We start from the raw sequence: 576,716 nt of genomic DNA, 5'->3' as shown, positions 1-576,716 counted from the left end.
TTCTGGAAGAGTGTGCTTCCTTGAGCTGGGCATGTGCTGCCAGCCTCCTCCCAGCATGTACAGTGAGTCGTACAACGACAAGTGGTGGTTCCAGTAGAACCACCTGGAATCCCATGAGCCAGATTCATCCCTGTCTTTTCTGCATTGGACATGGGCAGATACAATAGCAACAGCCATCACAAAATCCTTACTTCACCCCAGTAAAATGCGAGACCCACTCATCACGTTTCAATCTTTGTTGTCACCTAACAATCACAACTCTGGTTATTGGTGGACTGCCTTCTCCAGCCCCTCATTATCTCATATAGCCATGCTGGCAGTCTGCATTTCCTACCCACTGACTCCTCTGATTTCTGATGACTCTGAATACCTTCCAGTCTGTGTATCCTCAGTCCAAGTGGGCTGCTACTTCCTACCCTCTGCTGATGGCATCTTTCATCTTACTACTGGCCATGTCTGCCTTTTTAAACACTACTTGGTGTTAATGAACTATAATTGAGCAAAGCTGTCATTCGCAGGGAGAGAGAATGAAACAACTTCTCCGGGGCTGGCTATCTCAAACTCCTACCTAAAGGAAAATGTTGGGGCTTTAGGGCTCATGCACAATGGCTTACTAACATTATAGCCACAGACATCATTTACTATGTCTGAAACCCAAGATTCTTCATCTATGTTTGTGGATAATAAAGCCTGTACTATCCTCATATGGTTGTTGTAAGAATGAGAGTGGGTCCACAAGGAATGCAAAGGACTGAAAAAGTAAGCTAATGTCATCACTCTATTATTGAGAAGATCCTGGTGCCAGCTTTTAGTCCCTTCATTTTAAAAATGTGCTCATTATGTTATTTACACATACTTGCATTTATTATTTAAAAATGTCCCTCTCCCTTTTTTGTGTCTCCTGGAAGCATAGAAGTTAATGGACCTTCTAGTTACACTTTGTTGTTGTGGCCAAAGAATTTTACATCAGCTACTTGTCTTCCAGCTATTAAGCCAGCACAAAACTATTTGCCTGATGCAGCCTTGAGCATTTCCAGGCATTCTTCTACTCCACTTATCTGCAGTCTTAAAGGCCTTTCCAGAGAGTGCGCTGGGATGGAAGGCTGTCTGCAGGTTAGTGGAGAGGTTGGGTGCAGCTCTTGAGAGGAGTTTATTCATGAACTTGCCAGCTTTTTGCAGAAGAATGCTCTTCATACTGAAAATAAATGCCACTGGGTACAGAATTACACATGTTTATGGGATATTAATATTGATCTTTTCATATCAAATAAAAATGGCCAAACAGACATCTAAATGTAGTAGAATGACTATTGATTCTCACCACTCAGGGAAGTACATTTGTTTCATCTTTGGGATTCATTCTTGTAAACTAATGTATATGTAGAAGAGGGAAATGTGAATTTAGCATTTAGAATAAGAGACAATTTTGAGCATTTATTAAGCTAGCATGTCTAGTGAGCTAAGGGAATCTATCTTTATTCAACATCTCTGTGTGTAAAACAGCAGTGCTTACCCCACACAAATGTCTTGGAGTTCTACTCAACGACAAAAATCAGTCAAGAAAATTCATTGCTAGATTCCTCCTCAATTACTATGCCAGGTGCTTGATTCTTTACCGGGCAAAGGAAGGGGCTGATCTCAGGGGAAGTTGGTGGGAAGGGAGAGTATGAAATTTAAAATAAATGCCAAAGTACCTGTCACTCCCAACAACAACCACTTGGAAACATACAAAAACTACTTGTTTTGCATATGTGCCATGGTAAGTCAGTCAAGTTGGCCATAGTGTTCAATCAGTATTTATATTTTAGTATTTATAGAATAATAATAAATAAATATAGAGTATTTATAGAATTAATGAAGTAAGTGTCAAAAGGGAGAGCATGGAGTAAGAGTCCAAGATGCAGTAGTTTCAGGTGCCCATCTGATGGTTGCCCATGGTAATGGTCCATTTCCTATCTGCTCGGAGAACACTGAAGCACTTGATCTGCTGCAAAAGGAGGTCCAAGGGTGATTGGAAATCCTGGGTGGGGTCCTGAGGTCCAGAAATTAGGCATGTAGACCTGCTTTGACTTATTTGCATGTTTTGTCCAATGTCAAACATTGTAAGGTGTTGAGTAAAGAAATTCCTGATTTATATAAAATGTTTTTGAATATAGAGGAAGTACACTGATTTTTTAAACAAAGATCATTAATAGTTATTTATTAATCAAATGCATATTCTTTTTTTTTCAAATGCACATTCTTTTCAAGATAGTGGGCCATGACATTTTGTCAAATGTGGTAGCTTATTCTTTTTAATCAGTAAGTATCAATTTGCCTGATAACTCAGGATATGATTAGAGGAATAAAAATTATATGTGGAAAATAGTTGACAATAGTTAGTACTTAAAATTGAATCTCTTTCCTACATTAACACCTGATTCTTTTGTTCTTTAATTTATTCATAACTTATTTATACCTTTTTTTGTTTAAATTCAGTTAATTAACATATAATGTATTAGTTTCAGAGGTAAAGGTCTATGATTAAACAATCTTATGTAATACCCAGTGATCATTACATAATGTGCCTTCCTTAATGTCCATCAAGCAGTTACCCCATCAACCCACCCACAGTCCCCCTCCAGTAACCCTCAGTTTCCTATGATTAAGATTCTTATGTTTTTCCTCCCTCTGTTTAAGTCTTGTTTTATTCCCCCCACTGCCTCCCATGATCCTCTGTTTTGTTTCTTAAATTTCACATATAAGTGAGACCATATGATAATTCTTTCTCTGACTGACTTATTTCCTGTAGCAAAATATCCTCTAGTTCCAACCACATTGTTGCAAATGGAAATATTTCATTTTTGGTGGCTGAGTAGTATTCCACTGTGGGTGTGAATGTGTGTGTATGTCACATGTTCTTTGTCAATTCATAGATTGATAGACATCTGGGCTCTTTCCATAGTTTGTCTATTGTGGACATTGCTACTATAGACACTAGGGTGCTGGTGCCCCTTCAGATTACTACATTTGTATCTTTGGGGTAAATACCCAGTAATGCAATTGCTGGTATTAGGGTGGCTCTATTTTCAGTTTCTTGAGGAACCTCCATACTGTTTTCCAGAGTGCCAGTATCAGTTTTCAGTCCCACCAACAGTATAAGAGGTTTCTCCTCTCTTCCCATCCTTGCCAACATTTGTCGTTTCCTGACTTGTTAGGCTTAGCCTTCTGGCTGGTGTGAGGTAGTATCTAATTGTGGTTTTGATGTGTATTTCCCTGATGCTGAGTGATATTGAACATTTTTTTTCATGTGTCTGTTGGTCATTTCTGTCTTCTTTGGAGAAATGTCTGTTCACATCTTCTGCCCATTTCTTAGCTGGATTATTTGTCCCTTGGTTGTTGAGTTTGAAAAGTTCTTCATAGATTTTGGATACTAGCCCTTTATCTGATAAGACATATGCAAATATCTTCTACCATTCTGTGAGTTGTCTTTTGGTTTTGTCCACTGTTTCCTTTTCTGTGCAAAAGCTTTTTATCTTGATGAAGTCCCAAGAGTTGATTGTTGCCTAAGGATCATATGCCTATGATCCTTGCCATTGGAGATGTGTTTAGGAAGCAGTTTCGGAGGCCAAGGCCGCAGAGGTTGCTGTCTGTGTTTTCCTCTAGGATTTCTATGGATTCTTTTCTCACATTTAGATCTTTTATCCATTTTGAGTCTATTTTTGGGTGTGGTGTAAGGAATGGTTCTGTTTTATTCTTCTACATGTGGCTGTCCATTTCCCAACACCATGTGTTGAAGAGACTACTCTTTTCCATTGGATAGTCAATCCTGATTTGTCAAAGATTACATACATTACCATACAGTTGAGGGTCCATTTCTGGATTCCCTATTCTGTTCCACTGATTTATGTGTGTGTTTTTCTGCCAGTACCATACTGTCTTGATAATTAAGCCTTTGTCATAAAGCTTGAGTCCAGTATTGTGATGGCACCAGCCTTGTTTTTCGTTTTCAACATTCTTTGGGCTATTCAGGGTCTTTTCTGGTTCCATACAAATTTTAGGATTATTTGTTCCAGCTCTGTGAAAACTGTCAATGGCAGTTTGGCAGGGATTGCATCGAATGTCTAGATTGTACATTCTATACAATGTATGAAGCATAGACATTTTAATAATATTTGTTCTTCCAGTCCATGAGCATGAGACATTTTTCCATTTTGTTGTGTCTTCCTCAATTTCTTTCATAAGTGTTCTGGATTTTTTCAAGCACAGATCCTTTACATCTTTTGTTAGGTTTATTCCTAGGTATTTTATGTATTTTTCATGCAGTTTTAGGTGGGATTGATTCCTTAATTTCTCTTTCTTCTGCCTCCTTGTTAGTGTATATAAATGCAACTGATTTCTGCACACTGATTTTTATATCCTGCCACTTTGCTGAATTCCTGGATGAGTTCAAGCAATTTTGGGGTGGAGTCTTTTGGGTGTTCTACATAGACTAGTTTGTCATCTGTGAAGAATAAGAGTTAGACTTCTTCCTTACCAATTCAGATGTCTTTTATTTCTTTTTGTTGTCTGATTGCTGAGGCTAGGACTACTAGTACTATGCTGAATAGAAGTGACAGTGGACATCTCTGCCATGTTCATGACCTTAGGGGAATAAGTCTCAGTTTTCTCCATTGAAAATGGTATTTGCTGTGGGATTTTCATATATGGTTTTGTGATATTAAGGTATGTTTCCTACACTGTGAAGAGTTGTAATCAAGAAAGAATGTTGTGCATTGTCAAATGCTTTTTCAGCATCTTATGAGAGGATTATATGGTTTTTGTCTGTTATTTTATATATGTAGTGTATCACATTGACTGATTTGCAGATCTTGAACCACCCTTGCAGCCCAGGAATAAATCCCACTTTTAATGTCTCTTTGGATCCTATTGGTTGGTATTTTGGTGAGAATTTTTGCATCCATCTTCATCAGGGATATAGGTCAGTAATTCTCCTTTTTGGTGGAGTCTTGGTCTGGTTTTGGGATCAAGGTAATGCTGGCCTCATAGAATGGGTTCGGAAGTTTTCCATTTCTAAGTTTTGAAACAGAGTCAGAAGAATAGAAATTAATTCTTCCTTAAAAGTTTGCTAGAATTCCCCTTGGAAGTCATCTCGTCCTGGATTCTTGTTTGTTGGGGGATTTTTGATGACTACTTCAGTTTTCTTGATGGTTATGGGTCCTTTAGGTTTTCTATTTCTTTCTGTTTGAATTTTTGTAGTTTATGCATCTCTAGGAATGCATCCATTTCTTCCAGATTGACAAATTTGTTGGCATAAAGTTGCTCATGGTATGTTCTTACCGTTGTTTGTATTTCTTTAGTTTTGGTTGAGATCTCTCTTCTTTTATTCATAATTTTATTCTTTTGTGTCCTTTTTCTTTTCTTTTGTTTTCTTTTTTTTATTTTTATTTTTTTTTATTCATAGGAGATACAGAGAGAAAGAGAAGCAGAGACACAAGCAGGGGGATAAGCAGGCTCCATGCAGGGAGCCTGATGCAGGACTCAATCCCAGGTCTCCAGGGTCATGTCCTGGGCTGAAGACAGTGCCAAACTGCTGAGCCACCTGGGCTTCCCCTCTTTTCTTTTTGATAAATCTGGCCTGGGGTTTATGAATCTTATTAATTCTTCAAAAGAACAAGCTTCTAGTTTTGTTGATCTGTTCTACAGTTCTTTTGGTTTCTATTTCATTGATTTCTGTTCTCATCTTTATGAATTCTCTTCTCCTGGTGGATTTAGGCTTTATTTGCTGTTCTTTCCCCAACTCCTTTAGGTGTTGTATTTTGGAGACCTTTCTTGTTTTATGAGAAAGGTCGTATTGCTATATACTACTCTCTTAGGACTGCCTTTTCTGCATCCCAAAGATTTTGAACTGTTGTGTTATCCTTTTCATTTGTTTGCGTAATTCTTTAATTCTTAATTACCTAGTTGACCCATTCATTCCTTAGTAGGATGCTCTTAAATCTCCATGTATTTGAGTTCCTTCCAAACTTTCTTTTGTGATTGAGTTCCTGTTTCAAAGCATTGTGACCTGAAAATATGCAGAGAATGATCCCAATCTTTTGGTACCAGTTGGGACCCTACTTGTGACCCAGCATGCGATCTCTTCTGGAGAATGTTACATGTGCACTTGAGAAGAATGTGCATTCCATTGCTTTAGGATGGAATGGTCTGAATATATCTGTGATGTCAATCTGGTCCTGTGTGTCATTAGAAGCCCTTGTTTCCTTGTTGATCTTCTGCTTAGCTGATCTGTTCATTGCAGGGAGTGGAGTGTTAACATTCCCTACCCTTATTGTATTGTTATCAATGTGTTTCTTTAATTTTGTTATTAATTGGTTTATATTGTTGGCTGCTCCCATGTTAGGGGCATAAATATTTGCAATTTTTCGATCTTCTTGTTGCACAGACCCTTTAATTATGATATAGTATCCTCCTCATCTCATATTATGTTCTTCATTTTACAATCTAATTTGTCTGATAGAAGGATTGCCAGCCCAGCTTTCTTTTGGGGTGCATTATCATGAGAAATCGTTTTCCACCCCCCTCACTTTAAATCTGGAGGTATCTTGGGGTCTAAGATGTATCTCTTGCAGACAGCATATGTATAGGTCTTGCTTTTTTATCCAATCTGATACCCAGTGTCTTTTGATTGGGTCATTTGGCCCATTTGCATTCAGAATAACTATTCAGAGATATGAATTCTATGCCCTCGCATTACCTATAAAGTCACTGTTTCTGCATGCTATCTCTGTTCTTTTCTGGTCTGTTTTAGGCCCTCCATTTGCTTGAAAGATTCCTTTTGATATTTCTTGTTTTTAGTGATCACAAATTCTTTAATTTCTATTTATCCTGGAAACTCTTTTTATCTCCCCCCTCTTATTTTGAATGACAGCCATACTGGATAAAGTATTCTTTGTTGTATATTTTTCTCATTTAGAACCCTGAATATATCCTGTCAGTCCTCTCTGGCCTGCCAGGTGTCTGTGGACAGGTCTGCTGCCCGCTTTATGTTTTTACCCTTTTAGGTCTTTGTGGACAGGTCTGCTGCCCACTCTGTGTTACTACCCTTGTAGGTTAAGGACCTCTTGTCCTGAGCTACTTTCAGGGTTTTCTGTTAGTATCTAAGATTTGCAATCTTCAGTAGTATATGTCAGGGTGTTGACATATTTTTATTGATTTTGAGAGCAGTCTCTGTGCCTCCTTGACTTGAATGCCTATTTCCTCCCCCAGATTTAGGAAGTTCATAGCTATAATTTGTTCCAGTATACCCTCTGCTCCTCCCTTTCTCCAAGTTAGTATTTTAACTATTTTAGTACTGTTTCACTTTATGGTATCACTGATCTCTTGACTCCTACCCATGTGATCCAGTATCTCTCTTTTCCTCAGGTTCTCTATCCTTCATAAATTTATTTTCCATATCACTGATTCTCTCTTCTCTTTTATATATCCTAGCAGTAATAGCCTCTTTTTTTTTATTGCATCTCATTCATAGCTCATTTGATTTCAACCTGATGAGATTTTAATTCTTTTATTCCTCCAGAAAAGAATTCTCTAGTGTCTTCTATGCATTTTTCAAACCCAGCTAGTATCTTTATCATCATTATTCTGAATTCTAGCTCTGAAATTTTACTAATATCCCTATTTATTAAGTCTCAGACAGTCAGCACTGCATCTTATTCTTTTTTATGGGGATTTTTCTTTTTGTCTAGAGAAGAATAGATGAACAAAATACAAAAATATCAACCAAGACTACAATGAAATATACACTAGACAAATTAGAAAAGGTCAGAAATTAAAAAAAAAAAAAAAAGGAAAACGAGAGAATATAATTAAGCAGGTGGGCAAAACAGGGTGATACTCCAAGTCCTGGGTGTATTTTGGTCTGGTTGTTAAAAGACACTAGATTCCAAAACTGAAAAGAAATAACAATTTATATATATACCAAAATAAAATAGAATACAATGAAAGGAAGCCAAACATGAAGAATATATGTATATATAATGAAAATGTAAAAATTAAAAACATCTTAAAAAAAAAGAATTGATATGAGAAGAAACTAGTTGAAAAGGAAAAAAAGAAAAAAAGGAAAAGGAAATTTTAAACTATGACTGAACAACCAGAAGAAAAGAAAACCCCTCAATTTCAATATACTATATTCCCTTAGTTTTGGAGTTTTTCAATTCTGTGCAATCAATAAATTTGGTATTAGCTAGATGTTCCTGCTGGTCTTCTGGCAGAGGGGCCTGTTTCATTGATTCTCAGGTGTCTTTGCCTGGGTGGAACTGCACCATCCTTGCCAGGGTGCCAGGCTCAATGTAAGCGACTCTTGGTTACTCTATGTGGGTTTTGTTTATTGAAAGCATTCCTTGCCGATATAGAGGATGGAAATAAAAACATTAGCGCCCTGATCTCCAGCCCAGAGCTGAAAGATTGCCTGCCCCACTCTTCAGTGCACCCTCAGGGAAAGGCATTCAAACACTTTGACTCCCTGGTATCCAGGTTCACTCTGTGTTCACCAAGCCTACGACCAAGTCTTTTTATCTAAGACACATGATCCCCGCTTTGAGGCTCCACAGTTGCAGACTCCTGGGGCTCATACACACGAATTTCCTCACAGGAAGAAGCAGGAAGGTCTCCCTGTGGTTCTTGCACTTGTTGGGGCCCTGCTGTCAGAGCAGTCACCTGATCATAAACTGATTTGGTTTATGATAACCCCAAGCTGAAAGCCCACTCCTGGGCTTGCTGACTGCAACCTGCTTCCCTGCTACACTTGGGTACCCACAGTCTTCTGTGACCACAAGGATGCTGAGACCACACTGTGCCACCTAGAATTCTACCCAATTTGCCTTCTGAGTGCCTCTCAGGCCAGAAGGTCCCTCACCAGACTAGACTTCTAAAAGTTCAGATTTGTGCTTTCCTGCTCTATCACTCTCCTGAAACTGGCTGATGGAGGTCCCTCCCCCTGGGGTTTGTCTCCCAATATATTGTCTTGGATTCACTTCTCTGCTCCCTCTGCCTTGCAGAAAGTGGTCACTTTTCTATTTGTAGGTGTGCAGCAATTCTTTTCTTACACCTCAGAATGTATTCACATGTGTTCAGAATGATTTGAAAGCTATCCACCTGAATTCAAGGAACCAGATGAAATGAGGGTCCCTATTCTCACACCATCTTCCTTTTATCTCTCATTTGCTTTAGTCTTACAAATATTCTCATTACCAGATTTTGTTTCTCTGACTTTAGGATTCAAATATGAAACCAGCCCCAAAACACTCACCATTAAAACGAACGATAAAACTGCACCAGGGAGTAGGTGCAAAGGTAGTTGATCAGAGGCTGGTATGGGGGCGCTGGCACAGAAGTGCCATCAGGAAGAATGTGAGCATCCATGAGGACCCTCCCCTACAGACCTGGATGTTATTTCTGGGAGTCTGAGGTTGGGGGATTCAGTCAGGACCAGTTTCCCTCTTCCCTCTGGGCCCTGCAGAGATGCCTAGGGCAGAGGATTGCCAGGCATGTGCAGCCCCTTCAGGACTCAGCCCTAGGACTCTCAGGGCATCTGTGGCTCCAGGACCGAGATTCCAAGGACCAGGAGGAAGCCTGGGTCACAAAGCAGGCAGTCATTGCTGGGTCAGAAAGGCCTGGATCTTGTCCCTGAGTTCACCATAGTGCCAACCTCCAGTGCTCCATGGAGAGACCCTGAGAGTCCCCTCCCACAATCTAGCCCTCCCTCCCACTCCCCAGGTTCCCCTGGCCCAACATCTACAGATCTCTGTAGAACACACATCACACACGTGCCCAGCCAGCACCCCCTGTCCCAGGTCTACACCCTCCCCTGGTGTTTCTACCCTGCATTGGGGAGAGGTGTGTGCAGTGGCCCTGCTCCCTGCCCCCTGCCCCCTGCCCTGTCCCCACTGCCCTGTTTCCCTGCCCCAGGAGCACAGCCCTCAGCCTCTCTACTCCTGGGCTCTCTGCCTGGAGCCCCCGCCCCCCCGCCTCCTGTCTCCTGCATCTCAGCCTGAATGTCCCTCCAGGTGTGGCCCCTGACCTGCCAGCCACGACCCTTTGGGAATTCTCTGCAGGGCAGACAATCCTCCTTGTTGCTTTGTTCTTGATTCCTTGGCCTCGCCAGTCACTAGGAGAAAAGCTCGGGGGTCCACGGGCCTCCCTGGGTTGTGGCTTCCATCCCACACGCACCCCACCTACTCCACCAGCACCAAAGCCATCGGAGAAGCTGCTGGATGCTCACTGCATATGTGGGCGCAGATGAGACAGTGACACACACACACACACATGTTGGATCCACGGAGTCCCGGGTGCCGGTCCTTCTCCAAATCGCTCTGGACCCCTGTGTGCCTGCTTTGTGCCCGAGGCTGACTCCCCTGCTGCTCTCCCCGGCCCCAGGGTGGCTGCCCTGCTCCCGCTGTCCCAGGGGGACTGGATGACAGAGGGGGCACATCTCCCCGTTCCTGGGACAGCCCCCCACGGGGTTCAGCGGGGCCACCTCCCTGTCCTCCTTGCAGGCCCAGGGCTCGGACCAGCACCCCTGCTCCTGGAGGTCGGGGGCCCCCTCCTTGGTCCTGGCCTCCTCCCTGCCGCAGCTCAGGACTGTCCCCTGGCCTCCGTCTCCTCTGCCCCTTGTGGGGAGAGAGCTCCTGCCCGGGGTCTGTGCTGGGACAGGAGGGCCTCTACTCCCTGGGAATAAGATCCGGGAGTCTGTCCTCTAGTCACACAGTAAACACACACGTTTTTTCTTTCCTGTTATTTATTTATCAATAAGCAATGTTTACAATTTTCCACGCTGGTTTTACATTTACTGGTACTCACAGAGCAGATGAGGGTGTCTAGATTCTGCATCAAGGGTGTGTACATGCACACCCAGGGGCAGGGGAGTGTGTGTTTGCCACGAGGAGAAAGCTTAGCAATTCGGATTGCATCCAATTCACCAATGTGAAACAACAAACGGTATCTTTTTTTTTTACAACAAACTATCTTAAGCTAAACAATGAAGTTTACGAAAAGAAATTACAGAACAAGAAATTACAGAACAAGAAATTATTGCAAACTCTTAAGTTTTTTATCTATTCAATTAGGACTGAACTAATCCTATGATTTATAACTAAACAATAAGATTTTAGGAATAAAATGTGATTGAAGACTAAAATATGAATTTAGGACTATAATAGTAATTTAGAACTAAGATACGAATTTGTGACTAAAATTTGAATTTAAGACTAAAGTATGAATTTTGGTCTACATTTGAATTTAGTACTAAAATATGAATAGGGCTGCAATATGAGTTTAGGACTAAAATATAGATTTAACACTAAAATATGAATTTAGGACTAGAATTTGAATCTAGGACTAAAATTTGAATTTAGGACTAAAATACAAATTTAGGACTACATTAACAATTATATGTAGTCTCAGTGGGATGTTGTTTTTTTTTTTTTATTCTCTCTTTTTTAAACCAACCACATTTGATTCACATAAATACTGAGTTACTTCTGTACATGAACCCGTCTTAGTGCCCAGAAGTGGTCTTGTTTTGAACATCTCTCTCCTCTTCAACCTTAAGGGATGTGGTAAGTCATAGTGGATTAATTAAAATCAAAATATCATACCTATAGTATAGACTCTAAAGCATCTGATGGGGAACCTACGTACTTAGGAGACTAGGAACCAAGCTCTGCGGCTACAGCACAGCAGGAAGGTCATAATCCTGTCGTGCTCAGCGTGACTGTGGCCCGAGCTGAGCAAGAGCAGCCTCGCTGGAGAGAGGGCATCAGGCCTGATGCGCAGAACTGCAGGCCGGGGCTGCGCCGGGGGGGTGGCTGTTCAGGACCCAGCTGCCCCGAGCCCCGTCCCACCCGCAGGGGCCCCCGGATCCCTGTGCCCTCCCAGTGCGACCTTCCTCCTTCCTGGGGGCCTGAGCACCCCGGGGCCCCCCGCACACTTGCCAGCCTCCGGGGGCTGCGGGCGGAGCAGGGGGGCCAGTCGGGAAAGGCCGGCAGGTCCTCTCCAACACGGCCAGCCTCTGCCTCTTGCGGGCATTCTCTTGCCTCAGCTGCTGGAACCTTCTCTCGCTGGACGCAGCTGCCTGCCAGGCTTTGGCGGCCCTGTCCTGATGGAAGAGGACCTCCTGGTGATAGTGGGCGGTGGTTCTCTCCAGCTCCTGAGCCAGGTCCTGGGCGATCTTCTTGTGGAGGTTGCGAACCTGGTAGGTGCAGTTGAGGTCTCTATACAGGCCGGCCAGGCGCTTCTCTACCGCCAGGCACTGAGCTTCCTCTTGAAACAATTTGCGGTGAAGTTGCCGCATGTGTTGGTCCTCTTCGTCCTCCTGCTTCTGAAGGGTGAGCTTCAGCTGCTGAATCTGACTCTCAAGCGGGGAATTTTGTGCCTGCAAAGATGCCTCCTGGGTTTGGAGACTGTGTATTTGTCGGACGAGCTCTGGGATCTCCGGCCTTTCTGCCCGGGGCTGTGTGGCTGTGTCCCCAGGCTCCCCTTCGGGTCGTCCAGGGGACACACTGAGGCCGCCACCGTCAGGGCCAGCCTTCAGGTCAACGGCTGCCTGCTGGACGGGGTGATCACCACGTCCTGCTTCTCTCTTTGGCTGGACCCCCCCGTTCCCAGCCCCCCCGAGTTCCGCAGGGAGGTCAGGCGAGGGGACAGCATGCAGGCCCGGGTCTACACTGGGTGGGGACCGGCTGGCTGGACCTCTCGGGACCGGCTCCATGCCTGCCTCCCCCTGCTCCAGCCTTTCTTCTCGCTCCTTGTCCTGTCCTCTCTGCCTGCATCTCGAAATTTCACTGTGGAGCAGATCTGGACTTTCTGGAAAGTGAACGTCCTCCCTCACGTCCTTCTGGGCTTTGCTCGGCAGTTGGTCTCCAGCCTCCTCTGATGATCTTAGGATGGGTTTGTCCCCAGGAGCTTGGGGACATTGAAGACGTTGTCTCTTCTGTGCCATCTTCACAAAGTTGAGAGTGTTCCAAAGTAACAGCGTGTCCAGGTTTCTATTAAATGCCAACAAGCACAGGATTTGTAACCTGGGCGGGCTGACCTCCCTCCTGGGAGACCTGTGGGTGTCATCTGTCTGTGTGGTGGCCACTCTCTTCTCACTGGGGGCTCCACAGACTCCGTGGGGGGCAGAGCAGCTTGTGCCCAGGGCCTTCCCTCTTCGTGGAGTGAGTCGTCTCTTCACGAGGAAGACCAGCCCCACAGTACACAGCAGCATGGCCCAGGGCAACACAGGGCCACATGGGCTGTGTCCCCAGCTGCCAGGAATCACCAGCAGCGCTTGCCACAGGCACTCCAGGACCAGCTGGAAAGTGGATCCGGTGGCCGAAGCCGGGCCCTCCAAGGCTGTGTAGAGCTCCATAGCTCTTGCTCCGAGTGCCAGCGTCCTGTGGGCCACAACTGCCCACTCAGAACCCCGTGGAGAGTTCCATCTCTAAAGTAAACAAGTTCCAGGCAACCAGGGCATGTCGGTTGGTTGGGGGAGGGGAGCCCAGCAGGATCTTGAAAACAGTTCTCCCTAACTGCTCTGAAGGAGGGTGGATCCCAGCCTGGAGCTGAGGCACCCAGGCCCCTCGGGTCTTCCAGCAAACCTAGGGGGTCAAGGCAGGGCCAGGCCCTATTCCTTTCTGGGGACAAGAGAAGTCAGGGCAGAGTGTTAGGGCCTTGTCCTCCGGGCAACCCCACTCCTCTTTCTGAGGCTGGGACTCCTGGTCCTATCTGCAAAGGTCCCAGGGATCTCCCTCCTCCGAGGCTTTGTCCCTTATTGGTGTGGTTCCTGTGAGCAAGCTGGTCACTGCAAGGCTGAGACCCAGGTGTCCCTAGAGGTACTAACTAAGACTCAAGGATTCCCATCCTAAAAACTCATAGGAACTGGCAGGGTCTAGAATTTCATGGACTCTGTGGGGCCAGCCTATCTTTGTTCACTGCAAGTATTCCTGCAGGGAGGTGATTCTGCTACAGGGTAACACAGTGACCCGGTCTGTTCCACTCATGGGGCCATGCATACAACCCCTGTCACCCAGAAGGGACCTTGGGTGGCCAGCAGCATTTTCTCCTCCCCTGAGAGTTTGGGATCCTTGGGAACCCATGAGCAGCCTAATTGCTCTGGAGGGGTAGGAATTGCCTGACATTCCAGGAGCTATCCCTGATACCTGGATGAGGGACCCCACTTGATTTGTCACCATAGAAATAGATAGAGGAACCTTTAAAACCTCACTCAGGACACAGTCACTCACACAGCTTCCCGGGGTTTTACCTTTTGGTGGCATGGCCAGAGTTCTGGGGGTCTCTCGTCAGTAGATGACAGAGCCTTAGGATTTACTGTTAGTACTATTATGTCATGAACCTGAGGATTTGGTGGGGTTGCCTTTGAAAAACCCACCTGTAGCATCTCACTTGATGTTGTCCAGCAGGATGTGAGGGGGAACAGTGTGGTCTGTGCCTGGGAGTTAGTGTCTTCCTGCAGCTCTCCCATTCCACAAATACTCTGCCCTTCAGGCTTTGTCTTCCTCATTAAGTTAGCCAAGAGCACTCAACATCAACTTTACTTGGGAGGAAAAAGTGCCTTCTATCTCCAGCAAATGTCTTCCATATCTAACAGATAGGGAAAGAGCTGCCCTATTGTCTCATCCCATTCAGCAGGTCTAGGGTTCCTGGACCAGAAAGAGACTTTCTTTCAGGTGACTGAATCTGTGTCCAGCCTGAAACAAGATGTTTCGAAGGCACAAGGAACAGAAGCGTCCATTTGCTTCAGTCTTTTTTCTTTTTTTTTAACAAATGGCAAATGTCTTTATGATAAGCAGCTTTCTTTCTTTCTTTTTTTTTTTACTTTTTGATTTTAATTCAATCAGCAATCATATAGTACATCATTAGTTTCACATGTAGGGTTCAGTTATTCTTCAGTTGGAGTTACCGTCCATTGCTCTTCCAATCATGTGCCTTCCTTAATGTTCATCAACCAGTTACCCCATTCCCCCCAAACCTCCTCTCCAGCAATCCTCAGTTTTTTCCTATAATTAAGAGTCTCTTATGGTTTGTCACTCTGATTAGGTCTAGTTTTATTTTTTCCTCTCTTCCCCCTATGATCCTGTGTTTTCTTATTTAACACCTGAATGTATCCTGCCAGTCCTTTCTGGCCTGTCAAGTCTTTGTGGCTAGATAGCTGCCAGTCAAATGTTTCTACCCTTATAGGTTAAGGTTCTCTTGTCCTGAGCTGTTTTCAGTGTGCTGACCTATTTTTATTGATTTTGAGGTGGGGGGGTTTGGTGAGGGGGAAGAGGGAGGGGTGTTCTCTGTGTCTCCTGGACTTGAATGCTTGTTTCTTTCCCCTATTTAGGGAAGTTCTCAAGTATAACTTCCTTTCTTCTTTTGGGACCCCAGTTATTCTAAAATTGTTTCACTTTATGGTATCACTCATCTCTCAAATTCTACCCTCATGATACTGTAGTTGTTTATCTCTCTTTCTCTCACCTTCTTTATTATCCATCATTTTGTGTTCTTTATCACTAATTCTTCTTCCTCATTTATCCTAGTAGGTAGAGTCGCCATTTCTAAAATCCTCTCATTAATAGCCCTTTTGATTTTGTCTTGATTAGATTTTAGTCATCTTATTTCTCCAGAAAGGGATTCTCTTCTTTTTTCAAGCCCAGCTGATACATTTTTATCATTCTTCTGAATTCTAGTTTCCCTATTACTTATATATATGCTGAGAGATTAGATCCCTGGTAGTGTGTAAGCCTCTTGTTCTCTTTTTTCAGATGAGTTTTTCTGCCTTGTCCTTTTGTCCAGAGAGGAATACATGATTTAGAGAACAAAATACTAAAATGGCAACAGTGACCCCAGAGAAATATACAGCAAGCAAACCAGAAGGGTTTCAAAACTGAAATAAATAAAAACAAAATAAAAATTAAATTAAATTAAATTAAAATTAAAAAATAGAATATAATCACACAGGTACAGAATAGAGCAATTCACTGGATCCTGTGTGTATATTGGTTTGTTTGTTAGAAAACTAGATCCCTAAATTGTAAGAATGGAAAAACTTACATATGTACCAAAATAAAATTAAATACAATAATAGGCTAGAATGTAACTGTAAAAATGAATATTAAAAGAGGAAAAAAAGACAAAATAAAGAAAATATAGATAGACAGGTGAACAGAACAGAGTAATAATACATTATATCCTGAGTGTATTTTGGCAAGTTTGTTAGACAATTGTATTTCTCAAAATTGTAAAGATAGAAAAACTTGAGGATATACAAAAATAAAATTAAATACATTAAAGGAATAGATGTAACCATAAGGTGATAGTTTTAAAAGACTTTAACAAAAACATGAAGAGGAAGAAAAAAAAGAAAGAATATGATCAGACACGTGAAGAGAACAATCATGCAGTAGATTCTTGGTGTATTTTGGTCTGTTTGCTAGAAAAAAACTGCACCTCAAAATTGTAAAGAAAAAATAAATATATATTCAAAAATAAAATTAAATACAAGGGGGCTGCCCGGGCGGCTCAGCGGTTTAGTGCCGCCTTCGGCCCAGAATGTGATCTTGGAGACCCGGGATCAAGTCCCATGTCAGGCTCCCTGCATGGAGCCTGCTTCTCCCTCTGCCTGTGTCTCTGCCTCTCTCTCTCTGTGTCTCTCATGAGTAAATAAATAAAATCTTAAAAAAATTAAATACAAGGAATGTATAGAATGTAATTGTAAAAATGAAAATTAAAACAGATTTTTAAAAATAGAGTTGATAAAATAAGAAATTGGTTTAATAAAGGAAAATTGAAAAGAAATTAAAATTGAAAGACTAAAGAAGTGTGGGAAAAAGAACATGAATTCTATATACTATTTTCCCCTAGCACTTGAGTTTTGAAGTTCTCTATGGTCGGTGAACTTGATCTTAGCTGATGCTCCTGCTTATCTTCTGGGGGAGGGGTCTGTTGCACTGATTCTCAGGTGTCTTTGCCCGGGGCGGAATTGAACTACCCTTGCCAGGTGGCCGTGCTAAGTTATCTGCTCCGTATTGCTCTATGTGGCTTTGGTTCCCTGAAGTCTTTCTGTGCTGTTTTCACAGATGAGAATGAGAATGGCAGTCCCCCAATCTCTAGCCCCAAAGCTCGGGGCCCTACTCTTCTGTGCACCCTCAGGGAAAAGCAGTCAATCACTCTTGTCTTCTTGGTCTCCATCTCTACTCCATGCTCACCCAGCCTGTGACCAAGTGTTTTTATCGCAGGCACAGGACTCCATTTCGGGTCTCCAAACCCTGGAGACTCCTGTAGTGCACCTATGCAGATCCTCCCTGGGGAGGAGGCAGGGGAGTCTCACCAGTTCTGCCAGTTGCTGGGCCCCTGATCAGAGAGCAGTGGTGCCAACTGTACTGTGGTTCATGGTTTATGGCAACCCCGAGCTAAGAGCCCACCTCTGGGCTCACTGATTGCAGCTGGCTTCCTTGCTCTGATGCCTGGGAGCTCTGCGCACTCAGGCATCCCCAGTCTCCCTGTGACCCTGCGGATCCTGAGACCACATCGTCCCACCTACTCTGCTACCTGAGCGCCTTTCAGGCCTGGAGGCCCCTCACTGGAGTAGACTTGTAAAAATTTTGATTTTGTGCTCGCTGCACTATCACTTTCCTATAGCCAGATGATGGAGGCTCCCTCCCCTTGAAGTTTATGTTCCCATGTATTGTCTTGGATTCACTTCTCTGCACCTCTTACTTTGCAGAAAGTGCTCACTTTTCTATTTGTAGAGTTGCAGCTCTTCTTTTCTTAGATCTCTGGTAGAGTTTGTTAGGTATTCAGAATGATTTGATAGCTTCCCAGCTGGATTCCTGGGACCAGACAAAACCAAGCTCTCCTACTCCTTCACCATGTTGGACTTCCAAATCACCATTCTTTTCTTTGAAGTTTTTTTTCTTTAAAAAAATTATTTGAACATCGTACAAAATTCAAGACTGAAAAATGTTGCACAATGAAATTTCTCTCCTACCTGTATCCCCCAGCAACCCCACTTCTATCTTCAGAGGCAACCATGGTATCCATGTCTTATTTATCTTCCCAGAGGCATCTTCTAAATGTTTTTAAACAAAATGAGAACCTGGGGAAGACAGCTGTTACTCATAGCTATTCATTACTTCTCTTCCACATGTGCTCTTTGGAGAGATTTATTCTTTTACCTCTGAGGCATATGTCCCTAACATGGTAATTTAGTTTTATTGTTTTCATATAAATAAATTAGATATAATATGCATTCTTTTTCACCTGTTTTCTCTCACTCATTAGGTCTCTGAGATGCCACGTTGTTATATGTAGCTATATTTTTTGCATTTTTTCCTGATTACTGTTTGTATTTATTACTATACTGCAATTTACTGTTTATAAATTTGTGGATTGTTACTAGTTTTGCATCCTAAGAATAATAATGCTAGAACATTCTCTCTTGGTGTAAACAGACACACATTTACATTTGGCATATACTTAAGAGTAGGATACCTTAGCCACAGATATTTGTGTTGACCATTATAAATCATTACAAATATTTTTCTACAGTGGTTACATCAATTTTCATTTCTATTCATGCCGTGTGCATGCACCCATTGCCTTAGATCCTCGTCACCAGTTGGCATCATCCATCATTTTCATTTTTGCTTTTTTACTAGGTGTGTGGTGCTTCCACACTGTGGTTTTATCTTGTATTCTCCTGTCAAATTTCATGTATTTATTGGCCACATGGGTATACTCTGTTCAAATCTCTTGCTTATGTTTTTATTTTGCTGTGTTTTTATTCTTATTGATTTATGGGAGCTCTTTATATATGCTGAACACAAACCCATTGTTGGTTTTATGCGTTACAAATTCCTTGCCACCTCTGTGACTATGATAAAAAAAGTTATTTTTTTAGTTCATAAAGGTTCTTTTCTCCGCTATGAGCTTGGAAGTTGAAATAGTTTCCTAGGGCTGCTGTAATAAATTATCAAAAACATGGTGGCTTCAAACAACAGAAATTATTCTCTCACAGTTATTCTCCCACAATTCTGGAGGCCAAAAGCATTAAGTCAAGGAGTCAGCAGGGCCATGCTTCCTCCAGGGGCTCTAGGAGGGAATCCTTCTTTGCCTCTTCAGCTTTTGGTGGCTGTTGCCATTCCTTGGCTTGTGACACAGTCACTCTAATCTCTGCCTCTGTTTTCCCATAGTCTTCTCTGCATGTCTGCCTTCTCCTCTGTTTTTAAGAAGGACACCTATAATTGCATTTAGGGGGCACCTGGGAAATCTACAATATCTCTTCTCAAGATTCTTAATTACATCTGTGCAGACTCTATCTAAATATGGTCACATTCTCAGGTTCCAGGAATTAAGATGTGGACATATCATTTTGCAGATCACCATCTGATGCACTATAGAAGTAATACAAAACATGAGAGACTCTTAACTCTGGAAATGAACAAGGGGTAGTGGAAGGGGAAGTGGGTGGGGGATGGGGTGACTGGGTGACAGGCACTGAGGGGGGCACTTGATAGGATGAGCACTGGGTGTTATACTCTATGTTGGCAGATAGAACTCCAATAAAAAATATACTTATAAAAAAAGGAAGTAATACATTCAATTACTATTCTTTTAGTAACTACAATCAAAGGTAAAACATGCACTTTTGACTTACTACAGACAAATAAAAGTTAGTGCCTCTGATCTTTTCCCAGAAAATATAAGGACACTAGAATACTTTAACTTCATTTACTACCCCTATAATCTACATGTCATTGCTAAGCTAAACTTTATTTACTTATTGTAATCCTAAGAATGCATTATTTTTATTGCTTTATAGAGTCAATACATAGGCAGCACAATAAAATGCACAGAAGTATTAACTTTTGTTGAAGTATGTAGTCAATGAATAATTTTTTTTTCTTCAAGAGGAAAGGGATAAATTGGATTTCTTTTTCTCAAGTGGATCTTATTTAGTTATCCATGTTTTTACTCTACAAATGCTTAATGTCTTCTCTGTGACAGGGATTAGGAATAGAGGAGCAAACATGGCAGACAAATTCTCCAAACATGGGTTATAAAATTGTTGAACTGGAATTTTCGCCTGGGAAGGATCTCCAAGATAGTTCGGTAAAGCTTATCTTGCTGTTGAGGAAACTTAAGATTAGTAGGTTGAATGATTTTCTGTGCCAAGAGGTCACACAGTCACACAGAACCGTTGGGTCTGTAAACTCCCAGTGTAGTGTTTGTATATTCCAGGGCAGACATGAGCTACCCACTGCATTTGAAGCTGGCAAGGCTATGTGGGCATCTAAGAAAGACCTGTAGAAAAATGTTTTATGGACACCATGCATCTCCACTCCTTGGAAATTATCTCATAAATGTATGTCTTTGGTCAAATATAATACCCATGACCAATTCTGGAAAAAGGCAAGATCTGTGGAAGGTTCTAATAGTGGAAAGCTTAAATATGTTATTAGTAATGATCATAAAATTTAGTATCTCTTGAGCATACACAATATGCCAGGTGCTGTGTTAAGGGTTTTGTGGGGGCATTTAGGTCTTTATGCCAGCCTTATGAAGTTGGTGTCATGATGCTCATCTCTTTTTTAGATGTGAGGACACTAAGGTACAGAAATTCAGGAACTGGTCTGTTCAGGTGGTGACATGGTGAATGGTGTAGGCAGGTGTACCCTGGAGAACTGGATCTTCTCCTACTCTCCAGGCAGCCTCAGATATGGGTGCTGAGCCACAGAAGGGGCAGCTATTCTTTGTAGGAGTTCCCTGTGCTGTTCTAACAATTTCTCAAGATCAAACCAGTCTTTCCATGGAGAGAAGGGGAGAGAAGAGTGGTCCCATCCTTTCCCTCTTTTCTTAAATCTCTCAATAGAATGCTGCCCTTGATGGTTCTTGTATTGAAGAAATAACTACTATTTTCCATAGAAAATATGGCCATTGCATCAGGAAGAGCTATGAAGGCAGTCAATGCATCCCATGTGGTTTGTCCACACAATGCTGGCATAGTGACACAGTGAACAGGAACAGATGAGCAGGAAAACTGCTGGAAGTGTCCTATTTTAATAAAGTGTTTTCTTTTCCGAAAAAATTACCCCAGAGTGTTTGCTTTGCAATCAGGCAAGCACTTGTTAAAAATGCCCATATTTCTAAGAGGCATTAGGAACTGAGAGAAACAGGCCGCCATCACTTGTGAATTCACACCAACTGTGATGAATATGAATGAGAAGGAGCTGGAGTTCTAAATGGATCCATGCAGACTCATCACAGTGCTCCCGACATTTGACAAGCTGGTTTTCCAGGGGGAACTGTGGGGCGCGGGTTGGCAGTTGCTGGTGATGACGCCAAGTGCCACTAGGGACTAGAATGTCAGCATTAGTATTCTCTGCAGGGAGGATGCCAGCTTCAGGCTCTAATCACAAAGCCATATTGGTGCATCTCAAATATCATTTAGGTAAAATTAATTCTGATTGATCAGGCCCCATTCTTGCTTTTCGTCTGGAGTTGCTTGCTCTGTCTATAATTGGATTGAGACACACACAGTAGCTTTGGGAACAATGAGGATAGGCTGGCTCTGCCATCAATTTTCTACAATGTGCTTCTTACATTAGGACCCTAAATGTCACATGTCCTTTGGGAGGGACAGATGGCAGTATGATGGGCACTGATCTTTTTTTCTTCACATTTTCTAAATTAAACTTTGTAAAATAAACTTTCAAATGTTAAAAAGTGAAGTTCCAAGAAATTGAGAGGGCCACTTTTCTCCTTTGCTCATGAGGGAGACTGAGACAGGACCTAAATTCTCTGGAAGGCCATTTCCATGACTCTAGGATAAGACAGCACATACAGATGTGATAAATATCTTCTCTGTGGCACAGAGAAGGACATATGATTGCTTTTCTCATTGCATCGTCCTCTGGAAACTATTATTAAGTAAAACAAACAAACAAAGAAACAAAAAAACAACTAATGCATAACATCTAAGAATTAAAATGCCTAAATCTTTACAAAAATTACATAAAAATTATAACAATTGTTTCTTAACATTCCAGTGAAACACTTGGGAGCCCAGGAAGGTATCTGGCCCCAGTGCCAACATTAGCCAGAACAAGTGGCCTAAGCTAGGGACATTCAAGGAGTTGAAGATAGGGACCATCCTAAGGATGACCACACAAGGATGGATGCAGTATCAGTTCAGATCTGTAAAGGGCTGGATGGAAAGTTGTCCTTGGACGGAAGTCTAATTGGATCCCAAGAATCATGGGGTCATTTGCAGCATAATGATTTCATGCATTTCCAGAAGGAATTGACAGAGGCATGACGTAGCCAACTTAAATCTGGTTCTTACCTTATCAAAACTCATTGCTACTATGCCAACGAAGAGTTACTGAAAATTAGCAATATTCAAAGTCTTAACATTAGACTTTCTTTTCAAAAATTGCAAAAGTCATGCATGCTTTTTTTTTTTTAAAGAATCCTTTCCCCAAGACCACTCTCCAATTCCACGATTCTGGGGGCCTGACGTTAACGGCATGCACTTCCTCTGATTATTTTCCCTGTTCCTATAAATGTTTTCCAGGCAATTATACACGCTTGGGAATTTTTGTTTGTTTTTACCAAACTATTTCTCTCAATTAACATATCAAAGATCTCTCCATAAGTACATGGATATGGATCTATCTTTTTCTCCCACAGGCTAGTAACAACAGCTACCATTTATTCGTCATTTTTTAAATTCTGTTTTTAAATTTTTTAATTCTTTTTTTTATTCATCATTTTTTAAATCACAGTTTGAAATTTTTTATTTTTTATTTTTTATTTTTTTTATAATAAATGTATTTTTTATTGGTGTTCAATTTACCAACATACAGAATAACACCCAGTGCTCATCCGGTCAAGTGCCCCCCTCAATGCCCATCACCCATTCACCCCCACCCCCTGCCCTCCTCCCCTTCCACCACCCTTAGTTCGTTTTCCAGAGTTAGGAGTCTTTATGCAATGTGTGGGAAATATCAGAAAGGGAGACAGAACATATTCATCATTTTTATGTGCAGTCTTATGCAAGCGTGAGAAGTGGACATTATGCCCATTTCTCAGAGAAAAGAAATTGAAGCTCAGAATAAGTGTTAACACTACACTCCTGGAGCTGGAATTTCAAATACTATGCTTTGAACCATCACAGTAGACCATTCCTCAAAAGCATAATCCTTTGAAATCCTACTTTCATGTAACAAAAGCTCTGAATGGCCACATACTTGTAGAAAAAGACTTGCTACTTACCTCATTCATCTGAACACTTCATACAATTGTTTGTCTGAAGAAGACTGGCAAATGATTGTTTAGTTATACTGCTAATTACCCTTCAACCCTTTGTAGCACATTAGAAATAGCACTGCTTACACACTGGATCTCTCTTTTATCCTCGCCTTTCTTTGTGCAATTATATACACATATGTAATTTTACGTGAGGGTAATTAGATCAGACGTGGTAATATTTTTAGTGCATTTGAAAAACATTTTGTGCTTGTCTTTCTCATCCCATCATCTCTCCTCCAGTGCTTCTTCTGTGTTCATTTAGTCATATATAAATATACACACACATACACATACACACACACACACACACAGTTGTTTTATGGTCTTTGTTTTTTTCTAAATGCAATCATTTTATACACCCACACATCTCGCTTCTCTCACTTGGCAATGCCACATGACATTCGTGCACGTCAGCTGTTAATGCCCTAACTCATTTTTAAAATAACTGCATAAAATTCCACAGCGAGTAGAGTTTATTCTTCCTCGTGTCTCTTAATGGACTTTCACTTGATTGTCATGTTTTGTCATGGAAACAAAGCTCTATGGACCATCCTTCTATACATGCATCTGTATATGCTGATCTTTAAGTCTCTGGGATAATTTCCTAAGACTGGGATTGGTGGGCTGCAGGGCATATGACTCTGCATTTTCATAGGTATTACAGGACTACATTCTAGAAGGAGGAACCATTCACATTCCCATTGGCAATGTCAAAGAGTTTTCGTTTCTCCACATCCTCAACATTGTTGAGGGCTTTTGTTTTCTAATATTTGTCTATCTTAAGTCATGTCACATTGTCTTCTGCTACTGAGTTTGAGTATCTTTCTTCTGATATTTGGTGCTCCTTTGAATTGATTTTTCTGCAAACTGACTTTCTATTACATTATTTATCTTCTCTTACTAATATAAGACCTTTTCAATATTTTATATTTTTTCTAAATCTGTAGCTTCTTAAAACTCTGCTTATAGTATACATCTATGGAGATTGATATAGATAGATATACATATAATGATATCACTGTAAAATTTTTCACTGTGCAAGGGGTATAATGTGTGTATAATGATATCACTGTGCAATTTTTCACTCTGTCTTTATCTCCTCCTGGATTTCCTCCCATGGGATTCTTTCTTCTGTGGATGATGGGGCTGGAGCCGCCCAGCCACGGGACCCTCAGAGCACACACAGAGGGTGAGCTACAGCTGGGTACCACCCTCACCCATCTCCCCACCATGCAGTCTTGCTCCCCTTTCAAACTGGGCATGGATGGAGAAGTGGGAGGATGCTGATCTCTTTCAGCATCATGGCTTGGACCAAGTAAGTCAGAGGAATGGTGCTAGAGGCCTGAACTGGCGCTAGTAGGAGAAGGAAGGAAAAGTTAGGAAAGATGATAAGAATATCATTATTTCATACCTTTTTCTTATTAAAAAATTTAAATAATATTGCCAAGAATTTGTTAAGAACCCCAAATAGTGTTATGGAATTTAAATGGATGACAGACATTTTCTTCCTTTTTTCAAAAAATGATTTTATTTATTTATTTTGAGACAAAGAGTGTGTGTGTTTACACAAGTGGGGGAAGGGCAGAGGCAAAAGAGAGAGAGAATCTCAAGCAGACTATGCTGAGCGTGTGGAGCCCTATGAGGGCTTGATCTCATGATCCTGAGATGGAGATCTGAGCCTAAACCAAGAGTCAGAGGCTTAACTGATTGAGCTACCAGGTGCTCCCAGATATTTTCTGAAGATGCAATTAATTAATACCATGCAGTATTTCTGGCCTTCACTCCCTTCAAAATGCCTCCCCTGGTTAACAATGGGTAAGGGTTTCTTGCTTCTCTCTTGACTGCCACTTTTGTCCAAGACAGAGAAGTTTTCCTATCATTTATGTCTCCATAGTAACTACACCCTCTGGATCCCCGCCCCCCACACACACACGCACACACACACACACGCACCACCAGCTACCTTGCAGCTCTCTGCAAGTTTGCCAGAGAGTCCCTGGCCTTTGGGGACCCCTTGGTCTTAGTGAGCAGCTGGTACCAGCAGGAGCCACAAGGAACTGGCACGACCATAAGGCCTGGGCACAACAAGGATGCCCCACTGCTACTGGTGCCACATCATGGCTGTTGGTTTTCCATATGGGCTCACATGGCCACCCAGCAGGAGGAGACACTGATGGGATTTTTAGGGGTTTATAAATTATATCCCCTCTTTGCCACCAGAGTTATGAACCAACAGGAAAGCAGACACAGAAGCAGACAGATGGAGACCAAAATATTATTTTTGTTGCTCATCAAAGGGAGGTCATTTGATGTAGCTCATGCATTTTCCTGATGGGCTTGTTGCCTCCCTGCTTATCCCTTCTCCCATCTGCTTTTTAGAGCAGTTCTCAACTGTGAATTTGGGATCCCCAAGTCAGAAATTTTACCCTATTGCTGCCTCCCATGAGTCCTATGTAGAGAGGGGGAAAAAAGAGATCGAATCCCTGTTGCTTAGGTCTTCTAAGAGATCAGCTTTACACAATCATGGAACATAAGCCAACAGAGGAGCTCCTCCATGGTGAACAGTCAGTGAGATCATAACAAGAGGCCAGGAATCATTCAAGTAATATTCTCTCCACATGTAAATATGAGGGATGGGGAACTAATAGTACCTTGGTGCTTTTTGTTCTCTTAACCATTGCATCTAGGGGTGTCTTGCCCAGCTCTGGTGAGCTGTCCATCTGGCCAGCCCTGCTCCTGCCTCCAGCAGCCCACTCCTCCTTGGGGTATGTTCCTGGAACTGTCACTGAACAGTATATATTTTATACACGGAAGCTTTCTTTTTTTTTTTTTTTCACAGAAGCTTTCAATTGGGTTGAAGTAGTGAAATATTCAGGCTAACATTGAGCCACACTGGGGTTAAGGCTGGAAATGAATTCTTTTCTTTATTTCTTTGCATTTTTTCCCCAGTCATATTGCCCAATAGAACTTCTGCAATGTGATTAAATGTCAACATTAAGATGATCTGGGAATAAAATGTTAACAATCTGGAGATGACTCAAGTTGAATATAAAGCCCTTCTTTTATTAAATTCTGATTTAGTAGGATAGACTAGGTTATGCTGCAGTAGCAAGCAATCCACAGATCTCAGTGGATTAATGCTGGGAAGGTATATTCCTGAGGACTTCACTGGTCAGCTGAAGCTTTGTTCTGCTTCACTATGGTCTTTGCCCTGATACCTGACTGGGAGAACAGCCGCCATCTGGAATATTGCTGGCCATATGCCAGAGGGAGCACCAAGCTTAGCTAAGCACACACTGGTGCCTGAAGCTTTCACTTGTAAGTGACAATGTCTTTTCTGTTCACATGTCGTAGCCAAAGCAAGTAACATGGCAATGCCTAAGTTCAAGAGGGGCACAGAAGCCCAATGCTCCCAGTGCCTAGAGGACAAGAGCTGGAATAGTCTAAACAGCCATAAGGACCAGGCACAAATTTTCTGGAAGAAATTAAAAGCCCCAAATATTAAATATTCTTATAAGTTAAAGTTCAGCTAATTTGGTGTCCAAAGTAATAAAGTCCAAAATTAAATATTCTTGCCCTTTGAAATTCACGTTCAAAGTCTACACATAATTCCTAATTTTAAATTGGTGTTCAATGAAATTAAGACCCTCTTGCATTTCTTTTTGTGTTCATTAGAGTCTGGGATTTTCCAACAATCGTGTGTAAACCAAGTCACCAGCTATTATGATGGACTTAATGCCTTTGGACTTCAAAGTCGAGTTAGTTCCATTTCTCATACTCCACTTTGAAGAGTATAAGGTGGTTATGGGAGCCACAGAATTATCACAGAACTGACTTTATGTCACCAACTAACCCTGAGTCCTACGGAGATATCCCAAGTGAAATGTGGCTCTTAGGACATCATATCTGGTTAAATCTTGACCTGTGTTATTGATACCATATACGGAGTGGAAGCTCCATTGGATCTGAAAGCCGGTTGGTGGACAGAGAAAAAACAGTACCATGGCTTCTTCTTTGCATGGGCACTATGCCAGGGCACCATGATCTAGGAAGTTAACTCCATGGAAAAAAAAACAAAAAACAAAAACAAAACCCTATTTTTCAAGAGGTCAATTGTGGTACTGTTTAGCCTATATATATTGTCTCTTTTTGGAGGATGCATTTTGGAGACATATTTGGGACAATGTTATTTGCTTGCATAGCATAAAATCTAGGTGGTGGCAGCTCTTCCTTCGCATTTCCCCTATGAGTCTTGGGTTTGATGTTCCTCAGGCTCCTTTGAAGATTGGCTCTGCCCAAAGGTGTGGTTGCTCCCAAATCTTATGACCACACATTTTAAGTCCTGTGACTTAGTGACTTGCTTCTGCTCCCTCTTGCAGAATTGCAAATGTCTGGGGAATCTGGTGTCTGGGGATGATTTCCCTCTGATCCTCACACTGGTTTTTGGTGAATCAAAACCCCTTAACTGAGGGGTCATAAATCTATGTTAACATAAAATCTGTGTTCTTAGAGCATGGTGCTCACCTTTGAATGCAACTTAGAAAACTTGGGGGCCTTTAGAAATGTTGAGGCCCACATTGCACCCCTATCATTTATGTCACAGTCTCTGGCATGGTGTGACGGTTAATTACATGTGCCAACTTGACTGGGTCACAGTACCCAGATACTTGGTTACACATCAGTCTGGACGTTGCTGTGAAGGTGTTTTTTTTTAGGTAAGATTAACATTTAGATCAATAATAGACTTTGTGTAAATAAATTATGCTCTGTAGTGTGGATGGGCCTCATCCGATTAGCTGAAGGCCTGAAGAAAAAGATACTTATCTCCCTTAGCAAGAAAGAATTTTACAGCAGATTGCTTTTGGATTTTAACTGCAAGTTTTCTCCTGGGCTCTAGCTTGCTGGTCTACTCCGCAGATTTTGGTCTTGCCAGCCTACACAACTACATGAGCAATGGAGGTGATGGTAGATGTGGTGATAGAGGTGGTGGTGTTGTTGGGGGTAATGATGGTGATTATAGTGGTGATGATGGAGGTGATGATGGTGATAATGGTGGTGGTAATGGAAGTATTGATGGTGGAAGTGACAGAGGTGGTGGTGGAGGTGATGATGATGATGGAGGTGGTGGTGATGGAGGTATGGTGGTTATGGTGGTGGTGGTGACAGTGGAGATGGTGGAGGTGGTGATGGTGGTCATCATGATGGTGGAGATGAGGAAGGTGAGATGGTGGTGGTGGTGACAGTGGAGGTGATGGAGGTGGTGATGGTGGTAGAAGTGATGGAGGTGGTGATGGTGGTAGTTATGATGGTGGAGATGGTGAAGGTGTGATGGTGATGGTGGTGGAGGTGATGATGGAAGTGATGGGGAGAATAGGAGTGGTGGTATGACACTCAAGCCTCTGGAGGCACATGGTAAGGAAAGATTAGCCACTCATTTTCCTCTCTGTGCCTGATGGAGTTTGGGGCAGGGACATTGCTGTTCCCTTAGTCTCACACTACCGACTTGAAACTGGATCCTCAAACTGGATCCCAGTGCTCTCCAAAACACAGAGCATGCTAATTATAATTTAGAATCCCTGCCCACAGACCTGGCTGAGATCACCCAGAAATCAGTAATTATTGTTCCACCGCTATTGCCAAGAAAACACCGGATGCCTGGGCATGCTGCACTCTTGCGGTTCAAGAGCAAGCATAGCCATCTGCAGAGTGTGGCCTGTGTTGCCAGCTTGAAGGGGCAGGGCTGTTAAGGTTCCCCCTTTTTTTACGAGCAGCTCTGTTCCTGTGAATACCACCTGCTGGCCACAAGCCCAGGCCCTGCAGGATGGCGGAGTGGACAGCAGTGGCCATTTGCAGCAGTTCTCAGGAGCTACTTGTCTCCACTGCACCACAATCTTTAATCTCACCAACTCTCCTTCGTTACTCAAGGTTCCTGGTTTATATCCAGATATTGACACCCAGTGCCCTTGATCCATTCCATATACCAAGTGTAAGGACTATAGGGGATCAATAGGTAATGCCCCTTTTTTGCCCTTATGATTTCTGACCCAACTAAATACACAGAGCCAGACTTGTAGGGATGAATGACCAGTTTATCAGCAATAAGAACTGGGTGGGAGGACCTGGTTTAGGCAGATGATCACTCAGGCTGATTAGTGCTCTTAGATTTATCCCTTCCCTTCTGGACTGTCTTTGGTTCAGCCCACCCAGGCTTGTTCCTGTCTCCCCAACAGATTCACACTCCCAGGACTATTGGCTCACACTGGCCATGGAAGGAGAGGGATGAAATTCATTTGTTATTACCCATTCATTCATTCATTCATTCATTCCCCTGACAAAAATTTATCGGGCACCTGTAACTGTCAAGTGTGGACAAAGTAGAAAATACTTCTGCTCTTGTGGCACTTATATTTCAGTGGAGAAAAAAAATCCCGTTTGCTCACTGCTTTTTATTGGATTTGTTCTAATGAAAATGACAAAAGGCTGAGTGGAGCTTCCTTTGCATGAGGAATGAAGTGCACACACTTCTCCCTAATTCTGAGAAGGTGAAATGCAATCTGTCTTTGGTATGTGATTGTACATATTGAAAGAGGCCTTTCTCAACTCTCGAGCTGGGTGGGGCATCTCATGTCTGCAGACCCATGGACCCTTCTGCATTTGCTGTCCTGGTTCAGTGCACATTCCATGGGACTGATTTCTGTCTTCCCCATCACCTGGGAGCTCAGTGAAATTAATGAAGGAGGTCCCAAGCCTGGGTCTCTAGGGGTATTAGGGTGTTTATAGATGGAAATAGAGGTACTGGAGAGAGATTTGTTTTTGAGGGGGAAACTGACAAGTCTGGGTTTCCATCTTGTGAAATGTTTGGAGCAATTGTGTCGCTGGTTTTAATGGCTGCCTTGTATCGGTCTGCATCGTGGAGATGATAGAGGGCTCTCCCCATCCTCTGACCCACATCAACAGTCACTTGCATCAGTTTGTGTGTATCTTTGTTGCCCCACCTTTTTTAAAAACCGATTTCAGTCTTTGAAAATTTCAAACAATCTTCAGTCTTTTCAATTTCTCATTCTCCCCAACATACAAATATTAGCACAAATACGATACCCCCAAGTCTACGCATAGAGATAATTATGCTGTCACTGTGAGGATGACTTGTTCTCTGAATTATCATCAGAAAGATTATAAATAAATCCAGGACAAATGAAGCTTGTTTGATACCAACAAAGATAATTTGAACTCTGACTGATAATTTGAACTCTGAAAATTAGCAAGGATGGCAGATCTAATAGCACAAAGATGAGTGAGGAGTGCAGATCTATGTCTGTCTCCCTCTGAGGCTTGGGCTCCTTTATGTGACATTGTTAGGCTGTGATTTCACTAACAAACCACTGTTTACATGCTTGCCCCTAGGATCATCATGTAATTAACATCTCTGAGCAAACGACGTTTTGTCACTTAAATGTATGTATTTTACTGCTAAATGGGAACAAACAGCCAGAGTCTAATTATTGTGGCTTCATATTATGAGTTGATAACGCATATATTTTTGGGCCCTGGCACCAATATTTGAGATATAAATTTAGTTCTGTACAAGGTAGAAGTTTGCTGGGTTCTTTTCATAAATCTACCTTGCCAGGGTGAAAGAATTGGGGTTGGGGGTAGATTTGCTTTAATTTGTGAATTCTATCTAAATTTCTCCAAGCTCTCTGCCTGGTGATTACTTTGTCTTCCATACCATTCTGACACACCCTTTAATCTATCAAACCACAGAAGGCTACAAAACAGATAGTTGATAGAGATAGTAGGGTCAGTTCAGGTCAAAATTTTATTGGTTTCGGCATAAAACCTTTTGGAAAAACTTGTAGAATGAGGAATAGTTGCCATGTGACCTTTAAAACAGATTTCAAAGATGAAAACAGAACAAAATTGGTTTTGGAGTATCAAATGTTATTCTTGCCCCAAATTATAACTTAAATTGGCACACAGATATATTCCCATGCTCTTTAAACTATTGGATATAAAGTGATCAAAACTCTAAGTCTCAAAAAGAAAGACTTGGCAAATATTAAAACATTTGATTGTAGTAAGTTTCCTTTGGGGTATTAGATAAGTAATGTTTTCTTGTGTTGTTCTGGAAAGAATAAGGAATAAAATTGTCCTCTGCTCGTAGCAAGCAGGGATTTGCAGCAGCCAAATCCCTCAATAAGGCATACCACCCATGTTGGCATTTAGGGCCACTGTAACACAACACCTCAAACTTGATGGCTTGAACAACAGACCTGTATTGTCTCATAGATTGGAAGCTGGAAGTCCAAGATTAATGTGAAAGAAGGGTTTGTTTTTTGAGGGTTGTGAAGGAGTCTGTTTCAACTTCTCTTCCAGCTTCTGGTAGTTCCTTGGCTCAGGGAGACACAAGTCCAATCTTCACAAGGCACAAGGTGTATGTGTCTGTGTCTCAATTTCCCCTTTTTATAGGACACCAGTCATATTGAATTAAGGCCAATCCTCAACTAATTACATCTGCAAAGACCCTATTTCCAAATAAGGCCACATTCTCAGGTTCTAGGGGCTAGGTCTTCAGCAGGTGAATTTAGGGGAATGCGATTTAATCCATAACACCACTTTGGTGATGCTTGGGCACCTCAGGAAATGCCTGACCCCAGGCTCTGTATCCTGCTCTGTCACCTTACCTTCTCCACCTGCTCTTGCTGTGTCTTCCTTCCATCTCACTGAACTGGCTCTTGGATTGACTGTTAGTAAGTTCTAACTGCCTCTTGGCTCCTGCTCCTACATTCTCAGAGCCACCTGGACCCCAGCTAAGGGTCTGACTCTAGGCCCCCACTTATACAGGAAAGGAATTGCATATTCTTAATTAACTACCAACCTGGCTTCTAGACAGGTTGGGGAACACAAGCCCAGAAGAAATAGCCAGGAGCAAAAGACACAGAGACCCAGCCAGGCTGCTTATGACTCTTGCTTTGGAACATGATTTGGTGCCTGTTTGTGAACACATTGCCCTAAAGGCTCCTTTGAGGTTAGAAAAGGTAAAGTTGATAAAGCATAATATTTTACTGAGATCATTTTTAATAGTTCACATCCTTTAGGAAAAAAATTATACCTAGAATGTCCAACCTGTCAGACAAAGAGCTTTGCTTGAAGATGTAATCACACAACAAATGCTACTGACAACATGAGCTGTGAGTGCTCCAGGAGGGAAGCAGGTGGGACGTGTCTGGAGATGTAAAACCCAATCCTTATAGTTTGAGTGAGGCGTGTAGTTTCATAGGAGGTTCTCAATGGCATCTTCTGTTTTTCTTTCTTTTTTTAAAAAAAAAAAACGATTTATTTATTTGAGAGAGAGAGAGAGCACCCACATGCACATGTGAATAGGAGGAGAGGCAGAGGGAGTGGAAGAGAGAAAATCCCAAGCAGATCCCCCATCTGAGCATGGAGCTCTACTCTATGTTAGATCCCACAAACCTGAGATTTGATTTGAGCTGAAATCAAGAGTTGGATGCTTATTCAACTGAGCCACACAGATGCCCCGTGTCTTTTGTTTTTTCTTAAACTTTTGATTAAGGTCTTACGGACTTGGACTCTAATGGGGAGGAACTTACTCGCTCATTGCCTAGAGCCTTTGGCTCCTGAGCTGAATGAAGGCAGACGCTCAACCACTGAGCCACCCAGGCATCCCCAATCTCTTCATTAAATTTTTTTTAATTTTTATTTATTTATGATAGTCACAGAGAGAGAGAGAGAGCAAGGCAGAGACATAGGCAGAGGGAGAAGCAGGCTCCATGCACCGGGAGCCCGATGTGGGACTCAATCCCGGGTCTCCAGGATCACACTTTTGGAGGCCAGAGGTCCAAGATCAAGGTGTCTTGAGGGCCACATATTCTCTGAAGGCTCTAGAGGTGTGTTCTTCCTTTCCTTTCCTTTCCAGTTTCTAGTGGCTGCTAGCAAGTCTTGGGATCCCTTGGCTTGTGGCTGTACCACTTCAATCCCTGTCTCTGTTGACACATGACCTTCTTCCTTGTGTGTCTGTGTGTCTCTATATCTTTCTCTCCTTATAAGCACACCAGCCACTGGACTTAGGCCTAATCCCATGTGTCCTCATCTTGATTATATCTGCAGAGACACTATTTTCAAACAAGGTCTCATGGACACGGATCAGAGGTTAGGGCTTCAATGTATCTATTTGGGGGGCATAATTCAACACCTCACAGTCAGCAGCCAAGATATTTGAGGCCTCATGAGCAGACACCAGAGAAGGCCTTTGCTCCCATCCATGGTTAGTCACTGTCCAGTGTCTGGTGACAATGACATTGTTGCTGTGCCAGATTGCCCGGCTGTTAGGCTGCCTGCTCATCTTCACCACTCACTTTACTTTCCTGTGTCTTTCCCCCTTCCTGCTTCTTTATTTTCCTGTCAATTCTCCTTGTTGGCTGGATTTTATCACTGGCGGTCAATCAAGCCCTGCTTTCTTTTCTGGTATGGTCACCCCACCACTGATCATAATATTAGAGTCATTGGATCTTCCTGGTAGTTGCCAATTGCTCAGGAGCACCTTCTGAACTGCAAAAGATATTTTCTTCTAAGTGCTTAAATGCAAGGACTCCTTAGGGGAATCTGATGCTTCCAGAAAAGCAGACATTAGATGGCAAAGCAATGTTATATTAATAGCTCAGGGAGAGTTCAGTTGGGATTGTTTTGTTTTCAGATGTCACCATTTTTGTTTTTAATCTATTTATGAAAAATAGCCTTTGGGGAGCACTGAAGGTAAAAGGTAGTAAGAATTTAGAGTCATCATGTATACAGCAGGGAGTAAAGTTGCCAATTGAGGAGAAAAGAAAAATGCTGAACCAGAAAACCTTTAGATTGGGCAAGGCAGTGGAGGTTTGTGAGAAGAGGCATAGGACATGGGATCGCCCCCACCCTCAATCAGTGCAGAAGAGCCTGAAAACCTTGTCTTGATCTAACTCTGATATTGGTGGAAAGATGCTCAAGCAGAAATACAAAATGACCACCAACCCCAGAGGCAAATATCAGCACTCAAGTTGTGTTCTGTTGATCGAAGCAAAAGCTTTAGTTGGACCCCAAAGCAGAATCTCCAGACATGCATAAGTCACGCAGTAAAGAGTTTCAGAATGGCTGATCTCTGATCCCAACCCTGTGCAGAAGTAGATGGTTGGAAGGGAAAGATGTGGGCTGATTTTCCTCCAGCTTCTTACCAGGTTAATGTGTCCTGTAACACGAAACATTCACCCATGTGGTCCCTTTGAGAAATGGTTCCCTAGGTCCCGTTCAGGTCAGTTCTCAACAGGAATGATACTGTTATCCATCTGCTTCATTGTTAGTATATAGAAATGTCCCTGATTTCTGGGCATTGATTTTGTATCCTGCCACACTGCCAAATTGCTGTACGAGGTCTAGCAATCTTGGGGTGGAGTCTTTCGGGTTTTCTACATACAGTATCATGTCATCTGCAAAGAGGGAGAGTTTGACTTCTTCTTTGCCAATTTGAATGCCTTTTATTCCTTTTGGTTGTCTGATTGCTGAGCTTCCTCAAAGAGTTAAAAATAGAGCTACCCTACAACCCAGCAATTGCACTACGGGGGATTTACCCCAAAGATACAGATGTAGTGAAATGGCAGGACACCTGCACCCCAATGTTTCTAGCAGCAATGTCCACAATAGCCAAACTGGAAGGAGCCTCGATGTCCATGGAAAGATGAATGGATAAAGAAGATGTGGTCTATGTATACAATGGAATATTAGCCATAAGAAATGACAAATACCCACCATTTGCTTCAACGTGGATAGAACTGGAGGGTATTATGCTGAGTGAAGTAAGTCAATCGGAGAAGGACAAACATTGTATGGTCTCATTCATTCAGGGAATATAAAAATAGTGAAAGAGATTAAAGGGGAAAGGAGAGAAAATGAGTGCAAAAAATCAGAGAGGGTGACAAAACATGAGAGACTCCTAACTCTGGGAAATGAACAAGGGGTAGTGGAAGGGGAGGTGGGCGGGGGGATGGGTGACTGGGTGACAGGCACTGAGGGGAGCACTTGACGGGATGAGCACTGGGTGTTATAATATATGTTGGCAAATTGAACTCCAATAAAAGAAATACAAAAAAAAAAAAAAAGATTGCTCCTTCCTCCCCCCAATTCTCATGCTGCTTCCATGGCTAATTTCCCTCCTTAGCTTAATCACTTCCAAACATACTATATATTTACCTATCACTCTTATCCATCATGTGTCTCCTTTCTAGAACACCAGAACCATGAGGGCAGAGGTGTTATCTGTTTAGTTCCCCACTGTGTCTATCATACCTGACCAGGCCCTTGGATCACTGCCACGTTACCAGCCCCCAACATGCAAGTGCTTATTTCTATTCTGGGTGTGATTTTACTAGAGGGAACCAATTGATGTTGCAAACATAAGGAATCTGTAAAATGAGGATTACAATAGTACTTACCTCATATGGTTGTTGTACATTAGTAAAGCCCTAGAATAGTGTCTGACCCCCATAAGAGATCAGCAATGTGTCCTCCACTCACTGTGCCCCTTGGAGCCTGTACTTTGCTGTCAAAAGGAATTCATATTTTTTCCCACCAAATCTCAAAATAGGCATAACATATAAGATGTGACCAGTGTTCATTTTTTGCCCCTCATTTATTTTTCTTAACCTTTTAAAGCCTAGTCATTACTTCTCTGTTAGGGAAACTACTAATGAATGGGGAAAAAGCAAACAGGGAAAAGGAAGTGATGCTTATTTCAACAATTTGCATATTCATAGGATTATGTTTGATGTAGTTTAGTTTGCTTTAAAATTATTCCAGCTCAATCCCTATTCTTAATTCAATTAAATTTGTCAATGTTTCATAGTCTTCCATAATTATATTATGACCTATACAAAGTCATTTCACTTACTAATTTAATGTTATTGTCTGGCCATTTAGGCAGACCCGTGCCCTTTGTGGACAATTACTTCTTCCTCATGGGTTATAATCTGGAGGAACTGCTACGGACTAAATGTTTGTGTCTCTCTAAGACTTGTATGTTGAAGCTCTAATTGCTAATAGGATGGTATTTGGAGGTGGGACCTTTCGGAGTGACTAGGGTGTGATGAGATCATGAGGGTGGAACCTTCATGATGGGATTAATGTCCTTATAAGAAGAGAGACCAGAGAGCTCTCTCCCTTTCTGCCATGTGAGGATACAGCAAGAAGGTGGCTGTTTGCAAGCCAGGAGGAGGCTCCACACCAGAACCCAAGCATGCTGGCATCCTGACCTCAGGCTTCCAGGCTCCAGAGCTGTGAGAAAATACATTTCTGTGGTTTAAGCCACCAGTCTGTGGGATTCTGCTATGCCAGCCCAAGCTCACTAAGACTATAATACAGTGCTCTGCTCTCTTCTACATAAAGGGCGGGTATGATCCAACTGGAGCTAATTGGATATGTTGTCCTTAGAAGTGAGTCTTGAGCAAAGGGAAGAAAATAAAAATAGTTGGAGTTCATTCATTTATGTCGTAGACCCCCTGATCACATCCTTCCCATTGTGGGATGGCCCTACTATTCTTACATTTTTGCCTCTTGGAGCTGCCCATCCTACTGTTTGATTCCAAGCCCAAGTCTGTAATCTCCCTCACTGATACTGTGAGGTCTTGATATTCTCCCAATAAGTTCTTCCCTGCCTTTGTTTACATTAGACAGAGTTAGGGTCTTACTACCTGCAAACTAAGAATCTTGAGGAATATGTCTATCTGCTGTGCTATGTGATGGGTAAGAAAGGCCTTCACACTATCAGTTCTCCTTTTATAATATGTTGCATTTTTATGCTTATCATTGGTTAATAGGCTTCTGATATGAAATTGATAATTTTATGACTTTTGATATATTTGAGTCATTGGTTATATTTTGATGGAATAGTCCAAAGGTATTACTAAAATTTTATTCATAAAGGAATATTTGAACATATTATCAGAGTCCATCCTTCCCTGTGTTAAATTGTTCATTATATTCAGAGGGAGAGGGGATGGAGAAGTGGTATGTAAGTAAGCTTTTGAATCGATTAGCATTCATAGGCATTGGATGCTTTTAGATTTGCTATAGATCATGGAACTAATAATTATTTGCATAAATAAGTAGGCAACTACAAGTTACTTTATGGTTAGGAAACTCTGAAAGATGTATGGTATTGACTTTCACTGAGACTTTGTAATTGGAAAGAGTGAGGTGATTTAAGATGAAAATTGATTTACATAAATGTTTATCACAGCCTTTTATTTCCATGAGGAAGGGCTATTAATGTATTATTATATTTTAATTTCCTCAAGCCTTGTGAACATTAAACTTTCATGATGCAAAAAAAGATTGTGGCAAATTGGATTTCATACCAGAGTGGTTGATATTTCAGTCCCAAAGATTAGCTGCACCAAGGATTACAGAGGTGTTTCAAGCAAAGTGGATGCTTTTTCCATTAATTAACTCAACAAATAATTATTGTGCCAGCTCTGTTCGTGCTACTGCACTGTTTGCTAGACATGTAGTACGCAACATGGCTCTTTGACATTCAAGAGGATATAGTATAAAAGAAGACATAAATATATACAAATAAGTGCAATAAACCATTGACTTTGAGACAGAGTTATCTACCAGAGCAGTGAAGACGCAAAGAGAGGCTGCTCAGTTGTGTAAGTGGAAGGAAGATGGAGAGTGTTCAGGAAGGGTCTTAGAGCTAGTATCTCTCTCCCTGTGTGTAAAAATTTTGAGTAGAAACCACAGTAAGGAAAGGATATGAGGTGAGAAATAGGCAAGACAGGTTGATAAATATAAGAAGCTCAGTGGGACTCAAATGTTGGGTGTGTGGAAAGATGCAGAGAGAATCAAGTCTGGGGAGACAGGTTGGGCCAGTACTTGGCAGGCCAAGTACACAGGAGCCATTAAAGTATTAAAGTGGTAGGTTTATTATTTTTTTTGATAAAATACTTTTTATTTTATTTTTTAAATATTTACTTATTTATTTATTTGTATTTTTATTATTGGAGTTCACTTTGCCAACACCTAGCATAACACCCAATGCTCATCCCATCAAATGCCCCCCTCAGTGCCCGTCTCCCAGTCACCCCATACCCCACCCACTTCCCTTTCCACCACCCATTGTTTGCTACCCAGAGTTAGGAGTCTCTCATGTTCTGTCTCCCTCTCTGATATTTCTGACTCATTTTCTCTCCTTTCCCCTTTATTCCCTTTCACTATTTTTTATATTCCCCAAATGAATGAGACCATGTAATGTTTGTCCTTCTCCGATTGACTTACTTCACTCAGCATAATACCTTCTAGTTCCATCCACGTTGAAACAAATGGTGGGTATTTGTCATTTCTAATGGCTGAGGAATATTCCACTGTATACATAGACCACATCTTTATCCAGTCATCTGCCGATAGACACGGAGGCTTCTTCCACAGTTTGACTGTTTTGGACATTGCTGCTATAAAACATTGGGATGCAGGTTTAAATTATCAAATTTTCATTTTAGAAGAGTCACTTTGGTGGGCGAGAGGATCCCCAGTGAGAAAAGGAAAAAACAGAATCCTTAAGATCCACTAGGTGAAAGCTTTGGTAGCTGTGGGGAAAATGGTGCTAACTTGAGCAAAGGCAAAGTCAGTGAGGACAAAGAGAGGAGAAGGATGGGAGAGGCATCAATGAGAAACAATGACCTGATTCAATCCCAGATTTGTACTGATTGGAAATTATTCTATGGGAAAGGGAAGAACCAAGACTGATCACCACGGTTGTGTCTTGGGTAGACAGTGATACATTCACCAATGAAGAGGAGAAAAAGCAAGACTGTGGTTGGGAAGCAGAATAACAGCTCTGTGTTAGACACAATGAATTTGAGATGCTCAAGGGACATTCTGGTAAATAACTGGAAGCAAATGGACAGTGAAGTTAGGAGCCCAGTAGCAATCTGGTCCTGGTACCTACTTCCAGGGTTGCCAGCATACAAGTAGGGATAAAAATAGACAGTGAGGGCAGCCTGGGTCGCTCAGCGGTTTAGTGCTGCCTTCAGCCCAGGGCCTGATCCTGGAGACCCGGGATCAAGTCCCACATCAGGCTCCCTGCATAGATCCTGCTTCTCTCTCTGCCTGTGTCTCTGCCTCTCTCTCTGTGTGTGTCTCTCATTCATAAATAAATAAAATCTTTAAAAAAAAGGCAGTGAATGTGATTGTCTAGGAAGAGATGTGAAATGAAGAGATGCCACTGTTTGTGGGAGGGTAGGAGGACAGAAGTTCACAAAGGAGACAGGAAGGAGGTAGTTGAGGGGGGTACCCAGTGAAGATGTGTCCTGAGACAAAAGGAAGACGGATTTCAGGGAGGAAGAAGCAGCCAGAGGTATCACACACCACAGAGAAGATCAAGTGGATTTCAACTGCTATGTGTTGCTTTGGAATAAAGACAAGCAATCTATTACAAATTGTTTAGGCTAATATATTAATCTTTAGGTCAGTTGTAGAGAGGAATGTCTGAGGGGCCAAATGAACCTTTGCTTGGGTGGCACATCTTGCCCCCCTCTCAACTCTGTTATGCTGCCAGGATGAGACTGAGCACAGGATGGAGATGTGCTCTTTCCCTCTCTGGCACAGGATTACTTAACCCCAGGACCACTGGGATTTTAAATCAGACACTCCTTTGTTGTAGAGAGATGTCCCATGCATTGTAGCAGGTTTAGCAGCATCCTGGCCTTTGGCACATGCCAGTCCATCACCTTTCCCCCCACGCTGTGACAACCAACAACTTTTCCAGATAATACCAAATGTCTGCTATGGCATAATATTGCCCCAATTGAGTGCTATTGCTCTAGATCTGTAGCAAGGAGATAAAGCTGTACCTTTTGAAATGTTTGTCAGGGTAGGAGTACAGATCATGGAAATAGATTTTAGATGAAAAGTGACCTAGCCATAAAGGTGTCTCAGAAAAGATGTGTGTGGGGATGGAGGCCAAATAACCAGGCAGTAGAGACCTTAACTGTTTGAATAAAACAGGTATTTTCTTTTTTCTGAAGCAATGAACAAATTATCTCTAGAAGGGCAATATAAACTGTAAAAGTCAATAATAAAAAAGATTGCAGATGGTCACACAGAACACATCCCTGTATACTAAGCACAGACAAGCAAGAGCTCATGGCAATAACAATTTATTTCGTGCCTGGTGAGCAGGACCCATCTATCACTGTGATAATAGTCGTCATGGATCTTCAGGAGTTGAACTAGCTCAGACTGACATAATTTGTTCTCTACCTCATGTATGCTTACCTCGAAGCAAAATTCAGCTGCTCTTAATTCTTAAGGCAGAAACAATATTTTTTCTCTGTTGGTTTTCTGCTTTCCAGAATCTGGGTGGTATTCACGGTTATTATCAGAGTTATTTTTCCCTATTTACTCTAATAAAATGATGGCACGGATCAATACCTTCCTGAGAATTTTCCTCTCAGGTTTCAGGAGTGCTCGTAATTCATTGTTTATTCAGTCAGTCAACAGATAATTATCACACATCTGCCAAGTATGAAGCCCTGCACTACTGACTGGAGAGACTGGATGTCACTGTAGATACAATGGTTGCCCTACATTTTGTTCAACTTGGAGAGAGAGACAATAAACAAGTTGAATATAAATTTAAAAAGGTAAAATAAATATTAATTGTGATTATTACTGTGTGGGAAGTAAGCAGGGCAATGTGATCATAATTGGGATGGGTGAGACCAGAGGTCTGATTTGAATTAAGTTGGTTAGGGAAGGTAGTGCTGAGGAGGACAGCATTTGGTCTGCTGCCTAAGATGGGATACAATCAAGCATTTAAAGAGTTAAAGAAAGGTTAAGAATCTTCCAAGAACAGGAAGTACAACAGTCTAGAGAGGAAGGCACTAGGGCCACTGGAAGAGAAGCCTCCAGTGTAAGAGAGGGGAGCAGATCACAAAAGCCTTTTTTGTATTTGAATTTGAGTCTCAGTAATAAAACAAAGCCAGAGAAGGGTTAAGCTGGAGATGAGAGATTTGTCTACTTTGTGGGGAAGATTAAGGATAGAAGCAGAAAGAACAGTGAGTTAACCATTGGGTCAGCCCAGTGACAGAGGATAGTGGTATGGTTCAGGGTCGTGGGGTAGAGAGAGAAATGTGAAGCCATTGGAGATATGCACTGGGTACAGAACAGATGTGATGTGAGCAGAATAATGGCCCCTGAAGATATGTGTGTATACTCACCAGAACCTGTGACTGTCACCCTACATGGTCCAAGGGACTATGTGGACATGATTAAGAATGCAGGCCTTGAGATGGGGAGGCTACCCTGGTTACCAAGTGGGTTTAATCCAACAGGCTCTTAAAAGCAAAGTATCTTTCCCAGTTGAATCATAGAGATGCAATAGAAGAAGAAGAGATTCAGAGCACAAGAGCGACTTGACCCACCATTGGTAGTTTTGGAGATGGGGAAAGACTGTGAGAAGGTGGTGGAAGGAGGGAAGATGGGTGACCTCTAGAAACCAAGAAAGGCTCTCAGCTGGCAGCCACATTGGAAAGGGTTCTTTTTTTTTTAATAATAAATTTAATTTTTATTGGTGTTCAATTTGCCAACATACAGAATAACACCCAATGCTCATCGTCAAGTGCCCCCCTCAGTGCCCGCCACCCAGTCACCCCCACCCCCTGCCCTCCTCCCCTTCCACCACCCCTAGGTAGTTTCCCAGAGTTAGGAGTCTTCATGTTCTGTCTCCCTTTCTGATAAGGAAAAGGGTTCTTGATCCCACCGTTGTAAGGAAGACAATGCTGCCAACAACTTGAATGAACAAGGAAATGGCTCTCCCAAAAAGATTCCAAAAAGGAGGGATGAGCACTGGGTGTTTTTCTGTATGTTGGTAAATTGAACACCAATAAAAATTAATTAAAAATAATAAAAATAAAACAACAACAACAAAAAATAAGATAAATGCTGCAAAAAATTCAAAGAAACAATACAGAATAAAGGAAAAAGTATGAAAATGTGAAAAAAAAAAAAAGATTCCAAAAAGGAGCATGGTCCTGCTAGCACCTTCACTTTTGCCCAGGGATACTTATGTCAGACTTCTGGCCTACAGAGCTGTAAGATAATAAATTTGTGCTGTTTGAGCCACAAATTTGTGACACTTTCTTACAGCAAGAAACTAATATGTAGGGCTTGGTGGCTGATTGGATCGAGAGAGTAGGAGGACAGGGTGGACTCCTGGGTCTTTAGTTTAGTCATCCAGAGGGCAATGATGTCATATACAGGGAACTCAGGGATAAATAGACTCTGGAGGGTAGAAACCAGACTGATGTTTTGGTCATACTAAGTTTGAATCCCCTGCTAGATGTTCAAGTGATAGTACCAAGCAGGAAATTGTTAATGCAAATCTGAGACTCAAAGGAGAAGACTGAGCCAAGGATCAACTTTTGGACTAGAGAGAACACAAGTGGTATGGGACTAAGAAGGGAGTGTAGATGGAGAGGCAAGACTAAAGTCAATTTCCAAGACAATGCACATTCAGAGGTTGCATAGAGAAAGAGCAGGAAACAGCAAAGCTGACAGAAAAGGAGCCCCAGAGCCGTAGAGAGAAAGCCAGAGGGACACGGCACCAGAAATTCAAGAGAGGGGCATATATTGTGAAGAAGGAGGTGGTCAACTATCCCAAATACAGCTGAATGGTTGGATGGGAGGATGGCATAGAGGTAGGAGGCAGGTTACTGGCCTTGGCAAGACAATGTGAGTATCGGGGAGAATAGAGGACAGGGCCAGGATAGAGGGGCGGTGAGGTGACTAGGTTCAGACAGAAAGATGTAAGTATAGCTTGCTTCACAAGAAAGAGGAGCAAATGGGGATCCCTGGGTGGCTCAGTGGTTTAGTGCCTGCCTTTGGCCCAGGGCGTGATCCTGGAGACCTGGGATCGAGTCCCGCATCAGGCTCCCTGCATGGAGCCTGCTTCTCCTCTGCCTGTATCTCTGCCTCTCTCTCTATGTCTATCATGAATAAATAAAAAGTCTTCAAAGAAAAAAAAAAGAAAGAGGAGCAAAGAAAGGAGAAGCCTGAGTTCTGTGGGTGAGGAGTTAGGAGGTGCCTTTTCATGATGGATCAGTTTGTATACTGGTAAGAATGATCTGGCAGGGAGGGAGAGAGAGGTTGAGAATAAACAAGGAGTGGATGGTTTGGGAAGGGAATAGCAGGTGGCAGAGAATGTCTTGCCTTTTGGGCTGCAGAGGAAAGGAAGCAGAGATGGACGGATGGTGGGTCTGTAGCCTTGTCGGTGGGAGGGTGAGGGAGAGCAAAGATTCCTGGCAGCACAGCTGCCTGGCCTTCTACATCAGCTTGGGAGTAATAATCTGAACATTTAGATGCAGGCAGAGAGATGACACTGTGTCACTTTGATCCAAATGGCATTTTTATGATTGCACTAAGTATGTTTATGACATCTGTAAGGAGAAAGTCTAGAATGTTAAGCAAAATGACACCGCTGAGAGAGGACGTTGACATTTCTACTGACAGAGTGACCATCACACTTGCCTCCTTGTTCCCGGGGCCTTCTGCTTCTTCTGGTCTTTTTATGGTCAAGCATCTGAGAGGCTGATCTTGAGTCCGTATCGAGGGACCAGGCTCCCTGAGGTGTCATCCCAGGAGTGGTAACAGGATCTCTGAGTGAGATCACTTGTCTTCCCACATGAAATTGAAATTAGAGGTAGTAATTCCTGAGCTGACATGACATGACCTAAATTCTAGAGGTCTTTTCCTCCCCCTGGGATGGGTGAACTGGACTATCTGGAATAATTAGTACCTTGCATGGTCTTAGGGGTCCACAGGGAAGAAGAAAATATTAGAGTTTTTATTTTATGATTTTTATCTTAATCCCTTAAAGTTTTAATATATTGTAGTATATACAAAACGTTACTACAACAATAAATGTGTGCAATTTATGGCTAAGTAAGACTCCATGCAGCAGTGACTGTACTCAAAACCTTTATCCCAACAAGGAAAGTGGTCCAGGCAGTTTGTGGGCCACTACTTTAAATAGCTAAGGCAACTGGCTAATGCAATTTGTCCTCTTTTTTTTTTTTTTTCCCCTTCAAGACCCCTTGTTCCTGAGATGGGCTGTGATTGGCTGTTTGAATAGTTTTTTTTTTTTTTTCCTGTTTGAATAGTTTTGCAGGCTGGCAGGAACCCTCTGCTCCAAGATGAGTAAGATCTGGCCTTGATAAGAGGAGGGTGGTTTGGCTTGGAGACTTTTTGTGCAAGAGCAGAGTGAAGAGGGGAACCGGGTCTTAGGTTATTCAAGGCCCTCATGGCTTCACTGGTTGTCAAGGCAGCACATAATGCTCACGATGACACAGAGAGGGCTGTAAGCTCAGAGTCCTGCCTTCTCCCACGTAGAGGGCCCTGTCACCCAATGACAGAACTCTAGGTTTCCCCTGAGTACTACTGGGGAACCCTGTGGAGAAGACCCTTCCGCAGGCAAGGAGAGCATCACGCCCCTGTGCAGGCTTCCATCGTGTGAACTCCGTTCCGCCCAATGCACTGAATCTCAATTTTGCTGCCTGGCTCTCCAGCCCTGCCATCAACTTGTCAATTCCCAACCTCTATATCCCCAGCATACCTACCCTGCTTTTCATTTCCAGCCGCTCATTGCTCCCTGCAACCCCTGACCTAGACACACACAGGCACATGCTGTCCTCCCACCCTCCCATCTGATCTCTATACTCAGCATAGACTGGCCGCCTTCCCTGCAGCCCACCACAACCCTTAGGATTTTCCACAGGCTCTTCTTTCCTGTGACTCCAATCCCTGCCTATACCTTCCTTCTCAGCCTTGCTTCCAGCTCTTTTCTGCAAAGAAACTCCTGCCAGGGCCTTTACCTGGTAGCTTCTCAGCACCACACGATGGGGAGTGCCTTCCCTAACTTTTTTTCTTGTCTTTCTTGTCTTTCTTTCTTGTCTTTCTTTCTTTCTTTCTTTCTTTCTTTCTTTCTTTCTTTCTTTCTTTCCTTTCTTCTTTTTCTTTCCTCCCCCCTCCCTCCCTCTCTCCTTCCTTCCTTCCTTCCTTCCTTCCTTCCTTCCTTCCTTCCTTCCTTCCTTCCTTCCTTCCTTCCTTCTTGAGGTATAATTGACATACAGCATTATCTTAGTTTTAGATGTACAGTGTAATGATTTGATACTTGTATGCATTGCCAAATGATGATCACTAAATCCAGTCAACATCTGTCACCACACATGCTTATAGTTTTTTTTTCTTTTTCCTTTTTCTTTGTATTCAGAAGTTATGGCTCATTTTAAGTGGAAAAGCAACTATTTAACAACTCTACACACACACACACACACACACACACACACACACACACACACACACCCTTGGGCACTGTGGCTATGGGATATGAAGCAGTGGATTTTCATCTTTGTTCTCCTTGGTGACTCCCTTTCAACATCTTGCCAGATGGGTTTGGATCAGAGAGGACCTTCCCCAGAAGATGGAGGCTACCCTGAGGGACTGGCCCTGGGGGAAAGAGGAAAGGATTAGAGGAAACTCTACCAGAAAAGGAGAAGGGACACCCCATTTCCCTCCTGGAGTGCAGTGGGACAGATGGCAGATGTGCAGGGAGAGGACCCTGCCCTTCCAGGCTGAAATCCATGTCAGGACTGAGTGATGGAGGGAGAAATCTGGAAGGACATTTGGATGTCCCCCACCCACCCAGGGGTGTCCATGTTCAGTATCTGGAAGTCTTGTGGCTGAACAAGGAGCTGCAGCTCTGTTCCTGGAGCGCTGATTCATATAGGCAGTAGGGACAAAAGGCTGGGGACCAGATAATGAGACTGCAAAGAGTCAGAAATGGCACAGCACAAATGACAAGGACTGCTAGCCTGGTCAGTCAGTCCCAGCACAGGTCCCAGTGGACTTTCTGTGCTCCATCCTGGGCACTGGATCAGACCAGACTCCCCCAAAGCAGGTGACAATCTGAAAAATGGAGTCCTTACCTAAAGGAGTGGGATCCATATCATGGATTTAAAGCAGGAAATTTGCAGGATACTTCCTTGGCAGATTTAAAGCTTGTCCCCTAATGACTGTCTCCAGCTGTTAAGGATGACTAAAACCATTGCAGAAAAGAAGAATGTTTGCCTCTCTGCATAGCATTTGAGCTAAAATGATGCCCCTGCATCATTAATAATATATTAATTAGCATATATAATACTGTGTATATACACCTTCAGGGCTGTGTACTGACTGATTGGCTCACAGAGGCAGTGACTGCCCAGAGGCCAGGAGCCGGGGAGCATGGCTGTTTGCCTATTTCCAGGGCTCCACATCCTCTGGTGCTCAGCAAGGCCACTTGGGAAATGAGATTATAATATCTCACCCATCTGTACCCAAAGATCTCTTACTGGTAATAGCTAATAGCCTTGTGTGTTCACTCTGCACCAGGCACTATTTTGCATTAATGCTCAGATCAACACTTTCTCTTTCTAAACTAGTTCAAAAGCTAAGAGAACAGAGGCCCAGACACTTATGATTTGCTCACAGCTGGTAAGTTGTGACTTCGGGATTTGGTTTCATCTAGACTGTCTCCAGAGCACTGTGCTGTAGTGCCTCATGCATTCTAGGCACCTCACAGCCACACACACAGTGATTCTGGCTTTACAAAGCCCCACGAGTTAGTGCATCCACACTTGCCTTGATGATTTAAGGAATTGCTTATGTCTGGGAAGAACTCTTCTGTCCGCTTGGATTTTTTGCGAATGTTGCCCCAAGTTTTTATTTCATTTTCCCTTCATGCACATATTCTGAGGTAATTTCTACAAGCTAAAAGATTCTGTCCTATATTTAAAAGTTATAAACAGAAGTGGTTGTAGCTCTGCTTTTGCTTTAATGACCAAAGGAAGGTGGATATCAAGAGAAAATGATCACCCCCACTTACCTGCATTAAGAGTGCTTTTTCGGGAAGTATTTTCAGGTAGCCCTATGAAGCCAACTCAGACCTTTGAAAACATTTTTTTTTTAAATTTTAGATGTTTTACCCCTTACTTGTTTCATTTTATTTGCAATTGAGTTAGCTGAAAATAAAGCACATTTATTTGACTAAACAGCCTGTGTCAGCTGCCCTGATGTGGTTTTTTTTCTGTTTTTTTTTTTTTTTTTAAATTTTTTATTGAATCGCACACAGTAATATGTACCAAGCCAGCACTAGGGCAGGAATGAAGACAGACAGTTTTCATATTATATAGGCCCCTGGGAGGTGCCTCTTAGATGGGAACTGGCTTGAGGTTGCAAACTTTTGAAGCAACTGATAAAGAGTTAATGGAAATCCTTCCTTCATTACAATCCTTCTGCTTCCTTCAGAGCAGATTATGCATGATGAAAGGGGCAGGCCTGGGCCTGAAATCACATTTGACTCATGTTGATGGGGTCTTGCCTGGAGACTTTTATGGCCATGGCCCTCTGCTTGACCTGGCCTGGTCCTGCTGTGGTCACTCTCAAAGTAGGCTGCACATTCACATTCAGTCTTCTCCTTTTCTGTAATCCTTTAGTTTCTATGAAAGAGATTGACTGAACCAGGGCCCTGCCTGGAACCCCCAGCAGGCTCTGGGAGGAGAAAGTTCTGGCCCTTCTGGCCCTTCTGTGTGGGTTATGTCTCTAGGTTATGCAGGGCTGAATATTGGCTAACTGATGAAGGGGGCAGCTAAGAACCTGCCCACCAAGACCAGAAGGAAGGGGTCAAGCCATCCTCCTTTCACCTGCTGTGGCTTCTACCGTTTACACATTTGTGTGTATATCCCAGGCAGGTGACCAGCATGTGGCACTAGTTCTTTAGATATACATAATTGATCAAACCATAGTAGCTAGAATAATGTAATCTGAAGAATTATAAACAAAGCTCCTCGTGTTTATTCCATATAGGATGCATATAAATACCTTATGGTCCTCCTCAGTTTATACTTCGTGGGAAAGAATTGGTAATCCCAAAGTACTCTCTGGAAGGAATTTTATGAGCAGGTACCTAGTTGTGTGGATGCAGTACAAAACCATGTTTTATAGTAAGCACATTGGTTTTACTGAGACTGTCTATTTATTTGGATAGCTTAGAGAAATACCCATCTAAGTCACCTCTTGAGTTATGTCCTAGAGGTGAGAGGGTCCCTCCTAGAGAATTTGATGTGGGACCAGTTAAAGAAGAGCTATTGTTTCAAATATTTTAGAATTGTCTCACCAAGGTTGACAAGATTGATTCAGGAGATACCCCAGAGGAGCTTTGTATTTGTGCAGATGAGCACCTGGTACCAAACCAGTCAGAAGTAGGAGTAGTTGAAACAGAGATTTAATTTCAGCTTTTATATATTGGGCCAAGGAGATTAGGGGCTCAAAGAGGAAGAAAACTAACTGAATATACACCCAGAGGATGAGGGCTGGTCATCATCAAAAGAAGTAAGTGTCAATGCTACCAGCTGCTCTGATTATGTAATGTTAGGAAACAAAGCACCCAAAGCTGACAGCTTAAAATGTTAACCATTTTATTATAGTCTCAATGTGCAGGTCTGGTGATTCTTCTGCTCCATGAGGCACTGACTGGAGTCACTTGATGGGATTTAGGTGGCAGCTGGACTATGCTGGAGGGAGGCTGGAGGAGGCATGATTCTCTTCCTCTTGTATGTTTCACAGCCTCTCCACATGGTTTTCCCTGAAGGTCAGTAGGATGTATTACATGGTATCTCAGGTTCCAAGAGCAAGCGCTACAACAGACAGGAAGTGGAAGTTGTTGGCTTTGGGTGGGGATCAGGTGCAGCACCACATCCACCATATTGTATTGGTCAAAATCATCACATTCCCACTCAGATTCAGTGAGGGGCAAGAGACTCTACCTGTCCATGGAAAGAATGTCAAAAACTATGTGGCCATCTTTAATCTGCCATCAGCCACTTAGTTTCAAATTGGCTTTTATTCTATACATTGTTTTAGTATCTTCCTCCAATATTTAATGAGCAGCAGAAGAGGCTGCAATCTTGCCTGGGACATAGCTGGGGGCCAGGAATCCGTGGGAGTAAGGATTGAAAGGGAGGTGACCAGGGGACTGTAAGACACCCAAGGGATCTTCAGGAATATTTGAAAGAACTCTGGATGTCCCACATTATGTGAGATGAGTGTGGGCATCATATATTTGGATAATAACAGAAGACTTGAGGACTTGGGGGTTCAATAAAATACAATAGAAATCACTTATTTTTTGAGCTTCCTCCCCTCTAGAAGATATGCTTCACAAAATCAGGGGTTATATCTGGCTTGCTTGTTTGCCATGTCCCAGACACCCAGCAATTACTTAGTTATTCTTTGTTGAATAAATAATAGCCATGAACTTACTACTTGCTGTGTGCTATTTGCTCTGTTGGTATTTTAAGTTACCACATTTAACATCATGACAATCCTACCCTGTTATTAACCCCACTTGACAGATGAAGATGATCACCTTCCCATGAATGTTCAAATACAGGCATGTCTAACTCCAAGCCTTCAAGTCACTTAGGCATTTTGGTTCTCCATTCACAATTATAATATGCACAACACTGAATCCATCCCTAGGGGGGTTATAGTTTATTTAACCAGGGAAGTATAGATAAAATTCTCAAAGAGTGAGATGACAAGAATATAATAAATAATGATTGGTATATATTAGAAGGCAGTGCAGGAGTACCAATAGACAAAAATATAAGGATGGTAAGTTATGCGAGTCTGGAGGACCAAGAAATTTGGGGGTCTGAGGAAGCTTCTTGGAGAGGTTGAGACTCCTAGTTTGGAGAAATTGTGATGGACGGTGGGGAGGGGAAGGTAGGATCAGGGTTACCTGCCATAATGTGAGAAAGATGAGAGGCATAGGGAGAAAAGATGATCAGGATGTGGAGGCAAGAAAAATACAGGGCACCTTGGAGGAATGGTGGCCAAGTTTAAGAAAAGGTCCATGCTGGATTAAAATTTTTCCCACAAGTAACATCCACATGAGAGGTAGAAGTCTAAGAGATGGAGAGATCATTACCCTAATACAATTTAACATTTAAAAAGCAACTCTAGTTGACCATACATAATCATGGGATCTATCTATCCATCCATCTGTTTATCTAATTTATGTGCAATAAAATCTACTCTTTCCTGGACAGTCATATAAACTTTGACAAATGCATAGTCATGTAACCACTATTAAAATCAAGACACAGAACCATTCCATCATTTCAAAACAACCTCCTCATATTGCCCCTTCCTATAGCCCTAATAGTAGGGATTATAACTATATGTCCAGTTCAATATTTGTGGTGACAACAAAAATTTCCTTGTATATTTTTATTCATTATTCTATATGGCTTAGAGCTATCCAGACTTTTGTTGGTTCTAAGGATAGGGGATGCAAAAGAAAGTGGCTCTGAGTTTTCGAAAGAGAAAAGTAAAAAAAGGAAAACTCCTGAGTGAGAGCAAAAAACAAGCAACTTATGGTACACTCCATACACCTTTTAGAAAAAGATGAGCATGTTTTCTCAGGAGGGTTCAGATAACTTAAATTATCATTATTATTATGCTTCAATAAGAAAGAAATGGCTCAGGCTCATTTTATAATAAACATCACTCAGTTGTCATAGTTTCCTCCTAGAAAAGCCACCGTTTAGCTAAATTAAACATTTATTTTTCACATTTTGTGTTTTGACTTGGGAACTGGTTATAAAAGAGCTTTAGATCAGAAGCCCTAAAGCCTGAGGCTGAGACATTAACAGGTCTCAGGACATAGGGGAAAACACAACGTCTTTGGGTTTTCCTTTTGGTCTCTGCAAAATGTAGGCATTTGATTAGAGTAACTTCTGAGTTCCTTTTGACTGGGAACAAGAACTGGATGGATAATGCCTGTGACTTGTTTCTCAAATACATTTGCATTCATACTCCATTGTGAAATACAAAATCCACAGGATATTGGTCTTTACTATTTCCAAAATTTTCTGTTTTTCAGGCCAAATATTCAAACTCAACCATGTTTTCAGGTGAGTACTCCATGATTCTCTCATGGCCTTTTTTTTTTTTTTTTTTTTTTTAAAGACGTTAAATTAAACATGTTAGTTTCCACAACATTTATTCCTTTTACAAATTAACTAACGTGTCAGTTAATCTCCATAATAAGCATTTATCTCAGCATGGTGAAGATGAAGCCAAGTTGAGAACAGGGAACCAAAACAATCATCAAGACACGGTCACAGGAAATAAAACAGGAAGGAAAAGGAAAGGTCTGGGGCCCCCGTGCAGAACCGGGGAAAAATGGGAAGTCAGAAGTTCCGGGAGTTCAGTACCAGGACATACAGCACCTCCGTTCTTACAGAAAATATTCCCAGGGATTCAGTGTTGACAAATCCTGAATGTGTGTGACTCACTTATCCTTGTAAGAGAACCTTAACTTTAGTGGAGAAAAACAGATAAAAATAAATACATGCCCCTCAGGTCTATTGCCTTTCCTTATCTCAAAAATGGAAATAACTCCATATCGTGTATGGACTTTCTCATTCCTATTCCTAAGAGATTTTGGGTTGTTGGCTACCCAGGCATTACATTCCAAACTTCTTCTCATCCCACAGGATGGAAGCACAGCCTGGTTTCTGTCTTCAATATAGTAATGCCATTTTAAGGACAATCACGTCATCTGAATGTATTATTATTTTGGCTTGCTTTAAACCAAGTAAGCCAGCCAAATGCTGATAAAGCAACACCTCTGAGCTCCCCACATTTATTCAGAACCCAGAGTCGTTTACCTCTTATCTATCAAGAATATGAGGTTGATAACAGCAGGACACTTAAGCCAGAAACTGCTGTTTCTTATTTAATATCTTTAGACATTAAAAGATTTGCATTGAATTTAAATGGAATCACCCTGAGAACATTGAATTCTGACAATTTGAGGAAAGTGTTCCTGGGTTCAGAACTATTTCTCATGATTTCAGACGTGATATGTGACGGTGGCCGACTTTTGTATCTCTCTCCCCAGCAGCCCCACCTCAGACTGAGCTGCAGTCCCTGTGGGAGGGTCCAACCTCCAGTATGGGTTCCAGAGCTCTGAATGCAGCAGGGAACCAGTTTGCTGGACCATCATTAGTATTCACAAAACAATAGGGTTACACGATTCTGAGAATCCTTGCAGCTTATTAAATATGAAATGATCAGGACCATGCCTTTGGAGAGGTGAATAACCATTTATTACGAGATCACCAAACATCCGATGAGCTGCATTTCTCACTATTCCTCACCCTGTGTGCAACCAACATCAAATCTATCAGTGTTATGTGAGCGCTGTTTTCCCTCTTCTGAAATGCACTTCCCTCCTTTTTCTTTGTAGAAACTGTATTGATGTGTCACAACCAAGCTCAAATACTGGCCCCTCCACTAGACCTTCTCTCTTTGATACCTCTTTCCTCTATGCCAGGAAGAGCAAATTCTTTCCTACTGGAGGCTTTCATTATCTTTACTTGTAGCTCAATTCAACTTAAATTGCCCAATGTCTATGCCCATGCTGACTGTCAGCTCCTGGGGGCACCCTGCTTGGGGAAGGAGGCTATGTTTGCCAGGGGCAAGGTGATAAGCATGTAATATTCAGCAATCCTGAAATCAAATGATTTTTGTGTTGTCCCCCTGAAATTAGTTTTGAACCTCCTTCACTCATCCCTTCTCATTTTAATAGAATGACTCCTGAACAATTGGTCTGAATTCATGAGACGTAATAGCATCTATTGGATCAATGGTAAACCATTGTTCAAAACATGAGGACTGTACGTAGGAGCCAGGGAACTGACAGGACATTGAGAGTGTTTGTTTATGCAGTGATGAACCTGATCTATGTGGGCACTGAGTGGATAACAGAATCTCAAAAAAAGAGACAAGTATATCTGTCCATAGCATTAATCTGTATCCGTAGGCTAGCAGGAGAAAATCAATGTGGCTTCTGAGAAGAGAAGGCATCTCCCCAGGAGATCAGTAGCTTGAAAAATTAAGACATTTATAGTGAAAATTAACCAATATCCTTTTAAAAAACTTTTGAGATACTCTTAGACATGCAGAAGAATCTCAAAAATAGTAGAGTTCCTATAGCCCCATCATTCAGTGTCTGCTAATGTTAACATTTAACAAAACCATAGTACAACACTCACACCTAAGAAATTAACATTTGCACAGTGGTGCCAACTAAACAGAAGACTTTATTCAGATTTCACCAATGCTTCCACTGATACCTCTTTTGTATTTGAGATCTAGTCCAGGATGTCCTGTCTGTTTGGTATCTTCCGATCTGTACCAATTTCCTGTCTTTCCTTGACTTTTAAGACCTTGACGCTTTGAAAGTAATGGTCTGTTGTTTTGTGAAATGTCCCTTAAATTTGGTTTCTCATGATTAGATTGAACTTGTGCATTTGGGGGATGAATATCACAGGGGTGATGGAGCCTCCCATGATAGTGGGAAGTATATACACGAGATCTATCTCATGTATCTGTCTTAACTGCTGGTGAATTAACCTTCACCCTACCCTAGAGTGGTGTCTGCTAGGATTCTCTATAAACTTACCATTTTCTCTTTGGAAGTAATAAATATTTATTTGAGGCAAATTCTTTGAGACTATGAAAATAATCTATTTATTTTTAAAAATTTTACTAATTCTAGCTACTATTGGTGGATCTTTATTGTGCAGTTCCAGTGATGATTTTCTATTTTCCTCATTCTTTCTACTTTTACTAGTTGAAATTTCTCCAGGAGTAAGAATTATCCCTTCCCTCTCATTTATTTATTTATTCAGTTATTATTATTTTTTGCAACAGTATGAACTCAGAGTTTTTTATTTTATTCTTTGGGTTAAATTCCAATACTATAATTATTTATTTTGTTGCTGAATTGTTTCAGATTTGGCTACTGGGAGCTCTTTCAGTTTGGCTCCTATATTGTTGCCTACTTTCATCCTCTTTTTTTGAGCACATCCTCATTTTCTGGCATTACAAAGCCTCCATAGTCATCTTGCATATTCTTTGCTGTAGCTGTGGAATCAACCACTTCTCCATAAGCCCTGGTTTCTTGTACTGCAAAATAGATTTAGGAACCAAAATTTGGGCACTGGATGTGCTCATTTCTAGACTGTAGTGTCATTACTTTCGGGTCTGCAGACAGAACTGGAAAATATATGTATTATATTAACCTGTACATGCATGCGTATTCATATTTATTTCTTCATATATGTACATGTATGTATATTTATATTTTATAAAAACATTAGTCTATATTGATACTTCAGAGTCCAGTCCAGCAATCACATGATGCAGTCTAGCCACCCTCCTCTTTATTTGTAACTTCTTTCTCACACTGAGAAATCAGACTCTCATGACAGGTAGTCCACTCCTTGCTTGTTTGGTCCTAGTACACACATAAAGTAGTTTCAAATTGCTAACCTATATCCCCAGAGGAAAACAAATTTACCAAATACGTTACTGTGTCATATACAGTTCTGTCTGTAGCCTTTTAGTATTCAGTCAAAATAGATTTCCCAAAGATACATAGATCGTCTCTCCCTAGTCTGATCAGTGAACTTACATGATTCACTTGTGACAGAGTCATTTCTCATAGTGTGCATTCCCTCTGGAGTGTCCCATCTACACAACGTGCTTGTTGATTTTTAAAAGCGTAAGTTACATACAGCAAATTTGCTCTTTGTGATTTATGGTTTTATGGGTTTTTGACAAATGGATAGTCATATGTTGACTGCCACAGTTCCATTGAGAACAATTGCATTCCCCCTACTATCATCCAACTCCTGGCAACCACTGATCTGCTTTCCATCTCTATAGCTTGGCTTTTTCCAGGACGTTGTATAAATAGAATCATATAATATGTAGCTTTGGGGACTGGGCTTCTTTCTCACAGCAAATGGGTTTAAGATTCATCCATGTTGCTGGGTCAATTAGTAGTTTGTTTCTACTTTTTCCTAAGTAGTATTTCATTGTATGGGTGTTACCATAGTTTATCCATTTTTGTTTGAAGGTCACATGGGTTATTTCTAGCTTTTGGAAATGGTTAATAAAATTTTTATAAAAATTCACCATAGGTCTTTATGTGAACGTAAGTTTTCCTTTTGTTGAGTAAATAAGTAGGCATGGAATTCCTAAGTCATGTAGTAGGTGTATATTTAACACTAAGAAAATGCTCGACTGTTTAGCCAAAATGTTTACCATTTTCCTTTCTCATCAGCTAACTGGCGATGTAAGATAGTTCTAGTTGCTCTGTATTCTTGCTGGCATATGGTCTTGTCAAGTTTTTTGGTTTTAGCCATTCTAATAGGTGAATAGGGGTATTATACTGTGGTGTTATTTACATTTCCCTAGTGACCAATGATATTAATCATTTTTCATATGTTTAAGTGCCATTATGGGCAACATGCCTAATAGATCATTTGTCCATTAAAAAAAATTGGGTTGGCTTATTTTCTTATTTTTGTGTTTTGAGAGTTCTTTATGTATTCTGGATACAAATCCTTTGTCAGAAATGTGATTTGCAAATATTTTTTCTAGTTTGTGGCTTGTCTTTTCAATATCTTAAGTGTGTCCTTTTCAGCTCAAAAGTTTTTAATTTTGACAAAGTCTAATTAATTATTTTTTTCTTTTATGGATTGTGGTTCATTATTAAAATTAAAAACTGCCTATCCAAAGGTCATGAAAATTTGTTCCTATGTTTTTTTATAGAAATTTTATAGTTTTGTAATTTAAATGACTCTGTTGTCCATTTTGAGTTATAATTTATTTTCTACAAAGCATGAGGAATTAGTTTAACACTTTTCTTTTTTTTTTTTTGCATATGGATGTCCTCCAAGTCCAGCAGCATTTGTTGAGAAAATGATTCTTTCTACATTTCTACATTTGCAACTTTGTTCAAAATCAATTGACTAGTTTTTTGTGGGTCTATTTCTAGACTATCAGTTCTGTTCCATTGATCTCTACGTCTTTTTTGTTGGTATTATACTGTCTTAGTTTTTGTAGATTGATAGTAAATCTTGAAATCAAGTAGTATGAGTCCTCCAACTTTGTTTTCCTTTCCCAACATTGTTTTGACTGTTCTAGTTCCCTTTCTTTTCTATATGTATCTTACAATTAACTTTTCAATGGCTACAAATAAAGAATTCTTAGATTTTTATTGGAGATGCCCTGAATCTATAGATCAAATTAAGGGACTTGACATTGTAAGAATATTGTCTTCTAATTCTTAACCACACCATATATCCCCATTTATTTAGATTGTCTGTTTTTTATCAGAATTTTGTAGTATTTAGTATACAGATCCTATACATATATATTTTATATTCTAATATTAAAATTTTTAAAAAACCCAATGTTTCATTTTTAGTATATATAAGTTGATCCTTGTATGTTGGCTTTGTATGGTGTGACCTGGGTGAACTCACTTACTAGGTCTTTCCAATCTGTGTGCTTCTTATTACATAGGCTAGGAATTAAATATAGTATTGGATAGAGGTGGTGACAGAGGACATCCTTGTCCATTGATGGTTGGGCGGGGGTAAAAGCATTCAGACTTCACCAGCAAGTACAAAATACTTAAGCTTTACATATCCTCACAGGTTAAGGATCAGTTCTTAGGTTTCTAAAAGGTTTTTTTTAATCAGAAATAGATCTTGACTTTTGTTAAATGCTTTTTCTGCATATATTGAGCTGATCATATTTTTTCCCTTTTTATTCTGTTAATGTGTAAATATATTCACTGATTTTTGAGTATTAAGCCATGGAATCCTTGAAATAAACCTTACTTTGTCATGATGTTTTTAAATGTAAGTTTAGGGAAAAAAGTATTGGTAGAATAGGTTCACTGTTAGCAGTAAAAATCTTTATGCTCTGGTACAAACCAAAGACAGAGGCCCAAGTACTGCTGAGAATCAACCTTCTCCCTAGAAGTTACATAGAGCAGGGCAACTGGAAACAGGGCTCTCAAAGACAAGAAGACAAGGTCCTGCATCCTTTTCTTGTCTGGCCTGGAAATATCTGAAACAGTGCTAGTCTTACCTGACCTCATTCATCTCCTGCATAAGACAGATATCTAATGCTGTGTCCTGAAGATGCCATCCTCTGATTATTTAATCAAACATCAATCTTGGTAGTGCTGTGAAGGGATTTTACAGATGGATTTAAAGGGGCTAATCAGCTGACTTTAAAATACGGTGATTATATAATGGATTATCCAGTGGGCTCAATGTAATTGCCTTAGCCCTTAAGTGCAGAAAAGAAAGTCTGAGAGATGCTGCAGAAGGGGAGGTTGGGGAGATTCAAAGCATGCAAAGGGTTTGACCTGTCATTGCTGGTTTGAAGGTGGAGGAAGAGAGACAAGGGCATGGATGGCCTTTACGAGTAGGGAATGGCATCTGGCAAACAGCCAGCATTTAATCTTACAACCCATGGAATGTAATCCTGCCAACAACCTGAATGAGCTTGGAAGCACACATGGCCCCTGAGGGGCTATCTCTTTGGGTAAAGGTCTCATCTCCAGAAGGAGCCTCATTATGAGCCCAAAAGCTAGTCCAACAGGTCCCTATAAGACTGACTAGCCGTCAGCCTCACTTTCCTTACCCCTAAAATGAGGATGGCAGTACCCACAGGGCTTTGAAGGATTATGAGGGCAAAGTTGTAGTATTAACTGTTAAGTTATATGCATATGTGAGGTTGCTATTATGCATTTTGAATTAAAACTCAGGGAAAGTTGGTAAACTAGATTTCATGCTTCCTACTTAAAATGAGTAACTTCTAAATGAGACTTCAAGAAACCCCAGAGCCTCTCAATGATTTCAAATGCTTCCAGGAACTCCTCAAAGCAACATTATAGTGAGTACATTTCAAATTGAGAAATGAAATCTTTGTTAACCCTCCCTGTTAGGAGAAGCCATGGGTTGCTGAACTGTGCATGGGGTCAGGGTGTCCCAGCCCAAGATGACAAAGGCTCACTGCCCTGAAGGACAAAAGAGGGAACAAACCCAAACAAGTTTCAGGCTGAGCCCAGGATGTTTGTGACCAAAAGAACAAGAGACATTCATTTTCTCTTAGGCTGTCTAGCCTTTGAATAGTGAAATGTCAGGATTCTGTGTACTGATTATATTTTGCCCAAACTATCGGAGGCCGTAATGAGTCTCACAACTTGTGTGCAGCTCACATCATACAATCAGCCCTTGCTTCATAGCTAGGCCAAGTGCTGACCTTACCCTGTCCTTTTTTTCTTTTAATTAGAATTGATCAAAATTGCAACATTTTCCCCATCCCTCCCTTTCATCCTTGCAATTTTGGTAGAATGTAATGTAGGCAGTATTTTCATATTTATGTCCCCAAACTTGCCATTGTTGGTATCAGTCTGCTTAGTGTTCATGATCATTTCTGAGGGGTTGCATCAGGCTCATTCTCCAAGCATGGAAACCACAGCCAGACAGTTGTCAAGGCAACAGAAAATGCACACTGTGAACTACCAAGGAAAGGCCCTTTCTGGCTGCTTACAGTCTGTACAATGTTGAAGTGCAAACTTAATTTTCAAGCTTGGCAAAAAGATCTCTTTTATGGCTAATTATAAAATGTACCCAACGTTATTAGACTGGGTGATAGATGATTGCCTGCTAAATGTGACGTAAAAAATTAAGGCAGTTTTCAAAGCAGAGGGACCTAAATTAAGTGTGCCTAAAGGATCAATTGCTTATTTTTGTCATTCTGCATAACCCGAACAGAACAGCTGTGTGTGTGTGTGTGTGTGTGTGTGTGTGTATGTAGGAGCTTCCAAACTCATATTTATTTGAGTCACGTCATACTTTTTTGCTTTCAGATGTATTCAAAAGAAGGTAGGAGGTACCCCACCCATATTTAGATTTTTTGAGGGAGGAAGACTTTAAATTAAATCCCTGTTGATCAGCATTAAGAATTTTAAATTACTCCCAGCAGGTGAGATTATAAAATCAGAATTTGCATGCTAATTTCAGATGGTTAAGTGATATATCTTCTCTCTCTCTCTCTCTTCTTTTTTTGCCTGCTCTAATTCTCTTCCCACATTCTTGCTTGTCAACAAACTCCAAATCAATGCTAACTTGTTAATTTAATAAAAAGATGTGGTGACTCAGGATCGAAGGGGTCAAGGCAAAAACCCTGATCTACTAATCCACTGTCTTAGTTAATGTGTTCCTTTGAAAATAGAGTCTTTAAATCTGACTTAATATGAACAGCTGATTCAAAGCCTGGTGGCCATTCTGAGAGTGAAGGGGAATTCATTGAGTTAGGCTGTCGAATGAGTTGACATAAAAATTCACCTCTTCTTTCTTGGGTGAGCCTTGACTCTTGGTAAACAGGCCAGAATTGCATGGAGGGTGACATTATCAGGTACCTTTCTTCAGGCTCTCGCCCTGGAAAAAAACAAATGGAACTTCCAGCCTTTAGAAGAAGAGATTAGATTTACCTGAGGGAGAGGTAAGATCTTTTCACTCTTGTAGACTCCACTGATTGACTATGGAATACTATAGTGTTTATCGTCCTCACACAGATACAGAAGGCTATTGAGGCTGGTCTTCTAGAGGATAAAAATGTCATAGAAACTAGTTATGCATTAGCATGTAATGTATAACATATTTACCTCTACGTGTGAAGGCCACATGTCTCTCTTTAGCCTGAAATACTCCTGGGACTTCGTTTTATACACTGGATGCATCTCTACAGGCAGAGGGATGGGAAAGATTATTATGTGGTAAATAGACATGTCAATCAGGCCTGTTTGGATAACTCACAGCAATAAACCAGGTTTTTCATTTCCTCTATAGCTTTTTGGGGAATTATTATTTCTCTTTATAGCTTTTCCATGTGTGTTTAAACAGATCCTAAATGTAGGTGTTTAAGATATTAGAATTAGAGTTTCACAGAGGACTGAGTATAATTAACTCCTGACTTAAATTCCTTTCCTGTTCCATTTCTAGTCTGGTGTGGAGGTAGTGGGAGGTTGTAACAGGGAAGAATGGCATCAAATAAAAAAGTGAATTGAAATGAAATGGTTGAAATCTATTTTGCAATAAGCAGCTTTCTGAAATTGCATATAAAATGCAAGATGTATATGGACTCTTCCTAAGAATGGATCAGTAGCTTGCATCATTCCTCAAATGAGTCCTTGACCCACAAAAGATTAACTATGAACACAAACCAAGAGTTTGTAAAATATGCAAATGGACTAGAATGCCACCAAATAGCTCTGTGTCAAAGGAAGGTCTGTTTGCAGGCACCACACTGAAGTGGGCTGCCCTGCTCCCAGTGAATGACCCAGGAGGAGGGAGGGCCTGGCACAATGGAAGCCCTTGTGCCTTAAGCTGGGTGCCCGTTATGGCTGTTCCCAACTCTGTGTGAGTGTCCTCTCTCCAACCTCCCACCGGGTCTCTACTTCAGCATTTTATTTGTGGCAATCAAGGAAATAACATGAATAAAGTGCTAATAAGCTCTGAAATGCTCGCCAAATGTTTATCATTTAAAAAGGGAGATTTGGCAACACAGTTTAATGCCACATAAACGTCGATCAGTTTTGCCCATCACCATTGGAAATTGTGACATTCAAAATGCCTGCTAATGTTTCCATTTACTAATCTTTTTGCTAATAAGCTACTTCACATAATCAACATTCCCAGATATTAAGATCTGCTATCAAGACATGCCGACACTTTCCTTCTCATTCAGGGTTGGGTAGGATGCCCCCTGAGAGGCACCGAAGGGTGATTGAATGACTCAGAGGTGGAATGCGGAATGTAATCTAGTGGCACTGAAAAGTGGTGCTGTCAGAAATTACATCCAACTTTCTAATGCAGCTTAAATGATGTTGAATTAGCTGCTGTAGTAGCATTATGTTATGTCTTAACATTGCTGTAATGAATCTGACCAGGAAGGAAGTCCCACCTATGGAGAGCAATAGTAACAAAAAGGTCCAATAGGATTTGTGAGCTATGTTTTGGAAATGATAAAGCAAACATGTTTTATAAATGTAAAGAAATTTCTGGTCACCTTTGTAGCTTATTTGAGAAAACTGGGCACATAATTTATAGCCTGGATTGCCATTTGAAGTAAAACGCAGTCAGATTGCAAGAACTGAGATTTGAGCCATAGAACTGATAACAGAGTTGATGGAGCCCCAAGTGAAGACATGCAAGTTGATGGACGTGGATTTCCTGCATTTAGATTTCCAAGATGAGCAACAAGAAAGAACCCTCTGGTAAGTATGTCTAAAATAGTCAGGGATTATTTAACTTCAAGCAAATTATACATCAAAGATTATTGAACACATTTTTTTTTTTTAAGGCAGATTTTACAAGCATGCTGGAAAGGAAAATTAAAAGGATTTCCTTCTAACATGAGTTAGTGAAGAAATAGATTTGATAGTGATGTCCAATAAGCAGATGAAATTACATGTTAGAATGATTAAAGGTAAAACTATCACTTTTCTGTTGTGTAGGTAAAATGAGGAGTATTTTAGTCACAAAGGAAAAATACAAGTAAAGCAACATAAAAACTAATGTGGGGTTGTGTAAAGGACTGGATGTTTGTGTCTTCCCAAAATTCTGAAGTCCAAACCCCATAATAAAGGGAGATGATTAGGTTGTGAGGGTGGAGCCCTTGTGAATGGGATCAGTGCCCTCACAAAGTGACTTCAGAGAGTGCATATGCCCTTTGTCCACAGTGTAAGGACACGACAGGAAGAGTTTTATCACTAGCCCCTGACCATGCTGTCACTCTGATCTTAGACTTTCAACCTCCAGAGCCGTGAGCAATAAATGTCTGCTGTTGATAAGGCATCCGATGCATGGTACTTTGTTATAGCAGCCTGAACCGACTATGGCGGGTTGGAAATCAGAACTCAGATTCTCTGACTCCCAGCCCTAGCATGCCATAGCTGTGGGGTGTGTGCGTGGTGGATGCACCAGGGCTGCACCTGGACTCCTAATCTACAGCAGAATGGGCACAATTGCAGCTGCCTTATGGGTAGGAGAACAAAGATAAAATGAGATCACTGTACAAAAGCATTTTATAAACTGTTATATAAATAATCCATTCATTCTTTGGATATTATCTTGAAATTGAAAAAAATATCTACAAGGGAAATTTTCTCTGTATCACCACTACCTCCTACCCTTATAGAAAAATATTTTCATGAGCTTTTTGGTCCAGAGTTAAAAAGAGAGAAGCAAGGAGAATAATTATTCAACCATAATTGATGTCAAGCAAAGTGGGAAAATCTCTTAATTTATTGGAGTCTAAATATCCTCAGTTACAAAACCCAAATGATAAAATGCAGTGTTTTGTAAGCTCTAATACTTAATACAAATGTATTTATTTTATTTCCTCTCTTACTTACTCATTACTCTTACTTACTCATTTCTCCAATTTCTTTTGCTGCTGATATATTTTTGCTCTAGTAAGTTTAAAAAAATTAAAATGCATTATTCCTGGATTCAGATACCTCCCTGGGAATTTTTGTAAGAAAACAGTATACAATTCATATAACATACGAAATAGATGTTAATTGATGATTTATGTTATCAGTAAGGCTTCTAGTCAAGAGTAGACTACTAGTAATTAATATTTGGGAGAATCAAAAGTTACATCCAGATTTTCAACTACACAAAATACTGGTGCCCCTGACCCATGCATTGTTCAAGGGTCAATGTACGTTGAAATACGTATCTGCATTTCCTTCCTGATAAAGCACCTCAGTTGGTTTACTCCCACCCTAACTCTCGATCTCATGAGCTGCATCTCACCCTTCTGTCGCCTTTTGCCTTGGGAGCTCCAGCTCCATTCCCATCTCAGCCAAAAATAAGATCTAATTTTCCATCCATTAAGGTAATGCCTTGTGATTCAAAACACACCTCAAGATTCTCCTTGCTGAGAAAGCTTGTTTCAAGGTCTCTGGAAGAGTCATGTGGATGCATTTGGTTAAAAATTGTAACTCTTCATATTCACAGAATGTTGCAATTAAAGAGTGCTTCCTCATATATACATGACCTCATTGATTTTCACTCATATAAGGAAGAAGGTAACATCCATAATGAAGCTTTTTTACATGCATCCTTTCATTGGTTATAAAAGAAAGCCACCAATGTTTAAAACAGGTAAAGTCCAGTATTTCTTGGCCGGAAGCAAGACAGCCCGGACAGTACACCTTTCTATCAAAACCCAGAGCTCTTGCTTTCAAGATTTTCTGTGGTTTGCTGCTGTTTGAGTCTGATACGCCTAGTTATGTTTGTTTGCTACTGAGTGCTCTGTGTTCTCTGAGTTTCCTGGCTCTGTAATTTGATACTTTTCATTATGTTTGGGAAGTTCTTGGCCATTGTTACTTCAAATATTCCTTCCCCATCATCTTCTCTTCTCCTTCCAATATTCTCATTACATGTACGTTATACTTTTTGAAATTGTCCTACAGTTCTTGAATGCTCTGTTCTGTATTTTCACCCTTTTTGTCTTTGCATTTTCATTTGGAAAGCTGTTATTGATCTGTCTTCAAGCTCAGTGATTTCTTCGACTGTGCCAAGTCTACTAATGAGCCCATCAGAGGTATTCTTCATTTTTGTTAGTGCTTTTTATTTCTAGTATTTCCTTCTGATTTTTTCTTAGAGTTTCCATCTCTCTGCCTACATTACCCATCTCTTCTTACACACTAATTTCTCCACTAGGACCTTTAACATGTTAAGTAGTTATTTTAATATCTCTGCCTAATAATTCCAACATGTGTGTCTTTTCTGAGTCTAGTTCTGATGCTTTTTTTTTTCTCTCTAGACTGTGGGGCTATTTTTTATTTTGTTTTTTTGTCTTTTGGTATATCTTGTAATTTTTTTGTTGGAAGTCAGGCATGTTGTATTAGGTAAGAGGAACTCAGGTAAATGGGCATTGAGTATGAAAATGTATGGTCATCTGGTTGGGAGTTTTGCTGTTTAGCATGTGCTGTATTGTAGGTACCAGAGGTCTCCAATTCCTATAGTGTCCCCATTTTGTCTCTTTCTTTTTTAAAATGGTATTAAAATTCAACTTGGCTTTTAAAAAATATATATATTATTTAAATTAAATTTTCCAACATACAGTATAACACCCAGTGCTCATCCCATCAAGTCCCCTCCTTAGTGCCCCTCACCCAGTTACCCCATCCCCCTATCCTTCTCCCCTTCTACAATCCTTTGTATCTGCTCTTGACTCAGGCTTCCCTAAGTACGCTTCCCCAGGGAAAAGGCAGGTCAGCTCTCTGAGCTGTACTCCACTGTTACCATACTGGAGTCCTTTGATGTGGTGATAATGTATAGAGGAGAAGAAACATTGTACAATCTCATCAATCAAATTAATTCTGTAAATGAGTCTGTGTCATGGAGTTGTGACTTTCACAAACATTTCCTCTACGGTATTTTTTGCCTGCCCCTAGTCTTTTCTGAGTGCAGCATTTCCAATCTTTTCCCTCGAAACCATGATCCTTGTTGACTATGCTTTGTTTTTATCTCATATTCAAGTAGACAGGAAGTTCAGACTCTGCTGTCATGGGAAGAATGAATTTTCCCTAACATGAATATGGCTCTAGTCAAGTCTTTTCCGATGGAGCAAAGGCTTTTATTATGGACACATGTCGCAAAGATTACTTTTCCCTTCCTCCTATTGCCATGAGTGGATCTCTCACATCTTCGTCTTGAGATCCTGTGAGTTTCCTGAAGGCAAAGCCCATGAAAGAATGTCTCCCAGCCCTTCCCAGATTGTCACCCTGTGTGGTTTCTTGCTCATGTGAGTTCACACTTGCTTTGGGTAATTCAACAAAGTTACCCTTTGAGTGTTCCTACCAGTATATGGCTCCAGTGGCTTTCACTCCAAGTAAGCAGACCTAGCCTGTGTCCCTCCAGATTTTGGGTTCACAGTTTGCCTTGCAACTTCAATTCTCTCATGAGTCCAAGAAATGTCTTTGATTTTCCAAGAAAGAGGTCAGCTTCTTGTTGTGGGAATAGAGTGAGTTCCAAGCTTGTTATGTATCAGAACTGAAACCAGAAGTTCTAAATATTTCCCTTTACCTGAAAACCTTCACCAGATTCTAAGAAGGAAAAAGCAAAGTCTACAAAGTAATCAAGCATTCACTCATTGCTAATTTGTGTCTTATTAAAGAGGAAGGAAATGCCAACATATTAACTTTTTTTTTAATCTCCTTGTTCTTTATAGAGGAAAAAGGATGGTGAGAAATTTACTGAAATAGTCTGGGGGCATAAAAACTTAGGTGTACCACATTAAAAAAGACGACAATTCATCCAACCCAGTATACTGTCTGACTGTGCTGATTAAGACATTTTTGGGGGGAGCAAGATCAACAGAGATTAGGGCAAATGCCTCTGCTTCCTGGCCAGTGATGGATCTATTGTCCACAAAATCATGGGAATCCTTAAAACCACAAGATCATAGCATGTCAGAACTGGATGGAGGATAGAAAATCCTCCTTTATGTTGTTGTTTAAATCCTGTAGACTTTAAGACATTTGTCTTAAAATGTCTTAAAAACATAACATTAGTGATAATGAGAAAAAGAAGACAAGCAACATCCACTTTTCCCCTTTCTAGCTTGTCATCAAGGCATTTGTGAACATATCATAAAGCTATGTATATCGTAAATCTGCTGTCACCTCCATCATTTCTCCATTCCACCTGAGTATCAGAAAAGGAAATGAGGAAGACTTTTATGTTCTTGCTCTTTGGTTCAAATGATGAGGAAGACTTTAACAAGACAGAAAGAGAGATGAGGCACAGCAAGAATAATAAACCTAAGGCCACAAGTGTGTAATAAGAAAATATTTATGCAAGACTTTAGATTTCTCAACATGAGTCATCTGAGGATAGTCTTGAAAATGGTATTTTTGTTTTGTTTGTCTGGAACATTATATAACTTGTCGTATGCTTGGTTGTCTTACAGTCTTAGATGTCAGAATAAGAAGTAAAAGTCAATCTTGTTTAACATTCTTCACAGTGTGCTTGAATCTTTGGGATTGCCAGGGACCAGGTGACCTCTGCTGAGCCCCCAGCTCCACAGGGCTCATTAATCCCCAACCAATTTACTTTATGCTCCAGAGCACTGGCTGTTAGAAAGTTCTTTCTCTTGCTGAACCCGATACTATTTTCTTATAAATCCATGAATTGATCTTAATTATTGCACAAAATAAATATCTTTGACAATTGAGAGATTAGCCCACATATGAATTTTGTATTTACTGGGCAGTTTTTCTGAGACAAAAAATTGGATGAAATTTGACAATTCTTTCATTTTCAGGAATCTCAAAATAGATAAATCAAAAAGCCTAGCCTCAGTGATTTAAGGAGTTCAGTAAACTGACCTATAAATAAAGCCAGCTGAAAGAAGTTTGGAACATAGAACACAGAAATGTCTATATTTCTCTCTAAGAAGTGAATGAACACGTGTCCCTGAGGAGCCCAGAGGGCAGGAATCTGCCTCCAGTTTGTGCAGATTAAAGACCACTTTCTCATCAGAGCGGTAAGTGAATGTTAACGGGGAGGGGGGGGGAGTGAGTTATATTAAAGGAAGCATTTCTAATTCCAACTATTAGGATACACATGAACATTGGCAGCTCTGAGCATATTAAGTGAGAGCATAATAGACTAAATATTACAGAGAGAATGTCACATTCAATCTTGATAGATGAGACAGAAATTAGTTCCCAGAATATTCTCATTTTCAGAAAGACACTGGACCTTGAATTGGAAGAACTTGGAAAAATTAAAAGGCGTGGAGACATTATTGTACTGAATGTGATTTCAGGTAGGTGATTTGTTTTAATGTCAGCCAAAGTCTGAGCCCATCAGGGAAAAGGCAGCATGCTGGTGGCAGAAGGAGGGAGCTGGAGACAGGAAGACATGTGAAACACAGATTCAAGAGAAAATGGCCCTGGGAAGCAAGGCAGAGGGTTTTTGTTTTTAAATTATTTTATTATTTTTTTATTAATTTTTTATTTGAGTACAGTTATTCCACAATGTTACATTGGCTCCAGACATACAACATAACTGATTCAACTTCTCTAGATGTTATGCTCACAAGTGTAGCCACCATCTGTACCATATAACACTGGAGCTTCTCAATCTCCTCCAGTTGAGAACTGTGAGCAGAGATAGTAGCAGTGAGAGTGGGCTCCAGCGTCTGGAATCAGCAGGGAGCACTGAGGAAAAGGTTTGTAATCTCAGCACCTGAGCTCTGTGTAGATACAAAACGCAAACACCAGCTGAGCACCAAGTGCTCAGACAACCATATGAACAAAGGAAAAGAAACAATGGCCAATTTATAATGCAATGTCATTAACTAAAAGAATTCAGAACCTGCGGGAGGATCTTGCTCTGGCACATCCCCAGAATCTAAGTTGATTGATTTTTAAAACTAAAACATGAGTCATTTTGTTTAATGGATTAAATGTGGTATGGATAATAATGTCTCAGTGATGAGTCAAATTCAAACTTACTTGTCATAAAGAAAGATCATGTTTGAAGAAAATAATGATTAGAGGGCCACAGGTAGTAATTACTTTCTGAGAAAAAGTGGTGCTTCTATCTGTAAAATCTTCCATCCTTATAGAAATTTATTTGACATAGTCAAATGCCTTTCCCTTAAGCTCACTTTTGATTGGACAAAGCTAAAGTAGGTTTCCTTTATTGATTCATTTGCTTTAATAAATTGGCATCTAGAAAATTCGTAAACAATCTGCAACAAAGCCTAACTGAAGTTTTGTTGAGCTGTTTTTAAAATAAGATTCTTCTATCTTAGAATTTTCAACACCAGCTTACCTCCTCTATAGACAGACCAGAAAAAGGAAAAGTTCTTAGTGCTTTACCTTGAGGAAAAATGTCTTAATTTTGAATATGTAAGAAGAAAGAGTGTTATGCATATTTTGTTTTATCCATATACATACAGCTATTACTTGGTTTCTTTGTGAACCTCACAGCTGGAGTTACAGACTGATGATCATTTCACATACGGGCCTAATCTCCATGGCAGTTGTCCAAATGAATTATTTAACTGACAAATATATTCAGACTCTCGGATAGGTTATGTGCTCATTCTCTTACTCTTCAAGGATAATGCGAAGCTCAGTGCCAATTAGTTTAGAAGTTTATTGGAGGGGTGAACAGGGGGCAGGAATCACTCTTGTTTCTCATGGGGCTAAGCTTATTGTGAAAATTTAAATTAGAAACAAAAAAAGGGTCCCTGGGTGGCTCAGTCAGTTAAGTGTCCAACTCTTGATTTTGGATCATGTCATGATCTCAGGGTGGTGAGATAGAGCCCTACATCAGGCTCCATGCTCAGCAGGGGGGTCTGCTTGAGATACTCTCTCACTCTCGCTCTGCTCCCCCCATAAAATCTTAAAAAGAAATAAAAACAAAACAATGGGTTGCAGAAAATTAATCTCTAATTTCTAACCTAATTGTTGAGAAAATTATTTGAGGTTTATTGGTTTCCCTTTATTCAGTGTTGATATAGTAGTTACTTAATTGTACCACCATCATAAACAAAAGCCAGCATTTATGGTATGCTCTTCCAAATTAAAGCAGAAGGCAGCACTCCCCACCCCAAAGACACACACACACAAACCCAGGCTCAAAATAGCAGCTACCTAAATCTGAATCTCTCCACGTATCCTTCAAAGAGCACACAGGACAACGAGGATTATGAGAGTCACCTGTAATCCTTACCTACAACAAAACAAGGAGAAAACGAATAATATAAACTACAAATGTAATTGGGGAGAGCATTCTGAGCAGCAGAGCCAGGCTCAGAATTCAGGCTGCAGCAGAGAGAAGCAAAGGTTGAATGTCAGAGAAAGATTGCGGTGTAACAGCGTCAGAGGCAGAAAACATTTTCCTCACCCTCTTAGGGTGCCTGACTGCGTCAGAAAATTAAACTGACAGAGGCAGCTTAACAAGAGAAAAGCATACACATTTCTTTAATAAAGTTTGAAATGATGGATCCGCCTTCAAAAGAAATGAAAAGTCGAGGAAGCAGCCATATATTTTTATCTTGGGTCTGAGGAAGACAGGACAGTCATGGAGGAATATGACAGGTTCAGGAGAATGGGGTAAGTGCAGTAAACAGGTGTCCTTTTGTTTTTGGAGATAATGATGCTCCTTTTCTCTGGGTTCCTTCTAGGTACACAGAGGGCACCTCTTATGTGAGGCCTCTATGAACTGTTTCAGAGAAGAGGGGTGAGGGGGGTGAAGGTCAGAGTGAACGTCCTGTTTCTGCCTGTTTCTCAAACTCCTTCAGTTTAAAGTATGCAAAATGCCAATGTGCCATATTTGGGGATAGTATGTCGAATATTTTCCCAATCACAGTGGTGGAATGAGAAGGTGCCCACAGGAGAAGAGGGGCCCCTCCTGAGTAGGGGGGTGTGGAGAACAAGTCTGAGACCTTGGGGATCAGAGCACAGGCTAGTGTGGGATTAAAAAGATGAAGCTTAAAATTCCATCAGACTGGACTTGAGAGTCTTCCGGGGATGAAGGAGGCAGAAGGAAGGCCCAAGGGGGAAGGAAAGAAGTGTAGCAAAAGGCTTACATTATAGAAAGAAAAGAATATTACTCATCACGAAGCACTTTGATCACCCTAAAAAATTAGAAGACAAATGAAGAAGCAGATTCCACATTCAAAGGGGGGGGGGGGGGGGGAAGAAAGAAAGAAAAGAAAAATACTTAAATGTTACAAGAAATCGGTTAAAAAGAAAGTGAGGAAGAGTATAAGACACTCCTGAAAAACATATAACAGATTTGAATAATAAGGAAGATACTCCTTGTTCAGGGATACAACAAAACAACATTATAAACCTGTCCATTCTTCTGAATCAATGTAAAAACTGAATGTAATCAAAATAAAAATACTAACGAGGTTGGTTTATTTTTCCCTTGGGCTAGATATTTGATTATAAAATGCATATGGATTCTTTAAAAATATGGAATAATAGCCAAGGACACTCTGAAAAGAAAGTAAAGGGGTCTTCATCCTTGAAGTATTATAATATTCCACTAACTAAGCTTCTGCAATTAAAGCAACGTGGAAACGTTTCACGAGCGACAGAACAGAGTATAAAGTCTAGAAAATATGGAACATTTGTATGTTATAAAAGCTGCATCTTAAATCATTGGGAAAATTATGAATTTTCTCGTAAATGGCATTCAAACACTAGATTCATTGATGAGAAAGTAAAATTGGATTTATATTTCACATAAGAAGAAACCCCAAATGATCAGTGATCTAAAAGGTAACACTGAAACCATGTAAATGCTCAAATAGAACATAATCTTGGAGGGAGGAAAAATTCAAAACCCAGATACAATATAAGATTGATAAAATCAACTCTGTGTATGGGTGTGGGTGTGTGTTTCAATGTAGCAAATAGAACAGAAGTAACCATCAAAGCTAAAATAAAATAACATGCTTTTCATCTGAATAATTTAAGTTTGTTAATCAAAATGCTTTATCTATTTTCAGAATAAATAGAGTAACATCCAGATGCAATTTTGTGACATTCATACAAATCTCAGTAAAAAGTACATCCTCCAAGTATTCAGGCAGAAAAGTCAATTTACCTAAAATAAAGAAAAATAATCTTTGTCTCAGACTTTTCCATGGTAATGAACATCAGATATAAACAAGAGTGCCATTTACAGAGATTTAAAGGGGAAAGGTTGTAACCACGAATCTAGACTAAACAAGTTTTTCTTCATCTGTAAAAGCAAAAACAAATAGTCAAGGCTTTAGAATGCAGTTCATTTCCGTGCCCTTTTTAAACAACAAAACATGAGAAAACACCCCCCCACACACACTGAATATGTATTGCCTCAAAGCAAAGCAAAAACTTGAGAATGTGGAAATTATGACAGATAAATGAGAGAACATTCGGATTTTTAAAATTGTAATAATTATTGAAAAAAATTGAACACAGGGTGCATATATTTTTAAAATTTTCATAAAAGTGAAAGGAGTCTTTTTCTCTCTCTCCCTCTCTCTCGCACACACCTTTAAGTTCCAGATTATTGGCAATCAAAATTAAGAATTAGATGTAGTAAAAGAGCAAGGAAATACAAAGCTGCTAATTTTCTACTTTTACATCAAGAAGTATCAATAGAAACTGTCTTTCTTTGGCAATAGTAATGAAATATTGTTTCAAGTGCATGTCTTAAGATTCAAAGAAGCTTATTAGATAATTAAAAATACATGTGTACATCTTTTTAATTATTAGAAGTAAGAAACATTAAAAATAGTCAATTCTTTATAAAAAGAAAACAAGAAAAGAGCAAGCCAAAGAAACAAGGATACAAAACATCAACTTCCTAAAGCTGATTTCTGCACTTATAAGATGGGTTACTTTAAACCTAATTCAAAGGTTAATTTGAGGGATAAATAAAATAATGCTGAAAAGTACTTAATGTCTGGTTCACAATGTTCAAGCAATGCTCCTACTGCTGCTGGTTATTACTTATTATTATTAATCATCATCATTAACTTCAGGTATGACAATATATATCATGTACAAAAATAAATTTAAATGGATGAATTTGATAAACCATTTTAATATTTATTAGAAGTAAAAAATTAATGCAATAAGAAAATAACCAAGAGAATTGAAAGTTAAAGTATGTGAAAAGTTATATCAAATAAACACAAACCAAAGAAAGCATAACAATGGAGAATCCAAGGCGAAGAAACGTAGAATTTTGCAAAGATGATCATTTTATACGCACAAGGGAAAAAAATCACAATGAAGATAAAATTGTAATGAAATGTAATGCATTAAAAGTGTATCTCTACAATAAATAACATACAAGCATTTGGAAATACAAGAAATCAGAGAACTTGGAGCATGTTATCCTCAATATTCATGAATCAAGACCAAAATAAAAGGTTGTAGAAGATTTAAATAATGTAATTAATAAGATTCTAATTAATAGATATTAAATATTTTACCTTACAAAGATTTTAATGTGGAAATGTTCTTGAGACATCTTTGGTGCAAAAAAAAGGAGGTTTTATTAAAGCACAGGGACAGGACACGTGGGTAGAAAGAGGTGCACTGCAGTTGTGTGAGATGATTATATACTTTCCAGTTTGGAGGGGATCGGGGATAGTGTAAGTCCCTAAGGAATTTTGGAAGCAAGGTTTCCAGGATCTCGCGGGGGTTGACTATTGTTAGGAAAAGGTCATTTATTATTGTCTAATAAAACCTTAGCCATGAGACCCTTCAGATGTATATCAATGGAGCATACTCTTGGAGGATGATCACTAACATAGATCTTAGGGGGTAGAGATAAAAAAGAAGTTTCCAAAGGAATTTTTCTATGTTAAAGCAAACTTAACATAGATTTGGGGGGTCAGGACAATGTTAAGCTAAAATTATCTTTTGCCCTTAGTAAAGTGTCAATATTGACACAGCTGAGATCCCAGAGGAAGGTCGCTCTGCTTGTTTCAAGGACTTGTCACTGGGCTGTAGGTAGTAAGAAATTTTAATTTTTTTCTTTTGACTTTGTTTCCCACATTGGATTCAATATACTCTTCTAAGTTTTTGAAAAATATTAACTGAAACACGTATCTCATATAGTTTATAAGATTTTAATAAAATTTTATTTGTCTATAACAGCCTTTCATCACAATGTAATAAAAATTAATACTGGTAAAACATTTAAAAGAATTCAATCATTTGGGAATAAAAAGCAAACTTTTCAAACATTAGCTCACTAGAAAATTAAAGTTCTAACTATAAACCATTTATAAATAACCCTGACAAACTATAGTTAAAATTATGTGCCAAGACAATTCAATGGAGGAAAGAATAGTCTTTTTAACAAATGGTTCCAGGACAAGTAGATGTCCACATGAAAAAAAAAATAGAGTTCAAGCCCTCTCACATGTTATATGCAAAAAAATAGTCAACGTGGATCTACACCAAAATAGAGGAGCTAACACTATCAAACCCTCAGAAGAAAACCTAAGTGTAAATCTTTGTGACTTTGGATTTGGTGATTGCTTAGACAGGACACCAAAAGCACAAGCAACAACAACAGAAATAGATAAACTGAGCATCATCAAAATGAAACACTTTTGTGCTTCAAAGCATGCCATCAAGACAGTGGGCAAAAAAACTCCCACAGAATGGGAGGAAAATTTTGCAAATAATATACCTTATAAGGGACTTGTATCCTTAATGGATAAAGAAAACTACACACACACACACACACACACACACACACACTCACACACACACTGGAATGCTATTTGGTCACAAAAAAAGAAGTAAATCCTGACATTTGCAACAACATGGATGGACCTTGAGGGCATCCTGCTAACTGAAGTAAGTCAGACAGAGAAAGACAAATACAGTATGATTTCACTTGTATATATGCCAATATATCAAATCATTATGTTGTATACCTAAGACTAATATGATGTTGTATGTCAATCATATCTCATTAAAAAATTATCAGTGCGGGGTACCAAAATATGCCACCCCCAAATATGTCTTTAGCATAGGGATTATTTTGAACTGAAGGCCACTGAGAATAAGCAGACACAGGAAAAGCTCTGAAAACAGGGTACAGGTTTGTCTTCTGCAAAGGAAATCTTCATTAGTAGAGATGTGTCTTCTCCTGTACCTGGAAGAGAGGGACACTTAAGAACAAAGAAGGCATCAATTTAAATGTGCAGAACAAATCTTACTAAGCAACTTTTTTTTTTGAAGATTTTATTTATTTATTCATGAGAGACACACAGAGAGAGGCAGAGACACAGGCAGAGGGAAAAGCAGGCTCCCCATGAGGAGCCCGAGGTGCGACTCGATCCCTGGATCATGACCTGAGCCAAAGACAGACTTCCAACCACTGAACCACCCAGGTGCCCCTAAGCAACTCCTGTTTACCATACTTTTCATGGTCACCTTCCCACAAATTGCCTCCCTGACCAAAATTTCCCAAACTCATTTTCTGTAGATCTAACCACCTCTTTGGGTTACTGACTACTCACTCCCCTGTTCATTTGCTTCTGCCTAGTCTAATTCACAGACCCCACCTGGAGAACCTAGAATGGAGGAGACCTTCCTCCCCTCACAGCAGGAAAGGGGAAAGCTATTAAGTTGATAGATTAATAAATCTGAAAGCTAGTTATATAAATAAGAGAAACTCGACAACAGACATGCATTCATTTTTAATTTTTACTATTTTGATTAAACGAATTGGATTCAAATAAAGATACACAAATGGAGTAAAAAAATATGAGTACAGATTCAGAGAAAACTAAACAAATAAGGATAACCTTAAAATACATGTTCTATAAATAAATTTGATATTTTTATGAAAAGCACAATTTTCTGGCCAACTGTAAATTATAAAACTTTACTTGAAAAGAAGCAGGAAACCTGAATAGTCCAATGACTATGCATGCTTCTAAAAGTCTTTTTCAGAGATTTTTAAATCACTTCAAGATTTCAAGGTCAAGTGGCTTTATACAAAATACTTTCTACTGTATATAATATAGCACATATGCCTAATCTATAGTTATATTTAAATCTCAATTTATTTTCATGAAGTTATATTAACTTGATACCAATGCTTGAGAAAGCACCAAACCCGCTGAACTTAAAAAAAATAGCAGATGAGACACTCTCACTTATGAATATAGGTGCAAGAATTCTAAATGAAATTCTAACAAATAAATTTCAGTGCTAAATAAAAATGAGAACATACCACACGATCAAATAGAATTATTCCAGGAATGTAAGGACAACACTGCACTAGGAAATCTATCAATTTAATGTATCATGTCTCTAGTTGAAAGGAAAAGCTACACAATTATCTCTACTGAAAATGCATTCAAAATGAGGATGCATTTAAAAAATTAATAGACTTTATTTTTTAGAGCAGTTTTAGGTGTGCTCCCCCCAAAATGAGTGGAAAGTACAGAGATTCCATATCCTTTCTCTTCCTGCAGTCTTCTCTACTATTAACATCCTACATTAGGGGGGTTCATTTGTTCTAAGTGATGAGCGCATGTTGATACGCTGTTACTAACTCCAGTCCATAGTTTACATTAGGATTCACTCCTGGTGTTGCACCTTTTGTGGGTTTGGACAACTGTATATTGCTCCATATTCACCATTACAGCATCCTACAGATTTCACTGTCCTAAAACTCCCTGTGTTTCATGTATTCATCTTTCCCTCCTCCCAAATCTTTGATCCTTTTATTATCTCCACAGCTTTGAATTTTCCAGAATGTCATCTCATAGTAAAGGGAAGCAGAATATGATGCCCCAAAAATGTGACTGAGGGACTTCAGGACATGCCACTCTAACATATGCTGCTTTGGTACACTGATTACTTTGAGCTGAAGACGCCTGAAAACAGCAGGTGCAGGAGAGATTCTGATCTCCATCATCTGCCTTAAGTCAGATCCTGCAAAAAGACCTCAGCTGTCATCAATCCCCTCCGGGAGTGCCTTCATCAGGGAAGAGGGACTCTCGTCACCGAAGACGAGCTTAGAAGTGGGCATTGCACCCAGACACACTCTGTTCTGAACTTTCAGACCCCCCACCCCTTGCCCCAGCATCGAGTCTCCTGAGGGCCCATTCTTCCCTGTGTATCTCCCAGATGCACATGAGACAGAAAAGTTAATAGACTTATTTTTGTTCTTTTCTTGTTAATCTGTCTTGTACTGCAGGAGCCTCAGCTAAGAACTCAGAAGAGTAGAGGGAAAATTATTTTTCCTTCCCTACAGTAGGAATCATATAGTATGTAGCTTTTCAAATTGGTGTTTTTTTACTTATCAACATGAATTTAAGGTTCTTCTATGTCTTTTTATGGTTTACAGTTCATTTTTTTGCAGTTATAAATAAAGCTGCTGTTATGAATAAACACTCATATGCAGGTTTTAGTCTGAACATAGGTTTTCAACTCATTTTGCTAAATACCAAGGAGTATGATTATTAGGCCATATAGTAAGGGTATATTTAATTTTGTAAGAAAAAAACCCCAAAATGAGACTTTTTGAAAAAATTTTATTTATTTACTTAGCACAGAGAGAAAGCACATAAGTAGGGGGAGGGGCAGAAGGAGAAGCAGCCTGATGTAAGGCTTGATCCCAGGACCCCTGAGATCATGACCTGAGCCAAAGGCACACACTCAACCAACTGAGCCACCCAGATGCCCCACCAAACTGACTTTCAAAGTCACTCCAGGGTTCTGTTTTCACACCAGAAATGAATATGAGTTTCTCTTGCTCCATAGCCCACATCTGGTGTTGTTAGTGCTTTGCATTTTGGCATTCTAATAGGTGAATAGAGGTAGCTCCTTGTTTTAATTTGCAATTCCCTAATCATGTAGAGCATCTTTTCATATGCTTATTTGCCATCTGTATATAGTATTTGGTAAGGTATCTGTTCAGCTCTTCTGCTTATTTCTATATTGTTTGTTTTTTTTATTGTTGACTTTTAAGAGTTCTTTGTATATTTTGGATACTAGTCCTCTATCTAACATGTGCTTTGAAAAAACTTTCCCTTAGAGAGGATTGTTTGTTCATTTTCTGAAGAATGTCATCTGCAAAACAGAAGTTTTTAATTTTAAAGGAATCCATATATTAATTTTTTTCTTTTACTGACTGTGCTTTTAGATCTAAGAAGTCATTGCACCTGGCTGGCTGAGTTGGTAAAGCATCAGACTCTTGACCTCAGTTGTGAGTTCAAGCCCCGCATTGGGTGTAGGGATTACTCAAAAATAGACCTAAGAAGTTATTGCTAAACTCAAGGTCATCTAGGTTTTTCTCCTAAATTAACTTCTTGGAGTTTTACAAGATACATTTTTTAATTAGAAAAAAATGGGAACTCTGAATAAGTAGGGTCCCCACCAGATTTTTTAGATAGAGACGTTAGTGAAGGGACAGCTTGAAACAAGCTTGGCAAAGCTAAGGACACATACAAGGGTGGTGAGACACCTAGAGATAGCACCCATGGTAAGCTACCCCTTATTCAGAGGGGGAAAGGGAAGAGGTCGTGCTGGCAGCTAAGCAATGGTAAAGGGGCTATTACTGTGGACTCAACTACTACTAAAAATTTTACTTTGGGGTGGGGGGAGAGAGAGTCAAGGAAGAAATATGGTCACCTTTTCTCCTTATCTTCCAGTATCATGTCAGTGACCCTAGTTGGCCAGACCCAATAGAAAGCAGCCAGCAAATGAGGCTGGGGAGTACAGTTTACAAAAGTTATCCTCCTGAGGCACAGAGCTGAGCAGAGACGGGTGGGAAGTCCATGTAGGAGGGGGCACATGCAGAATAAGGACCATGAGCTCTCTGCATGACAAAAAAAATCCTCAAGGCACACTTTAACCCTTATAGACCAGGGTTCTAAGCTGAACTGTGTACTTAGCAGCTGCATGATCAAGATGAGTTAACACTTCCATTTCTTTGTTAAACTGGGAATAATAACAACCCTGCATCATAAATTTTGAGATGACTGTATTAAATGTCTACTGTGTATTAAGTATTGATGAGTATTCATTATATACTAGCAACTGCTGGAACTACTACTACTATTACTAGTTTAGACCTTTTTTTTAGGGGGAGAAAAGAAACAGCAAAATCAGAAATGTAAGCATTATCTCTTAATAGAGGACATACATGAAATTAACAGCCAAAGCCATACCTGCCAGAGAGATATTAAAATGCCCCACTAAAACTGAGAACCAGAGAGGGAAGTTTTCTCCACTGTTATCATCTAATGTTCTAGAAATTTCAGTCAACATAGTGTGATATGTAACATTGGAAAGAGAAGAAATGTACCTTTTTATTATTTTTAGAGAATGATAATTCTCTGTCTAGAAAGATCCCACACCCAAATTTTAAAATTAAGTGGCTAGACACATGAGGAATTCATAAACAACAATGGCTTTTCTAAAATTCAGAAAAAAGTTATGTATAATATTTAATGGGAATAATTCCCGTTTTATAATGGTAACACAAAATACGAAGACCCTAAGCGAACTTATGAAGAATTTTGCAAACAAGGTGAAGGCAGCCAAAAAATCTGATAGCTACATGAGAAAAGAATATATTAAATGAAAATCATTCACTTATAGGGTTAATGTAATTGCATTTAAATTCCCAGTGGGATTTATTGAAACATGTTCAAGTAAAATTAAGATTCATCTAGAATAAATTCATGAGTAGAGCTGAAAAAAGATAACAGAAACAAAATAGAAAAAGATTGACTTGTGATATTTGTTGTACTAGATGTAAAAACATGGTTTAATATTAATATAATTAAAAACAGGTGGTGGTGGTGGTGGCACAGACTACTAGAACAAGGAATGAAGTAGAAACTCCAGAAGCAGAATAAGGACATTAATATGATAAACTTAAATATGTATTCTGATATATTACCCTCAAGTAAATACCAGGTGGATTAAAGATGTAAATGTTGACAATCAGCCTTGATAAAAATCCTGGAAGAAAACGTGGCAGACTGTAGATCTCAGAATGGAAAAGGGCTTTATGAGAATAAAGGCAATACAGAATAGTCACCCTGGTCGCCCTTGAGTCAGATCTGTGGTCACATCTTTCTCAGGGATTGCTGAATGCCATTTCACTCCAGGCGCTGAAGGGGGCCGAGTTTTCCTGAGATGCACAACCCAGGAGAGGTGATGGTGCACAACATGTCTATTAGAGGATGCTCCTCATCATCATGATCAACCTTTGTAGAGCACATACGATGTGCCAGACATTAAACATTTAATGTGCCTTAATTCATCAGAGGCTCACACTCGAAATATGAGGTGGATGCCGTTGTTGTTATTAGTATCTGCCATTTGATAGATAAAGAGAAGCTTACAGGGATAGATGACTCAAGACCACAGGTGGTGGAGTCTACTGACTTTCAAAGCTTATGCTCCCAGTGATCAAGCTGTTTATTCTCAGCCTTGATTCCCTCAACTGTGAAATGGGAACTACCTGGCAAGGCTGCCTTCAGATGGACAAGCAACATACGTAACGCGTTTATCACAGTAAATGACGTATAATGAAACAAAACAAAGGAATTAAAAATAATGAAGAGTAATGATAAGGCTACACATAAATCTGGATGAATGCTGATTGTATAAATAATAACATCACTTTGTGAGATCTAAAATAGAAAATTAAAATAGACAACAAGAATAGCACTTGATTTTTTTTTAAAGATTTTATTTATTCATTCATGAGAGACACAGAGACATAGACAGAGGGAGAAGCAGGCTCCCTGAGGGGAGTCTGATGTGGGACTCAATCCCATGACCCCGGGATCACTACCTGACCCAGAGGCAAGACGTTCAACCACTGAGCCCAGGTGCCCCCCAAATAGCACTTTAATAAGTCAATAATACCTGTTGTAATCAATCTCCAAGAAAGTACTGCCTCCTCCAATTTTTTAGTATAATTAACAAGCTAACAGAAGAAGAAGTATAATGATAAATTATTACGTAAATCCGAAAAATCTTTGGAAAGGACAGGAAATATAGAAGAGTCAGGGCAAATAGAAAACAAATAGCAAAGTGGTAGATTTAAGCCTAAATTATAGTATATTTAAACAGACTAAGTATTTCAATTGAAATATTAAGTTCCTCAGACCAGATAATAAAATAAAACAAAGTTGAACATGCTGTTCATAAGGGACACATCTTATATATAAGATATATCAACGAGTAAAGGATGGGGAAAATATTATGCAAACCAAAAGTTACAAAGTCAGAGCTAAAAGTGGTTCATTTCAGAGCAAAAAGAGCTTCAACCTTGGGGCACCTGAGTGGCTCAGTCAGTTAAGTGTCTGACTTTGGCTCAGGTTGTGATCCCAGAGTCCTGGGATGATCACGCATCGGGCTCCATGCTCCATGGTGAGTCTGCTCCTCCTTTTCCCTCTCCCCCTCCCCTGGGTTCATGCCCTGTCTCTCAAATAAATATAATCTTGAAAAAAATTGCAACTTTAAATGAAATGATCTTAAATTTGTTTGTAACTAATAACATAACCTCCAAATTTATAAAATACAAAAAAGGACAAGTATACAAAGAGAAAAAATCCAGTCATGGTGGAAGCCTATGTAAGTCAGGTTTTCCAGAGAAACAGAACTAAAAGGATATATATACCAAGACATTTATTTTAAGGTTTTGGCTCACATGACTGTGGAGCTGGCAAGTCCAAAATCTGCAGGGGAGGCTGGCAGGCTGAAACTCAGGCAGGAGCTGATGTTGCAGTTCTTAGGCACAATTTTTTCTCCTCCAGGGAAACATCAATTTCTCCTCGTATGGTCATCAACTGATTGGGTGAGGCCCACCCACATTCTTGAGGGTAATCTTTACTTAAAGTCAACTAATTGTGTTAATCACTTCTACAAAATACCTTTACAGCAACACCTAGATTATTATTTAATTGGATAGTTAGGTACCATACCCTATCCAAGTAGGGTACCCTATCCAAAATGTGTGTTACATTTTAATTTTTTTAAAAAAAGGGCAGTGAGCAAGAGTAAACCAATGGGTTGGTAATTACAGCAAGTTGGGTCCTCTGGGAACTGAGAGTCTGAGACAGAGATTAGCATGCAGGACTCTTCAGGGACTGTCTTTGGATCCACAGCTGTGGAAGGGAGAGTGAGGGGAAGCAGGATTTAGGAAGGGGCAGAGCTGAGATGCAATGCAGGGTCAGTGGTAACCTTGGCCAACCCTCCCAGGAGATCAGAAGATGAGATGACCTTTCAGAACTGTACTGAGCTGGAGCAACAAGCCTGAATTTTATGCATCCCAAATCAAGTGAACATTGGAGGCAGGGCATCTTGGAAGGAGGATGTCCTCCTGGGTGAGGCAGCTCCTCAACTGAGGCCACTTGGAAAGGGGCTGACAGCTGAGGGCCACGTGCAGTAGGGCTCTGGGAGCTGAGGCAATGAATCCTTCAATCTTATTGGGACCTGGGCCACACATCACTGGATGTGCGTTTAGAATCACGTTTGGATTCCTAACATGTTTATCTTCGTTGTCAAGGGCATGACGTAATGTCCATTATTTTAAACACATAGAAGAAGGGTGTCGGTACCACCTGATGGGGTCATAAAGGAAACTGATGTCTCCCCCTTACCATGTATATAAGTGGTGGCCCTTCTCAAAAGGCTGAATGAGCTCACAACTCCAAGAAGAACCCTGGCTGGGGTCCCAGAGACTCCAGTGTGTCACTGATTCATCTCAGCCACAGCTACTCTTGAATGTGGAGTAGACTTGCTCTTCTATCAGCCAAGGATCTCGCCTTGGGCCACAGATCATCTGTGGGGGCATCTTGCCTGGGTTCCCGGAGGGGCCATGCCCTACATTCCCCTGGAGCTGAGGGTGCACTGTGAAGAACAAGAATGGAACGAATGTTAAGATAATGTGGCGGATGATCTCTTCTGTTTCCTTAGCTCCACTCACTGAGCAAAAATGACCCCATCCCCATCTCTTTTACCGTGAGAAAGGGATTCATTCATTCAGCGTGGCATTTGTTGAGTGCCTGCTGTGAGTTTCTGCTTTCCCACCTTGCCAAAGACAGTGCATGACTCCTTAGAACGTTGCTTCCTTTAGTCATTGATTATGAGTAACTCACATTCTTTCATTATAATGCTTCCTTGGAAACTCATCATGGGAGATATAGACTGGCTCATACATTTCCCAGACGGAAGTTCGGCTGCCAGCAGGGAACTCTGAAAATTTTGAGCAAGTGAAGACTGCAGATGATGAATACACAGCATGATGGTGGTTAAATTATTTATATATATATATATATATATATATATATATATACACATATATATATAATTAATATAATATATATATATTAAACTAAAATGTCCATGAACTACTTTGTGTAAGCACAGATACCAAGTCATTATAGAGTCCTTATTCCTAAACAGTTTAGAATACTTTGTCCTTTAGGATGCATGCTGGACAATTATGCATGACTGAGTGACTCAATTCTCTTATTTAGTTTACTTTTAGTGATTTTCCTTCTCCTAAGTAAATACATCGATACCATATTAGAACAGGACCAGCAAGATCTATCTGTATATCTCTCTATCTAGATATATAGAAAGAGAGAGAGGAAAGAGATTAATTATAAAGCATTGGCTCACATGATTATGGAGGCTGAGAAGTCCCACAGTCTCGTCTGCGAGCTAAAACCTCAGGAGAAGTCAAGAGCACCAAGGGTGGGAGGAGATCGATTTCCCAGCTCCGCTGTCATCAGTCTGAGAGCAAATTCAAACTTCCTCACGGACACACCTGGAAGAGTGTCTAATCAGATATTTGGGCATCCCTTGGCTTCACAGACACAAACTGAAGTTAAACAATTATAATATAAACTTGGGGGAAAATGCATTTTAAAACATAATATGTCATGAACTAGTTTTAGAGGCATCAGATAAAAAAAGAGAGTAATGCTGTGTTGGGTATTCTGTGTGGGGCTGTCCAGATCTACTCCCACTCTTCCCCACCATGTTCGGAGCCCCAGGAAGCTGACCTCTATGAAGGGCCCCCCCTGGACCCCTTTGTCTATGGCTTTCCAGGGGATTTAGCCCATGAAGCCCCAGAGGAAACTGGGGATAAAATGGTTGGGGTGTTTGTGTTCCTTCAGGCCATGGGTCAGCAGCAGGCGCATCCCTGGGCTAATGGCCACTGTCTCTCAGTCACAAGTCTCTGTGGGTGGCTGGTATCCTCTCTCTCTGCTGTCCCCTCCTCATAGAGGAGATGTGGCTCTCCAGTGGTTGCCGCCCATGGATGATGCTTCCGTATCCATTGTTGGCTTCATAGCTGTGCCCACATCTTGATGGGTAGTGCCTTCATTAGTTCAGCTCAGTCACGGTGTTTGAGCGTGCCATCTGATTCCTGCCAGCACTCTAAAGAAGTGTTTTTCAGAGGTGGTGGGTTGATGCAGTTGGTTAAGTGTCTGATTCTTGGTTTCAGCCCAGGTTGTGATCTCAAGGTTGGTCTTGAGTTCAAGCCCCACCTTGTGGTCTGTGCTCAGCATGGAGTCTGCTTGAGACTCTCTCTTCCTCTCCCTCTGTCCCTCCCCCACCTGTTCTCAATCTCTTTCTCTCTCAATAAACAAACAAACATACAAACAGATACAATTTTTCGAAAAAAAGAAGCATTTTCAGCATTGGTTTGTGCTGCATGCATTTACCTCAGGACCCCCTCTATTCCTCATTGATCAGAATTGTGAATTTTTTCTTCCCATGACATTAAATTGCCTTCAATAAAGCATACTGACCCTAAAGTTCAAGGAGGGAAAAATTGGGACTAGTTCCAGCTTTTTAAGGAGGGCATTACATGAGAGTTGGGAAATGTTAAATACAAGCATTCACATATGTTCCCCCTCAAATAAGCACACATACACAGACTCACACACACACACTTTGTGAAAAACTGTGTGCCCCATGTTGTTTCCTGTTCCTCGTCGAACTGGAAGTACTGATTAGAGCAATGAGCTCTGACTCGGCACTTTATTGAACTAAACATGAACTGTTGACATCTCTCATTAACTGGTTTCCTTTCTTTTATCAGTTAAATTGAAGTTTTTTACTTAATGTAAGATTTGAAGTTTCTGTCTCAGAGCTTCCTAAGACTGGCTACTTTTATCTGCTCTTATTTTTATCTCAAAATCTAGCACTTGAATGGCTCAGATCTTTAAGTGTCTGCCTTTGGCTCAAGTCATGATCCCAGGGTCCTGGGATTAAGCCCCTGCATCGAGCTTCCTGCTCAGTGGGGAGTCTGCTTCTCCCTCTGTTACTCCCCCACCACTGTTCATGGTCTCTCTCTCTCTCTCTCAAATGAATAAATGAATAAATAAAATATTTTTTTAAAATCTAGATTTATATGTAATTCCAAACACTGACATTAATTTTGCTTTTTTTTTTTTTTCATTTCAGTTTTGAGACACTGCTTTCAATTCTTTTGAGTGTATATCCAGAAGTAGAATCCTGGATCGTGCAAGAATTCGGTGTCTGATTTTTGAGGAATGGCTCTGCTGTTTTCCACAACAGCTGTGCTATTTTATATTCACTTCCGCAGGGCACAAAGGTTCTGATTTCTCCATATTCTTGCCAACACTTGTTATTTTCTGTTTTTTTTTAAAAATTTTTTTTTTTAAAAATATAGAGCATTGTTCTATCTGATTATAAATCGACCATGGCAGTTTTCACCAAGGCAGAAAAAATGTTCACATCACTCATTCCTCCAGGGACAGAGACATTTGTGAAACATCAAATTCAATTAACATTGATAAATGTCTTCAACTGTGAGGGGGTCATGACTGGATTTTACAACTGCTTCTTACACTTCCAGAAGACAAACTCCTTTTTCAGTGAGCACCTTAAAGAACAATTTAATTCATATCTCAACTAATCTGTATTGAGGGTCATTATGTACTAGGTGTCTTCTAGCTACACGGGCTCAACAGTGAACAAAACCCTTAAAAAAGTTACAAACGATTTGGAATCCCAGTGTTGTAGTCTTTTCTTTAGAGATAATAACTTTTTTAGGTTAACTAGCATAAGCACCCTCCTGACCTCACTGTTATTTCTCAGCCAATGAGTTCCTGGCTCTGGAAAGACAAGAGACAGACTTCTACAGTCCTTAATTTGTACTTGTCTATGGCATTTACCACTTGCAATATGTGAATGTATTTTCTTGCCAGACTTTGAGCTTCTTGAGGGAAAATTTCATTTGTATTTGATTCCCCACAATTATCCACGCCATTTTGCACAAAAGCAAGCAAGGGGTGTGTATTTTTGACTTGCTGAACACTAATCAACTGGCCTAAGCCTCCACAATTTCTTGGGTCATTCCTTTTTTTTTTTTTTTTAGATTTTATTTATTTATTCACGAGAGACACACAGAGAGAGATAGAAGCAGAGACACAGGCAGCAGGCTTCATGCAGGGAGCCTGATGTGGGACTCGATCCCGGGTCTCCAGGATCACACCTTGGGCTGAAGGCGGTGCTAAACCCCTGAGCTACCAGGGCTGCCCTTTTAGGTCATTCCTGAAAAGTTGCAGCTCCCATGGCAGGGAGAATGGTGGTTCTAGACCTCCAAGAAGAAGATTGAAAAGGTAATCCAAATCCCCTTCCTGCCCACTGGGCACTCCTGGCTTCTCCTACTGGTGGGCTTATTGGGCTGCACTCATGCCCTCCAGGTGAGAGAGCTGCGTATATTCACTAGTCTCCTTTAGTTTGTGTTTTCTGTAGGAAAAAAACAAACCAAAAAAACAAAAACAAACAAACAAACAAACAAAAAACAAGCCTAGTTCAGTCTTGGAATGCCTTGGAAACTAGAAGGAAAGTCTACTCACTCTCCTACAGCAGGCTTGATTAAGCCCTCCTCCCCAAGCCTCCACCCCCACACATGTCTTTGCCAGGTAATAAGATGTGGCTGGCAGACATCAAATACCATAGTGGAGGGTAAATCCTCTTTTGTGAAATGCAGCTCCACCTTCCTCCCATTTGGCCTTGGGTGTTGTTTTGCTGTTTTATGAGTCTGAATGTAATTAGTCACAATTAAAATCTGAATTCTCTAAGTATATTCGCAGTCCAATTTCATCTGAGGCAATAAAAAATGAATAACTTACAGTGACTTTATTACTTCTGTTTCTCAGGTTTGGGAGTGGGGGCAGAATAATGAAGAGGTGTTTTCACAGCATCCAATTGGCATGCAAGACCTTCAGGGGACAGAGTGCCCATAGCTCAAGTTCATTTCACCTGATCCATCGAATTGTATAAACACGAGTAGGGGCAAGTTCCTGGTACGAATGCCCAGAGGTCCTTTGTGAGCAAAGGGGAGGAGAGGACTCCTGTTTGGAGACAAAAGACTCCCAAACTCCTTGTTACTTGTCTACTTCCGCTTCTGAGCTCTGTCGCTCTTTGCTTCATTTATTTCTACCCTAAATACCAAATGAATAGGACATAACCTGCCTGAGAGCTCGAACTAGTTCTAGTTGATTCTTGGGAATCACAAATGTGTGCTAAGCATTATTGACAATGAAGACGACATAACCTTCTCCAGAAATGGTTCTAAATTCTCACCTTTTTCAAATCCTTTCTCTCTTCCTCTTCTGTAACCTAGCTTGGTCCTCCCCTTCCTCTACTCTGCTGAGTTTTTGTTGGAAGCCTCACACAGGGATGGATGCAGGACAATATGGCACCTCTACTCATGGAACTTACATGCTACCATACCAGCAGCTGTCACGATTACAGAAGCATGTGCTTGCTTACTTAAAAACACACAGGGCTCAAAATCTACATCATTTTCTCTTTCCATTGGTTCAAATTCACACAAAGCGGATCAATTCATTCCATCCTTGGATTACTTTTTTATCTGCTCACGTCTTCCCTTCCCACCGACAGCCCTGGCTCCAGACTTTGACTTGGTCACAGCAGGGTTGTTCAATTCCATCTGAGGCAATAAAAAATAAATAACTCACAGTGACCTTATTACTGTGAATTGTGTCCACCAGAGAGATAAGGTCAAGTCTTGACCCTTCATACTTGTGAATGGGACCTTATTTGGCAATAGGGTCTTTGCAGGCAAAATGAAGTTAAAATGAGATCGTACTGGATTAGGGTGGGTCCTAATCCAATGACTAATATCTTTTTTAAGAACAAGGAAATTTAGACACAGAGACACACAAGGAGAAGGCCATGGGACAATGAAGGGAGAGATGGGTTCATGTGTCTCCAAGTCAAGAAATGCCAATGGTCAATGGGCAGCCCCAGAAGCTAGGAGAGACACGTGAAACAGGTAGTCCCTCAGAGCCTGCAGTGCAATAACTCACAGATAGTTCCCGTTGCCTCCTGGTACCCCATCTGCCATCACTGGTTGCTGTCCCATGCTGCACATTGCTTTCGGGACAGGTCAGTGCTGAGCAGAGAACTCGGTCATGGGAAAGGCACAAGAATATGGTGAGGGATTTTGAGACAGGAAATTGATGATGGTCATTTAAATCACTGGATACTTGCAGAAATCTCATGGTGGTCACAGAACCTCCCCCAGACATGGAATCAGGGACTCAAAGAACGGAGAGCCAACTGCTGCCATCTCAGTGACATTCACATGGTCTCACTGTGTCCTGTCTGCTGGGGCCACTACCTGCACTCACAAGGGAGGAAGCTGAGGGTCTGTCTGGGGGGGGGGGGGGGGTGAGTCCAACTATGGGATCTAAGCCCAGAACTTTCTGCTCCATATCAAGTATTCTTCCTTACGTGACCGTACCTCCACATCAGCATACTGACTTATGTATTTTTTCCCCACCCTATCTTGCTCTTGACTTGTCTGGGTTTCTCTCTTTCTCTCTGCATCTGTTCACCCTTTAAGGTCCAGTTTAAATCTAATTTTGTCTGTTATAATTTTCCCCAAGCACTTCAGCCGAAATAGATCTGAACTAGCTCTCCTGAACACAACTTAATGGCATACATATAATTCTATTTGGCACGGCTGAGGACTTCCTGACTTATCTCTCTCTTCAATTACTGTCTTGGTTTTTCTTGCATCTCCTCTTGGTAGTGATTTTTTTCAGGATTGTTGTCAGCTCCCTGGTGCAGTCCATAATTTATATTCCTTTGTACGTCTAGCAGGTCCCAGAACAGCGCCTTGCCCAAGGATGCTCAGTAGACTCCGGTGTCTTGGTTCTCAATAACACCATCTGCTCTGGATTTGTTAGCTCCGGGACATTCCTTAAACATCCCAGCTCAGTTCCCTTCCCTTTGACGTAAGGAGTCTGACCTAGCAACTTTAGGTTTTCTCCAGTCTTATTAGACCAGGAAACTGCTCCTTTGGCTGAGAGCCACTCCAATAGGAGAGGAAGTGGGCCTCCTCTGGCCCAATACCAGGGCACATGGGGCCTCCGCAAGCTTCACCTATATCAGGTTCACCAGGTAGTCGGGCTATGGCTTTGACCTTGGTGTTGGAAGGAAATGAAGGCCAGGTGTGATGCTGGCAGTGTCTCTGTGTGGCTCAGGTGTCTGCCTGATGTTCCATCTAGGATACATATTGGGATGTATCCACCTAGGATACATCTAGGATACATACATTCCAGATCTCAACAGGGCAGATCTGCATGCCCAGAAAGGTTTTGCAACACTCATACAGGGGCTGTGGTCTCTGGGGAATGATATTCTGAATGGTAACAGTAATAAGTATACTTGTCCCTGTTCATAGGGCCTTCTAGGAAAGCAAGTGACATAGATGGACAGGTATGTTGGCGTGTGTTGGGGGTTTTGGAATGGAAACTTAGGGGGGTATTTGAATCTTTACTTTATCTTTTCTTGTTGAATATGACATTTCCTCCCCACTTCACACACACAGTATAATCTTGTGGATGCCTTTCCCCAGTGCAGGTTCATAAAAACCCCAAGCTCTGCAGATAAGAAGTATAGGCAACTGACTTTTTGTGAAGCAGGGGAAAACTTTTTCACAGTTTAATTTTTAAAAGCATAATTATAGATATCCAGATGCTGATGGGACGTGATGGTTTAGGAAGTAACATTCCCTTGATTGGTGTAGCATCATCCTTTACTGCACTGAATTCCCACAAACAACCATATACCCCAGAGAGAACCATGAAGACATGGGCAGAAGAGAATTCTCCATTTCAGCTACAGTGAGCAATCCCTGGTAGTATCCACATAGTATTGCAGGCAGGGAATGTGAGAGAAGAAGATTTTTGTCCTTAAAGAGGGATCAGTTAACTGACAATCATACATAACTTCAGGTATAATCATATAATAAACAAGCAATGTGAGATTATTTATTTTTATGGTGGACCAATTTTATTTTACGCTCATTTTACTGCAGTTAATTCCTTCTCATTCTCCTAAAAAGCATAAACCCTCATCATGTGCACTCTGAGCACAAGATTTCAAACTCTGTGTCTTGTGTCTGAGGCAAATGCTGTCAACATCACTATTTTAGAATGACAATTGTCACAGTGATGTGTGATTATCATCTGTAGATATGATAAAAGAGGGCAACAAAGGAGTATTTGGAGATGTGAAAAATGTGTTTCTAGCTTTAATTACATGTCATATTTAGAATTCAATGATAATATCTGATCCACGTCTTTCACATGCTGTCAACCTGAGGCCACCTTCTAGGGCGCTGGTTCTAGCCCAGGGCTGATTTTGCCTCACCCTAATCTTGATGGGGACATTTTTGATTGTCATAGCTAGGGAGGGTCCTACTGACATCTAGGGGTGAAGGCCAGGAGTGCTGTTAAGCGATCTACAACACACAGGACTGTCCTCCAACCCAAAAAGTCACCTGGTCCCAAATGTCAGAGGGGCTGAGATTGAGAAACCCCAGCCACTCTGAAGAAACAGCAATTCTACTCCTCCTTTATGATAACCCACAGTTCAGCTTTGAGTCCCATTTTGTCCAAGACGGCCCAAGTGTCATGACCAGAGGGTTGATCTCAGAAGAACTTCACCTTCCTGTGAGTGCAGAGAGAGACACTGTGTCCAGGGTAAGTGTGGTTTGTCACTCTAGCACTCCCTGGGAGATTAGCTGACATTTCATGCTTCAGTGTCTGAAATACTCCTTCTCAGTTTGCCTTCCTGATATTTTGTTGAGACTCTGATTAAACTTGACTGAGGATGCTTAGATGCTGGTCAGATATTACTCTGAAGGATACTACCACCTGGAAGCAAGGGAAAAGGAAAAATGAGGAAGAAAAGGAAAAAAAATTAAAAACTGTTTTCATTTGAAACATTTCCAAAGCTTGATGGGGCTCAAATAGAGTATCATTAATTATCTCAATAGCTGAAAAGATAATGCAAATGCTAAAAACACAGCTATCAAATGTTATGGCATCTGGGAACCCTAGTGGCTGGCTACTTAAAATGGTTTTTCAGGATAATTTTACTGTACTTCAGCATAATAAGCTGGAGAGATGCTGGTGGATCTCACAGCGGCTTCCCCTCCGGCCCTGCTCTCTGCTAGAAGGAGCCCCAAAGTCTCCAATACCACACTGTAGTAAAAGAAATTCAACACGATGCCCTTATTTGGCAACATTTGATTGCTACACCATTGGACGGTATTATTTAGAGACCCTATGTGGCTTCGTTAATCATACTGAGTGGGGAAACTGAGCCACAAGATGATGAAAGAAGGAAGAAATCAGATGGCATCTGGTGTGGGGGCTCCTAGACTAGCACTTTCCTTACAAAAAGCAATCCTTCATTCACAGCACACAGAAGGAACACGGCCCAGACTCCTCAGTGATAAGCTCTGTTTCCTAACAGTGTGAGGTTAATGAACCTCCATATTTTTGGCAGGATGAGTAAGTGGAAAGGAGAAAAATCTATCTGAGAAAGCCCAGTTCAGAGGCTTTAATTGCTTATGTGACAGTTGAGAAGAAAGCCCCCTTCTTTCAAAGCAGAAGGACGGAGTTCTGTATTCCCAAAGCTGGCAGCTATGCTTCAATTATATAAATAAGAAGAAAATTAAAATTTGATGGATTAAATAAGGGGGTGAACCGGTACTTATTTCCCAACTAGAAATTACCATTTTTGCTCTTTTGAATTGATAATTATCAGTACCAGGGTTTATTCACTTATGTAATGAGGTTCTTCTTTTTAATTAAAATTGAAATGCTTTACATTTCTTGCCTTCCCTTAAGAAAATCTTTCAAGTGTTTAAGTCTCTGATATTAGAAAGCTTTAATTACATTATGGAAAGAACAGAGAGTAGAAAGAGTTGGAGAGGAATGTGCTTCTTCTCCCCTAAACATCATCACACTGAGAACTCAAGGCAGGTTGGGTGGAAAGTATCCCTGAAGGACCATGCATGTAGGTTCATTTCAAATCATTTTACCTGCTTTGCCTAATTCCAGAACCCCATCAAATCATCACCAAGCTTCCCATATTGTCCTGAAAATGTCCATAAAAATTGTCATAAAAATCAAGCTGCAACAGACATCCCATCTCTGTCCCACACCAGTGGGAAGTTGGTTTATATTGAAATGAAGCACTATATCACCAGGGTTCTCCAGAGAAATAGAACCAATAAGAGATCACTAGCTAGATGGCTGGATAAATAGGTATAGATTTTTGAAATTTTATTCAAAAAAACTTCTTAAAAAGATTTATTTTAAGGAATTGGTTCATGTAATGTTGGGGTTAGCAAGTCCAGAATCTATAGGTCAGCTTGGCAGGCTGGAAACTCAAGCAGGAGTTAATGTTGCAGTCTTGAGGCAAAATTTCTTCTCCTTTGAGAAATCTCAATTTTTACTCATAAGGCCCTCAATTAGGTAAGGCTCATTTCATATTATTGAGGATAATTTCCTTTTCTTTACTCAAGCAATTTTGTAGATGTAAATACATCTAAAAAATACCTTCCTAGCAACATTTAGGTTAGTAGTTGATTAAATAGCTATGTACTATAAGCTTTGTCAAGTTGACACACAAAACTAACCATTACAGACATCAAGCTTGAAAGTTGGGACAGTTGACAGTGGATTAACACAACTTAACTGAATGACACTCAGAAGGGCTCAAAAGCCTGAGCTTCTGTATCAATTCCACTCCAATCTTGACTATCCTTCTGTTCTGAGGGTCTGACCCACTTATTCCATTTTTGATCTGCTTTACTTTCTCCTTCCCCTCTGGATCAGTAGTCAAGTGGCAATTATGTTGAATTAAAGAATAGACTTCACCAATCTTTGAATACCTTCAGTGCCCAAAGTCTATGTCTCATAATTTTTCACTAGATTCCCATTTTTATGGTTTGGCATATATGGTTTATAACTTGCCTCTCCATTTGGTTATAAACTCCCATAAGGTAGGGAATATTTAGGTTTTTTTTTTTTTTTTTAGTATGTGTAGCTCACAATCATGGTTCAGGTTGATACTCAGAAAACACATTCATAATTTTAGGCATGTACAGGATGGAGAAACTGACAAAAATCATTTATTGATTCTCCAGTGATTCAAAATTAGTCATTCTAAATGATCAACTCATCCATTTATCTATTTTTAGCCCATCATCCATCATCCATCCATCCATCCATCCATCCACTTCTTCTTTCAAAATGAGAGATACAAATGTCAAACAACTTATGGAAGAAGTTGCTGTCTCAGTTCCCCTGTATGCATGAGATCTTCTGTGCCTTCTGATGGTCCTAACTTCTTGGGACAGACTTACTGTGTTGACTCTGTGGACTCAGAATGCAAAGTGCATGTGGAGCTGGTGTGGATCAAAGAGACAGAAGGATACTTCATTGTCAGCCTGGTCCTTTACCTGAAGATAGCAAAAATAAACCACTGGTTCAGGACAGCATACTAAGTATTGGCCAGGGATGGCAAATTATTGTTGCTGTTTGTTAATTTTGTACTAACCAGTTTTGTTCTTGGTGTTGGAAGTTGAAATAAAGCAGTCGTCTGTTTGAAAAAAAAAAAACCACAATGTTTTATTGTTAAGGCTAGGTCTCTGTCTTAATTTTTCTTTGCATTTCATCTGCTTAAGTGCTTTGGAGGAGGAACTCTTATAGTTCCTTGAGTTCTATATAGTTGCTAAAATTTGTGACTCAAATAAAAATAAATGATTCCTGAAACTGTGTCTCTCTTTCTTTACTTCCAATGTGGATGTCAGTTTGGTTTTCCTGCTATAAAATTTGAGTTGCGATTACAAAGAAATGACTATGGCTAAAAAGGACTAGACACTTGCAATAACAGTTTCTGAAATAATTGGGACAATACCTGAACAATCCAGTCACAATGAGAGGAAACTTTTCTTAAATTACCTACATAATTTTAGAAAATCTGGTTTTATTTCTTTAACTAAATTAACCAGTAATACTTTATGTGCCCAACTTCATTTTGTCAGTTGAGATCTGGCTTAATATCCCTCAAGGAAAAGTGAAGAATTTAGGCAAAATGTATTTTGAAACCACGAACACATACCCATGTGTTCATATTCAAAAGGAGAAAATTTTAGTAGAAGGATATATTTTGTGTATTATGTATTTAATTTGCACATACATCAACCCTATCACTGCCCACAGAAAATATCTTTGTGACAGAATCAGAAGAGAACACAGAAGAAAAGGGATAATGAGGAGATGGTTTAGGCCGATAAACCTAGGCTATGCCTAGTAAATATGGGCTGGGGCCTGTAGGACTATTTTTAGCAGAAGTCACTGCAGCTGAAAGATGATGCCCTTCTGCTGGGGCCTCCAAACAAAGATGCAAGTAGAGTGATTAGGCATTACTCAATTTACAGTGCTTTTGGCAATCTTTAAGATCTTCAGATGTTTAGCTGAAACTCTCAACATATTTCACAAAGTAGATAAAGTAGTCTGCTTTTTAATGTTTATTTTGCTTTCTTATCCAAAAATCAAGAAGCCTATTGGTTTCATACAATTATCCTAGTCTATAAAAAATTCATAGAACTTCCAAGATCAGACGAGATTGGAAGCATTCAGGGTGGTATGGCCATACACAAAAATTCATAGAACTTTATAATGATTCCAACTGCCTTCTCCACTACTATATTCATTGATTCTACCTAGATATGATGTACAAAGTCCATAAAACCTATAAAAGTAAATTCATTACTAGATATCCTTCAACATCAGGAGAGAATGTAAAACATCCTCCATTCTTTATTCTGATTTATTTTCTTCAGAACACCCAAGCCTCTCTGAAATTGCATTACACATTTTTAATTTTCTTATTTATTATCTGTTTCCTTTACTATGATGCAGACTTGAAGAGGTCAGGGACTCCTTGGTATTATTTATCAGTGAAATGTCAATATCCTGACAGTGTTCCGTAAATACTTCCGGTATGAATGTTGAATAAATTAATTTGGAAACAAGTGTTTATACTGTTAGAATGAATATGTGTTCATGGTTTCATTTAGTACCCCCTGCATTTACCATTTATCTTGTTACAGGTGACATTTCCAATGTAATCCATGTCCTGTTGAAACCACCACTGGCTGAATATATAATTTCCATCAAACTGTGCTTGAATACCAATCAAAATAGCAAGAATCCTTTTTGAAATATTTGTTGACCTTGAACTTGTGTCATGTTTGCATAATGAAAATTTTCAAGTAGGAAATATTTTAAGGAGCACAGAGTTGTTCTCTTATATTCTATACCATGAACAAGAGATAAAAGACAACCTCAGATTAATGAAAGAAGACAAATAAAAATAAAGAAGATGAAAGGTTAAGAGAACTGAAAGCTGGTTTTCTGAAAAGGTTAAAAGACAGACAAACTCTGAGTGAGATGATCTTGGAAAAAAATAGGACATAAAGAAACAATCTTAAGAATGATAAAGAATATATAAGTAGAGGATATAGTGAATATTTTTTTAAATTTTTATTTATTCATTTTTTATTTTTTTAATAATAAATTTATTTTTTATTCTTGTTCAATTTGCCAACATACAGAATAGCACCCAGTGCTCATCCCGTCAAGTGTCCCCCTCAGTGCCTGTCACCCACTCACCCCCGCCCCCTGCCCTCCTCCTCTTCCACCACCCCTAGTTTGTTCCCCAGAGTTAGGAGTCTTCATGTTCTATCTCCCTTTCTGATATTTCCTACCCAATTCTTCTCCCTTCCCTTCTATTCCCTTTCACCATTATTTATATCCCCAAATGAATGAGACCATATAATGTTTGTCCTTCTCTGATTGACTTATTTCACTCAGCATAATACCCTCCAGTTCCATCCACGTTGAAGCAAATGGTGGGCATTTTTCATTTCTAATGGCTGAGTAATATTCCATTGTATACATAAACCACATCTTCTTTATCCATTCATCTTTTGATGGACACCGAGGCTCCTTCCACAGTTTGGCTATTGTGGACATTGCTGCTAGAAACATCGGGGTGCAGGTGTCCCGGCGTTTCATTGCATCTGCATCTTTGGGGTAAATCCCCAACAGTGCAATTGCTGGGTCGTAGGGCAGGTCTACTTTTAACTCTTTGAGGAACCTCCACACGGTTTTCCAGAGTGGCTGCACCAGTTCACATTCCCACCAACAGTGCAGGAGGGTTCCCTTTTCTCCACATCCTCTCCAGCATTTGTGGTTTCCTGCCTTGTTAATTTTCCCCATTCTCACTGGTGTGAGGTGGGATCTCATTGTGGTTTTGATTTGTATTTCCCGGATGGCAAGTGATGCAGAGCATTTTCTCATGTGCGTGTTGGCCATGTCTATGTCTTCCTCTGTGAGATTTCTGTTCAATGTCTTTTGCCCATTTCATGATTGGATTGTTTGTTTCTTTGCTGTTGAGTTTAATAAGTTCTTTATAGATCTTGGAAACTAGCCCTTTATCTGATACGTCATTTGCAAATATCTTCTCCCATTCTGTAGGTTGTCTTTTAGTTTTGTTGACTGTATCCTTTGCTGTGCAAAAGCTTCTTATCTTGATGAAGTCCCAATAGTTCATTTTTGCTTTTGTTTCTTTTGCCTTCATGGATGTATCTTGCAAGAAGTTACTGTGGCCGAGTTCAAAAAGAGTGTTGCCTGTGTTCTCCTCTAGGATTTTGATGGAATCTTGTCTCACATTTAGATCTTTCATCCATTTTGAGTTTATCTTTGTGTATGGTGAAAGAGAGTGGTCTAGTTTCATTCTTCTGCATGTGGATGTCCAATTTTCCCAGCACCATTTATTGAAGAGACTGTCTTTCTTCCAATGGATAGTCTTTCCTCTTTTATCGAATATTAGTTGATCATAAAGTTGAGGGTCCACCTCTGGATTCTCTATTCTGTTCCATTGATCTATGTGTCTTTTTTTGTGCCAGTACCACACTAATATCAGTAGAGACCATGATGCCAATAAACTTGAATATTAGATAATTTTCTAACAATTTTAATTTACCAAAATTGACTCAGGAAGAAGCAGAAGATCTGAATAAACCACTAATTGTTAAAATTTTATATACAAATTCCTTCCAAGCCTAGAAAAAAATCGGAAGTCCTCAACTTGCTCAGTGAGATTATTATAACCTAGATACCAAAGCTTCACACATGCAGAAGAGAGAGAAAGAGAGAGATTAAAGTTTCCTTACAAGTATGTGAAAAATCCTAAACAAAACAAATAAATTGAATATTAAAAATCAGTTATATCCAGGAATGAGAACTTTGTTGACATCAGGAAATTCTTTTAATGCACTTACTACACTAAAAAAGTCATATAGAAACACCATATTGTCACAAATGCTGAAAGGCAATAAAATTCAGTATCATTCCCCATAAAAACTGGAAATAAATTGAAAATAGATGGGTATTTTTCCATCCAATAAAGGGTATACTCCAAATACAAAAATAAAGACAAACATAAAACAAACAAGCCCATAAAAACCACTGTGAAACTCTCACTCTTTGGCTGCTGATGCAGAAATTTAGGGTCTTGGTCCACTGATGCATCTGGAGAACTTCTCCTCTAGAAGGATTTTGAACTCTAAGGGCAGATGTTCCAGATAAATGTAAACAATCACACCAGCTTTAAAAGAAACTGAGCCTTTGTCATGACCATCTTAGATTACTGAGTAAGAATCTGGTTACAGGAGAGTTTTTTGAAAGGAGAAAATAATGATACCCAAATAATTTAAAAATGAACATGTGTTAAAGAGTTAACTCATTTACTAATGAGGGAACCATCAAGATACCACAATCAGTTCAAACAAGGACATCAAAGACACTATCATGAATATACAAATAAAAGGAGAATGGTCTAATATTCCTAGAGCAAAGGTTAACTGCATTTCCACTGGACACCATTCATTTGAGTTTTATGGATGAAATACACTGAGTTACAGCCATCCTTCTGTCACTTAGGGAGCCAGAAGGGAGTTCAAGGACAATGAAAGGCGGGGACAACCGAGGTGGGCTCACTGGAGAGGACATTCAGCCTTCCTTCTACCCATTTCAAAGTCTCTCCAGATGTTAAGTCAGTCCAGACTGTCTTAACTCTAGTTTAATGCTGACTTCCTTTAATACTTGATTGGGAATAACCTTTATTCTTTGGCGTTTCTGGTTGCCTAGCTTCCTAAAGAGGTTTAATTTTCTTATTTTTATTTTAAATAAGAAACCAGTGAAGCAAATACACCAATGTCATTGGGATGTGTCTTTGGGAAGCCAGGCCACCCCCCACCCCCGAGTGGAGACCCACTCGTTTCTTTCGGTTGCTAGGAAAACACGTGCAAGGAGATGTATTGAGATAGTCTCTGTGAAAGAAACCATCTTACTTCCAATAACGTAGGTTTTCAAACATTTAGACAAAATAGAATATTGTTTTAATAGATCTCAACAGCCTTTCTCCCAGACCATCTTACTCTGGGATCATGTTTTTGTCATGTGTGGAAGTACACCTGTGGATTACACGTGGGGAAGTCTCTTCTGAAATGCAGATATTCCTCAATTGCCATTTTGCCAGGTCATCCATCATCAGCTGTGCTATTTGCCTAGTGTTTTCCAGGGATGAGTGTCTGAAGGTGGAGTCCTGAGGTGACAGGGTACAGAGCTTGCAAAGGAGGAGGTTGAAAGGATCGTCAGGCACCCCGCCGAGGAAGCGAGCATCAGAGAGCCAACTTCCTTATCTTAGCAACGGGGACCTGATGGTTAGAGGCATCTCATGACCAGGAAACAAGGACCTTGGAAAGGGATGAGGAGGTGCTACCTTTGTGTCTGTTCCCTGTCTGATCAACGATTACCAGTGATTCCGTTTGCTGTTTCCAATGCCACAGACAAAGAGAAAGGGCTTGGGGCTGGAATCACCTATGTTGTTTGTTTAGATGCAAGACATTAGTTCTCTGGGCCACTGGCCTTGTAAAAAGAACAGGAGGCACTTGCTTTGCCTGCTCTCTATCCAACAGGCTGCAGGCATCAAAGAATTAGCCTCTTGTAATAAAATCAGCCCTTTCAGCCACTCAGAAGATAGGGATCACTACCCAGATTAATTTGCTACCAAATAAAGAATCAGATGCCAAGATAAACACGAGAGAACAGCCAGATGGTAGTGTTTGAAAAAAAAATGCAAGCTTTTCATTTTCCTTTTGTTCTGGTATTTTCAATTGAATTAGGATGCTTCATCTTTTCTAAGCTGGTATCTGCTCAATTTTTAATGATTTTAAATTCATTTATTATATTTCTACCTGAAGGTGGATCTCTGAATAGCCAGCCTCTTGTCAGGGCACCTTGATCCACGGTTCCCAAGGCAGCCTCCCAGGGTAGCTGGGATAGGGAGCATTTTTCAGATAGGAAAAGGGAAAAAATGACAATCTTCATTCAGATAAGATTTGGTCTGGTGGTTACAAAAATGCGGGTAACCGATTATTGTAGAAGAAGAATGTTGCCAGCAACAATAATCGTTATGGGTGCCTGTTGCATAATACACACTTTGGAGGTATCTTTTTCAGAATTTTTAATTGAAGCTCTGTTGAGCCTCCTTTTTGCTGAGGGATCTGAAGCTCAGAGAGGTAGAGTAACCACCCAGCTGTACAGCAGAAGGGGAGACAAACTCAGCCTCCCCCCAACCCCACCCAGAATCTAACTCTGAAGCCCCTGTCTCCCCCTCCAGGCCTTTCCTTTGCACATTTGTGCTAGAACATCTTTAACGCATGCAGGTTTGGGTCATTTTCAGCTTTTACAGGAGAATGAGGATCTGCAGAATTTGTTGGGGATGTGACTATTTTAAAATGTAGATTTTATTATTATTCAAGTATGGCATAAGCCAGCAGATCAGATGACTACCATCGAAAAGACGGTGTGTCACTCACAGTTCCCAACAGCAGAGGCCAGGCCATGCCATTCCCACCATATGGGAAGCAGTGGGGTTGCTCAGGAGGCAGAGCAACAGGGACAAAGATGTGGGCAAGACCCTTTATTGTGGTTCCATGGAAAGAAACAGATGAAGCAGAGTGAGCAGGCATAGGATTGGCTAGCTTGAATAATTTTGGTGGGCTCTAGGGTGTAGAGGGTGACTCTACTTGTCTGGTTCTTGACCCCTGGGGGATCGGAGCTGGGGGGGGGGAGGGGGGGAGTGGCCTGGAGTATGAAAGCCCAGCAAAGGAGGTGGTTAGGGATGAGCTCTGTATTGGTTGGCTTACATATGGAAAGTGTTTGCAGGTGAATCATTTACTATCTCTAGGAATTGGCCAGCCCTGTTGGCAAAACCCCAGGAGTCAAAACGTCAAAATACAAAGAAATACTAAGACAGTGACCTGAAAGATCCAGGCTGACAGGAGATCCAGGAGCTGCTTCCTGGTCTGCAGCATCACCTCTTGGGAGCAGTGTCCTTTCCTTGATTAAGAGAAGAAGTAAATCCTTCAAGAATGATCATCTAGAGATAATGCAAAAGTGGGTGTGCAGCTTGTAGAGATGGCCCCATTCGTCAGAGCTGCAACCACAAGTCTTGAGATGACGATTCTGGAATACATGACAGTGGAAAAAGAGGCAATTGTGACACTTAGTGACTGCAAGTGACTGTGATTATGCTTCTTGGTAATGAAGCAGAGATGAGCAATTTCAAAAAGTTTCAAATGCATATTATTTTTTATTTTCTCTTCTCACTCTATTAGTTTCCTACTGTCAATAACTAGAATTAGTGTCGATGAGACAGACCTTACACCAGCTCCTTCTCCACAGCCCTCCAGGGAGTCAATAAGAACAGAGAGAGCAGCTCCTGTAGAAAGGGGCACTACCTCTCCCCAGCTGCACATGGCACCAGGGACAGTTCCTCCAACCCCATGTTTGAGGTCTCACTCCACAGGTGCCCTGTCCTGTCCACCTACTCTTGGGTAACTAGTCCCTCACCTGGACTTCCAACTGCTCTCTTATCTGGCTAGGAATCTGGGAGTCCCAGGACCCAAGGACATAAGGGCTTGGAAATGTCTGAGTTCAGAGGGGAGGAGTTCAGTGTTCCAAGAAGGAATGCTAAAGGCTAGCACTGAGGAGCAGAGGGCAAAGAGAGGACAGACTTGCCAACTGGCCACCCAGGTCTGCCCCTGCAGGAGGCCCAGTAAGTGAGGGCCAGCCTCTCTAAACCCAGAAACTCTTTGCGTGAATCTGCACAATGCATATGAGGCTCTCATTTCCTTAATGGGCGGAGAATGTCCAGGTGGGGGGCATGGAGGTGAACAGTTTTTAGTTCCCTGGGGCATGTCAGGCCACACGAGGAAGTCTCCAAATACAGATCTCACTTAGTCCTCAGATAACCCCGTGAAGGCTTCCCAGAGCTGAGTGCAAACACTTCCCATCTATTCATTTTCTTTCCTGACTAAAAAGGGATTCACCCTTCAAGGGCCATCTTGTCTGAAAGTCCAACATCTCCCCCTGGAGGCTGTCTCCTCTGCAAATTGCCCAGGAGCCTTGGGTTTTGACCTGATCCAAATGGGCCAAGCTGAATCCAACTCCACACACAGAGCTGGGCTTGAATTGGTGCTGGCAGTCACATGGCTTGGGCTCACCCTTGGTTCCATTCACCTGAAAGGCTCTGTGGGGCAGCTGCTGACCAGACAGTTATGCATCTTCTGGGGTGGATGATGTGCCCCAGAGCTAAGCTCTGCTAATGAGACACCATAATTTGACCCAGAGGGTCTCAACCTTTCATGCTTAGCCCACTGGGATAAGAGGTCTCCCATTGTCCCTCTCTTCTATGGTAGCAGCCCAACTGCTTCCTGTGAGCCCAGGGCATCAAAACCCAAAGACTGACTAGACTCCTTTGCCCGGAAAGTAGAGGGCCTACCCAGAGGTACCTCCATCCTCCTCTTGACCTTTTATAGTATCTCAAGCTTACTTTGCTCACTGCAGGAAAATCAAGGTGACATTCTCCTATTGGTCTTGTTAGAACTGAGAAAGAAAGGGAAAAACCAGAAAGAACATTCACGCTCACCAAGAGCATTGTCTTGCACCTGCCTTCTGAATACTGCTGCCATTTCCTGCCCAGCCCCTCTGCTTTCTTTTCCCAGCACAAACATCTGTGAGTGGAACTTTAGGTCCAAAGGAAAAGTCACTTTACTCCACACACAACCCCCCCAACATCACGGCTGCCTGTTCTCTAGTACGTAAAACTACTTTTAAGTGGAGATAAGGTCTTTTTTTTTTTTTCCAATCTTTTACTTGATAATTACAACTTTATGATTGGTTGGTAGAAATGACATTTTCACTCCAAATTCCTAGATTCATTCTGCAGTTCTCTGTCAAGCCAGAACCTGCAATGGTCTCGATGAAGGTTTGGCAAACCATAGCCCATGGGCCAGATCCAGGCAGCTGCTGGTTTTGTGTGACTCACAAGTGTCCATAAACGACTTACTGGAACACATCCATGCTCATTCATTCACGTGTTTTCTATGATTTTCTTGCTAAAATAGCAGAGCTGAGAAGTTGCAACAGAGAACGTGTGGCCCATAAAGCCTGAAATATTTACTATCTGGCCCTTCACAGGAAATGTTTGCTAATCCCTAGTGTAGATGATGAGAAGATCAGTTTCTGGCTCCAACTTTTGCTCATGAGGTAACACTGAGCTAGTAACTTAATCTCTTTGCACCTCAGGTGCCATATCTGTAAACTACGCATAATCATACCAACCTGAGGGATGTATGAGAGAAAGGAATCAATACCTGGAAAGTGCTCAGCAGTGTTTTGCACCTAGAAAGTGCTCCATTTAGTAGTTACTGACATGCAAATAATGCAGCAATGGGGATCTTAAGGAAAAAATGGTTGACTTTGGATAAACTCTTGAACGTTTCAGTTCTCGGACTCCTGGTTACATCATCTCTACACAAACAGAGTCTGTGCCTTGAGGTTTTTCCAGCTCATGTCTATACATATATCTTGCATGTATAGGTGATAGAACAATGCCTTTAACCTCGAGCAAGATGATATGTTTCTGAGTTGGTGGCCAATACTACATCAAGCACAATGTTTGACACTTGCTTTGGTAATGTCGCAAAGTGTGGCATGTGGCAGGAGGACAAGAAGAATCATTTAGAAAGAAGCCAGGGAGAGTATAAGATAAAAGAAGCAATTAGTGTGCAATTTTCAGATGAGCTCAAATGCAGTCTGTCTCCTACTGTTTCTGGTGGGCTTGATCTTTCTTAGTTGAGGGTGTCAAGCATCAATTCCCATAAACAACAGTGCTACAGCTTAGAAAAATCATATGCCTTACCTAATTTAAGCCATGTTCTGTGGTTCCTATGTTTCCATTTTTCTAAGCAGTAAGCAGCATACCATTGCTATCTATAAAAACTTTTATTTGAAGCATCAACTATGAAAGAATTGACAAGAAGGGATTAAACCTCCTTTGTGTTCTTGCCATTTGGCAGCAGAGCTAAAGAAAAGGGCACTTTTGCTTTCTCCATACCGCTTTCCTTGAGGGTGGCTTCTTATAGTTTCAAGGGAGGCAGGGTGGTGTTATAGTCATAGTGACCGGGGAACCAGAAGACTTTAGCTCTGATGTTGGCTTTGTCATGTAACCTTGGACTATTGACTCAATCCCTCTAGGTCCTATATTCCTGTGATGGTTCATTTTATGTGTCAGCTTGAAAGGCTCTTTTGTATGAGATTAACATTTAAATTGATGAACTTGGGCTAAATGAAGATTGACCTCCATAATGTGGGTGGGCCTCATCCAAACAGATGAGGGCCTGAATAGAACAAAAAAACCAGCCTTTCTGAGCAAGAGAAAATTCTACAGAAGGCTGATTTTGGACTTCATCTGCATAATTGCCTCTCCTGTGTTTCCACACGGCAGTTTTGGACTTACTAGCCTCTATAACTGTATGAAGCAATTCCTTCTAATAAACTTTTCTCTCTTTCTCTTCCTTTTCTTCCTTCCTTCCTTTCTTTCTTTTTTCTTTCTTTCTTTCTTTCTTTCTTTCTTTCTTTCTTTCTTTTCTTTCTCTTCCTTTTTATTTCTCAAAGAGAGAGAGAAAGACTGATAACACAGTTTCATTCATAAAATAAGACTTTAATACAGTCTCTGATAACTATGATAAGAAGCTACTATGGACTCATGAACCCCTGGGTTGACTATCATATATAAACATGCTTCTCCCCAAATAGATGACTTCACTTTGCTTCCTTGAACAAGCAGAAGACCTTCTCACCATATGTGTGATTGAGATTGTGGGTGTTGAGACATGACTCTACAGGTTCAAATCCAAGCTCTGTCACTTGAAGGATTCTGACCACGAGAAAACTGCTTAATTGCTTTAGGTCTCAGTTTCTTCATCTGTAAAGAGGAAATAAGAAAATACCTAAGTTGTAGGGTTATTGTAAGAATTATATAATGAGTTAATACATGAAAAATGCTTAATAAGATATCTGGCACTCAAAATAGATCTGGTTATACTGCAGTGATGAATATAGCATTTATGCTTAGATATTAGTGGTTGGAAATTCTTAAATAGTAAAGTAGAGCCCTAAGGAAGCAGGAAAAAAAATTAACAATATGCCTAGAGGGGAGGAATAATACTTGGAGAACAGAATTAATCATTTTCATAGTTATTTATATTATGTATTTATATATACTTATATATATACATAATTAATTAATATTATGTATTATGTGGCCACTTTTACTTTACTTCTTTGTTTAAGGCAAATGACTTTTTTCAACAATGCTTCTGCAGGAAACATCTTCTTTGTCTTGCTTAGCAGAGATAGCTTGGTACAGCTCTTCCAATAGTTAAAGCTCTGAGCAATGAGATCATCAGTATCCATGTAAATAGACACAATTTAGTGTCTTGGGTTGATATCAAGGAGCTTTTATATGGAAGCAATTACACCCTTGGTGGTGGTGGGGAATAGTTAAAAATGCAAATATATCATTATTTACTAGCTCTTGGAAGTCATGTCTCTTGCATTTCATTCTGAACTTCTTGCTTAATGCCTTTCAAATCTCCTCTGCTAATTTTGGCTTCTCAGAAATAATTCCGCCAAGGCAGAAAATTGGCAGTCAAATAAGTTTCATTGGTCTTTAGATGATTTTATTTCTTAACTTGTATTTTTCCATCACTCCCTATTCTTCATCGACTTTCCATTGTCCATCACTTCATACATATAGCTTTCAGCATTCATCTTGACATATGATATACATTTGTTTATCAAGGGTTGATCCATTAGGTGGACTCCTGCCAGGGAAATGTGGGCCATGTCTTTCAATTTAAGTGTATTGTATGCTATTATAAATAACTTTTAAAACCCATGCATTGAGAAAACGCTTCTGAGGAACATTTAAATGCATTTTCTTTATTTTCAGCTGAATCCCTATTAAGAGTTTAGGTAATGAGATGCCACAACGAGATACCGCCTCACACAAGTCAGAATGGCTAAAATTAACAAGTCAGGAAATGACAGATGTTGGTGAGGATATAGAGAAAGGGGAACCCTCTTACACTCTTACACCATGCAAGCTGGTACAGCCACTCTGGAAAACAGTATGGAGGTTCCTCAAAAAGTTGAAAATAGAGCTACCGTATGACCCAGCAATTGCATTACTGGGTATTTACCCCAAAGATACAAATGTAATGATCCAAAGGGGCACCTTCACCTCAATGTTTATAGCAGCAAAGTCCACAATAGCCAAACTATGGAAAGACACCAGATGCTCATCAACAGATGCATGGATTAAGAATATGTGATACACACACACACACACACACACACACACACACACACACACTGGAATACTACTCAGCCATCAAAAATGAAATCTTGTCATTGCAAATGGAATTAGAGGGTATTATGCTGAGCAAAATAAGTCAGAGAAAGACAATTATCATATGATCTCACTCATATGTGGAATTTAAGAAACAAAACAGAGGAAGGGGAAGAGAGGAAAAGATAAGATGAAATCAGAGAGGGAGGCAAACCATAAAAGACTCTGAACTCTACGAAACAAACTGAGGGGTACTGGAGGGGAGGGAGGTGGGGCTATGGGATACCTGGGTGATGGGCATTAAGAAGGGCACGTGATGTAATTAGCACTGGGTATTATATAAGACTGATGAATCACTGAACTCTACCTCTGAAACCAATAATATATGTTATTAATTGCATTTCAATAAAATAAAAAATGTTCACTGGCACTATGTATATTAATGTAAAACAATGTTTACTTACTCAAGTTTTCAGCTTGTATTGCCTGGTATACTTTTGTAAGAAGCCAATTTTTGCATATTGTTACAGTTTCAGGTTGAAGATGGAAATGTAATTTAGGGAGCCATCAACATATAGATGATAATTAAAGGTATGCAACTGGAAAATATTACCTGGAGAATAAGTGTAGATGGAAGAGAGGTCCAGAAACAAAGTCCTATATGCTCTTAGGAAAATGGAGATATTGGGGCAATTGAGAATTGCTTCTAGGATTAAGAGGTTTTAAGTTAGGATCTGATTTAAGTTCAAAGGAACAGTCTAGGTAATGTAGTCAGGACTATGAGTGCTCAAAGGTCAGGAAGGGGAGGAAGTACCATCCAGTGAACTGAGATTGAGATGGTGGGAAAACAATCTGGAGAGTATAGTCCTCTGAAAGTCAGATGAAAGAGGAGGGAGTTATTATCATGTCCAATATTGAGAAGAGTTTTAATGAGGTGCAGTATGAGAATCAACATTGGACTTGGTGAGATGGAAGAGACCTTAACCAGAGTAATTTCCAAAATCCCGAATGGAGTAGTTTGGAGGGAGCATAGGTAGTGAGAAAGCGAAGAGTGAATTTACACAACTCTTCAGAGTAGCTGTGATGTAATATAAAGATACCAGAGGAATATATCAGCAATTGGAGATGATGTAGAGTCCAGAGAATGGATTTTTTAAAAAGGGCAATATGAAAAAAGGGTTGTGTGTTGTTGAGAATGATGCATGATCCTGGAAGTCAACATGAGAGTGGAGCGATCAAGACTTCAATTAATTGGTAGGTCATGTCCAAAACAATAGGTCTTTCTTTTCTGATTCCAGATTATACTTGACATGGGTTTATTTTTAAGAAAGACACAGACTTTGCTTGCCAAGAAAGTACTAGACAGTTGAAATACGCAAAATTTGAGGCGGAGTTTCCAATAAGACATAAGGCAGATCAGTATTTTAGTTTGTAAATTATTTCTGTAAATTCTGGAGGCAGTAGATAAAGAATGAATTGTAAAATTATGTGGGGGAAGACAGAGGAACACTTTTTGAAACCTCTTTTCTATTCAATCTTAAAAAATGAATTTGTGGAGAACTGGTAGGTGAGTATTCTTCAGAGAGAGGGAAGTATGACTTAATAATAATGATGCAGAACAAGTAATCAGCAAAGCATGTTGGAAACACCAAAAGATTTGGGGTAGCTGAAGCAGAGGGGCTTCAATTGGGAGATCTGAGTGTCTTGGCTTTCACTTAGTGAACAAAAATCCATCTAATGGGTAATAAGATACTAGGACCTTGAGTGATGTGTTCTAAAGACATATTTTGCCCATACCAGGGGATCCATAAATCATTTGATCTAAAGAAATGTTGTGTTTTTCAGACAAGCCTTGGAAATCAAGGAAATTCTTCTGGAATAATTAAGCTGCCCATGCCAAAACCTAAAGCACCAGCCCAGTATAATCTACTCAGTTTGTGCTATGGCAACTCCCTTAGAACAGTTTTTTTTTTTTAATTAATTTTTATTGGTGTTCAATTTACCAACATACAGAAAAACACCCAGTGCTCATCCCGTCAAGTGTCCACCTCAGTGCCCGTCACCCATTCCCCTCCAACACCCGCCCTCCTCCCCCTCCACCACCCCTAGTTCGTTTCCCCGAGTTAGGAGTCTTTATGTTCTGTCTCCCTTATTGTTAATTCTCATCTGCTTCCATATGTAGTGAACACACACTTAATTGCAAAGCTGCCATCAATAAAAATTCTTACAGTGCTTCATTGCACAAATACCTCTCATGCATGCTAGACATTTTCAAAAGCTTAAAAATTCTGCATCTGATTTGCATTATCTTATTTAAACAAAGAGAGTATTGACCATACTGTCTCCCAACACAGACTTCAAGAAATTACAATAATTTTTGTAGCTATGTAGTAAGAATCTCTCTTCTGAGTTTCCAGAAACAGTTCTGCTCTATGTTCTCGGAAGAAAACTGGGGCATTGGGTTGAGGAGGTGGGGGTGGGAAAGGCCTGTAGAATTGAGAAGGTTGAAATTGAGACTTGAGGTAAGCAGAAAGGAATGGCTTAAGTATTCCTGTCAGAGTTTCATAGATAGTGTCACTGTAATGACCACATTCTCTGGTGAATCTTCACCCGTGTGCTATAGGACTTTTTGACTCCCTTTCTGATCATCCTGGGAAGCCCCCAGTAGACTCATTCTCCTGATTTATCAGCCCATTTCACATGGAAACATCAGTCTGTGTGAGTTGATGACCAAGCAGTGACTTTAGAGAAAAGAAGGTGAATAGCATGTTGAAGGGCTCAACAAGAAGATAACTGATGTTTGCCCTTTCTTGTTTTTTTGTAAAGTACAACAAGCATATCTCATTTTATTGTGATTCTCTTTATTGTACATATTCCCTTGTTTTTATTGCAAATTGAAGGTTTGTGGCAACCCTGTGTTGTTCAAGTTTGTAGGTGCCATTTTTCCAAAGCATTTGCTCACTTTGTGTCCTATGTCACATTTTGGTAATTCTTACAATATTTCTGACTTTTTCATTTTGATTATATTTGTTATGGTGATCTTTGATGTTGCTATCATAATTATTTAGGGGTGTCACAAACTGTGTCCATATAAGCTTAATTGATAAATGCTGTGTGTGTTCTGACTTCTCTGACTGCCATTCCCCCACCTCTGTCTCTCTCCTTGGGCCTCTCTCTTCCCTGAGACACAACAATATTGAAACTACATCAATTAAAAAAAAGAAATTGCATCAATTAATAGCCCTGTAAAAGCCTCAAAGTGTTCAAGTGAAAGGAAGAGTCACACATCTCTCGCTTTAAACCAAGAGCTAGAAATGATCAAGGTTAGTGAGGAAAGCATCTCAGAAGCTGAGAGAGGCCGAAAGCTAGGCCTTTTGCACCAAATAGTTATTCAATTCACGAATGCAGAGGAGAAGTTCCCAAAGGATACAAAAGCGCTACTCCAGTGAACACACGAATGATACGAAAGTGAAACAGCCCTACTGCTGATACAGAGAAAGCTTTGGTGATCTGGATGGAAGATCAAACCAGCCATAACATTCCCTTAAGCCAGAACTTAATACAGAGCAAGGCTCTAACTCTCTTCACTTCTGTGAAGGTTGAATGAGGTGAGGAAGCTGCAGAAGAAAAGTTGGAAGCTAGCAGAATTTGATTTATGAGATTTAAAGGAAGCAGCTATCTCCGTAACATAAAAGTGCAAGGTGAAGCAGCAAGTGCTGATGTAGAAGCTGCAAAGCAAGTTACCCAGAAGGTCAAGCTAAGATAATTCATGGAGGTGGCTACACTGAACAACAGATTTTCAGTATGGACAGAAGAGCTTCCTATCGGAAGAGCCATCTAGGAGTTTCATAGCTGGAAATGAGAAGTCAATGCTTGGCTTTAAAATTTCAAAGCCAGGCTGACTCTCTTGTTAGGGCTAATGCAATTGGTGACATTAAGTTGAAGCCAGTGCACACTGACCAATCTGAAAATCCTAGGAGCCTTAAAAATTTATGTTGAATCTTGAATCTACTCTTCCCATGCTCTATAACTGGAATGACAAAGCCTGGATGACAGCCCAACTGTTTGTGTCATGGTTTACTGAATATTTTAAGCCCAGTGTTGATACCTACTACTCATTGGCAATGTACCTGCCCACCCATGAGCTCTGATGGAGATGGACAATGAGATTAATGTTGTTTTAACATCAGCTAACATAACATGCATCCTGCAGTCCGTGGATCAAGGAGTAATTTCAACTTTCAAGTCTTATTATTTAAGAAATATATTTTGTAAGGTGATAGCTGCCATACACAGCAATTCCTCTGATCGATCTGAGTAAAGTAGATGTAAAACCTTCTGGAAAGGATTTAGCATTTTAGATACCATTAAGAACATACATGATTCACGGGAACTGGTCAAATAACATTCACAGGAATTTGGAGAAATTTTAAAAAAGATTTTATTTATTTATTCATGAGAGACACACAGAGAAAGGCAGACATAGGCAGAGGGAGAAGCAGGCTCCCTGTGGGGAGCCCGATGTGGGACTTGATCCCAGGACCCTGGGATCATGCCCTGAGCCAAAGGCTCAATCACTGAGCCACCCAGGCATCACAAATTTGGAGAAATTTGATTCCCACCCTCATGGATGACTTTGAGGAGCTCAAGACTTCAGTGGGGGAAGTCACTAAAGATGTGGTGGAAATAGCCAGAGAACCAGAATGAGAAGTGGAGCCTGAAGATAGGACTTGCTGCAATCTCATGATAAGACTTGACCAGATGGGGAGCCGCTTCTTATGAATGAGCAAAAAAGTGGTTTCTGAGATGAAACTTCCTACTGGTAGAGATACTGTGAGGATTGTTGAAATGAACAAAGGTTTTAGAATATTACATAAGCTTAGCTGACAAAAACAGCCATGGGTTTTGAGAGGATCGACTCCAACATTCAAAGAAGTTCTGCTGTGGGTAAATGCTATCAAATAGCATCACATGTTACAGAGAAATCTTTCATGAGAGGAAGAGTCAGTCTATGTGGGAACCTTCATTGCCTGATTTTAAGAAATTGCCGTGCCCACCCCAACCCTCAGCAAGCACCCTGGTAAGTGAGCAGCCATTAACATCAGGGCCAGACCCTGCATCAGCAAAGAGATTATGACTCACTGAAGGCTCAAGATGATGGTTAGCATTTTTTAGCAACAACATATATTTTTATTTATTTTTTAACAACATATATTTTTAATTAAGGTATGTACATTGCTTTTTTAGACAAACAGGTATTGCGCACCTAATAGACTACAGTGTGGGATGCAAATGTAGCTTTTATATGCTCTTGGAAACCAAATAATTCATTTGACTCATTTTATTGCAATACTCATTTTATTGGGGTGGTCAAATAGAACCACAATATTTTCGAGGAATGCCCATGGTAGAAAAGGACTCCTCCATGCTATTGCATTTTGTTTTGTGAAACAAACAAAATTTTTCAGGCTTCTTGGAAGATGATGTTTCCTGGAAACTTATTTTGGAGGAGTGGTGGGTGGCTGGCAATGCAGAGAACTACAGATGTGAGCTCAGGGAACAAAAATAAAAAATGCTTCATGGGGAGATTGGAGGATCCCATACAAACAATGAACACATCCACACACATCTTGTTTAGAAGCATTAAAGCAAACTCATTCATTTGGGGAATATAAAAAATAGTGAAAGGGAATAGAAGGGAAGGGAGAAGAAATGTGTGGGAAATATCAGAAAGGGAGACAGAACATGAAGACTCCTAACTCTGGGAAATGAACTAGGGGTGGTGGAAGGGGAGGAGGGCGGGGGGTGGGGATTAATGGGTGACGGACACTGAGGGGGGCACTTGACGGGATGAGCACTGGGTGTTTTTTTGTATGTTGGTAAATTGAACACCAATAAAAATTAATTTAAAAAAATAGTGAAAGGGAATAAAGGGGAAAGGAGAAAAAATAAGTGGGAAATATCAGAAAGGGAGACAGAACATGAAAGACTCCTAACTCTGGGAAACAAACTAGGGGTGGTGGAAGGGGAGGTGGGCGGGGGGTGGCGGTGTCTGGGTGACGGGCACTGAGGGGGGCACTTGAGGGGATGAGCACTGGGTGTTATTCTATATGTTGGCAAATTGAACACCAATGAAAAATGAATTTATTTTTTAAAAAAGCAAACTGGAATCTAAATCCCCAGCACATAGGACCCTGCAAGGGTGATTTTGTTACTTAAAGGGAAAAGCTAGTCCTCTGCAATGAATGCAGTTTAGATTCTTGTGGATATTCAGCTACTGTGTCCTAATGATGTCTTGGGGATCTTTAGGGCAAAATATTCTGAGCTTCTGTGTGCTGAGCTTTTGTTCCAAATAAGCTCATACTGGTGCCTGTTCAGTTCTAGGAATGTTTTAGTGTCTTAATTTTATTCCATGTCCAGTGATTTTAAAAATACAGTTTTGAGCTTTGATTCTAGCTAACAAATCCACTGGTGGTTGTGGTGCTTTTTTTTTTTTTTTAATTTATCATTGCTGTTGATAATTTGTCTTGTCCTTCATACTGGCTCTGTTTGTGGTTTAGGAATGTGTATGGAATTTAGCTTGGAGTTTGGTCAATCAGTGAGATCTTTTCCAGATCTTTTCTTAGTCTGGTTTGCACTATAGACCCTCATTCTGGGTGTGGGATGAGCTTTGCCTCCTCTAAACACCCAACAGCCACTGGGCTTTCAACAAATATAACTGAAGGAAAGACAAATCTTTCACGTGCAGATTTTCCCACTCCGACATACACAGCAGAAAACCTCTCTCAATGCCTCCTTAGAATTATATCCTTGGTTGGGTCTGACCTCCTTTAAAGATAAGGTGTGGCTTTCCAAATGTGCCTGTTAGTGTCGAGAAGCCAGCATGTCTTTCTAGAGACAGTTCTACCTACAGCAAAGCTATGTCTTGTGCTGTTGAAAGGAACAACAGCTACACGGATGCGTATGATTTCACAGTAGCTTCCCGAGGCAGGACCCTGTATCCTGTGGCTGCTCTGGACCTCAGGAAGGTGGGATCTATGTGTTCTCAGCCTCTGTGACTTCCACCCATCTTGGGGCAGATAGACTCAGCCAGCTTTCCTTGGCACCCTGCAAGGCAGAGCCTAGCACAAGTACCAGGATGTCCTCAGCCTCAATATGCCTGTCTTATCAAAGTACAGTGACGCTGGCTTACTTTCCAGCATTTTCCCCCTGAAACTAAGTTTACTCATGGAAGTAGACTTATGAAGACTTTCAAACAAACATCAGGTTTTACACAGGCCATTTAGCTTTGGACTTTTGCTCTTATTGTTTAAGGCTGTCACACCACTTAGTCTCCAGTTTCTACATTATTGAGTGAAATGTCCTGGTCCTCACCCCTTCTATCAGGATGGGTTGAGTGAAATGTTTTATCAGATTCCCAATCTGCTCCAATTACAATTCAACAATTCAAGTCCAATAACACGTGGCCTCCAGAATCTGCAGGAGGCTGGGCATATGTTTCAATGTGAAATCAATTTCTCTTGCCGACATAGACCATCAAAGGGGTTACTGTAGGATTTGAGGAATAACTCATTGTGTGTTATGAGCAATGTGGGAAGGAAAATAAGGGAAAAATCTCTCTATGGGTGGATTTTTTTTTTCCAGCAGGAGGGAAAAATACCCATGTCAAGTCAGTAGGTGCTGAAAACAAAATACTCTCAGGAGTATATATTTCAGGGGAAATTGAGTCCTGGGGGCTCTCCATTCACAGGTTCTCTGGTACAGTCTGTAGTTCATTTCAGGAAGGGGCTAGGGAAAGCATCAGGAGCCTTGCAAAGGGGAAAACCCTGCATTTCAGCTTGATTTGGCCAAAAGTTACCTGCAGAGGCCCAGGTGGTGGAGCTTCTCTCCCTCTCCATGATGTATTGATGGCAGCAGGCCCATCCCATCCCTTCCCTTCTGGCTGCTTCTACAGTGTGCTGGCAAAATGCATGAGCTTGGGAGTCAGGCCAATGTTGCTTCAAATCCTAGCTTTGCCAATTACCAATAGAATGACTTTAGACCTCTTGCTGATTTGAAGGATATAATGAGACTGCTGGTGGGAAATGCTTAGCGCATAGTGTGTCCACAGAGCAGCAGTGTCTTCCGCCTCTGATCTCAGTCCTCAGTCCCTGGTGGTCTCACAGGTACTTGGAGGCATAACTGGAAAACCTGAATTCAAGGGACAGAGTTAGCAGATTGTATCTGCTTCGGAGACCCTCCACCTCGTGCATGAGGGAAAATCCTCTCCACCACGAGGGGGCACCAATTACATGGAAAAGAAAGGGTTGGACTTTGCAGGTTCAGTCCCTTGCCCTGCAGTATGTGTCATTTAACCAGTTTAGTTTCTTGGAGCAAAGCTTGAGAATGCTTGATACAGAAAACTGCTGAGTAGAGTATTTCTGCTGGGCTACACTTACACGGCATTTGAAGAAAGTTTTCTTAGATTGCCCCTATGTGACTCACCAGCTATTGCAAATGCACACTCAAAAAAAAAAAAAAAAAAAAAAAAAAACAGCCCCCTTTATTTTGTTTTTTTTTTGTTTTTTGTTTTTTTTTTTCTAAATGCGTGCTCCAATTGAAAGACACAGCAGCATTCTTTGTGTGTGGAAGAAAGAGGGGTCTCTATCTTAAAATATTTCAGACTTTCTGAGCCAACCAAGTTTCTATCAGACCTTGCAATCGGAAGCTGTTGGTAACTAAATCCTGGGAAATGCGAGATGCAGTGGGCTTCCTGAGTCCACAGTAGGCAGGAAAGAAGTGGAGAACAGTAAGAAGTATGGCAAATTCATCTGCTCAGCCCAGGACACACAATGTGTCCAAGGTATGAAAGCTGTTTCCCAGAGGGGAAAAAAATTGTGACCCCCCACCCCCCACCACCATCAATGGTGGGTAAAGAAGTCTGGAGGCCTTGTTGGGCACTGATCAAACCTCTCCAACACGGCCAAGCATCCTCTGCTTCAGAATCCCCCAGGGTGTCTGTCAAGACTCCGGGTTCTGGGCCCTCCCTCAGAGGTCATGAATCAGACTCTCCTGAGGTACAGCCCAAGAATACTCAACAAACTCATAGGTGGTTTGGCATTTCTAAAATTTAAGAACCTCACGTGAGAAGCTAATAATTCCACCTCCACTGACATTAAGAATACATTTAAAGATGTCTCCTTAGGACCTTTGTCTCAACAGGTTGCCAACTTCTAAAAGAATCTTTGAAAGGTCTTACTTCACAGAATAGCCCCAAATGATCAAAATTGCTTACCCTGAGACTCTTTATGCCCCCCCCACCCCGAATCCTACACAATGTCTGGCACACTGTGCCAGAGCAGATTTCTTTGACTTGTGACCCTCCAGTTTGTGTGCTGAAGGCCTCAGAACTCCAGGCTGGCTTTGCAGGGCTCTGATCATGACAGGTGGAATCCCAATTATTAAAAGAGGTGACAGGTCCAAGGAGCTGGAGGCGTGTAGGATGGGGGTGGCAGGGATGCTGTGGAGCCTTCTGCAGTGTCAACTGAGCACAGACACAGGGTACAAAGGACACTGTGTCTCCTGTTAGTTCCCAGGAAAACACCACTGGGACCCAGATGAGACACAATCTGACAAATTAGAGCAAGATCTTTCCAATTATCTTATAAGGAAATGGAAATGGAGCACACATTGGAAGGTGGTTTCCAAACACCCTGTGTATACATTTGCTCCTGGAAGATGCACCTCAGACTCCGCTCATCTTCCCTTTAGCCGTGTTCTCTGATTCCTAAGCCACAGAGCAGCCAGGGACAAGCCCCACCCTCCACCTCATCAGCAAAAACAGAAAAGCAAACAATCCCCCAAGTGCTCAGGGCCTTGGAGAATTGGCACATTGCAGACCCTCCTCTAAAGGTATATCTGAAGAATATGTCTGTTATGGCATCTACCAAATGCTCAACCTTAGTTCTTATTGAGGAGAAATCAATCACAGATGTGACAAAACTGTGAATGAACACTAAAAAAAATATGCCTTCTGGAATGGACCATCAGGGTGGGCCTCTCTTTACAGTGAATTCACTGTACTCGTAAGGGAAAGACCTTTCTTGATTGAAGTTTATGATTTAGGAGGGAGCAGGGCAGGCTTCATCAGTGTGCAACCTGCACAACTGTACAAGAACCCTGCATTCAGAAGGGCCTTGTGCTTGCTTTAATGCTTTGCTGTCACCATCTTGAAATTCTTAAATCTTCTTGAACAATGGATCCTGCATTTTCAGTTTGTACTGGGCTCCCCTCTATTCCATCGCTAGTCCCTTATAGGCTGGCTGCATGGTCAGGGGTGAAAAGCTAAGGCAGAAACCAGGCAGACCTGGATCAAATTCTGATTTTTAACTGTGTCATCTTGGACAAACGCTAATCTACTCTCAGCCTGAGCTATTCCATTGACAAAGCAGAATTATGAAACCTTTGTGGTGGGATCATTGTAGAGATGAGCGAATGCATCTAGCATATGCCCCTGGCCTTGGTCCTGGCACCAACTCAATTGATACAAATAACTTGCCCTAAAAGTAATGTGAGTAAATTGCACTTGAACTATATGGTGAGTTCTTGAAATATATGGTGTATGTAATTTAACGGGAGAAAAAGTGTTTCTTGAGTGACTCTTACTAGCACTACCCAAAAATCCATGTTTACAAACCTTATCTTTGTTCAGTGATAATTCTGAGGAAGCCAATTAAGTAAGACTTTGACAGAAGAATCAAAGTCAACTAATTCCTGCTAGGCATTTCTCTCTTTTTTTTAAAATAAATTAATTTTTATTGGTGTTCAATTTACCAACATACAGAAAAACACCCAGTGCTCATCCCGTCAAGTGCCCCCCTCAGTGCCCGTCACCCATTCCCCCCCGCCCGCCCTCCTCCCCTTCCACCACCCCTAGTTCGTTTCCCAGAGTTAGGAGTCTTTATGTTCTGTCTCCCTTTCTGATATCTCCCACACATTTCTTCTCCCTTCCCTTATATTCCCTTTCACTATTATTTATATTCCCCAAATGAATGAGACCATACAGGGTTTGTCCTTTTCCGATTGACTTACTTCACTCAGCATAATACCCTCCAGTTCCATCCACGTTGAAGCAAAAGGTGGGTATTTGTCGTTTCTAATGGCTGAGGAATATTCCATTGTATACATAAACCACATCTTCTCTATCCATTCATCTTTTGATGGACACCGAGGCTCCTTCCACAGTTTGGCTATTGTGGACATTGCTGCTAGAAACATCGGGGTGCAGGTGTCCCGGTGTTTCATTGCATCTGAATCTTTGGGGTAAATCCCCAGCAGTGCAATTGCTGGGTCGTAGGGCAGGTCTATTTTTAACTCTTTGAGGAACCTCCACACAGTTTTCCAGAGTGGCGGCATTTCTCATTGAGAGACTAGACCAATCCCCTTTTATAGTGTCTGGGGCCTGTCTTTCAACATCCGGGAGCAATATGTCTTGGATAAGTGAGCAGGAGAGCAGATGGACCCTTTGAGAACAGAGGCATTTCTGGCACTTTGTATTATCCTTTACACATTCTTTTCTTTTCTTTTTTTTTTTCTTCTTAAGATTTTATTTTATCTATTCATAAGGGACACAGAGAGAGAGGCAGAGACACAGGCAGAGGGAGATGTAGGCTCCATGCAGGGAGCCCGATTTGGGACTCGATCCTGGGACTCCGGGATCAAGTCCTGATCTCAAGGCAGACGTTCAACTGCTGAGCCACCCAGGTGTCCCCTTATTTTATTATTTTAAGTAAGCTCTATGCCTAACGTGGAGCTTGAACTTACATCCCAGAGATCAAGAATCGCATGCTTTACCAACTGAGCCCACCGGGTGACCCTGTATCTGTTCTTCTAACAGCAAAAAAAGGTTAGGAGACGGAGCCCTTCTCTGGCTTTCTTACTCACTAGTGATCTTGACAAATTACTTAAACACCTGACCTTCGGTTTCTTTTTTCGTAGAACAGGAGGTGTAGGGGTCACGAAGCATCCTTTGTGAGATGGGAAGAAGTCATAATAAGCTTATAACAGGTGAAAACTTTTTGTACACTTCGAAGTGGTATACGAACACGAGATACCTTTCTGCATTGTGGTTCAGTGATTCCCAAAGTGCGACCAAGGAATCCCAGTTCCTCGGGGGGTCCCGAGGGGTTCCTCAGTATCTCTATTAGCCTCGAGACTTATCAGAACCTCTAATGTGCTAATAAGCACTGGGACTGTGCTGCATTTCCCAAACGCAGCCGTCCAGAATCTTTTCCCACAGAACCCCTCGAAGGATCCCAGTGTCTTACTGGGCACGCATGCACTGGATGCGCTGGGCTCTTGTGTAGACCTGTACTGGCCAACTGGACGCAGTGCTCGTGCTCACCCATCTGCTGCGGCCTCTCTACGTGCTCATGCACACAGGGCTCCCCAGATGAGCCGCAGGGAGAACTGAGGAAGCTGACCATCTGGTTCTTATCTGGCTCTCCATGGAACGGCCATTCTCCTTTGGGCATCTCTACACAGTTCTCTCCAGATTTAATGAATCTGAAGGCAAAGTAATTGACCCCAGATTGAGTGCTATAGCTGTGTTTCTTCCTTTTATTCTTTCTTCTTCTCCTCTCCCCTCTTCTTCCTCCTTTTTTTTTCTACTCCCTCCTCCCTCTTCTCCTCCTCCTACCCGCCCCCTCCCAAACTTTGACTTCATGATTTAAAGTTCTATCCTTTTAAAACAATGTCATTGCTCACTTTGGCCACAACTTACAAATTGTCAATGAGACACAAGCCTAAAGCTGAAAATACCGCTCTTCAAATTTGTTAAAGTAGAGTTGTGTCTAAGTGCAAGAGCATTGTTAGCCGATTGGCTAGCATTAGCCAATTTGAATCTCTTTCTGCCTCGAGTTTCAGGGCCAACCTCACACTGGTAATCATGACGGGGCAGCCGCTGCCACAGCTGGGAGCTGCAAGGTCGAGGGGCTTCCAGGACATGGTGTGCTCCTCTGGGCCTGAGAGTGCCTGGTGCGGAAGCCTGGGGTTTAGGAGACTAAGTAACTCACCGAAGAGCCCACAATTAGGAAGGACAGAGCTGGTGTTTGGACAAAGGTTTTCAGAGTTCAAATCTGCCCCTGCAAAAGAAGGCTGAGGACCTTCTCCCTGTGACCCTGCAGCCACCTCTAGAGCCCCCCACGGTCCACGTCATCCACCCTCCCCTTTCGTCTTGGATCTGCGGCTCTGTCCCTTCTTGCTTCTCTTGTCTCCACCCTATTTCCGCCAACAGTGTCTCCCAGCCCTATATCCTGCCATCCCCTTGGTCACGGAAGACCTGAAAGCACCTCTTGCCCCACTCAAAGGAAGGAAATGACACGAAGAAAAACAATTCACTGTGTGACCTGAGACTGTTTCTGATCTAGGACATAAGCATCTGGCCCCTGGGTAGAGAGAGAAGAAACCCGGCACCGCAGGAGAAGTTGAGTTTCAGTTTTGCATTTCAGAGATGTTTTTCCTGAGACACAAGGCCCTAATTTCATTTCATCAGAGCCAATTCTTCCTGATGGGATATTGATAAGTAACGATATCAAATCCAGAAAGACTTTGCCGGGGACCCACTGAGAGTGAGGTAAACTGCCTCGTGCTACACCCAGGAGCTCGCCTTTGGAGGAGCCATCGTGGGGGGCTTCTGGTACTGAGAGGCATGAGGGACACCTTTGATGTTTGCCTTGCTGTGGCTCAATGGGCATGTCTATATTTACCACCAAGGCACTCGGGAAAGAAGTGGGGATACAGAGAACCCCATTTCTCTTTCTCGAAAAGACAAAAGACAACAGGTAGACAAGTAGACGGAAGGGAGCAGATAGGGTTCAAATACCTGAGCAAGACCGGTGAGTTCACCTTGACTCACCTGGAAGCTCTGCCAGCAGCCGAAGGCCTGCCCTAGCTCACAGCCCTCCCTTTCTGAAGGCTCTGGCACCCTTCTCCCTAGCTAAAGGTGACATGTGGCCCAATCTGGATAATGTGACAGGGACAGAGTGAAGCTCCCACCAGCATAGGGACAGTCCTCTGGAGCCACCTGGGCCCTGGTGCCTGAACCAGGCAGGCTCCTCGCCCACGGGCTTTCTGGTTTCTATCCCTTCCATCTGTTTCTCACCTGCCTGATGGCTGCAGCCTGTTTTCCATCTGGTCATCTTTCCAAAAACATGGGAAGCAGAATATGACAAATGGTGATAAATGGAAAGAAAGGAGCCACAAAAGTTTCAAAGTTGATCACCAGCAGATTTGCCAACAAGGATACATTTTGCATCCTTTTAATTAATTTTCATCTACATGCCAAAACAGTGGATTGTATTAAAGACCAGCATTCTTTATGTTTTACTTGCCAAGTCAGTCAGAGTCCAGACGGTGACATTGACCTTTGATGAGCTCCTCATTCTTCCTAGGAATTGTATATTCGAGGAAAAGTCAGGGCTTTTATCACTAATTGGGGAATTTGGGTATTTTTTTTTTAATACACACACACACACACACACACACACACAGCCTGCAACATCCTGTTTGCTCCTATCTAATGATAATAATGAGGGTTGTAATTTTGTACCAAATGGAAAACAAAGGCTCTGTGTAGGAAGACAATCCTTTATGCTTCTGTCACTCAGCCTCCCCAGGGACAGGGCATTCACAGAGCCCTCTCTCCTCCTTGGGGTCTGAAACAGGAGGAGTCCGCACCAAGGAGACCTCTGTGCATCTCATGGAGGCCTGGATTCTGTGACTTCCCAGCCACCTCGCAGGCTTGGGGATGCTTTCCTTGTCACTCAGCATCCACCAAATGCTGGCTTTTCCCTTGCAAAGTCACAAGAATGCAACAGAAAAAGAAAGCCGTGACCTTAACGTAGAACCCACATTCTTACCTTATCAGACTTCTCCAATTTTCCAGTAAAAATGAAGCCTTGAAGCCATCCCATAGCTGAGGATGATTCCTCTCAGTGTCTGACTCTGCTAACAGTTATCAGGGGAGGGTGGTGGAGGTCCTCCACCAGAGTGGGTAGGAGAAAGGTCTGGGTAAAGACAAAACCCTGCAGTAAATGCCACGCCAGTAATTATAAAAAAAATGATCAAAAGACTCAACATGAACAGTATCAGCTATTTGCCAAGCGCTGTACCTCTATTGTCTGCTAGGCACTCTCTTGTCGTTGAAATATTCGTGTTTTCATAAATCCTGTTTTTTTTTAAAATTTTTTTTCATAAATCCTGTTCTAATTCAAGGAAGATTTCATTTCACATGAACTCCATCAGATTGCAGACACAAGGGGTTTCTGGCTAAGAATCAAAGTACATGCCCGGATCTTCTTGTTCCCATGCTCCTTATTCTTGGTAGTTTATGGATGCAGAACACACTTAACTTTCCTCTCCTGTTTCTTTGGGGATTTAGAATAACAAGAGCTAAGTTCTTACTCTGTGCCAGGGTGTGCAGCCCATGCTTTACACATTTTAACTCATGGAGTGCTGAGAGCCAGGGAATGGTGTTGGAGCTGGGATCATCAGCCCCGTTTTATAGATGAGGACATCGAAGCACAGAATGGTTAATTTGCCCAAAATCTCAAGCTGCTCCAGAGGGAGTCCGGATTTGAACGAGAAAATCTGCCATCTCTGGGGTCTATGCTCCTAATGTGTTGTTGCTATGCTCTCCCTGAGAATGCAGAGTAGAGGTTCTCAACTCAGTTTGACCACTAATTGACCACTAATTTGACAGGGGACAATTGGCACTGTCTAGAGACCTTTTTGTTTGTCACAGCCGGAGGAGTACTCCTGGCATTTAGGAGGTGGAGGTTGGCAACTCCCTATAGTGCACAGGACACCCCCACAGCAAAGGGTTACCTGCCCCCAAAATGTCAGTAATGCTGATGGTGAGAACCCTAATAAAGAGAAACCATAGGACACACACATGTCACAGACACATAAATAAGGTATCTATTATCTATCTATCTATCTTGATTGATCTATCAATCTATCTATCCACTCCTCTATCTATTCATCCAACTGTCTCTCAACCACCTGTCTATGTCCTCCCTCTGCTTTTAGAAGACAACTAGAAAGTCTAGTATTTTGAAAGGGCTTTTAAAGTATTCATTATTTTGAAAACCCTGAAAAATAATTTTTATCAAAGAGAGAAAAGTAAGTGACAAGTTATTGTTCCTTGACAATATGATGGTGCTTGTGTGTGCATGAGTCTGCATGCATGCATGTCTGTGTGATTGGCTCCCATTTCACATCCTGTGGACTTTCCCTTGGCTATGGAAAGTCCAGTTCTTTCCCTGAGACCTTGCAGCTGTGACTTTGTCCCCATCCAGTCTTTGAGAAAAGACCTGGGCCAGATAGGTTATCTGGGATGTGCTGGGTCTTCAGTCATTGTAACTACATCCAATGGACGTTACCTATCATGCTACCAACCACATTACATATCACACCGATACACATTTTGTATTATACTATTACACTTCCCATATTGCATTAACAGGTTACACATTCCAGTATTTACATTTTTAAAAAGATTTTATTTATTTATTTATTTATTTATTTATTTATTTATATTTTTATTTATTTATTTATTCATGAAAGAGAGAGAGAGAGAGTGAGACAGAGACAGGCAGAGAGAAAGGCAGGTTCTATGCAGGGAGCCCAATGTGGGACTGAATCCCAGGTCTCTAGGATCACACCCTGGGCTGAAGGCAGTGCTAAACCGCTGAGCCACTCGGGCTGTCCCACATTCCAGTATTTACATATTACACATAACATGAATATGCATTGCATATTACAGTAACAATATTACATCAACATAGTACACATTCTGTTAATATCGATTACATCTTACATTAACACATTACATATGACATGATTCATTCATCTCATATTACATGATTCATTCATCCACGTGAAATGGGAGCCAATCACACATACATGCATGCATGCACACCCATGCACACACAAGCAGAAGCACATTATCCATTATACTAATACCCATTACATATCTCAGTGACACACCTTGCATATTATACTAACAACCTCCACATTCCGTGGTTAGCACATTACATTTATACACATTATATACTATGTTAATGACCCATCACGTGATTACATGACACATTACATGGATAATATATCACGTTAGCACACATTACATATTACATTAGTAACACTATATATTACATGATTATCACATGGTGTGTCACATTAATCTCAGCGGAAATTTCGTCCTCTTCAGGGCCTGCTGTTCTAATATTTCTGGTCATCTCCAGGGCTACTTGCCACATGCAGCTAGACAAATCTGGTTGCACAAATGGCTGACAGTTCCCTACAGGGAAGCTCCTGCCCCGGTCCACATAAGGCCCCTTGGCCATCTGGCACTGGTGATGTGGTCTTCCCAGACATTCCTTTGTACCATGCCCCCAGCGAGATCCTGGTCATCTGAATTCACTCCCTATATCCACTCCATTGGAGGGCACACACCTGGCCAGGGAGGCAGGTGAAAGCTATCAGTTCCTGCCCATGTGTGGGACCCAGGCAGCCAGCCCACAGTGCTCTTGCTGCATACCAGGTACCAGGCCCTTAACTAGGTGAGGGAGATATGTGATACAGAACACAGGGTCCCTGCCTCCCATGGGGCTTGGTCTGGCCAGGTAGAGGAAGGACTGCACCCAAAATACCCACTAATTACTAGCAACTGAGTGCTGCATTATCTCTAGCTGGGGGAAATACCATTTATTTCCAATCCTTAGGGCTTTGCATTGGCTTTGGGGAAGCTTGCCCGACTCCCCTGTCCTTCCTGGACAGCTCTGTCTCAAACCCTCCGATCCCTTGCGTCTATCTCTCCTGAAGCACGTGTTTGTGGACATTGCCCACCCCTCAGACAGGTTGGAGTGAATCTGAAATTTAAAATGTGCTTAAAGCTTTTCATTCCATGGAGCCTCAGCCCCACGAAAGTACTTAATGGAAGTGGGCATTTGGGAGGAGGCACTTGCTTTGTACACATGCAGTTAGACGGCTCATTTGAGGAGAGACCACTCTAATGCCCACTTAAGCCCCCTTTTTTTTCTGGACAGAAATCTGGCTTGGCTGCTGCAGGAGCTGGTTTATCACTGCTCCCGTGTAGGGACCCCCTAAAGTCCCACCCAAATCTCAAAGATTTAGAGCCCATTTTCAGCCGTGCAAGGATATTAATGGTACAATGATATTAATGCAAGCTGCCTTGCAGTAAATCCACTGAGGCGCTGAGCTATGGAATCTGCAAGGCATGATATATGTACCTCATGCTTAGTCTTCCCCTAAACACCTCAGAGATCTATCAGAATTCCCTACCACCGCCATCACCATGTCTGCCTGAGGGCGGAGCTCCCATTCTTTTCTTTTTCTCATGGAATTTTGGTTATCACATTCTTTTTTATTTTATTTTATTTATTTATTTGAGACAGAGCAAGAGTGAGAGAGAGAGCACAAGTGTGGAGGGAGGGACAGAGGGAGAAGCGGACTCTGCTGAGCAGGGAACCCGACCTAGGGCTGAATCCCAGGACCCTGAGATCATGACCTGAGCCTAAGGAAGACACTTCACTGATTGAACCACCCAGGAACTCCTTAGTCATCATATTCTGAGCAACACCTAGTGCCCAGCCCTTCCTACCATCCTTCTCTCACTAGTGGGAACCAACCCCCTGTACCTGCTGTGTGTATACCCACCTCTGGATACATCAGTGGACTAATACTGGACAGGGAAATAAGGCTAGGGGGGTGTCAGGGATGGTCCCACAGCCAGGCTCACATGGGACAGTCTGAGCAGAGACTGGTTCTGTTATCTTACTCAGGTAGAGATATCTAGGCTTCAGCACGTCCTCCCCATAGCCACACTTAACATCCCCAAAGTTCATACTCCAAGATGTATCCCAGCTGCAGAATTTCTGGAGATGTTAAGTGTGATGATATGAATAAGATAATATTTTCTAAACTGGGGAATTTTTGAAAGTAAAGGGGTGCTGTTAATAACCGTGCCAGGTGGAAACTGGACGTACATCATCTTCCCTGTTGGACAAACTCCTGTCATTTCCCACCAGCAGAGGAGGCTATGAGATCACAAACATAAAAGTAAGGGGGAAGGCACCAAGTATTTTGAAGGCAGACAAATTGGAACCTAGTTTTATGTGGTTGAGAGGGTGGAAGATGACAGTCCTCAGTCCTGGCAGCACCTGACCTGCAGAATGAGCTGGACGGGAAAGAAATTGTGCTTTCTTTCCACTGCCTGTACGTAACCATCCTCAACAATTCCTGTGGGGCTACTTTTCTTCTTACCATGAAGAGAGCAGAACCAATGGCTGGTCACCATCAACCTGTCATTTCTGTGTGTCCAGAGGTTAACTGGCCTGTAAGTGGAGGGCCCTGCTTGCACCACACCAGGCTGGCCAATCCTTGGATGAGTGCCTCACCTCCCCAGGCTTCTGTCTTCCCATGGCTAAATGGGGCTTTGAATATCACTCACTATCTGCACACTCCTAGAAACTTCTCCAACACTAGCCTTCCCCTAAATAAAACAAGAATATTAATCTATACTCAAGAGTAATAGGAAGAAGAAGAAGCACAAATAAAGAAAGTGACGCTCCATCTATTGGGAACCATGAATACCTTGATGGAAAATCTCATCTAAAGTGCTACTGCAGAAGGGCTCCACTTTCTTCACATCCTCACCAACAATTATCATTTCTTCTGTTGTTAATTTAGCCATTCTGACAGGTGTGATGTGATATCTCATTGTGGTTTTGATTTGTATTTCCCTGGTGATGAGTGATATTGAGCATCTTTTCATGTGTCTGGTGGCCATCTGGATATCTCCTTTGGAAAAGTGTCTGTTCATGTTTTCTGCCCATTTCTTGACCTGATTTTTTTTGTTTTTTTTTTTGGGGGGGGGGTGTTGAGTTTGATAAGTTATTCATAGATTTTAGATACTAACCCTTTATTAGGTGTGTCATTTGCAAATATCTTCTCCCATTCTGTAGGCAGCCTTTTAGTTTTGTTGATTGTATCCTTCACTATGCAGAAGGTTTTTATCTTGATGAAATCCGTTGGACCAGAGTCCAGCGAATTGAATTTCTGGCAAGGCTCAGCCTAATCAAAGGCTTCTGCATTTCACTTTTGTTGATGAAAATCCTTACAGGTGCAGACTGCTTAGAAAGCCCAGAAAAGGGGATAAAACAGCTCCGTGTCTGCTGGTTCTGAATGAGGCACTGTCTCCAGGGTCAGCATTTGGGGCCAGAATTTTTATGACATAGTATTGTAGGCAGCAATGGAAAAAGATCATTGATACACAGGGTGTTATGATTGGGAAAAAGAAACCACAACATTGACACAGCATTTAACTAGAGGTCAGGTTCTGTTCTAAGCACCTTATAAATTATTTCCCTTCTTTCCCTCCATGACCCTATGCATACATACTATCATTATCTCCAATCGACAGACAAGGAAACAAGCAAAGAAAGGTGAAGCAACATGTCCAAGGACACACAGCTGATAAGGAATCACGCAAGCCAGTACAGCACACCCAAGGTCACAGAGCTAGGAGCCTTGCCCCTACCCAGAGATGTGTATGAATGCAAACACTCAGGATCTGTGCTCTCACCGTCTGCAATCTCCCCACGCCCTCCTCCCCAAAGTTAAATATTACCTATTTCTTTTCTTGCCTAACACAAGTGTACAGAATAAGGTTGTTTGTAAGGCATGTTGGATTCAAGCTTAGGCCTCCTGCATTGACTCACTTCTGTCATAACATAGAAGTACATTTTCTTTCCTTTTATAGAATCCCTTCTATCAGTTCATTTGACTGATCTGTAGCTTTTTCTCCTGAAAGTACAAATCAGGAATGTATACCGTGCTTATTCAGAATTTGCCAATAGACAGGAAATGCAGTCCCAAAGAAGAGGATAATCAGCTCAACTTCTGGGCTCTTGCTTCCTTCCCACCTGCAGACCTGGGGTGAAAGTAGTACTGGTGTCCCCTGCTCAGCCTTGTCTATGCCCTATCTGGAGTTCCTCTGATGGGATGGGTTCTAGATGTATGGTCTTGAGCTTCCTGTTTGGTAGGCTCTTAGGTAGCCAACTCTGGGGAGCAGGGAGCATTTGCACCTCCTTGGGGCAGGGGGATGAGGAGGGGCAGAAGCATCCGTAGCTCTGGGAACTCAGCCTTCTCATGCCCTTGCATCAGAGGACATGCTTTGCCCTGGTGGGGGTAACACAGTGCTGGGAAGACCCAGGGGTTTGGTTTAGCCTGAGGTTTTCCAACCTTGGCACTATTGACATTTTGGAATGGATAATTCTTTGTCTCTAGGACCATCTTGTGCACTGTAGGGTGTTAGCAGCACCCTGACTTCCACCACTAATGCCAGGAACACCTCTCTAGTTGTGATACCCCAAAATGTCTCCAGACATTGCTAAATGTCCCCTTGGGGACAAAAGTATCCCCTATTGAGAACCATTGGTTTAGTCTGACAATTCCAGAACCAATAAAAACTTTTTCAATTGAATTCAACCCTGTTAGACCTCTGGATTCAACCCAGCATTGACCTAATATCCCCCAATTATTTAAGACTAATCATGAAATGGCCTCTCAGATTGGCTCAAGGACGTAGGGAAGGGGACAATGCCATTCAGACATGCTCAGGAAGTGAACACAGCTTTTTTCTACCACATCCAGTGTTCTTTATGGGAGGTTTCAGAAATAACCTACAATAGCATTCCACACTTTGAATGTAGCAGTCACAGTGAGGCCCTCGATTTCTGGAAGCAGAGCTGAGAAAGAGTGAAACTCTAAATCTCCTGCATAACAAATGTGGACACAGACTGCTACCGCTCCCCATTCCTTCCATATTTTTTTTTTCTTACCACCTTTAGAGTATTCTTAGCAGCAGTCTTCCCAGTGACTGACCATCAAATTATCCCAGAGTTTGGATAATTTAAGGCATCTGAGAATGCATTATGGGAACCTCAGAGAGTGGGGGAAGACCACATCTTTCATGTGCCATCCAATGTCTGTCTCATTAAGTCCACCTTTCACACCTGTCTTAGCTTGGGCTGCTACAGCAGAATACTGTAGCTGGAGGTGGGGTGGGGGTGGGGGTTAAACAATGAATACTTATTTCTCACAGTTCTGGAGGCTGGAAGCCCAAGATGAAGGCACCAGCAGATCCAGTGTCTGGTGAGGGCCTGCTTCCTAGTCTGTAACCTCATGTGGCAGAGAAGGATCTCATGACGTAATCACTGCCCAAAGGCCTCACTTTCTGATGACATCACATTGAGAGACTTAGGCTTCAACATATGAATTTGAGGGAGAGATAAACATTTAATTCATAGCAGCACCCAACTCCCTTAAGGGAGAACATTTAATCTGCTGCTTAGATACTGATGTTCAGATGCTATTGGGTAAACTTTTCTGAGGGCCATCACCAACGCTCTGGGATATTTGTATTTTTGGTGGTCCTAAGGCCAGACTCAAAGATGAGTCATGGGAACTAGGTGATCTTTCAAAGGGAATGTCCATTCTGTCTGCTGAGAGACCATATATTACTTGATACCCATTTTCAGCAGACAAATTCATTTCATTTTTTATTTATTTATTTTTATTTCTTTCATTTAATTTTTTAAAGATTTTATTTATTTATTCATGAGAGACACAGAGAGAGAGGCAGAGACACAGGCAGAGGGAGAAGCATGCTCCCTGCAGGGAGCCCAATGTGGAACTCGATCCCAGGACCCCGGGATCTCACCCTGAGCAGAAGGCAGATGCTCAACCACTGAGCCACCCAGGTGCCCTGACAAATTCATTTCAAATGCAGAATATATCTCAAATGGAAAGGAGAAAATATTCCTGAGCACATTTAAATTTTTTCCTCCAAAGGAGTAATTTTCTTCTGTAGCAAGCCGAATTCTAAGATAATCCACATTGACCTACATCCTTGAGTTTGAGTGTGGGTAAAACCTGTGGATATAAGAGACTATCATTCAGTGATTGTGTAACAGTACATTGCAGAGTGGACCTTAGCAGCTGTAGCTAAGGTCCCTAAACACCTGAGTTAATGAAAAAACTATTCCTTTGGGTGGGCTTTGCCTAAGCAGATAAGTTCTTAGGGTCATAAGATCTGAGAAAGAAGTCAAAGTGAGACATGCTCCTGCTGGCCTGGGAGAAGCAAGTAGCCATGTTTGAGCTGCCTGTCCTGTCAAGAGGTCCCTGTAGGTAGACCCAAGGGTGGCCTGTGGAGACACCTACCCTCCTAACCGGAATCAGGTGAAATGATGACTCTTGTTGTTTTAAGTCACTGAGTCTGTGATCATTAGATATATAGCAAATAGAAAACAAATACACTTTCATTTTATTTTATTGCTACATTTTGTGTTTTATGCTCTTATTTTCTGTTTTCTTGATATTCTAGCATATGCGGCCTTGTTGACTGGGGAGAGGCTGCCTCTCCCAGGGCTAGGAAATCAGATAACAAAGAATTTGCCTAGGAGTGTGCCTTTCATAGGCAAACCTACCAGTGGAGAGCAGAACCCATACTCCAAACACCTGCTCTATCTGGCTCTTAGATTTTAGGAGGCAATATTCCTCTGCCCTAATCATCCCCAGAGCCAGACACCAGACAACAGAAGATGGTCCCTATACCCCAGAACCCAATGAAGCCATCCAAACTAGCCAATCCTAAACCTACTTACCTTGCCACAATGAAGTCTTCTGCCCATGTGTTTCCCTCATTCTTTCTACATCTTAACAGACCCTGGTGCTTCTTCATGTGACCCTGCATGGTATGGCATACCCACCCTTCTTGGGAACTATAAATAACAACTTATCTTTGCAAAAGCCATCATTTCCTGATGTTTTGATACCTGAATAATAATAAAAACCACATTTTAAAACAAACCGGTGAAAATTTCATGTCCACACAAAAATCTGCCCAGAAATGTTTATAGAAGTTTTATTCATAATTGCAAAAACCTGGAAACAACTAAGATGTCCTTTTTTTTTTAAGATGTCTTTTGATAGGTGAGCAGAGTGGACATTGATAGGTGAGTAGATAAATTCTATATTACTCAGCTTTTAAAAGAAATAAGCTATCAAGCCATGAAAAGACATGGAGGAAACTTACATGGATATCACTAAGTGTAGAAAACCAGTCTGGAAAGCTTATATAATGTATGATTCCAACCGTATGACTTTATGGAAAAGGTAAAACTCTGGAAACCCAGAAAAAGATTAGTGGCTGCCAGGGGTCAAGTGGGGAGGAAGGATAAATAGGTGATAGGCAGAGGAATTTTAGGGCAGTGAAACTATTCTGTATGATACTATAATGATGGATACATGTCATTATGCACTTTGCCAAAACTCATAGAATGTAAAACACCAAGAATGCACTCGAATGTAAACTTCAGACTTTGATTGATAATGATGTCTCTGTAGATTCATCATTTGGGGCCAGTGTATCATTCTGGTGGTAGGGGTGATGATGGGAAAGATTATGCATATGTAATGGCAGGGGGTATATGGGAAATCTCTGTATCTTCCCTTCAAGCTTGCTGTGAACCTTAAACTATTCTAAAAATAGTAACAGCAACAACAAACTGGTAGGGTGGTTTCTGTTACATTTTCTCTTATATAGGCCCTCCTCTGATTCCCCCCAAACTTTATTTTTAAAAATAAAATAATATATTTTTAAAAGAATTTGTTTATTGTGAGAGACACAGGCAGGGGGAGAAGCAGGATCCTTGAAGGTAGCCAGATGCAGGACGGGATCCCAGGACCCTGGAATCATGACCAGAGCCAAAGGCAGATGCTCAATCACTGAACCACCCAGGTGCCTCTCTCTACAAACTTTAGAAGTATAAATGCTAAATGCATATGATGTATCTTGACCCAGATTGAATTTTGAAAAAAAAAAGAGAAATAAAATATCCTTCAACAAAGGGGAACCAGCACACCTTGGCTTTTTTCCCTTCCTACAGATGTTCAGTATAAGCTGAGAGGAAAATAGAAGAATGGGAAAGGTTTTTCCAGACAAAACAGAACAATGGGCAGAAGTCCATGTAAAATGCCTGGTTGTTGCCGGCAGCCAATATCCACTTGTGAAAAAGATTCAGAGAGGTAACGGAAATAAGTGATGCTTCATACAATGTTTGTTAATGCCTTTGCAATGATTGAATCCTGGAATGGCCATGCACAGTGCTCTTGATGCTTAATTTTATACCGTATGCTTTCAGACCAACCTTCCTTACATTCCTGAACTCCAGGAACATACCGATGGTCTGTTGCCTTGTTTTTCTAAGAGAAAAGTGAACTCTTCCTTCTTTAGCTAATGATTTAGGCATTTCCTCTCAAGAAACAAATATTTAAGCAAGTGATTGAGCACTACACTCTTTTTTTGCTTATAAAATAAAAGACTTACAAAGAAGGTAAAAGTAGGTGTTTGTAAATAAATTATTTTATTGCTAACTTTCTATTCCTGTAAAAGTCCTATTCTTTTTATTAATAGCTCCAGTCATATTGGCATCTTTTGCTTTATCTATGCATGATATTTTCTCTAAGAGGCAGTCAACCACTTGAATATATGCAAGGTAAAGAATGCTTAAAAGTTTTACAAATATTCTTAGCACAGAACTAAGCATCCGTTAACTTCTACAGATATAAGTAAACACATGTCCCTATGTATGCACAACTATATCTGTGTCTCACCCCCTTCTGTGTACACCTCATTTGTGTAGCATGTGTGTGTATATGTACAAGTGTGATATCCTCAAATCAATGAAATGGGTAGTAGTTTTGTATTATGGCCAAAACAACACTTTGGAATTACACAGGTCTGTGATTAATGCCAACACTACCAGTATACTGATTTCTGTATACCAGTATACAGTATACTGGTTTCATGATTATAATTTTGGGTATCTTAATATATTTGGCCAACCATTTTTCTTTTCAATGGGAATAATAATTCTTATCTCATAAGGTTACTAAGAGGTTTAAACATGGCTTCCCTCTCTGAATTTTTTTTCTTCCTGTCTATCTTGCAATGGTTTCTTCCTATCTTTCAACTGTCACTATTTCAGAAAGCTTAGCCTTGACTAATAAAATAGGCACCAATGAATGTTATATGCTTGATTTACAGCATTTGTTGCCATCTTCTTTGTTCATATTGATTTACTTAAACATATATACGACATCTTCTGTAAAAGAATAAATGCCATGAAAGCAAGGCCTTGGGTGTGTCTTGTTCATCACTAACATCCAGTGCTTGAAAACATGCCCAGCACATAGTAGTCCCTCAATAAATATTTGCTAGAATGGGGATCCCTGGGTGGCGCAGCGGTTTAGCGCCTGCCTTTGGCCCAGGGCGTGATCCTGGAGACCCGGGATCGAATCCCACATCGGGCTCCCTGTGTATGGAGCCTGCTTCTCCCTCTGCCTATGTCTCTGCCTCTCTCTCTCTCTCTCTGTGTGACTATCATAAATAAATAAAAAATTTAAAAAAAAAATAGCAAATGTGTTTAAAAAAAAAACAAAACAAAACAAAAATATTTGCTAGAATGAAAGAGAGAAGGAAGGAAGGATGAGGTATGATGTAGGAAGGCATGGAGAGAAGGAGGCATGAGGAAGTTTAAATGCTCAACACAATGACTAGAACATTACATAGGTACTCAATACATTTATTTTACCTGTAAGTTTTGGTATGTTTCTTAAACTTTTTAACTCTCACTTCTCATATCTATAAAATGCTAACAAGTATGTATACTACTCATCTAATAGGGTTGCTATGAGGAATAAATAAAAAACAAACAAAATAATTCCATGTAAAAGTATGATATATGTTCATAAATATTAACTATTAACACAGTTATTCCCTTCATATGACATAATCTGGCAAAGACTTCTGTGTTTTCATTCAATTAGAATTTATAGATTATTGGCTGGAATTTATTCAAATAATCTTATTTTTTCTTTTAAAAAAGTAATCATTTGTGATATCTTTAATAAAATAGCTAAAAATATTAATCAGTATTTTTATTTATTAAGTTAATATGACCAAATAAAATGACCAAACTTAAACTTTAACACAAGTATCGCATTCAGATGGCTGAACCAAACAAACCATTAGAAGACTAAGTTGTTTTGAATCTGTTCTTGAATATCTGTATAGACAAAGAAGTTGTTTTAAATTTTAAGTAAGGACAATTTTTCTGATGTCAAAAAGCAATGAAATAGTAAAGCAAAATGCCATTAAAAATGAAAATGTGGGCAATAATTTTCTCTTCATTGTCTGAAGGACATATAGTGTTATTTTTCCCTGTACAGCATAACTTAATTTAAGAACTTTCCTATAATGAAATTCCTTGTTACTTTAAAGAAGATTTTCTGTGAAATAGATTAAATTTTGAAAAGTGGTGACAAGAATCACACTTTAAGCCAGGAATTGCCTTTTAATTGGCTAATACAGTGATAGGAGTGTTGATGAGAAAGTGGAATGCCATTTTTGGCATTTCTATGGCACGGTTTCTTGTTCTCAGAGCTTACTAAGTATTCACTCTCAGACATAGCTTCATGTATAATCCCTAATGGTAGAGATGAAGAGTCATGTCTTCTGACAGCAGAAATAGCAGCAACCACTGCCTTCCCCCAAAGACTGTCATAAAGAGATCAGTGGGGATTGGATTTTGTACTAACCTGGATAAAAGGACACTTTATCATAGCAGCAGCCTCCTGGAGAGAGATGAGATGCTGCTTTTACTGATGTAGGTGCCTCAAAGGATCTTTCCTTGGTGTGGTCTTAGTGTTCCTTTCCCTACAGTTACACCAAGTGGCTGGGCATATCTGTTGCACATACATTATTCACCTGCTTCCACTGTTACATAACAAATAATGATTCTCATCATGTGAGCATCAATGCCTCTGGGTCCTCAAAGTAAGATAATAATAATAAAAAGAACAATAATGCTATTTAATGAGAGCTTATGTTCTAGGCTCTATGTTGGTCACTCCATGCTAGTCAAGAAAATGGGACTTGGAGAGGTTGTGCAACCTGGCTGGGAATGTGCTGGAACAGAGGGTGCATGCCGTGTGTGGGCATGTGGTGTGTGTGGCGTGGGCTGAATGACCCAGCGGGAAAACCTTTATCCTCAGAGAACTTAGGAGTCATGCAGTGCTTTTCCATTCCATGAGTTTCCTCCCAGGGCCGTCCCTTACCCCCTCCTTCTCCCAGGCTCTTATCTGAGATTTCTGGAAAGTAGAAGGTGACCAGTTCAACAAACAATGGCGTAAAACAGCTTGTCGCTGGAAACTCTCCCACAGTTTGAGTTTTCTCCCAGGAGGCTCTTTGATCTGTCCCCCTGGCTGCTTTCTCGCCCACTCAACAGTTCTTCTGACATAGTGAGCATGTCTACTTTCTACCCAGCTAGTTCCTAAACTGAGATTCTCCCTCCTACCAACATGCATTTAAGAAGAATTGTACTCACTGACTGTGCAGTGCTAAGTCTAAGGCTGCAGTGAGTAGTAATGCACAAGAAGCTTGTCCTCTGATAAGGCAGTTGGCCAGCTGGTAAGGACCTGTCAAAGGCTCAAACTCTGGGATCACGACAGGGGCACTTAAGTCTTGTGGGGCCCCAAGAAGGACCTTCTGAAAACAGGAGACCCTGAGCTGAGACAATAGCATGTGTGCTATGTGGGTGAAGATGAGTGGTAAGGATTAACTAGGTGCAGGGAAAGTGACGAGGGAAGGCCCAGAGGCAGGGCATAGCTAGGTGCATGAGGAGGGTCCATCTAGTTTAGTTTGAGGAAAGTCTGAAATTCCATGAGGGGTGACAAGCAGTGGAGCTGCAACACCAGCCAGAGTAGATCACCTGAAAGACATACCACAAAACTTGGATTAAGAGGAAAAAGGAGCCCCTGATAAACTTTTCGAGTTTCTCTCTCAGAATGATGGTCCCATAATGACCTCCAATGGTAGAAATGGAAAGTGGGGCCTTCTGAGAGCAGAAGCTATCAGGATCACACTTTACATGGACTTTTGGAAGGTTGCTCAAGTGGGGATGTAACAAGGGGTTAGAAACTGGGGAGGACCTGGGGGTGCGGCCACCAAATAAGAGGTGATTACAATAGACCAGGTGGATAATGGCTTGGGCCTGGTCTCAGCCATGTGAGGGACTCTGGACAGACAGGAGAGTAAGGGACTCTGGACAGACAGGAGAATATATGTGGCAGAGTTGGATAGTGGCCCACGTGGAGCAGCAGAAGAGAGATTTACACCCCTTGTGGGACTGACTGGGCTGCCTCTCCAGCAGGGAGAGAAGAAGGGTTAAAATGTTATGTCTCAGGGTTATTTACCTATGTCTCCAGGTTGGGAGTGTGACTTAGGAATCCTCAGGCTTTATCATCCAAGATAGGGATCTTGCTGATTTTAGAAATCCACCCCCCGCCCCGTGTGTGTGTGTGTGTGTGTGTGTGTGTGTGTGCACACTTCAGGAAAGAGCTCCCCTGAGCTAAAAAGTGAGTGAAGGTCTGTCATCCAATTCATGAGCTATGTCTCTCACCCTTGGGTCATGCCATAATCATGCTCCATTGACCGAGCACATCAGTGTACTCAAGGCTTGATATAACTCATTTTAAATAATCCTCCCCAAACCTTGGGTTAATGTAGTTATCCCATTTTGTAGATAAGGAAAAAGGCTTTAAGAAAGGCAAAGCCATTTTTACATAGCTGGCTCTCAGTTTAGGCTGCCATAACAAATGACCACAGAATGGGTGGCATAAACAACAAACATTTATTTGTCATCATTTTGGAGTTTGAAAGTCTGAGGCTAGGGTGCCAGGATAGTTGGATTCTTGGGGAGAGCTCTCTTCTTGATTTATAGATGGTGGTCTCCTCACTGTGTCTTCACATGGTGAAGAGAGAGAGAGAGAGAGAGAGATCTCCTGCTTCTTCTTATAAGAGTATTATTCCCATCACAATGGTTCCACTCTCTCCACCTAATTGCCTCCCAAAGGCCCCATCTCCAAATACCACCACAATGAGGATCAGGGTTGGTGCAGATCCTGGGTGCACCAATCAGAATTGGTGCATGGATGGCCTTCGATAAATCAGTTGACCTGTTTGAGGACATTTGGACTAAGTACTTATAAGCAGACTTCTAGAGGTAATGTCCCATGGTTTTAAAAAATTAAGAAGTTATTCATTTGTATATTAGAAGAATTTTTTTTCTTGGCATAATGATGAATGATCAAGTTATTCATTTGTATATTAGAAGAAATTTTTTTTCTTGGCATAATGATGAATGATCAAGTTTTTCATTTGTATATTAGAAGAAAATTTGTTTTCTTGGCATAATGATGAATGACAACTGGATGTCTACATGCAAAAGAATAAAGGTGGGCCTTTTCCTTATACCACACACCAAAGTTAGCTCACAATTAGAACTAGATATAAGTTAAAGTTATAAAACTCTTAGAAAGAAATATAAGATAGTTTTGTAATTTTGAATTAGGCAATAGTTTTTTTAGATATAATATCAAAAAACACAAGAGACAAAAGAATGAAATAAAGTGGACTTCATCAAAACTAAAAAGTTTGTGTTTCAAAGGATGAAATCCAGAAAGTGAGTGGATAGACAACCCAAAGAATGGAAGGAAATATTCATATATCATATATCTGATAAAATATTGTGTCCAGAATATACAAAGAACACTTGCAAATCAACAGTAGAGCAACACAAACTTCAATTAAAAAAGAGGTGAATAGACTTTTCAAAAAGGATTTTATTTATTTTTTTATTTGAGAGAGCGAGCGAGCACAGAGGTAGAACAAGGGTGAAAAGCAGACTCCCCACCAAGCAGAGAGAACCCAATGCAGGGCTCAATCTCAGGACCCTGAGATTATGACTTTGAGCTGAAGGCAGGTGCTTAACTGACTGAGCCACCCAGGAACCTCAGTGAATAGACATTTCTTTCTTTCTCTCTCTTTTAAAGATTTTATTTATTTATTCATGAGAGACACACAGAGAGAGGCAGATATATAGGCAGAGGGAGAAGTAGGCTCCCTGTGGGGACTCTGATGTGGGACTCCATTCTAGGATCCTGGGATCATGACCTTAGCCAATGACAGACACTCATCCACTGAGCCACCCAGGTGTTCCTGAATAGACAATTCTATAAAAAGATAAATAAATGGGAAATAAGCACATAAAAACATGCTAAGCTTCATTAGTCTTTTGGGAGATACAAATCAAAACCACCATGAGCAGTACTTCAGGTATTAGAACGACTAATGTAAAAGGAGAAAGGACAATGACAAGTATTGAAGAAGGATACGGTGAAATAGTTCAAAGACTCCCAAATATTTGAGGATTAAACAACATACTTCTAGAGAACCCATGGGTCAGAGAAGAAATCAGAAGGGGACTAAGAATATTTGGAACTAGGTAAAAAAATAAAACACATATATTAAAATTTTTAGGACACAGTTTTTAAAAATCTGCACTTTTACCTTAAGATGTTAGAAATGACAAAAAAGAAAAAAGTTAACCCTCTCAAAAAAGATGGAATAATAAACATAAAAGGAGAAATCAATGAAGTGCAAAATTTAAAAAAGAAAAAGAATCCCACAGCTGTTTCTCTGAGAAAAAAAAAATCTATGAAATTGATTGATCTAACTAGAGTTATCCAGAAAAAGAGAGAGAAGACATAACTTACCACATCAGGAATGAAATAGAAGCATCACTACAGATCCTGTAGACTTTAAAAGGATAAGAAGGAAACATTCTGAGCAATTTTACTTCAATTAAATCAATAACTTAAAAGAAATATAAAATTTCTTTGTAATAATGTTACCTTGGTTTTATTAAAGAATATACTTATTCGGGCAGCCCGGGTGGCTCAGCAGTTTAGTGCCACCTTCAGCCCAGGGCCTGATCCTGGAGACTCAGGATCAAGTTCCACGTTGGGCTCCCTGCATGGAGCCTGCTTCTCTCTCTGCCTGTGTCTCTGTCTCTCTCTGTCTCTGTGTCCCATGAATAAAAAAAAAAAAAAGAATGTACTTATTCTTCAGAGATACATGCAGAAGTCTTTATGGTGTAGCTCATTTTCAAATGGTGCTACAAAATTTGGACAATTGGTGAATATAATGGCAGAGTATACAAATGTTCATTTTTTTTTCTTTTACTTTTTCTGTATATTTGAACATTTTCATAATACAAAGTTGGAAAGGATAAACTAGGTACAAATGCTTGTCAGTACAGAGGCTCTCGCTTTGTCATTTGAAACAGGCTGATGATGGGAAGGACAATGTCATGACCTTTCTTCTGGGTCAGGATGAAGTGTCTCAATGATATGGGAACCTCCTACAAGGCAGACACAGAGAGGAAGGACCTAGGTCCCTGGTGGCCAATCTTGACCTTCCATTGGCAGCGAAGGCCAACAAAAATACTGAGTAGCTTTCTGTGGACATCCAGCCACTAACAGCAGCTAAATGGGTGGGCAGCCAGTACGAACCTTGCTTCTAAACAGAGGCCTGATCTACTTAATTCTTCCCAGAGGTTGGAGAAAGAGGCTTTGACTTCCACAGACATGAAACCTTGGCCTAATTGGATACTAATTACTCATAAGAGCTTTGTTTACCCAAACTTCCCGTAACCCAAGTTTGGTATGAAAGGAGGACTTGCCCAAAGAAGCAGAGTTGCTGCTAGGAAAATGACACAGATTAATTCGGTCTCAAAAGTCCATTTCCAGAAATGATGTTGCTGATTGTGCAAGAATAAACAGTACATGATTGATAAATCCCACATTTTGGGGCTGGGAACAGCTTCCCTATGTTCCTAAGGAGCTGTGTATTTGAATCAGGTAAAACTGAAAATAAGAGTAGTTGGCCATCTAAGGCTGGGCTGGATGAGACAAGTTCCCATATTTTGATCTATCTCTTTGTGATTAGAGCATCTGCGAAGGACACACACTGTGCTATCTCCACGGTGTAAGTAATGTACAAGAGAAAGAGGCCTGATACCGTGAGTCTCCTCTGGGCCTCAGGTCCTGACTGATGCTGGGCATCGAGCCATCTGTCTGTCTTGAGGAGACACTGAGAGGGAGTGATGAGTGGGACCAGCACCAAAAGGTCTCTGCAGGATGGGATCGAACCACCTACTACTCATTTCCTTATGATCGGTTTGTTCTATAAATAGGGCTCCTCAGTCGTTCGATGCTCTTACTGACATGAGTATGATGGAGAAAAAGACAAAATGCACAGCAGTTTCTATGGTTCATCTGGCAAAGTCAAAGTTATTTAGACAAAGAGAAGATGTGAGGAAGACTCTGGACTTGGGAAATCTGAGGTCTCATCTCAGCTGTGCAGCTGGCTTGTGGGGCCTGAGTGATGAGTCCTCTGACCCACCCCACTGCCCTCCAGACCTCAAGGTCTCCTCCTGGTGGGGAGACTGTGACCAGACTTCCAGCAGCAGCCCTTCCAGATCCTCACATGGGGGCCCATTTCCCATCCAGCCCTGTGTCAGCTGGTGCCCAGCCTGTAAAGCTGTTGGCTAACAGTGGAAAGGGGGTCCCTACCAGTTTCCCCCACTTTCACCATCTTGGGTCTGAAAGACTAGAAAATTTCCTTCAGGTGAAAAATGTCCTGTGGCAGATACATTCATTATCCACACTAAGTTTCTGTTCTCTTTGGGAAATGTGTGCCTTTTAACAAGTCAGGGCCAGTTTTACGGCAGCCCGTCGTGGCACAGCGATCTGCAGTAGAGGTGCAGAGGGACACAGGGCTCTTGGCTGCTGTGCGGCACCATCTGTCACTTGGATGATATGACAGTAGACAGGTCTCCTGAGTCCCCATGTCAAGAGGAAGCCTCCATGCGACAACTGTCATCTCATCCCTTGGGGCTCCGTGGTGGATACATTGAAGCAAAGCTATAGAAATGCTCTGGTATAATACATGATTTCTTCTAATTTCCAGAACATGATCAGTGATTAGTAGTACAATACTTGGATCCAGAACTTATAGATAACTTGTACAGATCAATAAGAGAATTCAAACAAACCTACTTAGCAATGGGCAAACCTCCTGAGCAGATGCTTTACACTAGAGCAGGGGGCCAGAAATGAAGGCCCCAGAGGCCAACCCATGGGTCTGGGCCATTCACTGTCAATGCACACAGGGCCTGTGGGTGACCAGCAGCCTTTCCTCCTCATCTGATATTTTGGGGTCCATGATGGAGCCTGGAGCAGCCTCGACACTCTGGGAAGGGTAAGAATAACCTGCCCTTCCAGAAGGGTGTGCTTCCCATGAGTCCTGGGAGACGGAGCCCACTCGGTTTGTCACCCTAGCAGTGCATGGAGGACCCTTCAAATCCCAACTCAGGGCACAGGCGCTCACACAGCTTCCCGGGGGGTTAGCCTTTGGTGGCAAAGCTAGAGTTCTGGTGGAGTTTTATGTCAATGGACTGCAGGGCCTCAGGATTTAGTGTCCTCACTCTAAGGTCATGAACCTGAGGACTGGGAGGGGTTTGGCACTGAGATCCACACCTGGGAACATCTCACTGGCTGTATTCCAGCAGGATGTGTGGTGGAACAGTCTGTTCTGTGCTTGGGAGTTGGGGCCTTCCGCATCTCTCTAATTCCACAAATACTCTGCCCTGCAAGTTTCATCTTTCTCACAAAGTTAGTTAATAGAACTCAGCATCATCATTACTGGAAAGGAGAAAAGTTCTTGAAAGGAGATATTTAGGAGGTGTGGGGAACAGAAGTGCCTGTGAGCTTCGATCCTACAAATACTCTCATCTGTCAGGTTTTGTTCAGCCTGACCTGACGATTCAGCCTGGAAATTTCATCAGCAACCGAGCCAGGGAAGAAAGTTCAACTGTGAAACCAACCCTAAATGGGCCTCCATGGAGAGGACAGATAAAATTGCACGAGGGAATTTGTGCCAAGGTGACTGTCCAGGGGCTGGTGCGGGGGGCCTGGTGCAGAGGTGCCCTCAGGGGGGAGGTGAGCGCTCCATGGACCTGCTGAATGAGGCCCCGGCTCCTTCAGGCCTGGGTGCCATTCCTGGGAGCCAGAGGCTGGGGGGTCCTGCCAGGACCAACTCCCCTCTTCCCTCCTGGCCCTGCAGACGTGCTCAGCATGTGTGCAGCATGTGTGGGCAGCCCCTTCCAGGCAGCCCCTTCCAGACTCAGCCTCAGGATGCTCCGGGCAGGTGGGGCCTCAGGCCTGGGATTCCAAGGCCCAGGAGGAAGCCTGGGTCAGAAATGCAGCGAGCCCTTGCTGGGGACAGAGGCCTGGGTCTTGGCCCTGAGGCCTCCTTCTCCCCAGGGCTGTGGCGGCACTTCCCAGGAGCTGGCCCAGGATGGAGGTGCCCCCTGCACACATGGCAGCTCAGAGCCCCAGGCCCAGGCCCTGCTCCCAGGAGGGGCTCACTGTGGGCAGGATGGGTCAGCGGCCAGGCTGAGCCCTTACATCATGGTCCCTGCTGTGACGCCTGGGGAGGTTTGGAAGCAGGGCCCAACAATGTCCTCATGGCCTCCAGGAGAGGAATGGACAGTGGGGGACCCCAGAAGGAGAAGGCCCTGCAATCTCAGAAACAGGGAAGCTTCTCACTGTGCTTCTACTTGTAAGGTAGGGACCTGGGTGTGGCCCCTGAACCTGTGAGCTGTCCCACCGTGTGGCTTCTGGTGGCCTCTGGGACTCTGGACAGAGCCTCCCACTGAAGACAGTGGTTGCTCTTCAAGACATTACTACGAGGTATAACCAACAGGATAGTTTCATGTGCACATGCAGAAACTCATCTCAAACTCCTGAAGCCTCAAAGAGGGCTCAGCTCGGGTCCTTTGTGAGACTGGGATAAGCTGGATCAAGGGTCCAGGTGTCAGGATTCTGGCTTTATCTGTCTTATGGTTTTATTTTTTTATTTTTAAAGATTTTATTTATTTATTCATGACAGAGACAGGGAGAGAGAGAGAGAGGCAGAGACATGGGCAGAGGGAGAAGCAGGCTCCATGAAGGGAGCCCGACGTGGGACTCGATCCCGGGGCCCCAGGATCACACCCCAGGCTGAAGACAGCGCTAAACCACTGGGCCACCAGGGCTATGTCCTATGTTTTTACTGCTTTCTCGGCAATAGCTGAATTCTCCAACAGAGGATTTTCAAACGATATGATGGTCATTGGCCCCCCAGGATTCCAGGATTCCAGGTGCTTGTGATTTCAAGAGACAAGTTCTCTAGAGGGACACGATGTCCCGTGTAGGACAGCCCTGGACAGGCTGAGTGGGCACGGCACAGGTGCACGGGCCGGCGTCTGTATTGCCTCCTGCCCCTGCCCTCCCAGCTCGGAGTCCCCGGGCTCCTGGGAGCTAACTGCACATCTGGCCTTGCTCACCCAGACGAGGCTGTGAGGGGCCCTGACTGTGGCCTGTGCTGTGCCTTCTGCCAGAAAGGCCCCCGCTCCCTTCAGTATCCCCCCCTCCCGAACCATCCTCATCGAAGGACCCTGCCACTCCAGGTCTGCTCCCAGCACAGACAGCCCACGGGAAGTGCAGGGTCTCAGCTCCACGACCCGAGGAATCAGAATCCTTCTATACCCAAGGTCTTCAGGAAATTCCTATGCTCTTTAAAGTGGGAGACACCTGGTAAGTGCTGCTCACCCTCAGTCCTCAGCTCAGAGGCCGCCTCCTGCAGGGAGCCCTCCTGCCCTGCCTCCTCACCCCCCCCCGCAGAGGGACAGTTCCAGAGCCCAGCGATGGGTGCACATGACCCCTTCACGAGCACTTGCAGTCCCTGAGTCTCTCCCCTCTGCTGCGGGGGACTTGGCAGGAGGACATTTCTTACTGTCGTGGTTCCCACGCGTAGCACCATCGGCTCGACTGAGGGAGTACATGTGCCCACCTGGGGTCCTCATTGGAGCCCTCCGGAAGCTGCCCTTGGGGTCCCCGTTGTGGGGGCCGCTGGGAGGTGAGACCACCGGCTCTCGGGGGCCTTCAGGTACGGTGGGGCCTGGGGGGAGCCCATGAGGACACGCCTACTCCACGGTCCCCTCCCTGGAGGCCAGGCCTCCCATGGGGGGATGGGTCCAGGCCTTGCTGACTTTCCCCGGGGTCGCCCTGCAGAGATTTTGCTAAGGGTGACGTGGGGACACCCAGACCACACACGGGGTTCTCAGAAAAGGTCTGAGTCTCTCTTCCTGCCTCTCCTCTGACCCCCAACGGCCCAACTTCGGTCCCAGTCTGTCCCCCTGCATCTCCATGATGACCAGGCCAGGGCCAACCCCTGGGCTCCATGCAGACCTCTGTCCCCTTCCCCACCCCCAGACCACCTCCTGTCCCCTGCATCTCAGCCTGAATGTCCCTCCAGGTGTGGCCCCTGACCCCGCCAGCCACCACCCTTTGGGAATTCTCTGCAGGGCAGACATCCTCCTCCTTGTTGCCTTGTTCTTGATTCCCCGGCTTCGCCAGTCACTAGGAGGAAAGCTCGGGGGTCCACGGGCCTCCCTGGGTTGTGGCTTCCATCCCACACGCACCCCACCTACTCCACCAGCGCTAAAGCCATCGGAGAAGCTGCTGGATGCTCACTGCACATGTGGGCGCCGATGAGACAGTGACACACACGCACACGTTGGATCCACGGAGTCCCGGGTGCTGGTCCTTCTCCAAATCGCTCTGGACCCCTGTGTGCTGCTTTGTGCCCGAGGCTGACTCCCTTGCTGCTCTCCCTGGCCCCAGGGTGGCTGCCCTGCTCCCACTGTCCCAAGGGGACTGGATGACTGAGGGGCACATCTCCCCGTTCCTGGGACAGCCCCTCACGGGGCTCAGCGGGGCCACCTCCCTGTCCTCCCTGCAGGCCCAGGGCTGGGACCAGCACCCTTGCTCCTGGAGGTTGGGGGCCCCCTCCTGGGTCCTGGCCTCCTCCCTGCCGCAGCTCGGGACTGTCCCCTGGCCTCCGTCTCCTCTGCCCCTTGTAGGGGGAGAGCTCCCGGCTGGGGTCTGTGCTGGGACACGAGGGCCTCTGCTCCCTGGGAATAAGATCCGGGAGTCTGTCCTCTAGTCACACAGTAAACACACACGGTTTATCTTTCCTGTTATTTATTTATCAATAAGCAATGTTTACAATTTTCCACTCTGGTTTTACATTTTCTGGGACTCACAGAGCAGATGAGGGTGTCTAGATTCTGTACGTGCACACCCAGGGGCAGGGGAGTGTGTGTTTGCCACGAGGAGAAAGCTTAGCAATTGGGACTGCATCCAATTCACCAATGTGAAACAACAAAGGGTATTTTTTTTTTTTTTACAACAAACAATATCTTAAGCAAAACAATAGAGTTTAAGAAACGAAATTACAGAACAATAAAGAAATTATTGTAAATTCTTAAGTTTTCCTATCTATAAATTTACGACTGAACTAATCCTATGAATTCTGGACTAAAAAAATAAAAATGTAGAAGTACAATGTGAATTTAAGATTAAAATATGAATTTAGGGCAAAACTATGAATTTAGAACTAAAATATGAATTTTGAACTAAAATTTGAGTTAGGAATAAAATATGAATTTAGGACTAAAATATGAGTTTGAACTAAAATTTAAGCTTAGGACAAAAATATGAATTTTGAACTAAAATTTGAGTTTAGGAATAAAATATGAATTTAGCACTAAAATATGAGTTTGAGACTAAAATTTAAGCTTAGGACTAAAATATGAATTTAGGACAAAAATATGAGTTTAACTCTAAAATATGAATTTAGGACTAAACCATGAATTTTGGACCAAAATTTGAATTTAGGGCTAAAATATGAGTTTCAGGACTACAACAGGAGTCTAGAACTACACTAAGAATTTTACACATTTTGAGTGTTTGTTTTTTTTTCTCACATTGTTTTGAAAACCAACCACATTTTATTCACGTCAATATTGAGTTACTTCTAGTGCACAGAAGTGGTCTTGTTTTGAACGTCTCTATCCACGCCAATTTTAAGAGGATATTGACTTAAGTCATAGTGGATTAATTAAAATCAAAATATCATACCTATAGTATAGACTCTAAGGCATCTGATGGGGAACCTACGTACTTAGGAGACTAGGAACCAAGCTCTGCGGCTACAGCACAGCAGGAAGGTCATAATCCTGTCGTGCTCAGCGTGACTGTGGCCCGAGCTGAGCAAGAGCAGCCTCGCTGGAGAGAGGGCATCAGGCCTGATGCGCAGAACTCCAGGCCGGGGCTGCGCCGGGGGGGTGGCTGTTCAGGACCCAGCTGCCCCGAGCCCCGTCCCACCCGCAGGGGCCCCCGGATCCCTGTGCCCTCCCAGTGCGACCTTCCTCCTTCCTGGGGGCCTGAGCACCCCGGAGCCCCCCGCACACTTGCCAGCCTCCGGGGGCTGCGGGCGGAGCAGGGGGACCAGTCGGGAAAGGCCGGCAGGTCCTCTCCAACACGGCCAGCCTCTGCCTCTTGCGGGCATTCTCTTGCCTCAGCTGCTGGAACCTTCTCTCGCTGGACGCAGCTGCCTGCCAGGCTTTGGCGGCCCTGTCCTGATGGAAGAGGACCTCCTGGTGATAGTGGGCGGTGGTTCTCTCCAGCTCCTGAGCCAGGTCCTGGGCGATCTTCTTGTGGAGGTTGCGAACCTGGTAGGTGCAGTTGAGGTCTCTATACAGGCCGGCCAGGCGCTTCTCTACCGCCAGGCACTGAGCTTCCTCTTGAAACAATTTGCGGTGAAGTTGCCGGGTGTGTTGGTCCTGTTCGTCCTCCTGCTTCTGAAGGGTGAGCTTCAGCTGCTGAATCTGACTCTCAAGCTGGGAATTTTGTGCCTGCAAAGATGCCTCCTGGGTTTGGAGACTGTGTATTTGTCGGACGAGCTCTGGGATCTCCGGCCTTTCTGCCCGGGGCTGTGTGGCTGTGTCCCCAGGCTCCCCTTCGGGTCGTCCAGGGGACACACTGAAGCCGCCACCGTCAGGGCCAGCCTTCAGGTCAACGGCTGCCTGCTGGACGGGGTGATCACCACGTCCTGCTTCTCTCTTTGGCTGGACTCCCCAGGTCTCGGCCCCCCCGAGATCCTCAGGGAGGTCGGACGAGGGGACGGCATGCAGGCCCGGGTCTACACTGGGTGGGGACCGGCTGGCTGGACCTCTCGGGACCGGCTCCATGCCTGCCTCCCCCTGCTCCAGCCTTTCTTCTCGCTCCTTGTCCTGTCCTCTCTGCCTGCATCTCGAAATTTCACTGTGGAGCAGATCTGGACTTTCTGGAAAGTGAACGTCCTCCCTCACGTCCTTCTGGGCTTTGCTCGGCAGTTGCTCTCCAGCCTCCTCTGATGATCTTAGGATGGGTTTGTCCCCAGGAGCTTGGGGACATTGAAGACGTTGTCTCTTCTGTGCCATCTTCACAAAGTTGAGAGTGTTCCAAAGTAACAGCGTGTCCAGGTTTCTATTAAATGCCAACAAGCACAGGATTTGTAACCTGGGCGGGCTGACCTCCCTCCTGGGAGACCTGTGGGTGTCATCTGTCTGTGTGGTGGCCACTCTCTTCTCACTGGGGGCTCCACAGACTCCGTGGGGGGCAGAGCAGCTTGTGCCCAGGGCCTTCCCTCTTCGTGGAGTGAGTCGTCTCTTCACGAGGAAGACCAGCCCCACAGTACACAGCAGCATGGCCCAGGGCAACACAGGGCCACATGGGCTGTGTCCCCAGCTGCCAGGAATCACCAGCAGCGCTTGCCACAGGCACTCCAGGACCAGCTGGAAAGTGGATCCGGTGGCCGAAGCCGGGCCCTCCAAGGCTGTGTAGAGCTCCATAGCTCTGGCTCCGAGTGCCAGCGTCCTGTGGGCCACAACTGCCCACTCAGAACCCCGTGGAGAGTTCCATCTCTAAAGTAAACAAGTGCCAGGCAACCAGGGCATGTCAGTTGGTTGGGGGAGGGGAGCCCAGCAGGGTCTTGAAAACAGTTCTCCCTAACTGCTCTGAAGGAGAAGGTGATCGCAGTCACACAAGCATTGGGGGAGGTGCGAGGGTGGATCCCAGCCTGGAGCTGAGGCACCCAGGCCCCTCGGGTCCTCCAGCAAACCTAGGGGGTCAAGGCAGGGCCAGGCCCTGTTTCTTTCTGGGCACAAGAGAAGTCAGGGCAGAGAGTTAGGGTCTCCTGCCCTGACCAGAACAATTCTCGATCTCATGTTCCCTCTGCTGCTGGGACTCCTTGTCCTGTCTGTCAAGGTCCCAGGGATATCCCTCCTCTGAGGCTCCCTCCCTCATTGGTGTGGTTCCTGTGGGCAGGCTGGTCACTGGGGGTTGAGACCCTCGGTGTCCCCAGAAGTCCTAACAACTCAGGAGAAATCTATTAGAACAACCAGGGTGTTAGAATTTCATGGACTCTGTGGGGCCAGCCTGTCCTTGTTTACTGCAGGTGTTCCTGGAAGGGGATGACTCTGCTACAGGGTGATACAGTGATCTGGTCTGTTTCCCTCATGGGGCCCTCCATCTCCAGCCTGTGTCTCCCCTCATGTCCAGGGGAAGGTACCCATTCCAGTGAGGCATCTTCAGAAGTAGGCCCCTGAGGATGGAGCAGTTTGTTTTTGGGATCATTTTGCCTCCTTTTATCACTTTAATCAGTGGGTGGCTTCCTAGTATCTCTGTGGCAGAGCCAGGCTCAGAGTCCTCTTGTCCATCCCCTGGGACTCTGCCATGAGAGGCAGTTCCCCGAACCCAATACTGACAAGGGAACAAGGCACCTGTCATCACAGCCCAGTAGGCAGATCCTGGAAGGTGCCAGAAAATCATCAGTGGACAAGGTGTGAGTACGGGGGCAGTGGTGTCTCCCCAGTGAAATCACATACCTTCAGAGGTACTCTGCAACTACAACTGGCTGGTCTTTTAAAAGTGACGAAAAGGGGTTAAAAAAATAAAAAAGTATTCTTCAAAAACCAGGTCTGAAGAGGTAAAATCAAATTAAAAGTATTGACCCTTAGAGAAGTCCAGGATATTTTATGGACTGAAATAAGCAAGTGCAAGAAAATATATAGAAAGAGGACTCAGAGAATGTTCTGGAATGGTAGCCTTTTCCCAATTCCCATCTGTGGAGGGGAATTTAAAGAAGCCAGGAGGAGCCTTTCCTCATCGCTGGTATCTGTGCCTCTCCTGTCCTGTCCTCCTCTCCTCTCCTCTGTTGTTTTATCCTATTATTTCCTTTCTTTTTTTTTTTTCTGTTGTTTTAAAAATATATTCTTAAAAGTTTTATCTCGTAAGTACCAACCTACATAATCTTTAACTCTTTACAGTTTGCACATATTCAGGTTTGGGTTTATCACCCAGATCATACAGTGTCCCCTGAGGTCTGTCTCCCTGCAAGTGAGCTGCTTCCTGTGGCCCCCAGACAGAGGCAGCCCTGCCCCCAATCAGCCTCCACCCATTGGTCACAGCACTCAGAGTACAGGCTGTACGTCCTCTTGGGTTTTCTCTGGCCAAGCAGTTCACAGCATCCCCTCCATGCAGAGTGCTGCCTGCTTTTCTTCTTTCTTTCTTTCTTCTTCTTCTTCTTCTTCTTCTTCTTCTTCTTCTTCTTCTTCTTCTTCTTTTTTTTTTTTTTGGATTGTATTTAAATTCAAGTTAGTTAACGTATAGCGTGTTAATAGTTTAGGAGGTAGAATATAGTGATTTAATGTTGCATACAGCACCCAATGCTCATTCCATCACATGCTCTCCTTCATGCCCATCAGCCAGTTACCCCATCCCTCCCTAAACCCTCCCCTCCAGTAACCCTCAGTTGGTTCTCTACAGTTAAGAGTCTCTTATGGTTTTTCTCCCTCTCTATTTTCATCTTCTTTTATTTTTTCTTCCCTTCCCCAACGTTCTTCTGCTTTGTTTCGTAAATTCCACACATGACTAAAATCATATGGTATTTGTCTTTCTTTGCTCGACATATTTCACTTAGCATAATATCCTCTAGCTCCACCCACATCCTTGCAAATGGCAGGATTTCGTTCCTTTTGATGGCTGAGTAATATTCCATTGTATATATATAGACCACATCTTCTTTATCCATTCATCTGTCAATGGACATCTGGGCTCTCTCCATATTTTGGCTATTGTGCACATTGCTCCTACAAACATTAGGGTCCATGTGCCCCTTGACCACTAATCAGGCCTCGACCAGTACAAAAAGATTGAGATCATACTGTGCATAATTTCAGACCACAATATGATGAAACTTGAAGTCAGCCACAAGAAAAGTTTGGAAAGACCACACATACATGGAAGTTAAAGGACAACCTTCTAAGGAAAGAATGACTCAACCAGAACATTAAAGAATAATTTAAAAAAATACATGAAAGCAGATGAAAATGAAAACTCAACTGTCCAAAACCTTTGGGACACAGCAAAGGTGGTCAGAAGAGGGAAGTATAGAGCAATACAGGTCTTCCTCAAGAAGCAGGAAAAGTCTTGGGACACCTGGGTGGGTCAGTGGTTGAATGTCTGCCTTCAGCTCAGGTTGTGATCTTGGGGTCCTGGGACCAAGTCCAGAATCAGGCACCGTGGAGGGAGCTAGCTTCTCCCTCTACCTATGTCTTTGCCTCTCTCTGTGAGACTCTCATGAATAAATAAATAAATAAAATCTCTAAAAATTAAAAAGAAGCAGGAAAAACACAACCTAACCTGACACATAGTAAAGGAGCTGGAAAAAGAACAGCAAATAAAGCTTCCATCCAACAGGAGAGGGGAGATAATACAGATTAGATCTGAAATAAAGGTTAGGGAAATCAAAACAACAGAATGGATCAATGAAACTAGGAGCTGGTTATTTGAAAGAATTAACAAAATTGATAAAACCTCTAGCCAGATTGATCAAAAAGAAAAGAGAAAGGACCCAAATAAAATCATGAATGACTTCCGCCCAGGGCATGATCCTGGAGATCCGGGATTGAGTCCCATGTCAGGCTCCCTGCATGGAGCCTGCTTCTCCCTCTCTCTGTGTGTGTCTCTCATGAATAAGTAAAATCTTAAAAAAATAATAAAATAAAATAAAATAAAATAAAATAAAATAAAATAATGAATGAAAGAGGTTTCATAGCTTTCCACTGCAGGGTCACCTTTGAGCTGTGCTCCCTCCCATGTGTACGTGTGTGAGAATGTGTGTGTGTTTATTTGCCATCAAGGGGGAACTTTTATCAAGAGAAACTTTTATTTTATCTCCTAAATATTAGAAACATTTAAAGAACAAACAATATTTTAAAACAACAAAGGCAAAAAATAAAAAAATAAAACAGCAAAGACTTAAAAATGAGAAAATAAGAAATGGTGGTTGAAAATCTGAACTCCCCGAAAATAATCAAAGAATGTGGGGCTACATTCCTAAAAATTTCTAAACAAATCAAAATTCCAAAACGAATCAAAATTCCTTCTGGCAGCTTCCAAAGACACAGAAATGGACTTCATTGTTTTCAGTGTCTTTCTCATGTCAGACTGAGATGATGGCACGTCCTAGTGGACCTTTCATTTTAATCAAAATGCAATACTAACACTATCTAGTTCCATAGAGTCCAATGATAAGGAAACATGTATTCATGAGAATTATATCACTGAATCTGTATTTTAAAAATACCAACTTAAGTTATATCAGAAGTTTCAATGAAAGCAGTCATGGCATTAAATAATAGTAGCTTCCCTCAAGAAAGAGCAATCAGACATTATTCACAGAACTTCAGGCAAAGGCTGCCCTGTGTCCAGTCCCACCTGGATCCCTGCACCCTCACAGTGGGACCATTCTCCTTCTTGGGGGCATGATGACCCTGGGGACCCCCCGCACACTTGCCAGCCTCTGTAGGAGGAGAGCAGCAGGAGAAAGAGGACCAGTCAGGAAAGGCTGGCAGTTCCTCCATGATGGCCAGCATCTGCCTTTTGGGATCATTTTCTTGCCTTAGCTGCTGGAACTTTCCTTTGCTGGACACAGCTGCCACCCAGCTTTTTGTGGCCCTGTCCTGATGGAAGAGGATCTCCTGTGATAGTGGATGGTGTTTCTCTCCAGCTCTTGGTCCAGGTCTTGGGCCATCCTCTTGTAGAGATTGTGAATCTCACATATGGAGCTCATATATCTGCTTGCAGTAGAAATAACATTGGCACAGGCCAACCTGCTGTGTGTGTCTGCCGATACAATGCACTGAGGAGAACACAATGTTGCCTCTGTGGTACTCTGTCAGAAGTCCACAACTGGACTCTGATTATGGAGAAATTCCAAGCAAATCTGAAGTCAGGAACATTTTTCAGAGTGGCCCATCTGCTTCAAAACTCTAAGGGTCATTAAAAACCAAAAAGGCCTGAGAAATTATTTCAGATTCAAAGAAGCTCATGGGACAGGACAACTAAATGCAAGGTATGATCCTGGAATAAATCCTGAGCCACAGGAAAGAAACAGAGGTGACGGTATTGGATAAATTGAAAAAAAAAAATGGGAATATGGGCAATAGATTAGATAAACATTGTGTCCATGTTAAATTCCAATTTTGGTCATCATACTCTAGTGGGGAATATACTAGAATGCCTGGGGGGTCAGAGGCTTTATGGCTTCAACTTTGTCAAGATAAAGTTAGTCCGGTCTCCTCTTGATTCTAGAGTTTACCTTTGCATTGGGCTCTTTCCCTCTACCTACCTCTCAGAGTTTCCCCCACCCCAGGAAACTCTCCCATGCCTCTTTCGGCTTCTTTTTTTCTATATTCCATAGCCCAGAGGGACGGATATGTCCCCCTCATACCCAGCACTGGCTTTCACAGCTGGGGTGTATTAAACAGAACCCATGTTTCACGTGTGGCTTCTACACAGGATCCTGAAAAATGAAAGATTTGTGTGGCTGTGTTTGTGGAGGTTACAGTATGGCCATGGTGGGTATGTTGGGGTGCCTGATCCCAGGTTCTCTGATCCTCACAGAGAACTATGCCTTGCTGAGTTACTCAGAATCACTGAAATTTTCTGTTCACCCTCACTTTAGTTATTTTGGCTCTACGATAAAGAAAAGTTAATTACTTGCACATTTGATTAACTGAAAAAAAAAATCCAGACTGTATTTTTTGAGTCTTGATCAATTAGGACTACTTGCCCAGAGGAACCAAATTAATGGTTTTCACATTCAACTTGCAGAGAAGAAGTTCTGGCTGCCTTTCTTGTTGCACCTACCCAAAGGTCAGAGCTTGTAAAAACAATTGTGATGGTACTAGTAATCCTGGTGCTTGGTCATCAACAAATCTGTTCCAGACTTGGTCTCGGGAGAACTTTGCACCATGAGATATGGATGGGCCAACTTCAAGTACAGATGAGGAAATGGCCCTGCTGCTTATATTCTTGCATGGGTCCTATATGTACATAGTTTGGGCATGGCTGCAAACAATTTGCTCATAACTTTAAGCCTCTCCAAAGGTCAAAGAAGAATCTTCAGAATTTAATCTTTGTGTAAAAGAATACCAACTGTCTTGCCCAGTTAACTCCTCTCTTGCCTTGATCCGTCTCTGTTTTCCTTTTATTTCTCTTTAAGAGGCAAATTAAGGGGCATCTGGGTGGCTCAGTGGCTGAGTGTCTGCCTTCAGCTCGGATCATGATCCTGGGGTCCAGGGATCGAGTTCCACATCAGGCTCCCCTCAAGGAGCCTGCTTGTCCCTCTGCCTGTGTCTCTGCCTCTCTCTGTCTCTCGTGAATAAATAAATAAAATATTTTTTTAAAAAGTTAAATTAAAAACAACAAGATAGACTTATTTCACTCAGCATAATACCCTCCAGTTCCATCCACGTTGAAGCAAATGGTGGGTATTTGTCATTTCTAATGGCTGAGGAATATTCCATTGTATACATAAACCACATCTTCTTTATCCATTCATCTTTCAATGGACACCGAGGCTCCTTCCACAGTTTGGCTATTGTGGACATTGCTGCTAGAAACATCGGGGTGCAGGTAACTCTGGGAAATGAACTAGGGGTGGTGGAAGGGGAGGAGGGCGGAGGGTGAGGATGAATGGGTGACGGGCACTGAGGGGAGCACTTGACGGGATGAGCACTGGGTGTTATTCTGTATGTTGGCAAATTGAACACCAATAAAAAATAAATTAAAAAGAAAAAGAAAAAAAACAAGATAGCATGGAGTAGCTCAGGCTGCAGAACAACTCAACTTGAATTCACTTCTGTCAGCTACAAACATGACGTCAGGCTCTTGCCTTAGTTCCTTGAGCCTCAATTTACTCACCTGTAATGTCAACATCAAAATCAAGTTGAAGAGATTGAAGAAAGGACATGCATCGCACAACAGACTTGAAGCTTCTCACAGAACACATGTGTCCAGTGGTAGCAGTCTTCCTCTCCCCTCTTGGGAGACTCTGATCTTGAAACAGAGTTGGCACCAGGCTCCAGTGGCAATGCTGACACTACACAAACTTCCAGCCAGTGTGCAAGCACTCTGCTCTGCCATGCTGGGGTGGGGCAGGTGTGCACAATATGAATGAATGCCTGGGGAGAAAGGGGTGGGCTATTCTCTAAGCGGTCAAGCCTGACCATGGTCTGCCTCCCGGAAACTCACCTCTCTTTTTGTGCTTGGATTCATGCCCTCCAAATGGAAGGAAATCATCTCTCCATCATACCACTGTAAAGAATTGTTGAAAATGGTTGTTCTAAAAAATTTTTTTTGAGACAAAAACGTTAAGTAATGACTACCAAAGCATTAGTCATCAATATCAATAAGGAAGTCTGCTTTTAGTTAGCAAGATCCCTAACTAGGAGGGATTAAGCGGCTCTTACAAAAGTGTGTATTATATAATTTTGTCCTAAGCTGAAAGCCAGCATCTCTGTATCCAGCCCCACATCAACATCTGAAAATACCTTTTCCCTTAATCCCCATCATCCAAGAATAAACACTCTTAATCAAAGTCTTAAGAGGAGGTAAAAAGGAATTTGTTTTTCCAGTTGATTTTAACCATCTTTTCCAAAGCAGGAGGCTGTCCCTGGTGGTACCTTCCTCATAATGCTTTAGTGAAATATGGCCATTGCCACTACTTCTAGCAAGTTCTCCAGGTGCAGAGAATCAAGACATGGCACCCGACATGACTAACAGACACCAGAATTTTGGAGGTTCCAACTAACTCACTTTACTCTTTGGGTGAGCTCATATTTTTTGCATTTTGCCAAAGAGAGAGATACCCTTGAACTCTGCAGTCCGTCCCACAGTGTGGAAAGCTTAGAAGAGATCGAGAACTGTTATTATGAAATGCTAGAGCAAATATTTCCAAGACTGCTTCACAAGGTTCCTTGGAATTAACATCAGTTACTTACTATATGATGAAAAGGCCATGCATACGTGAGTGTTTTTTTTAGCTGGAGGAGTGTTTGCTGGAAATAGTGCAAACAGAGCTTGAGAGCCAGATCATAAGTGGGAGCATAATAGCAGCTCTAAAGATGGGAAGTGGTGTCCCCTGGTAGTCATCGTTGCTGAATCCTGAAAAGCTCTGCTCATGGTTTCACCAGGAGCTTGCAACATCACGTAGAAAATAGATTTATAAATATAATTGAATAAATATAGAACTACATGGAAAATTTGGCAGAGAATTATATATTTTTTATGATTATGTAAGTAATATACACGTTCTTAGTGGAAAATATGAAAAATAAAAATATGGCAAATAAAAGAAAATAAAAATCATTCAAATTGCCAAATTCCACCATGAAAGATAACCATTTTCTGAGACACATATATATTTTTTCTTTTTCTACAAAATTATGTTCATGCACTAGTCTTGTCTTGTGATTTTTCACTTAATTATTTTTTTTTTAAATTTATGATTCACAGAGAGAGAGAGAGGCAGAGACACAGGCAGAGGGAGAAGCAGGCTCCATGCACCGGGAGCCCGATGTGGGATTCGATCCCGGGTCTCCAGGATCGCGCCCTGGGCCAAAGGCAGGCGCCGAACCGCTGCGCCACCCAGGGATCCCTCACTTAATTATTTTTTGTGTTTTAGCATCTGAGTGACTGAATCCTTAGGACACCCACTGCAAATATAATATTTCTTTGAAATCTAAGTTTTTTCCTAAAATATTTATTTGAACTTTGCTGTCTACTCTAAAACATACCTATATTCGTTTTAATATAAATTAAAACATATTTTATATAAAATATGCAGCATATAAATATGAAATGTAATATATGTTACAGGCAAATAAACAATCTATAAAGTATAAAATGTAATATATTTTGTAACATATAAAATATATAATATAAAATATATAAAAAATATGCTTCATTCTATGTAAATGAAAGCTGCTGTTTTCCTGTACTCTTAGATATTTCAGGTTATGCCATTTAAATACTTCTACTAAAAAAATTCCTGAAAATAATAAACAAACAAACAAATAAATAAGCACTTATACTTACCACACACCTAGGAATTCTTTTTGCTTAATTTTAGGCAGCATCTTTAAAATACTCTATGTCACTGGAAAAAAGCTCATTAGTAATTTTTATATGTAACCCTGCCCACCCCACCAACACATACTCTAATATTGATTTAGAGACTAATTAATATGCATTTAGGGACTCTTTGGCCATAATTTCAAGGTGTGGAAGAAATAGGTTTCCTCAGGAAAACTGATTCTCCAACCCAATTCTAGAGTTGATCTGAGGTGCCCCTACACTACGCATAAATTTATCAATTTACAGAAAAAAACCCCATAAAATCAATGGGTCACAACTTTTTACTTAAAAATTTTCTCCACTGGACACCTGACTGGCTCAGTGGTTGAGCGTCTGCCTTTGGCTCAGGGCATGATCCCCGGGTCCTGGGATGGAGTCCCACCTCGGGCTCCCTGGAGGGAGCCTGCCTCTCCCTCTGCCTATGTCTCTGCCTTTCTTTCTGTGTCTCTCATGAATAAATAAATAAGATCTTAAAAATTTTTTTCTTCCACTAAGTGTCATGCAGTTTGGGCTTCTTTATTTTTTTGCTGGCCTATGAGGAAATTAGTCACCACATGGCAAAAGATGAGCCATAAACATGTCCTTCCTGCTTGACATGACAAGTTGCTTCCCTCATATTCTCCAGGTTGCTGTGGTATGTTGCAGATGATAAAATCACATTCTCTCCAGACACAGGCATGGTGCTTCTAAGATGGAATTAAATGTGTCAATATTTCCTGACTCATTTCCCAAAATGTCATAACTCCCCATTTTATCACCATTGTAGGGACCACCCAAATCAGATATTTGGACAACAGAAATATGGATTCAAAGATGGAGAAACAACTTCCTTCCCAGTGACTTACAAATGAGCCCAGCTCTGCTGATCAGGAGCTATCTGAGGAGATATCCCCACCATCCAACTCACCAAACCCTAACATTCCACAGTTGGATCTTCGTACTTTTGGCTTTAGACTGCTAAAGTTGTATTGTTTACAAAGATGCAAGTGTCAAAGAGCTCAAGCCATACACTTTTTTTTAAAATAAATTTATTTTTTATTGGTGTTCAATTTACCAACATACAGAATAACACCCAGTGCTCATCCCATCAAGTGCCCCCCTCAGTGCCTGTCACCCAGTGACCCCCACCCCCCGCCCTCCTCCCCTTCCACCACCCCTAGTTCGTTTCCCAGAGTTAGGAGTCTTTATGTTCTGTCTCCCTTTCTGATATTTCCCACACACTTCTTCTCCCTTCCCTTATATTCCCTTTCACTATTATTTATATTCCCCAAATGAATGAGACCATACACTGTTTCTCCTTCTCCGATTGACTTACTTCACTCAGCATAATACCCTCCAGTTCCATCCACGTTGAAGCAAATGGTGGGTATTTGTCATTTCTAATGGCTGAGTAATATTCCATTGTATGCATAGACCACAGCTTCTTTATCCATCATCTTTCAATGGACACTGAGGCTCCTTCCACAGTTTGGCTATCGTGGCCATTGCTGCTATAAACATTGGGTTGCAGGTGTCCCAGTGTTTCATTGCATCTGTATCTTTGGGGTAAATCCCCAACAGTGCAATTGCTGGGTCGTAGGGCAGGTCTATTTTTAACTCTTTGAGGAACCTCCACACAGTTTTCCAGAGTGGCTGCACCAGTTCACATTCCCACCAACAGTGTAAGAGGGATCCCTTTTCTCCGCATCCTCTCCAACATTTGTAGAACAAATTATTTTAAGATTTGTGTGGAATCAGAAAAGACCCCGAATAGCCAGGGGAATTTTAAAAAAGAAAACCATAGCTGGGGGCATCACAATGCCAGATTTCAGGTTGTACTACAAAGCTGTGGTCATCAAGACAGTGTGGTAGTGGCACAAAAACAGACACATAGATCAATGGAACAGAATAGAGAACCCAGAAGTGGACCCTCAACTTTATGGTCAACTAATATTCGATAAAGGAGGAAAGACTATCCATTGGAAGAAAGACAGTCTCTTCAATAAATGGTGCTGAGACAATTGGACATCCAGATGCAGAAGAATGAAACTAGACCATTCTCTTACACCAGACACAAAGATAAACTCAAAATGGATGAAAGATCTAAATGTGAGACAAGATTCCATCAAAATCCTAGAAGAGAACATAAGCAACACCCTTTTTGAACTCGGCCACAGTAACTTCTTGCAAGATACATCCACGAAGGCAAAAGAAACAAAAGCAAAAATGAAATGAACTATTGGGACTTCATCAAGATAAGAAGCTTTTGCACAGCAAAGGATACAGTCAACAAAACTAAAAGACAACCTACAGAATGGGAGAGGATATTTGCAAATGACATATCAGATAAAGGGCCAGTTTCCAAGATCTATAAAGAACTTCTTAAACTCAACACCAAAGAAACAAACAATCCAATCATGAAATGGGCAAAAGACATGAAGAGAAATCTCACAGAGGAAGACATGGACATGGCCAACATGCACATGAGAAAATGCTCCGCATCACTTGCCATCAGGGAAATACAAATCAAAACCACAATGAGATCCCACCTCACACCAGTGAGAATGGGGAACATTAACAAGGCAGGAAGCCGTACACTTTTGTCAGTCATTTGCCACAGTGTTTCTCAAGCAGGGGTGATCAAATTACCTTTATCAGTAACTTAAGGAAGGGGGCGGAGAGGTAGAACATGGTTAATTAAATATTTCTAAGCCCATCCCCTAGAGATTCTAATTCTGTAGCTCTATGGAGGGCTCTTGGAATCTGAAGTTCAGCCCCTCCAGGAGATTTCTATCTGAGAACCAATAATTATGACTGCAATTGGGCACCTATGTGGCTCAGTCGGCTAAGTGTCTGCCTTCAGCTCAGGTCATGATCCTGAGGTCCTGGGATAGAGTACAGCAAAGGGCTCCCTGCTCAGCGGGGAGTCTATTTATCTACCTCTCTCTCTGTCTCTCTCCTTGCTTGTTCTCTCTCTTAAATAAATAAATAAAAATTTAAAAAATTTTAATTAATAATTAAAAACTTATGAGTGCAATCATGAATCCTTTCTTGAGATCAGAGGAGACATTTAATGATCTCTGGGGGTGTCAGTGACTCTCACTGAGGGACACAGAGGAGTCTACAGAGGGCACTGAACAAGCCCGATTTTTCCTGGAGTGGTCTTCTATCAAGTACTTTCTCAGAGAGGGTACGATAATTGTATATTTTGAATAAATGTCCTGTGAAAAGACAAAAACAAATATGTGAGCATTTGTGTCTCCTTCTGTTCATCTAGGGAGGGGTTTACATGGCATAAATTAAGCCTTCCCACTCACCCTGAAGTTCCATCCTTCACGCAGGCATGAGCCCCAGCAGGGTGGTCCTGGACCAGCTATTTTTAAACCTATTCTGACCTCACCTATCAGGTCAGAAGCCAGTGATGGGAGGAGGTACTTGCCTCCTGTGTTAGTTTCCTGGGCCTGCCATCACAAAATAGCCACACACGGGGTGACTTGATCAACAGGTTTATCATCTCACAGCTCTGGAGGTTAGTCTGAGATCAATGGGGTCAGGAGGGTTAGTTCCTTCTGAGGGTCTGAGAATGATCAGTTCCGGGCCTCTTCCCCAGCTTCCAGTGGCTTTGTACATTCCTTGGCTTGATGGCCATCTTCTCCTTGTGTTTTCTTTTTCTTTTTTGTTTTTTTTTCTCCTTGTGTTTTCATACTTTCTTCCCTCTGTGTGTCTGTCTCTGTGTCCAAATTTCCCCTCTTTATAAAGACATCAGTCATCTTGGATTAGAGCCAGCCTAATGACTTCATCTTAACTTGATCATTTGCGACCAAATGACTCTATACCCTAATAAGGTCACATTCCCAGGTACTGGGGACTTCAACATCTTTCGGGGACACAACTTGGCCTATAAGCCTTCTGCTTTTCTCCCTCGGGTTTGTCTCAGCAATGCATTTCTGTGCCCTTGGTGGCTGGGGACAGCACCTGGTCCTGCACCTGGTTCTCTACTTTGTTCTGAGCAGCTGGGCAAACACCTCTCATCAGTGCCCCCACAGCTCCATGAAGGATCCTAGCAACTCCTCAGTGACTTATGGGAGCCCAGTAAAGGCAGCTAATCACAGCAGGGACACAAAGAAATAGAGCTCAACCCAGATGTTTGCAACAAGCTAGGAAATTGACAAGTGAGGCCCAGATGGTCTTTCCAACTTTAATTTTACCAGATTTCTCCTTACTGTGACTTTTATTAAATCATTATTTATTATTATTATTATTATTATTATTATTATTATTAATTTGTCTAATCTTAGAAACAAATTATACCCATTTCTCTGGAGGGATTTTTAGATCTTGCTTCCAGGTCTTGCCCAATAAAAGGTTAAAATTCAAATACCTAATGATCGAAGAGTTCACTTTCTCCATGGAACCATTTTTACCTAAGGTGATAATAGTGACCACAGCAATCATCCTTAAGATGCTATGATGTAATTTTTTTTAAATTGTATATATCGGGCAGCCCTGGTGGCTCAGCAGTTTAGCGCTGCCTACAGCCCAGGGCGTGATCCTGGAGACCCAGGATCAAGTCCCATGTCAGGCTCCCTGCATGAAGCCTGCTTCTCCCTCTGCCTGTGTCTCTGCCTCTCTCTCTCTCTCCTGTGTATTCTCTCTGTGTATTCTCTCTGTGTATTCTCATGAATAAATAAATAAAATCTTTTAAAAAATTGTATATATCAAAAAGAAGAAGAAGAATGATCTACTTGTCACCTCAGAGGAAACCAAGAGGAATAGGATTCTTAGTCCTCACTGGAGGTGAAACTTCCCACCTATCATAAGGTACCTGATATACTTCCCATGAGTATTACTCTTCATGTCCAAGAGTACTGAGCACACTTCCTTTGAAGTCTTTCCCAGAAGGACCAGCTGATGAAGCCATTGGCTCCATCAGTACTGGTGCCATCATGGACCTCCTCTGGCACTGCAAGGCCACAGCTCAACTCTTGGTAGCCTGGGAAGGTAGGGTGTTCTCAGTGCCCCAGGGCATTGCTGAAACAGATTTGGCAGCAAGGCATTAAAGCAACAGGCATTAGGTTTAGGATTCCAACACAGGGCTATGTGCTTACTGTTGCCTAAATATTAGGAAATACTGCTCTATTAGCAGTGGCATTAGATATGTTCTCTAGGGCACAAATTGAAATATGATGGCCTCCACTCTGGGTGAGCTCTCTTCACTTAAAACACTCAGATTTACTGGAGAGACTCATTTCCAAGAAGTCATGTCCATTTATTCCACTGCAAAGTAACGCGATGCTTCTTATCCAGACTCCATGTGTGCACACACGTACATGCGTGCATGTATATTGAAGGACAGAGATAGCCCTGCATACAACCTGAATGTATCTGGAAAAAGTTTGGTTATTGTTCCTTCAACATCAGGGACAATTAGAGACTAAGCCCAGAGTCCCCTTGTGTGATAGCTTAGAGAAAGAGACCTGAGAGGGGCAGGCAGCCCAAAGGGACCAAGGTGTGAAGAGTCACTGTGTGTGCTGGCTCTGCCCAAAGATATGCTCAGAGTCAGACAGGGTGACAAAATGTGTTCTAGGGGCATCTGGGTGGCTCAGTCTGTTAAGTTTCCAACTCTTGACTTCAGCTTGGGTCATGGTCTCAGGGTCTTGGGATTGAGCCTCATGTCAGGCTCTGCACTCACAGTGGAGTCTACTTGAGATTGTCTCTCCCTCTCCGTTGATCCCCCTCCACTTGCACTCTTTCTCTCTCTCTCAAAAAATAAATAAAATAAAATTTAAATAAAAAATATATGTTCAGCATTTTTTCATGTGTCTGTTGGGTGTTTGTATGTCTTCTTTGGAGAAATGTCTGTTCATGTCTTACTCAGCCAACAAAAAGAATGAAATTTGGGACGCCTGGGTGGCTCAGTGGTTAATTGTCTGTCTTTGGCTCAGGGCGTGGATCCTGGAGTCTCTGGATTGAGTCCCACATCAGGCTCCCTACATGGAGCCTACTTCTCCCCCTGCCTATGTCTTTGCCTCTCTTTCTCTGTGTGTCTCACGAGTAAATAAATAAAATCTTTAAAAAAAAAAAAAAAGAATGAAATTCTTGCCATTTGCAATGACATGGATGGAACTGGAGGATATTATGCTGAGTGAAATAAATCAGTCAAAGAAAGACAAATAGCATATGATTTCACTCATATGAAGAATTTAAGAAACAAAACAGATGGACATAGAGGAAGGAAAGGAAAAATAAAATAAGATGAAAATAGAGAGAACGGCATACCATAAGAGACTCTTAACTATAGGAAATCAATTGAGGGTTTCTGGAGGGGAGGGGAGTGGGGGGGTGGGATAAATGGGTGATGGGTATTAGGAGGGCACTTGATGGAATGAGCACTGGGTGTTAATGCAACTGATGAATCACTGAAATCTACTTCTGAAACTAATAATACAGTATATGGTACTTAAATTGAATTTAAATAAAAAATTTAAAGAATATATATGTTCTACAAATCCCAGCAACAAGTCTGGGGTCAGGAAAGGGAATCTTCACTAAACAGCATTAGAAGCCCCTGATGGTGCAACATAAAGCTGAGTGATAGTGCAACATAAAACTGATTTATGATGGTGCAACATAAAACTGAGGGGCACCTGGCAGTTGCCATGAACAGGCCTCATGCCAGGTTAGTTCAAGCTTTCCCTTTGTACTGCAGCAAGATGTCTAGCCCCTGGCCACCAGCAGTTATGAATGGAGGCCCTTCCTGCAGGATTTAGGGCCTGGGTGGGTCTGTGGGTCTTGGAAAGGGCTCTACCCTTGTATCTAGAGGCTCCAAGGTCAGTGGTCCAGGCGTGCTGCTTTCAATCTATGTAATCCTGAGATAATCACATGACTTTGCTGAGTTCTGCTTTCCTAATCTGAACCTCGGGAAAATAAAGTCTCCCCCATGGGAGTTGAGTGTCTGGCACTTGTGAAAGTGCCTTGCCCATATGAAACACATAATTCATTTTCCCTTAAGTGAACTTAACTTTTATTTGTTGAGCCTTGAAGTGACCTAGAAGGATGTACTTTAAAAAGCCAGAAAATGGGGCACTGTGCATTTGTGCGTGTCTTGACTCTTTCTTTGACTTCATAACACTCGACAATTTCACATTTCATACTTATATACAGTTTTCCATTTTTACTGAAAATTAATACTTGCTTATTTTTCTATGAAATAACATTAGAGGAAAAGTGTGGGAAAATACAGAAATTTCTAAAGAAACATCCCAAATCACCTTGTAAAACTCACCATTTATTGTTGAAATATATTTTCTTTCAATGTATATTTATTAATTATTGACACATTAATCAATTGATTGATTTAATAATTTCCTAAGGGGAGTTTCCTAGGGATATTAGTTTCAAGAATGGTTTTAAGTCCCTGGGCTAAAATTTACTCTCTCTTTAGGAATATTGTGCTGATTTGCAGCCCTGTGATCACTGAGGTAGAGTTCAAGTTTTATCATCTTTTCCTTCATATTAAATACATTATTTAAAATTTTGCTAACTTGATAGGTAAAAATTGTAACATAGTTTCTCTTACTTACACCTCTTTGAGTTTTTAGGAAAGTTGAATATATGTGCATTTTGGTAATTGACACTTCATTTTCTAAATTATTTGTGTACCCCTCTTATTTTTCTATTCAGATCTTAGCTTTTCTTAGTGTTTGTAGAAGCTCTCGACAATATAATAGCTTGGTGTTTCATATATGCTATCAATGCTTTGTGCAGTCATTTAGAAATTATATGATTATATTAGTTATCTATTACTTCCTAACAAATTACCCCAAAACATAGGAACATAACACAAGAAACATTAATTATTTCACAAGTTCTGTAGGTTGGAAATTCCAGAGCAGCTTGGCTGTTTGATTCTAGTTCAGATCTCCCTAGAGCTGCCAGCAGGGTGTTGGCTGGGATGGCAGGTAGCTGAAGGCTTGACCAGGTCTATGCAAGGTAAGTAAGAGGGAAGCCACAGTGATGTCTTTTATGACTTACCATAAGGAATTCACACTATAGTAGTTTTGTAAATAAATTACCAAAATTGGCTGAAAGGAAAATCTCAATAGATCTAGAACAATTGGGCAGCCCGGGTGGCTCAGCAGTTTAGCGCCGCCTTCAGCCCAGGGTGTGATCCTGGAGACCTGGGATTGAGTCCCACGTCGGGCTCCGCGCATGGAGCCTACTTCTCCCTCTGCCTCTCTCTCTCTGTGTCTCTCACAAATAAATAAAATCTTTTAAAAAAGGATCTAGAACAATTAAAGAAATAAAATCAACAGTGAGATTGTCTCCACATGAAAAAGGCACATTATCACACGGTTCAACCCAAGTCAACTTTTCAGGAAATAGATATTCTTATTCCACATCATATTTTCAGAAGAGTAATGGATAGAGTAAGTTTGACAACATACTTTATGACACCAAGAAATAAAACACCTGGATAACACCCCCAGACGAGCACAGTACATGAAGGAAATTATAAGACCGATGTCACTAATGGAAACAAGTGGGATGCCTGAGTGACTCAGTGGTTTTGCATCTGCCTTTAGGTCAGGGTACGATCCCGGGGTCCAGAGATCGAATCCTACATCGGGCTCCCTGCAGGGAGCCTGCTTCTCCCTCTGCCTATGTCTCTGCCTCTTTCTGTGTTTTAAATGAATGAATGAATGAATGAATGAATAAAATCTTTGAAGAAAAAAGAAACAAGCAATATTACTTATGAAAATCCAAATCTAAAGAATATTAGCAAACCAAATAGAACTTATATAAAAATACATCATAATGAAATTTATCACAGGAGTGTATTAATGGTTTAACTTTAGAAAATCTATTATCTGATTCACTACCTTTTCAGGTTTAAGCGAAAGTCACATTATGGCCTTCTTGCAAATAGGAACATCAACCCACCAGCACCTGAGCACTATGTTGGGGGTGGAAGGTATTATAAACAGTGAAATCATTCACAGAAAGCCAAAAATGTGGAAAATGTCATACTAACCAGGCTGCAGGAAGGTAAAGTGCAAGCACTGAAGCAAAAAGGCAGGGCATTGTCTCACTTAAGCCTTCACTAAGATCAAAACTGGACATCTCAAAATTTTCACCGATTTGTACATGCATGTTTATAAACAACAGTGAGGGCATCATGGATCTAAATTCGGAGGTTACAGATACATTTTTAAAATTTATTTATATAGTTTTAAAAGATTTTATTTATCTATTCATGAAAGACACAGAGAGAGGCAGAGACATAGACAGAGGGAGGAGAAGCAGGCTCCATGCAGGAGCCTGATGTGGGACTCGATCCCGGAACTCCAGAATCATATCCTGAGCTGAAGGCAGATGCTCAACCGCTGAGCAACTCAGGCATCCCTACAGTTACATTTTAGAAAGTAGGTAAATTTGCAAATATGGAACCTGTGAACAATGAGGATCAATTCTGTATATATACATATATGTGTATGTACATATACACACGAACACAAACACACATATTTATAAAATAAGCAGATATATACATATATGTAATAAAAGACATTGAGGCACAGAGGTGCTTGTGGAAAAAGTAAAAAACAAAGCAAAACAAAAACCCACCAAAAGACATACAGAGGAATTCTAGGTGGAGAGACATGTCATGTTCACAAATGAGATTTCCTTTCTCAAAGGTGAGAGCTCTCTGTTGATCTATGAACTTAATCTAAGTTCACACAAAATCCAACCAGGAGTATTTTGTGGAGAATGACAAGCTGATATCTGTGTTTCTCTGGAAGAATTCAGGAATTATCAAGACAGCTTTGAAGAGGAAGAAGGAGAGCAAAAGAACAGAGGCCAAAAGAAGGAGAGTTGATACTCACTTCGCCAGATGTGAAATAAATGCCTAAAATCAACTAAAAGAGGACAAGTAGCCGATAAAACTTGGCAAATACTTAAAGGTAAATCACAGATGAGCAACTTGAAAAGCTGAATGACATAGGGAAGTATCGTCTACCTTTCTAGATTGTTTAAAATGACAGCTTTATTGGACTTTTTTCACACACCATCAAATTCACCCTTTTAAAGCATATAGTTTAGTAGATTTCGTTACATTCACAGAGTTGTGCAACCATCTGTTGCACTATTTCATTTCAGGATATTTTTATCTCTCCCCAACACAAAACTCTGTCTTCTTTAGCAGTCACTCCTCATGCCTTCCTCCCCTAACCCCCTAGAAAAACACAAATCTATTTACTGTTCCTTTGGATTTGCCTATTCGGGACATTTCGTATAAATGGAATCATATAGTATGTAGCTTTTTGTGATTGGCTTCTTCCACTTAGCGTCATGTTTTTAAGATTCATCCATGCTGGGACACCTGGGTGGCTCAGTGGTTAAGCATCCGGCTTTGGCTCAGGTCGTGATCCTGGAGTCCTGGGATCGAGTCCCACATCAGGCTCCCTTCATGGAGCCTGCTTCTCCCTCTGCCTATGTCTCTGCCTCTCTCTCTTTGTGTCTCTCATGAATACATAAAATAAAATCTTTAAAAAAAAAAAGATTCATCCATGCTGTGTCATATATCGGTACTCCATTTGTTTCTAATCCTGAGTAATATTTCCTTGCATTGATAGACCATATTTTATGAATCCATTCATCCATTGATAGAAATTCAGGTTGTTTCCACTTTTTGGTTATTATGAATAATGCTGCTGTGAACATTCATGTACACATATTTGGGTTAACATACATTTTAATTCCTCTTGAGTATCTACCTGGAACTGGAATTGCTGGGTTATATGGTAAGTCCATGTTAACATTTTGAAAAACTGCCAGACTGTTTTCCTAAGCAGCTTCACCATTTTGCAATCACATCAGCAATCCATGGGGGTTGTAATTTTTCCACACCCTCACCAGCACATGTCATTGCCTGCATTGGACAACGAAGCGTCCTAGAGGGCAAGTCTTGTCATGGTTTGTACTTGATTTCCCCAGTTAACTAATGGAGTTGTGCATGTCTTCATGTGCTTATTGGCAATTTCTATGCCTTCTTGGGAGAACTGTCTATTGACATCTTTTCTCCATTTCTCATTTGAATTATTTATCATTTTAGTGTTGAATTGGAAGGGTTCTTTATATAGGCTGAATACAAGTCAGTCTTTTCAAAATTTCTTGAAACAAATGAAATAATAGGGATGCCTGGGTGGCTCAGTGGTTGAGCATCTTCCTTTGGTTCAGGGCATGATCCCCGGGTCCTGGATTGAGTCTCACATCGAGCTCCCTGTGGGGAGCTTGCTACTCCCTCTGCCTATGTCTCTGCCTCTCTCTCTCTGTGTTTCTCATGAATAAATAATATCTTAAAAAAATAAATAATAATGACATTTATATCCATCCAAGGGGCAAACTTTAAAATACACGAAAAGCAAGCGAGAAACTATCCTAATTCCCGCTGGGCATGTAAATTGTGTCATGTACATTGTAGAGCAGTTTGGCGATATCTGGTAAAAGCTACAGGTCAATAGACCATGGGCCCAGCCGTTCTCCTTGTTGGTATATACACTAGGGAACCTTTCTATATGTCCAAGGAGACCTGTTCAGATGTGTTTCACTGCAGCATTGTTTGCAATAACCCCAGCTGGAAGCCAGCCAGAGGCCTATCAATAGCAGAATGTACACATAACTTGTGGGAAAGTCACACAATGGGATACTACATAGAAGTGAAATGAATGAATGCGATCTACACACATCGGCATGGATAAAATGTGGAAGGTGTAATAGTGAGTGAAAAAGGAAGTTTGTAGAATCATCCTAGCAGAGGCTGGCCTATTGTACCCTAATCTCATTTCTCTTTCCTGACAGTCCCTATTTCTCAGCCTCCTTTGCATGAGTAAGGCCATGTTTCTGAGTTACAACCAAGGAGATGTGCATAGAAGTGACGCATGCAGCTTCCAGGCCTGCCCCAAGACACTTCCTCTGCAGCCCTCCACTCTGTCCTTGCCCAGGATGTTGACCTCCAGGAGGCGCCTTTCATCCGTGGCAGCCACAACCCCAGAAGGACTGCAAGGAGTAGAGTCCCTCCTTCCAACCCACAGCCCCACTACCCCCTTACTGACTGCATATGGACTATCTGTGAGATATGTTCTGTCATGGTAAGCTGCAAGATTCTGAGGTTCCCCTGTTGCAGAGGCTGTCAATACCAGGAATATAAGAGTTAGAAGATAGGAGAAAGACAATATATTACTCATGTCATAAAAGCACAGTCAGGAAGAAGCCTCTCAATTTGAAGATACTGTTTAACTCTAAAGACTGGCATCTTAGTGTGAACTTAGATGATTGTCCATCTCAGGAGCTGGCATAATTTTTCTGCAAAGGATCGACCAGAAAGTAGGTATTTTAGGCTTTGTGGGCCCTATGTGTCCCTGTGGCAACTACTCAGCTCTGCCAATATAGTATGAAAGCCACCATGCATAAGCAGATGGGCATGACCTGGTCTGCCTGCAGGCTGTGGTCTGCCCACCTCCTCTGGAGTCCCCTAGTTTCCACATCTGTAAAATGGGCATGATAATAATTGTACCTACCCAACGTGGTTGGTTTTTATTCTATAAATTTATTTTTTATTGGTGTTCAATTTGCCAACATATAGAATAACACCCAGTGCTCATCCCGTCAAGTGCCCCCCTCAGTGCCCGTCACCCAGTCACCCCCCGCCCACCTCCCCTTCCACCACCCCTAGTTCGTTTCCCAGAGTAAGGAGTCTCTCATGTTCTGTCTCCCTTTCTGATATTTCCCACTCCCTTTTTTCTCCCTTCCCCTTTATTCCCTTTCACTATTTTTTATATTCCCCAAATGAATGAGACCATATAATGTTTGTCCTTCTCCGATTGACTTATTTCACTCAGCATAATACCCTCCAGTTCCATCTCCAATGTGGTTGTTTGAAGGCTGGGTTAAATGCATAGGAATTGCTTAGCTATATAATATTTCATAAATATAATAATTACTACCATTGCTTTTAACATTTTTAATAATAACATTTTATTTATCTTTATTACTTTCACTGATGCTGCTACATCATCTATGGAAGTAAGGGAGTGCGTCTAATACATAATGAGCACCACCAGCAAACTAAGAATATTGTGCCCCATAATTTCACCCACAGCAAAAAAAAAAAAAAAAAAAAAAAAAAAAAGAATATTGTGCCCCATAATTTCACCCACAGCAATCCTCAAGGAAAAGTATCATTATTATTTTACTTTCACAGAAGAGAAAACTGACTTGTAGGGTAACTCATTAACTGGTAAGAAATAGAACTAGTGTATGAACACAGGTCACTCTGACTTGTCTTCCAGCTAACCTGTGTGTCCAGAAGACTCCACATGAGCATAATTTGCATTGAGGATCTTATTCATGCCTTTCATTTATGAATTCAGGATATGTGGTGTCCTAAAGACTTTTCTGGCCATACTAGGTTTTGTGAGTTTACTTTCTAATGAAACTAAACTATTGATAATATTGCAAAGGGAATCTAGAAGAGGAGCAAGAGAAAAGATGGACCATAAAAGTGCCTTGATTGACGGAAGAATAAAATGCTGTTTAGCTATTGTGGTGGCCTCAAATGTGCAACAAAAATCCTAGAATTAAGAGAAGTTTTTTAACATGCAGCTGGCAGCACATGTCAAGCGGCTGTCAGAGAAGAGAGCAGGATCTAAATTCTAGATGCGCCCCACGTGAGGGGTCACTAAACACATCAAAGTCCTTTCCAAACGCTTGGTATGTTGAGCTAAACAGTTTCTCCTGTTAATTTTTAAACTTATGGATATTTCAAAGATAAATGAAACACAACTTCTAACTCATTTATGTGAATGTCATAAAAATGTGATTTTATATAAAAATCTCTTGGCTTTTAGGAGTAAATCGAGCTGATGCAATCAAAATAAGAAACTTCAGGGTATGAGGCAATCATTTCTAAAAAAAAACAGCTCAAAAATTCAGGCCAGTCTCTAAAGAAATTTTCGAGGTTCGAGGGCAAAATGTGAGATACAGGAAAAATGTAATAATCATTTTTCATAAAGATATTTCTTTCATTTACATGATTCATCTTTTATTCTGACATAATGTCCTCTCTTTCTCTCTCTATGTATATATTTTTGGTGTTAAAAATATTCTTTTAATGTAGTTGACATTGTCTACTTTTTCTTCATTTATCATTTCATTATTCAGGGCATTTTTTTTCTTGAGTTACTTTATGGTGAGGTCTATCCTTTTTCTAACTTCTCACACTGACTACATATCTCATTCATTTTAAGATTTGCTATCTTTTTCCCCTAATGACGGTGATACAAATTCCTACTAAAATCAATATGTTTCCTTTGAAAGACTGCTCCAGTATTTTGGGGGTGTAGTAGTTGTATTTTTATGCACTTCTAACTATTATCCACTTTAATCTGTTCTATGAGCCAGGTTTATTTAGAAGTGTGTTTTTAAATTTCCAAATGTTTAAAACATATGTTTTAAATTAACTTTAAATAATTGTTTTCTATTTTTATTTTATTTTATTTTGTTTTCTATTTTTAAAAATATTGTGCCAAAAGAACATGGTCCCATTATAGAAGTTCTTTGATATTTTAAAGATTTGCTTTGTGGTTTATTACGAGGTCAATTTTTGTGTGTTCATGGATGCATAAAAGTGTTATGTTCTCTCATTTTGAGATAGGGTTTTCATGGATGCTAGCTACATCAAATTGTTAATTCTCTCGCTTAAAAATTCTGTTTATATCTAATAATTTCTTTTTATCTCATCTAGTTTTCTGAGACGGATGTGTTAAAATTTGCAGTTCTTGCTGATGTTTCAGTTTTAACCTGATAATTTCCTCATCTTGACTATATTTATTTTCAGGCTACATAATCCAATACATAGAGTTTCAGAATTTTTATATTTTTTTTCTTGAATTATTTTTCTTTCATGATGTGCTGGCCCTCTTGATTTCTAATAACATTTTTTTTTTTTTTTTTTACCTTAAAGCCTATTTTGTCTGGCATGAATAACTACATTAGTTTTCTGCCATCTTCTTTATGTCTTCATATTTTGTTTAGCTTAAACTGCATAGTTGGATTTTTTTAAAAATCAAAATTGAAAATCTCTATCTTTTAATTAAGTAAACTCAGCCCATTTTAGTCATTTAAAAAGTTAATTTCTACCATGTCCATTTAAGTTTTATGCATACCGTAATTTTTTGCTTCTCTTGTCCTGCTTCCTTTTCTTTTAGAAATTAAGTTGTTGTTGTGTTGCTGTTTTTTTTTTTCTAAAATTCCCTCTTATCTATTCTTATTAAGTTATATACTGTACTTCTGGTCTTTCACCGGTAATACTTAAATATTTAGTATGCATACTTAACTGGGTTCTAATGTTAATGATTGTCTCAGCCATTCTCATGAACTGTAGAAACACAGAAGTTTGACTTAAGACCAGATCACTCCCTCTCATATTCTATGCTATGTTTATCTCATGGTTTAGTTGAGCCTCATCATTATGCTTTATATTTAGTTGCAATTTTTAAAGAACCTCTAAATCACTTGTAGTTATCTGCATATTCAATTAAGTTTGCAGTTCTTACTCAGGTTTTATGTAAATAAAAGTATATCATAGATGTATATTTTTTATTTATATAAATAAGAGTTAAAAATAAAAATGTTATTGGGGTGCCTGGGTGGGTCAGTCGGCTGAGCGTTCAACTGTTGATTTCAACTCAGGTCATGATGTTAGGGTCATGAGATTGAGCCCAGTATGGGGCTCCATGCCGAGTGCAGAGTCTGCTTGAGATTCTTCTCCATCTGCCCCTTCCTCCTCCTTGTGTTCTCTTTCTCTCACAAATCAATCAATCAATCAATCAATAAACGAAATCTTAAAAAATAAATAATGAAAATGTTATTCCATCCTTACTCCTGAAGAATAAGCTTATTTGTTTATAAAATTCTATATTTCCCCCCAGCACCTTAACTATATTACCTCACCATCTTCTGATCTCTTTTATTGTCTTTGAGAACTCTGCTTTACTTTACACTAGTTGTTGTTCCCTTGTAGTTGGTCTGCTTTTCTCTCTTATACTTTTTTATTATTTTATCTTTGCTACGATATGTGCAGGGGTGAATTTAGATCCCTATCTTCCTGCTCCAAGATCAGTATATTTATTGAGTCTGAGTGTCCTCTCTCTTTTTTCTTTTTTAAAAAGACCTTAACTAATTATTTAAATTATTGAAATATAATTGACATACAATGTTTATTAGCTCCAGGTGTACAACATATTGATTTGACAATTCTGTACATTATAAAGTGCTCACCATGATGTCTGTCACCACACTTTATTATAACATTATTGACTTTATTTCTCATACTGTACTTTTCATCCCCATGAAATATTTATTTTGTAATAGAAGTGTGTACCTTTTACTCTCCTTTACCTATCCCCCCCCCCCCACCTCCCTTCTGGTAACCATCAGTTTGTTGCCTATATTTGAGTCTGTGCTTGTGTGGTTGTTTTGGTGGTTAGTTTCTTGGATTCCACATATAAGTGAAATCATATGGTATTTGTCTTTCTCTGCCTGCTTTAGAAAATCCTCAGCAATTATTTACTTGAATTTTGCATCTGCCTTACTTTTTCCATTTTCTTGCTGGAACACTTATAAAACGTGTTATTTATCCTTTCATATTTCCCTTTTCTTTATCTCTCTCTACTGCTTTGTTAGTAATTTCTCATATCTGTCTTCCAGTTCACCAATATTCTCTTCAGCTGTATTTCTTCTGCCTGCCAATTGAGATTTTAATTTCAGTAACTATGTTTTGTTTCTAAAAGATATAGCTTGGTTTTTCTCAATCTGTTTATTCCTTTTCAGTAGCATTTTAAAAACCTATATCTCCAATCATTTTAAACACACTTATCTTATATTCTCTTTTGTATTCTTATATCCCTACTACTAGAATTCCAATTCTTCTATTTACTGTGTGCCTGCTTACACCCTTGCAGAGTGTATTGTGTCCTTGCATATTTTAATTTAAAAAAAATGGAAACTAATCTTCATTGAGGTTTATGTTTTTCCTCTATGTGGTCTGGGTTATCAGAGTTTTTCTCAAGAGAGATTTTTATCTTTGCTTATCTGCTAAGATTCCAAAGGGGCACATTTGTCTGGAACAAGTTTTGTGCTTATTTCTTAGCTAGGAAATTCCTGGACAAAGTGAAGGAGTGAAAATTTAAACCCTAACTTTGTGATCAGAGAGGGCTATGCTACTGAATTCTTAAGGTTGTTCCTACTTTGCACCCAAATCCAGACAGAAAGAGGTAGTCTTTCTTGTTGCAACCCTGTACTAATGAGTAGGTGATTTTCTGGTCCAGCTTTCACAATCCAGTCCTAATCGGGTAATCTCAGTTCCCACCTTTGCTTTGTCTGGTTCCAAGACCTCAACTTATGTCCCTGTATGGGTATTGATGATTTAGGCTCCTGTAGTTCCAAAATCAAAATCCACTCCACTCCCTCCTATTTACTTTAGTATCAGGACACATGTTTCTAGCACCTCTTTTGTGCTTTTTGTGTGTGTGCTTTTTTTTTAATGCTATGCTGTATTTTTAAATATTTGGAGCATGAGGTATATAATCTGACCTACATTATTATCCAACCTGGTCTCAGGGATGTTTCCTTAGATTCAACACAAAGAATTGGAGAGTTAAAATATGAAACATAACCTCTTCTGAAAAAAATACTTCTAAAAATAAAATTAACATCTTAGGTGTCCCTCTTGATGTTTTAAATTATATATTATACATTTGTGTTTCCTAAATCGTTCATCATTGCTGAGACCTCTGTTTTCTTGGAAGTCTTGGGCACAGAACAAGGATACTGTGGCTTGCAGAAACACATGCAGTTCCACGAACACCCGGTAGATGGCGAAAATATAACCAGCTTCCAGGGAATGGCCTCAGTGATGCTCAGAATCAGAAGCAAGAGAACCATTTATCACTAAAAAGAGAGTTTTGATGGAGGGCTAAAGTTGTATGAAGTTTGAGGCAATCAGGGAAGTTGAAGTATCTTAATCTCTCCCAAACAATATACAAAAATATCTTCTGCGCGGACAATTCTATTTAAGTTTTGTTCAATTTCTTAAAAAAAAAACAAAAAACAAAAAAAGTGGTTGTCCCAACAGTAGATCAGAAGGATGAAGAGGGGAAAATATCCAAAGTAGGGGAAAGTCTGAATTTAATGGAGCATTTTCACCAGGTGATTCTTTCGTTGATGGTAACACTTTTTTTTTTCCTTTTTCCTTTTTTTTCTTACTCAGGTTGATTAAAAGTGGAACCCCCCAAAGACAAAACAAACAAAAAACCATATTTAGTCACTCTTGCCACAGCATGGACTTTCCTTTTCAGAAAAGGAACTTCAGGCCCTACTGAACTGGCAACCCCAACGTTGAGGGAGAGTCCCGCCCTTAGATTGCCCAATGCGCTGGGTTGTGGTAAGACCAAGGCTTGTCCAATTCCTGTCAACTCCAAGACGTGGAAGAAATTCCTTGTGAGACAAGAAAGTCTGCGGAGAAGAGCTTTAAAATCCACAGCCCTGGTGCCTTCATTTAGATGAATCCAAGTTCTCACTCTACCTCGCACTCCACATGTAGCAACAGAGAGACACATGCAGGTGAGGGCGCACACACTCAGCGTTCACACACACTCTGCGTGGAGGGCTTCCTCGTCCTCTCCTGCCCCCAACCCTGGAGTCCAGGATTTCCCAGAGGAACAAAACAGGACCAGTCTGAGTGGTAAGTGTTAAAGCCAAGAGGGGTGCAGAACGGCTTTTCCACGTGGGGGCTAGAGGCCTCCTGTTCTGTTCTCCTAACATGTGGCCAGGGTCATTCTGGCTTTAGGAACTGGAGGCTCAGCAGGAGACGGCAGATGAAAGAATCCAGGGTAAGATTTAGTCACAAGAAGAGGAAAAAGGGTGATGCCAAATATTCAGATCCAGGTGTGAGTGGAAAGAGCAGGATGGGAGTGCAACTTTGATGGTGTCCGTCTCTTTGGATCAGATAGATTGGAAAGAGAAATATGCGCAGGGTAAGGCAAGAAATCACTAACACAAACGGGCTGGAACATACTGGCTGCGCTCCCGGCTGATCCTGGGCAATGTGGAAAAGGCAGCATGCAATCCTCAGACCACCTCCCACCCACCCACCCCCATGGCAATGTCCTTTGTTGACTGTCCCGGAGGACACGGTCGGGTATTTCACTAGCAAGAGAGGTCAGTAGTGGAAAGACTGCATGATTTTGCTGTGGAGGGAAAGTCATTCAATGTGAGGCATCCAATTTTCATAGCACGAAGTGAGCTCATGAGGATGAGCATTACTACTCCGTGGTGAGTAATGTGTTTGTGAGGATGTGTGCGTAAAACCGAGATGTTTTCCCATTGCATTGGCTCTTGGCTTTCCTTGTCTGTTTCTATTGCTGCAACTCTGTGAGGGAGCGACCGTTCCCTTTTATCAGTGACCGATTCAACACCCTCTTGTCACATTCATCACATTTTTCTCATTTTTTTTTTTTCCCCGGGACTCACAGTTCTGATTCTGGCCTCTCCTGGGGTTTCAAGATGATTAATCTCTCTCATTCGTTCCTTTTCAGCTTTGTGTTAAGCAGTGGTAGAAGCAATCACATGCCTTCTTGCTTTACTTGGAAATCAACTTTCATGTTTTCCAATCACTGGAGTTTTTGTGGGACTCTGAATGCAGATTGAGAAGTTCGCTTGGCTGAGTTGCCAAAAACAATTAAATTCAAGTGAAACATTTTTATTTAAATCTCCATGGAATCCTGCTTGGGTTTTTTATTTTCCTTACTTTGCATAGATATTAATGATATTTACTCTATAACCAGTAATAGGATAAAAGATAGATGCATTTTTTTTCTTCTCTAAATATTTTCTTATTTAGAAGAACAGTCTACTAAACGTGTGGGAAACAAATTTAACATTTCATTAGACACAGGCTAAATTACAACCCCGAGTATAGCAGTTGAATAGAGACCTAGTGCAGGCACCCATCTGTGGAAAGTTATAATTGCACCTAGACTGTTTTCCTCACTGGCTTCCCCTTGAGCTCCAGGACAAAAGTTGAGTAACAAAAACATTCTATTCTTCAGTTTTATTGTGAGAAACAAGGGGCAAGTGTTTAAGTTTCTAGCCGCCCAAATGGTTGGTAAGACGGTAAGAACTGACAGGTTGATTTTTACAATTACTGCTATTAAGCGCTCCACACAGTGGTTCTCAACTGGGAACTATTTTGCATCCCTCCTCACCCCCATCCCAGGAACATTTGTCAATGTCCAGAGACAGTTTTGGTTGTCATAACTGGGGGAAGGGACGCTGCTGGCTTCCAGAGGGTAGAGGCCAAGGATACAGCCAAACATCCTATGCACAGGACAAAGGGACATTCCCCAACAACAAATGATTTAGCCCAAAATGTCACTAGTGGCAACACATTGAAAAATGCTACTGTAATACTTTGTCTAAGGAAACAAAAACTCATACTACATGACTGATTTACATAGGTTAGATTTTTTTAACCCCTTTATTGAGGTATCATTCACACACCAAAATATGCACACATTTAGAGTGCGTAATTCAGTGTCGTTTAGTTTGTTTGCAGATTGTGCAATCGCTACAGTCAATTTTACATTTTGATCACCCGCCCCAAAAGTTACATTTTCATTCACTTTCGTCATCATCTCCCCTCCCCAAGGCCCAGACAACCACCCACCTACTTGCTATCTCTGCAGGTTTGCCTATTGCGTATATTTCATATCAATGGAATTATATGATATGGTAGCTTTTGTGTCTGGCTTCTTTCACTGAGCATAATGTTTTCAAGGTTCATCCATTTTGTGGCAGATGTCAGTCAGTACTTCATCCCTTTTTATTGATGGACAATATGGTATATAAAGAAACTATATCTTATCTATGCATTCATCAGTTTATGGCATTGGAGTTATTTCTACTCTGGCAATTTTGAAGAGTGCTGGTTGAACATTCAGGTACAAGTTATCATGTGAAAGTATATTTTCGTTTCTCTGGGGCACATACCCAAGAATAGAATTAACAGGTCCTATAATTAACAGGTCATGTTTCCCATTTTGAGGAACTGCCATACTGTTTTCCAAACTAGTGCACCCATTCTGCATCACCACCAGGAACATAGGAGGTTCCAATTTCTTCACATTCTGTGTCTTTTTCATGATTGTTATCTTAGTGGGTGCCAAGTGGTATCTCACTGTGGGTTTGACGTGCATTTCTCTAATTAATAATGAGGTTGAGCATCTTTTAATGTGCTTATTGTCCAGCTGCTTATCTTCTCTGAAGAAATGTCTATTTTTTAAAAATATTTTATTTATTTATTCATGAGAGACACACAGAGAGAGGCAGAGACATAGGCAGAGGGAGAAGCAGGCTCCCTGCATGGAGCCTGATGTGGGACTCAATTCCAGGACCCCACCGGGCTCATGACTTGAGCCAAAGGCAGACACTCAACCAGTGAGCCACCCGGGTGCCCCAGAAGAAATGTCTATTCAGATCAATCATTTTTGAATTATATTTTTTATTTTTTATTATTGACTTGTTAAAAAGTCTTTGTATAGACACAAGTTCCTTATCAGATATGTGGTTTGCAAATATTTTCTTTCATTCTGTGGGTTGTCTTTTCACTTTCTTTTTTTTTTTTTTTTTTTTTTTTTTTTTTTGTCTTTTCACTTTCTTGATGGTGTGATTTGCAACCTAAAAGTTTTCAGTTTCGGTAAGTTCCAATTTATCTATTTTTTTTTCCTTTTGTTACTTGTGCTTTTTACATCATATTTAAGGCTTTATTTCCATATTCCCTCTTAAGAGTTGTATAATTTCAGCTCTTGGATTTAGCTCTATAGTCTATTCTGAGTTAATTTTTTTGTATAACAAAGGCATCCAGCTTCATTCTTTTCCAAGTGGACATCCAGTTGTGTCAGCACCATTTGTCAAAAAGACTTTTCTGGCACCATTGAGTTGTCTTGGCTCCTTGTTGAAGCCAATTGATCATAAATGTGAGAGTTTATTTGGGGTCTCTATTCTATTTTATTGATCTGTCTGTACTTATGCCAGTACTACACTGTCATATTTATTGTAGTTTTGTAACAAGTTTTGAAATCAGGAAGTATGAGTCTTCTTTGGACTTTGGTTGTCTTCAATATTGTTTTAGGTATTCTGTGTCCTTTGAATTTTCATATAAACTGTTAATTTTGGAAACACAATCAGCTGGGAATTTAATAGGCATTGCATTGAATCTGTAGATCAGTTTGAGAAATATTGCCATTTTAACAATATTAAGTCTTTAAATCCATGAACATGGAATACTTTCTCATTTGTTTTGTTTTCTTTAATTCCTTTCAAAAATTTTTTTGTAATTTTCAGTGTAAGAGTCTTATATTACTTTTGTTAAGTTTATTCCTAAATATTTTTTGATGCTTTTAAAAATGGAATTTTATTTTTTAAATATGAATTCAATTTGCTAACATACAGTACATCATTAGTTTCAGATGTAGTTTTTAATAACATCATTTGGATATAACACCCAGTGCTCATCACATCATGTGCCCTCCTTAATGCCCATCACACAGTTACCCCATCTCCCGCTTCCCCCATGACCCTCAGTTTGTTTCCCAGAGTTAAGAGTCTCCTTATGTCATTTTCAGATTGTTCATTGCTAGCATATAGCAATACAATTGATGTTTGTAAATTGATCTCGTATCCTGCAATCTTGATGAACTGATGATTTTTTAGTGGATTCCTTAGGATTTTCTACTAGATGATGCCATATGCAAATAGAGATAATTTGCCTTCTTCCTTTACAATCTAGATGGGTTTTCTTCCTTTTATTTGCCTAATTTCCCAAGCTAGACCCTCCAATACAATGTTGAATAGACATGGTGAGAAAGGATATGTTAGTATTGTTCCCAATCTTGGGGAAGAAACATTCAATCTTTCATCATTAAGTATAATGTTATCTGTAGATTTTTTGTAAATATCCTTTATCGTGTTGAAGAAATTTTTTTCTCTTCCTAATTTGTTGACTTTTTAAAAAAAAAATAATGAATGGGTATTAGGTTTTGTCGAATGCTTTTTTGCTCTTTTGAAATGACCATGTGGTTTTGTCCTTTATTTTATTGATATGGTGTATTACATTGATTGTTGTATATTATTTTGTTGTTGTTGTTGTATGTTAAACCAGCTTTACATTGGTCATAGTGAATAATCCTCTTTACATATTGCTAGATTCAGTTTGTTAGTATTTTGTTGAGGATTTTTGGGGTCTATATTCATAAAAGACATTGGTCGGCAGTTTTAAGAGTTTTCTTAGGATGTATTTGGTTTTTGTATCTGTAATACTGGTCTCATAGAATGAGTTGAAAATTGTTCCCTCCTTTTTTATTTGCTCAAATAATTTTTGAATAGTTGTATTTATTTATCTTATTTTTGCGGGGGGGGGGTGCGGTGGAGGAGCAGAGAGAGAGAAAAACTTAAGCAGGCTCCACACCCAACACAGAGCCATAGGGATATAAGATCTCACAATCCTGAGATCATGACCAGAGCTGAAATCAAGAGTTGGATGCTTAACTGACTGAGCTGCCCTGGCACCCCTCCTTTTATATTTCTATAAGATTGGTAATGATGACCAATCTGCTCTTTCATTCTTTATTTTAATAATTTGGGTTTTTTTTTTTATTTTTTCCTTAGTCAGTCTAGCCAAAGCTTTGTCAATTTTGTTGGTCTTTTCAAGGAACCAACTTTTGGGTTCATTAATTTTTGCATGTTTTTTCTAATCTCTATTTCATTATTTTCCACTCTAATTTTTAGTATTTATTCCCTATACTTCAGCTCCAGTTTTTTGTTATTTTTCCAGTGCCTTAAGGGGAAAGTTTGGGTTATTGATTTGAAGCTCTTTCTTCCTTTTTAATGTAGGTGTTTCTGGCTATGCATCTCCTTATAACCATTTCTTTACTTGTATCCTGTATGTTTTCATGTGATGAATTTAGTTTTTATTCATCTCGAAGTATATCCTAATTTCCTTTGTGATTTATTCTTTGATTGATTATTTAGGAGTGTGCTGTTTAATTTCCACATATTTGTTAATTTCTCAAATCACTTTTTATTATAGATTTCTAATTTCATTCATTGTGGTTCATAGAACATACTTCACATGATTTCAAACTTTTGAAATTTACTGAACCAAGTATAAAGTCTATCTAGGAAAATGTTTCATGTGCGTTTTGTACTATAAATAAATAGTAAATTTATTTATTTATTTATTTATTATAAATTTGTAGATATATGTACTATATTATATTATATGTATATTATATATGTACTGTATTATATATATAGTACAATGGTCTATAAATGTTCATTAGTTTTTGTTTGTTGATAGTGTTGTTCAATTCCTATATATTTTTGACCTACTTCCTAGTTGTTCTATTCATTATTGAAAATGGGATATAGGAGTCCTCACCAATTATTGTTGAATTGTCTATTTCTTCTTTGATTCTGTCTGTTTTTGCTTCATGTGTTTTAGGGTATTGTTGTTAGTTGCATATATGTTTTCAATTATTATATTTTTCTGATCAATTGACACTTTCTTCATTACAAAATGTCCTGTTTATCTCTAGTAATATATTTTTTTTTGCCTTCAAATCTATTTTCCCTGATACTAGTAGTATTTTTCTGGTTACTGTTTGTATAGTATAACTTTTTCCACACTTTTTATTTTCAATATATTTGTATTACTGAATCTAAGGTTTGTATCTTGTGGACAGCATATAGTGGAATTATGTTTTCTTATCCAATCTAAGAATTTCTGTCTTTTGATTAGACTGCTTAATCCATTTCCATGTAATGTTGTTATTGATATGGTTGAATTTGCAGCTTTCATTTTATGTTTTGCTTTTTATCACATTTTGTTCCTCTATTCCTCCTTTACCCACTTTCTTTTGCATTGAATTCATATTTTAGTGTAATATTTTAATCCCTCCAATGACTTTTCAAGTATATTTTTTAGTTATTTTCTCAGTGGCTTAGAGTAAGTTATTTTCTAGAGTTTATAGTATATGTCTTAACTTATCAAAATTGACTTTAAACTTATGCTAACTTAATATCTAAAATAATTATAATAATGATACTATTATTATTATTATTAAAGATTTTATTTATTTACTAATGATAGACACACAGAGAGAGGCAGAGACACAGGCAGAGAGAGAAGCAGGCTCCCTGCAGGGAGCCTGATGTGGGACTCGATACCCAGACTCTGGGATCACAACCTGAGCCAAAGGCAGATGCTCAACCGCTGAGCCACCCAAGCATCCCTGTAATATTGTTATACATATTATCTCTCTGTATGTTACAAATCCTACAATAAATTGTTGTAATTATTACATTATATAATTTTATATCTTTTAAGGAAGTTAAGATGAGAAGGGAGAGAAAGTATAGATCTAAATACTTTGTTAAGTCAATCTTTGTATTTTTCATTTCTTCTTCTCTTCATTTGTTCCTGTAGATTCAAGTTACCATCTGGTGTCATCTCATCACCGCAACACAGCTTTGTTCCCTTCCACCTCTTTTATGCTGTCATAGTCAGATATATTACATTAATATATGTAATAAGCCCTGAATCATACCCTGAATAAAGTTCTACATAATATGGTGAAGTGATTAGTTACTGCAGCCCTGGGTCCCATGTAGGTGAAAAAGGAACACCCAAATGAAATAACTTCTTTCCAGCAAGATATAACAATGGCAGTTAAGGGACTTCATAACTTTGTGATCTCTTTGAAGGACTGACTAAGGCTGGGTCTAAAGATCTCCAATCCATGAAAGAGTGCTTCACAACTTCAACTATATTTTTGAATAGGCCAACGATTCCCTGAAACCATCACAACCAAGGCTTCCATGTCTGATATTCCTGTGGTTATAGAGACCCAGCTTGAGTGCTGTCATTAATATTATTATAGAGTTTCTTCTTGCCTATATAAACATTTCAATAATTAGGAGGTTATGCATAAAGACATCTGCTATTTTGGAAAGCTGAGTAGTGAGTGACTGGTTTTTACAATGATTCATATTTCTGAATTTTAAAATTTGTTCAGCATCCCAAGTCTGACAAGTTTAAGAATGAAATGAAATGCAAGATTGGCAACAGAGGTGTTTTCTGACTCATGAATAAGCCATCCAGGTAAAGGCAGTACCTGTCAGACAGGTTGGGCATGTTGCTAGATCACTTTCTCCATGCTTCAGCAGAGGGTGATGTCTAGACACCCACATAAAGTAGTTTCCTGCTAAAGTCAAGAAATGCTGGGAGTTTAACTGAGACCTTCACTTTCCAGAAAAAATCAATATGCTCAGCAAATGGTTTCAGTAGATTTAGCAGGTTTTTGGCTACAGAGACTCTAGTTTGGGGGCTTTCTTGAAGAAGTTTAAGAAGTTTCCTCCCTTTTCCTTTTGCCTTTGCTTTTAAGAAAACCTGTCAACAAACTGCTTCAGGTTTTGTCTCAACTCTATCCTCTTATGCCCAAAGAGTTGAGCTGGAATTTGAGCTTATTTGTTACTCCTGGAAAAGCAGTTGTAGCCACTCCCACTGCTATCCCAGGTAGGGCTGTGTTGGGAGCCTTGTGAGGGTATTTTTTGTCCTTGTTTTCTCTGATTGTGTACTCACTCTATCAACGACATGAACGTTTAGCATTTTGTCTTTGACATATGGACTGTCAAAAATGCTAAGATACTGAGTACTTAAAACTTCTTTTAAAAACTGCTTCACATCAGTGGCTATTGGTCTGTGATGCACTCTGGAAGTTGTCTGTTAACTTTTACCAGCAACAAAGAGAAATGTGAAGATAAAATACTTCAATCTTTGATGAGCTCCAGTCAGAGATGATTTTCTCTAGAATAAGTCTGTCATTTTTGTAAAGATAGGTGATTTAGACTATGTTAAACTTTCTATTGTGCAATTGTATTGTTACTTCCTTTTGCATATGAACTTGGTATTCATTCATTTCCTCAAAAAATAAATGCTGTGTTGTTTCATCACAGTGCTTATATGAAAAAGTCACACCATCAGGAGGCCTGCTCTTTCCCCTTTCTGAATTATCTGCCAGGTCAGGATGGGGCATACCATTTAGCTTATTGAGGGCAATAATGGGGGGATCTAGCTTTAGTCAGTGTCCTGGATATGGCTTACATGATTTTCTTCATCATCACTTGCACCTGGTTTTCTGTGTCAATTTATCTAAACCAAATTTTAATTGTATTTGAAAAGGCCTGTTGTCATTCCCTTTATGACTTTTTAGCATGCTTGCACTAACTCCTCCACCAGGAGTTAAGGGAAGAAAGCCTATATTATCCTCCCTGCACATCTAGTGCATTATCAGTGGAAGAATTGGTACTCGATAAGCAGTCCCTTTTCTTCCTGACACTGGTTCTCTTAGGTACATTCACAGTATGAGTTAGATATATGGATAGTTTCTCAACCAAAATGCTTGGTTCTGAACCTCTCTCCAAACTTCACTATAGACCAATCTCCAGACTATTTTATGGCTATGAAAATCAGGTTCTTTCTGTGAACATATGTATGCTTGTTCCTCCTCAGAGGAGTCTGGCCAGAAAATATCCAGTGATTTCTCTTAGTTACAGGGACACTCCACTGAGAATGACTTAGTCCCAGGTGTGGTTCAAGTATTTTGACATTGACCTGTTGACATTCTGGCAAAAGTACTAATTTCCACTTGGGAGGTCAAGATACAACTTAGTCATAGTCCTGTATTTGGAGCTGTCTTCAGCTACATGCAGCTGAGCAAATTTGTCTTTTCACGACTTGAGAGACTCAAGCAGGCAGTGTAGGGATGGCAGAGGAACTCACAATGTCATCAGGGACCTAGGTTCCCTCTTTCTTTCTACTCAGACATTCTTAGCACAGGTGTGCTTCTCCACATTGCAAGAGGGCTGGCTGTTATACCACCAGCAGGAATAGAGAAAGGGTGAAGGGAAAAAGTGACACATCCTGTTAAGTAAAATCTTGTAAAGAGATCTTCCAGAGGTGCGTGGACACCTTACCCAAAATTTGGTTTAGGTGTTGAAACTGATGACATGGTACATGTATCCACCAAGGGTATGGCAAGTTTTACTACTGACATGTGAGGCTTTAAGGGGTGAGCAAGGCAGGCTCCCAAGATGATCCAAAAATAGAACAGAGACTGCTGTGTCCTTTACTGAGGGTAGGAAATGTGGCCAGGGTGAGAGTTCCTGCATGTGGGTAGGAGCTTATGGGGTTGAAACTTTCCACCATGTCAAAGGAGGGAGCATCCTGGCTTCTTTATCAGCCTCCTAGATGTGGGACAGAAAAGGAAGGGAGGTGGGGCTTGAAAGCAGTCAGATATCAGAAATGGAGTCAGACTATTACACCAGCTCAGTAATCTTCTGCTTATTCCTCATAGGTGGCTGAGAAGTGTAATGTTTTAGCTGCTATAATAGACGTTTGACTCTTCGGGTATAAAGAGTTGAAGATGCTGGTGAGTTAGGCAAACATCAGTCTCTTCTCTCCTATTGTCTTCATTTAACAATCATAGGAAAAGTTCCTCCTGTTGTTCTTCATTTGGACATTAAAAGTGATCTTGGCTGTCCATCAAGATCAATGGTGTTCACGCACTCTGCTTATATTTGGTAGATGAGCAGATCCAGTGAACTACAGTAACTTGGGCTTTCCCAAGGCTCTCAGAGGAGCAACAGGGAAACTCTGAGAAGGGAGCTGGTAGCTACCCTTTGGGCTATAGTAGGACCCACAGTGTGTGTTCAGTTATAAATACAAGCATACGAACACAGGCATATTTATTTATTTATTTATTTATTTATGTATTTATTTATTTAATAATAAATTTATTTTTTTATTGGTGTTCAATTTGCCAACATACAGAATAACACCCAGTGCTCATCCCGTCAAGTGCCCTCCTCAGTGCCCGCCCTTCTCCCCTTCCACCACCCCTATTTCGTTTCCCAGAGTTAGGAGTGAACACAGGCATCTTAAAGCTTGATCACAGTCATACCTCCTTTGTTAATTGTAAAGACAAAATGAACATACATCATTTAAAAACCAGCCTAAATCTGACTTCTGAGTTGAAGGCTGTAATGCTTTAAACTCAAGGAAGAAGTCCTCTGAAAGATATTTCATAAAGGGAAGAAATTTTCCCCAGTGGAAGGAAAAGAGGAGAGAAATAGAATAATTAGCTTAAAATGTCTTCCAATACTATATTGTCCAGGGCTTAATATGGAAAAACAAGAGTGTAGGAGAAAAACATTTCTCCCTCTGGCTCTCTAAATCTCCTTACCTGTCCTTCCCTTACAAAGCATTTTTTTTACTCAGAGGTCACTCCCTCATTAAAGACAATCCTGCAACTGGAAGGCAACTCCCTGGGGAAGGTCTGTAAGTTCAAACCTTACTTTTAGGTTCTCAGCTGTGACAGTGGACATCTAGGGTGTTCCTGGATGAAGGTAACAAGCCATTTCCCACTGACCCACAGAAGCTGTGGTTTCTGGCTTGCTGATACAGGAGGAAAAAAAGACCTATCCACATGGCAGGGATGGAGAAGAATTCAGAACTAGTTTTTGTTTTTGTGTTCAATATTTCAGGGAGCCAGATGTTCCTGGAGGTATGTTCACACTTACTACTAAGAATTCAAGCAGAAATATTTTTGATTTGACATTTACTTTACAACTTTAATATTTGTAGCCACTGCTCAGTTCCCACGAGATTGCTATCTGACCAGCCCAAGGGTCACAAAGCCACCAAGCCAGAAAGCACACCAAATTTAATAGCCACCTAGGGCACTCAGTGTGAAGGCATCTCGCTTTCCCAGAGAACCCATGGGCAACCCACAGGACTCCCTTGGCAGGGAATCTGAACACATGAGTTCTGAAAAACCTATTCTAGGTCCTGATTTATTTTTATGTTTTTCCTCCTCCTCCCCCAGCCCCGCTTTTTTCTTTTGAAGAGCTTCAAACAAAAATAATTTCCACTGTAGCTGGAAAAACAGAAAAGGTACTTAACTCCAACCACATTTTTGGTACCCCATAAAAGCTAAATAAAAAATAATAGTTAAACAATGCACGAGGTACTGCATAGATGTGCAAGACCTTCGCAGGCTAATGAGCAAACCAAAGTATGAAAAAAAGTCTGCTCCTCCAACCTTATCTCAAAATACGAATTAGAGCTATAAGGGAAACACCAGCACCAATGCTCGCAGTATAGGAGCTTCACTTGGGCTCTCCTCTCAACCTGAGGTGAAAGCAGCAAACGTTCTGTATATCTGCCTCTCTGTGATGGCCTAACAGTGGAAAAGATATTGTTGCCATGACTTTATCATTTGATGCAGATGTTTAACTCGTGTCTTCTGATCTTGTCAGCAAAATTGATGCTAAAACATTAGAACAGGACTCTTGGTGTATGTATGTTTTCTTATCAGGTGTAAATTTGCACATATGAGCATTATTTTTACTGCAGTCCCTTGCAGAGCTTCTCATTCTGGCATATATTCCCTATTCTCTCTCCCTGTTATGAATAAACTTACTAGTCATTTCTACCTCCCCTCACCCTTGTATCTCCAAGGACCACTGTACTAAAATACACATTATCAAGGGAATTGCTGAGTCCCACCCTCTCTTTTAACAGCCATTGAGAAACGTAGACTCCCACCATGGCATTGTAGATGGCTAACCTCTTGTGACCTCTAGATTTTTCAAGGTCAGCAAAAAGTTAGAAGAATGGGGAATTATCAAAGGTCATGGAGGCTAGATCTTCTTCAGAGGGCCTGATGACCGGATTGGGTGCATTCTTCCAGTTTTTCTGATTGAAAACGGTTAAAAAGTAGCTAGAAGTCTCTGAAAAATCAAAAGTGGTTACGATAACAAGTTAAGCATTAGCAAGGAAGTTTTTCTTGAGCCTAAGACTTAATGCACGGTCTGGGCTTTACCAGTAATCTTATACCGGTTGTCTGTTTTTCTTTCAGAGGTGGGTGGGAAGTCGTTTCCCAAATGCATCTGAGTTGTTGAATATCCATTATGTTACAGGGGAGCCATTCCTTCTTCCAAAACAACTGTAATTTTTATGGAGTCTAAGTGAAAACAGGCACATTTATTTTCTTATGGGTAAAGTTCTTGGAATGCTCTATTACAAGGAGTTAGTACATTTCTTGACCAAATAACACTTGACCAAACATTGCTTTCACAATTGACTTCTCTTAAAAGAAAGGGAAAAAAAAAAAAGATTTAAAAATGTAAGCATTTGGTCTGTAAAGTCAAAAGGGTTTTCCGGGGACTCGGTTTCTAGAAAGGCCCATCTTCCATGAAAAATTTCCATGGTCAACAGGTGGTACCAGTCATCAGTGTATTACCTACAATAAAAGTTACATATGAATATTATTGCTGCTCTTGAGTTTAACAAACACACCCAAACTAGTTATTTTATTCAAATTATTGACAGATTCTCTGTGATTTACCAGGATTGATGAGTATGGCAAATGCAGTAAAAAAAAAAAAAAAAAAAAAAAAAAAAAAAAAGGTCCAGGATAGACAGCATCATGGAACATATTGTACCTTATTGTAAAATAAAAATAGCCTTGGACAGCCCATGGAATGTGTTCTAGCAGCCTAATCAGTTCTTTACTGTGGTTTTCCTGCCAGTCGGGGAGCCCTGCGTCACAGAGAATGGGTGCCAAGTGTCTGGTTTGAGCTTTGGTAAGACATGTTTTTCTTGCTGAAAATTTTCAGGTTTTCAATTTCGCCAAGTACAAGGCAGCCAGGTCACCTTTCTATGCAGTGGGACATTGCTTTAGTTCCGGGTGTCTCATTGAAGGCTAGGGTATTGGAGCTCAGCTCACCAGTGGGCAGCGTGAGCCTACAGTCTGCGGGAAGGCATGCTGGACAATGCCTTGTCCACGGTGAATGGCAACGATGGGAATAGCCCAGTGGAATTTTCATCTTGTACAAAAAAATTCACTCTCCAGATCCAGTCTCTCTGCTACAAACAGCAAATCTGTGATGTACAGTTGAGGCAACTGCATAGATAAATTTGGGCAAAGTAATATGGGATTTTCACCCTCCATGGATTATCCCATTTTTTTAGTCTAAACTTTTCAAGAAAGACTTGCTCTTTTTTCCTCCTTGGTTCCAGTGTTGTGTATAAACAGCTTTGTTCTGTCCAGAGAGGGATTATCCTCAATAGGCACAAGAGTCCCCGGAGCCACGGCTGCCCTTCTGGGCTCTGGTCGCCTCTACCCTACACTGTGTTCATTGGTTATTTTGTCTTGTTCAGGGAAGAACCAAATGGTGCATTTTCCGTGCTATTTCTTGATTCTTTACCTTAATATAAAATGTGATCAGGGAGCCAGCACTACCATGGTTATGTGCTTTCCAAGTCAACCCAAAGTTGCTCCTAAATAGATGCTGTCCCACTGCTGCTTCTCTGATACTTATTTCTGCCATATCGACAGTGATCTGGGGATATCTGAGCACCAACATTTCACATGGGGCTGCATGCAGAAAAGCCTCCCTCCCTGTATACACACACACATACATGCACACACGCACGCACGCATGCATGCATTGGCGCACACGCATGAACATGCACCCTTTGAGTCCAAACCAAACAAACACCCAGGGCAAGAAGTTTAAAGAGAAAGAGCCTCGTCCAACATTTATTATCATTTTAAGTGCCCAAGTAGTTTCATTTCAAATTCTTACTATGCCTGTGGGCTCTACAACTTTTCTGGCCCAGCCCTCACCACCACGCCTCTCCTGCCGCACTGGCATCCTTGCTTCCCGGCACATGCCAAACCATCCCTTCCCCCGCTTCCTCTCTAGGACTCTCTCTATCTGCTCAGCAAACTCCTTCATCCCTGAAGGTCTCAGTCCAAAACGAGCCTCTTCAGTCATACATTCCCATCCTCCCAGCCACCTCTTTGAGCCCCGTGACCTCTTCTTGCCTTCTTTGTCCTCTTTTCCTCTTGACAAATGAAGCATCTGTGTGCTCACTTAGAAGCTCTATGTGAAGAGGAAAGAAAATTCAACTGCACTAAGGATCTATTCTATTTACTGCTGTTCTCAAAGCTGTTAGGAGAGTACCTGGCCCATAGCAGGTGCTTCACTAAACTTAGTGGATGTTGAATAAACAAAATTATAAAGCCAAATGATGCAGCATATGAGGAGGAAACAAAGAGCAGAGATTCAATTCCCTGCCTGTCCACCTGGCTCTGGACCTCAGCACAGCCGAAAAATGAAATAAAGAAGGACTCAAGCTTGAGAGTCACTTAGCATGTCTTTATTCCAGTAACAAATGACCAACAATGGAAATCAGGCTTGAACTATCTGCCATAGCTCATGTCTAATTCAGAAACATCGAATGTCTCTTGCCCTTGTCCCCACCATTAGTGAGATTTGGGCTAAGTTTTTAGAAAGTTAAGATTTTGGATGGTTTTTCAAGCTATAATGTTTGAGGACTATTTATCTTCTTTCTGACTTTTTCTACTGGACCATACTTTTCTGAAGGGTAGGACTATAGAGTAAGTATCCTTTTATTTTCTTATATTCAGAGCACAAACCTTGCATTTAGTGCTCAATAATTACTTATTGGAAAGAATCCTTTTTTTTTTTCTTCCTGTACTTACTGCACAGGGAAGATTGTTTCAAATGATACATTTTATACTGTTTGACCTGCTGGATCAAGGATTGGCAAATTTTTTCTCAAAAAGACCAGATGGGAAATATTTTTTGTTTTGTGGGCCATACGTTCTTTTCACAATTCTGTGACACTGCCACTATGGCATGAGAGCAGCCATAAACAATTTGTAAACAATGGCATGGCTATACTGTAATAAATCTTTATAAAAATAGGTGGTGGGCCATATTTGACTTCTGGGCTATGGTTTGCTGGCCCCCATGCTAGAATATTCTTATCATAAAAGAACCATTAGTCAAACAAACTGTTTGGTTCTATTGTGTTGAATTGGACATAAACCCTGTGAGATCATTTTTGTTGCATTTCTATTGTTGTCCATTTGTTACTTGAATAAAGACTTGCTCAGTGACTCCCAAGCTTGAATCCTTATTTATTTCATTTTTAGATGGTATGAAGCTTGACCCATTTAAGAAATGCACCAAGGCACTGCCTTTTCTTTTTTCTTTTAAATAACTCCTCCTTTTTTCTTGTAAATAATACCCCATCTTTGTGACTATCTTGTTTATACAAACCGAACCTGAGACAAAGCTCCTGGCGCTAGCTCACTGAGCTCTTTGTGGTTAAACTGGTTTCTCACCCACCAGAGTCCGGGAGGGAGACAGAAAGGACTGTACCAGATTAGATGTATTTTGAGGAGGAATTGATAGGTAATATAAACCAGGCTGCACCTCCTCATTCTCCCTGAGCCTAACAACAACTAGTTCTCATACAGAAGTTGTACACAAGGAAGGACAAAGGGATGGACTTTGGTCCCTTAGTTGAGATCCTAAAAATACTAAGAAAGCAGAGATGAGCCCACATTCCAGAATGTGGTACAGAAATTTGACCTAAACTGCACCTTAGGACCTGACCATTGACCATTGTCCTTCCTCATCTGGTGCTTACCAACCACCCTCTGCAGAGCTGTGCCTTACACTCTGTTCAAACACTGGAGAAGGTTGGAGATTGTAGAAATTTTGACTCCCTTAGTAGGAGGACACCCGGAGCTTCCTAGTTTCCAACTACCCCATCTAAACAGATCTACACCCAACCAATAAGTTATTTACCTCTGGCTCCACCCCATCCCTGCACAAACCAGAGTTCAAAATGACTTACGGAAGTGAGGGAAGAGAAACATTTTCCTTTGGCCCTTGGAAAAGCTGTGTCTCATCCAGGCCCTGGGGACAATGTAAACTGGTGGTTAATAAGGCAGTGGGAATTTGTTTTTTTTTTTTTTTTTTTTTTTAAGATTTATTTATTTCTAGAGATTGAGAGAGAGTGAGTGACAGAAGGGGCAGAGGGAGAGAATCTTCAAGCAGACTCCCTGCAGAGCACAAGGTCTGAGATCATGACCTGAGCCAACACCAAGAGCCAACACTCAACAGACTGATCCACCTAGGTGCCCCAGTCTTGTAATTTTTAAGGTTCTTATTCTGAAGAATTAACAGGAACCAGTAGGTACTCCAGACTAAGAACAGCATCTGTTCTTTTTGAGAAGAGGTCATCAAAGGGAGCACCTGGATGGCTCAGTCAGTTGGGCATCTGCCTTCGGCTCAGGTCATGATCTAGGGTCCTAGGATTGAGCTCCACATTAGGCTCCTGTTTGGTGGGAAGTCTGCTTCTCCTTCTGCTTCTCGCTGCTCATACTCTTTCTCTCTCTCAAATAAATAATTTTTTTAAAGAGGTCATCAAAGTAACCAGAGTGGTAGACTGGGAGCAGACCAAAGTGCCATCTATGGGACTTGGATACATCTGGAAGCAGATGGCCACATGGACATTGTGAGTCTAAGATGTTCTTTTCAGAGTTGGGAAAGGTACAGGGAAAGACACAGGCTACAGAATGGTTCTATAGGTACCATTTTCACAGGGAGGGTCTAAAAACAGAAGGAAGTGGAGATAGTGGGTTGGGAACCTGGACTAGAAATCTGAGTTTACCTCATCCTGGTTCTGTGCCAATATCTTCTCTCTGTCTTCCTCTCTGTGTCTCAACCCTGGTTTTATCTCCATTATCCCAGGATTACAAGCACAATATTGATATCCAACCATCACCCCAGACCAACTAAATCTGAAACCCTTGGCCATTTAAAAAGTCTCTCTTGGTGATTCTAATGTATAGTCAGGATTAGGAACCACTGTTCTATTTCATTATTGTTATAATGCTAAAAATACTACTGGGAGAAGTTACCAAAGGCTACTTGTTACCCCATAGTCCCTTTACTTGAGAACTCCCTCATCTGAAACTAGGCTGTGAGATCACCTTATAAATGATTCCACCTATATATTCTTTTAAAAGGATGAAAGATGTCTGTAGCTAGAATAGTCAAATAGGACTCTGGTCTGATGTAATGTGTTCATTTTTTACCATTTCTGTTTTCTTCATGGTGTGACCCATTACTGCAGCTCAACCCTGAGATGACCCACATGGGTTGTGAACTCACAGGTGGCTGCAAAATACAGTGATTCAGAGTATGAGCTTTGAATGAGACCATGATTTGTATCTCTGTGCCTCACATTACTAGCTATTTGGTCTTGGGCAAGTGACTTTATCTAAGGTTTAGTTTTTTCTTCTATAAAGTCGAAAGAATTATGTTATAGACACTGATTTGTTAAATATAGTAGTGAATGTACTATTAGAATAAATAACCTAATAGTTAATAATAATTAAACAAGATAATGGCTATAAAACACCTAAATCAAATTCCTGATCCATGGTAATACTTCCACAAATGGCAGTTTTTATCATTAAAACCAAAATGAATTGCGTGTTTGGGCCAGAGTCTCAATTTCTTGTCATATGGAATAATGGCTCCAGGATACTAATCAAGTCCACTAATAAAGTCTTGATTTTTTCTGAGCAGTAAGCTCACTAAAGTTTGCTTGTTTTGCCAAGTTCAATCAGATCCAGGAGTATTGGTTACTGTCGGCATACAAAGAAGACAAACTTTTGGAGAGATCTTTCTGCAGAATACAAGCCAAAAACAAAAAACTCCAGGGCTGTCTTTGATTTTCTTTGAATTCACAAAACTCATACGAGGGATGAGGATATTTCCATATTCCCTACTATCTGCTGGGGGTTAAGAGTTGAATTACAGTGACTTGAAAGGAGTGTTTCTAAAATCTTGGTTAAAATCAGTGTTAATCATTTAGATGAAGTATGAACCTCCCCATGCCTGATTTCAATTATGAAAAAAAAAGCAGAAATATATTCCAAAGCAAGTGGAGTTCCAACATAATCTGCAGGAGATAAATTATGTTTCATGTAGCCCTACCTTGTGACCACAGTACTTGCTACCTGGCCAGTATGGTGTGTGTGTGTGTGTGTGTGTGTGTGTGTGTGTGTGTGTGTGTTGAAGGGGCATGTATTTACCTACTCTCTATCACACTGGTAGAACCAGTCCTACATTACAAATTTCACATCTGGGATTTGCTGTTCATAATAGTGTAAATGTATGTTTGAGAACCAAACAGGAGACACTTAAGGTGGGAAGCCATCCTGAGCTTCAATTTAAAGAAACAAGGAAGTTTAAAAGAAAAAGAGAAAGTCCCATCACAAAACCAGAAAATGAAGGACAGATGGGTGGATGGATGGGTAGATAGATAGATGATAGATTTAATAAAACACTGGAGTTAAAAGAAATCCCTGTTACTCTGCATACTGTGCTCTCCGAGGTTACTCGTACTCTCAACCTCTTGGTGGAAGGACAGTGTCATTGTTTCATTCGTGTTCCATATTGTGCTGGTTTCCTCACATGCATCATGAACACGGTTTTGCACGTAAAAGAAGCTTTCCATTACCAGCCACCCTCATTGCATTCTGAGGATTGAACCCAACACCTGACAAACACCGGAAAGGACCTTGCTGGTGTGGGCTTCCCTCTTAACCGAAATTCCATCTCTTGGACTCAGTGAAGTGATGAGCATCACTGTTTCCAAATTTGACCCCTGCTGAGCCTGCCTACGTGATTTCTACAATCCACTTTCTCCCTCTATATATTGCTGGTAAGAGGACATTGACTCATAAAAGAACACCATCCATATACTCCGAACCCCATAATCTCTGCCCTTCCTTGCTTACACACATCAAGAAGTTAGTTGTATCTGTATTTGATTCAGCATCAGGTGGAGTCAGCATGTCTGCAGCAAACAAGGAACAGAAGGAGTGTTTGAGCAACGTCAACTATTATCAGGTTCTACAACCAAGATAGGAGATAGTTTCCCATGCTTGATTTCTGGGAATACTAATGTCCCATGAAAGTCAAGAAACAATGCTGAACTAAGTGGCATAAACCGTATGGCTTATCATTGCAATGCAAGTCACTTCAGGGAAATTGGCGTGACAAAACTCAAGTTTCCTAGGAATGAACTAATTGAGTTCTATTTATTCAAGTAATCTAAACTATTTGACTACTCAAGTGGTTTTTGATTTTAAAAAAGAGAATATTCAGAAAACCTTCAGATCTACACTGCTATCCTTGGAAGAAACAGCAGGACTTCTAGGGAATGCAAATCATTTAAGGTATTTTAAGCCAGCTCTGGGTCTCTGCATAAGAACTGGTAAAAACAGCAGATCTTGAAGGAATCAAGAGTATCCAGTGTATCTGTCCCACAATTTGAACACAGAAGAAGAAAGGATAATCTAGGTATTAGAACAGGGATTTGCGCAGGACCATTAGTGGGTGTGAGTTCCGGCAAAACAAATGAGTATCCTGTCACAGTGGCCAAGTGCAATAGGCAGGAAGAGTGTCTTGATACCAGACACCTTCACCATAGAACTCTCCTCCCCAGTGTCCTCTGACAGAGTGCTCATGAAGTCAGACACTTCCTGTCTCCTCCTTCATCTAAACTGCACAAGAACTCAGAAGGTAAATTTGCTCCCCCATTCACTAGTGCAAAAACCAGCCCAGAGAAGTGAGTTAACTTACCTTGGTCATGCAGTTAGTGCATAGCCATTCTGGATGGCGTGTCTGGAACTAAATCTATACTTTTCCCCATTATATTGTACTGCTTACCAGAAAGAAATAATATAACAATTCAGCATTCCAAGGCAAGGATTACATTTTGCATTCGGTTTTTCTGTTAGTCTCACACTGTAAAGTGAGAACTGACGGGTAAGATAAGATATACCATTAAGCAATTTGAAAAACAAAACATGACGATGTTTGCCCAAGAGCTCAGTGTGAGTCTAAGCTGATAATTCAAGTACTCCTGTTGGTGTGCATGCTTCACTGAGTGATAAGTGCTATTTACTGACTGATAAATCATAATGCCGTGTCTTTGGAATCACCGCTGCCTAGTAAGTACACACAGATTTCAGAAGGGAAGTGAGCTCAGGCAAGTTTTCAGTGATTAGCAGAAAGTTGACAATGGGAATAGTGTGAAGAGGAGCAAGTCAATGCTCACTCTGGCCAAGGGCGACCACCTTCAAAAATGAACCAAAGCTAGTGAGACAGAACCGAATGTCCTCCAGTACATGGTGAAAATTAAATGCATGAGGGACAAATAACCCAAGGAATATTTCTCAGTGGGGGGGTTAAGCAAATTCAGTCATGCCATTTCTAGCCTGGATAGGTGCTAGTAACCTCAGACGAAGTTGAAGGTGGCACAACCTGGCTTTCAGGAGCCCAGGCTTGCCTCAGAATTCTCCAGATTCTCTTATTCAGGCTGCACCATCAAGGAGGAGAATAGCAAATAAAAAGAAGAAAAGAAAAGAAAAGAAAAGAAAAGGAGAAAGAAGAGAAGAGAAGAGGAGAAGAGAAGAGGAGAGGAGAGGAGAGGAGAGGAGAGGAGAGGAGAGGAGAAGAGAGAGAAGAAGAGAAGAGAAGAGAAGAGAAGAGAAGAGAAGAGAAGAGAAGAGAAGAGAAGAGAAGAGAAGAGAAGCGGAGAGGAGAGGAGAGGAGAGGAGAGGAGAGGAGAGGAGAAGACAGAGAAGAGAAGAGAAGAGAAGAGAAGAGAAGAGAAGAGAAGAGAAGAGAAGAGAAGAGGAGAGGAGAGGAGAGGAGAGGAGAGGAGAGGAGAGGAGAGGAGAGGAGAAGACAGAGAAGAGAAGAGAAGAGAAGAGAAGAGAAGAGAAGAGAAGAGAAGAGAAGAGGAGAGGAGAGGAGAGGAGAGGAGAGGAGAGGAGAGGAGAGGAGAGGAGAGGAGAGGAGAGGAGAAGAGAAGAGAAGAGAAGAGAAGAGAAGAGAAGAGAAGAGAAGAGAAGAGAAGAGGAGAGAAGAGAAGAGAAGAGAAGAGAAGAGAAGAGAAGAGAAGAGAAGAGAAGAGAAGAGAAGAGAAGAAAAGCAATCTTTTATTAGCCTTCTTTATTGTTTCTTTGTTTTGCTGGTGACTCAGCAATACCTACAGATGTACCTGGTAAGATGAAGTGCCATGCAAGGACAAGAGTGACCATGGACAGCCTTCCCTTTGAGCCTATTTTTAAAAAATATTTTATTTCAATTCAATTTGCCAACATACAATATTAACATCCAGTGCTCGTCACATCATGTGACTTCCTTAAGGCTGGTCACCCAGTCTCCCCATCCCCCCACGCACCTCCCCTTCTGCAAACCTTTGTTTGTTTCCCAGAGTTAGGAGTCTCTCATGGTTTGTCTTCCTCCCTAATTGAGACCATTTTGGGGAGGGGGGTAGAGCTTCACCTTCTCCAGGCAGTGTTACCTGAACCACATGAACCCTCTGCTGTGGCTGACAAGGAACAAATGGGGTTTACAGCTGAAATTTTAAGAGTTCCCAACACCCTCTTTCTACACTCATACTACATCTTTGGTGTGAAGTCCTTCAGAGCTTATGACAACTCAGCTGGGATTTTGCACTTTGCATAATTTAGCCAATTTGCATCACTCAGTTTTTCCACAATAACTAAAATATTTTGGCAAAAGGTACAATTCTGCAATGGGAAAGATCCCAAAGTAAAAAACCCTAGTTGTTTACCCAGTTCTGCTAATAATTAAATACCTAAAATGAGCCCTCAGAATTCTCCTAGGCCCTCCTACATTTGTCATGTAGGAATAGGGGTATTGAGGTAGAAGCAGAATGTCTTATGACATTCTTTTGCATGGCTATCAGAGATAGGGGCTATATGGGTTCATAGGGAAGTGATTCAGGGCATTAGAAATGTATGCATTACAGCATAGTAATATCATTAACCGCTAAATCAAATAAAGGGCTGGAAAACATGCAATGTGCCCCCAGTGGGCTGTGCCAGAGGCCAGGGACTGAACTTAGCTCTCAGTGTGTTCAGGAACCCAAATATCAGGGCAAGAAGTGTCAGAACAATGAGGCCTATAGAGAGGGGACGGTATGATGCAATAGGGTGAGGAAGGGTAGTGTCTGCAACAGCAGATGGAGTTGTACACTTTGCTTGTCCTTTGATATATCCAGCCCCAAAAGAAGGATACATCGTCAACTTGGTGATTTTTTTTTTTAAAGCTGAAGTATACAGCTTATCACTAACTAAGGAGCAGTCACTAAAATATGAAAATGGGGAGAAGTAGAATAATGCACTGCTTTTTTCTTCCCCAAATGATCGCTGAAATTATTCAGGGTGATACTAGCATTTTCTGTACTATTCTATTTTAAATATTCTAAATGTAGCTCTTGGAGTCTCAGACACAGATTTAACCTACCGAGTGTAAAATACTGTATTTGGCCATCTGGTGGAGATAGTTCCATGGCCACACATCTCTCACTGTCTGGCCTAGAAGATTCCCTGTATAATTGGTTCAGGATTAAGAAACAATAAGATAACAATAGAAGTGAGTTAATGCATGTAACACATTGCCAGATCAGTGATACGGTTAAGCTTTGAAAGGAAGGTGGCATCATATTGGTTGCAATGACCTGGGGATGGTAACTCTACCATCTACACTGTAGATGTTGCATTTCTGTCTATCAGCCTGTACTGTCAACACTAAAAACCAGACATTACGATATACCTTTCATTGATGTGAATTGCCACTGTTCACTTAGTAAAAGTGGCTCTGAGGTGAACCAGAAACAAATTGTGTGTTTTTAACATGAGGTCTAAGGTTGCACCATCAACAGCTAACACAACAGAGTCTAACTTGAGTAACGCAAGGGGATACTGGGTCACTGTTGGGTACATGTCAGTGGGCTCTGTAACTCACCAACCCCCAAGTCACACTACAGATGGGGACCTAGAATCTCCAGCTCACTCTGCTAGAGGTTTTAAGGAAGGTGTCCAGCTTCTATACAGAGCAGTGAACATTTCTTGCATCTAACTTTTTAAGTACGCATTTTCCCATTTGACAAAATTGGATTTTACACATGCCCTAGCAAAAGTCAGATTGGTGCTCACAAATTAGGATATAGTGCTTATATTAACACTTTTATTTTCAAATCAAGTTTTAAAAATTTAGCAGTTGACTACAAAAGAACTGAGGACACACTTGGGAATAGGGTGACCAGCCAGAGTTGTTTTTCTGGGACTGAGGGATTTTCCAGGACATGAGACTTTCTGAGCTAAAACTCAGAGAATCATGGGTAAACCAGGATGATTGCTCACCCTTCAGAGGAATAACTTGGAGATTACATTTCTGTTAAGTAACGTGCATTTTGGGGTAATTTTTGTGCGATTCCATTAAAGAAGCATGTGAGAAAGCCTCCATGTTTTCCTGAGGAGGAATTCTTTTTGTTGGGAATAATGGTGGGAAGATGGAGAAAACTTCAGGGACAGACCAATAGGAGGTTGTTCTCAATTCCATCTGATTTTCCCATAGGAACCTGAAGGACAAGGGGAGATGGGTCATTTTTGAAATCTGCTAGAAGAATGAATAGGGCAAAGGATATTTTAGTTGGAGGGGCTATGCCCACCTTTTAAGACCTGTTTTAAAAACCAGTACATGATATGAAGTTCAAGAATGTATGACCTTTTAGATAACTCAGTGAGGGCCATTCACCTGTTCTGTGAAAGAGGTCTTTCTTCCATCAGACAGGAATAAGCGGCCTTGTCACAAGGGCTGGGAAAGCTTTTAAAGCCAGCCTACCTACAAGGTCAGCTTTTCCATTAGGTTTACAGAAAGACTGTTATTTTGCCTTATTCTTTTAGTTGGTAGCTCCTATGACTTGTGTAGTTGGCTTGTTAAGCTCCTTTTCAGAATTTGTTGTTATTGTCGATAATTTCAGAATCTCTCAGGTTCTTCACAGAACATAGAACAGCCACATTCCTCACCCTAAATGATGCCCTAAAACTTGGCATGTTTGGTCATGATTGCATTCAACAGAAGAGGGCCTAACGTGTATTTATCTGCTTCTCTATCTGTCTCAACCTCAGTTAAGAAAAAAAAATTGAGTGACTTGTGAGTTCTGGGTTGAGGTAAGCTGGCAGCAGGAAAAAGTTAATGCAACAGGGACCTTGTTTGGGCCATATGGCATGTTACGGGAAGGAGGAGCAGAGAGAATGCTAGAACTCGTCACCATCCTTGGAGGGCAAAATGAGACCATTCTGTCTTTGGATTCTTCAGAGATGTTGTATGTGTCACCAAAGATCAGCACCAAAAGCAAAGGGTGAGCTCTGGGATAAGGGCTGCCACCTGCTTCCATTTCTGCATTAAATGCCTGGGGACACCCTTTTATTTCTAGCCTGATCTGGTGTAGTATCCACCAGGAGAGCTTCTCATGCCCATGTTTTTGGAGTCATTGTTCTTACTGTTTTACTAACACTTGAACCTCCTAGCCTGTCAGCCAAATCTGGGGAGGAAATGAGTCCAACAGTTTATTCTCATATTCTGATGGCATCAAACTGGATACCCACAACTCATTTTATACCAGTACAGGCTTTGATGTAGGTTTCTACCACTTGAAGAAATTATATGGGTATGAACATGTTTAAAAGTAGGGACTAACGTGGTATAGCACAGTGTATAAGAACCTTTAATGAGATGTTGGTGTAGATTCTGGGTTTCAGGCTCTGTGGACACTGTAAAGCTCACTCTCTGGTCTTCTGAGTCTAACTTGAAATATTAAGAGACCAGACGGAATGACCCGTAGGTTCCTTTGAGCTATAACTAAGCCTTGCTGATTCTTCTTTTTGCTTCCTTTCTGGGATATAACTGCTAGTGAAAGTTTCCCTCTTCCTCAGAGCCGTGCCATTGAAGAGATGTTCAGTGGGAGAGGCAAGACTGCAAAGGGGGGAGATAAGGTATTTAAGTATAGGATGGCACAGAGAGCTGGTGAGTTGCTCTGATAAAGTGGGGTTTACAGGTTAGTTCAAGCTCATTTCTGTTTGGTGATGGGAATGTCTGAATGGAAGGTAGAAATGTAAAGAACATGAACTCAGATCACTTAGCTAAAAAAATTAATATCAACAAAATGTTAATGTTAATAAATAAAGATGTCGCCTTTATACTTTGGATGTTACTAAGAGAAGGGTAACTTTCAGGCTTATGAGGTCACTCTAGGGCCAACTTGATCTATACTTTTTCCTAGTCAATGAAACACCCTAATGATTCTTTAACTGAATCCATTTCTGTTTTTGTGGATTCTTGCTGTCTGGACAAGATTCCGTGAGGTTAAAGTTAGAACTGCACTGCTGGGTTGTCTCGGGGGGGAGCTCACTTGGCTCATTTCATCTTCACTGTTATTTGTTCTGTTCCTTCTTTATGAAATGCCTACAGCCCTTCTTTATCTCCACCTATGAAAACCTTGTCAGTTGAATTTGATTGTTTCCTCCTCTGGAGGCCTACCTTCAAACTCCGGGGTGGAGTCCATTGCCCTTCCTGTGGGCTTCTAGAATATTTCCATCATATAGTACTTATCATACAGTTTATAGTCAGCTATTTCCCGATCTTTCTGCTGAACTGCATTTTAGTCCAGTCCTGGGACTGTGGGGTCATTGTAACCCAGCAAAGAGGAGATACTCAGTTTAGTTATGAATCAAATGAAATTGACAGGGTATCAAAAATGAAGTGTTCTATTGGTGCTCGAAGGCTCTGCTGGGATCCTTCTGGCACTTTGAGGAGCTGACCATGTGCATAGAAAGACCATGTGCGTCTTAAGTCAAATTCCAAATTTTAGTGCTGATATCCCAATTTTATTACTTTTTATTTATCTTTTTAAAAAGATTTATTTATTCATTTAAAAAGAGAGAGAGAGAACAAGCGAGCACGCATGCCTGAAAGCAGGGGCGAGGGGAGGAGCAGAGGGAGAGGGAGAGAGAGAATCTCAAGTAGACTCCCGCACTGACCACAGAGCCCAACGTGGGACTCGATCTTACCACCTCAAAATCATGACCTGAGCTGACACCAAGAGTCTGATACTTAGATGATTGAACCACCCAGACCCCCCACCAATTTTATTTTGACTGAGAAACTGATGTAGCAGAGGAAGAGAGTGGGGATGCTCTGGGAGTGAGGGTTCACAGTAAGGGGGGGTAACTCTACCAGTGGAAAGGAACACTTCCAGCATTCACGGGATGAGCCTATGTCACTGGTGGTCTGCCCAGATCCCCCACAGATCTCTTTCCCTGCTCCTGAGTGTGCATTCCCCACCTTCCAGGTGTACTACTTCTGATGCCTTGCAGCCGCTACCCCTGACCTCCCACCCCTTCATAAGCCTGCCCCTGTGCTACCGGAGCCACTTCCTTGTGGATACAGAAAGCCAGAGCACCAGGACAGTTGGATGCCCCATTGGCCCTTCTACTTCTAGCAAAGGTGGCTGGGCAGGAGCAAGGCAGTCCAGCTCCCACATCTAATATGCGACTTTCACTCCAAAACTCCCTCCAGATTCAGGCAGGGAACTGGCCTGAACGTAAAATTGCCCTCTTAACTTCATTCCTTCCCCTGCTTGCCCCGCCTCCTCTCCCTCAGATTTCTCCCAGGAGCACTTTAATAAATTGCACATGCATCTTTGTCGCAACAGCTGCTTCTAGAGAGCCACTCCAAGACAAGATTTCAACATTGTGACTTCCTGACACAAGCCTCCCCCTGGCAAGGTCAAAGGCAAGCAGGCCCCCAGGTCTGGCTTTGCAGAGTCTTGAAAGGATTGAGGTGGGCATTCTTCATTCTCCACGGCTCACCTACATTTCTGGGGGATGTTTGACATGCCTCTGGGCCAGGGGCTATGAGCACAAATGAGGCACCCGACCAAGTCCTGCCTGGCCTGTGGGGGACACTTGAAGCCCGTGGGGTCATAAGCGGCTTCCAGGAAGTTTTAAAAACTGACATAATCCTCCGTAAATAGTCCCATATCTAAAGCAACGTAAATAGATCTATTCAAAGGTAAAAATGTACTTTTTTCCTCTTATCACACTTGAAGGTTTTTTATGTCTCAATTTAAGCCAAGATGAGAATTGGAAGCACTACAGCTTTTTTTTTTTTTTTCCTTCTTTTTTGGAAATTTTTCTTGGGAAATGGCTCCCTCAGAAGAGCTGGTTCTTGTGATCTTTTCTGTCCAGTTTTCAGACATCATTTAAAACTTTGGATAAAAATTCAGACTTTAGATGTATACTCTATTAAAATTTGACACATGTAAGGGTCTTGCTTTCAATTAACTAGGAAGGAAGGAAAGAAGAAAGAGTTACGGAATACTCCTTCATGTTTGTTTTTTATTTTAGGCTAAAAGATCAGTAACATCGACCATCTTCAGTTACAAGATGATTAGCTATGTTTTTTTGAAGTAATCTGATTGTAGATTCTGATAGAAGTGGGTTGCAAAGCAGATTTCACTCACTGGATGGGAGGGAGACTGGTGACACAAAATGCTTTTGTCAAGATTAGTAATTTGTCTCGTTTCTCTCCCTCATTTAGCACTGGAAATACTTAGATCATTCAATTATTGAAGCGTGCCAAGGAGTCTGTCCCCTGCGACAGAAATCTCACAGATACTTTTCTAGAGCTATCCCACACACATCTCATCACTTTATCATGCATTTATAATGCCTTATGTCCTTTTGTGAATTGTTACAGCTACAACCTCCATATCTGATAGTTGATGTGTAGCCCCAAAGGAAAATGAACAAAAACAGGTGGACACCGCCAACATGAAGCATATTGTCTTAACCTTTAAATCTTTCCATGTTTTCATACTATTTTGAACTCCTTTTCTTCTTTCATCATTTTTAAGAGCGTGTTATTAAGGAATACGAGTTCTGCTGTGTATGGTCCTGCAAGATCTAAAACTTGCCAGAGTATTAGACTGTGATTATCATTCAGGTAGTATATGAATTGATATTCAAAGGGATTGACACATGCATATGTATGCCCACAACAGACGAATTTGAGAAAAATGTAGCCTAATGAAGAATGCATGAGAAGAGTTGTTTTGAGCCTCACTCCCTTCCAGCTCTGTGACTCTGAGCACTTAACCTCTCTGACTTCCACTTCCTGGCCCTGAAACTAATCGTGCCTTTTTGGTCTGAGCACCAAATTAATAACATATCTGAACGAACTTTATACATTGAGAAACAGTATTCGAATGTTACTTTACTAATTAAAGCTGGCCCTGGAAATACTCATTAAAAGTAAGAAAATAAGAATTAAATCTTTTATCAAGCTACCTGACAATTAATTGTTTGAGGAACTATGATGTGCCAGGTGTCCCTCAACGGACACATAGTGCACAAGACAGGTGTGGTCAAGCACTAAACGAAACCGACAGCAAATGATAAAGAGTCAGGACAATTTAGACAGTGCTACATGGCATACAGAATAAAAGGGAGAACTAGGCATCCAGTTGGGTTGGGGCTGTATGAGATGGGGGACCCGGGTCCCCTGAGAAGGTACCACGGGGCTAAGTCTTGACCAAAATTGGCTGGGTGAATGAAGATCTGAGGGAGAACATTCCAGGCCAATGGGACAGCCTGCGCAAACCACTTGACGTAGGATACGGTCAGGCCTTGAAGCTCGGTTTTCCACTTTCTATTTTGCACTTCTGTGTTTCCCTGTTTTATGTGGGGCTTTCATCACATCTTCCTCTGATATGCGTCTGATTCTACGGTCTGGAGTAGGATCACCAGCTTGAAGACATCTGCACTCCTTTGTGTCTTCTTCATCCCCTCCAGTTCTGAGCCCCCAGGGGAGCCCAGCATCTTCTCTGAGGAGCCACCCTACTTTTGCAGGCTGAAAAGGCCTCTGCTCCCTGGGAAAGGGGACAAAAGGGAAGGATGATGCATCATTCCCACTGGGGAATCAGAAAAAGGGCATGATTTACACCAAGGCTTGGAGTCAAGGAAGGTGGTAGGGTAAAATAGGCAGTTTCAGGCTTTCCCCCTTAAAAAAAAAAATAACCCCTCATCCCTTCCTGCCCCCATTTGTTTGAGCCCCCTGAAAAGCAAGAGTTGCATCCAGCGTGAAGTGAAGGAGATGCATAGGAGTGGACCCAGGATGCAGGGGAGGGGATGTACCATTTGCTACCAACAAATCAGCCGGGTCATCTAGTCTTCCCTCCAGCTTAAGGTACCTGCAGAGCCCTGGCCCTGCCGAGGTGCTCGTACAGGGGACATGTGAGTGCGTCATCATCATTTTGTGACAGAGAGCCTTCACTTCCCTTGACAGCGTTGCCTGTGACCCGTGCGGGGGAGCTCACTGGGGAAGGCACCTGCAGGAAAGCCATCCTGTCTCTTAGGGCTTCCCGGGGCTCCATGTGCACTCTAGCCCCAGAAGTTTGGCGACCCTCACGGCCCTCGGACGGGCCTCCCTGGCATGATGGCCACAAGAAATGACTTGGCGTAGGAAGGACATACAACCCTATTCCAGAAAGAAACCTTGCCTCCACTTCCAGAGACTGAGACCTCCCCTTAGACTTCTGCCTCAAGGATGAAGTCTGGCCGTTTCTCATAAAAGCACCGGACACTGGGCACAAATGCTGGAAACCGGATTCCAACACGGAGCCTCAATCCCAGCTTCCGTGATCCCAAAGAACTCGATTTTACCCACATCTATGCAACTTCTTTAAGCTTTTTTTGGTTAGGGAAAACAGAGGCTCCAGGGAGATTGAGCTAAAAACACAAGAGTTTTCCTCTGTGACATTTTGCTTATGTACATTCGATATATGTATCATCTGTATGGGTTTGTTCTGCTTTTCCCAAGAGGCAGGGATTCTGTTAACATTCATTTGCAGTGGGGAGAGGGACGAGGAGGAGGGAACATGGGATGTCGGAGAGCTGGTTAGCAGAGATGTTAACTGGTTATTTATTTATGGTTTATTTAGGCAAAGGGGCCTTAAAAAAAGGCTTTGATAAGAGTGGCCAAAGTTTCTTCAAAGATTAACTGGCCCCTTGTCTTTAAAAGGGAATCAGTTTTCTTTCCTACAGGTGTTCGGGGAGCTCAGGACCCGGTGTCCACTAGAATCTTTTGCTGGTCTGTAGATTTCCTTAAGGCACACTGCTGACATCATGGAGCCCTCTCTCCCTCTCCCCCTCCCTCCTCCCTCCTCGTCCCTCCTCCCTCTGCTCAATCTCTCCCAATCTCTTTCCTCCTCTCTTCAGTTCCTTCAGGTAAATCCTACTCCAACTTGTACCAACTTGTTTTTGACTGACAGCGAACGGCGAGAGACTTTTCTTCACTTTGAGAGAACCTAAACACCTATCTTTCCCAAGGCAACCTGCATCGCCTGGACATTTCTTTGCCGGGGTCATCACTTCCCATCCAGGCAGGAGTCTGGTGCATCCGCGTCTCTGCAGGTAAGAGGTACGCGCTTCGGTCAACCCCGCAGCACTGAGCCCGGCTGGAGAGGTTTCTGAACAAACTTTGCTCCAAAGCAATGAACGAGGGGTGATTCTCTTAAAACTCCCTTAAATCATTCAAAACTTCCAAGCTTATCTGGGGGAACTTTACAAGGGCTGTTTGCATGTGGAGAACGGGTTTTTTACTTAATGATGGGGCAAAAAAAAAAAAAAGTGCTTTATTCTTGCCTGTGAAACAATATCCAGATGTTGTCTTGTTTGCTGTGGGTGTAAGTGATCTAGGTGGAGGGAAGGAGGGACTCCCCGACTTCTCCTTGCAAGGGTTTTCCTCTCGCAGTGGCTGTCAGAGCAAGTTTGTTACTGATTTTTCAGTGATTATAGAGTTCTTGGGTCTTTTTCTGGCAGTCAGTTTCCTTTGTCCGGGGAGAAGGCAGTCCAGGTTGCCGTAAGGCGAAACCTCAGCGGAATATTTTTAAATCTGTTACCTATGCTTAGGAAGGGGGAAAAAAGTTACGTAAGTTTTCCACGGTAGGTGGAAGGAAGGTAAACAATTCTGACTTTGGAAATATTATGAACCTTTGTTCACAACCCGTGGGGAAGCGGGTCTCAGAACCTGTGTGTGATCGCCTGTAAGTTTCGACTGCTCGCAGCCGAGAAATGTTCCTCTGAGTGGCACTTCCACGCTGCTCCCGGGAAGTAGGTTTTTGTTTGTCTGTTTGTTTTTTTTTGTTTGTTTTGTTTTGTTTTGCTTATTTTTTTATCTCCTCTCTGTACTTCCGCATGTAGTCGCCTGAAGGAAGTAAGAATCTGTCATTGGGTGAGGTGTTTCTTGACCTCCCAACTCCCAAAAGCCACAGGTTAGGACACTGTCGACCAATGCAGTGGTCACCTGGGGGAATTAAAGACCAGGATGACTCGTGCCTCTCGGTTCACACATGTAGGTTTAGTTCTTCGGAATGGAAAATATTTCGACTTTTTTCATATTCTTTTTTTCTTTTTCTTTTTCCTTTTTTTCTTTGTTTTTTCTTTGTTTTATTTTTTATTTTTTATCGGAGTTCAATTTGCCAACCTATAGCATAACCCCCAGTGCTCATCACGCCAAGTACCCCCCTAAGTGCCCGTCACCCAGTCACCCTGTCCCCCCGCCCACCTCCCCTTCCACTACCCCTTGTTCATTTCCCAGAGTTAGGTGTGTCTCATGTTTTGTCACCCTCTCTGATATTTTCACTCATTTTCTCTCCTTTCCCCTTTATTCCCTTTCACTATTTTTTATACTCCCCAAATGAATGAGACCATATCATGTTTGTCCTTCTCCGATTGACTTACTTCACTCAGCATAATACCCTCCAGGTCCATCCACCTCAAAGCAAATGGTGGGTATTTGTCATTTCTAATGGCTGTTTTTTTTTTTCCCCCTTTTTCTTTTTTTTTTTTTTTTACTTAAAGGAAGAATCTTGAAAACTAAAAAGGCAAATGATCTGTAAAGTCCTTTCCTGCCTGGAAGCCCCAGAGTCACACTCATGCACACGCGCGATCGACTGTTATCCCAGACCCCTACCCTGCGTTGTCCCCCCTCGTAAATGCTTGGACAAGAATAGCCTTAGGTGACACGTCCTCTCCATTTCAAGTCCCCCTAAGCATCCAAAGAAAAGAGTCACAGGGCACCTTCCGGGGACCGTGACCCGCACAACAAGGCAGCACTTACTCCACACACGACTCCCTCAACCCTTTCTTCCCTGAGTTTTCAGGGTGTGTGTGTGGGGGTGGGGTGGGGGGGTGTTATTATTATTTTTTTCCCCTCTTGTTTTGTGTTGCTTTGTTTAGCAGTTTCCCTGCATTTCTGGCTGGGAGTGTAATCTGTGCCGGTGCAGGGAGCCACCCAGGGGTCACGTGGCAAGTCTTCAGGAAAAGTTAGAGTAGGAGAGTTGAACCGGATCAGGTCCCTATCTCGGAAATGCTAATCAAATAACGGAGCTGACGTGTCTTCACGGAGCTCAGCAAAGGCAGAAGTACCTTGGGGGTTGGTTAGGAAGGGGCTTGGTTGAATGCTGTGAATCTGGTTGTTTAAGGAAAACACATTTTTTAAAAAATATTTTATTTGTTTATTCATGAGAGAGGCAGAGACACAGGCAGAGATACAGGCAGAGGGAGAAGCAGGCTCTGTGCAGGGAGCCCAGATGTGGGACTCGATCCTTGAACCCCCAGATCACGCCCTGGGCCAAAGGCAGACGCTCAACCACTGAGCCACCCAGGTGCCCCAGCAGGTTCTTTCTTTTTTATTTTATTTATTTATTTATTCATGAGAGACACAGATAGAGAGAGAGAGAGAGAGACAGAGACAGAGACAGAGACAGAGAGAGAGGCAGAGACACAGGCAGAGGGAGAAGCAGGCTCCATGCAGGGAGCCCCATGTGGGACTCGATCCCGGGTCTCCAGGATCACACCCTGGGCTGCAGGCGTCACTAAACCGCTGAGCCACCCGGGCTGCCCAGGAAAACAGATTTTTAAAAAGCCCTCCCACCCTCTCCCCACCGCTTCCTCCACCAACCGTTGTGGTCATTTTACGGAAAATGCTATTTCCCCAATTTCCTCTCCTCACACTGCACACTGGTGCAGTCGGCTCGTTTTTGGGGGGGGGTGGAAGAGAGCGAGACCCCAGGCTTCCCCCTGCCAGCCGTCCTGAGAGCCAACAAAAGCAGGTCTGCGGGCTCCTGGATGCAGGGCTCAGTGGGCACACTTGGCTCTGCCCTTGCAGGAGGAAATCTGGGAAGGGCTGCACTTTCTCGTTTTGGTGTGTGTGTGTGTGTGTGTGTGTGTGTGTGTGTGTGTACACACGTGTGTAATTATCCACCTGACACACGGCCACATGCTCATACATGGAAAGCCACCGGTGTGTGGCACTGAACGAGCAGAGCGCAAACTTTTCCAGACTTAATCAGCAAGTGTCAAGCACTTGAAATATCCTTTCCTGCCTCACCCCGTCCTGGTTTAGAGACATGGAGCAATGCTGACTTCCTCGCCTGCCCCACTTAGGAGCCCAGACTGTATTTTGCGGACTGTATTTGCGCGGTGGCCACATCTGAGTCTCCCAGCCCACCCAACAGTCCTCGGGGGGCGCCCCAAGCAGGACGGGGCCCAGATGGCGAGCCCCTGCGCAGGGCTCACAGCCTCCCTATCATTCTGATCATTGCCCGCAGTCTTCAATGTGTAAGTGACTCAGCTACTGTCTTTCTGCCTGCAACAATTGAAGCACGTCACGCTGGAGGAAACGAGGTGTCTCCACATGTGTTTTAATTTGTCTTTCAAGTCAGAGTGAGTTCACTCCAAAAAATAGTCAGGCAGCTATGGCAAGTGTTAATGTTAGTCTGTACGCTTGCAAAGAAGAGGTTGTTGCGTGTTAGTGGGTAAATGCAAGAGGCATTTAATACTAACCAAGCAGAGGTGATTATCCATCCTTCTCTCTCCCCTGCCCCTCACCTCCATCTCACAGGGGGGCCACCTAGGCAGTGGGGTTTTGGCTGCAGGTGGAGAGTGGGGTGTAGCAGGGCTGGGTAGAGGGGTTGCAGAAGAGCAAAGTGAACCAAGCCGGGCTGTGCTCTGTGTGTAAGGATGGAGGGCTCTGGAAGGGGACAGCTCTGACCCAACACACCTGGCTCTTTGCTGCTTGTTCAGGTAGGTTCCCTGTGCCAGTTTTACAGGCAGGTAAAAGGAATGGTGTGGCCGGAAACAAGCAGCCCTAGAAATGCCAAACCTTCCCTCAACTAAAGAAAAAAAACAGGCAGCCTGCTTCTCCACCTTGAAAGGGAGAAATGAGGGCACAGAATGAGAGAAAATAATGTGTAATCTAAAAAAACAAACAATCTAAATAAAACAAGTTTTATTTTGTAAGTGTTACTTGGTTGAAATGAAAGGGGAAAAATGAGCAAATGCACATTCTTGCTGTAAGACAAGGCAAGAAACTGGAGTCTGACAAATGTGACAAAATATTCTCTGGGTTAATATAGACAAGGGTGAGGGCTTCTCCGCTTGGTGTGATGCAGCTGGAGACCACATAGGGATTCTTACCATATTTCTAGGGCTTTTCAGCCAAAAATATTTCTGTTCATTTCCTAGAAAAAAATGTCATCAGAGCTCATGAGGGGTCTGTGTACCTGTGTTCCCTTCAGTGGGCATGGTGTCTTAACAGGTGAAAAGATCAATAAACCCATGGTCATAGCAATCCAGTGTGACTCTAGAAGGTCCCATAGAGCCAGATTCCAGAATACAGTCTGTGCTTCTAGACCTAAAATCCTATAGCACAAAATGCCAGATATTTTAGTCATGGTATAGACACAAGTCAGGGCTGCCTGGTAATGCTCACAGCATTGGACAGATGGTACACGAGGTGGACAAGATGGTGATTTGTGGTACAAAAACACTCTTGTCCATAGGAACCAATTAAGTGGAAGATCATGTCTATCCTGCCAGGGGACTGAGGACCCACAGGAAATGTGGGAAAGAATTAGTAACAGAATAAGAACAGTTTTACTTTGTTCTTTCATTTGAGACCTGCAGCTCAAATTTAGGGCAATCTAGATGTGTATCGATCCACAGTAAACAAAGCAAGTGATTCCTTCAGGGACGAGGACTGTAATGTTTATGCAGAGCCATCGTGTTCCATTGGCCATTTATGCCCTCATCCAGGGTTCTGGGTTCTCAACCTGACATGTCCCTGGGATTACAGATCACCCTGAGGCCATTGGAATACGCAGGGGACTCGGAGGGTGACTCCTGCAGTAGAGATCCAATACTCAGGTTGTTTTGAGGACCCGGGTAGTCAAGTTTGGGTTTCAGTCCGCATCCTATTTCAGCTGGGGTTGCCCCCATGTCAGGGTGATCACTATGAAAATTCTTGTGTGTTTTCTCCAGCACCAACACACAGGCTGATCAAGATCACATGGAGCTTGAAGAATATACAATTTGGAGGGCCCTCTTTAAGGAGAAGGAATGCAAAATCATGACTAGAAAATTAGGTACAAAGCTTTGGAGAGGGCTGGTCTAAGTATAAGCGAGGCTCCCTGAAGCTTGGTTTCATTACCTTCATGATCAATCCACTCTGTGTCATACATAATAAAGGCCCAATGCTTGTTTTTTGAAGGAATGGTTGCATTCACTTATGTAAATTTTAACTGCTGGCTGCCCTCTGAGTAACTGGAAAATGATAAGCAAAAATACCATCGTGCTTATACATATCTAATGATCGGTGGTGATATATGGAAAATTGATCTGGGCGATATGTAGAATGTTTCTCATTTCACTGGCAGGTTGCCGTGAAATGTAGATCCTTGCGCTGTGGCCAAACCTTTAGGCCATAACTAGGCCCAAGGGCAAGATGCTATCAAAGTTCTGTTTTTCCTACAGCAGAGTGTGTGGGCACTGAAATTAATGGTGCACTTTTTCCATTTGAAAGGCCCTCACTCAAGTTAAAACCAGAAGAACACCCTGCTAACCATGGGCCTAGAACCTAGAATGAATTTAAAGGCATCAGGAATGTGCCTCTCTTCTAACAGACTAGAGGGTTTGCCCTGTGAAATGTCCATGTGTCTGGCAAGGGACAGCCTCTTTCCTCCTTTCTGTTAATGCTGTTTCCCACTTAGACAGCAGGGTAACAGTGCCATTTCTCGGTATGAATGCTTGCAAAACCCATGCCTACCAGGTCAGGTAATGCACTCACTCAGCAATGTTTATGCCTTCGAACGTTGGCAGAGTGATATCTTGCTCCATCCTACTCCACCCTGCCAAAGAACACAAAGTCAGTTCCCCAAATCGGTCTTTCTTACTTCTTGAATTACCCTTTATTCCTATCTTTTAAGAACACATTTGAGAAGTTTATCCTTTGCTTTGAAACATCACGAAATTTGGCATCATCTGTACTCTTCCTAAAAACCCCATCCCAACATACCTGCTAGAGGCTGAAGAAAAATATATAAGCTCTGGAGCACCTTGTTCCTTTGCCTAGAATTCTCTAAATACTAAGGAATGAGAACCTGCTGGGTCTTCTTTATATTTTCAAAAGTCCATGGAAATATTTTATTTAAATGCAAGGAGAGTGTGCGTTTAGACGCAACATTAATAATGAAACAGTGTAGGTATAGACAGAGTATTTCAGTGTTAACAACATCACGAAACAGTGGTGCTTTATTTTCAACATTTTGTCTTATTTAATGAATTTCAAATCTGTAACTTCCACCTGAGGTCCATATTAAAGATGAAACATCCCCCAAAATTGCTGTCTAAACAGCATCAAAAAATGCTGTCATTTTTTTACAAAAATGTTTATCTATTCATTTTTTAAAAAGACTTTTTAAAAATCATTTCTTTAAAAAGATCTATTCATTTTTTAAAAAAAGATTTTATCTATTCATTTGAGAGAGAGAGGGAGCAGAAAGAGAGCACAAGTGGGGGGAGGAGGAGCAAAGGGAGAAGTAGGCTCCCCACTAAGCAGGGAACTAGACTCAGGGTACTCAATTCCAGGACCCAGGGATCATGACCCAAGCAGAGGACAGACCAACTGAGCCACCCAGACACCCTGTGATGTTGGTCTTACCAACACTCCTTAACAAAGGAGTTGGGTATTATGTCACATGGCTCAATTGTTGTCAATGAGAATGCTGGGATAATCCGATCAAGAAAGACTCAAGGTTCCATTTCCTGATACCACAACCCACCTGGCTCTTATGGGCAGAAGAATTGGCTTCTCCCAGGCAGGCCATAGCTGCCTTGGGAGGTAAGGGGAAGTGAGGACACCACTCCAGGTCTCCATGACTCCATCACCTGGGAACTAGAGGAGACCCTTAGGTGCTGGTCTACTACTTCCTGGCCCAGGGGTCTGGGAGCAGGAGTGGTTCCCCTAGCCAAAAGGCAGGAGGGGGTATCCTGAACCACAGTGGGACTTGATAGTAAAGCATCATCTGTCCTAGGACATTCTACTGGCAAGCAATGAGTCCTGAAGGGGGGTTCCATGTCACTCTTGCCCTACAAAAAATAAGGTGGCTTGTACTTAGATAGGAATCTATCATAGTCTATGACTCCCTCTTGGCCTTCACAATCATCATCAGCATGCTAAAACTCTGAGAAGTCCCACAGCAGAGGCATCCTTTGACTTTGACTCCCAAGTCGTCGTACCATGTTGGACTATAGAACTGCCTCCCACCTCCTCCTACTTCCTTACAGCTATTGTTTACTCCTTTGACCAATATTTCATGCAGCTTCACTGGGAACACCTTTTCAAACTCCAATCGGTATGGGGTGGCAAGGTGTCATGTTCTCCAAGAAAGAACATGTTGTAATGTTCATGTGCTACTTGGCTGTGGGTTGTACCTTCTGGACCTGAGCTGTCCTTGCAGGTGATTGGCCAGTTTCTGGGATTGTGACATGACCACAGACCAGTTTCTGGAATTGTGACATGACCACAGACCATTCTTAGTCAGCCCCTAAGAATGTATTTACTTCTCACTTCTGTGAAAAGTACATCCATCTTATTCCCTAAGGATCTAAGTGGATTTACATTCCACTTATTCCCCAAGGATATAAGTGGATTTCCAAAGGCACATCCACATACCTTCACACAAATACAACATGACTATAAAAGTAGATGAGAAAGGAAAATACAGGTAAGCCTCAAAGAGGTAATTTGATTAAATCATTTGCTTCCTTTATGTGAGTTTCATCTATTTTTTTAAAAACACAAACTAAATGTACACAGGCCCACAGCAGCAGAATCTTGTTTGTGACTTCAGAACTAAATGTGAGTTTTAAATGCACCTTATATTTGAACCTGGAGATCAATCAGGGCCCTTGCTGTGTCTAGTCTTATCATGTACCATATTTTATAATTCCTTTGAAAGACAATGTCTATTCTCCCTCTTGGGATTTTTTTTTTGTGTGTGCATATCTATCTCTGTAATTTAATTGTCTGTAAGTGAGGGGACAAACATTCTCCACTGGTTTAGACTCAGGTCTGGCACCAGCAACAGAAAGCCATCTAGGATCCACCACACCTGGGCTCGGAGCCCTCTGTCGACATCCCTCCCCACCCTGGATTAGCTGGTTCATCCCACTTGGTCCCACATTACAAGAGCCCATCTACTCATCTCTCTCACCTACTGAATTGCAAGGTCCATGATGATGGAGATTTTACATGATTCTTCCTCTGTGCTCCCAGAGCTTGCCACAAATAATTCCTCAGGCGATGCTTTTTGAATCGACACGCATTGACACGAAGGTGGAATTTTTGCCATAATTACATCTTCAGTTGAACCACGACATGCATTTATGCCAACAGAGAACTTTTTATTCAAAGTGTTTTAAAAATACATGTATCTGAAAACTACCTACTGGTGCATTTTTTTTTCTCTTGGTGTACATTACAAAGTGATAGATCAACTACTAGAATTGCTTAAGTGGGGTCATTATGGAAGGGAGACATATTTTTACGAGTTTCTACAGGGCACCCCATACCTGCTACAAAGTAGTTGAGTAAATTTTCCCCACACAGAGAAAATAGGCAGCATACAAAGTATTTTGCAAAGAGGGAAACTGAAATAGAACTCCATGGCTTTGGCATGGGTCTGTGCACTGAAAGTTTGATCCTAGGGAAAGAAAGAAGAGGAGGCATTTGCTGCAATCCTGGGGAGGAAGAGGGTGATTTGATCCATGGTTTGGACAATCCAGGGAACCCGGCCATATTGTCACATCATTCAAGTTGTCCCCAAGTGCTATGTTTTAGTCTGGCATGTGTTAGCATACCTATAGCAATGAGGTTATTTGGGTTCCAATGTGCTTTAAATTTTAAGTTGAAGAGAATTTTCTAATATTTCCCATTTTAAGGATGAAAGGTGATAGGACTAAAACTTACAGGAACCACCTTTCTGTGATCACCATCAAATACATCTCACTCCGACCAAGAGCAGCCTGTGCCAGTACTCAGTGTTTCAGAGTCCAAGACTGTGTGAGCATATATATATTTAAAAATACATTTTATAATGATGGATATTAGCTTGTGTAGTCCAGTCTCTTGGGGGATGTTCTCTAAACTATCCTTTATGTAGCACACCTCATTTAGTTTTCAATATCTGAAGAAATGGCCTATGACGTACCAGCCCTAAAGTGGGTGGAAATGAATATTTAATGAGTTTTTAATCAAATCCAAACAGGATTTTGGATATTTGGATTCCAGCCCTGATCCCCTTCATCCTGCACATGTGTGTGGGTAGCTTGCTCGGCAGGAGGCTGGGTGGCTGTGGGAGAAGACTCAGTCCTTGATCTCAAGGAGCCCCCAGTCTGCTTCTGTGAGGATGTGTGGGTAGGAACAGAGGTGGAGAAATATTAAAAAGGCACTCAAAGAGCGGAACATCTGTGGTGCCAGGAAGAACATGAGAACTGCACGAGGAGCCATGGCAAACAGCTGGAGATAGTCAAGAGATAAGACCATATATGTTTGGGACAGTAAGGAAAGGCCTGGGGCATTCCAGAGAGTACTAAAGAATGAATAAGACTTTGAAAGTCAGGACGGGAGGAGAAGCCATCAGAGTCCGAGAATAGCAGGTGCCCCAGGGAGGGAATGAAGGGGCAGGGCTGGCAGTAGTCAAGGGGAGGTTGAGTGCTCACCAAAGGCCACTAGGTTCTAGATCCACCTTAATCCTGACAACAACTGTCTGTCCTATCTGGCAGGCTGTATTATGGGCCTTGTTTTCAAGAGGAGGAAAGCAGGGTGCAGACGTTATGTAACTTGCTTCAGAAGGGGTGAAGTCATCTTTGAAGCAGGGTCATTGGCCTCTGGAGACCACCTCCTTAAATGCTGTGCCTCTGGAAATGAGACTCAAGGGTAGGCTGGTTGCCAAAGACTGTTTTGGGGTTCAGTTTGGTAAGGAGTGAGGAGTCACTTTGAAGGCTTTGGTTTGGGGGGTCCTGAGCTGCACTTTAAAGGAATGAAGGCCACGTGACTGGCCGGAAGGATGTTTTGAGAGGCTGAAAACGTGGAGCCCAAAGTGACAGCAGAAGGGGAAAGGAAAGCACTCGCAAGGTGCATTAAAAGGCGGAGTCTCTGGGTTCCCACTAGATTAAGCAGGAGGGAAGGATTTTACAGGCAGGTGGCAGATTGAGGATGCTGTTGCTTGGAACCAAAAGTCAGGAGAAGTAACTGCATTTAGGGGGAATGAATAGTATGATTTCTGTTTGGCACAAGTCAGTTCTGGGCAGTTCTCTAGGAAAGGTATCCCATGGGATGTTGGAAGCACAGAGTAGATCTGAGAGGAAGTGCTGTTGGTCAGCAGCAGTTAATGTAATGGGACCAGTCATGGTCAAGAAGGTCAGGTGGAGGACAGAAGAGACAGTACAAAAAGAAATAAAGGAGGATGAGCAACGGACCTTGGGGAACATAACTGGTGGGGGCCCGAGGTTGAGAGAAGGGAAAGTCTACCGTGCAGAAAGAGAACAAATCATCAGAGAAGCAGATAGAGGACCAAAGCAGCAATGGGCAGTAGGAATTTTCCGGAGATGCTCTTACTGATACCACCTTGACTCATTTATCAGAGTAGGTGAGAAGCAGGTTTGGAAGTTGAGGGAAAGAAGCTGCAGGTGGTCTCATGGTGCCAACAAGAAAAGAGAGTAGAGAGGGCTTGGTGGCCTCTTCCCAACTCCACTAGAGATAAAAAAAAATCAGACGATTGAGAGATTATCGTTTGGCTGGCAAGTCAGAGTCCTCAGAGGTTCTTCTGAGCCTGCTGATGGTGAAAGTTTCCTTCCCTCCATGCCCCAATCTGTGGGTGGCTAGCCCATGCCTTTCCTCCTGAAACCCAACCAAGTGATTCAATAAATTAACCTCCATCACAATTTTAAAAGTATAGGCTTAGGGTGGAGCAGAGCTTACATGTACCCCTGAAGGAAGATTCTAGCAACTCGAGCCCTTTCACACCTGGGTGAATACCTGGCTTTTGCAAGTTACGAGCTTCAGTTCTCCCGAGACACTCTGGATAAACGACAAGTTCGTTCTTGAATGTGTTTCCAGTAAAAGGGGAAAGATAATGCAGTGTCCAAATTTGCTAATTACTGCAATGATTAAAGCAAGACTTTTCAAGTCTATTCTTTCATAAGATCAGCGACCTTTTGAACACAAGCAGGATCTGACAAAGACAGTCGTAAGGAGGGAAAGAAAATGAGCAAGCAATGCCAGTTCCCTCAGAACAATTAGTTGCTGTTGGCATTGAACCTACAGCTTAAAGTTTGTTTTGCTGGGACTACTTTCTGGTTTCTTGGTGCTGTGCTGTGATTAAACAAAACTCAGCAAGACATAAATGCTATATATTATAGTCATTTTGAAAAATATATAGGTGGATTAAAAGAATGGAAACTTTCATTTTCTTAGCAAAAGTCAAGTCAATACTATTTCGGAAACTTCTGGATAGGAGAACATACATATGTGATAAGATTTCTTGAAGTCCTGCAGAAACGAAAGATGAGCGAGAAAAAGCCCCTGGTAGGTAGTGGTGGAAGCTGCCACTCTGTTAAGAGAGACAGGCTGATCTCATGACAAGAGACTTTGGACTTGGAAGCCAGCATTCCTGGATGTGAATTCCAGGCATGCAATCCCAGCCACAGAGCCCTTGAGTAAGGCACATGGACGTTTGAGCCTCGGTGTCTTTGCACATTTGGGGGCACATGGGAAGCCATCAATCTGTAGAGACTGATTCCTTCTGTTCCCATTCAAGGTCCCCACCTCCCGTGTGGATTCTCCAGCATCACCCCTGCCCCAACCCAAGGTGATCACAGGCTTTTCTTTAAGGTGGCTGGAGAGAGGAGAGAAATTGAGTAGATCTGAGGGTGGAAGCCCTCCAAATTGGAAGGCTGTGTGATCCTCTGCTAGTTATCTAACTTCTCAGTTTCTCATCTGTAAACTTAGAGGGATTCCTGCCACAGGGAAACCAGGAGATGCTTTTTGTGAAAATGTCAGGAAGGCTCTTCTGTCTTCTAGGAATTAATAGATAACGACCATTCTCCAAATGACCAAAATGAGCTTGCTTTCCTCCCTAAGGACTTAACTCCCTTCTTATACAGTTCTGCTTTTCAAAAACTTACTTTGTAAGGAAACTCAGAATTCCAGAATCTAGCTCATCACCTTTACAAAAATCTTCAAATGAATTTTCTTATTCTTTTACTTATAAAAGGGATTATACCCCTATAGCTACTCATACCTTGATAAACAAGATTTAGATTTGGTAGAAGCTGATTTACTGGGTGGTTCTTAATGCAGATTCAATCAGAAAATATACCCTCATAATTATTTTTTGACATTCTTCTTTCTTTGTTTTTTTTCTGTCAAAACCACATAGAAATGTTAAAAAGGTAACTTTCTCCTGGGTTTTATAAGGAGAGGAGAGTGACAAAGAGAAATACTATGAACTTGGCATACAAATGAAGCATGCTCTGGAATTTGGGTGGGTCTAGGAAAAAGTACAGACTTCAGTGGAAAACATACATGGGTGTGTGAGAAATCCCTGTAAACTATAAATTGAGTGCATACTGCACAGGCTGGTATGGAAAGCAACCACAGTGCTCTCTAAAATCAGGGGAAAGGAGACAGAAAGGAAGCTTGGCACCAAAACACCAGGTGTCCCTGGCAGTCAGAGAGGTTTGCAGTTAGGGACGGTCTTGCCCAGACTTATGGAACCTGACTGTCAAAAGCATCGACCAGGGTGTCTGTTAGCCAACATTCTCCATCACTGACCTCAGTTTCTCAACTCTCCTCCCCCACCTCTCCTTACCAAGGTCCCCTATTCAGTTCCTTTGGATTTGTCCTCATCTCATTGCCTTTGCCCACATGATTTCTTTACCATTCCAGTCTTGTGATCCACCCTCAACACTTTCCTTCAAGGCCCATTAGGCTTGGCTTTCCCTTCCATGGAGCCTCATCACATTTGGACTCCCTGAATTTCCTTTTCTCTAGATAGAACCAGATCTAGAATGTGTCTGTGCCATGAAGACCTTTTCATATATTGGGTCCCCGTGTGGGCATCTGTTCAGTACAGGTGTCATCACCCTTTGCCCCAATCAGATAATGAGCCCCTGGTGGTGGCGGTGGGAGGAACATCTCATATGACCCAGTGACAGACAGCTACCCTTCTCAGAGTCCTGCTTTGCACCCTAAGTTGGATGCAGTCATCTAGCCATTTGTGATTCTAATCTAATGCGAGGTAAGCTTTATCATCTCCCTTGTTTGAAAGGAGGACGCTGAAAACCAGGGAGCATGGATACTTGTCCAAAGTCACCAGCTCAAAGTCACCTTCCACAGGGCATCTTCCTTTGTCCTCAGGATGTGCCCATCAGGTTGGCCTTGGCATAAGCTTTCAGACTTTAAGGACTGCCCCCACTGCCATACCAGGAGACTGAGATTTAGGGTTCCAACCCTATATCTTTCCACTATATCATGTCCCTTTCCTATCAGCAAAACGCTCAAGACAAAGCTGAGCATGGAATAATATTGAATGCATATGTGATCATTCATCCGGTTTTGTCAAGACCAAGGGAAGATAACAAAATTCTGTAAATTGGACCAGAGTATGTGTGTGTTTGTATATATGTGAGTGTGTACAGAAAGAGAGAGAGAGAGAGGTCAGGTTTAACACAGGTAAGCAATTCCTACTGTCCCTAAACTGTTGATGTTTGTCAGTAGTTCCTTCCCAGAACTGTTATTCCTAAGGTCGATCCTATAAGGAAAATCCCTGAGGACTGAGCTGAGCACCATTTTGGTTATTTTTCTAGTCTGAAAGCAATAAGCCTGTGTGCTACGCTGCTTATACTATATAATCGTCTACACCCTGGCTTTGGGCCTGGTCATTATTATTCCATGCAGATAGTCCACATCCTGTCCAGAGGTCATTATGGTAACCGATTAGCAGAGAAGAAATATCTGTAGGAATGCATGTGGAGGTCATCGAAAGTGAAGGTTCATGAGATCCATCCAGTCAGGGAAATTTCTAGTGTGTTCCCATTTGTTTATAATAATTATCCACCACAAAGGGCTGCTTGGTAGCCCAGTGTTTTATTATTTATTTATTTATTATTTAAAAAGATTTATTTATTTGTTTGTTTGTTTGTTTATGATAGACATAGAGAGAGAGAGGCAGAGACACAGGACGGGGGAGAAGCAGGCTCCATGCTGGGAGCCTGACGTGGGACTTGATCTGGGGACTCCAGGATCACACCCTGGGCCAAAGGCAGGCGCTAAACCGCTGATCCACCCAGGGATCCCCTAGCCCAGTGTTTTAAAAACAAACTACAAAACCTGCGACCTAACACTAAGATCAGGCTCATGACAGAGAGTATGAAGCCCATGACAGCTTGGAGAGCTACTAAAATGTGATTCTTTTTCTTTTGTTTGTTTTAGATTTTATTTATTTATTTATTTGAGAGCGAGGGAGTGAGCATGAGCAGGGGGAGAAGCAGAGACAGAGGGAGAAGCAGACTCCCCACTGAGCAGGGAACCTGACTTGGGGCTCACTCCCAGGACCCTGAGATCATGATCACTTGAGCTGAAGGCAGATGCTTCACCGACTGAGCCACCCAGGTGTCCCCTAAAATGTGATTCTTGATCAGATAATTTTCCAAGGTTTCAGAGCCCTTTGGAGAGAATTCAGGAGAGAGAAAAAATTTCTAGTGTCCCCCAGCACCGATGAAGAATGAGAAAATGCTGTATTGCCTTCCAGGTAGTAGTTCTGCTTGGCAGTTTCTGTTGTCAAATAACTTAAAAAAAATAGATATACTCTATGTTGGCAAATTGAATATAAATAAAAAATTAAAAAAAAAATAAAACAACACAACTTTCCACTCCCCCAAAATAAAATATAGATACCTTTTTTTTGGCAAAGGGGTTGTCATTTACCCATAAAAACCAAAGTCCTGTGCTGGCCGTCCTTGTGGCCCAAGGGCTCTACTGTTCATCCACCACGGAAGTGGATGAGGAGGGCTCGAATGCTTGGCTTCACCTTCTGGGGTAGAGGGCAGGTTCCCGCCCATTTTCTTAGCTATCACATGAGCATGTAGCCTAAGATTTGGACTGCACACACCCTCCCAGTGCCCCAGGATTCTTTCCTGCAGAGCCAGGCCCCCTCATTACTGCCCTGGATCTCTGGGACCTTCAGTTGAGTTGGGCCCCAGCACCTGGACTCGAGGTAAGACCCCCAGAGTGCTTCCTGCTGGTCACACAGGGTGGTACAGAAGGAAGGGAAAAATAAAAAACCGAAACCTCAAAACACCAGGGAATTTCTGGAAGGTCCAACCAAAATGATTCATCTTGACCTCAGGCATGATTTTTTTTCCCTACTCTCTATTTCATTTCCACTAGTATGTATCTTACTGATTTGAAGAAAACTTCCACTTTTGGCATTTCTAGTGCTTAAATATGAATAAGCATGACTGTATGAGATTGCAAATAAAACAAAGCATTAACTTTATTAGGAAAAAGAGTAATTAATACTTGTAACCTATACTGTTAAGATTGAAACCCCAGTTTGTGTGAACAAAGGCTTTGGGTATAAAACTCTCAGTAATGGGGATCCCTGGGTGGCGCAGCGGTTTGGCGCCTGCCTTTGGCCCAGGGCGCGATCCTGGAGACCCGGGATCGAATCCCATGTCGGGCTCCCGGTGCATGGAGCCTGCTTCTCCCTCTGCCTTTATCTCTGCCTTGTCTCTGCCTTTCTCTCTCTATATGACTATCATAAATAAATAATAAAAAAAATTAAACTCTCAGTAATGCATCAAATATAATTCTAAAAATAGCAATTAGCTATTAATTCAAATTAAATGCACAAATAAATAATTTACAGAATTAGTGACCAAGATCTTAGTGACATGGTATATGATAAATGCAGCTATGTGAACAAGCACACATCCCTAGGTTTATTTCTTTCAATATCATGTACCATATTACTCATAAACTGCATTGCATGTGAAAAGTGATGTTTAAAATATTAAATGATTGTAGCTAGCTAGTAGCCTAGTTATCCTTACTGGTTGTTCAGTTGATCACATTTTACCTTAAGTCTTTGCGACCTACTTAAGGCCTGATTAACTCTTGTTCACATTTTTTGAGAACGAGAAAGAGCCTACATATATTGCTGTGAATACATCTTAGCTCTGAGAGATGACTCACTTGTGTGTAACTTTATTTAATATCCCTAGCTATTCATTCTGGTCCTGGAAAATCTCCTTTTTATTTCTTTCTTTTTCTTTCTTCCTTCTTCCTTCCCTCCTCCTATCTTCCTTCTTTCCTTTCTTTCTTGCTTTTTTTAAACCACTGTCTCCCTCTTTTCCCCAATATTAACAGAGCAACTTCCCCAGCTTGCAAATATTAGAACCTATTCATCTCTAATAATTTTCAAGTCAGTCTGTTCCAACGTCCTATAGATAAATTATCAGTTACTCATGACACCTGAGATCTCTCCCACCAGAATTTAGGTTGTGTGTTTTCAGAGGGCCATTTATTTTTAAAACCAGCATGGTCCATAAGACCAAGGGCTTCATTCCCCAGAGCTCTGTTAGCCCTACAGCCGCATTGTTGAGCACCAATAGTTACACATTCAATGTATACGTTAAAGAAGTAAATGAAGTTTCAGAATTTCGCATGCGCTCTGATGTTCACCGCTGCCCATGCTGAAGAGAGCTTGGAGACCATTTCGTCCAACCCTCTCATTTTACAGATGAGGAAAACAGGCCTAATTGATAGCTGGCAATACTAAATTATAGCCCTTCTAAAACTCAATAGCAGAGTTAGTAGGCTTCTTAATGTGCTCAATTACCATATGGATCCCACGAGCTGATGAGTGTGCTGTGACCTTGAGCATTTACATTCTGTGGTTTTCAGATGTTTATGTTTCTAACGTGGTATTTGTAATCCCAAGGCCCGGTAACCTTTACCATGAAGGTCTTGCCAGTCCCCAGCTCTGGGCACCTCCCTTCTTCCATACTCAGCCAGGGCTCCCAGGCTGCCCAGTATCGGCAAAGTCACAGCAGGTGCAGCCTAAAGACCAGGTCCTGTGTGAGGGGCTCACAGACCCTGTGGCTGGTTGAACTCCTTTCTTTATCTCCTGTCTCCTCTCCTGGCTTCTCAGGAACTAGCTCAGATCCTTCCACATCCTTCAGCCCTGCTCATGTTACCCCAAAGGACCATACCATCATTCCCTGGATGAAGAGCACAGTTCATCAAATTTCATCCTCTATTCCTTAATATTTCTCTATAGCTCTTCCTATCTTTCTTCCCCCTCCCCTCAAATGGAACAGAAGCTTCATGAGAACAAGCACTTTGTTTGTACACTGGTATCCCCAGTGTCTGGAATAGTCTGGAAAGTAGTAGGTGCTCAATAAATACATGTGTAATGGAGATAACCTTTCTTCTTTCCTTCCTATCTTAGGGAAATAGGTGTCCCCCTCCTTTCTAGGACTCACCCCTGGGAGCATCAATGCCTCCTGAACAGTGTCTCTCTCAAATCTTTGACTTCTAGAGCATGTCCTCTCTCCTGAAATCTTATTTCCTTAGTTGTCCCTTCTGATGAACCTATATGGCTGTCCAACAATCAGGTGGCACTTTCTCCAGCTGCTTTGCTTGAAAGTCTTCTCTCCTTCTTTTCAATGCAGGCAGTCTCCAAGATTCTGTCCTCAGCTGCCTTCTGCCCTTAGTGCTTTTCTTTTGTACAGATTTTATTGACTCATGTGGTTAACTCCTGCTCCTTGAGATGAGAGCCAACTTCACCATGTTGTCTTCAGTCTTCTCTGCTTTTCATGTAAATCCTCCTTTTTATTTGGGGACCAACCCCAGAGACCTGCCGGCTCCTGTTCCCCTGCCACTACTCTACCTCTAATAAGTGTGTGAATTTCACCTGTTGGTAGGCCAAGGTGGTGATGCCCTTGAGTTCATGTATTGCTTAGGTGAATAAAACAGCCTCCCGAATAATGTCTCTGTAGCTACTCTCTCCATCTACACCTGTCTTGCTACTGGCTTCTCTTTACCTGTTGAAAGATCAAACTCTTCAGTTTGATCTCCATGGCCTTTTAAAATCTATTGCCAGTATAGCCTTAAATTTGTCCTCATACTAACTTTCTTGAGGTACCACAGTGATTCTCAACCATCAATACACAGTAGAAACAAACAGGGAATTTTGAAAAAGTACCAAAACTCAGGTTCCAAATAATATGTCCCTTCTTTCCCTTCTGTCTGATGAGCGGTTCTGATTCAATTGATATGTGGGGAAGCCAAGGTATTAGGGCACTTGAAAACTTCCCCAGATGTTTCTTAGATGCCAGCCACAGTGGAAAAGTATTGATATGACCTATGATCCAATCAAATGAATGTGCCCAAGAAAGTACTTTGCTACCACATCATACTTTCGCCTGGGCAATTCCCTTCACAGACAATTCTCTTTCTTCTATTTCCTCTTCCTACAGAAAATGCATGAAGGCTTCTGTGATTCTTTCAGTTGGAAAGAATCAATCCTTTCCTGAAAGTTTTTGTATGTTTCTATACGTTACATTCATCCATGTCAGCTGGGGAGATACTATGTTAAATAAGGACAATATAGAGTATGAGAATAAGAAAAAGTCCCTGTCTTTGTACTGTTTACAGTCTCATGGGATAGGAGAAACACACGAGCCACTAAATAATATTAAGCCTTATGATAGAAGTCTAAAAGTGTCCACAAGATAGTGTTTAGCCATAATGGATTCTACTCTGCTTGGTGTTGCAACAATTCATGTAATGTCATCTCCCCTCTTAGATGGTATCGTTTGAGGACCAGGACATCAGACATAAGACTGAATTTTCTTAGACATAAGACTGAATTTTCTTAGAGTTAAATGTTTGCTGAAAGAGTGAGTGACTGAGTGAGTAAATTAGTAACATGTTGGTAATTAGGCAATAATGGAGAGTAGTAGCAATTTCCAGGAAATAGTGGCCGAGATGGAGGGGTTGTCCCACTGGAGTTTAAAAGCCACGTCATCATTTTTAATCCTAGGCTATGTATGAGTTTTACAGTTTTTCTCAAACATCCACTCCATAGTTTGTTTAAAATGCCAATAGGACTAGCATTAGAAACTAGGTCTTATTTATCATGACTGAGAAGGGGGTAATGGTCTACCCAAAATAATACTTAGCTCTTTTGGCTTAAGAAGTAAATCCTAGAGATCAAATGTGGTGGCTTAATGGATGAAGAGAAGAACTAGAGGAGATTAGAAGGAATAGATGCCCACCCTATGGATCCATGAGCCTTCCCTCCATTCCTTCTGACCTTACCGTGGTCTTCAAGTTAAGTCCTTGGGCTTCGTAAAGATATTCTCGAGAAACCTGCTACATTGAATGAAGACAAATAGGATTTTGAAGCAATTTCTAGGCTAATGTTGTATGTGGGTGCATGTATGTGTGTATGCATGTGTGTGGGGTGGGCGAGGTAAATAAAGGAGGAACCAAAACACATGTGAAAGTAATTAGACTTCTTTAGTGGAAACCTCTAATCCCTTGAGTAACTACGGGTATGATTAATCATTCCTGAAAAAGGAAGCCATCCTCAGAAAGAAAAGCTGTATCTGAACATCTCTGTATTCTTTGAGGGCACCTGTGAATCACAGCATAAGGGTCATCAGCAAAGGAAACTGAAATGGTCAGGCCAGCTTCCGGGAGCGTCTGAGTCAGGATGGTCAAAAGGAAATGTTCCTTAACCCAGAGAATTGCAGCATAGTGGAAAGTCGCTTCCCACAAAGGTGGAACAGTATGTAACTGTAAGTTGCTTCAAAGAAAGAATTCAGAAAACTTGTTGTGTACTGATAAATGTGTTGAAACTACTCATGTGTTTTGGGTCATCTTTGACCTTCATTCATTCTTTAATTTATAGATTGCTTATTAATCCATTTATTGGTTCATTTGTTGACTCATTTGTAGAGTGATGAATACGAATCATTAAAACTTTTGTTTTGAGCACCTTCTAGATGCCAGGGACTGTGTTACTGTGGGTACAAAGATGAACACCGCCAATCTTTGTTCTCAAAAAACTCACCAACTGGAAGAGGAGATGAATGCATTCAGAGATAATCATGGTGCTGAAGTGAGGGCATTATAGTTTGAGTTACAGTGGTGAAGGAGAGGCAGGGTCCTAAATGAACCCTTAGTGGGAGGAGTGAGCCAAGGGTACCATGGGGGTTCAGCTGAGAGATCTGGCACTAGGATAGGCTATTCAGGCAGCCAAGATGCCAGGAACAGAGACAGGTAGAAAGATGTGGGGCAGTATGCAGCCTGCACAGAAGTGAAAGCAACTCATCATCCCTGAAGCATGGGCAGTGGAGAGAACATCCAGAGATGTCACCAGCAGGATGAAGCCTTGAAAGGGCAGCAGAACTGGGGATGGACACAAGAATTATTCTGGAGGCAGAACTGAAGAAAATGTGTTGTGGTCATAAAGGTAGGGGGGTAGGAAGGTGACCTGGCATCAAGCTTGGGTGAATGTGGAGCCACTCACAGAAAGGATACAGGAGTAGCAGCAGCATTGGAGTGGGAGGCTGCAAGGCAGCACAGTGCACAGGGAACGCTGACTTCGAGGACAGAACCCCTCCTGCATCTTCTGCAGGTAAATGAGGATGTGTGTTATAGGGGACCGAGGCAAAGGCACTTTTTCTCCACTCAATTCAATACACCAATGCATAAGAGTGTTCATTTTGAGACCCAGGGCTGCTTTCCCTAACACTGCAAGAATCTAAGCTGCCTTTGCTTCCATCATCCATCCATCCATCCTCCATCCATCCATCATCCATCCATTCATCTATCAACACTAAACCCCTGCTAGAACCTTGGCATTGGCACATGCAATATAAGGTATGACAGCTTATATTCCAATGAAGGGCAATGGAGTATGACACATAATGACCCGGATTTGGGGTCAGACAGACCAGGATCTAAATACTGCCACCACCACTGACTAGTCATATGGCCTTAGGCAATCTTCCTAACTTGTCTGAGACCCTTAATTTTTTTAAAGTTAAATTCAATTAGCCACCATATAGTGCATACTTAGTTTCAGATGTAGTGTTCAATAATTTTTCGGTTGTGTATAACACCCAGTGCTCATCACATCACGTGCCCCCCTTAATGCCCATCACCCAGTTACTCCATCCCCCCACCCCCCTCCCCTCCAACAACCCTCAGTTTGTTTCCTATAGTTAAGAGACTCATGGGTTTTCTCCCTCTCTGATGACTTTTCAGTTTTCCCTCCCCTACATTATGATCCTCTGCACTGTTTCTTATATTCCACATATGAGTGAAACCATGTGATAATTGTCTTTCTCTGATTGACTTATTTTGCTCAGCATAATGCCCTCCAGTTCCATCCATGTCTATGTAAATGGTAAATAATTTCTGATGGCTGAGTAATATCCCATGGTATATATAGACCACGTCTTCTTTATCCATTCATCTGTCGATGGACATCTGGGCTCTTTCCACAGTTTCACTATTGTGGACATTGCTTCTATAAACATTGGGGTGTAGGTGCCCCTTCAGATCACCACATTTGTAATGGTTTGTATCTTTGGGGTAAATACCTAGTAGTACAATTGCTGGGTCATAAGGTAGCTCTATTTTTAACTTTTTGAAAAACCTCCATACTGTTCTCCAGAGTGGCTGCACCAGCTTGCATTCCCACCAACAGTGTAAGAGCGTTCCTCTTTCTCTGCATCCTCACCAACATCTGTTGTTTCCTGTCTTGTTAATTTTAGCCATTCTGACTGGTATGAGGTGGGATCTCATTGTGGTTTTGTTTTGTATATCCCTGTTGCTGAGTGATGTTGAGCATTTTTCATGTGTCTGTTGTGAGCCCCTTATTTTCACCAGAGTTCTACCACAGTTACTGTCGTTTGGAGTTAAGGAATAGGAAGTGCCAACACGGTGCTGGTCATGTGTATGTTCTCAGTTAATGGTTGTTGGTAACTTGGTAAGTGTTATTGCAATGAGATATACATAAGGAAACAAACAATTCCACCACACTGAGGTAAATATTCCAAGAGACTGAAGCACAGGGACAGGGAAACATATAGGGAAATCACCGAACCCATGAGAACAGGGGAAGCACCTACCTAGAATGAACAGTGTCTCAAAGGTAGATATGAGAAAGCAGCCAAAGAAAGGGAGAGAGCTTTCTAGCAGATGGTCTGGCATGTTTGGAAGCATAGAATCAGTCAATAGAGGACCAACCCATTTGGGCAACTGTGAGTCATTCAGCATGGCTTGCACAGGCTGCAGAGCGGCTGGTACCAAGGCAGAGGTAGTGGGTGGCTCCTGAAGGGTGCACACACCACGCTCAGAAGGTCAGCAGCTCAGGCCTTGGTTTGTGGATAACCTGGGCCCCATAGCTGGGCAGTGGAGGAGCTCTTAAAGGCTGTAGTGTGGGGAATACCTTAGAAGGACAGCCACTGGAGACAGGGACCTAGTTATGAGCCTGCTGTGGTCACCAGAGAAAGAAAGTATGTGCCTCTACACCAAGGTGGTGGTGGTGACAAGAGAGAAGGACACCTTTAAGGATATTGAGATAAACTAAAGGTATTCCAAACGTGGTTATGGGATGCAACGCATTCTCCTTAGCTGAACTTTTTGTCTCTTCTCACAACCCAAAGACAACAAATTGGCTTTTCTCATTCCATGAGGGTTGTTTACCAATGATCATGAGGAAGCAAGAGATGGCACCCAGGGAGCACAGGGACCATTACCCAGCTTTGCAACTAGGGTCCCACTCTCAGTTCCACCCTCTGAAAATGGTATCTCTAGTGGAAAATAGGGCTGAAGACAGATTCAAGATAGAACACTAAGAATTGGCCAACTAGGTGTAATTTAGATGCCAAATCATGTCAAGTGGTCAGTTAGAACTTAGAACTTTCTTTTTTGCCCCCTCCATGGTCCTTGTCAATCCCAAACATGTGCTCTTAGGCGCCGAGGTATTCCAGTCCGAGTTCTTTTGGGCTACATTATGTTTGTGTGTGATGTGAACCTAGACTCAGAGGAGGTATCATCCTAATTCAGTCACACATCACTTTTCCCTGACACTAGCTGCACAGTATAGAAGATGCAGATATTTGAAAATGGGTTCACGACCACTAGTGCAGAGTACGATATGGCTCAGAAATTAAGCAAAGGCATGTGGTTCAAATTAGACCAAAGCAGTCTTTTGAAAGTTGTACTGGGACACACAAACATAAATGGCCAAGTAGACGCTGTGAATTAAAAGAATCATTTTGTTTGTCAATAACGAATGTGTGTGTGTTTTGTGTGTGTGTGTGTGTGTGTGTGTGTGTGTTTTTACTCGCAAATATTCATTGAGCACCATATGTATTTTTCTCCTCTTCCTTTGGATAAAGAACATTTGTAACCCACTGACTCTCAGGACCAGGGTCCCATCAGAGTGAGAGTGTATGGAAGTAGCTCTTACTAGTCAGAAACTTCTGACGTGGCTTTCTTTAACTTAACGTTAGCACCACGGGATCTTTGATAATAGGAGTGGTCAAAACGTTGGTTTCTAGCTATGCTTCTCGTAAAGGAAGTTTCCAGATATAAGCCAACACGGGAAAAGAATTGCTGACTACAGGATTGGCTTGTGATGCTTTTTAATGTTCTCTCTCTCTCTCTCTCTCTCTCTCTTTTTTTAAATGAAGTCAGCTAGTGATCTTGAACTTCTTCCCATAGGTAAAGCTCCTTTCGCAACAGTTCTGTGAGAGAAATCAGCCTTACTGGCTCCCACAGCTGGGGATGGCCATCCACGGGAGAGGACAGAGTCACCCCAACCATTTTCTGTGTTCTGTTGTGCCATTCAGATGAGGAATTGTGGTTGCAAAATGCTAATTGCAACCCCCAAGTGCAGCTGCCTCATCGCTGGGGAGCTTGTTAGAAATGCAAATTCTCAGACCTCAGCCCAGAACTTCTGAATCAGAATCTGCATTTTAGCAGGAACCCCACGGAATCTGTCTGCACAATAAGATTTGATAAGCACTCATCTAAAGTAACAGACTGAAAAATATACAGCCTCCCTCTATACACACACACACACACACACACACGGACACGGACACTTTGGGACCTACAGGCACGATACATACACGTATTGTTCTGCATTAATACACTATGTACATTTAAAAATATGCACAACATATAAACATAGAAAAGGATGAAGTGGAAACTCAATTTGAATACTTCTATTTCTTCCTTGCTCTTGGATTCTTGACTCACAAAACATCAGACACTCCAGTTCTAAGGAAGCAAACAGAGAGCTATTGCTGGAAAGGATCTTAGAGCCTTTTATATATGATGGCCAGTATGCTTGAAGCCTCACAGAACGTGAAACCGTAGAAAGTAATTTGTTAGGCTAAATCGAATATATTGATGCCTCTTGTGCTTCTCAATTTCATCAGTGTGAAAACTATAAAACCCATTTTCTCTACAAGGCAGGATCCTGTAGGATATTCTTTGAGCTATGGCACAAAATAGGAAGTCTAAACCTTCATTTCCACTTTGGTGATTCAAGTCAGTGGTGTATTTGTACCCCTCTCCTTCTGAGGCGCCTAGCTTTGGACTGGCCTCCCCTCTGACCTACAGCATCAGTTCTCATGTCTTTAAGTTTTATCAGTTACTAAATCTGGACATTTGGGAGTTCACTTGCATGACACCTTTGTCCTCCTGGTTCTTCTCTCAGACACAAAGTCCCTACCATGTGGTCGGACTTGTGCTAGCATGAGGGTTAAAAGAGGAATTACCATTAAGCCTGGTTTAAGGAGAATCAGAAGTCTCAAACACAGTGCTGCAGCAACGCTTAAATGTTATCATGAAGTGTAAACAACTTGCAAAAGGCAGAAGAAAGGAGGAAGAGGAACTCTCCCCGGAAGCTGAAGGAAGTGATATTTGAGCTGGGCCTTGGGGGATGAATAGGAGTTTGCCACACATGGGGGCACAGGAAAGGAATTTGAGGTAAAGGACCTGCCTGAGCAAAGGCATTGGGCAGGAAACCTGCTTTATATTAGCATGCATTTCACTCGAGTGAAATAGAACTCAACTAAATGAAGCCTCAAGTTGATATGAAATAGCAACCCTGAATGCTTCCCCAACACTAGGTTCTTGGAGTTGTACAATCTAAACGTCTCTGAAAATAAATTATTTCATACGGTTTGGCCACAGCAGTGTGTGGAAAGTTTTTCAGTAGGGCACAGTAAGTACTTCTCATTTACAGTAAAATCTGGAATGTTTGGGAATGGTCTGTGCTAGGGAAATTGAATTTTCAGATTAACTCCATAAAAATGGAAAGTGTGGTTGAAAACCTTCCTCATTTTGTTTTCCTTTGAAGAGATAACTGCTCTTAACATTTTAGAGGCATTTCATTTTCATCTTACCTAGAGAGGGAAACATGGAGCAAATACACTCTATGCCCTGCTTTATCAAATCCCTATTTTTAATGGACATGGTTAGCATTTTTGCCATGGTTTTTAAGGACTGCACAATATTTCAGCTTATGAATATTTTATAAATTTAAAACCATTTCTATGTTATTGGTAATGCAGATTGACTTGAACATTTCAGTATTGTAACTAATGTAGAAGGCATTCTTGTACATAATCCCAATGTCTCTGGATCAAAGAGTATAAATAAATAGTTTTAAACTTTAAGCATATTGTCAATTAGCACCAGAAAAAGCTATGGCAAATGACTCTATCTTAAGCCATATATGATGCCATTCATCTCTGCATGCTTGTCTGTATGGACTATTGACGTGTCTTTAAAAATCTTTGATGACTTGACCAGTGAGAAGCTGTGTTTCCTGGACCTGTGGTGCCTAGGCCTCCTACCCCGCCAGGCTCTGGGGCTGCCCAAGGCTCAGACTGGGGACTGCTTCTCTCACACTCCATTTCTGGGAGAATCTCATCCACTTATATGTTTCAGATTTTATTTGCAGGCTTCAACGTCAAAGTCGGCCCGCCTGCCCCACCCTCTCCTGTGAACATCAGCCTAGACCCCAGGTCTAATCTCTGCTTATCTCTGCTCTGTCCTATGCATCCCCCAGAGCACTCCTTCAAACCTCACCTCTAGAGGAGCTAGATCCTCCAACTGGATTGAGATTGTGTGCCAGAGTGAGCGTCACACACTATGGGGATCTGAGAACATATGAATGATTTTTAAATTCCAGAAGATTCAGTGCCCTCTGAATCAGTATGTTTACTTTAACCCCCCACCCCCATCCCATCCACCTCATTTTCATGCCAGGAGGTCATGAGCCATTTTGAGACTCATCTGTTAGAGGTGTCTATTGGCTATCTTGAACAGGTAACTCAGAAGCCCTTGGCTCCCTCAGTCTGCTAATACTGTCCTTGTCCATATGTAGGTACTTATGGCTTGGATTGCTGAAAGCACCAGCTAGCCAGACTTCAAGCATCTATGCTTGTCTCCTTCCAATTTATTCTACATGTTGTGTCAGAAATGATGGCTTTGAAAGCAAATCTGATCCCCTTTTTCTTGATTGAAACCCTGAAATTCTTCTTGCTCCCTAGTATGAGGGTAATGGTCCTCATGGAGCCCCCCATGCATGGCAGGGCTTTGCCCCAAGCTCTTGCCTGACCCTTATCTACTCAATGTCCCTTCCCACTTCCTGGAAGGTGGAAGCTCCATGCCAGCTGGGCCTTTGCAAACACATGTGTCCCTCTGCCCAGAACACTCATCTTGATCCTAGCTCACCTCCTTACCTGCCGAGTGCTCCACATTCTTTATGTCTCCACTTTAATGCCACCTCCCCAGGGAAGCCTTCCTGGGACCCCTGACAAGGACATATTATATACACTATCTTCCATTCTCTCGTCCTTTCTTGCATTTCTCCCTAATTCTTCTCACAAATATCTTCAAAAATTCACCTAATGATTTATTTAATACCTCCCTTCCCTGCTCTATTATAAACTACACAAAAGCAAGGGCCAAGCAAGTCTTATTCACTGTTGGATCTCCAGCATGCAGTGCAGGGCTTAGCACATAACAGGTGCTCAATAATCTCTTGGTGTGCAAATGAATGAAAAACACTGTCGAAATATCTTCAGATTTTTCACCTTTTTAATTTTTTTGATGCATATGTTTATAAAGGTTGTTGTTTGGGGGGCCATCGTTTGTTTTTTTATTAACTTACAAGAACTTTCTATAATCAAAATATTAACCCTCTGCTGTTATCTTTGTTAAACATAATTTCCCTTTGTTAGGTCATATCTTATATGTTTTGTTTATTGTAAACATAAAATGATAATACCTCTTATATACTAATTAGTGTAAGCAAGCAGAGCACCATGGTGCTTTATGTATTATAACCTCACACCAGGGGATCCCTGGGTGGCGCAGTGGTTTGGCGCTTGCCTTTGGCCCAGGGCGCGATCCTGGAGACCCGGGATCGAATCCCACATCAGGCTCCCGCTGCATGGAGCCTGTTTCTCCCTCTGCCTGTGTCTCTGCCTCTCTCTCTGTCTCTCTGTGACTATCATAAATTAAAAAAAAAAATTTAACCTCACACCACCCTGTCAAGTGTAGGAGTTCTTATTGTCACTATTCTGCAGGTGAGCAACTGAGGCACAGAGGGGTTAGGCAAGTTATCGAAAGTCACATAGCTACTATTAATATAAGCAGGACTCTGTACTCTTAACCTTTATGCTCCTTCTGAAGAAAGGTTTGTTTCTTTTTTTTTAAGTACAGAGGAGGTAATATTCAACTTGACTTTTAAAGTACAGGTTGAGTTAACGGAGAATGAGAACCTTTAGGAAGGAATGGCATGTACAGGACAAGGAACCCTGAGCGGATTGTGCGCAGAAGGAAAAGGCAAGTATGCACCCAGGCTACATCCTGAAGGGAACAAAGATAGAGAGAGCAAGAGCCAGACAAAACTCAAGTCTAGCTTTGTAGAGGTGTGTAGTGTAGAGACCTGTCCTGTCAGCAGGGAGGGCCGCCGGAGGATTTATAAAGGGGAGTGTTGTCAGAATGACTGCTCTGTAGATGAGTAGCTTTCCTTCTTTCTGGTAAGAATGAGAAGGAAATCATGGTAAGATCAAGTTGGGTGCAACTGAACAGTGTATTTGCTATAAAAACCCAGCTTCACAATTCTGAGAAATGCAACGTGTCAGGCTCTGCAGACAGAAGGTTATGTGTGAATTTGAGCTGTCTTTTCCTCTTCTGTTTCCATGTAAGAAGAAATTGTACTGTTGCTTCTGAGTAAGGGGTGTTGGGATGTCCCCCCACGGCTACTGTCATTGTGTTCTCACTGCATCCAAGCCCTGTCACTGCCAATGCCGGGCCATGCCGTGATGTCACGGGGGAAAAGAATGAACTGTGGTTCTCATTGTTAGGGATCACAGATATTCTTCTAGAAGGAACAAGGACTGCTACAAATGTTAAGTGTCTATGGGGAAATCAGTCAAGGAGGATTCAAGATGTTGGCCGTACTTCTGTGACAGAATCAGAAGCATTGTCCCTCAGAGCCTCATTGATGACAGGTGAAACCGTGTCCAGGTCCACGGAGCCTGGAGAGATTGGGGCAAAATTCAGGAGTGTCCATAATCAAGGCCGGAGCAGAGGGAGGAGCAGTTTGTTCTGAATCGCCTCTAACTAAAGTCTATACTTTTGTACTATGAATGGGGAACACACTGCCATCCTACCAGCCCCAACTGTGACTTGGTCAGAGCAGGAATCATGCTTTTTCACTTCATTTTCACAATGCTTTTGTTTCAGAGACTTTGAAATAACATGTCTGCTCAGTGCACCTCCATTGCTTGAAAAAGAAGCCCAACTTTTTTTTTTCAATGCTTGAATAAGTGCATTTTAATATTATTGGTGTCTTTTGTAATCCTATTTAGCTTATTTTTATCTATTTAAACCCATCCTGAGAAGGCAGTCCAACCCAAAGGACCACAACACAAAAATGGTTAAGGAATCCCTGAGCTGAAAGATTAAAAATGAGACTCGCTAGCTAGACTTTCTGATCCTTCTGGTGAACCATGCATGAAATGGCCACACTCTCATCCCACAATGATTGCATTTGTCTTCAGGGTTCCTAGTACTGGGAAAGTCTGGGTGGTTGTTCTCCTAAGAGTGTTATCTGTATGTGAAAACTTGTCTTTACAATTTTTTGACCTTCTAAGCTACTCTTGAGCGTACATTTGCTCTTCCCCAGGGATATCAGATTTAGCAAATAAAAATATAGGTCTTGTTTGTGCTACATCTATCTAGTACATGTATATGGACTTTAGATTAGCAATGAATACTTTTTAGTATAAATAAGTATATATCAAACATTGCATGGGACATAGTTATACTAGAAGATTATTGGTTGTCCACTTGAAATTCGGTTTTGACTGGGCATCTCATATTTTAACCTAGCAACTCTAAAAGTGCCAAAATTGGGCTGATGGTCCTCCAGCTAATTAACTATAGATGGTTAGAAAGTGTCTCCTGACACTGTTTACTGATGGAGATTCATTAACCACCAAGGGTCTCAGACCGAATGGGAAGAGATTTTGAAGTTTGAGATTTTCTTAGTGATCATAAGCATCTATATTTTCAACTTGAGGACAAGCAGACAACTCAGAAGTATGACCAGTCCTTCAAGTAAACTAACCACAAATCCAAGAATTTGGGTATAAACTGTATACCCCTGAGGTCCTGTGATATCCAGTTTCTCTATCAGAGAAATGTGGTCAAAGTTTAGACTGACAGTGAAGCTGAATTTCAAAACCTTTTGACACTCGTCCCATTGTTAAATAACCTGGTTCCAAATCAAGCAAAAGTCTTAATTTCTCCTGTCTGGGACGAGATTCCAATCATGATAATAATGAGCATGGAAATCACCAAGGACAAGAATGCCACTTCTGTGTCCAGGTGAATCACACCAGAGGCCATTAATCATCCGTTGATAGAGACCAGCAATTCCAAATTAATTCTAAACAGAAGAAAAAGTAGCTTGCAGCCAGAAAAATAACCCAGCCTGAAATCGGTATGTATATTTATACTGTGATACTCTTCCTATATTTCTTTGCCTTTATCGGAGTGGAAATATAATTGTGAGGCAAAGCAAGATGTGAAGGGTTAAAGGTGGTGGATTCAATGTCTTAATGAGTGAGAGATTTATTAAGGGGAAGGTCAACTTGAAGTTTTGCAAATTATGTAATGATAATTGTAACAACACAGTGCTCTCTGCTCTCAAGCCACCTTTCAAGCAGGGATATGAATGTTAGAGAAAAGGAATATCCTGGCTTGCCTCCTACTTTTTCCTTCCTTTTTTAATGCTCCAACTATGCTCAGTTTGAGTTTTATTAAAGAGAATATACCAAATAAAATAGTTGTTTCTCTACAAGTAGTATCTGCAAAGACAATATCTTCCATTCTGATTTATAGCAGGTTACAGTCAGACAAACCCAAATGCTCTCCATTTCCTTCTCCTCCTTACCTAAAATCTGAAGGGGACAATGCTGAGCCACCTCCTCCCCGTTGCATTTGAACCGATGCAGACAAGAATAGTAAGTGAGAGTCCATGAGCTAGTTAAAGAAATCTCTTCCCTGGAGAGAAAATCGGGGGCAGTGTCACTAGGGAGGCTAACGCAACACAATTCGCCTTGGGTTTTTTTTCCCCCTCAAACATAAATTTTCCTGTTTTACCAGTCATCCCACAACAATGCATGTCCAAGCCATGCTGTGATTAGAGGGGAGAGTATGCTTATTACCCAACTTCTTCACATGTTGGAGCAGGGAGAGACCAAGGGTGGTAAACCAAAGGAAATTTCCATTTGCTGTTTAGCTGCTGCACATTCTTACTCTATAGGAAAGTTAGCTGTTATTAAGTAATAATGTTCAGCTGAAGTTGGTCACTTGTAACAACAGACAGATGTATAATGTTTTATTTAGGTTAGCCAGCTCTTTCACAAATAAAGGGCTTGAAATTAAACTGTCTTTACAAAAATATTCTGCAAATGATACCTCTGCCTTATTCCAGTGCTCAGATTCTTTGCCATGGAAAATGGAAAATGAGTCTCCTGTTGAACCCTGTGTCTGTTTAAACTTGTTTTTGCCGAGTAGAGAAAGGTTGATGTGCTACAGAATGAAAAAAAAATTTTTTTTAAAGAATCTGCATTGAGGAATAAAGGGTATAACTATGCAAACCACATTTAGAGATGGAAAAGGATTTTTTTAGTACTTATGGAATTTGAAACAATAATAATGGAATGGAAACATAGGGAAAGGGCTAAATGTTTGACCGCAGAGGCAAATTGGATCATCAGATGCTCACATGCAATGCAAAATGTGGGATTTGTCTTTAAAAGAGTACTTGTTGGTTTCCAAAGGAAAGAGCTCGCCAACCCACCAAGCCATCGCTGACAAACTCTGGCCACATAATCCCTTGGGAAGTTGGGTTCTTTTTAAGACACAGGTTTTGGGCAGCACCTGCAGAGCTTCTGATTCAGTAGCTGAAGTGTGAAACTTAAGAATTGGCATTTCAAATGAGCTTTCAAGTGGTATGGATGCTGCAGTTGTTGGGGGGACGGGTTTGCCCTCTTCTATGCCACCCTGTTGTCAGCATCCAGTGAGATGGATAGCTCATCTCAAGATATTTTGTGACAATAAACACAGAAACCTGCCTGTCAGACAAATTGAGAGGCACAAAGCCTTGCTTCCTCCCCTAATCCTGCCACAGTCTCAGCGACCTTGAACAAGTCATGCAACTCTTTGATCCCCTTTTCCCCAGATATAAATTGCAGAGTTTAAACTGGATCAGCACTCTTTAAAGTGTTCTCAAATGTTATAGAAATGCCAGATATCTCAGACCCTGTAATATACAACCATGAGATGTCAATCTCCAATGGGTGCAGACCAGGAACCGTTTGGATGTTTGGAAGCAAAGCTTCCCAAAATTATCTGAGTACAAATCCCTTTATTTGTGGAATGCCTGCACCACACACTTGGGGGAAGACCTAACAAGGGACGGCTAAGACCCTTCAGCCCCCGCTCACTCAGCCATGGAGTCCAGGTTCATTCTTCTGGCCTCTGACATTCCTGGCCAGTGAACCCTGAAATCCACTCCAGGATGATACCCTCCATCTAAGGAAGAAACTTTCAGGCAATTTTCAACCAAAATTGATTTCCTTTTCACCAAAATTTCCCTTTTATTTCCCCAGGATAATATACTTGAACTTCTATCCCCTAGGATGCTTCTCCTGGCAATTGAATACCCTAGCGGGCATCTACCATACTTATATATTTAACCCCATCAACTTTCTCTTCTTTCTTACATCAAAGGGCCCATTCTTTTGTTTGAAAGTAATGAGACTGAACTTTGAGATGATCCGATTTATGTGCTTGTGAATTTCTTACGTATTTTATATAGTTCATATATAATTCATTAAGCGGTGCATAGTGCAAATCATACTCTGAAAGTGTGGTCTCAATACCAGCAGGTCAGCATCACCTGGGAACTCATTAGAAATGCAGATTCTCAGACTCCACTCTGGACCTACTGAATCAGAAACTCTGACCCAGCATGTTTCAAGGCCTCTGGGTGATTCTGATGCCCGCTGAGGTTAGAGAAGTCATGGTTTCGAGACGAGAGAAAATGGATATAGGCTCAAGCAAACCTTATGCTGTCTCATAGTTTCCTAATCTAGAATCCTTGAACAATAACAGTACCTCTTTCAGAATTGATGTGAAAATTAAATTACTATATGGCACCTCTATAAGGTCTGGCATGCTAGCAACAATAAGTCACTGGGTGACAGGCACTGAGGAGAGCACTTGATGGAATGAATAGTGGTTGGTATACGTTGGCAAATCGAACTTCAATTAAAAAAACAATAAATCAAATATAGCTATTTATTCTGTAATGGATACTAACATGTAGTGAGCAGGGACTTACCTTATGCTGCATCAAAGTTCATCATGAATAGAAACATTCCTTCTGAGCTGAATTTGACGACTGAGGGGCTCAGTGGCTAGATAGGAACACAGCTACGGAGACAGATCTGGTCTGCCAACAAGGTCCTCCATGGATTAGTTTTATGAATATGTGTAAATTATCTCATCTCTCTAAACTTCGTTTCCTCATTTGGAAAATAGAGAAAATACTTTCTTTGCAAGGTAAAGAGAAGGGTGAAATACTATATTGTCTGTAATTGCTTTGGAAAGTGCCTGGTCCTTTTTAAGTACCCTCTTCCCAAATGAAAGCTGCCAGTGGTATAACGATAATGTGTGTCTCACATTACAGATTATGAGGCTACCTTAACTAAGGGTGTCTTGTTCAACAGAATATTAGAGTGATAACATCTAAGGCCCTTCTACCTCATCCTGAAAACTTGTCAAGATAAACTTAAATATTGATTTAGAAACAATTTATATGAGAATTTATTCACCTTTCTATGTTGTCCTTGAGATCAGGCAAATCTTTGTTCCTACTTGAATCTTGTTAGATTTGGGTTTCTTTTTTGATTCATTGTTTAGTCATAGGCCAACATTCAGAGTTTACATTAGGGATATTTCAAGACTTTCCATATTTTCTTTAAAATACTGTATCCTTTAGGTCAGGCCTATAATCCTAAAACACAAAAACATGTAGTAGGGCTGTCCTTGTGGTCAGGCTTTCACTAGATTTTGCCTCAGTAACAATCACTTCTAAGAATCCAGTGGCTTAAGCAACCAGAGTCATTTGTCACTTGTGTTGCAAGTCAGCTTTGGCTCAGCTGTGGCTCAGCTGGAGGTGCCTCCCTCCTCCCATTCCTCAGAGGAAGGAGCAGCCCATCTAAGACTATCTGAGACCCCAACACGAGTCTGATGCCTCTGTTGAAGCATGGGTGAGTCACTGCGGCTCACACCCCATTGGCCAACACAGTCACTTGGCCACATCTGACACTAAAGGATGAAAACAGATTCTCTATCCCCCAACCCCTAGAGAGAGGCCTAAGGAAGAGTTCCTTATAGATGGACCCAGCAGAGAGGCGCAGCAAATAACTGGAAGCCACAATCAGCTACAACAACCAACAATGACCCTAGCTTTGTCAATTAGGATCCTAGTTCTTAGCCTCAAAATATAGATCAAGATAGAGGAAACTTAGCTGCAAGTTTCCTATCATCTCAACTGGTACTTCCCCTCAGATCCTTAAGATTCTTATGGAGAAGAATGGCCAATTCCACAGCTTCCTGGAAGCTATCATTCGTTCCAGCCTTCCCCAGTCCTCAATGGCTTGATGGGAAAAAATGGATTTGCAGAAGAAAATAATCATTTCCCCAGGAGATAAGAGTCAAAGAACAACCCTTTGGAATCTGCTGAGAGCCAACTTTATCCACCTTCTTCTTTTTCTGTAGAGATGCCCATTTCTGAGGCCACCTGGACAAGGTCAACTGTGTCCTCAGCTGACATGGATGGAGTCAACAATTACGTTAAGAACAGTCAGATCAGCCACTGAAGCGAGTCCTAGACTGCTTTGAAGTGCAGGGAAGAATATGGCATGAGGCCAGACCCAAAGGTCCCAGCACATGTATTTGTGTGACCATAGTTACAGGATCCAAAGAAAGGATAGCCAAGCCTCACTGATTTTATTTTCAATTATTTTTAAAGCTTTTGAGTTCAGTGAACCCCAAGTACATGCTTGTCAAGCATTTCTTTTTCTACTTACTAGCTAAACCCAAACCTTAAAGTGAAATTTAATCTAGGTATTTTGGATTCATAGCTATGAGACATATCATCCAAAAACTGTTTTGTTAGAAATATTTGATGTCCGAGGAAGCTTTTTAAGCAACTTTCCCTACAAACAGAAAGCTGCTTTGATAGAGCTTTAAAGTCAGATCCTCTCAAACTGCAATTTTCATCTGGAAATCCAAAATTATGATTTGATTTGGATTTTATTACTTCATGCCACCCCACCCCCTTTAAAGGTACATGGAATCACATCACTTGAGCTTGGCTGAGGAGCTCTGCTGTCTCCCTATTTTGTTATTAGCTATTTTTCTGCAGGTGAAAGTTAGTTATTTTTCTGCCCACTGAGGAACCCAGAATGAAGTTTTTGTCAGGATGGGCACATTGAAAACTTCAAATTTGACTCAACAGAGCAAGTAACTCTGCAATTTAGAAGGAATCAGTGTTGTACTAATGAGTAGGGGAAAATCACTCTTCAATGCTTTAAAAATCAGTACTTATCACTGGCTCACTAGGTAGTTGGCATTCATCCATGAGTATGGTGGAGATTGGACATTTCTGAAAACTAACAACCAGATGTTTCCAGTGCTTATGTGCAACAGTGTTATTTTAGAATTCTCAGTGAAAGTGAGGGGATAAGGCTCTCCATCAAGAGCAGAAAAGCTGTTGATATCATTTGAGCTGTATATCATGCTGTGGAAGTTTCCAACGTGTGTTCCTGGAGCATCACCTGTGAGCTTGTTAGATGTACAAATTCTTGTACATCCCAAACCTACTGAAATCAGAAACTCCATCCCAAACCTACTGAAATCAGAAACTCTAACACTTCCAGGTAATTCTGATGCAGCTAAAGCTTGAGCACCTTTGTCAAGGTGGCAGAGAGGGTAGGCATGGGAGCTTCACAGGGGCACTACTGCCACATGCCAGCTGTTGAGAACATGGGTGAGTTGCTTAACCTCTGTTGCTTAACCTCCCTATTTCCTCCTCATGGGGATAATGACAGCACTTGCCTCATAGGGTTGGTATGAGGGTTAATTAAGTTCATGCATGGAAAGCATGGAGAACAATGGCTGGCACACAGCACTATATAGTGTTATCTATTGATGATGATGATGATGATGATGATGATGATAACTTATCTGAATCTTTATTTTATAATTGTCATTGTTATTATTCATCCGCATCTTTCCCACATTGGACCACTTCTGACTCTATTCTGACTTTATTCAGGCTTATTAGTTGCATGCATATTTCTTCTAATTGGTCAGTGGATTTCTGGTCATTTATAGATTGATTTCTCTCTAATAGGATGAGTATTCCAGCTCAGTGTGGCTAACTTCTTTGATCATTCATTCTTATAAGATGCTCTCTATTTGATAGAATTTTGTCCTCTCTGAGGAAATGTTGGGAACTATATTTCATTTTTCCATTCTCATTGTTTTGCTCCCAAGACTGGAAGCGTAGTTCTTCATATAGCTAAATACCGCTTTCAATGTGCCTACTGTTTAGTTCTATTTCAAAAATATGTTTTTCTTTCCTTTATCTCCAGAAAACAAATGCTCCACAGCATAGGCAATAAATGACTTCATTCTATGTGTGTGTTATTGGCTTGAAGTAGGAAAGGAATGTTGACCTCTTTATTCAGTAGTTTAAAGGACTTGACTTCAATAAAGATATCACAGTTCTAAGATTACAATCCCACCCCACATGCTGGAACAATATAATGAAAACTGGAGAATACAATTTCCAGAGACTAAAGAAAACTATAATGACTTGTATGGAATATTCCTTATTTGTGGGATTAGGAGAAGGGAACTTAGAGGAGAATATCTTTTATTGTTCTTTCCATCTTGAGCTTTAAGAAACTGCTACTATTTCTTAACATTTTAGAAGTGAAGCCAGGTAAATGGCACAATCAGTAAAGAAAAACATACCTAAGAAAGTGACACAAAATTTTATGAAATGAGAATGTGTATAAACAATGAGGTAGACTTCGTGAAGGAAGTCTGCTGCAGAATATAATACTGAAAATTCAGAGCATATGATGAAGTATAAATGAAAAAGGATACTGGTAAGATTTATGGGTGCAAAGAAAGAGATGCTGGATCTTCACAGATGATCATTACAGGTGGTAATAGATCAGTGATGAAGAGATGGTTTGCCAAACACTGCAAACACACTGGGGGAATCGAGTGCATGAGAGGCTATCCAGGTTGATAACTGGGGCCACGGGCATGAAGAGAGAGCACATTTACAATAATTGGTAAATCAGAAGGGAAGTGTGAAGGATACGTATACCCCCGTGTATAAGACAGACAAAAATGTGGGTAGATCTACAGATATATATCTTAGTAAAAAGTATTCCAGGAAAGTAGGAGGTGAAAGAGCCTTCTGAATTTAGAATAGATTACATTAAACTCTGGAGGCTGAAGAGGCATTTGTGGTGTACTGACAAGAACTCCGGTCAAGCTTTTAAAGACTTTGGACCTTGTTCTTTCTGCCATGAACCATCTGTGTGATGAAGACCTGTCACTCCAACCTCCTGGGTCTATCTCCGTGTTTGAAAAATGTGTGTCAGATGCCTTGGGTTTGACAATCTTTTCAGCTCTGATGTTCTGTGACTCAACAGTAATAATGCATTTCCACAGGCGGTAAAAATATTCTAGACTCTTCCCTTCCAATGCTCACTGTTTACTTCCTCTGCACTTCCCCTTCCTGCCTCCCTGTTTGCTGGTCAGTTGATAGTGGGCCTCAATGGGGGTGAGTTAACCCACTCTTTCCAGGGTGTTTTACTATTGAGCTCCCTCCAGAGGGTGGGAATTCTATGGGGAGAGCTGTGGTTGGGGCTTCAATTTAATTCTTAAAACATTCCTTGAGCCTTTGGTCTATTCTGGGCACCATGCCAGATTATCAGGGATTGGAAGGTGAATGCTAGGGCCCTAGCCCTGGGGGGAATCGTGAAGGGTCAGTTTCACTGGGTCAGTCTCTTTGTAAACACCTGTGCGTCCCTCTTTCTTTCAGGCAGAAGCAGAATCCCATGGTAGCCAGGTGGGTGAAGGGGAGCGAGGACATCCCATCTGCCTTGAAGAAGACGCCTTCTGACCTGCTGAGGGAGTGACCAGGTAGTAAACAGTCTGAGGGCACAGGGTGTTGAGGGGGGGGGAAAAGTGCTTACCCTTTGAGTGTGGTCTACCAGCCACTCTTTTCCACAGAGAGATGCTAAAACCAAGAATCCCCTCCCCAGAGGCACTAAGTCTTGTTCCCCCTTTTAAGGCCATCAATCTTGAGTAGCTATTGGTGTCATTACCTCCAACACTAGATGTGCAGAAATGTAACAAGAGAGCTTTCAGCAGAAAGAGGGAAAAGATCCAGCTCATCTGAAGCCTGGCCCATTGCCTCTTTTAAAGAGAGGTTAAAACAGAAGCTTCATGGCACTGCCTTCATGTAAACAGGGCCAAGTTTTCCAGAATCTGGCAGACAGCTGAGCTTGGAGCTTCGCTCGTGCCCGCAGGACACTCGTGTGTCACTCACACTTGAAAACTTAAGCCTCTGTTTTTATTTCAGTGGATTGAATGGCATGCACTTTCCCTTAGCAGTTTCTCTCTCTCTCTCTCTCTCTCTCTCTCTCTCCCTTTTTTTAAAGTGCATGCATTTACTTGTACATAAACTTCATTTGCTTTCGGCGATGCTCACGTTCTGAGCTTGACTATGCTTTTGGGCATGGTGGCATGTTGTTTTGTTCCCAAGTTTTCGTGGTGGTCACTTTCCTCTTGGTTACGGAAAAATGCTGCTGAGGGGCTGATAAAGCCTATGTTCTTCGGTTATATCCTGTATTTTTCTCCTAAATGAATCTCTACATAAGTGGAATAGGCTTCAAAAAGAAAAATAAATTCTGAATAGCTTAGGGCCCTTCTTTGCAATGAAAATGAAAAAGTAACTTTTCTTTCCAAGAAAAAAAAAATCATTTCAAGGGTTATTCAGTAAATGACACGCTCTTAATATAACAGGAAAATTAAAAAGCACAAATCCCTGCATCTTCAACAAGTGTTAGTTTCTGATGGATGGTTTCAGTTTCCTTGAAAGGATTTGCCCAGAAGATTACTTCCAAAACTTCTGTTGAGATAATGCTGCCCTAACAGCGAAGATTATTGCATGAATCACAGACCACTGTATCCAGTTCCTTTTTAAAGGGGGGATTTTTTTCCTTCTTCCTTAAAATACCAATGAGGTGGAAAAAAACCCACATGCCAACCAGGTAGTGTTACCCTGTAATTACTCCCATTGTCTGTTTCAAGGAATATAGGATGATTTATTTCAGTTGCCAGGCAGGTAGTGTAAGACGCTATATGGCCTCACACTCAGCTTGTTCCTGTCTGTTGATGCAGAGGGAAGCATTCCCGGGGACTCAGCTTGGAAACCTGGTCCTTCTCCTAGGTGGATCTCTTCTGCCACAATGTCAGATGCCTGTCCTTGCCTACTTGTTCTATAGCTTTTTACAAGAGATTCCTATGTTGGTTCTGGTTATTTCTAAAGGAATAAGGCAAAAATTTTGTGCCATACCTAAATGGCATACCTAATATGACATTTTGATAATTAGCATATTAACCAAGCTATTAATGAAGCATAATTATTCACTACCTGTTTGTTGTTGGTTGGTTGATGACTTAGTCCTTCCCAATATAATCATGAACTAGGAGAGGTCATCAATTCTAAAGTATTCATTGGATTGGGGGGGAATGCATTTCTGCTGCAGAGAATGCCACACAAAAGGGTAAGTTTTTAAAAAATTTTATTAATATTACCAGTTTTTAAAATATGTATTAATATTCTCTATTCCTATATTAAAATTATCTTATAGATGGTGCATTTTAGTTGTATGAGTGCTGACCCTATGCTCAGTCAACTTATTTTTAAATTTTCTAGAATTGGAAATTTGTGCTAACTAACTATACATAAATATTCATAATACTCAGTGGGGTAGATGCATGTGAGGGTGATTTTATAATGAGAAAAACTGGCATCATTTTTGAGTGTAAGGCTTTGTTTTGGCACTTTGTAGGCATTATTTCATGTAACCATCACAAAAACCTGAGGAGTAGGTTATATTCCCATTTTGCAGATCAAGGAGCTGAGATCCAGAGAACTTAAATAGCTCGTGCAAGGTCACACAGCAAATAAATTGGACAGTTGGCATTTAGCCCAGGTTTGCTGATCTCCAGAGTTCATGCTCCTCACTCCACCCTACTGTCTTCCTTAAGTACTGGTAGACTAGTCTTGCCTGCCAAATCCACCTTTCTTATATAGATATATATACATTCCTACATATTTCATTTGATTATCATATTTCTGTTTTCTGGTTGTTCTACTACATGTGACAGTACCGGAACATCTTTCTGTGCCATTTCCTTAGGTAGTCGCAATAGCCTGACGATGGATGCCATTCACATCAGCATGTCCAGTGCTCCCCTGGTGAAGCACACGGCAGGAGCTGGGCTCAAAGCCAACAGGCCCCGAGTCATGTCCAAGAGTGGGCACAGCAATGTGAGAATTGACAAAGTGGATGGCATATACTTACTCTACCTTCAAGACTTGTGGACAACTGTCATTGACATGAAGTGGAGATATAAGCTCACCCTGTTTGCCGCCACATTCGTGATGACCTGGTTCCTTTTTGGAGTGATCTACTATGCCATTGCTTTTATTCATGGGGATTTAGAACCAAGTGAGGATGTTTCAAATCACACCCCCTGCATCATGAAAGTGGACTCTCTCACTGGAGCATTTCTGTTTTCTCTGGAATCCCAGACTACCATTGGCTATGGAGTCCGCTCCATCACTGAGGAATGCCCTCATGCCATTTTTTTGTTGGTTGCTCAGCTGGTCATTACCACCCTGATTGAGATCTTCATCACGGGCACCTTTCTGGCCAAGATTGCCAGACCCAAAAAGCGGGCAGAGACCATCAAGTTCAGCCACTGTGCTGTCATTACCAAGCAGAATGGGAAGCTGTGTTTGGTGATCCAGGTGGCGAACATGAGGAAGAGCCTCCTGATTCAGTGCCAGCTCTCAGGCAAGCTCCTCCAGACCCATGTCACCAAGGAGGGGGAGCGGATTCTGCTCAACCAAGCCACTGTCAAATTCCATGTGGACTCCTCTTCTGAGAGCCCCTTCCTCATCTTGCCCATGACATTCTACCACGTATTGGATGAGACGAGCCCCCTGAGGGATCTCACACCCCAGAACCTGAAGGAGAAGGAGTTTGAACTCGTGGTCCTCCTCAATGCCACCGTGGAATCCACCAGCGCAGTCTGCCAGAGTCGCACATCTTATATCCCAGAAGAGATCTACTGGGGCTTCGAGTTTGTGCCTGTGGTTTCTCTCTCAAAAAATGGAAAGTATGTGGCTGATTTCAGCCAGTTTGAACAAATCCGGAAGAGCCCGGATTGCACCTTTTACTGTGCAGATACTGAGAAGCAGAAACTGGAAGAGAAGTACAGGCAGGAGGATCAGAGGGAAAGGGAACTGAGAACTCTTCTGTTACAACAGAGCAATGTCTGATGGCGGCAGCCACCCCTGGTTTGACTCTGTGAGCTATTTTCACCTGTGAGCTCCTTTCGAACGCAAAGGTCACCATGAGAATGGAAACGTGTGGATTCACTCTAAAACACTGCACAGACATACAAAATCCACGTTTTTCCCTGGCACCTGAGCAAGCATTTCTGTGTTTGAGAAGGTTCCTTTTCAACATGCTTTGTCTGAAGCAAACTCTCAAAATTCATATTTTCTAAGACGGGGCTGTATTTCCAAAAACTTGGTGTAGGGCAACTGAAATCATGTCGGGCTGGGTGGACAGTTAGCAATGCTGCTGTTGAAAGGAAATGCATTTCTACACAGGATATCAGCTATAACACAAGGTATTTATTCTAAACAAGTATCAAAGACGTTATGGCCAAGAGTTGAAATGTGGTTCAGTATCCCTTTATACTGTTGCTTTATAACACCCTCTTTTTAGGCAGAGAAAATGTTATATTTAATGGAGGCTATCAGGTAATGGAGTCAAGGGGACTCTGTGCTCACAAAAATAATTCCATTCTTACCTCTTTGAAATGGATTTAATTGTGCAGAGTGAAATAGAACCAATCAGGTATTAAGGACTGTGAAACATATACAAATGGAGTTGACTCCTTTGTTCACAGTAATTTTTTTGTTGGAATGTACTAGTCATTTTCTATTCAAAATGTAGCTCACAAACCAGCAGTACCAGCACTGTCCGGGAGCTTATTAGCAATATAGACTCTGTGGCCCCAGCCGGACTTCGAGAAATAATCTGTATCTTCACGAGACCTCCAAGTGATTTGTATACAAAAGAAAGCCTGAAACATGGAAAGTTTTCAGGGGAACTTTCTAAAGCCATGGCACGCCGTGGGTCCCAAACCCACATGGTCTCCAGACCTGTCCTTCTTTCTTCAGCTTATTATTATGGGCCAATATTCTTATCAGCCATTTCATTCCTTGTCTGTTAAAATCGTCCCCTAAGGAACTGCCACTGATATTCCAAAATAAAAAAAAAAAAATCACTTGAGAATAGTGGTTGCCTCACTCATGCTAAGCATATGCATGTTGACTACAGTTAGCACAAAAGAAAAATGAAGCTGCATTTCAATCAGAAATTTGCTCAGATGTCGAAGCCTACAAGGTTGGATGGGGCCATGAGGAACAAGAAGAGCCGAGGATAATGAATTCACATACAGATGACTCTTTGAAGCATGAATGGGATTGGATGATATGATGACATGTAAAGAATGCCTTCAATATTTAAATAAATCTCATGCAACTGAGTGGTACAAGGGTAACATTTTACTCTTGGCAGAACTTAGGGGCCATGTATTTCTTTGAGGCAAAGAATATACATGGGCTGGGACTGGTTAAACGTGCAAAAGGTGAATTCTCATTTCATTCAAACCAGGACAGACTTGTGTACTCACTCAAGAAAAATGTGACTGTAAGTGGGTAGGCACCATATAGACATACACGTGATCCCACATACATGTACACACAGACACACACACGCACACACACACATCCATGCACATTCTAGCTTTTCAAGCATAATTGTGGAAATTATCAGTGAAAGACATTTACAGTTAAGAAAGCAAGTCCTCGACAAATATGCTCACATATGTTTTATTCCACAAAAATGAAGAAACCGGGGCTCAGAGAAAAGGAGAAAGTAATCCAGATTCAGGTGATCAGTGAAATGATGCTATGGATTATAGCAAATGTAGTCATATCTTTATGCTACCACATTTTCAAATGTCCTTCCATGGGAGAGAAGATGTGGCTGAAATCTCTGACCTGGAGCCAAACATCTAACACAGATGTAAGAAGAACAGCGGTAAAGTTAGTTCTAGAGGTTTAAAGGGCAATTTCAATGCACAAGAGGCTTTTTCTTTATTATTCAGGAATATTTTCTCTCTTTCTGTTAATAATTTAATGGCAGATTGTTTTAGATCTTCATTCTTCTAAAGAAATTATGTTAGTTTAGTTAGACATTAGCCCTTTAGTCATTATGTGTGGTTTTTTTATTGTCTATTGTGCTATAATCGACAGGAAAATAATGCCACAGGCATGTTTACAGGTTTTCTGTTGCACTATTAAACTCTTTACACAGGATTTACATCAATGCTAATTTGAATGTGATCAAGATTAGGAAACTTGCATACTTCATTGTTTTTGGTACAGTGATGTAGCATGAGATGGAGAAGTCTTTTGTTTGTTCATTTAGCATATCTATTTCAGCCAATCTGGAGGACTTGATCATTTGATCTTTTGCACTATACACAAGACAAATATGCAGTATCTTAAAAATCTTAAAATCCAATACTTGTACAAGTCAATAAATTGTATTGTAATAGAATATCCTGTAAATAGTTTTAAACTTGTATCTGGTTTGAAAGTTAGCATTCCAAAAAAAAAAAGAAGAAAGAAAGAAAGAAAGAAAGAAAGAAAGAAAGAAAGAAAGAAAGAAAGAAAGAAAGAAAGAAGTTTAGCATTCCCTACTTATTATTACTTTCTACACAAAACTCTGGTGTTAGCATACTAGCAAAAGATGTAGGTGGCAAACTTATTTCATTATATCTAAACAGTCTTTTGACTGAGACAGATTCAAGCTCAACACCCAACTAAGACATAATCAAACTAATGGAATGTTGTTGGCCCAAGAAGTCTTTTGTATTTTGAAACATTTCCAATACATCAGGCCTTCTCAGTGAGACCATTCAAATATGTCATGTTCCATTTGAAAAATCACAAAGTAAATAACAGCAAATCAGCGTAATCTGAAAGCTGTGTCTAATTTCAGTAAGAAAATATATTGTATGTGCATGGTACCTGGTAGCCAACAGTCCCAGACAGCATAGCCAAGATTCACTCATTGATCCTCCCAAGGAGTCATCTTTGGAATCGGGTTGGAGTCACACATTAGTTCCTTTTCTCACTCGGGAAAATTATGGCACTAGATGAGACTCCGGAAATGTAAAATAACTGGCTAAAAGTGAAAAATGCTATGAATAAGTGGAGCAGATATTGAGATGACTGTAAACAATTATTCATTTGATTTTTCTTTGAATTGAATTTTCAATCTTAATTGATAGTGATTTTGATACCATTGAATGTAAATTAAGATATATAAATAAGTGACACTTCTACTCCTATGTGATTCTTTCTCCCTTACTTGGATCCTCATATCATATCACCTCGAGAAACAAGGAAAGAGAGGGGAAAAGCAAAGAAGGCACTAGGCCTTTGCATTGGTAGCTGAGTAAAGGATTATCCCCACCTTTGGGCTCAGTTCTGTATTTTGTCACTATAGTCAAAGGGTCAGACATTTGACGCTCTGGCATAATGAATACTGCGAGCCTCTCAATCTTGGTTTTTCCTTCTTGCTAGACTTTTCTTTGCCTGTTAAGCATTTGAAACACATCATTTTGAATGCAGGTTATTTTATCAAAGCTTTCTGAGATGGTATTTTTTTAATTAAATATTAGCATTTCAAGTCCTGATTTCCATATTCTATGGTTTGCACTTGAATTCCAGCATTTGACTCCAGATAGGTCCAAGATGCACTTAATTTTCTCCTCTGGGAAGACACACCTGAAAGTCTAAAAGTTTAACATTTCATTCATAATTGATTAACTACCTACATTTAACCCTCTGTGAACCTCAGGTTATTTTTAATCAGAATCGGCTGCCCATCCTTCCTTGGGCCTATGGACAGCAATCCCTAGCCTTTAAGAAATACTGATGGATTTTTTTAAAATTTTTATTTATTTATGATAGTCACAGAGAGAGAGAGAGAGGCAGAGACATTGGCAGAGGGAGAAGCAGGCTCCATGCGCCAGGAGCCCGGAGCCCGATGTAGGATTCAATCCCGGGTCTCCAGGATCACACCCTGGGCCAAAGGCAGGAGCCAAACCGCTGTGCCACCCAGGGATCCCGTTTCCTGAAGTTTACCACTAAATACTTAATGAGAAAGAAACAGGAAGCAGAAATAAGACTTCAGCCACTTCATCATTATCCTCTGCCAATTCTTCTGAGTTCAATTTCCTTTCTACTTAATGTGTGCTTCACTGGCTTTTCTTCATCTTTGTCATCTACTCTAACAAGTCAAATTATCCTGTGGATTAAAAAAAATTAACTCAAATTAGTAATTTGGGGGCATTTAGATGGCCAGAATTTGGGGATAGAGATTTTTATTTTTCAGTTGCTATGTTGCCAGTACATAAGAAATAGAAAACCAACAAACAGCTAATTGCAGTTGATAGTTAACCTAATTAAATTACACTAATTGATTGTAGAAGTCAAAGGATATAATTGATATAGAAGCACAAAAGCCAAAGATGTCATATGTGTAGGTAAAAGCCATATAACTCGAATGGGTTGATAATACCAGAGTGAGGAATGTCGGACATGCTGTATCTACAGGATATGTCTTGTATTTAATTTTTGTCCAGCATCCTGTATTAAGATGCTATAAATGTTCTATATTCATTTTTTTCTTAGAAAATTTACAAAATTGCACAGCCAATTAGAAAAATATTTCAAATTTAACTAAATGTCTTGTATAATTTGTTTGCTAAATCTGACAGTCCTGTAGAGAGTATTCACATCATCCCAAGCTATGCCCAGCTCTAGAAGAACAACAAATATCCCTTCACTTGCAAGCAACATTTTTCATACAACCAGCAATAAAGGGAGTATTCCAGAAAAATATTTCCTTGGCTTGCCCCATTAGTAAAAGTAAATTTCAGCAAAACACAGAGGGCCTCTGATACATCCCATACAGTGCAAAATAGCATGTTCTTCGAGGATGTCTATCAGGGAAAGGCCTAGAATGATGGGTTCAAAGTCTCCTGCCACATGGTATACAAGAGTCCTGGTTTCCAACCCCCCGCCAGAGACCAGAGAATCAGGCCAATGGTTAGGGTGGATTCCCAATGACCAGTGAGTGGGCAAAGCCAAAGATGGGGAAATCAACTGAAAAGTCCATCACCAAGCTTTTGCTTCACACCTCCCACCTCATGACGACGGTGTGACTATACTTCACCAGGATCTTATCTTCATTCAAGGCCAAACTGTATCTAGTATCCAGGCATTCCGATGCCCTGAAGATACCCAATTTCACCCCTCAAAAATTATTCAAGTAAAAGTAGAACCCATTCAAAATTAGACTCCAAGGAAGCTACCACAATTGATGGTCAAGTACCTATTAAAAAAAAAATCAGAAGTTGTTGACTCTGAGCTAGGAAATGTGACCTCTTAGTTTATCATTACTCTTATTGTTATTACTGCAAATGTCCTTAATATTATGGAAAAAGTAAAAAGCTTCCAAGAAGGTGATTGGAGGGGAGTTCAAAGGAGTGATTTTTTTCATTCACTATAATTTAACTATATTCTTTCATCTGTAATCAAATCTTAAGATTAAGGATGTTGTATTAAATCAAATCATTACAGGAAGTATGACTGTATCAGGGACTTTTTACAAAAACAAACTTCCAGATCACCAGAGGAAGCTGTGTTTGTGTGCTGACAGAGTATTAAATAGCAGGCAGTACAGGAAGGCAGGATAACAGCCAACTTGGATCTATTTTGGAAGAATTATTTCTGTAGGGTGTCATGGAATTGTAAGTTACATAAAGTATGCTTTGGTAAACAGACATCTCCATTCCAAAAGGACCCACTCCAAAATACCACTTAATCAAATTCACGAGAATGTTATGGAGATCAAAATCCCAAATGACACGCAGATTTTACAAGCAAACAGTCCCACTTCTTAGAAACCCTGGCAGTGGGGTGCCTGAGTGGCTCAGATGGTTAAGTGTCTGCGTTTGGCTTGGGTCGTGATCTTCGTCCAGGTCCTGGGATCAAGCCCCACATCCAGCTCCCGACTCAGCCGGGAGCCTGTTTCTGCCTCTGCCTCTCCCCCTACTCATTCACTCTCTCTCTCTCTCTCTTTCTCTCTCTCTTTCTCTGTATCTCTTTGTCTCAATTGAATAAATAAAATCTTTTTTAAAAATTGAAGAAAAAAAAAAAAAAGAACCCCTGGCAATGTGTGCATAGCAAAATCTTGATCATGCCTCTGTCTCTTGTTACACACAGCACTGGATTTGATGGCTGCCTGTATTATGCCACAAGATGAGTGTCCATGCTTCCCTATGGTATTTGAACTGGTTCTATGCCTGGATTTGCCTAAGCAGAATCATGATTTACATTTATCAAGATTGAGTTAGTACCAGTTGGTGTTGGAAATCTCATACTAACTGATTCCTATACTATGTCACCACCAAGCCCAATCAGACCATGACCAATCAGCTTGAAATATATACTTCCATGTTCTACAAACCCACACCTCGATTTGTCAAGCCATTTCTTGTTTTTGTAGGTATCTCCTCCTTTTCCTGTTTATATATGGAATCTCTCTAGTCTGTGAAACAATAGCAAGTACAATAAAGCTCATTTTACAATCTTGAGTTCTTTTCATTTCATTGGAGTGGTAACAGTGTCACAGTGGCACTCTGATGGAGAGGGATCTAGTATTTCCTTGGAGAGCTCAGAGGCTGTTTCCAGTGACAGCAACTACAATAATTTGGGACTGAGTATGTACTAAAACCTTGTGAAGATGGGATTATCTGTCAGGGCCTGAAAGAATGTATTTCCCTTCCTTTTTCAGTCAAAGAAAAGAAAATGAAACCACTGTCTCATCTCTTTCTTTTGCCTCAATACTCTAGTGATCATTTCATTTTCATCACTGATTAAAGATGAACTATTTAACAACATCTTTTGAGCACCTCATCCTTTATCAAAGTCCTTTATGTTCCATTGCCCTTTTACTTTGATGGATTAAAAGAAAGAAAATACAATGTTATGTAACCCTTAAGGGCATCTTTAAGGTGTAACTGTGGAACAACACACCTATTTAAAATCCACATAGCAGAGGTAGGCAATGGGGACAGCTGTAGTGCTGGAAGCACCTCGCTGGGGAAACCATCCACACATACAACAGAATAGCAGCAGTAGCTCCAACCCTGCTACAGGTGTCTCCTTGGAATCTTCTCTTTTGGAATCCTGGCTCATTCACTTCTACATTCTCGGTGGTGCTAAGACTCTGTTCTTTGAGTGAGAACGTGACAATTGGAAATAAAAAAAGACTCGTGCCTATATTAAGAAGTCAAATTTGAGGATGCTGTCTGGGCAAGGAAACAAATTGTTTTCCAGAAAGTGCACAGTAATTTGGAACACAATAATAAGGCTCAGGAGTAGGAAACATTTTATTAATTTCAATTTGCACTGAATTTCTCAGACCCATATTTTTTTCTACCCCTTTATCTCAAGAATCTGCTTGCTCTTGTGGGGTCACCTTGGCCAAGAACAGAGCTCTCCATGTCCAAGACTTAAGATAGCTTTTCCTTTACCACACCATATCCCTGGGGCAGTGAATATGGGCATTTGTCACAGCAGCACGGGAAGCTTTGCTTCTGGGCTAGACACAAGGCATCCTGGAAGCTGTCATTTCTCTTCTCAGAAATCCTTGGTTTTGGTAACCTGCCTTCAAAAATGTTAGACAAACAAGTTTAATGGTTTAATTTTTCATGCAAAAGTTCATACTCTTCCTGGAAATTCTTACTCATTTGAGATTTTTTGCCAAATTTCCTATATCTTTACTTGAATTTAACGTATCCATTATAGTGTTTAGCCTGTAATATATCTGAGTATCCCAAATGATTTTCACCCCGGGACCACTTTCTGTATATCTTAGACTTTCTGAAGCTGTCAGAAACTCTTGCTTTTGACAGTACACCTTCTCTGTAAACTCTGTTTACATGTGATTTAAAGATCTTCCACAACTCTGCTACAAACAATTAGACTCACAGTTTTATACCAACACAGAACACTGTGTGGTTTTCCTTAACCCTTCGCCCCATGCATCTGGATGACCTCTACATGTGAAACATGTTGTAGCATGTCTTATTGCCAGTACCTTTCTTCTGTTCATAACACACACACACACACACACACACACACACATACACACACTTCATGATTTCTGGCCATACCTTGAATTTGCAGAGAACAAACCATACTATGCTTGTAGGGTTCTGAATACTTCAACAATGTCAAATATTTATTAGTCCATTATATACTTGGTAAAGGAGGTAGGACATTTCTGATCACCTATACTTTGCAGGAGAAGACCCTACTGTTCACTGAGGTTAGTGTCTTACCTACTGTGACCTAGCAAGCCAGCACAGCAATCTATAGTTTTCCTTCCTGCTCTCATTTATATTCTCCTAAATTTACAATGTGAAATGGCATTATGGAGCTGATTTCTATGTGACATAGGTCAAAATCGGGCAGAATGAATCACCCAGTGAAAGCATAAGGCTAGGAGTCTAGATAAATTCCATGAGGGCCTAGCATGCTGCAAGAGGCCTATTATTCAGAAGCCAAAACACACAGGGTAAGGTGCTAGAAGGCAGAAAAGGTATACAGGAATCATTCTGGAAGGAAAGGACAGAGGGGCATGAATACCAGAGTCCAAACAGAGTCTACAGCCCTGTTATTCATCTAAGTAGGGGCAAATAGTCAAAGAATAGATGTAGGGGTGGCCAGGATTAAGAAATTGGGAAGGAAAGTCATGGTGACCAAGCAAATGTACTTTGTTTGGTTCAAGGTTCTTTATATTTATTGTCATAATGAATAATTGCAACATATTTCCTTAACACAGGTAAGCATTGTTAGGATCCCCATTTTACAGAAGATAAAACCGAGGCTCAGAGAAGTTTATCAACTTGTCCAAAGCTATATAGCTAGTAAGGGACAGAACCATGAGTAAAGCCCAGACTGAACAAAGTGAAAGCTTGTCTTCTTCCCCAGTCTCTATCCTGCATCCCGGGTGGGCCCTTACACAAGGCATCCAAAGGAGCCTCGCGGATTTAGTGGTTGATGTTTTTGGAGCAAAGCAACATTTGCTTGGCCCTCAAGTGTTTTCGCCAAGTAAAAACAAAAGCATGGTTGAGTTGCTGTGTCACCACAGACCTGGCCCATGAGGGCTGAATTAATGCTGAAGAACAGCAACACAAATAATAAAGGATTTTGTTCGAGTGTTTCCTACTCTGGATGGCATGGTATGTTTCCAACCGGTTGTTTTGCTGTGTTCTGAAGACCTGAGTTGTAAGGATTGATACTGGGATCTTTAGTGAAACTCCAAGGTAGGTAATCACTTCAAGATCTTGGCTGATTGAGTGAGAGACAAAGAGAGTTTTATAGAGATAAGCAAATACTACAGAATCAGCAGAACTTTCTGGAATCTGGTACTGAATATACGGAGCCTATTGGGGGCAAGTGAGTGGCCCCAGCACACACTGTCACTGCTATGATAATGGCCAAGGCTGGAGTGGGAGTGATCAGGATCCAGACACCAAGAAAAGCTAGAAACACATGATCACAAGGGGGTCTCTAGAAGCTGACTATGAAGGGAATTCTAATGGATAGGTCCTGACACCAGGAAAGACAGGTCGGCAAATATCCCCATTTTGTGGGCAAATGGGAGGGAAGGATGGCATGAATCCACAACAGAGGATGAGATCAAGTGAGTGAAGTTTCAGGAGCACACCTCCAGTCCCAGGGTCTCCAAATCAGGAGCAGAATCCTGTCCCTAGGAATGCATGAAGAAAAGCAGGGAAGATCTTATTTCTGGAACAACAACAACAAAAAAAAAAAACTGAGGCTAGAATTCCAACACAAAGAGGCTGGCTGAGATAGGAATGGAACTGGGTAAAATATTGTGGCTTCTTCCTGGAAAGAAGTACAACTTGCTTTGTCAAAGAAGACTTGGTGAGGACTCAATGGCCCTTCACATCTTCACTTCCCCTGAGTAGAAATCAAGCTGGAAACTAGAGCTCATGCTTCAGAGCTCCCTAAAGCAAAGCTGGGAGGCCTAGAGGCAAGAACACCTTTTTCCTTCCAGACATGGTGTGTAGTTTACTGACAGAAAAAGTAGTTCCTTGCTTTACTTAATATTTACTCAGCCAAGCCGGACACTTTAATAATCACCTGATTACAAAGCCACGTCCTTGGAGTGCTGTGATCTCCACATTAATATTGACTTGGCAAATAAAAATGCAACTGATAAACTCAACACCCAAAAAACAAATAATCCAGTCAGGAAATGGGCAGAAGATATGAACAGACATTTCTTCAAAGAAGACTTACAAATGGCCAATAGACACATGAGAAAATAAATGTATCATATCACTTGGCATCAGGGAAACACAAATCAAAGCCACAATGAGATACCACCTCACACCAGTCAGAATGGCTAAAATTAACAAGACAGGAAACAACAAATGTTAGCAAGGATGCAGAAAAGGTGAAGCCTCTTACACTGTTAGTGGGAATGCAAGCTGGTACAGCCACTCTGGAAAACAGTATGGAGGTTCCTTAAGAAGTTGAAAATAGGGATCCCTGGGTGGCGCAGCGGTTTGGCGCTGGCCTTTGGCCCAGGGCGCGATCCTGGAGACCCGGGATCGAATCCCACATCAGGTTCCCGGTGCATGGAGCCTGCCTTCTCCCTCTGCCTGTGTCTCTGCCTCTCTCTCTCTCTGTGACTATCATAAATAAATAAAAATTAAAAAAATAAAAAAAATTAAAAAAAAAAGAAGTTGAAAATAGAGCTACCCTATGACACACCAATTGCACTACTAGGTATTTACCCCAAAGATACAAATGTAGTGATCCCAAAGGACACCTGCACCCCAATGTTTATGGCAGCAATGTCCACAATAGCCAAACTGTGGAAAGAGCTGAGATGTTCATGGATAGAAGAATGGATAAAGAAGATGTGGTATATATACAATGGAATATTACTCAGCCATCAGAAAAGATGAATATTTACCATTTACATACATGTGGATGAAACTAGAGGGTATTATGCTGAGCAAAATAAGTCAATGAGAGAAAGACAATTATATGGTTTCACTCATATGTGGAATATAAGAAACAGTGAAGAGGATCATAGAGCCAGGGAGGGAAAACTGAATGGAAAATCATCAGAGGAGAAAAACCATGAGAGACTCTTAACCTTAGGAAACAAACTGAGGGTTGCTGGAGGGGACTTGAGAGGGATGGGATAATTGGGTGACGGGCATTAAGGAGGGCACTTGATGTGATGAGCACTGAGTGTTATATGCAACTCATAAATTATTGAACATCACATCTGAAATTAATAATGTACTAAATGTTGGCTAATTGAATTTAAAAAACTTTTAAAAAAAATATTGATTTGGCAATGTTCCTTGCACTAAGGAGTTCAAAGCAGATTCCTAGAAGAGCCATACTATTCATATTCTTTTCCTAGGGCTCCCATAACAAATTGCCACAAACTTAGTGGTTTATAGCAACAGAAATTTGTTGTCCCAGTTCTGGAGGCAAGAGTCTGAAATAGGTTTTCAGGGCTGTGCTCTCTCTGTAACCTGTAAGACAGGTTCCTTTCTGACCTCTTCCAGGTTCTGGAAGCCCCGGACATTCTTTGGTTTGTGGCTGTACCTCTCCAACCTCTGCTCTGTCTTCACAAGGCCTCTCTACCTGGGTCTTTGTATCATCTCTTCTCAATGTGTATCTTTCCATTTTAAGGACACGAGTTAGATTGAATTAAGGACCACTTAATGAGCTCGTTTTGATTTGATTACCTCTGTAAAGACCTTATTTCCAAATAAGATCACATTCTGAGGTACTAGGAGTTAGGACCTCCACATATCTTTTTGAAGGGACAGTTCAACATATAAGACTCTTCTTTCCTATTGACTTCATCACCAGCTTGTCTACACTCAACCCTGCTCCTCTTCTCCTCCTTGGAAGAGATACATGCTCCTCTCAGTTACAGTGACTGTCCTGGATCTCCCAGTGCTGCATAATGGACAGACAAAGCAGATCTTCAGCAGATTTTCTGTTGTAATTTGATCATAGCTCTGTGGAAACCATGGCAGGGGACACTCCTAGAGAGTCCTTCTGAAAGGGTTTCTGGTTTTCAGTGTAGAGAACAAAAAGTCTTCTTGGGAATCCTCTCCACTGCTTTATACATGGGATGCCTTTTTTTTTAAGATTTTATTTATTTATTCTTGAGAGACACACAGAGAGAGATGGAGACACAGGCAGAGAGAGAAGCAGGCTCCCATGCAGGGAGACCAGTGTGGGATTCGATCCCAGGACTCCAGGATCATGCCCTCGGCCAAAGGCAGATGCTCAACTGCTGAGCCACCAGGTGTCCCCATGGGAAGACTTTTTGACACTGGTTTTCATGTAGTCAGAGGCTAGCTGTAGCCTCTACAAGTTCATCACATACTGGGCTCCTTGCCACCGCAATTGCTATCACAAAGAGCTTGCTGATTTCCCAAGACTTGAAAGTACTTGATTTTTAGATGCATTTCATAATTCTGTGTCTGTAATTTTTGGCATCTTGTGTCCTCTACTACAAAGGTTAAGAAAAACCCTTCTTTCACTTAAGGCATGCTTCATGGAGGCAGCTCTGCAGGGTCCACAGTTTAGAGCTAAGGAACAACTGCTGCGTTCTCACACTTGCATCATTTTGCTGAATCAGGTGGCATCATATGTTCTGAGAACAATGCTCTCATTCATTGTTTTCATCCTCAAACCATCTCCTCTCCTAGCACTGGAAACCTGAATTCCACCTTGCTACTCCTACCTCTCTCTAACATAATCTTCCTTTCCTTTTTTTTTTTTTTTAAGATTTTATTTATTCATGAGAGACACAGAGAGAGGCAGAGACACAGGCAGAGGGAGAAGCAGGCTCCATGCAGGGAGCCCGAAACGGGACCCGATCCCTGGACTCCAGGATCACGCCCTGGGCTGAAGGCAGGCACTAAACTGCTGAGCCATCCAGGGATCCCTCTCTAACATAATCTAACCCATTGCCAGTCCCTGTCCATAGTACCCCTGACATGGCTTTCATTCTATTGCTCCACCTTTTGTTCAGGTTGTCATCATCCATCATCTGTTTTATCCAAAAAGCTTTGCAGTGGCTATACTATCTCTAGTCTTTTTCCCTTCCAGTCCACCTTCCATGCTGTACCCAGAGTGGTCATTCTAGAGTGTATGACATTAAAATCTGATCATATTACATCCTCACACCGAACTTGACTCTTCAAAATAAAGGCCAAGTGTCCTAACATGAATTGATGGCTTTCTGAGGTCTGGTTCCTGACAACCACCTCCTTTTGCTTCGCATTCTGTCTTCATACATCATACATCCTGAACCATTTGGAATTCCCTGAATGCTTCCTCCTCTTTCCAGCCTCTAGGCTGTTGGGTACGCTTCTCCCTCTGTCTGGCACGTCCCTGGCCAAGTCCTGAGAGTGCTGCTGAATGCCTTGTTTGAACGGCTTTCTTGACAAGTCTGTGATATCCCTGATATGGGCTCCTGGCCACTCTATTGTCTCCCCATAACACACAGCTCCAACCTCTCAGAAAGTTTCCCTGACGTGATTGAGCTTACTATGCCTATAGATAATAGTCCACAACTGCCCAGCTATATCTCCAGAGCCAGGCCTTGCAACTGGGCTGCTTCCAGGCCTTGATTCACTTAGGTAAGTGACTCAACGTGGATTCTTCTGATAAAACTAGGGTGGGGTGAGGTAAGATAATGAGACATTTGCCTTGGGTGCTAAATATAAGGGGTGCTGAAAAGGTAAGTAATCAAGACGAATATTTTGAGGCCATGGTTTTTTAAAACCAAAATTAATGCAAAAAATCCATGATGGACAAACTATCAAAAATTTAAATAAAGATAGGATCGGTAAGAGTGCTCAAAGGAAATTCTATAGCTTTAGGTTTTTATTTTAGAGAAGAAAGTCCTAAAATCAATAATTTAATCTCCAGCCTCAATAAGTTATAAGAATAGTAAATTGAACCCAAAAGAAATGGAAGGAAATATCAAAAACAAGCCATAAATCAATGAAATAAAAAATATAGGAACAATATTTCTGTTTGAAGTAACAAATTTAACCTTCTACAGATAATAGCTATGCATGCTGGGGAAAAATACATAAAATTAGTTACCCAAGGATTCTACAGAAAAAAGAGAAACACTCTCTTAAAGAGAGTTGAAATTCATGGGAATCAACAAGTATGGGTGAAGTTCCCATCTGTGTTGTCTTGCCCTAAGACAACTGCAGTTGTGATATGTCATAGATCAGCTAATACTCCTATGAAAAGTTATCATTATTCTAGCTCAAGATAAAAGGGAAGGTGCCCAAGGCAACCAGGGTTACTGGAGGGTGGCAAAAATCTAAGAAAGAGGGGAATGGGAATCCCTAATTCTGTGCATAAAATCTAGAAAAGTCTGTGGGTGACCACTGAACCATTTACACATGGGGTAGACTTCAAAGTCCAAACTAAGAACATAGGCACTGCATAACCGTGGTTGAGATCAAGTTTGAAGTTTAACCCTACCCAAGTTGTTGCCTGTTAAAAGAAAAGCATTAGCACACTTTATAAGAAGGACACTACAAGTCCTTGACAATTTTCAAGATACAGTGCAAAATTAAATGACATATAAAGAATCAGAAAAATGTGACCTAGACTCAGGAGAAAAGACAATTAACAGAGGTTGACCCTGAGATAACTCATAAATGTTAAAACTGCCCAATGAGACAGAGAAAATACAATGGTGATGAATGAAAAAATAAAACTCACTAGTAATATAGAATTTATAAATAAGAACCAAGCTGAAATTTTGGAACTAAAAGAAATAAAATATCTGCAATAAAAAATTTACTAATGGGTTGAATAGCAGAATGGAAGTGAAAAAAGGAAGGATAGGTAAATTGAATATATCAGAAGTAGCCAAACTAAAGAAAAGAGTGGAAAAAAAAAGACTTTACAAAGTTGACAAAGCCCAGGGACCTGGGGGATAATGATAAATGCCTAACGTACAGCCAAGCAGAGAACCAGTCAATTCTATTTTTAGACATTACCCAAGTGCAAGGAAAATATATATCCATTCAAAGACGTAAACATCATTGTTCATGGGAACTTTATTTATAATAGCTGGAAAATCTGTGAACAGTCTAAATGTTCATCAATTGGTGAGCAGGTTAACAAAATGTAATCTACTTGTACAATGGGATACAATAAAAATTAAGATCTACTGATGAAGACAACAATATAGATGGATCTCAAAGTCATTATGATGAACAAAGGAAGACAGCTAAAGAGAATACATACTGCTTTTTCCATATAGAATTCTAAAATATTCCAAATAATCTACAGTAACAGAAGGATAACCAGATGCTGCCTGGGGTCAAAGGTGGAGAATGAAACAGAAAGCAAAGGGCATGAGGAAATTCTTGAGGATGATGGAAATGTTCAGAATTTTTGTTGTGATGATATAGTTTTTTTAAATCTCAAAACTAAGTTCTAGAGGTCTACTGTTCAGCATAGTACCTATTATTAACAATAAACTATTCTATAATTTACAATATTTTAAGAGGATAGATCTCAGGCTAAATAGTCTTACAAAAAATCTCCACAAAATGGAACATAAGGAAATTTTTTGAAATAATGGATATGTTTAGAATTTTGGTTGTGGTGTTCGTATCATGTGTGTGCACGTGTTCAAATTCATGGACATATGCATTAAGTGTGTGCTGTTTTGTTTGTCAATTATACCTCAATAAGCTAAACACCCCCCCCCACACACACACACCCCACACACACACCAGGACAACTTAAGTGAATGAAGTTATTATATCTTAATTTTACCACAATAAATAGGATTAAAGAATTAGCATACATGTTAATCACTAGGGAGTTAGTTGAAATGAAGATTCTGATTCACTAGACTTGGGATGGGTCCTGAGATCCCTCATTTTTGTAACAAGTTCCCAGATGATACCAAAGCTGGTAGTCGAATTCTATACTAAAGGGAGCCTGGACCACATGACTAAATCTAGATATTGCCAAGGAGCATTTTATAAATCCTCTTCCCATGTGTGATTAGCATCACCAATCCCATTCTTACAGAGCTGTGGCATGTCCCACAACTTTTCCTGTAGTCTTATCAACCTGTGAGAGTCTGACAGAAATAACAATCACCTCTGACATTAATTAGGCACGTACTAAATTGGGTACTGTTCTCACAGCAGCACAGAAATTTACTCATTTAATCCTCAGTGCAAAAGCAGGTACTATTACTATCCCATAACAAACAATATCAAGACTAAAGCAAAGTGAGTTTAAAGGATTTGCCAAGGTCACTCAGCTGATACCCAGAAGAGGCAGACTCAGCCACAGGCATTGCTCACTTCATCATTGTGCTTTGTGGCTTCTCCTCAGAAGAATTATCATCTTCCAAGTGTGGCAGGTTCTGGCCTGAAAGTCAGAGCTGCTGATCCATGCCAGGAATCTTCCCACTTTGCCATTCCTTATGGAGAGCTTTACTATTTCAACATCAAATATTTATTGATCACTTGCCATGTGTCAGGCTTTATCCACAAGACGGTAGTGATCTTGGCATGTTCCCCTGAAAGTATGGCATCCATTGGCAGTTTGCTCTTCGCAGAGTTTGCTGAGAATGCCCACTGGCATTCCTCACCCTTTTTCCATTTTCCTAGTTTTGATGTTGTGTCAGAGCAAAATCAGTACCATATTTTTCCTTAGTGTCTCTTCGTACCAGAGTCCAGGCTGTGGGAGAACCATGATATGAGCTTCTGGGCACTTGGGCTGTCCTTTTGATCCCTGCTATCAAGGGAATGGAGTGGTGATCAGATATCCCTGTTGTAAGGGAGACTATACATGAAATAGAAGTCAGGGAAAACTCTGGAGTTTCTTCTTAGAGGCCCATCAAACATTTCCATCCAGTCATTTTCTAAGGAGGGAGCAGACACCCTGGGCTCATCATCCATCCACCAAGTCTCCTGATCGTAAATGTTTAAAACTTCCTTTTTTCCTGTTGTCTCAATGTGCCCACAAATAGGCTGTAAGTACCCCACCCAGGAGACCAGGTGTACCAGGGTGATAAGGCTTGTTCCTTCCACAAGTTCCCTTCTTTGCCCTCCCTGACTGTGACCTAGTGACAACAAATGTCCAGTAAAACCTGCTCACACTTTTTTTTTTAAAGATTTTATTTATTTATTCATGAGACACACAGATTTTATTTATTTATTCACACACACACACACACACACACACACAGAGGCAGAGACACAGGCAGAGGGAGAAGCAGGCTCCATGCAGGGAGCCCGAAGTGGGACTTGATCCCGGGTCTCCAGGATCACACCCTGGGCCGAAGGTGGCACTAAACCACTGGGCCACCTGGGCTGCCCCGGCTCACCCTTTTGCTGGTGTACTCCACCTGACCCCACTACAGGCACTTGTCCTTAGGTGTCACTCCCTCTGGGCTTCCCACCTGCGTGGTTGAACCCACTTCCTGAGTGTTCTGTCCATGTGGCCCCTACATGCTATACCATGCCATGCCTCTCTCCTCCAGGACCTGCAAGTATAATCTTTTATTTTCATATGCCTCTCTTTTGCATTATTCTGTGCCCACCCAGATCAGTCACCAAAGAAACCCATTTTAAGTCACATAACTATTCCTTACAATACATGATTCTTCCTTCTCTTGCCTGAACTGAGGGTATGAGAGTTCCAGGTTCCCAGGGTGAATCTCTAGCAGCAAAGTTTGTAGAAGTCGGGAGCTGGGCATGGTATCCAGAGACTTCTAAGTGAAACCTTGACAGTGTCCATTATAGCACAGGAGCCTTTCAGAGCAGCTGGAAGGAGGAATTTCCTGAAGGGCAGGGTTGTTGTTGATAAGAACAGATTAGCAAAGAAGACAGAACCAAACTGTAGTAACAAGACCTCTAACTGTAGGTCTTCCCTGAGGCAGGGACCTGGACTCTTGACCTCTCCAAGCCCTCACATATCTATGAGTCTACCTCAGAGAATTTTGAGTCTATTAGGACTTTGTAGGTTCCACAAAGTGGAATATCAGCCACCAGAAAGGCTGATCCAAGGGGACGCTGGCCAGGCTCACTTCCCAGCTGAGGACATGGCTTAAAAACAGACTGGGCAGCTTCCTGGTAGTCCCGTTGCTCTTACGGAACAGTATTTTGGTGAGCCAAGTGTAAATGAATGAGAAACACATGGATTTAATTTCCCTTGAAATTAGGGATGGGTGAGCCCAGCCACAGTTTGGAATTACTGAATGTCTCAAACTATTTTGTTCAAGTGCTTTTGGTTCAGAAAAACCAACACCATGGTTCTGTAAAGCATGTTTCTCCTCATTTATATGAGCCTTCATGTATTTTAAAGAGAATTTGATCTTCATACTTCAACTTCTTTGTATTCCACTTATCAAGATGTTTAATAAAATTTCTTGGAAGTCTGAGAAATGCTTTATAACTTTTATTTTCAAACATCTAACCTAGGAAAAGGAAACAATGGGGAAGTTTGGGGAAATCGTATGCCAGAAAATGTGGGTGGGGGTTAAAATTCACACTTTTAGGAAGTTCTTAGGGCCCAGAATTACATAGCCATATGTAATAGGTGCACGGTCATAATGTGCTAAAGGAGTATATTCAAAAGCCTCTTGGAAAGTGCAGGGAAATGTGGGTAAGTTCAATAAGGACAAGCTTGGGCGAGACTGGAAAGTGCGGTGTCAGATTACTCCAGGTCCCATCTCTTGTCAGGATGTATACCCTTAGCAGCAATAATAGAATGGAGCAGAACTATAGCATCCTAACATCACCCACCAGCACGGATCTCCACCATTGTCCAGGAATCTCTTTGTTTTACAAGACAAGTAATAAAAGAGTTGCTTATGAACTGCTAAAGGGTGGATGGATGACAGAGATGGATGACAGAAATGTGTCACAGGTGATGGGTATAGAGGGGGAGGAGGAGAGCTACTGCTGGAGGAATGCTAGTGCCATTTTTGTTTCAGTAATGTGGCTCCAACCAAAGACACACATGTGAGTCCTAAAGAGCTGTTTCATCCAAAGCTCAGCTTCACATCCCAATACACCAAGTAAGACACAAAGTGGAGAGAGGCAGTTGTCTCCCTTTTCATGGAACGGTCTGTTTGCCTTCTGTTGGAAGCACAGTACTCACCAAACCCTAATGGACCTACTTCTCTTCACAGTGCCATGGGCAGATCGCAGAGTACTGGATGCTGCCCAGCAGGAGAAAGGAAGGAAGTAACAGACTCCTTGGTTTTCTGATAAAGTTTGTCTCAGGTGCCTGGGGGATTCTCAGAAAAACAATTTGTGGTGGGGACTTTATGTAGGAAACAGTAAAATTTACTGACAAAATCCAAAGAATAAGATAATAGGGTTTATTATGGTTAATATGTGTCCCATTTCAATCCCCAGGCTGTGTACACAGAACAAACGCAGATTACATACCTATTTAATTTTTTAAAAGATTTTATTTATATTCATGAAAGACACACAGAGAGAGGCAGAGACACAGGCAGAGGAGAAGCAGGCTCATGGGACTCCATCCCCAGAACCTGGGTACACAACCTGAGCCAAAGGTAGACACTCAATCATTGAGCCACCCAGATGCTCTCATACCTCTTTTTTTTTTGTTTGTTTGTTTTTTCATATTTTTTTTTATTTTTATTTTTTTTAATTAATTTTTATTGGTGTTCAATTTACCAACATACAGAAAAACACCCAGTGCTCATCCCGTCAAGTGTCCACCTCAGTGCCCGTCACCCATTCCCCTCCAACACCTCTTTAAAACCAGGTTTACTTCAGCTTTGAAATTAGAAGATCCAGAGTTAGGAGTCTTCCATGTTCTGTCTCCCTTTCTGATATTTCCGACTCCTAACTCTGGGAAACGAACTAAGGGAGGTGGAAGGGGAGGAGGGTGGGGGGCGGGTGACTGGGTGGCGGGCACTGAGTGGGGCACTTGACGGGATGAGCACTGGGTGTTATTCTGTATGTTGGCAAATTGAACACCAATAAAAAATTAATTTATTGTTAAAAAAAAAGGAATTAGAAGACCCTCACAGGGGCCACGTGGCAGTGTCAATAGCAGTCACCAATAATCTTGGACTCCCCAACATTTCGTAGTCTCCATTGTAGCTAGCTGGGTTGAAGACATGTGATTGGTTCTGGACAACAGAGTACCAGTATAACTGATGTATATTCTTTTCTGACCAAGGCAGTTAATTCTTCTATTCCTTCTTTTGCTTTGCTCTAGGACTGCTCTAGGACTGCAGATGGCTGTGCAGATGGCTTAGCTACATTGGACTTCTTGCAAAGGAGAACTATGGGATGCCTAGATGGCTCAGTGGTTGAGCCTTGCTTTTGGATCAAGGTGTGATCCTAGAGTTCAGGGATCAAGTCCCACATTGGGATCCTTGAGGGGAGCCTGCTTATCCCTCTGCCTATGTCTCTGCCTCTCTCTCTCTCTCTCTCTCTCTCTCTCTCTCTGTGTGTGTCTTTGAATAAATACGCAAAATCTTAAAAAAAAAGAACTAAGCATTTATTCTGATAAGTAACTGGGATTTGTGGGTGGGGGAGGCTTGTTTGTTATAGTAGCTGATGTTAATTAGCCTAACTAACACAAGCGATAAACTTTGGGTTTCTGTCTTAAGACATGTCATTATGATGCCCTGGCATTGATAAAACTGGTAATTTTATGCTAGATTCTTAGTAATTTTTTGAAAATGTAATGATGCCTTGTATTAGTTATCTGCTGTTGCCTAACAAATTACCTTGGAAGGTGGTGGTTTATAGCAACAAGCATTTATTACTTTATTATTATTATTATTATTATTATTATTATTATTATTATTATCAATGTTTTTGATGGTCAAGAATGTGGGAGAGACTTGGTCAGGTGCTTCTACTCCAAGTCTCTCATGAGGTTTCAGGCAAGGTGTTAGCAGGAGCTGCAGTCATCTGAGAACCCAATTGGTGCTGGAGAAGACACCACTGATGGGAGCACTTAAGTTTTCACTGGCTATTGACTGGAGTTCTCACTTCCTCACTACATGGGCCTCTGCACAGTAATTCCCATTACACGAAAGCTAGCATCTTCCAGGGATAGTGATTCAAGAGAGAAAGCAAACAAGAAAACACCACACCTTCAAGTGCCCTGCCCCTGACATTGTCCTCTGTCACTTGTGCTTTGCTTCCCTGTTCACTAGAAGTGAGTCACTGCCTCCATTGTCTAAGTCAAGAGGAGAATAGGCTCTACCTTTTCAAGAGAGTGTCAAAGAATTTGTAGGCATATTTTAGACAACACATACCCCATCACTTCAGAACAGGTTTGTAAGTAGCTGATGGGAATGGAATAATGGGTTGTGCCTAAAGTTTCAGGGGAAGGGCTTCAGCGAACCATCATAGATTGGGCTAATGGAGTGTGATTATGTGAATACTCCTTTTTTTAAAACTATATTCCCTGGTCTCATGAGCAAAGAAAAAAGCTCAAGTCATTCTATTGGGGCTAAGCAGACTGAGCCCCTGACATGAAGCCACCGAGATGCCAAGGTGAGATGCCTTGCAAATTATAAGCTCATATGACATGATGCAGAGGAAATGGTTTTTCATGAAACAGGGGCCTGGTTGTGCAGGCAGGTTGTGTTAGAGATACAGCTTTTTTCTAACATAACCACCACCTCCTCCTAACTTCCCAGTTTATCCAGTGTGATATAGCATGTTGCTTGCTGGTACAAATTCCAGGAGTTTGCACGCAGGAAGACAGGATAAAATAGAATAGAATAGGATAGATAATAATAAATACTTCCCTTTGCAGAAAACATGGTAGGCAGGTGAAGCTGGTCTTAAGTTCAATAGCAGGAAGTAGCCTTAACACTGGAAATATTAAGTCTATAGTATTGGGATTTTTCTTCATTCTTCCCATATCCATGGTGTCTATTAAAATATGCCCTACATAATAAGCACTTTGTTGAATGTTTTTTTTATTCATTGAATGAGATAGCACTCATCATGGAGGAGAAAGTAGTGAGATTCACTAGGGTACTGCTGTCAGGAACTTCCTAATCCTGGGCATATTGGTGACAGACTTGCAGCCTGGGGAATGATTGTGTGTGTGCCTAGGGATCAGATTGGGATTTAATCCAATTCTGTTGTGGCCCATCCTTGGCTGAGCCCACTGGGATCTTCACCAAAAGGTAAGGCAAAGGCAAGAGATGAAAGCTCAGTCAAGCCACACTTTCTCAGGATGTTGGTGTTTCAGGAGCCAGATACCATACTTTGCTTCAGCAGCCACGGAAAGTAGCTATTGGAGACATCTGGTGAGTGTGGTCAAGCTGGCTATGTCCCATTGGCCTGCCGCGCCCTAGGAGCTACTGGTGACCACAAGAAGGGGATATCACTTTAGATACACAACGCTGCCCCCAGATTGGGTAACAACACCAGGCTCTGGTGCTATCTAGCAGTACACTTATTCTGAGCTGCCGTCAGTAACCACCAGGTTATGAAGTCCTCCAGCTTCAAGGTAGCATAGCTGAGTTTGGTCTCCTCCCTCTAGAAACAGAGAGCTAAGGGGCCGAGGGGAAATGAAGTTCCTTCTAATCTGGGCATGGCATGTCTCAAAGTTTGAGACAACAGACTCATGAAGTAAGACATCCTGACTTGAGTTAGTTTTATTTTAGTTTAAAAAGGACTCTGTTTGTTTGTTTGAATACCAAGAGGAGAAAAAATGGAGTATGATGTCACAGAAGCCAAAGCCACTGTCAACAGTTGCAAGTGCCCCTGAAAAGCCAAGAAAATGAAGACCAAAAAGTTTCCATTGACTTCACTCTCATGGAACTCACTGATGATCCCAGGAGAATGGTTTTGATAAAAATAAATAATGGGTGGGGTGGGTTAAGTAGAAAATTAAGATTAGGAAATGAAACCAATGAGTATAGATACTTCCAAGAATTTATGCTATGAAGAAGACCAGAGAGTGCTGAGTAGGTGAAGATTGTTCAGGTGATTGAGGGAAGGTTTGGGTTTTTGATGTTTTTGATTTGTTTTGTTTATATAATAATTCATGAACATTATTGGTTTGGGGTATTTTTTTGTTATTTCATTTAAATTCAATTAGTTAACATATAGTGTATCATTAGTTTTAGATTTAGAGTTCAGTAATTCACCAATTGCATATAACACCCAGTGCTCATTCCCTCATGTGCACTCCTTAATGCCCATCACCCAGTTTCCCCATTCCCCTCAATTCCTCTCCAGCAACCCTCAGTTTGTTCCCCATAGTTAAAAGTTTTTTATGGTTTATCTTCCTCTCTAATTTTGTCTTATTTTATTTTTCCTTCTCTTTCCCTATGATCCTGCTTTGTTTCTTAAATTCCACATATGAGTGAAGCCAAATGATAATTCTTTCTCTGACTGACTTATTTCACTTAGCATAATATCCTCCAGTTCTACCCACATCAATGTAGGTGGTAAGATTTCATCCTTTTTGATGGCTGAGTAATATTCCATTACATATATATACATATATATACACACATAAAATATGTATATATACACACACACCCCATATCTTCTTTATCCATCCATCTGTTGATGGACATATGGGCTCTTTCCATAGTTTGACTATGGTGGACATTGCTGCTATAACATAAAGATGCAGGTGCCCCTTCAGATAAATACCTAGTAATGCAACTGCTGGGTTGTAGGGAAGCCGTATTTTTAAATTAAGGAACCTCCATACTGTTTTCCAGAGTGACTGCACCAGCTTGTTTTGGGGGGGGGGGGTTGGTTTTTTTTTTTTTTGAGAGAGAGAGTGGGTGTGGGTGTGGGGGGAGGGGCAGGAGGAGAGGTGGAGAGGTAGAGAGTGAATCCCAAGTAGGCACCATGCTTAGCAAGGAACCTGTTGCAAGGCTGGATCTCATGACCCTGAGATAATGACTTGAGCCAAAATCAAGAGACACTTAACGAACTGAGCCACCCAGGTGCCCCAGGGAAGGTTTTATTATATTTGTTTGTTTCTTTATAGTTTTTCTTTTATCCCAATGTAAATGTGTGTGTGTGTGTGTGTGTGTAAAGCCAATATTGTAAGAATGATTTAAAATTTATATGTCTGTTTTATATCAACTAAATTATTTTTCTTTTTACCTTTTAAACTTCTTCAAATACCCCACATTCTACCTCTTTTTCTGGCAACCACCAATCTGTTGTCTACAACCATGAGTTTGTTTTTGTTTTGTTTTGGTTTTTGTTTTTAAAAATTACACGTAAAAAGATACCATAAAGTCTTCGTTTTTCTTTGACTTATTTCACTTAGCATAGTGTCCTTAAGTTTCATCCATGTTGTCACAAATGCAAGATTTTATTCTTTTTTATGGTTGAGTAGCATTCCATTATAGATATGGATAGATAGGTAGATAGATGATAGATAGATAGATAGATAGATAGATAGATAGATAGATAGATGATAGATAGATAGATGATAGATGATAGATAGATGATGATGATAGATAGATAGATAGATAGATAGATAGATGATAGATAGATAGATAATAGATAGACAAGAAGCTTTTGCACAGCAAAGGATACAGTCAACAAAACTAAAAGACAACCTACAGAATGGGAGAAGATATTTGCAAATGACGTATCAGATAAAGGGCTAGTTTCCAAGATCTATAAAGAACTTCTTAAACTCAACACCAAAGAAACAAACAATCCAATCATGAAATGGGCAAAAGACATGAAGAGAAATCTCACAGAGGAAGACATAGACATGGCCAACATGCACATGAGAAAATGTTCTGCATCACTTGCCATCAGGGAAATACAAATCAAAACCACAATGAGATCCCACCTCACACCAGTGAGAATGGGGAAAATTAACAAGGCAGGAAACAACAAATGTTGAAGAGGATGCGGAGAAAAGGGAACCCTCTTACACTGTTGGTGGGAATGTGAACTGGTGCAGCCACTCTGGAAAACTGTGTGGAGGTTCCTCAAAGAGTTAAAAATAGACCTGCCCTACGACCCAGCAATTGCACTGTTGGGGATTTACCCCAAAGATTCAGATGCAATGAAACGCCAGGACACCTGCACCCCGATGTTTCTAGCAGCAATGTCCACAATAGCCAAACTGTGGAAGGAGCCTCGGTGTCCATCGAAAGATGAATGGATAAAGAAGATGAGGTTTATGTATACAATGGAATATTCCTCAGCCATTAGAAACGACAAATACCCACCATTTGCTTCAACGTGGATGGAACTGGAGGGTATTATGCTGAGTGAAATAAGTCAATCGGAGAAGGACAAACAGTGTATGTTCTCATTCATTTGGGGAATATAAATAATAGTGAAAGGGAATATAAAGGAAGGGAGAAGAAATGTGTGGGAAATATCAGAAAGGGAGACAGAACATAAAGACTCCTAACTCTGGGAAATGAACTAGGGGTGGTGGAAGGGGAGGAGGGCGGGGGGTGGGGATTAATGGGTGACGGACACTGAGGGGGGCACTTGACGGGATGAGCACTGGGTGTTATTCTGTATGTTGGTAAATTGAACACCAATAAAAAATTAATTTGTTAAAAAAAGATAGATAGATAATAGATATGTGTATATATAGCACATGATTTCTTTATCCATTTATTGATTGCTGGACACTTAGGTTGTTTCCATATCTTGGCTATTGTAAATAATTCTGCAATGAACAATGGGATACAGACATCTTTTCAAATTAATGTTTTTGTTTTCTTTGGACAAATGCCCCAAAGTAGAATTTCTGGATCACATGAGAATTCTGTTTTTAACTTTTTTATAAATATTCTTTCAGTTTCCCATAATGGCTACACCAATTATATTCCCACCAATAGTACGTAAGGGTTTCCTTTTCTTCACTGACAACACTTGCTATTTCTTGTCTTTTTGATAATAGCCATTTTAACAGCTATGAGATGGGATCTCATTGTGGTTTTGATTTGCACTTCCCTAAGGGCTAATAACGTTGAGCATTTTTTCATGTATCTGTTTGCCATCTATATGTCTTCTTTGTTTTTTTTTTTTTTCTTATTTTTTTTTTAATTTTTTTTTATTTTTTTAAATTAATTTTTATTGGTGTTCAATTTACCAACATACAGAAAAACACCCAGTGCTCATCCCGTCAAGTGTCCACCTCAGTGCCCGTCACCCATTCCCCTCCAACACCCGCCCTCCTCCCCCCTTCCACCACCCCTAGTTCGTTTCCCCGAGTTAGGAGTCTTTATGTTCTGTCTCCCTTCCTGATATTTCCCAACATTTCTTCTCCCTTCCTTTATATTCCCTTTCACTATTATTTATATTCCCCAAATGAATGAGAACATACACTGCTTGTCCTTCTCCGATTGACTTATTTCACTCAGCATAATACCCTCCAGTTCCATCCACGTTGAAGCAAATATATGTCTTCTTTGGAAAATGTCTATTTAGATCTTCTGTCCATCTTTTAATCCAATTGTTTGTTTTGTTTTACTATAGAGTTGTATGAGTTATTCATGTATTAGCCCTTTATTCGATACACAATTTGCAAATATTTTCTCTTACTCAGTAGGTTGTCTTTTCATTTTGTTGATTTTTTTTGTTGTTGTGCAGAAGCTTTTTAGTATGATGCAATTTCACTTATCTATTTATGGTTTTGCTTTTGGTGTCAGATTCAAAAAATAATCACAAAGACGGAGGTCAAGAAGCTTACTGCCTATGTTTTCTTCTAGGAATTTTATGGTTTTAGGTCTTATGTTCTAGTCTTTAATTGATTTTAAATTAATTTTTATGTATGATGTAAGATAGTGGTCCAGTTTCATTCTTTTGCATGTGGCTGTCCGCTTTTCCCAACACCATTTATTGAAGAGACTGTCCTTTCCCCATTGTATGTTCTTGGCTCCTTTGTCATAAATTAATTGACCATATATGTGTGGGTTTATTTTTGGACTCTTGATTCTGTTCCATTGATCTTCATGTATGTTTTTTATGCCAATACCATACTATTTTAATTATTATAGCTTTGTAATATAGTTTGAAATCAGGATGCAATATGCCTTTAGCTTTGTTTTCTTCCTCAAGATCTTTTTGATAATTCAGAGTCTCCTGTGGTTCCATACACATTTTGGAATTATTTATTCTATTTCTTTGAAAAATGCCACTGGAATTTTGCTAGAGATTGCATTGAACCTGTGGATTGCTTTGGGCGGTATGGATAGTTTAACAACGTTGATCTTTTCAATCCATGAGCAAGTAACACAATGGAAATAGAAACATGCTTATTAATAATAACTCTAAATATAAAAGAGTTAATTTCTTCAATCAAAAGATGTAGAATGGCTGAATAGAAAAAAAGCAGCAAGATCCATCTATATACTACTCATAAGAGGCTTACTAAATGTAAAGACACACACAGATTGAAAGTGAAAAGATAGAAAAACGTTTCCCTTTTTTCTATGGAAAACCAAAAGAAAGCTGGAGTAGCTATATTTATATCAGACAAAATAGACTTTAAAGTAAAGACTGTAATAAGAGACAAAGATGGGTGTTACATAATGATAAAGGGGTCAATCCAACAAGAAGTCATAACATTTATAAATATTTTTGCATCCAACATAGGATGGCTTAAATATATAAAACAAATATTGTAACAAATTAGAGAAATAAATTGACAGCAGTACAGTAATAGTAGAGAACTTTAATACCTCACTTACATCAATAGACCATCCAGACAAAAACAACAAAAACAAAAACAAAACAAAAAACCAGTAAGGAAACATTGGTCCTAAATGACACATTAGACCAGATGGACTTAACAGATGTACAGAACATTCCATCCAAAAACAAAATAAGGATGCCTTAGTGGCTCAGTAGTTGAGCGTCTGCCTTTGGCTCAAGGCATGATCCCGGGGCCCTGGGATCGAGTCATGCATTGGGATCCCTGCAGGGAGCCTGCTTCTCCTTCTGCCTATGTCTCTGCTTCTCTCTGTGTCTCTCATGAATGAATAAATAAAATATTTATTTTTTAAAATTTGTTTAAAATATGATTTATCTGTTTATTTATTTATTTACGAGAGACACACAGAGAGGCAGAGACATAGGCAGATGGAGAAGTAGGCTCTTCGCAGGGAGCCCAATGCGTGACTCGATCCCAGGACCCCAGGATCATGGCCGAGCCAAAAGCGGATGCTCAACTACTGGGCCACCTGGGCATCCCTAAATAAAATCTTGAAAAAAAAAAAAAGCAAGAGAATAGACGTTTTTCTCAAGTACACATGGTACATTCTGCAGGATTAATCACAGGTTAGTCCACAAAATAAGTCATATAAATGTAGGAGAATTTAAATCATATCAGACATATTTTCTGACCACAATGATATGAAACTGTAAGTTAATTAAACTTTAAAAAATCACAAATATGTAGAGATGAAACAACATGCTACACAACAACCAATGGATCAAAGAAGAAATCAAAAAGAAAATCAAGAAATACCTTGACACAAAGGAAAATTGAAATATAATGTTCCAAAATTTGCAAGATGCGGCAAAAGCAGTTTTAAGAGGCAAGTTCAGAATGCTAAAAGCCTACAGCAAGAAACAAGAAAAGTCCAAGCAAGCAACCCAATTTTACACCTCAAGGAACTAGAAAAAGAACAAATGAAGTTCAAAGTTAGTAGAAGGAAATAAATAACAAAGAAAAGAGCAGAAAGAAATGAAATAGAGACAATAGAGAAGATTCTGATCTTTTATAATATTTTCTCTCTGTTCCTTTCTTCTCTTGCTCTCTTCCTTTATGGTTTGATGACTTACTTCAGTGGCATATTTCTACTCCTCTCTATCTTTTGTGAATTTACTACAGATTTTGGCTGCATGATTACCATGAGGTTTACATTTAAGCAGGTGTATTAACAGACCTAAAGGAATAAATTGACAGCAATTCAATAATAGCAGGGGACTTTAACACCTCACTGGCATCCATGGATAAGGTACCACGACATGACTGCCTTGCTTGAACAATTCTGTGAGCCGGCAGAGAAATGAGTGAAGCCCACTACTCAAGGAGAAGCCAGAACTGCACGTCGTCCACTCGATAAGAAGTGTTGCTTGCTTAGGAGGACCTTATCTGCAGGAACAGATTGGGGAGGGACTAGCAATTAGGCTATTTGAGGCTTTCCTGATTTGAACAGATTTACGACAGCACATAGTATTAAGCCTCAATTTTAGGCCTTACTCCAAACACACATCAAGTATCTTCATCATCAAACACTCCTATGAAATATCATTGCACCATTTTACAGATGGTGGATCCGAAGCGTAAATCTGGACTTAGCAAACTTGACAGGGTTGGCCAGTTTGTAAGTGGCTGAAGTGGAGGCCTGACCCCATAAACCATTGCTTCCAGGGTGGACACCCTAGAAATGGATTGGGAGAGGGAAAGAGAAAGAAGGAAAGGAGATCAGCAAATACATCACACACACCCTCCCCCAATAGCCATAAAGCTCCATTTAAACGCAGCCTCTTTCTCTGCTCACCCACCATTTGACCTTTCCAGTTCCACACAACCTTCCCCAAGGCAGCTGGGTTAATAGCACAGCCCCACTGACTGTTAGCAGCCGGGCTCTACTTCAGATGTCCATCTTGGTGCTTTCTTTAATCAGTGGCCCCTGAAATAGCTATAAGCCCAACTGCTCCAGACACACTCTGATTACACAGTCCCAGCGAAGAAAAATCATCCAAGCAGATCAACCAGCTCCCAGGTGTTTCAAACTCCCAAGCTAGGGACTGCCCTGAATTAGTCACCCTTTTGCACATGCATGTTGGGCATGCCAGTGGGGTTTGGATTTCTAGAATAAATTCCTCTGCACTGAAAGAGACCCTAACTCTCATCCAATCCAACCCTTTCAATTCCCCATAAAAGAAACGAAGTTTAAGTGATATCCTCAAAGTCACAAAGCTAGTTAGGGCAGGACCTGCTAGAGTCCCTTTCTTAGGCCCTTTACCAACTCCTTGCTCTGGTGAGCCCTGCCACTACAAAGGTCAAAGAAGGCAGCTGCTCTATTTCTCAAAATCCTTTGCAGTTAGAGTGACCATATGACCCAGTTCCAGACATGCCATGAGCCAATGTGCTGGAGGGAACCTGGGAGTGATTTTTCTTCTCTGGCAGAAGAAAAGATCAAGCAAAAAGAGCTCTATCTTCCCTGGCCACCTGTCTGGGGCTGAATTGTCCTCACCCCCAAATTCTTATTCTGACATCTTAACCCCCAGTCCTTGGAATGTGACAGTGTTTTTTAGAGGTACTGTTTTTAAAGAGTTAAATAAGTTAAAATGGGGTCATTAAGGTGGCCCTAGTCTAATACGACTGCTATCCCAATAAGAGGAGATTAGGTCACAGACACACACACAGATGAGAGGAGGAAACATGGAAAAGAGAACATCTATAAGCCAGGGAGATATGTCTCAGCAGAAACCAACCCTCCCTGCTGACCTCTTGATCTCAGATCTCCAGCCTCCAGAGCTGTGAGACATTAAGTTTCTGTTGCTGAAGCCGTCCAGTATGCAGACTTTGTCATCGCAGCCCTAGGACACTATATTCCATCCCCCCTTCCTTGGCTTCTATAACAGCCTTTGAGGACATGATACTTGAAGTCAAAGAAGGTATCTTTCAACCATGAGGAGAATATTAGAGATGTTACACAGCAACTTGGCCTGAGACTGCACCTCTGGAAGCTCCCAGGGCATGGCCCTGCTACACTGTGGGGAGTGAGGCTGTAAGACCCTCTTGGTCTGTTCCCTGCTTGTTCAACCTTCCAGCTGGAGGATCTTTTCTAACGTCGTGCCTAGACATCACTTACTCATGAGATGTCATTCCTGTAGTTGGACTGTCCTGACATCCCAGCAGCAACACCATTAAACCTCAACTCCTACACCAAGCTTGTGACTTATACTCTGCTTCCCCAGGTCCAAGACTTATCATTATCAATCACAATGTCACCTTCAATCTTTCATGGTTTAGTCAAGTTCCAGGGAACTTGATTTACAAAAAGAGAGGTGTTTGGAGGCAATGTGGACTCTGGAGATTAGTTCAAAGTAGGGGTTCATGGACTCCAGGATCTCTGGAGCCACTGGAGGCCTCTCTGCAGGACCTTGGTCCTAAGATCATCTACATTATGTTATGTCAGCCCCTGAGATGGAAATCAATCCAGCACTGTGCCCTAGCCCTGCCACCTGCTCAAAGTCTGCCCTGACCCAGTTCACTAGACTGCCTGCACATCTGTCACCTGCCTGTGCCAGCTGCCCTAGTTCTATCCCTCAAACCCATGGAGAAGCCTGGTGCCTACTGAGAACTCTACTCCCTTCAGATACCAGCCCCACACTCAAGCACCTCTTGTGACTCTCCTCCCCTCCCCTCTCCCCTGTCCCTCTCTCACCCCACTCCCCAGTCCTAAGCTTTTACTCTCCTCACACTCAAATTCACCTTCTGCTTTCCAGGTTGCGCAGTGAATTCATCCCACTACCTCTCTTAGTGCCTGCTATAAGCTCCTAGTTTAGAATATGCCCAAAGGCCACAGTCATTCCTTCTTTAAAACATGGTTTTTTCCACTCAATACCTGAGCTCCTTAAGGGGAGGAACCACCGTTTGTCTTTGAATCCTTGCTCCCACCCAACATTCTCTGGGGCCCCACACGGTCCAACAGCTTCCCCAGGCACCCATGTGACCTGGAGGCCAGCAGGCACAGGCACTCACCTGGGTGGTATATTTGTTCTTACCTGTTTCTTTACTTCTACCAACCTTCTGATCCTAGCAGCCAGAAGCTGTGATGATGTGATCAAATAAAAAATGAAATCTCAGATTTATTGATCACTTCCAAAGTGCTGCACACTGCTAAGGATTTTGTTAATTCTGTTGGCAGCTATTATTACTATTTTTATGTATGATTTCCCACCTTACAGATGCAGGAATGGAGGCTTAGGGTGGGTGATGAGAATTTGGGAATATGGTCCAAGATCGCACAGCTAGGAAACTGTGAAGCCAGAAGCCCAGAAAGAAAGCTCCAGGAAATACCAGCCCAAACCTGATTCTTTGCCACCTTCTCATTTTCAGTGGCAGACAGAGTGGTGTGAAAGTGGGGGTTCCCGATTAAGAGACAGGATTACGGAAATTTCTGAGCTCAGTCTCCTCTTCCCTTCCCTCTACCAAACTGTGGGTTTGCACTGCAGGATCCATGAGTCAGTGCCAGCCTTCCATGGGCCCAGGATTTCAAATACCCCTAACAGGGAGCACTCAATCAGTTAGGGAACGCACTCTAATACTTCAAGATATCTGTGTATGCAAATCTCATGCAGTATATTCTCCTATGGCTGCATTTTAGGTATGTAATTGAGGATGCATTTTAGGTGATGTGTTTAGCATTGAACATGCTTGAGCTCAGGACTTGGCTAGAATAACAAGTACCAAAAGTGAAGGCCCAACTCATGTGCCCATACTATGTGGAGGGCTGTGGGCAGATGCCAGGCAGAGAGATGCTAGGCTCACTCCCACCCCTAGCTCAGCTTCAGGGGCAAGTCTATACCAGGGGTTTACCTGGAGTGGTGTCCCACATAATATAGATGGTTCTGGAGACCAAGCTCCCCCAGGAGGCCCCAGGTGGCTCCAGAAATCTGGAATCTGTGACTCCCACTTTGAACTGAATCTCCACAGTACCCCAAATGCCTGCTTTATCATAAGTCTAGCTCCCTGTGACTTAGGAAAACCACTGACAGTAGGCTAAGTTTTGCAAGGCCTTCAGTATATATAGGGCAGCATTTCTTTGAAATTTCTACTGATAACCTCCAGCAGTAAAAAGAGGGTGAATAGATACCCAAGGTCTTGAAGGACAGTTTGGAGTTGCCCCGTAATGAGCATGGAATTTCTTTGAAGTCTTGTATTTATCTCAATAATTCATGATAATTTTATGTCCCACTCCATAATACACTGGTGTCTATTTTATATTAAATACATAATTAGTGATTGCCTGAAACCTCAAAAAAATTGATGCCCCAGGAAGCTGAGGTTTCTCATCACCTCAGTGAGGGCTGTGTGCCCTGGAAGTAAAAATACCCCTGTTGGAAAGCATGTTAATATAAGACATTCGCCTCACTGACTATTCCAGAACCTTCTGTGGCTCACACTTAGTAAACTACAGGCAGCTGGAAGCTTTAACTTAAACAACATGCACAGAAGGTAAAACTAACTAAAAGGCAAAATTTCTAGGAGATATTTGCACAAAGGCAACCATTTCATTTTCAGGTATACATATATGTTGCAAGTATGGGTTCATCTTTCCTGACGACAGGACCCCAGCCAGTACCACTATCTGAGTATTTATATAATGTTTGATCCAAAAGCAAGGATTACAAACAAAGCCAGTGTATCTATTCTATACAGTGTCCACCCAGAGGCTACTGGCCAGAGATACAGTGAAATGGTCTCTGGAAGTTGAGGTGCAGAGTTACCAAGGATATGCCTGCAAGGATAGGGTGTCATCATGCAGGATATGGTCCACCTAATGACCATTATAGGGTGCTCTGTCCAAATCAGGTCCAAGATCTGAGTCTGGGAACCAGAGGTTGGGAGTAGAATGGCCCTGCTCTCACCATGACTACTAACCACCAACGTAAAGAATTTGTGCTTTGATGTCACCACAGTTTGAGGATTTCTGGGTCTAGAGATCCTGGTTCCCAAAGTGGGGAAATGCTTCCCCCAGGGGATAGGAAAAGCCTCATTGAAACTTAAGGCATGGCTGCCGTCCAGCAACTTCCTTATGCCAAGGGGCCAACAGGTGAAGAAAGGAGGTAGCATATTGCCAGTGGTAAGCCCTGGTCTTCAGGAGAAGACAGTACTGCTGCTACACAGCAGGCAGAGGAAAATATGTCTGGCTCCTGGGTAACAAACTATGGCATCTCTTGATGCTCTTACATTCAGTTTTGGTGCTAAAAGTACAGCATCCATGGCCTAAAGGGGTATCATACCCAAAGACTTAGATTGGTCAGAGAGGAGACTGCATCATCCTATCAGATGATCTGTCTATACCAGCAGAGGTATAGCTGAGGAGAAGGAAATCTAGATTGGGCAGTGGGTAGGAGAAAGATAAGTATCGATTCAATTGTAGCTATTGATTATCAGCCTCTCTTGCTGCTCACCCATGTGTTCCTCACTTCCTTAGATACAGATCTTCCCAGAACACTCCCCAGTAGACTTCTCCATCCAGCTTTCTGAGTCTCTTTTCAAAGGGCCTATGCTAAGATGGTGCCCTTTCCCAAGATGTATCTGTCTGAGAGTGAAGCTTTATTCAGGATAGTCCTTTCCCACTATAAAAATTGGTATCCCTCGCCCACTTCAAATATTACTGTGGCTCATTGCCACATTGCCCTTGGCTGAAATACAGCTATAGCATCATATGAAAAAACTATTTCAATGATTAAACAAAGACCATTGAGCCACAGGGCTTCCTGTCCTTCCCTGTTAGAAAGATATTTCTGTTAATGGTGAAGCTTGGTATCAGAAATGGTGTGTTTTGACCTGTATTGTGACATTCTGAATATAGAACAGCCAAAGCAGTTCAAGTCATTGTCACTTCTTCTTATATGTAAGCAGAACACTTTGTGGAATGAGCAATTTCTTCAAGATACATCGTATAAAATGTGCAGAGAAGAGTGTTTCGAGATTCCTTTTATAGTTGGTGGGTTTTCTTCAATAAAGTGGTTAAAACTTATTTTATCAAGTCCTGTAACATATATTCTAATCATAATTGATCATCTTATTTTACCATATAGAATATTGTGTATTTGTCTTTATTGCCAAGAAATCGATTTTTTTTCAAATGTATTAAAACATTTAGGTTCTAACTTACAAATATACACAGGGGTAGGTAGATTTTTCATCTTTCTTTTAAGATATACCTTAAAAGAAAGGTATGTGAACAATATGAAGTATAACTAAAAATAGGAAAAATAATGCCATTCATAACTGCTCATGTTTTTAAACTATTAGAAAATAAGAAAAAGAGGAAGACAAACAAGAGGCCAAAGTACATAATAGTTAACTGTCCACATGGGGTGGGGAAGAAGCATCACCTCACCCACATGAGAGTCACATATTCTAGATTTTCCCAGATGCCACTCTTTTGATCTATTATCCTTAGAAGAGCATGCAGGGCAGTCAGATAACTTGTCCTCCTTGGGAAAGAGATATGGAACACATAGTCCTTATAGTAACCACGCACCTTCGTTTCCATCCTACAGGACCTTGAAACCAGAGGCTTCCTGTCCTTGGCTTCCTGACCAGGTGCTCCTGGCTGGCCCTTTCCCCAGAAATTCCCAGCAGACCTGGTTCCTGGCAGTGTTTTGCTTCCAGGTATATTTTTGCCCAGAGTTGCAAATTCTCTACCTTATTCTCTACCATAAGTCTCTGTTCTTTTCCCCCCAACAACCCCCATCCATTTTCATAAAGAAAGGTTTCCCTTGCCCATGCCTCATGCTTTAAGTTACAGCCAGCATCTTTGCCAGTGGGCCACCAGCCCACTCTGCTAACTAACCAACAACTTTATATTGGCCTCTGAGGAAAAGTGCCTCATGTGATCATCAAAACTTCTGCCAGAGAACACATATGGGCAGAGCCTAGACCAAGGGCCAAACGCAACAAGCCTAAGCCAAGAACGGAGACATAAAGTCATCAACAGTCACTGATACTCCAAACACACCCCTGGTAGAGCCTGAGGTGTCCCTGGAGTGACCAAGAGTTCCCATTCCCTTGAGTCAAGAGCCTTAGCCTTGGAGAGGTCAACAGGCTTAAATGGACATATATGAGGTTGAGTCTTTACTGTCGTATCTTGACACTTGATGCTGTATAAGTAGGTAAGCAGAAGAAGTCTCGCTCTCAGATCTTGTATGTTCTCTACCAAAAGGTTTGAAGCCTGGTAAGTTCTGGAAAAGTACACACCACTGTCTGTGGTAGCCACGTCTTCAATTAACTGCTATCCATGGAACAATGCATTAGCTCAGTGTGGGCAGGGACATGTCTCTCGTCATTATTTTATCCCTTATGCCTAGCTCATTCCTGGCACCAGTAAGTGCTAAACAAATATTGATGGAATGAACAATCACTATGATTTGAAAGCTTTTTATTCCAACAAACATAGGAGGCTATTGATCATTACCCCTTTTGCCCTAACTTTTCAGTGTTTGCAAAGCAAGGCTTGTTCACGACCCCAACAAAATATGGCAATCACCCTCACCCAACTCCCCTGTACTACCTTTGATCCCGAGCACTCAGGCTCTCCAATGCATCTTACAGAAGATCCTCTTGTAATCAAAACCAGGTAGACCAGAAGGATTGGAAAATTCCAGATTCTTTAGGTGAATTTGTTTCTAGTAAGATCATGAAAGTATGAATTTGTATTCAGCCTGTTTCTCACGCTGCCTTGTTCCTCACTTTCTGGTAGGCCAACTTCAGAACATCTCTCAGAGCAGATGTCAGGTCTTTTGTCTTGGGAGAAAATTTCAGCTTCTTATTACCAGGGTTTTATCTCCATATATGCTACTCAATGACCATCTCACTCATTCTTACCCACGTATGACATGAGTTGAATATCTTCTGTTACCTTGCTTCCCCAGTTGATCTCCAAATGCAATCAGAAATATGTGGAGAGGTTCAGCATAGGAGTTCCTGAGCTGGCAGAGAGGGAATAGTCCTTCCACAACCATCTTCTCAAATTCTTTTTCATTTTCCCATCTCAAACTCCTCACTTCTCCAAAATAATCATGAAATAGAAACAGAATTTTGGATTAAAACGTCTCTGTGAGGCACCAGGCCATCTGCTATAATACATTGTTATCAACATATTTATAATCATATTTATAACTAGAGAAATATTGGCCTTGCATTTTCTTGAGAGATACTGACTTCATAAATACCCCCAAAACATTATAGTAGACTGGAGAGTTTGTTAGTTTGTTTTTTGTGACGACTTGTTAAAATGTAAATTTGCCACCATATAGTATAACACCCAGTGCTAATGATGGGATCATGTGCCCTCTTTAACGCCCATCACCCAGTTACCCCGTCTTCCCACCTACCTCCTCTTCTGCAACCCTTTGTTTGTTTCCCATAATTAGGAGTCTCTCATGGTCTGTCTTCCACTCTAATAGTAGACTAGAGTTAAGAAGGTTTTTTTTTTTTTTTTCAAGAATGACGGGGATTGTATGAAGATTAAAGAATCAGCCCCTTTAATCTGACAGTCTTGGTAACTTAGACTGTGATACAATCCTTCTGTTCAGTTTTTCCCACATCATAATAATCAAATAGTCCCTTCCTTAACCTGAATGAATTCAAATACAACAGCTTTACACAGTAAAAGAGGCCACAGTTGATTTGAGTGAGAAATGCCTTTTCCACCTGTGAAAATGGCCCTGCAGTGCATGTAAGCTCTGGTGAGCACTAGGCCTGCCACAAGTGAGCCAAGAACAGTTATTTCTGCTGACACTGCCTTTATTCTCTCTCCCCAGGACACTTCCTCTGTTATCAAGTAGAGCAAAGCCAGGAAAAAGTAAGTGAATCAAGTGTTTACTTGGCTGTTGAGTGTTGATGAAATGTTGGCCTTTGTGTGGTTCTGGAGGAGGCATGCACTCTACAACCCAGCAAGCCCCAGGGTACAAAGACAGCCAAGGAGCAGGTGATACTCCTTAAACAATGCCCAGTTCCGGGTTTCCAGCCCTGTGTTTGTTCACTTACCCCAGAAGCTTGACTCACAAGGGGCCATGTTTATGCTGACTCTGTCCCAGGGTCACTTTGGCTGAGTGTGTCCACTGGTGCAGGTCCCCCAGCAAGAGACCGAGTCCTAATGCCAAGAGAGATTAGGAGCCTGCTGGCAGGAAAAAACAGGGAGGGACAAAAAGAGCAGTCCCAAGTATAGGAGTTGCCAGCTTGCTAAGCTGTTGTGAGCTTGTATCTACTTGTGGAAAATTAAAATCAGTCTTTAGCCTGGTTGAAATAATCCTCAGACTGTCTGAAAACATAGACCAGGGAATGGATTTATAGACATCTTTTCAGATTGGGAGTGCAGGAAAGCAGAGAATAAGTGAGACAAAATAAGAAAATAAGAGCCAACTTAAAACTTCACTCTGCTGAGACTAGAGCCTGTCTTTCCAGAAAGGCAAAAAGAAAAAAAATAATCATGATTACTAGTATTACTGTAATTATTGTTATTATTATAATGATCTAATGATTGTACACTAATAAACATCCACTGAGCTGTTTGCTCACTTCTGTCGGTGTCTACACTTTCTGGCTCCCTTGAGGTTCACTGGTGCAATGTGGCAAAAACTGGGCTCTTCTGACATAAAAAAAAAAAGCAAATTCTAGCCAAGTTTAGAGCCTGAGTAATTTAATTGGACAATAAAAGAAATATTGATATTTGCACAAAAAGTAAACTACCACAAAAAAAAGGTTATTCTCCCTGTGACCGACCTGTTCTCCCTAAAAAGCTGAAGAGTGAAGGGCTCTGAGTGTTGAAAGACCCATTGTTTTCCTCCTGATTCCACCATGAGTTGGCACCATGGTCTTGAGCATGGTACCGACCTCTGTATGTCCTCTCTCGTTTGGGAAGGGATTGATAACTGCTGTGCCTGCCTTGATATGAGACATCAAGCACATGCGGAGACCCTCTGAGAAGGGCAAAGGGCCGAATAGCAGCAAGATCCATTGGGTGTGGGTCCTCTCACAGCATTATATAATTTTGTAGAAATTACCCTCATAAGAAAATGAATTATAGGTTGGAATAAAAGCCTCTCATGGAAAATGACAGGTAAGTTCCTTTTGATTTTGTTCTTTCTTCGGTTTTAATGCCTTAGGCCCAGCAAACGCTCTTGTGTCAGACATCACAGATCAAAAATTCCACACACACAGCCACACGGCCACTCTAGGACGATAGGTCCATATCACTAGAAACTTATTCAGGAAAATTCCTTCCAGACTGATGAGTGACTAAACTGCAAGCAAAGAGTAAGAGAAAGGGTGAAACCGTAAATCAGGTAGAAAAAGCAGGAAGCAGGGACTAGCTGCATAGACATGATGATGCCCCTGCCCAGATTACCCTTCAATGGAAGATATATTGCCCCAGCTGCCAGGACAGCTACTCGTCCTCCTTGAATGGTCTTAGTCACAGAGGGATGGCTTTCAACCAATGATGGATGGAGGAGGGAGTATTATAAAGGCCTAATATTTGGCCATTTTATCTCCCAGCTGGGACTGCCTGTCCTGCACCACAACTCAGCTGCTCCTCTGGCCCACCCGTGTTTTCCTACCTCCTCCCTTCCTCTGGTGTCCATGCAAGGTCACACATTCATAAACATCTTCTACCCTAAAGTCCATCTCAAAGGGTGTACTTCTAGGCAACCCAACTTTGACAACTAGGGAAGAGAACAGATGGACATCTCCAAGACAAAGAGGAGAATGAGGACAAGGGACATATCTCTTTCCTTTGTACTGTTGTCACTTGCCCTTAGCTGGATTACTGCTGCGGACAGATGCTGGAGCACAGCTAGGTTCTTGGGTGTCTTCTTACCCTAGCTCTGCCACTCACTAGCTGTATGGCTCTGGATAGATCAACCTCTTGGGCATCTGTTTACCTATTGGCAAGTGGAGAGACTCATGACCTCACCTGCCAATTGAGTCTTTGGGAGGGTCTGGTAGGGTAATGATGGGAATGTGAGGGTCTATCACATTCCACCTGCTGGTCATTGTTTCTCTTCCCTCCACCCAAAGCTTGAAAAGCCAGTAAGAGCTTGGAAACAATAGTCTAAAAGGAAGCGTTTCTACTCTGCCTTTCAATTTTCAGATTGGCAAGATGATTGTGGGAAAGAATTAGGGGCTGGAAGTAAGGGGAGGTGGGGGGCATTGTTATCTCATTAAACTCTCATGCAATAGGGTAATCTTGAGTCCCTGCTACCTGTAAGTCATCAGACCAGTCCCTAATACTCCTCAAGTGGGGGTCATGGGCATTATTAAAAATATTATACACAAATAAAAACCTCCAATACGGAAATGAGCCAAGTAAGAGGAGTCGCAGAAGACCTCCCTGAAGAAGTAGCACTTTAAGAAATAAATGATAGATAAGAATTATGTTGATGAAGAATTGGGAGATAGTGATCCCCTAATCTGAGAAAATGCAAGTGTAAAGGAATCCCCATAGTGAAGAGAGCAGTGAGCACAAAGTCTGGAAAGCACGAGGGTAAAACCTGGAGAAGTAGGGGAGTGAGTTGTGGGGCAAGACTCTAGAACTAGGTGAAAACCACATGGAGCAATTCCTGGTAGGTGAGTGAAAGACTTATTAATTTATATATTTGAAAAAGAGAGAGAGAGAGAGCACGAGTGGGGTGGGGCAGAGGAAGAGGGAGAAGCAGACTCACGACTGAGCAGGGAGCCCAATGTGAGGCTGGATCCCAGGATGCTGGGATCATGACCTGAGCCAAAGGCAGACACTTAACCAGCTGAGCCACCCAGGCACCCCAAGACCTTTATCTTTATCCTAAGTGCAAGGGGGAGCCATACAATGGCTTTCCATAGAGTATTCAAATGAATGTTCTGGGTGCACAGGGAAGGATAGATGAGAGGAGGCCAGAGTGGGTAATATTAATGACAACTAGCACTGATTGATTTAGTATGTGTCTGGCACACTCATAAGTGTTTTAATGAAGTGCAGGCACCTGATCAAGCAAGTACTATTATGATCCTTATTTTAACTATGATGAAATTAAAACACAGAGAGAATAAATAGCCAGTATTCCATCCAGGCTATCTGGCTGCAAAGTCACACACTTAACAACTACACAACACTATGCTATGGGTAGACCAGATGGATGGCTATTTCAGTACTCAAGCTGAGTGGTAGCAATGGAGCTGGGGGGAAGTGGATGTATTTTGAAGATATGTAGGGCATTAAAAGAAAAAAAAAACACAGGGGATTAATAGTACACTTGTGATGAGCACTGAGCAACATATAAAATTGTCAAATCATTATATTGTACACCTGAAATGAATACAACACTGTACGTTAACTATACCTTAATAAACTTTAAAAAAAGAAAAAAAGGAAGAGATCAAAATTCTGTTACAGATGGGTCAGAGGATGTGAAGGAGGCAGTCTCAGAAATAGGGCTAGGATGGAACTGGGCAGTGCCACTCACTGCGATGTGGAGCATGGGCAGAGAACCAGGGTTGTGGTGTTTTGGGGCAGGGGCAGGAGGTGGGGGACAGCAAGGGTCCACTTGGACCTGCAGAGCACTGAGGTGCCTTAGGGACATATCTGGTAGTATTGAATTCTCAAAAGGAGACACGGTTCTATCCTCTCACAAGATTCCAGACCTTTCTGCTTGTTTATGATCCATCCAATCTGGCATGTTTTTTTGTTAATATAATAGAACTAGTGTGCTCACAGGGTAAGAGGCCGCTATCACCTTTAACGCTTCTTTCTGAGGGCAAGAGAACTCCCCATTGGAACTGGATATCAGCACTATGTCACCCCATCAAGCCTGAAAGCTGCTACTGTGCAATGAGGGGACAGTTGAACACGAGCAAAGGTTAGGAACATAGATTTTCCATAGGACTCTGTGCAGTCAGCTCAGGTTGCCATAACAAATATCACAAACAGGGTGGCTTAAACATCAGATATTTATTTTCTCATAGTTCTGAAGGCTGGAAGTCTAAGACCAAGATACTTTCATCGTTTATTTCTGGTGAGGGATCTCTTTCTGGCTTGTAGATGGCCTCCTTCTCAATATGTCCTCACATGGACTCCTCCCTGTGTGCTTTGAAGAAAGAAAGATCCCTAGTGTCTCCTCCTCTTCTTAAAAGAATACCAGTCCTAGGGCACCTGGGTGGTCAGTCAGTTAAGCATTTGCCTTTGGCTCAGGTCATGGTCCTGGGGTCCTGGGGAGGGGGGTCCTCAGCTCAGCAGGGGGTCTGCTTGTCCCTCTGCCCCTCCCCCCCACTGGAGCGTGTGCACTCTCTTGCTCTCTCTCTCAAATAATAAAGTAAAATCTTTAAAACAAAAAAAGGATACCAGTCCCATTGGATTAGGTCTCCACCCTATGGCTTCATTTAATCTTAATTATCTTCTTAAAGGCTCTATCCCTGCATATAGTCACATTGAGGGTTAGGGCTCCAACATATAAATTTGGGGGTGGGGACACAATCCAGTCCATAACAGATTCTAAGCCCCACCATTTACGAATTGTGAAATTGCATTCTTGTTTCATGTAGTACTCTTCTAAAGTTCAATTTTTCTATCTGTAAATATAGTTACTGAGAAGATGCAGTGAGATAATACACATAAGACGTGGGTAGCCCAGAACCTGACAGGCAGTAGTTAAACACTGGTAGAAATTATCTTCTTCTCTAGCGGATGTACGGTGGATAATCACTCTTCGATTGTTGTGCAGTTCAGAGCTCAGATTCCTGGACCCACAGCGATCCTCTCCAGTTACTCCTGTCCTTATTCTTTTAATCTTGTGGTCTGACCTGCAAAAATCGTGGCCATGAGTTGTGAGGACAGTTCTGCGACATCTTCCCGGACAGGACTGCCCTTCATCCCAAAGATGCCTTGTCCCTGTGCAGGCACAACCATGCTTGGCATTTTGCTGCCCTGCGTGAACAAGAAGCCTCACCTATGACATTTGCTCAGTGAGAGCAAGTTTAGGGAAAGGGGTAAGGAGTTTCTTTGGAGAGCATCCCAGAAACTGAAAGGTGATTTTCTCATGTGAATTATGGGTGGGGCAATCCCCTTTGCTGGGACTCCCTTTCTCCTCACAGTTTGTTCCCAGGGCAAAATGCCCCATCTACGACAGATGACGAGTCTTCCCTGAGGAAGAGGCACCAGCGCTGTCTTGCTTCCATTCAGAGTTTTCTTTGCTGAGGCTCCCAAAATATAACTGGTCTCAGAAGCTGGTGAGTCCCGTGTGCTGTGCCCCCTGGTGTGGGGCGTGATTATAAATTAGGCAACTGAGTCACACATTGTCTTGCCGCCCAGTACACTAGAGATCTTTCACTTTGATGGTGGGGTACGAACTGAGACAGCTGAGTCCCTTAGACCCTGGTTTCACGGTCTAATGGTTTGAATGAAAGAGGAATTCCTAGATGCCCCAGATCCTGAAAGAGAAGATGTCCCTGCTAAGGACACCATGGGGAGTGCAAGCATGCCTGATTTGGGGACAGGAATTCATAGGGAAGCGACTATTGACAGGGCCCTCCCCACCCTCCTACAGTCCATGGACCAACCACCCATAGGGAAGCGTGCTACGTCCATGGAGATGCCTCAAGATTCTATCACTGTTTATATCAGAAATAAATAGCCAAGTTTCCCATTAATTGTCATCATTTGCACCAAACAGAGAGGAAGAACTCATATGAGTATAGTTTTTAAAAAATAAATAATCTTTAAAAAAAAAACCCAATAGTTTCCTATTTCTTTTCCCAACAACCATTTTCTTAAGAGAATGGGGTGGGGGGAAGACTGAACTTATACTTCTGTGGGTACTAGGAGAACAAGGGAAGAAAAACACCCCATGCACCTGACCTCTTGGTACCCTTCCTCAGGATGGGAGGTTCATGTCTGGAGCCTCACAAGCTGGGGCTTCATAAGGCACCCCTGCAGCCCTGTTTCCTGGAATCCGCTAAGAGAAAAATGGCAAACCAGCCAAGATATTTGACTGAGGTTTGCTAAGAAAACATATTCTCAGTTTGGGTTGTTTTCTGAGGGGAGGGTCGGAGATGTGGTTTAAGCAAGAAAATTGCTCGTGGACAGTTATGGAAATAATGACTCTTTCACTGTCTTGCATGTCTCTGGCTATAGTTACAGGAAGCAAAGTGGAACAGTGTTTTCAAATTACCTGGGGAACGAACGCAGGCAGGGGCAACAACCAAGTGAGAAGTGCCGGAGCCAAGGAAACATCATTCCGTGTCAGTGATCAGGATAATTCCACAGCCGGAGCAGGCCGTTAGTTACTCTTAAGTGGGAGGTGGGAAGGTTCTGGTTTCTGGAACCTGGCTAGACTTTGAAATGAAAGGAGAGAATCAACTTCATCTGATTTGTTGCCCACACTCCCTAGAGAAGAACGTAGCTCAGGTCTCTGACGTCTACCCACCAGGAACCTCAAAGGACTTACTTTCCTGCTCTTTTAATGAGGTCACCCTATTACATGTCCTCCAGACTGCTGGACTCGGAGATGGTTCTAGGTACTTATAGTGTGTAGCATAAAGGCATGAACGGTTTCTGCCGCTCTGAGTCAACCCATGACTTGAAAGCGTGGATGATTTTAGTTGTTTGACCATCAGAATGAGCTTTTTCTCCCTCCTGGATCTCTGTGGTTACCTGAGTGATATCCTGTGTCTCTTACTCTCTATCAGTTCAGAACAAAGAAAAACTTGAGGGCATGGCACATCTGCTTATATATTTGGGGTTAAAGACTCAAACTTTTTACCCAACTATCTTCACTAATCCGTGGAAGATCCTAAATTCTTGGAGATCACGGCGCTCCCGTGGTCGGGATGGGTCATTCATTGCACAATTCTTGCTCAATGAGTCACTCCTTATGGGAGCCTAGTGACATGTACTCCGTACCCGCAGGATGCTCGCTGCGGGGCTAAGCTTTGGGCCTGGCAAGGTGAGTCCCACCCCATCCCTGAATACGAAGAGCCTTCCAGCCTCAGGGCAGCATCCATTGCACCATGGGAAGACAGAGGAGGGGGTGGTTACTTCTTACAGAAATCCCCAGAGAGGGAGAATATGGATGTTGGTCCAGGAAGGATGAGAAAGACCTTGGCAGGGAAGCTCTAGGTAGATGGCTTTCCAAGTATGAGCAAACACGGCTGCCGGAAGTCAGGAAAATGGAGAGGCTAACACTGCTGTCCTAGAAGATACAGAATGAAGTAGCAGGTGAGTGGGTGGTAAAATACAGCAGGTCTTCAGAAGACAGCGATTTGGATTTTTTTGGGGTTTTTTTTTTTGGTAACAACTAGGAACCACAAAAAATGTGTGAGTGGGTCAGGAAAAAATAGTGGGTGTTGTCAAGGGAATGGTGAGTATGAGGGGGTGGCTATGATGAAGGTGCTTTAGACCAAGGGTGCAAACCCCTGGACTTCGTCCTGGCCTGCACCTGGCAGCTGTGGACCAGGACTTAATGTATCCGGCCTCAGTTCCTCCAGAGCAAGGGGCAGAGGCTGGCTGCCCCCGAGGGTCCAGCACAGCAGCACTTCCTGCGAGCCTCCTGAGACACCGTAAGGAAGACAGCTTGACTACTTGGGAAAGAGACGCAGCATTGGACGCGACCCTGGTGATGGTGGCTCTCAGATGCAATACTGGTGGGAATCATGTGGGTGGTGTGACAGGAGGTGGGGCAGCTGGGACCTACCCCCAGAGATTCTGGTGCAGTCCGGGGATGCACTACACTTGGCAGAACCCTAATTGCCCACCCCAGGGTTATCCAGTACCCTCAGATTGGAGGAGTTTGAAGCCCGGCAGGGCTGAGTCGGCATCCAGCATGAGAGGGGCACCTCCTGCCTCCCCAGCCCACCCCGATCGAATGAGGGGTCTCCTCACAATTTTCTTCTCCTCCTTTCCACTCGCCTCAGCCCTTCTTGCAGAACCAGATGAGAGCCTGTTGAGCTCAAAAGATCCCCAAGACCCAAGAGGCAAAGCTGCAGCTTCCAGAGTAGCTGGTCTGAGGGGCACAGGGACCGGCTGTCCGGGTGCCACCAGCTGCCCCAGCTGCCCGGGCCTCATCAAAGTTGGTCAGCAGCCCCTGCTGAGCCCTCCCCAGAGCTAGCTGGGCCAGGCCAGGCGTCACCCGTTGGCCCTTGATGCCTCCTCATGCCTTTCTGTCCAAAGCCTCACACAGCAGCTGCAGCAGCAGCAGCTGAGAACTTGCTGGACTTTGGAAGACTTTACAAGGACTTGAAGGGATTTATTGGGGAGCACATTAACATTTGAGAGGCTCTGGTCTCTGCCTCCTGGGCTGGCTGTCAACGGTGCCCTCCTACCCCACCCTGGTGGTAAGAAGGAAGGGGAGGCAGTGGAGGGAAGAGGAGGAAAGAGGAAGGAAACAAAGGAGGAAGTTGTTGGTGGGGGGCAAGGGTGAGTGGAAGCAGGGGGAGAGGAGGAGGGAGAGAGAGAGGGGGGATGCAGACTGTCCAGACCTACCCTCTTATGGGCAAATCTCATGCCCAGTTTCTTCTCCTTTCTCCTTTCTCCCATGGAAGCCTTGATGATGTCAACCAGGACCAGAGGGTGGGGAATTTAAAGAACTTTGAAACAAAAGACAGCTTCTGTTTGCCTTTCACTTCCTAAAAAGGAAGGCCTTATTCACCGTTCCTGTAAGAGATACAAAGCTCTGTGGATTAGGGGTGACTCGTCCCACAGCAATTTGCAGCAGGAAGCACCTCAGACCCTAGAGTCAGTCTGAGTGTAAGCAACTGAAACCCTCAATTAATCAGATTGGCTTCCACCTTTCGGGAATAGCAAACACGGAGAAAACAAATTAGCACCTGGGATGGATCCTCTTGTCTTCCTGTACCGTTCAGAGTGTCGCTGGGGCTGGTGGCAGGTGCACAGACATCTGTGCCCTGGTGCTCCCAGGCAGGGCGGGGTGGGCGGACGGGAGACCGAAGTGCCAGGGTTTCCATCCTGAGCTGCCCTACACATGTTGGCTTGGCAGCCGCTCAGCTCAGTCTTAATTTCTTGGCCCATGCACTGGGGATTAAAAACCTAATAACTTGTTCTGTAGAGCCATTGTCAGGAAGATGAAGGCTTTGTGGGACTGCTCACCTGGTGGCCACTCCACAGGCCTCAGCACCCGTCTCGACTCCCCAGTACGGTTGCTGATGTAGGAAAGACACTGGGGTTCAGAGCTGACAGCCAAGGAGGAATTCTTGAGACATCTTTGCTGCACAGAGGTGGTTTTATTAAAGCACCGGGATGGGACCTGTGGGCAGGAAGAGCTGCCCTGGGATCATGAGAAGCGGCCCTTGATATACTTTCAAGTTGGGAGGGGGTTAGGGAAAGCATAAGCCTCTGAGGAATTTTGGAAGCAAAGTTTCCAGGACCTTGAGGGGGCTGGCTATTTTGGGGGAAAAGGTTATTTATTACCGTCTAATAAAACTTGAGCCACGAGACCCTTCAGGTGTCTATCGGTGGGTCATATGCTTGGGGGAGGATTGCCAACTTGTCTTGGGGGAAGACATAAAGGAAGCTTCCAAAGGGATTTTCTATGTTAAAGTAGACTTGCAGGGTCCTGGGGGTCGGGCTAAGATTGCCTTTTGTTCTTAGCAAAGTATTAACAGCGAGGCAGCGAAGTTTCCAGAGGAGGGTCACTCTGCCTGTTTCGGGGACTGGTCAGTGGGCTGTGGGCAGTAAGGAGATTTAATTCTTCTTTTGCCTCTGCCTCCCACACCACTGTCTTTGCACAAGGTGAAGGGGACCCTGGGCTCGCCCCAAGGCCCGAGCCCTTGACTCTTCGAAGAGAGCTTTGATTAGGGCCCTCCCCGCTGTCCACAACACCTGCAGGAGCGTGTTTCCCCGCTGGGGGATCCCGGGAAAGGCCTTCCTGCTCTAAGGCAACAACCACTGGGTGTTATGCTATATGTTGGCAAATTGAACTCCAGCAAAAAAAAAAAAGAAAAAAGAAAAGAAAAGAAAACATATTTGCATGCAAAAAAAATAAAATAAAAATAAAGCAACAACCAACACAGGAGCCGAAGCACTTGAGGGGAGCCTGGGAGTGAGGGCACCTCCCTTGTAGGAAACACACACAGCACCACCTCTTGGAGGAGAGCCGTACTGACTCTCGGCTGCTCCCTGTGAGCCTCTCACCTGTACTTTCGGCCTAAACCCCAGGGCTTCTTCTCAGAGAAAGGTTCCTAACTCCTTCCTTGTAAGGGTCTCGAATACCTTTGTTCCTCCCTCTTCTCCACCCTCCCCCCCACTCCCGCCAACCATTCCTTCTCTCTAGCTTCACTGAGTCTTCGATCAGTGTCCCCCAGTTTCCGTCCTAATTTCTAAATTTATAACTCAGGCCAAACCTTCAAAGGCGAGTTCTCTAAGAGGATTATGTTTAGCCCCGTAACACAAAGGGCCTTCCTTCTTCCATCTTAGCAGGGGCAGAGCAGCACCGCCGTTAAGATCCTGGCCTCTGCTGCCCCGCTGGCCCCTCTCCTGCTGCGTGACCCTGGGCAAGTTACTTAACCTCTCTGTGCTTCCGTTTCCGACCCGAAAACAAAGCTGCAGCCGAAACCACGGTGCTTGCTGTAGAGTTAGGTGAGTTCATGCATCAAGCACTCAGAAGAGGTCCGCGGAGGACTCAGAGCTACTGTGTTTGCCCTCAGTGGACTTCAGGGCTGTTCTCTCCTGCGGGGAGATGATTTCCCTCGGTGTGTCGGGTCACCCACCAGGCCAGCGTTTCTGCAGTGAGCTGTAAAAAGCCGATGAAGGCCACACTCGGGAATGCACATTGTTAGCACACGGATGCGGTGATCTTGATACGGGAGGTCCACAGCCTCAGCTTCAGAACCGCTGCACCCCCTGTGCGCACCCCAGGGGCAGTGATTGCCCTACATCCCAGCCCCCCCAGCACCTGCAGGAGGGAGCACCAGGCCCCCTGGAAAGAGGGGCTCGATTTACGCTGGTTTGCTTCTCCATCTCCTTTGAGAAATGGCTTTTGACTGGACAAATGCTGGCCGGACTGGACATTTATGCTAAAATAACAGGACATTTCAGGGCAACTGGCAATCCGAGTGCTCTCCTCTTCTTTTTCTTCCGTTAAGAGCACACGTGCATACATTCTCCCTATTTGAGCTGAGCCATTGTCATGAACTCTATCTGAAAAGGGGATGAAATAATAAATGGGTCTTTCACAACACAAATCTATGGAGCGGGTTATTGGCGAGGGTGATAGGGATCCTGGCTCTGACTTTCATCATGTTTTACGACGAAGGAATGTCTCCCTGTTGCATCAACCACCACACGTGGACTTGCTCTTCCTCACATCTGATTGAGCGGCGGAGAAAGCAAAACCACCCTTCACGGAGAGAGTGCCGGGGCCGAGACTCCTAGCACACCGCCCATGTGACCGACTTGGGCAGGTACGACAGGTGCATCACACCTGTGCGCTCCCGCCCAGGATCCACCACGGAGGACCTTCTCTGTTTCTTCTTGGGAAACATGACCGTGACCGAAGCCCTCAGCCGATAAGCCAGGGCTCTTCTCGGCACCTAACACTTCCACCCTGTGCCACGGGAGAACACGGCCCACGCGCAGGAAGGGGTTCGAATGCCCCCCCCAAGGGACCACGCCTGTGTCCTGAAGTCAGAGCCAGGGCAGGGTCTGCAGGAGGCTCCCGGCTTCCAGGACTGGGATTCCCAGACCCCAGGGGCCATCAGGAGGTCTGCTGACCCGAAGCTCCCAGTGTTGGCTCTTTTCCGGGGACCTGCTCCAAATTCTCCCCATCAATCTGAACTGAACGGACAGTTCCAGGGCATCAGAGCTCTGGGACGGCGGCCTGCAACACACACACACACACACACACACACACACAGGGACACACACATGTGGACACACACACAGAGATTCACAACATACACACAGGGACTCGTACCATACACGCAGGCACATACAGACCGATAACACGCACAGAGGCATGCACACTCAGAACACACACATACACACGGGTACACACAAAGACTCACAACACACACCTGGGTGTGCGTGCACACACACACACACACATACACAGACATTCCAAAAAAGAAGTGTGTGCCCACAAGCTCAGTCCCATGTCCCTCTCCAGGCCCTGTGCAGGGTGCGGGGGGGCGGGTGGGGCCTGCAGGGAGCACACTGGGCTCTCCAGAGCTTGCATATTCCAAAGTGGAGGGAAACATTACACTGCTGAGCCCCCATGGCCCAGCTGCCCCCTCGAGGTTGTGCCCTCCTCTGCTGCCAACCTCACAGAAGGACGGATGAACCCAGTGGGAGTGGCGGGAGGAGAGAGGGAGAGACACAGTGTCTGCAGGGGAAGGAAGAGCTTGGACATGAATTCCCTTTTTAAAGGTTCCCTACATCCTTGCGAAGCCCAGGGTTTGGCACAGGACTGCAGGGGACAAGAGAGAACTCCTGGGTTCTTCTCAGGGAGGCCGGGGGCAGGCCGGTGCACACAGGCTGACCCGTGAGCATGGGCCACGCGGGGTCAGTGAGCTGCTGGACGCTGGCAGTCAGGGCAAGGACCGGGACGGGTGGCGTTGAAGTCAGTCAAGGGAGGCTCAGGCGGAGAAAATGTCCGTGGAGCGGGTCCCGGAACGCGGGCTCCTGAGAAGGGTGCCCCGGAGGTCCCGAGCCAGGCCTGCCCTGACCCGGCTGCATGCTGGGGCCCCGGGCTGCGGGAGCTGCACCTGTGCGGGCGCTGGGCCAGGCCGAGGGCGAGCCGGAGCCGGGCAGGCAGGAGGGAGCACACACTGGCTAGGCAGGGAGGCTGGTCCTGCTGGAGTACGGGACTCGGGTTCCTGTAGGGGGGCGGGAGGGGGCGAGAGGGGGAAGGGATGGCTGCAGTGATGCAGAGGACACGAAAGGTGTCTCACCCCAGTGTCCCCGCCATAAGCCGCTGGTCTACCCCCCTCCCAACAGGTGCACAGCCCACGACCTTGGTTACCCCCTCCACTTCCACCCTCCACACCCAGTCTTGGAAATCAGGGCCAATCTTCCAACAAAATGTTTCTAAGAACCTACGTGTCTAAGTAAAATATGCTTTCACGGAGGCGACCAAAATTCGATGTTCATTCCCAATTTGAAGCAATGAACTGGGGCTCCCTCTGTTCCCAGAGTTGGGGCCGCCGCGCCTCCCTTTAAATGCCCATCAAGGGAGCTTTGGTGCTGCGGGGCGCGCGGGGAGATGCCCTGACCCCCGGCCTCTGTATTCCGGAGAGATGGTGAGAGATGATGAGAGATGATGAGAGATGATGAGAGATGCCTTGGAAGCTGAGCGGTCCAGGTTGGGAAGGCCAGGCCGCCGTGCGCGGGGCTGCAGCGCCCCCTGCTGGCAGGACGGGGTTGGTCGGGCCCAGGGCTCGCCCTCTGCAGACCGGAGCCCTCCCTGCGCTTAAAGACTCCCAGGAGGGTCTCCCAGGGCGCCTTCCCCAGGAAAGAGGGGGACCAGCTCCAAATCCTCCCCATCAGTGTGAACTGGAAAACATGTTTCAGAGGAGTTAAGACTCTGACACTGCAGCCCACAACACACACACACACACGGATGCACGCGGACACACATAACACAGGGACACACACACAGGCCCAGGGACATAGGCATAGATACACACGCACAGGGATACACGCAGACACAGATACACACACGAGAACACACAGACGCACACATGGAGACTCACAACACACACACACACACACACACACAGACGTGTACACACATTGAGAAAGAGAAGTGTGTCCCCGAAGGGCTCAGTCCCAAATCTCTCTGCAGGCCCTGCCCAGGCTCCTGGGCTGGGGGTGGGGACGCTGCACGCTGCACGCAGCACACTGGCCTCCTCCCCAGAGCTTGCTCCCCAGCATCAGTGCGGGAGAAGCGTGGCACTGATGAGCCCTGATGGCCAGCCTGCCTCGTCAAGATCCAGTCCCTGGTTTAAAAGATTCATTTGGGGAATATAAAAATAGTGAAAGGGAATAAAGGGGAAAGGAGAAAAAGTGGGAAATATCAGAAAGGGAGACAGAACATGAGAGACTCCCAACTTTGGGAAACGAACTAGGGGTGGTAGGAAGGGAGGTGGGCTGGGGGTGGGGGTGACTGGGTGACGGGCACTGAGGGGAGCACTTGATGGGATGAGCACTGGGTGTTATTCTATATGTTGGCAAATTGAACACCAATAAAAAATAAATTTATAAAAAAAAAATAAAAATAAAAGAGTCTCCTTTTCTGCTAACCTCAGATATGGATGAAGGTGGGCCGTCCACCCCCCCCCACCCACCTCGGCCCAGGAGGAGCCTAGAACATCCTAGGATCCTCCCGCTGTGAGCCAGGGTGGTTGACAATTTGCATTCACATTCCCTGCCTGTGCAGCCCTTATCAGGGCCATGGCGGAAGGTCCTGGGGACAGGTCACCTCCCACAATCCTCCCAGGAGGCTGCTGGCCCACCAAGCTGTAACGTGCTTCCTGCTGCAGGCCAATGAGATGCGGGGCTGGTAAGTCCCCTTGCCCACGGGTGATGACAGCCTGGCCTTCACGTAGGCTGGTTTACCCTGTGGGGAGCTGATGTGAAGTCAGTCACAAGAGGCCAGGGAAGAACAGGATTTAGAAAAGATAAATGGAAACAAACAACAAGCAGCAAGGGCCGCATGTCTGCGAGTCCCAAGAGCTGCAGGGAAGGAAATTGGTCCCATGTGACAGGAAACCTCAGATCTCAGGCCTGAGTGTGAATCTCGTCCCTCTGAGCTGTGTGACTTTGGACGGGCCGCTCAACCTCTCTGAGTCCCAGCCTCGCCACCCACAAAATGAAGATTTTAATAGTGTGCGCTTCCTAATGGAGGCCCGATGAGCCAGCAGCATGTGCAGACCTGAGGAAGAGCAGGCTTTTGCTTTGTTAGCCCATCCTGCATAGCAGCACATGGGACAGATGTGGAGTCGAATCCACAGCCTTTGCAAAGGAATGTGGGCCTTTCCTTGTCACTCGAGGTGGGCGGGTGGGTGGGGGGAGGTAGAGCCACAGAGTACACAACTCAACTAAACAGACTACAGAAAAATTTTTAAAAACCCTTTGTTGACTTTTTGCTCAAGTCCACACAGCTGTCCCAAACCTCTCCTCCCTCCCCCTCCAGCGTCCCCTCTCCCTAAATGCTTTCCTTTCCATGCATTCCCCATCCCCCTCACATGCATGGTTCTCAGCCTTGGCTGTCCATTCAACGCACCTGAAAAACTTTAAAAAGGGCCAACCCCTGGGTTGCACCTCAGACGGGTGAAATCTGAATTTCTGGAAGCTGGGTCTGGGCATCCCTAGCTTTTAGATGCTCCAAGGTGATTTTGTATGCATCTCGGGTTGAAACCATTACTCCAAATATATTTAAAACTACTCCTTTGAAACATGAATCCATTGACCACTTCCGGCTTCTGCTAATTCTCCTCTGTGTGTCCAAGATTACTCATTGCAGTGTTATTTGTAAACTGTAAAATTCCTTGGATGGGGAGAAGTCAAATAAAACGTCACACATCCAAGCACTGGAATACTATGCAGCTATGAAAACAAACCAGACGCTCTCATGGAACTGTTGTGGAATGTCTCTGGGGTACGTTTTTAAGCAGAAAAGGCAAAATGTGTTCTGCTATATTTCACATAGAAGGTGACGGAAGATAGAAGTGTATATTCATGGCTTTTTTGGCTTATTTTAAAAATTACAAAAAGATACACAAGAGTTGAGCAATAGTTATTAAATACTGAAGGTGGCCCGGGAAGGTGGAGGACAGGGTGAGAATAAAGCTTTTCACTATATGCGATTCTGTATTTCCCAATTTTTGAATCATGAGAACATGTTCATTATTCAAAAATTAAGGCAACCCTGCTGACTGTGCCCTTGACCGTGTAACTTGTAACTTGCTCTGACTCAAGGGATGTGAACAGAGGCCACATCTCAGCAAGAGTTGTAAGGGTCATGGCCTTAAAACTCTTTTTTTTCCCCCTTTTTCTACAAGAATGGGAGTGCCAAACTGGGAGAAAGCATCCTTCCTTCAACCCAGGATCTAGAACAAGCAAACACAGGGGCAAAGCCAGGAACTGCGCACAGCTGCTGACATGAAGTGTGAGTGAGAAACAGATGGGTGTTCAAAGCCTCTCTGGTTTGGGGATGTTTGTTAGTCAGCAAATCTGAGGCTGCAGGGCCTGTTGAGGCGTGACGCTACAAAGGTTTGGGTGGAGGCGATGGGACCTCAACTGATTTTATACCTTTTCTGAAGTTAGAGCCAATCGGACTTGAATTTGATGTGTGGCAAAATAGGAAACTTGGTTTTGCTTGGGAGGCGGGGGGGCATGCTAAGTGTCAGGTGGCTGCTGCGCATCCAGAGACAGGAAGGTGCCAGCTAGAGGTACACCCGGGGAGCCATCTATTTGCATTTACACCGTCAGCAGACACAGCGCCTCACGTCTGTATGAGCTCATCCAGAGAGGCGTAGAAAGAGAAGCGTGCTGAAGCCTCATCCAGGGCCCTGTAATACGTGTAAGACAGAGGTCTGAACGGGTCCTGGAGCCAGGAAGGCGCACTGAGCAGGTGGCTATGTGGGCGGGGCATTCAGGGAGAGGGCGCAGGGGAGGGGACATCGAGGGGCATTGAGGTGGTGAGCGGTGGAAGGGCTGGTCCCAGGGCTCTGGCCCTTCCTCATCTAGTAGCCTTACCCTCCCGTCCCCCACTTCTTTGTGACCATGCTCTGCTTGGAAGCATCTCCCTGGGTTAGCTCTTGGTGGACTAGTTCTCATGTACCCCAAGGTTTTCGTGTCTCCCGGCAGGGACAGCCTTTCCCTGTCCTGGCTCAACCACTTAGGCTTAGTCGCTTTCCCCTCCTAGGACCTGAAGGTGGCTTCATCTTCCCCACCCACATTTGATCAACGTGGTCCAGCCTCACCCCCGCTTCCCCAGGCAGGAGACTGCTTTTCGTCACCAGAGGTTTTATCTTATTGTGAGAGGCATGAAGCTTGCCCAAGACTTCTCTTCCCCTGTGTCAACCTTCCCTGACCTCAAGTTCATCATTATCTGCCAAGGTCCTGGCCACAGCATCCATCGGCAAGTCCTGGCCCAAGGGCTGTTCGCTCCCCTTTCATCCAGTGCTCCGAGGGGGTCAATCAGCCTGCAGACCCTGCACTGCTCCAGTCACTCTGCAGCAGCCAGTGTCTCCTCCCACCCAGATCCTTCTCCACCAAAGCCTCAGAGCAATCCTTCTAAGACAAAAAAAGTTGCCACTCACATCCTCCCATTCCGCATTTCCATCCAGTAACTCCCTCAGTTTCAACCTTTCACTTTTAGCCTCACTGGGACCTCAAGCCCCTTGGCACCCCATCACTGTCACGGTGTCTGCAGCACTCCACAAATATCAGGCAAAATGTACTTCTGGTTGTTCTTGCAATTAGGGAGTAGGGGAGGAATTCCGTGTATCCACGTTTCTCCTGTTTCCCTGGAAACTTTTTTCTGGGATGAAAGAGGAGCCAGGGAGTGGACGGAGTGGGGGACTGAAGAAAGAGGAGAGAAAAAAGACAAAAGGGCAAGTTAGGAGGGTGGGAAAGAAAGAATAAAACCGCGTGAACTGTGTGATCCAGTGACATAATTGTCAGCCACAGAGGTCTTGGTAAAACTACTTCAACTCTCTTCAGTGTAAGTCCTCAGGTGTATGCAGGGGTTAGGGGGGAAATCACAGCAAAGCTGCTCTTCTCAGCAAAGAGACAGCCAGAGTGCTTTCTCGGAGGAGGTGTCCTGCCGGCATAAAGGGCGGGCGTTGACTTTACCCCAGTCCACCCACACTGTCTTCCTCACACCCTGTGAAACCAACAGTGTCCACGTGTAAGACACTCACCAAGAGGAGCCAAAGACGTCCCAGAGCAGGATCAAGTGGCCACATGAGCTCAAAATCATAATGCAAACAGGTGGCATGTTTGGATCTGTCCCCACCATGACTTTCATTTCATGGAAGGTGCTACAGGGCTGTTTCTCTATTAAATAAAATAAAATAAAATAAAATAAAATAAAATAAAATAAAATAAAATAAAATAAAATAAAATAAAATAAAATAAAATAAAATAAAATAAAATAAAATAAAAACATAAATGAGTGAGTGACTCAGTCAAACAGACAGACAGATAAATAATTCTGTTGATCTGGTGCCTGCTACTGCTATGACCACTCACTACCTGGATTTCTGTGGCCTTTCAGAACAGAGGCAGGCTGGCAGGTGCTCATTACCTCCCTCACCAGAGTGCTTTGCCTGAAATCACATCTTCCGGATCTCCTGGGGAAGAGTCATAGATATTAAATTCACTATCATCTAGTTTACATTTCTTGGCTGCGTCAGAAAAGTTTGAAAACCTTGATTAATATATTTACAGGTAGAGGCACCTGGGTGGCTCAGTCAGTTAAGCATCTGCCTTCATGCTCAGATCATGATCCCGGGGTCCTGGGATTGAGCCCTGAGTCAGGCTCCTTGCTCAGCAGGGAGTCTGCTTCTCCCTCTCTCTCTGCCTCTCCCCCTGCTTGTGCACTTTCTCTCTCCCTTTCTCTATCTCTCTCTCAAGTAAATAAATAAAAGATAAAATCTTTAAAAAATATATTCACAGAGAACATTTGAGTTTATCTAAACTAGTAATTCTATTATCTACTGACTATTACCATATTTAGTTTCCCATGAATGAACTATGGGCCCAAACCAACAGATATCAAGTATTTGTTTAGAGCACTGTTCGGTAAAACACGGATGGCTATTCCTAGGTCTGCACTTGATTTACCATTAAAAGGTTTGAAACTTGACGAGCACTGTGAAATGTATGGAGTTGTAGAATCAGCCTATTGCACACCTGAAACTCATATAACATTGTATGTTATCTATCCTTCAGTTTAAAAATTTTTTAAGAAAAAAACTAAATTTCGTATCAATAAAGCAGTTCAAAAATATATAGGTGATTTTTGTTCATTTTCCCATCTGATAAACTTGGGAAATCAGAATAAATACCTTCAGGACTTTGGAAAAAATGAATAGTCTTCTTAAAAGTTTGAAGTGAGGAGGTCAGTTTCTAGAACAATGGCCTTTAATATTTCAGGGTGATGGTAAATTTGGGGATTTGATGAAAGAATTGGACCATATCACCAGAAAAATTCATAAGTACTAGGAATTTTGCTATATAATTTAGAGGGTACTGAGCCATAGCTGAGGATCTCCATTCTATGGATTAAAGTACTGAAGTCAAACTGCACTTTCCTAGGAAATGATGACCACCATCACCTGGCATGAAGCAGGCCCAGTGTAGGTTACAGTACGTGTGGGAACACGGACTTGCACTCCGGATGAGACTTCCTCCAGACTCCGTGATAACTCTTCCCTTGTGGTTGCAAGTTCCCTCACTCACCTTTGGGTAACATCTCCTCCCTACCCGTCAAAGTCTTGAGCGTGACCAAACCAACCCTAATTCCAGGGCACATGACTCAGGTTGGCCAACCTATGTATCCCCTCTCTGTGGCTGCAGTGGCGGGTTCAGGGGTGGGCATGTGACCAAAGTCTGGGAGTGACCGTCAATTCCAGTTACTTCTCTTGTAACCATTGGGAAAAAAGATGTGCTTTTTCTTTTGGGGTGGATGAGAGGTCATGATGTAGGCCAATGAGTCTCAACCAGGGCTGACTCTGTTTCTCCTGGACTCTTTGGGAATATGTCTGGAGACCTTGCTGGTTGTCATGTCAGGGAGGATGCTACTGGCATCTCAGTGGGTAGAGGACCAGGATGCTGCTGCTATCTACAAGGCACAGGATGGCCCCCACAATAAGGAATTTTTAGGCTTGGTACTGGAGCTGAGAGATCTTCTGGAAGCCTGGACTTTGGTTTGGCCACCACCTTGCTCTGACGTAGAATGAGCCTGCCCAAGGCAGAGAGGACCAACACTGAAAGTTGGAGCAAACCCAAGCCAGGAAGACTCTGGATGCACCTCTGCCTGAAGGCCATGCCTGAAACATTCCAAGTCTGCATCATCTACAGGTGCAAATGTCATTGCTCAGTCCCCCCCCCCCAGACCCCCAGTGCCAGCAGTCTCTCCTTCATGGAGGTTAAAACAGTGATGATGATGACGATGGGAAGCCAGGATGTGAAAGAGGAGAACACCAGTTAGAAGGACACAAGGAAACAGCGCTGGGGATGTGGGACTGGGTGGGGAGGACTCCCTGATTGAGGCAGGGCAAGGAGCCTGCTTTGTGAAGACCTGGAGGACAAGTCCCCGGGAGAAGGGGGAATAGCTGGAGCAGGGGCCTAGATGTGGAAGAGGCCATGGGGATGAGCCACAGGAAGGGGGCAGGGAGGGACAGGTGAGCCATAAAGCCAGGGAAGCAGGCAGGGAGAATCACGCAAAGCCTTGCAGACACGGTGGGAAGTGTGAGTTGTACTCTTGGCCTGAAAAGAAGCTTCCAGGACGGGACCCCTGCACCCCAATGTTCATAGCAGCAATGTCCACAAGAGCCAAACTGCGGAAGGAGCCCAGATGTCCTTCGGCAGATGAATGGATAGAGACGATGTGATCTGTATACACGTTGGAATATCACTCAGCCATCAGAAAGGATGAATACCCACCATTTGCTTCGACGTGGATGGAACTGGAGGGTGTTGTGCTGAAAGAATGAAGTCAATCGGAGAAGGACAATCATCATATGGTTTCACTCATATGTGGAATATAGGAAATAATGAAAGGGACTACAAGGGAAAGGAGGGAAACTGAGTGGGGCAACATTAGAGAGGAAGACGAACCACAAGAGACTCCCAACTCTAGGAAACAAAGGGTTGCAGAAGGGGAGGGGGTGAGGGTGGGGTGACTGGGTGACGGGCGCTGAGGGGGGCACTTGATGGGATGAGCACTGGGTGTTATACTATATGTTGGCAAATTGAATTCAAATTTTTTTTGAAAAGAAGAAGCTTCCATACTAAGAGCCCCAGGCAGCTCCCTTGTGAGAAGGAGCTGGAAAGCGAACATCCTCCATCCGTATCCCACACGGCCCATTATAGATGAAAATCGGAAGCACACACTGCCCTGTATCCGGCTGTCCTTAAAACACGTGGCTGCAATCATGTCATCCAATCCTTTCTGCATCTTCATGAGGTTCAGGGCCGGAGCCCCCCCCAGGACTGCCATTCTGGCTGCGGCACAGGAGAGGGTTTCTGGCCTCCAAACGGGCAAGGCGCGCGGTTCTTCCCCGGGTGTCCTGTCCCTGGGCTGTAGCACAGGACATATGCCCGTCACAGAGGATTTCCAGCACTCAACTCCCGTGTCCGTCCCCGTTTCTGAAAGGACCGTGTGTGCTGATGTTCAGGGACGGGTCACTTAGGCGGGCAGGAAGGGCAGCTGGGTGGTGGCAGGCGGTGTGGCCACACGGGGCCCAGCCGTTGGGGCAGCTTGGAAAGGGCACCCTTGGGGGCAAGCGGAGGCTGACCGGGAGCCCTTGCTCATGTCACCAGCCTCGGCTCCTGGCGCTCAGCGTGGTCCCCGGGGGTCGGGCCACGTGGTTGTGAATCCTCGTCCCAGGGAGGTTGTCTGTGCCTTTTCTAATTTGCACAAAGGAGCCCTTGTGCCGGTGGAGGCCCCGCTGGCAAAAACCAACCTCTTCCCTTGTCCTTTCTCGGCACTGATAGCGACGGCTGTGTCCTTTGGGCCTCCTGCCCCTCGGCGTGTCAGCGGGAAGCAAGCACCTCCTCATGTGCTGGGTGTCCCTCGACCGCTTTAGCCCTTCCTCCTTCGCACTACCTGGACTGCAGGTGCTACTCAAGCGAGGAGGCAGGGCCCCACTGCACATGCTGGGCCTGCTGGGAAACAAGGATTGGAGGAAACTCACGGAAGCAGAAGCAGGTGCAAGAGTCACCTGTTGGACTTGTTCTGTGTGGCAGGACCTGGAGGGCTAGCAGGGCCCAGCATCAGGCTGCAGTGGGGGGACCCCGATCCCTAGGGGTTTTAAGCTTGCCTCTCCCAGCAAGGCTAGGAGCTGGGATCCAGCACAGGGCAGAAGGGGGGTGGGGACAGGATGGCAGGACTTCATCTCTGGGTGCTCTCCCAGCAGCTCAGATTCATGCTTGGGGAGCTCTGGTCACTCCTCTGGGTCTCAGTGCAGGCCTTGTAGATGCACTTTCTGTGACATGGCAGAGGGGACGTGCTTCACCCCTTGACTACTCAGCCGTATCTGTTTGTCGTGGAGCTTTGCAGGAGACCAACGGGTGGGAGATCAATCTGAACTAGACTTGTAGCCTGCACCGGTCACTCTCGGCAGGTATTCAAACACTAATCCAGGTATCACTCTGTCCTTTGTAGGTGTGGTTAACACCTGTAATCAGTTCACTTTAAGGAAAAGGAAATTATTCTTGACAACCTGTGTGGGCCTCATCCAATCAGTTGAAGGACTTTAAGAAGAAAACTGAAGAAGAAATTCTGCCCAAGAGTTTCCAGTCAGGTGCCCAGCCCACCGGATTTCAGACCTACCCAGCTGGATTCCACAACTGCAGAATCTAATTCCTTGAGATACACATGCATGCACACGCACACAGACACGCATGTGCGCACACTTAAATCCTATTAGTTCTGCTTCTCTGACTGATACATAGTCCAAGTCCAACTTTTGCTTTTCAGTGAATATTTTAGAGTTAGAGCATCTGTCTTGGACCAGAATAACTACGCAAGGTGAAACAACAAGACAAAAAGATCCTGGGTTTCCAAATATCATGGAGGCCATACCAGCCCTAAACGATCTACCTTCGGATTTTGACATGGAAGAGACACAAAATTCTCCCTTGAGTAAGCCATTGTTTTTCTTCTTTCACAGCCAAACTTAATCCTACGTGATACATATATATTTACTGAGTGATTCTGATTTGACCAACAGCTGAGAAAGAGAACTTCTGCGGGGCTAACGCTACACCCAAGGTCCAACAACCAGCAAAGGGCAGGACTTAGTGCTTGCTGGTGGGATTGGAAAGCCCACAGTATCTCAACTACAGTCCGCAAAACCCAGAATTTCAAGGTCCTAGGTTTTTGTAATGTCCCTTTATCATCTGTAGGGGAGGGAAGGATATATTTCTTTAAGCAATATTATTCAGTCTCAGAAAACCTGAGAGTCAGCACATACTCCGTCAATGGGATGAGCTAAGAATCAGCTACGGATATTTCAGAAGCAGAGGGAGCACCGTGGACCTGGGGTCAGTGCAAGCTGTATCACCTCAGGCCTTCTCAAAGTCCGAAGCAATGTACTAGGCGGAGTCCAAAGCAATCCCGAGAATGCAGGCTTGTTGGTTATCTAATGCTGTGTAATACGCTCCCCTAAAACGTAGTGGGTTAAAACGAAGAATATTTATTACCTCACAGCTCCTGTGGGTCAGGAATTCGGAAGCGGTTCAGCCGGGTGGTTCGGTGCATGTTGTCTTAGGAGATTTCAGACCAAGTGGTGGCCAAGAGCAAGGTCATCTGAAGGCTTTACTGGGGCTGGAGGACTGGCTATTGGCAGGAACCCCTCACCCCTTGGACCTCTTTCATAGTGCCTCTTGGGTGTCCCCACGGCACGGCAGCCAGCTTTCCCCAGAATGAGTTACCGAGGGGACAAGCCAAGGAGAAGATCACAGTGCCTTTCATCACCTAATCTCAGAGGTCACACACTGTCACATCTGCCATCTTGTATTCGGCAGGAGCAGGTTCATGAGTCTACCCTACACTTAAAGGCTGGGGGAATTAAGCTGTCTCTTGAGGCGAGGATCATCACAGGGGACTCATGGTAGGGACAGACAAAATGCTGCCCAGACGTTCAACAATAACTAATCAACAGAGAGCATTTGGCAGAGGAAGCAAATCTACTGGGGGATACCCAAACCCGTTGTGCCAAAAGTTAACTCTCAGCCACCGCACAGAGGAAATGGAGCTTCCATCCTGTGCCACAGCAATCAACGCGGCACGTCCCCCAAGGCTGCTGAACGTTGCTCCAACAGGAGCCCGCTCTGCTGGGTGTGAAACTGTGACTCAGTCTATGTTTACCCTCTTTTTTGTCATGGTGCTTGAAAGACATTTATACTGGAAGATAATCATATGTGCACATGAGTGTTTATTTGGGTTTTTTTTTCAGATGAGTGTTTAAAATGACTACATCTAACAAATAAAGAAATCACCACCACGATGGGAAATAAAACATTGCCAGGTCCTTAACATACCATGTGTTCCTCCTTGACCCCATCTCTTTTCTTCCTGCTGAGAGGTAATCACTATCTTGATTTTGAAATAACCAGTCTCTTGCTTTTATTCATATTTTTAAAAACGCCATTACATGATCTCTCAACATTGTTGTTTGTCTTTGCCTGCTTTTGAAATCTAAATAAATGAAACCATATTGAATATGTTTTCCTGCTATTTGCTTCTTTGGCTCAATATTAAGTTTGTGAGTTTTATTCATTATATGTATTTCCATTGTATAAATATGCTAAAATTGTCTTAACTAATCTAATGTTGATGGACTCTTGGATCATATCCAGTTCTGATTATTCTAAGCATGCTTGTAGGGACACTGACCACAATGTGTCATGTGGGTTAGTGGGCTTGTGGGAGATTCCTGGTTTTATTTGGAATTTCTCTAACAGAATTTTGAGTATATGCTTCATCCGTTCTACGGTGAGTGCCAAAGAATGCCAAAAGGTTTGCCAAGGAGATTGTATCAGTCTCCGCTCCTACCAGCAGTGCATGAGAGCCCCCCCCCTTTTTTTAATATCCTCACCATTACTACTTTTTGATTGGACTTTTTAATGTTTGCCAAAATGGTGGGTGTAAATGGACACCATTTTGGTTTGAATTTACATATCCTGGATTACCATGAGCTTGAGCACTATCCATACATTTATTGTCCATCACGTTTCCACTCTTGAAAAGGGGGCTATTCAATTCTTTTACACATCTACTTCTTTTTCTTATTGATTTATAAAGGCTGTACATTCTGGATACTAATACTTCGCAGGTTATATGAGTCACAAATCTCTTTTCCCAGCGTGTAGTTTGTCTTCACTGTCTTTAATGATACCTTTTAATGAAACGAAGTTCATCATTTTAATATAGAGAATTTTATCAAGACTTCTTTATTTTGTAGTTTTTGTGTCACTAAATTCTTTTCCACCTGAAGGTCATGAACATGTTTTTCCTGTAATATCTTTGAAAATCTTTATACTTTGCATTTTAAATTTTAGTTTTTAACCACACGCTATTGATTTTTATGTGTGGTATTATATAGTGCTCTAATGTATTTTTTTCCTCATATATGACTTCCAATTGTTCTAGCTCCATTTATTTAAAAGTTCATTATTTGCGTAATGATCTTCACTATCATTTCTGATTATATCAGGTATTCATATATGTTGAATTTGTTTATGAATTTCTCCTCTATTCCATTGGTCTATTTTTCTCTTTTTGAGCCATTTCACATCGTGATTCTTAATTCTTTTCACTTAATGAGATTTAGTATTTTGGAGGACAAAAAAACCCATAAAATGTAAACTGTGTTTTCTTCAAGGGTATCTTGGTTAATCTGGCTCTCTGTATAAATTTTAGAATCAGCTTGTAAAAACAAAACAAAACAAAACAAAACAAAAAACAAAAAGCAAAACTTTTGGGAGTTTTTGCAGGAATTCAGTGAATTTCTAGGTGATTTTGCAAATAATAGACATCTTTATAATACTGAATTATCAAACCCATGAACATGATTCATCCCCTTATTTATTTAAATCTTCTTTGATGTCTCTCAATTAAGTTTTATTATTTTTCCATAGAGATCTTGCATATCTTTATTGTATTTATTCTCAGATACAACATATTTTATGCTATTATAAATAATACATTTTAAGCTTAATTTTCTAGATTACTTAATATGTTAGTATGCAGAAATGCAATTGAATTTTTATTTCAACAATCTTACTAAAACTCTTATAAATTCCAAAAAAATTAACCTAAGGATTAATTTGGATTTTCCATATGCACAGCCATATTTTCTGTGAATAATGAAATATCCATTTCTTTCTTTCCAATACTTAATTTTTTCATTTTCTAGTCTTAGTCTTCCAGTGAGAACCTCCAAAATTATGTTGAATAGAAATGATAATAATAGGCAACTTTGTCTTGTTCTTGAAATCAAAGAAACTGTTTCAAATTTTAAATCTTTAAGTTTGACATTTGCTGTAGGTTTTCTATAGATAACCCTTTATCAGGTTAAAGAAGTCACATTCTATTCCCAGTTTGTTAATACTTAATATACAGAAGTTTTGTTATATTTTTAGAAGTTTTATTATATTAAATTAATTTTCTGTATCCATCAGATGATGATATTTTGCTCCTATGGTGTGCTCATATGGAGATTACATTAATTGATTTTTCAGTGATAACTCAACTTTGCATTATTTGATAAGCCCAACTTGGTTGTAATGTATTGCTTTGCTATGTGTGACTGAATTCTGTTGGTTAATACTTTGTTTAATATGTTTGCCTCTTACATTCACAAGTGTGAGTGGCTTTTTTATACTGTTGATTTTACTATCAAGGTTGTATTAGCATTAAAAACCATATTGAGGATTGTTTCTTCTTTTTATATTCCTTATAATATTTTGGGCAATTTTAAAACTATTTGGACCTTGAATATTTGGTTTATTTCATTAATGAAGCCATCTGACTAATGAGAGTTTTATGACTACTAATTCAATTTCTTTAATAGCTATAAGACTATTCAGGCTTTCCACTTCTTGAGTCTTATGTCGTCTGTTTTATTTTTTATAAGAATTTGTCAACTTAATCTAATTTTCAAATGAAAAGGCATGAATTGGTTTGCAATACCCTCTAATGTTTTAAAAGTCCTTAACAACCATATTTTTATTCCCTTAGTTATTTTTAATTAATACTTAATTTGCATCCTCTCTTCTTTTTAAGCAATTTTACCACAGATTTTTCAATTTTATTAATCCTTTCCAAAAACAACTTTTGTTGGTGATTCTCTATATTTTAACTCTGATTTTAACTCTATGCTCTCATATTTATATCTCACTTTCTACTTTTTTGTTGTTTGTTTATATTTCTTGATCCATTTTATTCAAATATAAATATTTATATATACTTTTTATGTGGTGCTTTAGCTATATTCCACAAAATTCTTATATATATGTTCAATTTATTATGCCATAAATGTTTTCTAACTTCCATTGTAATATCTTTTTTGAAAATGTTAGTATCGTGGTTGAGTATCTATCTGCCTTTGGCTCAGGGCGTGACCCTGGGGTCCTGGGACCAAGTCCGGCATTAGGCTCCCCGCAGGGAGCCTGCTTCTCCCTCTGCCTGTGTCTCTGTCTCTCTCTCTGTGTGTGTCTCTCATGAATAAATAAATAAAATCTTTTTTTTTGCATGTATAAAATCTTTTTTAAAAAGAAAATATTAGTATATTTCATGAATATAATTTTTCTGCTTGAATTTTTTTAATTGACATGTAGCATAATTACCTTGGGTCAAAGAAGGTACTTTATGATTTTAAACCTTTAAATGTGCTGAGACTTGCCTAATAAACCTACATACGATGATTTTTATAAATGATCTGTATGTGAGAACAAAGTCTATCATTCAGTTGTTGGGAATAGTTCCCTAACTTCATTGGGGCAAGTGTGCCCATCTTACATCCTTTTCTTTTTTCCACATGTGTTATCAATAACTGAGAGTTATTTTGATACATGAACATGACTCTAGTGTAAGAAACTGCATTATTTTGCTTTAAAATCAAAACAATATTGACTCCATCAAGAGTTGGTGAGAACTTTGAATCTTTGAATGTCATCTATTCCCACGGGTTCCTCTATTTCTAGGTCCTGGAATCGAAAGTTTTCTGGTATTTAGCGCACACTCATTGCCCCAAACTGTAGAGATTCTTGCTTCGGTATCAGGTAGGGTCCTTGATAGAGCTGGAACCCCCAGGACTGGGCTGCAGCCCCCTTGGGGCACCATTCAGCCACATCTCTGAATTCCTGTCACTTTCCAGGGCCTATACATTCATGATGGTGTAGGTCCCTATTGCTTGTGAATCCCATAGACCATAGTCTCCCATTCTTGGGGAATCTCCTCCCAACTTTCCTCCTGTCTTAGAACCCTTCTTATCTCTTTTACATGTTGTTCTCAGTAATTCCCCCCTCAAGAATCTTTGGAAGCTCAAATGAAGCTACCTCATCCTGGACGGAGCTGAAAGAATGAGATGATGACAATTAAGATCAGGTATTTGTATAAAAAAAATAGGTATGCATCATTACACACAGAGGTCAGCAGCTGTGTACATATACTAACAGCTGCCGCTTCATAACGTTTCTGCACTGAAACGTTATGGAACTCATGGAGTTCCTGCACTGAAGGGGCAGCAGTGGGTGGTTGAAAGTGCACCTGGCAAGCATCAAAATCCTGGGCTCGGTTGGCCTCTATTTCTTACTTGACTCATTGTTTTTTGTTTTGTTTTAAGATTTTGAGAAATTTATTCATTTGAGAGAGAGAGAGAGAGAGAGAGAGAGAGAGAGAGAATGCCCTGGGGAGAGGGGTGGAGGGAAAGAGAGAAGCAGACTCCCCACTGAAGGGGAGCCCCATACGGGCTTCATTCAGCTTTCTCTGGGAGGTAGAACAGCACCTGGAGTCAGACAGATCCTCACTGAAATCCCCATTTTCCTGTTTCACAGTCGTGCAAAATTGAACAAAGGATCTTAACAAGTGCTCAGCTTTAACTGAGCGAATGCCATAGCACACCTGAGTGTTATCTTCTTAATTGGAATGAAGCAATTTAACTGCAAGCATGGAATGGACAGTGCTGGCTTCACACCCAGGGACCACTGCACAATCCCACCTGGCGATGCTCTGGGCCACGTGAGTGCAGGAGAAGTACAGATATGCGCAGAATGTCACATCAGAACACAGGAGGGGCACCTGGGTGGCTCAGCCTGCTAAGCGGGGGGCCTCTTGATCTCACCTCAGGTCTTGATCTCAGAGTCTTGAGTTCAAGTCATTTGGGGGGGGTGGTCCTGGAGCTGACTTAAAAAAAGAAATATAGGAGAGCAGGGATTTCTTCTAAGGAGAAGTGTCCTACTGACCAAGCTGAGAGTGGTTCCACTGTTGAGAGGGAACAATTATTCTCCACTCTACAGGTTTCTGGCAGTGGGAAGGTGGGCCTGGTCTAATCAGGTGAGCCTTTAAAAGAAGTCCAAGAGATTCAACATGAGAGTCTCCTGCTGGCCTTGAAGAAGCAACTGTCTTGCTGTGGGACGGCCTGACACGCTTCCGGCGGCGCCGCGTCTGATGCTGAGTGGGCCGAGACCCACCCCGCAGGGTGTGCGCCTTCAGGGATATGTGCTGTGCGGGGCTGCTCTTCCGTCCTCCCTGGGAAGGGGGGGGGGGGTTGCTGCGGTCCCTGCAGACAGCTGCCCCTGGCCCTGTGGTGCCTGACAGGTAGGATGTGTTGTGACCTCCAGGTGGAGTGGGTGCCAGGCACCCTGAGGGGACAGAACCACGTCACAAGTGAACTTGGGAGGATTCTCACACCCATGTGACGCCTCACTCCCCAGGGTGCTCATGCCCTTAGAACTAAGTGAGATCGATGGAGAGGGAGACTGCTGAGCTGTCCTGCATCTCAGACCCTCTTTGCTAACCTGTGGACATGAACCCCAATTGCATAGAAGCGAAAAAAGTCCTCCACAGCCAAGTAGTCCACTTACCAAACGCTGCTAAACGTCTGCGACAAGGTCCCTCGTGAGCACACCCACCCACATCCAGGAACTGCCAGGCCAATGTTGGCCAGTCCGTAGGCAGCTTCTCAGCTCAAGCGTTCTTCCTTGACTGTGGCCAGTGGGCATCTCTGCTGAGTCCACCTTTGGTCCAGACGTTACCTTTCTGGATGTTCCCTCATGCACACAGCTGGAGACGTTTACTGACGGCTGGAGATTGCCATGCACCCACCATGCGGGGCCTGAATTGATGGAGCATAAATGTAACCCAGCTCCCATGAGAGACACCAAACAGTGCCTTCAGTTATCACTCCATGGCATGGTCTCGCATTCCTTCATTCCCATCTCTCTCCAGTGGGCTTGCTCTAGCTGGCCTATGTCCCTGGGCAAGTCATGTTCAGAAATATTGGAATCACTTCAAAATGGAATAAATAGGGCAGCCCGGGTGGCTCAGCAGTTTTGCACCACCTTCAGCCCAGGGCGTGATCCTGGAGACCTGGGATCGAGTCCCATGTCAGGTTCCCAGCAGGGAGCCTGCTTCTTCTCCCTCTGCCTGTGTCTCCGCCTCTTTCTCTCTCATGAATAAATAAAATCTTTTAAAAAGACAAAATGAAATAAAAATTCCTCTTTTACAATCCATTTTAGGAAATGCAACATAAGGGATCCCTGGGTGGCGCAGCGGTTTGGCACCTGCCTTTGGCCCAGGGCGTGATCCTGGAGACCTGGGATCGAATCCCACGTCGGGCTCCCGGTGCATGGAGCCTGCTTCTCCCTCTGCCTATGTCTCTGCCTCTCTCTCTCTCTCTCTCTCTCTCTCTCTGTGTGTGTGACTATCATAAATAAATTTTTAAAAAAATTTTAAAAAAAGGAAATGCAACGTAAGTGTAGGCAATCAAGGGGAAAAATAGATTGAGAGCAGAAGTCTTGGAGTCAGATGGAATGGGGACAAGTATCAGCTCATTCTCTTATCTTGGGTAAGCAAAGTAAATTATAAGAACTGAGTATCAGCATTTTTACTTTTAATGTGTATTATGAGGGCAGTTGGAAGGATAATAATGCATTATGAAATAATGCATTTGAGGTGCCTGGGATGGTGTCTGCCCCTTGGCTCATTAAATGTTGGTTATTTTGCATATCAGCAAGACCCTGTTTCTTTTCACATGTGCTTCTGTTCCTGGGTGTTTTTGACATAATGCAAGTCCTCACATGGAGTCCCAGCAAGTTTGTTAGACTTGCCCTGTTCCTTCAGCCTGCTATTTGAGATCCTGCATTCATCATATAACCAGTTGTCCTCATCTAACTTATTCATCAAATAACCTATCGGGGTTGTCTTCAGTGCACCTTCTATGCCCTCCTCCTAGAAAGATATGAGTCAGTAAGGTCAAGGACAGAGACCTGGAGTCTGTCCCTAGAAACTTCCTTTCAGATGAGTTTTGATCTCTTGATGAGTAATCTTTGGCCATGTCATTCAGTCAGTCATGACCTTGTAAAGTCTCAAAATCATTTTATCAAGTCCTCTCAGAATGAAATTTGGCTACCATTTTTGTATTATTTTCCTTAGGAAATATGCTGTGTGTCTATGGAACATGAAAAACTCCTCTATGTTTTTTCATAAAGTTCTTATACTTAACATGCTTCCTCCGTAAGTCTGTAATTCAACATTTTTCTGGCACAAATCACAACCAAATAATATCAGGGCTTGCCTTGACAGGATAATATTTTGTGAGACACTTTTATGAGAAAATGAATGAAGCTATTTTGCTTTATAAAATTAGTTTAAAATAAAAATTTTAAGTTATAAAAGTAGGCATGTTCTTTCTATATAGAAATAACGGGTTGAAAAAAAAATAACGGGTTGCTTTTTAGATAGAATCAAAAGAATATGTAAATATTGCCGAGCAGTTAGCGTTAACCCTTATAGTTTCAAGGTAAAGCTTTCCAGATTGGTCAGATGAAGACCATAAGGCCTGCTGAAAGAGATCCACATTGCCAGTGGGAGAGGGCTGGGAACACATGGCTTTAGATATACAAGGCTGCTGAGTTGTGGCTGGTCTATTGAGCAATTTTAGGGAGGTTTGGTTGGCAGAGATGCTTAGAACAAGCTGGGATTCTTATATCCTAAGAACCCTGGTGTACATAACCCTCTCTACTGGAACGTGAACAGGACCTGTGAATATGATGGATTGCCAGTCCCACAATTAGGTTATATTCTATGACAAAAGGACCATTTCAGATATAATTAAAGCATCTAATGACCTGAGTTTGGGTTAATTTTTTTTTAAAAGGAGATTATTCTGGATGGGCCTGGTCTAATCAGGTGAGCCTTTAAAAGAAGTCCAAGAGATTCAACGTGAGTCTCCTGCTGGCCTTGAAGAAGCAACTGTCTTGCTGTGGTGGGGACCATGTGGTGAGGACTCTGGCCCCAAAGAGTTGAGGGTGACAGCCAGTAAGGAAAGGAGACCTCAGTCCTACAATTGCAAGGATCTGAGTTCTGGCAACACCCAGGGAGCTAGGAAAAGGACTCCAGCTTCAGATGAGATCACGATCCTATCTGACTCCTTGATTTCCACCTGGTGAGACCCTGAGCAGAGGACCCAGTTACATTGTGTTACATTGTGCCTGGACCCTTGACCCACAGAAAGTGTGAGATAATAGATGTGAACTGCTTCCAACTGCTGGGCTTGTGGTCATGTGTTCCTGGGCAGTAGATAACTAATACACATGGGAGCGAGTTGCCAGCAGGGAGGAGAGCTGCTCAGAGGGTTCATAACTCAGGAGGACACATCCAGAGTCAGCTGGCTTCCCCGATGGTGGATTTTCATGTGGCCACAGTAAAACCTGTACAGGATTGAGATTTCCCACTGAACATCACACACAAAGACAAAGATTCTCTATTGTGGTGGCTCCCAGACCTCAGCTTGCATCAGGATCACTCGAAGGGCTTGTCAGAACCCATGGCGGGCTTCTGCCCACAGAGTTTCTGAATCAGGAGGTCTGGGCTGGGGCCTGGGAATCTCCATGACTAACAAGTTCCCAAGTGAGATTGATGATGCTGGCCCTGGGACCTCACTTTGAGAACCACAGCTCTATGATAAACATAGAGGTTCTAGTTACTTTTAATATTTGACTTCTACAGTCAACCTTTTCCTCATTTGATAAAAAAAACATTTTAGCAATTTTTTAAAAAAAAAGGTGAAAATAAAGGAACAGAAATTATGTAACTGAGTAATTCAAAGTGTTTTTTATTTTTGATTAGCCATCCCAGAACTTGTATTTGAGTGGGTGATGAGAGCCAATTAAACCAGGCTTTTAAAAAAAAGTCATGTTGTGTCCACAGTTAAAGGCCCGTTTGGGGGCCTGTAGGACATCTGTGTTTTCCTATTTGCCAGAGCTCCAGAACATCAGGAGCTTGTGCTGTGCCCACCATCCAAGGCGAGCCCCTTCGGGCCCTTGTTCCCGGTAACAGGTGCTTCCATGGCTCAGACAGGTGCTTGGGAGGAGCAGCGACTCCTCCGAATGCATCAGTCCTGTCAGACGACTTCACCATGGACCCTCTGCGATGTGGCAAAGGCATCAGACTGGGGGCAAAAATGAAGTCTTGCCTGAGATTTGGGAAGAGCAGGGATGCTACCAAGTGCCCAAAAGTCCATTGCGGGGATTCCACTAATGACAAAGCCCCGAAGACCATTGAAGACGAGAGTGGACAGATCTCTTGCCAGGAGAAGTGATACCAGGCAGGGATCGGGTGCATCAGGGCAAACCAAGACAGGGGAGCCTCAGAGAGAGAAAAGGTTCTTCACGTAATTATAAACCGGAACTGAAGAGTGCTCTGGAGTTAGATAAAGTCAGGAGCAGAGACTTAATGTTATTTTGAGATGTAATTTAAGAATTATTTATTTGAGAGAACACAGCATTATCATGTTATCCGAAATTATCCCAGTTGCTCATGCTTGTCATAAAGCTTGCTAATAATCTGGGTTGGGGAGGGGCGTGCTGGAGAACCTAATTGAAAACATCTGCTAAAACTGAATATGATAATCAGGTCTTATTTTTATTATTTTGCTCATGATATAATCTTGAAGGAGTGGAACTGAGTGGTGGTGATTCAAGTAAACTCATCTTTATATGCAGAATGTAGGTAGGTGTCCTTGGCTTTGCATTCCAAAATAAAGATGACCGATCTTTTCCATTAGAAAAGTTTGGGTCACCCCAGCTGCCAACTTTTATGCTTTTATTTATTTTTCCTCCCTAAGGAGATACAGGCACTTTATGGACCTTTCCCAAACTGCTGCAAAATGATTGATGGTTGGACTCCTTCTAATCCAAGTAATGCAGAGTGTCTGAAGCTTCGGTAATCAGATCCTACTGACTTTAAAGACCACTGCCAAAATATCCATAGCACAGAGGTTTGGCAACTTGATTTAATCATAGCAAAAGGATTACAAAGTGCAAAACAAGCCCCAAAACAGCTATGAAATGGGCCAATTCAGAAACTGACTCAGGCTAAGAAGTTGCTCAGTGTCTGAAACTGCCTTCACCTTGGCCAAGGTTGGGAGGCATGTGTGACACACAGAAAAGATGTCAAGGGAAATCGACCTTAGATCACAGTGTCTGGAGACTGGTGAATCCCAAACCAGGACACCCAGGTCCTCCTGGTGTGGGAAGAACTGGCGAGGTCCTCTGAAAGGGAAGCCAAATGGCAAATTCAGAAGCTGTCGCTTATTTCTTTAGAGTGAGAAATTGTGGCTATCCGTGAAGCTTTACTGACCAACAGGAATGCAGTTAGCATTAAGAGCAGTGGCTTGTTCACCATTCAACAAACATATGATCACAGCAGGAATTCAGGGTGACTTGTGACCAGGCGCTTATTTGGAATTTGTCACAACCTCAGCTTTAGAGGCCTCTTTCCATTCTGGGTGCAAATATGGAGGTCCCAACGCAAAACCTTTGGTCCTTCTGCTCCAGGAGACGCTAGGAATGAGTAAGAGAAAGTGAGCAAGAAGGACCTGGAGAGGCCAAGGCCGTTTGGGCACTAAACATCCTATTTGCTTGGCTCTCCCTCACATGAGTTCCTGGACGATACAAAATTATAACACAAAACCCAAAGTTCAGCACGCATTTTGTTAGGCTACTTTAGTCGCTTAAAAAAAAAAAGTGCAAATGCGGACTCCTGTGTAAATCTGATTTGCCATGCGAGGCCAAGCTTGTTTTATTACATACATTCTGCATTCTAAGAACTAATAACTTCATATTGTAAACATCAAGCATACAGAGTTAAAATTCAAGGCCACATTCTATCATTGATTGTCTCTTTTGTCGTGTATCTTTGGCTGGCCGAGATCAACTCGTAGTGTATAAATGCATAAGTTATATAATTATTATATAAAAAGGAAAAAAACAAAACAAAACAAAACAAAACAATTGACTTGTATACTTCATTCTGACAAACGCACAGCGTTCGCGACTCGAAAGGAAAACCGGAGCCTCCGCCTAACCCAATGCCTAGGTGGTTTCGGATGGCAGCAGCCAAGAAGGCCGCCTCTTACCTGACCCAGTGGGGAGCAGAGCCCCCACATCATGATGAGGTCCCGAATGTTTCTTTTAAATATCAGACAATTCCAGTTAAAATTTTCTTTTGACAAACAAACAAAAAAAAGAGAGATGCATATTTTTTGTTTCTGCATTCTACTACGTCCCCCTCCCGTCCTCCTCCACCGTGCGGTACTCTTCCTCTTAACACTGCGTGTGGTAGAACACTGACCAATGAACCCGCAAGTCTCCTCCACTCGATTCTCCAGTCTCCGTACTGTCCTAAATCCAGTCTCTACTGCTTGACAAGTGTCTCTCCCCACCCTGTGGCCTCCTCCTCGGCTCCCTCCTCTTCCACCTTCTCCAGCCCTCCGTCTACACCACTCGCTCGTTGTCCGCACACACGTTCGCAGCCCCGCCGCCCCGCCGGGCTCGCAGTTCTCAGGATGCTGTCAAGGGGTTGGCAGCTTTGGGTCACCTTCACAGCTGGCGACAGCTGGTGGCTCTCCACCCAATGGAATGAATCGGATTTCACCCCAAACAGCAAGTGCTGCTGAGTTCCACATGGCCGTCTGTTCACAGGCCAGTCTCTCTTTCTTTCTCTTTCTTTCGTCCTTTTTCAAATTTTTGATATGTTTCTATTTTTAAATACAGGTAGTTTTCTTAAAATGACATTTCAATGGTATGTTAGGTCAAGACCGTGTTACCGTGTTACCACTATTGCTTTGCTTTCACCCCCCCTCCCCATTTGCATGAGCAGGACCCCAAACTCTTCTCTGGAGTTTGTACACTCCGTAAGAACACTTTCTTTGGCACTTTGTCCTTGTGACTCCATGCTTCTACTTACAACGTCTCTTATAAGCTTGGTCCACATGTGGTATGTCCATGTACATTACATCTGTAGCATCCTCTTTGTTCCTGTAGTAATACTTTAGTAATCCCCTCCCACTAAGAGTCTTTGGATCTCTTCCCTGGCTTCCTTCCCCAGCGCCAGTCAGGCTTTTTCATTCCTCTTGAGGCACTTTTGATTCACGTTCTCCAATAGAGTTTGTGGCAATTTCTTGGTGATCGTATGCTGTTGGGAAAGGCCTCCGTCAGGGCTCTAGTAGTAGGTGCCCAGATGAGAAGGCATATGGCTGGCTGGAAGCCTAGTGTTGGGGTAGATACCTCCAGTTGGCGAATTCCAGTAGGGGTTCGGGGCGGCGAAAAAACTGGATGATGTCACAGGGAGGGCCGGGGGGTGCGGAGCCACAAAGTTCATCTTCTGTGGGTGGGCGTGATAGGAGCCCATGTAAGGGAGGTCCGAGGGGTACTTGTACAGAGATGATTCTGGAGGGTGGGGTTGCAGGGCCTGGGCGATCCCATGGAAGTCAAACTTGTAGGCGTAGCGCTTCCCATGGACTTTGGTCATGATATTTTTGTCATAGTAGTAACGGAGGGCGCGGCTGAGTTTATCGTAGTTCATATTGGGTTTGCTCTTCCGTTCTCCCCAGCGCCGGGCAACCTCATCAGGATCGGTCATCTTGAATTCCCCATTGGTGCCTTCCCAGGTGATGCAGTTAGAGTTTGAGCTATCTGACAGGAGCTCCAGGAGAAACTGCCAAAGCTGGATCTGTCCACTCCCTAAGGAGGTGGGAAAAGGAAACGGGACACCAGTGAGAACAGGCTCTGAGCTAACAGCATTGTTTCTCCAGCAACAGAAGTGGGTGCTGGTGCTGGTGCTGTGCCATGCAAATCCCCTTAACCTGGCCTGTGCACCCATCCCTTAGCTGCTGTGGGTGGCCACAGCACCACAGCTCTTGTCCCAAGGCCTCCATCCCCCTTCTCCAGAAAACTGGCCTTGGCTGAACAGGAGATGCTTGACCCACCCCAGGTAGCCCATGGTCAGAGAGGCTGACACCATGGGCCAGAGGCAGGTCTCCTTGCTCCGGGAGGGGCTGATTCTGTGATGCTGTTCAAACTCTAGAGCTCCTCGTGGGACCAGACCATGGCAAGGTTCTGTTTAAGGCCACCAGCCCCCATAGCCTGAGCCCTGCACTATCCTGCTTCATCGCCACCTCTCTCCCTAAAACCTCCACTTAATTGATCACTTGGCACAAGTATATCCTTATCGCAAGCTCCGTGTCTAGGGGATCTGACCCGGGGTGAGGATCCTTGGAGACTATCAGGGGGATCCACAGATCCAAGTTCTTTATAAAATGCAAAGAATTCCTATGGCACAAAGTTTAGGTTGGTCCCATCTATTTCTGACTTCCTTAGAAGAATAGCCAAGTCAACTTTGCGTTTCAGAGGCAAAAGCGTTTATTTTTCCTATTTTGTGAGGCAAAAAGTGCCATTATGTTGATGGCAATAATGACTTAATACCATTTATATTGGCTAGGTCAAGTAAAATAATAAAAGTCAGATTTAGGAAATGAACTTCTAAAAGTTTATGGAAAAACATGGAGAATGGAAGTAAACACCGTTATTTCTAACATAACATTTTGCTGGCACCCAGAAAGCAATTCTGTCAAAACTTTTCCTAGAACAGAATTAACCCACTCAGAATGAGGAAGTTTAGAAAAAAGTTGGCTCTTTTTCAAACCAGATCACCTATTTCCAGTACTTAGGCAACTGCATCGTAACGGAAATCCACGTGTTGCCCCTGCATTGCGATGCCAATTGTGTTCAGAAGAGTTTTCAGAAGAACGGCAGTGGTGCGTGGCTGCAAGCCATTTCGGGGGGACCAAGCAAGACTCCAGCTTCATCAGTGAGATCTCATTTAGCTGGGGGTGCACAGTCAGAATTTTTTTGATCCCATTGGAGACATGTGGATGTGGCTTTTAGGTTTTATTAAATTCCGAGAAAAACCCAGGCCCAAGATTCTAGCCACCCTGTTACACTACTTTAAGATGATTTATGGCTTCCCACAGGAGGGAAGCATGTAAATATCAACAGCAATCTAGAGCACCAGGAGAAGCTAAGATGTGCTGAACAGATTTTAGAAGCTTTAAAAGCAACTAAGAGGCATGTCTTTTCCCCCAAACTCCAGCTACAGCACTGCCTTGGGCTTATACCAAAAAGATTACTTTATGTTACACTATCAGTAAATATCAATAGATGTGATAAAATGATTAAGGTAACTTTAACTGGCAACTCTTCAGGGAACTGATGTCATGTAAAGGTCAATTATAAATGTTTTTTTTTCCTAAATCCTCCCCTATCACTAGCTCCCTATATAAACTGTCCAACTCGTAAATCCTTGTTTCCGCATTGGCTACATGGAAATGGGTATGTTTGTGAATTCATCCATACAATAGCATCGTGAGAAAGGTCAGCCTTTTCTGAATGTGTTCTGGAAAATTATCATTTTCAGTCTCACAACACATTTGAAATATATTAACAGCTTGTCGCTCATCTCAATGGAAGCATATGCTTTTTCCGAACCACATATTCAAACTGTTCCCAATCAAGTTTTGTTGCCCCCAACATCTTATTAATATGCATTTTAAAAAATACAAAGAATGGTATGAGAAAACCATATGGTTTTAGTATAGATATTGTAACCAAAGGATTACTACTTGAAAAAGATTCCATATAGGACCTGGGAATAGGGAAAAACATGGATTTTTTATTTAACATTCCAATGTATGCTTCAATGTAAACACATAGACTTGTCTGAAAATAAATATTCACTGTCAACCTTCTCCCACAGAGAGAGCAGTTCCACAGATTTTGCATAAATACACAGACCTTCCTAAATAGCCAGAAAAATACTTGGTATTTATTCAAACCTTGGCATTGTTCTTAGGAATCTATCCCTGGCCTACTTCCTTTGTAAACGTGTATGGGAGAACAAGTGGACAAAAGTGGTTTCCTATCTCTCCTGCTCCTGAAGGAGGAAGTCAGGGACCTAAGTTCATGGCTGGAAATTCAAAAATGAGCAATTTCTTACTAGACCATGTTACCCATTAGCCAGGCTCAGGCCTCTGAGCATTTCAAGGGTATATGAAAATAAGAGATCTATAAACAAAATTCATCAGCTTCCAAACCTGAGAACAAATGCAAAAATGCAAAATTGCCTCCTGTATAAATAAATGTTACAAAATACAACATGATGTCAAGCTTATTGTTAAATGTAATATTCATAACAAAATTTGTTATATTTGCGGTATATAGGGCAGATTTTCTCGCTGTGCAGAAATTGTCAAGGATACACCGTGGCTGCTGAGAACTCAGCCAATGGTAGGTTAATGAAGTTCCCTGTGGCCACAAATTTCAAAAGCAGTTTATTAAAACAGTAACATTTTGATAAAGTTACATCTCAGAACATCTAATAGGGAATCCAAAACAAGGATAGGAAGCCTTAGAGGGGCCTGAGTTGCTCACTGGCCAAGCCAACAAGTGGAAGAGAAGCTCTAACATTTGGGATCTGCCCTCCAGCAGCCCTGCCACCTCCCTCTGGTCCCTCACCTTCCTTCCGGAAAACTCTTCACATCTGTTTTCTTGCCCTATCTCGGTGGCAGCCTTACAACATCAGAGGGGAGTAGCAATTTTTGCCCTGGTTTTGTCCAGGATTAACCCAAAAGCCAGGACTGGTTAGAAACACAAAGATATCGGCTGCCCACCCCCAGAAGAGCCCAATGGGATGAAGGGGGGAGGGATGCAGCCTGGAATAGAAAAATGCAATCCTTTAATTTTTAGAAGGAAAGTGGTCTCTTAATGCAATTAAAAGAAGAGAAATAACAGTAGCAAAACGACTGAACTGAAAAAGGCAAAATATCTAAAAGGTTTCTAAAGCACGGAGAAGCAGGGCTGGGAATGACTCAGCAGCTGTGGCTCCAGTGGGGTGGGGATCCCCAGAGCAGGACACAGCAGCCACCTCCCAACAGAGGGCAAAGAGAGCAGAGATGGGCCCAATAGGCACCACGGTGGCAGCCATCTGGGGACCCTTTGCTGGGCACGCTGCAGAGAAACGGGTGCACACAGCCTGGCCCCTCCACCATGTTAAGCTCCAGGTGGCAGGCATGTCCCAGGCTTGGTGTAGCTCACACAAGACTTAGGAGAGTGCAGGGCACTAGGGTGGTCGGAAGCACCACTTTGGAATCATCGCCGCTTCTGCTGAATCCTGGCGCTGGCACACATGGGACCTCAGGCAACTCACCCAATTCTCTGTGCCTCAGTGCCTACATCTGTAAACTGGGGGTGACTGCAATGCTACTATCTGGCTGGGTCACTATGAGGATAAACTCAGTCATGAGGGGGTCTCATCATGATTTGTCTGAGCAGAAAATCAGAGTTGAAAGAGAGGCACACACCATGCCTATAGCTACAAGCTGACAAAAGGAAGCCAAATGTCCCCCCATGCAGCCTTCATTGGCTGTGAAGGACTTTGAACCATGTTCTCAGGGCTGGCCGGTGGCCACTGAGAGCCTACCATGTGCCAAGCACTGTTCTGAACATTTGATATTTTTAATCCCCATCGGTTCATCTGACAGCCCATTGTAGAGGTGAGGAAATTAGAGCCCAGAAAACAGACCGATTTCTGACTTATTCTGTCCAAGGTCAGCAAGGGTTGAAACCCAGCCTCCAAGCTTGGACGCCAAATCACAGCATAAACCATTGCTCTCAGGTCTGAGTTTCTGCGCACACCTCCACACTCCTAACTCCTCTCCAGGTTGTCCCTTCCCTGGGCCTGGAGCTTGGGAGGTTCCCAGTGGGAGACTGGACACTCCTACCTTCTAACAAATGGCAAAACATCCCAGAACATTGGTTTCTGGGTATGCATGAAGCTGGATACATTTCATGCCCATCATTAAAGAGCATCCAGTTAACATCGAGGGAGCCCCTGCACACCACCTGAGAAAGTGCTTATTCATGGAAAGGCAACTTCAGTTCATTAGAGAAGCTACAGTAGATGTGCAGCCATCCTGATGCTACATAAAGCTGCTGCGTGGCGTATATGTGGTCCCTGTCCTAATTATGCAGGGACATACCTCTCAGCAGGAGAAATACGGCCCATCCAATGCACATCAAATAACTCTCATTGAGACATTGAGATGCTGCGATGATCTTGCGCATTTATACACTATGATGTCACCTTTCCATTTAAAATGATTAAGAAGAGTTTGCATGGTACAAAGAGCAAAGGCAGCAATTTTCAGTAATGAAGGATTTATTTACCAGAGAATGAGAAAACAGAATCAAACAGGAAGAGATGTTCTCATTCACAGAAAGATAAAAGACATTCCGGTTTGTGGGGAGAAGGCCACACGAATACAACTGAGGTGTGGCCCAAGGAGAGATGGAGAGAGAAGGTCTAATTCATTGTAAACTGAGGAACAGAAATCTTTACCTTCCAGCCCCGGGTGGGGATGTTGCTACTCTCCCCAGGGCCAGTGAGGATGGTCTTTGTGATACAAAGTGCAGTCTTCACCCGCCAGTCCTAAGCTGCTGACCCACTATGGACCCAGATGTTTTCCTGGCGCTTAAAGAGTCCTTGAACTAAATGGAAACCCCTCCCTTCTACTCTCTTGGCGTCCCTTCTCCAAGCCGTGCCTCCTCCCTCTTGCCTATCCAGAGGCGATGTAGGGCAAGGAAATGAAACCAGGCCTTGGAGACAGAGAGTCAGGGCTCAAATCCCACCTCCCTTCTTATTGGCTGTGTGACCCAGGGAAAGTTACCTAATGTCTCTGGACCTCTGATTCCTCTTCTGTAGGATGAAGATAATGAGCCGCCAGGGCTGTCATGTGGCGGCGCCAACACAGGAGCGCCTGCCCAGGCATTACACAGGGTGGGAGCTATTTGTTATTTCACATTATTGTACTAACGTCCCCAGAGTGCTTCCGCTTCCGGGCCTTTCCTCTTTCTAATCTATCCTGAACACTGCAGCCAGATCAGTCTTCCTGAAGCACAACTGATAATAGTCATCTCAAAACATAGTAATCATTTTTATTTGAACAGTTATGCAGCGGTCATAGGGATGAGGGAGGAACCAGGGACCCAGGCGCCTTGGCCACCAGTTGGATGCTCGCTGAAGAGACAACAAGCACCTGTGGCTCCATGAACAGTGGACAGGGCTGTCATCACCCATGTTTATTTCTCTGCCAAAATATAAGGTCCCTGAGGGTCAAGGATGCTATCTCCTTATTCCTTGCCATTCATTTCTTCAACAAATAATGGTTGAGCACCTGGTCCAGTCCCCAGGGTGCAGTAGTAAACAAAACAGCCCCTTCTAACTGCTCAGATGCCTAAAAGGTATTTGCTGAACTGGTTAATGGTACCTAAAATTGAATGCCAAAGCTGAAGACATTCAATAATGATGATATTTCATGTTCTCAAAATATAGATTCCCTTGTGGGGATGCATGCTGATTGAATCTGGACTCCTCGGTTTCTAACCCTGTTTGGGCCTCAGTGTTTAGGAAATATACATTCCAGCTTGTACTTGCAATATGCCTGTGTCATCTTGGCATTTGAATGTGCTGTTGAGAATACACAGCATATGCCATGAATTTCTGAAGTTGATGCCAGCACAGCTGGTTCTAATCTGAATACAAACAAATAAAACAGTTCGGTGGGCACTGAAATGTAATGACAGGTGATGATCCCTGGCAAGGTACGGGTCACAAGTGGGCCAATTAGGGACTCGCACTTGGTGCTAGCCTCTAAGTTCAAAAACAGGCTATTCACTGACGATGATCCTAAATCTGATGCCTCATGGTTGTAATTACGGTTCTCCTTTTCAAGATATTATTTGATCAGTTTGTGTGATAGGCTGAACTGTGTTCCCCCAAAATGCATATGCTAGAATCCTAACCTCCAGGATCTCAGAATGTGACCTTATTTGGAAATAGGGTCTTTGCAGAGTGACCAAGTGAAACTAACGCCAGGGTATGTTCTAATCCAATATGACTGGGGTCCTTATAAAGGGAAATTTGGACCCAGAAACACATGAACAGAGGAGACAGGTAAAAGAGATACAAGGATACAATGACCATTGACAAGCCAAGGAGAGACGTCTGGAACAGATCCGTCCTTCACAGCCCTCAGACGGAACCAACCCTGCCTGCCACCTGACTTCTGGCCTCCAGACTGTGAGATAATAAATGTCTGTTGTGTAAACCCCCTGTTTGTGACATTTTGTTATGTCGGCCCTAGGAAACCAATATGGCTTAGATTAGGTGATACTGCTCTTTGCTGAAGCTAAAGTCTTAATTTATAACATGACCCATTTTTTTCTACTTTGGCAAATAATCCAGTGAGATCTAAAACTCAACTTTGTTCAGTTGAAGGGATTTCTCACCGATACAAGTTCATCTTTCAAAACAGCCACTGCCAAAAAGGTAACTCTATAAGGAGCAAAACCATCAGCATTATCTCACCTGGATTGGCAAGGCGGCTACTTGTTGGTCCAAGAATCTGATAAGGATCTACAGCAAAAAAAAAAAAAAGAAGTCAAATCTCAGAGACCTAGTCATGACTCGGTATGATGTCACTACAGGAATATAATGCTGACCCACTTGCGTTTCCAGATTTCAGAGTTGAACACACCAAAGTTACCCAGTACCACTTCCTGTATTGAATAAGATGTCACATGGAATCTGAGAGAAGTTTCTTGTTAAAGGCCTCTTAAGCTAGTGGCCAAGCACAGATTTGGCTCAGCGCTCCCGACACCTGGCACTCTCCATCCCTGGACATAAACTGGGCAAACGTGTTACATCCCCACTTGGCCTGGCCCGGGGGCCACGTTGCCTGTGTTGTTCAGCACACTGGCACTATCAGCTGTCTACTGTGCTCCACACTGGGCCTGGCACAAATGCTGGCATGCTGCACATGACCTGAAGGTGAAATGAAAAGAACTCATCTGTCACAAAGACACAGCCTGTGTGCCACAGGGTGTTTTTCCCATATTTACTGCATAGGTTTTGGAAATGTTTTAGCAAAATCTCAAGTTATCTCTAGTGAAAAGACTGATGATTTGGTTCACATTTTATACATGGAACCATGAAAAAGAAGACAAAATTCCATCGATTTCATTTAGAAAGTAACACATTTTAGAAATATGCTACTAAACCAACTTCTTTTTTGATGGCCAGGATGTTCCCTGAAACATACCTAACTGAGGACGCTGGTCTTCAGTTTTGGGCACTGCGGAAGGAGATGGTTGAGCAGCTGAAAATCCAAAAACAAAAGACAGAGTTAGCTGTAGCTTCTATTTGGCCACTAGTCTTTGATGCTGTTATATTACCATCCCATCCATTATCTTAGTTATTAACATAATAGTCTTACTCTTATACATAACATCTTAGTCCTATAAGCAGCATTTAACAGCAAGAAAATTTCCTTTGTAATGAAACCAAATATTGACATTGTGACATAAAAAGAGAGGACACTTCCGATATTTAAAAAATATACAGCACTGTTTCTGAAACTAAAAAAAAAAAAAAAACTTCTTTTGAGAAACCAATGAAAATGAATCATAGTCTAAATGAAACAGAAAGAGAAATCACTAGGAAAATAAAGCTAGGGATACTTTTAAAACATGGCCAAGATTAGGAAATCACCCAGTATTTAATCTGTGTGCAGAAATCTCATGACACTTGCCTTTGCCCATGTTGAAACACATCATTTGTTTCTTTTTGTTATAAAAATATAGAAGTAGGTATAACCCCAGCAGAAAAAGAATCATTGCACTTAAAGATCAGTTGCATTTTGCTGCCACTGGAACAAACATTTTATGCATTAAAAAAAAGCATAGATTTGCTGCAGAAATCGTTGTGTTCTATCAGTGGTTATCTGCTGCCTAGTGACCTGCAGATTCAAGCAGCTGAGCCAACACTGTACCTTTTGACTGGGGGGTGGGGTGGCCGTGACTAGTCCAGGCTGATCTCCTGGGTGGGTCATAAGGTAAATCTGCAAAGACAAATAAATTGACTGAAAGATCAATAATGTAATTTTATAATAGAGGTTTTGTGTTCTGTGTTTTTTGTGAATGTTGCGACTTTTGTGTATATGAGAATAAATATTGTGGAAGAAAATCCAGTAATTCAAAGAAATACCCAACCTGTATCCCATTAGATTTGGGTTTTGTTTTGTTTTTAAAGATTTTATTTATCCATATGAGAGAGAGAGAGAGGCAGAGACATAGGCAGAGGGAGAAGAAGGCTCCATGCGGGGAGCCTGATGTGGGACTCGATCCCAGGACCCCAGGATCATGCCCTGGGCTGAAGGCAGTGCTAAAACCACTGAGCCACCTGGGCTGCCCAGGTTTGGGTTTTACTTAGAAATTATTGTTTTGTTTATTTTATTGATCTAATATTTTTACCCATTGATCTGACAACTCGCACTGACAGGCTCTTGCAGGGTTTGCTGAGTCTTCCAAGGAAACTCCTTACAATCACAGGTCAAGACCATTTTTTAGAATTTCTAACAATCTACTTTGACCCGCTTCCATCTGTGACCAACTTAAATTCATCCCTTTGTTATCTTCATGAACCATCCAGAACAGTGCTCACAGATTTGATAAGCCCACCAATTCTTGCTTGAGGTCGGCCCCTAAGTCCACCAACTGACACTCGTGTTCCTTTCTCTTCCTCCTTGGAAATGGGCATGGTCATCTTATCTGTCAGCTGGCTCTCTCAATGACCCCTCATTTTCTTTTTATAATCTCACCCACTTATATTACACCAGTCTTAAGTGTCCAGTTATTTTCCTATGTCAGTATCTACTTTCTCTTTTTCTCTAAGTGAATTTAGAATTTATCTAAAAGAATTTCATGAAATCAACTGCAAGACTGAAATAGTATTGCCCATGCAACACATTAACAATGAGCATAAGAGCCGAAGCATATACCAATGATTTCTTTGTATTTGCAATGCATTATCATTTGTCTCATAAATCTTCATTGCGCTTTACAATGCAAACTTTACTTCTGCATCCTCAGTGCAAGTTCTATTAATGATTATGAAGACTCTAAGTCATTTCAAGGTTCTTTCAAAAATATACTCCCACACATTACCACACATAGTCTTGTATACATAAAATGATTTCTACATGAAATCTCATTAAAGAACCACTTCAAAACTATGTCTTCTTAAATTGATGGGTACCCAGTTCAATGCCATGTGTCATTCTGAGCCAACTGAAAGCCAAAGCCAGATACTTCAGGTATTTCTGTTGCCAGACACCTGGAAATCACTGTAAAATCTCACTTGAAGGGCAGTGCAATTTGTTTGAATCCTCTCTTTAAACAGAGGATTTGACCCTGCTTTAGACTGGTAGTTTGACCAGTCTTCAGAAAGTCTGACTCCGTTAAAAGAAGATGCATCTCTTCCTATTTTTGGATCCCAAAGAGAATACCACTGAAATGCAACGTGAAATTCAACACAGAATTGCCTTAATTTATTTGGTCTGTTTGGCTACAAGCATCTCAACCAGTGTGGTCTATGAAATCCTACCCTCTATAGCTTTGGTTGAGTTAGATAATTTTTCTTTGTAAACTCTTCCACTGGCATTTTTGCAGTTTGGACCATAAGCCTCTTCCCACTCAGCTCCTCAGATTCTCACTTTTCTGGTGCTGGGGTTGCCCATGGGAATTAAATCTGCAGCCGCTATCAATTTACAACTGTATTTCAACTTAAGTCTCTGGGAGCACTTTGCACGTGGAGACTTATCCAGTTGCATTTTGTCTAAAACATGGTCAGCCAGTTTCAGTTTGAGAATTGTCTCAGAAAGAAAACTGGACCAGCAAGGCAACTATAACAACTTGCTTCTAGGCAGGAATCTGTGTTCCTACAGATAATAATCTGAAAATTATTATCTGAGTGTGTCAGTACAAATGAATAAATGCACGCAAAGAGCTCTAATTTGGGTTTCACCAGAGAGAATGCTAAGAGAATGAACAGCGAACGTCAGTAGATTGGTCCACTACCACTTTAAACATAAAAGTATTGCTCATGAAATGTGGCTGAAAAAAATTAAACACCCAACTACTAAGAGAAAAATATTTTGAAACTTTTTATTCATAAATCCTTCTTAGGATGTATAACCATGTTCCATCCTCCCTTGAAAATAAGTCAGGACCTAAACAACACCAAGTCTGATTTTTAGCCAAGAATTTGAGATGTTTATATGAACAATGATTAACATGTTCATAAACATATTGCCATGGAAGATAAGTAGGCTTTTGTTTTCGTTCATGAAATTCTGGTCCAATGTTGCCTTATCAGCTACCGCTCACGCACTGTGGGCACTGAGCCCCCCCTCTAGTGGGAGGGGGAAGGGACACCAGGGAAAGATTGAATGAAGCCACAGTGAGACAGGAGGTCATGAGGGGGGCCCCTCCAGCCACACCTCCCACCCCACAGCATGGCCAGCTCTGGGCAGTCCTACTCCTGGGCTGTTTGAGAAATTACGACTCCATGCACATTTGCGATGTGTCCCTAACAATAGGACATAGAACTTCTACTAAGAACAGATTTTACATTTAATTTTTGGCATACATTTCAATATACTCTCCATTTCTCTTGAACCGTGATCTTTGAGGTAATTAACTCATACGCTTGGCAGAAGGTCCCATGTCAGAGAAGGGCTGCTTTCTGGCATCAGTTCCATTTTTTTCTATGTGTTTCAGAAACTGAAATTTATAAAAGCCATTCATGGGCAGCTTAGGGTTGCCACAGAAATGTGCTTGATGCCATGATCCAGATCAAAAAGCACAAAACTAAAAATAGGGAGTTTTACTGGTTTTGGGTCCCTCCATACCAGCACTTTATTTACTGGGAGCTGGAATTGGTTCCCAGTGAATCTAGATAATATATATATTCTATTCTCCTTCCTGTGTTAAGTCCACCAAGTTTTGTATTCCGCTTTCATCAAGCTTAGAGATGAACATCCTCTAGCCCTCACCAAGTCCACTTGCTCACTTTATTTTTTTAATGGACCAGAACTTGGACCATGGAAAAGCTCATCATCATTCTGCAGGATCCATGCCATGTTTGCAAAGTAGTGCTAAAGGGCCCTGGCTGAACTGGGAGGGAAAAGATGAGATCTGCCTGCTATCAGTGAACCTAGATGCTAATGTGAAGACAGACCAAGAGCTATTGTCCAGGACCAACCAATAAAGCCATACTCAATGGAAAGAAGTTTTGGAGTCAACCCTAATGTGATTAAGTCATTCATTCTCCTTGTTTTCCTCCAGACCCTCCTACAGTATTCTAATATACTCTATCAAAGACATAGAGATCTGGGAACATCTTGCATTCCCGTATCACGTAGCTTGTGCAGATCTCTGTGGTAATAGTCTAGCCAGGGGGAAAGCAAAGAGTGCATTTTTGGCCATGAGCTGGCATACAGGTTTTATATAAAACCTGATAGAGGAGAACATGCATAGCTGCACTGCCTTGCCACTCGACTGGTAACAATGAATATCACTAGGTTGAGAACCCTGATGGAGTCATTTAAGTTTCTGAGAAACCCTAGAAGAGCTCCAGCTGAAAAGTGAAAATCAAGGCTATATTTGCTGGCTCAACCCTCCAGTCTCTTTTGATAACATTCAAGATGGGTGTCACAGTACACGGATTGTGTGCTAATGGAGTAGGAGAGACAAGATTACAGAATGGCCCTGATGGCACACACCAGAGCTTTCCTATGAACGGGGCCATGGCTCCAAAAGGCATGTGTTTGAGAAGGAAAGAGGGTACTTACAGGAGAGAAGGAGAAAGGGTTTCTAGTAGTTACAACTGACACAACCCAAAAAAACATGAAACACCATAAAATCATGACCACAAAAAACAGAATGTAAAACGATATGCCTATGTGCCAATAATTTATAAGAGTAGGTAGAAGAGAGATGGATCTAAATGCTAACCTAACAAAGGGATCACGAAAGAGGGTGCATTTTGAATCAGGAACATTTGGGAAAAACAAATAGAAGCAAGCCTAGGAAGAGAAGGAAAATAAATGAACAGAGCAGTAATATGTCCACGTGTCCTTGTCTGTGAAGTCAGTAAACAGTCTTGGACAGCTGTGGGGTAAGACTTAAATGACACAGCGACTTGACTGGGTAAGCAGTCAGCAGACTCAGGAATCAGTGACGCATTTGGGAAGGAAGGCTAGGAAAGAAGGGAAAAGTAGACTGGGACCAGCAGCTCAGGGATGGGTCACTCAAGGCAGAAAGAAGGGAGGGGGCAGGACATGTGGGGAGGGGGCCTGCGAAGTAGGACCTGGCAGGATGGCTGGAACAAGTACCCTGTTCCCACGGCTGTGGGGTTAGAGAATGGAGTGGCCATGAAGGTCACAATTCAGCAAACCAAGAGGGCAGGGAATGGGGAACTCGGGTCTCTATCCCCAAGGGCCCAAGAACCTCTCCCAGGGAGACAACCAGCAACCACCTCTTCTGACAGCACAGGAGCACAGCTGGATCCTCAGTGCTGCTCTGGGAACTGCCCTGTTTCCCCAGAGCCAGTGCAAGCTTTTCACCTGCACCGTAAAGGGCTTTCTGACTCAAAAGAGCATTCCTTCAAGGTTGATCCTTGCCTCCCACCTAGTAGGGAAATAAGTCTCTTCTCCAAGGCTGAAACCCAGAATCTGGCTTTCAGCAAATAGTCCTGGCTTGCTGGGTTTGACTCTTTATAGCTCACATATCAATGTGTATGTATCTCCCTTGACAATCACAGCAGCGGCTATCAAAACAGGTATTTTTGATATAAACGGAGTCTTAGGAATGGACTTCCCTGGTATGGAGGTATGGAGGTGTGTGATCTCTTCCAGGTCACACACAAATTATGGCCCCAAGGAAGAGCCTTATCAGAGCTCTGGAAGGTGCACCTGACTTTGCCACATGTCCTCCCCAGGGCTGAAGCACAGAGGGGTCCCAGCCATCACCTCCCAGCCTCCCCCTCTCTATACACCTGGGAGGCTGTATCTTCCAAATCTACTATGTCCTAAAATATGAAAAAATAGTTGTTCCAGGATCCACTGTCCTATGCAGCAACAAGCAACCAGCTAGCTGGTCTGACCACTGGGCTTTATCAATGGATTTGGCTAATGTTGTGGTCTTTTGACCAAACTCCCACACTAGCTCACAATCCCTGGATTTTGTGACTTAGAGGCACCTATGAGGCAGCTTCAAACAAACAAGCAAGCAAGCAAACAAGCCCTGGCCCACCATTTTAGATAGGTTCCTTTTTTTTTTTTTTTTTTAAGTATGGATGGAAATGGTTTTTGTTGTTGTTGTTGTTATTGTTTTTTGTTGTTGTTTTGGAAATATTTTTTAAATGCTCACAAAAATCTTTGTGATTTTCCTATACTTCTGTTTGTTTTCCCAAGGATGCATTTATTAGAGGTAAATAGCAGGGTTTTTCACAGTCTAGTTCACTCTGGATCTTGGGTCTTGTTCCCTATTAAATGGCCTAGGCCGTCTCTACAATGGCAGAGGTAACTGAGCACTTTGGCTAAGCCTTTCCGCCACAATCCCTGGGAGCAGTGGGGCAAACCCTTCATCCAAGATTAGAGAAGAGGATAATCGCCAGCCTGAAGGCAGTATGGCTGTGACAGAGCAGTGTCGGGGTGGGAGCAATGTTGAAAAGCTCCTTCACTCTTGCTATTTAGCTCACTGATCCCGTCTTTCTCACTGGAAACAGTGGTGCCAAGCTTAGTGCCCTGGACGAATTCAAAATGAGTTCTGGACATGACCCAGAGGTCAAAGGGTGACAGCTTGGGTCTAGGAAGACATGATCCACGAATGAATATGGAAAAACCAGCCCAGTGCCCTGAATGGCTACATCCTCAGTAGCAGGCTGGCAGGTTATCATTTCAAGTCCTGGTGAGGAGACAGGTCTACACCGTGCATACCCTTCTCCTCCTTCCCTACCTGGCACACATCTAATCCTCCATCAGCATGTGGCCCTTCCTCTGGAGAGCATCCTTCTTCCTTTTGTGGGAGGTACATTTGCAAGCCCTCCTGCTCCTACAGTCTCTGCTGTTAGAGGTGGCACCTCCACCGTCAGGCGGGAGCTTCAGGCTAGACGTTCACATGTACGTGTCTGTCTCCGGCTCTGATGCTAGCTCTTATGATTAAATGCTTATGTGTGTGCATCTATCTCTGGCTCTAGGTGGCTCTACTGAAACATCTAGAACTTCGGGCAAAGCACGTACGTGTGCCTGTATGCTGGATCCCATTGTACCCTCCATGGTTGGCATACAGGAAGCACGCCTGGACATCTGTGGAATGAACAGGCCAGCTTTCTGAAGGTGGGATGCTTCCTGAAGCCTGGCTCATCCTCACACTCCCAAAACGTAATATTGTGCTCGTCACTAACAAGCACTTGATAATATGTACTTTCTCTAAATGGTACATAAATCAACTACCTAGAGAAATCATCAGGAAAGACGTAAAGTAAGGGTCCGATGTAAATTCTATCTATCACATGCTTCTGCCCTGAATGACTGGCTCTTGGGACATGCTGGGAAGTCGCCATTAGCACCAAGGGCAATGCCTCGTGCGTTGCGTGTTCGCCCAAGGATGTAAATCCTTCCATTACCTCGAGAGCAGACAGGTTCCTGACTGCCAGGCATCCACATGCCATCTTTGCCCGTCTGTCTTTGAAAGCAGCTAGTTAAAGGGCTGATCTGTTTTGAATTCTGCAGTCAGGGACCTTCGGTGTGATCTTTGAATGAAATGGTCGGATCGAATTTAGGCTCCCGATCCAGAGGCAGAATGAGACTTCTCAGACTCCCTTCAAACCCAGGATCCGCTCCCTCTGACTCATGTGACTTAGGTCACGGATCTCACGGGACATCCTGGGATGTGTCTCAAGGAACAGATCACACAGGGGCGTTTTCGTACCTGGCCTAGTTGTAATTCTTTGCGTAGCTTCAGGATATACTGAAGTATTTGGGAATATAAAAGCTGCACCCCCTGCAGACGAAAGGAAAGACAAAACATGTGAAGGTCTTTGGCTGTGGTTGTTGATCTCAGCAACAGTGTCAAATCTACTCTGCCCTGTGACATCAAAGGGAGGTGAGCCCCTCTATCCTTCTGTTCCAGACTTCAGGAGGAAGGGACGAGACTTGGGGCAGAAGTAGATTCCAACTACGGAAGTGGACGTCAAGCTGTGCCCCATTTGTTATAGTGTCTTGAGTTTTGATTTTATAGCTTCTTGCTGAAGCCCATCTGTGTGTCCCCACCCACTCACCCTAGCCCCACCAGCAATCTCATCTTATTAAGAAAAAAAATTCTATGGTGCATCTTTGCATTTTTAAATTCATAAAAATCCATAAAACATTTTACAGAGCCCTTGCAAAGTCATACCAAAGAATTGCAAAAATTTTGCCAAAGAATATATGGATCTTATTAAAAGTGATTCCACATCTCTATTCAGAGGCATGTTTCCCCTCCTCTCTATCAATGCCCCTGTTGTGAGCAGAAAAAAAAAAATCCCTTTCTGCAGTTCAGTCCATTTGGAATTGGTCGTCCTGTTCTTTGACTGCTTTGATGTTTAACAGTGACAACAGTCACAAAAGCAGAGCTTTCTTGAAACTTTCACTCCCTGTTTCACATTTTTTAAACAACTGTGAAATTATCAGAAACTGTGGATAGCCCAAAGGTGTTTCCTAAGAGAAGGAAATTACTTTGTCTAAGTTATTTGTTATTCCTGGCCACAAGGTCAAGAATAGGCTGATGCGATAGATAGAATTTGCACACATCAGCCTTGAGAGGCGCACTCATGACTCAAAGCATTTTCTTCCTTACTTTACATTAAAAGCACAAAGTTCTGAATATTGAGGACCAAGATTAAGCAGCAATTTCACTGTAACACTCAAACCTGGACTCACTCACATTACACATTATAAAGTAAACTGGCAAATGGTTGGAACACTGCTGTACTTCCATGGGAGGTTGGCCAAGAACTTGCTTACGAGTGGGTTACCCAAGCCTTGCCAGAACGTGAAGGTTTCCCCCCTAGCCTGGGTGGTGGCAGAGGGTCCCTGCAGCTGATACAGCGGGGTGAGCAGCCTGTGGCCATGCTTCTGTAGTGGTCTCTATCTGGAGGGAGACAGTGGATGCCAGCCGGGAGCACATCATCTGCAGAAAGCCAACTTCTACTATAAGGGCAGTGGGGGGGGGGGGAGGTTAGCAGGGACGAAGCATCCTGTTAGACTCTACTAGGCTCAGGAAATAAATAAAGAAAATGCAGAATCTGTGGTTAGAGGCAGAACAGCAGTATTGGGTTAGTAACCAATTTCATATCCTCCAAAATTGTAACGCAGCTTCCCTTTCGACAGAAGCTCACAGAAAGTGACCAATGAGCGTTCCTTCCTGCTGCCTTTTGCAAATGTCCAAAGTCTGTGCAAGAAGATTCGACTCGAGACAAGTCAAATGTCCTGAAACTTTTCCTAAAAGGAATAAATAAAAACTGCCTGTCCTGAGACACATTCCTTTAAGAACAAAAATGAAAAAAGGGTGGGGGGGAGGAATACTAAGGGCCCCTTTATATTGAACATGCTTTTAGTTTCTACAGTCTACAGTCAGCACAGCGTATATTTGAGGACAAACAGCAGCAGATTATAATCCAGCCAACGTGAGCTAAGGCCATGGCTAAAGGCTAGTTCTGCATGGCTCTGTTACAAGAAGTCCTCTGATGGTCAAGGGGAGGGGGGCGTGCTCGGAAACAAAGGGGCACCCCCTGCCTATAGGCGCTGGTTCCTCCAGCAGCCAGAGCCTCCTGCACAGCCAGAAGCCCTCAACCATCCTGTGTTCTGTCTTCCTGACCGCTCTGAAGGTCCTGCGATCCAGCCTGAGAGCATGCAACCTGGAGCCAAGACCCTATGTTTGTCTTGTGGGGTAGGGGCGGGGCCAGCATTACCTGTGTTTCTAGCATGCATTAACCGTGGAGAGTTTTGTAAGGCTTTATCAACATCATCTGAAGTCAAATGTGGAAGAGGAGCTACAAAACAAAACAAAAAAGCAACATCAAAATGAAAAAAAAAAAAAAAGAGAGAGAATTACCTTCTTTTAAAAAAAGAAGAGAAAAGGAAGAAAAACACCTCCCCACTCCCACCCTAGTATCGTGGGCTGCTTGGAAATCTCTCCATGGCCCTGCTGCTTGTTAGCGTGTTAAAACCTAGGTGGGCCCATATTTAATTCAGGGAATGAGTGATCGAGATGCCAGGCAAAGCATTTACACCAGAGTTCACAACCCCCCACTACTGCGCTACTTCCATCTCCCGCTATCCATGCTTGATGCCTGAAAAATTAAAGCATGCAGCAAACTTCGTGAATTCATGCCTCTGATTGCCAATATGCCATTCCCCTTGTCAGGTGAGCCACATCTCACAATCCCAAATGGAAACCTCCCTCCTTTTGTGTTCAGGTGGGATCTGGGGGAGACCCAGTTTAGCCTTAGGGAGGATAAACCCCCTAATTCCCATCAGAGAGGGGCCTTTCTGTCTGTTGCTGTTTCGGGGTGGGGCACTATGGAGACTCAGTCATGTGTGACCAGACAAAGCTTTGCTTCTCTCTGCCATGTGATCTTCTTGCTGGACGTGACCCTGGTGGAGGCAGCTGAAATCCAATGTGACTTTGGGGCTCCTGGGGCACGCGCTGGCTGCTTCTTACCACGTTCACCTAAATCACGGCCTGGTAAGCATTTGGTCCTCTCAGACCCTAACTGAGAACTACTAGGACAGGAAGAAGCTGTCAACAGACTGTTTTGAACCTTCTCCACTTGGGTTAGCCAGAACCAGCACGACAGTGACCTCTGCCCCGAGCGGGGACCATCTTACTCTCTCTGAGGTAGTGCAGGTGGGAGAGAAGGATGTCAGCGTTGTAGCTCGGGGTGAGCCTCTGGAAGTCGTCCTTGGTCATCTTGCACAGTTCCTTTCCATCAATGTTCTGGAACAGCAAGATGTCAACATCTGGAAGGCCGTATTCTTTCACTGCCCACTCCAGCCACTGCCGGACGTGGTCCGTGCTCCACAGCGTGGGATCTGAAAGGGGAAGTAGCATAACCCATCAGTTGCCGTGGACACATTCCCAGGGCAGAGTCACGTCCCAGGCGAGGCCCCCAGCAGTTGCAGCTTTCCAGAGCAGCCCCTTTTCCCCCCGCTGTCGCAGGAGAAGAGCCTCCAGCCAGGCTCAGGGACCTGTCACAAGGTGTCTGGGGGAAAGACGAAAACACAACTGACCCAACAGGCAGATATCACTGCCTTTAAAGTGAATCGTTCTGGAAAGTCTAGGACTATTCCCACCACTTGGCCCTGTGGTTGCTCGGGAAATCGAAAGTTTCACTTGGGGATGGATTGTTTTTATTTTTTTTTTCCATTTACTTTTGCTTTTATGTATTTATTTTTTTAATTTTTATTTATTTATGATAGTCACACACACACACACAGAGAGAGAGAGAGAGAGAGAGAGAGAGGCAGAGACACAGGCAGAGGGAGAAGCAGGCTCCATGCACCGGGAGCCCGACGTGGGATTCAATCCCGGGTCTCCAGGATCGCGCCCTGGGCCAAAGGCAGGCGCTAAACCGCTGCGCCACCCAGGGATCCCTACTTTTATGTATTTAAAAATGAAAAAAAAAATGGCAACTTTCTTTCCTTATTAAACCATGGGCATCTTTATATGAAAATAGAGTTCACAACACACATGGGGAAGGTGTTAATTACTGTCACACCAGAAAGTATTTGTACAAAATACTGAAGACTCCTCACCACAAAATTGGAAGTAAAGTGTAGGTAAACCAAAACCCTAACACCTCCGATGAGCTAGCATTTCTAGGAGAGAGCTGTCAGTCACTTGCTTTTCCCGCAGAAACTCTGGTTTTGCACCTAGTTGGCACTGCAGGGGTAGGGGATGGGCTGGGGGACTTTCTCACTCCACAGCTGCAGCACACAAACACCCCAAGGCATGCAGGCAATGCCACACATGGGAGGGGACCCCGTGGGATCCCAGATGGCACAGCCCTGGGGAGAATCCCCATGGAAATCCAGCCGGAACTGCCCCCACAGGAACAGTCCGGGTAGAGGGATATTCAAGGTCCCCAGATACTGGCAGATGGGAGACACTCGGGCAACCCAGAGTTCAAATCCCAGGGTCTCTCAGTGTGCTGCAACCCCCAGAGACTGCTTCTCCTGTGTCTGTTTTATATATAAATGAGAGCCTTGACCTTGGCTCTCAGGACAGACCCTTAGAGGTTGGGCATGCCAAGATGCTCTGATCATGAGTGAGAATCTAGTGTAGGGATAAGTCATCCCTTTGAATCACTTCGTGGCTAATAGCTTTAGAAGCTTGTTTGATCTTACGAGTGTTTCAGGCTACTCAGGAGTGGCACATGCTGTGTGCTGTTGGGAGAGACTTCAAGTTTTCAGAAGTAAAGAGCAGTAACAGGGAGAAGCAGCCAGATCGTCACAGCACCAGAGGTCTCGCCTCTTCCCTCCCTGCCTTCCTCCCTTCCTTCCTTTTTCCTTCTCTCTCCTTCTGCCTCCCCTCCCCCTTCCCTTTCACACCCTGTTTCATATCTTTTTAACTGAAAGATTGGATTCAAATCCAATAGAATCCACTCCCTCGCTTTCCCCTCCTGAACATTCCAGAAGCAATCACCATTCTGGACTTGATGCACGCAACACCTCTATGTGTATTTGGATACTGTTACCGTATCAACTATGTGTATTGTGTTTTTGAACTTAACATGAATGGTATCTGATTTTCTTTTGGCACCCACCACCGTGTTTTCAAGATGGGTTCAAGTTAACACATGTTCAATTGGGTAAGCAGCTCTTGGGCCCCCCCACCCGCACAGACCAGTGAACGTCTGAGTGCCCCCCTTCCCGTGCACATGTGAAGGCATCTGCCTTGGTCCACAGCCCTGGCTCTACCCTGGAGTCACGGGGGATGGGAGCACTGAGCCTGGTCTCATCCCAGGAGGTTCTAACTTAATTCTGCTGGAGGGCAGCCCTGGCATCAGAACTATCAAAAGCTCCCCAGGTAATTCTTAGGTGCAGGTGAGGTTCAGACCATCGACCCATGGGCCTCACTGCTTGGAGTGTGGTCCTGGGATCCTGAGGCGTTGATATCACCTGGGAGACCTACTTCAAAAAGCAGAATCTCAGGTGCCGCTCCCCACCTGTATTTTCATCAGATCCTCAGATGATCCCCATGCAGGTTAAGCACAGGGAAGTGCTGGCCTGAGGGGAGCACCCAGATGTGGAACTGCTGGGCTGTAGGGCAGGCACATGTTCCATTTTTCTGGTTAGGATTGGATTTCAACCAATTTTGTAACACTCACATTCTCAACCAGCCATCAGTGTACAGAATCTGAAAACCCAGGAGAGCTCTGGTTCTGTGCATCTACAGAAACTGAAATGGCAGTGTTGACAGCAAGGTGCGCACATCCCTGTGTAATCCAAACACGCGGAGACACTTTGTTAGTGTGTGAAAATTGAGTGTGTCCACGGGAAGTTAGCTTTGTCTACCATTAAGTTCAGATGGCTCTTTTGCCATTATGTTGGGATTTGACCTTGGGGGAGAAAATGGTCAAAACTCTAGACTATTTTCATAGAAGGTCCTTCTTTCTTCTTTTGCTCATGGCCTGTCACAATTCCTCATTATGCAGACACGGATCCTTTCAATTCAAGCCCTCATGCCCCTAGGTTCTACGCAGAGGACAGTCACAGCCTCTCAGACAGGTCTTCCCATCCGCCAGCCTTCTCGGGTCATTTCTTTAAATCCCACCATGAGGTATTAGCCAAACCCTTCATATTTGTTTTGTTTTTGCCTTTAACAACCTAGAAGAATTATTTTTTGGGGGGTTTGGGGGAGGAGCATCTACTTCCTAGAAATCAGTCCATTCTGAAATTGCATTTTCTTCTCTTAATGGTATAACTAGATATTCTAAAAATGATATATAAACATCTTCCCAAAAGTCATGGACTTCATGTTAAAATGGTAAAATGACATCTTAGGAAAACAGCCAAAAAGAGAAGTCTAATCTCTCTGTGGTCCCTTGGTACACTGTTAATTGGCTTCCCTTGTTAAGCCCAGGACTATCATGACTCATTCAGTTTTCCTTTCGAAGACCTATGGGCAAGACCCCAGAGGCCAATTCCTCGGACCTGCATTGTTCTTATTACGAACATTCTCACTTTGGGTTGGTGAAATGGCTGTTCTCTCGTACTGCTGGCTTGACTATAAATCGCTACCACCTTTCCAACAAACAATTCAGCAATACATTTGAAATGTCTTTTAAAAAAATGTGTGCATCGTCTCTCAACTAAAAATTCCACTTCTAGAAATTTATCGTAAGGAAATAATAGAGGATGTGCGCAATGATTTATTTTCAAGGATGTCCTTTGTAGTGCTGTTTATAATAGCATAACATTGGAAACACCCTAAATGTCCAACCAAAGAAAACTAGTTAAGTTGCAGCACATTTAGGGATATTCCTGTGATACTTTGAAATGAAAATCATACCGCTGAATCTATTGATATGAAAAAATGCTTAAAGTGGATTAAGTTGAAACCTTTGAAAACATTACTGAAGCATAATTATTGTTGGCGAAGAAATGTAAATATAACCACAGAAAGAATATTGGAGAGCTTGGCAGTAAGATGTCAACTGTCGTCTCTGGGGAGAAGGTGATGGAGATTTTTAGATTTTTTTTCACTAAACTGTATTTTCTGTCCAATAGACATATAATACTTAGGTTTAAAAATTGTTTATAAAAATGTATTCTGCTCCGTTTCAAAATCAAAACAAGATATTACAAAGAATTTATATACATATATATGTTTGTTAAAGTGTTTTTATAAAGCTTTCAAGGGCATGCTATTTTAATCTCACTTTCTTATACAGTTTATTAATGGGGATTGTTTCATTCAAAAAGAATAAAGTTACACAAAGTTGTATTACTCCCGAATCTTTTTAGGAATGGATCTCTGCATCCCTGCCCTACAAGTTTATAAGCAAAGAATAGAAAAACAAACCATGGTCATATGATAGAGTAAATAAGGATGGTCCTTTCTGACCTACTCATGGGGTGCCATTATTCCAGACCTACCCTGGAGGTGTCATAACAGAGAATACTTTTCAAGGGACAAGCCCAATCACCTCAACATGAAGCACAGAAGCCTGAGTTTGCTAGATCCCAGTATCTTCATAGGTGTCATGCTAACCACTCCCCATCCCATCATCCTACAACCACACACTACTGCCTGCCATCTCCTGAACCACTGCCCCATGCCTGTGCCTAAACACACCCACTGCATGCAGGACTAGCCCCTTCTTAATCCCTTACCTTCCCTCACCACCTCCTTTGGGGATCAGTTCTTGATGCTCTTGAGGGATAAGCACTTATAATGACCCTCTGGGCAGGGAAGTGAGAACAAGACTTGCAAGCCCGAATCCTGCACCAATGATAGTCCCACAGTGAGCCCCACCTTCCCCAGCTACCCGGGCCAGGCATGGATGCTGCAGCGGTAGGCAGCGCTTTGTAGAGTTCAGGTCAGTATGTTGGGTCCCAGCTCTCTCTTCAACTCCACAGACACCCCAGTAGTCTCTCGGGTCTCCTCTATGCTCATGGTATATTAGCAAAGCTGTCTTCTTCTGTCCCACCCTGCCATCACAGAAGGGGGCTCACAAGGTCCCACAAGATTCAACAGACCTTACCTCCTTCCCTTATCCCCAACTATGCATACAAAGGAGAAACAGGAGGGAGCCACAGAATGAACCCCAGCCAAGGCATCACCTTTAGCTATGTTTAGGTGTGCCATTCCATACCTTCGGCCTCCAGAGACCAGTGGGGCTCAGGACCCATCACTTGACCTCATGATGAAGCCGGCTATTCCTTCTTCTATGAAACAACATGCAGAATTCAAGGACCTAAAGTATGACTCCCATCAAATGAGGTCTAAGATTAATTAACTCAAGCTAAAAGGATCCAGAGGAGACAAGGAAAAGGAGACCTACCAAGGGAAAAGGCAGAGTTTTCACCAGAAGGGCTTTGCTCGAGACTACATAAATGAAAAACATTTGACAGGATTCGGGTGACAGAAGCAGAGAAGCCCTTTAGTTTAGGGGAACAGCAAGAGCCCAGCTTCATGCCTGCAGAGGCATGAAACACCTGAGGTGTTGAGAAGTGAGAAATTGGGTGTGGCTGGAGTAGAGGGCTTGAGAGGGGGCACACAAACACAGGAGGACGGAGATGAAAGTTGGGGTACCATCACAGGGAGCCTTCAGTATCTTGCTAAGAAGCCTGAACTTTATGATTCAGGAATTTCAGAGTCACTGAAAATGTCTGAGGAATCAAATTACAATTACATCAAGCACAGCAACCTCGGTGGTAAAATAAAAGGCTTTATTGGGAGCCAGAATACCAATATTTGGGTTCTGATTCAACGATTTACTAGATGTAAATGCTAACCTTTCTGGATTTTGTTTTCTTTTTCTGTGGGTAATTAAGTGAAATGTTAGGGGAATAGAAAAGTAAATGAGATAATGTATGTGAAAGCACTTTGCCAACAATAACACTGCAGAGAAATAATGCATCCACACAGTGGATTTCACATCACAAACTCTGCTGAGATGGAATAAACAATCTCCTATCTCAGGGCCAGCCTCTTCCTTTAAGCACAAAAGTCTGATTTACGCTTTATTTTGAGAAGCTTTTGGAGGTGCTGCTGTCAGATGAATCACGAACCACTGAAGATAAGTTGTTTTGTTTTCAGCCTCCGGGCCAATTGTTTTGAAAATAGCTGTGTCATCAGTCCACATTTCATGGACATCAAAATGGTAAACCCCATACTCTAAGGGAAAAGGGAAAAAGAAGTCCTCAGTCTCTGAAGCCTCTTATTTGTATCTTTGATTCCATGGTTAATAGCTACAAGTTTTATGAAGGCTATTTCGGTAAGTTGAAGTGAAAAGAAAAATAATAAAGGCGAAGCATAGAGTTCAGGAGTTGCACCATTTAAATTACTGCTGGGGTTGGGGGGTGGCAAGTGGTGCGTGGGTAGAGGGTTGAAATTATTTTTACATTTCCCTGAAACTGTTTTCTGACCTAGTAGCATTCCATCGATGCCAGGAAAATATTAAGTAGATATTTAAATCAGGCAAAAGGATACTGCATTGCCAAAGACGTACTGAATCTTCACGAAATAAAATACCTCATGTGGGCAAACATTCTGTGTCAGAGACCCCCCAGAGGAACGAATAAAAGTCAGGTTAAGCAAGAGTCAAACTGGTGAGAATATAAGCGCTAGTGTCATTTTTCTTGAACAATACTAGCGTAAAATATTGGCTTCCAGATAGAAAAATCACCCTTGTTTAAGAACAAATATCAACACAAATTGTACCGCTAAGCCATATCACAATCCTATGAAGTCTTTGTTTATAAAACCAGGCCCTGGGCAAGTCTGCCAATCTGCTGTCCAAGACACTCAAAAGCCTGCAAAAATAAGATTTAACATTTTGCCTCTTGTTAGGGAGAGACTTTACATTCACAAAGTAGGCTCAACAGAGAGAACTGGCTTCACTTTGGGCTTTACTTTATCCCAGATTGAAATTTGAACTCAAGAAGCCTACACTGGTGGACGCCTGGGTGACTCAGCATTCGAGCATCTGCCTTCCTTGGCTCGGTACATGGTCCCAGGTCCCCGGATCGGGTCCCACATTGGGCTCCTTGCAGGGAGCCTGCTTTTCCCTCTGTCTTTCTGCCTTTCTGTGTGTCTGTCATGAATAAATAAATAAAATCTTTTAAAAAACAAAAAAGAAGCCTACACTGGATGTTGTTTCTGAACCTTTTAATTTCCTAATTCATAGATGAGGTTCAGTTACCATTTTGATAGCTTTGATCTCTAATTTTTTTTGAATTAGTGAATTAGCCAGTGAATGAGGTCTATATAACACTGATTTTCTTTGATTCTGGTTGTTCTTTTTTGGTGGCCTATTGAATGGCCAATTTCTGCAAATGCCCCTTGAGAGTTTAAAAAGAATGCATATTCTCTCATTGTCAGGTAGAGGTTTCCTCAAATCATTGGATCAAAATTGATAATGGATACCTAATTTTTAGGTCACTGATCTATCAGCTGCTGAGAAAGGCAAATTAAAATCTCTCACCTAAAGTGGATTTGTCTTTTTCTCTTTACAATTCTTTACATATCTTGAGGCTATGTTATTATGTATACAAGTTCATCATTGTCATGTAGTTTTCATGAATGTAACCTTTTTATTATGTATTAACCCTCAATTATCTCCAGAAGTGCTTTCTGCTTTCTATTTCCACTTTTGTCAAGTTTGTTTTGATTAGAATTTGACTAGTACATCTTATTCCATCTGTTTGCTGTCATCCTTTCTTTGTGTTAGATGTTTTTGTAAACAGTACTTAATTAACTTTTGAGTATTTTCTTTTAAATCTAATCACTCTATCTTTAATGGCAACTTTGGTCTACTTATATGTATTGTTATTGATCTGATTCCTGCTACCTTATCTTGTTCTTTTTATTTACCTTGCTTTATATGTTCTTTATTCCTCCTTCATAAGCATCTTATTGAATTTATCTATTTTTCTTCATTTTTTTTTCCTTTCTCAACCGGTCTGGCTGTTTAACATTCAAGTTCTATTTCTTTACTTGTTACTCTTTAAAAAAATCCAAATTTAATCACCAAATTTATCCCTTTCCCAAAGAAAGCAAGGAATTTAAAAGTCTTGAACTCTCATCATGATCATCCTTAATCTTGAATGATGATATTATCCAGTGTTTTTATTCTACTCTGTTGCTATTCTCCCTACTTAGGAGGTTGTGGTTGTTACTCTATAGCCATTTCTCTTTATATCTATTCTTTTTTTTTTTTTTTTAAGATTTATTTGACAGAATGAGAGAGAGAGAGTGCGCGCGCACAAGCAGGGGGAGCAGCAGGCAGAGGAAGAGGGAGAAGGAGAGGGAGAGGGAGAGGGAGAGGGAGAGGGAGAGGGAGAGGGAGAGGGAGAAGTCGACTCCCCACAGAGTAGGGAGCCCAATGTAGGGCTCAATACCAGGACCCTGAGATCATGACCCGAACTGAAGGCAGACACTTAATCGACTAAGCCACCCAGGCACCTCTAGATCTATTCTTATTTCAACTAATTTCATTGCTCCCATTTCCATATCTTATTCCTTTCTTCTAGGATCCACTTTCTTTATTAGATTTTCTGTTATTTCTTGAAGTGAGGGTCGGTTAGCAACAAACTCAGACTTTTGTTTGAGAGTATCTTTATTCTCCCCACAATTTACAGAATGGATTATAATGCACTCTTAATAAAGTTTTAATAAAGTTTTTTTTTTTTAATCACATTCCTCTGAAGTTGATTCTAAAGAGCCCATTGGCTTCAAGAAGCTACTAAATGAGTCTATGGCAGAAAAAAAAAAGTTAAGAGCCCAGAAGAGAGCTAGAATTTTGTCAGTTTCTCCAAGCTCACTGAAGATTTTTCTCTACTGCCCCAAGTGTTGTGTGTCATTGTGGAGAAGTCTGCTGTCCTTACAACTGTCTTTGTTTTCAAATAGTCTTTTTTCTTTGCTGGTTTTTAAGTTCTTTGTCTTTGGTATTCTACAGTCTTGCCAGAATATGATTAGTGTGTACTTATTCTTATTTATCTCTTTCTATCTTCTGCTTCCTGTATATGGAAAATGGTCTTGTTCATAAATTTTGAAAAGTCAGATTTTTTAAAAAAGATTTTACTTATTTATTCATGAGAGAGAGAGGCAGAGACATAGACAGAGGGAGAAGCAGGCTCCCTGGAGGGAGCCCGATGCGGGACTCGATCTCAGGACCCTGGGACCATGACCTAAGCCAAAGGCAGACACACTCAACCACTGAGCCACCCAGGTGCCCCAAGTCAGATTTTATCTCTTCAAATATTTCATCTTGTCCATTCTTTTTACTTCCTCCTTTCTGGAACTTCTATTAGATTCAGCACATTATCACGAGCCCCTTCCCTGCCCTTGACCTTTGCTCATAAATTCCATGTCTTTATCAGTGCTCTGCACCCTGAAATCAATTGCAAGTCTACTTTCCTTAATTCACTCTTTGACTTTTTCAAATCAACTGTTTAACCCACCTACTGAGTTCCTGATAACTTGTAAATCCTTTTTTGTGTTTCTAGGAATTTTCATGCTGCTTCTACAACATTATCTGTTCTTGGGACGCCTGGGTGGCTCAGTGGTTGAGTGTCTGCCTTTGGCTCAGGGCATGATCCCGGATTCCCGGGTTCGACTCCCATATCAGGCTCCCTGCATGGAGCCTGCTTCTCCCTCTGCCTGTGTCTCTGCCCCTCCCTCCCTCTCTCTCTCTCCCTCTCTCAAATAAATAAAAATATTTTTAAAAAACAAACAAAATTATCTGTTCTTTTCCATAATGTCTTGCTCCTCTATTTCTAGTTCCTTCTACTGTGTGTTTAACCCCTTTTAAACCTACTTACTTTATAGTCACTCAATCCCATGCTTCAGTTATCTAACATTCTTGAGGCTTCATCATGTTGTCTGTCGTTTCTGCTGACTTCTGTTCTAGGTAGATTGCTTCTTCCTGTTTTTGTAATTTGGAGTCACAGAGTCATTTTACAGTGAAGCTTTCTCTGCAGGAATACTCTGTAAAGTTTGGATTGAAGATGTGTCTCTCCAGGAGGATCACATACATACTTCAGTCAGGTGTCGGAGGTGGGCCTTAGACTACGACCACTTTTCAATGCTTAATTTCTCAGCCTAGGATTGCTGGAAAACACAGTTGTGTGCATATGTACATAGAGAGAGATCAAGTCCAACTCCTTGCTTTGCATAAGACCAAGACCAAGACCTCATCTCTTGCTGCTTAAAGACCTAAATCTCTGAATGAGAGACACGGGTATCCCACCCCCATCCACGTCACCTGTGACAACCAGGTGACAAAAGGACAGAGGAATACTCTGTTCTCAGTTCCTTCCTTGTTTTGAGTTGCTAAGGAAGTCACTGACTTTTTCCCCACAGTTAGACATATAAAAGATGTCAGATTCCATGCTACATTTCCAGGTATTCTGTAAGAGGAACACCTTAAGTCTCTCTTAAGCTCAACATTTTACTAGGTCCAAGAGACTTCTCGGCATATTTTTTTACCTATTTAAAACTTTTCCATTTCCAATGTACCGGTCAGCCTAGCTCATGCTATGCTCTGTTTCATGCATTTATTAACTGTCAAAAAATTAATTGTACATGTTAATCATGTAATACCCTACAAAAGAGTCAAACACTATAAGGAAATATGGCTATCTTTAGCCTGCTTGAGAATCAATAATTTCATTAAGTGTTTTATTCAAAACACATGACTAAACTATTTTTGCTGGGCTCTAAACATATCTTTGACATTCTGACACGCCAAAATACTTCACTGGATGGAGTCATTCTCAGCTCTTCCTGAGTGGATTGACTAGTTTCAGGATTTTGTTTTCCTTCATTTCTTCCCCGTTGCCTCTCCTTGGTTATCCCATGACTACACAGCTTTTGCTCATCATGTTTTAGAGATGCATTGACCTGTTCCACTTAAAGTTTCTCCTTGCTCGGGTTTCCTTTGCCTCTTTAGATGTTGATGTCCACAGAGTTTTGTCATGGTCCTCACTCCATACTTAGCCCTGTACTTTCTATTCCCATGTCTACCTACAACATGCATAGCACATTAGTTTCCAGTGGTTGCCATTAGAGAGTACACTAAGTGGCTTAAAACAACATAAATGTGTTGTCTGATGGTTGTGGAGGCCAACAGTCTGAGAGCAAGGTTCAGCAGGGCCCTGCTCCCTCTGGGGATCTGTGTAGAATTCCTCCCTTGTCTGTTCTAGCTTCTGGTTGTGGTCAGAATCCTTGGTATTCCTTGGCCTGCAGCTCCATCAATTCAATCTCTGCTTCCATTATTACAAGGCCTTTTCCCTGTGTGTCTTCACATCATCCTCCCTTTCTGTATGTCTGTGTCCAATGTTTCCCTTCAATAAGGACACCATTTTATTAGACCCACCCCCAGGACCTCATCTTGACTTGATTCAATCTAAAAACACTCTACTTCCAGATAAATAAATATAAAAAAAAAACACTCTATTTCCAAATAAGGTCATGTCCTAAAGCACTGGGAGTTAGGGCTTTAACCTTTCTTTTTGTGGGGCCACAATTCAACCCACACCACATGCTTATGTCTGTGGATCTACCTCAAATCTCAGGATTTCTCCCAAATGCTTGACTTGAATATGAAAAAAAAAAAAAAACCACTATAATATCTGGAAGTCTTACAATATCCTCAGCATTGTTTATGTGCTTCAGATGTATTTTCTTACTTAATCCATTCAGTGTCATACAAAGTAGGTATTACCATCATCTGTATTTTGGTGCAGCTGCAGGCCAAGGAACACCAAGATTAAGTGACTTTCCAGGTCCCAGAGATAGTCAATGGCAGAGTTTAGAACCCAGGTGTGGTAAGCCCTGATAAATGACTTTTAACCCTAATGGCTCTCAGATTGCCTTGTGGGTGGATGTCCCACTGGTAACTTAAATACAGAATAAACCAAACCAAATCATCTACCTTAATTTTTTTTCTCCACACATTAACATCCATCTAGCCACTCATGCTAAATCTAAGTTATTTTCAATTCCATCACAGAAATGTAGTGGTTACATCCTGAGCAACACAGTAGACTATTTTAACATCTCCTCTAGTATCTTGTCCTTTACTTAGTCTCCTTTGAAAAGGCATTTCAGAATCTCTGCAACAAGAGCATCTCACGATTTCATGTCCTTGTGTTCCTCTCTGGGTAATTTTGATAGTGTAGCACAAGAATGAGAAACTCAAGACTCTGGAGTCAGAAAGAACTGGATTAGAATCCTAGCTCTCCAAATTGTTGGCTGGGACTTTCTGAGCAATGATCTTTAGTTTCTTTATCTATAAAGTGAGAATAATGAATAATACCTACACCACAGGGTGCTTGGGGATTTAAATGAGATAATACCTTTTCTACAAAGTGGATGGCCCAGTGCCTGACAATAGGGAGCACTCAATAGATGGCAGCTGTATCATTTCTGTGTTTATGATTTCAGTCACACATAGAAGAACCCTGGGACAGTTTCCTCAATCAGTATCCAGCTTATAGTTTAAGAATATAATTAACTTTGACTTCGGATTTAAGGTTTAGCTGGTTTGCTTGTCTGGTTACTTGACTTGGTTGCACAGAAGCAATTTAAACAGAAGATTATAGAAACCCATTTCATAATGTAGACATAGTGGAAGAGATCCTTGGGAGCGTTTAGTGGCGTGACAAAATAACATGAAGACATGTCATCTTTGTAACAAGTTCTGTAGGTAGATGTGAACACAAGCCTGGGAACTGGCTCTGGTCTTATCCACCTGTGCAAGTATCTCAGAGAGAAGTGCTTCCCTTCTCTCCAGTACTCCACGTTCTCATGTTTAAAGGAAGAGGTTTGTGATATAGTTAGCTTTATGTGTCAACCTGACTGGATCATGGGATGTCCAGACATTTGGTTAAACATTATTTCTGGGTGTGTCTGTAAGGGTGTATCCAGAAGAAATCAACATTTGAACTGGAAGACTGAATAGAGCAGCCTGCCCTCCCCTGTATGGGTGGGTGACATCAACTAACCCACTAGGGACCTGAATGGAACAAAAAGGTGGAGGAAGGAAGGGACGATTTGCTCCCTTTGCCTGGTTTCTGAGCTGAGACATTGATCTTCTGCCTTCAGGTTTCTGACTTTCATGCTTTGAGACTTGGACTAAAATCTACACCATTGACTCTCCTGGGCTTCCAGTTTGCAGACAGCAGATTGTGGGCTGTGAGACTTCTCAGCCTCCATAGTCACATGAGTTAATTCCTCATAATAAATAAATAAATGGGGAAGAGGAGAGAGAGAGATGGAGAGACATTGGTTCTGTTTCTCTGAAGAATCTTGACTAATAATACAAAGTTGAAGGCAGCCTGGTGGCTCAGCGGTTTAGTGCTGCCTTCAGCCCAGGATCGAGTCCCATGTCAGGCTCCCTGGATGGAGCCTGCTTCTCCCTCTGCCTATGTCTCTGCCTCTCTGTGTGTGTGTGTGTGTGTGTGTGCATGTGTGTGTCTCATGAATAAATAAGATCTTTAAAAATAATAATAATACAAAGTTGAGCTAAGATCATCCAGGGTCTTATACCTTCCACTCCTGTGATTCCATGATTCTTGCTAACTAAATCTAGATTACCACTCACTCAACAGATGCACATTTACTGACCTCTGCATACAGGCCACAAGCCTGCTGCTATTTTGTCTGGTGATTAAAAATGCAAAAGATGTGTTCCCCAACCTGCAATCTAATAGAATAGACAGGCTCTAATTAACTCTAGCAAGATTCAAACAAAATAGGTTTACCGTCCGAGGTTGGTGAGGATATTCTTCTATAACTTGTTATTCACCTGCTTTTGAAGCCCAGCTTGGAGGTGTCACATTGAGAAGGAATCATGTGAGAGCCACGTGAGTCCTCTTCCACTCTGAGAACTCAAAATCTTGACTTTACAATAAGCCAGACCAGCAAAGACTCACCGTGGACATATGCTCTCTGTCCACAATGAGCCGTTCTCTAATGTAATTCACTCTGTTCATAAAGGATGTCTTAAGGACCATACTAGTGAAATGCAGTGCTGCAATCATGTCAGAAATATGGTCACCTCTACAGTCTCACTGAACCTCAAGTGTAAAGTCCAGGGATCCTGCATTTGGGATTCAGAATTAAGAAAAACATTGTCTTCCCTGTGAAACTTCTTTGCAAAATCAGGGATTATGTCCCCACATGACTTTTTATTTTGGCTGCCAGGAAGCTCAAAGCCATACTGGAAGCGTGGCTACAATTTCTTAGCCAACCTTGTGGTCAAATGTGGTCAAAATGGATGCATTCTTCTTTCATGTGATTTTGGTTTTTCATTAATATTTTTAATTGCCTCAAGACTGATTCCTAATTTCTTTTTGATCAGTAATTTGGTTCACAGGTTTATCAGTAGTTTAGTCTACAAGGCATCTCCAATCCTTGTGGGATTAAATGGTATATGCAGATGTAAGTACATATGAGATGCATTCTAGAATATAATGTGAAAGAAAATTAAGCATGGTAATAAAAGAACTGGTTAGATGTTTTAAAAGAAGCAATTAAATTGCCAAAAGATTAAGGTTGGCTTCCTAGACAGGGTGGATTTTCCCTGAAGAAATATTTGTGAGCAAAGAAAGGAGGAAGGGCATTCCATCAGAGGGAACCACATGGATCTAGACATAGGGTTGTGGCAATGCAGACTGTGAGAACACATGACTCAGGGCCAGGATATGGCAGAGAAAAATGATGGAGGCTGCAAAGAGATTAAGGAATCATATGAGATTCCAAGGAAACTACTCTTGACCAGTCATGTTTATTGTCATCTCATCTCAGATGCTCTGAAACATGTGTCTGAACCAGTCATTTAAGCTCTTAATCCCATATGCTCTTGTCAGGAACCACTTACTTCATGTGGATGGGTCTTATCTACTCTTGATCAGTTCTGGTCACTTCCTATGTGACAGGCATGAGAGTCACAAATACTGATACTTCATGAATTGAGGAGAAAGGATCCAGTGTGGAGGGCCTGAAGATGACATAATACAAGGAGCTGCAGCCATGTGTGTTTGGGGGGGGGGGGTCAAGAAAAAGGGGGGGGTCTTAAATCATATAAGAGCTTTTATTCATGGTGACTAAAACACAGTAAGCCTCAGTGAATGAATGAATGTAGGGAACAAGTGAATGTGGCAACTCTTTATCTCTGAGACTTCTGATTGCCATGAGTGTTTGTGCTCAAGGTGAATATTGAGACAATAAAAGTAGAAATGTTTGACTGATGAGTCACTAAATTACCTCTGAAACTAATAATACACTATATGTTAATCAACTGAATTTAAGTTGAAAAAAGGGGAAAAAAGTAGAAATGTTTGACAAGCCCAATGCTTTTGCACCCATTTTAGGGAATAAAAACAGAGAAAAGGAAAAATCTTTCAAAATGATGTAAGCTGCTAAAACCTGAGGTCCTATTGCATTTTGGTCAGCATTTTGCAACTTTTAAGAAAAGTGGATGAAGACTGTGCCTTCCTCTTTGTTAGCCCTGCTGGTTAGCACACTGCCAAGTACACTGTCAATATGGAAAAAGCTACCATGACCACCAGAGGTATAGCCGGTACACAGAGGGCCAGCATCCCCGATGGCAGATGCTCTGTGAAACGTGGAGAAATCCAGGTTTTTTAGAATACTAGCTCCATCATGCAATGGCGACCCATTTGTTTCTAAACAGTGATCTATGTTCACAGACTCAACGAGGCAAACGTGGAACACTTGGAAGTCAGGGGCCTGCATTGTGCCCAAGTTGTCTTGGCTGTTGATAGGAATGCAGCCAAATGCCTGCAGGCCTCATATTGCGCTTGACCTAGCTTGTCAGAATGGAGCTCCAGGTTTCCTCCACTCTTCACTGCGTTCTGTCCCTTTAATTGTCCTGGGTTTTCCTGTGGATGCCTCAACATATGACCTCTACAAAATTTATTTTGTTTTATTTTATTTTACTGATTTTATTTTAATTTTTTGAGTACCGTTGTCACACAATGTTACATTGCTTCCCACCAAATGGGCGACTCTTCAGTTTTTTTAAATTGCTTGGAATGTCAATGTGAAATTGTTGGTTATTTCCTATCTTCCTGGCCACTCCCTCTTCTAAAAGTAACCCAGCCTGCCTTCATTAAAAACAGTTAAGGTGTACTCAAGTAAAATTTACTCGCAGTCTCTTATTTAGATTAGAGCTTCTCATATTGTATTATGCATGAAATCACCCAAAAAGTGCATCAACAATGTGGAATCCTTGACCCTCCCCACATCCAGATTCAGGAAACTTGGAAATGTGCATTTTCAAATCATAAGTCTCCCAGGGAGTCCTGATGCAAGTGGTTCTGACTGTACTTGGAGAAACATTTTCTAGTCGACATCCAAATCCAGCTGAGCCAACCACTGAAGTGCCATTTCATCAGGCTACACGTGTCTAGCTCCTCATAAGATTGATTTCACTGAATGACACTCTGATCTACAACCATGTCAGGAACAGCCCAACGCCATGAGATGTAGACTTAAACATACAGATGTACACCAAATAGGTAGATGAAAACGCACAAATGTGATTTACCATCTAACCAGTGTACTGTGAAAGGAAGAAGCACACATACAATTTTTCCAGGACAACATGCATAAGCCAGGGCTCCCCTGGACCCCAGGATGTCTGCTGGTCTCATTGATTGAGTGTTTTTCTCAGGACTTTCTTGTTCTTCAAGGGAATATTTTTCTCTAGATTTAGAGTGAGTAGCTGGGCCATCTCTCCTATACTACTTTCCTTTTTAGCCTATGAACACTTCATCATGCAATGATTGAGGTATCCCCTTCTCACTGCCTGCTGACACCTTGGAGCTGAGTGACACTCACCTTTTGCAACTGCACAAGACTTAAAAATTTGCATTTTAAAAGCAGATGCTTAGAGGGAATCCCTGGGTGGCTCAGCGGTTTGGCACCTCCCTTTGACCCAGGGCAGGATCCTGGAGTCCCGGGATCGAGTTCCGGGTCGGGCTCCCGGCATGGAGCCTGCATCTCCCTCTGCCTGTGTCTCTGCCTCTCTCTCTCTCTCTCTCTCTACGTCTACCATAAATAAATAAATAAATAAATAAATAAATAAATAAATAAATAAATAAATAAATAAATCTTTAAAAAAAACATAAAAGCAGATGCTTAGAAATAAGTCATTGTTCTCAGCTATCTTTATGATTTGCCCTTCTGAGTGTCAATCAATGTGTTTAACTAGTAGGAACTCTATGTGCCAGGTGGAAGCAGATTTGGAGAATTCCATTTATGTGTGCAGAGTGCCTTATGCCTGCAAGAGGTGCCTGGGTCTTGGAGTGGGGGCTGAAGGTCCAGATGCAGCAGCTGACAGAGCTGCCCCCAGGGCCTGCAATCTCATGGCCACATTGGGGAATTATTTGGATTGTGCAATGCAGCTGTGTGGGTGGGTGGGTGGGTAGGTGGGTGTGGGTGTGTGGCGTGTGTGTTCATCTGTGTGTCTGAGCACACATACATGAAGCTTGGCCAATAACTGAAAGACTCACAACTTGCAAAATCAGCCACAACTAGCTCTCTTACAAACACTATTAACTGAATAACTGCCTGCATTGGCGTGAAGCAACCAAAGGAGGGTACAGCTGAAAGAGGACTTTCTTCAGGGGATGAAACCAGTCTTTACACAAAACCTTCAGTGTGAGCCAATCTGCACGACCATCAGTCCACTCATCCAACTGACACTTAATGAGCAGCTACTATACAATATCAGGCACGCTGGATGCTCTGACTCCATTAAAGTGGTTCTTTGCCTCCTCCCCATATAAGTATCTCTCCTGTGTTCTCAACATTTTACTTAAGGTAGCAACCCTCAAGTCTGTGCCTGCTGGGAATGATACTGATGACTTCAAAGCACACTGATGACGTGACAGAAATATGACCCCGTGGGTGAACAGTTTAAGTGGCACCACACATTACCTCCTGGGTCTGTGATTGTCTGAAGTACCAAGACAAGAATCTTCAATACAGACCTTGACTGGTTCTCCCATCTTAGAGAATTAAAAACTTTGTTTTGCCTGAATTGGAGGGACGACACTCTTAAGAAACAAGGCTACGGGTGAGATGGGCATGGATGGACATCCTTTGAATTCCTACCTCATCCTGGTTATATCCGGATAGTGTTTGAGGCAACACCATCCTTTCCCTCCATTCCTCCCCAGGAACAACTGCTCTCAGCCTTTTGTAGGTACCACACATCCAGGATGCTTGCCTTGGACATTTGCATATCCATATTTTTCCCAGAGGAACAACATTCTATTCTACAGCCCAAGAGCGAGCAATGGGTTTCGGGTAAGTAGCTCAGCTGCTATGATCAAACCAAGTACAGGGCTTCTGTAGAAAAGTCAACTGCCTTTTAATCAGCATCAAAATCAGTTCTGTCCCTGTCAGCAAGTACACATGAGACTTCATCTCTGCTGTCTCCAATAAAAGTCTTACAACATGCCTCAAGATGAGGGATGGCCCCGAAGGATAATGCTTTTCAATCAACTGCACCAAATCAGCTTCATGCAGTTTGCTGAGAGCCACCCTCTCCCCGTGACAATCCTAAAGTAAAGTCTGGTCCACAAGCCCACGCCAGAAGTTGGGCCACATCCTCTATATGTTGCCGTCTATGTGGAAGGGGACAGAAGTCCATGAAAGTGAGCGTATGCAGACTAAGGGGCAGTGGGATGGGAATCACACCACGGAGGGGACTGTTTGCCATCACACTTCACAGAGATGCATGTAGTGACCCCTGGAGCAAGGGAGAATCAAGTTCTTGCAAACCTTGCCCATGCATAGATATCCTTTCACTCATCCTCCCCTTAGTTAATATTCGCTTGAACACCTACTGCATTCCAGGTCAGCACCTGGTTGGCCATGGAGGTTGGGCCTTTGTGGGGCTGAGGCTGTACGGAGGGAGGAAGCTAAAAAGCAAACACTCACATGAATGTGGAGTATGATGACCAATGGGAGTGAACACAGTAAAGACAAATAAGGCAGGGAAGATGAGGATGCTGAGGTCAGCCAACTGGAGTTGAGAATGGTTCTAGATGAGAAGCCCTCAGGAAGGGGCTCTCTGAGGAGAAGTTTGCACCCAGCCCTGATGAAAGACAGAGCTACCTGGAATCAAGGGTTTCAGGCTGAAGTGGCAGCAAACCCAAGCTCCTGAGACCGAGCCACAGAGTGACCAGATGGCCAGCCACAAGGAGTGACAGGGAGGATCCCACGGGGGCTGTGTCAGGAGCCAAGACTGAGCCCAGAACCTCAAGGAGGAGAACAAAGTGGGCAGGCAGGTCTGTGTGAACTCTAACGTGGCCTCTTACTAACTATTAGACCCTGGGAAAAGTTAGTTGACCTCTGGAAGCTCCATTTTCCTCATCAGGGAAATTGTGATTAAGAATTCCATTTCCCAAGATTTCCTGAGATGGTGTCTCCAAAATGCTTACCAAAAACCCTGCCATGGAGTAAGGACTCATGAAGTTCTTATAGTGGCCATGGTATTTTTGGTTTTACGTGGCACATTTCCTCTGAGAAGCTGTGTGAAACTCATCTTTCCCATTCCCTTCAGTTTTGCTCAACAAGTAAGTTCCTGGCATTTCCTCAAATTCAGAGCTATTGCTTTGGTTTGAGTTTAGAATTACTTCTGTGGCAAAGAATTACTCTGGTTCTCGGAATCTGTAGTATAGGCCAGGGATAGCTGGAATTCTTGATTTTGAGAACGCGCAATACATAGCTCCCAGCTTTTTATTTTGCTGGATAAAAATTTCTTTTTTTTTTTAAAGCCTACTATCTAGTATGAAGAGCACTTCATTTAAAAAATATTTAATACCAAATAATCTCAGAAAAAGGGCAATTCTTCCGTTGAGGGGTCACTTTTCATAGATTTCCATTCTCTCTCTCTCACACACACACACACACACACACATACACACACACAGATCAGGGGACATTTCACCAAAGGTGGTCAGACTCCTGCTGGCTTCCATGTAGAATAATGGCCCTAGACCAGTGAGGATGATGGAAGCCAGAGGTGGGAAGCGAAAGCTGAACAGCCTTCTGGAAAGGTGTGGCTTGCGGACTGAGCAGAGTGAAGTATGAGCATCTGACCTGCTGGGACGATGACTCTACGCTCGTTCGTGGTCATGTTTGGGGGCGGCATGTGCTTCTCCTCCATGTAGCTGCCATAATTCATGCCCACAGTGTCGGGGCTGCCCACCATCTTCCCGCCTTTGGCCATACTGCATTCATCCGGGGAGTTCCTGAAGGAGAAGAAGATAAATCCTACCATTATTGTTGCCACCAAGAAGCCTGCCTCCCAGTCTTTTTGTGATATACAGAGAGAACCAAAGAAGGGCAAGGTGGGGAGGCTGAGGAAAGAGGAGGAGAGAAGAGAAATGTCAAAGGGCAAATACAGTGTCGGCTCTGCGCTGAATGACCGTGTCCCCTCAAAACTCCATTTTTGAAGCCCTGACACCAAAAGTAATGGTTTTTGGAAGTGGGGCCTTTGGGAGGTGACCAGGGTCTCACAAGGTCCTGACAGTGAGGACTCTGTGATGGAATTAGTGCCCTTACAAGAAGCAGAAGAGACCAGAAGACTCTCCTTCTCTGTCTCTGCTACTGAGCACACACTGAGAAGGTGGCCGTCCACAGCCCAATGAGAGAGCTCTCCCTAGACCCCAACCCTGCCAGCACCTTGGTCCTGAAGTTCTAGCCTCCAGAACTGTGAGAAATACATTAATAGATGCCTGCTGGGTAAGCCCCCCCCAGTCTGTGGTATTTTGTTATGACAGCGGAGTTGGACTAATATAGCGCCCACGCTCGGTTGAAGCACCAAGCAGACACCAGGGATGCAAAGCTGCCACCTGGCTTCTCTTTCTTAAGCCAGCTCCTTCTGAAACTGTCATGTCAAAACTTCCCTGGTGATAGCTGTTTGGAAACACTTGCAGGGAACAGTGAACTACCATTGTCCTCTCTCTGTGACTATAAACAAGCCATGTCCACAGATGCTCGGAGGCGAAACTGGCTCTGAAGGCACTCTGACAGGCTTATCCTAGAACGGCATTCCTCTTCCAAACCTCAGAATGAGATCCTTGTGTCCAATTTCAAATCCCTATAGCCAATCTTTAGATAGGGAGCTTTGAAGGCTCACCATGTCCCCAGCGGAGGTGCAGGCAGGCAGGACAGAGGAGGAGGCAGGCCTGGCACCCTGGGAGGTGGCAGGAGAGTACACTCAGCAGCCCCTAGGCTGGGATGGGATGAAGCCAGCTCTGAGGATGCAGAAAGGGGTCAGCAACTGGCACTCGGGTAACCCTTCACAGGGCTACTGTTACTAAGGCAGATGTAGTCATTTGGATAAAGACAAATATGCCTTTCTTTTCTGGAAATATATATCTATTTAGTGAAATTTGAAGGGTAGAGGATATGGTGGAATCATATCTAATAGGGAAATCCCACATGAAATATCCAGCTTACCTGGGAAACAGAAAAATATGTCAATGTCTTTTAGAAGTTAACCCACAGATGGTTAACTCAAGCTCACTGTATAGCTGAGGGATCTTGATGGTTGGGTTACGTCTTCTAAGGTGGATTTCTGGCAATTGCCTCTCTAGCTCTACCCAACACAGGACTTTCATGCCTTTGGGAATCTCCAAATTTCCACTGGATGTCAGATTTCCTGACCCAGTGTCTAAAGCCTTGAGGCTACGGATTCCACTCCAACGAGCTTTACTTCATCTTCTCCACAGCTCAGTAGTGGGAGCTCTACAGCCAACTTGTGGAATCATGGAACTGTGGGACTGGCATGGACCTGACCCTCAAGTCTGAGAAGGTCAAAACCTTCTGAGGCAGAAGGGCACTCTCCGGGTGGGACAGAGCTGAGTTGGGATGGGGGAGTTTATTCAAGAGCCAAAGGTGTGGCAGGGGTGTGGACAGAAAGGGCAGACGGATGGGCAGTGCCCTGCAAAGAGCATTCAGCATCTCTAGAACTATAAAAAACAAAAGGGCCTTCTCTGCACTTGCTCACGTGGCTGGTGCTGATGGAAGGGGCTGAGGGCTGTCAAGGAGGAAGGAGCAGGCATGTCTGTGGGTAGAGATCATGGTCAGGGTCACAGGACTAGGGCCCTACCACAGGCCTGGAAATCCATGGTCCTGCTTCATGGCATCCTCACAGCTGTGCTAACATGAAGGAAATTTAAAAACAAACACAGTCTGAGTTCCCATGGTGCAGATCCTCTATATTTCCACCGCTGCCTACACATGCACTACTTCCTGCTGATGCTACTTTTCCTGGCTTCAAACACTTATCTCTAGAAGCCTCATCCTAATATCACAACATGGAATGTCTTCACTTGAGACTTTGTTTCCCATCCCTTTGGAAAATTCCACCAGTTGAGTGGAGGATGTGTGTTTTGGTCTATTTATCTCAAGGAGAGAAGTTACTAGGGACGAGGGGACAGAGTCTGAAAATTTTGGTTCTTCAGGGCAAAAGCTTTAGATGCTGCTCAGCGGATGAGAGTAACTCCAGCTACAACTATAAAGTCTAGGGTGAGCACTGTGGGTTCTGCTCATTCAGTCATCTGTTTAGACCACTTTTATTGAGTGCCCACTGTATACCAGGCACCATAAATCCCCTCTTCTCTAGCAAGACAGGTAAGCTTTCCCATTCAGCTTTCATTGTAAAAAAACAGCCACATGAGCCCATCAGACCTGATTTTCAAAAGCTTCCCCTTCAGAACACTGTATTTTGTTTAAGCTTCAGAGGAAGACAGATTGGAACCATGTTCTTGATCATTTCAAATAGTTTTTGTAAAAACTCTAAGGGAACTCCATCCCCGAGGAGAGGAGAGGGTCACTCCACAGGCCTCCGACATGCTGGACTCAAGCAGGTAATCAAGGTATAGGGGCCCCAAGGATCCCAGGTGTGCTGTTCCCGCTTCTCAATCTTTTCCTTTGTTTATTCTCTTGGGAATTTTAACAGCCCAAGAGGAGAGCATATATACATGGGCCCTGTCCTGAGACCCTAACCTTTATCGGTCCTCTCACAGCCTGAGGCAGCAGGTATGGGTAGCATATATACTTTTCAGAGGTATAGCTGAAGGGGTATGCTCAGTTCCCAGAGCCAGGAGGGGTCAGAATTAAGACTTGAAGCTAGACAGCCTAACTCACTGTCCATGCTTCTGGTCCCCATGTGGGGACCTCCACAAGGAAGCCTCCACCAAGGAAGGAAAGATGCTGTTCTTACAAGGTAAAATAGGCCTTAATTTCAGAAAGGCATGGAGAACTCTCTGGCCACGTGTTACTCTGGTTTAAGGCATGCATTGCAACACCTGCACAATTCCTATTCTAGGACACCACTGTAGCTTGTTCAATTCCGGGCACAGCAGGTGTGGGACCCAACCAGGACATGTCTAAAAAAAAAAACCTGAGTAAGAAATAGAGGCAATTCCCGGAGATTTTTTCAGAGGCATCTATTTAGACACTTTGTTTTAAAGGAAAAAAAATCTTAACATGATTCAGAGAACTGGCAAGTGTCTATTTAAAAGTCTCCCAATAAATACATTTTCAGCTCATGGCCCAGGTGTGATAAGGAAAGACCCACACTTCGGAAATCTGCCTCCTGGCTGACTGCACTGAGCTCCACAGACACTGTGCATTCTAAGGCTTGCAAGTTGGCAGGGAGAAACTTCCCAGGAACAGTTTGGTATTCCACTTGCATCACGTGATTCCTACTCCAACATGATAAGGATTGGACGTTCAATGCATTGCTTTTGAAATACACGTAGCAAAGGGCATCCCTTTAAATATTCTATTTTTAGTATTTGCATATGTGTTTTCCAGCGGTTTCTGTGAAAATTCTAAGGCAATTCATTAGATGCTTGTTAAATGGAGAATTGTTTGGGGAATATGAAATGTCTCTGTGTTATTGTTCCGGGGGTTAATTTCATTATTGCAAATAGATGTCATGAAAGATATTTCTCTCAAGGACTCTGTCTTTTGGGGGCATACAGAAGTTATTATGCAAATCAAAATCACAATAAGAGATCACCCCACACCTGTCAGGATGGCTAGTCCAAAAAAAAAAAAAAAGATAATAAACGTTGGCAAAGATGTAAAGAAACTGGAGCCCTCGGTGGGGATGCAAAATGGTGCAGCATTGGGACACAGGATAGAGGCTCCTTGAAAGTCTTCAGAAAAGACAACCATATGACCCAGCAATCTCATTTATGCATATTTATCTGAAAGAACTGAAATCTACACTTCAAAGAGATATTAGCACTACTATAGTCACTGCACACTCTTCACAATGATCAAGGTGTGGAAGTGATGTGTCCACTAATGGGTGAATGGATAAAGATAATGTGGTGTATACAATAGTGGGATACTATTTTCCTTTAAAAGAAGGAAATTCTACAGTCTATGACTGTGCATGAACCTTGAGGACATTACATTGAGTGACATAAGCCAGTCACAGAAGGACAAATAGCATGGGATTCCATTTACATGAGGTGTCTAATGTGGTCAATTTGAGGGAATTGAAGTGGTTTTTCAGAGCTCAGGGAGGGAGAAATGGGGAGTTAATACTAATCAAGAGGCATAAAATTTCAGTCAAGCGAAATGAAAAATCTCTCGAGACCTGTTCTCCAATATTCTACCTATGGTGAACAATAATAATATACATCTCAAAATTTGTTGAAAGGGTAGATCTCATATTAAGTGTTTTCACCTCAATAAAATAAAATAAATTAAGAATTACTGTGTCTTCGGGTGCCTGGGTGGCTCAGTGAGTTAAGTATTGGCCTTTGGCTCAGGTCAGGATCCAGGATCAAGTCCTGAGTTGGGTTCCCCACCCTCAGCAGGAAGTCTGCTTCTCCATCTGCCCCTCCCCCTGCTTGTACTCTCTCTCTCTCTCATTCTCTCAAATAAATAAATAAAATCTTTAAAAAAAAAAAAGAGTTACTAGGTCTTAACTACATTCTCAAATGCACATTTTCAAGTCTGGGTTTTATGTGTAACCCGAAAACCACCGGTCTTGGCAATCCCATAGAGAATGTGGCATTGGTGAGAGGGACCAGGAGCTGAGAGGACACCTGCTCCCCTCTGTCAGAGCAGGAGAAATCTCACACTGGGCTGAGGTCACCTCAGCGGGGGAAGGCTGGTGCAGAGGGAAGAATTTCACTAAGACACTGGACAACAGCTGGGGCACCATATCACTTCCCAACTCCTGTACCATCCCCTTGGAGCCACACAGCTTTAGGAGGTCAGTATCAGAAGCAACCTCACAGATCTCCCTGGGATGTAGGGTAATTGGGGTCACTCCGGGGAATACAGAAATAGTGCAGAAAGCCCATTCTACCTACATGATAAAAAGATGGGGCAATGGAGCCCTTCTTCAGGTAACTGGAGACACATGCCCAATTAAGTTGTTTTATTGAGCCTCAAGGAATGAATCACTTATAAACAGTGTTTGGAGAATAAAGTCTGTGAACTGAGATAACCAGCACTGACTTCTTACGACATACTGGTATTTCAAATTAACGGTGAAAGGGCATGGCAAAGAATATCAAATAAACTGGAACTGCATCAAATTTAAATTCAGGTGAGAAGGCAGACATGAACCCCCCCATGAACATGAACATGACCATGAACCGCCCCCCACAGGGTTCTCATACAGTTTCAGAATCAAGGAGTTAGAAGAGGCTCCATTCCCAAGCCCCCAGACATGACTTTCCAGAAGCTACTTAGACCAACAAATGTTCAGTTTATGTGAACATTTTTCTAAACAGGAGATTCCATCATTTTCCACTGTAACTTTAGAGTTATATTTATGTGGATATGTGGTGGTTTTCAATATATTTTCCCCTACCCTTTCTCAAACTGTGTGTCATTTATAAGATTGCATATAAGACATGCAATATAAGACAGTTATAAAATACATGCAAGACAAAATGATAACATGAATAATCAAAGGATTGAAGTGAATGGAATGTAAGGCAGAAAAATAATTAATCATGAGATAATATCAGCACATTGAGTAGGCTTACTCTTTATAGCTGCTAGAAGTAGGACACCAACTTATCTCTGAGCTTCCTACTAGCCAAAGCAAAGAAGGAAATGTATCCTGTCATAATTCAAGGTGTCAGACACATCAAGATGAACCAGTTATTCAGCAGAAGCAGAAGTTTCTCTCATGGCTTCTCCCGAAGAAAAGTGGGTGATACAGCAAGCAATATCCTTCCCAAGTCCAGAGCATTCCACGCAGTGCCTGGGAGCTGGTGACAAAGCAGGGGGCTCCAAGAACACAGATCTCAGCTGCTTTGGCTACAGAAATCAAGAGATTGCACATGCTTAGCTAGTCCTTCATACTTGCCATTTCTTGACACTTTTGGAAAGAATGGGCCAACCAGAGAGATCGGTGAAGGGATCTTGAGAGATGGAATGCTATATATTCCAGTTTCCACAATCTTCTATTTCTGTGTTTTAAACTCAAATTTGCCTCTGAAAGTGCCTAATGCATTGTGGACAAACAAATGTTTATAGACCTCAGTTGATTTGAACCTAGGCTGTTGGGATCCTGAGTCCAAGTACCTTTTTTAAAGATTTTATTTATTTATTCATGAGAAACACAGAAAGAGAGGCAGAGACATAGGCAGAGGGAGAAGCAGGCTCCCTGCAGTAGCCCGATGTGGGACTTGATCCCAGGACCCCAGAATCATGCCCTGAGCCAAAGGCAGACGCTCAAGAGGCTCAGAGCCTCCCAGGTGCCCCTTGAGTCCAAGTATTTGACCACTACACTCTAGGACTTCACCTGGTAAACTCCACATGAGCAGTCACTCTCATGGACATGCAACATAAGTGGATGGGCCCTCAGAAAACTCCATTTATTTACTGTTGGGTATTTTCAGAAGAATATCCTGGGAGTGGCTCTGAAGGCAGTCATGGAGAGATGCGCAGATGTGAGCTGAGCAGTGGCAGCCACGTACAAAGCCAGGGCCTCCAGGGAGAAGCCCAAGATGGCATGCTGATGTGGATATACACATGAATTTTGATTAGTCTAGGTTTTTTTTGATCACCTCAATTTCCAGTTGAATGTCAAATGCTCCCCCCACAAGACTCCCTTGAGGTGCTCGGTACCGTACATGCTCTGCAGAGTTGACAGGCTTGCGCACTGGGAGCCTTGGAGGGAGTCAGATGAGAGGTCCCCACACTAAGAGGCATAGCAAGCAATAAATCTGATCCTGAATGTCGGCCCAAGAACTGAGGACCAGGACACAAGCTGGACCATCAGAAAAGCAGTCTCAGGTTTTAAGATCAAGTGGAACACAGCCTGAGACAAAAGCTTCATTCAGCTGCTCCTATACATAATACCTTATTTTTAAAAGGGGTAACACACCTGTGAAAATGTACTGAGAAATTAAAGTCGGGGCTTTGTTTTTGAAAAACAGAATAAACTTGGCATCTGACATTGGTTTGCTCACATCAGAGACTGCTTACAGCAGGGGAGATTCCATCATGGAAAGAGCCCGCAGTGAAGGGCACAGACGTGGCCATTAGCTTGACAAAAATGGAGCCTCAGCCCTGCGCTGTCGTCTGTACCACTTGAATGGACCTCATTGATCTGAGAATGTCGCTGAGCGCAGCCCCAGGCGACAATCCTGAGCTCACTAGCCACATGAAGTCTGTGATTCACCCTCACTTCAGAAGAGTTAGCAGAGGCACTAGTGTCTTAGGAAAAAGTCCAAGGCAAGTCAAAATCAAATTGGGAAAATCAATATACTTCCTCTAGAAGTGGGTAGAGACAAATCCACAATCCTCTTGAAAATCCACCTATTCTTCAAGACCCATCCTTCTTCCCATGCCTGGATTCCTCTTGCACTTAAAGAGACCACTGTCTGCAGTCTTGCTCTCCACCTCATGCTGGTGGAGTGTTCCTGAGCTTTAACTTCCAGATTGATCTTCCACAAATACAAACCCATGCTGGCTATGTGTATCCTAAGCCCTTCCCACCTTTGGGTAAACCCACACTCCCTAGATTCTCCGTTGGCCCTGGGTCTCCTCAATTCATTCACTCCTTTAACCAGTACTTATGGAGCAAGTCTCTCAGCCAGGCCCTGTCCCAGGTGCTAGGAATACATCGGCGTCCCTGTTCTCATGGTGTCTGCATTTGAGTGCAGAAACCCCCTCTCCCACACTCCACATTCTCTTGCCCTCAAAGACCATGTTCTGTATCACCCTGACTCTTAGGTGGATAAGCAAGCTAATGTTACTATGGTGCGGTCTTCAGCTCGTCCCTGTTTACCAGAATGTCACTATCTTCCCGAATGTTCTTTTTAGTTTATTGGGTGATGAAGCTATGTAAGAGAAATACAAAGGTTTTCTTTGGCAGCTCTGCCCTAAAAGCCCAAAGAGGTCAATTCCGAGAGAGGGCCCATGGGAGGCTGGCTGGGGCATGCATTCCGGGCCTGTCTCAAACCCGAATACCGAAAAACCCTTCTCAGGTGGTTTTCCTCCTAAGAACCCTAAAAGCACATACTTAGTCCTAATCGACCGAACAAACTCCTAATCGAGTTTCATAGCATGAATTGAGGTAAGGCACCACAAAAAGTATTTTCAGGACCCCAGACAAGGAGGGGATTGTCTGGAGAGCGCCGGGGTAATTTGTGGGTCTGTTTTATTTCTGAATCAGAGGCAGTGGAAAAGCTGCTTCAGACCCCATGGCCCAAGCAGCGGGTGGAGCTCGGCAGTGATTCATGGAGAGCTCCCCGCTCAAACTGAAACTGTAGATGTTTGTCTTCACAGCTGTGTGTTATTTTTACCCTTGCTAAATATGTTCTCTTACACCTGGAATCCCAGTCTCTTCCCTCCAGTCCAGTCCCCTTCCCCTTCTCCAAAGCAGCTGAAGACTAAGTTAATTAAAAAAGTCACCACTAACTCACTAACAGTTAGTTCTTTGTCCCTGAAAGGGGTTTGAAGTTTCTCTGCATTTCACTATTTAAGTTTCTAGTTCTCTTTATGGCTTGAGAATGGATATCAGCAAGATCTTGAAATCTGGGGAGAAATACATCCTTTTGGGACTCATCATTTGGAAATAAAATATTCTACAGACTAAGATCTCTATAAACATGCTCAGGATGTTTTACCTCGTGAGTGGTGTGTGTGTGTGTGTGTCTTTCTTTTATTCTTTGCTCAAAACACGTTTCTCAGAGAGGAACGAATTAAGCCAAATAGCCACCAAGGTGCTTCAATTTTTTATTTTCATAACAGGCTATGTAAATTCTGGTTAACCAACATGATTTCACTTTTGAGACAGAGTATGCCAAAGCAGTCCCCCTGTCCCTCTGCCAACAGCCACAGCGACCTGATGGGACTCCCGTGTGTCATAATGGGGAGCAGGACTCCTAGGCTCTCTTCCCCTACAAAATGGAACCCATCCACTGGACGTCCCAAGAGATGGCAAAGACAGCAAGGAGCGTCTGCTGCAAAGAGGGGATGAGGAGAAGTCTGCTCCAGACAGAGAAGCAGTAGCAGAGGCTTTGTCCCCTCCTGACTTTTCCCTGAGTAAGATTCTGTCAGGCCATGTCTCAGTTTTGCAGCCCAAGGAACTGACATCTATAAAGACTGAAGGCCTCTTACAAGTAGGACAAGCTATTACTAACTGACCTCACTATCACCCTTCGGAAAAATTCACCAGCTTACCAGTCTCCAACACCGTGCCACCCACACCTTGGAAGAAGGCCGAGCTTAATTAGGAGCCATCAGAAGCCTGAGGCAGACAGAAGCAAATGCAATTGCTGTTGCAGGTGTCACAGTCCTAACATAATACATGAAGTCTTACAGAAAATATAGGAAAACACATATTAAGTCAAATGTCGAGGAGTCAAAGTAGAAAGGCATGGAGAAAGTGCAGGCCCAGCAAACCACTTTCAAATACCAAATACTGAGTGCTGCATATAAAAGGAGGAAACCCGGCATTCGAAGACTTTCAGCCAAAATTCCATTCTGTAGGTAGAGGCTGGGCACAGCAAGCTCAGCACAGACGACATGCAGAGTCCATGAGCTGTCACCATCCTGAGAACTCTACATTTCAGCCCAATGAGTATTTACTGGGAGCCACCAATGTGCTCGGATGGCAAGTCTCTTCATCACGCTTACAATTTTTAAAATGTGATTTTGTTTGGAGACATCTCACGAAGGTAATGTGAAGGTGAGTGTGGGTAAATTGACCTGCTGTAATAAATTCAAATGAGACGCAGGTAAATGGTTTTTAATGTGTACTCTCTGCAAGACAACAAAATGGTCAGGGTGTGGATGTAATGCCTCTCGGACAAGAGACAGAATGCATGGCTCGTCCGTCATCTGGAGGAAGCACCGCTGTCCCTGCCAACACAGAAGAGCTGTCTGGCTCAAGGAAGCAGCCTGAGGGAGAGGAGAGGAGCCCAGGCCTAGGGTCAAAGGGCCTATGACAGGTGGATGTGTGCAAGTTATGAAAATATTGACTCAATGTTTTTCACCCAAAAAAAGGGATATAATCATAATGCCATTTCACAAATTTAATGAAGAAATTGGAGGAGATACTGTGTACTAAAATTCTATTAATAAATCACAGTATGCTGTGGAGGTACTGATGAATGTTGCTCATCTGGGATGCTCTGTTTCATGCCCAGGAGGTCTGGGTCACACCGTCATGCCTGCTACGGTTGAGCCCTGAACATCCCTCTGTTCTGAACTTGTCACGTGATTTCACAGAACATTCCTCACCTTTGAGGGACCATGAGCTTCTTTTACTCATCTTCATAGCAGCTAACACAGTGCATGATGTAAACACCAATTAAATGTTAATTTAGGACAAGTTTTTCTCAGTTTGGGCACTATTGACATTTGGGGCCAGACCATTCTTTTGGAGATGGAAGGAGTGGGGTGGGGGTGGGGGGATCCTCTCTTGTATATTATAGGATGTTGAGCAGGATCTTTGGCCTCCAGCCACTAAATGTGAGGAGCGCCCCCCAGTTGTGACAAAAATGTCTGCAGACTTTGCCAAATGTGCCCTGAGGCACAATCACTGTGGTTGACCACTGCTGGTTTAATGAATTAAGATCCACTGAACTCAGGCAAGGAGGCAAGGGCTCCCTCATTGTGCCTGGTGTTTATGAGCGCTAAGTGTGTGGCCTCAAGGTCTCGCCCAATGCTTGGAGGGGCCCAGACCTTATTCACCCCCACTTCCCTCTTTCTTACTCTGTAGGTCCAACCCAGCAGCAAAGCACATCAGTTCTACCTTCAAAATATATCCAGAATGCCATCATTCTCCCCACCCCTCCACCACTACCACTCTCACCGAGGCCCCACCATCCCATACCCTAATTCCTGCAGAGGCCTCTCAGCAGGTCTCGACTTCACTACCGGAGCCAGGGAGATCCTGCTAAATCCTGCTAAATCACACCCCCAACTTTTGCCTACAGCACCCCGTTGGGTCTCCTAGCTCACTCAGAGTGAGGCCCACAATCACTTTACCTCATTGCCTGTTTGTGGCTTGGGTTACTAAATGTCAGTCACGATTGTCCTCTAAAGCTTCAGCCTGACCTCAGGGCCTTTGCACTCAGCACTTCCTTTTCCTGGAATATTCTGCTGTTTAACCAGGAGGCAGTCTCCCTCACTACCTTTGGGGCTTTATTCAAATGTCACTTTCTTAGAGGTAATGTTCTCAGGCCACCCTCTGTCCTGCCTCATTTTTCTCCTTAACATTTACCGTAATCTAACCAGCTATATGTTTTAATTGGTTATCTGATTCAATGGCCATCTTCCCCCAGGAGAAAGTGAATATAGCAGGGCAGATATTTTTTTTTGTGTTTTATGACTCTCTACGTCAGGTACCTAGAACAGTGACTGCACAGGGTAGATGCTCAATAAATACTTGTTGCATGAATGAACAACTGCCGGCATAACCAGTATGTCTGATGTCAAGATGGACCAATCAGATAAGCCCCTTTCCTGTCGTCGTCATCACACTGCAGGTGGCATGCTCATTAAACATTATGTCCAAAGCATCTTGCTATCTCACTCTAGGCCGGAGTTACCCACCCAGTGAATCTTCCTGCCAGACCACACAGAGGGGCAAGACCCAGTCTCCCCCTCCCAGCCACACAGGCTCAGGCAGGTAAAACCCCACTATGGTATGAGGTGAGGGAGGCGCACCTCGGCTCAGGCAGACGGACCTCCCGGGAGCAGACCAACCTCTCCACGTTGCATTCTCCCAGACTCTGCTGGCCACTCATTTTTCATCTCCCTGAATCCTGCAACAGAGCACTGATTCTCAGATCGGTGAGCACAGGAATCCCCAGAAGGCTCATTAAAGCAGAGAGTGCTGGGCTCCATCCCAGAGTCTTGTCGGATTCAGCAGGTGTGGGGAGGGCCCAAGAATGTGCATGTCTAACAGCTCCCGGCTGGTGCTGATGCTGCTGATCTTGGGGCTCCACTGTGAGAATTGCCACACCAGGGAGCCCTCACTGAACTCGAGCAAGAGGTTAATGACTCCAGGTGGTGTGGGGACTGGGCTGGGGCAGGATTCACAGCATGGCACCCAAATTCATTATGTTCCAGGTGCAATAAGCTTCCAGGGGGGCCTACATGGATTTGTTAATTCCAGGTGGGCTACATGGGATTTTCATGTATGGAAGGATGCAGGAGATGTCCAATGCAGCCTTTCTGAGATCCAGCTGACTCTCTGAGTCAGAGATACTCAGATGCCATCAAACAGCTGCTTTGCACACAATACTGCCTTTCATTTAAGGCAATCATGTGTGTGTGTGTGCATGCGTGTGTGCGTGTGTGTCTTTTTCTTGCCCATATTGCCTGTCTATAGTGACTTGAGCCTTAGCAACCTCACAATAAATTAAGGTCATCAGCAGGGGGCTTGCTGGAGGCCAGGCGAGCATGCAACCCCACTGGCAGGAACCTTTGTGTGTACTGTGTGGGCAAACAGCTGGTTCAAGTTTGACTGTGCACAGACACTTCCCCACCGTGTGAACACTTAGGGGTTTCTTGTGTGTAAGGCTGGAGTGAAGAAAGGGGGAAGGCAGGGTGGCCATGGACTACTGAGGCTGAGAAATGACGTCCTGTGTCTACACAGCGTGCAGTGAGATTAGTGTCTGCAAGAACCGTGCCCTCTGATACAGCAGCAGCCAAGCCAAACCCACAATTACTTCCCTGTTGGCTCACAAAGCAGTGGTTCCTTTCTCTCCTGTTTTCCTTTTATTATTTTTTATAGAGCTCTATTATAATGGCAACAGATTTCATTTCACCACTTATATTTCATTTCAGGACCCTGTGAGCCCAGAAGGGCTGAGGTTTTGTAGAATTCCATCATTTGGTTAAGAAACAAAGTCCCTCCCTCTACCCAAAGCACTTGGCCTTTTCCTCCAAGGGTAACAGACTGAGAGGGTCAGAAAGGACCATTCCCAAGGATGGTGTTCTGTCAGAGGGAGCTGGGTCAGATTCAGGCAAGACCCCAGCTACAGAGTGCTCTTGTCCTGGGGGATATTCACCAAAGAGCAATGAAGGACCACAAAGGGAACTGCTCACATGTTGCAGCCAAAGTCTGGGTTTTGACTTATGTCAATTCCCCCTTGAATTTGACTTCTAGAGGCACGTGGCCCCCTCGGAAGTCCACTGCATGAAAGCTCATAGCAATGACAATTAGAAGAAGCTGCTGAGCTGGGGGCCAGGACATACACTTCTTTTCTTGCTTCTGTCCCAAAGTCCCTGACATACCTGGTCTGGGCTTCCAGTCAGGGGAGTGGTGGGGAGGTGGCCACTACCTCCAGAAAGATGCTTGGGAGGGGGTGGGGGGAATGTTCAGGAGCTACACCCCTTTTCTTGGTTCCCATGCCCTCCTCCACACTGACTCTGCCATGAAACCTGCAGGGCAGGACCCCTGTTCTCCATGGCGCTGCCTCTGCCCCTAATACCTTAGGTAGAGCTGATATATAGCCAGAGGCCCATTCAAGGTTTCCAGAATGAAAGCAGAGTGACTGCAGGGCCATGTCCTCTTGTTACAGAGCTGGGACTGATGTGTGTAAGTATCATGCAGTGAGTCAGAAAACCCTGCAGGTCTGACCCACAGCCATCTTCTGTCTGCTTGTTGGGGCTCTAGATGAAGTAAGCCTTAGCTACACTGAGGGATTCTGAGTATTCCCTTTCTCCATGAACCCCCCTGGCAGCCTGGCATGCTCTGAAGCATAGACTCTGCTGGGCCACCCACCTCTCAGTACTCTGGTAGGTCCCAGTGAACTACAGATATTATGAACCACCCCCTTACCACTTCCCATCTGGCCAGGCTGAGCCCCTTAGTGACAAGGAACTGGACACCCCCGGGGAACCTTGGTTAGGAAGTCTGAAAGGAATGGCTTCACCAACCACTGACCAGCACAGGGTCTGGGAGTACCAGGTATGGCCAGTTTCCTGTGTCCATCTGGTCAGGGCACCACACCCAGTGACTTAACCCAACACTAATCGAGGTGTTGCTGTGATAATATTGCATAGATACTGTTAACATCTATAACCCACTGACATTAAATAAAGGCAATTATTCTTCATAATGTGAGTGGGCCTCTTCTAATCCACTGAAGGTCTAAAGAGCAAAAACTCAACTCTCCCTAAGGAAGAGAAAGTCTGCAGCATCAACTCCTGCTTGAGTTTTCAGTCTGCCAGCCTAGCCTGTCCTCCAGATCTCACATTTGAGAGCCCACACAACCGCAAGAGCCAATTCAACAGACACACCAGGCCGGCCCCACACTCAACTCCAGCAGATACACTGGGCTCTGGCAAGGATGGACAGGAGCACTGGATTTGTCTCTATAGTAGACATGTCACTTGTATTGGGGTGGGTAATGATGTCACTTGGTGACCAGTTGATACCTGCGTCAGAGCTCAACTCCACAAAGCCTAGGAGGTGACTGAAGCCCCTCCCTCCCCATTTCACACCAGATCTGCCATTTTTCATCAAAGAAGCATATGGACCTTGATCAAAGGTAGATGCAGTCATCTGTGCTCTCTTCACGGACGGCACCTGCCAAACATACCACCGTGGATCCAAGAGGAAGACAAGGATCACGAGACTGAATTCCCTCAGTATCCACCACCAAAACACATCACAGTTGGCTTCAAAAGCTGGAACTGCCTTCAAAATTTCTGTGATGGGAACCTTCTGAGCAATCCTAGAATTTTGTGAGGGCCTAAGAGAGGAAGGTAGTAAGGTTTCCATTGTTCCTTCACAAGAAAACTGATCGGTTCCTCCAAAAACGATTGCATTTCACAGAAAATAGACCCACCTTTGCTCCTGAAAGGAACCCCCAAAGGGCCTCCCTTAGTCAGCTGGGCTGAGGAATATGGAAGAAGCTTCCTGGGAGCCCCGTCCTTCCTGAATCCCTGTGGGGACCTCCTCAGGTTGAGAAGGCTGGCGCACGGCCCAGCCAGGTGGCAAATGGACACTGGCTACGGATGGGAAACACAAGCCTGCCTCAAAAGAAATAGTGGCCACTTCTTCTGCAAGACACCAGGCTTCTTCTATTTACATGTTCTGCTAAACTCAGGAATAGCAGAATGAGAACAAGAGAAGGTTTCGCTTCTCTGACACCATCCTCGACTCCTTGCTTAGTCTCCTCCCGAGGCTGCTAAACCCATGCTGGCAATTCCTAGAGCTGGTCGTAGGCCATGCTCCAGAAATAAGGGCCTGGGCCTCGCTCACTCTGCGCAGACCTGCCTGGAATCACCTCAGCACCCTCTGTCCAAAGTGTTCTCTCCCACTCTCTCCCACACACAAGGTCTAACACAGTCTTTCTCTAACACACAGACATAGACACAGACACACACACACACACACACACACACACACACACACACACACACACTGGTGGATTCCCTGCAGGTAGAAACTAGACTTGGAAGAAGAAGTGCTAAGTACTCTCAGCGCTCACAGCACGATGACCAGTTAATGAACCCTGGGAACATTCTATCAGATAGATAGGTTTACCTGTGAAATACGGGCATGTAACCATCAACTAGCTGGGACTCTGCTCCCCTGAACCCTTTGACGGCATTTCCTACTGAGCTCTTTCCATCCTCTCGGGACTCAAGGAGCCACTCACTGCCTTGCTGGGCCTGCCTTGGCTTGAACTCCATTTAAAGGACCAGCATCATAGCAAGATTCAACAGCAGAGTTATCATTCTCATTTTGCAGAAGCAGCTAGATGCATGGAGGGAACGGACTTCTTGGAGCCGAGGAAAGCTCTGACATCTGCAGTCTCCCTGTCTGGCATGTCAGCCTCCCCTCAGCATTCTTGCTAAGGTACGGTGACTTGGGCCCTTCATCAACTACAAGCTGATGCAATGGTTTCCAGCACTTATAAAACAATTATAAAAATCGCATTTAGCAATATATTGCAATATATATTATATATATGCATATATATAATATATATTGCAATGAGGTGGAAAATGCACTCACTGGGTGTGGAGTCAAACACTCCTGGTTTGAATCCAGTTGCTTTAAGCTGTGATCTTGGGTTAGCCAGAAAATGCGTGAGCCTCAGTTCCCTCTTCCATGGTATGGGGACAAGCATTCCTCACAGGGCTGCTTGGAGGACTGATAAATATGAAAGCGTTTTGTACGTGATAGAGCACTAACAAATGTGAGCCGTTCTTACGACTCCGTGTCAGACTGTGCAACATTTAAAAGAAATTACCCAGGGACGCCTGGGTGGCTCAGTTGGTTAAATGTCTGACCTTTGGTTTCAGCTCAGGTCGTGATTTCAGAGTCCTGGGATGGTGCCCACCTCGAGCCCTGCACTCAGCAGCAAGTACACTTGAGATTCTCTCTCTCCCTTCCCCCCTGCCGCTCCCCCTGCTTGTGCTGTTTTTCTCTTACTCTCTCAAACGAATAAATAAATCCTTGCGGGGGGAAAAAAAAGAAATTATCCCCTTCTTGTCTTGAGATTTTATATTCTTTCTGAATAAATATGGGGCATTATACCATACTTGAAATCAACTTTACTTTTCAAACCCCCATCGGATTAAATGTTTTTGAGTCTCAGGGACTGTTGTTCTGCATCTGATAATACATTCTATGCGACAGCGGCATTATCGTGACAAACTCAGGAAAGTGGATACTCATGCATGCCATCAGAGCTGGGCTTTAAATATAAGAACGATGAGAAGAAACAGCGTGCAGTAAGAGAAGGGACAGAGGAGGGTGGGGGGGTGGAGGACATATGAAGTAGACGTGCCAGCCAAGTCATATGGCTTGGACATATGCTGCACTGCCTGGCCACTAGCTGACACTCTCCCTCCATAAAAACATAAGACAGCACTATTTTCCAGGCAATAAAAACCTCAGAGATGAATCCTGCCATATGTGGGCATGGCCCCCCTCCCACGGAGCCCTCATGCCTGGGAAATAGAATTGAACACTACATCTTCAAAGGGAGTTCTTGGTAAATATACTACCGGTTTTACAACCTCTATCCTCCACGCAAACCACTGGAGAACACATTTTCTCAGCATTGCCCAATGTTACCGTTCGGTGGCCTTAGGTTCTGAAACAGTCTTTGGAGAAGCGTGACTGACTTCCAATTTACCTTTTCAGGGGACAGGAAAACCAGAAGTCCCGGAGAACAAGAGTCAGGGGTCTCCTTACCTTGAGCCGTTCACCTGGTTAGGGTTACATTCCATCTTGATGGTGACCCTGGCTGGGGGTTGAGACAGCCAGTCCTGCTGAGGGACGCGTGGGCTCATCTTGGAGGTCTGTCCATAGTCGCCGGAGGAGGACGCGGTCATGTCCGTCTTAGCCAGGTGTGGTGTCCCGTAGGCACACTCAAACAATGACTGGTCCTCGCTCACAACCGATAACGCTTCCTGAATGCCCAAAGAAACACACATTCAGGACACGCCGAAGGACAGTCATGCTTCAAAGAGCCACTGACTTTAGAGTCGTTTCTTACGGGGGGCTACATTTTAGGGAGTTTTCATAGAATCCATTCCTATGTCTGAGGAGAAAAAAGTAGCTTGTTTTCTTTCCCTTCAGACTATAACAGTTGGAACTGGCCAGCCCAGAAAAACTTTCCTGTGGGTCTCCGAGCATCCCCGGCTTGACTGCAGCAGTGCAGATAATACCCACTTTAATCTCAACTCAAGGAAGTTGAATTTCAAAGGTCTTAGAAGACATCCAATTGCATGTGTCATTATTTGACAAATGCAATCTATAATTCAAGCAGACAGGGTACAGAATGGTCATGGAGATTAAAAAAAGAAATGTGACGGGTAACACCTAAACATCTGGCGATACTGCCACATTCCCAGGAGATTTTAAAGAAGAGTCACTTAGAAGAAGGCTAAAGGGAAGTGGAGCCCCGAAGGACAAACGTACAAAGATACAAATTTTTCCACTTCTAAGTTATTAGCTGAAATAGAGTTTCAAGCGGTACTTCCATGATGGCAAACATCTGGATGATAAATGAACCAGAAAAAAAAAAAAAAAAAAGCTGTGAATTATCCAGATGCCTCCAAATACCAGGGTGTTTAAAATATCTGGATCTCTGACTAGCTCTTTTTCTCCTTTATTTTCTGTTAGTATCTTCGGTCTTTTGTAGGATTTGGTGAAAAGAAACAGAAATATGTCATTGTTGGATCATTAATTCTCCTGGGGTTTGAGGTCACACAAGTGGTTAGCCTATGGCTACACTTCTATATTCTATGGCCAAATCAGCAAAGGCAAGTTAGATTTGGACATTTCAACTACTAATGATATATCATGTAGCAGAAGAACTATGACACAATATAATATTGATTTCTATCAGAGAAAAAATTGTGCAATAACTCATTTTAATTTTAATCCTTTGGCATCCTCAGTATTGCTACTAACTGGTGAGAAGCAAATGCTGCCCAGGTCACATTTTTTTTAATGGAAATTTTGATGCCAGGGTGGAGGCAGACCATGGAGAACTTTAGTCCAAACTTCTCATCCCCAAATGAGAAAACGTGAGATCCAGAAAGGTCCAGAACTCACCTTGAAGTAAGCTGTGGAACTGGGGACACATCGGGCAGGTGTGTTACTGTCCACTCCCTCAACCTATGACGATGCCTTTCTTACATCTCTTGGTTGGGATATTGTTTACATTAGCACTCCCTTCTTCTTCTTCAAGTTGATATTTAAGTAAGTAGGGACCCTCCCTGTTAGTCACAGAGCCTTAAGCAGCAGCCTTTCTAAGATTCAGACCACTCTCCTTACCTAGAAGCATCGGGATCTTTAGGGAACACATGAAATTTCACAAAGCCCCCTTCCAAACCCAGTGTATACTCTGCTACTCTCTCCGCCACCCACCCACGGAGTAACTTCACAGGTACCAGAACTATGTGGCCAGGCACACTGCGCTAGGAATCAGTGAGCAGGAAAGAAGCACAAGCACCCAGCAGCGCTCTGCCCCCAGAGCAGTAGCCAAGTGCCTGTAGATACCTAACACCCCACCACCCCCAACTTATTAAACCCAACTTCTTAAAGATCCCTCAAATCACAGCTTGGGGGGGACACCTGGATGGCTCAGCAATTGAGCATCTGCCTTCGGCTCAGGGTGTGATCCTAGAGACCCGGGATCAAGTCCCACATCAGGCTCCCTGCATGGAGCCTGCTTCTCCCTCTGCCCATGTCTCTGCGTGCCTCTCTCTCTGTCTCTCTCATGAATAAATAAATAAAATCTTTTTTAAAAAATCACAGCTTGGGACACTTGCGGGAAGAATAAGCTGGTGGTTGACACAGTAACACAAAACATACAAAAAAGAACATGTTGAAAAAAAAAAAAAAAAGAACACGTTGTAGCTGCCAGACAGCCAGAATCAGACACAAGAAAGAAAAAAAAAAAAAAGTAAGGCATCTCTGAATACATGCCAAAATCAAACACATCGACAACACACACCAACAACACAAGGCAGCACCACCAAAGCGCAGTGTGCGGCAACAGGCACGGGGGACCTCTCCTCTGCAAGGGGAGTGAAGGAACCTGAGCCACCTACACTCCCAGACGAGGGTTTAAGAGTAAGACTGGCATCACTACATGGACCTAGTGTAGCAGTGCTATTCAATAAAGACATAAATCACAGCTGCTTATATAATGTTTGCGGAACAGAGTCTCCCACCCCGGAGCAGCCCTGGACAGAAAGTTTTCACACACTCACAACAGGACACAAGGCTGACTGGCGCCCTCCACTCCCGCCTGATCCTGCAGACTCCAGCCCGATTCCAGCTCCGGCTCCAAGGGGGATAATGCATTACTGCGTGTTACTAGCATCAGCTCACCCGGGAAGAGAAATATGAATAAAGGTGCAATTTCTAACAGAACTTGGCAGAAACAGGTGAGGTTTAAGGGACAGGCTCAGTTTTAAATTACAAGTGAAAAAGAAAAAAGTTTTCATAGCAGAAGTGAGCCTACAAGGTCAAAATATTAGTATACCCCCAAGATAAAGCAAGGTATCCTTGCAAAGCCTGCCAATGACTGAATAAATGTAGTATAAGGTTTAAGAAGTGGACCGAAAGAGCAGAACTAAGACAAGGCTCCAGTGTGTGTTTGGTGGGGGAGGAACCCCATTCTCACATCTGGCAAAGCATTATTTCAGCACATGGCTTTCTAAAGAAAGAAATCAAAGTTAATTGAGATCGATTTTTTGGGGGGGGGGTACTTACAAAGCTAAAGATAAGGGAGACACACATCTTTTCTTCGTATCTTAGAATTCTCCTCAAAGTTAGCATTTGCATAAAAGATGAGAAAGGTGATGCGACTCAGAATATCAAAGGTTGCTTTTGTTCACTAGAGGAGAAAGAGCCCCAAAGTGAGGGCGCTTCAGAATAAACACCTCAGAAAGAGTGAAATACAATCCACATTCTGGAACGACAGAGCAATTAGAAAGCATGGCCCAAAGTGATTCTAACTAACCCGAGAGTGCCGAACACCTAGAAGTACGTACAGGTCAGGAAAAGGAAACACAAAATCAACCTCCCGTTCTCTCTCTCCCTCTCACACACACACCCGTGCCCATGTAGCACATCTGAACAATGAGGGGGGAGTAAAAAAAAAGCCCAAAGGGTGATTTTTCCAAGACCTACTTCAACAGCACAATCACTAGAATTAACTGCTGCTCTTCAGAGGAAAACAGGCAACAGACGCCATGGGCCAGCAGCATCTGTTTGTTCATCCATTAGACTCAGTCATGTTATTACACGCAGGCTTCATCATCCCTTTGGTTCGATATGAATGACAAAGGCTATTGCACAGGATTCTCCCGCCCTGGCAGCTCTGGGACTTCAAAGCGGGAGAGGATCTCGCCCAGTAGGATTAAAACCAGAACGGAGCTCTGAGCACAGGCTAGTAACCAGGAACACATGAATCCCTCAACTCCAGCTCGGCAAGGGACTTCTGGCCTTGATTGACGCTGTTGTTGCTTCCCTGCCTGCCACCTGGCTTCCCTCCTCATCCGTGGCCACCTCACCTACCTACCTGCCTACCTGCCAAGGGTGTCGGCAGATGCCTTAGTTAACATGTATAGGTTATGCTCTCAGAACCTTCAGCCAGCCGCAGGACTTGGGAGACTGCTTTGGTTGCTTTATAGCAGAGAACTCAAAAAAAAAAAAAAAAAGTCAAAACCTGGCAGAAACATGGCATAATAATTTAATATGCTTGCCTCTATGTTACTATAAAAAGACCTGAACTTTAGATTGGTGTGTGCTAGTGTGTGGGGGTGTTTTCTCTGTAGCTCCAGGAAAGTTGGGATAGTCCAATGTGGCAAGTGGCAGGCTACCAATGTCATTTTTTTTTTTGAACTTACGAGACACACATAAATTCTAAGCAAAATGCCCCCAAACTAAAGGTGCTGCTGTGTTAGCACTCGAGTGTTTATTATTTCATATGAATACTGAATATACCAATAAAATACAAGGACCATTCCTTCCAATCTTGGTCAGGGGACAACAGTCAACTGATAGGTTCAGAAACTGGGAAGTTCTCAACTAGATGATATTTCATAGTGTAAGACTAAAATTTGATTTATTTTCAAGTAACTAGATGTGGGTACAGCAAAGGATCCAAATGCTTAGATTACAAAGATAGCAATAAAAAGTCGACTGCACTTTGTAAGTGCACTGACATTTTCGGCAAAAGACTTCAGGGATCCTGAAACAGATGAATCCCTTTCTGTAACAGATGAATATTTTTGAGGGGCTCCTATATTTCAAGTAAAAGAATTAGAAAATAAGGGATCCTATTTGCTTCTAATTTGTCATCCCCCCGGGTTAAAAGTACTATATTGTCAAATCCAGAGAACCCAACATACTTAGATTTCCATGAAATCCGGGCTTGACGTGGAAGCCAGTCTCAGAATGATCCGCTCTCTTTCACAGTTGGAGCAAGTGAAGCCCACAGAGAGACACGGTCCTTCCATGGTTTTCAAAAATTCAGAACATAACCAGAACTCAACATCCACAGACCTGGATTCCCAAGCCCTCCGGTGGTGAGGAAACACAAGTGGAAAAACTAAATGGAACAAGCATGCTGAGTAAGATTATGGTCATGCTTTAGAAAACATTCTTAAAGATGTCCTGGTCATCACAACACAGTGTCTACTCCAGAAAGCTAGTGTCATCTGAAATCAGGAGCCTGCCTCTTCCACTGTGCCTCTTAGCACATTACAACCCAATACAAAACTCCACCTTAAATTTCCTCCCACACACAGCCAAGCAGAATTTGGTGCATCACACAACTCCACACCCTGCCATGAGTAAGATATCTTGTGGCCACTTTCTCACAAACAGCCGATCCATCACAGAACACCCTGGTTGCCCAGTTAACAAAGCGCTCTGCATGCATATCTTTTTAAAACCTATGTCACTGACTTTAAGATACACCATTTTTTACATTTTCCCAGCTCTGAAATCCGGATGATCCTACAGTCAATGGTATGCCATGGTTTATGGGCAGCATGTCTTCCACTTTGGTGGCAGAGAAAATAATGGTTAGTTTTATAACCAGTGGGCATCTTAAATCTATGAAATGTGGTTATTCAGTTCTGACAACAGTCCCATACAGTCAGTTGTCATTCCTGGATGAGAAAGCGGAATGGAGAAGAAGTGTGTCATTAATAGTGTAGACCAGGTGGAAGCAGAATCCCAGGATTTAGGATGGAATTGAAGTATCATCAGAAGATGGAAATGAACCCTCTAAGTACAACAGACTCTCCCATGAATCTAAAAGCTACTCAGCAATAGGCTCCAGATAGGTTTCAGTATTTATGTAATCCACAAAGCTGTTCTTTTCTCTGGTTAATCAGATAATTTAGATTCAAACTGATTGTCATGTACTGGGATGCGTTCATGGTGGATGGATGCCAGACTTCTCTTAGTGAATAATACAGAGGAAAAATCGGACAGGTAGGAACACCATTATAAGTATGCTACAGCCAGTGCCACTTGGTGGCCTTAATGGATGTCTGCAGACCTAATGATATGGGAAAACTATTTATTAGGTTGTCTCAAGCAAAATTGTTCAGAACATCTCTTTGACACAGATGCCACGCAATTGATGCTCCTAGAAAGTCACCTCCTACTCTCATTTGGGAGAGAAAAAAGCAACACAAACAAAACAGACAAAGCACCTAGGGGAGACCCTCACCTCCCACCATTCATCCAACAACCACATACCAACTGCTCGGGAGTTTTTTTTTTAAATAAATAAAAAAATAAATAAATAAATTCATTCATTCATTCATTCATTCATTCATTTAAGACACGGGGAGAGAGAGCAAGAGAGGGGCAGAGACACAGGCAGAGGGAGAAGCAGGCTCCATGCAGGAAGCCTGACGTGGGATTCGATCTGGGGTCTCCAGGATCACACCCTGGGCTGCAGGCAGCGCTAAACCGCTGTGCCACTGGGGCTGCCCTCGGGAGTTTTTATTCTAAATGTGTATGGTTTTGCATTCAGATACAGCCAACATCTCATGTAATAAACTTCATCTGACCAGTGTGTCTTTTCATTATGACACGAAAAAAGCCAAACATTAAGTGACACAGGACTCATCAAGCTGGGTGTGAATCACTGCTGCCCTTTCTTGGCATTCTTTTCTTTTTAACTCTTCAGTGGGGGGAATCATTAAAATCATAGATTAAATGCAGCATCTAGCTTTGTGTCACGTTTTTCTCATTTAACACGTTGCTATTTTAGTCCTTCAAAAAATATAAAAAATCTTGGATTAACCTCAAAGGAAAAATGCACGTAGGCAAATGAAGTCCATGTAAAGAATGTATTTCTTCTCCAATATGGCATTGTTGCAGTATCGGAAAAGTTGACAATGCACAACACCAGCTCTGTGCTAGGAGAACGAGACACAGGGCTGGTGCAGAGATAAGGAGATACATCCAGATGTGCAGATACCCACTGAGACACACAGATGTACACCCATCTCACTGTCTACAATCCATCTGTCCATCTATCTGTCATCATCTTTATTCACAGAGCATGTGAAAAGACCTTCACATATTCCCCATCTCTCAGCACACTCACTGGGACAGATATTGCCTAGATGGTGCAGAAGACCTGAATTCTCCCCCTTCCATCTTTCCTTGTTTCTTCCTTTTTCATCCTAGGAGTTTTCCCTCCACTCTGTATATCCCTTTGGAAAACACTGAGCCGGAGATGGGTCCCCTGATGACCTCCTGTCGCACTTCCCTGGTCTGAACTCTCTGGGTTTCTCCTTGGCTATGGGGCAGGCTGAGGTGGCTTCCAGAATTCTCTTTGTTCAGATACTTCTTCCTCAACTCCTGCATTTATTAAATTATAAGCACTTTCAGGGCAGGATCCTTTGTGCATGTGTTACTAGCATCAAAAGAACTTCTCAACACCACATGTTTGCTGATGTTAATATTAACCATTGAAGTCATGAAATCATATTATAGCCACATCATAATGCAATAAGTAGGGTCCAGAAACATCTATCACATCACAACAAAGGATCCACACTTATGAGATCATTGGATTTTGCAGCCAGTGACCACGAATCCAGAGGCTGTCACCAGCAATATGTCTGTAGTCACTCTCATGGAGCACATGATCGCAGCAGGGTCTTGCCTTAAATCTTTGTGGGCATAAACTGGGGACTTTATGGAGTTAGAAATATACAAATGAAATAAGGCTTCCTGGAAAATGAGAATTCCAAAGCAAGGAAGAAGCATTCATCAGGGAGTAGAAATCCTAGAAATATTGTGAAAGCCTAGAGCTCTGCAGAAAAATTTCCAAGAAAGAATAGGTCTATCTCACATGATGAAAATGAGATTTCAGTGAACCCTGAGCAATTAGAGAGCCAGCTAACATAATGTTAAAATAACTTCTGTTTACTTGCTCGGTGATGCGCAGGATGCCCTTTCAAATATTTGAAAGGAGAGCATAAGGAGACTATTTCTCCCAGCAATCAAAGGGTACAGTTTCAGATGTGCAAGATGAGTGCATCCCAGAGACCCACCACACAGCTTGGGGCTGGAGTTAACCACACTGTGTTGTCGACCTAAACATTTGCTATGAGGGTGCATTTTATGTTAAGTGTTCTTATCACACACACAAAAATAAATAAAGATGGAGGAAGGAAACTTGTTGAGGTGATGGATGTGTTTATGGCATAGATTGAGGTGGTGGTTTCACGGGTGGATACTCATCCCAGACTCATTAAATTGTATACATTAAATACGTATGGCTTTTTGTATGTCAATCAAGACTCAATAAAAAAGGTTAAAAAAGGGACGCCTGGGTGGCTCAGTGGTTGAGCATCTGCCTTTGGCTCAGGGCATGATCCCAGAGTCCCAGCTTCAGGCTCTCTGCATGAAGCCTGCTTCTTCTCCTACATCTTCCTATGTCTCTGTCTCTCTCTCTGTGTATGTGTCTCTCATGAACAAATATATAAAATCTTAAAAAAAAAAAAAGGTTAAAAAAAAAACCCTAAAGGAACAATATTTAAGTGATGTCAATAGCTTCTTTGAAGAAATGCATTCCCCCCGCCCCACAGGCTTCTTTCCTTCTTTAGAGATGAATGAAAAGTGTGAAAATACGTGTGGAAACATCATGTTTGTAAGTTTTAGGTAGGAGTGAGCACAAAGAATGGAACCACTGCCCCCAAAGACCCTCCTATGCCCTTGGCTTTGTGTGGCTGGCGTTCCATGGTTGGTTGGTTTTGTTTTCCTCGTCACCACCATCACAGAACACTCACAGAACATTTGTCAAAAGCCTTCATCTTATTTTTATGAAGTTTTATTTTTAAGTGATTCATTTGAGATGAAAAGATTTTCTTTTCACTTTTTATAGTAAAGTTTAGGATACACATAGAGTCATATCACAATGCAGGAAACAACATGGTAGAGCATAGTGGCACTGGATCTGGGTTCAGAAGACCCAAGTTTGAAGCCAGATTCTGTCCTTGCTCTCCTTGCCACCTCAGGAACTTCGGGGACCTCTTTCTGCTCCGTGTCCCAAAGGAGCTTGCTGGGAGCTTGTTGGAGATGTAGAGTCTGGTCTCCAACTCTGCTGAATCAGAGTCCATTCTACAACAGCCTCCTGCGTGGACTGGGACTATTGCATACTTGCACAGTCCAGTGCAAGTAGAGCCACTTTGCCCCTGCTGGAGTCTCGATTTCTTCAACTATAAAAATGGCATTGATAACAGCTGCCCAGCTCCCAACCAGGGATGTTAAATGGACCAAATGAGCCAGCATGTGTAAAAGGTTTTATAAACCTTAATGTTGTATTTCAATTGTTACTAGATTACAGAAAGCTGATGTGCCTGACTTGAATTCTCCACATGGTTCAAGCAGTGGTTTAGACGATCCATTTCTAGTCATTGTTCTAGCAAGCCAGATGCGCGAAAAGTACGACATCTCTAATGTGCAATTAGTCACTTATCTTTGTAAGTACTACATTTAAAAGTCATGTACCTTCATCTAACATGGGGGAGTGAATAGGCTAACATCTCTTCTTTTATTGTTAAGAGGGCATTCGTCACTTTGGCCCCACGTGATTTAATCTTTCTGGTTCCTGATCAGTTCTTGTAGGGTTTTTGGTTGTAATTCTACCTTAGTTTCTTTGATATCAATTATCTATAAGTTTTGTGTAAAGGGGGATCTAGATCCTCTGGTCAAAACTGTAGCTTCAACTACTGGTACGTTCCTTGGCATGCTTGGCATTCTCTATGTAACAAGTAAATGGATGAATAGATGGATAGATGGATAGGATGGATGGATGGATGAAGATACCATGTTCTTATAACATAAGCTCTATATCTTTCCCTAGAATAGCCCATGGCATACAGTTGATGTTCCTCTAACTCCTAAAAATATCTCCTTTTCCAGCATGTGGGATCCCTGATGCTTTTTATTTTAACTTTCCCTAAAACGTCATGCGTTTTTAATAAACTTATACAAGGACATGTTTCTATAGCAGCTTGGCTAAGCAACTCACAGGGACTATGCCATCTTTCTGATTTTTGAAGCTTACTCGCCAGGATGGAATGCAGGTGATTCAGGTTTTAAGAGGCACAGAGGATCCTCAGAATAGCATCCTGGGCTCACAGGGTAACAAGGGCTTTCGCATTTTTCCTCTGTTGGAAAAGAATGGAAAAGTCCATTTCTGAACACCAAGGGTGGGATGCGTATCAACCCTCTCATCTTCAGAAGGATCTCCATGAAACACAGGCAGCACTATACTTGGCCTTTTCAAAACACACAGGCGTATGCTAAAAATACAGTGCACTGCACATCTGGAATTTGTCTCATCCATGAATCTCTCACACATGGATTCATTGTTTTCGATAAAATTCCAAGAATTTTATTCATGAGAAAGTTCTGGCACAATGGAAAACCCTTGCAAGTACAGTACTACGGGATAGGAGCAGCAGATGTCCCGGCCTCCACCCACAGTGCTGCTGGCTCAGTTCATTTGCATCAGGCTTCTCTCTCATGCCTTCAAACTTCCAAGCCAAGCTTCCCTAGAAAAGGGAGCAGTATAGCAGCCTTACTTGAAAAACAAACTTGATGCAGTTCCCCCACAATTTCGACATGCAGGTGTCAGGAGGGGCCCATGGGGGTGTGAAAGCGGCATCAAGGCTCAGGGTCACTGGTTCCAGATGCAGCTGCTCACTCAGTACAGCTCAGGCCTGGGGCTGTTGACTCCTTATCTTTGAAATGAGAGTCTGCTCTTCTGATGTGTCCTAAGGTCCCTTCTTGAACCAAAACAAAATCTATTTTATTTAACTAGTGACTTACTCTTCCTGCCATGGCCGGGCTGCAAGCTCCACCTTCTCTATCTCGGATCAGATGTGCAGACATGGCAGTGTGCAGGGTTTGGGGGGGGGGGGAGGGGGAGGAGGAAGTCTATCCCCTGTGCCATGGTTGCCAAGAAGTCTTTACACGTTCAAGTTAAAGGTTAACTGTAGGCTCTGTCCATGATGTCCCAGATTTTAATTTCCCATGTCCTATGGATATCTTCTTTCTTGCTCACCATGAGAAGGTAGGCAAGACCCTGAGAGCTCACTTCATGTCTTCAAATGTGGTTAGGACCTAATCTCCTGCATGGGGACTCGGGTTGTTTGGCACATAAAGAACACCAGTCATAATAAAGTATGGTTCTACTAACCAAAGTCTTCGGAAGCCAGGATGATCAGGCAAGGAAGGGAGCACATGTTGGAAGCCCCTACCCCTCACAAGGTCCAAAGACCTCCCTGATTTCTTTCCAATTCCTAACCCCAAATAATTTTTGGCACAGACTGCATACTGTATAAAGCAGAACCAAACATGGACACTCTTTCTTTCCCAGACACTGACTCCCACTGTGGAAAGAGCCAAATGCTCACCCACTGTGAGGGTTCCCTCCCTGCCAAACTCCTGCTTCAGCCCTGTGAGTGATGATGCTGCTGTCCCCGAGGCTGGGAGGCTAAGCCTGTGCTTTGCAGAAGATTTTCCAGTACATAAATCTGCCCTGGTTGCTGCACAGGAAGGAGACCAAGCAGCCAGGGTATCATAACCTTTGTTCACGCTCTGGGCTGAGCTCATTCTTCTCCCATGATGTAGTGTGCAGCACCAGGGAGTACCCTGTCACTGGAACACTTTGCATGCACCAGCAAGCTAGTTGCCAGCGAGACTCATTTTTATGACTTTGGGAGTGTTGATCTCAAAACCTAATACATTTGAATTATTCATTGTAAACTCGTCCAACAATTTCAAACTACACATACATATGTCATAACCAACAGGACTCTCTTAGAGTCTAGCTCGAGCCCCTCTGTAAATTGGTCTACGCTGGAAGCCAAAATCACTCTTTAAAACTCTGTAGGTCCATTCATACCCAAACCACTATAACCTGCAGAACAGCAGGTGGCCTAAAAATTTTAATGAGGCCTACAAAAGGGTCTAAACCTTGGTTTTTGGACTGCCTCCTTTTTTGGGACCTCTTTATACTAATTGCACTGAACACTCATGGAGAAAGCAGAACCACTGATGTCTAGTGTGTTCCCATCTTTTCCAGGGCTCGGGGCTCTGTGCATTTTGTACAGACCCATGCTGCGCAAAGACATCTGCTGGATGGGTGAGGGGTGGCCCCTGCAGAGCTAGCTCCTGTCAAAGGGGTGGGGTTTTCTGTGTTACTCATCCACCTATTTTGCACAAAGAGCCTATGTATGTGTATATCACACATGGCTCTCTCTACTTAAAAAGGGCTTACCTGGAACAAAAGATGGTTCCCTGTCTTCTATCCTGGTGGACTTCCACTGATCACTACTGTAAGCACAGGTATACTCTAAATTAATTTAAAAATTAAAATGACATATGCAAAAAAAAAAAAAAAGACATATGCAGAGCCATGTAGCTGGAAGTAACAAAAGCCATTTCTGCCCTTGTCAAATCTTACGCCGGTGAGCGCCAGATCTAAAAGCGAGCAGACTGGTGCCCCTCTCAAGTCCTAATCAAGAGGGGACCAAACGGGCTCCCAGGCCGTTTGGTCCGAGGCCAGACTGTTACTAATGCAGCTGATGCTGATGCTGAACTCCCACAGTCACAAGGCGCTTCTACAGAACTCATCCTTGCATGCAGGTCTCACTAGCATCCACTGGATTTTCACTCATGTTAATGTCACTAACCTTCATTTTCGCTTCCAAGCAAAAGAGTAGACGTGTGACCATATGCATCTTGGCAGGTGGGGTGATGAAAAGCAGCATACCTACTTAAGTATTTTTTATATAAATTTATTTTTTATTGGTGTTCAATTTGCCAACATATAGAATAACACCCAGTGCTCATCCCGTCAAGTGCCCACCTCAGTGCCCACCACCCAGTCACCCCCACCCCCCGCCCACCTCCCTTTCCACCACCCCTTGTTCGTTTCCCAGAGTTAGGAGTCTCTCATGTTCTGTCTCCCTTTCTGATTATTTCCCACTCATTTTTTCTCCTTTCCCCTTTATTCCCTTTCACTATTTTTTATATTCCACAAATGAGACCATATAATGTTTGTTCTTCTCCTATTGACTTATTTCACTCAGCATAATACCCTCCAGTTCCATCCACCTAGAAGCAAATGGTGGTTATTTGTCATTTCTAATGGCTGAGGAATATTCCATTGTATACATAAACCTACTTAAGTATTTGATAACTCTAACTCCTCTAAACTCATCTCCTGTTGGCTCCTCGAACCTCACAGTCTGGGCAGACATTGTCATGCCAGGCAATGAACTCTCTCTATATAGCACCAACAAAGCCATACCTTCCAGCTTTCCCTTCGTTACCCATTCAAGTGCCAGGCAACAGACAAACTCACTCTAAAATTCAAAATAATTAAGTACACATTTGTAGAGTGAATTAGAGCCTTGCTTTTCAGGGTCTGATGCTGGCACAGGCAGCATCAACATTACCTGAGACCCTGTTCTATACACAGAATCCAGGCCTTGCCCCAGAGCTAGGGAGCCCAAATCCTGATGGACAAGATTACTAAGATGAATGGCATACACAAGAAGTTCTGGGAACTGGGTTAAAAAGTTGCAAGGGGTCTGAAAAGAAAGAAAAGGCAGAGCCGAGTGAGGAGGGCCAGGGAGAGAGGGACAGACAGCTGTTGTTAATACAGAATGGTCAGTGAGGTTCTCGTGGGGAGAGGCGAGGCCTGAATAAACTTAAGGAAATGAGCCATCCCAATGCACTCCTGGGGAGTGAGCCTCCAGGGTCACTGAAGCCACAACGCCAAGGGCAGAGGAGGGCACTGGGGTTGGAGGTGGGACTCTGAGATCAGGAGCAGCCAGGAAGGAAGTGCCATCGCAGGGAGGGAGAGTGTGACTACTGGCTGAGGAGGGGATTCTGATGAGGCTGAGGATGAGCAGAGCCGTGGCCAGAACCTGGTCTCCTGGGAGTGAAGGGGAACCAGGGAAATGTCTTCTTTCCTGAGATGTACTAATATTTTTCACCTTGTAAGCATTCTGCAAAGAAAGATCTTTCTATCTTTTAAGTATTATGATTTTCAAAACTCAACGTGATCAGAATGCATGTATTATGCATGCCAGAGTATACACCAGGAGTCACACCTAATGAGACATGATAGCCGTCCTTCGCCCCCTATGCAATGGAGCTTACTTCCATACATCATATACAGAAACTTCAGGAATTCAAGATGCGTATTTTCATTCAGAGAGCCTGTCCATGGCCATGACCATTTTTTTGTGCTATTTTGCACATATAGGAAATACCTGGTTGAGGCTTCCCACTATCCTGGACACCTCCTATAAAGGGCAGCCCTCAGGGAAACCAACCACTGGCAGTCTAAAGGAACAGCACCGAAGTGCTCCCCTGCCCTGAAGTCAGGGACAACCCCAGGGACAGAAAGTGTGAGGTGAGCAGGTATGAGGTGAGCAGGTATTAACAGCTCTAGATGGTGAGCAGCAGACAGCAGGTATCACTTCCGTTCTGCTCACCTCACACCCCAGTGACAGCTTCAGAGCTGGAGAAGGGATTCAGATGAACAGCTATTTCCTCTTTAGACAAAAGGATCAACTTGCTTTAGGGCAGACGCCTTCTGAAGAACTATTTCTACTATGCTTGCCTATCAAGAACCCTAAATTCTCAAAGCTTTATCAGTGGAACGTGCCTCCTCACTGAAAAAGGGTGCTGCCCCTCTTGCTAAGGAATTTGAATCCAATGTCCAAATTCAATACATAGTCTGTGTATTAGTTTCAATACATAGTCTGTGTATTAGTGTATTAGTCTGTGTATTAGTTCAGTTTCCTAAAGCTTCAAAAAAAAAAAAGCATCCTAAATTAAAAGATATTTTTAAACAGAAATGTGTTCTCTTACAGCTCTGGAGACAGAAGTCCAAAATCAAAGTGCCAGCAGGGCTAGTTCCTTCCCAAGCTATGAGGAAGGGATCTGCCCCAGGGCTCTCCCCTTGCCTTGTAGACGGCTGTCTTCTCCCCCATGGCTTCACAGAGTGTAGGCATGTCCGTGTCTCTGACAAGTTTCCCCTCTGTACACAGATGCCAGCATCCTGGATTAGGGCCACCCTGATGACTTCATTCTCACTTGATAACTATTGGAAGGCTGGTTCTCTGAATAAGGTCACGTTCTGAGGTTCTGGGGATTGGGATGCTAACATATGAATATGGGTGGCACAGTTTAGCCTGTAGCAGGCTGTAAGTTCCTGGAGAGCAGAGAATGGGTCAATTTCGTTCATTGCTATCCCCTGCTGCCTAGCAGAGTGTGAGGTCCCAGACTAAGCACTATAGGTCAGTAGTTGTTGAAGTGTGTTCCAGGAACCTCCTGGGCTCCCCAGGTCCTTCCAGGCAGTCTCAGGGCTCTACAGTGTTTTTGTGATGTACTAATATATTATCCGCCTTTTCCATACTTAACCTCTCACAGGAGTGCAGTGAAGCTTTCCAGAGGCTACAGGACATATGATAGCAGAGGAGATTGGACACAGAAGCAGATATGAGAATCCAGCTGTCTCTATTAAGCTGGACATTTTAGAGATTTGCAAAAATATAGAACAATGCCACTCTTCTCACTAAATATATTTTTTGGTAATTATAGTTATTTCTCACTGCACTGTATTCTTTACACTAACACATAATGAGTTTATTACTGTTGTTTTTTAATGAATTCATAAATAATGCTTCAAAAACATCTCAGTTTTTGTTTCTAATTCAGTCAATGTCAATAGATATCTAAATAAACAATGGCTTCTTAGAAACTTCAATAATTTTTAATGGTGCAAAGGAGTCCTGAAGCCACAAGTTTGAGGACCATTGCTGCAGGGGTTTAAACCAGCTGGGACATGGTCCATCTTCTCTGAAGTAACCCACAGTCTTATGGCCATTAATGTCCTTTATAAAGAAAATATTTTTAGTAGCTAAATGCTACAAAAATGAAGCCTACTGGCGATTCCCATAAGTTGACAAAAAGGAGTTATTAAAAAAAAAAAAAAGGCAAGCCAATCTTGAGTCTCTGAAGATAGCACTTAGCCATGTGTTAAATTTGCAACTTACGCGCTTCAAAAACCAAGAGTCAGGGGGGAATGGCATTCCACATATCCCAGCTGCTGAGTGCTGGCCCCCAGATAACTCCAGCACTGGACAGAAGCTACTAAAGAAGCAGGCTGCCCATCCCCTCTTAGCTACCGACTACCCACCGACATCTGTTTTCAGCTGAGACTTCTGGAAAGTTGCTGTGTCTTCTGGCAAAATGGGAGAAGGTCTGGTGAGGGACCACAGACCAGCAGAAAATGAGGGGAGGCTGTAGACCACCTACCCGCTGCCAAGCTGGTTGTGGTTTGGGGGCAGGGCCAACTTGAGAAAGTGGTCCTGGGGCCATAGGGCTGCAGAACCTAGGCATGAACTCCAGGCCCATCTCTTCGCATGCCCATCTTGATGCACTTGGTGCATCTCTGGATTGGGAAGTGGCATTCTCCAATTAATGCCAAGGACCACTCTTTTTTTTTTTTTTAAATAACCAGGGTATTTTAGGTTCTCAACTCATTTCTTGGATGAGTTCCAATACTTGGATATTGGAAGATCCTCCCTGTTTATTTCCTTGCTGAAGACTGTGTGAAAATGTCATGTCTCGTTCTAAAACAGGTTCTCAAAAATAAATAAAATAAGTAAGATTCTTAAAGGCATTTGATGTAAATAATCAGTAGTTGGGCATCCACTACAACCAAAACAACCACAGTAGGCACTGGTGGTGGTGACAGAAAGCTGGATTGTCTTCAGAATCAATTATTTTAGATAGACTGTAATTACTTTAATAGAGGGAAAAAATACCCTGGGAGAAAAGAAGAGCAGATTCATCAGGACTGGGGGAATGCAGGCTCCATGAGAGCAGGGATTCCCTTCTTTCAGTGACTTTTTTCACCAGTGCTTGGAAAAGTGCCCATACTCAATGCACACATGGTAATTATCTGTCATGTAACTTTGTAGTATGTGGGTGCTAGTTTGTTGATTGCTTTGGTGGTGGAGGAAGGAGGGATGAAGGAGAAAGGGAGAAGGAAGGAATTGGTGTTCACTGACCTTGAAGAATGGAGGGACAAGACAGGTTGAGATGGCGAGGAACGTTTTCAGGTAAAGAACCCATGAAAAAAACTGCAGAAGTAGGACCATCCTTGTGAGTTGGAGAGGGCCAAGGATGATTCAAGGTGGGGGCAGGCTGTGGAAGCTCAGATTGGATCCAAAGACTGCACCTCATTTCTGATGGCCCTGGATGCCCCATCCAGGGTTTGTCTTTCATTCTGCACAAAACATGGGCTTCTTACTTCCATGTTTCCATAGCCTCTCCATCCTGATCACCATTGGCTCACATCCTTTCCATTCACAATATTAATCACCTCATCTAGTCTGGGATTATATCCCTCCTATTTAGGTGAAGTACATACTTGATTATCATTTAAATTAATTTGGAAATGTAATTAATTTGATTTGCATTATCAGGAGTGGTTTAATTTCCTACACAGCATACCTAAGAAGGCTTTCTCATGGGCTTACAATCCTGGAAGACCCAATGCCCAAAGGGAGGGGATATATGTTGGAAACAAAAATAAAAGTCAGCAATTTAAAGAAAGCCGAGTTTGGAAAATTCTATCTAAGGACAGGCAATTCCCCATATGGTAAAATGGCAGTGACAACCAAAACAGGGACAGTGTCTATGGAGAATGAACTCATGTATCTGAGCCACAACTTGTATTAGCCAACTTGACAGACAGTACATTTCATTAATTTGGGACTACTGGCTCTTCTGAATGTGGGACAACTCACAACAAATCACAAGGTCATGTGTAAAATGAAAAGAAGGGCTCCTTTACAGTAATAATAATCACACTGTGTCACCCTGCTGCCCCTAAATAAAGTCCAACTTCCCAATGTGTCCTGGCTCCTAGAAGCCCTTAAGTCCTGAGTTTGTTTTTCTTAGTGACTACTCTTGCATTCACTGTTAGTGACCTAAGCAATGAAATTAATTCCCAATCAACCGGAAGAGGCAGGTTAACTTGGCAAGGGATGGCTGACATCATTTGACTTTCCAGGAAAATCCTCCTTTTCTACTAACTCAAGAAACATGTACTGTGCTACCTTGTATTTAGCAGAGAGATCCAACACACAATAGCCAAAAGCAAGAGGTGCATCAATGTCAGTGCTTGTGCTGTCAACATTTCTGAGGAAGTATGTACATTCAGAAGCGAGCATTGGAGGGACCCCCTATGGCCCCAGGACTTCTGTACATTATATGGTTTCCCAAAAAAAAAAGACACCGAAATCTGAAATCAGAAACACATTTTCAAGGGACAAGTGCATGATGCTCACAAGTCAGGTGCAGTGAGGCAGGGGTGTTGGCAGAGGTGGAGGAGGAGGAGGAGGAGGAGGAGGAGGAGAGAAGGGAGGTCAGGAGGATGTCCGTGGGAAACCTGACAGACCCACAGCGAAGGGTCTCGAAATTGCCAATGTATTCTCATCAAATTGCCGATTTCAAAAGACTTGGATCTGAGCCCAGCGAGAGATCTGCTAATTTGGACCTTGACTCTGGCCCTCCCAAAAATTACTACTTCTATCTCAGCACCCAAACAACAGAAAAGCAGTACATGTTCAGTTGGTTAATTCCAAGTAAAGTCGGCATATCGAAACAAAATGTATACTTTTCAGGCATATGAAGTAGAAGTGAGCCAAATTAGCAAAATGCACAAGCATGTTGGCAGTGTTTCTGTGCAGGGCGCAGACCTGTCATCCACGTACAGGGGCTACATGTGTACCCACCTCATGGCCCGTTACCCACTCTAGGAATTACTCAAGCCTTTGTTTTTCTCCCTCCAGCTTCCTGCCTTCTTAAAGCATTTGCTGGCCATCAGCCAATGGGGGAAAAAGGTAAACTCCACTCTGTCCACGTCGCGACTTATCAGTGCTTCCAGTAAAAGGCCTGTGGTGGAGAGCCAGGGAAGTGAGATTTGTGGTTCCTTCAGATCTACACCTTCCTCATTACCCAGAAGGTCGGTCAATCAATAATTCTTATCTTCTGACTGGCAAGGCCCTGCCTGACTTCTTACCCTCTCCCATGGGGCTGCTGTAGGGCCTGCTGAGCTTCCCTGCAGCTCTACGTAAAGGAAAACGTGTGCTTCTCTGGATGTTACCCAGGGTTAACACGGAATAGATACTGTGAGCTTAATTTTGTTTTCTAACAACAAAAATTAAACAAAGATTTCCCAAACTCCTTTAGTGCCAGACTCAATTCCTAAATATCTTTTCCTTGGCAAGACCCATGGAATGACTCTGGAACCCTAGGTGCCCCAATGAGCATAGTTAATGATGCTAAAAAAAAAAAATGTCATGATAGAGGCAAGAATGGAACATTCTGATTTCCCCTTTGGCAACTGCCACCCAAGGGGGGGTCTTGGCTGGCTGGGGGGAGCGAGCTCTTCAGTTCACATAACACCCCATCCAGCTACCCCATATAAACAGGCTATCTCAGCCAAAGTGGTGTGCCCACTCTGAAAATGTGACTGGAAGGCAAGGCCTCCAGCCCCTTGTCCAACCGGAACACAAACCTGGGGCCCCAATAGAACTGATGCTCGCCTTCAGACTCTGGCCATACATTTTTTAAAAAATATTAAATCTATCCATCTAGGAACTCAGTAATTCACTTACCAAACATTTACTGACTCGTCACTCTGTGCCACGCACTGTGACACAACTTCAGGACCTCTTGTAAGAAGATGCAAGGGTTCTATCTACCTGCAAGTTGTATGTCATTATTGTAAAAAACATTCCCATCTCTCTGAATGCCATGTCATAGAAATTCAGCCACCAATGCTCATAAACGTGATCTATGGGAGCTGGGCTCTAAAGCTTCAAGAAGATCCAGCTTTCTTAGAAAAATCACTGAGTACATATGGATATAATTATCTTCATTCTGTTTTCCCCTAGAATCACTGTATTTATAGCTTTGAGCAATTTTCTTTTTTTCCCTTTGAGAAAATACTGTGAAACATTTTTCTTGTAGGTAATATTAATTTGTAATAAATGCATTTTTTGATATAATAAATGACTTTTCATATTTATTACTGAACAAACCAAGGAGTATGAAAGTAAATTTACGGGCAGCTTGCAAGCATGTCTTGCTTTTATGTGAGAAAGGAAATAAATGTAGATGCTTACTGTTAAAGTTAATGAGGCAATGCTAGTGTCAGAATTATAAGCCTCATACTTCCTCCTGTTGTGCAGTTCATAGAGCATGTTTACACACCCCATCTCACTTGGATTTAATAAAATCTTTACACATTGCAAGTATCAACACCTGCAGTAGTGTTACAATGATTTCCCTCAGAATTTGTCTTTGTAAGATGATCATTTCTGTTGCATACTGGTGTTTACAATTTATGTACAACTTTGTTGCACCTCATGGTTTATCCGTCTGTTTCAGGCCATTAAACTGTAAGCTCCTGGAGGGCAGGGACATATCTGACTCGCTTCTATGTCTTCAGGGCCAACCACACAGTCACTCAATACAGTCATCTAGTGCAGCCTTGCTTGGTGACTTACCCTTTCCATAGCTCTGTGTTGTCATGTGTGATATGAGGATAGCAACTGTATCCACTTGTCTTACCTATTCCAATCTATGAGACAATTAATACATCGGGCATACAGTAAGTACCTGTGTTTGCCACTAGTACCACTGCTGTTCTTGTTATTTAGATTGAATTGAATTGAAGTTCGTGAGAGCAAGGTAACTTATACAGGGGAATGGGACAGATGACCAGCAGAAAGAAAGGACCATCAGGGATTCTGTGTCCTGGTCTGCAGCTCTAGCTAAGCTATGAAACAAAGTCATAGATCTTCTTTTTTTTCCAAATCATTTCCATTAATATAATTTTTAAAATAATTTACTTATAAGTGTTCCCTGTGTTTCTTTTCCTGCCATGACGGTCTTTACCTTACCAAATACACATGGGACATTGACACACTGGAAAGCTGAGGAGACACAGAAATAGTATACCCTGGCCTCACTGTGCAGTGGCATCTCTTCTCCTCAACATTTTGCATTTTATAATTACATCTGGCAAACTGCTTCTTCAGCGTAACCTTGTACCAGGAATCAAATGAAAATGAGCCAGCTCTCAGCATAGAAAGTGGAAAATCAGAAGTACACTCAACATTGACACCATTATATTCTCTACATTTCTGTTTCTAAGACAGTCTATTAAAGTTGCCATCCTAACAGTAGAAGATTCCATTGAGCACAGTGTTGGGTGAGTCCAGATTATAGATTAACAAGAGGCCACCAGAGAAGATGGGATGGGCTGGGTTTCCAGGGAGGATCTGTTAGAAGCCTCTTATGTCTGGGGGGCTTTTCAGACCCTGAAAAACCCAAAAGGGGTTCCCTTTCCTGGGCCAATCCTTATTCTCCACAACACGTTTATGTAATAACAATATTTGCAAGTGCAGTCAGAAAAGGAACTGCAGCCCATCATTAACAAATAGATGGGGCTCTGAATCATGTTCACTTTTATTGGCCAATGAATGCTCAGACTTTTTATCTTATTGTTCAATTCAGGAAAAAGGGGATTAAATAGAATTAAGCAAGGAGGGGAAACTCACTTTTTTCACTTGCAGAAAGCTAATTATAGTTTGGTCACTGAGTAATTTCATTATCTGCTTAGGATCCTTAATTAGATTTGATGTTCACTATGAAGTGTGGTGGATTTCCTTGGGGAAGCAGAACTAGGATAGAACATAAATGTTCAGTGTCACCGAATATGTTCAGAAGAATTAGACATCAGTCTTTTTAATTATTCTAGCAGTTTATCATTCCCTCATGAGCTCTACAGACATCACCATTTCAGCAGGAGAAACCAGTAGACTTCTGGGAAGATGGTCTTCCTCAATTACATGAAACTACATAATACATTTAAGGCATCCCTGGCTCTGTCCATTGATGGCCAGAGCACTCCCTCCATGGTCATGGCATGGCAACCCAAATGCCACACATTCCCTGAGCACCACCCCACGTGGGAGATAAGAGACAGCTGCCTCCACCTGAGAACCATGGTATGGTCATTACTTTCCTGGCTTTCTTGTTTTCCCTTACCCTAATATTTAAATCAAGCAATGGAACTACGTACACGATTTCATCACTGAGCTCCATATTCTGTGGTCTTCCTACAAATAACATATATTTTTTAAAATCTTCAGTGTTTATGTGTCACACACAGGTATCCACTGATACAAACTAAGCTATAATGAATATATAAACCAGAGAGCTGAGGCCATGTAGTGCCCGAGGAGTGGAGAAACCCAACATCCATTCCCATGCATTTGCTGCAGCACCGAGTCACCTTGACCTTCCCTAGCTTATAGTCCAGTCTTACGAGTGTACATACATCCATACATCCTGTGTGGTATCTGCCTGTGGATGAGTTGACACCCTCTGATAGGCTATCTTAAGTCCTCATATAATAGATTGTGTGCTGGCACTCCATGAAATGGATGTTAGATTAGCCTTTACCCAAAGTCATTTACCGGATTATAGGTTGAGCACTTTGCAGTTTAATGAACACCTTTCGATCATTATCTTTTGTGATCCTTCAACCCCCTCCATCTAGACAGAGAATAGATTTTATGATACCGGGTTTATAAAGACATGGGTTGTGTTCCCAATGGTTGACTGTGAGCCTGTTCTTTGTAACTTCTAACTCTCTGATTCACCCACAGAGACACGATAGGTTCTAAGTGAGTTGAGTGAGGCTTCCACGTAAGGCTCCTGTCTGCGGCCCTCACGATTGACCCACACTGAGCAGGGCTCCTCAGAGAGCCTGAGGCCTGGGACGTGGGAGATGGAGCTCTGAGAGTCTGGAGGGAAAGGAAAGAAGGCGAACCTCTTGAAAAAGACACTCCTGAACTGCAATGGCAGGGAGAGAAAAGAAGTCACAGCTACTAATGCAGCTTCTCTCTCTCAGGACCTTAGGGGGAAGTGGCTGTACGTGGGCTAACTCTGTGCTCACACCTGCAGGACTAAGTTTATCGGCCATGTCTAGGTGTCCACCGAGCTCAGCTCTCCTGTCTTCCCATGTTGAGGAACCCTGGCAGGGCCCAAAGGAAATGAGCTCTGCAGCCTCATCTGCATACTTGCATGCGGCCCCTCAGGCTGACCCTCAGCTCTTGGCCAGCAGAGCCCATGAGGGGCAGGCAGCAGCCACCCAGGGGTGGGATACCCAGGACCTGCGAACCTGTCAACCTCCTTCTGGGCTGGGGCTTCTTTTAAAAAAGATTTTATTTATTTATTCATGAGAGACACAGACAGAAAGGCAGAGACACAGGCAGAGAGAGAAGCAGGCTCCCTGTGGGGACGCTGATGTAGGACTCTATCCTGGGACCCCGGGATTCACAACCTGAGCCAAAGGCAGATGCTCAGTCACTGAGCCACCCCGGTGCCCCATGGGCTGGGGTTGTGAAGCATGAGGTGTTTTCAAGACATAACAGTCAACAAAAAGGTACTTCAAAATTAAACGGAGGAAGTGCTCAAACAAAACAAAACAAAAAGAGTCAGAGACACGTCAATAGCACACAGGAACCAACCTGAGAGTTCCCGATGTGGTGGTAAAAGTTGGAACAAGATACACAACAAAATAAGTAACAAGACAATAGGATTACAATGCAAAGAGTGAAAGAAAGATCCAAATATGAACAAATAATGGAATGAGGTAAATAAATAAATGAGGGAGAAAAGACAACTCTTCTTAACAGAAAAATCCCAAGGGATAAACACAGAAGGAATGAGGGAAATAGAAAATCACCCTCAGAAGCCCACAGTCCAAACTGCTGTGGGCACGATGTATGAACAGGTGCTACAATTAGCGGCTGGTGCTTCAAGGAAAAAACAGGGTATCTGAACATCCTCAAAGTATCTCCTGCAAAATATGTATCGATTACTGTTATGTTAATCTATATCCACAAAATCTTTGATGCTTCCCCTTTCAGAGATGGAGCTTAATTCCCCAGACACTACCTTTGCCAATGATTCAGGTCAACCTCACCAGCAGGCAGGCTGCCATCATGTACCCATGTGATCTGATGCATGAGATCACCTCCTGGGTGTTTTCTTCCTAAGTACCGACAACCTCCACCTACCTGGGACAAACCCCCAATGAAGCACTCTCTACAACATGCCTGAGCAACGCTCTTCATAAGTCAGGGTCATGAAAGACGAGGAAGAGCATGACACTGTTCCAGAGCCCAGGAATCCAATGCAATGTGGTGACCTGCTTCAGAAAAGGGACCAGTGGAAAACTGGGGGAATTTGGATAAGGTGTATAGTTTATTTAAAAGGAGGTAGCAGAGTGCCTGGGTGGCTCAGTAGGCTAAGCATCTGCCTTGGGCTCAGGTCATGATCCCGGGGTCCTTGAATCAAGGCCTGTATCGGGCTCCCTGTTTACTGGGGCCTGCTTCTCCTTCTCTGCTTTTCCCCTCCTGTTTGCACCCCCCCACTCTCTTCTCTCTCTCTCTCAAATAAAAAAAAAATAAAATCTTAAAATAAAAGGAGGTAGCAGCATTTTCTATCAAGAAGAGTGGTAAATATTTTTGGCCTTGTCGGCCATGTGGTCTCCTTTGAAACTACAGTGTGAAAGTGGTCAAAGACAACATGTAAGTCAGTGGGTGTGGCTAAGTTCCGGCAAAACCTTCTATACAAAGAAAAAAGCTGTGAGCTGGATTTGGTGTGTGAGCCAGGCTTCCTGACTCCCGGACAGTAAAGTTGTATCAAGGTCAATTTCTCAGTTTAGACAAATGTACCCTGGTTATGAAAGACATTAACACAAGGGGAAACTAGGTAAAGGGATCTGGGAACTCTCCACGCTATCTTTATAACTCTTCTATAAACTTAAAATTTTTTCCAAAAAAAGTTTTGAAATGAAGTAGAAATAATTGGGGTGAGTTGTGTGCCATTTTTTGATCGTCTTTGCTACCACTGCTCTGAATTTTCTTCCTCTAGTGACTATACTCAAGAATTGGTCATATATGTGGATCACATCCCACCAAACATGACCAATTCCATGTTTTCTGTCTGTATTCTGCACAGAATGAGTGATATGGCGCTCATTACAGCACATGAATGTGAGAAGAGATTGCAGGACATGCTTCCTAACTCTAAGGGAGCCCCAGCCTCAGAATGGATCCCAAAAGGGGGTTAATGGGAGTGCCTTTGGACAATGGTGGCCTCACTGTACCTCTGCTCATAAAAATGGCTGGACAGTTCCCACTAAAACCTAGGTGCCATTTTCAAGAACCCAGAGTAGCAGAACCAAACGTACTCCCTCCCAAGAAAGATGAATACTGCTCTGCCACAGCCAGTGGGTAGAATGACAAGGGCTAGAATTCTCTGCATGTCCATTCTGTAACAGTGGCATTAAAATCATCCTACAGTCACAGACCCCTTCCTCCAACCATACTCTTAGGCAGTTCAGTGTATAAAGCAAGCAGCCTCACAGAGAAGTGACACCACAGTTAAGCTTTTAGGGGATGAGAAGGGCTTTATGGGCAGACATGAGCAGAGCAGAAAGTGCCCACCATGCTGAAGAATCCTAACATGGTGCCAGGGTCACAGGTTTAGGTAAGGGGCACAGTGCCCGTGGTCTGAGACTCAGATGGCCCCACCTGCACACTGAGCAGTTAGGTATTTGTTACAGGTGATGGGGGGCCAGAAAAGGTTTTCCTGCAGGTGAGTGGCACACCAAGCCGTGTCTTGAAAAGACAGCATCAAGTCTAGAGGTGGATCCACACTAGGGAGGTAACATGCCCGTGAACCAAGAACATGAGCTGGCCGGATCTGGTGGGGTCCACACCCTGAGGCCCCCGGAGCAGGCATGTGGCCAGGGGATTACAGCTAGTTCTCTCGGCTGGGGCAGGAGGAGATTGGGGCCTGCACTCTCTTAGGTGAGAAGCACCAAGGTCCTGATCTGAAAGCTCTAATTGTAGCCATTTCCGAACCTGAGGCCTGACACCCAAGAAGCTCAGTCTTCTCCCTCTGATGCACCCCAGGCTGCTCAGGTTGAGTAGAGATGTGCTCCTTACCTCTCAAACATAAATTTGTGACTCAGATCCCGTAAGTCAGGACACAGCACAGGTACTGCAAAGGACACTGTGTACTGAACTGAGCCACAGTGAGCAGTTTCCTAAATTCGCTTTCCGATCCATCCAGCACCCATCTTGCCGTTAATCACATTCAGTCCAAGTAGGTGAGGGCTTGATGAAATTGTTGATCTTTAGCATAAACCCCTTCATTTGACTTGTTCAGCTTTCCATTGTTCTTTGGGATGCTGAGCCCCCGCCCCCTTTTTATATAAACATGATCCTACATTCAATTCTCTATATAAAACAATTCTCTTTTTTTTTTGAAAAATACTTTAAATAAGAAAATATTTATTTTAGGTATCAGTGAGTGGTGATATAGGAATGATTCAAACTTAATCCTGCCCTGACGTATGGGAAACTGACTCAAATTTGGGAGTGTCAGAAATCAAGAAGCATTTACAAATATCCAGGAGGAAATGTCCTTCAACTTTGTGGCCACAGAGAAAACAGTCCAGGTGGGAGGTTGTGGGGAAGATGGAGTTTGGGGATGCTGCCATTTTGTGAAATGGAGCTGTACTTAAATGTATGAAATCGATAACTATTTTAAAGCTCACTTAAATTCTACCTGTGATATAAGTGGGTGAGTTTGGAACTAAACATATATAAATTTTTAAAACAGATAGATTCATAACCTCAAAGAAGGAAGTCAGGAAAATGAACCCATTGACTCTTTCTCGGATGGCATCAGAGTGGAGCTAGGCTCCAGAAGAATGGCTAGGAGTCTACTCATGAGCAAATCTGTATTTAAGGAGTGTTTCCTTCCCATAAGCAGGGAAATGTGGGAGGGCATTTCTTGCCGATGTGTGAGTCACCCATTGAGTCACTGTGAGAGGCAAGCCCCATTGTTGGTCCTGGAATCCACTGACAAAAATGGTCATGCCTGTCAATTTCCTGTCACTTCTCTCAGCCTGACTGTCCCCAAAGGACTCAAGGTTTGTATATTCATAGAAGGACACCTCTGGGAAATGGTGAATGTCTCAAGGAGAAAGCCAAGAAATGGGAACCCAGTAGGCGCCACCTTTCCAGGTGTTCTGACATCCTGCTGTCTGCCCTCTGGCTGAGTGTCTTGGGCTATGCCATCTCCTTCTCATGCCAGGAGCTCTTGGGTCTCCGAGCCCAGCTGGGTCCCCAGGTGGGGGCTATGCTCTGCCTTAAGTGCCATCATCCGTCCGAGGCCCAGGACAGATTCCACAGCAACGATTCCAAATCTCACCCTGCCTCTCCTCTCCTCCTCAGCTTTTTACCCTGAAAACTACACGCATCTTGAGGGTTTGAGCAAAATCTCATCAATCACGTGATGGCTAGTAGGACAGACAAAACACCTGCTCTTACAAGGCCACAGGAAAACCAAGAGAGTCCTGGCTGTGTAGAAGGTGGTGGCTGTCCCTTCTTTTTTTTTTTTTTTTTTTTTTTTTTTTTTAACTGTTCAAATATTTAATTTACCTGTTTAGATCTTATTAACAACAACAAAACACTTTATCACAAACATGAGCAGGGTTCAAGTAATTGCCAGTTAGTGTCATTATCTTTTTTTTTTTTTTTAATTTTTTTTTAAATTAATTTTTATTGGTGTTCAATTTACCAACATACAGAAAAACACCCAGTGCTCATCCCGTCAAGTGTCCACCTCAGTGCCCGTCACCCATTCCCCTCCAACACCCGCCCTCCTCCCCCCTTCCACCACCCCTAGTTCGTTTCCCCGAGTTAGGAGTCTTTATGTTCTGTCTCCCTTCCTGATATTTCCCAACATTTCTTCTCCCTTCCTTTATATTCCCTTTCACTATTATTTATATTCCCCAAATGAATGAGAACATACACTGCTTGTCCTTCTCCGATTGAGTTACTGCACTCAGCATAATACCCTCCAGTTCCATCCACGTTGAAGCAAATGGTGGGTATTTGTTGTTTCTAATCGCTGAGTAATATTCCATTGTATACATAAACCACATCTTCTTTATCCATTCATCTTTCGATGGACACCGAGGCTCCTTCCACAGTTTGGCTATTGTGGCCATTGCTGAAAGAAACATCGGGGTGCAGGTGTCCCGACGTTTCGTTGCATCTGAATCTTTGGGGTAAATCCCCAACAGTGCAATTGCTGGGTCGTAGGGCAGGTCTATTTTTAACTCTTTGAGGAACCTCCACACAGTTTTCCAGAGTGGCTGCACCAGTTCACATTCCCACCAACAGTGTAAGAGGGTTCCCTTTTCTCCGCATCCTTCTTTTCCAAATAAAGAAACAGAGTGAAAAGGGGCAGGAGTGGGGGATGGGCAATATGGGTGAAGTGGGGTGGGAAGTGCAGGTTTCCAGCTATGGGGTAAGTGTGTAGCATAAGGGGTGAAAGGTGAAGCATAAGGAATATGGGCAATGGGACTGTAACAGCACTACATGGCACAAGTGGCAGCTGCACTTGTGCTGAGCAGGAGAGAGGAGAGGAAGGACAGGGAAATGGAAAGCTTAGCTCCCTCATTTTTATTTAGAGGAAATGTAATAAGTCTCTAACCAAGGGGCCTGGGTGGCTCAGTTGGTTAAGCATCTGCCTTCAATTCACATCATGATCCTGGAGTCCTGGGATGAAGCCCCGCATCGCATCCGGCTCCCTGCTCAGCACAGAGTCTGCTTCTCCTTCTCCCTGTGCCCCTCCCCCTGCTTGTGCTCTCTCTCTCTCTCTCTGTCAAATAAATAAATAAAATCTTAAATAAAATCTCTAACCAAAAAAATTATCTCCAGGCTTAATGATAATTTATCTTCTCCCTGAGAGGGACAAGGACAGGGAAATGGACAAGTCTAGGTAAAGGAAACATAGACACTGTAGGACTTCAAGACAATAACCACTGATGTGAACAACATGGTCACAGTGTGGCAGGGGCGCTAAGTGCCTGAGTGAACTCATGCATGGGACCTGCACTCTCTCCTCAGAAAGGAGGAGCTACTGTCACACCCATTGTAGAGATGGGGTTACTGAGCCTTCACACATTGACTAAGTTGCCTAGAGCATATCGTTAGGAAACCCCAGAATTCTGACCCAGCTGCCTGCTTCCAAAGAGAATGTCTAACTATTGAGCACAATGCACCAAATGGCCTGGGACTGAAGTGGCTGCAAAGAGGTTTTGAAACTAGCTCAGCCCGTGAAAAGACACAACGTACAGGACATAAGATGGAAGAAGGGACAGCGACCTAATTGATGTTTCTCTTCATGCTTTTAACTCTGGGCCCCTGAAAGGGGCACACACACCCCCTTTCCACTGGTACTCCATGGCCAAGGCACTCACCAGTCTTGTCACATCCAATGGAAGGCTGCAGCTGGCTACACCCGACACACAGATGGAGCCCTTTGTTAGGTAGGAGGTTCTTCGCACTGCTGCCTCTGAGGAATTAGGTCACAAGAGGCCACGATGCCTGCCACCTGTGTTCAGCTCCTCTTCCCAGTGGCCACACAAGTACAGTTGCTGTTCCCAGCCACCCAAGCCTGTCCCTGCCTCAGGGCCTTTGCCCCTACTGTTCCCCCTCTGTGCACTCTCCCACGGGATATGCAACCCTGGTTCTCACATTTCCTTTCTGTCTTCGCCTGACAGCCATCTCCAATCACCTTATCAACACTGGAGCCCCCCACCCCCTGCCACTCGGTGTGTCCCCCACACTTCTCACCCCTGATGTACTCTATCATCACTGTCCCACTGAGTCCTATTTGTCTGTCACACCTCCCATCCCCACTCAATCGGGAGTGCTGCGTGAGTCCCTCTGTCCCTGCTTCACGTACCCTCTTGTGCTGACCGTCCCATGGGTGTCCAACACATCGGGAGCAAATATGTGAGTTGATTCCCACATGCCAAGCCCCAAAGGGATAAAGTGGTATTGCTCGTTCGCCATGCTTCCGGCAGAACTTCTTGAGACAAGCCAAAGAAACGAAGCTACCTGTCATCCAACAAAGAAAAAATCTGCCTACTGTCTTTGGGCAAATATGCGACGAACTCTAAAATCAAACCAAAGTCTGAAATGGGCACGGGGATTAAATGAAGGCACCTCCCTGCAGGTGCCTGCTGCCGCAGGAATTCATCGTGGATGCAGCGAACAAACCCCCCGCTGCCCAGGTGGAGGACCACAAGAATGAAGATCTGATCAGAGGATAATTTTTTTAAAAAAATCTTCAGCAGGGGACATATCCCAACATGTCATTCTGTATTACAAGAGCTGGGTCCTGGCAGTGGGGAGGCGACCGCTTTTGCCTCGGGCCTCTGCAGGGGAACACGGGCGTCAGTGGCCCAATTGTCCTGGCTGTTTACGAGCCTGATCCTTATAACACCCCTGAAATGTGTTCTCCTAAAGATGTTCCCCAAGATATGACAGCGCTCTGCATTGTTTCGCTGCATACCACACTCCTATCCCAGAGTAATCCGCCCTTCTTTTAACGGCTGATGACAGCTCCAATGGCTGGGCGAAAATCAGTTGAAGGAAAGGGAAGTCTTGTCGGAAATGAGATTAATCTTGTAACGAGTGTTCAGCTCTGATAACCCATCTGGGCACAACTGCTTAAACCGGAGAGCAATTAACCTTCACCCGACAAGCTCTGTCCAACCGTTATAAACATTAAAGAGACAGGATCCTCCCCTCCTCCTTGTAGACTAAACAACCAGATTTGAATTCCATATAAACGGCCTCTTTCTGCAGATGTGCGCTGATGACAAAGGCCGGGGGAGAGGTGGGTCACGGCTCTGCTCGTAACTCAGGTAACCTGGACCTTGGCTGGAGCCCGCGGAGGTCGCTAGCGTGAACAGTCGCTCCGGGCACTTTTAAATCAAATCCCTAGCTTTAGGGGAGGTGGGCTTAGCTGCTTTCATGCAGGAACACGTCTGCTAACAGCAACACGACCTGAATGGGGTGGGGTTTTTTCCCCTTTTTCTTTTGTCCAACAGTAGGCATATTTGCACGGAGCTGGCCCCTTGCACTCGATTCCTCTCTTGCAACCACGCGGGCAACTGCATGAGTGAATGTATCTTGTGGTCACAAAGGGAGATTTTTTTTTTTTTAATCTCTGAGAAGTTACTAGCTTTCATGGAGAGCAAACCTGTGATCTTGCCTTTATCAGCACATGCTGTAACCGACGGGGCTAACCAAGTGGCCCACGGAGAACACTGCGTGGTTAGGGGACCCTCCAGTGAAAGTAAGTTTCCCAACACTGAAGAGAAACCTCTGACATCACTTACCACTCAGGCAATAGCTTTCTGGAGCATTCTTTAAAGATTTGTTTTTATGTATATTTAGAGAGAGAGCATGCACGAGTCAGGAGGAAGGGCAGGGAGAGAGGGAGAGAGAGTCTTAAGCAGATTCCATGCTGACCACAGAGCCTGAAGCAGGGCTCGATCTCATGAACCTGAGATCATGACCTGAGCCAAAACCAAGAGTCCAGACACTCAACGGACTGGGCCACCCAGGCATCCTTGGAACATTCTTTTATATGGGGGCCACTGGATTGTGTTTATGGACATGGTATTAATAATAAATAAAGAATAAGGCCCCGTGACTTAGAGGTGGCTCCAAACCAAGGCGGGTACATAATATACCCTACAGAATATGTATACAAGAATATGTAAGTACATGTACAAACTGATATAAAGGACAGATGTTCTATATAACCAGCCAGTCTGCTAGTGAGCTAAAGCCTCAGATTCTAAAAAAATAAACAAATAATAAAAGGGGAAACATGAGAACAGTCACTTAGCATGTTCTACCCAAATCTCTCTCCTGAGGTTTCAATCCAGTCTTCATGATAGCCAAAGACAGCTCTCTAAATACTTCAGGCTAATGTTTAATCTCATCTTATCCCTTGAACTCAGTTTCTTTCTTCCAATGGGTAAGTCATGATATTTGAGGCCTCGCAGATGTGTCTGTACATGACAGGGCTGAGCTTACAGGACACAAGTCACTCACGCTGGCCTCTCGTAACAGAATGAGAGAGAACAGGAGAGCACTGGCATCTGCTGGGCACTACTACTGCCACAGGGACACACTCTTGCAGCCACAGCCAGGAGAGCATGCTTTCATGGTCTACATTTGCATCTCCACAGTGCCTTTTCCTGCCACTGCTGGGCAGGAGTTGTGAAGGACACCCAGTGGGACTTACCCTTGCCTCACAAGGCTTTATGCCACCTCTGTGTTTGCAGCTACATGAGGTAGAAGCAAAAGATTCTGGATGTCCAGTTCTCCTACTCCCACTGGAATCTTTCCAGTGTCTCAGCCAGAGGCCAAGTGAAGATGGGCTGGTCAACTTTTCATCCCCAAGGAGCCATCGAGCGCACTCCGAGTAGACAAAGGTGCACATGAACAACACAACAAGATCTTCTGACTGGTTCTTGATTTAAATTTGCACGTCTTCCCCAAGAAAAATCTTGCGGAGCCTTCATCATTATGGCTAAGATGAAACTCCCTTCTTTGTTTAGTGACAGATTCATGTCACAAGACATGACACCAGGACGCTGAGGGGCAGTTCATGTTTCTGGGCCAGTATCCTCTATGTCTACAACTCAGCAGGTATCAAAACCAGAAGACAAAAATGAAATCATTTTTGATGAGCTTAATCTTAGGGCCATGGAGGTTCAACTTGAGGACTTTACAGAAAAAAGCCACAGGATATATATGATGTAAAAAGCATACTCATCCATGAGTCTACACTGCTGGTGAAGCCAGTTCCCCATGTGACACTGATGAGCCCTGCGGTGGCACCAACCTTGCTGCACTTCTTGACATCCACCAAGTAAAACTCTGAGATAAGGAGAAACCACAGCATCACACCGAGTATCTTGTGAAACTGAAACAGCTGTAGAGTGAACGCCTGCCTTACAGTGATTTGTGATTTTGATCATCACACTGGATTTAACAGTGTGATGGCTGCCATTCATTCTCCAGAGCTGTACATGCTTTTCCTGAAACCAACTGCAGTTGAATATTCCCCAATGGCACTTACACACAAGCATGATGCCGGAATCCTAGCATCAGCACTCGGTTGTGAGGATTATCGATGAGTGGCTGCTTGTGTTTCCAAAGCCCAAGAGAGGCTGCCAACCTCAAGGCCTGCCTTGTCTCCTTCCTGCCTGAATGGTGCCCCCATCCACGCCCACCTGGAACCTCAGGATGTGGGCTTATTTGGAAACAGGGTCTTTACTGATGTAATGAAGGCAAGGACTGGGGGCGGGGCAGGATCATATGAGATGAGGGCAGAACCTAAATCCAACAAGAGCACCCCAGCAAGGGACCAGAGAGGAGAGAGCAGCCAGATGCAGAGACAGGGTGATGAGATGACAGAGGAGGGGTTCAGGGGATGTGGTTACAAGCCAAGGAATGCGGGCAGCCATCTGAAGCTGGGACAGGCATGGGACCCACTCTCCCTCAGAGCTGCCAGAAGGAACTGACTCTGCTCATACCCTGATTTTGGATGTCTGGCCTCCCAAACCGCAAGAGAATAAATTTCTGTTATTGAAAGCCACCCGGTTTGTGGTTATGTGTTACAGCGGCCCTGGGAAACTAATACACTACATATAGACACTGTTTTTAACAAAATTTTTGCCACTTTGGGGCATTATATGGCTCACTATTTGCCTTATAGAGTTAGTAAAGTTTCCAAAAGTGCTGGAGTTTATGCCAAAATTACATAAACTCCTGGTTACAGCAACCAGAGAGCCTTACACTGTCAGAATGATACTAATTTTTACAAACTTTCCACGTAAACGCCTTTGTCTGACAGTGCCCTGATTCTTCTAAGAATTTTTCTGCTCGTACCACTGAGGGAACAAATGTCTGGTTCACATTCTAATGAAAGTCATCATCGTGTGGGGAGATGTCTTCACAAAGATCTTTAAATCTCTCAAAATGTTATTTGTTTGAAAATAATGTTAGAAGTTAAAAAAAAAACAGCCAATGGAAATGAAAATTTAATTTCTTCAGTATTTTTTCCAACCAACATTTGTGAGGCAAATTATGACAGGTTCATGTATATTCTCTTCCCAACAAAATCTTAGTTCTTTTAAGAATTCCTTTTAATTATCATAAGAACAATTAAGAGTGTATGGACCTCAAGTAAAATTGGTTGAGAAACACTGGACCAATCAAGTTTCATCTAACTTTTGGACTCCGAAATAAAAGTTGTGGCTGGCTTTCCTTTGACTCCTTAAAAACTAGATCATAGTTTTTGCAGGAGAGGAACCAAGTCAGATTTCTTTTGTTCATATATACTGGCTGGAGACATGCTCCACTTAGGCAAAGATTTCAATACACATTTGGTCATGTGTTCATGTTTTCATTCATTCAGCAAACATTTACAGGGTAGCACTTCACGTGCCAGGCACTGTGCTAGGTGCAGGAGAAACAACATTAGACCAAATTCATAAACCGTTACATTGAAAATCAGTTAAAGTTACCAAGATAACAGAATACTTTAGGTTTTATGAAAGATCACATTTTCTTTGGCTTATATATAATGCCTTAAACAGTAAGGCTTATCACTAAGCTAAATACTATGTTTGCTAAACTTAAAATCTTAACTTAAAATTTCAATAGGAAATCCAGTTTTATTATCTGGCTTAGATAAGTTGGTTGTTAATTGCTATTAAAGTTAATCTTTAGGGACACCTGGGTGGCTCAGTGGTTGAGTGTCTGCCTTCGGCTCAGGGTGTAATCCCGGGGTCCTGGGACCAAGTCTCGCATCGGGCTCCCTACAGGGAGCCTGCATCTCCCTCTGCCTGTGTCTCTGCCTCTCTCTCTGTCTCTCATGAATGAATAAATAAAATCTTTAAAAATAATAATAAATAAAAAATAAAGTTTATTTTATAAACTTTATTTTATAAACTTTATTATAAAGCAGATTGTCTTGCAATCAAATACAAAGAACTTACTATTAACAAAAATGTCCTAGCACATCATACCCATTGCAGATGGGTATTAAATATTACTATTATATACTATATTACTATATATATATGATACTATATACTACTATAGGATTATTATACAGTAATTACAGTAGAGTAAGAGCTGCCTGATTCACTGATGATTATGGAAGCTGTCAGTGTGAACCAGTACATCAGATACCAGTATATGTCTTAGGAGATTAAGTTCTAGCCTCCCTGAAGTTTCAAAGGAGGGGCTGCAGTAACAACAAAAGAGAAACACGTAGTGCCCATTGTAATTCATTAAACCCAACTCTTCATTTCTTTGTGCCCAGAAAGACTTTTTGCATAAGGGACTCTAATGCCTGAACACTGAGGTGATGTGAGGCAAAGTTTGGACATATAAACACTAATGGGTATTGCCACTTAGTGAAAATGAAAGCACTGCTTGGCTTTACCCCATCTGGACAGGTGTCATGTAGCGGAACGCAGGCTCGAAGAACCGTATTTCTGCTTCTAGTTTTCAAATGGAAAGCATCTCCCATCACAGCCTTGGCAGAGACATGTGCACATATCAGGCACATGCTCACAAATGTTCCCATCACAGTTATATTCTGGACAGCCCCATGATCACCCCACCTTCCCAAACATGGGCAGGTTCTTCAGGACACACATGCCTGTGTCTAACATTAGGCGTCCACATGTGACCCAGGGGCATTCAAGACACTGGTCTCAACACATAGTAATACCTCTGTCTTCTGATCAAAAAAGTGCAACTTCCCTCATAACTTTGAGGGGCAACTAACACAATACAGTGCATATAAGAAGTCAATAATCGCTCATTGAATGAAATGAATGAATTCTCTATGACACATGAGCAAGTATCACCTCACAATTAATGAACTCATTCAGGCATTTTTTACCCAGGCAGACAGTTATTCATTATTGAACAGACATCTAATAAAGGCTTGCTTCTTACTGGGCATGTTCATCACAAACAAAAGATATGATAATTTAATAGATGGGGATGCCTGGGTGGCTCAGCGGTTGAGTATCTGCCTTTAGCTCAGGGCATGATCGCAGGATCCGGGATCGAGTCTCACATTAGGCTCCAAGCATGGGGCCTGCTTCTCCCTCTGCCTATGTCTCTGCCTCTCTCTGTGTCTCTCATGAATAAATAAATAAATCTTAAAAAAAAAATAGATGCCTCCTCTCCTCCTGTAGAAAATGTACCAGCTATAGTAGCTGGTTCAATCTAGCACTTGACTTCTTCCACTCTAGGGCCCCTCCAGAAACCAGCTGTAACTCGCCATTGCAGACATGCACTCATTCACGCATAGAAAAGGCGAGGGAGGTGACAGTGAGTACCTCACAGTCCTCCATCTTGGTTTTTCTTTAGATCTTCAAAATTGTTGGTTTTCTGAGCTCATGAAAATGCAGCTGAGTTCAGCAGCTAAAATTTTAAGCAACATGTTGCTTGAACCATTGAATGGACCCCGGTGGTGACTCTATTATGGCATGTCTACTATTCTAAAAACAACAACAACAACAACAACAACAACAAAAAAAAGCAAAAAAATACCATGAGAAAGCAGCAAATAATATATAGGGAAAGATTTTCACCTCTTTAGATAGAATAGATCCATATCTATTTAGATAAATACCCAAAGCATATTGGAGGATACCTTTCAAAAGCTGAACACTGAAACAAACAGTCAAGAATGGATAACTTCAGAAAAAGCAAAATACGGGATGAGATTAAATACTAGGAACGAGACTAGAGTGAGTAACCAAAGTGCTCATAAAAGCAAACATTGTTTGAACACAACGCATGCTATTATTTAATGCTCATACCACCAAGATGCAGGCACTGTTATCATTACTCAATCTGTTCTACAAATGAGCAAGTGAGGCACAGAAAAGTGAAGTCACCTTGCCAGGGCACAGTGGAGCCAGGACCTGCCCCAGGCAGTCTGGTTCTGCTTCCTAAGATGGAATACGAAGCCTTAATCTCTAAAGGGGATCATGAGAAATTTAGCTCTCACTCCTCTTCTCTATCCTAGAAAAAAAGGAAGCGAGTAGAAAAAGACTCTTAAAAATGAGTTTAATTTCTCAAATGTTATTATTCTTTTTTTTTAATTTTTATTTATTTATGATAGTCACAGAGAGATAGAGAGAGAGGCAGAGACACAGGCAGAGGGAGAAGCAGGCTCCATGCACCAAGAGCCTGACGTGGGATTCGATCCCGGGTCTCCAGGATCGCGCCCTGGGCCAAAGGCAGGCGCCAAACCGCTGCACCACCCAGGGATCCCCTCAAATGTTATTATTCTTTTAAAAGAATATGTCTCTGTGCATGGAAAAAAGACCAAAATATCCAAGAAGTGCCAAGTCTTCACCGACCCTTCACGGTGAAATATCAATTATTTTAATTTCCTTTTCTAAATGCTTATTTTCTAAAACCTATAGTAATTGTTTTTAAAATAGGGGTTAAAGAACAAAGGTTTTATTATTGTTGTTGTTGTTTGAACAATGCTATTCAGTGGATATACTGAACCTGTATTCACTTCAGGCTAAAGAAAAGAAGACAAAACAAACCCAACCACAAGCCCCAGTCAAGCAGTGGTGATTTTCAGGGAGGATGCCAGTAGGGGTGCTGCTCCATCCCACACCAAAGTCATGTCTATCTGCTGTACAACCCTTCACCAGCATCACAAAACCGTGATTTTGCTGGCACTGGAACCAATACAGACTCTGGAGATCAGAGAGTCATTTTGCAAAGAACCAGAGGAGCGGGAAGTGGCATCTGGAGGGAGGCATGTTGGGGGACGCCCCAGGACATTTCAGTAAAATGTAACAAATACATTTGCAATACAGTTGCAAAGGACGGAAGGAGTCTTCACTCAAACAGGAGGATCCGAAGAGTTTCTAAGTGTCTTCCAAGAAGATGAGTAAAAGTATATCAACAAATGACTCCTGAAAAGAGTGTCTCTTTGAGCAATTTCATGTCAACTCAACCTGCATATACGTACGGAGTAACTGTAGATAAAATCATAGGGCACATCCATGTACTAGCCTCTTCATGAGACAGGACTGCATCTAACCACGTCTGGCAGTTTCTCTGGGTCAAGTGCAGTCGGCCTCCCCACCTGGTGGCCATCAACACCTATGGAGAAGGTCCTGGAGGAGGCGCTCTACCGGACACGATGCTCTTGACATTGCAAGAGCTTTCACATCATCAAAGGAGGTGCTCTAGCATGATGTGACCCAACAACTAAGGGCAGCTCGGTCTTCTGATTCTTTTCAGGCCCGGTAGGAGATGGGAGGTGGAGGTTTCCGTGTTTGCAGTATGTAAACATCACTCTTTGGAGTTCTGCCCATGCTTGACTTGAGTGGTTTTCAGGTGCTGTTTATTTGGTTTAGTTTATTGTTAAGTGTTACTGTTTGTTGACTTGGTATATTATTTTCCCTTACAAAGGGGCCAGTTGGTAAGGACACATCCTGTAGATGGATAATTGATGATTCCCCATTGTTCAATGTTTGTGTGTTGTGGTTTTATGTGCTTTGGTTCAAAGGACCCAAACAATGCATTCACTGGAACTTCATAGCTGGTGTAAAGTCAGCACACAGAACAATCTGTGCACTGAGATTTCTGTACCCAAATCTGGTGATCTCCACTTGGCTGAAGAAAGCAAAATCTAAAATGACCTTTACTCTAAATAACCACAGAAAAAAAACCCCAGCACTTGAATCTCCAAGAGCCTTATTTTCCACCGACTACAAAGGCAGACTCACGCATCGTTCACCATGATTCACAGGGGACGGAGGTTCCTACACGACACACCTCTTACTCACAGACACGTCTGGTCTGGTGACACTCATCCCTGCCAACAACAGCACGGAGACAAGAGCAAGGATGGAACAAGAGACTAAAACCATTACTTTAGAGACGGTGGGTTTCCAACTGCTTTGAGATAGAGAATTAGGCCAGAAGGTCTGTAGCAACAGGTTTATTCCCCCGGGAGAGGAGACAGTGAGTGAGGAGCACACATGCGCAGGGGAAGTCTCCAGCGGAGCCCTTCCTGCCGCGGTGTGCCTCTGGCGGGGCTGGCGATCTGCGGAGAGGAAGTGAGCGCCGGAAGTATCTGTCTACAAACCCTTTATCCTCAAGGCAATTGCTGCTGCAGCATTTTACTGTTTACCAAAGCAGTAAACATGTGATCTAAAAAAAGATGTTTTCCATCTCCAAAGAGCAAGGCTTAACAAAAATATATGTGTGCTTATTTCATAACCAGCGTCTTATCAAAGCTGTGCGCGGTATGATTGTGCTTCCCAGAGAAGGGAGTCAATGGGAACAGCTTTTTAAGGAGAACAGAAGGTACTCTGTCAGTGGTGCCCAAGGAACAAACAGTGGTTCTCTCCACTGGGCTGCTCCTCTAGCCAAGTAAATTGTATTTCTCCTCTAAAGCTTAACGCAGGCTTAAAAGGGCTCATTGACTGGCTTGAGAGGTAAAGTCAAGACAACTATCCATATCAACTCAAATTGGTGGGATGGACAACCCCCAAATCAGATCAATCATAAAGTCACCTGTACCTGATCTTGGACAATATTCTTATTTTACACCTGACTCTAAACACGCTTCTAATTCTAAGAGTTCACATAAAATGAAGTAAAAAATAGAACTCGAAGTAGACGTGTGGCGGCTAGGGGTTTTGATGGCATTTACCTGATTCTTTTCAGGCCTTGTAAGGAGCCTCTTGGCCACTCCTCCCTGTATATCTTTATCCCAGATCTAAGGCCTATGAGCTGCACCATCCCAGATGCCTGTGAACAGACCAGCAGTGGAGAATCCCAGAGAGCCAGCATGATGTGAAAGGAGGCAGGTCCCAGGGGAACCTGTGAGCACTCCTCATTCCTGTTGTCCCATATGTTTTCGAACCCTCCACTGGGTTGTTAGCTATCGCAAAGAGGGGGAAAGAGGAGGGAAAGAGGGTGAAGGTGAGAAGTACAGAGAGGAGCAGGGAGTGACAATGCCCCAAAGTGTCTTCTCCAGGAGCGGCTGCACCCAGACTCCACCACAAGCACCTCCCAGCATGGCTGTAAGTCACCTCCAGGGCAGATGAAGTGCTGTGAGTAACGGAGAACTCATCATCTGTAGGAGTTTTTACTTCATAATAAAAGAAAGAGAACATTGGAAAATTGGCTCAAAAAAAAAAAAATTGCTGCAGAAATTGAAAAAAAAAAAAGAAAGAAAGAAAGAAAGCTTTTGTGGATTTCCTGATTTTAACCCTAGAAGAAGAATTTATTTGACTTGAGTAAACATTTATTAAGTACTTCGTACGCAATTAGTAACTTTCAGTTCACCTCACCAGGACCCCATTACACAGGTGAGAAAAAACAGATATTGTGAGGTCAGCACTTATCAAGGGTGATATGCCAGGAAGACCATGTCCATGTTCCCTGAGGAGGTGCTAAGGCCCAGCAGAGGTGAATTCACCTGTTGGCTCCCACAGCAGCAAGCTCGGGCCACCATCCCCTAGGCTAGCCCCCTCCCTCCCTACCCTACCCTTCCCTTCCCTTCCCCTGCAAGCAAGATAAGACCAATCCTTTCCCCCACAGAGGCTATTTTAAGGATGCTGTGAAGACATGTAGAGTATCAGTGTCTCCCTGGGCACGAGATAAACACAGGATGGGCTTGCTCCATTTCACCTTCAGCTTTCTGTTTGATCTTTGGAACATTAGGGAATACATACATATACCACAGGTCCAAGGAGCGCTTTGCAATATTAAACCACACACACACTTTTTTTTTTCTTTTAACTTGGAGCAATGTCTTGGGAAATCTACCTCAAATTGAGACACAAACTAATCGTGTTGACAAATTCTGAAGTGTTGTTTCAACAGCTTCCTCTTCCTCAAAGGTGAGTATCACATGCATACAGTTAAGTCCGAGAAAGAAAACTTGGTAAGGCCAGTGGAACCCAAAGGGGACAGGATGGTGAACCTGCTACCGGCCCTAGAGGGTCAGGGGGATTCTATCTTCCGTACAGACTCTACATCCATAAAAAAAAAAAAAAAAATCAATCTGCTACGCTGTAATTTTATAAGGGGAAGACAGCCATTCAATCACCAAAATGTAATGATTTAAAGGTGGCTCTGCTAGATTCAAGAGTGCAGGTTCTTTGCCTGATAGATTATAAACGTTCTTGACAACGTTCTCCAGAACTTGACACGCACCGTCTTAAACAAAAGCATGGGAAGGACCAGCCCTGGCGTCCATGTTATGATTGGACTGTGATGTGGCTTTAAAAATAAATAATTTTGCTTAGCCTTGGCATTTCTTTTCTACATGTCTCAACACTTATCTGTGCACAACAGAAGTTTACCGTTCTTCCCAGAGTTGAATCCCATGAGCACCCCTGCTGAAAGACTTGTAAGGCCTGCTGGAAAACGAAGCTGCATTTTCATGACCGATGCCAAGGCGAGAGAGCAAGGAAGTTGATACTTGGGACGAGGAAATTTAAATCAGCAGCTGATTTGGAATCTGGAACCACTGCCCCGTGGATATGGCCAAATATGGGAAAGAATTCTTGTCACCAAGCAAATGCAGATGGGTGCTGGAGTTGAGCTCTTGAATTTTCTGGCATTTTATCTTGATTAGTCACCGAAAGCAGAATAACTGTTGCCTATGGAGTTTTTCACACAAGAGTAGCAACAAAATAAGCCAGTTATAGTAAGTTTCATTATTCAGTTATTTAATGTATCATTGTTTCATTTGATAAATCATTTTTCTACATAGTCATTCAGTATTTGAGGCAGGGCAAGTAGCACGAGAAAGAGATCATAGGATGGTAAACTGAGGGGAGATGAACAGATTTGTGTTACCTGAGCAAGTGCCTCAGCCTCTCTAACCCTCTCCCCTGGTCCCTGGTATGTACAAAAAGCAACAGTATCTAGGGGGCATGAGTATCACACGAGATAATGCGAGCACCTAGCACAGAATCTGGCTTTTATGCAGTTTTGAGGATGATGGTAATTTGGACTAGGAACTCAAGATACAACAGCTACCTCTTAAAAACATTTCCCTAAGCTCTTTTAAACATCAATTTAATTCTATTAAATTAATTTTTACTTAACTAGGAGAACTATCTCCAAGAAATATGACTTCTATTTAAAATCTATGATAATGGTTAATTATTCTCTACATCTTAATTTTCTCTTTATGACTTCAAAAGATTTTAATTTTTAAAAAATTAACAAAAAAAACTTTAACAAGTATTCATTGAACCCCTATACTTTGCCAGTCACTGATGAGGACACAAAAGTGGTGGACAGACTATCACTAAGAATGAGTTCCAAGGCTTACATAGGTCTGTGCACATGACGTATTCACAGAGTATTCACACTGATAAACACAAGCAGAGCTGGGAGTATGTGCTGACAAGAGACAACGAAGCTTAAGAGAACAGAGAGAATAAGGAATGATCTTTAACTTTAGGAAACATCCCTCAGGCAAGTTTTATAAGGGGAATGTGTGGGAAATACGTTTGATCAAACAGAATGAAGGCATGAAGAAGAAATAGGTCCAGAAGTCACAGTGGCCACTGGCTGAAATAGGTTCACAGCAAAACACAAAAAACAACAAAAACAAAAAAACAGAAAAACCTAATGAAATACTATAAATAAGGAAACACAAATAAGAGATGCCAGCCTTGCCTGTGAGAATGGCAAAGATTCAAAGGGTAAAATATGCACAATTGTATGGAGTGCATGCAACCGGCCTCCGCTATGGCTAGAGGTGGGAACTAGTAGAATCTTTCTGTAAAGTCAAGTGCCAGGTTTTTTTTTTTTTAATTGCCAAATATTTAAATTTCCCGGTTAAAAATATGACTTTAAAAATATGTATGCCCATTGGCCCAACAATTCCTTTTGGAAGTGCCGATACTAATAAAGTGAATTTTTAAAAATTAGAGAATGTATGGCAATGCTAGTAGTGAAAAACTGAAAGCAACATTATTTTCTATAACAGGATATTGGTTATATAAAAGATAATATTTATTGTAGATGGGATATAAGGAAGCCTAAGAATTTTGCTTATTGAAAATGTTTTAAGTGACATGGGGAAATCACCTAAAAAAAGAATGTTAACTAAGAAAACCTAGATGGATAGTCAGGTGGATAAAAAACATGTGGAAGGAAGACACCAAATGTTAGTAATTTTCTCTGGCTGCTCGGGATCAGGAGCAACTTACATTGACTTTGTAATGATTCTGTTTTTGTTTTTTTCTACATTGCGAATCTTTTATTACTATATAATTTGTGCAAAACAAGATGTATTTTTCAAAATTAATGAGAAAATAGAACAGTGGAAGATATTTCAATATTCCCATTCTTGCCCTAAGCAGGAGCAACATGCACTGCAGGCCTCAACCCTCCTTCAGCAAAACAGCAAACAGCCTCTGCCCTCAAAACAAACCTAAACCAACCCTCTGCCCAGCCACACCTTGAGTGACCCCTGCATGTGTTTGCTATCTGCCCTGCTGCACCCTGACCCAAGGACTCCTACAGGCTCCTCCTCCTCCTGACCTCCCCTAGCTTGGTGCCTCCCAGACCCAAGTGTGCCCTGGTCTAGGTGGGACACTACAGTACTGACATGTAGAGGTGACCCTGTTCTTTTTGAAAGCACTGGAGCAGAGGCTGTGTAGCTCTGGGCTTCAAAACTGAAGCGGGATAAGGAAAGACTAAATGGATTTGGATGGTCCAATGGCATCTGCCATTTATTGGGCACCTACCAGAGGCTCTATAGACCCCTACCAACACAAAATGGGATAGCCATTTTAATCCCATTTTACAGGTGAGGAAACTGAGGTCAGACAGGCTAAGTCACACAGGCTCACGTGACTAGTCAGGATCCAAATGCAGGTGTCCCTGTAGAAATGAAATCTCAGGAGCTGTGTACAGAATCCCCAGGGCAGGGAATAGCTGTCCTCCATCCTGTTGGGACAAAAGGAGGAGGTGGGTCCTGTGGCATCTGCAGTGTTTCCTAGCCCTGAACAGAAGATCCTGCTAGAGCAGAGTGTGCTACCAAACACTAGAAGGACCTGGAGACTGTCTCTGTCACTCTTCTCGGAAGATTTAGACTTCAGAGAAAGCCATAATCCTGGCTTTCCCACAGCCTCCTGTATGGGTGATTCTCTTCTGCATCAGCCATTTAATCAATGTACCTGCCAAGTTACTGGGATGCCAATAACATGTTTTCTGCTTTGGGTCAACACTTCTACAGAGGGACTCTTAACTCCAAAGTTCTAAACACAGAAGTAATATTTTCCATAAGGCATTGGTAGTGGTGGTTTTATTTATTCTATTTTTATGTATGCTTTTTCAAGAGACTCAAATAAGTATGTGTGTGTTTGTAGGGCTTTTTTTAAAGTAAAGGTCTATTTTGCAAAATAATGATGATAATAATGAAATAATCACTTTAAAGAAAATGTAGATAATTAAGAAATGCTTCAGGCTTTCAGAACATTCTCTGAGTGCACTAGAATCCTACGTAAGAGTATTTAATGGGAAAGAATCCAAAAACTTCATTGTTTCTTGTTCCCCTTTCCATGGTCACTGAGTCAGGATGGTGAGTGGACACAGGTGCACACACACAGAGGGCTAGGGGGTGCAAACCATGTCAGAGAACTGCCCATGAATGCAGGCAACATGCACTTTAAGTTAATGGCCTGGAGGTGCCTGGGTGGCTCAAGTCAGTTAAGCTTCTACTGTCAGCTCAGGTCATGATCTCAGGGTCCTGGGATCAAGCCCCGCATCAGGCTCCCAGTTCAGCGGGGAGCCTGCTTCTCCCTCTGCCTGCTGCTCCCCCTGCTTGTGCTCACCCTGTCAAATAAATAAAATCTTTAAAGGAAAAAAAAAAGATAATGGCCTTGACGTCCACTTTCAAGCAAGGACAGGAGATCAGGGCCTGCTCTGGGGACATGCCATTTACATAGCGGGACAGCAGCATATTACATTTTATATTCCTTCCGCTGCCACTGAGTACCCCCCTCCCCCACAGTAACGAAGGCTGAAACAAGTCTCACCCCACATAAGCCAACGGACTGATGAAAAATTACATGCCTAGAGCCATTCAACTCATTAATCACATCCACCCAAACCCTAGGAGATGAATTTTACTTCATACACCCTGAGCTTTTCACTAACTTTTCCTTCACACATGATGGCAAATATTCAGAGTGCCTGCTATGTGCAAAGCATGAAACATAGAAAATAAGCAATATATTTTTAAATTAACACCATGTTTCAATCATCAAACCCTCCAACCTCTCTTAAATCAAAGTAACTTCTTTAAACAAATAATGAAACAGTGATAGTGTGCTCCCTCATCGAGCCTTGTAATTTTCCACATCCTGCCTGCTTCTAAGATGCCTTCCACTGGCACCATTCTCTCCTTGTCCTTCACAGTCAGAGCTCTGTGATAACGGAAAATCCCCACACTCCCATTTTCGGGACGAAGAATCTTGAAATTCTAGGATTAGGGATTATAATGTGGCGTTCAAGGGCCACCAGAGGAATCCAAGAGTTGAATTGTACTTGGACAGATTCGCTTGCTTTATCATTCTAAGCATTGCATTATACACATTTAAGGGCATTTATCCTGAGATGGGATCACTGGCTTCATTAGACTTGCCAAGTGACCCAAGGCATAATGAAGGGATCAGGGAAGTCTTTGGAGACTGGATTAAAAGTTCTAACCTAAGCACAACCAAAGTTCTGAGGGTAACAACTGGCTCCTTGGAGTCTCTAAGCAACACCATGTTCTGAGCGGAAGGACGGAAACAGGGTGTTAAGCACCCCTCAGTACTGTCAGATGGTGGGAAAGGCAAAAAGCAGATGGGAGCACCAAAACTGATCCATGAATCACCCATGGTGACATCACCTTTGATGCTTACGTGTTTATTTGAGAACTCTTATAATCTGATCTTAAAATCCGTGGACACTTAGAGATAAACAGGCACTCTCAGGTAAGTTCCCCAAATTCCTTTGCTTCTTCCAATGGAAACTTTTTGTTCCCGATTCCAAACACCACGAGAAAATGATGACAAGGGTCACAAAGACGGGATACAAACATCTAACTTTTCATAGTGCCTCACAAGGTCTTATAAATATTAATGAGAAAAAAGCCCACTCCAATGGGGAGTACCAAATTCAGTGAATCTGATGCTTAATCGACTAATTGATTTATTTAATGAAAAAACAAAAGAACAGAGTGTGTTTGAGACTAGAAATTGCTGTATGACAGGCTGTTTCCTAATTCCAACGGACAGCCATGATTTTCCTTATGCTAATTTGAGCTTTGCACTCACATAATTAAAACTGCAGTCAACAGAGTCGGGCCGCCTTTTTCCACTCTATAAACAAGTCTGTAAAGTCATCTCATTACTTTACCCAGGAAGCCCAACAGAACACGTTTTAAAGGAAGTTACCTATAAAGATGGGCTATTTTGTTTGAACAGAGGATTAAAAAGAATCCACTTGAAGTTATTTTAAAGTTCACCTGAGATATATAGAATATACACATAACCAGTGCCATCACATATTAGAGCAATCACAGTACCCTAGAAAACTGTTAACTATGATCCAAAGTTTATTCTAAAACATTCAAGCTTCAAAATAACTTCCTATCTTCAGAAATGTATGCTTCAAATTAAACAGTATAATACATTTGTCTTTCACAAAACATACCCCACATTCTAAAGAACGGGCCATTATGTCAATGTCCTTCAATACACTGATTTTTTTTTTTTTTTTGGAAACACACACAATTGTACTCAAGCTATTCAAAATTCACAAAGAATATTTTATTTAATTGTTATGAAATATGGACACAATTAGTAAAAATAAGAAAAGGGTAGCATTCTGCATTATAAAAATCAAATAATTTCTGCTCATATAGTTGAAAGAGGGGCACATCAAACCTCCACTTTTAAAATTCTTTCCCATGATAGCTACATTTCACAGCAGACGCCAATCCTTGATGCCAAAGAAAGAAAAACCTCTGTAAGGTTAGTTTTTGGTACATGATTTTTTCATACATATTACTGAACATTCCGCGAAAAATAAAACATACCTTGAGAGGCAAAAACTGAACAAAGCTTCTAAGATACAGTTCATATGGCAGGTATTAATCATACCCTCTAATACAAACATTTCAGATACCAAACCAAGAAGGATTTTTGAAAATGCCTTGGCCCAATTCTGGGCAAACTTCCATATTCATGAGCTTTCAAATTAACCAAGACCCTTGATGAAAATACAACCAAATCCTTCCCGCCTATACACAGCAAAACTAAAGACACACAACTAATAAAGCTTTCTTTTTCTTCCTTTCAGTAGATTTTTGCTGCTGATTTTTCTCATTTCGACAAATGTCACCAAGGCAAGGTGGCCTTGAAAATATTTCAACAGACCACCACTTCACAGACTCCATGCCGCTACCTTATACTAACAATTCTACTGGCTTCGCTTACAGGAATTAAGCTACATATAGGTTCCCATCTACACGGATTCACCACCCCATTAATAGCTTTATGCTATCTACTAGAGACATTTGCAAGAAAAACATCAGACCACATACTCCGGAGCACAGAGCACTGGTCGGCCACCGCTCTTCTATTCCCACAAACCAACCATGATGGGCAAGAACATTTACTCACAGCGCACAGAGGAGTAGTATTTTATTAAAGTTAAATATGTAACCCAACAAACCGAATTACCACCGTTTGAGTTATGAGAACAATCCACTCTCAGCATGAAGGATCCAAAAACCAAGCCAACATTTGCGTGTCCCATGACCAACCGCCACTTGTCAGGTATCTCTTCGTTTCCACTGGGGCTGGCTGGCAACCCTGATGCTAAGGAGTCATTCAAGAGCATCCAGAAGTTCAACATTTACCAGCCCATCTTTTTCTCCAACCCTGCCCTCCAACCTCTCTGAGTCCAATGCCTTCCAGCAGATACACATCCACGCACCGCTAGGGATGGTTAAAGAATACGAAAATTCGGACGCGCTCCAAAAAGCCTTTGCAAAAGTCATCCACAGCACTCAACAGTGAATTTAGAAACCCCAATTTTTTTCTGAGTTTGAAGTTTTTAAGCCTTGCGGATGGTTGGAGTAGGAAAAAGGAAATTTACTAGGCAGTGCAGAGGAAATCTTGTTGTCCTCTATTGTGGCAGTGGGGGTGTTGCCCAATCCTGACTTATCTGCCTTGATAAAGGAAACCAAAGAAAAGAGTAACAAGCACAAGATTTTGTCAAACGAAAAGGAACCCTTTTCTTACCTTAATGGTGCTGGCCATAATGCAATCAAATTTATTGATCGTTAATAAATGTTAATAATAATTATTGCTTCTCTCTGACCAGAAAGTAGTTTTGATGAGGTTGTTTAGAGCGGATGAGATTGTGCTAAGTCTGGGAAATGAAGTCAGCCAATGGCAGGAAGAGGTTTCTATTGGTCCTGGCTGCCCAGCCCGAAGAAACAGGATATTTGGGAGTGGAGAGATAAGGGACCCTGAAAACAATGTTGTTTTTCTTGATGATATGCAGCCAGGAGGTTTTTTTTTTTTTTTTTTTTTAATTAAAAGAAAAAAGCATCCATTGCCTGGGACCAGGACTGCCACAGCAGGTGTGATTTGGTGTGCTGTCGTGTGACACGCTGCCCTGAGGCAGGATGCAGATGTGGCAGGACTCCGCATAGCTTCACATGGGCTCTGAGCACCTCAGAACGAGGCGCAGAGGGCCCCCTCGAGCCAGGGTGCCAGGCATTCTGCACCCCCAGCTCCCTGGACCTGTCACACGCCTGGGACAAGGGCCATGAGCCGCTCCTCCCCATACCCTCCCTGTTCCTTTCTCCCGAAAGGAAACTCTGCAGGTAGAACTTAGTTCATGTCAATGTAATGTATTTCCTTGCGGATTTTTAATGGCCTTCATTTATTCAACATCTCACATGAGTTTTCCAGAAGAATTTCATTTTCTCTTTCCAAACACATGCAATTTTTATTTTGCTCCATGATAAACCAGATGAAAACATAAAGACTTGCTAATCGATAAGGTAAGCAAGGCAAACAGAGAAGAGTAATAAATCTGTCAAATCCTAGTTTTTAAATATTTACTGAAAATTCAAGTAACAAAAATAAATAAATCCCAAATAACTAAAATTATACTACAGGTGGTTTATAATGTGAGCATGCCGGTCCTGCTCTGACAAAAGTCAGTGTGGCAGGACCACAGACCCCGAGAGAACTCTATGCACGGATGCCACGTGAAGACCTCATTAAGTGTTTGAAAACCCAAGCTCCAAGTTCAGGGCCACACGTCTGTTTTCCACTCAAAGGAAGTACAGCTAATGGGGGCTTGAACATTCCTTAGAGGATTTCAAGCCTTTAATTACTCATTTTCAGGAAATTACTTGTTCTCTGGAAGAAACAACATTTTGCTTTGAATCTAGCTACACGAAAGCTGGACCAGGGAAGAGGTGTGGTCTCCATAGGGGACCCGCAGAACACAAGAGACCAAATCCTGAGTGATTCAGCAATGCCTGTTTTCAGAGGTGGATGGCCAGGGGAATGGATTTCGCTGGGACTTCAGGCCTGCATCTGTCAAGAGTTCTATAAACGAGCCCAGGTTCCCATATCTTCTATTGTCCCCTGACTCCCCTCCTTGTGTTAGGAGGAGGAGGGACAAAGAGACAGCAAAGGGAAGAGAGAATAGAATAGAATAGAATAGAATAGAATAGAATAGAATAGAATAGAATAGAAGAAAAAATAAAAGGAAAAAGAGAAAAGAAAAGAAAAGAAAAGAAAAGAAAGAAAAAAAAGAAAAAAGAAAAGAAAAGAAAAAGAAAAAAAGAAAAAAGAAAAGAAAAAAAGAAAAAAGAAAAGAAAAGAAAAAAGAAAAGAAAAGAAAGAAAAGAAAAGAAAGGAAAAGAAAAGAAAAAAGAAAAAAGAAAAACGAAACGAAACCCTGTTCTGGCTCAAAATCATAACCTTCAGGTTCTCAGCATCTACACGTCGAAGGGGGCGCTGATTTCCCCTCTTTTCATCTCTGAACAATGAACGAGATGGCATGCTGATTAAAATTTTGTTTCCCCGAAAATTTCAAAGCACTGAGTTGTTTTATCTGGGCAGCTTCCACAAGGCTTCAAGAGTGCTGAGAAAAATGCTCTCGGCTGGCTCCTCCCGGATTCCTTGCTTTTCTGCTCTCCTGAGAAGCGTCAACCTTACATGTTAACCTCAGTACCCAGTGAGCAGTGCTCCATTATGGATTCCCCAAAGAACAGCCTGAAACAGGATGAAGGCTTTGCTAACAAAAGAGCCCAGGGAGAAAGCACTGCCTAGGCCAACCTCACCCTCATCTCCTGGTTCCTAACCCTGCCCCTTCCTTGTCCTCCCCGAGAGACCCAATTCTTCATGGAGCCTCTGCTTTTAATTCCTTGGTTACTGCTCAATTCAGCTGAAATAGTGAAGTCTCTTAACTGTTTATGCAGAAATAAATTTCCAACGTACAGAAACAAAATACAAAGGACTCCTAATATCCTCCACCCAGTTACTCCAATTGCTGGAAATTTACATCACTTGCTTTGTGCTCTCTCTTTCACTCTCTAATATTTATGAATAATGCATATATGTGTATATTCGGGTATATCCTTTATTCCTTAATAAAAATATTGTTTTAGTAGAGATTAATTTCCCTGCTTGGATACTTATGAATAGAAAACCAGATGCTACTATTTGATCTACCTCCTGAAGATTCTATCCATATGTTTCATTGTGTCAAATTTTGAAAATGCACACAAATGTAGAAAAGTGATCTTTATTAGATCACTTATGGGCTGTAATTCCCACAATTTTTTTAAAAGGCAAATCTTCCTCACTTCTAATGACAAGATTTCAGTTGATTCTTAGCATCTTCAAAGATAATCATTCCTGATCTCTAGAATGGCATAATAGCATCCAAGCCCAGTATTCTCTGAATATTTAATGCAAAGTTATTTTTTTACTTTGATTGGCTATTTATTAGCAAATGGCATATCTATTAACTAGAATATATTAATTCAGAAGCCATTTCCTAAACATTATCCTGGGGGAATCACCCAAAGATAAAGATCCCACTTTATCTTCCCCTTCACCCCAAGCCTATACCTACAAATGGTCTCAGCACCAGGTCACTCAGCAGCGTAGGGACTGGGCAGCTTCTGACCAAGCACCACCCCTCCTGGGGGGAAGCCGCCCTTTAGGTAGCCAGATAAATCCATGTCAGGGGCAATCTAGCAGAGGGGCACTGCCTGGGGACCATCCTGTCATGAGTCTGCAGGACAGGTTCCTTCTCCGCCCTCCCTGGGACACACAGTAAACACCACGCTGTCCCGGTATGGCCCCCTAGAGTCTGTGGTCATCAGAATCCCAGGAGTAACTTCTGCATTTCCATTTTTACTTACCCACCATGGACTCATTAGCCACAACTTATGAAAACCCTTTGTAAGCCTGTTCTTCTCTTGGTCCAAATGATAAAAAGGAAGTAATATAAAATTGACTACACATTGACTAAAACAATAAAAGGGACACTGTCATTTATTTGTCTTAAAACCACATATTCCCATTTTCTCAAGATTCAACAAATTCTCATCCTTGTTAAGTAACTTCTCTGAGTGGGATACGCAAAGGAAGGTCAAGAGTTAAGATACTTTGGATGAGGGCAACATAGTTCTAAAAATGATATATGGGCACAGCAAGAAATAAGGCCCATAATTTTAACTGGATACACAAAAGGTTTGCTCATCAATGACTGATCGCTGGATTAAACATCCATACACTGGAATGCTCATTATCATTGCAAATATTGCAGGAAAATCAAGTAGTAGGTGAATTCTCAGCGATATGGAAAATTGTTATGATACTATGCCTGGTTAAGGTAAAAATCCAGTTATAAAGGCGAATTATATCAGAGAAACATTTTGTTAAAGGGAAAAAAGCAAGACAGAAATACTAGCAGGCTATATGCTACAGTACTCGTGGGAGAGAATCTTTCTTGTTTTCCCTCTTCCTTTTGGCTCATCTAGATTTCCAAACATTTACAGTAAATAGAAATCAAATTTTTAAGATAAAAATTACATGAGTAACACAATGTTCTATGTTTCTGTAACTATCTGTGTCACACTCAGCTCACAATACCCATGCTTCTTGAGCTCTATGTGTGTGTACCCAAAATTCACATTCCTTTTTATATCTCTAGCAGGAAGAGAATAGTTCTTTTTTTAAAATTAATTTTAGTAAAGAAACCCAGAAGATACTCATGTGTTTTGTCATGGTCATCTACCAACATATCAGTATTAATAAAGTGCCTTTTCCATGCCAGGCCCTTTGGCTAGCACTAGGAAACAAGGATGACAGGGCTCTGTCCAGCCACTGAGTGTCCTAGCATTCCGGAAGTCTGTGTTTGTTTACTTAAATTCCACCCACATAAAACTCCAGAGCCTGGAAGCAACCCATGAAATGCAAACTTTTTAAGAGTCAAACAATGGGACAAAGTGCTCTATATTGTCCCTAAAAGGACACATGAATCTTTAAATGTAAAATGTTTGGATTATTCATGAAAGCCCTGCACGGAGGATGTTCTAAGGATCCTTGCCAGGGACATGCCTGAGATTATAGATAAGGATCAAGCATCTGGAGCTGCCCCCACAATGCAAAACTGTATCACTCAGTGGAACTTTTCTATGTCAATTGAAGGATTTGCCCGAGAATATAATTCAGCATAAGGCACTCTGAGGCACCAAGGTCACTCTCATTATACACTGGTTAAGAACTGTTTTCCATTCAAAGCATGCTTCTTGAGCACAGTTTCACTCCACTGGATAAGACTGTGTGTGTGTGTCTGTGTGTGTGTGTGTGTGTGTGTGTGTGTGTGTGTGTGTGTGAGAGAGAGAGAGAGAGATGCCCTCCAGCAACACATTAAGAAATAATCCAATTACAATTTAAATAACTATTGTTTCAACACCTTGCCTAAGTGGTTAACATATTCTTCAGCATCTTGGTTGATTTGAACTAATCTAAACCAAGGAAATTGTTATCACATACTAAATCCTCAACTTCTCAACACCAAGTTGCAATTTCCTTAATTTTGAAGCATGCGTCAGTTCAGTTCCGCAGGCTCAAATGGAGCAATGATTTCAATGAACACAATTTCATAAGCATCACATATATTCTCAAATTTTGACAACTTTGCTCTTACCTAACTCTGTACGCCTCTAAAAATGGAGGAGTATTAAAACCAGTATTAGGAGCCCTAAATATGTCAATTTATTACTCAGGGCTAAAAAGAAAAGCTGAAAAAGAAAACCCTAAGAACAATTATTTTGCACAATAATTTAAAGGAACTTTTAAATTTCCTGTTTCAATGATCATGATTCTGTACACAATTTGTGAACAATTAAACGCATTAAGGTCTTCATCCATGTCACTGGGCATATATAGGCAGATGCGTTACAGTCTTTGGACTGCACTGGTCACCATAAGGCATGGTCTACCTACAGGGCAGTCTAGCACCCATGCCACACAACTGGTTGCCACCTTGTCTAGAGGCCGTCCTGCTCTTCCGCCCCTACTCAGATCTGGAGTACTATGTCCCAATTACTTCTCGGTAATCGAGAAGTTATCTTGAGTTGTATAAATTAACTTAGATTTTGATCTAGTTAGATTTTTAACTTTCTTAAGTATGTCAGGCTCACTTATAAGAGACTAGATATCAGCATTTATTTTTGTCTTGATATTTCATAAAGAAACAACAGGCTACTTTTTTAAGAAAGATAAGAAGTGGCACTAGACTGTCCCCCAAATAATGGAAATTTACAGAGAAGCCTGCACTAGACAATTGCTCTTCCTGCTTTCATAAAGTCTGTTCTGAGTCAGATTCAGATGGCCTTTCTTCCTATATCACTTAATACTTTTACATATTTGCTAATTTATTTATATCACAAATTGAATCAGAAATGAAGCCAAGGAACAGAACATTTTCCATAAATAATGCATTTACATTTGCAAGAGCAGAAGACAGCAACTTACAGACTTAAGGGAGTCATATGCCTACACTTGAAGGCAGGTGTGTGCAAGAGGGTGAGTCTGCATAGCGGTGGCACCTGCTACGCCGTATCCTCCTGGCACTGCATCATCCCCCTGCATTGTACCCTCCATGCATTGTATGTACCCTTTCTGCACCGTGTCCTTTCTCTGCAAACTGATGGAGAGAACCTTTCCACAGTGTCCAGTTCAAATGCAAGCAGGCCAGTTCTTATCCAGCGGAGCCTCACAAACATCTGTTTAATCCACTTATATGTACTGAACTGAACTATGATGTAGGTTAATTCATAGTCGTCATTTGATTCCAATGCAAATCCCAGCACATATTTTGGGGAAAACTACAGTACAGGGGGACAAATGGAAATGCTCTTTCTAAATGTATTATCAATGATAGGCCAGAAGACAAGCTGGGTTGTCTCCAGTGGACACATTTTTATCCTTTATTTACAGGCACAAAAATAATCTTGCCTCATGAATTTTAGGAGGCAACCACTTACTGGCCAAAGAACTTCACTGTTTTTTGTTGACTTGCTAGCTCGAATCCAGAAGCATTGCAGGGACTTTCCTTTCAACTGCTTGAACTATTGTCACTAGAGGGTGCTAAATGTCCCTTTAAAAGGCCCTTAGAGGGACTATGGGCATAGCTAATTTTTCACTTCACACTTTTTGAATTGGTATCATTATCCTACACAGTCGTCTCATTTTTATCCATTAAAATTAAAATCCAACATTCATAATGCAAAAAACTTTTTTGGAAAATTTACATTGTTCATCCATATAACGTAAGGAAATATACCTGGATAAGGAGCAGAGATAAATCACACAGATATGCATCTAAGACTAAAGGAATCATTTTTCTAAAGGGTGAGATTTGGCCATGGCAAATGTAGAATGTTCTACACCACTATCAGTAATTCCAAACCATAAAAATATTCTACTTCCCAGTAATTCTAGATGGTTCAGTATATTCCCCATGCAAGTCCCATCAAAAACAGGTCAATTTTGAGTGCAGCTGTTTTCTGTGTAGTCAATGCTGGTATCATGCAAGCACCTTGCCTAAAGTCAGATATCAAAAGATCCTTTCTAGAGATGAGAACTGCAGGAAGGATGTGGATTATATGATAATATGTCAGAGATACCTTACAGTACCTTTGATTTTCTTTTCATTATAGTTTTGGGAATATGCTACCTTTCACTTATGAAAAGGATATACAATGTTAAAATATATAAAATATATTAAACTTTAAAATAGAGGGTATTCTTTAAAATAATCCAATTAATGTGGTTACATGGACTTGTAGGTCATCTAAATGCTAAACACTTAAAACCAAACACAGTGCCTAGGAAACACTTGCAAAAAATTTAACTGATCTTGCAACCTTCCTCTTTTTGTCCTCACTTGTACTTTATTTTATTTTGGGGAAGGGGGGAAGGAAGGGGAGAGAGAGAACCCCAGCAGGCTCCAGGCTCGGCACAGTGCCAGACACGGGGCTTGATCTGACAACCCCGAGACCACGGCCTGAAAGGAAACCAAGAGTCGGAGGTTTAACCCACTGAACCGTCCAGGCACCTCCTCCCTTGTGCTCTAAAATATCTGCAGTTTTTCCTTTTTCTCCTCTTCTACTTTGGGGCATATACCAAAGAATAGCAAGGTCAGTGGGTGACAGCTGTTTATGTGCACAGCTGTCTGGAGGCGGGGCTGTGTGTGGCTAAGGCTCCCACCTCTGAAGAGGCCACAGTAACTGGTCGCCGGGGATGTGTTTTCCTCTGGGTCCGCCAGGAGAGCAGAGGTTTATTTGCAATGCACTCCGCAGAAGGAGAATCAAGGCAGAGTTTCATCTGTCAGCCTGCGATTTTTCTTTCTTTTTTTTTAATGAAGGGTGGATTGCAACTTATTATCTTTTTTATTATTATTTATTCATGAGAGACGGGGGGGGGGGCAGAGAGAGAGAGAGAGGCAGAGACACAGGAAGAGGGAAAAGCAGGCTCCACGCAGGAAGCCCAATGTGGGACTCGATCCTGGGACTCCAGGGACTCCAGGATCACGCCCTGGGCTGAAGGCAGGTGCTAAACCACTGAGCCACCAGGGCTGCCCCTCAGCCTGCGACTTTTAAAGGGAAACACACCACCTCGGCATGTGAGAGGCACACAGCAGATGGACGAGGTGCGGAAAATGGGGGGGGGGGCCCTCTGCCCACCTCCCTGCGATGCCACTCCAGACAGAGGCACCGTGAACAGAAGAGTACCTCCAGGCTCAGCGGGGTCGACATCCACACCATTCGGTTCCGATAACAAGCGCCTTAGCGGGGAAGTACAGCATGGACGCACCGAGCTACTCCTGGATCACTGAGTGAGGCTGACACAAATGTGCCGGAGGGGAATCCAGGCGGTACCCCCCGCCGAGGGCACGAGTCCAGCGTAGCACCCTGCACATGCGCGCCCGTGCAACCGTGAAGGCAGCGATGAAGGCAGACAGATGATGATGGACAGAGTGACAGGTGCTGAGAGGCAGAGATAGAGAGGCTAGCCGGCTGTCCCACTGCCGGGCCCTGTCCCCCGAGGGTCCTGGCCACGTGACCTGGGGAACTTCGGGGGTGACTTTCTCGAGCAACACCCCCAGATGGAGCTCCAGGAAGTGAAGAAGACCAACCAACGGTCTCTAAGAGTCCTCCCAAGTCTGTAGGTTATGGGATCTCCCTCTCAATAAAGGAACTAACACCACCTGGCAGTGAAAGGATATTCAATAATAATAATAATAATAAATACGGAGTAAAAAAGCAAGCAAATGAAGGAGTATGTGCCTTCTATTTTGCTGCATTGTGATATACTTACAGCCAATTTATCTGAATTTCAAGACAAATAATAGCTCCCCTTTTTATGTTACAGAGCCCTTGCAATTTTCCAAAGCAACTCTGGCTAAAATTATTTCCAGTTAAACTAGTTCAGCAACTGAGTTGATCCCACATGAATGACAGATCCACTGCATTTCTAGACATTTGCCATAGCACTCCTGGTGACCATATTTCCAAGATAGCCCAATAGGATTTTCTATCAAAAATGCCCATCTAATAAGGTGACACTGACATTACTCCCATCAAAAGGTAGGGTCCATGTCCCCACTCTTCGAAGCTGAAAAGATCTGTCACTACAGTGTAAGTTCAGCTATGTGCCTTCCAAGGCTGCCTGTGAAGACAATACAGGCAGCCTTGGATTTTTCTTGTCAAGAGCCACTCTTAAGCCCCAGCCGTCATAGTGAGAGAAAGCTCAAGGCACATGGAGAGGCTGCCTGTAGATATTTCAGTCCTGAGTTCCACTGAGCCAGCCCCAGGCCCAGGGGTGCAAGTGGAGAAGACTTGCAGATGATGCCAGCCCCTGGCCACCATTTGACTGCAACCATCTAAGAGATCTTGGGTGAAAATGCCTGTCTTGACCCAGCCAGTTCCCAGAACCATGAAGAACATAAGTAATAAAATGGGCATTGTGATTCTAAGCCACCAAGTTCCAGAGCGATTTGTTATGCAGGGAAAGGTGACTGGAACACCCTGAGAAGTTTCCTTACTCAAAAAAGATTTTTGCAGCATTGTTACAGCAGCAAATATTCTTCTTATGTGATCGTTCACCCATTCACCAAGGTCTTTACTGGCATCGACTCTATGCTCAGCATTGTGTCAAGCACTGAAGATGTGGGAAAGATGAGAAGCGGTCTTCAGCCAAAAAAGCCTATTAGTTGGGGAGGAAAGATGCCAAAATTACAACAACAACATCTGACTCAAGAGAAAGGACAAAAGAGGCAGACATTAGGAGTGCTACCCTCCACTCTTCCCCCCCACTTCCTCTCTGCTCCTTACAGGTCCACATGCCTCAGGATCACCTGAGCTCACCAGACTAGGACCCCCTTGCTGCCCCACTGTGACTCCCCTACTCCGTCCCCACCCCAGCCTTCATCCTGCTGGTGCCCTGTTCCCATTTTCTGGAAGCATCTCTGCCCATCAACCTCAGGTTACTTTCCCAAGGAGACGTGGGAAAACTTTAATTTCCCCTCTGTGACTTCCCCAGAAATGGGACTGGTAAATGAGAAGCAGAGGGAGAAGGGTTCATTACCCTGAATTACTAAAAAGAAAAGCCCCAGTGTTTGGGAGGTGTTATTATTTCCCTTGAAACATTAGCTCCTAGAAACCAGGGGCTCTGTCCCCTGTGCCGTCTCTCAGGCTTCCAGGATGCCACGGGGGCTCCCATCGGTCAGTCCTGCCCGTAATGAGAGCCATCTGGAAGGCCGCACGGCGGGCCTGGCCACCCGCTGCACCAGAGCTCCGCTGCGGGCGGAGGTGAGACGCACAGGTACACACGGCGGGGCTCCGGTTTTCCAGAACCACAGTCCGAGGTGCTCCTTCCCCCAAAAAGCGCGTGAGAAAGCAGCAGTCCCCCTGGAATTCTCCACAAACATCTGTGAGGCTGCTGAAAAGGTAAGTTCTCTTGCTTTGAAACTCACACAGGAGTTCTTGCGGATGGGGCGCTGCTGTTCTGACCCCGGGCAGCCCGAGCGCCCGGACCTCACCTCCCAGACTTTGAGACATTTGGATGGGAGGCATTTGATTCCCTATTACTTAAAGCTGTTTCGAACTTTTCATCAGGAATGGAAACCATTAATGTGTCTCGCATGCCGCTCTGTTTTATGGAATTCTTGCACTGGGGAGCTCTTTTTATTTTATTATTTTCTTTAACGGCCAGAAACCTGGGAAGTTCACAAAGGAATTTTTCAACTGCCTGAAGTGACCCCTAACCTGAGAGGTTTTTGCCTAATCTGTAAATTGGAGTTAGAAGTACTGCAGTACCTTTGGAGTGGGGGGCTCTTTGTCTTTAAAAGAGCAGGGAAACCGTTAACAATGAGGCTATACATACCTTGGGCTTCTTTGTTAGTGACTCTAAACCAAAAGCAGATGTGAAGTATCAGCGGCCACCTTGTACTGACCCATGGAAGTTGAGGCTAATCCAGACCATTCTTAATAACTCAAAACTGCCACCCTTTAACTTTCTAATTTTTTTCTCACTTACAAGTGCAAAAAAGAATTGACAGTACGCATTATAGTCCATTTCCCTCTGAACACATACAGATTTTCCCCGATAGGAGCCAGGAGCAAAAGCTGTCCCCACTAAATTGTGCAGCTGTCAGCTGACCCGGTACCAGCTGAGGTGCTCATCGCCTTTAACAAACAGCATCTAGAAGGAGAGAATTTATGCTGAAAATTAGATGTTCCTGTTGTTACCTTTTTCTGAGAACCAGTAAGTACAGAGTTAAGTGAATTATTAGACTGTTTGTAAGTTAGAAAACAGAGGTTTCATGGGAAAATCCAGCAATCCAAAATGTTTCCTTAACATTGAAAATTGAAACCCTTTTAATTTCCATCTTCCTGAATTTAAAAGGAATGAATGTACATGAAGAAGAAAAATCAATAGACAGAGAAGTGATTCATAACCCCCAAATGAAGAAATCAATCATTCTGCACTAAATTTGAACATTCTATCAATATTGTGTCTATTTACTAAATCCAAAAGGAACTCTTCTAACATAAAATCAAATACAAAATTGTTTCAGACACTGAATATTGTTTTTTGCCTGAAAGCAGACACAAGGTGGAATGGGTACCAGTGCAAGGCTAGACGCTGATTGATTTTAACACCTATCAATACAACAATTACATTGTCATGTGACACAGGACTTCCTCGTCTTGCACTGAAATTAGATTGATGCATAGGTATAGCTGGAAAACAATAAGACATGATCATATTACCGTATTTCATTGACGTGAGACAGTGGATGGTAGGTGTAATGCACCATCTAATGCATCACTAGGAAAGAAAAAATAATTCTGCCAAACAAAATTAGTCACAATACTTTCTTATCCAACAGCTGTAAGACACATCCCAATTTCTGAAAATAAATATGTGCCTTAGAATAGATGAGATCGAGTCTACTTATGAAAAAACAAATCATGAAAGCACTAAAATGTCATTTTTCTTCTAAAATGTCATTTGGAACAGACTGCAGGGGTTCTCAGCATTAGCACTGTCCACATTTTGAGCTGGACAATTCTTTGTTGTGGGGGACCATCCAGTTGAAGGACGTCTACCAGCATCCCTGGCCTCTACCCATTAGCTGCTAGTAGCAACACCCCGACTCCCAGTTATAACTTCCCAGACCATCTTCAGACACTGGAGGCAAAATCATGCCAGTTGAAAAACACTGGAACAAAGCAATTCAATTTGGTCAGCTTCGCAAAATGATTTAGCCTGTGTATAAATGAAGAGTATCAGCCAAGTGAAGAATATTATGGGATGAGATGTATTGATCCAAAAAACCATTACATAAAAGACAGTTGGTGCTCATACAAGAGTGTGCACTGGCCATCCCAACAGTCGCGGTGTAAAAAAACTTGGAAAAGTGCTCAACATCACTCATCATCAGGGAAATGCAAATCAAAACCACAGTGAGATATCACCACACACCTGCTAGGATGCCTGTTATCAAAAAGAGAGAATAAAAGTGCTGGCGAAGATGTGGAGAAAGGAAACCCCAATGTACTGCTGATGGAAATGTGAACTGGCATAGCCACTAAGGAAAACAGTATGGGAGCTTCTCGAAAAATTAAAAAATGATCTACCATATGATCCAGCAGTTCCACTTCTGGGTGTTCAACCCAAGGAAATGAAATAATTCTCTTGAGAAGGTATCTACACCCTCCCTCCAAATTCAATGCAGCGTTATTCACAATAGCCAAGATGTGGAAACCACCTGGGAGTCCATGGACAGATGAATGGATAAAGAAAAGGTAGTACATATATATAGTGAAACATTCTTCAAGCTATAAAAGATAAGGAGATCTTGCCATATGCAACAACATACATGGACCTTGAGGATATTATGTCAAGTGAACTAAGTCAGACAGAGAAAGACAAAAACTGTATGATCTAACTTACATGTGGAATATTCTTCAAAACCATAACTGAACCCATAGATATGGAGAACAGACTGGTAGTTGCCAGAGGCAAAAGAAAGATGAGCAAAATGGGTGAACTGATCTAAAAGTATAAACCTCCAGTTATAAGATAAGTTATAAGTCCCAGGAGTATAGTGTACAGTATGGTGACTGCAGTCAACAATACTGTATTGTGTACTGGAAGGTTGCTAAAAGAGTAAATCTTAACGTTCTCATCACAAGAAAAAGAAATGTGTAACAATGTGCGGTGATGTATGTTCACTAAACTTTTTGTGGCAATCATTTCATAATATAAACATCAAGTCTTGTCGTACACTAGAAACTAATACAACGTTATGTCAGCTATAACTCAATAAAAAAATGAAAAATCAGAATTTGGATAAAAAGCAAGTCACTATCACAAGATCTCACCACTTATAAACTACACAATAAATATTAAAAGAAATTTTAAAAAATCAAAATAAGGAAGCCATATCACAATATTTTGGGCCTATCCATATGACAAAAATGAAAAAAATTTCATTTTGGCAGCACTGGTAAGAATGTGAAGGATACACACTCTCATTCATGTATACTAGGAATGCAAATTAAGATCTTATCAGAAAATAATTTATCCTCTCACTCAGCAATTTCAATTCTGGAAATCCACCTTTTAGAAATGCTTTCAATAAACAAATACATGGGTAAGAATATTCACTCTAGCAATTTTTAACTAGTAGTAAAACATAAGAATAAGTTGAATACCTATCAATCAGAGACTAAACATATTACACAGTATTAAGAAGGACAAGACAAATCTAAATTTATCACATAAAAAATATTCAAGGTATATTAACTTCAAAAAATTACCAGATATAGGGCACCTGGATGGTTTAGAGAGTTAAGTATCCAACTCTTGATCTCAGCTCAGGTCTTGATCTCAGGGTCGTGAGTTCAAGCCCCATGTTGGGCTCCATGCTGGGATGGAGCCTACTTTAAGAAAAACATTAATAAGATAATAAGACTTATTAATACAAGCTTTCTGAGAAAAATGAAATTTTACTTGTGTTCCACAGAATTAGCATGTGTTCAAATGGTAGGAAAAAGTGGCAAAATCTTTCAGGAACAAAATTTTAAAACTTGGGTAAAGGATTTGGTTCAACACAAAAGAAACTACAGGCTAAGATTATTCTGAAAAAAATGTTTCAGAGTGAGGAAATATCTTGACGTCTACCGAAAGATATTTGTTGTTGATTCATGTGGGCAATGAGGACTCACAAGAATAATCCAAAGGAACCTGACATAAAATGCTTCTGATTAGAACACATTGTATGACATTATGTGAAGAGATGCCTGTAGAAATTACATGTATCTTAATTCTCACTTGAACCAGGTTTGGTTCTGCAAATAAAAAGGAGTAAATATGAGACAGATTAGACAATTACGTTACTACTCCTGTAGCTAATACCTCACAGTAAAGAGGCAAAGTTATTAATCTTAAGAAGTTAGAAAAATCCAAAGAAAAAAGGAGGAAAATAACAAAGATATGAGTAAAATAAAATTAGAGAATGACCATACAATGGAGGAGATTAACAAAGTCAGATCTTTTAAAGATCAGTTATTTAAAATCCCGTAAGTATTAAATGACAAAGAGAGAAGGTAAAAATAACCTACATCAAGAATGAAAAAGGAGCCCTTACTACAGATTATACAGACATTAGAAGGATTATAAAGAACATTATAGACAATTTCCTATTAATAGATATGAAAGTTTAGATGAAATTGATAAAATCTTTGAAAAATATAATTTACCAAAACTGCCAAAGAAAAAAACACAAGATCTGAAGTCCTGTAAATATTAAAGACATTGATTAAATCATCTAAAACATTCCCAAAAGAAAACCAGAGAAATGAGAAAGGAACATTCCAGGCCCAGACTGACTTAACACCAAATTCTAACATCATTCAAACAACTAATGCTAATCTTATACAAACTGCACTAGATAATAGAAAAAAGGAAAATCTGACTCAAAATGTGACTAAGACATTATGAGAGAGAAAAATTACAGGCTGATTTCACACATAAAAGCAGATGCAAAATAAACTGAACAAAAATCTCAGAAACCCAAATCCAACAGTATATGAGACATAAAAATATATACTATGATGAAGTTGAGTTTATTCAAAGAATGTAGGGTTATTTTAATCAATGTAAATATCAAAGTTAAATTGTAAAGGAGAAAAGTCATATGATAATCTCAAATAAAAGAGAGGAAAGCATTTAATAAAATTCAATATTGATTCATGATAAAAAAAATTCTTAGTAAATTACAAATAAAAGGGAACTTTGCCAGCCTCATAAATGGCATCTATGAAACCTTACAGTAAGCCACACACTTTAATGATGAAACAAAAATTTAATCCTAAACAAAAATTAATCCTAGGAGAAAAGACAAAGAGGCTCACTGTCACCACACCTGCTGCAAATTGTACTGGAAGTCCCAGTCAGTCCATAAGGTAAAAAAATGAAGTAAAATGCCAAGAGATTAGGGGAAAAAATAGATAAGACCTTAGCTCTTTGCAGATAGAGTTTTTTATCTAAAAAATCCAAGAGAATTTAAAAATACATCATTAGAATTAATAAGTTTGGAAAGCTTGCTGGCCATAGGCCAATACAGAAAACTTAATTTTATTTTTATATATCAGCATTAATAGAAAATAAAATTTTAAACAGTACTATTTTCATTAACATCAAAAATACCTTAAAATATGGTAATAAATTAAGTATAAGAATGCAGGACTTCTACACAGAGAACTACAAAATATAATTGAAAGAAGGGTTAAATAAATGGATAACTATACCATATTCATGGATTGAAAGACTTAATACTATAAAGATATCAGTTCTCTTCAAATTGATTAAGAAGAGATTCAATGTAGATTTAATCAAAATTGCAACAAGATTTTTGCAGAACTTGAAAAATCGATTCCAAAATGTATGTAGAAATGCAGTGGGTCAAAACTAGAATAGATGCTCTTAAAAAAAGGTGAGGTAGAGTCACTGGGGTGGCTCAGTTGGTAAAGCATCTGCCTTCAGCTCAGGTCACAGGATCCCAGGGTCCTGGGATTGAGCCCCGTGTGGGGCTCCCTACTCAATGGATAGTCTGCTTCTCTCTTTCCCTCTGCTTGTTGCTGCCCTGCTTGTTACACACACACACACTCTCTAATAAATAAAATCTTAAAAAAAAAAAAAAAGGTAAGGCAGGACAACTTGTTCTATCAAACATAATTACCAAGGCACAGTCACTAGGTCAGAGTGGTATTCATGGAAGTATGGATGAACTGAACCAACAGAAAAGAAAAGATAGCCCAGAGACAGATTTATACACATATGAACATGCTTGTTCATGACAAAGGTTGTATGCAGAGCAATGTAGAAGAAAGGAATCTCTACAAAATGGAACCAAAGAAATGGGATATCCATATGGGAAAAAGAAACTTGACAACTAACTCATACCATCAAAAATCAATCAATCAAAAGTCAAAAATCAATTCCAGGCTAACTGTAAATATAAATGTGAGGCAAAAAAATTAGGTTTCTAGCACGTAATATAAATGGATAGCTTCATGACTTTGGGATGGGGAAGATTTTAAAAATAAGGCACAAAAACATTAACTATAAAGGGCAAGACTGATAAATTGAACTCCATTAATTATTAAGAAAAAATTAAGAAATTATTTTCATCAAAAGATACCACTAAGAGAATTAAAAAAGCATCAACGGAGTGAAAGATTATATTCATAACTCATCTAACCCTCTATTCACATTCAGAATATGTAAACAACACTGGTCAATTAGTAAGAAGACACACAACTCAGTGGAAACACAGGGAAGAAAACCTGACAGTCATTCATAAGAAAAGGGTAAGTGTCCACTGAAAGATGAATGGATAAAGAAGATGTGGTTTATGTATACAATGGAATATTACTCAGCCATTAGAAATGACAAATACCCAATTGCTTCGACGTGGATGGAACTGGAGGGTATTATGCTGAGTGAAATAAGTCAATTGGAGAAGAACAAACATTATATGGTCTCATTCATTTGGGGAATATAAAAAGTAGTGAAAGGGAATAAAGGGGAAAGGAGAAACAATGAGTGGGAAATATCAGAAAGGGAGACAGAACATGAGAGATTCCTAACTCTGGGAAACGAACTAGGGGTGGTGGAAGGGGAGGTGGGCAGGGTTGGGGGTGACTGGGTGACGGGCACTGAGGGGGATACTTGAGGGGATGAGCTCTGGGTGTTATTCTATACGTTGGCAAACTGAACACCAATAAAAAATAAATTTATAAAAAAAAAAGGGTAAGCAGATTGGAGAAATAGAGAAAATGCAGCACACCTCTATCATTAAAACTTTGCAACTCCACTATTTAATAAATCTGCAATGAAGTGGATGCATATGAGCACCAAGAAAACATGTACAGTAATGTTCTCAGCAGCTTTATCTGCTGTAGCCAAACGCTGGGGACTTCTCAAAAGCCCTTCAGTAGTAGCACGAATCACCAAGTGTGGCACATTTGTATATTGGGTACTCCACGGCAAATAAAATGAAGAAACCGCACCACATTGTGGATCAATCTCACACATGTAACAGTGAGTGGAGCCAGCCACTCCACAAAGGAATACACTACACAATTACTTTTATATAAAGATCACAATGGAGGCAAAACTCCACTATAGCGACTAGGTACGCACATTAGGTGAGAAAACCACAGAGCATGGCAAAGAGGCAATGATCAAAAAATTAAGATGATATTTACCTTAGAGGGAGGTGGGGAGGAGTAAGTCTGGGGGGGGGCCCGGGTGAAGGGAGGTCTATTCCTGTATTATAATTAATCACAGCATACATGTATTTTTCAGGTACTTTTCTCTGTTATGTTTTGAAATTTTAAAAGATTAATGAAAAGGTGTGTGTGACCATGAAATATTAGATGTTAGGCACCCATTCTCTTGTTCTCACAGATAAACACTGTATCTGGCTTCATGGGCAAGATATAAATCAGGACAGAGACCCTGATCTGGGAGAAAGGAGCAATCAAGAAACGCTTTGCCATCCAATTAGCTTCCAAATAAGAGAAACTCAGATCAGGTCACAGAAAGCATTTTGTGTAAAATACCTTTTACATAATCCATCCCTCAGAAGGAGGGAGGAAGGAAGGAAGGAAGGGGGGGGGAGAGAGAAAGGGAGAGAGAGAGAAAAGGAGAGGAGAGGGAGTGAGGGAGAAAGGAAGGAGGAAAAGAAAAAGCTCCAGGGCTACATTTTCTCTTCAAGCCAGCAGATCAAAACTTTTCACTTGAGGAATACTTTTACAGGCAGCCAAAAGAAACGTGGGATCTGGCAATGGAGAAGAGGTAGTATTGCCTTGCACTAATGTATCAGTTCCACTTTTCCAGGTGGGAGGAAATGGGGAGCATCACAAATACTTCTCATGACCCTCACCACCCAGTGACGAAGATCACCTCCTCCCTCCATGAGGGCCCCCACCCAGGAGGTGGTGTTAATTTAAAACCCATGCAACAAATCAGAGCCACTTATAGATGCAGAGGAGCAGCCCTCCAAGTGAAGGACCAGCTAGCTCAGTATTCCCGAGCCAGGCAGAAGCTTGGCACGTCAGAGCAACAGACAGAGTTTACTGAAGCACCATGAGCCAGGGCAGGGTAATTTCATCCTGCATCTGTAGGGTGGGCAAAAGCCAGATCATACTCAGGGGTTTGGGCTTATCCCCAGTATGGCAGCAAGCCACTGGGGCTGGAGAACAAATAGACACTGTATAATCTGGCTCACGTGAAGCAAAGGTTTGTCAGGGTGCACAGAGGGAAGCTGGGAGAACCCAACTAAGATGCCATTGCACCTCCCAGGTAAGGGATGAGGGGCTAGGAGCTGTTGGTCATTGTTTTGGTGTTATATCTGGCCTTAGCAACTGGGAAGATAGTGTTTGCACTTCAGAGATGCGAGGAACTTGGAAAATTCAAGTTTAGGGAGGGCGGATCAGGATTTGTACTTAAAGTTGAAGGAGCTTATAAACATGGTTATGAATAAGATGGGAAAAGGTTATAAACAGGGAGGTAAGATTGTGAATCATCGAAACACATGTGCTCAGATCACATTTTTTAGAGGTGGAGAGGTGAATTCCACAAACAAGAGGTGATCAAAGCTGCATCTTGAGCTTCTCTATCACTTAGAAGCTGAAGAGAGAAAAGAAGAGCCGCCTATGACCTCAGGGCAGTGCAGGACCTGGAGGCAGCCATGCTGAGTGCCCATTGGAGATCTGTGGTCACAGATTTAAATACCAGCCAGCACAGTTCTGTATGTTTTCTCAGGCAACATTCAGCAGCTCAAAGTGCAGCTACTATATGTGGAGCCAAAGCCTGAGCCAATCATCACAAAACCTTAATAGGTATGTCTATTATTAGCAAGATTTTATACCTGGATGTATGGAGGATAGAGAGGTTAAGTAACTTGCCCAAGGTCCCTGCCAGTGATCCAGTAGGAGATGGTTATAAAGACAGAGGTGAGAACAGGAATCCATTACTTTGAAGCAAAGTGTTTCTAACTCCACACTTCACATCCTTAAACACGATTATGATGCTACCTCTACAGGAAATAAGAAGATACCCTGGGGCAAAAGAAGCTCATAAAAGAGAAAACTTACAAAAAGACACAAGGTGGAATTTAAATTAAGAACAATACTCAGGGTTCCTGGGAAGGAACCTTATCATCCATGTAAATACAATGTGGTACATCATGGTGTGATGATTAAAATGAGGGGGAAAAAAACAATACAAAAGTAGTTCATTTGACTTGCTTTTAAGGATCCATAATTCAGGTCTTGAATTTTGGAAACTAAAATAAAATAGTCAGCAACTTAAGAAATGAAAGAATTTGCAGCCCAAATTAGGCACAAGGATGATAGAGCACCTCTGAGCAGGCATGTAAAATCTAATCTTGGAATTCTCAAGTGAATGGGCTTAACTTGACAACTGTGATCATCATAAGTTTGATCAGATAAGCATATGCCAATCCTGACACACTTACTTGTGATATTCTTGATCACATATTGAGAATTTGTGGTCTGAATATTAAAAACACGATGTTAGGTGCACCTGGGTGGCTCAATCGGTTAAGCCTCTGCCTTCGGCTCAGGTCATAACCCTGGGGTCCTGGGATTGAGCTCCACATCCTGCCAACAGGGAGCCCACTTCTCCCTTTCCCTCTGCCCCTCCTCCTGCTTGTGTGCATTCTCTCTCTTTCTAAAATAAAAATAAGTAAAAATAAAAATAAAAACATGATTGGAACTCTGCTATCTCTAGGTAAAGATAATAATTAGTTCTCTGGTCAGTTCAAGTTCTCAATGTGAAGGGTGATAATTTGTGTTTTGTGCAATAATTACAAATAGTACCAGATGAAAACTAAGAGTTTTCTCTTACAGAAAGAACTGCTTAAATCTATACCTATACCTAGAGTAGCATTAACAATGTTCCATAATAAGTGGTCTCCTCCCTATGAATAAGTTGCAGCGGGGGAAATAAAAAGATTTCCTTTTAAGAAGAGGTATACAGGGGTGGCCTGTTTTATACATAAATTTTGGCCAAATATAGTTAATTAAATTAAAATATATAAAATAAGATTTGTACTTTCCCTAAAATGTGAGGAAAGATTTACTTCTGAAGTAATGGTTTTTACAAAATATGCATTTTTGGTTTCCTTTTTCTTATTGTATCTATAAATTTACTAATAAAAGGTTTTGTCTTGATTTACTAACATTTGAAAAGATGGATTATATTGGTATGGAAAGAAAAGGATGTCATAAATTAAAAATCCATACATGAACTGTATTTTCTTACTTGCAATATGACAAATGATTGTTTAGAGTTACAATCAATAAAAGCTATTTGAAAGTTATAGAATGGATTTGGCCATAACTGCTCTACTAGCAATGTTAAAATACTCCAACTCTTCTTAATTATCAGTTTATGGTGTGGATCGAGCATGTCAAAATATTTAATTTTAACCAAGCAATTATCTACATGTGGCTTCCCATTTCAATGCAAAAGTTCGATCAAATATTTCCTGGGTATTTATCAAAGTTCAATAAAGGTCCTGTCTCATAAATCAATTTCAGACCAGACAAAAGGAATAAGCAAATTCTTGTTTATTTCAGTATTTTCTAAACCAATCCCAAAGACAGCTGCTATTTTCATGTGACTTGTCAGTAGAAACCTGAGCAATCTTGCCCTGACAATATCTTTAGATACGATATGATGGAAATAAAACAAAAAAATAAGGCATAAGCTCTATTAAACTATTTCTCTTGGACATAAAATATGTTTGGGGAAGAAATGAGTTGTTCCATATGAGCTAGGGTAGTTATTTCTTACGTGGGAGCAACTTTGGCTCTGCAAAATGTTTTATCAAAGGAGGCTTTGTGTCCGGGTGAGACTAGTTTTCCACTCAAAATCATTTCATTAAATGCCATTGGATCATACGCTTCTAGGTTCCCTCTCTGAAATATGGCCTATACAGTTCTTTAAAAAAACACATAGGTTGGGGGGAGAGGTGGAATGCTAAAATAATATGGGTTAATATTTATATCCTGCTCATATTTTCTAAGTATCTCCTGCCTGGGCATTCAATATTTTTAAATAAATTATCCAATCATTGGTTGTCTATCATGGATAACAATTTATTATGTTAAACCTGTACCTTCTCATAGAATCAAAACAGTGGTGTTATTGTTGATATATCTTTTAGAACACCAAGTCTATACATATAATAAACATTCCAATGAGCATCTGTCACTGCCATTCCTCCAGAAACACTCAAAAAAAATAATAAATTCTAAGAAAAATACTTTCTCTTGTCTACTTCATCTGGAGAGTGATGTTGGTTGTAACAGCGACATACACCACTAATTTATCATATACTGGGAATCACAGTAAATGCTTTATATACACTAATGATCTGAGTTCACTCTTGCCATAATCCTATGAATTGTGTGCTATTCTTCCCATTTTACGGATGAATCAACTGAGGCTTAGACAGGCTAAGTCCTTCATCTAAAGTCAGAAGCTCGCTCTGAGCAGGAATCTGGTGGTCATCCTGCCCTGCCCCTCTGAGCTTCCATTCCTGGTTAGTATCCTGGGTCTGATCCTCACGCAGCTCATTACTGTAATTCTCAATAAAATCCCAGTTACCCATGTGGAATACCCATCTACATCTAGCCCAATTTGCTACTGGATTTCAATGTTTTTTCATATGAAAACCATCAATAGCAGGAGGGGCCTGAATCTGGTTTCGAAAACACAATTTGAAAGGAATTCACTCTGAAAGCTCCAAGAAGCCCAGTGATCTCTGACCAGCACCCTGGAAAGGCTCCTCAGATACCTTCACTCTCCTCTGGTTGCCTCCATCCATCTAAAAATACACATCTGGCTCCTCCTGCTCACAAACAGAAACAGAGAGTTCCAGTATCCAAAGGCAAGGCTGCTCTTTTAAGAGGCACTTTGTTTTTGTAGGTGTTCAAGGATTTGGAATCAAAGCAGCAGAATTATTAAAATTAATCCAATTTTCTTTCATTTATTTTGTTAGTTCATACCTCTGAAAGATATATTTTGGAAGGCACCGTTCAACCCGACCATTTACAAATCAAAGCTTTCTCTGGAATCCCAGAGACCTAATCCAAGCTAGACAGCGACACTCTGCCAGCTTCTGAGCCCTCCCCACTGGAAGGAATATGGAATGCGTTATTTGATTTGCGCTCACATTTAATTATAGTGTCAAAAATCTAACTTAAATGGCTTTAATCACCTGCCAAAACTATGAGTCTTTCTGGCTTGAACTTCTATAAACAAAGAATAAATTCAAATATGTCACAAAGTGGCAGCACCTCGTTGGCCACCGGACGAGGAAGGGCAACCACTGCTCTCTGGGAAGAAAGTCAATGTCTTCATATACATGACTCTTTGCCGGTTGTTTTCAAGTGATTAAACAGAACAGACATGAAGCTGAATGAGCTACCAGCACCAATATCCCACAGCCTCAGCCACCCCAATTGGCAGCACCTGAACAGAGCTACTGCTGGCTTTCCCCTGCTCCATTTTGGAGCACTTTTCGAAACATCATTGCGTGTCTAAAATATATGAAGCAAAAAGATCCTTGATAGATAACAGAATGTTCTGCTATCAGAAACTCCAAATTCCAGGAGGGAGGATAAGAAGTTACATTTTCTTGGGTGAGAGGAACCACTTGGCTGAGGATCCCCCAGAGACAAGGAACTCCAGAGCCAAAAACAGTGTCCTTTATTTTGGAAATATTTAAAAGTCTTGAAGGAGAGATGTCAACCTCAGCACTTCTGGAAATAACTTCTGCCTCTTCTGTTTGAAATCCTTTCCTAAAAAAAAATACAGAACTGGCGCAAAACACAAGAGCCCATGCTAATTCCAAACAATGAGACCCACAGTCACAAATGAAGGCTCAGTCGCAGAAGGTACGCATGCTGCTTTCCACTAAGCCACGATCAGAAGGGGTAGAGAATAGCACTTGTAATCATAGCAAAAAGATCAGAAATTAATGTTAAAAACTAAGACAGAAATTTATTTCAGATATTCTAAGAAAATGGGTAAAGATGACCCAAGGGGATGGTCAAAAGCCATCTCTCCTGGTGTGATGTGGATGAAGGTCATGGGCAGTGAAGGTGACCCCGCTCACATCACCTTCCTGGCACCTGTTTTGCCACCTGGCCTCTGGCATCACACTTTCTGCTCCCTGCCCACGTTCTCCGTGAAAGGCCATGTTCACGCTCACGGTGGCCCCTGCCTCTTAGACTGCTGCCGTCCACGGCTGCCCAAGCTCTGACCCTCCTCGGACTGGATCCGGATCTGTGCATCCACATGCCTGCCAGACGGCTCAGCTGGAGGAACCCTCGCACATCAGTGAAACACGATCCCCACGGAGAGGAGAGCAGCTCTGTCCACAAGTGCTTTCCCTCACTCCGCGGTCCCCAAGCCAAGATAAAGGAGCCGGTCGTTGTGAGCCATCTCGCTACCTCATCCCCTCCAAGCAGTCCTGCCCCAAGACCCCGCTGACTTTGCCTCCTGTTGCTACTTCACTGACTTTTCAAGGGGGAGCAGAGGCGTAACTGTATCCGTGGGAAAACGGATGTCCACGCACCTCCGCCAGCGCGCTGGAACTGGCAAAGAAGAAGAGAAAGCAAGACTGAAGTCTCACGGTCTTCGCCAGTCCTTCTGACGATCACATCTTGGGTTGAGATATGGGTCTGTGGATATGAAAAGGTAGACTGGAAGCCAAAGGAGCCAGCCAGGGGTGTGAGCCAAACATTCAGCTCATATTTTCCTTAAGGCATGAGATCAAGAGAGATAGAGGAAGATTCCATCTCTTGACTATAACAGTGTTTAGATGACAGCGGGGAAAACAGTAACTCTCCACTGGGGGGCAGGAGCTCAGAGACACCTGGGCTGTACGAGGAGTCTTGAAGGAAGAGGACTGAAGTTCACTGATGCGGCCTGTTGCACACCCAGTTCTGGGGAACGCAAGGACACTCTCTTCTCTGGCCTGTGGAAGCAGCGTAACCCATGAATGGACCAAATTCCCTGGAAGCAGGAAGCCTGAGCCAGAGGCGATTAAGAAAGAGCTGCAACCACCTCTGCACCTCTCTCTCACTGAAGTCCATCTGTAAAATGTTTTGCTAGATAAATTACGTGTATCTACTATAATGTGGATCACAATGCTGTCTATGATGGCAAAAATCTGGAAACTACCTCGAAGAGTCAAAGCAAGACTCTAAGAATATATTGGGAGACTTTACGATGTCACCAGAGACTGTGTCAAGGCAGAAAAAGATACTCATAATTATACTGACAAACAAATAGAGCAAGTAATAAAAGTCCAAGTGAACGATTTTTAATTTTAGTAATTTAAATCATGTTCGTTTTAAGTTTTAAAATAATTTGTTATTTCATACATAAGTATAGAACTGAATTAAAATAAATTGACATGTTAACAAAAAGACTAATACCTAAAAATATCAATAGATATTCCTTCCATGTGATGGGACCAAAGAGGGTTTCTCTCTTTCCTAATTGTATTTACTAAAATATCTACTGCTTATTAACTTTGTACTAGAAAGATTACTTTAAAAAAGATTTTATTTATTTATTTGAGATAGAGAGCAGAGAGAGAGAGAAAGAGAGAGCGTACATGAGCAGGGGAGGCACAGAGGGAGAGGGAGGAGCAGACTCCTACTGAGCAGGGAGCTGCATGTGGGACTCGATTCCAGAACCCTGGGATCATGATCTGAGCCAAAAACAGATGCTTAATCAACTGAGCCACCCAGGTGCCCCTTGAAATGTTATCTTTTTAAAAAGCATGAGTATATTAATATTATTAGGACATGTGAAGGCACAAAATCAAGCCGCAAAAAACATATAAAGAATTGGAAAATTATGTGACGTAGTCTGACAGTAGCCATGGTAATCGAGAAAAACCCTAGTTCTGAGGAGCACCTTATTAGACGGTGACTTAGGGAGTTCTCACCATCTACCAGAAGTCCACCAGTGAGATAAAGCGAGCAGAATCCCCAATAGGAAACAAACACATGGCCTATCCCACCCTGGCCTGTAGTGAAACTCAAGACCACCAAATTAAACTGAAATTGTGGGAAGAAATTTCCACCTGGCCTGGGGGCAAGCATGTGGGATAGTCCTGGAAGGCCAGAGCTACCCCAAGGGTGGACTGCAGACCAGCAGTGTTTGCTCCACCCGGGGTTCTGTTAGAAAACAAATGCTCAGGCCCCCTCCCCAGACCCATGGAATCAGAACTTCTGAGGCAGGTCTGGGAATCACGTTTGACATCCAGTTTGGAAACCCTAGTGACAGGTAATTCCCCGCTGCTTGGCGCTCAGTGAATGCTGAGCGATGCCTGGCTTTATAATCCCTACATCATTCCTTAGAACATAAACCAGCCAGTGTGTTGGCGCCAGTGACGACAAACGGGACTGCAGTAACAAGGAGTGTCTGTAGAGGACACTGACTGTAAGGGGACGCACGATGGTTCTGGCTTCTTCTCCTGTGAGTGGAGCCCCACCCCTACTTCTCTAGGAGGGATGCTAAAAGGAGGAACTTTCTAGAGAAAGTAAGATCTGTCAAAGACCAGAGGACAACGGAATAGGATGGGAATGGCCCTGCCCGAGAAAGCTCTGAGGTCAAAGGTTACTCAACAGTTACCCCGAAAAAAACCTGAATGTGACCACAGTAACATGTGATTTTATAGAATTTTCTTCTGTAAGCATAGTCTCCTGATATATTAAGTGACTTCACTTCCAGTAGCGTTGTGTGTCAATCTCCTGGGGTGGCCCTAACAAAGTAGCCCAGACAGGTGGTTTAAGCAACAGGAATGTCCTACAGTTCTGGAGGCCAGAAGTCTGAGCAGGAGGTCAGCAGGCCCTAAGGGCTGTCAGAGAGAGTCTGCTCCAGGCCTCTCTCCTGGCTTCTGGGGGTGCTGGGAATTTTTGATGCTCCTTGGCTTGTAGATGAATCACCTGGATCTCCATATTCATGTTCAGGTGGAGTTCCCCCTGTGTTGTGTGTACATGCGTGTGTGCATGCATCTGATCGTCTGTCGTCCGATTTCCCCTTTGATAGAGACACCAGTCCTCTGGATTAGGGCCCACCCTCTTCCAAAATGACCTCATCTTAACTTAATTACATATGCTGTGACCCTATTTCTAAACAAGGTCACATTCTGATGCACAGAAGAGTTAGGTTCTAACGTGCAAATTTCATGGGGACATAATTCAACCCAAAAGAGGCTGTTTGGTATCACGTACAAGGAAGCTGGAATAAACTTTTCAAAAATAACTGTTTATTTACAGTTCAGTATAATTAATATGTGAATATCCTTCCTGGCAAGATTTAGCTAAAATATTCAGCTGCACTTACAGTACCAGGATATTAGCATTAATAATAGAATGGTCTTTTTTAATACCATGTCTCTGTTCCAGTTAAAACTCGTAACAAACTTTTTTAGGTATAAGGGAAATAAGGAAATCACTGTCAACCTTTTGAATTATTTCCTTTCAGATATCTTTCCAAGTGTACGTTTACAAATAGCAGTGTGTAACATTTTTTGCCAAAAATAATGGGACTTTCTACATACATCATTTCAAAATCTGCTTTTTTCCACTAATTATATTATGGCTATCTTTCCATGTGTATACACAGAGCTTTACCTCAATATTTTAGTGGCTGCCAAGGACTCCCTTGTGTGACTGGGTCGGGGGTTACCCCTTATTGGGTCTTCCTACATGTTAGATGTTAGGCACAAGGTCACCGCTGTGCCTTTGTCCTTGTTCCTTATACTGAGAATGAATCTTCCTCCATTCATCCATACACCCGGCTACCCTCACCTTCTACATGTGTTTGCTCAGACTGTGCCTTCTCTACAGCCTTGCTACCACTTTATGAAAAACCCCAACTCTCTTTCCCATACTTCCTGTCCTTCTCTGCCCAATTTTTCCTCATCTCACTCAACACCTTCCATGTATTTTACTTAACTACCTTGGGAACTGCCTCCCCCGTCGGAATGAAGGCTCTCAGTGGAAAGGGATTTCTGCCACTTGGGCAGCTTTAACCCTGGGCCAAAAGCAGTGCTCAGCACGGCTCATGAACTCAAATAAAAAGTGTTCAGTGATGGAACCACTTTTCTATTAGTAGAAAATCAGGTCACTTCCGATATTCCAATATTAAAAACAAAGATCTTCTTAAACTCGTCCAGTTATTTAGTTAGGGGGGAAAAATCTAGAAATACCATTAACTCAAAGGTTACAAATGTTTTAAAAGTGCCTTGGTGCCAAATTTATACCTCACACTGTATTATCAAGCTTATAAGTTATAAATTGTAATTATAAATTAAATTGTAAATTATAAATTGTTTTTAGATACATTATCACATTTATATCACTCAATAATCTAACAGTAGCTAATGGCATAGTAATTCATCCTAAAGCCCATCTAAGTCCTGAGGCTAGACCATTTAATTGAAACATCCTCATCTGGAGTTCACTAAGGGAAAATTGGGTGTTAAGTTTTGATCCAAAAGATGGATGAATTTGAAATTAAAAGTTGAGCACTTGGGGGATCCCTGGGTGGCTCAGCGGTTTAGCGCCTGCCTTTGGCCCAGGGCGCGATCCTGGAGTCCCGGGATTGAGTCCCGCATCGGGCTCCTGGCATGGAGCCTGCTTCTCCCTCCTCCTGTCTCTGCCTCTCTCTCTCTCTCTCTCTCTCTATCATAAATAAAAAAATAAATCTTTAAATAAAAAAAGTAAAAAAAAAAGATTTAGATATGATATTCCTTTAAAAAAAAGTTAAGCACTTTTTACAAGATTTGGGACTAATCAGTTAAACATGGTTTAAAACTTCTAAATTAAAAAAAAAAATCTTTCTGGGGTTTAATCATATGTCACATAAACAGAGGCATGAGTAGGTCATGGTTAGAATCCCGTGACTGGGGGCCCTTGTTTCTCCTCTAATACAGACAAGCCAGTGTCTGTGACATTCGGATCTTAGTTGGAAATTAGCCTTAAAATCTTCAGTTGCCCGAGTTTGTTTATGAAATGAGCTACCTGTAGACAATTATTAAGAAATTCACTATGCTTAAAATAATTTATGAACTTCTTAGTAAGCTTTCTTAAAAGTTTTTATTTGTTATTGTTTCAAAGGCTTTATAAAGCTTAATAAATTTCTTAGTGTTTATCTAATTATTACTATTACCTTTTCAAAAAGTTTTTAAGCATAATGTATTTCTCAGTAATTTCTGGGGCACATTGGAAGATTTCTAATCCTTGCAGTGATGTGGGACCTCTGGCCTCTATGTTCACAGACCAGAAGTGAAGGGTGTCACTGATGTCCCCAGGATCATATAGTACATACAGATATGAATCTTATGTGCTCATCTTTCCCTGCTCAGGTGAACCCAGAAGCCATGTATTGATAGGATAGTTGCCCAAGATGGCAGAAGTTCCACCAGTCAGGGTAGCACATGAAACAAATGCTCATTAGGTTAGGCCACTAGGATTTGGAGTTCATTCCTTACCACAGCATGACAGTCTACCCTGATGCCACGCCTCCTCGGAGCTCCATTAACAGTCACTGACTCTACCATGGTGCTCTTGCATTCCTGCAGGATGGATCAAACCAGGGAACTTCCTGCCATTTCTTTCACTCCTCAGGGCCAGAATGTAAAAGATTTCCAATTTGACTACAACATGTGGGCTCAGGTATGCACATCGAAAGAGAAGAATACAAAGGAGAGTTCTCATACTATGAAAAGTTGCTTATGGTGCCTGAGTGGCTCTTGCTTCTTCTCACATATCTTGACCTCATTCACCATGTGTTTCAGGTACATAATCAGACACTAAATGCATAATGCTGCCCCCAGAGGAAATTTAAAGGAGAAACAGGCACTACATGTAATGTGAATGTCAGAGATGAAAACACAACAGGGGCATGATCAAAAGGGCTCCTTGTCCTGAAACGTATCTCTGAGGCTCACACTGATAAGAAGTGAGTCACAACTCTACATTACTTTAGTTACTTCTCTTCAAGTAACACTGAAGTAGTTATCTCTAGAGTTATGGCCCAAAGGAGGTCCATCTCCCTAAGAGAATTAAGAGCATGGACTAAGGTTTTTGCCTGAAACGTTCCCCAACCCAAGGCCATCTGGATTCATTCACTCCAAAACCATTTGTTTACTGAATGAAGACCACATTCCAGGCACTGTTCTAGGCACTAGAAATACAGCAATGAATAAGACAAAGACTGTCCCCATGGCACTTACATTCTAGTGTGGGAAATAGACAACACAACAAAAATCTATAAATAAACTTAAAAATTAAAATAGCCAAGTTGGAGATGAGAAGTGGCTCTTTTTGGATAGTGGTGTCAAGGCAGGGCTCTCCAGGATAACTCTAGAGCAGAGCCAAGGTATGTGAAGGAGTAAGCCATAATGATTTATGAGGAAGAATGTTCTAGGCAACGGAAACAGTGAGCACAAGGACTCTGAGGTGGGAATGAGCATGGAATATTCTAGAACCAGCAAGAGCCAGTGTGGGGGCAGCAGAGTGGGTTAGTGGCTCTGGGAGACATGCCAGATCATGTAGGAGTTGATCTTACTGGGAACATCAGAAGGAGTTGGGATGTTATTCAGATTGCCAAGGGAAGTGTGCATTGTGGGTTTTTTTTTTTTTTTTCTGGTTGGTGATATCACTTGATTTGTACATGAAGGAAAACACTCTGTTTTCTGCTTGGAGAAGAGACTAGAGGGGACCAAAAGTGGAAGGAGAGGGGTGAGTGAAGAGTTATGTTAGTATCCAAGAGGATGATGTGATGGTGTGAATTAAGGTGCTAGTGGCAGGGATCAGTAGTGGGCACTTTGGGATATATGTAGAGCCTACAGAACTTATTGATGGATTGGATATGGGATAAAGAGGAGGAAATCATGATGCCAAGGTTTTGGGACTAAACAGCTGGGTGAATGGTTCTCCCATTACTAAGATGGGTAATACTAGGGGAGGAGGAGACTTGGGCAGGGGAGAGGGGTTGAGTGATCAACTGTCTTCTCAGAAGGTCTATGAGGTTCAACAGAGTCTCAGGTTACTTTCAAATACCTAATGGACTGATGTATGTCTTTATCGTTTCTGTCAAGATATACATGATCACATTAGGTCCCCTTTAATAGTCTTTATTTAGACAGATACAGGTGTAGAAATAGGTATGGATGTAGATGATACAGATGTACCACATTCTTTAAAAAAGTCAAATCAGAGGCTCCTGGCTGGTTCATTTAGAGGGGCACAAGGCTTTTGATCACCGGGTTGTGAGTTTGAGCCCCACATTGAGTGTAGCGATTACTTAAATAAAAACTTTTTGAAAAGTCATCATTAACATTTGGTACTTCATCACTGTCTCTAAACATAAAAATACACATAGATATGATTTTCCACATACAGGTCCTATATTATACATACCATTTTCATATTGAGTGGCGTGTTCATCATCGTTATTTCTCAAGAGTAGGATTCCAGACTGTTTTTTAACTTTTATTCTTTATATTTCTGTGGATTGGTTACAATTTTTAAATGAGCAAATAATTATTTATGTAACCACGCACATACAGAAGTAGTGGAGGTCCTCCTGCAAGGCACTTCTTATACAGGTAAGCAGACATCAAGCTAGAATATGGAGCAGAGGGGCTCCTGTTACACCCTACAAGTGACTCAGATGGAGCCCCTACAGCTTCAGAAATTGCACTGTGTTGCTGGGCTCCAAACTGAAATACCTCACTCGCATTAGGCTGACCAGCACAGAATGAAATGCCAGCATTTTTTAAAGTGATGGGAATACATTCTATCAAAGAGCGAAGCTGGTACAGGAAATAAAATCATGGGAAAGAGGAGTGAGGAAACCAGGGAACTATCTTGGAAAGGACGAGAATGAGGATTAGTTGGGAGGAGCATGAGTCTACTGTCTTCATCTGTTTGAAAGCTTCCATTTGGAAAAGGGATTGCCTCATCCATTGGGTTTTAGTAGTTCTGGAGGGTAAGACCAAGGGGTGAACTTTTCAGAAATGCCAAAATGTTCCCCCAGGGGAACAAAGAGACATCAGCTTCTGTTAGGATTCGTGGAGGAGATCCATCAGTAGAGCAAGGAATGGGCGGGGGATAGCTCTAAATTTCTCTCAATCTACACACTTTACACTGTTTGGTCTCTTGGAGAGGAGGAGACATCACCATTTCCCTAAACCTCTGCTACATGGACAGTTACATGCTCAAGTGGTACACGGCTGTTCCTGATGACAGTGACAGAAGGCGGGAAAGTGGGCTTTTTGTAAAAAGGGAGTTTGACTTCAATGAGATTCATTTTACAGTTTGCAAGCTTCCAAAGGAAATCTGAAAATGTAAAGATCCCAAAAAGCAAATGATCTTCCAAGTCCCTTCAAGGTTTACAATCCAGGGTTTTGTAGTTATATCTAAACATAAAAATTCCCTCCTCAGAAAATGCTTGAAGTATTTAATACTTGCTCAAAAGGATCTCTATTTGGGCAGCAGCTGAACTGAAGCCCATGCCAAACATTCATGCCAAAGAACAAGAGACGTGAATATTAATCACAAATCATCATAAACTAGACCTTTCTTTATCAGAGTGGTCGGCAGAGAGCGGGCTTCAGGTGTGGCCTTCCTTCGGCAAGGATTAACACTGAGAGCAGTATCTGAACACATGTAGCTCACAGGACCATCAGAAAGCTTGAAGCGCCTGCCCTAAACATCTGGTGACCAGTGGTGCGGACTCCCCATGGATGGGATGTCAAGGCATCATTATTCAAAGTGACCCTCCCTCAATTGGGATAATCAGAAACAGTTCACAAATCAAATAAGCCATAAGATTCTTCATCTTCTCTAGGTAACCTCCCCGCCTGGTGACATCACTCAACATGTGGTGACATGGTTTTTCCACAACCTTTTTTTTTTTTCAAGATTGGAATCTGGCTGAAGGCTAAAATTACCACTTAAAACAAGGATTGACCCCTCCTTGACACTTTGAAGAAGGGTCCGTGTCAATAGTTACCCTTACCCCTTGGACTTGCCAAAAGGAAAATCTCTGCTTTGCTTTTGTAGGACATGCTCTTCTTTAACTGGTATAAGATTTTTAAGAATCTAAATGAATAAAGAGATGCACACTTTAATTGTTTTTTAAGTCTGGCTTGGATATATTAAGGCAATTGCTATTTTATATGTAGAACAGGGGCAAACAAATCTCAAGAGATTAAAAATCATGTTCCTGTGGTTTTCTTTTAAAAGCTGCAAATTTGAATTCAATTTAAAAAATCATGGCACAGGGACAAAATAAGAAAGAACAAAGCTGGGAAAAACGTCCGTACCATTCTTCAGAGTCAAGTGCCGCTGCGAATGTGCATGTTTCCAATTACACATTACCGCTCAGCAAGCTCCAGGAGACATATTCAGACAGAACCCAAATGCAGGGTGTTAAACAGAACCCAGTCCAGCAAAAGCTTCACAAAGTCTTTCTTTCAATGGAGACAACCGTGTAGACAATTCAGTTTAGTTCAAGAAAGGAAAACTTATATGAAAAAGAAAAATAATATTACATGATTTCTCTTTTGCCTCTCAATACAAAGCTAAGTTGTGTTGGCATAAGAGCCAATACTTTGTATTTTCTTGATCACTTTTAGAACAACAGGACTTATAAAGAGAAAAATAGCAAAAGAAATTCTTGTGGAGACAATCTGAAATAACAAAGCAGGGAGGACCTTCCATCTATTATTCACAGGGACAGAGGGAAAACCAATGAAAACAGAATGCACATGTGGAGGTATTGACAAGATAAACTGTTATATATGAGTCAAAGGTGCTCATTATTGGCATCGAGCTACAAAAAAAAAAATATCTTTTTTTCACATAAAAAAAGACACAATAGCTAGAGGTGGAGACTGTATTTTAGGGGGGAAATATATTTGTGGGCTTCCATTGTAATGGCTAGCATTTCTGAAGTTGCTACTAAAGCTTCATTCAGGGACACCTGGGTGGCTCAGTGGTTGAGCATCTGCCTTTGGTTCAGGTCATGATCCCCAGGTCCTGGGATCAAGTCCACATCAGGCTCCCTGCAGGGATCCTGCTTCTCCCTCTGCCTCTGTCTCTGCCTACTTCTCTGTGTCTCTCAAGAATAAATAAAATCTTTTTTAAAAAAAAGCTTTGTTCATAAAACTCAAAGAAGCCTCCCCACCTTGTACAACCAACCCCCTTATCTGAAGCACTTCTAGTGTGAAAATAGGTGGCTCTCTGCAGAAGATTCCAAAAGGGAAGCTTTATGGAAAAGGCTGGAACTTCAGGAGACCTTCCATAAGAAGAGCTAAATGCAAAGACTTCTGATTTCAGCCCCTGGCCTCAACGTGTTCATGCTGAGAACAGATCATCCCCAGGCAGCTCTGATATTCTGACCAGGCAGCTCTGATTTCTGAATAGAATGAAGCTTTGACAATGACATTGCTGTCACACACTCTCTCAGCTCTCTCCAACTCCACACCTAAGGATAGCAGAAGTCACTGCCTCTCTGATGTTCTCACTAGTGATTTACACGGGCGGTAGACTAAAAAGAAACATAAAGAAGTCAAACAGTAAGATTAGATCAATGGACCCCACACACCTCCCAATGCCATATCAGTTGTCAACTGACTTTAGAGACTTTTGGTCAAAAGTAACTCCCTAGCTAGCTAGCCACAGCACTTCCTGAGGACACCATCTCTTTTTCCTCTCTATGTTTCCTGACCTGGGAAGTCAGCAAAATACCTGTTCAACTAAAAGGAATTAGAACACTTTGAGACTTCATATTTCTCAATCAAAGGATATTATACAAAAACTGCCATTTTTCAGAAAAGTAGTATTAGAACCCATAGCTAATACCCATACGAGGTTACAGGACACCTTTTTCTAAAAAAATTTCCTAACAAGAGAAACAGAAACCTGACTTGGTAACTTGAACCCAAATCAGCACGTAGCCAGGGCAATGGAACGGCTCACCTAGAACACACAATCTGGTGTCCTGACTCCAAAATTTGCCAGTGCATTTCTGCGATCAGTAAACCAGCCATGCTTTTATGTAAATACAAAAAAAGAACCACTGAAAAATGCGTTTCTTATTTTAGCGTTTTTGTGTCAAACTCAAAGAAGCCTCACATAAACGATCAAAGACTTTTCAGTAGTTCTTCCAAACGCACGTACCAGCAAGGGCTGCTGCACTTCAATAGTTTTCAATGAATCCTCTAAAATGAAGGTTTTGAAGATGCTTGCCAATGGAACGTCCTGCCTCACAGCTATAATATTTTTTAAAAGGCATTCAGTTTAAATTAATATATTTGGCCAGACAACCATATTAAAATTTTTGTTATTTTTTCTGTTATAATGGTAGCCTGTGGTATGACTAGTCTTCTTCAAAAATCTGTAGAGTTATTGCTTCTCCCTTGCCTGGGGTACATCATGTGTTTTTCATTTGAGTGTGCTACACGGCAATACCTCATTAAAACAAACACTTAGGCTAAACGAAAGTCTTCATATCATGCCATGAAGGGCGTACACTCCCTTAGAATGTTTCAGAGCCTCATAACTTATTGCAAACCACTCTTCTACCAGCTGCTAAACTGATACTTAACTCTGCTGGGTGATGTCACAGTATCCATGGTCTTAAAATGGTCTGCCTTCACCTTCGGCAAGGAATTTTTTTTTCTTCTGCAGTAAGCAAGGGGAATTTCAGGAGTAAATAGAGCCCATTTTTCCTACAGGAGAAACATCTCCATCAAAACACACATGTGCATGTGCACAAGCACATCAAACACTTCGCTTCTACTTGTCCCGCAACCAAGAGTCATAGTACACTCCTTGCAAATAAACCCTTTGTAATGTGCCTCTGTCCTGCTGGACAGCTCCTTCAGCCAAGGATTTTCCATCACAGACAATACCATCAAGATCCGTTCTCATCATCATTGCATATCATCCTTCAAAGACTTACCTATGAGTCTTAACTTCTGTATGGGCCCACAAGCTACTGTTGACAGCAATCAATTTGTACTTTTAAATTAACAATGTCTACTATTTTCCTTTTAAGATTTGATAGAAAGGACACCTGGTGGCTCAGTGGTTGAGCATCTACCTTTAGCTCAGGTCATGATCCTGGGGTCCTGGCATCAAGTCTCACATTGGGCTCCCCACAGGGAGCCTGATTCTCCCTCTGCCTATATCTCTGCCTCTCTATGTCTCTTATTAATAAATAAAATCTTTTAAAAATTTTGAGAGAAGTTTTCATTTTGGATGCTTCACTGAAGCTGCTTTGCTAAAACGACACTTGATTCAGTTCTCTAAAGTCACACATAAGAAGCCTCTGACATCTGAATATAGTCTCTTTGAAGAATGATTTCTTAAAAGGCATCGACTGATCAAAGACAAACAAGTGGCACGCAATAGCTTCATTCATTAATCCTAAAGAAGGGCAGCCTGAGTGGCTTAGCAGTTTAGTGCCTGCCTTCAGCCCAGGGTGTGATCCTGAAGACCCGGGATCGAGTCCCACGTCCAGCTCCCTACATGGAGCCTGCTTCTCCCTCTGCCTGTGTCTCTGCCTCTCTCTCTTTCCATGTGTCTCTCGTGAATAAATAAATAAAATATTTTTTAAAAATCCTAAAAAAAATGTGTTGTGCCAAAAAACAATGGCTACTATAAAAACAAAAACTGAACATAAGTGTTGGCAAGGATGTGGAGAAATTGGAACCCTTGTGTGTTGGTGGTGGGAATGTAAATGGTGCGGCTGCTTTGGAAAAGAGTATGGAGGTTCCTCAAAAACCCAAACATAGAATCCAGCAATTCCACTGCTCAGTATATACCCCCAAAGAGTTGGAAGCAAGGGTGTGAAAAGATATTTGTATACTCATGTTCATAGTAGCATTAGTCACAATGATGAAAAATGAAAACAACTGAAGTGTCCGTCTACAGATGCATGGAAAAGCCAAGTGTGGTATATACGTATAATGGAATATTATTCAGCCCTAAAAAGGGAAGAATTCTGACACCTGCGACAACAAGGATGTGATTCTGGAAGACGTTATGCTGAGTGAAACAAGTCAGGCACAAAAAGACACTGCACGATTCAACTTTCAGGAGGCCCCTGGGATGGTCCAATTCATAGAGATGGAAAGCAGAAGAGTGGTTCCCAAGGGCAGGGAGAGGAGGGAATAGGAAGTTGTTGATTAATGAGTATGGAGTTTCAGTTCTACAACACAAGAAAGTTCTGGAGATTGCACAACAATGTAAGTATACTGAACATTACCAAACTCTACACTTAAAATGGCTAGGTTTTATGTTGTGTATTTTACAATGAAAAATGCAAACAAAATTTTAAAAACCAAGGATTTTTTAGCACCTATTACAAACATAAAACATTTAATATCTTTCACTGGTGACTATTTTGTGATTGTCAAAGCATCCTTCATCCGTTCCTATAGCAGGTATTTCCAGGGACCCACAGTGTGTATATACCTAAGAGCTGCGCAACTAGAATACCCATAGAGGATTCAGGGTGAACTCCACACTTAAAGACCTTGGAGGAATTTAATACTAGCTATTTAAAGTAAAATGGGTTAACACGCTGATTTTGATGCCAGCTCACTTATCACAAGAGAGATACAGTCAAGATGCTATGAGATTTCAGAGGTAAAGGAGCTTACCGTGAATTCCACATCTTCAACCAATAAGGACACACAGGTCGTTGTGGTTTTTGTAACCAGCACTATCTTTTCTACGAGACATGTAAGAGCACACCTCATCCTCTCTGCTTCTCTGCCCTGCCTGAGGACCCCATCCTAGGTCATTACATCTGACAGCAAACATTATGTGAGTGGTGAGCCATCAGTTCCCTCTGCACCCTCCCACCCCAAGGATGGAGCTCGCATGAGGATTCCCAGCAGATCGTGGTGAAATGCCCTCCTGGTGAATCAGCCCTGAAAACAGACTCTCCGGGTAGATGGTGAAGTTGTCTCCAACCAAACCTAACTTCTGTGGGTGGCTCTGGGAGCCATGAGAGCTGTACAGCTGAATCTCTATCCAGGGCCCAAAGTGGAAACCTAATGAGAGAATACCAAGCAAGGGTGAGCCATTTGGGGAAGCAGCTCACATGGAAATAACTGGTTTCCAGAACAGCCATTCCCTCCCAGGTCTAAAATACCCTTCCTTCTTTTTATTGACCTTGAGAACAATCCTCCATCCTTCCATGCCAACCCAGCCTCACCTCCTAAGTGAAGCCTTCCCCTGCAATGTCGCCTGCTCTTCTGTGTCCCCCAGCATTTTATGCATTCTCTGTTAAAGCACCATTTGCAAGGCGGTATCCAGAACTGCACTTGGAGGCAACAGGCCACGCTTCTGAATGTTCAGAATCAACACCCAGCATGGATGGAAGAATGTGTGAGCAGATGGAGCAATGGGGGGTCTCATCGCTATTCATATTTCAAAATGCTACAAGAAAAATGTGCAACCAGCCATGGCCAATCTGTACTCAAAAATGCCCAAAACTGATTTGGCTGGAACTATTTAAACCTTGCAATTTCTTTTTACAAGTTAAATCTTTACTTAACAACAACAACAATAAAAGATAAATTTAATAGATGCTTTTTTTTAGCCCATAAAAATCTCAGAATTGAGTGCTACGGGAGGGAAATAGAATTAAATGTGTCCTCAAGTATCCCTGTGTCTAGCTGGTCCTCCTTCCTTCATAGCACCCAGACTGTGGAGAGAGGAGAGTATCCAAAGTGACACAGAAATGGGCCCCATCTAGGCCCCACCTGTTTTACTGAGCTGCAGTGGGAGAGGCACTGGCTGAGAGCAATCCAGATATCTGGAATTGGTGTCTGGTTGGAGCTTGCCCTAGCTGTGCTGCTCAGGCAATGAAAATAGTCTGTCAGAGATCATAGTTTCAACAGAGTCATGCAATTTCACAACGTACCACTGTCTTTTGCTTTCAGCCACATGGTCAGGAGTGGCTGATACTGGCCAAGACACTGGGGGGTAGGAGGTGTCCTGGGCTCCTGCTTGTACAGTGAAATCAAAGAGCTCAGTGTGACTTGTTCAAGCTCTGCTGTTGACCCACAGTAGAAGAAAGAAGAAGAAAGAAGAAAGAAGAAAGAAGAAAGAAGAAAGAAGAAGGAAAAAGAAAGAAGAAAGAAGAAAGAAGAACTCACTTAGAGTACATTCCTGGCCTCTGAAGCCTCTGCCTCAGTTTCCTTCTCTACACACTTCTATGTGTATGTGGACAGAGCAGTCCTGTGCAGCAAATGCCATGCCACACCCAGGAAGCAACAGGTGCACTAACCCTTGGTCTGGTGAGCATTATGGGGGCAAGACCTCCACCCCCATCTTCTTCCACTCCAGGTCTGATGTGCAAAACCAGCATCTCAGCCTCGTGCTTTTTTTTTTTTTTAATATTATTCAAAAATAGTTTTCTGGGGGCACCTGGTGGCTCAGTTGGTTAAGCACCTGCCTTTGGCTCAGGACATGATCCCAGGGTCCTAGGATTGAGCCCTGCATCTGGCTCCCAGCTCAGCAGAGGGCTTGTTTCTCCCTCTCCCTCTGCCTGCCACTCCGCTTTGTGCTCCCGTTCTCTGTCAAATAAGTAAATAAAATCTTTTTAAAAAGCAGTTTTCTACTGCCACTTTTTTAACGGAGATGAAATTCACCAGATATGAAATAAATTGTTTTAAAGTGAATAATTAGCAACATTTAGCACCTTCAAAATATTGTGCAACCACCACCACTACTGAGCTCCAAACCATTCTCATCGTCTCAAAAGGAAACCCTGTACCCATTAAGCAGTCACTGTTTTGTGCACAATGGGTTGCCCTTAGCTTTAAGTTAAAATGCAAACAAAATTATTAAAAGGGCACCTGGGTATCTCAGTGGTTGAGCATCTGCCTTTGGCTCAGGTTGAGATCCCAGGGGTCCTGAGATCGAGTCCACATCGAGCTCCCAGTAGGGAGCCTATTTCTCCCTCTGCCTGTGTCTCTCGTGAATAAATAAATAAAATCTTTAAAAAATTATTTAGAAAAAGCCAAATCCACATAAGTGAACTATTTAATATCTCCCCAAATCCCAACATGGACTGATTCATCCACAATGCCACAGAAGACACTGACAAGGATGCTGCAGTAGACTAGCACCCCCTCCACAGGGTGAGGCACAGCTGGGGACAGGCTCCGTGATCATGGGTTAGACTTAATCACCCCCTCATTCAGCAACACACAGGTATGAGAGCCTGCCTTCCAGATCTTTCCAAGATCCCTTATTAGCTCAACCCAATCCTTCCCTGGAAGTAGGATCTTCTCCTGAGTATAATACTGTTCATGCTGTTTCCAAAAATATTGGCCTCGTATCAAATGACTGACTTCCCAGCTCTAAGTGAGGGGACACTGTGGCGATGACAAGGGAGGGCGGCTCACTGGTGAGATCAACAAAGTGCCTGAAGAGGACCAGGACCCAGGGCCCACGTCAGGGACCAGTGTCCCCAGTGCAGCAGACATCTTGAAGACAGTGGTGGGCTGGTTAGACTTCCGGGTGAGAACAGGGATGGGGACTTAGTACACGTAACACCTTCCCTAACTGGATAAGGTACTTTTATATGAACTCACATCTCCTTTCTATAGCAGACCACAATGCAAGGGGAAAGCGTGCCATTGTGTGCCTGTCTTGCCTTTCTGTACGAGATTTCAGAGTGCTGTCGAACCCATCTGGATGAAAGATGTCATCCAATTATAAATTCTTATTACTCTTTTTATTGCCTTGTAAGAGTTCTGATGCTGGCTTTTACATGCCCATATGTTTCTGTTTAAGACGCTTCATTCAAATTGAATTTGAAGAAAAGTCCAGATTACCCAACCACAATGACCTGAGTAAAAATCCTCTCAATCATTTTGGTAATCCAAATAAATCCAGAGCATGAAGGTAAGTTGCCTGCATAGCTCTGGCTAAAAAATGCACTGTCTTCTATTTCACCTTATGTTATTATAACACACTTAATTATACTGTATTTATAATAATGGGAAGGCTTTATTTTATGCCATATAGTGCCACTTGCCATAGAATAAAATGAGCCTTACATGGTTGACGCTAATCACCGACATTATCTGAAAAAGCAATCATAACAGGAATTTTAAGGCAGTGAGTCAGGCTTAAATAGAATCTCAAGCAATTTAAAATTTATTTTGTGAACAACTGAGATTCAAACACCATCAAATTTATTCCAAAAAAAAGTTTTACTTCAAACTCATTTAAAACACAGATCAAATATAATATATAATCTGTAGTGTATTTAACATCACAACTTGTGCAATTCAAGTAGAATTCATGTCACTCTTCTTAAATATAGATCATCTGAAAATATCAATAGCTTTAAAGTAAAAATACTACACACTGTTAGTCCTATCGCTTCATCTATATATCTACCAAGATGCCCTGAGGTTCTTTAACATAAATTACTCAAATTACTGACTTTTCTTTGTATGTATTTTCTAATGCTTGTTTATGAATTCCACTGATAGATCTGCTATGATTCTCCAAAGGCTAAAGATGTTTACAGGACAAGTGACATCATCTCCATGACAGGGTTAGTTGTGTTTATACCAACTGGGCTTAGAGGGTCTTCAAAACATGGCTTTAAAATCTTAGTTATTATGTAGGTTAATGTGTTCCTGATGTGTCTGGAGTATGGTACTTCTAAAAATAGAGAAATCGTTTGTTAAGAGAAAATGAACTACTTGTCCCATCTATCTTATGCATGATTAATTCACATTCTTCCAAGAGAATGTGACACTTAACCTGTGAATACCAAAGGCGTGATAAAACAGAAAAAAAGAAAAAGAAAAAGACAACAACACTAAATAGGTATTCTATGCAAGTCACTGCTACATAAAAAATAAAAAGGATATTTTATGGACAAAATATCCTCAGAAATATAAGAAATGTCTTATTACTATTAGTAAATTTACTGTTGCTGGCTTAAAACTGTAGAAGTTTTTTAAGTGTGTTCTTGGTACCTGAGAGTCTTCAGATGAAAGCCCACAAGTAGAACATACCTAATGTGGCCGCAGAATTTCTATTTGAACACTCAGTGATGGAAAGTTCTGTCCTTTAAAATTTAGTTCCACTGGTGGGTGGCCAGTTGGAGAGAACTGATCTTTCTATGGAGCTGAAAGCAACCATTCTGTAACTTTCCCCATTAACGCAGGTTCTATCCTAGTCTATATTTATGCAGAGTATATATAATTTGATTTAGAGGCCATACTATCTAAAACATTCAACATGTTCCCCAAAACCTTCTCATCTCCGAGACAAATATCCCTCAAAATATTCTCTAGGTGATGTAATCTGAGATCTTTATGCTCCTGGATCTGATGTAATCTGAGATCTTTATGCTCCTATATTCCTGCAATCCCATTCTGTTTACCTACATCCCTGTTGAGGTGTCAACTCTGTATGCATCAGTTGAAAAATAAAAAGAAGAATCTATACCAAAATATTAGTGGAAAGTGTTTTCTAGATAGAATTATGGACCATTTCTATTTTCTTCTGCTCTTCTGTGTTTTCCCAAATTTTCTACAGTGGTCATATATGACTTTGATAACCAGATCATTCAACATTCATGCATTCGCCCACCATCATCAAGCACTCAACCCCGGCTGGGAACTGCTGGGTGAAGTGAGCATGCAACCACAAACAAGAAATGTAAAGCTCTGTCCTTGTGAACTTACCTTCTCATTGGAGGAAACATGCAGTGAAGGAGGAGGAAGAGGAGAATAGTAGTAGTAGTAACATAAACAACATGTGAGGAGGTGACATAAAACTGTGAAGGGGAGGGATGCCTGGGTGGCTCAGTGGTTGTGTGTCTGCCCTCGGCTCAGGGCCTGATCCCAGAGTCCTGGGATCGAGTCCTACGTAGAACTCCCCACAGGGAGCCTGCTTCTCCCTGTGCCTATGTCTCTGCACCCCCCCCCGCCCCATCTCTCATGAATAAATAAATAGAAAATCTTTTTAAAAAAACTGTGAAGGGGAGCAAGAGTGAAGGGTGACACTGTTAAATAAGATGGTCAGGGATGGCCTTACTAGGAAGGTGATAAAGACCTAAAGGAATTGAGGGAATAAGCCACAAAGATACTGGAAAGAACATTCCAGATAGGAGGAACAGCAACTGCAAAAGCCCCGGGGTAGCAACATGCCTGAAATTCTCGACAAACACCAAGAAAGCCTGCATAAGCAAGGTAAAGGGAAGAAAGGGTTAGGTAGTAGTAGATGAGATGTAAGACATAATGAGGTAAGATGTTGTAGGGCCTCATGGGCCACTGGGAAGACGTGAGTCTTCACTAGCAGAGAGGCAGAAGCACTAGAGGGTTTGCAGCTATGGAGTGGCAGGCCCTCACTTCACCTTTAAACAGGTCACTTTGGTTGCCTGTGGAGAGTAGACCCACGAAAGGTCAGAGCAGAAGAAGGAAGGGTGGTAAGGAAAGCAGAGTCAGGATTCATGCACAGGATAATGGGAGCCAGGATGAGAGAGCCAGGATCAGAGAAGTGCCCACATTCTGGATTCCCGAGGTTCAGCCACCAGGATTTGTGGAGAGAACAGGGTTAAAAGAAATGTCTGGAACTAAATGTGACACTCCCAATGTGGTCTTACTATGCAGAAGAGATAGGGTTTTACATTTCCTTTCTCAGAGTATCTATTTCCAGCAAACACAGAAACCCTCAGGCCGAGCCAGCCAACACGCTGAGCATGATTAAGTAAGGTACGCAGTCCATGCAGGATTGGACCTACAGAGGCCGAAAAGCCCTCTAAGGGCAACTGCTCCCCCCAGCCACAGCTTTCCCTCCTTTCCCCAGAGCCAGAAAACTCCCTGCATCCTCCTGAATGCTCCTCTTCCTGGACTAGTCTCTGTTTTCCCAGACCCTCTATCAACTCATGGCCTCACTGGTATCCCCATGAGCAAGCAGCTCGTTAACCTCCTCCCGGTACCCTGAAACCCCTCATCTCCTTATTAAACAGAAACCTGGCCACCCCTCCTTGATCCCCCTTTCTCTACCCAACCCCGAGACTAAGCATTGCTTATGCAATGGTACTGGTCAGGTCAACCACAAATCCCAGAACTGTTTAAGCTCATTTGGAATCTACTCCTACTCCTGAATTTCTTTGTCTTCATTTCTAATTCACTTCCTATGTAATACCCGGGACACCTGTCAGACCCCTTATATATTCTTTCCCCTCACCCCAAACTCTCTCACCTCACTCGCAGAGGGAGACTTTGTTCTCTAACTCATCACGAAGCCTGAAGCCACAAAATATAAATTCTTCCACTGCGAACCTCTCACGCTCGAGCTTTCTATGTAGCTTCACCCACAGTCTTGCCCTTTTCTCTTGACTGAGAGGAAGAAACTCCCTTGCACCTTTCCAAGTGTAACCCTCCATCTGGACCCTGGATGCAGGCACTGCCAGTTTTCCAGCATGCTGTTGCACTCACTGTCTTGTCCTTTCTGCATCTTCCACCTTTCTTTCTCCAATGGATAAGTTCCCCTTGCAAGAAAAATTTCTTCTAAAATAATCCAAACCATCTCTTGACTCCACATGAGTGAACATTCAAGATCTTAGCTTCCCTTGTTTCAACAAACTCTAGTTGAGCCACTAAGGCACAACAACCGTGGAACACAAAAACAAAGATGATATAGTCCCAGGCTTCACCACCACATTTCTCAAAAGATCAGTCAACACTCTGCCATTTTGCCTGTGTTTTCTTTAATTACTTGCAAGATGGCGTCTAGAGAATTCTACTGAAAGATCTTGCATGATGGAACCACACTCATTCACAAGAGTGAGTTCCTCCCCTCACTCTGTGGACTTCAAAACCCTCCAGCTCCACAGTCTCCCTGGCTTCAGTTCATCCTTGCTGGACATGGTTACTCAACTCTAAAGCCACAGGTCAGAAACCAAGTTCTCCAAACTTCTTCCACTTTCTGTCTCCTATCCAACTCCATTTCTTCCTCAGGACTTTTATTGTCCCAAAAAATGTCACCCCCTTACCCAGACCTCCAGGCCCAGCCTTTAGTGATCCTTGGCTCCTCCCTGATTCTGATGCCTTGGACTCAATTGGGTTCAAAAGGGCTCTTCTGCATATGGCACCTTAGTATGGCCCTCCTCCATCTTGCATGTTCCACACCTTGTCCCTTTGTCTGTAAAGCCTTTCTTTTACTTAAGATGAGTGGTACCCCCCTTAAAATACCATAACATTATGATTATTTTTTGTTACCACACATCCACTTGTATTAGAACTTTTTATGTTATGTCTGACCTTCCCTACTCACACAGAAGTGCTCCAATTACAGGAATCCTGTTCTATTTCTTTTTCTGTCCACCACAGAGCCATATAATCCTCAACAATGGCTGAACTATGTTTCCTTCAGTCTTGTTTTAGGACACCCTTGCCAAGGTGTGTTCATGTGACATTACAACAGGTAGTGCCTACTACACAATATACATTTGCCACAATCACAATATTGTGACCTGAACTCATTTTTCAGTGCCCACACTGCTTAAAGAGTATGCATTTCTCCTTTTTTTGTTTTGTTTTTGATATATAATGTTTAATGGCTCTACTCTGGAGCCAAGGCATTTTTCCTCCTAATCGCTGTGTCTAACATCAAAAGAAATACAGTAAGAGAGAGCTGGAAGTGGCTCTAAGAAACAACCTGGTCTAGTCCCCAGCCCTCAGTCCCCACAAAGAATGCTTGTACAATGCTTATGAGTGGCATCTGCTCCTGGGCTCAGCTTCTCAGAAACAAATGCACATTTGGGGAAACAGAATGATCAGTCAAAGCCTCCCACTGAATCTGGCTGTCCATCTCCTGTTGAGCTCTCTCCCTCCCTGAACATTTCTGGAGAGTAAGAATGATGTTAATAGATCTGATTATTTCCGGTGCCCAGGAAATGAACCAATGATGACTTATTTCTTATTTGTGGATGGACATATGAACTGGTTATCAATCCAGCTGACAACCATGGGGAATAATATTCCTCGAAGGTGATTTTGCTTGTCTGTAGGCAGCATGCCTGTTTGAAGAATTTCTTGTAATTTCTTTGAGCCAAAGTATGAGCTTGAATGTTGGGAGAAGGAAGAGTCTAAAGGATGACTCACAGGGAATTTCCCATCTCCATTGGCCTAGCCAGTCCTGGATCACCTCTGAGTCAGTTCACAGGGTTAAATGAAGAGACGTGGATTTTCTGCCATCTACGTGACCTCAAATGTCCTGATTTGGCATTAATATCCAGCTTCCTATGTATTTGGCTATAGGTTCATTCTTGCCAAGATATTTGGAATTGGGTTAGTAATGAAAAACGGTATATTCCTCACTGTTCATTAAGATCTCCATAGCTAACAATAGGTGGTGGACTATTCATAATATTTAAACCCTACTACCCATTCACTAAAAATAAGGAGAGTATCAAACTTACTCCCACAAAGCCAGAGGGAATGCTGGCTCCAAGTGAGAGTGCTGCCACTATCTGAGACACCAGAAAGATTCTCCTAACATTAAACAAAAGAAAAGCACAGGTGAGTGGTGAATTTTTAACTATTAAAGAGGCCAACCAGATCATAGGCAATATCTACCATTACCACCAAAATTCCACTTTAGATTTTGCTGACTCATGGATGTTTTTTTGTTTTGTTTTATTTTGTTTACTTTGTGGAAACTTGATTTGCCTTCGACAAGCAAAAAGTGTTGTTATAACCACCTATCTCTACAGAAGAAAAATAAATAATGCCCTTAGCCCATTCAGCTGTATTACTGGCCATTGAAATACTTCCCTGAATCTAACAAGCCAAGAATATTCCATACCAGAAACTTTGTTACCACAGCCAAAATTTGTAAGACTTCACCCTTGTTAATTTGTGGCAATTTTTAACATATAAGGCATAATAATCACACGTAACAAAAGGCAAAAATTGCATAAAATGTTATAAAATCTTTCACTTCTTGTCTAATTAAACCCATAAGTGCTAAGCAGAAAAATATTTAAGATATCTAAAGTTATGTAATCATAATTGTTCTACATCAGAGGTACTTTCATGATATACATGATGATATTTTGCTCTAAAAAATTTACCATGTTACTCCCTTGGTCTTTTGTCAAGCCCTTGGGGTCTAGAAAAGTGGAATAGCTATAGAGATGAAGACTACACCTGTCATCAGCAAAATGGGAGCAAAAAATTGCAAAATATCCCCTTCACAAATATCCCCCTCTCTGAGCAAGCTCTGATTATATCAGGGTGAGGATCCCATCCCACCACAAGGAACTGACTTTGTACCTTAACCTACCAAGAGATCAGGAACAGCTTTTCAAAAAAAAAAGTTATGCTGTATATAAAAGTTGATATAATATAGTTATATTCCACTGTTAGTTTAATTTGTAAATTATGTTCCAAAACTAAGGCCCCCTCAAACCAATGCAGGCAACCACTCTAAGATTATTAAAATTTGCTTCCCTTGAACAGAGTCCATTCTCATATGATTGTTTTTAAGATTTTTTAATTTATTTATTTGACAGAAAGAGAGAGAGAGAAAGTACCAGAGAGCACAAGCAGGGGGAACAGTAGTGAGAGAGGGAGAAGCAGGCTTCCTGCTGAGCAGGGAACCTGACATGCGTCTCCATCTGAGAACCCTGGGATCATGACCTGAGCTGAAGGCAGACACTTAGCCAACTGAGTCACCCAAGCACCTCTCATGATTTTTCTTAAAAAGGGAAACTAAAAAATAGTTTTTAAAGACTCCACAAAGCATGACTTTGGAGTATTTTTTTTTAAAGCAACAAAAGTTTATTTCTATTTAAGTCATTTTCGTTCACCTCAAGAATGTGATTAAGAATTAAAATAATACAAGTTTTATAGATTCTTGACAGGATGAGCACTGGGTGTTATACTATATATGTTGGCAAATCGAACTTCAATAAAAAATATACAAAAAAGGTAAATGGAAGATATTTTCAATTGTTATTATTTACAGCAGTGGTGTGTGAACTTTTGGAAGCACATAAGAATCCCTAGCAGCATTTTTAAAAACAGCCACGTCTCTACCCATCGCTGACCAAGTTAGACTCTCTAGGTGTGGGGCTATTTTTAATGCACCCTAGATGATCCCTATGACCCTAAGTCTGTTAAAAGCATCATCTGAAGGCTCCTGAGAGTATTAGAGAAGCTTCGAATTAAGATCCTATCCTGCTCCATGGCATATCCTGACGCTAACCAGCTTTGCATGTGAGACAGGGGCATATCTAAGCAGCTAGTTTAAAATCTGCAGCTAAAAATGTTTCTCCATCTCCATATTAGCTGAGAGTTCAATATGCTTTTCTATGATTTGCTGTTAACAATGTAACACACACAGTAATGCATATGTAGTGATACTTGGCATTATTTGTTTTGTATTAAGGACTTCTTTGGTTGTATAATGGGATAATGTCATGGAAGATGAGTCTTTCGAAACAGAAGCTTGTTTGTGTGTATATTTTAATAGTAAGAAAAAAAGTAGAGGAAAAAAAACCCGAGCAGTAACATGGAACTGAGTGCCTTCCTTCATACAGCATGTTTTAGCCTCAGATTTCTTAGAACATGTGGCCTGAGGTAAAGACTTAAGCACTGCTGCTTCATTTTGGAGGTGCAAACCCAGGGCTGTAATAGTGAGGGGAGTGGGAAGCAAGGCAAGAAGCCATGAGAAGCAATGCAAAGCAATGTGCCACTGCTGGCCTCACTGATGAGCCACAAATGGAGACAGCAGGCTCTAGGCAGATGCCTCCCCTCACACAGATGCCTTTCAGCAAGTTGTAGAGAAACCCTGCTTCACTGCAGCCCATGGGAAGGAAGGAAAAGAGGTACTTAGTTGCCTATATTATTTCCATATCCTGCTTGCCATGAGACGAAGTTACCTTGCACTTCTGGGTTATGTCATTTGGCCCTGAAGGTGACGATCTCAAAGTCAGATTCTATGGCTGTAGTTGAGTACTTCATCCAAGTGCAAATAGCAAGAGGATCCAGATACTCTCTGGCCTGCCTGCTCAGCCACAGGCAGGAAGTCTCAGCATTTCTGGGGCAGCTAACTGGCAGGTGACTGGAGTTCCCAGGCAGTAGAACCAGGAGGAATTAGTCTATGGACTGGCAGCAAAGGTAGAGTCTGGGGTTGAGAGTTTTGGAGGGAGAGGATGGGTGGAGGCCCCTGAGAAGTGTTCAAACACATAATCTGTTTAAGGTTTACTATGTTTGAGCAAGTGACCTCCAGACATTTGAGGGAACAGACTGTCACTACCACCAGCCAGAGACAGGCAAATGGGACTGAAGCCATACAATGCCTGTGACACAGGATATGGGGCCCAAAAATGAGCAATCAGGAATTGACAATAGATTGATGAAACAGTCTAGGAAATCTAGGAAAAAACCTCTGTATTCATAAGAAGTTAGAAGGAGAAGTGACACTTTTACATCAGTTGGATTAAAATGAGTTATTCAATAATAGGGTGGGTATAGCCTCTGTCAGGATGAGCTAACAGCAGAATCTATTAAGGACAACAGCAATAGATTAAACTACATTTGAAAAAAATCAAGACAAATATTCCAAACAAAGATGAAAAGCCCATAGTTTTGTCGTTTCTCAGTGACAAAAGAAATACTCTATGTGAAAAAAATTTAAAGATTTTTCAATTATCCGGGGAAAATATATGAAACACATTTGACAGAATTTTAACACTCTTCATATGTAAGAAATCCTTCCAATTTCCCTTATTCATTTAGCAAATGTTTACTGCCTGCCTATACTGTAGTAAGTTGTGCCTCACACTAGCAATATATTTGAGGAACTGAAGAAACTTTGAGTTCTCATGGAAAAATGGGCAAAAAATAAATGACAGAAGTATAAATGACTATAATGCTTTAAAAAAATAATATTAAAGGAAATGCAAATGAACAATGACAAATCAATTTTTGGCCATTTATATTGTCAAATTAGAAAAAAAAAATGAATACTGGCAAGCAGTGGGGGAAAAAGTAGTCCTGCATATCGGTGCACATTTAAACTGGTATAAGTCTTGAAGGAAACTTTGAAATTCACATAGTATTAGAACTTTGTTTTTTGTTTTTGTTTTTGTCTTTTTTATAATAAATTTATTTTTTATTGGTGTTCGATTTACCAACATACAGAATAACACCTAGTGCTCATCCCGTCAAGTGGCCCCCTCAGTGCCCGTCACCCATTCACCCCCACCCCCTGCCCTCCTCCCCTTCCACCACCCCTAGTTCGTTTCCCAGAGTTAGGAGTCTTTATATTCTGTCTCCCTTTCCCCTTCCCTTATAACTTTGCAATTCTTTGACTTAGCATTTCCATATCTGTGATTGTATCTCAAAGAAGTTATCATAAGTATAAACAAAGATACAGGATGGTCCTATATGTAACAGCATGGTCCTATATGTAGCAGTGAAAATTTTAAAACTGTCTAAAAATGCATCAATAAATATTTAGTTCAGAATTCATGGAATATGCATAGGAGGGATTCCATGAGGTATTAAACAGTTTTTAGGGTATGGAAAAAATGTCACTGCAATAATCCTGAGTGATAAAAGAACAGTTTTGAAATTTGTTTACTATGAACTCTTCTTAGCTAGAATAATTATATGTAATATTATTTATGGAAAAACAGGCAGGATGTCCACCAAAACATTAATTGTGGGTATCTGAGTTGGTGGGATTTTATTTAATTCCTTATTTTACTTAAGTTGTTCACAGTGACATATAACATTCTGGCATGAGAGAAAATGAACAAAAAGACTATTATTTTGCAATCATAGAAAGAGAGGAAAAACAGTCACATACGGAGGCAGGAATGTGAAATGATGGACCTGCAGCTGCGCTACAATCCAACCAGTTTTCACCCTTGCCATGATGACCACTAAGCATTTGCCGAGGTCTCCTTCCTCCCAGGTGCTCAGATAGACTACATTTTCCAGCCTCCTTTGCAGTCAGGTTTGGTCATGTAATTGAATTCTGGCCAATAGGAAGTGAAGGGAAACCTGGCCTGTGGCACATTCCCATAGTGGAATCCCCCATCCTCTCTCCACTACCTGGTTGAATGGAAGGGTTTCTGGGGACCACAGAGAAGGATACAGACTGGGAGGGAAGGTGACTGGGTCCCTGAATCACTGTTTACAGGTAACAGAGCTACCCAGGAGAGCCACCAAACCAGCAACTCCTGCAATGGACCGAGTAAGAAACACACTTTTATTTGTTTGACTACAGAAACTGCAGGGTTTATGAGAGTTGTTAGCATTTCCAGATTAACCCTGAGGTAGTTAGTTCCTCACTCTTGCCTGCATCCCCAGCCAAACCTAACCCAGGAATCTGAAGTTATGCAGCAGAGAACTAGCATCTTCCAGTGGAGTGATCATCATGATGGGGCACTGGATCTTCCTGCATCTGCCCATGCTTTGGGAGACTCTTCACTTGAATACTCACAAAGCACATGGATTCAACTACCCAAAGCTACAGGTACTCATGAAGACAAAGTTCTAAAATCTCTGTTTTCTGGCACCAGTGATATCGTGTATTACATTCCTTGAAGTACCAAGAAAAGTGTTAAATCACCCTCCAATAATTACTAAAAAATGAGAAATTTGGAACTTTATTTTTAGTTGTTAACATATGCATTTCTGAAAACTTTCTTTAAAGCCAAAAGAAATATTTCCATATTGAATTTCAATAGTGCAATATGCTGTTTTAGAATAAAATTTTAAAATCTGGTACATAAAGATCTGTAAAATTATATAATCTCTGCTGGGTATCACAGACAGTGCTGCTCCACACTACAAGTTATAAGTGGATTGCCAAGACTTTGTGCCACGTGCTATTAGGAAACATCTCCGAGTCCTCCTAGGGTCTCACTGGAGGTTTTAAAGATCTGTGAGGATCAATGGCCAAAGAGACAGTAGCTTGAGATAAAGCTAGTATTTTTTAAAATGATTAGATGTTGAACAACTTAGAAGTCTTGGGACTTTAACCAAAGAAAACAACACAGTGATCATTTAGATGTAAAGCTCTTAAAAGTGCAGAGTAAACCATAACCACATGGGGAAAACAACATGTGTTGTGGACAGTTCCCGCAGATTCTTCAGAAGACTCTCAGAACATTCTAGGTATGTCTTTTGAAGTGACTGTCCCATAAAGATGCATACCCCAGCACCACCTCCATATTTAACCTTTCTTCTTTGCTCCTAAAGATACAGAATTAACTGAGAGTGGGAGATATACAGAGTTTTCCCTCATGTGTCAGCAAGCAAACAAAATTTCTAAAAACTTCGTATGATTTGCAACTATTTTATTTGACATATGCTGTTGACAACTGGTATTTTATATTTCATTTTACTATATATTTTTCATTTAATGGTAGCAGGGTACTAAGTTCCTCATAGAACTTACTACTCTAAGTTCCTTAGAGTTCTGGTGTCAAGACATTCAGCAGAGACCATCATTCTAAAAAGAGGTACCAGACTACTGAAATAGAACGTGCCTAGGGAGTTGCCCCAAAGTTGGTCTGCTGAACTCAGCCCGCCATGGATCTCAAGAGCCCAGGAGGAGTCAAGACCATGGCTTGACTCATCCAGAGGTGGATGAGTAAGGTGAGAAAGGGGGCACACTCCACATCCTTCTTCCATATGGTGTTTCTCAAGATGAAACAGGTCAGAATCAAAGGAGGCAAGAAACCTTAAATTGAATGGAAGATTGAAGCTTAAGAATTAAATGAACTCCTCAATGCCTGGAAACAAAATTGTGCATTAACCATTATAAGGAACATAAGACTATGGATAGCCTGAGACAGCATCTGAGAGTGGAACAGAATATTTCCTCTAAACAGGTGTGCACCTGGCTGATCCAGCTCATTCAAAAATGGTTACACATATGTATATTGGCACTCTAATAAATGAGCATGACCATTTGTAAAAATCATATTGGTAACAGTTTTAAATTTCATCCTCTGAGAGAGAATAAATCCTAATCCCCTCTATCTTGGTCTTATCTATTAGGCATTCTATTTTTTGAAAGGCATGCAAAAACTTCTCATCCTAAGGCAAAGATTACTGTAAGTGTGCCTCAAACAAGAAATTGTTTTCCAGCCTCGGCCTCGGTGTCCATGGAAAGATGAATGGATAAAGAAGATGTGGTCTATGTATACAATGGAATATTACTCAGCCATTAGAAACGACAAATATCCACCATTTGCTTCGACGTGGATGGAATTGGAGGGTATTATGCTGAGTGAAGTAAGTCAATCGGAGAAGGACAAACAGTGTATGTTCTCATTCATTTGGGGAATATAAATAATAGTGAAAGGAAATATGAGGGAAGGGAGAAGAAATGTGTGGGAAATATCAGAAAGGGAGACAGAACATAAAGACTCCTAACTCTGGGAAACGAACTAGGGGTGGTGGAAGGGGAGGAGGGCGGGAGTGGGGGTGAATGGGTGACGGGCACTGAGGGGGGCACTTGACGGGATGAGCACTGGGTGTTATTCTGTATGTTGGTAAATTGAACACCAATAAAAAATAAATTTATTAAAAAAAAAAAGAAATTGTTTTCCACCTCTCTCCAAGTCCTCAAATATGACACAGCAAAAGTGTGGAAATACAAGATAGAACAGTGTGTAACGTCACCACAACATTCCTACAAGTCTGGAATAGATCTTCCTTAAGAATTAATTTATTTTCAATGAGGGATCCCTGGGTGGCGCAGCGGTTTGGCGCCTGCCTTTGGCCCAGGGCGCGATCCTGGAGACCCAGGATCGAATCCCACGTCAGGCTCCCGGTGCATGGAGCCTGCTTCTCCCTCTGCCTATGTCTCTGCCTCTCTCTCTCTCTCTCTCTCTCTCTGTGACTATCATAAATAAATTTAAAAAAATATTTTCAATGATATGTCAGTAAAAAAAAAAAAAATGGCTTTAGGTGAGCCAAACATAATAAGAGAGGAAGCCTCACAGGATACACTTACCACACACAGAGGTAACAAAGATTACAATCCAAGATAAGGGGTAAAGCTAATGATCCCAATGAATAAGACAAATGCACTGAGGTACCTTGAAAAGAAATGAAGTCATGAGGGCAGTATTTGTAAAGAGTTTAACCATCAACACAGAGAAAAGTGAGAAACGTACAATTTTTCCTCAGGACAGAGGGAAATACATAAGGTAATGCTAGTTATTGACTGTATAATCAGAACACAAGGAAAATATCAGAGACCCAGGAAAGAGAAGAGAGATCGAGATTCAGTCCACAAGGCAAATAGAAGAAGCCCGACACTATGAAGGACCCACAGCGGACTTAAAATTTTACACAGCATTGAAGCCACAGACCCGGCTGATTCAGGGAGATGGGAAGGTGGCCCGGTGAAGAAACATCAGGAGTAGAACAAGGAAATCCACATGAGCATCCTCTTCCAATTGCTTTTTCTGGTCAGAAATTCCCAAATCTGGTATCAAAGCAGGAGGGCTGCAGCAGGAGCATGTCGGGTCCCATTTTCTGCAAGTGCCCATGAGGTATACCACTCAGCTCTCCCTTCAAAGAATCCAGCATCCAACTGAACAGCCCTCAGCTGTTGTCAGCTCAGGCTCGTCCCATCAGAGACAGCCCCAAGCCAGTAAGTGAACACAATGGGAGGCGAGAGCCTGGCCATTTCTGCCCAATGCAGGACCCCTCCAAGGGCAATCTCTGCTCCAGGGCTCCCTGCTGGGTTGGCCAAACTGTCCAATCTGTATCTGGTCTGAGGCTCTCCTTGTCCAGACCTGCTTCATTATCATTTTATCATTCACAGGCACACACCCCCCCCATCCCCTCTAATAAACTTCTTGCATTCCTAATTCTGTCTCAACATCTGCTTCCCAGTAAATCCAACTAACACAATGCTCCTAAAACTGATAATGGGAGAAGTGACTTTCTATGCCCCAAAATGAAGACCAACTTTCTGGAAAATAAAACTTCCTATAATTACAGTTATCCATGATGTTATTTGACTATTTTTAAAGGCAATGAGTAAGCATCCCACATTTTAATCCGCAGTGAGTGCATTGATGATTGAAACATTAGTGTCATTATGACACAAAATAATCATGGTTGTATGTAACATGTTAGCTTTTATATTTTCAGGTAAACCCAAGTAGTTTCACTTGATGCAAAAATAATAGTACTTAATAAATTCTTCAATTGATTGATATCCTGTATTAATTTCAATCAAAAGGTTTTCTAAGACATATGCAGTCTTAATACTGTAAAATGTGTTAAAAAACTGTGAAGGCATTATGCTAATTGAAATAAATCAGTCAGAGAAAGATAAATATTGTGTGATCACACTACATGTGAATCTTATAAAATCAAACTCAGACACAGAGCAGCATGGCTTTCACCAGAGGCTTGAGGAGGGGACTGGGGATATCCTGATCAAAGGGTACAAACTTCTAGTTATAAAATGAAGAATTCTGGGATGTAATGCACAGCATGGTGACTACAGTCAATAATACTAATACTGTATCTTGAAATATCTTTAAATGGTTGAAAGTTGCTGAGAGAGTAGACCGTAAGTGTTCTCACCATAAAAAAAAAAAAAAAAAAAAAAAAAGATAATTAGGGGCACCTGAGTGGCTCAGTCAGCATCTTGATTTTGACTCAGATCATGATCTCAGGGTCATGAGATCCTGAGCCAGCTCCATGTTAGGTGTGGAGCCTGCTTAAGATTCTCTCTCTCTTCTTCCTCTGCCTGGCTCCCTGCCTGCACTCTCTACTCTCCCTCCCTATCTCTCAAAAAAAAAAAAAAAAAAAAAGATAATTATGTGAGGTGAGGGCCATGTTAACTAACCCTACTCTGGTAATCATTTTGGAACACATCTGTACATGTGTCAAGACATCATGTTATATACCTTAAAATTACACAATGTTAAGTGTCAGTTCTCTATCAATAAGGCTGGACAAGGCAAAAACAAAAAACCTCCTATTATGTTTTCTTATTCATAGCCACATTTCCTTACCGGTATGTGTTACAGCACATGATTTGGAGGTTGTTGCTATTGTTTTAAATTTCAGTTTTGAAGAATCAATGGGTCTTACATTCAATGGATATATGTGAAATTTCCATTCCAGAAGACTAAGAAATAAGAGCAGCAGCATACTGTTTAAATTATTCATAAGATAAAAATATCTTTTCTCTTTGGGTCTGTTTTCTTTCCTGACATCTTCGTTCATTGCTAATATTGTCTATTTTATGGGTAATTCTTCCAGGACAACCTCTCCTGACAGCCAAATAGGAAACCCACCCAGCTGGCCTAACCTGCAGGCTCCAGATCTCCTTTGTAATGTGCAATGAAATAGGTAAATTTACATAAATCTTTTTTTTTCCCAAACAATAATAGAAAGCAAGTATTTGAATTGAGAGTTTTTTCAAACAACATTAAGTCATGAAAAATATGACTTGTTTGTGACTGTTACTTTAGGCATACACTTTGGATTATGGACGATTAAACTTAAGTATAAAGACAGTTTAAATTTGGGGTTTAAAACAAAGGACATAAGAATCACATGGTTAGAGTTTTACATTTTTATCAGCCTCAAACTTGGTTCAATAATACCACTACCATAAAATTTTATGAGACTAATTTGGAGGTCCATATAAATCGGCGTTATTGTTTATTTTTGGATATTGATACTAGCAGTCTATTAGCAGTTAATGTGTAATGCAAATGAACAGTACTTCCCAGAAAACCCACCAAAAAAATCACTAAAAAATTAAGAGCCATGCTTTAATTTTTTTCACTTTTTTTAAAGTACATTCTCAAAATTAACATGTATTCTCAATTAAGCAATACACGGCCAGGATTTTAATTTAATCCTGGAATTTGATCTTTAAAATAAACAAAACACACACACAAAAAAAAAAAAACCATCCCTTTCTCTGCTATTTACAGTTCCTGCTTTGGGATAAATCCCAACATCTGGATACCAGAATCAGAGCAGCAAAAATCCATGGAGACACATGTGCAATTTTATGCCTGCAAACACACTACTTTTTAGGGTGAAACAGCTATGGTGCTTCCCCCTTCATTTCTTACTTCACAGAAATCCTGAGGAGTGTTTTCCAAATGTATCTAGAGCAAGAAGTCATATATTATATATCACAACCCCACTATATACACATTCACATACATAACCAAAATGAAAGTTTTCTCAAAGAGCACTTTTGCTTTCTGTATGCAGTGCGCACTGATGGTTTCCACGTTATTCCATTCCATCCCATTTCCTTTCGTTAATCCCAGCCTTGACTCACTTCCACAAATGGGTCGTGACCTGTAATCTGAAAACCAGAGTTTCAGAGTCTTGCCCATAAGAAGGCTGGTCCTGAGGCCAGCCACACTGGCAGCACTCGGCCTGAATTCAGTGCAGAATGTCAAGGCCCACCCTGGTCCCTGGGCGACTTGTAGGCACAGGGAAGCCTGAGAAGCCCCGCTCTAGAATACAAAACTGTGGAATGAACATCCATCACCCGAACTGAATTTAGATCAAGAATGTGCTTCAGAACAACCTTTGGTCAAAGCAGCTCTGTCAGCCCACTGAATTCCAGAGGCAATACATTTTATGACAGAATAAATCAGTGCAAATGAGAATTTATTTTCAACTTCATTAACTGCATCCAGTAGGTTTCCATCACTAGCACAGGGTTCCTAATCTGGGATCCCAGGGACTCTGGGGACAGGTGTGCAGGGCTGCTGAGTCAGCTGCAACAGATCTGGAGCATATGAGGGAAAGAGAGAAGGAGAAAGAGAGGGAGAGAGAGCATATGCTTTTTCTAGGGAGAAAATGTATGACGACATTTAGCAAATTTTTAAAGAGTTCTGTGACTCTAAATAATTAAGATGAATTATCAAGCTATGAAAAGACCTGGAGAAATCTTAAATGCGTATCACTAAGCGAAAGAAGCCAATTTGAAAACACTACATACTGTATAATTCCAACTCTATATCATTCTGAAAACCACAAAACGATGGAAACAGTTGAAAGATCAGTGGTTTCCAGGGGCTGGGGCAGGAATAGGCTGCGGCAGGCAACGATGAACAGAGCATGGAGGATTTTTAGGAGAGTGAAACTATTTGTATGATACTACAGTATCATATGACATGACACCTACCATTATACATTAATCTAAACCCATAGAATATACAACACAAAGCATGAGCCCTACTATAAACTATGGGCTTTGGGTGGTAATGATGTGTCAATGTAGGTGTCAATTGTTAACAAGTGCACTACTCTGGTGCAGGATGTTGATAATGAAAAGGCTGAGGGTAAGGAGTGGGCAGGGGGCAGAGGGGAGATCTGAACTTTCTGCTCAGCTTTGCTGGGAACCTAAAACTCTTCTAAGAATAAATATATATAAAAGTTAGGACACACTGCCCTTGAGAACACATCATCTCTACTGCACATAGGCAGTGTGGTTACAATCATACCTACAAAGGAGGATAGGGACGTATAAAGAGTAAGTGAATACCAAATAGGGCCATTTGTCCCAGAATAGAACAGGGTCCCTGGATCATTCTCATTTCATTAGAACCACTGCTACTTAATCTGATCAACAGACATATTAAGAAGCTACTAAGCACAAGGTACAATGAGAGACAATAATGACCATCTGATCGCTTTAAGTCACGTATAATCTAGCAAGCAGAGAAAACAAGCATTCAGATATCATTATATGGTAAACACGCCCTCCTCTCTACAAATGGCAAGGAGCCAGATGTGCAGATTTCGAGGGTAGAGAGATAAAAGCAAGAGGTCAGAAGAGCATAGGGCAAAAAATTCAGTTCACTGTTGGGTGGGTGCTGGACAGACATGTATAAGCAGGGACATCAGCGGTTTCCAACCATGACCTCTCCCAATTGTTCTGTGCTGCATCCTGATTGGTGTGCTCATGCTCCTTGTCAAATATTTTATTTACCCTTCAGAGTCCCTTCAGGGGGTATTACCAGGAAAAGCCTGCTGCAAAGTTATTCTGGGTTCATTCTGACCAGAATGAAGAACCCCAGATGGAAGAACCTGGCTTTGATGCTGAGAGCCAATGCTGCATGTCTTCTGTGAACACTGAATGCCTTTGCTGGTGGTTCTTAAAAGAAAATCGATTTTCTCTTCTTTTTATTAAACAAGTCCTATGGAAAACTGGGAAATACACAAAAGTGAAAATAAGAAAAAACTCATGGGGTGCCTTGGTGGTTCAGTCGGTTGAGCATCTGACTCTTGATTTTGGCTCAGGGTCCTTGCATTTAGCTCCATGCTGGATGTGGAGTCTGCTTAAAATTCTCTCTCTCTCTCCCCCTCAGCTCCTTGCCTCCCCACAACCTGCACTCTCTCTCAAAAAGAAAAGAAAACCAGATAAGAACTTGCTATGTTTTTAAGTTAAGGGAAAGATAGTAAAGAAAAATATAAGTAATGTGAACAAATAAAAATATTTATCTTGTGGGTATAATCATAAAAACTAAAAATCCTAATAGACATAAAAACAATCTGTATGACAAATATGACATAGCTCAGGGTTAATCTCATGAAAATATAATCTATACAAGTTTTTGAGAAAGGTACTAAACCTTCTAAACCCTGTGAGAAGAGCAGCTGGCAAGAATCTTCTGCAGGTTTCTTCCTTTTTATGTTTGCACCACTCCAAGGGGACTTTTGTCCCCTCCAGGCAAGTCACTGCTGCCATGGCTGCCATGACTTCCGAGCTGTCAAAGCTGATGGTCCTCACCTTTACCTTCTACCCACTGACTGCTCCTCTCAGCCCCGCAATGGGTTCCTCCTCCTCTTCCCAACCTCTGCATGTCGGAGGGACTCAAAGCCAATCCCTAAGACTCTTCTGTATCTGGGTCCCTAGGTGACCTTGTCTGGTGGCCCAAACTCATATACAAGCTTCTGACTCAATCAAATTGTGTCACCCATTTTGCTTAAAACCTTCCCACTGATCCCAGCCCCCACATGCAAGACAAGATTTAAGAATCTTTCCCCTTGCAGTGTGCCTGGGTGGCTCAACAGTTGAGCATCTGTCTTTGGCTCAGGGCATGATCCTGGGGTCCTAGGATGGAATGTCACATTGGGCTCCATGCGAGGAGCCTGCTTCTCCCTCTGCCTATGCTTCTGCCTCTCTCTGTGTATTGCTCATGAATAAATAAAATCTTAATAATAAAAAAAGAATCTTTCCCCTTGCATATCAGAACTCATCTATATGGCCTCACCATTGCCTCCCCAAGCCCATAGCCCACAGCTCTACCCTCATTCCATGGTCAGCCCCCAGTCTCCTTGGTATTCCTTCAACATGCCAAGCAAGCTCCTTCCTAATGGCCTTTGCACACATTGTCCTCACTCTCCAGGATGCGCTTACCCCAGATGATGATGTGGCTCATGCTCTCACCTCTTCAGCTGTTTGAATTTCAGCTCCTCCAATGATCTTCCCTCACTTCCTGTATAAAATGGCATCTCTCCCTCCATTACTCTCTTGATTACCTCTTGCTTACATTTTGTTCTGGAGAATATCAACCAGCATTGATGTGTGTAAGTTGTAATATTGTAATGTTACGTGTATACAAACATATCCTATTTCAACCTCTAGAATGTAAGCTTCATGGAAGCAGGATCTTATCTGTTTGGTTCATGCCCTGCTCTCAGCAATGTTGAATGATTTCATTGAAATGGTAAAAAAAAAAAAAAAAAGAATGACCAAAGAGATAATATAACTTGCTGATAAATGTATGAGATGATCACATGCACAAATTTCCAAATGAAATAACATTTGTAAAACTCCACTTTCCACCAGTCAAATCAGCAAGGTTAAAAAACACAACACAGTGTGATCAAATACTTGTTGGAGAAGTATAGAGAAAGGCACAATCAGGTGGGGAGATTGGTATAAAAGCCTTAAAAGTAATCATGCCCCTTGAATTTATCATGGTTTCTGATGAGAAAAGTGTGAAGGAGGTAGGCTTCCAGGAGGATTAATCTGGCAGCACGGGGGAAGAAGGTAAAGCCAGGTGGGAAGAGAACAGCAGACAGAGCAGTTAGGGACTCCAGCGACAGAACAGGAGGGAGACAGTGCAGACTTGTCCTAGTGCCACACAGAGTAGGGGCTATAAGGTAGACACAAAGTGAGACATGAAAGAGAAAAGTTAAAAATATGTCTTAAATTTTAAGCCTCGATCCCTGGGAGAAGTGGCCACCATGAAAAAAAGGGGAAGAGAATTAAATTAACAAAAGTGCTTACATGATGATGACAAGAGTAACCACTGCTACTTACTAGACACCGTTCTAAGGCCTTCCCATGAATCACCTCACCTCATCCTCCTAAAAGCCTAGGAGGTGATGCCACTGTCCTCACTTCATGGATGGAGACCCAGGGCTCACTGAGGCTCAGCAGCTTGCCCAAGGTCAATGAGCAAAGGTTCTGCCAGAGATCATAAAGTCTGGCTTCAGAGCCCGCCTGCTCACTACTCTATAACTGCCCCAGAAGTGCTCTAGAACAACTGTGTACAACTTCTACTCATTCTCCTGGGATGTGATCTGAATCTCCTCCAACCCTGCTGCACCTCCTGATAAAGCTGGTGCCCTCCCTGCACGTTAGCATCTCTGAATCTCAGCGAGGAGTCACCAGTTTGGGGGACACTGTTCCACATGCCCAGGGGAAGCATGCCATTTGAACCCCTGTGAGCATCCTGAGCTCAGCACCTAGGGGCACAGGAAGCCAGTGAGGAGACAGAGAGTACAGCCCAGCCCCAGCAAACCCCACATAAGGTATCAGCAGGCAGGCCCAGCGGATGTTAGAAGTCTCCATGTTTTGCCATATCAAATGCCTGAGTATCTTTAAACATTATTTTCTGATTTTAAAAATATGACACATTCATTGCAGAAATTCAGGCAGATCTGCTCTTCTATGTTTAATTAAGTGCCATTATTCTGCAGAAAGAGAAGTGTGGTGATAAACGGCCACTAAGTCGTCAGGCTTGTCGGGATGTGTGAACCCCGCTGGAATCTGATCAAAGCTGATTTAGTGAGGAAAAAACAGGCAGCTTATCAAAGGCTTCCCTCAGTACAGACTCTGGGGGAGAACTGGGTTTCTGCGGAGTAGGTCTTCAAAAAGATACACCTTCTATCCTCCTGTGAAGTAGCTGCTGTAAAATCAGGTTTGCAAATATGTGGGAAATGTTTACAACTAAATGGGACTTTTGACACCCAGCTGAGGGGTAGGTAGTGAGTTCCACACTTCTCCCCAGGGAGGGGCTACATCACCACAAGCTGGAGAAGTCCCCCTATCCCTCACTGGGGATACAGGCTAGGGCGGGCATCTCTTGCACTTGCTCCATCCTACTCACATGCTGGATTCTCTGGCTTCCCAGTGATCACACACTTAACGCTGGCTACCTCCTGAAACTCTTCTAGAACCTTCCGTGACACACAAACAGAGCTTCTGTGTAGCATCTTTTATAGTCAGAAACATTTAGGGCCACTTCCAGAGAGGCAGTCACAGAATCAGTGGGAAAGAAGTCAGTTCAGCAGTTTACTTTTTGGCAAGTACTGACCTTACGTCTGACCAATTCTCTCCTAAATATTCTCTCTTCTTCCTTCGTCCCTTCTACTGCTATTATGAAAGAATATGCTAACATAGAACATTATATATTAATAATATAACAAGTTATGTAACTGCCACTTCTAATAACATAGTTTTATTAATAATATTAATATATTAGCATACTAATATATTACTGTCATATATAACTAACAACGTTTTATTAATTTAACAATACGTTCCATAATTACTATGATATACAAACGTAACAAAATATAATATATAATATTATATATTAATATTTTATAACTAATGTGGTTTAATAACATAATACATTAATGAGGATATGTAAAGTAAGTGCTGAACATGTTCCAGCCACTGCTCTGAATGCCTTAGATACATTAACAGTCACTAATTTAATCCTCATGATTCTATGAGGCATGTACACTATTTAGCTCCATTTTACAGCCGAGGGAACTGAAGCAATCGCTAAGTGAAGCCAAGAGTCCAACCCAGACTATCTGACCCAAAAACACTTAATAAGCAAAAAATATAGAAGCTGAAAGGAAAAAGAGAAGAGGAAAAATCACAATTAAAAATAAACCCTGCATAAGCCGATTTTTCAGTCCTTCTCACATAGAAGCAACAGGAAACCTGGACACAGACCATGTTTACTCCATTGTCCACCCTCTGGGACTGATCTTTACATGAAATCTCGGGGGGCAGGATCTACACTAGCTAGAAGGGGACACAGAAGTGAACCTGCCCCCCACCCCCTGGAGGACAGAGGGTCAGTGTGTCAGTGCAGTGACAGACTCCAGGCATTTCTAAGCGTGGTGGCACCTGAGCTGCCCCTCTGATCCATCAGCCACGCAGAGCATGCTCAAAACACCTGCGTACTTCTGCTACAATAAATAGTAAAGTGGGATGCCCAGGGGGCCCCGAGGCCACCAGGTGGTCCACGGGCAGAAACACTGGGACGGGTGAGCACAGGTGGTGTGAGCGGGACAAGGCAGAACAAGTGAGGGTGACGGCTGAGCTGGGGGTAGCAGGTGAGGCAGCTTCCCTTAGACACCTGCCCAGCCCCCCACCCCTGCCCTAGTTCCTTTCTCAGCTGCATGCAGTGCCGCCACGTCCCAGGTGTTTGGGAACATGTGACCTGCACCCGGGGTGGCAGGTACTGTGTCTTTGTGGTCTCCTATCCCCCTCCACCCCCAAGCCCATTGTGGGCACACAGAAGGCTCTGATAAATGTGGTGAGCCACTCTCAGAGCTAAAGATAGAGGACTCACTCCACACTCAACTCAGACATGGCTAGAGCTTCCAGAAGCTCATGCTCAGGCTCAGTGCAGACTTGGCTCTCACCCGGGTCCGCGGCCGGGCTGTCCCTTGATCAGCACAGGCCCCTGCCTTCCATTCTAGACCAGCACTGGGCCAAGTGATCTCAAATGGTAACAATTTGTGAGAGTGCAGAGTGGTTCACAATTAGAAAGTATCTCCTCCCCAGACATGATTTCATCTTGAGCTTCCAACCTCCATCTTCCTTTCCCCTTCTGTTAGCATCCTAACTTTTTTCAATGAATATCACTCTCACACAAACAGGATAGGTAATAATTTGTGCTTTTTAAAGAACAGGAAGCAAATACCCTTGTACGCGCTCACAACAAGCAACACCAGGACTTCAGAAGCCCCTTCCTGAAGATCTCCCCTCCTCGACAAGGTAACTCCTCTCCTCAAGTGTGTACTCAACATGGCTTTTTTCCTTTTTGACACGTATATGTTTCTCTGAAAACACAATGTCTTTTAGTTCTGCCACTTTTGATCTTTATATGTAGAATCATGTGGTATGTATTCTCCTGTGACTTGGTGTTTCACCCAACCTTGAGAATTATCCAGATTAATACACAGACACAGGCAGACACTTGTTGATTTTCACTGCTGTACAATATCCCGTTACAGGACTAGAATGCCATTTATTTATCCATTCTCCTGGTGGGCATCTGGGCTGTTCAGTTTTGCTCACATACATCTCCGGGTGTCCAAATGCATCAGGATACATGCCTAGGGTGAAACCGCTGGTGCACAGAGTGGGTGCATTGTTAGCTTCACAAGGTGACACCAAAGTGGCTGTGATGATTTACACCCCCACCAATGTGAAGGGGACAACCCCATGTGCCATAGCCAAACCTTTATGCTATAAACCTGTTTTATCTGTGTATTACTATATTTTTCCTTATCCCTTAGCCACTTCTCAAAGCAACTAGCCAACATGTCCCACATATGCACAAATCTACTCTGATGTAGTCACGTTTTATTTAAGTACGTGCATATACATGAAAAATATATGATGCTCTTTGACAAGTGTGTACGTGTTTTCATGTATGTGAAAAGCACTGTGCCACAGAGTGCACTGTTTTAGATTTTTTTCATTTGACTCAATATTTTGTAAGATATACCCATTGTTGATCCATGTGTATTAGAGACACTCTAATACCGTATCTTTAAGATAGATAGATGTTGCCCTCATTTTATAAACACCACAGGAATAGCTGGTGATATTTCAGCACTCAATGAGGTTTTGGTGTGTTGCACGTAATAACTCACTGAATCCTCACACTGACCCCAAAAAGTAGATGCCTGCATCTCAGACCAGAGGAAAACCAGGCACTGAAATTAAGGAACCTGTTCAATGTTCATAAACGATGAAGCAGGATTTGAAACAAGTCAAAGATGCCAGAACCCTCGCTCTGATCCACAGCATGAACCTAGCTAGGAGGGAGGACTCCCAACGGTTTTGTATCTAGCATCTCCAGATTACACAGCTGGTGAACCAGTGAGTGAAACTGATATTCACGCTGCCTCGCCTTCATCCTGTCCTCACCTGGTCAGTTCCAAGAGGGACAGCCTTCTATGTGACTAGCTGACGAATGGTAGAGGGCTGCAACTGAAAAATGTGCCAATCAGGTGCCTCTTTAAAGCTGTAAACTTAACTAATGTGTTAATCCTCTTCATCAAACGTTAGTACATGAAAATATTAAGAAGATGGAACTCTTGAGAGGAAATGCAATAATGTAAATTGGAAATTCCTTTACCAGAATGAGAATTAATGACCAAAATATTGAATCCTAGTGAGATAAATCCGCAACTCCTTTCCCCTGCTTGGGATGATAGCAAGAGTCCATCTTTGGCAACGGTGGATTCTAACCCTCTGCAGAGCAGAAGCATACCCCCCACACACCGAGCATGCTAAGATCACACTTATGTGACATGTGAAGCATAGTTTCTATTCTAAGAAAGGACGCAGAAAGGCCAACAAAGAAAGACAAGTTAAAATGTGCTGAGTGGCTTGGTATTATCACTAAGAGAACGAGCTAAAATTTTTTTAAAGTCCTGCTCATTTTCTTTGTAAATGAATTGCCACAACTGTTACACTATTTAAATCAAGAATGTTTTATATTTCACAGTTACTTACCATCCCTCCCTTTTACTATTATTATTTCTAGCTCCTTAAACATATAAAAGGGTAAAAGTAATTTGTTCTGGCAGAAAAGAACTATAGTAAATCACGCAGAATAAATTTCTTAAATACGAAAGGAACACTGCTTCCCTCCAGATCAGCCTATGGACACTTGTGTGAAGGACACATAAAAGCCTGTCTCCCTACACACACCTGCCACGTGAAGTCACTTCTGTGGAGAATTCAGGTCTTTTTCAGATGAAAAAAAAATGTTCAATAGCAAAGTGCCAGCGACAAAGTCTTCCACTATTTACATTAACACATCAAGTAGAGCCATCCATATGCCATTTATAAGAACTCTCCCTCCCAGAAATAAAAGCTGCACTAGTCCTGAACCAGAAACTTCTCAGCACATAAAATTTTACTGAATAAATTTCCCAAATCAGGTATCTTAAGGAAACAGTGGATGACCATCTATTTTTTCTGACTTTGTTGTCAAGGACACCAATTTGATTTACAAAAACAAACAAAAAACAAAAAGGAAGTCAAAGACTAATCATCCAAATTCCAAGAGGTGGAATTTGATAGATTTACAAAGGAAACAAACATCTTTAATATCTTTCTCTCCAACTCAGAGCCAACATCAGCTGTTGCACCTCCAAATTGCCAGTTCATCTTCAAAATACATAGAAGCAAGTTGAGTTGAAATTTATTTTTAAAAAACTTTCTAGGCTACCATTTCTCTTTGTCCTTCGCTAAAAGTTATGGTAACCAATACGATGATAACAAGATAAATCAGAGCTGAAAATAAGGCTCACTCCTGAGGTCAAATATGAACATTTCCACTAACCACATTTTCAGAGATCATGTTTCTCAAGTTTATTGAAGACCGTTGGCCCTTGATGAATTAACTTTTAAGAATCTGTCATAATTTCTTGCTGACTTCATCTTTTCCTTCTGATTGGCTAGGAACAAAATGGCATTAAAAAAAGAATTTCAGTTGTTGACTTCCATACCCTGAAGTACAGAAAATACTTCTTGTATCCCCTTCTCCGTGAGCTTTTATTTGCATCCTGCAGCTTTGATAGTCAACAAAGACTAAAAAGAAAAAAGTCATCCCCACTCTCCTCCCTGAGTAGCATGGATACACTTGCCAGCTATGCTCCAGGGAGAGGAACCTTATCACGGCCACAAATTCCCACTTGAATTTTGTAGACATAACTGTTATGCCCCAATGAAACACCACAGAGAAATCACATTACAGTGTCCCACACAAAGATCTGCTCCTCCCCATCTCTGAATGAAATCCAGAACCCTTAACACTCCTTGGGCAGCCCCTCCTTTTGGCACTTTGGGAGCACCCACAAAGTTTAATGTACTGAACGCGTTACCTCTAAATTCATTTTGGAATGTGTACAAATGTGAATGAGACATGGTACATAACGCTCCCAAATGTACTGCTTTTACAATGTGCGTGTGTGTGTGTGTGTGTGTGTGTGTGTATGAGAGAGAGAGAGAGAGAGAGAGAGAGAGAGAGAGAGAGAGAGAGGAGAGAGATGTGGGAGGGCATTTTATATTTTAGCCAAAAAATATCATATAATTTTTGAAAAATTATATTTATTTAGCCATTCAATTACAAGCCACTTTGCATGTTCAATAAATGTTTTAGGCAAAGGATATAGATTAGTAAAACCTACTAGGCCACTTAGGGAAAATGAACTTATATGGGGAACATGAAGAACTGGCAAGGTGGTGAATGATTTGGGCCAGTGTAGACAGCTGAACTAACTACTACAGGTGTAGACAGCCTATCTGGGTAATGTAGCTCAAGCCCCAGTATTTCCTGAAACTTTTATTTGGGTTAAGTTACTAAAACCATCACTTCACTTCCTCCTGCGGCTATACCCACGTGTACTACAGTGTTGGCACAAACAGCTGGCTTCCTCTCAGGGACTTTGAGTGGCTCAAGTCTCACTTCCTCGTTGCCCACCTCCAGAGAAAGTGCCACAGGAGAGCAGCTGGAACAGGTGTGACCTGAAGGCTGCTGATGTGCAGGCATGCCCAGGTAAAACCACCTCTGAGCATGGGAAGTGTGAGTGCTCAGCCTCCAGGGCCTTCCCAGGGAACTCCAGGCAAATGTAAACAGGTTGAAATTAAAACAGAAGTCCGAAGAATCTGGATGTGGCTTATCCATTAATTCAGGGGTCAGCGATCCTCTACAAAAGGCCAGACCATAGAGATTTTCAGCTTTGTGGACGACACAGTGTTTGTCACCACCACTCAACTCTGCCATCAGAGCACAAAAACAGCCACAGACGGTATGGAAATGAAGGGAGTGTGGCTGTGTCCCAGTAAAACCTTCTTTATGGACAATGAAATATAAATCTCATTTACATGTGTTATGAAATATTATTCTTTGATTTTTTTCAACCACTGAATATTGTGAAAAGCATTTTCTTAGCTCATGGCTGAGGCTGGCTGCCCCCTGCATTCACTGAGACGTGGGTAGGCATCCACAAACATCCAGCCAAGAAGGAAGCCCATGCAGCTTCCCAGCCAAGGTGAGACCTACCTTGATATGAGCTGCTGGGTCTGGGACAGTCTGAACCATGTCCTTCAGCAGGTCAGCTCACTCACCATCCACTCAGAACCAGAGACAGCTGGGAGACAAAAAGGGGCAATCAACAATCACATTTCTATGTTTTATTTTCCATTAGGACCCCAAGGCAACACACCAAGAGGAAAAGAATCATAGCTTTACACTGAATGTCTTTGCCTGCAAGCATCTTTTAGGCATGCAAATGAAAGGACTAGAAAGAAGGTCCACTTGGGTTCTGTTGGGAATGTCACTCACTTTAAGTCCCCATCAGACACCGGTCTGACAAGCCTAAGCAAACCCACATAGAGGCAGCTCACACACGTCATTTTACATGGGCAGCATCTGTGAGTGATCATTTAAAGGAAGAAATAAACAAAAAATGAGACATTTCCTAGTATATTGAGAGAACTGGCTTCTCTCAGTTCCCACCAAAACTACTGCCATCTACACATCTTCTTAAGTTTCACAATTAAGCTCTTAATATAGAGCACAGCCACCAGTAATCACGTGCCTAGTGTCCAGTCCCTGGACCAAGGGCTCCACAGCATGTTCTCACTTAATCCTGACCACCACCCAAAGTTAGCATCCCCATCACCCAGTCGGAGACCCAGGAGGGCCACTGATTTTTTCGGATTAATAAGCAACAGAGACAGGATTCAAGTCAGATTGGCCTGACTCCAAGGCCACTAAGAAATTTCAGTTTGACATGAACAGGTTTCACCCTATTTGGATGATACGTGAATTCATTTTAAAAATTAACTTAAACAAATTAAATTTTGAGGTGTCCATACTCTAGGGATCAATACTTCATCCAATGTATTGCTTTACCCAGATTATAAACCAATGAGTTCTGGCTACTGTCCGTCTGCCCCTCCCTATCCCCAGAGCCACTCTCCACAGCCTCCTTCTCTGTCCCATGCCCCCCAGGCTGACCCCCATAGGCTGCCTTGGCAGGGATCCCTAGCTTCTGGCCCCTATCATGTTTTGGTCAATGTGACACCATCTGGAGATGAGGGAGCAGGAGGCAAGAGGGCTGGAGTGTCTCTTCCCCACACCTTCCCACCACCCACTCCACACTCCCTCCCTATTTGGCAACCATTCCAGCCATAGCTGGACCCTGCCATGATCTCTCCTGTCCTGGATCCTCCCTCAGGGCTCGTAGCTCCAGGAACCATGCCCCACCCAGGCTTTGGTTCTCTGAACATCTTAGCCATACATTGTTTCCTGGCACTGAAAACCCGTCTTTCAATTTATATTTTTAGGTGCCATCACTATTTGCTCTCAATTGTCATTTTGTTGTTGTCGTCTTCATCTTTGTAAATCAGGCCTATGACTCTTCGCAGTACTAAAATGCCAAATAAAATCAACAGTTTAGGGCAGCCCCCGTGGCACAGCGGTTTAGCGCCACCTGCAGCCCAGGGCGTGATCCTGGAGACCCTGGATCGAGTCCCACGTCAGACTCTCTGCATGGAGCCCGCTTCTCCCTCTGCCTGTGTCTCTGCATCTCTCTCTGCATCTCTATGAATAAATAAATAAGATCTTTAAAAAAAATAAATAAAAATCAACAGTTTAAAAAAAAACAACAGTTTATAGGACAATACCCACCAAAGCTGCCTCTCAAGTCTACCATTAACATCATTATTCCAAGGATATGCAAAAGCATTCACTAGAGCCCCAACCACATCTGTGTTCTGCCTTTCTGACCCTTTCAAGGAGCAATCACATCCACTTGCAACAAAGATGGGCTTCTCGTGGGAGGCCTCCACCTCCAGGTCTACATGCTTCTGGCCTATCTCCCAAAAGGGCTCCATGAAGCCATCCCAGATCTGGGGAAGTCTGGCTGGACAAGGAGACAACAAACATGGAAATTTAGGCAATACTTTTTAATACAGCCAATTTTGTTGATCTTAGAAAGTAGGCAGTGTTCCTCTCTAAGCCTAAAGCAAGTCCTTTTTGGGATAATAGTTGCTAAGAAAGCCAATGGAACAAAGCACAATCTTGAAACTGAAATGGGCAGCTATTTAAGGGGACCCACAGTCCTGGTGTGCTGGTGACAACAGAGGCTGGGAGACGATGGAAGCCTGGTTAAAGCTCTCTTGAAGCTTGCTCCTCTGACCCAGGAACCTTCAACTCCCTCAAGACCATCTCCTCAGGGGAGTAGTTACCCCCAGGAAAACAACACTCTGTTCCCAAGGCCCTTCAGCCTGACAGAGGCCCCTCCTCGAGTCCTCTCAATGAAAGGAAGGCTTCCCATTGCATGACCACATGCTCAGGAGCAGACCATTCTTTCAACATGTTTTGGTATCCCCCTGGGGCAGCTCACCCTACACAATTCCTCCTTCTCTGCACACACATGCTGCTGCTCATGCCAAGAGCTGAAGCTTGTCCCCTCCCATTGAATCAGCAGAAGGAATATTCTGAGGGTCCTGAGCCCAGGTCTTAACAGATTCAGAAGATTCCTCTTCTTGCCTCTGGGAACCCAGTTCCCACACCTCAAGCAGCACAGTCCTGTGGCCAAGGCCCAACGTGGGTGTGCAGGTGACAGTTAGCACTTCATGCCAGAGCCATAAGGGAGCCTTCCTGGACATTCTAGAATGTCATCTCTCAGATGACCGCACCCCCTCCTGACATCAGGAAAGCAGAACTAACCAGCTGAGTCCAGGCAGCCCACAGAATCATGAGAAATAATAAATATTGTTTTAAACTACGAGGTTCAGGGATGGTTTATTACACAGCTAGATAACTAGTAAACCCTGGAAATGTTCTAGAACCTAGAAAAGGTAGAGTAGCTTACGGTTCTCTGTCACACCATGGTATACTACAGTGATGTTTCCAATTCCCCTCTCTTCCTTGTGTCTGTGCCTTTTGCCATGTGACTTTGTGGTTCTCTTCACTAAAGAAGTCAAATATGCTTCCCCAATCCTTGTTTTAGAGCTGTCCACGTGACTTCCTTCAGACAACAGAATGCAGCAGCAGGACAGTGTGCTGGTTGCTAGCTAAAGCCTCAAAAGGCATGAAATGTTTCCACTTGCAACCTTCCACCACCATGGGAGCATGCCAGAATACCATGCTGGAAGGTGAGAGGCATGCAGAACACAGCGGAGTCATCCAGTATTCCCAGTCAAGTCTACTCTAGACAGACAACCAAACCCCAGGTATGGGAGGGAAACTTCAAGATCAAAACTGACCAGCCAAGTCAACTGGAATGGTCAACCCACAGGCTCATAAGCTATTAAATTGTTCTTGTTTTAAAACACTGAGATTTGGGGTGGTTGTTACATAGCTTTTTTGTAACAGTAAATTGCTAATACACACAATTAGCCTCGAATAACTAGGTTATCAAGATCCCCCTTAAAAATTCTTCACCCAGAGAGATAAAAGGGGAATCAAACAGTGGCTTCAAAGGAAGCAAACTTCATCCCAACACAATCATATAATTTTCATCCAGCTAAGAGACATGACCTCAAACCCTGGTCTTCCCCTCAAAATAAGTTTGGACACTGAAGAATAACCAAGACACTGCTACCACAAGAGTCTGAGATTCTCAGAGCCCTTCCTAGAACAGCTGAATTCCCATTTCACAGAGGGGAACCCTGCCGGCTTTCTAGGGATTTCAAATATGAAATGGAATCAATTTTCTGGATGTCCAAGACAACAGAAATGTCACAGCAGTTACAGCAGCCATTCCAGCTGTGAACCAAAAGATAAATTTAAGAAACAACTGTTTGTGTCTCCCACCTTTTATGGGGAAGCTTTGGGTACTTACAATATATCAAAAATAAAATGGCAGGGAAGGGAATATATAGATTCCAGATGCAACACCACCCCACCCCTCAAGGGATGGGAAAATAATTCACACAGATATCAAGAGGTGCCAAATGCAGGTCAGAGAGAGAGGAGGGATAGATTTGACACACAAAGAGAGCCAAGGAGGTGCCACCAGGGAGCCTTGAAGAACAAAAGGCACCTGGGCTGGCAGGACAGCAGGAAACAAACCTCCCCCTAGCTCCCCAAATTAAGGAACCAAGGTATATGACCCTAATCCACAACCACCAGCAGGATCGCCATCATCAGAGGAATTTATCATTCATTGTGAATGGTATCCCTACCTTGCAAACCAGATTAGCAAAAAAGCAAAGCACCTCAAGACCAAGAGGATGAAAGTTCTACCACTTAGTATGCCCCCTTCCCCCACAAATATCCTTGACTGTTTCTATAGCCATTCAGGTGCCTATTCCTTTCTTCCCCTTGGGAGGAATTTTATGGATTTCCTAAGAGCACTTCTAATTTACATTTGTGTTTCTAACGATCATTTTTCAAATATTTAATTGATGAATGACATTTGGTTTTATATCACTGTGAGAACTCTTCCATTTCCTATTTTACCTGGCTTGGAACCCTTACAGAACTCGAATCTGTGTTGTCCAAAAGCCCTTTCTTTAATATTTATTTCTTGTGATAAATTCATTTGGTAATGTGTATGTTTACAACTTTGTGTTTCATGACCTAGCATTATTTCATCATCAGGCATCTTAAAAAAAAAAATAAAATACATTGACATTCAACAGAATTCTACTTGTCTCCCTTCTTCATCCTTTTTTTTAAAAATACCAATGTCTTATTAAACAAAACAAATACTTTGAGTTATTTTAGCCATAATTGCATCAAGTGTGGACTGACACAGTACCAAAATGAAAATAAGGATTTCATAATTAGGGAGGAAATGCTGGAAAAAAAGGGCTAAGAAAAGACAGGAATATTTGTAGGGTTGGGGCAAGAATTAGAAATGGAGCGGTCCTACCGTTCCTTCTCTTCCCAACCCAAGCCTGTCCATATGCAAGGTGCTCCCCGCCCAGAGTCAAGTGGGAACCCCAGTCCACATGGCCATGCCCCACCAAAGAGCTGCCTTGCTGGCCATGCTTGCAGCTTGGGGGAATACACAGACTCTGCCAAACAAGATGGACCCCAGGAAAGAGGCCTGTGTAGACCCCAAAGATGCTCAGGCCAGTTTGGACAGGAGCTGTGGGCTCCCAGGTACCCCCAGGTATGGTATGGAATGCTGGATGGGTGCAGTTGAGGAGGGGAAGAGTGGTCCTGGATGGTATCGGGGCAGGCTCTCTGGTGAGGCAGTGCTGCATCTGAGTTGGAGGTGCAGGGTCTCATTTTCTTCCTCAGAGACCTAGAAAAGGCCACCTCACCCTTTAGGAACTATAATTACACATCTGTAAAATGGGGATAATATAACTGGTATAATAAAAAAGATATTTGGTCTCTGCCCCAGTTCCTGGCACAGAGCTCTTAAAAAACACTGGATTTTCCTGAGTGATAAGAGCAACAGAATCATCTCTTGTTCTAATGAAGTGACCCCTGGAGGGTCCCCAGCTTCACGGTGATCTCAGAAAGATCACACACTTAGATGAGAAGCCTGAAGCTTTGGCCCCACCCCCCAACCTCTGGAAGGGGGACAAGGACTGGAGATTGAGTTCATAATCAATACTCCTGTGTGATGAAACCTTTAAAAAAAAATCCCTGAATGACAGGAGTCAAAGCTTCCAAGTTGGAGACACCCAAGTGCCGAGAAAGTGGCACACCCCACCTCCACGGGGGCAGAAGCACCTGGGCTCAGGAACCTTCTAGAGCTCACCTATGAACCTCTCTATTCATCTGTTTACCTGCATCTTTTAAAATAAACTGAAGTAGTGAGTACAGCATTTTCCTGACTTCTGTGTCCTTCTAGCAAATTACTGAGTCATGGAGGGGGAGTGGGAATCCCCAACTCTGCAGCCACGTTGGACAGAAGTGTAGGTAATCTGGGGAGAGACTGGATACTTTGGTGTCTGAAGTGGATGAAAGAGGTCAGTCTTGTGGGACTGAGCCCTTAACCTGTGGGGTCCGAATGCTAATTCCAGGTAGTGTCAGAACTGAATTAAATTGTAGGCTACCCAGCAGGGTTGGAGACCTGGAAAACTGGTTCATGAGACACTATATACCTGATGTCAGGAGGGAGACAAATTCCTCAGTTATCTACCTCCAAACTGATGGTCAGTGGTTCACACAGGTATGAACACAAGGTTTGGCCAGTGTCTGTTCCAACTGGTTAGTACCTGAGTGGGACCACTATCTGGCTCTCTCCCCAGCTGACTCCATTAGATTTTGTGAAGATTACACTAAATTATGCCTAAGAAACTTCTTGTGGTGCTAGGCATACAGCAAGCACTTAATAAGTGTTAGTCACTATGATTAAGAAAGCAAAAATTCAATACTGTATAAAGTGTTGGCAACCTTTGAGAAAAATAATTCTCAATAAATAAATTCATAAGATACCTTTGTCAATTAACTAAAGATATCCTTAATTTAAATACTAGATGTTTAATTTTAAGCTAACTAGTCTTCATTAAGTAAAAATATTTCAGGCAAAATGGCTCTAAGCAAACCCACGATAACAAATCCATTAATCCAATGAGCTGGTCATCGAGCACACTGCTCTTGATGAGTAGGGATCAAGCATGCCAGTCTTTTACCAGCAAAGCCTAAGCCTACCATAAGAACTGCACAGGTCTGATTCCTGCCAAGAGCATAAGCACCCTTCCCCCTAAAGGAATGGGAAGCACTCCCTTTCAGGCCTACCCTAGTCCTAGCCCTGGTGCCTGCATACCTGAAGTAGGCAAGAGAGGCCAGTGGGAGGTGGAGGAGTCAACCAAATGTACCTTCAACAATTATCTACAAAGACGAAATAGAGTTTCTTCAATAGGATATAGTTTCTTTCCAAATAACTACAAATACCTATTGCAAAGAGTTGAACACTATAGATCTCCAACACTTCATGGGTTGGGGATCCTCACCCCCAGCAGCTCAGAAAGCGTCCTTACAGGGCATAGGGTCCTTATAGAAATTATCAAATTACAGTGAGGTCACAGGGTGTACCCTAATTCAATATGACTGGTGTCCTTACTCATAGAGGGCAGATTGATATGAAGACATGGGAAGAAGATGGCCATCACAAACCAAGGAGAGAAGCCTGAGACAGACTCTCTCTCATGGCCTCACAAAAACCAACTCTGCCCACATGCTGACCTCAGACATCCAGCCTCCAGAACTGTGAACCTATTTGTGTTGTCTGAACCCTCAGTCTGCAGTACTTTGTTACAGCTTCTCTGGAAAATGAATATACTTTTATTAAGAGACTTGCTCAATATTTCAATTGACAAAGACTAGTGGCCTGATTTGGGAGGGTAGGGGGAAGGGTGTGCCTCAGGAATCACATCCAATTTATTTGCACCCTTTCTACTAGACATCAACTCTGTTCAAGGAATGTACCAGGCCCCATGTATTATCGTCCCACCCGCTAATCACTCCTGGCTTCATTTTGGCAAAAGAGAGACTTTTATAAGTTCTGTGGCCTGAATGAGTGCTATCTGTATAAGCCCCATCATAACCTCTTCTAACCACTAAAATGCTTTTCTGAGAGAAGCTTGATGGTTTTCCAACAGCTAAGGGGTGTATTTTGCAGATAAAGGGATGAAATCCTCCACCTTTTTTTTTTTTTTTGCCTAATGAAGACAGAAACCAATTCCCTGTGTGTGCCTCTTGAAATGAAGCTTCCACTGAATTCCAGTGAGATAACTATAAAATAGCCATAACCTAAACTTTCTAATATAATAGGAAAATGTAAATAACATAAAGTATAAATATCCATAGACACTGCCCTTGGCCTCTGGTCCTTCTGGAAGGAGCAGACCAGGGCCGAAGGCAATAAAGAAAGGAGTGGTAACAAGGTCTATACTTGGAAGGCAGTGACATAACCAACACTCCCGTGTCAGTGTCAGGGGCTGGCAGGCATTCCTGAGCTCGGTGCATCTTACTTAGGGGAGACAATCAGTGGAACCAACACAATCTCTCAACATATACCAAATGGTCCATGGAGAGGTCTTTGGTTTTTGTTTTTTCACCATTAAGTATAATCTTCAATCCTCATCACCTATTTCACAAACCCCTTACCCACCTCCCAGCACAACAAAAGGTCTTGGGAGGTTTGGGAACACAAATATCAAATATTCAAGATGTTAAAGGAGAGACAGGGTTATCTGGGATTTTGTTTTACCTTTAATTGCCCTTGGCCCCACCATCTTTTTTCTCTATGAGTCATTTGTCTTGCTTTGGGTCAATACTGCTTTTCTTGGGTCTTCAAAGATCTTGAAACAAACTGAAAAAGAATTTAAATATATTAAAACTTGGGGTTTTTTCCCAAAATATTAATACCAAGGATCAACTCTATGTTTAGTGACAAAGTCTATTTCTTAAACAAATACTCTAAAATGAGAACGAACTTAAAATCCTCCCTTTAAATAAAAGGGGGGGAGGAGTGGCAACGTTCCTCCAGGGAAGCTCAGCGTTATGAAGCAAAAATGAGGAGTGAAACAAAGGCCAAGCCTGAACTGGCATACTGAAGCACACATATACTTTTGCAAAGAAAATATTTTGAAAACGTTTTCCTTTCCTTACAGACCCCAGCTTTAGTAATAATGGTTTCCCCAGATCATCCTTTTAGCACTTTTGTCTGCTCAAAACAAAGAGTAATAGGGTTTATTAAACATCTTGAGAACTGTAATTAAACAGTCGTTTTAGTTCCAGAAAAGAAACAACCCTTTTAATTTGTATATGCTGAGGAGGATCTGTATTTTTAAAAACATTAGAACATGAACAAGCTGAAATGGGGAGGGGGGGGGCAGAGAGGGAAGGGGGAGGGGAGAGGGAGAGGGAGAGAGAGAGAGGGAGAGAGACTTCCTTAGAATATGCTTGTTGCCACAGTTCTAAAATTCAATCTCTTTTTTGGAGATACAGGAATTTCTGTGCTGATGCAACTTTCCAAGTAAAATATCCAATCTGAAAATATTACATTTAACAGAATCCTCACAACATGACAAATTGCAAATGGCAACTGTTTCAGTTGAAAATATTTTCAAACTATAAAATGTCTTAAGTATTGCATCAAAATCAATATTTGCAATGGGCAATAGTATTTATAAATGTTTCCGCAGCCCCACTGACCCTCCCACTCTGCTTGGGGTGCCAGCCAAGTCCATCTGAAGTCTTTGGGCTTGTGCTTTGGGACAGTTCATCCAGTTGCCCAATGTCACCACAAAGCGTGTTACAATATGAAAAATATAAACTCTTGGGAAACTAGTAGAATCCAAATCCACATGTATAATATGATTCCCATATTGTAAAAAAGACCAAGAAACCTAGATGGATGAAAGATTAAAAGGAAGGGAGCAGCTCTAAGGAAGGGCATGAGATCTCTACCAGAAATGGGCTTTGAGTTTCCAGTGTGAATTAGGGGGGAGTCTTGTTTTGTTCAGTTATCTTCTTTCAGGGATTTTCTTCATAACCAGGAAAAAAACTAAGCAATAATCATTTTATACCCCTGAACATATATTCTTTTAATTTATGATTATGATAGTCGCACAGAGAGAGAGAGAGGCAGAGACACAGGCAGAGGGAGAAGCAGGCTCCATGCACCGGGAGCCCGACGTGGGATTCGATCCCGGGTCTCCAGGATCGCGCGCTGGGCCAAAGGCAGGCGCCAAACCGCTGCGCCACCCAGGGATCCCACCCCTGAACATATTTTCAAAGCGCTTTTCTCAACCGCAATGGGTGACTTCTGCACCCAGCCTTACGGAGCAGTGTTAGCCTAACTCAGGGACGGCATTTTTAGCCGGAAAGGAGAAGGTAACCGTGAATTAGAGCATGCTTTGCCTGGCTGCGCAGACCTGGAGTCAACAAAGGGGTTCCCAAATTTTTTTCTCTATATCCAAGAGGCGATATTGATTATCACTTGGTTAAATGGTTTCCATAGACAAATGGTTAAAATCGTATTTCGTTTCCAGTTGCTGAAAAGGGAATAAGAGTTTTAAAAGCGTGGGCTAAGATTTACTATACTATGTCATCCTAGAGTATACTTTAGTGCCAAAATCTCTACATGCCGAAAGAATAACTTGATTTATGGCTGAATATTGCTGGACCTGATTTAAAGACAAGAGTAAAGCCCAGAGAAGATTCTATTAAATATGTGCAATGGGTATTTTTAAATTAGCATTATGGCGTTATTAATATTTCATTTATCCAGAGGGCACTTATCTGACAACATAAATTATCCATAACACAGCTGAGAAGCCACAAAGGATCCAAAAAAATGTCATGAAGTCCGAGGAGAGCAGCTTTGCCAGGGAAAGGCACGCTACCAGCCGCGTGAGGTAACAGCTGGCCCAATCAAAGCAAAAAAGCCAGAAAATTATGCAAACCAGACTCAAGAACTCAAAAAACACACAGCCATTTGAGAACTCTGGCGCGAGAGCACACGGCTTAACCCGGCCCCGCAGCCCCTGGTCCTGCAGAAGGCACCGGCCGCAGAACCACGTGACCCGCGCGGGCCCCCCCCCCCAGACCCACCCCCAGCCCCGCCCACGACACGACGCACGTCACCCGCGGGTTCATCGAGGCTCCGTGTTCCCCACGGTCAGAGGCGGGAGAACGTTCGCGGTCGTTAGAAAGTGGCCACTGGAGAGGGGTCAATAAAGCCAAACAGCTCGGAGCACCTCAAGGGCAGGCTTCCTTTGCCAAAGCTGCCTTGGGGCAAAGAAAGTGCCCTGGACGGGGAGCTCCCGGCGGAGCTGACCTACCAGCAGCTGGCAGAGCCGCTCTCTGCCTCAGTTTGCTCACCCGGAAGCCGTGGGTAAGAGAGAAGTACCGAGGGTACCGGACCCCGCATTGTGGGTGACAGGGAGGCGCTGCGGGACCGGGCGGCCGTTGCGGGGGAGAGAGGCATTGTGGGTAGGAGAGGGGCATTGTGGGTGAGTGGGAGGCGGTGCGGGACCGGGCGGCCGTTGCGGGGGAGAGAGGCATTGTGGGTAGGAGAGGGGCATTGTGGGTGAGTGGGAGGCGGTGCGGGACAGGGCGGCCGTTGCGGGGGAGAGAGGCATTGTGGGTAGGAGAGGGGCATTGCGGGTGAGTGGGAGGCGGTGCGGGACAGGGCGGCCGTTGCGGGGGGGGGGGAGAGAGGCATTGTGGGTAGGAGAGGGGCATTGCGGGTGAGTGGGAGGCGGTGCGGGACAGGGCGGCCGTTGCGGGGGGGGGGAGAGAGGCATTGTGGGTAGGAGAGGGGCATTGTGGGTGAGTGGGAGGCGGCGCGGGACAGGGCGGCCGTTGCGGGGGAGAGAGGCATTGTGGGTAGGAGAGGGGCATTGTGGGTGAGTGGGAGGCGGTGCAGAACCGGGCGGCTGTTGCGAGGGAGAGAGGCATTGTGGGTAGGAGAGGGGCATTGTGGGTAAGAGGGAGGCGGTGCAGGTACACGGCGGGCGTTGTGGGTAAAAGGGAAGTGGTACGGGATGGGTATTGCTGGTGAGAGATGTATTGTGGGTAGGAGACAGGTATTGTGGGCAGGAGATGGGCATTGTGGGTGAGTGGGAGGCGGTGCGGGACCGGGCGGCCTTTGCGGGGGAGAGAGGTATTGTGGGTAGGAGACGGGCATCGTGGGTAAGAGGGAGGCGGTGCAGGTACACGGCGGTCATTGTTGGTAAAAGGGAAGTGGTACGGGATGGGCATTGCTGGTGAGAGATGTATTGTGGGTAGGAGATGGGCATTGTGGGTAAGAGGGAGGCCGTGCGAGTTCGGGGCAGGCGTTGTAGGTAAAAGGGAGGTGGTACGGGATGAGCATTGTGGGTAAGAGAGGTATTATGGGTAGGAGACGGGCGTTGCGGGTGAGAGTGTGGGTAGGAGATGGGCATTGTGGGTGAGAGGGAGGCAGTGCGGGTACGAGGCAGGTGTTGTGGGTGAGAGAGGTATTGTGGGTAGAAGACGGGCATTGCGGGTAAGAGGGAGGCAGTGCGGGTACGGGGCAGGCGTTGTGGGTAAAAGGGAGGTGGTACGGGACGGGCATTGTGGGTAAGAGAGGTAGTATGGGTGGGAGACGGGCGTTGCGGGTGCGAGGGAGACGGTGTAGGTCTGCGGAGGGGTGCTTCGGCCGTGCCAGGTGGACGAACAGAAGCATAATTACGTTGAGGGCTGCGTGTCCTCTCTGTTCCCCTCATCGCTGGACAAGGAGCCACTCGGCGCGCACAGATTTTCCTGGCCGCCCAGTGTCGGCAGCAGCACGTGTACCACAGGGGAGGCGGGCTCGCGGGAAGACGCACATCTCGATGCCCGGGAGCGCTGCCTCCATGACAGCACAGCGAACGGCAGCCTTTCGTGAGAAGAAACGGACGGACAGATGCCGGGGACAGAAGGGCTGTAGTCACCCCCGTGGTCCCGGTGACCACGGTCACGGAGGACACAGTTTGTCCATTTCCTGCCCCCGCAGATGGCAAAGGCGGCCTGCCCTCCCTGCCTTACAGAAGGAACCCACCCCAGCTGTGGGTGTACTGCTCATTCCCAGGCCGCTTCACGGGTAAATCTATCATGCACACCCCTTCTTCCCACCCCTGGTTGGCTGGTTTAGGGATGGGCGCTTGGATCCTGCCGGAAGTGGGCCAGAGGACTTCCGGGAAACATCTCTAGGCGGATAGAGAAAGGCCACATGATACCATCCTCTGTGTGACACTCGGAGCTGTGACAGCCACCCCAGGCCTATGAAGGGCGGTAGCCTGAGGACTAAACTAACATGCTGTGGGTGTCTGGGAGTCCATGAAGGAAACCCTCTGGGTTTCTACTCAGGGTGGGGAAAAGCAGACTTACCCAAGCCTGGAGGCACAAAACATCCCATACACCACAGTACCTACGAACAAAAGAGTCACTTTCGACTCATTTACCATCTGCATCCAACTCAGACATGCTGAATATGCTCCACGGTTCTAACTTTAAAGTAAAATGATCCACTGGAAATTAGCTCAGCCTGTAAGTCTCCCTGCATAAACACTATATGTAGGACTTAGAGAACGAAGAACGATTATCAAGATGAGAGACCTGTCGCAATCTATGTATTGAGTGCCCAGCGCTGGAGATGACATAGGACATGCCCTCTATAAACATAGGGTTTGATGGAAGGATAATACTTAGTTAAATAGATGCAGAATAGGGGGAGAGGTACAAAAGAGGCAATTCTATCTAACGCTATCAAATAGCAAGGCCTCTCTGGGGGAGTTGGGGATGGGCCGTTAGTATTCGATACGTAGGAATGGAGCAAAGAGCATGCAAGGTGGATGAGACAGGTGAGCAACGGTCTGAAGGTGAACAGGTGTACTTAAAGGTGTGCTGTAAGGAGAGTGTCTTTCATCTCCATGTCCACTTAGGGCACAGGGTGTGAGCTCAGATATATTGAGTGGTTCATCTCTAATTCAGGAGAAGGTCCACTGGTATTTATCTCCTTCCATTATCTAAACTCAACCCACTTTTCAAACCCATTCATTTATTCAATCATGCATCCATCACCCATCCATCTATCCTACATGCAATTGACTGGGGCCCCCACACGTGCCAGCTTCTGAGCTAAGCAGTAACTAGCACAGGCTTTTCCCATGAGCTGAGTCTAGTGGGAGAGACCAGGCTGCAGGGAGCAGTGATAAATACCCACTGCCCGCTGCCTTGTTTAACATGCCCCCCACTGCCCCACCGCAGAATATGATTGAGGGCAGCCCCTGAGCTGTTTGGGACACTGAAGGAAATAATAAAACATTTAAGATCACAGGCAGGAGCAGTGAGAATTAGAAAGCTAGAAAAGATCCGCATCATGGACTCCAAAGAAGGACGTCCAGTAAGACACAAATAGTTCACAGCATCTGATCTGCAGAGGGATGAATAAGCATGAAAAATTCATTCAACCCACCATACGAATTGAGAAGAGGCATTGGATCTGGCATGTCGGAACCTCATGGGGGCCTCTAACAGTGTTGCAGCAGAATGGTCAAGCAAGCTGGTTTCCAAATGGATGGTTGAGAGGATGTGTGAAAGTCAATGCAGGATTTTTTTTTTTTTTTTGAGACAGAGAAGGCATGAGCTGAAGTAGGAGCAGGAGAGAGAGAATCCAAGCACACTCACTGAACGAAGAGCCCAAGGACTTGATGCCAAGACCTCAAGATCATGAGCTGAGCTGAAATCAGGAGTCCTACACTTAACCAACTGAGCCACCCAGGTGCTCCAGATGCAAACTATTTTTAAGAGAAATTGAGCAGCCAAGAGAAAAGAAGGCAGAGAAGTTGGAGGAAAAAGCACCGGTGCCTTTACCCACCCAACACTTGTGTATCTACTATGCTTCAGAAACTGCTAGAAGTTTGGGATATATCAGGGCTCAAGAAGTCTTCCCCTCAAGTTTATGATCCACTTTGCCTATTTACTGATAATGAGCAAAGAAGATGGTACATTTATGAATAGGATAGAGGGAACCAGTGAAGTAGTAGACCTAGAGATTCTTGAGACAGAGGAACCAGGGGTGGTCCCCACTGGAAGAGACATAGGAGAGGCCAGACACCACAGCATGTGGGTGGGGTCAGCTCTGGCAGGTGGGTGGGACCCCACTGCTGCAGAAGTGGTGTTCTGTTAGATGTTTAACCACCAGCTCTCCAAGGGAAAATGGATATGAAGCATTTGGCAATTTCTGCGGAGAACTGTTGCCACCGTGGCCACACTCATGGAACCAACGGCAGTGCCTACATGCAGACTTGGATGGAGATGCGCACCATCACTCTAGGAAGCCTGCAGGAGACGGCCCTGGCATACAGCTGTGCTCCAGAAGCCAAGTGACAAAGGAGCCTGAGACTATGTTAAAGGAAGAAGAGGATGGCAGAGGCAGTTTGTGCAAGGCAGCCCAGCCAGCTGCTGTCCCAGTAGCTGAGTCCCTGTGATGAGTCGCTTCTGGGAGGGGCAAATGCTAGGGAGATGGAGTTCAAAACCCAGAAATTATGAACGGTCTGGCTGCTCTAAATTACTTCCATATCAGCTCTCTGCTTCCTGAAGCTCATTAATAGCCCAAAATGATGCCCTTTATCGCTGTCTCCTTCAGGCCGACACTGTTGGTTGTGTGCACATGTGTGTTTCCTGCTCTTAGAACTCAGTGAGGCAGTGCTTGAAATCCTACAGAATCCCCTGAAGGGTCTCCTTTTGCTCCCCATCATAAAGAAACGTCGCCAAAATAAACTAAGAGCAGTTTAACTGGAAAAAAAAAATAGCAAGGGTCTGCATGAATCACGTGTGAGCTTCACAACAGCCACAACCATATGCTTCTTACCAGTTCGGTTTCCCTGGGTTGGCTGTTGTTTGGTTTATTTCATTTCATTCATGGTGCTTTAGGGTCAGCCTTTTGCCATTGGTGATGCTACATCGACCTCTGGCTCCAGGGCCGCCTTCTCCATTCTTTCCTCGTGGGGAGAACAGAATGAAGAGAAACATCAACCCGCCCAGACACACAGACTCTTGCAAAGCCCATACTGCTCTTGAAGGAAGGGCCTGTCCCCTCTTCTCAGCCTTGCCCCTCACATGTGAAAGCATCAGGCTGACCTTGGAGGGGAAGGTGTGGCTGCCAGTTTCCACCAAGACCAAACCCACAGCAGCAAAACAGCTCCGCGGCCTCTCAGTCTGGGGACCATGATCTGCCTCAAGGTCCCAGTAAAAATGAGACGTTTGAAGGAAAACAGGCTACATTTGAAGGGCGGGGGACATCAAGAAAGAGAAAACAGCTATAAATACCACTTCTCTCCCCTTTTACACTGAGCCTTCTGTTAAAGGTACATTTACCAGGTTTTTTGTGTTTTTTTTTTCCTAGTTCAACTAGAAAAATATAAATATTTAGTCATTTCATAACAGCAGACAGCTGACAAGTGGGCCACAGGTTAAGGGACACTATGTATTTCTAAGAAAGTTCATCTAACAACATGTACCTTTGGGAGGAGAATCCCAAAGTCTGTTTAGAAACAAACCTGACCTTCATGATGACTTTTGTCTTGATATTCTCACAGGATCGAATCTTAAAGATGCCAAAGGCATTGATACCATCTTTGCAAACAATGAGATCCATTTCGTGTTTTTAAATTAGCACAGGACAGAAAAATCAAAACACTGGTAATAACACATGATCATTCTTGAGGTTGTCTATGGAGATCACTAATTGCTAGTTAAATTAATGGATACTGTATTAACATCTCAATACTATAAACCAAAAAAAAGCAAAATTCCTGAGTGGCAAGACAATCCATAACAGAACCAAAAAAGACAACAATGTACATTAATAGAGTCAGGGACCCAAAGAATATTACACATCATCACTACTAGGTGAAATCCTCCTGTTGGCATCACCCTGATGCTTTGCAGAAGGCAGATGTTTTTATTTTGAATACAGTAGGAAGAGGCAGATGGGAAGAGGGTAGAAACTTTCTTAACAAAAATCAACCAGCATAAAGGAAGAAAAAAATACTGAACTGAGCAATGTACAGAATTCTCTATGTTATCTGCCATTATTGCTCTGTTAAAAAATAAAAAGCCCAAAATACCTACAAAATAACAACAGGGAAGGTTTCTCTTGTACCCTTTAAGGGTAAAGAATTTCACAAAGCCTTGAACTCACCATGAAAGTAGGTCTGTGCCCCCTGACTTTGCTCAAACACTTTGGCACACCAGTGACGAGCTCACCAGCAGGAGCTCTGAAACCAGCTTTTCCATCTCCACTGACTTCTGACAAGCTTCGGAGCCTGGCATAAAGATCACCTTATTTGTACTGGACACAATTTGGAAGTGAAACTTTTTAAATCCTCAGACGTATGTTACATAGAAGTCATGAGCCTCGCCACAAATGCCCTTCACCGATGTGAGGTTTATAACATACTTCTCGCTTTACAGCTACGCACTCCAGATAGGATTTTCCATGATCTCCACCATTAACGAGTCGTTCAGTAGGAATTAGCCGATCACCCCATGTGCAAAGCCATGCCCTGAGGTTTTGTAGGATGAGAAAGTTCCATGGTGTGTGTGTCTCACTCCTGGAGAGTCTACATGCCTTGCAAGACCGTAAGCTTGTGGATCGAGGTTTTATGATACAGAACAAGAGGACAATGTAATGGCTCCCGTAAGAAGCACTGGGATAGCTCAGGGGAGACGAAGACAGAGCTTCAGCTTGGGGTGGGTGGCAGGACCTAAATGCAACCACAAGGTGAGAGAGATTTCTTATAGACAAGAGAGGAGTGTAATCCAGGTAGAAGGACTAAGTAAGCTACGCACAGTCCTCGTGTACACAGGGCGCACAGTGGAGCTACGTTTTCTGTGAGGATTGAGTGAGCCATGTGGAACTGGGCCTCCATCAACAGCATAACAATGTCTTTGCCATCTTTACCACCTCCTGAGGCGTGGAGGAGAGGCTTTCAGAGCAGGGCAGTGGCCTCAGATGGGGTGTGGAGAGAATCGGGTGGCCTCTCAGGGACATGTTCCAGAAAAGTGGAGAAGCAAGAGGGCCCAAGGCAGGAGAGATGGTGGGCACACCAGCTGGATGATTAGCACTCTGTGGATCACAGATGTTGGACACAGACCACCGGGGGGAGCCCAGAAGGACGATCTATCAAGCCCTCACCCCTTTTTCTGGAGATTTCTGAGCATCTGTGGCACAGAACTTCACAAGAGGCTTCTGGGGGGATAACCGAGGCATTGACTGGAGAGAGGGAGAGTCCGCAACACACTGCTGCTATGGCCCCACCAGGGTGTGATGCTTGGGCAGCCACAGGATGCAGGACGAGGGAGTGCCAAAGCCTGATGGCCAGCTGGGCCCAGAAGTGGGGCGGGAGGGAGGATGGCGAAGAAGCAAGAGGAGGAGGAGAGTCGTGACAAAGATGGGGAGCTCTGTTTCAGCCCCAAGAATGGGAAGTTTCATCCTGGTGTGCCTGACCCACAAAGTCGGTCAAGGTGAGCGGGGTTTCCACAGCTTCGTCTGGTCAGGGACCACGACCCCGGCCTGCGCAGGGCCCCCTGCAGAAGCTGCTACAGAACACGGTGATGGAGCTGCCGAAGCCGAGGTAGGACCCTCTCTGGCCTCCCACACACCTGCCTGTTGAACCAGCCCCGTTAGAGCGTTCTTTTCTCACCTGCAATCTCTTCGCATTTTCGATTTGCAGCACTCATGAGGTATAATTACAGAGCTCATTCAGCGATTTTGTTAATCTTCTCTTGCTGGGAAAGGAGCTAAGTACCAGCACTTTTCTTTGCTGGCCTCACCGTCTGGAATCTGCTGGGTTTTGCAATTCCCAAACCAGACCTTCCAGATTGACACTCTAAACAAAAGGGAGTGGGGAGGGGGGCTTCTCTCTTCTTATCTCATGTAGATAGAACATCTCAGTCTTTGTGAAAAAAAAAAACAAACAAACAAAGACGTCCTGAGCCAGAAAACACAGCAAGGCCACTGCCATTCCTCTGCAGGACAGTAACCGCCTCGTTCGTCAGCCCAAACTCCAAGGCCTTTGGGGGCACCAATCATCGGGCCCATTTATTTTTTTTAAGATTTTATTTATTCTTGAGAGACAGAGAGAGAGAGAGAGAGAGAGAGGCAGAGGGAGGAGAAGGCTCCATGCAGGGAGCCTGACATGGGACTCGATCCCGGGACTCCAGGATCACGCCCTGGGCTGAAGGCAGCACTAAACCGCTGAGCCACCAGGGCTGCCCCATCGGGCCTATTTATTGAGAGAGCCTGGAAGGTGACCATTACTATCTTCAATTCTCCTGGTAAAGACCTTGAGGCTTATGAAGATCACAGAGCTGGTGAGTGGATGGGCAGGGACTCAAACTCAGAATTCAGACCCAGCTTCTAGTATTTCATGGACAGTGCTGTCTCCTGAGTGGAGGGAAAGCCACACCCTGCTGCACCAGCAGAGAAGGCAAGTGGGAGTCAAGCTTCCTCGAAGCATTCTGCATGTCACCTCCATCGTGGGGCCCTTTCTCAAGCCCCACAAACCCAGGAGAAAGTGGAAAGGTTTTCCTAAAAGAGCAGAGCAGCATTTCAGTCAGATCAATTACTTGACAGAACTAAGTCTCCTGTCCAAAAGCCAAAAATCCACATGTATGGGTACACGCAAGCTAGTCTTTGCTTTTTCCTAGATTCTCCGAAGAATCTCTTAGTTTACCAGATATCTCGGAAATGCTAAGTTTCATTAATCACCTCTCTGGATTAACTTCCTAAAATCTCAGGCCAGCCCAACTGGCCTTCCTGAAATTCAAGAATGTGATTTCAGGGACACCTGGGTGGCTCAATCTGTGAAGCATCTGCCTTCGGCTCAGGTCATGATCCCAGGTCCTGGGATAGAGTCCCACATCGGGCTCCCCACAGGGAGCCTGCTTCCCCCCTGCCCCTGTCCCTTGCGTGTGTGCTCACTTGCTCTCCCTTAAAATAAATAAATAAAATCTTAAAAAGAAAAAAAAATGTGATTTCAGGCAGCCTCTCGGCAGGTGTTCCCCACACTGGTGTTTCAGACATGGCATGGACAAACCGGGGGCAGACCCAGAAATCACACCACCCACCCTCCACCCCATCATATCAGCCAGCATCTAACAGAACCAAAAGGCAGTCTCCCGAAACAAAAAGCCTCGAGACCCATCCATGGGAAATCAGAGCAGACACCAATTATCTGATCTGGGAGGGGAGCTAGCTGCTCTAACACCACTGTCTTCTTGTTCCTTCCTACCACCACCAGCCCGCTATTTGCTCTGGAGAACTTCCCTCTGAAGCCAAGAATGAGGCCCTGTTTGTGTACCAATTCACTCCTCTCAATCCATTTGGAGCTCAGGGCCCGGAAAACACACTCCAGCTGTCCTTGGGGCTGAGGATGTGTGTACACAGGACAAACCCATCAGTATCCTCCATCCACTCCTGCTTGACGTTTATAGCATCACAAGTGAGAAGACAAGCTGTGTGACCCTGGGAAAGTCACTTGACCTCTCTGCCTCCACCTGCACATCTACAAAATGGATACAATAGCAATAGCTACCTTATACGTCTGTTGAGAGGACTAAATAAGCTGTTTAAAGACCTTCGAAGAGTTCTTGGAACATGGAGAGTGCAGTAAATGTTAACTACTTAATTAGTCACTAAATGGTTTATGGAAAAGAACTTAACACAAGTTTGGGGGGATTATTTCTGAATTTTAAATACTTTGTCCACTGGCGTCATATTTCTTGCTGTTAGAGGTCATTTAAAGGTGAGTGTGAATTACAGCAAGGGTGAATTACACACCCGCGACAGTAAAGGCAGGACAGGAAATGACAGTCCACTGCTGTGGCCTGACTTTGCCAGTTAACTGGTTTTGTGGGATGGGTTCCCAGGGAGGTGGAACCAGAGCTGGAGATAAGTACACAGGGCACTCAACAAGCCATGCTCTTGGGATCAGCACACATGGATGCAGGTGAAGGAAGCAGGGCTGGGCAGGGGGAAAGGTGAACTGTGATCCAGCCCTGACAAAGGCCTCAGATGAGCCCCTGGGGCCCTCTGGAGCTGGGCTGATCCCTCAGAGCTGGGAGTCAAGTTCAATGGGGCCTGGCCTTTAACTCCTGCTGTGTGGTGAGCTCTCTGTGAGGCTCTGGTGTCCAGCCCTAGTCTAGGTGTTGCTGTGGTGATATTTTGTAGATGTGGTTCTATCTATAACTTACTGACTTCTAGGTTAAAGCAGATTGCTCTCCCTAATATCGGTGGGCCTCATCCAATCACTTGAAGGCCTTAAGAGAACAGACTGAGGTTTCTCAGGAAAGAAAGTCTTAACCCCAGGCTGTAACGTAAAAATCCTTCTGAGGGGTCCCTGGGTGGCTCAGCAGTTTAGCGCCTGCCTTTGGCCCAGGGCGCGATCCTGGAGACCTGGGATCGAGTCCCACGTCGGGCTCCCGGCATGGAGCCTGCCTCTCCCTCTGCCTGTGTCTCTACCTCTCTCTCTCTCTATCATAAATAAATAAAATATTTTAAAAAATAAAAAAAAATAAAAATCCTTCTGAGTGTCCAGTTTGCCAGCCTGCCTGATAAGCGCCAGACTCAAGAGTGGGACATTTTCCCTTGCCTAAGTACTCAGCCTGCTGGCCCTCCTACAGGTTTCAGACCTGCCACTCCCACAGTTGTGTGGGTCAATTCTTCAAAATAAATTTCATTAAAATAGAGAGATACAGATGATACAGATACAGATACTGCTAGAAATCTACCTACATACGCCATGTCTATTCTACTAGACCTGCTTCTCCCTGCAGAGCTGTTACTGCTATGATGAATTAGTCATGGGCTGCCCTGGGAAAGAGGCATTGCCCTGGGCAGGGTGGCATCATCAGCTGGCACCAAAGAGGCATCTTCCAGAGACATTCTCAGCATCAGAGAAAACAAGGTCCTGCATTCTTGAGGGGAAGCTGAGCACCACATCCCAGAGTCCATGCCTATGGAGAAAACTCTATAGGTACAGGGGAAATTACTAGAACTGCAACGTAAAACCAAGAATAATAAAATCACATCATTTAGAATTGGAAGGAATCTATCCATAAGTGTGAAATAATGAATAGAAATGGACAGCATCAGATGCTCATGATGTTGAAGTAAGTCGGCAGACCAGGGACATCAGGTGGCCCCACATGAAGTTACAGTGACCTCTGATATCAGGGGATCCACGACATTCATGCACAGTCAGGATGGGAGCCTGACACTCCCCTATGCACAGGAGGGAGGGGAGCCCCCCCTAAAATCTGGACTCGGAGAGGGAGGATGCTGATTTGTAAGGTTTGCTGATCTCTATGTGGTATAAATACTGCACCCCCCATTCCGTTTACCAACAGTAAGGGATAGGAAGAGAAGGGCACATACACAGTTCCACATGTGACACTCGGAGACACTAAGTGGCCCATGGAAGAGAAAAGACACCTGGTGCAGCAGCTCCTCCACTCCACCTGGACAGGGAATGGGGACTTGGGTGAAGAAATCCATGAGCATGGCCACACTGAATCAGTGAGCTTCAGAAGAACCATTCAAGGTTTGAAGCTGCCAGGGTACAGAGACCGGTGCCTGATCCCCAGGTGAAGAGCACCCTGAGGGCAAGTAAGTAAGGCCATGGTGAGAGCGTGTTGAGCTACCATCCAGGGCGAGGCAAGATGGCCTGAATGTCCTCTCCTGCCATGGAGCCCATAGAAGGTTGCTGGGATTCTGAGGGCAAGTGAACCTTGAGAGAAAGAGACTGGATGTGTACCAAGGGTGAAGAATCTGGGGACAGGGTGGTACAAGCAGGTAAATACAGGAAGCACCATGGTGCCACAGAGAGCTGTAGTCGGATGACCCTATAAGGAGCCCAGAAGTCCCCACCACCAATGCCACATGAAGGAGAGCCAGGGCTTGGACCTCAACTATAATAAGTCAATAGCCTCTCTTCCTGCTCCATCCCTAGGGGGCCAGAGGCAAAGATCAGTGGGGTAGGAGGCACAGAAGAGGGAGTGTAGGAAGAAGTGGAAACAGCTGGAAGACAGGGAGACAGCCAATGAGGCCATCACAGTTCTGAGACAAGCCCAAGTGCAGAGGATCTTTACATGGACTGGAAAATGGATGAGAAAGGGACTTTTGTTTGGTACATTTGTCTGAACCTCTCAATACTTGAAAATTAGACTGTTAATTAGTATCTGGAAGTGATGGGGAAAGTCTGGCACCTGCCAAGACTTGGATCTGGGGGGTGGAAAAGTGTCTCAAACTTGAGCAGTGAGTGTGGGAAACAAAGCCATGTGCTATGCTGCACCTGACTGGGTCCAGCTCATTCGGCCAACAGGGACACTGGTTTTCATATACATGGCAGAGGGCTGGCCATGGCAGGAAAACCTGTAACAAAGCCAGGGGAAAATAGACAGGTGTCAGGACCAATCAGGTCAAGAGTCAGCAACAGCCCACCTGGTCTCTAACAGGAGATGGGGAAATAAGAAAAGGCCAAAGCAGTGAGCAGGGGGTCCAACATCAAAGACAAGACATCAACAAGACTGAGAAACATCAGATGAATAAGCACCAAGAGACAGAATGGTCTAGAGCAGCCAGTGATCCAGGCTGGCACCAAACCCACTCCTCTACCCCCACCCTGCCCCATCCTGTCCTTGGGTCAAAGATACTGCACCTCACACCAGTCAGAATGGCTACAAGTAACAAGTCAGGAAAGGACAGATGTTGATGAGGATACAGAGAAAGGGGAACCCTCTTATACTGTCGGTAGGAATGAAAGCTGGTGTAGCCACTCTGGAAAACAGTATGGAGGTTCCTCAATAAGCTGAAAATAGAGCTACCCAACAACCCAACAATTGCACTACTCGATATATACCCCAAAGATACAAATGTAGTGATTCAAAGGGGCACCTGCACCCCAATGTTTATAGCAGCAATGTCCACAATAGCCAAACTGTGGAAAGAGCCCAGATGCCCACTGACCCATGAATGGATAAAGAAGATGTGGTATACACACAATGGAATATTACTCAGTCATCAAAAAATGAAACCTTGTCATTTGTCAATAACGTGGATGGAACTAGATACTATAGTAAGTGAAATAAGTCAATCGGAGAAAGATAACTATTATATGATCTCACTCATATAGGCATTTAAGAAACAAAACAAGATCATAGAGAAGAGAAGGAAAAAAAGATGAAATCAGAGAGGGAAGCATAACAGACTCTGAACTACAGGAAACAAACTGAGGTTGCTGGAGGGGAGGTGGGTGGTGGGAGTTAGGGTAACTGGGTGATGGGCATTCAGGAGGGCACATGATGTCATGAGCCCTGGGTGTTATATGAATCACTGAACTCCACCTCTGAAACCAATAATACATATGTTAATTAATTAAATTTAAATAAATTTTAAAAAAGATATTGAGACTGCAAAAGTAATTAGTAAGAATATCTGGCAGGGAGAATGGCTGGGCATCAAGGCAGTTCTGACCACCTCAGAGCCAGAAGGGCTTGCCTGGAGGCCAGAGGCCAGAAGAAATGTTCAGCTATATAGAAATATAAAATTCCCAGCTGAGTTCTCATTCTCTCTCAGAGTAGGGTAGGTCAGACAAAAAATGTCCCCTGAAAGACAAGACTCAGAAAAGCTCTAGTGTGGTGTCTCAGAGACCCCACCTGTGCTACAGGTGGCAGCCCCACAAAGTGCAATGAAGGGGTAAAGAGGGGACCCTGCCATATGTGGCTTGCTCTCTCCTGCCAGGACTGTAGGACATTGTCAATAATATCAACCACCCGTCCTTCCTCTTGAGATGAGCGAAGTGTAGGCAGGGGGAGCTCCTTGTGCTTGCTCAAGAAATACAGTAAGAAGAAATCTTAAAAAGGACAAAATCATAGAACCAGTTGAAGTAGAATTAAACAATTAAGGGATGTTTATGGCTGAAATATGCCAAGAAGTTTTTGCTTATTTTCTTTTGTTTCTTTGTGTTTCTTTTTTTTTTTTTTTTTTTTTTTGGACAACCACTCACTAATATAAAATGTCCTCTAGAGCTGAGCCAAGATTATCAATTTGAGACTCCTGGCAATTTCTAAACTCTGATATGGCTCATTGCAAAGTGAAGGCAGGCCTGGGATTTCAATCCTTCCAGGTATCTAACCCCACCTGGGAATCCTTGGCCCCAAGATTTTCACAGTTGTCACAATATGTTGTTTGCTTTTCTCCCTTGGTTATTGTGATTGAGTTTACAGGGAAACAAGTGTCCGCCAGACCATCACCTCACCCACTAGACACAGGATTCGCCAAATTTTATCATTGGGACTCAGACATCATATAATTCAGAGAATCACTGGATTCCAGGATTAGTCAGAAGGACCCCCATCCCCCACTCTCAGCCAACTCAGACAACAGAATTCCCAACACAACAGTCAGACCAGCCAAGAATCCAACCTAATGTTCAAGTAGCACCGATGATGGGGATCCTAACTGAAGGCTTGACTATGAAATACTGTGATCTAGAAATGGCTACAGCTTTGTAAAACCTAAAGAAAATCATGGCAAATCCCTTAAGGGACAAGGACAATGTACTAAGCTAACTTTTGAAGCAATCCAATGCTGTATGAGTGTAACAGACATGCTCAGTAGGAAAAAGTCATATAGACAGATGCAAAGATGTATATATAGAGAAATAGATGATAGGTAGGTAAGGTAGATAGATGATAAATGATGATTGATCGGTAGATAGATGAGAGAGAGAGAGAGAGAGAGAGAGAGAGAGAGAGAGATATTTGAGTCTTAACTATGAAAGCCTAGCCAGAGAAATCAGGACAGATACACGGTGGGGATTAGAATCACAAGGAAACACTATTCCCATACAAGGGAAATTTCCCTCATTTTAATTCTTGAATTACTTAACTCCCACGTTTCTCATTCCCTTGACATGCTCCGTGAGCACTTTGCTGTGAACATGATCTTCACATGGCTGTGGGCAAGCTTTCTGTCACCACTTTTAAGGAGAGGGATTACAGTTCGCTTCTAGAGTCTTAATAGAAGCAAGTTTAAAATAAATTCATAGCCATAAAGAAATAAAAATGCACACAAGTCAAAGCTTAACAAGCACTTTGTAGAAAGGAAGTTATTTTATGAAGAACGTTTGGAACTTGTGAAGGCTTTGAAGGACCTCTGAGCCACTTCCATTGTCTTCCTGAATGCTTTTCATCCTGTTCTTTTGCACTTGGCATAAACTTCCTACTTCTTGATTTAATTTACATTTTTAACTTTTGACACTTGCCTCGCAAATGTGGGGGAACTTTTAAAGAAGAAACCAAAACAGCTGTACAAACGTAAGATATCAGAAAATCAAATGTTTTTTGATAAATATTGATTTAAATGAGGACAAAGGTGGTAAGGACTGGAAAAGCAGCAACTGATGTATTTATAGGAATTAAATCCGCCCTTATCGGTACAAATGCTTCCGCATTCTGTAAATAGCAGCCCAGAGTGACAACCCTGTGAAAGTCATGCTCTGTCACATGTTCACGGGTGGACTTTGCGATTTTCATTCTGTTCCTCTCAAGCCCTTTCGGAGAATATCTCTGAACTCCTAACAGTGTTTGGTGTTTAACAGTCCACTCCTTCAAGCAGATGGAAGTTTCTTGAATGAAACACAGGAGGCTTTCACTTCTGCAACTCTAAGATCTGGTGAGAGTCCTCAAAAAAAGTCTGACGCCAGTTGGTACGAATTTCCTCCTGAGAAGTGAAAGATAAACCACATCAAAAAGTTACCGAAGAGCTTCCTGACTCTACTAAGAATGGGTTACCCTAGCCACAGCCGGGGTGAGAGCACAACCCCATCGTCCGTTTGTCTGTCCAGCGGGGCAGGGCACATTCAGACCTATTGCAGGCAGAAGCACAGGCCGGGCATAATCCTGTCCCACAAAGACGCTATGAACTCAGCCAGTTAAAAAATGTTCAATGTTTAACATGAATTATAATTCTCCTAAAGAATTTTTCTTTGAGAGGGTCTCTGTCCCAGAGGAAGAGATCTGAAACGTGTCCAGATCAAGTCCTTCTTTGACAAAAATGCAGACGGAGATAGACATAAGGGTCTCCAGCAACAGGCCTTATCTGAACATTTTCTGGAATTTTCAGACAAAATTTTATGAAAACCAACAGACAAAAACCAGAGTCTTCCTTTGGGGTTTCTGTCCCTGGAAGCTCACAGAGAAGCTCCACCTGGACGGAGCAACAGTGGATGAGGGGTCTTCCATGTGAACGCTGGCTTTCTCTCTGCTTCTACTAAATTCATCAGCTCTTTTGCAAGCAAAATCACAAACTCATACAGCAATTAGTTCTTCTAGACATCACCTAGCCCAGTTAATATGTGATCCTATTCTTGGATTGGGGAAGGTCTCTGATAAGGTTTTTGGTCATCCTTAGAAAAGTAACAGGAAAAGTAGAAGAACAGTCATTTTATTCATGAAGCTAAATTAGAGAAATTCAGTCTTTTTTTTTTTTTTTTTTGAGATTACAGTTGACCCTTGGACAACAGAGGATTGGGGCACCCATCCCCGGCACAGTTGGAGTCCATGGGTAACTAACTGTTGACTCACCAAAACCTAACTGCTAATAGCCTACAGTTGACCTGTACTGTATCAAAAAAATCCATGTACAAGAGCATCTGAGTATTTCAAACCTGTGTTGTTCAAAGATCAAGGTATATACATTGTTTTTGTTTTTTGGGGTTTTCTTTTTTGGTGTTAAAATCTTTCATTTGCAGAAATACTGTGAAATTACAGAATAGGTAATATTTTAATATTCTTGCCTCCCTTTTATAATTTTAGTCGTCCCATGTCTCCTTTCTAAAATCTCCACAAAATTATGATAATTTCATTATCATAATGAAACTGGGAGCTGGGAGCGCCTGGCTGGCTCATTAGGTACCTGCAAATATTTTTTATAAAATAAATGGGAGGAAATGCAAAATATTATATACACTAGGATAACAACCAGGAAAGACAATACACAAATATGATATGAAACAAAATGGAAACAGGTGTATACAGATGGTATAATTGGGGAAGTGCAAATTTTTTAAATTTCTTTTAATATTCCTACAGATCTTTTAAATTAAAAGAAGTTTCAAATGAATATACATTACTATAATGAGCAAATCAAAACACAAAACAATAAAATTCCCTATCAAGGCATGCACATTTCTCTCTAGAGCCATTGGAGACTGTCTTTCCAAAAATATTCAAATGTTAACTCTTTTATCACTTTCTTAATTTATGCATTATGAGTATTATTTATTGTATCCTGTCTAAGTACTAATCCAATCCACATGTCCATGATGGGTCCTAAAGAACACTCTAGACCACATTCAAAAACCCTTCTCTGGTAGGGTAATCTTGAATAGGACCAATTTTAAAACCCTCATGGAATTGCTATTAGCTTTATGCTACTACAAGAGTTATAATCCATTTGCTTTCTTATTGCAAGTCTGAAATGTTAACTGGAGAGTATACTTATTACAGAAGATCTGACCTCTTCTTCCTCGATTCCCACTGAAGATTCTGCTTTGGTTTCCCTTAAGACAACCTTCCCATTGTACCTACAGTTAACTAGTGAAAAGTATTTAAAAGGGTAGATCTCTATTAAGTGTTATAATAATAATAATAATAATAATAATAATAATAATAAATGTTCAATGCTTATTACATGAAATCATTTTCCCTATCTGTCCTCCCAACTTCCTTTTGCACATAATTGCAAATGTAATCTCTTCCTGAATCCTCAGTTTTTCCCACCAAATGAATGACATAATTTTTATTATCTTCCTCCCCACTTCTGTCCACTTTTTTTAACTATCAGAAACTATCTATACTATCCAATGTTTTCAACACCAGTAACAGATATTATATGAAGAAAATCATCTTGGGGCACCTGGTTGGCCCAGTCAGTTAAGCATCTGACTCTTGATTTTGGCTCAGGTCATGATCTCAGAGTTGTGAGATAAAGCCCCACATTGGGTTCTGTGCTCAGCAAAGAGTCTGCTTAAGATTATTTCTCTCCCTTCCCCCTGCCATTTCCCCCACTTGCTCACACTTGCATGCATGTGCTCTTTCTCTCTCTAAGCAAAAAGAAAACAAAATCATCTTTGAATGGTCAACATGCCTCCCTGTCATCCAAAAAGATTTTTTTAAATGATTTTTTCTTACTTAATGTCTCCTCTGTCCCTGGACTTAGCTAGAAATACAATAAATAATAAATATTCTTCTGGAAAAGCAACCATAGGCCATCAAATGCAGACTCACCTGAGACAATCAGGCCCTATTCCCATTACAAACACATTAAAATGCTATGAAAAAGATAACCATCCACACTCATTATCCAGAAAAACAATAAATATAACAGCCAAAAGAGAAAGAAATTCTCAAGATCCAGAATCAAAGACAGATATTAAAGCAAGAGTGGTTAAATGCTAGCTGAAATCACAATAACCCATAGGAATTTGTATTACAAATATAGATCTTAAGGACTTTGAGTGGGGTTCTTAGGCCCAAGTAAGAACCAAAGACACAGTTATGGCCCAGAGGAAGCAGTAGAGTGGGGAATTAGAACCCTCCCTAGGAAGAAAGTTTGTTGTGTGCCTAAAGCCAGATGCAGAAAAAAAAATCATCTGTGAGAACTCATTTCTATTATCTGTATAGTACATACCAGCACAGATGAAGAGATGATAGATAGATAGACAGATAGATAGATAGATAGATAGATAGATAGATAGATAGATGATAGATAGGCAGACAGATTGACTCATAATGATCAATGCTCTCAGGGCTCTGGCAGAAGTAAATAGATAACCTACTTTGCAGAGACAATTTCACATTTTCACATTTTAGGGTACAGTGAACTTACAAAGAAAAACTAACACCCACTGAAGATGAGATCACAAGCAATGACTACAAAGTACACGAAGAAAAAAATAAAATGAGTTTAGTAGATGTGACAAATGTAAAAGGAGGAATTAGCTTCACAAACACTCTGGGGAAAAAAATCAAACCAAGAGTCCATAAAATGAGTTTAAAATGACTTTTTTCAGTAACTACTTTTTGATGAAAAACAGTATAACTGTAAACCAGTAACAGGCAGAGCAATAATAATTGAAGACAATGTAATTAAAATACTTGAATAATAATTGAAATAACTGAAGACACAGAAGTGAAAAACTTGTTAGACAATTTTAAAAATTACTTATTCAAAAAAGATGAAAAGAATCAGTGAACTACCTAGAAAGAAGTCAAGAGAGGGAGTGAGACATATGGTAAAGGGCATGAAGGCTAGAAAGTGATGTCTAAGCCTATTAGGATTTCCGTAGTGAGTGAGTAGTGAAGACAGGGGATTAAAAAATATTCAAAAGGGATACTTAGGGAGAAATCACAACCAGATTGGAAGAAAGAAATGTTACTGCAGAATAAATTTTTTTTAAAAAAAAGAGTCCTGTCCCAAATAAATATAATCAAATCTCCATTTAGCCCTATTGTGACAAAACATGAAAGACCAAGCATTAAAAGTGGCCAGAGGACATGAGGTGCCTGGGTGGCTCAGTTGGTTAAGCATCTGACTTGTGACTTCAGCTTACGGTCTCATGAGATGTAGGATCGAATCTGTGCTCATCAGAGAGTCTGCTTAAGATCTTCTCCCTCTGCCCTCCACACACACTGTCTCTCACACACACTGTCTCTCTTTATATATTATACTAATTAATAGATAAATAAATCTATTTTTAAAAAAAAAGTGGCCAGAGGACAGGAAAGAGACTAGCTACAAAGGAGGCAGTGCAAAGGGTACAAGCTTCTCCCCAGTGACAAACCTTCAAAGTGCTGAAGGAGGAGAACTGATAACCTCAGGTTCGGCCATGCAAAATGATCATTCAAGAGGGAGGGCAAATGGATGAAATATGGAGGTGAAGTCCAAAGAAAGATTTTTCCACTCATATATCTTTCATTAAAGAACTACCAACGTATGTCTGTAGTAACAAGGAAATTAAACCAGAAGGTAAAAACAAATACACTCAAGAACCAAAGGTAAACAAAATCAGTCAGCAATTGAGAGAAGCAGATAAACACTGATACAGTTAGAACAATGGTCTGGGGGATTGGCATGGGACAGCGGTCACAGGGCAGATGGAAGGAGGGGCTGGGAGTCCAGAGTCTGGGACTGTGTGGGAAGAGGACAGATACAGGGCTGGACTGTTGACTTTGTTGGGTGAGGAATAATCCTAACATGGTAGCAGGAGCCCAAACCTTCCAAAACCTGTAGGCAGGGGGAGGAATTAAAGACATCTGATAAAGTGATTAGAGGAGTAAAATCAGAAAAGCATAGGCACACCTGGGTGGCTCAGTGGTTGAACATCTGCCTTTGGCTCATGTCGTGATCCCGGGATCCTGGGATCGAATCTCATATCATGCTCCCGCAGGGAGCCTGCTTCTTACTCTGCCTATGTCTCTGCCTCTCTATGTGTATCTCTCATGAATAGATAAATAAAATCTTAAAAAAAAAAAAAAACAGAAAAGCACAGAATAAGTTAACAGTAGTAAAAAATAAATAGATTCTAGAGTAATATTATAAACATACACATGAAACTCACTAGTCAAATAGAAATATTCTCATTTAGGGCACCTTTTAAAACCAGTTGTATTCTGTTTCTGGCAGACTTTTTAAAACATAACCAAACAGAAAAGTTAAAGATAAATGTGCTAAAGAAGATACACCTGGGAGCGCCTGGCTGGCTCAGTTTGTAGAACATGTAAGTCTTGAACCCAAGTTATGCAGAGATTGCACAATAAATAAGTAAACTTAAAAAAAAAAAAGACACAACTGGTAAACCAAGAAAGCAGCAGCTCAACTACCAACAAAAAGAAAGCTGAAACAATTTTAATTTCAAGAAAAAGTAGATTTTAAGGTGAAATTAATTATTTGGAATAAAGATGTACAATCCGGAATGACAAAAGGGAATAATTCACCAAGAAAATAGAAAAATCCAGAAGCTGCATGCACCAAACAACAAAGCCTCAGAATATGTAAGCAAAACATGAATAGAATTATAAAACAAACAAACAAACAAAAACAGAAAGATCTATTATAGGTCACAGAGAGAAATGGTCACTTCCTCCAAAACTGTTAGATCAAACAGACAAAAAAATCAGTATAGATGACTGAGGATGCCTTGTGCTACTTGACCTGGTGCCTGAGATCTGGTGACTGGACCCAAAGCTGAGAACACAGAGTCTGGGACCCCACATTCTGAAGAGAGACATGAATCACTGCGGGCTCGTGTTTAATAGGAGGTGGCTGACATGGCTCCAGGCATGTACAGAGGGGGTGAGGGACAGGTTGAGGATGTGTTTCCTAGAGATGCCACGGGAGACAGCAAGGCTTCAAGCCTCTTGCTTATACAGAGTGGGCTTGCGAATCAGTAGAGCTTCCTATCAGGTGAAGGGGGCGCTGAGGGAGCTTGAGCAATCAAGCCAAAGGGGTCTCTCATCCTGGGAACCTGGCAGGTCCCCTGACATACTCACATGGCTGCCACCCAAACAGCCTGTATCAGACAGACATACAGAAGCAGCCAGAAAATTCGTTTCACCTATACCTCACCCCACGCATGCTGGACGGCCAGAACCAGACTGGGTAACAAATAATAGAACCATCTTTCCCTCCATATCCCATAAGCAGGAGAGAGGGATGAAATCAGGTAAGAGTCTTTAATTAGACTAGATCCAACTTTTAAATGGCTTGAAGGACACTGGAAAGCTCTTGGGTTTACCCAGGATAGTGAAGATGTAAAGAGAGATGCATCTACAAGGGGATGAAGGCTGAATAAGAAATAGTAATAAAAAATAAAAAATAAACCTGCTCAAAGTATCCATTACATACAGATTTGAAAAACACTGATCCAGCTAGATCTAACAGGCATAAAAGAATCCCGCACCAAAGAGAGAGAGAGAGAGAGAGAAAAAAAAAAAAACACTCTTGCTGTGCCCACATGGAAGATTTATAAAAATTGACTATGTAGTAGGTCCCAAAGAAATAACCCACAAACGCCAAAGAATGGATATCCACATAGCACGTTCTCTCATCACAAGCCGAATGAAGTTAGAAACAACAAATGGACATCTCAAAAAAAATGACTTTTAAGTAAAAAATAATCAAAAAGATTACGAGTCAAAGAAAATTATGAAACGGTTTAGAACAAAAAATCAGTATATGCATCTATCTATATGTATCTATGTGGATAAATCTTAAAACATAATGTTGGAGGGGAAAGCGCACAGCAGAAGGGTATGTGTGGAATCACAGTATATTCATGTAAAAACCTTTTAATGCGTTTCTAGAGTACACACGCGGAGGAGTGTGCGGTGTGGGGCACATACAGGCAAGCAGAGAGCCCAGGCACGTGAGAAGAAGGAACACACCCACTTCTGGATACTGAATGGAGAAACAAGAGACGGGTCTGGGAAGGGATACAAATGAATCATCCACTCCATTTGTAAGTTGTATTTCTTTCAAAAGAACCTGGAAAAAAAATATAGCTAAGTGTTAGCATATGTTAAACTTGGTTGTTGAGTACACAGATTGTTTTTGTTGTGGGTTTTGTGTGTGTGTTTGTGACTGGGCTCTTGTGTTTTCAAATACACAGAATTAAAGGAAAGAAAAGCCACTTGAAAACTCAAAGTTATTTTAGCGCAGCTGCTTCTCTTCTTGAGCACTGGCTCTGGGGGGGACAAAAAGGGGTCACAAGGAGGGGACGCAGGGGGAGCCAGCTCACAGGGCTTTCGCGACTGACATGGGAAGCACCAGGTCGGTGCTCAAGCAAAGGATAAGCTGAGGTTTTCCCCACCTGCAAAGGCAGTGCTTCCCAGGAAGGAACGAGAATGGATGTCCTCCTGGATTCCTGGGAGTCAGACCCACACTCAGATTTTATTTATTTATTCATGAGAGACACACACAGAGAGAGAGGCAGAGACACAGGCAGAGGGAGAAGCAGGCTCCCTGCAGGGAGCCCAATGTGACTCGATCCCGGGACCCTGGGGTCACGCCCTGGGCCGAAGCAGACACTCAACCGCTGAGCCACCCGGGCATCCCAACAATAAACTTTTGATCAGATCCGAACAGGGGTATGAGAAAGGAAATCCAGGATTGACACCGCCTTCTAGTGACCACATGAGAGGTGCAGGGTGGCCCCCAGGCCTCTCCTCGTCTGTGACGTCCCCACAAGCTGGAGGAAGCCAACGGGAGGCGCACAGTGGGCCAGAAAACTGTTCCACAGGAGGGAGGAGGGAAGCTCTAGGGTAAGATCACTCAAATGACAGAAGTTCCCCGTCACCGCTTCCCCACTGTACTACCCCAAACTGCCCCAAACAGAAGCTCCTCCTCTCCCCCCACCCCGGACTCGAAATCAGGGGAGATGTGACGCAGGTGTCAATCCCTGCAAAGCACCAGCTCCATCCTTGTCCTCTCCCATCTCCTGCCATCCGTGCAGACCCATCCGGAACATTGAATACCCTGCCACCACCCACCCGAGGGCAGCCTCCCCCATCCAGGCCAGACTCCCATCTCATCAGGACCACCCCATGGCATCCTGCATCCGGCATCCCTACCTCAACCCTGGACATCACTGGTCCACACGGCAACCACCGTGACCTAGTAAAAACCCTCCAGGGTATCCCATCGCTGCTCCTCAACTCCCTCTGCTCCTGGGCTTCCCATCTCACACCGATTAAGAACCAGATTTGACCATTTGGTTCAAGAGCCAACGGCATGTATGTGATACACAGAGAATGTCTATTATATATGCCACATATTATACAATATAATAATAAATATAATTTATTTTTAAGATTTTTTAAATTTATTCATGAGAGACACAGAGAGAGAGAGAGTCAGAGACACAGGCAGAGAGAGAAGCAGGCTCCATGCAGGAAGCCCAATGCGGGACTCGATCCCAGGACCCCAGGATCACGTCCTGGGCCAAAGGCAGATGCTCAACCGCTGAGCCACCCGGGCATCCTTAAAATAATTTTTAAAAAGAGCCAGATTTGCCCGTTCTTACAGTGGCAGGTCAGCCCCCTTGTGCCTTTGTGATGGGCTCCTCTGTTTCTCTGACCTCATCTCCACTCTGCCCACACCGGCTTCTCACCGCTCTGCAAATTTGGGAGGCCCTGGCTGTTCCCTCCTTCTGGAATCTTCTTCCCCCAGATAGCTGGTGGCTTCCCCCACCTCCTACAGGCTTCCTCAAAACGGCACTCCTGCCGCTAAAAGTCACTCCATAAAATCCTAACCCCTAAGGTTCCCTATCTGCTATTCCCGCTTCATTTTTCTTCTTAGCACTTGCTTCCACCCAGTGGGGCATTTCCAGTTTGTCCTATTTTTTGACTGTCCTCCCCACCCCACCCCCAGGGGGGATAGTGGTTGGCAAGTAATAGGTATCTGTCAACTGAATTATGAAAGTCTGAGACAAAACAGAAGGGGGAAGGGTCCGCTTTTGTTTCCTGGTTGAAATTCGTGCTAGGCAGGAACAAAACGGGTCCTATTCTAATCTTCTTTTCTCAAGTCCAAATGCTAATGGCTTTGATTTTTGGATAAACTAAATTTAGTCAGAGACATTTTATTTTTTTTATTTTTTATTTTTTTATAAATTTATTTTTTATCAGTGTTTAATTTGCCAACATATAGCATAACCCCCAGTGCTCATCCCGTCAAGTGCCCAGCTCAGTGCCCGTCACTCAGTCACCCCCAACCCCACCCACCTCCCCTTCCACCACCCCTAGTTCGTTTCCCAAAGTTAGGAGTCTCTCATGTTCTGTCTTCCTTTCTGATATTTCCCACTCATTTTTTCTAGTCATTTTAAATCATTTTTCTCAAGTAAGTTATACGTACTCCAGCTCATAAATAGGAGGAAGAATGTGGGTGACATTTCCAACACTTGGCAAAAGCCAGCCAAGGAAAGAACATATAGGAAGATGTCCTGAAGCTCTAGCAATGTCTTGCACACGAAGGATTCCATCTTGCAAAATTACAGCCATGAAATGCTTAGAAAGTTTAAAATACTATTTAAATAGGATCTGAAAAGCTTTCTCAAAAAGAGTTTGTGGAAACATGATTGATTTGGATGCCTTTTCTCTTTTCTTTTTCTTTTTCTTTTAGAAATAAAATAATAGGAGTAGCTTTCTGGTTAAAGCATATGAGTAAAAAATTGAGATCTTATTTGGTTTAAGAATATTTTCCAGTTTGTATCATTATACATGGTCCCTTCTCTGAAATATGCCTATTTTTTTAAAAGGCTAAAATCACATGTAGTGGGCAGATTCCATTTACACCAAGTACATTTGCACTTATTAAACCCTGTATGTCCCTTTTGAAAATGGTCCTTTGCCTTCCTACATCTTCCATTTCAACCGAATTACTTAAATCCTCATGAATAAACAGATGAAGAAAAGAAATACAGTGAGTAGGCATCTATTTAGAGTTAATTTCTTGGACATTTCTAAGCAGCAGGTGACCTCTGAACATGCTGACCATTCGTCTAACAGCGGAGGGCCCCCAAAATCCTAGTTCACCCTCATTGGTTTGCTGGTTCTTATCTGCATAAACACCATGTTCATCTCGTCAACTGCATTCCAAGCACACAGGAGGGCTGGTGTGGTAGGAACACTGTCTGGACGTGTCCATCCAGGGCACCCTAGACGCCGATCACCTTAACACTATTTAGTAAACTCACAAATAAGACTGAGCCATTCACTGCCATGGGCCTAAGACAATCACAGGCCTCTAGTTAGATTTAGTTTCCAAAATAAAAATTAGCACTAGCAACTGCTTTTCAGCCTATTGTTGATGCAGTGATAAGAACAGGAAATCCGATGGTCACACCATCATCAGAGTCATTGCATAAATTCATTGCTTGGGAGCCAGTCAGTAAAGCATGCCACGTGACCACATTCCACAACAGTGAAAAGCTGTCCTTGCGGAAAGCACAACTCCCCTTCCTTTCCTGTTTGCAGTGGGTTGCTGGTCACTTTCCGGAGAGTGTAAGAATCCTCCCCAAAGTAGCCTTGTCCCCAAAGCACTGACATCAGCAAACACCAGCAGGTAATGTACCGCAGACTGGTCGCCTTCTTGTTCACCACACAGACTGGCAGGCAAGAACATCACTTTGTTTTCCTCTCTCTCTGGTCCATTCCCACCAACAGTCACCACAGTGGACTAATGGCTGGCCTGGTTGAAACAGTGAGAGTGACAAATGACCCTGAAGTCGTTACATTCCTTCTCATCAAAATGGCAAAGAAGGGGCTCTACATGTGCAGTTCGCTCCCAAAAGAGGAGAAATGATCTGTCTAGAAGGGGAGCCCATCCACACCCAACAACAGGCTTGGGTTCACCAACATGGCCAGCCCTTCTAAGCACTGCTGACCAAGCTTCCTCAGGACACAAGATCAACTCAGAACCCCAATATCTTCATCACTTGTTCCTGCCCTCTGGGTCAAGGTGTTTTAGAAACACAGAACCATGGGCTTTCGGAGCCACTCAGGACTTTGGCGCTCACCCCATTCTGCTCATCGGAGAAAGGAGGAAACTAAGCAAACTTTTCCTCAAAAAATCCCTGAGGCATTTTTCCCTCTGGTTTTATAAGCAGTGGAAGAGGACCAGCTAGAAGTGCCTACACTCACTGCCCAAAGCCCACCTTCCTTTCTGACACCCTCCTCCCTCTCCAAAGTAATACTGCACAACTGATACATAGAAGGAACAGCTTTGACCCTTTTCCATGGGTCCATAGAAGGAATGTGACATAAAAGCATGGGTGCCTTGGCCAAGAAGATGTAGGCAGACATCTACTCTGGAATTCTGGGAAAATTTTACCCTCCTAAAATAAGCCCCGCCTGTCCATTGTGACATCATCCTTATTGCATCAAAATCAGATGCAAGGTTGCAGGTGGGCAGCCATCTCAGGACCAATCAGATGAAACCAGCTTCGAAGGTGGCAGAGCAGGAGCTAGAAGGGGTCTGGGTCCAGGACTACTCCCATCCACACCGCTCCTTATGCAAGACACACACTCTGGGGGAGACAGGCTGACCAGTAAGTAGGAGAAAAAACACAGAGTATGCCCGGCTTGGCCCCAGCAGAGTGTCTTTTGGTTGGGGAACCAGCCTGCCCAAAGGCATTAACCTGGTCTACCATATGCTAAGATTCCTGGGACAGGCTCTCTCCGGGAGAGGCCTGAGGTTGTCCAGCTCAGCCTATCACTAATGGGTAAGTGTGTATCAGAGGTGACAGACTCATCAGCAAACATATTGTTTATTTATTAAGGCAGGGATTACATCCCAGCCTAGCAAGTGGGTTTTCAGAGCTGGCATTACTCAGCATAACAAGAAGCAGAGAGACCCAGAAGTCGCAGGTATGCACTTAATTTCGTACTTTACTAAAACAGCTGACAGAGTTTCACTGGCAATACCGGTGCTTCCCACACACCTACCTCCACCTCGTCAACAGATAAAATGCCAGCCATGTACATTAAATAGGTGATAAATGATCTAACTGGATGAAATGATTATCTGTGCAAAATATCCCGATTGACTTGTCACAGAGCCTACAAGTCTTCTGGTTCCTATCCTAAGGGTGTAGCCACTGTACGTGTGGAAGGCACCTGTTCAAAATGCAGTAGAGTCCAACTCTGGCTCCAACATTTACTGCCTGTCGAGACCTTTATGATGCTCATAACGGCCCCAAGCCTCAGTTTCCTGGTGAACAGAAGCCACCTCAAAGGTAGCTGTAAAAATACTGAGACAAGGTCTGTAAAGCACCCAGCATGTAGAAAGCCAGGTAAGGAAATATATATTAATAATGCTATGAAATCATAATGTTCGCACCAAATGATGGCTGATAATTAGAATGTAAGATCGAGGCAGCGCTGTGCTGGCTTCTTTCTTTGGGTAAAAAGTCCCAATTTATAAGGACTGCCAATTTCTATGGTGCAAATGTGCCCACTGTGGCCAACCTCCAGCCACCAGCGAGATGTCACTGAATGTGGAGTTGGGAAGATGTGCATACAGTCAGCAATCATGAGCTGGAAAGAGCTAGCAACAGCTCGCTGCTGGCTTGAGCATAGTGGCCACACTCATGCAGCTTCTCCTGTGTATGGCTTATACCTGCCACATAGTCAGCACTAAAAACAGTTAATGGATGAATGAATGATTGACTAATAAGGTACTAAGCTATTTTCACCTCTTAATAATTCGGCATACATTTGAACTGAGACTTAGAAAACAAAGTTTTGATGAATACTAACTAAATCAGGAGGGAATACCTTAAGGGCATGGCGGGGGGGCACAGCCAGAGCAAAGAGGCTGCTCTGCTACTATCCAGCACCACCCTAGGGACACAGCACATGGTCAATAAACATCTGCTCAATTGGATGGAACCAAAGGAGGGTCCAGAAAGAAATGAGCTGTAAGTCGGCTTGGGAAACACGCAAACTATAGGAGATGTATTAGGCTTCTCCAGAGACACAGGATGTGTGTGTGTGCGTGTGTGTGTGTGTGCGTGTGTCTAAAGAAATTTACTATAAGAAATTGGCTCACATGATTATAGAGGCTGAGAAGTCCCAAGATCTGCAAGCTGGGGAACTAGGGAAGCAGGCAGCATAAGTTCCAACCCAAAAGCAGGCAGTCTTGAAACCCCCCAAAAAGTTCATGTCTCAATTCAAGTGTAAAGGCAGGGAAAGACTGAGCTCAAGGCAGTCGAGCCGGGGAAATTTCCTATTACTCAAGGGGGCGGTGGGTCAGGCTTATTGTTCTATTCAGGCCTTCGACTGATAGAATGAGGCCCACCCTCATCAGGTGAGCAGCACACTTTACTCAGGTAAAGGGTTCCTTTCGTCCAGGAACACCCTCACAGTGTTGAGGTGCCTGTCCTCTCCTCCCTCATTTATATTGTAAGTGCCGCCTTGAGGAAACACAGCCTAAGATGCTGCTGAGTTGATGGAGGTGACTCTTTATCTTAAATCCAGTTCAGCTTCAATTTCTGAAATTTCCTAGCCACCAAAGGATTCTAAAAAAGCCACTATGCAATGCACCAGGAAACTCCCTGGGGATCCCCAAAGGAAGCGACGTGATGTTCCTCTCAGCAAAAGTCAAGCTGTGCGTCAAAATTTATTGACAGAGACAGCACTTCATGAACCCCCCTGCCTGAATTTCCAGAAAAAAGACCTAAAGCATCGAGTCCCATTCTGCTTCTCCAAATCCACCTGCAAGTGACCTCCACCTGGGGATGACACAGTCTCATTAACAACACTGTGGTAAATGTCATCTACTCCCTCGTGAATTTTGGCAGAGATGACCAACCTCACATTCTTCCCCTTCTAAGATTCAGTGGTACCATAAATATGTCTAAAACAGATAAGGTTTCATAAAAATTCCTCTGCAAAGAGTTGCTTATGAGGGACCACAGGCCCTCCTTGCCTCTGACACGGAGTCCATGTCCTTTTGCAGCCCTTGCTCCAGCCACAGCAGATCTGGAATGGACATCCAAGGAGGGCCCCTCAAACCAGCCTGTGCTCAGCCTCCCCTCAGACCAAAGGGGAAGGACAGACCACTGCTCCGAGCTGGGAATCCCCTACATGCTGCAGTCCCCAGCTGACATTTGAGGAGGAACATTTTGTTGGATAAGTGTAGATTTTTCTTTAAAAGCATACCCACACCTTCATTTTTAATGCTCTTGACGGATTTTCAAAAGAACAAATAAATGTAGCAGGTATACACTTTAACCTCCTTTTCCACCAATTCCCGTCCTGATAATGTTCACTGAACTAATTCCCCTCCTGATAATGTTCACTGAACAAGAGAGAGAGACAGTGCAAGTCCTGCACTCATTTCTTTCTTTCTTTCTTTTTTTAAGATTTTATTTATAAGGAATCTCTATGCCTAACGTGGGGCTCGAACTCATGATCCTGAGATCAAGAGTCGTAGGCTCCACCGACTGAGCCAGCCAGGGGTCCCATACCCATTTCTACTGCACATAAAGACTCAGTCACTGGGAAAACTTCTATCTCATGAAGGCAATGCGGAGATTTGTTGCTTCCTAGAGTTTGCTGAGAGTCGGCTGCTGAGGGAGTCCAGGGAGATGCCCCTGTCCAGAGCAGAGTAGGGATGGTGAGAAAGGAAGGCCCTGACTGCACCCTGTATGGACACCATCCCAGATGGCAGCAGGCAGAGGGGAGGGATAGCCAGTGGCATGGAGTCAGCCCAAAGCCATGGTTAGAAGAATAAAGGGAAGTGGGCCTGAGGCCACCTGTGCTGGGCACAACTTTTGCTTCCTTGTCAATATGGATAGAGGATAGACTTCTAGAGAGAAGACAGAGGCTTCTAGAACATCACTAGTGGGACTAGAAAGGATAAGGACACATAAAATGAAGTCAAAGCCATTGGGGGAAATTCCCCGCAACAACCCGGCCCCAACCAGAAGCTGGAAGTAAGACCCCCCTCGTGGGAGTTGCCTTGAGTCGTGAAAGTGCCCTTGCAGCCTTTGTAAAAACAGGGCAGGAAGATGATGTGAGAATAAACAGATTAATTCAGGAGAAGGTAAGAATGGAAAGCAGCAAACGTCAGAATCATAAACTGGCAGAAGCATGCATGTCCCTTAAAATCACAGCTGATGATGAAAAAGTAACATAGATGGATCACCAAAAAGTCACTTAGATTTGATTGAATCTAAGAGACAATCCTTGGCCCCAAAGCAAGAGGCTTAGTTGGTGACATTTTAAATCACCATAAGTATAAGGTGGGCAAGAACGAGCAAGTTCTCGGGGCACCCTGGTGGTTCAGTGGTTGGGCATCTGGCTTTGGCTCAGGTTGTGATCCTGGGGTCCTGGGATCAAGTTCTGCATCAGGCTCCCTCTGCGTATCTCTCATAAATAAATAAAATCAAGAAAGAAAGAAAGAAAGAAAGAAAGAAAGAAAGAAAGAAAGAAAGAAAGAAAGAAAGAAAGAAAGAAAAGAAGAAAGAAAGAAAGAAAGAAAGAAAGAAAGAAAGAAAGAAAGAAAGAAAGAAAGAAAAGAAAGAAAGAAGAAAGAAAGAGAAGAAAGAAAGAGAAGAAAGAAAGAAGCAGCAAGTTCTCTCATTTTGGGACCAAAAAAAAAAGAAAGAAAAAAGAACAAAAAGTCTTAAAAACATAACAATAAAATGGGTAATACTGAGCCCTTCAGAAAATTCTTCCAGCAAAGGGCAATGGTCTATTGGGGTTGTAGCTTTGCTGTCACCAGCAGCAGGATGATACCCAGGACCACCCAGCACTGCCTTCCCCTGAAAAATCAGAGTACGTGGAGATTAAGGTGGACTGATGAACTGAAGTGCGTCTGGCTCCCCCCTGCCACTCACCAGCAGAGTGACGCTGGCCAAGTTATAATTCTGTGCCTTATGTTTACAACTATCAAATGAGAATTAAATCATATTTGGACCCCAGGGGCCTGGGACAATCAAGTGGGTCACTGTGCATTAGCCCAACCCAGCTCCGAAAATTTAGCCAGCACTTAATAACTCAAGGGAAGTATCTGAAGAAGGAACTGAGAAGGACCCTACAATATTAAGAAGATGTAATTCAACAAGGGCCACGCAGCCCACTCGGCCTGCTAGATATTCCAAATCAAATCAAATTCAGGCTTTGTGATCCGTTGCCATCCTCTCCCCTGGCTCCTTCCAGGACGGCATCAGTGACGGACCAGGCCCTTCCCCATTCCCCAGGCAGCCCAGATGCTAAGCTGAAGGTATTTCAAGGGCTCTGGCTTCATGAGCCAAAGAGATCTGGAACTGTGGCCACATACCTGGTGTCCAGGGAGCCAGAGAAGAGCCTTGGCCACTTATAAACGACCTCTCCAAGATGTGGCATTTCTTTGTTCTCTCCTCCCTCCCCCCACTCCCTTTCCCATTTAATCTCCCTGCAATGCTAGCCTACTTCACTACCTTTACAGTTCACTAAAACTGTGACCCTTAGTCTTCCATGTAAAGAAAAAAATGGTGCATGAGATCTCCTGGCAAACCTAAGAGCATCACTTTTCCGAGATTCTAGCTAATGGGGACAGCTCAGGAGGCCCTACATGACGTACCAGGTGAATCTATTATATTTCAATCTACATTGCCTGACACAGTTTATGGGACCAGAATTTATTACCAGCCTTATGGCTTCATAAATTAGCTAGTCAAGCTATTGTCCCATCTCCGTGCGCTGTTTTAGCCATGAATTTATGGTATTCTGGCTTAAAGTAGCATCATTGCTATCACTTCCCAGTACTGGGAGCATTAATTTTATCCTGAGATACAATTCATCACGGTTATTATGAGAATACCAACATAAACAAAAGAGGAAGAAAAATATGTAGGTTATGGTCTAATTGCCAGAACCAATCCCAAAAGGAAAGGGGACACTTGATAAAGTTTGTAATCTTTGGATGAGTCTTGAGTGTGCTTAGCATGATTCCAACTCAAAAACCTTTACACACTTGAATGGGAAAATATACAGTGAAAAGCCCGTTGAAAATCCACAGAGCGCCAGCCAAGCAAAAGTGCTGTACTCTGTCAGGATATCTGGGCTGTGTTCCCTCTGTAAATCAGCATTTTAAGTGTTAGATAAAGAGAATCCATAAATCAGTATTTTATTTCCTCAACGTGACCTGGTGTCTTCGGCAAGGATCTTCTGCTATTTGGCTGTTTGGTCTGGTCTGGTTTTATGTGGTCAGTTGTGGGCTTGGTTTGGTTTGGGGGTGGAGAGATCATACGGCCTAAAAGCTATGATTTGTTCTTTTGTTCCTGCTCATTACTCCAAGGACTAAAACTGCTGCCAATTCAACTATCCTGCCCACGTGTGCTAGCCAAACGGACCTCTGGCTTGTAGCTGCAGAACCCCGGTGCATGCCACAGTTCTGCAGCCAGCGGGTGGCACGGTACCATCAGGAGGCACAATATCACCACTTGAAAATGACCAAAAAAAAGCGAACACTGGCTTTATTTACTTTAAAATACAGCCTACATTGTCTCATGAGTAAGGAATTGATTTTTTAATGCATTAAAAAAATAGTCAAAACCATTAAAATGTTCCCATCATCAAGATTTTAAGGATGCCAAAAGCAGCTGGCATTATCAATGATATCTCTGTAGGGAAAGAGCATGGATTTTGGAAATAGAAAGATGTGGATTCCAATGTGGACTCTACCACTACCCCCATTTTATCCAAGGACAGACCTTCCGGTCCCCAGACTCTGGGGCTAAGTCAAGTTTCCATTGCAGAGTTGGGGTGGGTGCATGAGCAGCAGCCTTAGTAAATTTGGCCTGAAAACAACAGGTCTAAAGAGCTTGGAAAGTGGAATCCAGGGGTGCCTGGGTGGCTCAGTCGGGTAAGTGTTTGCCTTCGGCTCAGGTCATGATCCCGGGGTCCTGGGATCAAGCCTTGCCTCGATCTCCCTGCTCAGCAGGGAGTCTGCTTCTCCCTCTCCCTCTGCCCCACCCTCCACATATCCTCTGTCTCTCGCTTTCTCTCTCTCAAATAAATGAAAAATTGAAAAAAGAAAAAGAATGTTTCATCATTCTAATGAAAAAGAAAAAAAGAAAAAAAAGAGGAATCCATTTGGCAGCTACTCAAAAACACTCACCAAGCAGAGACTTGCTTGGTTAGAAGGACCTTAGACATACTCCAATACACTCGAGGGGTGAAGAGTTGAGGGTGACACTGAGGATTTTCAAAATTTAAGAGGGCACAGATTACTGGAAGAATAAGCGTTAAAGATGCCCATTCAGTATCCAAGTGAAATGCCAAGTCAACAGTTGGATATCGGAATTTGAGAGTGGGGGACGGTCAGTAATGGAAATACGGGGAGTCATTGGCACACATGGGGAGAACTGGAAGCCATCGGCTGAATGAGGTCACTCAAAGTAACAGACTAATGCCCTTCTGTGATAAATAGATTGAGGCAAGTTACCGTGGATTACAGTTCCAACTCTTAACTTTCCTCCCTCCTGTAACAGGATAATGCAATTCTTGTGGTCTTGTGACTTGCTCCCCACTTCCAGTGGCCAAGCATACTCACCTCTCCCTTAACTTTGAGCTTGGCCATGTGCCTCACTTTGACCAATAAATATCGGCAAAAGTGACCCCGTGCCACTTCCAGATGGCAACTTGAAAAGGAATGACAGATTTTTGCCATGAGAAAAGCATGCTCCAGAGAGCTGCTGCCTCTTCAGTGTGGGACCCAGGATGGAGCTCCATGAAGCCCAGCTGACCCCAACTGAGCTGCATCTGAATGAGAAATAAATGTTTGCTATTATAAGGCACTGAGACTTTTAGGGTTGTCACTGCAGCAAAAACTGGCTAATGCATAAGTGAAACCAGTCCCCTAGTAGATACACCCAAAAACCAACATCAACCTGCCTCAAGGATATTTGGTGCCCCCCCCCCCCAAGTCTAATAGAGTTCCACGTGGCTGTACAAGGTCGGCCTGACTCCCTGCATGGAGCCTGCTCTTCCTTCTGCCTGTGTCTCTGCCTCACTCTCTTTCTCTGTCTCCCATGAATAAATAAAATCTTTTTTTAAAAAAAGAAAAAAACAAGGTCAGCCCGAGATAAGACTATTAAATTGGTTCAAGTTTATCTCTGGAACTTCCAGACTTTGCTTAGGTGTTCTCCACCTCACTCCACATGAGTGAGTGCCTTTCCAAGTGAAAACCTGCTCTGAAGGAGAGATCTGACATGAGTCATTGTGGTAGCTCAGTTAGACAAATATTTACAGGATTCATGAGCCAGCAGAGCTGCTTCCATACAAAGGTGAACACAAAACAATCTTGGCCTTTGGTGAGCTGACATCCAGTCTGCTCCTTACTGAGGGCATTAGCCTGGGAAATGATGGAGACTGCCTTCAATCTCTACATAAACAGGTGATTGTTCTGGAAGGGAGCCTGACCCAGTGGCCTCAAGGACTCTGGCTCATGCCCAGACTGCCTGGGTGCAGCCCCAGGTATGCTGAGAAGACAGGGGGGCACATCCTGGCGGATGCTCCTCAGCTGTCACTATCCACTGCACCAGGCTGTCAGCTCAGTAGGGGCCCTGGATACACCCCTCATTTCAACCACAATCTGGGCTCTTCACTCTCCATAGTCCAATGCAACTCACCAAAGGGCATTCTTCTTTGCATTCTGAGCCATATCCATGCAGAAGATTGAAAGCGGGCTTGCAACTAGGAACCCGAGGCTCTGCTACTCTCGAGCAAAAGGCTTCCTGAGACTCCTTCAGTATCAGATAGCTAATACATGCACGCATGCAGGCTCGCACACCCACACAGGTGCACACACGCACAGGCAAAATGAAGCAAACAGAAAGGAAATGAAAACAAAGACTCATTTATCTTAGGGAAGACCGACTTAAAATGTAGAGAACAATAACCAAATTTAAGACTTTGGTAAAATATCTCTGAAAAGCTCATCACGCTCAAAATATGAGTTCACTTGTCTCTTCACCTACCAAGTAGTGGTTGCGGCTTTTGTCACCTGACAGTAACATGTTCTGTAGTATTACCTCACAGAAGGGCTCTTCTGTGTCTTAGCTTATTTTATACATCATCACAGGAGCAGAAAACCAAAGTCCTAGACACCGATGCACTCCTCTCCCCTTTCAGAAATGAAGCACATATGTTTCTTTGCACCAACGGCAATCATATGACATATTTCACCTGCCTGGGAGAAATTAAATTTGAAATGAATCTGTGCATTTGGGCGCCTTGCCTTTGACACACAAGCAACATCATTCCATAAATAAAGGGGGCAGCACTAAGCCTCAGCCATCAGATCTCTTAAAGGACATCTCCACTGTATCTTTGATAAAATACAATTCAAATGAGTCATTTCTTCCCAAGCAAATTTTTTACAATAATTTCTTAAAGCTCTCAGAGTCATATAATCACATATCAAATAAAAACATTCTTGAGATGTTTTTCATTTTCAATAGTGAAACTATTTATTGAAGCATCTCGGGTTTCTTTATCCTTCAGGCTGTATTTAAAGCCTTGGAGAAAAGTTCCAAGTGAGGCCAACAATGTCACTTGGAGGTCCTCGCTCCTACTTTATGGGTCATCCTTGGTCATTCCACTGCCCATCCTGTGGTCCAGCCTCACTGTACCACTGGCTGCATCCAGAATGCACCAAGCACTGTGGCTACACTTTGCATATAGTTCTCCAAATCTGCCTCCTACTCATCCCAGATAACTCAAGTCTGCCCTTTACGATCAATGTGTGTACCAGACTGTCTGGGAAGGCAGCCCTGCCCCCTGGGCAGTCTTGGTGAAATACCCCTTCCCTGGCTCCTCCTAGAGCACCCGCCTGCCTCCATCCTCCTGTGGAGCTGGGAGCAGAGCTCTGCTGGATGGCTTTGAATCTCAGCTCTCCCACTCACTAGCTGTGTGCCCCTTGGGCCATGTAACTCTTCTGCCTCTCAGTTTCTTCATCTGTAAAATGCCATTTGATAAAGCTGGGGTAGTGATCAGACATTTTAAGAAATGTAAAAGCACTGGGGGTGCCTGGTGGCTCAGTCAATTAAGCATCTGCTTTTGGTTCAAATCATGATCCAGGGGTCTTGAGATGGAACCCTGTGTTGGGTTCCCTGCTCCAAGGGGAGCCTGCTTCTCTCTCTCCCTCTGCCCCTATTCCTGTGCTCTCTCATTCATACACTCTCTCAAATAAGTAAAATCTTTAAAAAAAAAAAAAAAGAAAAGAAAAGAAAAGAAAGACATATCTCCAATATCCAGCAAATATTCTGGCACATGGAAAACATACTTCAAGAATGCTGAATGAACAAATGAATGAAATAAAAATATATATTCATGTATATTCACATTACATTCCTGCAACACTGCCCCCAAAAGACAATGTGATACCATAACTGCTTCAAAGAGGAAGTATGTTATTTCACACATCAATTCACCAACATCCTCTGAGGATTGTTTTTAGAACAGAAATAAATTCTATGCATACCTTATGGCATGAAGCTATTGCTTTTAAAGATAAAGGCATTCTCCAAAAATACTGACGTACTTCACCCAGAATATTCATTTTCAGCACTACAAATTTATGAAGGAAGAATGAAAAATTGAGAAATATATAAATTTCTCTCTTAAAGATGAAGGTTTGAAAATCATGGCCAACAGACCCATGAAAAGATGCTCAACATCACTGGACATCAGGGAAATACAAATAAAAACCACAATGAGATACCCACCTCACAACAGTCAGAATGGCTAAAATTAACAACTCTGGAAACAACAGATGTTGGCGAGGATGCAGAGAAAGGGGAAACCTCTTACACTGTTGGTGGGAATGCAAAGCTGGTGCAGCTACTCTGGAAAACAGTATGGAGGTTCCTCAAAAACTTAAAAATAGATCTACCCTATGACCCAGCAACTGCACTACTAGGTATTTACCCCAAAGGATACAAACATGGTGATTTGAAGGGGCACCCACATCCCAGTGTTTACAGCAGCAATGTCACTATAGCCAAACTAGGGAAAGAGCCCAGATGTCCATCAACTGATGAATGGATAAAGATATACATGGAAGATATATAGTGGAATGTTACTCAGTCACCAAAAAGAATAAAATCCTGCCATTTGCAAGGACATGGAACTACAGGGTATTATGCTAAGTGAAATAGTTCAGTCAGAGGAAGATAAATATCATATGATTTCACTCATGTGGAATTTAAGAAACAAAACAGATAAACATAGCAGATTGGAAGGAAAAATAAAATAAGATTAAAATTGAGAGAGAAGCAAACCATAAGATACGTTAAACTCTGGGAAACAAACGGGGTGGCGGGAGGGGGTGGGGTTGGGGGAATGAGGTAACTGGGTGATGGGCATTAAGGAGGGCACGTGATGTGATGAGCAGTGGGTGTTAGATGCAACTGATGAATCACTAAATTCTACCACTGAAACTATTTAAAAAAAAAAAAAAAAGAAACATGAATTGGTTAAATAGGAAAAAAAAAAGATATATGATCTCTTAAATTATCTTGTAGGAATTCAGCAATATTGAAAAACAAAATGTAGTCTTCCACTATGTAATCTCACAACGGATGAGATTAAAAAACAAGCCAAAGACCTCAAAAACAAGAAAAGAAAAAAAGAAAACCCTAGTTATTTGTTCTGCTTATATAAGTTTTGAAGAGTTGCTAATCTTTTAAAGACCATGTGGCCTCCCCTTATATTCACTACCTTGTTCTCTGGGAAAGAGGTCAAAACATCCTGTAAAGGAAGCATATTCTGTTCAGGTGCTAAATGAGGAGACTCAAACAGTGAGCATTCCCTAGCTCAAACAACAGAAGGCAAAGCGTGCCCTCAGACTGAGCAGAGGGTGAGACACTGCTTCCACAAAGCCAAAAGGAAAAAAAAAGAAGCCCTAAGTCAGCTTGCCGCTGGAGAGTTGGCTTCGGGATCCAACTTCTCTTGGTTTTCACATCAACACTTTATTTTTGAATAGGTCTGTGATAAAAGCATTGCTCCTGCAACTGGCTGCTTTGTTGAAAGCAAAGTATTGTGCACTTAATTAAATAATACTGCTGGCATTATGGTGACTGTTCAGAATAATCTTACATAAACTCATCGAAGTAGCCCCCCAAAAGCCAATAATAATAAAATAATAATAATAATAATAATAATAATAATAATAATAATAATAATATTTGAGGCTCATTTGAATAAATGTGTTGAGCAACAGACTGAATTCTGAGTCACCTGTGACTCTTCTATAGCATTGGTACTCAGAGTGTGGTCTGTGGACTAGCACCAGTTTGCAAAACATCCATTCTTCAACCAGGATGAGGGAAGGACACAAATGGAGAAGGGTTTAGAAATCTTTATGGCCAAAAAAAAAAAAAAAAAGGAAAGGAAAGAAACTTTTACAGCAATTTGGCATCATTGTGACATCCACTGTGTGCTCAGTGGACCCTTCCTCTGAACAGGGTATAGGCCAGCTCAGAAGTCACATCATGACCCAATGTGATCATGCACTGGTAGGGTCATCTCATAATGCATGACATTTTAAGGTTACAGTATCAAGAATAACCCAAAAATGTATTGAAAAATGAGAAAAAGTAAGCATATAGTTATTTTTGTAACTTGCTATTTTTACATCTTTTTAAGTTTTATCATCCTCTCTAAATGTATAGTTTAACACTCCAACTAAATAAGGAAAGTAAAATTTGTATTATTTATTTACAACTCCAATTTACTGATGGCCTCTTTTTTTTATGTATTCATTTTTTGGAGACAGAGAGTGAGAGAGGCAGAGGCAGAAGGAGAGGCAGGCTCGATGCGGGACTCATTCTAGGACCCTTGGATCATGACCTGAGCCAAAGGCAGACACTTCACCAGCTGAGCCACCCAGGCGCCCACTGATGTCCTCTTTTTGGTCAAGAGAAGACACATCTATTCTGAATGTGACAATCACAGTAAACCAAATAATGACAAAGGAACTGCTTTTGAAGAAATTAAGACGAGAAAACTTTGTATTTGTTTTACCTGGAAGGATGATCCCTCATACAACTGAATTCCATTTTGTGGCCATAATTGATGGCGAAGTGCTACACACACTGCGTGTCATTCGAAAAGATATATTGGCAAATGAAACAATGAAACAATGAAAGTGTAAGCATTATTTTACACAGAAAATGGTTTCTAAAAACTCAGATATATTTGCAAGAAATAGCACTAACTGAAAACCAACAGAAGCAAATGTCCAAATTTCATACTTAAAAAAAAAAAAAAAAAGATTGTTTTTGAAGGCTCCTTATGAAGCAGCACGAAAGACATAAAATTGCCCAGACATTAATGTAACAGTGCATCCAGTAAGTCTACTTGGAAATACTGGGTGAATCTGTGACCAAGAAAGGGTTGATCAAGTATCACTTCCCAAAAATATGATAAATATTATGTTTCCAGTGGGGGCTGCTTGCAGAGCCTCCATGCAGGAGCCAATCATGGACTGCTGCCCTGCTAAGTGACATGCACTTGAGCAGCACTCAGCAAACTGCTTCCTTGCTTGAGAAAGCCCTGCCACAATGTTAGCTGAGCAACACGCCTGGTGACATAGGACATGAAAGCTAATGCATTACCTTCAATACACCTGTTTTTTATTTTTGAAGAGTTATTTATTTGAGAGACAGAACGAGTGGGGAGGAAGAGGCAGAGAGAATGAGAATCTTCAAGCAGACTCCCCACTGAGCATGGAGCCCAATACAGGGCTCGATCTCATGACCCTGTGATATGATCATGATCCGAGTTGAAACCAAGAGTCAGATGCTTAACCGACTGAACCACTTAGGTGTCCCTATATTTCTATCTTTATTATGTGATTTTATGGAAGATGAGCGCAAAGGAACTCAGTGTTTCCTAAGAAACCAGTTTTTTCCAGCTTTTTAAAGATGTGACTCGCTCATTTGTCTGACTTAGTATTTTTAAATATTCTAACACTCTTATGCAAGGAAGAGATGCAGTGCTTCTTTAACGTATGTCTTTATATAATGATGCATCGTAGAGTCTGGAAATATATAAAACAAGATAATGATAGTGGCTAACTCTAAGGACAGTTACAGGGAGCTTTTTCCCCCCTCCTTTGGCTTCTCTGTATTTATATTTTTTTTCTACACTGAATTACACTCATGTCATAAAGAAACAAAAGACCACAGAGTCAATAAAAGGGTTGCATGAGGTCAGCCATTTAAAAACAATTCTCAAGAGCTTTGCCCATCTAGGGGACCACATGAGCCGTCAATTATGGATGAGCCCCATACACTACTCAGAACCACAAACTCATCACTCTGAATGTGATGACCTCACAACTGAGGAAGGGGTCAATTAAAACACACAATGGCCCTGACCAGTAGCCACCTGCACACCCACAACTATGGGGCCAAGCAAAGAGAGTATTCATCCCTGGATGTGTCCATAACAAGACAACTGTGAACACAGCAGGATCGGCCATGCCAATTGAGGAACTCAAAGAACGCTGTTTCCTTCTCATAATAGTGGGGGACCCTCCTAGGGGGTATATAGCACCTCACTTCTCTTCTATCCAGCTCCCCACTTCTTCCTTCCACTTGCTTCAGGCTCTCAGAATAACACCTGTCATGCTCCAGAGCCAACCAGGCTCAGTCAAACATTTTTACACAATTTTTTTATAATCACTGCATTTATTTTTTCTCCTTTATCAAGAGATACAGAAAGGAACAATATACAAATTTTGTGTATAAATGTCATCCAAAGTCATCCAAATGTCATCCAAAGCCTCCTGTCCCCAAACTGTCCCAAACTGATTATTGTTATTGTTGCCTTTACTATCACTATTAATGCTAAGAAGGGACCTGTTTTTAGGTAGGTAATATTTACAACTTGCCAGGAAAGTTTCCCATGCTAAGCACACAATTCACAGCATCCCACAGCCCCTGGACACAAGTATCTAATGCTCACAGATGCCTGTTTATAGAGCTTTCTAGTTGGAGGCAGTGAAATATACACTCCTGGATGAGAAAGTAGAAGACCAAAATCCCTCCATCTCTGCTCAACCTCCATGCAGGTAAGCTGAGGCAGATCAGCCGCTCTCTCTGCACCTAGCCCAGAGGCAATGTTAGCTGGCTTTGAGAATTGATATATCAGGTCTCTATGACCTCCCCCCGCCCCTTCCAAGGGGTTCTCATCAGAGCCAGAGCAACAGGGCAATGTGTAGTTATGGTTCATTTCACTTGCAAATGACAGAAGAGAAGTTGATTTTTTTTTAAATAATAATGGCTGCTTTTAAAAACAAGCTACCCAACTTAAAAACGGGCAAAGGACTTGAACAGACGTTTCTGCAAAGCAGACATATAGCCAACAAGCACAAGAAAAGGTCGTCAACGTCACTCATCATTTGGGAAATGAATATCAAAACCACAATGAGATACCACCATTTCGCACCCATTAGGATGGCTACGATCAAAGTGGCAGAAAGTAACAAGTGTTGGTGAGAATGTGGAAAAAAATTGGATCACTTAGGCATTACTGGTAGGAATATAAAGTGATATAGCCACCATGAAACGATGCATGGCAGCGCCTCAAACAGTAGAATTATCATATGATCCAGCAATTCCGCTTCTGGGTTTATACACAAAAGAAGAGAAAGCAGAGAATCAGACATATTTCTGTACACCAATGTTCACAACAGCACTATTCACAATAGGCAAAAGAGAAACAATTCAAATGTCTAACAATACATAAATGGGTAAACGAAATGTGGTACAGACACAGATGGCATGTTATTCCGTCTAAAAAGGAATGAAATTCTCATACACGCTACATTACAGATGAACCTAAAAGACATTCTGCTAGGTGAAATACGCCAGACAAAAAGACTGCCCCAACTCCAGCCATCACATCAAAAATCCATCAGGTAGGAAGGATAAAAGGAAAGAGAGTGCACATTCTTTAAATATTCTATGTCTGTCGTACGACAGTACAACTCAACAAGATGACCTTTTGAGTTCCCTCTTGTGATAAGATGATATAAGAAAAATAGCTCCCCTAGGGGCACCTGCGTGGCTCAGTTGGTTAAGCACGGACTCTTTACTTCAGCTCAGGTCATAATCTCATGGTCACGATCTCAGGGTCATGGTATCAGCCCCACGTTGGGCTTGTGCTCAGTGAGGAGTTTGCTTAAGATTCTCTCCTTCTCCCTTTTCCCCCTTTACCTGCTCACACATGTGTGTATTTACACACACACACACTCTCTCTCTCTCTCTCTCTCTCTCTCTCTCTCAAAAAAAAAAAAAAAAAAAAGAATAGCTCCCCTCTCTGAACACTGATGGTGATTAAGGCACTGTACCTGTACCTTTTCTCTGTTGCTCCTCACTCCTGCCTAGAGAGGTACAGACATCCTTGTCAGCATTTCATAGATGAGGAACATCAAGGCCAGGAGCCTTGAGCCATCAGAAAGGGGATGAATGCTTTTAGCATTAAAAACATTGTCCTTTGGGGGCACCTTAAGTGTCTGCCTTCGGCTCATGTCATGATCCCAGAGTTCTGGAATGAAGTCCTGTGTCAGGCACCCTGGAGCTTGCTTCTCCTTCTCCCACTCCCCCTGCTTACACTCTTTCTCTTTCTCTCTCTCAAATAAATAAATAAAATCTTTTTTAAAATGAAAAAAAAAATTCTACCTGGAAGTCCAACCTTCCCTTTAGGGATACTACCTGGAGGTTGTACAGGGCCCTTCTGCTCACATTCTAGTGTCGGCACAGTCACATGCCTGCACTCTACTGCAAACGAAGCTGGGAAATGTGATCTTTTTCTTGGGGAGCATGCAGGAGTTTTATTACTGAGGACGAAGGAAGAATAAGTATTTACAGACAGCAAGCCATCTTTGTACACATGAAAATCACCTTGAAAGTTTTTTTTTTTTACACCAAGCTGAAAATCTTCAAGGTTTCATAGGATCACATGCAGAAAGGGGGAGCTTTAGGAAACAGCTGTGACCCAGTAAGTACTTGCTCCTTTGATGAGCTCACTTTGCAAAACAAAGAACCCAGGGATGTGCCTTACAAAGACCCTTATTCACCACACACCTATCGGAAGGAAGAAAGACGTGCAGGTTGAGAATTGAGAAGCCCAGCAAAGAAAATAAAAAGGAAAAGGAAAGAAAAAAAAAGACAAAGATAAAGGATGCCTCATCCCAGCCATTTCATAGAATTTGAAACATGGCAAGAAAACTCTTATAATCTGGCTGCATTCAGTGCTGGCAGAGACCAGGAAGACTCATTGGCACACTCCTAACATTTCAGGTGGGGACATGTTTTCTTGATCCTGGACATCCAACCCCCTCAACTACGCGAGCATCCTGCCCTCAAGAACAAAGATGTAGCACCTTCAAAACATAGGGTTAGAGTTCCCCACACTGTGCTTCCCATTAAGGCTGTCTTTGTTTAAACATTTCACAGGCTGAGCACACGCTCTCACATATTCATTCTCACAGTTGAGAGAGAGAATGGGAGTTCCTATGAGTCATAGAAAATTTGGTTTTAAAAAAAATGGCATCAGGAAGAATCAGTAACACTCAACGCCCACATGTCTCGTCTCTTTAAAGCACATTGGGGGAAATTTTGCTTTTAGTGGTAACTTAACATTCTGTTGCTGCTATATATGTCATTTGCAGCAGAGACAAAATAACTAACAGCCTGGGAAGACTTTTATAGCCTGCCCATCCTTTTTAAGAGATGGCGTGGTCCCAATTTTGACCTCCTTTTTACTACTCTCCTTTCCTTTGGACAAAATCCATGTAATCCTCAGTAATACTAGAACAACTCTGTGTTACTGCGTATGCACACCTGATTCCCGTGCCTTTTCCATCCCCGACTTTGGCAAAGATCTGTTCATAGAGGCAGAAAGCCCCCATACCCTTGTCCTGACCTCGTAGTAGCCATGGCCCTCATCCCACCTCAGCCCTCCTGGCATCTCCTGTCTCCTGCCAAGGCTACTGCCTCAAGTCAGGAAGCACTGCAGACCTGATGCCTGCAAACCAAATCCCATAGACAGTTCGAGAGTGTGCTTTGCTTGGGAAACCCAGCTTAAATGGCTTCTGTCTGATTCATCACTCCACCAACACGACACTACACAAAGTCATCTCTCGAGTTCTAAAATGCTTTAAACCCTCCCTTAATGTTAGCATTTATTACCCAACTTACATTACAGCTTCTCATATATGCCTTATCTCTGAATCACACATTCTAGTTTGTCCAAGACAGTCTTAGTTTAGCCTGCCATCAATACAATTCTTTTTCTGTCTTCTTTCTTTCCAGTTTGGAAGAGAAATTACACAGACACCCAATTCACCACCCAAATTTGTCTGTGACCTCCTTGATAACCAGACTCTGTCCTGGTCACCTTGCCATTCTCCAAGGACCTGCATATAGCACCTGAGCCAGGCAGGTGCACTGTACAAACTTGTTGAAAGGAAGAAAGGAAAAAAAGAAGGAGGGAGAGGGGAGTAGAAGAAGAAAGGGCTCTCTCCTACTCCTCTTGCTCAAAATCCAGTCATGTGTCCAATATAAGGAAGAGTATTTGAAAAAACTAGTTGATGAGGAGCCTGGATGTCTCAGTTAGTTGAGCATCAACTTTTGGTTTCAGCTCAGGGTCATGATCTTAAGGTCCAGAGATCTCAGGTCAGGCTCTGTGCTTAGCAGAGAGTCTGCTTGAATTTCTCTCTCCTTCCCCCTCTTCCCCTCCCCCCCTTTAAATAAATAAATAAAATCTTAAAAAATAGAAAAGAAAAAATAACTACTTGAAGAAACAGCATTCTCCCACACTGAACGTGTGCTCCCATAGGGAAGGACAGAACACAGTGGTTACGACATGAGGCTCTGTAGCTGTATGTCCAGATTCAAATTCTGGTTCTATCATTTACTCTTTATATGACTTTGAACAAGCTGACTAACCTTTCTTCACCTAGACTTCCTTATGCATATAATGGGTGTAGTAAAAGTGCTCCCCATATACATGTGACCAACAAGCATATCACTGGGCATCAGAAAAGTGCATGTCAAAAACACAATGGGAAAAAAAAGAAAAAAAACACAATGAAATATCACCTCACACCCATTAGGATGGCTATTATAAAAAAATTTTTTTAAGAAACTGATAATGGCATGTGTTAACCAGTATGTAGAAGAATCTGGAACCCTTGTGCACTACTGGTGGGATTGTAAAATGGTACAACTGTTATAAAACACAACTGTTATAAAACCTCCACAGTATGGAGGTTCCTCAAAAAATTAAACATGGAATTACCATAATATCCAACAACTCCACTGCTGGGTATATGCGCAAAAGAATTGAAAGAGGATCTTTCCTCTGTTCACCCATCTGTACACCCATATTCATAACAGCATTATTCACTAGCCAAGAGATAGAAGCAACTCAAGTATCAGTCAACAGATGAACAGATTTAAAAAAATATGGTCTATACAAATAATGGAATAGCATTCAGCCTTAAAAAGGAAGGAAATTTTGTCTCATGCTACAACATGGAAGACATAAAGCTAGGTGAAATAAGCCAGTCATAGAGGAACAAATGCAGCATGATTCCACTGATGGGAGGTATCTAAAGCAGTCAAATTTACGGAGCCAGAAAGTATAATGGTGGCAACCAGCAGTAGTGGAGGGAAGAGAGAGGAACTGTTGTTTAGTGGAGACAGAGTTGCAGATTTGGCGGATGAAAAAATCTGGAGATCTGCTTCATAACAGTGTGATTATACTTAACACCATTAAGCTGTACACTTAAAAATGGTTCGGATGGCCCACTTCATGTCATGTGTTTTTTACCACAATAAAAAATAATCATAAAGATGTGCCTTTCCATAGGCTGTTGTATGGATTAAATGGATTCACATGTGAAAAGCCTAGAACACTGGTTGGCACAGTCATAAATGTCATCTTTATTAATGAACCCACATCCTTTGTTCCACACTACATCAATGTGTAGAAATCCTTTTAGGTTTGGGGTCTTTTCTATCTCATGTATTCTCACTTTTCTATCTCATGTATTACTCTCTAAGCTTTATTTGTCCTATCTACAAATTATTATTAGGTGTCCATCGCACTCAAATAAAAAACAGTTATCACTTCCAAACACCACCTTGCCTGAAATTACTGAGTATTCATGGGCCCCAATCATTGAAAGTTAACTTAATTAAAACATGTGGAATATATCCTGTTAAAAAAATTCTTATTAGGACACTAAAAAATATCACATGAATTTTTTAAGAAAAATATTATTTGCAACTTCTTCAATTTCGTAAGATACAATTCGAAGTCTCAGATTATTTTCTTTGTCTTGAGTTTTTAACGGCCACCCAATTTATTGAATGGCAGGGGTCTGACTTGGCAGCAGTCGATGTCAAGAAAACACATGAGTGTTTTCAAAGGCAGTGTGATGGGGCTGTCCCGAATCTAACATAGTCAAAGGAAGCATTGAGCCCAGATCACAAAATGCAATGGTCCCTTATTTCTTAGGGACTATTCTGGTCATGACTTTCCAAGAACAATATGGGTAGAAAAAAAACAAATGTCCATAAAAATAAAATCAATATATGATATCTCAAAAAATATTGTATAAAATGGGTTTTTAAAAAAAGCTAGTTGTGTTTTGTCTGCAAAAAAGACGTTTAAGCAGATACGCATTTGAAATGTATGAGAGTCAAATATTTATCCAACCATTTGTTCGGCTTTAAAATTATTTGATAAATATTCATTGAAAGATTTCTAGGAACTAGGCACCATGTTAGGTGTTAATTGTACCAGTCATGAACAGAAACAGCCACCCTACTGTGTTATTCTAGAAGGCAAAAGTTGACATAATGATGGACACCATCTGAGGTCAGTCTAAGGAAGCCCAGGCTGACAGAATGAGCCTAAGATGGCAAGGACCATTTAGGGAGGGGGTGATCTCCCCACCCTGGGACTATGCAGGTAGAGACAATATGAGCATTAGGAATGCCAAGAAGAAACTTCTACACTAGGTTCTAATGATCTGGTGTAGATAACAATCTACCTCTCCTCCAACTAGAAACACAATGAGCTCCAGTTTCAGAACACACTGAGTGGAGAGTAATTTGGGTATATGATGTCCAAAGAAGTTTCATTTCAGTTAACCCTCTGAGCAAAGACCCAAAATGACTCAGACCTATCTGAAATCTGCAACACTTTGTTATGTCAAAAATAATCAGCTCCCCTCTGCATGGAAGAATACTGATGACCCATTATTAGAATCTCAATTTTGCTTATGATAGGACAGCATTCACCTAGAGGTCACATCCTCCCCTCTGAAACTTCATTGCAGCTTTGAAAAATATCACAAAGATAACAGCTAAAAATAACTGGAAGCAACCAAGATGCCCTTTAATAGATGAACAGATAAGCAACCTACAGTATGTCCATAGCATGGAATATTATTTGGCCATGAAAAGAAATGAGCTATTGAACCACAGAAAGATGTAGAGGAAAGTTAAATGCCGGTACTAAGTGAAAGAAGCCGGTCTGAAAAGACTACATACTGTAGTCTAACTCTGTGACATCATGGAAAAGGCAAAACCATGGAAACAGGAGCCCCTGGGTGGCTCAGTGGTTGAACATCTGCCTTTGGCTCAGGGCATGATCCCTGATCCTGGCATCGAGTTCCACATCAGCCTTCCTGCATGGAGCCTGCTTCTCCCTCTGACTGTGTCTCTGCCTGCCTCTCTGTATCTCTCATGAATAAATAAGTAAAATCTTAAAAAAAAAAAAAAACCATGGAGATAGTAACAAGGTTGGTGTTTGCTGGGGGTTCAGGGGAAGGAAGGGAGGGGTGAATAGGTGTAACAGGGGATTTTTAGGGTGGTGGAATTGCCCACTAGGATACTGTAATGATACATATATGGCATTACACGTGTCCAATCCTACAGAATAGACAACACAGAGTGAACCTCAATATAAATTATGTACTTTAGTTGGTAATAATGTATATTGGTTCATCAATCTAATGAATGCATCACACTTTAAAAAAAGAAATAAATATTTAAAAATTTAAAGACAAAGAATCTATGCTGAAACAGCAAAATATTAGTAGATACATAGATAAATAGTAAATAAACAAATGAAAAAAGTCATGAGGAAACTTCTCAGGCATGTCTTCCTTTACAGAAAAAAAAATAATTCTCATTTCCAAAATCCAAAAACTATTGCAAAAGAATTCAATGTGGTATTTTCAAAGCATAATTATTGAGTATAAAATACAATGTGAAGATAAACTGCTTTGCATATTTAGGTAAGGTCAACTGCAGGGCTGATAGCAAGCTGTGGGCGTCTGGAGTCACGTGATGGCGATCCCCTCGGACTGTCACCACATGTGTTCAAACGTGACTGACCCCAGCACGACTCAGGCTGGAATGAGAAACAGGATATGAGCGACCGGGCAAGGGTTCCCCTCTTTGCCAATCACCTGTCCTGCAACATTGGACAACTGGCTTTTACAGGTGTCTATTTTCCCAGGCAAGAAATGGACAGAATAGACCAGCTAGTAGTTTTCACACTGGTCCCCAATGGGAGAGAGCATCTGGGGACAGTGAGGGGAGGGGGACAGTGCAGGGCAGGAGCGCACTGGCTTCCACCAAAAGAGTTCCACTCTATTAGGAGGGGGTATTTATTGGGCTTTTCTGTACAATTTTAGTTATATAAAGGACTCCTCAAGCTAAATAGTTCTTTTTTTTTTTTTTTTTTTTTTTTGAGAGACATCTGGTTCCTTTTCCCTGAAGGTATTTGCTCAAGCCAAGGAATGAAGCACCTGTGAGTGAGGAGCAGATGAAAGCTGGAAACATAAAAACTTGAGGGAACCTTTTTTTCATTTTCAAGGGGATTATCGAGGGAAGAATGTACTTTGGCTCCCGTAAGCCCATCCAATATCTGATCTCCCACCTTGGCCACTGCTGCAGTTCTACAGGATGTCATCCAGAGTTCCAACTGCCTAAAGGAAGAAAGAATCCCATCTGGATTACCAGGGGCCCGTGTTTGGAGGGACCGGTGGGCACTATCTGGGTAATCTCCATACTCAGAAGGAAACAAATGTTTCTTCCAGGTTATTTACCAGGTAATAAGACAAACTAACAAAAGGAACAGAGGCAAATCCCCACGATGGTTTACAGACAAGAATCATGGACTCTTAAGTCATAAGAGCCCTAAATGAAGAAGGAAATAAAGCCACAGAGGGAAAGATGTTGCAGAATGCCATGCAATGGGAGGCACATCTGTAACCCAAAGCTGGTCCTGCCAGTGATGATCTATTCTAAGCAAAGATCTAAATGAAGATCCTTCTGCTCAGTCACCAGCTTCTCTTTGCTTGCTGGTTGGTGTAAAAAGCATCTCAAATTCCTTACCTTCCTGGACTTAACAGTGAAGGAAGACCCAAGACAACAGCATGCCTGGAAGCAGCCAGTGCAGCTGGAGCCTGCCAGCCCAGCACCCCCAAGGGTCCTCCTGTGCCCTGAGAGGTCACCCAAAGTGTCCCCACCCCACCCAGAGAGGAGATGCCAGCCCTGCAGAGGAGCAGAGGGCAGTCTTATTGATAAGTACCTAGAAAACTAAGGCAACACCCACATCCCAGTTATTAAATCTGGGAAAAGAAAATGTCACCACAGCACATCATGCAGCTCACCTCTTATATTTATATAGTTATAATAATGTTAGAAGTGAACATTAATCTCACTGACATTTTTGCTTAACTACTCTGGAAGAATGGAGGAATGGAGAATGGAGGGAGGGGAGTGAACTCAACTCTCCTCTTCCTTAATAGAAAATCAATAATATCCAGATTGAAAGCTCAAGAAGAAGCGCCAGGAGCCCAGGACTTATAAATATGGACAGAAGAACAGCCAAGAACAGCTAAGGGAAGCTGGAAGGCAGAGAACGAGCACTTTTCATTATAAGCCCCGAAATACCATTTAACTTTATGCATATGTATTATGTTGAGGAAAAAAAAAACAGCAATTAAAGTAGAAAACTGATAAAGGACATAAGAGGCCTTCAGAGTGAACAAACTCAATACTTGATGGGTGTTGTGTGGGAGATTTCTATGGATGTGTGAGAGCCCAGAGAGACATAAAACTTGGTCCTGAAGCACTGCCACTTGCTCCTGGCCAGGGCTGTCTCATTTGCCCAGTGGTCTGACCAAAGCTCCATGGGGAGAAACTGGCACCAAATACGTTTGTCTTCATGATTTTAGGAGCACGCTCATTTGTTTATTTAGTTCATGTCACAATACCAAAAAACTAAGCAAAACAACAGCCCCATGTGCCTGTTTGGTACTGTACAAATCTCTTCCCCAAGTCCACGTGCAAATTCTTTTCATCCTTCGCCTTTCAGAAGCCTTGAAGCTTAAAGTGTAAATTAGTTTAAGAAGAAAAACCTTCTGAACGATAAGGTGGCAGTGTATATAGCAAGAGACTAAGACACATACCTCGATCACACAATTCCACTTCCAAGAATGTACCCTAGTCTTTGGAAAACTGTGGAGAATGATTTGTAGCCATGATTTCCAACCCTACAGGCATGTGAGAATACGGACTTCTAGGCTTCACCATCAACAGAGCCTGATGTAACTGGTCTGTGATGGGTCCTGGGCACCCATATCCTGCAGTCAAGATAGAGAACTCTGGGATCATAATACAACAGAAAACACTCTAAATACTCAATGGAAAGGACGGGTTAAATCCATCACACTAGAACTCCACAACGGAATCCCAAACAATCTTAAAATAATGTGGCAGAAGGAAGATATTTCATTAAACATATTTATGGAGATGGACAGATATTTATAATGTGTTATTAAGTAAAAAAAAAAAACCCAGGTTATATAAACTTTGTAAATGTGATATGATCTACTTTTGGAAAAAGAGTATCTATAAAAGAATCACCACTATTGTAGAATTAAATGCACCATTGTCAGTAGCCGTAATGTCTGAGTGTGGAAAGATTTAAATATTTTTGTTTATGTGTGTGTTCTAGTATTTCCACAATGAACAAAGTATTACAGATACCACCCTCTCAAGTTCCAAAATGCCCAGACATACCTCTTGTAAGCTTTAAACATTTTAATGCTGTTCATCTAGATTTCAGCTCACACCACCCCTGCTATAACCAATAAACCCACACACACATCCCCAGCCTTTTCCCGGGGCACTCCACTGCCTGCCAAGTCTCCAGGGTGGAAAAACAGCCCCTGGGTCTCAGCTTTCCTTTGCAGGTAACAAAGTTCGGCTGCCTGAAACCCAAACTATCCTGGTAACTTTGTTGTACTCACTGACCTTCTAAATTCAAAAAAATAAATAAATAAATTTTTTTTCAAAAAAAAAAAACCCATAAAATTTAATTTAATTTAATTTAAAACTAATTAATTCACCTTTCCAACTCTGAGGCTCAAGAAGGGAGCACCTAGATTTGGGACTGTGAGAAAGACAATGCGGAAATCCCAAACACACCCCTGATCCCTCCCATTTCCAGCCCCACTGAATCATTCACCATCACTGGTGGAAGATGCTGGAGCACTGGGGACACAGGGGTAGGTAGGAAGAACTGGTCCTAATAGACATTGGGAACATACACGCAGTTTCTTAAGAAGCTTGCAACAGGAGAAAGGGGCTGAGTTTCAGACCACTGAGAGGGAACAGAGCCTTGTGTTCGTAGCAAAGAAGGCAGGCTTCCATTGCCTCTGTCCTTCGCTGTAACCACCTGATGCCCACTCTCTGCCCGAAGCCCCTTCTTGGATTCCTTACATCAGAGCTGTCCACCAAAAAGAACCAAGCTGCGGCGTTTCAAAGAGTTATCTTCAGAAGCTTTTGAAACTTAAGATAAAAGCCATCCAGGAATTACAACCAAACCCCAAATATGAGGCTTTGGGTTCATGTTTGAGAAGAAGGCCTTCACACGTGGCCCAGTTTGAACAGCCTACTCCCCAGGTCCTGCCTTTTGCCACCCTAGTAGCAATCAGGCGGGACACCGGAGCAAGCAGGAAATCTAAAATTAGGTTTGACTACCTATAATGGAGGATTTATGGGATGGTTTAATTAGCAGTCTCAGGATGAAAACCCAAAGTGGAAGAAGGAGAAACATCTTTGTGGACATGCCCAGTGGGCCTGCATGCACTCCGTGAACCTCACCTACAGCCAGGGAAGATGCGGGAAGGCAGAGGGACAGGGCAAGGACGCACTTCTTCCTTCTCCTAAGCTTGACACATGCCACATCCAAAGGTGCAGTGGCCCTGGTCCCTTTACTTAAAAGGCAAACGGAGGTCTTGACACCACACAAAGAAACTAAGTGTTCTGAAGAACAGAAGAACCGGTTCAGTTGAATCCCCTCCTGAAATATTCTAAACCACAAGAACAATGCTCCAAAGGTCAAAAGAAGATTCTCCTGGACCACAACGTGTTGCTGAGTGTTGCCATTGCACCTGTGCTTTGCCATTTTCCGTACCTGGCAAGATCCTTCGAAAACTCCCAGAGTACCATTTTTGGGGAGCAATTTTAAAGACTAATTAAACTATGTGGTAACATAAATTCCATGTGTTCAGAGAATTTTCAAGAAAATATGAGAAAAAAAAACAAAAGGCTTGAGCCTGTGTGGGCAGGGGACGGAGACAGGATAACAAACTCTGTCCCCTGAAGTGGGGACCCACAGCTGAGTGCCCAGAGAAACCACTCACGGGTAGCGGTTTGGAAAGCAGGGGTCACTGGAGACTGGCATGACCACCCACAGTCCCCTTCTGTGCTCCCCTCGACAAAAGTTAGTGAGCTTGGACATCTCCCCTACAAGTGTTCCCAGCCAAGCTCTCTCCCCTCTCCGGGTGGCATCCCTGGACCCAGCAGGGAGTCGGAGATGCCAGCCTGAATCAGGGCCAAGCCAGAAAGAGAAATGAAAAAGCAGGGGCTGTGGTTGGCTTCTTTTCCAGCGAAAAATATGGCTCCAGTTAGCAGGGCGGCTTTCTCTCTGCAAATCGACGTGACAATATTCCTATGAGTAGAAGAATCCCTTGAAAAGAAACATTGCATTTATTACAACACACAACAAAACCGGAGGACATCGTTGCTTTAAAAAAAAATCTTATTTTCTTAAAGGAGATTTCAACTTTCCATGGCAAAAGCACTTTCCAAGGTCCCTCTTGAGAAGGCTGGTATTTAGATGTGGTTTCTTAGCATACTGGAACCTTCCTGGACACGGAACAGCAGGTGCCTCGGCCTATAGAAATCTCTTATAAGGAGACCAGCACAGAACAGTCCTTTTCTTTTTTTAAAAAATATTTTATTTATTTATTCATGACAGACACAGGGAGAGAGAGAGAGAGAGGCAGAGGCACAGGCAGAGGGAGAAGCAGGCTCCATGCAGGGAGCCGGATGTGGGACTCGATCTCGGGTCTCCAGGATCACGCCCCAGGCTGAAGGCGGCGCTAAACCATTGAGCCACCCAGGATGCCCGAACAGTCCTTTTCTACATGAGTAATTAGCAGGAGGGTAAAATTCAGTATGACTCGGGTCCTCCTCACACTTCTTTGAATGTGGTCTAGAAAGAGAGAGTTTAACCTTAACTCTAAGGCTCTGGTCACACGGTTATCATAATACAGGATTATTATAATATATGTGTTATAATGTAATATACATACACATAACCTGTGTAATATTATATGTAAGAGCTTACATCTATTAAAAGATTTGGGGAGGAAAAATGCCACATAGAAATCATATTGAATAAAATAGAGCCAAGTGGGACGCCTGGGTGACTCAGCGATTGAGCATCCCTCTTCAGCTCAGGTTGTGACCCTGGGGTCCTGGGATCGAGTCCCACGTTGGGCTCCCTGCAGGGAGCCTGCTTCTCCCTCTGCCTGTGTCTCTGCCTCTCTTTCTGTGTGTCTCATGAATAAATAAATAAAATCTTTTAAAAATAAATAAAAATAAATAAAACAGAGCCAAGCAGTGAAATAAGTCTCAAATGACCTAGGAAAGGAAACAGTGTTTGATATTTATTCTGTCTGGATACAGACGTGGACGGACTTTGTGTCATCATTGACTCTGGTTCGTTAGGATCATCAACGTTTTCTAAGTTCCTGGGCTGTTTTATGGTCAAAAGGCCCAATTATTAAGTTTGAAGAGAATTCCCCAGAAAGAGCACAGCAAAGTAAGTGTCAGCTATTGTCGTAGAAGAGGAGATCTCATCTACAGTATAGATGAGCCTATACTATAAACAAACATCATAGGTAAGTGTTCAGGCACACTTTGCAGTATGTCATCTAACCCGACCTGATTACCAAAAAAAAAAAAGAAAGAAAGAAAGAAAGAAACACCAGATACCAATGTGATCTTACTACTATGGCATCCACTGTGCGAGGAGTCACCTCATAAAGAGGTATTTTTAGTGATTTTTAAGGGCAAGTATTCAGAAAAGTCCAAATCTCTGCTCCATGTGACCATGACCTAGCACTTGGTCACCCTGCTGCTAATTATCCAAATTCTGACTGCAGGTCACCGCTGACTCAAGCTCATGTCTGTCTGTAAGGCATTAAAAAGAAGCCATGTGGGAAGAAGAAGAGGGGAAACTTTAAGGAGAGCGAGCTCTCCTAACCAGCCAGCGCTTGCTTGGAGTTAAGCACCCCTTCCAAGGCAGACAACAAAGACAAAAAGAATCCTGGAAAAAACGTACCTTTCACATTCCAAGGAGCGGGCACAGATGGCCCCGGGGGCGGGTGGAGGGAGCCGCAGGGCTCTGCAGGGCAGCTGGGAGATGCTCGAGCATAACCACTTGGATCTCCTGCCTCAGATGCAAGCAAGCTGCCTTGTGATGTTCCAGAAGGAAGTGTACCAGCAGAAAATACCATAACACTTCCTCTGCCACGAGCTGGAGGTAAGCATTTAAGGGAGCGACTTCATCCGTGCGCCTTCCTCACTCCAGGAACGTCGTCTCCCATTTGGCCCTTCTAGAAGATCATCGGGGACTGTGCAGCCCTCAGCGGAGAACAAGAGGGTTATTTGTGGGGCTGCTCCTGGGGAGGAGAGACTCAAATGCAGCGCTAGATTCTTCCCAAGCCGTGCTGGTTTCACAACACACATTTCTCTCCCTGCCTAAGAATCTGGCTTTTCCCTCGTGAACTTTTTTTTCCTATTTTCGGGATGGTTGGGTCACTTCTAGTAACTGTGCTTGAGCGGAGCTGTCAGCCCCGGGCGTGGGCGGGCCCTTCCGACTCTGGTCTGCCTCACGGGACACTCACCCTCCGTCTCTGAGTCAGTTGCCTTTTCATGGAAATACTATTCAATGATCATTTTCATAAAAATTTGTGCTGGCGCGGTTTTGTTGCTCTTGACGTTGGCCCAAGTGTTTTTCTCTTCTGATTGATTTTTGGTCTAAACTCAGCATGTCTTTTTTGGTTGTTTATTTTTTAATATATTTCCATTTTTACTGGAGGGGAAACATTAGCGTCAATGTGATCCAGCTGCACCAGATCGGCCACACGACCCGCATTTATACATCCAAGAGGACGGGAAAAGGCTGTCCGCAGAAGCCGGAGGGCTGCTCCTGCCCGGACTCCGAAGGGAAGGCGGCCCTGCCAGTGGCTACCACACTAGGGGCCACTGGCCCCTGTCGACGTGTTTTTGCAGCGTGGGTGTTTCGGCAGCCCCTCCGATCTTGTACACCCAAGTCTGATCAGAATCCTCCCTCCGGGGCACCTGGGTGGCTCAGTGGTTGAGCATCGCCTTCAGCTCAGGGCGTGACCCCTGGATCCTAGGGTCCTGTCCTGCATCAGGCTCCCTGCTTCTCCCTCTGCCTGTGTCTCTGCCTCTCTCTGTATCTCCAATGAATAAATAAATAAAATCTTAAAAAAAAAAAAAAAAAAGAATCCTACCACCTTTTCGCATGTGGAAAGAGCCTGTGGAGACACCTCCAGAGTTTGCAGGTTTAACGGAGCCCTCTGGGAAATACAAAGGGAGCCGTCAATTGCTTTTTGCTTTATCGCTATCCGTTCTCAGGCCACGCTCCCGGACAGATGCCCTCTCTTCTCCTAAGCTGAATCTTTTTCAAAGCTAAGCACGGGCATTGTGTACGTAAGCCATGTGTTCCCAAAGAGGCTAAAATCAGTTCTCGGAGGATGAGAAAAAGTCTTCAGTCTTTTCTTGTATAAAGTACAGACTACACCTGAATGTAGATAGACATATAAATGTATAATGTGAAATTCCTAAACAGATAGGGTATCTGTGCTGTTAGATTAGTACATGGGAGAAGGAGGATTTGGGGGAAAATGTCTGAAAAGACTCCACCTGCAGTGGATTGCTCAGGAAAAATAGTTGAAAACACTAATTTAAGCCTAAGGGTAACTGCATCACAAAACGTTGTCTCTTCGCCACATGTTAAGCACCGAAGCCTCAGTGATAAAGTAAATGCTGTCTGCACTTAGTCGCATCTGTTTAGGATGTCCCCATCGTTATTCTCATGAGAGCGATGCTACCCTGACAGGCTCTTTAACCGACGACTCACACACACACACCACCCCTTGCTTTAGAAGCCAGTGGGTGTCGAGCAGAAGAAACAAAACCAGAGAGAAACAAAAAAATAAATAAAAAATAAAAAAGGACAGAAATAAAGAGTGAACGAACTGAGACAAATGAAGCAGAGGAGTGTACTTATTCAAAAACATCAACCTATTTTTTTTTTTAAGTGTCTACCAACCGGAGATTTCTCAGGACATCGTTTCATTCCATATTAAGTAAGTATCCAGGGAGCAATCTTTGCCTTGCCTGAGTCTGTTATGAATCTTGCTTATTCCAGAAGGGAAGCATGCATTTAACTTTCTCAAATACATGATATGCAATTCTTATTTCACTTGCTTGGAGCAAAGACTAAAAACTAGTGTTCAATCTTGTTCTCCGTGCCAGTGCAAACATAACGAATCCTGATCCTCATTTCCACTACTTCTTTAATCTAGGGTGGACCAGAATTTATTCTCCACCTCTCAGGACCCAGCTTGTATTTCCAACAGCACCAGCCGTGATGCTGCCGCACGTCTTCCTGACCTGAACTGGCCATGCTCTTGCCAGAGAAAGAAATGGAGTCGTTTTACCCATGATCTCTGAAGTTATGTACACCAGCATCACAGGCTATAGAAATAACATTGCAACGAACTCAAATGGTAATTTACGGAGCACGGACAGTGAGTGGAGCGTGTTTTCTGTCCTAAAAATCCCAGACTAGGGCAGACTTATGAATAATTTTCAAAAATCAGGAAGTCTGTGAAAATCCCCCCACTGGCTTATAAAGACTGCAGGGTGCTCATCAAATCTCCTAAGACCTCTGGGTCCCTCCCCCTCTGAGGAGGTCCCTGGACCTGACTCCTAATGGCCAAAGCCAAGGAACGCAGGCACCTGCCTCCAGCAAATCCACTCCGATTCCCTCTCATTCCCAGACACAAATTTCCATGAAAACCAGACACAGGACAGAAAGCAGAGCAGGATATTCCAAAATCGCTTCAGATCTGCAGCCTGATTTCATTAGACTCGCCGGCTTGTTTCTTTTAGCCCTGTGTGTGCCCACGGCAGGTGAAATTTCGCTGGCGCTGCTGTCTATCTACAACATCCATGCCGTCCGTACACTTACGGAGACCAGGCTCTTGCAGGAGAGATAGGAGACTGTGATGCTGAGGGGGACACGTGTCTGTCCAGAGGTCAGCAGGAGGGAGGCACTAGGCGATGCTCAGAATCCTTGACGAGGTGGCTCTACGGGGTGCCACTTGTCATGTCGCTGAACCCACCCCACAGCCCTATAGCATATGAAAGTTGTTCAGCCTGAAGGGAAAAACTCCATAGTTGTCGTTATTAATCCAAGTCTAACTAAATACAGCCGCTTCCAAGAGCACATGTTGGCCATTTCACACCACAGACACCCAACCTGAGAAGCCTGTGGGGAACCCACTGGGGGCGGGGCCCTTCTCTCACCTTCCTGCCACAGCAGCACCCACCGGCTGACAATCCCACATTCGAAACTTTGTCACCAAGGTCTTCCCGGATGAAGTGGCCAGGACCCAGTGCAGGAGCAACTGGACATCAACCCTGCCTTGGGAGCCACCCGGCCAGCCTAAAGCTCTGCTTGCCAGCGATGACACGGATTTTCCTCCAAGATCTTAAGCACATGTGGCTTACATCAATGTGGTCTCGTATCCACTCTCTGTTGAGACCACTTTCCTCGCACATTCTCATATTTACACATGTTCACTGAACGTAACCCCAAGTGAATTATTTAAGAAGCCTTAATGTGCTTCAGACTTCGCAAATATAATTTAGACCTTAAATTAAATTTGTACTCCCCTGGGAAACCGGTAGGTTGAACGCGGCCTACGGCATCCAGTGGACGGCAGTAGCCCCAGAAGGGAATTTCAGTTTACCTCCGGGAGGATCTCACCTGGTGGCCCACGCTCCGTGTTGAACGGAACGGGATTCGACTGCAAAATGGGATTTGTTGCCCACATCTGAAAGCAGCGGAGCCGACCGAGCGCGAGATAAGTATTCTTGCTTTTTTGTTTGTCCCCCGATGGCCTTTACAACGGAGCATCCCAGCAACCAGAGATGTGCTACTAGTACAGACGAGAACACACAGCCCCCTTTGTCAGTTTTGAGGCTTGGGGGTTTTTAAATATAAATCCCAATATTCCTTTCCCCTGTGTTTGGTTGCCAATAACTGAACAAATGAGGTGTTAAATTTGACACAGTGATTAGATTTGAGAAAAGCCACATGCATCCATTCCACTTAACGCAGTTTTGTTTTGTCTTCTGTTTCTTTACAGTAAGCATTGCCCACTGGGAAAAACACAGCAGAATAGGGACAGTGAAATTCCCTTATCATGCACTAGTGATAATGAAAGCAAACCATTTACAAGGAAGCACAGACTAGGAGTTTGCTGCTGCAGACCAGGCACTAGAACTGAAAACAAATTTCTTATTCAGGGAAATGCGAATGAGGAAGATCTACAGTGGGGGTCTTTTACTTTGCATAAAAATTAAATTAAATCTGAACTCTAAAGCACGCATATGGTAAAGAGCTAAGTTATTCAAAGACTCATCACACACAGCACATTGATAATAACAAGTAGCATATGAACCACACGACTGACTTTATAAGACTTTGCCATGAGCTGGTGGGAGAGGCCTGTGTAGAGGAACCTGCCATTACCAAATTGTGTGAATACGTGCTCTTGAAAGTTAATCCTGCAACAATCCATCTCACTGATGTTCTTTCCAGCACCTCAAGAATGCTATCCTTCAAAATGATAAAGTGCATTATTCTCAAGAAACTGTCCACCGGCAAAACAAGAAATTTGTCATCATGCTGGAATTATCTTTAAATAAGGGAATATTCAAGTAAGAATTTTTTTTACTCATGAAGTTGTCAGAGCATGATTCCAATAAAAGCAGCACTACTTGTTCGTTACCAGGCATGCAAAGCCTCAGCCTGAAAGCAGAGATTTTATTTTGCTCTTTAAAAGCATGAAGTGAGTCAACAGGAAATTATATATACATTTTCCCTCCAATTTGAAAACTGCAAATTTAGTACTGAATATGTCATGCTAGCACTCAATGTTTTACTGCTATCATATCTGGTTCCACAGTGATATTCTGGGTGAGATCCAAAGGAGACACAAAGTCACAAAATTCTACGCCTGTGATCGAGTTTTATAATGAATTTCATGGTTACTGATTATATCAAATATGAATCCAAAGATTCGTATCCAAAGATTCTAAACCTGCACTAATAATACAGTAGCCGCTACACACACGCGGCCACTGAGCCCTTGAAATACGGTCAGTCCAGACAGAGATTTGCTGTAAGTGCAAACCCCACACTGGATTTGGAAGATCTAATATAAAAAGTAATGATATTAAATATCCCACCAATCTTTATATGCATTACACTTGAAACGATAATATTTTGGACATGTTGTGTTACATGAAACAGATTATTAAAATTAATTTAACTGGGGTTTTTTTTCTTTCTTTTTTTTTTTTAAAGATTTTATTTCTTTATTTGAGAGAGAGAGAGAGAGAGCACAAGCAGGAGGCAGGGGCAGAGGGAAAAGCAGAACTCAATCCCAGGACCCCGGGATCATGAGCTGAGTGGAAGGCAGACGCTCAACTGACTGAACCACCCAGGAGCCCCTCCTTTTCTTTCTTAATGGAAAATTTTAAATGAGCCATGAGACTTGCACTCTATTTTCTCTGCCCAGCACTGCCCAGCACTCCTGACTCCACCTCTGCATCACCCTGCTCCCTCCTTGTCACCTCTATAAGTGGGCCCTCTGCTCCATCCAACCAAGAGGATTCTGGACACCAGAGCCTCTTGCACAGATTCCAGGACTTGGTTCTGCAAGTCCTTACCCAACTCTGGCTTTAACACTCCCAAGCCTCACTCTGCTATTCTGGAAAATGGGAGGATTAAGGGACCCTCCTTCAAAGAGCCGTGGTGAGCGGGGCAACACATGCCCCAGGCCTGCCCCATCCCTGATGCAGTCACTGTCCCTCAATCAGCCAAAAACCACATTCTCCCTTTCCTACTGCAAGATCCTCTCTTCCCTACCTCTTAACTTCACACTTGGGATATTGAAGTTAAGTGTCTAGGTCGGTCCCTCCAAAACCTGAGAGGGTTGGGTAGTCCTTGTGCTACAGGATCCAGCTCCTGGGTAACACTTCCACGGCTCCAAGCACCAACAGTGCCTGACTCCCCTGCCCTCCTGCCCCCTGCCACCTGTCAGGTCAGCCCCCTGTCCCTGCCTAAGGACCCAATACCAGGTATGGCATGGGGACATGGTGCAGCCCCAATGCCTCATCCTCGGGCAGCACTCTCTTCCCATGGTACAGTTTAGATCATTCTTTGATTAAATGGTTTTTATATGATGGACTATTTTATTTATACTGTACCTTGCTCCAAAAAGAAAAAAAAGATTTGAACTCATTTACAAGAATATATGCGATATAAAAAGGCTTTTAAAAACTCAAAAGTAGATGCAAAATAAATACTAAGGATGGAGCTAAAGAGAAACAAGAGTAAGAACACAGCGGGTAGCTAAGGCCGTGGGAGCCCAGCAGGCGGGCAGTGGGGGGCCCTCCCTGTGCTGGAGCCAGGCCATCCAGCCAAAGGCTCCCACAAGTACTCCTGATGCTGAGACTAAAAAAGTTCTCCCACCAGTCTGTAGGAGATAATGGGCTGTGTGATGGGATAGCAAGCTTGCCCAGTGTGTTGCATGGGCGGTCGCTGCCATGGCCCCCAAATAGCACTTGATGTAGACACTCCATAGGGGCCACTGCCTCGGCCAGCATACAGTGTTGGGGGGGGGGGGTGGCTATCTCACCATCACACCCATCACACCGGCCTGGTCTGAGCAGCTGGCATTACTGAATGAGCCACTTTTGTTAGCATATGAAGTCACTCCCTCTCTAGATCCCATGGCATGTGCCTTCCCCCATCCCCCACCTTATTCCCTTTCTAAATTTCAACTTCCTTAAGGTATAACCTGAGGCTTCCCCACAGAGCCCTGCACAGCATCTTGCACAGAACATAAGGCAATAACACAGGCTAAAAGGCAGCTTGCCATTCTCTGATACACTCTGCACTTTCTAGTCTCTCTTCCTGTACTTGTCTCTCTGTGACCCAGAATGCCCTTCCTCTGCTGGAGTCCTGAACCTTCACAACCTGGATCAAATCTGACCACAGACCAGTCTCTGCCCTATCAGCATTCCCAGCATTCTTGGGCATGCCACTTGTCTTGCATTAATTTCCACCTGCAGATATTTATCCCAAGGACGCTGCTTTCAGAGTGAATGCTATTAGCTGTTTGGAGTAGAAAGGGCTAGAGTTTGTTTGCATGTCGTCAATACGACTGGTTGAAAAAAGAATAATTCAGGCAGGTCACTAAATTGTGGGAGTCAGACAAGTAAATAGGTGAGCTCCACACTGGACTTTTCTGGCTTTCCCCCCATTAAAGTTGCAGCTGTCCTTCCAGACTCTAGACATATCCAGAGCCTTCACAGCCCCAAACCAACCCATGTTCCCCACGCCTCTCTGTGGCCAGTGCTCCCAGGCAACAGGTGATCAAGTAATTTCAATTGAGGGACGCCTGCGTGGCTCAGCAGTTGAGCACCTGCCTTTGGCTCGGGGTATGATCCCAGAGTCCTGGGATTAAGCCCCACATCGGGCTCCCTGCGAGAAGCTTGCTTCTCCCTCCAGTAAATAAAATCTTAAAAAAAAAAAAAAAAAGAAATTTTGATTGATAAATGTGTTCCCAGGTTGCTTAAAATTAATAAAGGAAATATAACATGATTGAATGCTGAGCTTTTGCAAAGAAAAAGTTTATACTGAAGCCAACTGTAGTTATAAATATGTTATTAATAGGCACACAAATGTAACCCCTTCTCTGCCTCCTGGTAGCTTACCATGGAGTCTACATACTTATGGGAAGGTTTTATTTTATTTTAATTATTTGTTTATTTATTCATTTATTTGAGAGAGAGCTCACAGGAGTGGGGGTGAGGGGCAGAGGGAGGAGAATCTCAAGCAGACTCCCCACTGAGCAAAAGCGGGACTCGGGGCTCCATCTCACTACCCCGAGATCATAACCTGAGCCGAAACCAAGAGTCAGACACCCAACTGACTGAACCACGGGGGCGCCCCGGGGATGATTTCATGGACGTACCTCTGGTTTTACCGTTTTGGTACAGAGTATTTGGGAGGAACTGTCCTTGTGGGACATTCTGTTTGACCACCTGTGTTTAGAAGCCTTCCAAAATTGCAAAACTAAATCCGATTTTATCATACCAACCATACGACGGTCAGCCACCTCCCAGCTAACAGTCTCAGCCATGAAATCCTCCCATTTTTGATACTTCAGGCAACAATAAGTAATCTCTTCCTCTGCCTCCACAACAGGGACTTTCGGCTGGGCTTCAGAACTTGCGACAAATATCTGTCATATGCTAACGTAAGGTGCCTTCTCCAGACAAGACCAGGGATATTCCCCAGGACTTGATCTTTATTGTCATGACTTCTATTTTAGAACTCCGAAGAGAAGTGCATTTTCCTGCCAGGGTCAAACAGACTAGAAAGTACTTTTCGATACTGAAGAAGCAAATTTTCCTCCACTTTTGCTTATCCTGTCATCTTGCCGCTGAATCTTGCACTGCAAAAAGAGCAAGCCTTGCACAAGACGAGTTTAAATTCTGTGCAATTAGAAACCCAGATTTGTAAATCTGGCAGCAGGCTCACATCAGCTTTGTGAGGTTGGATATAATTTTAATGAGAACGCATTCGAAGGATGAGATCTTCTTATGAACGTTCCTGAGCAGGCTAGTCAGTTTGTTTTCTATGTGTTTTTATCTCGCTTCCTAATAAAAGAAACTTCAGCTTTTTCATACATTTCACTTAAAAGTTTTATGTTGAGATTGTAAGTGTAAGTGGCTTGTGTTTCCAAACACTTTATTTTACTAGCACATACTTTAGTTACTATTTATACCAGTTCTCTGTAGGCCCAAGCGAGGATCCCAAAGTCTACCTTGTTCCCTCCTGGGGTCCAAAGCTTTGCTTAACAGATGGGGCCACAATGGTCCCTTCCCCACCCCACCCCACCCCCATGATGGCTTCTTCCAATCTCCTCTCCGATGCCTGAGATCCCCATTCATCCTGGCCTCAAGCAAATTTCCAGCCTCAGGGACGCACAGAGGAGGGAACAGCACTTTTCCCATTGCCAATTCCAACCAATTTATTCTGTTAAGGCAATGGGCCATGAACAGATAGGGTAAGACCTTGGGTTTCTCCTATTGTTCCAGAGGGTACCGAATCCGATGCCCATCTTAGTTCAGAACGACACCGGCGAATCCATCTCCACAAAGCAGTTTATGACTACACCCAAGGTGGTTACACAAACTGCCCTGCCTGGGACACAGAAGAATGTACACAGTCCGATTCAGCCGTTCGTTGACTTTGCAACTTTCATGGACCTAGTAAGCCCCAAGAATCCATAACGCACACTTCCACTCCATCACAGAGAAAATGAATCTCCCCACCGGGATGGAGATTCACGTAACAGAAATATGGCAACAATGGTACACTGCCAAACAGGGCTTACCTCCTTTGCTCCTCTGCACCCAGAACGAGAAACAAGCACCCGTCTTCACTTTTAAATTAAGATTTGGGAGCCCTTGCCGAACCCTTAATTAAGTGAAAATTAGAGTTTCCTGCTATTAAAAAAAAAAATGTGGCCATACATGAGCCTGTATTTCGTATTCATTGGAGAGATGCTTTTCTCCCCCTTCCAGGGGGAATAATTATTGGAATAATATTATTCCTAAAGGGAATATCATATGAGACACCAGTATGTATGAAAACCTCATTCCCACTAAAGCAATTCAAAATTATAGTGTATGTTTTAAAAAGAAGGAGCCACAGATCTAGTTTTTAAAAACCTTTAGACACGCTAGCAGTTTGTCCTAGATCATATCTCACGTCTAGTTCTCTAAGATTATAATCGAAAACTGATAGATTAATTCAAAGGGCTTATCTTACACACTTTAAGGATATTTCAGTCTTGACACACATAGAAAAACGTCACATAATAAAACTTCTTTGCACACACTTCTGAGCATACACTGAGTCAAGGTAACTGAACCCCTTACTTTCATTGTCAAATTACTATTTCTCATACGCAATCAGGGTCTTCCAGATTATGACATGTCACTATAAAAATAGAAGAACTTAAAAGTTAGTTTAAATCTAAAACTCAGACCCAGTGCTCCATTCTTAGACGCACCCTTTAATTTCTTGGTGTTGTCTACATTTTACTTACACTTAAATTTAGCAAAGTAATTTTAGATCATCCGCCTTCACTACCTTCACTAGATTTGCAATGTTACAAACATGAAGCATTGAATCCTCTCTCCTTTAAATGCCAAAATGTTACAAATAAAAGGTAAAATTAAAAGCGGACAATTCCCCCTGGCTCTTTTGAAAAACTGATTCTGAGGCTCCTCCAATCATTGGAAACTCCTGTTGTTTATCTACAGAACACCTCTGATCCAATAAATGTGATGTGTATATTGACAATGCAAAATGCACAACTAATTAATTGACTGCTTACAAGCTGCTAGAAGTGCAAAGAAGCACTGGGGAGATCATCTTGAGCCGCAACAATACAGAGGGATGGCTGGTCGACCTCATGCCTGAGCAATCACCAATTATCACCGTGACTTACAAAGTCCCCCCAACACCCCAACTGGCGCTGCTACAGCCAGGTATCCAAACGGCCTGAAATTGTGCCCAAAATATGTGACTATTCCTATTGTGTCAGCTTGCTTTTCTTACAAATGTCGCTCCAGAGTTTTTAAGACAGTTTCAAATTCAAGGTGTGGATCATAAACAATTGCTGTATTTTGAAGGACTATGTTCCCCCTGGGAAAGCCCAAGAAGCCTTATACGGAAAGGGGAAAGAAAACAGAACCTCTTTGGCTTTCTTCTCATTGGAAAAGCTTGCCTGGAAAGCAAAAGGGTGATGAAGCCAGGAGATGACCTTTGTCTCTTAACCCTCATTTAGAGAGGGCAACTCCCACCATAAATGGAACAGCATCAAAAGGCTGCGATTTTGCTCATGATGACTTAAGTTACCTTGACCACATCTTGCTTCCCTGGCTCCATAAGTCTCATTAGAAACATGCAGGTGTCTCTATGTCAACACCTCCTGAATGGAGTTCTATGAAATAGCAGGCAGCACTGACATTTATTCAACATGACAATGTCTCCCCACCACTCCATATCATATGACTGACGCTGACCTGCTATCCTTTTTCACTAGCGAGTAGGAAAAGCCTTTAGAAACATTAGCTCCTCTGTCTTGCGAAGAAATAAATGCCTCTTTTATTATTTTACGTTCTTGTTGTTTAAGGATAACTAACTGGGAAAAAATCAGAGCTAATATTAATTTTAGGAAAAAAGGTTGAGAGCTTTCTAGTATTTATTTATGTATAACATTGATATATTCTGTATATGGCAAAGAATACATATAATATTTTAAAATAGCACATTAAGCTAAAAATCAATGTTGACATGTTTCGGAGATGCTTTACTTCTTACTTATATATCTAGCAGTCCCCTGGGATCTTAGCCCTCGCCACAAATAAAATACCTGATTTTATGAGATTAGAAATTCAAAAAGGTGTTTCTTTAATACCAAAACAAAGCAGGAGAAGTGGGGGGGGGTGTTTATCTACACCTGTATATACAGCCCCAATCACATAATCCATTCAATGGTATAAAAAAAACACTGGTTTTCAAAGTTTTAGCCGAAGGAGGAATATCGGATTAAGTCACCAAGCACCCATCATGAAATAACAGACGCATGTAAAATAATGCATCACAATTCTCTCCTGAATTTTTAAAAATAAAATGAAATGATGGCAAAGTGTTAGAAAAGAAGAGAAACTATAATTTTAAGTAGCGCTAGAATTACATATTCTTAAACCTATAAATCAAAAGATATAATACTCATTCGCCAGTTTAGTGTAATTTCCAGAAGTCATTGAGTCAAATCGAAGCTAGGATTACCAAACCACAAACAGCATTTGTGATGTGGGTAGCACTCATAAAACCTTTCTTTAGAATTATAAAACTTTACATATTAGCCACAAGTTTGCATAGCTCATCCTGTTTCCACTAGATTTGTAATTTCAATGGTATGATTAGCTCATTCATAATTTGACACCCAGTGAAGTAATTTTTCTGGTTGGGTTTTTACATAAGTTCTATTGCCTGGTCTTCCCACTGGTGAAGGAACTGGCAGAAGCTGATGCTAGCAGAGCAAGGGTTAAACCCCAGGAATGTGACAGTTCTCCTGGTGATAAGGTGATGGGGAGCTGAGGTCGGTCAAGGGCTCTAAACTGCTTGGAGAGAACTGAAAATACTCAAAAGTAGTTCCGATGATAAATAAACTCTATGCGCTAGGTTATGTCACCCAGGGAAAAATACAATGTTTTTTTTTTTTTTATTTCCCACTCTCACTGAAAGTTTTTTGAACTGCAGAAACTACAGAAACATGTCGAGTGTGAAATCTGTGGCCCATATGAATATGTTCTTTTGAAGGATAAACGAAATTCTCTTTATATCAACGAAGAGTTGCATTAAGCCCACATCTGCCTTAAAAACTGTTTATGCACTTTATTGGGCAGTCTGGCCTGCTGTTAATAAACAGCATATAAGTTTTTGCTTAAAAATAATAAAGATAATTGCAGAGAGTCACAGTACCTTTTGCAACACATCTAGCAATATGTAATAGCGATAAATGGATGATGGATTTTCGGAAGATACCCAGTCTAGCTGATGAGAAGAAGAAGGAGGAAGAGGAGGAGGAGGAGGAGGAGGAGAGAAGGAGAAGAGAAGGAGAAGAAGGAGAAGGAGGAGGAGGAGGAGGAAGAGGAGGAGAAGGAGAAGGAGAAGAAGAAAGAAGAAGGAGGAGGAGGAGAGGAGGAGAAGAGAAGGAGAAGAAGGAGAAGAAGAAGGAGGAGGAGGAAGAGGAGGAGGAGAAGAAGAAAGAAGAAGGAGGAGGAGGAGGTGGAGGAGGAGGAAAAGGAGAAGAAGAAGAAAGAAGAAGAATTATTAATTATTATTCCAGGCTACATTGTTAAACACGCCAAGGACCCCCAATTAAGGTAGCAAATTGTAAGCACCACACACAGAACAGCTGCAAGGTGGAAGCACGGGGCAGGGGAGAAGCCAGAGAGGGAGCCCGGGGTTCGGGGCCGTCGGAGGGAGAGTCCACGCCTGCCAGGACCACCGCGCAGTGACAGCCGAGCGCACACCTGGTCCCTGCTTTTCAGCCCAGAGGGGGCTTTCAGGTAACATCTACTTGCAGTCTGGACAAGAAGAAGTAGGCTCTTGCTCGCGGGGGGCCCCAGATGAGCCCCCCTGCAGATTCCGGGGCGCCCGCTCGCTCCATCCCTCGGGACCCCGCGCGCCCTCGGGGGCCGGGCAGCTGCGAGCCACCCCTCCGCGCCGCGCGCCCCACCTGTCCCTCCGCCAGCGCGGGAGCCGCGGGGCAGGGCGCGCGGGGCGCGGGGCGCGGGACTTACCGGAGGCGAGCGCCGCCGTCGGGGAGGGCGTGTCCCGCACGTGCGTGTCCGCGCGTGTCCGCGCCCGCGCGTGCCTGGCGGTGCGCGCCGAGCCGGGCCGCACTGACTCCCGGGGCGCGGACGGGCTCAGCCCATGGTGTGGGCGCCGGCCTCGGGGAGGCTCCGGCTCCCGCCAATCGCCGAGCAGGGAGGCCGCCCCGACGCGCGACCCGCGATCCGGGGGTGCGCGCCGGGGGCGGGGCGCGCGGGGGCCAAGCGCGCGTGGGTGCGCGCGCGTGGGAGTGCGAGGGCGGGGAGCCCCGCGGCGCGGGCAGGTCCGCTCGCTGCTGGGTGTAGGACGGAGCTGGCGGCTGGGGGTGGGGGGGTGGATGGTGGAGGGGAGGCGGAGAGGGAGGAGGAGAAGGAGGAGGAGGAGGAGCAGCTGCAGCAGCCGAGCCTGGGACGGCGAGAGCGCGGAGCCGGCCCCGCAGGAGACGCACCCGGGACGCGCCTCCAGGAGGCGAGACGGGAGCACGCGGGTGGGGGGAGCGGGGGAGCCGCGGATGCGCCTCCTCTTCCTCGGGGCTCAAGGTCGCATTTAGTGAGAAGTAGTTTTTTTGTTTGTTTCTTTTTTGTTGTTTTTTTGTTTTTGTTTTTTTTCCCTAGCTTCAGCCACCGCAGACATGCAAAAATCATAAAAGAACTGGTTGCTGCCCTAGAAGTTTACGACGACCGCGGACAGCCTCGGATGCTCGTCGCTGTGGAGACGCCGCCCTCAGGCTAATGCAGAGGAGACGGGGTGGCCGGGTGCCGCCGGCTTCGGGGAGGCCGAGCGGTGGAGGCTCGGCGGCAGCGCGATGCGGACGCGGCGCGAGGATGCTCGGCCCGCCCGGGAGCGGTGGCTGCAAAACGCCGCTCGCAAGAGGGGGAGCGCGAGGTCCTGCTCCGGGGCCGGGGCGCGCGGTGCTAAGCCCCTCCAGATGGTTTAGTTTATCAGTGAATCCTGACATCAACGTCGCGCTTACCTGAGTGCTGCTGCGGTTCACTCGCTCGTGTCCCACGGGGGCTGTCACGACCGTCCCTGCGTGATGGCTAGGAACCCATCCCACAGCGTCCTCTTGCACACTCTCCCCTTTTCCGACCGAGTGAAAACTACTCGTGTCCCTCCCTCTGCAAACTTTAACAGCCAAGAATTTCAGCAAACAGCCAGAAAGAAAGCTAAGTCCCCCCCCCCCCCCCAACACACACACACACACCCCAAGGGAAGGGAGGGAATAAGCACTCCTTTAATTTGAAAAATAATAATTAAAACTCCCTCAACTTTTAAGGCCGGGCAACATAATCTATTAATTGGTCGCTATTAACATGCAGTTTTATTGACCATAGCACACAGAAGTCTGATTGTGAAGGAGGAGTGTTTTCAATGAAAGTAGAGTTATTTTAGCTGCAGACGTGTTTACATTTCTGTGGTTTAGTCTATAACTTTCTCTTTTTCTTGCTGCAGAATTCTGCTCCATGAAGCAAAGCCCTTAGCTCCCAGACATTCCAAAAAGTCTGCCAAAATAATAGAAAAAAAGAGAGAGAAGAAAAAACACACAGAGACCCCCAAGTCTGGGTCAGGCTCGGGGTTGTAAGTGGGCACCGTGAGTATGCCCCCTCCCCACACACTTTCCAATTTAAAAAAAAAAAAAAGGCCTTCAGGGCTCCATTTCCTGTTTGCTGGGGGAAAAAAATGGGTCTAAGCAGCTGAGTTTAGAAGCTGCCTTCTCCAGGACCTATAGATTCTGAGAGGATCTTTAACCCTCAAGATGCCAAAATAGACTCCTTAATTTGAGAATCTACCATTACAAACTCTCCAAGGAAGTGTTTCTTTTTTAAATGGGCAACTTTCATGCAACTACAGATCTGTTCTTAGGAAATTTCTGGAACAAACACACACATCATAATAAATGAAGTTCAAGCCCCCCTCCTTAGGGGGCCAAGATAAAACACCAATAAAAATAAAAAGCGAAAACAGAATAAGCTTCTAACAAGAATGCATCCTTTTCTTAAAGAGGTTATGGGTACTGGGATCCCTAGGTGGCTCAGCGGTTTAGCGCCTGCCCTTGGCCCAGGGCTTGATCCCAGGGTCCTGGGATCGAGTCCCACATCGAGCTCCCTGCAGGGAACCTGCTTCTCCCTCTGCCTGTGTCTCTGCCTCTGTGTGTGTGCATGTCTCTCATGAATGAATAAATAAAATCTTTAAAAAAAAAAAGAGGTTATGGGCACAAAGAACAGAATGCATATGAAAAGGTGCACATTTATAGGAACATGTCAATTTATATAATCTGTGCTAGAATCGTCATTTGCAAAATCGATTGATTCTTTTCAGTTGCTCACTACTAACAGAGAAATCACAATACTGCAGTCTATGTGGTCTTCAATCACTTTCAACCTGCCTTTCCCCTTCACGTCAATTGCATATTTGGGTTCCTTTTCTCTCTAGCTTTTCTCCAAAAATTCCAGATCCAAGAAACCTCACTGTATTTTGAAATCTTCCCCTTAGCCACTAATTTTCAAAACTCACCACAGGGAACCCTTAACATTTAGGAAAGTGCCTTAAAATAAATAGATTCCCAACCTATTCAATGAGATCAGCAGTCCACTGGGCAATGACTCTGCTTTATAATACTACGGTATGCTAGTGAAATTTCTCAAGCTCATCACTGGCACATAATATTATACTGCAGTACAGTGCTGGAAATAGTACTACGTGTGCTAATGGTAAGAAAGAAAGAAGAAAGAAAGAAAGAAAGAAAGAAAGAAAGAAAGAAAGAAAGAAAGAAAGAAAAGAAAAGAAAGAAAACAACCCATACTTAAAGAATAAAGAACTGCTCCTTCATAGTAGAAAGAACATGACCTCAATAATCCAAGTTACCACTGTTGAAACTGAAATTGAGGTTTCACTTCCAGTTCCCTTGTATTACTCTTCTCCCATTCCCCAAGAGACACTATGCGCAGAGAGAGAAAGAGAGAATTTCTTAAAAGGCAAGAGGTACATTCTGAGCATACTCAAAAATTTGAGGTCATCTACTTGAAAAAATCTTAAAATGCCAAAATCCCAGAGTTCTCCATTGATCTTGTGACACCATGTCCTCCAACTGATTGCATCTTATAATTCATAAATAGGAAATTCTTCCTATTGTCTCATCTAATCCCCACCTACTGCCACAGCTTTGCCTGCAGTATGGTCCATACTCAAGGTCAAAATAATAGGAAATCTGTGTCACCTAAACGGATCAATTGACTTAATTCGAGAGGCCAACAGAAACCAAGTGATGAAGACATATTCACTCTCTGTGCTGCCGGACAAATACAAAAGACGGTAATTGTAACTAAGCTAATGATATATCATTTAAAAGAAAGGTTTTTACAAAAACATGACTTGACATGCTTCAGGAGAATTAGTATTTGTAAGAATTTCATATGTGAAATGGTCTTCTTTCCATATAAAGTTTTGTGGTCAACTTAATTCTTTTTGAAATCCCTTTTATCCAAAAGATGTTTTGGATTAATTTAAGTATTTGTTACTGGATAATGTCAAGCTCTTGTTCAATGAAATGTCCTGCATTGGATTGTCACACCTGTTAAATATAAGCCTCCTTTTCTTTTGATATTCTGAGAAGGGCCTTAAAAGGTTTACATCCTTCAATATGGAGATTTAATTGCTTTACTATAATAAAAATAATCCCTATAAAATTCAGATTGTGGATATTTCAAAGCTGAAAGAACTATTGGATCGGAATGTAAAGGTTGCAGTTCAAAAAGCCTTCCACTTTTAATATAACGTGCATGGGTTATGAGTTATAAACTCCTGGTTATCATTTTGTAAGGTCTGGCCTTTGTCGTCCTCACACGGAGCGTCTTTGAGCTTACTTTATGGCTCATAGTTAGTTCTGCATGCGCATGTGTTAAATATGGAAGGGTAGCATATCCCTCTGCAGTAAATGCTCACAAAGGAGGAAGTCTCAGATTCTGTTTTAAATGAGGTCCTGAAGTGAGGTTCCCCCACTGACACACTCATGTCTTTGGGGAGCTCAAATCTGGTGTGAAGCCATTCTACAAGACAGCGGTGGTTTGAGAAAGCAGATGTTGTCCAAGCTTCAGCGGTTGGCCATTGCATGAGCCGACCGGGGTCAGCGTTCACCCGGGAATCCTGAGCCCTTCCCCACAGCCTCCACTCAATCACCTGGGACCCTTTTCTCACTGCGGAGGTGGGTGGATGGGGGTTTGTGCATTCCAAGCCCCACACTCTCCCAGGGTTACCCAAGACCAGGTAGGGAGGAGAATAAGCACTAGAAATCCAGAGTTGAGGTTCTAGACATAGCATCCCTGGGGCCCCCTCTCCCCACCACCACTGGCATCCCACTCTCTGACTTCTATCACCAATCGTTAGCGAGCACAAAAGGACAGAGGTGCACACTGTCCTGGGAAAGTCCTCAGCCTCCTGCAGAAGCTAGTATCTTCTATGACCACCTGCTGGGTTCAGTTTTCTGTGTTCTTTATCCTTTCAGACAAACTACCTTCCTGCAACACTCTTAGCCTCTGAAGCATTTTTTCGATCTCCGTCAGATAGAGTTTGAGCATTCAGTATGCACAGCAGTTCTCAATAACACGTGGTGGCCACAAACTGCTCCGTAAAATTGCATAATGCATAATTCCTATCAACTTGCATAATGCACAAAATACGTTGATATGAAACACATTGTGCGTCTGTCAGTGAGCTTTAGTGACAAAGGGTCTACAAAATGGCCCAGGAGACTAGATTTGCTTTTTTAAAAATGGAATTACATAGGACACATCAGGAGATTTGCCCCGGCTCTTTTGGCGATTATACTTAGCCAATTTGCTTTTGAGCTTCATGTACTGTGACACTAAATCTATCAATGAACAATTTTTGTCGTGTACATTTTCATCAACATGATCACTCATGAGTATAAAAATAGTTGCATTTTAGAAAATTCAGACAATATCTTCTCAGTGATTTTTCTGTATTGATACAGGCACTGGTATAACAGTGCATCAGTGCAAATAAAATCAGTATCTTAATGACTTCCTTTTGTATCTTAGGATAGTAAATTAGCATTTTAGGATTATAGATGAACTGATATAATTTTAACGTGTGGAAAGACTATTTCAGATACAATGCAGAGACATTTGTTGAGGAACCCATGAGAAGAGGAATCCAGCACCTATCAGCCATGTGACCTTGGGCAAGTCACAGCTTCTTGACTAGAGCCTCAATTTTCTTGCCTATTAAGTGAAGCTATTGGAACGGATGACCTCATATAGGCTCAACACAGGACTTCCCCAGGAAGAACTGGGATTATTCATCTTCATATCCCTACTTTGTGGTGTAATGACTAACTGTTCCAACTGCTTTGTTGGAGGCAGCTATTAGAAATTATACCCCTCTCCCATAAGCCCTAACTTGCACACCTCCTGCTTCCCTCTCCTGTATCCAAGCAGAAATAGCAGCGCCCTCTTGGGATGGGTTCCCTTACCTTTGGGTCCTACATCAGCCTGATGTTGGATGGAGCACTGCAGTCTG

General features: G+C 42.6%; 2 protein-coding genes across 6 annotated transcripts; one reads left to right on the top strand and one right to left on the bottom strand.

Annotated features, from left to right (window-relative positions):
- The first annotated feature begins 203,628 nt into the window (after positions 1–203,628).
- KCNJ15 (potassium inwardly rectifying channel subfamily J member 15) lies at positions 203,629–251,746 on the top strand. Of its 2 annotated transcripts, none has more exons than XM_025987287.2 (3): positions 203,629–203,976; positions 241,740–241,840; positions 244,129–251,746. In XM_025987287.2, exon 3 carries the CDS (start codon positions 244,149–244,151, stop codon positions 245,274–245,276), a length of 1,128 nt encoding a protein of 375 aa, XP_025843072.1. In that variant the 5' UTR covers positions 203,629–203,976; positions 241,740–241,840; positions 244,129–244,148; the 3' UTR covers positions 245,277–251,746. The 2 variants fall into 2 exon arrangements, with proteins under 2 accessions (XP_025843072.1, XP_072596654.1); XM_072740553.1 differs by lacking the exon at positions 203,629–203,976 and adding an exon at positions 231,833–231,872 and having other exon boundaries at positions 241,744–241,840.
- Positions 251,747–317,958: 66,212 nt separating this feature from the next.
- On the bottom strand, positions 317,959–571,300 carry ERG (ETS transcription factor ERG). 4 transcript variants are annotated; one of them, XM_025987277.2, is made up of 12 exons: positions 557,706–558,121; positions 500,110–500,211; positions 491,982–492,069; positions 375,638–375,855; positions 358,063–358,214; positions 338,079–338,282; positions 337,160–337,240; positions 335,140–335,211; positions 328,137–328,205; positions 327,408–327,464; positions 326,675–326,722; positions 317,959–319,935 (listed from the first exon to the last, which is right to left on the bottom strand). In XM_025987277.2, exons 3-12 carry the CDS (start codon positions 492,018–492,020, stop codon positions 319,415–319,417), a joined length of 1,461 nt encoding a protein of 486 aa, XP_025843062.1. In that variant the 5' UTR covers positions 492,021–492,069; positions 500,110–500,211; positions 557,706–558,121; the 3' UTR covers positions 317,959–319,414. The 4 variants fall into 4 exon arrangements, with proteins under 4 accessions (XP_025843062.1, XP_072596652.1, XP_025843063.1 ...); XM_072740551.1 differs by lacking the exons at positions 335,140–335,211; positions 557,706–558,121 and adding an exon at positions 571,148–571,300; XM_025987278.2 differs by lacking the exons at positions 491,982–492,069; positions 500,110–500,211; positions 557,706–558,121 and adding an exon at positions 423,861–424,051.
- Positions 571,301–576,716: the final 5,416 nt, after the last annotated feature.

This window comes from Vulpes vulpes, chromosome 15 (assembly GCF_048418805.1).
Source record: "Vulpes vulpes isolate BD-2025 chromosome 15, VulVul3, whole genome shotgun sequence".
Classification (NCBI taxonomy): domain Eukaryota; kingdom Metazoa; phylum Chordata; class Mammalia; order Carnivora; family Canidae; genus Vulpes; species Vulpes vulpes.
This window is presented reverse-complemented; position numbering and strand designations above follow the sequence as displayed.

Excerpts from the sequence above, each read along its gene's own strand:
- KCNJ15 (XM_025987287.2), top strand. The coding sequence starts at position 244,149 with ATGGATGCCATTCACATCAGCATGTCCAGTGCTCCCCTGGTGAAGCAC.
- ERG (XM_025987277.2), bottom strand. The coding sequence starts at position 492,020 with ATGGTTCAGACTGTCCCAGACCCAGCAGCTCATATCAAG. Across the intron at positions 327,465-328,136 it reads CCCCACCCCCCAGTCAAAAG|CTGCTCAACCATCTCCTTCC; the intron begins GTACAGTGTTGG and ends TTGGATTTTCAG. Across the intron at positions 319,936-326,674 it reads TAGCCGCCTTGCCAATCCAG|GGAGTGGACAGATCCAGCTT; the intron begins GTGAGATAATGC and ends CCACCTCCTTAG.